General features: G+C 39.9%; 80 protein-coding genes and 5 long non-coding RNA genes across 132 annotated transcripts; 48 read left to right on the forward strand and 37 right to left on the reverse strand.

Moving 5' to 3' along the window:
* Positions 1-350: 350 nt before the first annotated feature.
* LOC132791716 (protein Optix) lies at positions 351-16,264 on the reverse strand. Its single transcript, XM_060800748.1, has 4 exons — positions 15,258-16,264; positions 12,806-12,924; positions 11,712-11,961; positions 351-1,726 (listed from the first exon to the last, which is right to left on the reverse strand). The coding sequence occupies exons 1-4, from the start codon at positions 15,548-15,550 to the stop codon at positions 925-927; spliced, it is 1,464 nt and encodes a 487-aa protein (XP_060656731.1). The 5' UTR covers positions 15,551-16,264; the 3' UTR covers positions 351-924.
* A 15,581-nt stretch (positions 16,265-31,845) lies between these two features.
* LOC132791732 (aquaporin-2-like) lies at positions 31,846-32,978 on the reverse strand. The gene is made up of 3 exons (XM_060800775.1): positions 32,844-32,978; positions 32,197-32,774; positions 31,846-32,139 (listed from the first exon to the last, which is right to left on the reverse strand). The coding sequence occupies exons 2-3, from the start codon at positions 32,707-32,709 to the stop codon at positions 31,966-31,968; spliced, it is 687 nt and encodes a 228-aa protein (XP_060656758.1). The 5' UTR covers positions 32,710-32,774; positions 32,844-32,978; the 3' UTR covers positions 31,846-31,965.
* Positions 32,979-33,054: 76 nt separating this feature from the next.
* Positions 33,055-34,142, reverse strand: LOC132791731 (aquaporin AQPAe.a-like). Its single transcript, XM_060800774.1, has 3 exons — positions 33,533-34,142; positions 33,272-33,470; positions 33,055-33,196 (listed from the first exon to the last, which is right to left on the reverse strand). The coding sequence occupies exons 1-2, from the start codon at positions 34,064-34,066 to the stop codon at positions 33,276-33,278; spliced, it is 729 nt and encodes a 242-aa protein (XP_060656757.1). The 5' UTR covers positions 34,067-34,142; the 3' UTR covers positions 33,055-33,196; positions 33,272-33,275.
* Positions 34,143-34,808: 666 nt separating this feature from the next.
* On the forward strand, positions 34,809-39,081 carry LOC132790214 (platelet glycoprotein V). 2 transcript variants are annotated; one of them, XM_060798679.1, is made up of 10 exons: positions 34,809-35,560; positions 35,860-36,397; positions 36,459-36,517; positions 36,670-36,833; positions 36,893-37,029; positions 37,092-37,244; positions 37,312-37,492; positions 37,595-37,734; positions 37,802-37,980; positions 38,369-39,081. In XM_060798679.1, exons 2-10 carry the CDS (start codon positions 36,013-36,015, stop codon positions 38,384-38,386), a joined length of 1,416 nt encoding a protein of 471 aa, XP_060654662.1. In that variant the 5' UTR covers positions 34,809-35,560; positions 35,860-36,012; the 3' UTR covers positions 38,387-39,081. The 2 variants fall into 2 exon arrangements, with proteins under 2 accessions (XP_060654662.1, XP_060654661.1); XM_060798678.1 differs by having other exon boundaries at positions 37,802-39,081.
* A 967-nt stretch (positions 39,082-40,048) lies between these two features.
* LOC132790216 (ornithine decarboxylase 1-like) lies at positions 40,049-42,283 on the reverse strand. Its single transcript, XM_060798680.1, has 7 exons — positions 41,723-42,283; positions 41,503-41,660; positions 40,949-41,072; positions 40,717-40,890; positions 40,416-40,664; positions 40,285-40,353; positions 40,049-40,221 (listed from the first exon to the last, which is right to left on the reverse strand). Exons 1-7 carry the CDS (start codon positions 41,987-41,989, stop codon positions 40,081-40,083), a joined length of 1,182 nt encoding a protein of 393 aa, XP_060654663.1. The 5' UTR covers positions 41,990-42,283; the 3' UTR covers positions 40,049-40,080.
* A 1,973-nt stretch (positions 42,284-44,256) lies between these two features.
* LOC132789666 (adenylate cyclase, terminal-differentiation specific) lies at positions 44,257-45,735 on the forward strand. The gene is made up of 3 exons (XM_060797844.1): positions 44,257-44,341; positions 44,400-44,618; positions 44,759-45,735. The coding sequence occupies exons 2-3, from the start codon at positions 44,577-44,579 to the stop codon at positions 45,566-45,568; spliced, it is 852 nt and encodes a 283-aa protein (XP_060653827.1). The 5' UTR covers positions 44,257-44,341; positions 44,400-44,576; the 3' UTR covers positions 45,569-45,735.
* A 3,465-nt stretch (positions 45,736-49,200) lies between these two features.
* On the forward strand, positions 49,201-52,157 carry LOC132791028 (hairy/enhancer-of-split related with YRPW motif protein). The gene is made up of 3 exons (XM_060799805.1): positions 49,201-49,713; positions 49,785-49,999; positions 51,105-52,157. Exons 1-3 carry the CDS (start codon positions 49,484-49,486, stop codon positions 51,866-51,868), a joined length of 1,209 nt encoding a protein of 402 aa, XP_060655788.1. The 5' UTR covers positions 49,201-49,483; the 3' UTR covers positions 51,869-52,157.
* A 5,259-nt stretch (positions 52,158-57,416) lies between these two features.
* LOC132790158 (nucleoporin seh1) lies at positions 57,417-58,820 on the reverse strand. The gene is made up of 4 exons (XM_060798607.1): positions 58,607-58,820; positions 58,111-58,548; positions 57,845-58,053; positions 57,417-57,787 (listed from the first exon to the last, which is right to left on the reverse strand). The coding sequence occupies exons 1-4, from the start codon at positions 58,715-58,717 to the stop codon at positions 57,481-57,483; spliced, it is 1,065 nt and encodes a 354-aa protein (XP_060654590.1). The 5' UTR covers positions 58,718-58,820; the 3' UTR covers positions 57,417-57,480.
* Positions 58,821-61,134: 2,314 nt separating this feature from the next.
* LOC132790153 (acetyl-CoA carboxylase) lies at positions 61,135-73,661 on the forward strand. Of its 2 annotated transcripts, XM_060798601.1 has the most exons (14): positions 61,135-61,273; positions 62,815-62,979; positions 63,124-63,467; positions 63,542-63,666; positions 65,177-65,543; positions 66,522-66,810; positions 66,871-70,604; positions 70,671-70,973; positions 71,033-71,203; positions 71,271-71,699; positions 71,757-72,626; positions 72,765-73,112; positions 73,176-73,310; positions 73,371-73,661. In XM_060798601.1, exons 2-14 carry the CDS (start codon positions 62,835-62,837, stop codon positions 73,503-73,505), a joined length of 7,395 nt encoding a protein of 2,464 aa, XP_060654584.1. In that variant the 5' UTR covers positions 61,135-61,273; positions 62,815-62,834; the 3' UTR covers positions 73,506-73,661. The 2 variants fall into 2 exon arrangements, with proteins under 2 accessions (XP_060654584.1, XP_060654585.1); XM_060798602.1 differs by lacking the exons at positions 61,135-61,273; positions 62,815-62,979; positions 63,124-63,467; positions 63,542-63,666 and adding an exon at positions 64,230-64,716.
* On the reverse strand, positions 73,615-75,564 carry LOC132790157 (COP9 signalosome complex subunit 4). The gene is made up of 2 exons (XM_060798605.1): positions 74,916-75,564; positions 73,615-74,856 (listed from the first exon to the last, which is right to left on the reverse strand). The coding sequence occupies exons 1-2, from the start codon at positions 75,474-75,476 to the stop codon at positions 74,206-74,208; spliced, it is 1,212 nt and encodes a 403-aa protein (XP_060654588.1). The 5' UTR covers positions 75,477-75,564; the 3' UTR covers positions 73,615-74,205.
* Positions 75,565-75,650: 86 nt separating this feature from the next.
* LOC132790155 (breast cancer type 2 susceptibility protein homolog) lies at positions 75,651-78,904 on the forward strand. The gene is given in 4 exon segments (XM_060798603.1): positions 75,651-76,613; positions 76,672-76,728; positions 76,785-78,514; positions 78,516-78,904. Coding segments are annotated over 4 exon segments (2,901 nt in total). The 5' UTR covers positions 75,651-75,853; the 3' UTR covers positions 78,870-78,904.
* A 99-nt stretch (positions 78,905-79,003) lies between these two features.
* Positions 79,004-81,797, forward strand: LOC132790159 (small integral membrane protein 14). 2 transcript variants are annotated; one of them, XM_060798609.1, is made up of 4 exons: positions 79,004-79,024; positions 80,513-80,640; positions 81,337-81,382; positions 81,449-81,797. In XM_060798609.1, the coding sequence occupies exons 2-4, from the start codon at positions 80,569-80,571 to the stop codon at positions 81,661-81,663; spliced, it is 333 nt and encodes a 110-aa protein (XP_060654592.1). In that variant the 5' UTR covers positions 79,004-79,024; positions 80,513-80,568; the 3' UTR covers positions 81,664-81,797. The 2 variants fall into 2 exon arrangements, with proteins under 2 accessions (XP_060654592.1, XP_060654591.1); XM_060798608.1 differs by lacking the exon at positions 79,004-79,024 and adding an exon at positions 80,229-80,339 and having other exon boundaries at positions 80,510-80,640.
* Positions 80,398-80,828, reverse strand: LOC132790160 (uncharacterized). Its single transcript, XR_009632776.1, has 2 exons — positions 80,738-80,828; positions 80,398-80,676 (listed from the first exon to the last, which is right to left on the reverse strand). It is a non-coding gene; the product is annotated as an uncharacterized LOC132790160 (long non-coding RNA).
* A 48-nt stretch (positions 81,798-81,845) lies between the features above and the next one.
* Positions 81,846-84,082, reverse strand: LOC132790156 (zinc finger CCHC domain-containing protein 8 homolog). Its single transcript, XM_060798604.1, has 4 exons — positions 83,860-84,082; positions 83,141-83,797; positions 82,962-83,081; positions 81,846-82,902 (listed from the first exon to the last, which is right to left on the reverse strand). The coding sequence occupies exons 1-4, from the start codon at positions 84,025-84,027 to the stop codon at positions 82,255-82,257; spliced, it is 1,593 nt and encodes a 530-aa protein (XP_060654587.1). The 5' UTR covers positions 84,028-84,082; the 3' UTR covers positions 81,846-82,254.
* Positions 84,083-89,376: 5,294 nt separating this feature from the next.
* Positions 89,377-113,843, forward strand: LOC132789081 (ion transport peptide-like). Of its 7 annotated transcripts, XM_060796847.1 has the most exons (4): positions 97,296-97,403; positions 99,623-99,936; positions 109,896-110,113; positions 111,124-112,438. In XM_060796847.1, the coding sequence occupies exons 2-4, from the start codon at positions 99,916-99,918 to the stop codon at positions 111,263-111,265; spliced, it is 381 nt and encodes a 126-aa protein (XP_060652830.1). In that variant the 5' UTR covers positions 97,296-97,403; positions 99,623-99,915; the 3' UTR covers positions 111,266-112,438. The 7 variants fall into 7 exon arrangements, with proteins under 7 accessions (XP_060652831.1, XP_060652826.1, XP_060652828.1 ...); XM_060796848.1 differs by lacking the exons at positions 97,296-97,403; positions 99,623-99,936 and adding an exon at positions 89,377-89,480; XM_060796843.1 differs by lacking the exons at positions 97,296-97,403; positions 99,623-99,936 and adding an exon at positions 92,999-94,150.
* Positions 113,844-114,023: 180 nt separating this feature from the next.
* Positions 114,024-116,130, reverse strand: LOC132789080 (inorganic pyrophosphatase). 2 transcript variants are annotated; one of them, XM_060796842.1, is made up of 7 exons: positions 115,896-116,130; positions 115,320-115,438; positions 114,851-115,246; positions 114,633-114,787; positions 114,459-114,568; positions 114,119-114,195; positions 114,041-114,075 (listed from the first exon to the last, which is right to left on the reverse strand). In XM_060796842.1, the coding sequence occupies exons 1-6, from the start codon at positions 116,113-116,115 to the stop codon at positions 114,164-114,166; spliced, it is 1,032 nt and encodes a 343-aa protein (XP_060652825.1). In that variant the 5' UTR covers positions 116,116-116,130; the 3' UTR covers positions 114,041-114,075; positions 114,119-114,163. The 2 variants fall into 2 exon arrangements, with proteins under 2 accessions (XP_060652824.1, XP_060652825.1); XM_060796841.1 differs by having other exon boundaries at positions 114,024-114,195.
* A 516-nt stretch (positions 116,131-116,646) lies between these two features.
* On the forward strand, positions 116,647-120,143 carry LOC132790608 (E3 ubiquitin-protein ligase ZNF598). The gene is made up of 7 exons (XM_060799190.1): positions 116,647-117,235; positions 117,306-117,451; positions 117,511-117,822; positions 117,885-118,133; positions 118,198-119,464; positions 119,528-119,725; positions 119,791-120,143. Exons 1-7 carry the CDS (start codon positions 116,945-116,947, stop codon positions 119,986-119,988), a joined length of 2,661 nt encoding a protein of 886 aa, XP_060655173.1. The 5' UTR covers positions 116,647-116,944; the 3' UTR covers positions 119,989-120,143.
* Positions 120,144-120,913: 770 nt separating this feature from the next.
* Positions 120,914-123,507, forward strand: LOC132789126 (unconventional prefoldin RPB5 interactor-like protein). Its single transcript, XM_060796910.1, has 4 exons — positions 120,914-120,952; positions 121,011-121,309; positions 121,367-122,771; positions 122,871-123,507. The coding sequence occupies exons 1-4, from the start codon at positions 120,923-120,925 to the stop codon at positions 123,213-123,215; spliced, it is 2,079 nt and encodes a 692-aa protein (XP_060652893.1). The 5' UTR covers positions 120,914-120,922; the 3' UTR covers positions 123,216-123,507.
* Positions 123,508-123,870: 363 nt separating this feature from the next.
* LOC132789125 (RNA polymerase II subunit A C-terminal domain phosphatase) lies at positions 123,871-127,262 on the reverse strand. The gene is made up of 7 exons (XM_060796909.1): positions 126,824-127,262; positions 126,557-126,650; positions 126,063-126,499; positions 125,815-125,996; positions 124,522-125,751; positions 124,245-124,463; positions 123,871-124,180 (listed from the first exon to the last, which is right to left on the reverse strand). The coding sequence occupies exons 1-7, from the start codon at positions 127,171-127,173 to the stop codon at positions 124,044-124,046; spliced, it is 2,649 nt and encodes an 882-aa protein (XP_060652892.1). The 5' UTR covers positions 127,174-127,262; the 3' UTR covers positions 123,871-124,043.
* A 70-nt stretch (positions 127,263-127,332) lies between these two features.
* LOC132789128 (peptidylprolyl isomerase domain and WD repeat-containing protein 1) lies at positions 127,333-129,975 on the forward strand. Its single transcript, XM_060796911.1, has 7 exons — positions 127,333-127,597; positions 127,650-128,037; positions 128,095-128,844; positions 128,898-129,016; positions 129,161-129,281; positions 129,513-129,732; positions 129,790-129,975. Exons 1-7 carry the CDS (start codon positions 127,420-127,422, stop codon positions 129,934-129,936), a joined length of 1,923 nt encoding a protein of 640 aa, XP_060652894.1. The 5' UTR covers positions 127,333-127,419; the 3' UTR covers positions 129,937-129,975.
* A 61-nt stretch (positions 129,976-130,036) lies between these two features.
* LOC132787983 (steroidogenic acute regulatory protein-like) lies at positions 130,037-133,570 on the forward strand. 2 transcript variants are annotated; one of them, XM_060795251.1, is made up of 12 exons: positions 130,037-130,172; positions 130,648-130,829; positions 130,895-131,046; positions 131,112-131,270; positions 131,329-131,382; positions 131,445-131,577; positions 131,650-131,783; positions 131,971-132,123; positions 132,188-132,292; positions 132,350-132,957; positions 133,027-133,150; positions 133,220-133,570. In XM_060795251.1, exons 2-12 carry the CDS (start codon positions 130,730-130,732, stop codon positions 133,298-133,300), a joined length of 1,803 nt encoding a protein of 600 aa, XP_060651234.1. In that variant the 5' UTR covers positions 130,037-130,172; positions 130,648-130,729; the 3' UTR covers positions 133,301-133,570. The 2 variants fall into 2 exon arrangements, with proteins under 2 accessions (XP_060651234.1, XP_060651235.1); XM_060795252.1 differs by having other exon boundaries at positions 130,898-131,046.
* Positions 133,571-133,684: 114 nt separating this feature from the next.
* Positions 133,685-134,150, reverse strand: LOC132787988 (neuropeptide SIFamide). The gene is made up of 2 exons (XM_060795260.1): positions 133,887-134,150; positions 133,685-133,819 (listed from the first exon to the last, which is right to left on the reverse strand). Exons 1-2 carry the CDS (start codon positions 134,020-134,022, stop codon positions 133,731-133,733), a joined length of 225 nt encoding a protein of 74 aa, XP_060651243.1. The 5' UTR covers positions 134,023-134,150; the 3' UTR covers positions 133,685-133,730.
* A 179-nt stretch (positions 134,151-134,329) lies between these two features.
* LOC132787986 (uncharacterized) lies at positions 134,330-136,056 on the reverse strand. The gene is made up of 2 exons (XM_060795259.1): positions 135,150-136,056; positions 134,330-134,974 (listed from the first exon to the last, which is right to left on the reverse strand). The coding sequence occupies exons 1-2, from the start codon at positions 135,845-135,847 to the stop codon at positions 134,368-134,370; spliced, it is 1,305 nt and encodes a 434-aa protein (XP_060651242.1). The 5' UTR covers positions 135,848-136,056; the 3' UTR covers positions 134,330-134,367.
* Positions 136,057-139,345: 3,289 nt separating this feature from the next.
* LOC132787985 (uncharacterized) lies at positions 139,346-168,061 on the forward strand. Of its 5 annotated transcripts, none has more exons than XM_060795256.1 (9): positions 139,346-139,598; positions 140,158-140,452; positions 153,333-153,385; positions 154,449-154,497; positions 159,471-159,717; positions 159,806-159,872; positions 165,618-166,120; positions 166,189-166,498; positions 166,745-168,061. In XM_060795256.1, exons 3-9 carry the CDS (start codon positions 153,341-153,343, stop codon positions 166,940-166,942), a joined length of 1,419 nt encoding a protein of 472 aa, XP_060651239.1. In that variant the 5' UTR covers positions 139,346-139,598; positions 140,158-140,452; positions 153,333-153,340; the 3' UTR covers positions 166,943-168,061. The 5 variants fall into 5 exon arrangements, with proteins under 5 accessions (XP_060651239.1, XP_060651241.1, XP_060651240.1 ...); XM_060795258.1 differs by having other exon boundaries at positions 140,327-140,452; XM_060795257.1 differs by lacking the exon at positions 140,158-140,452.
* LOC132787984 (uncharacterized) lies at positions 155,138-157,703 on the reverse strand. Its single transcript, XM_060795253.1, has 5 exons — positions 156,963-157,703; positions 156,845-156,909; positions 156,157-156,790; positions 155,900-156,099; positions 155,138-155,515 (listed from the first exon to the last, which is right to left on the reverse strand). The coding sequence occupies exons 1-5, from the start codon at positions 157,584-157,586 to the stop codon at positions 155,263-155,265; spliced, it is 1,776 nt and encodes a 591-aa protein (XP_060651236.1). The 5' UTR covers positions 157,587-157,703; the 3' UTR covers positions 155,138-155,262.
* Positions 168,062-168,393: 332 nt separating the features above from the next.
* On the forward strand, positions 168,394-169,676 carry LOC132794044 (uncharacterized). Its single transcript, XM_060804266.1, has 3 exons — positions 168,394-168,796; positions 168,849-169,182; positions 169,227-169,676. Exons 1-3 carry the CDS (start codon positions 168,394-168,396, stop codon positions 169,396-169,398), a joined length of 909 nt encoding a protein of 302 aa, XP_060660249.1. The 3' UTR covers positions 169,399-169,676.
* On the reverse strand, positions 169,412-170,218 carry LOC132790032 (putative ATP synthase subunit f, mitochondrial). Its single transcript, XM_060798450.1, has 3 exons — positions 170,119-170,218; positions 169,969-170,051; positions 169,412-169,846 (listed from the first exon to the last, which is right to left on the reverse strand). Exons 2-3 carry the CDS (start codon positions 170,045-170,047, stop codon positions 169,602-169,604), a joined length of 324 nt encoding a protein of 107 aa, XP_060654433.1. The 5' UTR covers positions 170,048-170,051; positions 170,119-170,218; the 3' UTR covers positions 169,412-169,601.
* A 55-nt stretch (positions 170,219-170,273) lies between these two features.
* LOC132790024 (uncharacterized) lies at positions 170,274-173,450 on the forward strand. Of its 2 annotated transcripts, XM_060798442.1 has the most exons (4): positions 170,274-170,497; positions 170,577-170,932; positions 171,000-171,522; positions 171,585-173,450. In XM_060798442.1, exons 2-4 carry the CDS (start codon positions 170,601-170,603, stop codon positions 172,164-172,166), a joined length of 1,437 nt encoding a protein of 478 aa, XP_060654425.1. In that variant the 5' UTR covers positions 170,274-170,497; positions 170,577-170,600; the 3' UTR covers positions 172,167-173,450. The 2 variants fall into 2 exon arrangements, with proteins under 2 accessions (XP_060654425.1, XP_060654424.1); XM_060798441.1 differs by having other exon boundaries at positions 170,274-170,932.
* Positions 173,451-173,549: 99 nt separating this feature from the next.
* LOC132790027 (calaxin-like) lies at positions 173,550-174,671 on the forward strand. The gene is made up of 3 exons (XM_060798446.1): positions 173,550-174,162; positions 174,215-174,322; positions 174,378-174,671. The coding sequence occupies exons 1-3, from the start codon at positions 173,776-173,778 to the stop codon at positions 174,555-174,557; spliced, it is 675 nt and encodes a 224-aa protein (XP_060654429.1). The 5' UTR covers positions 173,550-173,775; the 3' UTR covers positions 174,558-174,671.
* Positions 174,672-175,099: 428 nt separating this feature from the next.
* On the forward strand, positions 175,100-175,897 carry LOC132790028 (calaxin-like). Its single transcript, XM_060798447.1, has 3 exons — positions 175,100-175,483; positions 175,552-175,659; positions 175,721-175,897. Exons 1-3 carry the CDS (start codon positions 175,100-175,102, stop codon positions 175,895-175,897), a joined length of 669 nt encoding a protein of 222 aa, XP_060654430.1.
* Positions 175,898-176,218: 321 nt separating this feature from the next.
* Positions 176,219-181,253, forward strand: LOC132790022 (tyrosine-protein kinase receptor torso). The gene is made up of 13 exons (XM_060798438.1): positions 176,219-176,542; positions 176,611-176,853; positions 176,912-177,149; positions 177,314-177,396; positions 177,456-177,624; positions 177,683-177,988; positions 178,045-178,359; positions 178,409-178,580; positions 178,639-179,086; positions 179,141-179,235; positions 179,290-179,412; positions 179,470-179,754; positions 179,810-181,253. Exons 1-13 carry the CDS (start codon positions 176,402-176,404, stop codon positions 179,862-179,864), a joined length of 2,673 nt encoding a protein of 890 aa, XP_060654421.1. The 5' UTR covers positions 176,219-176,401; the 3' UTR covers positions 179,865-181,253.
* Positions 180,242-186,985, reverse strand: LOC132790025 (ubiquinone biosynthesis protein COQ9, mitochondrial). The gene is made up of 4 exons (XM_060798443.1): positions 186,840-186,985; positions 181,711-182,414; positions 181,442-181,651; positions 180,242-181,378 (listed from the first exon to the last, which is right to left on the reverse strand). The coding sequence occupies exons 1-4, from the start codon at positions 186,898-186,900 to the stop codon at positions 181,340-181,342; spliced, it is 1,014 nt and encodes a 337-aa protein (XP_060654426.1). The 5' UTR covers positions 186,901-186,985; the 3' UTR covers positions 180,242-181,339.
* LOC132790023 (uncharacterized) lies at positions 184,045-186,811 on the reverse strand. Its single transcript, XM_060798439.1, has one exon. It carries the CDS (start codon positions 186,550-186,552, stop codon positions 184,573-184,575), a length of 1,980 nt encoding a protein of 659 aa, XP_060654422.1. The 5' UTR covers positions 186,553-186,811; the 3' UTR covers positions 184,045-184,572.
* A 258-nt stretch (positions 186,986-187,243) lies between the features above and the next one.
* On the forward strand, positions 187,244-211,548 carry LOC132790020 (F-actin-uncapping protein LRRC16A). Of its 9 annotated transcripts, none has more exons than XM_060798436.1 (22): positions 187,244-188,132; positions 196,868-196,965; positions 198,661-198,711; positions 198,778-198,906; positions 198,983-199,064; positions 202,045-202,273; positions 202,337-202,498; positions 202,565-202,662; positions 202,920-202,961; positions 203,388-203,575; positions 203,635-203,712; positions 204,360-204,693; positions 204,751-205,738; positions 207,225-207,387; positions 207,701-207,775; positions 208,445-208,465; positions 208,838-209,441; positions 209,508-209,900; positions 209,962-210,078; positions 210,389-210,434; positions 210,658-211,087; positions 211,379-211,548. In XM_060798436.1, exons 1-22 carry the CDS (start codon positions 188,096-188,098, stop codon positions 211,466-211,468), a joined length of 4,455 nt encoding a protein of 1,484 aa, XP_060654419.1. In that variant the 5' UTR covers positions 187,244-188,095; the 3' UTR covers positions 211,469-211,548. The 9 variants fall into 9 exon arrangements, 8 of the variants coding, with proteins under 8 accessions (XP_060654419.1, XP_060654415.1, XP_060654416.1 ...); XR_009632762.1 differs by lacking the exon at positions 187,244-188,132 and adding an exon at positions 190,966-191,146 and having other exon boundaries at positions 210,389-210,446; positions 210,669-211,087; XM_060798432.1 differs by having other exon boundaries at positions 187,245-188,132; positions 210,389-210,446; positions 210,669-211,548.
* A 1,203-nt stretch (positions 211,549-212,751) lies between these two features.
* LOC132790026 (probable U2 small nuclear ribonucleoprotein A') lies at positions 212,752-214,164 on the forward strand. The gene has a single exon (XM_060798444.1). The coding sequence runs from the start codon at positions 212,891-212,893 to the stop codon at positions 213,695-213,697; it is 807 nt and encodes a 268-aa protein (XP_060654427.1). The 5' UTR covers positions 212,752-212,890; the 3' UTR covers positions 213,698-214,164.
* Positions 213,768-214,797, reverse strand: LOC132790029 (GEL complex subunit OPTI). Its single transcript, XM_060798448.1, has 3 exons — positions 214,563-214,797; positions 214,378-214,481; positions 213,768-214,303 (listed from the first exon to the last, which is right to left on the reverse strand). The coding sequence occupies exons 1-3, from the start codon at positions 214,671-214,673 to the stop codon at positions 214,108-214,110; spliced, it is 411 nt and encodes a 136-aa protein (XP_060654431.1). The 5' UTR covers positions 214,674-214,797; the 3' UTR covers positions 213,768-214,107.
* A 94-nt stretch (positions 214,798-214,891) lies between these two features.
* Positions 214,892-215,696, forward strand: LOC132790030 (large ribosomal subunit protein mL52). Its single transcript, XM_060798449.1, has 3 exons — positions 214,892-215,148; positions 215,216-215,364; positions 215,428-215,696. Exons 1-3 carry the CDS (start codon positions 215,100-215,102, stop codon positions 215,611-215,613), a joined length of 384 nt encoding a protein of 127 aa, XP_060654432.1. The 5' UTR covers positions 214,892-215,099; the 3' UTR covers positions 215,614-215,696.
* A 23,411-nt stretch (positions 215,697-239,107) lies between these two features.
* On the reverse strand, positions 239,108-240,039 carry LOC132791111 (uncharacterized). Of its 2 annotated transcripts, none has more exons than XR_009632870.1 (3): positions 239,986-240,039; positions 239,372-239,498; positions 239,108-239,309 (listed from the first exon to the last, which is right to left on the reverse strand). It is a non-coding gene; the product is annotated as an uncharacterized LOC132791111 (long non-coding RNA). The 2 variants fall into 2 exon arrangements; XR_009632869.1 differs by lacking the exon at positions 239,986-240,039 and adding an exon at positions 239,845-239,968.
* Positions 239,901-240,762, forward strand: LOC132791110 (uncharacterized). The gene is made up of 2 exons (XM_060799913.1): positions 239,901-239,986; positions 240,162-240,762. The coding sequence occupies exons 1-2, from the start codon at positions 239,975-239,977 to the stop codon at positions 240,564-240,566; spliced, it is 417 nt and encodes a 138-aa protein (XP_060655896.1). The 5' UTR covers positions 239,901-239,974; the 3' UTR covers positions 240,567-240,762.
* Positions 240,763-241,558: 796 nt separating this feature from the next.
* Positions 241,559-243,320, forward strand: LOC132790806 (dynactin subunit 4). Its single transcript, XM_060799511.1, has one exon. It carries the CDS (start codon positions 241,636-241,638, stop codon positions 243,163-243,165), a length of 1,530 nt encoding a protein of 509 aa, XP_060655494.1. The 5' UTR covers positions 241,559-241,635; the 3' UTR covers positions 243,166-243,320.
* LOC132790807 (retinol dehydrogenase 12-like) lies at positions 243,317-244,753 on the reverse strand. The gene is made up of 5 exons (XM_060799512.1): positions 244,633-244,753; positions 244,298-244,561; positions 243,917-244,073; positions 243,600-243,859; positions 243,317-243,545 (listed from the first exon to the last, which is right to left on the reverse strand). The coding sequence occupies exons 1-5, from the start codon at positions 244,710-244,712 to the stop codon at positions 243,317-243,319; spliced, it is 990 nt and encodes a 329-aa protein (XP_060655495.1). The 5' UTR covers positions 244,713-244,753.
* On the forward strand, positions 244,709-245,433 carry LOC132790808 (uncharacterized). Its single transcript, XR_009632830.1, has 3 exons — positions 244,709-244,880; positions 244,951-245,050; positions 245,112-245,433. It is a non-coding gene; the product is annotated as an uncharacterized LOC132790808 (long non-coding RNA).
* Positions 245,434-245,603: 170 nt separating this feature from the next.
* Positions 245,604-246,277, reverse strand: LOC132794052 (uncharacterized). Its single transcript, XM_060804274.1, has 3 exons — positions 246,050-246,277; positions 245,823-245,990; positions 245,604-245,753 (listed from the first exon to the last, which is right to left on the reverse strand). The coding sequence occupies exons 1-3, from the start codon at positions 246,275-246,277 to the stop codon at positions 245,604-245,606; spliced, it is 546 nt and encodes a 181-aa protein (XP_060660257.1).
* Positions 246,278-248,114: 1,837 nt separating this feature from the next.
* On the forward strand, positions 248,115-252,236 carry LOC132792063 (probable cytochrome P450 301a1, mitochondrial). Its single transcript, XM_060801289.1, has 7 exons — positions 248,115-248,660; positions 249,811-249,961; positions 250,182-250,294; positions 250,367-250,560; positions 251,065-251,266; positions 251,335-251,500; positions 251,554-252,236. The coding sequence occupies exons 1-7, from the start codon at positions 248,356-248,358 to the stop codon at positions 252,121-252,123; spliced, it is 1,701 nt and encodes a 566-aa protein (XP_060657272.1). The 5' UTR covers positions 248,115-248,355; the 3' UTR covers positions 252,124-252,236.
* Positions 252,237-252,332: 96 nt separating this feature from the next.
* On the reverse strand, positions 252,333-253,283 carry LOC132792079 (adenylate kinase isoenzyme 6 homolog). Its single transcript, XM_060801307.1, has 3 exons — positions 253,025-253,283; positions 252,813-252,964; positions 252,333-252,750 (listed from the first exon to the last, which is right to left on the reverse strand). Exons 1-3 carry the CDS (start codon positions 253,059-253,061, stop codon positions 252,421-252,423), a joined length of 519 nt encoding a protein of 172 aa, XP_060657290.1. The 5' UTR covers positions 253,062-253,283; the 3' UTR covers positions 252,333-252,420.
* Positions 253,284-253,647: 364 nt separating this feature from the next.
* On the forward strand, positions 253,648-255,418 carry LOC132792069 (protein stand still). Its single transcript, XM_060801296.1, has 4 exons — positions 253,648-254,081; positions 254,136-254,387; positions 254,658-254,819; positions 254,877-255,418. The coding sequence occupies exons 1-4, from the start codon at positions 253,851-253,853 to the stop codon at positions 255,285-255,287; spliced, it is 1,056 nt and encodes a 351-aa protein (XP_060657279.1). The 5' UTR covers positions 253,648-253,850; the 3' UTR covers positions 255,288-255,418.
* Positions 255,419-255,477: 59 nt separating this feature from the next.
* LOC132792061 (H(+)/Cl(-) exchange transporter 7) lies at positions 255,478-258,721 on the forward strand. Its single transcript, XM_060801286.1, has 9 exons — positions 255,478-255,809; positions 255,945-256,058; positions 256,127-256,328; positions 256,401-257,372; positions 257,433-257,602; positions 257,663-258,049; positions 258,110-258,268; positions 258,329-258,412; positions 258,478-258,721. The coding sequence occupies exons 1-9, from the start codon at positions 255,588-255,590 to the stop codon at positions 258,598-258,600; spliced, it is 2,433 nt and encodes an 810-aa protein (XP_060657269.1). The 5' UTR covers positions 255,478-255,587; the 3' UTR covers positions 258,601-258,721.
* A 172-nt stretch (positions 258,722-258,893) lies between these two features.
* Positions 258,894-279,830, reverse strand: LOC132792055 (paired amphipathic helix protein Sin3a). Of its 6 annotated transcripts, none has more exons than XM_060801272.1 (12): positions 279,127-279,830; positions 269,615-270,549; positions 268,226-269,550; positions 266,488-268,151; positions 265,825-266,125; positions 265,387-265,762; positions 264,281-264,801; positions 263,886-264,215; positions 263,617-263,823; positions 263,287-263,538; positions 260,186-260,563; positions 258,894-260,119 (listed from the first exon to the last, which is right to left on the reverse strand). In XM_060801272.1, the coding sequence occupies exons 2-12, from the start codon at positions 270,066-270,068 to the stop codon at positions 259,613-259,615; spliced, it is 6,315 nt and encodes a 2,104-aa protein (XP_060657255.1). In that variant the 5' UTR covers positions 270,069-270,549; positions 279,127-279,830; the 3' UTR covers positions 258,894-259,612. The 6 variants fall into 6 exon arrangements, with proteins under 6 accessions (XP_060657255.1, XP_060657256.1, XP_060657253.1 ...); XM_060801273.1 differs by having other exon boundaries at positions 264,281-264,783; positions 265,825-266,137; XM_060801270.1 differs by having other exon boundaries at positions 265,825-266,137.
* On the forward strand, positions 274,335-279,850 carry LOC132792086 (uncharacterized). 4 transcript variants are annotated; one of them, XR_009632969.1, is made up of 4 exons: positions 274,335-274,349; positions 274,489-274,665; positions 274,847-276,549; positions 276,614-279,850. It is a non-coding gene; the product is annotated as an uncharacterized LOC132792086 (long non-coding RNA). The 4 variants fall into 4 exon arrangements; XR_009632970.1 differs by having other exon boundaries at positions 274,489-274,612; XR_009632967.1 differs by having other exon boundaries at positions 274,489-276,549.
* A 760-nt stretch (positions 279,851-280,610) lies between these two features.
* LOC132792057 (myosin heavy chain, non-muscle) lies at positions 280,611-326,941 on the forward strand. Of its 3 annotated transcripts, XM_060801278.1 has the most exons (14): positions 280,611-280,686; positions 281,944-282,218; positions 304,222-304,437; positions 310,029-310,185; positions 315,052-315,173; positions 318,605-318,628; positions 319,142-319,165; positions 320,232-320,324; positions 320,384-323,123; positions 323,181-324,016; positions 324,072-325,367; positions 325,437-325,600; positions 326,221-326,352; positions 326,687-326,900. In XM_060801278.1, exons 2-13 carry the CDS (start codon positions 282,087-282,089, stop codon positions 326,309-326,311), a joined length of 5,895 nt encoding a protein of 1,964 aa, XP_060657261.1. In that variant the 5' UTR covers positions 280,611-280,686; positions 281,944-282,086; the 3' UTR covers positions 326,312-326,352; positions 326,687-326,900. The 3 variants fall into 3 exon arrangements, with proteins under 3 accessions (XP_060657261.1, XP_060657259.1, XP_060657260.1); XM_060801276.1 differs by lacking the exon at positions 326,221-326,352 and having other exon boundaries at positions 280,612-280,686; positions 326,687-326,941; XM_060801277.1 differs by lacking the exons at positions 319,142-319,165; positions 326,221-326,352 and having other exon boundaries at positions 280,612-280,686; positions 326,687-326,941.
* Positions 326,942-327,852: 911 nt separating this feature from the next.
* On the reverse strand, positions 327,853-334,651 carry LOC132792062 (scavenger receptor class B member 1). Of its 2 annotated transcripts, none has more exons than XM_060801287.1 (7): positions 333,127-334,651; positions 331,824-332,087; positions 331,621-331,712; positions 329,644-329,871; positions 329,309-329,584; positions 328,347-328,938; positions 327,853-328,284 (listed from the first exon to the last, which is right to left on the reverse strand). In XM_060801287.1, exons 2-7 carry the CDS (start codon positions 332,053-332,055, stop codon positions 327,929-327,931), a joined length of 1,776 nt encoding a protein of 591 aa, XP_060657270.1. In that variant the 5' UTR covers positions 332,056-332,087; positions 333,127-334,651; the 3' UTR covers positions 327,853-327,928. The 2 variants fall into 2 exon arrangements, with proteins under 2 accessions (XP_060657270.1, XP_060657271.1); XM_060801288.1 differs by lacking the exon at positions 333,127-334,651 and adding an exon at positions 332,353-332,444.
* Positions 334,652-341,018: 6,367 nt separating this feature from the next.
* Positions 341,019-356,090, forward strand: LOC132794059 (uncharacterized). Its single transcript, XM_060804284.1, has 11 exons — positions 341,019-341,166; positions 346,661-346,755; positions 348,520-348,772; positions 348,834-349,007; positions 349,075-349,646; positions 349,791-349,912; positions 349,975-350,355; positions 353,600-354,265; positions 354,930-355,326; positions 355,392-355,645; positions 355,712-356,090. Exons 2-11 carry the CDS (start codon positions 346,695-346,697, stop codon positions 355,949-355,951), a joined length of 3,120 nt encoding a protein of 1,039 aa, XP_060660267.1. The 5' UTR covers positions 341,019-341,166; positions 346,661-346,694; the 3' UTR covers positions 355,952-356,090.
* Positions 356,091-356,966: 876 nt separating this feature from the next.
* On the reverse strand, positions 356,967-358,605 carry LOC132792087 (uncharacterized). Its single transcript, XR_009632971.1, has 3 exons — positions 358,198-358,605; positions 357,311-357,455; positions 356,967-357,240 (listed from the first exon to the last, which is right to left on the reverse strand). It is a non-coding gene; the product is annotated as an uncharacterized LOC132792087 (long non-coding RNA).
* A 114-nt stretch (positions 358,606-358,719) lies between these two features.
* LOC132792082 (ejaculatory bulb-specific protein 3) lies at positions 358,720-360,836 on the forward strand. Its single transcript, XM_060801311.1, has 2 exons — positions 358,720-358,849; positions 360,322-360,836. The coding sequence occupies exon 2, from the start codon at positions 360,332-360,334 to the stop codon at positions 360,707-360,709; it is 378 nt and encodes a 125-aa protein (XP_060657294.1). The 5' UTR covers positions 358,720-358,849; positions 360,322-360,331; the 3' UTR covers positions 360,710-360,836.
* LOC132792075 (m-AAA protease-interacting protein 1, mitochondrial) lies at positions 360,500-361,896 on the reverse strand. The gene is made up of 3 exons (XM_060801302.1): positions 361,536-361,896; positions 361,171-361,466; positions 360,500-361,087 (listed from the first exon to the last, which is right to left on the reverse strand). Exons 1-3 carry the CDS (start codon positions 361,797-361,799, stop codon positions 360,943-360,945), a joined length of 705 nt encoding a protein of 234 aa, XP_060657285.1. The 5' UTR covers positions 361,800-361,896; the 3' UTR covers positions 360,500-360,942.
* A 96-nt stretch (positions 361,897-361,992) lies between these two features.
* Positions 361,993-363,105, forward strand: LOC132792077 (large ribosomal subunit protein eL19). Its single transcript, XM_060801305.1, has 3 exons — positions 361,993-362,099; positions 362,369-362,475; positions 362,550-363,105. Exons 1-3 carry the CDS (start codon positions 362,095-362,097, stop codon positions 363,047-363,049), a joined length of 612 nt encoding a protein of 203 aa, XP_060657288.1. The 5' UTR covers positions 361,993-362,094; the 3' UTR covers positions 363,050-363,105.
* Positions 363,106-363,694: 589 nt separating this feature from the next.
* On the forward strand, positions 363,695-370,649 carry LOC132792071 (probable serine/threonine-protein kinase dyrk1). The gene is made up of 3 exons (XM_060801298.1): positions 363,695-364,431; positions 368,512-368,653; positions 368,769-370,649. The coding sequence occupies exons 1-3, from the start codon at positions 364,391-364,393 to the stop codon at positions 369,429-369,431; spliced, it is 846 nt and encodes a 281-aa protein (XP_060657281.1). The 5' UTR covers positions 363,695-364,390; the 3' UTR covers positions 369,432-370,649.
* A 6,984-nt stretch (positions 370,650-377,633) lies between these two features.
* LOC132792060 (uncharacterized) lies at positions 377,634-385,187 on the reverse strand. 2 transcript variants are annotated; one of them, XM_060801285.1, is made up of 8 exons: positions 384,317-385,187; positions 383,656-383,977; positions 382,619-383,594; positions 381,871-382,318; positions 381,377-381,793; positions 381,112-381,306; positions 380,397-381,046; positions 377,634-380,202 (listed from the first exon to the last, which is right to left on the reverse strand). In XM_060801285.1, exons 2-8 carry the CDS (start codon positions 383,920-383,922, stop codon positions 379,997-379,999), a joined length of 3,159 nt encoding a protein of 1,052 aa, XP_060657268.1. In that variant the 5' UTR covers positions 383,923-383,977; positions 384,317-385,187; the 3' UTR covers positions 377,634-379,996. The 2 variants fall into 2 exon arrangements, with proteins under 2 accessions (XP_060657268.1, XP_060657267.1); XM_060801284.1 differs by having other exon boundaries at positions 383,656-383,980.
* Positions 385,188-385,585: 398 nt separating this feature from the next.
* Positions 385,586-387,720, forward strand: LOC132792066 (dnaJ homolog subfamily C member 21). Its single transcript, XM_060801292.1, has 2 exons — positions 385,586-386,450; positions 386,510-387,720. Exons 1-2 carry the CDS (start codon positions 385,848-385,850, stop codon positions 387,584-387,586), a joined length of 1,680 nt encoding a protein of 559 aa, XP_060657275.1. The 5' UTR covers positions 385,586-385,847; the 3' UTR covers positions 387,587-387,720.
* LOC132792076 (LHFPL tetraspan subfamily member 2 protein) lies at positions 387,611-389,130 on the reverse strand. Its single transcript, XM_060801303.1, has 3 exons — positions 388,074-389,130; positions 387,900-388,013; positions 387,611-387,846 (listed from the first exon to the last, which is right to left on the reverse strand). The coding sequence occupies exons 1-3, from the start codon at positions 388,471-388,473 to the stop codon at positions 387,704-387,706; spliced, it is 657 nt and encodes a 218-aa protein (XP_060657286.1). The 5' UTR covers positions 388,474-389,130; the 3' UTR covers positions 387,611-387,703.
* A 184-nt stretch (positions 389,131-389,314) lies between these two features.
* On the forward strand, positions 389,315-390,490 carry LOC132792074 (epidermal growth factor-like protein). Its single transcript, XM_060801301.1, has 3 exons — positions 389,315-390,041; positions 390,100-390,210; positions 390,265-390,490. The coding sequence occupies exons 1-3, from the start codon at positions 389,530-389,532 to the stop codon at positions 390,365-390,367; spliced, it is 726 nt and encodes a 241-aa protein (XP_060657284.1). The 5' UTR covers positions 389,315-389,529; the 3' UTR covers positions 390,368-390,490.
* An 859-nt stretch (positions 390,491-391,349) lies between these two features.
* Positions 391,350-393,653, forward strand: LOC132792080 (troponin C-akin-1 protein). The gene is made up of 4 exons (XM_060801308.1): positions 391,350-391,527; positions 392,749-392,970; positions 393,023-393,120; positions 393,186-393,653. Exons 1-4 carry the CDS (start codon positions 391,513-391,515, stop codon positions 393,352-393,354), a joined length of 504 nt encoding a protein of 167 aa, XP_060657291.1. The 5' UTR covers positions 391,350-391,512; the 3' UTR covers positions 393,355-393,653.
* A 440-nt stretch (positions 393,654-394,093) lies between these two features.
* On the forward strand, positions 394,094-395,558 carry LOC132792081 (putative gamma-glutamylcyclotransferase CG2811). 2 transcript variants are annotated; one of them, XM_060801310.1, is made up of 3 exons: positions 394,094-394,661; positions 394,722-394,829; positions 394,903-395,558. In XM_060801310.1, the coding sequence occupies exons 1-3, from the start codon at positions 394,348-394,350 to the stop codon at positions 394,943-394,945; spliced, it is 465 nt and encodes a 154-aa protein (XP_060657293.1). In that variant the 5' UTR covers positions 394,094-394,347; the 3' UTR covers positions 394,946-395,558. The 2 variants fall into 2 exon arrangements, with proteins under 2 accessions (XP_060657293.1, XP_060657292.1); XM_060801309.1 differs by having other exon boundaries at positions 394,722-395,558.
* Positions 395,559-395,665: 107 nt separating this feature from the next.
* On the reverse strand, positions 395,666-397,152 carry LOC132792072 (protein CDV3 homolog). Its single transcript, XM_060801299.1, has 3 exons — positions 396,796-397,152; positions 396,430-396,729; positions 395,666-396,346 (listed from the first exon to the last, which is right to left on the reverse strand). Exons 1-3 carry the CDS (start codon positions 397,060-397,062, stop codon positions 396,092-396,094), a joined length of 822 nt encoding a protein of 273 aa, XP_060657282.1. The 5' UTR covers positions 397,063-397,152; the 3' UTR covers positions 395,666-396,091.
* Positions 397,153-398,406: 1,254 nt separating this feature from the next.
* LOC132792064 (putative fatty acyl-CoA reductase CG5065) lies at positions 398,407-413,371 on the forward strand. 2 transcript variants are annotated; one of them, XM_060801290.1, is made up of 8 exons: positions 403,343-403,494; positions 404,167-404,450; positions 404,510-404,935; positions 411,950-412,148; positions 412,217-412,456; positions 412,515-412,646; positions 412,904-413,029; positions 413,094-413,371. In XM_060801290.1, exons 1-8 carry the CDS (start codon positions 403,358-403,360, stop codon positions 413,212-413,214), a joined length of 1,665 nt encoding a protein of 554 aa, XP_060657273.1. In that variant the 5' UTR covers positions 403,343-403,357; the 3' UTR covers positions 413,215-413,371. The 2 variants fall into 2 exon arrangements, with proteins under 2 accessions (XP_060657274.1, XP_060657273.1); XM_060801291.1 differs by lacking the exons at positions 403,343-403,494; positions 411,950-412,148; positions 412,217-412,456; ... (1 more) ...; positions 412,904-413,029; positions 413,094-413,371 and adding exons at positions 398,407-398,671; positions 408,643-409,081; positions 409,172-409,303; positions 409,359-410,543.
* Positions 413,372-414,359: 988 nt separating this feature from the next.
* LOC132792067 (probable cytochrome P450 4aa1) lies at positions 414,360-420,096 on the forward strand. 2 transcript variants are annotated; one of them, XR_009632965.1, is made up of 5 exons: positions 414,360-414,609; positions 417,985-418,168; positions 418,245-418,628; positions 418,689-419,759; positions 419,825-420,096. XR_009632965.1 is itself a non-coding variant. In XM_060801293.1 (4 exons), the coding sequence occupies exons 1-4, from the start codon at positions 414,592-414,594 to the stop codon at positions 419,642-419,644; spliced, it is 1,542 nt and encodes a 513-aa protein (XP_060657276.1). In that variant the 5' UTR covers positions 414,360-414,591; the 3' UTR covers positions 419,645-420,096. The 2 variants fall into 2 exon arrangements, 1 of the variants encoding a protein (XP_060657276.1); XM_060801293.1 differs by having other exon boundaries at positions 418,689-420,096.
* LOC132792083 (cytochrome c oxidase subunit 6A, mitochondrial) lies at positions 415,586-416,297 on the forward strand. The gene is given in 3 exon segments (XM_060801313.1): positions 415,586-415,844; positions 415,846-416,116; positions 416,178-416,297. Coding segments are annotated over 2 exon segments (321 nt in total). The 5' UTR covers positions 415,586-415,733; the 3' UTR covers positions 416,056-416,116; positions 416,178-416,297.
* On the reverse strand, positions 419,756-465,957 carry LOC132792085 (titin). Its single transcript, XM_060801314.1, is given in 31 exon segments — positions 419,756-420,388; positions 420,481-421,189; positions 421,320-421,497; positions 421,563-421,664; positions 421,729-421,940; positions 421,942-422,071; positions 422,134-422,240; positions 422,242-422,650; positions 422,707-422,981; positions 424,075-424,404; positions 426,191-426,548; positions 426,657-427,068; positions 427,306-428,177; positions 428,243-428,288; positions 430,155-430,323; positions 431,668-431,800; positions 431,858-433,178; positions 433,937-434,024; positions 434,393-434,565; positions 434,712-435,419; positions 437,276-438,901; positions 439,110-439,865; positions 440,325-441,119; positions 443,584-458,859; positions 458,915-459,127; positions 460,211-460,302; positions 460,392-460,876; positions 461,616-461,907; positions 463,688-463,853; positions 465,212-465,626; positions 465,941-465,957. Coding segments are annotated over 30 exon segments (26,736 nt in total). The 5' UTR covers positions 465,252-465,626; positions 465,941-465,957; the 3' UTR covers positions 419,756-420,125.
* On the forward strand, positions 428,538-430,350 carry LOC132792068 (uncharacterized). Its single transcript, XM_060801295.1, has 3 exons — positions 428,538-428,742; positions 428,810-429,003; positions 429,061-430,350. The coding sequence occupies exons 1-3, from the start codon at positions 428,615-428,617 to the stop codon at positions 430,083-430,085; spliced, it is 1,347 nt and encodes a 448-aa protein (XP_060657278.1). The 5' UTR covers positions 428,538-428,614; the 3' UTR covers positions 430,086-430,350.
* Positions 465,958-466,255: 298 nt separating the features above from the next.
* On the reverse strand, positions 466,256-467,803 carry LOC132792070 (palmitoyltransferase ZDHHC3). The gene is made up of 5 exons (XM_060801297.1): positions 467,556-467,803; positions 467,305-467,496; positions 467,028-467,249; positions 466,762-466,974; positions 466,256-466,705 (listed from the first exon to the last, which is right to left on the reverse strand). Exons 1-5 carry the CDS (start codon positions 467,640-467,642, stop codon positions 466,547-466,549), a joined length of 873 nt encoding a protein of 290 aa, XP_060657280.1. The 5' UTR covers positions 467,643-467,803; the 3' UTR covers positions 466,256-466,546.
* A 158-nt stretch (positions 467,804-467,961) lies between these two features.
* LOC132792073 (peroxisomal membrane protein 11B) lies at positions 467,962-468,958 on the reverse strand. The gene is made up of 2 exons (XM_060801300.1): positions 468,719-468,958; positions 467,962-468,660 (listed from the first exon to the last, which is right to left on the reverse strand). Exons 1-2 carry the CDS (start codon positions 468,888-468,890, stop codon positions 468,107-468,109), a joined length of 726 nt encoding a protein of 241 aa, XP_060657283.1. The 5' UTR covers positions 468,891-468,958; the 3' UTR covers positions 467,962-468,106.
* A 237-nt stretch (positions 468,959-469,195) lies between these two features.
* Positions 469,196-470,963, forward strand: LOC132792078 (transmembrane protein 208). The gene is made up of 4 exons (XM_060801306.1): positions 469,196-469,323; positions 469,382-469,537; positions 469,601-469,737; positions 469,802-470,963. The coding sequence occupies exons 1-4, from the start codon at positions 469,318-469,320 to the stop codon at positions 470,022-470,024; spliced, it is 522 nt and encodes a 173-aa protein (XP_060657289.1). The 5' UTR covers positions 469,196-469,317; the 3' UTR covers positions 470,025-470,963.
* On the reverse strand, positions 470,655-480,311 carry LOC132792059 (ATP-citrate synthase). Of its 4 annotated transcripts, none has more exons than XM_060801282.1 (9): positions 480,205-480,311; positions 477,693-477,869; positions 475,270-475,455; positions 474,483-475,209; positions 474,087-474,401; positions 473,178-473,340; positions 471,889-473,122; positions 471,488-471,828; positions 470,655-471,424 (listed from the first exon to the last, which is right to left on the reverse strand). In XM_060801282.1, exons 2-9 carry the CDS (start codon positions 477,849-477,851, stop codon positions 471,256-471,258), a joined length of 3,294 nt encoding a protein of 1,097 aa, XP_060657265.1. In that variant the 5' UTR covers positions 477,852-477,869; positions 480,205-480,311; the 3' UTR covers positions 470,655-471,255. The 4 variants fall into 4 exon arrangements, with proteins under 4 accessions (XP_060657265.1, XP_060657262.1, XP_060657263.1 ...); XM_060801279.1 differs by having other exon boundaries at positions 473,178-473,391; XM_060801280.1 differs by lacking the exon at positions 480,205-480,311 and adding an exon at positions 478,095-478,255 and having other exon boundaries at positions 473,178-473,391.
* A 533-nt stretch (positions 480,312-480,844) lies between these two features.
* On the forward strand, positions 480,845-487,906 carry LOC132789303 (transmembrane protein 131 homolog). Its single transcript, XM_060797230.1, has 3 exons — positions 480,845-481,669; positions 481,730-485,558; positions 485,975-487,906. The coding sequence occupies exons 1-3, from the start codon at positions 481,052-481,054 to the stop codon at positions 486,523-486,525; spliced, it is 4,998 nt and encodes a 1,665-aa protein (XP_060653213.1). The 5' UTR covers positions 480,845-481,051; the 3' UTR covers positions 486,526-487,906.
* Positions 487,095-487,855, reverse strand: LOC132789304 (ubiquitin-fold modifier-conjugating enzyme 1). Its single transcript, XM_060797231.1, has 2 exons — positions 487,722-487,855; positions 487,095-487,661 (listed from the first exon to the last, which is right to left on the reverse strand). Exons 1-2 carry the CDS (start codon positions 487,842-487,844, stop codon positions 487,287-487,289), a joined length of 498 nt encoding a protein of 165 aa, XP_060653214.1. The 5' UTR covers positions 487,845-487,855; the 3' UTR covers positions 487,095-487,286.
* Positions 487,907-488,340: 434 nt separating the features above from the next.
* On the forward strand, positions 488,341-493,688 carry LOC132793251 (monocarboxylate transporter 13). Of its 2 annotated transcripts, none has more exons than XM_060803007.1 (4): positions 488,341-488,520; positions 491,937-492,050; positions 492,110-492,583; positions 492,648-493,688. In XM_060803007.1, exons 2-4 carry the CDS (start codon positions 491,973-491,975, stop codon positions 493,506-493,508), a joined length of 1,413 nt encoding a protein of 470 aa, XP_060658990.1. In that variant the 5' UTR covers positions 488,341-488,520; positions 491,937-491,972; the 3' UTR covers positions 493,509-493,688. The 2 variants fall into 2 exon arrangements, with proteins under 2 accessions (XP_060658990.1, XP_060658991.1); XM_060803008.1 differs by lacking the exon at positions 488,341-488,520 and adding an exon at positions 491,527-491,681.
* Positions 489,080-491,452, reverse strand: LOC132793250 (transcription factor grauzone). Its single transcript, XM_060803006.1, has 4 exons — positions 491,245-491,452; positions 490,184-491,187; positions 489,740-490,121; positions 489,080-489,677 (listed from the first exon to the last, which is right to left on the reverse strand). The coding sequence occupies exons 1-4, from the start codon at positions 491,359-491,361 to the stop codon at positions 489,405-489,407; spliced, it is 1,776 nt and encodes a 591-aa protein (XP_060658989.1). The 5' UTR covers positions 491,362-491,452; the 3' UTR covers positions 489,080-489,404.
* Positions 493,663-494,634, reverse strand: LOC132793256 (proteasome subunit beta type-6). The gene is made up of 3 exons (XM_060803012.1): positions 494,480-494,634; positions 493,948-494,420; positions 493,663-493,885 (listed from the first exon to the last, which is right to left on the reverse strand). Exons 1-3 carry the CDS (start codon positions 494,522-494,524, stop codon positions 493,735-493,737), a joined length of 669 nt encoding a protein of 222 aa, XP_060658995.1. The 5' UTR covers positions 494,525-494,634; the 3' UTR covers positions 493,663-493,734.
* A 46-nt stretch (positions 494,635-494,680) lies between these two features.
* On the forward strand, positions 494,681-495,904 carry LOC132793253 (exosome complex exonuclease RRP42). Its single transcript, XM_060803010.1, has 5 exons — positions 494,681-494,824; positions 494,876-495,072; positions 495,132-495,297; positions 495,361-495,649; positions 495,707-495,904. The coding sequence occupies exons 1-5, from the start codon at positions 494,768-494,770 to the stop codon at positions 495,886-495,888; spliced, it is 891 nt and encodes a 296-aa protein (XP_060658993.1). The 5' UTR covers positions 494,681-494,767; the 3' UTR covers positions 495,889-495,904.
* Positions 495,905-495,914: 10 nt separating this feature from the next.
* Positions 495,915-496,950, reverse strand: LOC132793254 (ER membrane protein complex subunit 7 homolog). The gene is made up of 3 exons (XM_060803011.1): positions 496,376-496,950; positions 496,187-496,315; positions 495,915-496,132 (listed from the first exon to the last, which is right to left on the reverse strand). The coding sequence occupies exons 1-3, from the start codon at positions 496,850-496,852 to the stop codon at positions 496,013-496,015; spliced, it is 726 nt and encodes a 241-aa protein (XP_060658994.1). The 5' UTR covers positions 496,853-496,950; the 3' UTR covers positions 495,915-496,012.
* Positions 496,951-500,187: 3,237 nt separating this feature from the next.
* On the forward strand, positions 500,188-505,325 carry LOC132793249 (putative ferric-chelate reductase 1 homolog). Of its 2 annotated transcripts, none has more exons than XM_060803004.1 (8): positions 500,188-500,207; positions 502,152-502,619; positions 503,127-503,464; positions 503,527-503,678; positions 503,742-504,363; positions 504,424-504,536; positions 504,709-504,864; positions 504,934-505,325. In XM_060803004.1, the coding sequence occupies exons 1-8, from the start codon at positions 500,203-500,205 to the stop codon at positions 505,045-505,047; spliced, it is 1,968 nt and encodes a 655-aa protein (XP_060658987.1). In that variant the 5' UTR covers positions 500,188-500,202; the 3' UTR covers positions 505,048-505,325. The 2 variants fall into 2 exon arrangements, with proteins under 2 accessions (XP_060658987.1, XP_060658988.1); XM_060803005.1 differs by having other exon boundaries at positions 504,736-504,864.
* LOC132793248 (FAS-associated factor 1) lies at positions 505,269-509,009 on the reverse strand. 3 transcript variants are annotated; one of them, XM_060803001.1, is made up of 14 exons: positions 508,864-509,009; positions 508,540-508,608; positions 508,181-508,469; positions 507,990-508,115; positions 507,729-507,918; positions 507,453-507,657; positions 507,299-507,384; positions 507,117-507,238; positions 506,909-507,054; positions 506,692-506,846; positions 506,482-506,630; positions 506,151-506,425; positions 505,967-506,086; positions 505,269-505,905 (listed from the first exon to the last, which is right to left on the reverse strand). In XM_060803001.1, the coding sequence occupies exons 1-14, from the start codon at positions 508,906-508,908 to the stop codon at positions 505,744-505,746; spliced, it is 2,139 nt and encodes a 712-aa protein (XP_060658984.1). In that variant the 5' UTR covers positions 508,909-509,009; the 3' UTR covers positions 505,269-505,743. The 3 variants fall into 3 exon arrangements, with proteins under 3 accessions (XP_060658984.1, XP_060658985.1, XP_060658983.1); XM_060803002.1 differs by having other exon boundaries at positions 508,196-508,469; positions 508,864-509,008; XM_060803000.1 differs by having other exon boundaries at positions 507,990-508,130; positions 508,196-508,469; positions 508,864-509,007.
* Positions 509,010-509,114: 105 nt separating this feature from the next.
* Positions 509,115-512,970, forward strand: LOC132793252 (uncharacterized). The gene is made up of 6 exons (XM_060803009.1): positions 509,115-510,120; positions 510,248-510,367; positions 510,423-510,474; positions 510,534-510,743; positions 510,883-511,055; positions 511,113-512,970. The coding sequence occupies exons 1-6, from the start codon at positions 509,874-509,876 to the stop codon at positions 511,265-511,267; spliced, it is 957 nt and encodes a 318-aa protein (XP_060658992.1). The 5' UTR covers positions 509,115-509,873; the 3' UTR covers positions 511,268-512,970.
* A 486-nt stretch (positions 512,971-513,456) lies between these two features.
* On the forward strand, positions 513,457-528,278 carry LOC132788667 (uncharacterized). Its single transcript, XM_060796183.1, has 15 exons — positions 513,457-513,967; positions 519,956-520,436; positions 522,570-522,686; positions 522,762-523,530; positions 523,763-523,875; positions 523,937-524,283; positions 524,340-524,529; positions 524,586-524,722; positions 524,782-524,999; positions 525,064-525,139; positions 525,194-525,346; positions 525,424-526,961; positions 527,025-527,126; positions 527,186-527,289; positions 527,761-528,278. Exons 2-15 carry the CDS (start codon positions 520,208-520,210, stop codon positions 527,910-527,912), a joined length of 4,245 nt encoding a protein of 1,414 aa, XP_060652166.1. The 5' UTR covers positions 513,457-513,967; positions 519,956-520,207; the 3' UTR covers positions 527,913-528,278.
* A 1,451-nt stretch (positions 528,279-529,729) lies between these two features.
* Positions 529,730-546,273, forward strand: LOC132788668 (membralin). The gene is made up of 13 exons (XM_060796184.1): positions 529,730-529,967; positions 530,038-530,362; positions 530,462-530,548; positions 530,614-530,849; positions 530,910-531,115; positions 531,170-531,335; positions 531,398-531,560; positions 531,626-531,683; positions 531,744-531,827; positions 531,897-532,029; positions 542,217-542,316; positions 542,590-543,322; positions 544,439-546,273. The coding sequence occupies exons 2-13, from the start codon at positions 530,243-530,245 to the stop codon at positions 545,326-545,328; spliced, it is 2,976 nt and encodes a 991-aa protein (XP_060652167.1). The 5' UTR covers positions 529,730-529,967; positions 530,038-530,242; the 3' UTR covers positions 545,329-546,273.
* Positions 546,274-550,728: the final 4,455 nt, after the last annotated feature.

Here is a 550,728-nt window from a genome sequence, read left to right on the forward strand (position 1 = left end):
ATCTGAGCTTGTGACCCTTTAATAATAAATATTTCTTTAAACGGCCAATTTTGTAAATTTTGAGAGCACAACCTAAGTATTGATTGCTATAATTTATAATATTTATTATTCTAATTGCTTCGAAGTGATTAAATTTGTTTATACAAATATTCTTAGCACAAATTTCGCTATATACAAGGAACAATTTCGTACTATTTCCACTTAATTTGAATTTCTTCAAAGTCATTTAATTTGATTCATAAATATTTTTAATAGATTCTTTCAAATTCTTCATTGAATGGTTTACCACTTAGTTTTCTGAAATTCCCCCAGTTGCGAATGGAATAAAAAGACGTTGTTGGATGTTCGGTAATGATTTAAATTCTTAACTGTTTTCATTTCGTGTGTTTTTATTGCATTCTATAGTAAATGTATACGTAAGCTCTATGATTTGCATACTTAAACTCTATTTACAATTACGTACACACAAGTTGAATGAGAAACTCGTTGAAATTGCGTTTTCAATTTCAGTTTTGCTGTTTCAATGTCAATGTCAATTTCAATTTCATTTTCAATTTCAAATGGAGTTTGCCAATTCGATTCGCATATGCGTTTGTTAATAACCTTAAATAACTATCTTTGAAAAGTGTGCGACGATGTTATCAATATGTCAATATATCTCCATAGGATTTGCAGTTGTTGTCGATTTGAATTGGAGCTCGAAGTTGGAGTTATTGCTTGGTGGCGCGACGGGGAGGCGAAGGACTCCCAACTGGTTATTTTTTTGCTTAACTACAGTTAACTTAGGCTAGGAATTGAAACAATTTGTATAGCTGGGCATAAAGTGCTGCAGGAGAATTGGGATGAGTAGGAGGGGACTGAGGGTGGGCTGGGGGAGTGAGAAACCCTGGGGGCAAGGCCTTGGGCTCAGACCCGCTGCTGATATCATGTGATCTCTGGAGCACTGTGCTTCAGCTCCGGCGACGTGGAGAAGGGACGATGCAGCAGCTGGCCACTATGATGATAGCTTGTAGTGGATGTCGTTGAGTTCCCCTCATGATGTCCAGCGCCAACTGCGGCTGCCACCGCTGCAGCCACCGCAGTCGAGTTGAGTTTCTCGGGCGAATTGATGCGCAGCTTTGGTGGCGGAAGCGGTGGAGGCACCACGACGCCACACTCAACGCTGTAGGCTGCCGCATAGGCCGGATGATGCAGATGCGCAGCAGCAGCGGCGGCGGCGGAGGCAGCGCCACCATTCAAGGCCAATGGCTGCGGCAATTGGGGATGCGGTCGTATAACTATCGGCTGGATGGGGAACTGCTGCGACATCTCCTTGAGGTTGCTAAAGCTTTGCAGGTAGCAGCCGGCATTGAAGAGACTGCTCGCGGCATCCAGCTTGAAGGGCGGCAAACAACCAGCGGGGAGTACAGACGATGCGCCAGCTCCAGCTCCTGCTCCGGCTGGTGCTCCAACTCCGCCGTATGCCGACGGCAACTGCGGTGGCGTCGGTGAGGGCAGCGAACTGCTCAGATCACGCGGCTTGTCGTCGTCCACACTTAGACTCTCCTCATTTGCGCCGTTGGACATGCTGCCCGGACTGTGCTGCAGCTGCAGGCTGCTCGGCACCGGCGAGTGCGTTCCCAGCGAGATGTCCGAGTCCGAGCTGTCCGACGGTGTCGGCGATGCGGCTCCGTCCGCCCGACGGCTGCGACAGCCCATGCCGGAGTTGTTCTGGTTGTGCTGGATGCTGTAATGAGAGAATTGGGAATAGTTTAGGATTAGTCGAGATGAACAGAATCTATATACTATAGAATATATAATATATCATAGATACTTTAAAAGGTATTTCACAGAACACAATCAATATAACATACAAAGATTTATAATGATTATGTTGTACATTTTATCAAAATTGCCCAATTTGTTGTCTTATTATTCGTCTTAAAGAACTTGATTTATCAACTTAGAATTCTTAAATATTTTAAATATATTCTTAAGTTATAAATATCTTTATCAATGCTGCCAGCAAAAATAACAATTGCGTTTAACAACTGAGATTGTCTGAAGATACATATATGTACTGTATGTACTATATATACTATTGCATACATAAGCCGTTGAACCACTCAAATAAAATATATTCAAAATTCTTGTCTAGTAATGAGAATAAATATACCTAATCTCGGAAATGCGTTCTGAAATGCAAATCTAAATTTGAGATATTACACATTATTCTTAACATTCTACATTTAATTTACTAAAACTTGAGCTAAGAATAATAATTGATGTTTACACCAAACCAAAATGCATACATTCATATATATCAAATGCTATCATAGAATATTCTCATAATTTTATGATATTGATTACCACCTGTCTGTAATCTGTAATCTGTAATTATATCAGAAATGACTATAATATATTTCAAATATATTTCTATGAATAACTGCAAATCTTTAAAAAACGTTTAAATATTGTAAATTACTTAGATTTTTACATTTCAACTTGTTAAACTTTTGTTAAATGCAGTGAATTAATGACACGCTTAGTGCGTATTGATTTATAGACTCAACAACGATATAAATCAAGTAGTTAATCGATGTTTGCTTTTGTTTAATCGACAATTAATCAAAAAGTTCAAATATTCTCTCAAAATTGTGAGAGATATATGCTTTCAATATTCCCAGTTATTAAATGAAATTTAGATATGGAAAAAGGGATTTCGTTATGCTTTCGAATGGAGCTAAAAAAAAAACAGAGCGCGTTGCACGCTTAATTAGTAAATGTGGCAAGAAGGCGTGTTGCATGTACGTTGCACCTAGCGAGTTGCATGTGTGCTTGTTGGTTGATGGTTGCATGCCCCATTACAGTCAGGGGCACGGCTCATTTGTCGTTCGCTGGGCTTGAGCTCGGCAGGCGGGCGGGATGACGGGCTGACGGGCTGTGTTCATAAATCTGAGACAACTTTCACACATGCTTAAGACAAATTATCTGTGGCAAGGCAAAACAAAGGCGTGCCCCCAGCGAGCGGCAGCGAAGTCGGGAGAGAGATGACTTGATTAGAGCAGCAACTGTGCGGCAACAACAAATAGAGACATCAGCACGAGAGATAGAGAGATGGAGAACCCAACACGACTCCTTGCTACACTGTCATAATTATCGGTTAGGATTCGCTCAACTTGCCGCAATTTGTTGACCCATCAGCATTAATAATGTCGAGAGACTCGGGAGTCGGAGTCGAAGTCGAAGTCGGGAGTCCAGCTTCGAAGTCGGCACATTCCCTTGTCCTTTGCGGCTCGTGTTGTGTGATTAATGATGTTGAGGGAAGCAGCAGCAGCAGCCGAAGCATTCACATTGATGTCGAGTTGAGTCGAAGCAGTCACAACTCCACAACTCAACTGCTGGAAATGTATCTGCGGCTACCTTTTGAAAATGGAATCGTTTAGTTGCCTAATGCGCCAACTTGATGGATTACCACTTGGCCTCTTGACTCCCCATGACCCCGATCACTCCCGTACCAGCTTCTTTTGGCTACCCGCTGCTGGGAGTCGCCACAGTGTCTCTCTCACTGTCTCTGCAACTCCAGCATTTATCTTTGGGGTCCAACTCCAACTCCAAGTACAATTTCATTGGGTAGTGTCAATTAAAAAATGTAAAATTTGTTGACTATCTTCTTTTGCCTCAAAAATTAAAAAATTAAAAAAATTAAAAAATTTAAATATTCCAAAGAACTCCAGAAAAATGCATTATGATCCAAGAATAAACTGTAAAGCTTTTTGTTCCTTTATTTGTAATTCGAGATTAAGAAAAGAAGAACGCAAATAATTCCAGTTACATCTTAATAAAAATAATATATCTGCCGATCAGCCAGATATCCAAGGGTGGTAAATTGAGTACACTTTTGGCACCCTTACCACAGTAAGCTTAATATTACAATGCAATTATGTACTTGTTTACTGAATGTAACTAACATTTTTATAACAAACAAGTTTTCAGATTTAAATGGAAGCTGCAACTTTATGTTGTAATTTGCAGCAGACATAAAATACAATATAAAGAAGGCAAATTGAATGTTATTTGGTGTATATACTCTAAGTTATTAGATAAATTGTTGATTTTTACTCTCCAAATTTTAATAATTTCTTAAAAGTTGCTGGTGAAATCTCAAAGTCGAGCATACTCGATAACAGCTTTGTGCTTGCTTGCTATTTAGACCTAGTTTAGTTAGTAATCTTTGGAAACTCGAGAACTCAACAAGAGCATAATATTAAGAGTTTACTAGTAATTCTGATACTTTAAATTTCCATCCATATGTTATAAAAGTACTTTTAATCTTTGTACAGATTTTACACTAAATATACATATATAAAAAAATGTATTCAATTTATCTTTATACGTAAAAAAAGAAACAAATTGAACTTTATTTGTGTGAAAATGGCGGAGTTGTTTGTGAAATTGTAGCTGGCTTTTGCGGGCAGTAGCAAATGTCTGCGTACGCTTCAATGGCGACAAAAAATGCCTGACTCCCGGCTGGACGCAGCTTGTGGCACGGGTCAGCAACGTCAAGGCCGTCTTCAGCACGCTCGGCTTGAGCCAAGTTTGCAGCTGAATCTGATATGCAAGCGTATATTTTCCAAACAATTGACTAAACAGCTCACAGATGGAGAGGGAGTTAAAGGGGGGTAAAGAGTGTAGAGGGGGGGGGGAGCCAAAAGGGTTACTCCAATTCAGATGGCAATCGGATACTATGGCACCTAAATGAAGCCGAAGCTGAAGCCGAAATGACACGTATGTAATTACCCGTGTGGACACAAACTAAGCGAGAAAGGAATATAATGAGAAAGAGAGAGAGAGAGAGAGAGTGTGAGTGAATGAGAGAGAGGGAGCGACAGATAGCGAACCCTTGCTTTGCCTCTGCTGGTAACCTGAAGCCGAGAGACATTGAAATGTTATAATCGGCTCATGTCAGAAGATGCATGTATATGTATTTGTATCTGTGTGTATATCTGCATCTGTGTGTGTGTGTGTATCTTTGGATTGTGAAATTAATTCAGCTGCAAGGTAACATGATCTGATCATAGGCCAAAAACTCAAAGGAATCAACAACAACAAGAACAACACTATAAAAAACTCTTTTCGAAACAAATCTGGCTTTAAATCGATGCCCAGCAAAAAGGGTCGCTGCGATGTTAATAGAAAACGAACTTCTAATGCAAAGTAAACAGTTTCGAATGAATATTCCATTGATACCCCATATGGAGTTGTGATATACACTATATAGTTGGAAGTATCAAGCAGCGATGCATAACTTGTCGTTTATAATCAATATCTTAATATACTACGCATACGTTATTGAGTAGCTAAAATTGTATTTGCAAATTTATTGTAAGTTGTATTTACTTTGGTAATTTTCTTGATCTGCGCATCACATACTATTGCATGACTAAAAGATACCCTATAAGTGCTGTAATGCTTTGTCTTTATGTACTTGATTGTATTGTGTGCGAAATTGTATTTGTTTGGATAAATAGCTTATTGCAGTTGGTTTGGTTTTGCACTTTGTACCCTTGAATTTAATTCCAAGCTATAATCAACAATAAATAAATAGTTAATAACTTGTCAAAAAATAAGAAGAGTCACAAAATAATTTAGAGATATTTTAATAATAGAGTTAAATAAATTGCATAACTTGTTTTCCATTTTAAATAATTTGAAGGGGAGATATACTCTAACATTCTACTCTTTATCTTTTCATTGTTGGGTTCCTATTATTAAGAAAATGTTTTCAATATTTTAGATAATTTAACTCTACTCTCTTCATAGCTTGTATTTCTCTTTGTCAATTATTCTTTATATTTTATTCACCAGATCCTATTTTCTCAATTTTTTGGTGTAATCTATTTCTGTATGTAAATTTGCAGTTCTTCTATATGGCTCTGATTTTAGAAACACCTTTTTCAATGTCTTTCTCTTCAGGTTTGTATTTCGTATCTTTCACTATTTAGTCACTATCGATTACAGGGTATAATTCAATGCTTTAACTTGAATGCCTCGCCGTCGTCGATAATTGTGTCATTCAAATTGAAAGTTATAAATTGTGTCAATATTTAGACAAGAACAGAGCTCGATAGAGAGCATAACAGAGAAGTGCCAAATCCCCGGGGTTCGCTCCGCTTAAATGGACCGAATAACGCCTTTGCTTTGCCTTTCACGGGGTGGTTGGGCTACAAGGGAGGGGGCATCAGAGAGGTAGAGAGAGACAGGGGGTGAGTTGGTTTCTTTGCGCACTAAATGCAATCAACGTTTATTTTTTGTCGTTGTTGAGAAATGGCCTTTTGCCGTCTGAGGATCTGTTGACAAACGGGATTTAAATTTGTTCAATTTGAATATTGTTATCATTTGCTCAATTGCAGTGCGTCCCTTGTTTGCACACAGTCTGTCTCTCTTTCCGACTCGACTCGACTGTATACCTCTGTCTTTCTCTCTCTCTTCAATCTGCCTTCTCTTAGCTAGACATTTCACTTGTCAATGGTCAATACACTTCCAATCTCTCATCGATATCCACATCCGGTGCTTGGCTCGCTGTCAGCATCATCATCATCATCAGAGCTTCAGCTCCAACTTCAGCCTCATCGATGTGCCGAACTCTTAGACTTGTTGTTCATTCTGTATTTCATTTCTTTAATACACTTTCTACACGCTGCTGAAGTGGGCGAGGCAACTCCAACGTTTTCGTATCTGTATCTCTGCTGTATTGTATCTTGTATCTTGTGTAGCTTGTATATTTTTCTCACAAGCCACCGAAACGGTAGTTGTGTTGTGCAAACATCTTCGAGTGCCTCGGACAGCCCCCAAGACTAGGTCGAACTTTGCTGTCTCGGATGTGCGCTGTAGCTTGCTTGGTATATGGGTATGGGTACTTATCGACCTCGAGTGTGCCTGTCCGAACGCGCAGCCAAGTGGGCACTCCGATTTGGATATTGACAATGGCTGCAGCTTCTGACTCTCTCGACTCCCTGACGTCCGGACAACGCGATTGAACCTTTGCCTTCCCAGCCTTTGGTTCATTAGAATTCGAGCTGTTTGCTGGGAAATCGTTCGTTCTCTGGGCTCGCTCTTGAGCTCCACAGTTCTCACAGGTTCAGTCTCTCAGTCGACGCAGTTTTTTTGGGTTTCTTGCTTCAGTTGTCCTTCAACTTATGTTCGAGAAGTTTGAGTTAATTTCTGCGTGTTTCCCATTTTGATTGATCATTGACATTTACAACATATTTGTGTGTGTTTATTATTTGTTTGTTGTTATTGCTGTTGTCCCTCAATTTTATTACACTCTTCTACAAACACTCAATTCAGACTCGAGACTGTGGAAATCTCCCCTTCTACCTTCACATGGCCCATTTCAATTGCCGCTGATTTCATTTCATTTCATTTCGTTTTGTTGTGTTGTGTTTCATTTCATTTCTGCTGCCTCATTTCTTGACAAATTGCTGGCTCTCCCCCCTTCCTTTGTCACCCGCATATTTCGTGGCGTGTTCATCGACACCCGCCCACTGTGCTTCCCAATTTGGCTTCTGTTTTTGAGCGTGTGTTTACCTCGCATCTCTTCATCTCCCTCTTCGAACTGTATGTGTGGGTAGATTTTTAGTGGCTATCACGAAACTCGCATTTCATTTGTGTAATTCACGCAATAAAATAATCTGTGTTGAATCTCTGAATTACACGAATCTCATTCTCCATCTTCATCGCCAGCTCTAGCTGCTCATCCATCTCCAAGCCCAAGTCCATCAAGTGGTGCTTCATAATTGAATGAACTCAAGTCCATAATTTGGCAAATTGAATTAGCTGCTGCCAAGTAAAGCTTTCGTTACTATTTATTTTCTATTTCTCTCAAATTTATTTGCAATGTATTTTCTTTTTCTATTTAATTTCTTTTCGAATTCATTATTACTTTATTTTGTGCATTTCTTTGCTATGCATTGTCTATTTCATACACATTTGTTTTCCATTTTAATAATACTTCTTTGTATATTTTTTTTCTATATATTTATTTTGTTTGAATTCCATATTTTGTTTGTTTCTTTTCAATTCATTCTTTATTTCTTCACCATTTCTACTTAATTTTTTATACCTCATTGCGTTTCATTTATTTTCTTTTTTTTAATTTCTCTTCAATGTATTGCCTATTTCTTTTAGAATTTATATAGTAGTTTAAGAGAATATCTCAAATAAACTTTCATATCATATCACATCGTTCATATGTATATTATTGCTTTTTAGTTTCTGCATATTTCTATTATTTTTCTTATAAAATCTATTTCTCATGTACATGCTAAATTTAACAGGCACTTTAGTGCGCTGTATAGCATTTAATACAACCGCTTGCATGTGAAATATTAAAAGTTATCGTGTTTGACATTTGAATGCAAACTTTTCACACTTTACGTAGACACACACAAACTCACGCTGACAACTTATCATGCAAGCGCAGCCAACTTAACAGACTGGCTGCAGCGTTGCCAGATTATTTATTAGTTGATAGTTTTGGTTAAGTTATGCCACCATTTTAAGAGAAATTCAAATCCAACCAAGCTTAAATTCGATTGTTTTGAACATTATTTTAAATTGGCAATACATTTTAGTAATAATTTGAACTATAATTTAAATTAATAACTCCAATTAATCACAGATAATTTCAATTGTACTCAATATCATGCTATTTCACATTATACAAATAAAACAAGTAACACATTTGCATTAAATCATGTAATGATTTGAATTTGTAACACAAGCACTACATTGCAACACATATCGATTAAAATACTCGCATTACAGGCAATATTTTCGGCATTACGATATTTGGCACTCCAAATCTTTCTCATACAGTCGATTTATAAGATCGCAACAGAGCATAACAAATTGTGGTAGGCATTAAATATTTTCCGCTTTAAATGTGAACAACTCAATTTTGAGGCCTTTCTAAAGTTGCTGTCTAGTTTTCGCTTTTGATTGATTTGAGCAGAGTCCAAAGCTAACCAAGGAAGCAGTAGGAAGCGAGAAAGAGAGAAAGGGAAAGGGAGAGAAGAGGTTACCCGCTGCTCAAGTGCAGTAGCAAAAATGTTAACAATTTTGTTCAGCACCGCGATGCTTGAAAAGTCAGCGCCTGTTATTCAGTCAGCGACTCGAAGTCGGAGTCGAAGTCTTCGCCTCTGTCTGAGACTGTGTTGCATGTCCTCTCTTCTCCCCTCTTTCGCTGCCTGGTTAGAATGTCTCAGTTCACAGTTCTCAGCTCGCTCATCATTATTATTGCTGGCGCTGTCGATGCCGCAGCTCAAGTCGAAGCTCAAAACTGAAGCTGAAGCTGAAGCCACCTCGTCATTGCCGTTGACTGGCAGCCTGTCTGTCCGTCCGTCTGTCTGCCTGCCCGTCTCTGGCATATCAACTCTTGGATGTTGTTGTTGTTGCTGTTGCTGTTGCTGTGTCTCTCATAACTCAAGCAAGTTGCCGGCGAATTTCTTGTCTTGTTGTCTGCCTTAATAGCACGATGACTACACGACAGACCCAAAACTCCAACTCCATCGCCATCGCCATCGCCAACTTCAACTCTGACTAGGACTGCCGACTTTCGATGTCGAAGTGAGGCGACTGTTTTGCCCACTTGCGAGGATTGCAGCGTCAATGCTCAAGGAGCTGCAGATGAACATGAAGATGGAGTTGTAATGCTCCACGTGTAAATGTATCTGCTTCTGTGGCAGCCGCCGTAACTTTAAATGCAGCTTAAGCATTAGGCTTAAATATAAGTACTGAGATTCTGAATGTATCTCAATCTATAGATGCAACTGCATTCGTTATGTGTAACTCTATCGAAAAATTCTTTTCTAACTGCTTGGGAAATTTTCGAATATTTAAAAGTTAGTGTAAATATATCTCAATGTAAAACTGCTATTAGATTTATTATTGGTTACAGCATCTAAAGATTCTTCTATGATATATTTATCTCTTCTATTTGATTCTCTATTTGCAACAGCATTTCTAGATTCTTTCAGTGCTTTAAAGTGTATTTTTTGTGTATTTAAAAGATGTGATGAATGTAACTGCATCGTTTATTGATTCAAAAGACTCTTCTATATCTTCTTAAGAATTTTTAGTATATTTAAAAGTATACTATAAATATATCTACATACATCTAGAACTGCTTCTGCATTAGTAACTGAAGATTTAATTACACCTGCTTGTGTATTCTTAGTATATTCGAAATGTTGTTCCAAATGTGTCCTTAGCTTCAACTGTATTTTAAAATTGTAATTTTAAATGCGTAATTTTCAATATTTATATTTTAGGTTCATTTGAACCGTTAATAGTAGGTACATCTAAAGATTCTTCTATATATGCTTGTGTATCTTTATTATAATTAAAATATGTATAACTTTGTCTTTAGATGCTCCTGTATCTGCATCTATATGCATATAATTTTCTGTATCTGTGTTCACAGTTGCATCTGTATCTCTATCTGCATCTCCATCTTCAAGTTGCATGCCGCCTTTTGCTTTACAAGCTTTACAAGGCGAAATAATCGCCATCATTTCAACTAATGACCCGTTCCCCAAAAAGGCGCTTGCCATTGTGCTCCCCATTGTGGTTGTCTTTGTTGTTGTTCTCCACGTTGTTGTTGTTGTCGTTGTTGTTGTTGCTTGTTGGCGCTATTGTGCAGATTCATTCATTTTGTGGCAAGCTCCTAACTTAATAAACACGGTTCGTTCGCCTGCAAGATTTCTAAAGAATGCCAAAATGCGACGACGACTCAGCAATCGGGGAGTGCTGATCGAAAGGGGGTAGAAGGGGATCAGGAGAATGGTGGGGAAGGAGGAGGGGTGTCTACCAATCTACCAAGCGGCAGGTAGAAGCAACTTGAAATATTTGCGCATCTGCAGGAGCAGCGTACTTGAAGATCTGCGCGGGGCTTACGGCTTTCTGCCATGTCATTCCACTTAACTTGCCATCTTTCACTTGGCCCTGGTCTGCGACTCCACTTCGTCGCGCTGCTCTCTTCCCTCCGCTCTTCATTCCTCTCCCCGAACCGAGCATCTTCTTCATTTCAACTTCGCGCGAATTGGTCGAGTTTTTAGCTGTGTCTTTTTTGCTGCTGCTGCCCAGCTTTTGAACTTCCCCTCTTACAACTACTTCTCTCTCTCGCTAGCGAAGTTTTTTTTTTAGCGGTTACACCTTTCAACTGCTTTGGGGCATGCGGCATGAGGCAGCGCTTACATTGTTGTTGTTGTAAATCCACAGCTGCTGCTGCTGTTGTTGCTGCTGCTGCTGCTGCTGTCGTCATCGTCGGCGGTCATTTTAATGTGGCCAAAAGCGACGACCGCAGAAATCGAGAACGCTTCGATGGATGCCGCCGTCATCGTCGCCGTCGTCGTCGTCGTTGATTCGGCACGGATCAATGAAATGGAAATGGCACGCAAACGCCACAGCAGGGCACACACTACAAAACAGCTCCCGTTGCCGATTCCCGTTGCCCATTCCCTAGCTACTCCTGTGCATGATCCCCGCTTCCAGTTCCACTTCCACTTGGCTGAGAATAGATATCAGCTTACCGCCGCTCTTTGAGATGCCCCCAACAGCAAACAGCAAACAGCTAGAGCCACAGCTCGGATTACACACATGCGATCACATGTCTAATGGCCAACTAATGATGCAGTGAAGCGCGTTTGCCGAGCTTAAAGTTAACTTACCGATTCTTGGCAGCAGCGGCACGATCACGCTGCCGGCGATTCTTGAACCAATTGCCCACTTGCGTTGGATTCAGGCCGGTGGCCTTGGCCAGCTCACGTTTCTTGGTTGGATTCGGATAGGGATCCTGTAGGTACCATTCGCGCAGCAAACTTCTCGTCCGCTCCTTGAAACAGTGCGTCTTCTGTTCGCCATCCCAGATTGTCGGCGGCAGCGGAAACTTTTTGCGTACCCGATATTTGTCAACGGGCCCTGAAAATGGGGAGATGGAAAAATAATTAGTGATGCGGACAACGAAATTAAAGCTAAAATCAGCAAGAAATTCTAGATAAAGAGTAAAGTAATTAGAAAATATTTAAGCATAAATTATATGATGAATCATAAATATGTAAAGAATACAAATAAAAATATTGTATTAGAGAGATTACTAAAAAATTAAAAATTACGCTGCCTACAAAGAAGATAAAAATACCTAAAGTCTGATGAGCATGAGCATCAGATTTAATATGAATGGGATTCTTAAAATACGGATGAAATAAGATGAATAATTAAATACTGAATAAGTACTGATATTTTAGTCAAAAAAAATTATGGATCCGTACATAAAAAGAATTTAATAAAAGTTGTAGACAATAAATAAAAAATATTGTGAATATAATATTAACAAAATTTTGTATAATGGAAAATTTAATATTGATAAATACAGTAATACAGGAGATGGTCGCAAAAAAGGCCTTTTTTTTAAGTAATTTTAATCTTGGACTAAATTTACTGAAATGTATTTAAACAACATTTATATTTTGAACTATTTTTTAAAGAATGCAAATTTAAAACTTATTTGATGATAAATATATGAAGAACTTATTTTTTATCTTCTATAAATATTTACTCTAATTTTGGAAGATTGAAATTTCAAAGTACTTTTATAAACTTCTACTCTCAAACATGTGTTATATAAAAAACGCAGTTTTATGTAAATCATTAAATACATTATGAATTCAAATAAATATTTAATATAGCAATGAAAATGAAGAGCTACAAATTGAATACTTTTGGTACAATTTATATTTGAGATATAGTATATTCCTCAACTTACCCAGTGATCGTCCGCGTAGTTTCTCTGCTTCGATGTAGTGGGCCTCGAGCCACATTGCCTGTAGTTTGCCATAGGATGCTTTAGTAAATTTATGATTTTCTATTATTGCATAGAGATCCCTGAAATGCGGAAGAACTTACAGTTAGCCAATGGAAGGAATGCATTAAAAATAACTGTATACAATATGTGCTTAAAGTCAATCGCGTGGACAACCCTAAAGTAAATGCAGGGAAAAACAACCCTAATATTCTATTATATTTCAGTTGCTAAATAATGTCCTGCCGTGCTTCTGGCTCCTGTTTGGCAATGAATTGTTCGACTCCGTGTACCCCTCCTTCCATCTTCCTTCCTCCAGCACCTCCCCCTCGACCATTGCCTCCTAACTCAACCATATGTATTTTGAAACAATTTCATAAGCATTGATTGTCATCAGTCACAGTCGCTGTTGCTGCTGCTGTTGCGACTGTTGCTGACAGCCAAGTTGAGTACGTCAAATTGTTTTAATTGGAAGTCATTTATTTACCAGCTCAAAGCAATCAAATCACTTTGCCATACAGCTCTGATTTCGTCTATATATGCGTTGCCATTATATGCTTATATGGTGCGTAGAGGGTCTATTTGTATATAGTATATATGCTATTTTATTTAAAACGTTCGAGTGTTCGCTTTTGAATACATAATTTGGAGTGACCAATTAATAGCCAAAAAACTAGAGTTAACTAGTTAATTAATGAGATACTTGTAGAGGGCATATCATTTTAAAGATAACATATTTGCACACTGATCTTCTTAATTGGTTATAAGATTCATGATTGTTAAGCTACACTGAATTCATTTATTTGCTTATTAATACATATCTTTTTGACTTTGATTACTGTACAGTGCAATGAATTCTTATAATACTTTATATCTTAAACTTTTAAATCTTTTTAATTATTCCCGTTCATTGAAGATATAAAAAGATATTTTAATTTTAATATTTTTTAGCAATTCAACTTTATGAAATCATAGCAAATATTCCCGACTACTTTAATGCTCCTTTATGCAAATTCTTAAAATTTCGAATGATTAACGATAGAAGTATAACATTCTAATGATTTAATAACCAGAACAGATAATTCTAATCTTTTCTTAATTCCTATATTTTAATAATTAGAAAAGCTAAAAATGTCATATGAAAAAAAATGGTCTTCAAATGTTTTTATAAAGACGTTTTCATGTGAAATTTCATTGCAATTAGAAACTGAATGAGTATAATAAAAAGCTCATAAGGAAATTTGTTCACAAATATTTTCTGCTACATAACTCTTTTTTATAAATTATGCAAATGGAAAGGCCACAAGAAATCTAAAACAATTCTATATAACGCAAAGCAAAATCAATGAACGACATTTGCATAATTTATGATGCAAATCAAGCGATTTATTACAGATTTGTTTATGCAAGCAATTTAAATCATATTTATGGAAGTCGATGCGAACTTGAGTTGCAGTTTTGTGGTGCAATGCAATTCGAAAAGCGCATTGTCAATTAAAATAGTTTGTTTAAATATGAGTACGAGTATCATTAGTGCAGATTTCTCAGCAATTTGCGTAGTGTGTTGTTATTTGTTGTTTTCTTAACTTGTTTAAAACTGTTGTTAACCACTTGAGAAAGATGTCTCTGGGGCCATTAGTCAACGGGCTTTTAGCCCGTTTTAGTGAAGTTTGTCAGTTTGTCAGTTAGGCAGTGTGTCAGTTTGTCAGCTGTCATAAACAATACGTCAAACTTGATTCAGCTATAATGAGAAGCGAGAGTGCAGCAGCGATGTATTTACGTAGTATATGTTTTATGATAGCGAGTATCTTGGCCAAGATGGAGATGGCAATCAAGTGTGGCTGAAGTGGCGACATGTTTGTCCACTTGTTAATAAACCTGATCTTGAGCTCCATCGGCTATCTATGACCAGTTAAAGTAGTTTGTCAATCAGGCACTTAATTGCACTAAACGATCAAGCTAAATACAAAGCGAAAAATATCATCCAGACATTGAAAGCACCGTCTTCAATGAACTGTTTCCGGCCAAATGAAAATGGAAATGGAAATGCAAATTCAAATGCCTTTGCTTATTATATTATTATTTGTTTGTAATTTGAGAATTTATAGCCAAACACACACATTCCAGAGAGGAAGTTTTGCCCCTTTGTTCGCTCGGTGTTTTATTAATCAAAGTCTGCTGCTTTGATTGTTTGTTCTTTAATTAGTAAATTAATGCCATTGTTTATTAATTTAGGCAGCTCTCGCATTGTGCCACATACAAAGCTTCCACTATATGCAAACTATCGAATAACCAAAATGAAAAAAAAAGCAAACCCTTGTGCCTGAGGTTAATCAACGCTGATGTTATTTGAGCCTGTGATTGTGCTTTTGTCTGCATCTAAATGGCTAAAGTCTTGCATTGGAGTGTCTCGTACCTGAAGTTTCCGACGTGATAGGCAACCACAGCGCGGGCACGAAGCACTGCCTCACAGTTGAGGATCTCGTGCATGTTGGGCAATGCCACCGGCAGACTCCATAGGAAGCGGGCCAGTCGCTCAATGTCACCGGAATCTTCGAGAGTCTTGCACACGATCTCCACCTGGGCGGCGGAGAAGGCCAGCGTTGGCACCGCCAATATCGGACTGGGTGCTATAATCTGATGGTGTGTCGTGGGCGAGAAGGTCTCTGAGGGCGGCTGTTGTTTGCCCTCCGTCGGTCCAACGGCCATTTTATGCGTTGAATCCACTGTGAACAAATTCGCATACTATTCCCCACCAAAACGAAGCAATTTTGCAGCGACTAACGATCGAAACGTACTATGAGAAAATTTAACAAAACCACACACACACACAGTCACAGTTCACAGTCACTTGATTATTTTTTTGTATCGTTTTATGCTATCGATATATTGATTTCAAATAATTAACATATTGCTTTCTGCGCTCGATCACACTCGCGACGTAAGTTGTTTTTTTTGTTTGTGTATTTTGTTGTTGCGGGGGATCCTTTTTAATTGTGTGTGGCGATTGTCGTTGATGATGGTGATTCCGATACCCGACGACAACAAACGACGAATGAGTGCAACTGCTGATGGTGCTATTGCTACTGTTGTCGCTGCTGCTGCTGCTGCTGCTGCTACAGTTGCTGCTGCTTGTGATCCAAATCCGAATTCCGTTTATGCCACTGAGACGCGAGCTGGGGCGTGTTATGGATATGGCCAGAGAGCGTTGCGGAGCTAACCAGCCAGCCAACGAACCAACCAACCAAACGAACAAGCGAGCGCACAAAAAATACCTCAAATAATGGTCTTGTAACTGAGCTGCCTACTAGGCGAGTTGTACGACAACGGCAACGAGAACGACGGCAACGACGACTGCGACGGCGACGGCGCGTTGGTTACGATGGCAACGGCAACGCACAACAATGACGCGCCACAGATACAGATACTCTGGCAGCAGCCAGCACACCAAGTAGTAGCTACTGCTGCCAAGCCAGCTGCCAGCAACATGCACAAATACAACGACAAAAACGAGTTACACTCACACGCACACACACAGATAGTGAGTAACAGATACGGATACTGAAACACCACCATACCATGTCAGGGCAGCGACAGAGACGCCGAGGCAGTGGCAGAGGCTGTTTTGGGTAGGCGTTCCTGGGGCTCGCAAAGTCGCACTGCGCTGAGTGGCCTGACTGCTTGCGCACTGTTGCCATCCCACTCTAACGGCCAGCCACTCACAGCGCAGTTGGCTGCTCACAATGTCCGTCTCGCTTGCACGGCGGCATTGCGGCTGCGGTGGTAGTCAGCCCCGGGTTGCGTTTAACTGTAATGTATATAAGCCCTGCACACTAACACACACATGCATATACATACAGTTGATATACATGCATACAGTTGCAATTGCTGGGTTGTTCGTTTTGCTATTGTTGTGTTGGGTGAAAGAGAAGGGCATGGGGAGCATGGCTGATGGTGTTGGTGATGGTGATGAGTGAGAGGCAGCAGGCAGCACAGTTCGCTGATATTGATAAAGAAATCAAATAAAGCGGCAGCAATGGCAACAGCACAGCAACAAAGAAAGCAAAGCAAAGCACAGTGCACAGTGGTCCGAGCGCATGGAATTAGTTTTGACAATAGCATTTGCTTTTATTTGCATTGGAATCGATCTATTTGGCTTTGAGATTGCCACGCAGTATGACAAACAAATACCATTACTTTGAATATTCTCAGAAGTTTTATGTGAAACTTGCATTTTAAGATGAGGGTAGAATATAATAATTATATAATTATCTAGTCTACTACATATAAATATATTTGATATATATACAATGTCAGTATTAAAGAAATATCTTTTCGGATTACATTTAATTTTAAATTAAATTTATTAACATTAAATATATAAATTTAAATTTAACTTATAGCAATAGAAAATTTCGCTAAGATAATGTTACCATTAAACTTATTAAATTATTAAACGAAATTCGTTTTACGAGTATTTTAATTTTCCTACATTTTTTATCTCGAAATATATTTTGTACTTTGTGGAAAAATGTAATACGTTTATTATATATTATATGATAATTATAATATATAATAAATAAGATATAAAGTTTTCAATAAAAATACCAAAATTAAAAATAGTAATAATAAAAATAGTAATAATAGTAAAATTTCAAAATTTGTTTACTATGATTTCTTTGAAAGGATTAATTTGTAGATCTTAAATTTATTTAAATTGCAACTGTCCTTTGGCCCACGGTAACTGCAACATATTGTGGAAGTGTAGCAAAATGTTTGACATGATGTGGTTGAGTTCGCGTCGTGACTGCGCCTTCTCTAACGGAACCACTGAGAAATCCAACCCTACCTTAGTCTAGCCAACTCAATCCGATGCAGCACAGGAAAAGTCGACCTAACTATAGCTAAGCTCCCGCCTGAGAGCGAAATAGAATACAAATTACGCAGTAGCACTATGCAAGAAATTCAGGTTTCAATTTGGTAAAAGATTCCAATGAAAAAAAAACAAATGAAAAAAGAAATGGAGAAAAAAACAACTTTTGATTATGCCGTCAAGGAAGGGAAATATTTACAGCGCGGTTTGCTGCTACATCATAGTCAACGTCAGTTTTTAGCGGGCGGCGATGAGGTGGATAGTAAGAGGAAGAGGGGAAGCGTGTTGCACGAGGGGAGGATGTAATGTTCGCGCTTTGTCGGAGTGTTAACAGATTAGTTGTTTACATGCCACAAGTAAATGAGTTTTCGAAATTGCCGCCATGCAGAGGCGTGCCACATGCCACATACCCCCTGCCTCACGCATCACGCTTCACACCGTGTTGCTATTGCTGTTGTTGTACATATGTATTGGACGCCATAGCCAAAGCCCTCAATAACCATATAGCGACAGCGTCAGAGCCATTGCCGTATCCGTATCTTGTATCTTGTATCTCGCCCCGACGCGACGCTTTGTATCTGAAACCGGGTGTCGATGCAGCTGGCAGTTGCCGCTACTCGGTTTGGCTCTTGTTAAATCTGAACGATGACTTTTTGAGTAGTTTGGTTGAGCATTTAGGATAATTGCATTACGAGAGAGCGACAGAGATAGCGAGGGAGAGAAAGAGAAGCAGAAACAGCTACTGATTGCGATTGTGTCTCCCCAGAACAACAACAATTTGTACCTCAAAGATACACGCCTAGATAGCGTACGCATTGCTCAAGCTCTCACAACCTTTAACCACACTCTGCAGCATTGTATCCATCATTATGGTATCCATCATCCATTATGCGTCGCTGTGTTTACTGTGCCACCAATAAATACTTCAATTGCTATCATGCATCATTTGCAGCGAATGACAGTTGATAGATTTCTATGAGTTCAGCTATTTTTTGCCAGCTCAGTGATTGAGAATATTTCGAGATATCATATATTTGAGACATTTCTGGTATACACCATTTGTTCCTATTTTTAGGTATTGGCTCACATTATTTTTAAAAATTTACTATGAACAGTTTTAGGTGAAAATATTGACATTGAAATTTTTATAGTTTAGATACTGAATAATATCGCCTCCGATACAAAATTGCTGCTAATAGATGGAATGGAATGGAAATTATATTATTTTATTAAACGATTTACACATTTTACCAAAATGTTTGCTTATTTATTTTCAAGATATTGCTTTTATGTATTTCTTTTATTTTAATTTATATCGAAGAAATTAATTTAGTGGTTTTAAAACCTTAGTAAAATAAACTTGTAAGTAATTAAGATTGGCTTATAAATCTATCAAAATATTGAATAATTATATTATTCTTCCATACCATAATATGGTTCAACTTGTAGTAAAGGGATAAAATAGAAAGGGGTTGAACTTCGAGTGAGTTACTTATATTCCCAACGCCATGACAAAATTCAGGCAGAGTTAAAAACACCAACTGAAATAATAAGCAAAAATTGACTGAAGCTATCCCCAATATCATAACCAATTCAAGTGTATTTGCCTCGGGGCAAAACAAAAAAAAATCTGATTCATTTGTCAAGCGAAGAGCAAAAAGCAATTTCAATTTTATTCTAATTGCCTAACGAACCAGTAATCATCTGCCGTTCTTTGGGATGATAATGATATTGTAGCTAATTCGCTGGGGGCGCTAATCAAAGTATCCAACTGCAGCTGAACCGATAGAGATACAGCTAACAGATACAGTGAGCGATAGAGATACAGATACATTTACATGCTGTCAAATTGTGTCAGTGGCTCAATGAAATCATGCGCCCAGTGGTCCATTAAATGACAAAATGTGCGCTCGCGTGCCCATCGCAAACAGCCAGCCACGCCCACTCCACAAAAAGTGGGCAACGGGGCAAACAAAAGGCCGAAATGTAATTAGGCCAAATGTGAGTGCGAGTTTGGGAATGCCGAAAATCCGTTATGCTGTGTGTGAAATTCCATTTTGCAAAAACAATTAAAAGGCAATTAGTGTTTTCAAGCGCGCTTCGTTGAGCTTTAAAAGCCAAACCGCAAAAAGGGCCAAAAGCTACAAAAAGCAGCCAGCCAGCAAGCCATCCAGCCAGTCAGTGAGCTAGCGAACCGTTTTAATAAACTGAAAGAATAAATTTGGTTGCTTTTCTCACATTTGGCCCGCGGCTAGAAAGCACATTTTGCAGGGCACACCATGTGGCAAGGACCTTTACATATGCCACATAGGGAAAGTGAGAAAGACTCTAGAGGCTACACAGAGAGAAAAATTGGGACTGCTTGGGATTGAAGTCTGTTGATGCCAAGTTTACAAATTATTAATTCAATCAGTATTTTCTCAATATAGAAAATCTTGATAGTAAGCAACTTAGATCTAAATGTGACATACTTAAAACAAAATTAATAAATATTTTATGTAACTTTATCAACTATAAACAATTATTTAAACTATATGGACGGATATAAACTTATATGGACATAAACTTATTTCTTTCAATTAGTTTCAAGTAAATAATAATAAATTTTATATCGTAATATACAATGAATATATTATGATAAAAAACAATTAGGAAATTTGAAAATTAAAAAATTTTAGTTAAATTGCAATTCTTCTTTTACAACTTTAGTTCAAACAATTCTCTCTGTGTACAAAGGAATCGTCAGATAATTGTATTTATGTAGTTTTCGGCTAACCCTCCTCAAAGTTATTGTTGCCTTTGTGCTGCGCTTGAGACTCAATTTGTTTAAGATAATTTAATGTGATTTCATGTACCTGAATATTTATATGTTATGCGAGTCCTGCGAAGGAGTCCTGTGCACTGCTTTGGGGGGTCTGTCTGGCAGCTCGGACTCAGCATGTCAACACCCCGGACAGCACACACAACAACAACTCACACACACTCTCTCACACATTTGGCAAGTGGACCTCTTGAATTCCAATTTATAAAAACTTGTCGTAAATATACATTTTATTGTGGATTTCGTTGATGACAAAAGGGATCAAAATTCAATTTAAACGTTAGACAAATCGGTTTTCTTTTGTGGAACCCCCTCCTTGAAAAAACTTTTGTGATTGTGTGTTTTTGGCTCGTTTTAAGACTTAAAGTTCGTTAGCCTCTTTAAGAATTGTGCAAAAGATACAACGAAATATTAGCGAAAATGCCAGCGCAAGCAAAGGGCTGGTAATTAAAAGTTTTGTGGTTGCAAAATATTTAATATTTTAATTTATACGCAATTTAATAAATCGTCAAATATCAAAAACTGGACACGCCAGGCGCACTGATTGAAAATACTTGTATATCCAGCTGGATGCGGGGAAGGGATGGCGATCGACATGTCAAATACCCTGTAACTTAGCTGATTATTTATTAAATGAGCTGCAAATTTATGGAGTCAATAATTTTCATAATTAGTATAATAATTTCCATATGAAATTTCTAGGATAAAAATAGGAGATTATTGATAAAATTTTAAATGTAAAATTTGACGAATAGAAAATGAGTTTATATGAAATATAATAAAATATAATGCTAACAATGAACCCCATCAGGAATGTAAAGTGATTGGGCTTTATTCATTTATAAAAATTAAATTATTGTCATTGAGAAATATTTCGAGAATAAGTTTTAAACAATTCATTGCAAAACTTGGTAAAGTTAGTTGATGTTCATTTAAAGAACGATAGATGCACCTCCATTACACACACTTACAACATTTTAACAGACCCTTTGAGGCTTTTTAAGTAAAGGGTATAAAATCAGAATAGCTTCATAAGGCGCATCGAGGGAAGCAAGAAGAAGCAGAAGTGAGCACCAAAAGCGGGATTCGATCGCCGATGGCTTCGATGTGCTGATGATGAAAGATCGGCGCTGTGCCAAGGCATTCGATTAATTTACATCGTTCTGTTTGGAGCCGACAGACTGCGCCGGCGTTTAGAGTAGCCACAAGATTGAAGAGGCTGCCAAAGACGAAGAACTTGGCAACGAAGTTGAAGCCTGCTCGCCAGTCACATATTTGTGTTGTGTTGTGTCTTTGCTGCTGCTGCTGCTTTGGCTGCTGTTGGTGCGATTGGGTTGCATTCCATAGTCATAAGGCTCCAGAGGAATGCCTTTGGGCATTAGGTTGCCCAACAATCCGAGCAATGTACAGCAAATGTATTGAGCTGCATTTAATAATTATGCCCAAGGCGAATGAGGACAGCAAGCAGCAGCCAGCTGAAGTCGTTGTTGAATGTGGCTTGATGAGTGTTTTTGGCGACGGCAAAGAACAGAGTCGCAAATTTTTGGTTAAGAACAGGCAGGAGCGAGAAAGAGAGAGGCAGAGAGTGGGGATGCCTGCCGTCGACGACTAATGGAAATGTCAAAGGCGGCTCAGTGTCAGCTGCGCGCCCAGAGCCGTCAAGGAGGCGAACATTTGGCTGGCCTTTTGGCTACTGTGCAGCGAACGAACACTGCGCATATTAATCAGCTTGCGGCGGCAGCCAAACACTAACGATTGCTCCTCTCCCTCTCTCTCACACACACTCTGGCAGTGGCAAAGCAAGTGATACGCGCTGCGAAACATGCGTGAAATCTGAAAGATTAGTGTGCGTGTAAGTGTGAGTGTGAGTGTGCAAGTGTGTGTGCGTGAGCCTGTTGTCCGCTTGCTTTTATGCTACTCTTCTTCGCCTTTGCTTTTCGTCTGTCGAGCCACGCAAAAAGTGTGAAATTGTCGAGGAGTGTGTGGAGGAGCTGCAACTTCGACTTCGACTTGGACTTGGACTTCAGGTAGACAGAGCAAAGTTGTCGCTGCAGCTTTAATTAAGTCATTAACACCAATCACCACAGGGAGACACTGCAACAATATCGAATTTGCCATTTTTGGTCAAAATTATCTGATACTACTGCTGCTGCCAATAAAATATCAATTATGCGGCCAGTTCTTCTTTGTATTCTTCTTATGCCTACATGCGCACTCCTTGATATAGTTTCCCATGCACAACTATCCCACGGTTAACTAATGACAGCAAGCAGCAACAACAAATCGCTTTTGCATAACAAGCGCTAACTGGTTAATTAGCAGTGCGATTGCTTTACACATCTGCCGTAATCAGAGTTGAATCAGTCTATAAGTCGCTTAATCGGTATCGGTGCTAAAAGGCCTGATTATATACGGCATATTTTTCATGTAATTACAAGCAGCGGCAAGCTTTCGCCCATCATCAACAACGAACAAAAACATGAAATAAAGAGAGCAACAATTATGGCTAGATCCAAGCAACGCGTCCTCTCCCTTTCTTACTCTCTCTCGCTCGCTTGCTTGGGTAGCGAGTGTCAATTAATGAGCGACGTCTGTCTGATCTGTCGCTCTCCACTCTCCACACACAGCTTGGGCGCAAAAGAGAAACGTCAAACAGCGCGTCAAATGCGCAATGAGCTTAATTTGTTGTGCGCCTGCGTGCACACACACATACACATGCTTACACGTACAATACAACTAGCTAGCCATCTCGCTCACACTCAATTGTCACTCAATCAGCCTTTTGTTTTAACAGCGGGGTGGGGGATAGCACGACAAAAAAAACAACTGGCTGGGTAATTGAACGCATCGCAGCCACTTTATGTTTTTTTGCGCCTGCGTTTTCCAATACCCTGTAGCAGCAAACACGAAGAAGGGTATATTAACAGTAACGAAATTTAGTTGCTAACTATTTGCTTAGCTTTATTATTACGTAATTTCTACTGTGGAGGCATGCAGATATAAAGCTGTTGTTATCGATAATAGTTGCTGTAATAAGGTTTCAAATAATCATACTGCAAAATGTAGTTAATTTTATATTAATTTAATTACAGGGGGTTTGCTAGTTTACCACTACACAAACTGCTCTTGCTTTGCGGCTCTTTTTTTGACGTTCTATATAAATTGTTGTAACGCCTATCGGAGCAATGTTTTGGCAAGGGGCAGCTTGAGAAGCGGAGTGGTCGTGAGTGTGGGGATATTATATACAACATGCGCAGTCCATTGTTCTTAACATAACTCATTAGGGCCGCAACTGGGCATGGGTGTTGACGTGGACGTAGGGAATGTGTGTGTTTGTGTGTGTAAGTGAATGGGCCTGGACTTGGCCTGGGCCTATTAATTAGATAACTATCTTGAGAAATTGCCCATTTTCAAATAGTCGGCGAGCATTTGTGTAATTAGATTTGCTTTTCACAACATTTACGTTTTGCTGGTTGGTAGCAGCAACAACATTAACAGCAGACCCCGACGCGTCGCTTTGGACGTTGATTGCATTTGTCGACTGACTTGGCTCGACTCGAATAACTTGGGCGATTAATCATTGCCGGACCAACAACAACACGAGACGAGCAGCAAAGTGAGCGGGAAGGAAAGAGACAGATAGCAAGTAAGTAAGCAAGAGAGAAAGAGAGAGAAAGAAACGAAAGAAAACAGAAAAAACGCCTTGCGGTTTGTCACAATTTATGAGGTGATAATTATTCATCTCGACCCACAAAACTGTCATAATATTGTAATTAACATTAAGCCGCGCAATGAAATTAAACGCATTTCATTGCAATTGCAATTGCTGTCGGACATAACTTTCACCAGCCACAGTCCCTAATGTATCATCATCATATATACTACACACAACTATATTCTGTCCTTTTGCTGACCAAATTCGTTTTCTTATTTCCAGCAGTTCAAATCGAATACGGAAATGAGCCGCCGCAGCCATCAGCCATGTCAGGTCAATCGATAACATCGATGCCGTTTCTGTTTTGCTGTTGCAATAGAAATATCAAGAAAAGAAAAAATAAATGAAAAGCAAAAAGCGAAAACGGAGAAGAAAATGCCACAAAACTAATCACCAGCAAAAGGAAATGAACTGCAGCCCAATGAAACCTGGCCGCAGTTAATCCAAATGGTAATCCAAAGGCAAGGAATCAAGTCTTTAGAATTTTTAGCAATATGAAGCCGAAAATCTCCATTTTATTTGATACCATGACAAATTTCATTTAGCCAGAGATCTAAATCTAGAGATCTACTTTAAAGATAAAATTCCTCTAGCTGCTGTAAGAACTAATTTGACCTAAATGCGGTTTATGCAAGTCAGTTAACCAGATACTTCTGAGGAACTTATGAGAATTTTAGAGCTAGTAAAAGATTGATCTTAAGCTGCGTAAAGTGACATTAATTCTTTTGCAATCACTTTGGGTATTAAACATTATTAAGAATTCAAATATTAGATTCTTGTGACATTAAAATTTCGGTCGTCGTAGTTGACTATTTTTTTTCGTAAGAAATTCTTTATAGATCTCTAACGAACGTTTCCTAACTTTGTTAAAGCTAAACCCGTTTTGACTTCTAAATGGTATTTTTTTCTTAATTTGGGATTATTTATAGAAGCATCTTCTTATTGAAAATAAATAACCATTACAAGTCACTTCTTTTTAAATAGAAAAGTAGAAATTAAAAAGCAAAGGAATTCTCGAAAATCCGATACAATCCAAAGAAGAATTTAGTTCTCCGTAGAACTTTTTTTTATTGGCAATCAAAGTTTCCGGTCGAATTCCTAATTATTTACTTGTATGACTTATGCAATATATGTATGTTATTTAACTGCCCTATAGATTGCAACTAGGTTCATAAAACGCACCCTCATCAGCCATATATGACTTCAACTATATGAAATACATAGAGTGCCCTGCGACCAACTGAGTCTTAAAATTATGCTAACATTTGGCACATGCGAAGAGGCAGAGTTTTGTAATTTGAATCCCGGAATGGAACTTGAACACTTGGGCGAGTAAATTGGCGGTGCTTCCTTTTCCATATGCGCTGTTCAGCCACCTTTTCAGCGATTGAATGGGAATTGTGCCCTCCTAATGACATAATGGACTTTGCGCACCATGAATTTGCCTGTTGTTATTGTTGCAACAGTAAGTTACTATTTTTTTTTAATTTCATTATGCAGCACACAAAAGGGCGTGACTGGAGTTGCGATTGTGGACTGAGAGAGGACTGCCAGACTATCCAATGGTCTGGATTGGAGATGGAGAAACTTGTACATTGTGTGCGAAAATTTCGAATTATTTGTACGGCAAAGTTTGAACAGCGCTACGATGAGGAGGAGTAGAACATGGCTAGAAATGTTACAACAGCAATAGCAGCAGCCGCAACATCTCAACATCTGAACCACTGGCAATGTTGCCACATAACGGCTTTTGTGGCATTCACTTACAGTTCATCTGCACTCTAGGTCTGAGGGTTGTTTGAACACTTTCTTTCTGCCACTGCCACTGCCTTGTTGCTGTTGCTTTTGCTTTTGCTGTTGCATGTGGCGGACTGTGACTTTGAAAAGGGGGAGTGGTCTGACGCCCAACCCAAGAGGCGCGACCATGCGGCGCCATTTACAATGCTCTTGCTGCCAGTGGCGTCGCAGCGAAAGCAAATAAGGGATTTCTGGTTAATATTATTCTTTGCTAAAATAAAATATACCTAAATATGCAGTGATCGATTTTGGCTATCAATTACCTATTAACAGTGCGTCAAATATACTATCAAGTTAAATATACTAAAGTTATCAGTAATCGATTGGGGCTATCGATGAGTTCGAGCCCATCTCCATCTACGCCTCTGCCGCTGTTAACTGCGCTGTATCCGTTGCGTCTTTGCCTCTTCTTTCCCTCTCTCAGCGCGACAGCGACAGGAAGCTCACGTACTCAATGAACATATTACAAAATGCCTTCTACGGCTGTCATATGCTCGTGTAACTGGCTGACAGCCCGATATCGTCTGCTGGGTGGCAGCAGGCAGGGGAAGGTGGGAAGGGCGAAGAGAGGAGCGAGGAGGGAGGTACTACAACAAGTCGACCATTTGGTTTGCTTTGAATTCAATTTGAAGTGGGTACGAATACGATGAACTGATGCTGTGCATCCTCTTCTCAGTTCCCCTGCTCCTGTCCCTTTTGTCAGTTTCCGAACATGTTGAAAATCACATAATGTGTCATTTAATAATCAAGTACAATGACGACAACGGCACACAATGTACAGCAACCGGCTGCTGAAGGGGGGAGACCCAGTAGTGGAGGGGCATCAGAGAGACACACAAAACGAAACCAACAATATCGCCATTAGGCATAAATTTATGGGCGAGTACGAATCCGTATGCACACACACATAAACGAAAATACTGTGTGTATGTATGTACAACGGCCATTGGCACAATCAGAGCACGCACACAAACAGACACACGCGAGCACAGCTCACCATATAGGACACACACACACACACTAACTCATGTCGAGCTGTACATATGAATTGCGACTGAGACTGGGAACAACTGAGCTTCTGCACCCAACGGCTCATCGCGCTCTCTCTGTCTCTCTCCATCTCGTTTGCTCTTGTGCTTTCTCCCACTACCACACTGCCCCCACTACCCCTTATGCTGTATGCGAATCCCTGTGGCTGGTTTTGTGCCTTTGGCTCTCTTGTGTGTGTTTGCTTTTACCGTTGTTCATCGGTTGTCGTTGACGAAAACAAAAAAAGTTAAATAAACGTTAAATGAAAAATTCAACTCAATTGAATTCGTTAGCGCGAAATGTCGTTCCTCTCGTTGTTACTTCATCTACCCATCATCATTATAGCGATTATTAAAACCATCATCGTCATCACCATCATTATCATCGTTTGGCCATTGTTGCGCGGCAACAAACGTGTTGCATCGGCAGCCATTTGTCAGCAGACATTTTTAAAGGGGTTGCTGTGATTAGATCAGTTAAAGATAATACAGCATTGCATGCTTTGCATTTGCTGTTAGACAACTACATTGCTGCACACATACACTGCTTGCTGTGGTTTTTTCAAACTGTAGCAAGCAGTGCATTCTACCATTTTAAGTGTTTGCACTGCTTTCGTTGGAAAAAGTCCTTTTCTAACGATCTTTTGGAAATGTTTATAATTTAATTTAATTTAATCTGAGTATTATTATAAGCCATTGCAAATTAAATTTAAGAATATCCAAAAGATCAGCTTAAATAACTTGCGTGCAGATTGTAATAAATCATTCGATTTTATTACTGCCAGATATATATTACATATATTTTAGTTGCTGAATTGAATCTAATATTAATATTTATTTATTTATTATTAACTAACGCATGCATATTTATTTAACTTTGCTTTCAATTTTATGAAAAATACTTATAATTCCAAATTCTGTATATTAAAATAAAAAAAAATGTCCATATGGTTTATTAGCAATCGAGATTCCATGATAGTTACTTTTTAAGAGCAGCTAATTTCGAAATTTGCATTTATGCTTTAGTTGTAAAATCTGAAATGCTTTTCCCAAACAATTTGTGAAATGCTTCCCATTATTATAAATGTATCTAGACTTTAATTTAAAGCTATTTGTGGCAGCAACAACAAAGAGTGTGTAAAATACCTCTGTCCAAAAATATTTGTATGGCGTCAGATACAATTTGTTGCTGAGTAATTTTATTAGTTGTAACATAGGGTAGAGCAAAAGGACGGGGGAATGAAGGAGGGAGGGACTGTAGTGGATGGAGCTGCGGATGGACGACGCTGCAGCGGAAGTTGAAAATAACCCAATGGAGCAGGTACAAAAAAAGAAAGAGAAAAGTCTCTACATACAGACGTATCTGTATCTATAGCTGTGTGTGAAAGAAATAATGCCAGAGAAAAAATAAGACACTTTTTTTTTTGGAAAAATGGTTGATCATAATGATGATAATGACGATGATGACGGCGCAACGACGATGATATGGCAAAAATGCGCGAATACGAATACGAATGAACAGATACATATCTACACAGATACACACATTTGTATCTGTATCTGTATCTGTGGCTGTCTGTCAACGCTGGGTTGCTGCTGCTTCTGATAATCGCTACCGTGCGGGGGCAGACAAATTGCCATTTACACCACTTACAACAGCCGAGGCAGCAGCAACAACAGCGACGACGATGACGACGACGTCGACGACGGCGCCGACAAGTGCCAGCTACAGATACAGAGAGGCAGAGATACAGACACAGATACATTGTATACATAGCATGGTATCTTGTTGCTTGCAACATTATTTGTGTATTCGGTTGTCTCGCTTCGTCGCAAGTGCGGCAATTGCGCGTTGCGTGGTGGGCGTGTCTCCGCCTAGGACACACCCCTTTTTGCCAATGGCAGACCAAGTAGATACACACACACACACACACACACCCTCGCACAGCAGTTACAGATACATAGAGCTCGATTGAGATACTTTGTGGCAGCCGCAGATTGCAGAAGCTGCCGTTGACGTTTTGAATAAATTTTAATTGAATTCGCACAATGAAACTGTTTACTTAACCTGCCACTTTGCGAGATGAGCTTGCCTCACACACACACACACACACGCTCGATAGATGCAGATACATTCTGTAGATACTGCTGCATTGTATGGCTGCAGATACATTGTATAAGGTATATAGATACATAGCTGGGGCATATGTGCTGTGGCATTTAGCTCTTGGTTTAATTACAGCTGGCGAGGGATTTGCGTTAACACTTGTTAAATATGCAACAGCGCCACAAGTTGGGGCAAGCTAATGAGTCGAGCATGTGCGAGCAACTAATTGACAATATATTCTATAGAAATTCTGTGTATATACTCTCATTCATTTTACGTGTTTGCGTGCCACACATTGTTGCAACAACCAAACAGTTTCCAGCGGCACTTGCAACGTTCTTAATGCGCCAGAGCTTTACACAGAACTTCATTAAACACAACACAACAAATTAACATTTACACTGCTCGGCAAATAAATATGCTAATTATGATTTAAGTGCGTCAAGTATTCAACAAAAGTATTAAGACACTAAAACGGCACTAAAGCTTAAGCTAAGCAGCTTCCAAGCTACTTAAAAGCTACTTAAAGTCTGCTTCTTTTCGTCTACAATTTAAAAATCTCTTCACTGCGTTTATGCAAAATATTAAAAGAATTAAAATACCTTCTTGAAATTATAAAATGGGTTTTAGAAAATTCAAAATCCAATGAACAGTTAAAGTGCTCTAATATTTAAAACACCGTATTAAGCTTTATGAGATTTATATTTTAAACATTATTTATATTTAAACTATTCTTTTGTAAAATATCTAAATCAATTGACTTGCTGAAACATTCTAGCAAACTTTAATAATCATCATAAATAATGTTACTGGTAAATCAAAAATAAAGAAATACAGAAAAAAGGACACATTCCTAAAAATAATTTTAAAAAAGTACAAAAGAAGTGTTACAGTCTTAAATTCGTTATCACTTATTATTATATTAAAACAATAATCTATGTTATAACTTGCGTACACATAATATAAAAGTGATGAAAAAAATAACATATTTTCAGTCACTCGAAAGATCGACTGCAAGTGAAATTAAATTTCAAATCAAATACAATTAAACAAAAAAAGAAAAACTATAAATAAACTAATGTAATGTATAATAATATATTTTTTATTTTTATATAATATCCATAAAATCTCTTTCGAGTTAAAATTTTACATGAAAGAATAAATACATGAATACATAAAAAATTCAAACAGAACTGCTAAAATTATAAATTTCATATCAAAAGAAATTTTCTTTTAAGCAAACCGGATCGATATCTTCTGTTTTGTGAAATGTGTTGAATAAATACTGTATCAGCATGTGGCATGTGGCATGTGGCAACTTGAATTACGTTGCTTTATCGTCGCTGTTCAACACCTTGAAGAGACGCCCACAAAAGTGATCAGCATCTTGGCCTATGCTCGACATCTCCTATCAATTTCCTTGTGCCCAACGCTGACCTCCCATTCCTCCACTTTCCCTGACCCCCTTTGCTGCCTTTGCGTGCGTGTGTGCTGAGGCGTTTTGTGCTTCCGTCAGTCGAATCACGTGTCAGGTAAAATGTGTGAGCAGAGCACTCCTTCATTAACTTAATAACAGTTTTCCCCCTTCACTCCTTTGCAGACCCAAGCTACAAAGTGAAATTGCGAAAATCCGTTTCACAATTTTCACTAGCGCTTTTCCAGCTCCCTGACGACGCTCCTGTCGCATTTTCAACAGCAGTAACTGCTATACACTTAGAGAAATAATAAGGCGTATTAAGAAAATGTTGCTGAAATTAAAAAAATATACACTTTGATGTGAAATTCAATTAGTAAATAAATGAAATTTAAAGCTGCTAATAGTAAATTCAACGAGCTGCTACATTAATTTTTTTTTTCGGTGTACTGTAACTGTAACTGTAACATTGTGTGGCATGCAACGGCGCTATGTAATTTGCCAACGCATTGGTCTCTTGCCTTTTGATTCAGCAACGAGTTTGTTTGGTTTTCAATTTCAGCCGCGACACGAGAAAAAGAAGAAGGAGAAGGAGACGACGGAGCAGAAATTGAAGCGAGAGCTTCTCGGATTGTGTTTTACATCTTGATTATCTTCCGTTTGTTTATGCTACATAAATACGGATACGAGGGGTGAGAGCCACTCCCCCTCAACAGCAACAACAGCAACAACAGCACCAACGTCAACTGCCGGGAAATGGAAATAATATTTCCATTCAAATCCATTCAAGGATAAGAAGTCAATCAGTCTTCAAAGTGCCAAGGATTTTGCACTTTGTCAAAATTCAAATTGTACACAAGCCCACACAAAAAGAGATCCCAAGCCAGCAGCTGCTGGCCTGAAAACTTAATCCGTCAGCTGAAACAACCCCAAGACGAAGACGTTGTGGCAAAAGGCAAGAAGCTTGCAAATTGAAATTGTAACTGTTTCGCCCCCCCATCTCACTTCAAGTGAAAGGAGAGGCGTCTCTGATGGCACGTGGCCACACGGCAAGGGTCTCTGGACCAGCAGCAGCAACAGAAAAACTCGACAGCCAACACGTCATTCTTCAATTACCCTTTCGTTGGTTTGTGTGCGGCGAGAGAGAAAGAGAGAGAATGCGGAGTCACATTATCGTAATCGCATCCTAATTGCGACAAAATTACGCCCACGTGCGCGGCTGTAACCTGATCAGGATCAAAGGACATGCTTTTTCTGTTTTGTCATCGTTGTTTACATATTTTACCTACTACAACGAAATACACAAAATATGATAATTTAGAGATGTGAACATTGCGTTCTTAATTTCCCATTTACTAACAAATTTGGTTCACTCCATAGGTTCCGGCTTTTCGTCGGCTATAACAAAGCGCCAGAGAACTGGCACAAGAATAGCGGCCACCAATTGTCCCACAAAATAAGCCCAGAGACCATCAAACTTCAATTGCACCACGGCAGGTGCCAAGGAGCGAAAGAAATTCACGCTGCAGCCACCATGATAGTGCTAAAAAAATTAGTCAATTAATTTTGTAGTTCTCCATTAACTAAACTTAATACTCACGCCAGCAAAACAAAGTGCGGCAATTATGAAACCAATGCGCAGGGAATATGAATCGTAAGCGGCTTTGCTACGTTTGTCCCAAATGGCGCAATATGCAAATAACAAGAATCCACATAGCATAAACTCCACGAGTATAATTTTCCATTCATCAAAATTTACGCCCGCCATGGTCGTACAAAAGTGTTTACTATTCTCGGGCAGCGCGACATAGGCCAATCCAAATCCAGCAAAGGCGCCCAATAATTGACAGGCTATGTAGCATAGCATCAGTTCCCATTCCATCACGCCCACAATAGTGGCGCTCACGCTGACCCATGGATTGATATGAGCGCCACTGAGGAAGGCGAACGTATGTATTGCTGCTGCATAGGAGAATCCCCAGCCTAATGATACTTCACTATATGATTTTGAAAACTGCGCTATCGAGCATCCAAGCGTCATTAACATTGCTGTGCCCGTAAATTCGGCTGCCAGTTTCTTCGCTAAATCCAGATCCCATTTAAAATTCCCCATTTTGTATTCGTATATAATTTGTTGAACTGACTGCTCGAAGTGAACTAAATTTCTAGAAATAATGCCTGCATGCGATGAGAAAATTTTAGTTTCAAACTGACGCGCCTATTGAGATCAAGTTATCGATAACATGCCTTTAAAATTTCCAACTAAATTTGACTGCGTGGCAGCGCTGCTCCCTAAATTTCTTGCGCCATCTATGTTGACTGTATGTAAGCTTCATCACCCTTGTATTTCTGCTGCCATATATGATAAATGTATGAAAATTTATCACTTTTCCATTTCTGGCGCCATTTACGTCAAATGTGTCGAAATTTTGTCACTCCTATTTCTTGCGCCAAATATGTTAATTGTATGGACATTTTGTCAGTCTTCTATTTATTATGCCATCTATGTTATATGTGTCGAAGTTTTAAGCTTTTCTGTTTTAGGCGCCATCTATGTTAAATGTATGGAAAAATAGTCACGATTCTATTTCTGGCGCCATCTATGGTAAATGTATGGAAATTTTGTCACTCGTTATAAACTAAATAATCCTGTGTGGCAACACTGTTACACTTACCCGCTTATTCGTCGCCACCCTTCTTGGTGGTGCTCGACTCAATGTCACCTTGCAGATAGAGGAAACGCCACGCTACTGCCAAAAGTGCAGCAGTAATTGGCGGCACCACCATGTAAATGTAAATGTAATCCCAAAAGCTATCTGCAATCGCAGGCCACAGCGAACGGAATGGATTCATGCTGGCGCCAGTGTAACCACCCTGCAAAATACGTATACATACATAAATTGCAGATATCGATAATTATTTTAAATGTAACTTACACCCGCCAAAGTGCTAGCGGCGACCACAATGCCTATCCGCAATGATATTGTCTCCAACAACTCCTCATTAGCCACATTCCACGATGCACACATGGCCAGCACCCAAGCTCCAGTCATATAAAACTCGAGCAGTATCGATTTCCACCAGGGATCGATAGAAATTCGGGTCACGCAAAATCCGGACGCGTTATCGCGTCGAACGATGCCGTAGGCGACACCGAATCCTGCAGCAGAGCCTAGTAATTGCATCAATATATACAAGAAACCATCGAGAACTTCCACTTGTTGCATTATCATAGCGGCAATGGAAATGCACGGATTAATATGCGCTCCAGACAATATTCGAAACGCTTGAGTTGCCGCAATCACGGAGCCTCCCCAGCCAACAGCGTATGGTAAATACGCCATTGACCAACCTTTTGACCAACTGCCGGACCAATAATTAGTAACACCACAGCCCGCAAATTGCACAAGCATGCTGGCAAGAAACTCCGCTATGAGGTTTATTAATAGCTCTTTATTGAATTTGGTCATTTCTATGTATTTTATTTATAAAAACTTTAATAATTTGGCTCACTTTCCATGTATGAGTTTTCGATTTGTTTTGACTTACTTTTTTCGATCTCCGTTCCCCAAGATTGATAGGTTTTCGAAAAGGCTTCTACGACCGATTTTTATATTCAATTTTATTTCGCAGGGTGACCATTTCACTTCTTAAAGTGGCAACGCCATGAACGTCCAGCTCGGTTGAGCGCATAAAACAACCCCAAAAAATTGCAAAGCATTCAAATTTCGAAATCTAATTTTAGTCCGTAATTGTCGGTCTTAACAAAGCTAAGAATATAATTTTCGATATTAAAAACTGTAATATACCGGAAGTGCTTTTCAATATATCGAAACTTTAAAGCACAAAAACTTACCAAAATAGCATTCGTATGAACAAAACAGTTACTCAATTTATGATTTCGCATTTTGCCGAAAATCGGTGCCTTACAACGGAAATCCGTGCATTGGTAGCTGGAAACTCATACGGTGCTTTTGCAAATATTCCGGATGATGTCTGGATATATAAAAGGAAACACATGACACACTTAAATTTAAATTTTGCACTCGTTTCAAAAATACTGCACAAGTGTGACCATGACGCGCATCGCGTTCTTGTTGGGTTCGATATATCCTAAAACCATAAATTTCTCAGCTGTTGCTTATGGTCACACTCGCTAATAAAACAGCTTTGAAAAACTTTTTGAAATCGGAAAAAATCAGTCCGCAGACGTCGGTTTTGCCAAGCAAACGTGCTTCTGAACGCGCTATTCGCACTCTTTTTATTCCCATTAATACGCATACATACCTATACACTCATCATATACCTAATGCGTGTATCAGCGCGCGGAAGTTCTGACTATAAAGAAAAAAGAAAACTAATCTCCCACTTGCTGATACGTTGCCACAACAAATAATCCTAACACAAAGCGTTTATGTTGTTGCTCTTTGCACCACAACAAGTACAACAATTGCCATAATTTTTCGCATCACCCAACGTACATATGTACTCTTAGTAATTCAGTTCTCCACCAGTCCGTCGTTGGCGTCACAAGGGACACTTGCAGAAACAACAACGTCGACGGAAAATCAGCGAACAGGAAAAAAGAAAGCGCGACTCGTTCGTTCGTCGTTGGTCATTCAACAACCTCTTTGGAATGATATCGATTTTCCGTTATAACGTTATACACACACTCTGACCGAGTTTACACACACAATCAAACAACAAGCACACGCCCCACTTCAAACCACAGACAATCCTACCAACACCCCAAGCCGCCCCCAGTCTGTAGCAGCTGGGACGGGGTATTGTATGCCTTTGTCTCAATGCGTGTGTGTGTGCGAGAGTGCGAGTGAGAAGGAGTGACGGACTGTTGATGCAGAGCGAGTGCGAGTGAGCAATGATTTAATTGTTGCACATCGGGAAAATTAATAGAAGCATGTTTAATTTGGCACTGATCAAATAGGGACGGACAAACATTTTAGGTGAGTATAGTGTGAAAAATGCCATTGCAATTTCTATGCGTAGCTTTTTTTGCTTTGTCATCGGATTATCTGATTTGAGAACGACTGTACGTGTTTTAGCTCCTCAATTAGCTCAATTTATTTTTAATCCGACTTCTGTGCAAAATCCCAAAGCGCACACAAATAAAATCGCGCAAGTCGCGTATTGTTCGTTTAATTTGTAATTCACTTTTTGTTGTAGTTTTGTAGTTTCATTTCTATTTGTCTCTTCCTCTCTCTCACTCTCACTGTCTCTGCTTCTTCTATGCGGCGGCAAACAGGGACACACACACAATTGTAAATAGCATCATCAGCACATCAGCGACATCGCAAAACTTTGACGTCGTAACGATCATTGAGTTGAGCTTTCCCTGCGTCTGTGTGCGCGAGTCTGTGTAAGTCTGCGTCTGTGTGTGATTGCTTGAGTTTCCAACATGGCAGGACAGAGGGCGCTGCTAGTCCAACACCTGAATGCACTGAGCACCGTTAGCTGTCTGCTGCTCTTCTTTTTGACTCAACAAGCACTGGCTCAAGGAACACCACAACAGGTGTGCCCAGAGCAAAGCGATATTTCGCCTTGCATTTGCACGGTGAAGAAAAATGGCTTGGACATTTTATGCGAAACAACCGATTTGGCGCACATAACAAAATCTATGGGCACGCTAAAGGGCAAGAGTCCGATTATCTTTTATCTGAAGCTGCGCCACAACAACCTGCCCAAACTTCAAGGATTTGTTTTTCTTGCGCTGGATATCCGCCACTTGACAATACACAACAGCAGTTTGGCTGCCATCGAGGAGAATGCACTCAGTTCGTTGGGTAAGTGGAGAACACACTTCGTATTGATAAATATTTTAACAAATTCTACATTTATACTTAGGCAAGGGACTCACACAGCTTGATGTTTCACTGAATCAGATGAAAACGGTGCCATCACAGGTAATTAATTGTTAACACATATTTCATTGCATACTTTGCGAGCGCTATAGATATATTTAAATTCGATAGCCTTAGTTATCGGATTGACAGCCATCTTGTCTCGCAATTGAAAGCGCCATTTTAAAGCTGTTGATTAATTCTTTGTTTTGCAGGCCCTGCAACATTTGTATCATTTGTTAATATTGAATTTGAATCACAACAAAATCACTGTTATACATAACAATGCCTTCGAGGGACTCGATACATTGGAGATACTCACGCTCTACGAGAATAAAATCACACAGGTTGACCCGGAAGCGTTCCGCGGCCTGGAAAAGTGCGTATGAGTGTTAAATAAAATATTAACCTCTGAAAGTATTAATTTGTTAAATTTAGGAAACTGAAGCGTTTGAATCTGGGTGGAAATGATCTGTCCAATGTACCGCAGAAGGCGCTCTCCATATTGGATAATCTAAAGAAGCTCGAAATACAGGAGAACAAGATTCGTACGATCAGCGAGGGCGACTTTGAAGGTAAAAGATGCATTTAATAAAAGTCTATTGGCAGAACTTTAAGCATCCCAATTGTATTTCAGGCCTGCAGAACTTGGATTCATTGATATTAGCACATAATATGATCACAACCGTGCCTGCAAATGTATTTTCGCACTTAAGTCTACTCAACTCATTGGAATTGGAGGGCAACAAGATCAGCGTCATCGATAAAGATGCATTCAAGGGTCTAGAGGGTAAGAGATTGGAATGCGATTATCTGCTCTTAAACTGACTGACATAATACTATGGAAATACCCACAGAGAATCTGCAGTACTTACGTCTGGGCGATAACAATATTCATGCCATACCCAGTGAGGCATTGCGTCCCCTCCATCGCCTGCGTCATTTGGATTTGCGTAACAACAATATCAACGTCTTGGCTGATGATGCGTTTACTGGCTATGGCGATTCCCTGACATTCGTTAATCTTCAGAAGAATGAGTAAATTAGCTCGCCACAAGTGCACAAATTTTATCTTTTGGAATGCGTCTCATATTCATCAATATTATTTTTCTTATTATTCTTATTATTATTCAATTGTAGCATTAAAGTGCTGCCAAGCACCTTATTCGAGAACCTCAACTCACTGGAGACATTGAATCTGCAGAATAACAAACTGCAACGGATTCCACAGGACACCATGGAACCAGTCATCGATACTCTACGCATAATTGACATCACTGGCAAGTTGTAGAAATTACCTAAATCGAGCTTACAGTTTTCATTCTTGATTGTTATCAAATAATATAGATAATCCATTGAATTGTTCGTGCGAATTGATCTGGTTCCCGAAATTATTGGAGGATCTAAAAAATAAGGACGATGAAATGTCACAGAAGAAGAAGCCACTGTGCCACATGTCGCTGGACAATCGCGAGTATTTTGTGCAAGCGATGCCCATCGAGAAGATGCACTGCGCTGGCCTCAATGTGAGTCCCTCACCCACGAGCGGCGGTCTCATGCGGATACTGCAAGTGAACATTTTGGCCCAATTAGCCATGTTTAGCGTGGCGTTTCTGAGTAGTGTTTAAAAAATGCTACTTCAAAAGCATTAAGAGCATACACACGCAATCGTATCAATTGCATTCACATTCCGTTTTTCCGATTAGTTTTATACACACACATAGTATTATGTAGGTGGTCATGATGGCTCATCATCATCAGACATAGACGAAGTGATACTTATGCCCCCACAAAACCAAAAACAAATCAAATCAAAGCCCAAAAAAAAAAACCAAAACCCAAAAAAAATACCATAGAACTTTTGTACGCCTACAAACCTTTTTCTGTGTTGTTGTATTGTATTTTTTATTATAGATTATAGTGAATCCGTGAATTATGCAACTCTGGCAATTGTTAGACTCAGAATGCACCCAACCAAGAGCAACAAAACAAGCAGAACAACAGCAATATCACCCCGCAAGTGCCCCCCATCGATTAACTGAATACTCAAATGCAAAATGATACTCGTACACACCCACCTTGTTGAATTGATTATTTGATGCCAATATGCCATAAAACGCGCAAACAAAAACAATTATTAACTGAACACTGCAAACACTCGAAAGTACACAAAACAAACAAATAATAATAATATAGTGCAGTAGCCCGACAAATGCTGCTTATAAATATTAGGACAAGCTCGTTAATTGTTAACGCTTAGCCTTGAATAAATGAAAGATTGTAATCGTAATTGTTATCAAAAGGCATCTATGTATGTAGTTGTAAGTTCCACAAAAATGATAATTCGAAAGAGAGATTTAAAATATCTGAGAACGTGAATTGTTAGCAGCTAAGCTAAGCGATATTATTATTAATTGAAAATTATTATTACTACTTGTAGTCGTTTTAAGAATTATGCGAGAATCTTTACATGTTTTATCACAACTACAATGCATATATTTATACATATATGTAATATCTACTATATTTATGTACCTATCTATTGTGTGTAGTACTAATAACATATGTCGTCGTCTTGTCGTCGCTGTTGTGAGATACAATCATTATAAAAACTTTTGTTTGTTCAATTTCTATTCTGTTAGCTATTCAAGTTTTTACAATGCAACCTAGTCGAAATTTGCAAGATTCTATTATTTACAAAATTCTTACTATACTATATATTGCTATATACAAATCTATGTGCAACTTCTTTTAAAAATTTGCAAAAACAAAAGAAACAAAAAAATAATTACTTTAAAGAATTGTACGCGTTCAAACAAGATAAAAACGTAAACATTTGCATCAATCAACAAGAACTGATTATGGAATAAGTAGTTTGTACTCTTTATATGGAAGAGAGGTGGAAAAGTTATAGGAATGAGGGTTGAGAAGCGGACACATTTGTTGTCCCGCATATACACATACATATCAATTATTGTATACATAATCGTTATAGATATATACACAGTGGTAATATCGTAACATATCAGGAGTGCGCCAATTATAATTGGTAGCCTCAAAAAACATTTGAAACTCACAAATTTTATAGAATTCTACCACACTAAAATTACAATTTTTGAAATTGTTTTTTTTTTATATATGTATGTTTCTATGTATGTACGTACCTCTATTGAATTGTATTTTAACTAAGTTATACATATATACCTATAGGCTAATTTATATTTACATTTATATTTATATTTGAACCATCTATTCGTCACATCTTTCTTCTATATTGGGCTCCTCGTCAGTTTGGTTGGGTCAGTTAGCCACTGACGAGTTCCCGAGACGGAAGGCAGAATGAAAAACCATACAAACAAATGCAAACAAATATTTTCAAGAGAGTGTGCTCAATATGCCAACTCGGGTCAGTTTTGGCAATAGCTGCTCTCTTCCAAATATTAGAAATCAAAACAAACAACAAAGAAAGGAGTCGAATCCATGAGGCAAAGTCAATTGTAAAATGCTTCGTTGTAGAAGTCAAAGTGTGCGAGGCCTTTGGCCATGCAGACTATGTTTTCTCGCGAATTATCAAAGAATAAAGAATCATATTGGTTACTAACACAAAACTCGCTTTCTTTATTTAGTCAGATGGCTTTAAAGTATAGCGTCTTGGGCAATGGGAAACCATTAAAGGCGCTGGCAATGGGCACTGTGTAAGCGCCCATATTTGGAAAGCCAATTAAATCGCCCCGATTTAGGTTGGGCAAACGCAGATCTTCAGAAATCTATTAAAGAAATTGGATATTAATATGTGTTAAATTAAAATTTGTAAAAATCAAACAATTTACCTTATCCAACGCATCACAGCTAGGACCCCAAATTAGGCTCTTGAACGTAGGCAAATTCTCGGCATCATCCTACAAAATAAGAAAGACAATTTAGGACTACATAATTGCATGATAAATGATAAATTGCCTACCAAATAATGCTCTGCCGTGACGACCTGATGATCATAGAGAATACAATTAAAGGAGCCATAGACGCCATCGTTCAGATAGTACATAACCGTGTCCAGTTTTCCTGCCGCATTGCGCACCTCCCGCTTGGCATGAATCTTGCAGACGAGAGTATAAGCAGCTGCCACAAAGAATCGTCCGGGCTCTGCAATAATCTCGATGCGTTCATCAGGAAAGTGTTTCTCGACTGCCTTGTTCACAATGCCAGCAATCTGTAAATAATTGAATGTTAGTCGTATACTTCAGACAAACCACATAACTTACCTTGCCAAACTGTTCGTCATCGCTTCCGGGGAATCCCCCACCAATATCAAGTAGCTTTAGATCGTAACCGAGCAGCTCACCAAACTTAAAAATGTTCTTCGCCTTCTTGATAGCACGCTCATAGGCCTCGTATTCGCTGCAGCCGGAGCCCACGTGGAAGCTGGTGCCAGTCACCTAAGTATAAAGATTACTTAAGATTACATTTACATTACTTACTACCAATCTTACTCACAGACAAGTCCAGCGCCTTGGCGAGCAGCATTAATGCTGAGGCATCAATGTCCGCATCGCAACCGAATTTATCTCCCAGCGGGCACTGAGCGGCCTTTGCCTCGCACTTGAAACGTACAATCAGGCTGGAAAATGAATGAATAGATTAAGATTCAGTCTCAGACTGATAACAAGTAAGTAAGTCAGCTACAATCGAGTGAGCTCGGTAAACATATTTAGGGGAAAAAGTGATATAAGCGATTTGTAAGAGTTATTACAATATAAGACTTTAACACTTTTGTAAAAAGAATAGAACAAGATCTGCTACAGTTTCCATCAATAAGCAACGCTGGTAATCCGATACCGCAGTCAATAATCTGAATTATTTTTGAAAAATTTTTGGTGTTTGGTAACTGTCAACAAAATTGTCTCGGCAACTGATATTGATGGTGATAATCACATTAGTATACACAAAATATTCACGCATTTTTGGTAGCCACTAAATTACAATACATTTTTAAGGGTAGCGTGTTTAAAGTTTAAACCGAGTCTTAGTCGGATTTTCGGTATACGCACTTTGAATTGGGATAGTGCTTGTGCAGCTTGTAAACCTCAAATTCGTTATCAACCGTGCCCTTGAGCACGTGCTGTTCTCGAGCATAATCCAGATGACTGACCGGGCGACAAGGATTAGCAAATATGATGCGCTCTGGTTCGACGTTACAGTTCAGCACCTGTTCAAAGTAAAATATTTTATAATAAGCAGCTAGCATGTTAATATTAATGCTATACAAACCAGCTTAAGCTCATTTTTGGAGGCGCAATCAAAGCCAGCTCCCAGTGTAGCCAGAGTTTGTACGATAATGGGGTTATCGTTGCACTTGACCGCATAATAAGGCTTGATGCGTGGCAGATGCTGTTGCCACAAATGGAATTTGCGCTCCACGCTCGACAGATCGCATATATTGAGCGCCTCGTCGCAATCCTCTAAATGTGCCTCGTCGACTACTTGTCGTATGTTGAGCACTTGCTCATAGTAATTGATTTCAGTTTGCGACGACATCTTGACGAGCCCAACGAGCGGCGATTACTGATTAACTAGTCGCGTCGCCCCCTTGTCGAGTGATTTGCCATTCATTGTTTTGTGTAGCTATCAGTTGAAACTGAATTTCAACAGATTTGCGGGTCAGTTTAAAAACGTGACGTGCGCGTGTCCAGGCGAATGACCATTTGAGAGAATCACGGAGGAATGGGGAGGATCGGAAAACAATGCGCCTCTAATTAGGCGGCAAAAGGTCAAGAAAAAGGGGCTTACAAATAGCCGTTACCTACGTGTGTCGAGCTAAACTATTAATAGTACGTGCCATGGAAATTATTTACAACCTACAATATTTGGGATCGTAAATAATTTTAATGCGTTGAGCATGTAAAATCTAATAAAATGTAAATTTTCCAAGGAGCAACTTCAAAATGCGCATAATTGACACACTTTATTCATTCAGGGTTACACAGCACACAAAACCCACACACACACACTCAACATGCATGTGCATTACAATCAACTGCCCCCAGGGCTGACAATTGGCAATAACCATAAAAGTGTGCTTGTGTTTTCTTCGAGTGTTGGGAGGGTCACTTTTTTTGGTGGTGGTGTGACACTTGTGTGTGTGTGCACATTGACAATCGAGTGCGATAACCCTCCCTCCCTCATCCACCTACTATTGATGGGCAATTAAAAATTAAAATCAAACTATTGAAATCGATATTGCAATTGAGCATCTTCTATGCTATCGATCAATCCTTAATTGGCCGCAAACTCACCCTTTGATCAGGTAACGGTTTGTGACTTCACTAAAAAAAATCATCAACTGTCAAAAAGTTATTGAGCGATTGTCAAAAATAATGCATCAAGCAAGTCACGCCGCTGATCGGAAAATTGAAAAATCTGAAAAGTCACGGCAAAAGTCCATTTCGATTGCAATCAAATATCATTTTATCTGTCCAGAGCAATTTGCTGCGAGTGTCATCATTCCATCATTCATTTCCACTCCGACCGTGCACTTTTAAGTGTTTCACATATCCTGGCCACACTTCAGCCAGAGTTTGAGTGATGTGACAAATCTGCGACAAGCCGCAGAGTGCTTCAACTGTTTCAGTTCTCGTCGAGTCGCGTTGAACAGCAATTTACAATTGTAAAACTGGTTTTCCATTTTACACTAAAATGCATTTAAATCATCTTGTAATAAGCCCACAAAATTTAAATGGATATGTCATTAATTACTTGCGGTCCTCTCGAGTTCCTATAAATTGTCTTCCTTAACATCAACAAAAAATTTCCTCCCAAGCTCAACCCTCTTTCATTTGTTTGCTTCATCAACACGAAACAGCTACAATGGCGTAACAAATTTAGCGTGTTCTATATAATTATCAGTTTGGCTCAGTCGACAAGTTCACAAAGCTATTATAGAAAATAAATGTTTCAAGTTTCCTGGGAAAATTTGAATAATTTAAAATCACAACAGAGAAGATTGAACTGATTGAAAATACATAAAATTTTAAAATATATGTTTATACCTGAGCAACACCGACTTGGATTTCAATTATAAACAAAACATTTGGTCAAATTTCTAACAAATTTAATATTTGCAGTGAAAGCATAGTTAAAAAAAGTTAAGGAATGCAATATAAAAACTTGCAATGCTACTATTAATAAACTTTCTGAATATAATTCTCAATTTTATTACCGACTATTTAATAGCATTTGATACAGAAACAAATAACTTTATATGTATGTTATGTAGTATTCTTATGTTTTGTGTGTTCCCTTCCATGTTAAGCAGCGATTTGTAGTTTAACGAAAATTCAAGCAGAGTCCTTCAGGGAGTATTTCGGTGGCAATTGGAACATTTTGATTTAGAGCAGCAAATTGGCGCCTGGCCCACAATAAAAACCGGCGCTCAAATAAACTAAGCGACTGGGCTGCCCACTCAGCAAGAGAGAACGCCAAGAGATTTAAATGGGGGGAAGGTGAAAGGGTAGAATAGTAGTCGCATTAGCACATTAGCATGCAGAGTGTTTCGTAGGAGCTCGTCAACAACAAAAACAACAACTGGAAGTGCATGACTCGAGGGTCCACTCGAATTAAAAACCATGCGAAATCTGCGCTGTCGAGAGGCACGAGACCCTTTCGGGAGACTATATAACGAACTGCGCCGATGCCGAGAGCCGAGTGCCGACGAAGTCATCGGGTCTCTCAGCTGTGGGTGTGTGTGTGCGTATGCATGTGTTGGCGCGTGCATGTGTGTGTGTGCTAGCTCGTTTTGGCACTTGCAATTCAATGGCGGCTGGCCGCATGAGTCACACAGTGTCGGCGTCCTTGCTCCACCTGCCACAACATCGTCGCATCAGCAGCGGGGTTAGCTACAATTCTAGTTGCCATTTTTGCTTCTCTAATATTTCTTTTCTAATTTCAGTGTTGTTTTGTTAGGCCGACAGAGCTGCAGCAGCCAACAGGAGCAGCCGCTGCCCGCCGCCGCCACACATAGAGCAGCAATGCCTCAGCCATAAGCAACTATAACAACAGCAACAACAAGGGCGGTAACAATAATCACACAGCAACAACAACAACCTGATATTTTTTGGGTGCTGACATGTCCCATTTGCTGAGGCGCACCAAGAAGTCCTGTCTCAAGGTGAGTGTCGAGTTGAGCACAATCGATAAAAAATCGATATCTAACTTAAAATAACTGCACGGCGGTCACACTTAATTGCGCATTGGCATTCAATACAGTGGGGATTGAACTTTTATTATTAAATGTTGCTGTTGTTGCAGCTGCTGCGCAAAATATCCACATCAAAGCAACTGTTTGTGCAGCGTCTGGACGAGGACATTGAAGATGATGAAGAAGAGCAGGAGAACGGTGCGAAGCAAGAGCAGCAATCGCCAGCAATGAGTTGCAGCTTGGATGCGGCAAACGACGATAAGCAATACAGCATGTGCCACCAACAACAGAACCAGAATACCCCGGAACCATCCGTCCAATGTTTGGAATACGCCTGCGAAGCGGCAATCCTTGAGGAAGAGCAACGGGAGCCGGAGCAACTGCAGTCGTCTCTCAACATCACATTCGACTTGATGCACTACAAGGAGAATGTACGCTATTTGCGTCACACACCCTCCAATTCAAGCCTAGATCTTCAGCTGGAGCTGCAGCAGCAGCCACAGCAGCAACAACAACAACAACAGCCGCCTCAACTCCTGACGAGGGATATCCCTGCTCCACGCCCCTGCAGCGTTAGCGTTGGATCCAAGTTCGATGGCAACTACCACAATGTGATCATCATGGAGCAGCCGCCCAACGATGATTATCCCATTGTCAAATGGGACATCAATGGCAACTCTCTAGATGAGGAACACTTTGATCTGCGCCAGCATTGGGATGCTTTTGACAATCGCTGGCGTCAGCTGCAGTCGGCGCAAAGCAAACGCCTGGGCAGCGCTCAGTCCCAGAGATCGAGTCATCATTCCAGCTCCTGTACCCTCGAGACATGGATCGATGATGCGGAGCTGGGACTGTGCGATGACTCGCAGAATTTACTGCAAACCAACAACAACTGTAACCATTGCCTTAAGAGTTTCTGAGTATTGCGAAAAAAGCAATTGCAAAATAGTATTTCCCGCAAAAAAAAGAAAAACTAAATGAAAAGCATGTTAACGAAATCAATAATCGGAATTTTCTCTGCGCTCGCTCGACGTTAGTTTTTCTAAGAGAACTTTCCATTTTTTGAAAATTATACGGTCTATTTTGAAGCAAATCCTGCAATGGTTTCTTTTCATATTGGGTGGGATTACCAAAATTGAAAACTTTGAAAAAAGTAACGTATTGTTTCTTGGTATGTACAATTTTTAATCATCACAGAAATAATTGAAATCATCAGGGAATTTACCACTTTAAAAAGCGTTTAAAAAAATAGAATATTTAAAAAAGAAATAACTAGTTGGGAATAAGTAATAATTAGATAGCTGCGATAATATATTTTGATTTTATTTGTGTGTATTTTATTACTTTTACAAATTAAAAATTTATTTCTAGACTGTGCTAGACCAATTATAATTTTTCTTATAGAAATACGTCTAATATTTTTGAAGGAATGAGCATATTCATTTTATTAAATAATGTCTGCAATTTTGTCAAGAAATCTAAAACAAAATCTATTTTTAGTTCTTTTAAGTTATTTAAAAAATTTCCAAATTTTATCATATAAATTTCCAATCTTCTTTCTAATTTTTTCTTAACTTACGCCACGTTTTTTTTTCTTAAGAACTGTACATAAAATTAATTTTTTTAAAGAACGTTTCATTTTATTGTTGGGTGGGATTACAAATGCCAGTCAAGGCAATTTTCATTATTCGAAAATTGGTAACAAAAGCCCATTAAAAAGAAAACAACAACAATGTAGAACGAACGAAGCGTCTCCTTCTCAGCCACGACATGCATTAAATGCACTTCAAACGATTTGGTCTGCGCTTTTTGTAGCTGGGACTCTAGCTATAGTCCCATACTCGGGCGGTATTCCATCCATTTCATAGTGCTAGACGGTCGCACGACCCGCACGTGCTGAACATGCGTGAGAATCGTCGAGCCTTTGGCTTTCCCACGAGCCATTTCTCACTGTCGAGCCGCCTTTCGCCCTGCTCTTTCGTGTTCGTGGTGGTGTTCTACTCTCTTAGGGGTGAGTTATTGCTACAACACGGTGCGCTACCACAACATGAACAACTACGACTACACAATTATATTGCTCGCCCACACGGGGCATGTCCTTGTAACCTGAGCGACAGCTTTGTTGTCGCCAGCAAATGAAAACCACTTTTCTTAATTTTTATTCGGCATTTGAAATCGATATCATGTGGAGTTACTGGAGAGCACTGCCTACATAAAATTAATCATACGTAGTGTGGTACCTTAGCTCTAGTCGAGGAAAAGAAATATTATGAAGCTATTTTCCTAAGATGATAATCTAAACAAAATTATTATTCAAAATTATTTCTTTAAAGGATAATCAAATGAATGATTATTATTGTATTTTATAATCTATTAATATATATATATATCATTTCAATTATTTCTCTCGGAAGTATTTGTATTTATATTGCTTTCCAGCCAGTATTGTTTGAAAGCTAATTAATTACATATCAAATTCATCACATTTCTTTGTGAACAATATAAATAGTAATCATGCCTTACATGAAGATTTTTTCCAGACAACACTTGTATAAGCAAGGTTATAACAAAGTAAATTAATTAAATGGAAAACGAAGATAAGTCTCAATTCACCGACGAAAAGAATTGCAATAGAATAATTACCATCATATAATTTTTAAAATAAGTAGCCTTCCGATACTAACAATTAATATTTAATTTTAAGTAAAATATTTGGAAGCAGAACAAGTTTGGAAAATTGTAATTGTATGTACTATTTAAATTATATATTCTTTCGTATTTATTGTTGTGGCATAATAATGATAATATTACTAATTCATAATTACTTCAATATTAGATTTATAAAATTAACTTGATTGTCTAACGGTTTTTATTACCCCTTTAATTTTGTAAATAAAGTAAAGCTTATGTATTAAAAAGTCAGGATTATATATTTTTTGTTTCGTTTGTTAATTTGTAGAAAATAATTTATATATTTTATTTTTCATGATGAATGAAAAAAATGATTAATACTTTTAACTATTTGACACAAAACAACATTTTGATTCATTTAAAAATATAAATTCGGTTCAACTTGGACATTTTCGACATATTCAATCTCGAATTTCTACTTCAACTTCATTCTGCAGCTCATAAATAATATCCAATAATAACAATTATTATAATGCGCAAGTTAATTTTGGCAGCATGCGGAAAACTGAGAAATCAATTGGAATGAAGAGAGTAGGTCATAATAGGTCAACGACGCAACGCCGCGGCACCTGCTCCATAACCTTGAATCGAAGTCGACCATTGACCTAATAACGAGGGTCAGGTCACAGCAAGCCAAAGGCAAACAACACTCAGCAAGCCAGGGGCAGGGCGGGGGGTCGTTGGCACTTGTTGGAGCCGCATGCCGCACACGAGCCGGCGGCAACAACGACGACGCCGTCGTTGGTCGCGTGCTCCAGTTTCCAGGCAGTGCCTAGCCGACAACAACAATGCGTGGCAACAAGTCAACGTCGTGGCGTGGCAAGTGGCGGCCACCAAAAAGACAATGCGACAAGCTGTGGCAAGCGGCCATCGAGAACGCCCACAGCGATGATGCTGCCATCGTCGCCTCTGCTGCTGCTGCTGCCGCTTAGAGATACAATCGGCATCGATGACAACAGTTTGCGATTGCGGATGCGGCTAGAATCGAGTAATAATAATCATTGAGCTATTTCATTTGCATGGCACCTTGGCAACCAATTGTGGCAAGTGCGAGTGCGAGTGCGACAGCTTAACAGACTTGGTATCCTTGTCGCACGCAGACAAAAGCATTGACAAAAACAGCAACAACAATCACAGAAACGGCAACAACACTGACAGAAAAAGTATACCAAGTAAACGAAATAATATTAAGAAAAACCCAGGTAAATAAATGTAATAAGTATACAAAAAATATATTTAAAATATAAAATAAAATAAATAAATAAAATGCAAATTCAAATTAAAAATGTCTCAGTCAAAGACGAATTCTCAGGGTTTTCTGGGTGTTATTAGCATTAATAAGCAAACTAATAACAAAAGTATAAAGTGAAAGCTTAGAAAAATATTTACATATTATTAACATTTTTTATAAAAAGTCTAACATAAAATAATTTAAGATGAAGCTAGTCGAGGTGAATTATTAAAAACAAGTGCCCTTCAACAAATGTATGCAATTTTTTCTCTGAATGTACAGCAGCAACAATAGCATCAACGGCGGCAGCGGCAGCGACAATCTGCTTGTTCATTTGTTGGTTTCTCCCTGGCAATGATCGCTGGCACTGGCTGCTTAGCTGCCTTGCCGTTTGCTGCTTTTTCTACCCCCAGCTAGGCTAAGCGTCGTTGCGGCACGCGCTGCCCACAATAAAAAAGAGGGTGGTTGCTGCTTCATCTTATTGGACCGTTGCTGCTGCTGTTGCCGCCGCTGCTGCTGCTGCTGCCGCCGGCAACAGCGACGACAACAAAAAGGGGTTGAGAGGCTTGGCCAAGCGGCGGCCAGAACGTCCGCTAGTCGTGTGCTGCAAAATCAGTCGAACGCCGTTCGCGCACACGATAAGTCACGTGCTCAAAACTAGCTCCAGATACCGCGCAGCAGCAGCAACATCAGCAGCAAGTTCAACATTTTGCAGCAAGAATACAACAGCAAGTTCAACACTTTGCCGCAACATCAGCAGCAACAAAAGCAAAAGATAACAGCAGCAAACAAAGCAAACCAAAGAATTGAAAGTGATTTCAACAGTGTTTAGTGACTGTGATCAACAAAATATAAAACAAAACAAAAACAAAAATTAAACGACAAACACAACCAAGTGAATCTAAACAATCAAATGGAGCACAATATGCACGTGCAACATGCGCCACCATTGCACCATTGGGGTTATGGTGCCGCAGCCGCCGCTGCGATGCCTGCCACACCCCAAGGTCATTGGGTGCCACCGCCACAGAGTCACAGCCATCACAGTCATCACAGCCATCACAGCTCGCACAACAGTCTGAAGCGTGCGCTCTCCGAGAGTGACTGCGATGAGCTCTACTCCGAGGAGTCCTCCAAAGAGCAGTGCGTATACTTAATATTCCCCAATTAAATGTGGTTCCTAATTAATTTATTTTTCAAATTCTTTCGTGCAGAATATCGCCTAGTGAACCAGGCAGCTGCCAGCTCATGAGCCGCAAGAAGCGTCGTGGCGTCATTGAGAAGAAGCGCCGCGATCGCATCAATTCCTCGCTCACCGAACTCAAGCGTCTGGTGCCATCGGCTTATGAGAAACAAGGATCCGCCAAGCTAGAGAAGGCAGAGATCTTGCAGCTCACGGTCGAGCATCTCAAGAATTTGCAATCAAAAAGTAAGTAGCAGTTTCTTGAAGATTTCCTTGAGAGTTTAGTTGACTAGACAGTACTTATCTATAGATAGATCTGCAAGGATTCTTAACAGATTTCTGAAGTGTAGATTTAGGCATATAAAATTATTGACTAGATGCGAAAATATTGCTAGCCCAGCAAGTGAAAACTTTTATATTAGTATTTGTTTCAAGGGAATAATTTTTTGATATTTGAAATGAAGTGAATTGAAGAAATTATTATTGAAGTCACTCTACGTTATTTAATTTATAAATTTATTTATATAACTTTTTAAATATTGAAGACAAAAAGATTTTCAATTCATTTCAACAGTAAATCAAATATATTTTATTTTCATACATATAAAATTTTTTGTTGATCTGTTAAATCGCAAATGCAATTATCTTTTAATTATATTAAGAAACTTCTTTTTGAAATGTTCCAAAAAAATCTCTTTATTATTTTGTATTTAGTTCTTTATGTAAAGTTTGCCTAAAGAAAATTATGATTTATTTAATCTCAAACGCAAATTTAATGAAATAATCTTATTATTTTTATATATTTTTCTGACCGAAAATAGTAATTCTATGAATGAAAATCAAATGTTTTTCCCAAAATGAAAAAAAAATCTGTATAGTTTTCACACTTGGGCTTTCCACTGCACCCTTGGGAAAAGTAGCCCGATCAATTTGCACAAAATATGTGTCGCATTACAATAAAGCTGGATAAACAGTGTTAACCTGTTGGCTCATCAAGTGCTGGGAAAAATGCGCAAACAATTGTTTTGTTTAAATAGGGGAAACACAAAAAGCCGCGAGCCGAGAGAATTTCTAATCTCGGCACTTCCCACGCTGGCTTTCACTGTGTTGTTGCAAGTTGCACTGCCAACGATAATAATTTACCACCATTAACCATTAACCACCACCCGCTTTTTACACCACCCAATCCACTGCCTGCCTAACTGACTGACTGACTGACTGACTGACTGTCCTGGGTGTAGTGCTTAGTGTAGGACATTCAATAGGGGTTGGTTTTTTATGGGCTTCGCTGCGTGGGAACCATTTAAACTCTTATTGACTTTTGCCTCTACAATTTGTCTTCCATTTGCAGCTCTCGACTCGCTCAACTATGATCCACAGCGCGTGGCCATGGACTATCACATCATTGGCTTCCGCGAATGCGCCGCCGAAGTCGCTCGTTACCTCGTGACCATCGAGGGCATGGACATTCAGGATCCACTACGACTGCGCTTGATGTCCCATCTGCAGTACTTTTCGCAGCAGCGAGAGATCTCCGCCACCGGCGGCTATCAGCCCAATTGTGCGGCCACAGCGTACGGAGCTCAGGGCTACGGTCCGGTTGCGGGAAGTGCCAGCTCCTATGTGGCAAGCAGCAGCAGTGCCTACATGAATCCCTCGCCACATCACGTGAGCCGCTCCAGCGTGTCGACGACGAGTGGCGCAGGTGCTAGCGATGCTTTGCCCACTCACGAGTCGAGACCAGAGGCAACGTCCCAGCAACAACAACAGCAGCAGCAACAGCCACAACATCAGCAGCAGCCGCAGCAACATCAGCAACAGGCCCCACAGCAACCACAACAGCAGCAACAGGCAACGCAACATTATACACAGGAACACTCAGGACATGCGGATCAGCCGCAGCAGTCTCAACAGATTCCCACCTACACCGATCTCAGCAACAGTCATCGCAGCGAGGTGCCCACCATCACAGCCGAGAGTCTCAGCTACAGCGCCGCTCCTCATCCGTATCCTGTGAGCAGCAGTCAGGATTACAACAATGCGAGTGCACTGCAATACGCGGCTGCAAATGGCGCCAAACCCTATCGTCCTTGGGGTGCTGAGATGGCCTATTAAGAGAGAGCGTAGTACAGTGGATCCTACATATATTGGACGATTACAAATGTTAAATTTATTAAATGTATTACGATGAATGCGAGTGACGATCAAAAAGAAATAGGCGTCCGCCTTATAGAGTTGTCCGTTAATAAAAGTTTCACTGTACTACGTTACCCTCTCAGCGACCGACAGCAACCGTGAAGTTCAATCGATTTCTAGTCAGATCAAAGCCGAACAAGTGTGATAGTCTTAAGTTTACTCAAGAAGGTCTCAAATATGAAACCCAAACTTTTAAAATTTTACTCACTTTGAGTTCTTAGCTTAAGCACAACTTTTGATACAAAATTTTACAAAATGTCACATAAAATTAGTTTATAAGTATTTTTATACCCGCTACCCATAGGGTAGAAGGGTATTATAACTTTGTGCCGACAGGAAATGTATGTAACAGGTAGAAGGAGGCATCTCCGACCCTATAAAGTATATATATTCTTGATCAGCGTCAACAGCCGAGACGATCTAGCCATGTCCGTCTGTCCGTCTGTGTGTCTGTCCGTCTGTCCGTCTGTCCGTATGAAACACTGGATCTCAGAGACTATAAGAGATAGAGCAATAATTTTTTTTCGACAGCATTTGTTATGTTTGCACGCAGATCAAGTTTGTTTCAAATTTTTGCCACGCCCACTTCCGCCCCCGCAAATCAAAAAAATCGAATAACAAGTGTAATTTTAAAGCTAAGGTTGCGAATTTTGGTATATACAATATTTACTATAGTAGTTATGATTCCTGAAAATTTGGTTGCGATCAGATAAAAATTGTCGAAGTTATTAAAGAAATACTTTTGTTTGGGCAAAAACGCCTACTTACTAGGGGTCTTAGTTGCTTTGGCTGACAATCTGGTATATTGTGCCGTCTATGGTATATTTTGAATGCGGTACTATGTCGATAAACCAAATATACCAATTGGTATTTTTTTTAGTATTTTCGCAGTATGTTTGGTATATTTTGAGAAAATACCGCAAAATATGTTTCTTTTATTCAAAATGGGTAGCGGGTATCTCACAGTCGAGTACACTCGACTGTAGCTTTCTTACTTGTTTGTAAATAATATTGTAATAATTTTGATACAATTTTACCTAAAGCAAAAATTGAAATATTTTATAAGTATTTTTGTAAATAAAAGAATTTTTATAATGAAAATCTTTTAGATTTATTTATTTTCAAAGTAATCGAAAGAGGTTATAGAGAAGGAAAAGGGTGTAGAAAAGGCAACCGGAAACCCTAACCAGTTTTTAAGGGCTTGGAAAAGTCAGCATGTTATTGGTGTGTATGTTCATATTTTGGTGAATATATTTTAATAAAATGTGATATCTTTGATGCTGTGAGGAATTCAGTATTGTCCTCTGCAACACATTTGTATAGAAAAAGAAATTTCTGAAAATACTGGCTTACCTTTAGAATTGAAAATATATAATTTTTGATGTAGATTATTAAATATAAATATTTTAGTTAATCTGAAGCCAGATCTAGGTGTTTACTGTTAAGACCAACTCAGAAAAGTAAAAGACCATGCACTAATTTTGTGATCGCTTTTAAAATTCTTTTATATCTAAATAATGTTTTTATAAAAGTTCAGATAACATGATATTCGTTAATAAATGCCAATACCTGGAGTATAAGCATCGTAAAATTCAATATTTCCAATAGTTTAAAGTATTTTCTATAAAAATCCAAAATCGTTAACACAGTAATTGGGAAAGAAAATTCCCACAACCTATTTTGAACACAAACATGCCAGATACATAATTTGCTATTTATGAGTAAAATATGAACTTAGCTGCATACTAATCAACATTTTGTAAAGTAGATCTTATACATGCAGCAGCATTAGCTGTTTCATTAGCGGTTGAAATACGGGTCTAAATGCAAATATTTCGTTTGAAAATCGTTGAACTGGAAGACATAATCGCGACTAATAAGCTGCGGCCACTGTGCGCGACCTAAAGCTACTGATGCTGACCATCGACCACTAACCACTAAACAGTGACCACTGACCACTGACCATTGGTCACCGGTTCGAACCCTTCGTTTATTTTGTGTTGTTTTGGGGGTCAAGCGTGTGCTTTACGAATATGAAATTTGCATATCAGCAAATGTGTTAACTAAAAACAAAAAACCCAAATAAATTAGTTAAGCCGTCGCTTGGTGCATTTTCTGAGCATAATTAGAAACAGGCTATAAGATGCAAAAGGGTAGCAGGAAAATGCCCACCCAACCCCTAAGCAATAACTACAAAACCGCAAGTGAGAATTTTCCAATTGACTACTAAAAAGGAACACGAAAACATTACCTGAAATTTAAACAACCTTAAACTAATAATGTGATTTTACAATTTTCAAAAATTATTTAAATTATTTTGATAAAAATTGAATTAAATCTATAAAAAAATAAATTACCAATAAAGATTTGAGTAATTAGTGCAAATTAAATTAAATCTATGAGATCAAACGGAACGAAATTCCAATTATGAGTAACAAAGCAAATAAATTAATGATATTCAACAATAAATAACACTGGAAATAGAGGTAGTAATGAAAATTAAATTAATATGTGATAAGTTATCACTGATAACACATTAGTAACACTAAAGGTATTCAAAAAATTAATAAAGATTTAATTAAATCAACGAAATTTAAATTATAAATGCCAAAGGAATTGGAGTAGCTGATCAAAGGACAAGCTAATAAATGTTCTATATGCGACTACCGTATACTGGGTATCTGTTTGTAATATCTAAGCTTATTGATATAGAGTCCTTCGTAGCAATAACTCTTCTAGTCTCAGAAATCTAGAGCACGCGACTAAAATCCTAGCTGTTGATACAAATCAAAACTATAAAGCATTTTCGAATGTCACGAAATCCTTATCTCTTATGCCAAATGAATAACGGGTATTCAAATATGTAATAAGCATTTCCGTATCATCATACGAGTACTGAATTCCAAGTGGAACAACCCCTAAGTGAAGCCCTATGCCATGTTTCTACATTGAAATGAAACAATCTTTTGCGCATTAATTTAACTTTGCCGGTTAAACATAAATGTTTTCAATATTTATATGACGTTACCAGGGCTGGACTCGCTCTGGTGATGTGAGAGACTTTTAGGCTTCGACTTCCCACGCAGCCCAATGCCACCCCATTTCGTATAAAAAGTGCTGTTTCGATTGTGTTAAAATCAACGAATGCTCACCGAGGGGTGTCCCAAAGATCATCGTCAACACCATCACGTAATATACACGTCAAAACTTCCAATTAGAGACAATCATTCGGCTACGGGATATGTAGTATGTGCTCTATAGGGTGGTTTTACTTAATTCAAGCGTATTCACCGATTTGCGTACAAAAACACAAGCACAACCAAATATTGGTCTCATTTCTTGGACTACACTCGGGGAACGAACAACAACAAGAGCAATATGGAAACGAACGGGGTGGAGATTGACCTGCTTGAATGGTTTATTTTTATTGCGGTTCGATTCAATTAAGTGGAATATTATGTGATTTTTTGAATGGATTTTCGTGTTAAACCTGCCAGAAATTTCCATATACGCATATATTAATCGCATATGTGACACTTGTTGTGGCAACATTGCCATTGTCTGTGCTTACGACATTATTGGCAATTGCAGCTGCCCACATCTGGAATAGGAAACAACAATAATTTATAGGCTATTTCGCATGTCCCGAAATTTAGCCAAAAACAGATTAAAATTCATACCTCACAGGAAAGTTGAAATTTTCTACATGGATGTAAATATTTCTTTTTCTAAAAAAAAGTATTATATTTAGTTTTTTTCCAATTTCATTAATTTGTTTAAGAACTCTAGAACTCTAATTTTGAAATATAAGTTAACAAATTAAAATAATAAATGAACCATTTTTGGCAGTAATCGAAATTTAGTGTACATAGTCTGTTTAAAAAATTCGGAGTAACTTAAAACTGGAGTTAACTATTTGTAGGTGAAAGGCAACAAGTAAAGCAATGACGACAATACAACGGGGAAGAGAACAAAAAAAAACAAACCTCACTTAGAAATAGTTACATATGTACATAAGTTAAACAATAACAAGTAAGAAAGCTACAGTCGAGTGTACTCGACTGTGAGATACCCGCTACCCAATTTGAATAAAAGCAATATATTTTGCGGTATTCTCAAAATGTACCGAATATACTGCAAAAATACTTAAAAATATACCAAATGGTATATGTAGTATATCGATATAGTACCGCATTCAAAATATACCATAGACGGCTCAATATACCAGATTGTCAGCCAAAGCAACTAAGACCCCTGTAAGTAGGCGTTTTTGCCCATACAAAAGTATTTCTTTAATAACTTCGACAATAACTACTATAGCTATTATTATGTATACCAAAATTTGCAACTTTAGTTTTAAAATTACGCTTGTTATTCGATTTTTTTGATTTGCGGGGGCGGAAGTGGGCGTGGCAAAAATTTGAAACAACTTGATCTGCGTGCAAACATAACAAATGGTGTCAAAAAAAAATTATAGCTCTATCTCTCGTAGTCTCTGAGATCTATGTAAATGTTCATACGGACAGACACACAGACGGACAGACGGATGGATATGGCTAGATCGTCTCGGCTGTTGACGCTGATCAAGAATATATACTTTATAGGGTCGGAGATGCATCCTTCTAGCTATTACATACATTTCCTGTCGGCACAAAGTTATAATACCCTTCTACCCTATGGGTAGCGGGTATAAAAACTATCTACAAACGTATACATCATTGATTGGCTTCCTTCCGATTTTTTCCCTCAAAAAAAAAGGCCAAAATCGACAACCCTGATGGCATTAAAAGCAACATGTCCTTATGTGTGTGTTATATTAAATGGTGCATGACCCGAGTGCATTGTTGATACGTCTCTTTGTGAATTTGCCTAAACGTCATTAATGTTTAGCATCATTATTGAAAGAGAACAAACGCGGTTCTTTTTCGCAAGCACATGTGACAAATAAACAAACGCACACTTGATGCGCCATATGCTAACACGAATTCGATTATCAGATCACACACACACACACAGGCACAAACATGCAGCAATCACTTAGAGAAGAGAGCGGAGAGCATTTCGATAAGTTTGTTTTGTTATCGCTGCGAGAAAGAGCACGCAAAATTGTTTTGACTTCTGTATGTAGATATTGGCTGTTTAAAAATTAGAGTAGTGAATGTGAATTGCGCTCGCCGGTAATCGCACATTTTATAAAATTATAATTAGTATTGTTAATTAAGCGTCACGCGCACAGTTCAATTTTGCAGCCATACAATAACTGCGTGCATCACTGTGATGTAATTGCGAGTGGTTTCCCCAACAACAAATTATGTGAAGTTACGCTTTCCAATCAAATGTGGGCAACGAGGCTGATGACATCGCCACTGCGCCAAGGAGTTGTTGTCAGGGCCGTGGAGCTAACAAGATGCGGCTGCGTACGGCGTAAGTTCAACAACAACAGGACATAAACAAAAGATACAAAATACATTCTTTTTGTAGCTTATTAAGTTTATATTATTTGTATTTGTAACATGGGCAACAAAGCTTAACTAATGCCATGGCACCTGGTTACCAATGGTACCCTTTTTGTAGAACTTTGCGGTGGCCGATGCGGTGGTTGCTAGTGTCGGTGTCGTTGGATTTGGCTCATAAGTCGGTCCACTGCCCTCGGCCTTCAAAACAGCAGCACATTTCCATTGTCGTGTGTAGTTCATGCGCCAAATTCTCACACAGCCATCGTCCCCCGTGGAGATCAACATGGTGGCTAGCATGTTCCAACAAACCCGCCACACGGGGCAATTGTGCTCGCTAAACTTGAGCGTTTGCAGCTCCAACTTGGCATTGCCCGTGGAGTCACTATAACGGAAATTCGCTAATTAATTTATATAAAATGGTAAAGCTTGGCGAGCTTACGTCACGCCGCGTATGTTGACAATGTAGAGATCCTTGCTGGCCACTGCCAGCATGTGGAAAGTGCGTCCAGCGTTGGGTGCAAAGGCCACATCTGTGACCGGATCTGTGATATCGTTGACAGTCTCAATTTTGACGCATTTGCGCGCATTTTCGCTATAGGCAAACAGGAACACCTTGCCCGTAGGCGTGGCGGATTCATCGCTGCCCGCCTGCAATATTAATTCATTAAAAAAAATCGGTAGTGTATCAAACTTAATCCCACTTACTGCAAGCAGTTGTGTGACCATATAAGTGGACGTGTTCCATGACAAGCAGCTCAGCGACAACTTGTTGGCAATCTCATGCTGCACCGGCCACTGTGACAGATTCATTATGTCTGGCGCCTCGTAAATGCGTATGATACCATCCGCCGAGGCGGTGGCTAATAGTAATCCCAGATATTTGGGTGCAAACTCTACGTCTGTGACGCTAGTACGCGAATCCACGAGTGTAGTGCGACGCACCCAGCGGCGTGTGGGTGCGCTGGTTGTGGACACCTTATCTCCCATGACTTCCTCCCACACGGATGCAGTGCGATCGAAGGAACATGTGGCAATAACTTGGCCAAATTCTGGATTAGCCCAAGAGACGCGCCATATGGATCCAGAGTGCGCTTTCCAGCTGCTCGTTACCGTCCATCTGCCCTGCTCGTCTTCATCCCATATCTGGATAGATAAAGAGACGGGTTTTATTTTGCCAACTGAGGCTGTGTATGTAATTTACCTTTACGGTCTGATCGCTGGAACATGTGGCCATGCGGCGTCCATAGTAGTCGAAAACCACATCGTGTATAACGTCCTTGTGGTCAGCTATAATAGGCTCCACATCGAACATTGTGCACTTTTCGTTTGATTTAATTTTTTGTGGCAGCTAAACAAAAACGCGGCTTTTTCACGGCAAAATGTTGCCAATGTTTCTGTCAGCTGTTAGGGTGGTTTGCGTTAGGTTGGCAGTCCTATTCAAGTGCTGTGCAACATTTGCAACACTATCGCCACAGCTGATATCGGCAATCGTTATCGGTGGCTGCCTTAAAGAGAGAGAATCGGATTCATATATTTACGCGTATATAAAAACACTGATAAACTTTATAAACAATTGTAAATTATGTATATTAACATAGCGGTCACATGCATCAATTGCTAAAGCTGTGAAGTGCGCATTGTGTCGATCGAATTGGGCTGCAAAAGAGTGAAAAAATAAAATAAAATTTAACCCACCCACATCAAATCACACAACCCAATTGGAAGAGAGAAGAACTTAACTAATTTTTTTGGCCCATATAAAAACAGTTAAAAGCAAGTCAAAATTGCTAATAAAAAGCGTCGAACAAAGCGCAATACAATGGAGAAGAGTAAGTCAATGGACGGGCAAAGTGTTAATCTAAGCACCGAGTGCACAATTAATGTGCGATTAGTGACTTTTCATACATAAATATGCGCATATGTAAATTGCATTACACACACATTACGGGTTATTCACCTCCTCTTAACACAAACACACACTCCAAAGAACTTGCATAAACTGTGAAATTTATTTCTAAGTTGTGTCTGTAGCTGTATGTGCATTAATTTGTTGTTAATTGAATTTTGCACTGCGGGGGCAGCAGCATAATTCCTTCAATATGTTCTTACTCTCTTTTGGCCTCTCTGTGCGCGTTCTTGCTCGCTCGCTCTCTCGCCGCTTGGGCTGACCTTGATTTCTATTGGACTCGCATATCGCGCGATGTCCGCATGACGTTGTATGTGTGCGTGTACCTGTGTCCGTATACGAATGTATGTGTGTGTACATCTAATGCTCATGTTGTGTTTAGTAAGAATTGTTGTGGGGTGGGTGGTATCAGAACAATTCACAGTAAAGCCATTCACATTGAGCCGGCTTCAATTACTTAATAGTTTTTGCTTGTGTATGAGCATTTGTGTACGCGTGTAATTGAAGATGAAGCCTGGAACGCTTGGCTTAGCAGTGGTGTCGCCTCTTCTTAGACTTCCAAGCTGATAACAGCGACAATATCAATTGCCAGACGTCTCAAGTATAAAACAGCTCACGCGTCTCCAGCTGATAATCCAGCAGATGGCCACGCGCCAAACATGAATAATTTGTTCAAACAGCTAGCCAACTAAAACAAAAAAAGTTTCCGCAGTTAATGATAAGAAGTACTCGAAGGCTAATTTGGTAAGTTACCACTTGCCAAAAATAAAAATATATACAAACCATAAGTCACAACAAGTATTAATCATAGCCGGCATTTTCCACACTTGTATTTGGCGAGTTCCAATTATTAATTGTGGCGTGCTCACAGTCAAAAAATCGAAAGATGTTTTATACCTTATCAGCAGCTGGCTGGCTGGAAATTCTTTTATGACTTTTAAAAAACCTCTGCTGACTTTAAAGATGCCTTAGTAATGTATTCGCGTGTTCTATTCATGGCCGAGTTTGTTTTTAATTTGCTGACACACACACATACATACACACATGCATCACAAGATAATCAATTTCATTGCAATCAGTTTATAGCTGCTGTTGCTGCTGACGTGCAATTTGGGTTTGTTGTTGTTGTTGTTATTGTTGTCGTAGTTGCTGCAGTTTCCTTGATTGCGTTCGTGTCGTAACCCTGAACGATGTCCAGCGAGTACATCATCAATGTCAAGCAATAAAGATTAACTTTACGTTTACGCAACAACAACAACCACAGCCTTGACATTGAAAGCGGAACAGCAAATCTGTGTCTGTGGGAGAGTAAGCGCCAGAGATGTGAGAGCAAAGCTAAACCTGCTGATTGTTATCGATTTATCGCATGGTTATCGAAGCTTACGCGCCAAGCCACAAAATTAAAAGAAACATATGTACCCAAAAAGCAGTAAACGAAAATTGCTTAAAAGCGCATCAAAAGTAAACAAATAAATAAATCGCTGTTACTTGCAGTCGTTTTTTTGTGTGCAGTAAGCAATTTAAACTCGTCGTCGTGTAACCCCAGCCCATCAGCAGCAGCTGCCTCGACCTGTAAAGCCCTCTAAGCAATTAGCATACAAGCACAACAACCTGAGCATAAACACACACACGTATACACCTGGTGCTAAGGCGGCTGCTGCTGCCGTCGTCGCTTCCATTGTTGTTGCTACCTCTGTTGTCGACGCAGACTTTTGGGCAAGCAAGTGATACTGATAGGTGACGGCGACGTCGACGACGACGCCGACAGCAACAGACAGCGATAGCGTGCGTCGATTTGTGGAATCGCCTCGGTTGACCAGTCGCATTCCAATCGTCGGTCAATCTAGTAGCAAACGTGCGCTAACTTGTTGCTTCGTCTCCTTCTCGGTGCGTGGCGCGCGCTTAAAACTCAGCTGTGAATAGCAATTGCAATTTAATTGCCAAATAAACGAAGCAAGCGTGGTAAAAATAATAATAACACTACTATTTCATTTACAACAATTCGACAAACGCATGTTTTCTATGCACACATATTTCTTATCGGCAGATCGAGCAATAGAGATTAATTTCTTCAAAATCAGGCGATACAATTATGTTAGGTGTGCATTGTGTATAGAATTTCATATGTTTAAAGTTTAAAAAGCCATCGAGTTTCCCAAATGAAATTGCATTGCATAATGCCAAGAGTTACAAAAATCCATATATATTTGTTGTATGTATTTCTGAGTTTTGTTTTGTCTTTGAAAACGCACCCCTGGCACAGTTACATATTGTAATGGTTGAATCGTTGACCTCTTCTATAGGCAAAGCTGATTTGCATGTCCACAAAAGCTACCTCGGGTATTTCTTAAGTCTCTTTCTGTTTCTTTTTGATTGACATAAATATAAATGCGCAGTACTGAGCACCTCTGTTGCGGCCTAAACTTCGGTGGAAGGGTATTACGAGTTACTCGCAGTCTAACAAACTCTCTCCGCTCTTCTCTAATAACCAATTTCCGTCAATCTGTCTGTCCGTTTATTTAGACACTGAAAATTTCCATTACTTTAAGGGCATGAGATTCAAAATATGATAATCATGTTTCTTATTGTTGCCCGCAGATCAAGCTTGTCTCCGAATTTAGCGAAATTCAACTTAAAAATTCAATGTCAAACTTATTTTTTAGTTTGGAGACACATTAAAAATCATATTGTGTGAATGTTTCCTAAAAATGTAAAAAAAAATAATGTAAACTTGCAAAGCTCCACAGAGTGCTAGCGCACCCGTTCATAGCGGGTATCTCTCGGTCGAACATATTCGAATGTAGTTTTTCTTTTTTCAACTTGATTTTGTATACTCTATCTGTCTTACTCGAGGAAAATTTCAAAACCAAAAAAGTAAAAGTACTTCGATGAAGTAACGAGATTAGTAAAGATTTGAACTCTCCACTAAAGAGATTAGCTTAATTGGAATTGCTTTGCTACGTAACGTAGATTAGAATGCCCTCTAAAAAAGTGCATAAGGAAAGTGAAAAAGCTGAGGATACGACTTCATGCATATGCATTGGGATCAAAGAGGTTTTGTCTTTTAACAACAATGTAATCAATTTGGAATCATATCAAATTTGTTTCTAATTATCAAACCAATTCATCGAAGTTTTAATAGAAAACCTTAGCTTGTACTGTACTTCTTATGTAAGCTCAGTACTTAGTTGATAAGCGATTTTGAAAAGTGCACAGGGTTTAAAAATACTTATTCGTTATAATCACAAAACCTTTGCCCTCGGAAAGAGTATTAAAGCTTCGGCAAGTCTTAGTTTATTAGGGTTTTGTCGAAACTAGTTTATTCAGTAATTATGCATTTAACATAAGTTATATTTTGTTTTGGTTTCGCTTTTGGCATACAAATTTGTGGCTAATCAATATTAATGTGCCAATTGAGATTAACCTTTTGAACTCGAATGCCCTGCTGGCCCATTACAAACTTAATAAATATTAGCGACAACACTTTACGAACTGAATTTTAGATTTAATTTGGATTTAGCCGATGTTGATCGCATGGTTAATCATTCTGGCGATTATAGCATTCCTATTGAATTTGTTCTTTGGTCGCCAAGGCGGCCTCCAAAGACAAACTCCAGCACTCCCCACTAACAACAAGAAGAAGAGCAACGATAACAACAACGATAACAGTAAGAATCGTATTCGTTTATTAACTTATTTTAACTACCATACCTAAAACATAAAAGAAGGGACGGGTCATTGTATTGTTGTTAAGCTAAACTTGTTTTTTTTTTCTTCTTTTGTTTAATTTATTTGCTGTTCTTTTTTTGTAGACAACTCCAGCGTTATTGCGGCTACAGCAACATCGTCAACGTCATCGTCAGCGATAAATACAACAACAAAAAGCGCGGATCAGACAACGAAGGCGTCGACGACGAATCGTTATCCAAAGTCTTGTATTAAGAAAGTGAAATTCTCAAGTGAAAGCCTCAAGTCTGATGTGGATAGTCTCTGTGAACAATTGAAGGATAACGTTTTGACCGATTTGAATCATTTTAACAATAACAACAATAACATTGATAACAAATACAACAAAATGAGCGAACAGGAAGCAACAACAACAACAGCGTCAGCGGAAACGACAGACGCAACAGATGGCGAACGTCCTAGTTTTCTCGTAAGTTAATGATGCACATACCTACATATAGCGTATATAACTATTAAACAAAATAATAAATTTTTTTTACGCAGGTGGGTGACGAAATCGATGAAAAGGAGGCCATCGAAGCAGGTGAAGCTGGCGATGAATTTCCTCAAAAATTGCAAAGCGATATTCGTCAAAATGGCGATATCACGGAGCGACGTAAGCGTCTGAGGTTAGTTCCCACCACTGACAGAAACAACAACTATACACATACATATGTAGATAAAAATTTACCAGCAAAACAAATTGAAGCTACGTCATTATTATGGCTGTGTTGCCGACGCCAAACAAATCGCGCGAGTTTCACCGACAGAGACGGCAATATACACAAAAACAACGTGCATCTGCCTTGACTAACGTCAAAAAGCTTCCAAAGAGAGCAAAAGCGCACCAAGAGAGCGCACAAAAGCTGCAGTCAGCAGGTGCCGCTGACTGACTGGGGAACTGTTGAGTTCTTGTTTATTTTTCATTCATAACATTGACAAAATTTGTAAAGCCGCCGCCGCTGTCAACACACAGAGGTCAACTTTTCTGCCTGCGCTTTCTCTCTCGCGCTCTGCCAAGTTAAAACTCTCTTCGTCAAATGAGTAACTACGACGACATCACACCATCCAATGCCAAGCTGTTGTGGCCAGTTTTGAAGCAGTTGTCGTGCCCATCGGACGTTCTGTTAGCGTGTTGAGCTTCTTATAGCCAAAAAAAAATATTGCTCGCGTGTGATTTTTAGCTTTTGCTGACCTGCTGGCATATTAGATTTTCCATTATTAGTTTTCATTGTAAATACTACAAGAGCAGTGAAAGTCGACGCGTTGCAGCCCGAATTTTTCTTTGTTGATTAGTCATATATTTGCTTGCATAATCGCTGAATTAATTATAGTTTCGGACACGGCTTAAACAAAGAAACAACAGAAACAAAATTTTTCCCTTTGGACTTGTGAATGATCTTGGCATTTACTGCATTGATCAAAATGTTAAAACGTCGTGCCAGCAAACGTTTTGTACTTGTTGAATCCGGCGAGGAGCCACAAACCTCTACAATGGCCAATTCCAATGACAATGGTCCAATTACAATACCCCAAATTGTGGCCATCGATCAGTGCAACAATAACGATGAACCCAACTACAGCAGCAGCAATGGCATCCATAGCAACAACATTATCAACAATAATGAGATTAACAATTCGTCATCGCTATTAAATGTGCAAACAACCGGCACATTGAAGTAAAGAATTTTTACGCATAATTAATTTTAAATACACACATTAACACACACACAGTAACATAACATCAGAAATTCTCGACTATGGACGTGCTTACAAATGCAAAAAGCGTCCTCTAGCGGCATCGTCTGTGTGCGAGAGTGAGCGAGCGAAAGTAAACAATGTAAAAGCTTCATTGGAATTTGATTTTAAACCGGTTTGTCAAAAAGCACGTACATAATTAAGCTGTGCACGCCCCATCTCGCTCTCATACGCGTGCTCCTAACTAACATTGACCCAGACACAGACAGAGACAAATACATTTACATATTTAGAGCATGCCAGCTACCGAATGACCTCAATGAGAATAAACGGAAGGGGCAAAGGGGGAATTCTTATCGCACCAGTTGGTTAATTAGTTAATTAACAAATGTAAAATGTAACTACACACCATCCACAATCATAAATTCTGGTTCATTGCAGACCCAGCATGTCGCGCGGCACCGGCCTCGGTCAGGATCGAGATCAGTATCGTGATTTTCATATTGCCACCACGGAGGAGTTTGTCAAACGATTTGGCGGCACTCGAGTTATCAATCGTGTGCTTATCGCCAATAATGGCATTGCGGCCGTCAAGTGCATGCGTTCCATTCGCCGTTGGTCGTATGAGATGTTCAAGAATGAGCGTGCCGTGCGTTTTGTAGTTATGGTTACGCCGGAGGATTTGAAGGCCAATGCCGAGTACATTAAAATGGCGGATCATTATGTGCCTGTTCCCGGTGGATCAAACAACAACAACTACGCCAATGTTGAACTCATTGTAGACATTGCACTTCGCACTCAAGTGCAGGTGAGTTACTCAACTTGAATTCCCTCCCTAACATTATTTTTGTTTTTTCGTCGTCGACGTCGACCTCTTCTCACATCGTACGATTTCTGTTTACAAACACGCGCTCTACTCGATACTTTTCGTTCGATTCCCTCCTCCCATAAGAACGCTAACTATCTGACTGTAAGTTTGAGAGAGTAAGAGAGAGGGCGTATTTCCATTTGCTTGTATGTGTCCGTGTGTACACTGTTCTTTAATCTTTAAGTTCTCTATTATAGTGAACTTTTGAGCTTGACCAGGGTAAACAATAGCTTAGCCTTCCTCTTCCTCATTTCATTTTTGCCTACTTATGTACTTCTCGATATGAAGTGTAGCTTTATTAACATCATAATATTAATATTTATGGCTCATTCAAAATATTCCACTCATTACGAAGGTCACAACTTTTGTATGCGACATTAAACTTACAATTTATGTAACTAATTGTTCTTTTTACTATTTTCTAATGGGGAATATATACTCGAATTTTTTAATATTATTAAAGTGATTGCGTAGTTGGAAATAATACGTGCATATGTAGATAATGAATATATTGAACTTAGATTGAGTTATAACACTATTGTTATTGGTAAGGTCGTAGATAGTGTAACAAAAAGGTTAGAGATACGGCGAAGTGACAAAATACTTGTATTGACGAGTATTATTATCATACAATTGTGCCAATTATATAGACTATAGAAATGCTCCAAATTAATTATATATACACTCACCGCTATATTAAGTATAATTTAAAATAATGTTATCAGACAGAAAAGTGATAGTAAAATATATGTACAGAAAATTCCTGCAAATTAATTGTATATCTAACAGAACAAGAAACTTATATTTTTCGATATTTATTCTCTAAGACTTCTAAGTTTATACAAATATCTATAGTAATGAACTGAATTTTTCCTGTCAACCTGTTGCATTTCTAATAAAATTCCTAATTACTTGCAGGCTGTCTGGGCTGGTTGGGGTCATGCCTCGGAGAATCCCAAGCTGCCGGAACTGCTGCATAAGGAGGGTCTGGTATTTCTGGGTCCTCCTGAGCGTGCTATGTGGGCACTAGGTGATAAGGTGGCCTCCTCCATTGTGGCCCAAACGGCCGACATACCCACGTTGCCCTGGTCTGGCTCCGAGCTGAAGGCGCAGTACAGCGGCAAGAAGATTAAGATATCCAGTGAGCTCTTTGGACGTGGCTGCGTTCAAAATGCGGAGCAGGGACTCGCTGCGGTCGCCAAGATTGGTAAGCTGTGAAATAATTTAACAAACTTACGCGGAAAACCCTAATCTAATTATTTTTTAGGCTTCCCTGTGATGATCAAGGCTTCAGAAGGTGGTGGTGGTAAGGGCATCCGTCGCGTGGACACTGCCGAGGAGTTCCCAGCACTTTTCCGTCAGGTGCAGGCCGAGGTTCCCGGCTCTCCCATCTTTGTGATGAAGCTGGCAAGCGGCGCACGCCATCTGGAAGTTCAGCTGCTGGCGGATCAGTACGGCAATGCCATCAGTTTGTTTGGACGCGATTGCTCCATTCAGCGTCGTCATCAGAAGATTATTGAGGAGGCTCCCGCCATTGTCGCCCAACCCGAAGTCTTTGAGGACATGGAGAAGGCTGCCGTCCGCTTGGCCAAGATGGTGGGCTATGTGAGCGCCGGCACTGTGGAGTATTTGTACGATCCCGAGGGCAGATACTTCTTCCTCGAGCTGAATCCTCGTCTGCAGGTGGAGCATCCGTGTACAGAAATGGTGGCCGATGTCAATCTGCCCGCCTGTCAGCTGCAAATTGGAATGGGTATTCCCCTCTATCGCCTCAAGGACATTCGTCTGTTGTATGGCGAATCCCCTTGGGGTTCGTCCGTCATTGACTTTGAGAATCCACCGAATAAACCTCGTCCCTCTGGTCATGTGATTGCTGCTCGCATCACATCGGAAAATCCTGATGAAGGCTTCAAGCCTAGCTCCGGTACCGTCCAAGAGTTGAACTTCCGGTCGAGCAAGAATGTCTGGGGTTACTTCAGTGTTGCGGCGTCGGGAGGATTGCACGAGTTTGCCGACTCGCAGTTCGGACATTGTTTTTCATGGGGAGAGAATCGTCAGCAGGCACGCGAAAATCTTGTGATTGCCCTCAAGGAACTGTCTATTCGTGGTGATTTCCGTACCACAGTCGAATATCTGATTACGCTGCTTGAAACGAATCGTTTTCTGGACAATAGCATCGATACTGCTTGGTTGGATGCCTTGATTGCGGAGCGTGTGCAGTCTGAAAAACCCGATATCCTTCTAGGTGTCATGTGCGGTTCACTGCATATTGCGGATCGCCAGATCACCGAATCGTTCTCCAGTTTCCAGACTTCGCTCGAGAAGGGACAAATCCAGGCGGCCAACACGCTCACCAATGTAGTCGATGTGGAGCTCATCAATGGCGGAATACGCTACAAAGTGCAGGCAGCGAAGAGCGGACACAATTCCTACTTCCTGCTGATGAACAACTCATTCAAGGAGATTGAGGTGCATCGTTTGTCAGATGGTGGTTTGCTAATCTCTCTGGAGGGTGCTTCATATACGACCTACATGAAGGAGGAAGTCGATCGCTATCGCATTGTCATTGGTAATCAAACCTGCGTCTTTGAGAAGGAGAATGATCCCTCGTTGTTGCGCAGTCCCTCCGCCGGAAAGTTGATCAATATGATTGTTGAGGATGGCGCACATGTGGCCAAGGGCCAAGCCTATGCCGAGATTGAGGTCATGAAGATGGTGATGACCCTAACGTCACAAGAAGCGGGTACTGTAACCTTTGTGCGACGTCCTGGCGCTGTTCTGGATGCAGGTTCGCTGTTGGGTCACCTGGAACTAGACGATCCGTCACTAGTAACGAAAGCACAACCGTGCAAGAGCCAGTTCCCACAGCCGGAAAATGTCCCAGTGCCGGAGAAACTGAATCGCGTGCACAACACATACAAGAGCATACTGGAGAACACCTTGGCGGGCTATTGTCTCCCCGAGCCATTCAACGCACAACGTTTGCGTGACATCATTGAGAAGTTCATGCAGAGCTTGAGGGATCCCTCGTTGCCGCTGCTCGAGCTGCAGGAGGTCATTGCTTCGATTTCGGGTCGCATTCCGCTGTCCGTGGAGAAGAAGATCAGGAAGCTGATGACGCTCTACGAGCGCAACATTACCAGTGTCCTGGCCCAGTTCCCCTCACAGCAGATTGCCAGCGTCATCGATAGTCATGCTGCCACCTTGCAAAAACGTGCTGATCGGGATGTTTTCTTCCTGACCACCCAGAGCATTGTACAGTTGGTGCAGCGCTACAGGAATGGCATCAGAGGTCGCATGAAGGCTGCGGTACATGAGTTGCTCAGACAATATTACGACGTGGAGTCGCAGTTCCAGCATGGACACTACGATAAGTGTGTGGGCTTGGTCCGCGAGCATAACAAGGACGACATGTTGACGGTGGTGAACACCATATTCTCGCACTCGCAGGTGGCTAAGAAGAATCTGCTGGTCACGCTGCTCATCGATCATCTGTGGGCCAATGAGCCTGGACTTACTGATGAGCTGGCTAATACGCTGAGTGAGTTAACTTCGCTCAATCGTGCGGAACATTCACGTGTGGCGCTGCGATCCCGTCAGGTCTTGATTGCCGCCCATCAGCCAGCTTATGAGCTGCGCCACAATCAAATGGAGTCGATCTTCCTGTCAGCTGTGGATATGTATGGTCATGACTTCCATCCCGAGAATCTGCAGCGTTTGATTCTCTCGGAGACCTCAATCTTTGATATTCTGCACGATTTCTTCTATCACTCCAATCGCGCCGTCTGCAATGCCGCCTTGGAGGTTTATGTGCGTCGTGCCTACACCTCCTATGAGCTGACGTGTCTGCAGCATCTGGAACTCTCCGGGGGATTGCCCTTGGTGCACTTCCAGTTCCTGTTGCCCACAGCGCATCCGAATCGTCTGTTCTCGCGCATGAGCTCGCCGGAGGGCTTGGATCATGCTGTTGCCGAGTCTTTGGGCAGCTCTTTTGTACGCACCGGCGCCATTGCGGCCTTTGATTCCTTCGAGCACTTTGAAATGTACTCGGATGAGATTCTGGATCTGCTGGAGGACTTTGTGTCGCCTGCACTGGTTAGTGCCAAGGTGTTAGAGGCTGTGGAGGCCGTCGATTCCATTTCGGATAGTCGTCACAGCACCTCAATCAATGTGTCCCTCTCGGATCCCATCTCCCGCGCGAATGCCGCCGAGGAGGCCAAGTCAACGGAGCCCATACACATCATTAGCGTGGCGGTGCGTGAGACAGGCGAAATGGACGACGTGCAGATGTCGCAGATCTTTGGCAACTACTGCAAGGAGCACAACGAGGAGCTCTTCCAGCGTCGCATACGCCGCATTACTTTCGCAGCGCTGAAGAAACGTCAGTTCCCCAAGTTCTTTACGTATCGGGCACGCGACAAATTCGAGGAGGATCGCATCTATCGGCACTTGGAGCCAGCTTCGGCTTTCCACTTGGAACTAAATCGCATGAAGACTTACGACCTGGAAGCCTTGCCCACTGCCAATCAGAAGATGCATCTGTATCTGGGCAAGGCCAAGGTCTCCAAGGGTCAGGAGGTTACCGACTATCGCTTCTTCATACGCTCCATTATCCGTCACTCGGATCTGATCACCAAGGAAGCCTCGTTCGAGTACCTGCAGAACGAGGGTGAGCGTGTGCTACTCGAGGCTATGGATGAGCTTGAGGTGGCCTTCTCCCATCCACATGCGAAGCGCACCGATTGCAATCACATATTCCTCAACTTTGTGCCCACTGTAATCATGGATCCCGGCAAGATTGAAGAATCAGTCACGAAGATGATTATGCGTTATGGTCCTCGTTTGTGGAAACTGCGTGTGCTACAAGCGGAGCTCAAAATGGTTATCAGGCAATCACCGCAATCGCCCACGCAGGCGGTGCGTTTGTGTATTGCCAACGATTCGGGTTACTTCCTTGATATCTCCATGTACACGGAGCAAACGGAACCCGAAACTGGCATTGTAAGTGAACGAGAACTATTGGATTTAGAAGAAGTTAGTTACAAATGTATTCTCGTTCCTCTTTAGATCAAATTCCGCGCTTATGGCGACAAGCAGGGGTCGTTGCATGGCCATCCCATCTCCACTCCCTACATGACCAAGGACTTTTTGCAGCAGAAACGTTTCCAGGCGCAATCCAATGGTACCACTTATGTTTACGATGTGCCAGATATGTTCCGTCAGATGACAGAGCGTCACTGGAAGGAATTCAGTAAGGCGCGCCCAACCGTTGACATTCGCATACCCGACAAGATTCTACTGGAGTGCAAGGAACTTGTGCTCGAGGGCGACAGTCTGGTGGAGCTGCAGCGTCTGCCTGGCGAGAATAATGTGAGTGCAGCTTAAGTTATTTATATGTGAAAATTAAACTAAAATACCTCTGCTTCTAGTGCGGCATGGTGGCCTGGCGCATAGTGTTGGCCACACCCGAGTATCCCGCTGGACGTGAAATCATTGTGATTGCAAACGATCTGACCTATTTGATTGGCTCATTTGGCATTAAGGAGGATGTGCTGTTTGCCAAGGCCTCACAGCTGGCGCGTCAGCTGAAGGTGCCAAGGGTAAGTCTACAATTAAAACTTCAAATTAGACTCTCCTTCAACCTTCAACCTTTATAATTTGCTGTAGATTTACATCTCGGTCAACAGTGGCGCTCGTATTGGGCTCGCCGAAGAGGTAAAGGCCATGTTCCGCATCGCATGGGAGGATCCCGAGGAGCCAGACAAGGGTTTCAAGTATCTGTACCTGTCCACAGAGGATTATGCCAAGGTGGCAAACTTGAATTCGGTGCGTGCCATACTCATCGAGGATGAAGGCGAGCAGCGCTACAAGATCACCGATATTATTGGCAAGGATGACGGCTTGGGCGTAGAGAATCTGCGCTATGCTGGTCTGATTGCCGGTGAAACGTCGCAGGCTTACGAGGAGATTGTGACTATTGCCATGGTCACGTGTCGCACCATTGGCATTGGCTCCTATGTGGTGCGTCTGGGTCAGCGTGTCATTCAGATTGATAACTCGCACATTATACTCACGGGCTACGCTGCGCTCAACAAGGTAAGTCGAGAGGTTTCATCTGCTTAGTTGCTCCTGCTAATCTCTTGATTATTGCAGCTGCTTGGACGCAAGGTGTATGCGTCAAATAATCAGCTGGGTGGTGTGCAAATCATGTTCAACAACGGTGTTACGCACAAAACGGAAGCCATCGATCTGGATGGTGTCTACACCATTCTGGACTGGCTCTCCTACATTCCCGCCTACATTGGCTGCGATCTGCCCATAATTTTACCCAGCGATCGCATCGACCGCCCCGTTGACTTTATGCCCACCAAGTCGCCATATGATCCACGCTGGATGCTCGCTGGCCGCGTCAATCCAGTCAATGCTAATGACTGGGAGAATGGCTTCTTCGATCGCGACTCGTGGAGTGAAATAATGGCTCCCTGGGCCAAGACTGTGGTCACTGGACGCGCTCGTTTGGGTGGCGTGCCAGTCGGTGTCATTGCCGTGGAGACACGCACCGTGGAGGTGGAGATGCCCGCGGATCCTGCGAACTTGGACTCGGAGGCCAAGACGTTGCAGCAGGCTGGACAGGTTTGGTATCCCGATTCGTCCTACAAGACGGCACAGGCCATCAAGGATTTCGGACGCGAAGAGCTGCCCCTTATTGTTTTTGCCAACTGGCGTGGTTTCTCCGGCGGCATGAAAGACATGTACGAACAGATTGTGAAATTTGGCGCTTACATTGTCGACGGCCTGAGGGAGTACAAGAAGCCGGTCCTTATTTATTTGCCGCCCAATGCAGAGTTGCGTGGCGGCGCTTGGGCTGTACTTGATTCGCTCATCAATCCACGTTACATGGAGACCTATGCCGATCCAGAGGCACGCGGCGGTGTGCTCGAACCTGAGGGCATTGTCGAGATTAAGTACAAAGAGAAGGACCTCATCAAGACCATCTATCGACTGGATGGCACCACCATTGCGGTAAGCTACAGATTATTTTAGAAGTACATGAAAGTATCGGAATACAATAGCTATTATCTTTAACTATTATTAATGCAGTTAGATGAATTTATAGCTATTTGCTAATTCGTTTACTTATTGTTATAATCCTTTTTGCAGTTGAAAAAGGAGCATGATGAGGCTGTGGCTGCTGGCGACAAGGTGCGCGCTGCACAGGTGGATGAGAAGATCAAGGCCCGCATCTCTGTGCTGATGCACGTCTATCACACCGTCGCCGTTCACTTCGCCGATCTCCACGACACGCCCGAACGCATGCTCGAGAAGGAGTGCATCAGCGAGATTATTCCGTGGCGCGAATCTCGTCGCATGCTCTACTGGCGTTTGCGTCGTTTGCTGCTCGAGGATGCGTACATCAAGAAGATACTGCGTGCTCAGGATAATCTCTCTGTGGGCCAGGCCAAGCAGATGCTGCGTCGCTGGCTTGTAGAGGACAAGGGTGCCACTGAGGTGAGTTCTTTGGATAAATTATCACATATGCAACTTCTGCTAAATTTAATGAGTCACTTACAGGCTTATTTGTGGGACAAGAACGAGGAGATGGTGTCCTGGTATCAGGAGCAAACTAATGGTGAATCAATAGTGTCTAAGAATGTCAACTCTGTACGTCGGGATGCAATCATCTCAACGATATCTAAGATGCTGGAGGTAATGCAGATTAAACTTTCATTTGTTTTATTGCGTTTATTAAAATATATTTAATCACAGGACTGCCCGGATGTGGCGCTGGACGCTGTCGTTGGTCTGTGCCAAGGATTGACGCCGGTGAATCGTGGCGTTGTTGTGCGAACTCTGGCACAAATGCAACTGAACGAGGAGTCCTCGGCGAATACACAGGGATGACTTTACGCTAACTTTTAAGTTATGATGATGGTTCAATGAGTCTCCTAGGATAGCTGGATAAGGCAGCCTTTGCTTTTGTAATATACTACGATGGAGCAACGTTTTTGCATTTTGTTTAGTTGAATTGTTTAAATATAATTAGCCTTTATATACATACATATATACTATACATACTATATATAACTATTGTAATAGTTTTTATTTAGTTGGAAAGCAGACACAGCATTGGCGTGGGTAGAACAAAGTGTCCTCCAGTTATTTTGGTAATACGCGCAATTGTCGTATCGATATTAACAAAAAAAAAAGAAAAATATATACATACAAACATATATATGCTATATATATTTATATATAATATACACTTTCTTTGTATTTGTATTGTATACAAAAGCAAATCTTTCCGCTAGTTGACTAAGACTTGAAATTGTTTATACACACAAGACAGAATTTTTTGTGAATTGAATCATATGCGCATGTATATAAAAATAATATATACTAATAGAATATTGTGAATATATGTACATGTTTCATAAAAATGGAATTTATATTCGATATGCTGTTTTGTTGTTGTTTGCATGATCCATGGGATCAGAGCGTTTTATTTCTTAAATCCAAAAATGAAATTTACATGTGGAGCAAATTAATTAAATGTAAAACCAGCAGCAGTTTAATATTAAATTTACGATGATAGAGAGTACGATTAATTCTGGCTATCAAGCCACTCAGGCTCGGCGATGCCAATCTTCTCAATGATGGAATTCACTTGATAGCACAACGATTGGATTTGTCGATCCCATTGGGGCAGCAGTTCACGGTTCTCAAAGTGCACAATGCCCGAGATCTGATCAATGTGCCCATTCATACGTCCCTCCGTTATCATTTGCGAGGCAATCTTCTCCGCCTTGGCAGCGGGAATGTCCAGCAATGCACCCAACTCCTCAAATGTGATGTTATTGTACAACTTGCTGGCGGACAGCAAATTGTGCTCGAAGACAGCACGATCGAGTATGGATGAACCATCGGGTGTGGCAGCTTTTTGATGCTCCTGCAGCAGCGCCTCGAACTCTTGCAATTCGGAACGACGAATAATGCGCTCCAGATACATTTTCTCGAGTATGGCATAGGCCGGCAAATGCTGACAACGTTCGTCCTTGAAGAGCGTGGCCAGCATGCGAGATCGCTGCTGTCCAGCCGAGGCCAGCACTGTGCAGATTAGTGCCTTCTTCAAGGCCGTCATGCGTTCACCCTGATCGACGATTTTGCGGTAGGAGAGTTCGTTGTATCGTTGGGCAGCCTCAATGAATTTGCGACGATAATCCAGAACGCGAGCGTAGCACACTTTGTAAAGAACCTACAAAGAAAGCAGAGCTTCAATATTTGATACAAATTGGACATCTCTACGATTGTCACCTGCAACTCCTCCGAATTGGTCTCGGCCTGCAGCAACGAGGCACGATTGATGAACAGCTCCGCCTGCACCGAATCATTGTCCTCTAGATAGAGACGCGCTATTTTCAAGTAAGTGCCCAGCTTGCACTCCACTGAGTACTGTTTCTGGCCCGTCTCGAGGGGAATACCCACCAGCACTGTGGCCGCATCGCGCCACTGTTGGTTACGCTCATAGATGTTGGCCAAATGGAAACGAATGCCGGCCACCTGCTCCTCGAACGAGATAACGCGTGGATGCACACGCTCCAGTGTAAAGTGGGACAGCTGCTTGGACATGTCGTCGGGCAGTTTGCTCAACTCAACTCCAACATCGTTGAGGATCTGACGAGCAATCACCAGACTAACATGTTCGTTAACAATCGCCTCGACAAAGAGCTTCAGCGTATCGATCAAATCGTTGCCGGTGTTGGAGAGCACACTCTTCAGCAGCTGGCGGTATTTGTCCGCCTGGTCCTTGTGTGTACCAATAAAGTTGGTCAGGCCCATTAGCTGGGAGCGCAATGCTGCGGTAGTTATCCCCATAATTAGTCTGCAACTAATTCTGCACTACAACACTAAAGTAAATCAGACAAACTAACAAGTGTTATCGATAAGCGTCATATGTTACTGCTTGTCACAGAGAGCAATCGATAGCTGACTGTTGTTGGCTTCTGCTATCGATAATGGGCAGCACAATCAGATGTTACTGCTGCAATCGGTACAACAGCAAGGCGCATTGTTATCGTTAGCTGTCGATGGTAAACAAAGCGGCAATAGTTGGTTGAGGGATGGCATAATTATATTAGGCGCAGTTAAATTACCAAATCAAGTCCCACTCCAGTAAGTTTTCGTAAGTCCATTCGCACCAGACACTGGCAGCGTAAAGATAAACGACAAGAAGCACTCCATGTGAGGCTCACATGGAAAGGCTATTTGAAGCAGATCGCTTGGATTGCCAGCGTGCGCTGCAAGAACCGCAGCGAGCGCGTGTTATTCCAGCCTCGGAAAACTTTATGTCGCTGCAATGGCTTCTGGAGAGTCAACAACTGCCGATGGAGAACAATGCAACAGTTGCAGAGCAACCTTGGAATTCTGCTATTACTGATACATTACAGGATTTTTGTTTAGAATCGGAGGAGGAAGCTGGGCAAAGCTCTAAACAAGTAGACCAGATATCAAAGTGTTCCCCTACTAATATTGTGGAGCAGATTCTACGGGATTTCTGCTCCTCGCCTAGTTATTTAGATGATGCTTCACCCAAATACAATACGCATCCCGATTTCCGTTTCTACAACAAACAAATTCGCACTTACAGTCGACCAATTCAAAAACAAGTAAATGTAATCCTAGACGATGACGAAGAACGCCTGAGTTGCTCTTCGGGATTGTCAATGCAAGAAGATTTCATCACACAGATGCCAACGACAAAACATTGTGATTTCGATGCCAATAGCTCGCAGTTGATATGTGAAAACCTCTTGAATTTAAGTGCATTTTTCACACAAAACCAAGTACAAAGTTGTAGTAGCATTGATCTGCCTAAGGATGAAGGACAAGCGACAGCAATGGTCATGGAAGAGCCTCAAGATGCTGAGGATATACTTAAAGACAATGGCTATTGCATTGGCAACACGGAGGAGTGCAGATTGCTGGATGACAACGATGATGTTAGAGTGGAAGGTAAGAAAACAGATTTGTATATTTAAAAAATTCTGTAATTTCCTATCTCGAATTGCAGCAACTGTAGAATGTAGTCTATTTGATGGCAGCGCACGGTTGGAAACGACTCGCAAAGGTGAGAAATGTCTAATTTAACTTACAATTTCAGTACAATATTTACTTTAATTGCAGTTACCAATTTGTTGCCAAATGTTAATGTTAATGAAGTCAATCAAGAAGATGCGAAAGAAACCTGTAATAACGAATTCCTTGATGACATTCCGTTTAGCGAATGGCAACCAATCGAATTGCCAAATACATCAGGCAAGTTGCCCAAACCTGCTGCCAAACATATGGATTTTAACGTCTGTGATCAGTTAGAGGAGATTCCTATCAGCGAATGGCAACCTATGTTTATACCAGAGTCTGCCTCCCAAAAGTCAAAAGAAACTTCAGAGCAGCAACAAAATTCTAGTCAAGAATTTAAAGTCACTCCTGGCGTGATTGAATTCCGCACTGCATCCAATAAAACTGTTGAATTGACGGAGGAAATGCGCAAAAAAGCTGCGATGCTAATGGCTGATTTAAAATGTCCAGAAGAAACAGAACATCCTAGCAATCAAGCGGAGACGTTGTCAGCATTTAAAACCGCATCTAACAAAACTCTTAAAATGACTGCAGAGATGGAGAAAAGGGCAGCAATGTTAATGGCAGACTTGAGTGCGTTGCAAGACGAACCTAAGGTTGAGAATCATAGCAATCAGCTGGAGACAATGTCAGGATTTCGCACGGCGTCTAACAAAACGCTAAAGTTAACTAAAGAGATGCAAAAAAAAGCAGCAATGGCAGATATAAATTGTAATGATTCACAAATCCCAACCGCATCAAATACTAACAACAAAAAAAGATTGGGAAAAATGGATAAGAAAATTGAGAACATTAAAAAGGAGACCCTCGATGAGATACCCTTAAGTCAATGGAAACCTATGGAATTGAATGTAGTACAGAAATTTGAAATTGCACAGCAAGCTAATGATGTCAGCAGTCAGCTAGACATGATTCCATTGAGTGAATGGCAACATGTAGACCTTGCCGATTCTGTTGAATATCGCACAGCCTCCAACAAGTTAATCGAAGTGTCAGACGAGCATCAACAAAAGGCCTCCATATTAATGGCTACTGTGGCGACGGAGCTAAGTGAAATCTGTGATAGAAATGCGCCTGCTGTGCAAGTGCATCTTGAACAAGTGCAGTTTCGAACGGCATCCAATAAGGCACTGGAGGTAACAGAAGAGATGCGGCAGAGAGCGGCAATGCTTATGGCTGATTTGGAAGCAATTCAAGAGACAAACAATCTATCAGATGAAATGCATTCGATGGAATTCGAGTCGAACCATATCTTAGAAGGTGTTGAACATTGTTCTGCTTCAAAGAATACAATCAAAATGTCGACCAAGATTGACGAAGCAACAAAGATTCTTTCGGCTGACATTGAAGTGGTGAATTCCACTATGCCAATCGGAAGTGGTAATAGAAAAAGTAACAGGAGAAAATGTATACCAATTATTAAAGATGACATGGAAGATAATACTACTACTTTAAAGGAAGAAAGCAATAGAAAACAGGAAAATGTTTCCCGCATAAGTAAAGATAGCAACAACATAAATACTTTAACGCCGAGTGAACATGATAATAGAAGAAATGGAGATACTGTAAATAGATTAAATACAAGGGATCCTTTTGAAGATGGTCATAGAAACACAGACTCTAGGCAAGATTTTCTATGCTTAGCAACGCCGCATCCAAATAAGCTGGCTGCCAACGGCAACTTGGCGTTTGAGACGCCGAAATGTACGCCGGAGTCGCAAGTATCCCTGACACATCTTACAGAGCTCTCACCCTTAGACACGGCCACAAAAAAGTTCTATAATAACCCGTCGCAATCTCTTGTCACTAAACAAGCGACGAAAACTAAAAAAGGATGTTGAAAATATGGATGCAACACAAACGCCAGCAAGACAACGCTTCAATCCCATGAAAACAGCGACTAGCACTCCAATGCCAAGTCGCCAGGAGCACAGTCAACAGACCTTAGAAGATGTACCGTGCTCTATTCAAAAGGAGCGCAGATTTTCCCAGGACTCGCCACGTGTTCAAAGGGAGCGTGTGGGCAAGCGACGAAGTGAGGAAGCTCTATCGCCCATTTATGCTCCTACGAATAAGTCGCGACGTCTTGGTTTAAGTCGCATTCGCAATAAATCCTCAAATAATATTTGAAATTAAAAAAAAAATACGTTACAAAGATATGTACATCACTATTTCAGTGCTGGCAATCGATAATTTATCTGTGTGCATATTGAGTGTGTTGGTCGTTTGCCAACACTACCATATGTGAGTTCCAGTCTCTCATTTCAATTCACTTCCAACCATTGGTAAGAAAATGAGTGTAATCTAAAATAATAAACAAATAGCTTTAAATATCAACAACAAAAATGTAAATAAACACAAATTGGTTATGTATATACAATAGAAAACAATTCAAGTGAAAGTTCTAACAATTACACGCAAAACTATGCAAACAAACAATTCTAATGCACTTTGTTTACCTCCGTTGAATAATTTCCACTGGAATATATGATGAATGAGACCCAAATACGAGAAAGCAAAACAATCAAGAGATACGAACGAAAGCCATTTTTGTTGTTTTTTTAAAATGACAACTTGGCAATTGATGTGGAACTATTAAATATGGCAAATAATCATACATATACGCCAAAAATTGTATATAGATGCACTCAATTGCTTTCACCTATTTATTCAATTGCAAATACATACATGCATATGTGCTATTATATGTGTGTGTGTGTGTAAGTCGTTAAACTGCGCTGTAAAAGTATTGTACTGTAAATGTTTGTGTAAATGTCAAACGAATATAAAATATTAGGCAAATAAACAAAGTGTACACTTTTAAAGTAGAATCTTTATCAATTACATGTGGTAATTACTAAACTTGTAATCTTCTGTAGGCGGACCGCCAAGGTCGGTCTTATATTATTGTATCAGAAGCTCCGTGTTCTAACTCAACGCACACAAACATACATTCCGCAGAAAACACACCCACACATACATATGTATGTACAAATATATTACGCTATAAGCGGTGATACGAAATTTGCGGCCGCTATCCAGTGATGTCAATTTAGCCTTTTTCCGAATATTTCGTGTCTTCTTTAATTCAAGAAAATAATTTGAACTCTTTTGTTCAATTATTTCAGAAATCAAATAGTATGGAGTAAATATATTTTTATTTTGCTTAAATATTCAAATTTTTGTTCGATTCTTATATATTTTTGTATACAAAACTAAAGCTTTTTTTGTCCGATAATTGGTTTAAAATTAAGCTAATTTTTAGATTTTCAAATGCGCAATCAGTTTTAGCAACACTGTATACAGCAAGTTTATTAGCTAACGACAGTCTCTGGTTCGTTTCCTCTCTTACTCTCTCTCTCTCTCTCTGAATCCTAAGCGTTGACTTTATCTGATACAACAATATTTAAAGGCACAACAAGTATAGCAATTATAGTTGGAGCACATACAATTGCTCTCATAAATACATATACAAATATACATATGTTTGAGAGTTTAATACATATGTATGTACATCAATATATACGATTGGGCGCTTCTAATCAACACACTCGATTGTTTTTTTTGTTTCGCTGGCAAAACACAAATCAACATCGCACACAGGAAAGTTACATTCGTTTCAGTTGAAAACATTTCTGCAGCTCTCTTTTTGCTCCAGTTGTGTTTTATTCTCTTGTGAAAGCTAAAGCCACGTCAGTCAGTGGACATCAACACAAATAAATGCCCAACAATTGACAGATAACATCATAAATAATATAGCATTTTCTTTGCAGTCTGTGGTGCCGCAGTTCAAAGGAATCCTCCAGAGAAACTCTTCAAAACATAAACAATGGCTGATGAATTCGATGGCTGCGAGTGCATCTGGTCGCATGAGCTGGCCATGCAGCGTCTGCTCAATTTCGTAAGTCAATCTTAAAAATTTGTGAAGCACAAAATCCTACAAACGCGACATTACCATTATTTAACTCGATCATAAGTTCAGATGCCCAAGAACTCACTTTTTGTTCCACAAATGTTGTGTTAGGAATTGTTGGTTAATTTTTTCGGGGATTCCCCAATGCTCAAAGACCAAAATACAGTGAACTTTCGATATATTGAACTATTAAAAAATATGGAAAATTTGCAAATGCTGAATTTTTTCTTCACATTAATATACTAAAAAAGTGTTTTTGTATTCATAAATAAGTTGAAAATGTTTCCATTAAATATTACGTGTTTCTAGTTTACACAAACAATATTAAAATGAAGAAGGTTTGACTCAATAAAAATTAATTTTATTAAAGTAAAAAATAATTTAAGTTTCCTCTAGACTTCAAATGTGTTCCATACTTTTCTTTAATGTAAATATTCGTAAAATATCTATTCGTAATAATTCCTAATTTTCCCAAATATAACATTATTTTTTCGAATGAATACAAACTTTTGATTAACTACTATATTAGTAATAAAATTTTTAGTTTTTTGTAAGGATTTAATATGGTTCAGTTTCCAAAAACTTTCGAGTAATCACTATATTAATAAGGTTAACCTAATCAAATGTTCACTGTACTTTAGTTACGTGGATCCAATCGCTAATCTAAACTACGCTTTTTTGCAGATACGCCAGAACCAGAATGCTTGCACAGACACGGAGTGCATCGATGGTAATCTCAAGTTTCATTTCAATCAACTTACAACTAAACGTAACTAATCTCTTACGTACTTTGCAGTTAGCGGACGCGTAGCTCAGACGACGGCACAGGGAGCCGGTGAGACGGGTGGAAACTTTACGATTGCGGTGATCTTCATGCTCATCGCAATGTTTATGTACGTGGTGAATCCAAGCACTTGGCGCCAGTATACGAACAATAAGCCAGTGCGTCGGGATAATAACAATCAGGATGGATCCCCGCCACCGCCGCAGCCACCGCCGGCAATCAATTAAAATTCCCTAGATCCGATCCATGGCTGTCCTAGTGCTAGAGCTTCGTTACGTTCATAAGCAATTTTGCATTTTGGTTACAAATATAAAAAAAAAAAACAAAACAAAAAAAGGAAAGCAAAATCCGTTTAGGGATATATATGCGATATGCCAGATCCTTGCACCACATTATAAAAAAAAGAAGATAACTGTTTCGAGCAATAGCAAACTTATAATAAAGAATACGCAAATAGAAAACTAAAAACCTAAAAACATTCTCCACAAAATATCCTAAATGTAAAGTGATATGTGTTGTTTAGTTCAATTGACGATGCAAATCTCTGTCTCATTTACTCAAATATCAAATTTTGTACAAACTTACTACATACAATACATTTATATATACTATATATATTTGTCTGCAGATGTGTATACTATACTTGTAATCGTATATTAGCATATAACATATATACACATTATACAGCATGGTTTTCATGTGCAATATCATATTGAATTGAATTGGTGAATAAACTTTGGCTGAATCCAAAATCTTAATTAAAAATCCTCTTATTTACATACATATTAAAATTGCAATAGTAGTCTGTCGAGCGCAGCTCAATCGTCGGCGTTTTGCAGTTTCTCCATCTTGTGACGCACATCCTTGAGGAGCCCCTTCATCTGCTCATATTTGCCCGTTGAATCGGGCAAATTCTCAAAATTTATGACATCGCTAATTCCCGCCTTGAATTTATCTCCCTCGGGCAGCTTATCAAACTCGGAGAACTTCAGAATGGGCGTGCCCTGAATGGAGGCTCTAAATACAGCGGGTTTAACAAGTGCAACAGGAGATTCTTCTTCCACTTGGGAAGTGCTAAGACTGCTTGTGTTCAATGAGGTATTGGACTCCAGCTGCTGCAGCAGTTCTTCCTGTTGCGCCTTTAGATCCTCAAGCGTGGGCGATGAGCTGCGTTGCGGGGCGGAATCTTCTGCCTCTGCGGGTGGCGGTGGAGGCGCTGGTAAACTGGGCTCAGCAGGCAGCGGAGGCTGCATTGCATCGTGCACCTGGTCATCGTCCAGTTCCATGTCCTGTGCTACCAAATTTGTACTGTCCTCCAGGCTTGTTTGTTGTGTATCGTGTGGCGTGGGCAAATCGATGAGCTTCTTGCGTTTGTAGCCTTTGGTAATGTTTTCGCCCAGTGACTTGATAAAGTTGCTCTTCAGCTGATGCTCTTGGAAGTGGGGCACATTGTGATGTTGAAAATCCTGCAGCAATTTAAAAGTTTAGTGAAGAAATTAATGGTTATACTTTGTGGCATATTTACATCGTAAAACTTGGAGCCGGGTTCCGCATTATAGCCAGGAAAATCAATTATTTTATTCACATCATACTTGAAGCTGTCCGCTTCGCCCTCTTCCTCCTCAGGTCCCTGGACTTCTGTGCCCTGTAAGAATGTAAAGTCAGAACGAGAATGCACAAACCCATCACAATATTGACACTCACATCGGCATTGAAGAGCGTTATGCCCGAGCTCTGGACCTTGGCCTCCTCCAGCCAAGCGGGCGGATAGCCCAGCACACGCATGCGATAGAACATAAATGGCAACTCGCCGCGACTGTAGCCCATCGCATGACGCGTCTTGGTGCTGATCCTGCCCGGCCGAATGTGCGCAAATCGCTGCTCTGTGTCCACATGATAACGCTCCGTTCGTGTGTTCTTCTTACGCGCTCGCTGTATTCTTGACTGATTGCGGGGACGAGTGCACTCACGCAACGAATGATCTGTCCCGCCACAATTGAAGCATGCCGATTGCACTTTAGGACGAAAGCATTTGTTCACTGCTTCCGCTTTGAGGCGTTTCCTGTTCGCCGTATCCTCGTCGAGGACATCGGTGTGTGTTCGTTTGTACGACGGCACCTGTGCGGCATTCAGTTTGCTCGTCGGTGCCGTATCGATCATGAACAGATCGTTATCGGGCAGCGGCGTAGGCGTCCTGATAAAGGCGCCAATCCTCGTTATCGCTTCATTTGTTTTGAATTCAAATTCGTTCGCGGCAAACGTTTTTTTCAGTCCTTGCAGGACGCGATCATGCAGTCTCTCATAGTCAATTTTATTCTTAAACGTTACCTCAAAGATTGGCGGCTCTGGTTCCTCCAAGTGCTGTTAATACAATTAAATACATAGATAACAAGTGGAACTAGTTTTTTATTCGCGTGCTGTACCTCGTTTGTGGTTGTTGTATTGCTTTGTGGAGGGTTCGAGGGTGATTGTGAATTGGCGGTTAGGTTTATGATCTCAACATCAGTATCATTCACTTCGCCATCTTCGACGTCAGCATCGCTCTCTATTGTTATTACCGAATCATTAATTTCTATCACACTCGCGTCCATGTTTGTTTTTTTCTTAATAAATAAACAGAAATTGTAGTAGAGGTGGAAAAAAATATCGATAACATTCTCGATGCATCAATATATCTGCCTTAAAAATGTTGTAGAATACAGCTTTTGTCAGCAAACATATATATAACTGGGCACACTTTAATAGCGGCTGCACAAAAATGCCGCGTCGTTTTAAATAGCTAAGTGTTGTATTATTTTAAAACCCATTCCTTTAAAAAAAACTAACGATGAAGTTATTTAAGAACACATAACTTAACATATTAAAAATGTGTTAATATAATTTCTGACAACTTTTTAATATTTGAAAAAGTAATTTAATTTGTAAATAGAACAGGGCTGAAATGACATGGGCACAGTTTGATGTGTACTGGAGTATTATAAATTATAAAAAAATATATAAATATAAATTATATGAGTACAACAATTTTTATTCTTTTTAGGGAGTCATTTACGTAAACTGTAAAAACGTATTTTTAATTAGTTAATTAATTAGTTACGTTATCGCTTACTTCAGACGTCAAGCATCGAAAATAAAGTGTGACAGGGGAACAGCGACAGAAACTATTTTATTTAATAGTATTCGCATGCGAATTTGATGTGATTCATTGGGTTATGTAAAGAATTTTACAAGTTTCATTTCCGCGATCAGAAATTAAGTCAATCCATTGGACATGCGAGTCAAGTGTTCTTTTGGATTTCATAGATAAGCTCTGGCTAAAGACGACGCGACGTCATGCCTGATTTAAATCCAGAGAATTGGTGCGCCGTCTGAATGCCAACTGAACAATCGTGTGCTTGGCAACGATCCATGCATAATGTTGCGCAGAATCACAACATCCAGTGACCGACACGATGTTGCGTCGTATCATAATCATTATTAATTCAACTTACAACTGGGGGAATTCTCAACAGCAACAACAATCAATAACAAGCAAGAAATGGAAAAACTTGTTTAAAGAAGGCGAAGATTAAATACTCTTGCAAGGTAAGAAAGGTTGTACGAAATGTAATGATCGAAAAACCAATATAACTATTATAATATTCCAATATTAATAGTATACTAATATTTAAAGATTGAAACTCTAAAATAATCCAAAAATATTTACTTAGTACATTTGTTTTTAAAATTTCACAAGCAGTTTTATTACAGAATTCTTAAGTCAATTTGTTACATTCAGTAAAAAAAATATAAAATAATGAATTTATAAAATACGGGTAACTAAATAATAATATATGTAAATGCAAGACAATAAAATAATAAATGAAAATAAACCTTTTTCAAAATATTTCTTTAAAAAATGAAGATCAATCTGATAGCACTCCACACTTTTCACAAAAAGTTAAGGTATTAGAATGTTTGTTTGTGGAGTTTCGAGCGCTAAAGTAAAATAAATAAAAACTCAACTGAAATGAATTTGAATAAAAGCGCGCGCGAAAATCAGGCGACAGTTGTTGCATGCCAATGAATGGTGTTGATGATGATGATGTTGCAGCCACAATTCGCCATAAATAGCCCGGCATCAGTCATTGGATACAACACAAGAGACATGGATCTGACCAGGTGTTGTCTACTTTTGCTCCTGGCCGTCGTAGCCAGTGTGCTGGCCACGCCCACTCACCACAAAGCCAAAGGCGCCGTCTTCTACGTGGAGAAGCCAGCGTTGCTCGAGAAGCCCACCCAGCTGCTGAGCTCCTTATCATCGAAGTTAAGCAAGCCGAAGCCTGTCTTCATCAAGCCCGTCGTTGTCAAGCCCATTGTGGTGGTCAAGCCAGTTGTTGTCAGCGGTGGAGGCGTAGGAGGAGGCGGTGGAGGTGGTTGGGGAGGCGGTGGAGGAGGTGGCGGTGGCGGTGGCTGGGGAGGAGGTCACGGACATGGACATGGACACGGCCATCATGGCAAATTCAAAGTCTTCAGCAAGTTTTAACGAATGTAGCAATAAGAAATGATGTGTGTATATAATATATAAATTAAGAAACTTATCAATAAAGCGGAACAATCGAACCTGAATAACAATTTTATTTTTAAATTATTTCGAACATAAAGTTTAAAGCAGAAAAGAAACTTAAAGCTGGATATTGAAATTGGACAATATTGAAGTATAATTTGTTTATTTCATTTTAACGAATACTATTATTTGAATATACCAGAATTTTGGAGTAGTAATTATAATGTAATATAGAGACAACAAATTATCAATAGTCTTCTTATATATCACAGAAAACTACGAGTTTTCATTTAGTTTACAATGTTATCCTAACAATATTTATTATAATTAATTGTACTTTTTTTTCTATATGGGAAAATCCCAGAAACAGTCCACCAGCGACCAATTTTCAAATTTTACATTTTGTAATTTTTCTTTATATATAGATATCGAATTTTAAGAATTTAAAGCAAAAAAAGAAATTTCGATCATTTAATATACATAAAATTTTTATCAAACCCAACCCAACCTCTTTGTGTGCACTTTTATGCCAAAAGTTAACATTTTTCAAAATTTCAAATTTGACATTAATGTTAACACAGTGAATTGGAGCAATAGTAGTCTTATTAGTTAACTTATGTTCTTTAATTTAGTGAAAAAAAAAGAAATTATTTTTCTTTTACAGAAATTTTAATTTTAATTTGAAAGTATTGCCCTAGCGCGACACGAAAATAACGTTTTTATTATATATGTAGCTAGTGGGAAAAACATTTTTTTTTTATTCCACTTAATTTTTAAACCATAATTATATTGTACTTTAATATACATAAAAAAGTAAAATTATGTATTGACATGAATATATTTGTTTGGCACATTTATGCTTGCGACACTTTTTCAATTTTACCCAAAAACCCTATTTTTTTTTCTTTTCATCAGCATCAGATTTGAAGATTAAATACATAAATTAGAGTATCTATTGGAGATTGTTATCTGTAACGGTTATTTTCATGCTGTTTATGTTTTGCTTATTACATTCATCTTATCTATAACGGGAAAGTTGACTTCACTTTAAATTTGGTTTCAACAAATTCGCTACAATTTACTATTTTTACTTGTGTCGCCTGGTTGCACACTGGAACCAAATCAAATGAGCTAGCACTCAATAAATTTGATGTGTACTGCTTTCTAAGCCTAATTATAAAAAAAAATAGAAAAAAAAATCCCATTTCGAAAATATTTATTTTTTCGGATGGCTGTGGTAGCCAAATTAAAAACAAATTTATCCTCCTACTCCTAAATTGGCCAGGAAAAATATACCTACATTTGTAGGTACATACAAATACATACATTTTTACATTTTGTATGTACATTCGAAATACCAAAAGTTCGCTGCTGGAGAGTTGGGCTCACGTATCGAGCATACCGGGAATTAAAAGCAATTAATATTTTACATCATATTGTGGAGAATGCATTGTTGAATATAAAAAATAATGTTTTGTTTAAATAAAAAGATTTTTGATTTATGTTAATGCCAATGGAAAAAGTGTAGCGTGCGACACAATGGATTTACGGCTTTGCTAAAAATCTGTAAACATTATTAAGACCAAACGATCGGTTTTTGTCTTCTAATATTCTTAACTTTCTTTAGGATATTAACTTTCATAGGGTTTATTTTGCATAATTCGCTAAAAATTGCGTTTGAAATCAAAAATTTTGAAACTTACTTCCACTTTGTGTAGCGTGCGACACGTCACAATTTGATTAATTATTTTCAAAATAGTGACTCCAGTGAAATTGAACATTATACCCTCCGAAAGTACTTTCAATTCACTCTAAACACATATCAAAAGTTTACGGTAAATCTTAAAAAAAAAAACCCCAAAAAATTGATTTTCATTAGCTAAAATCGTGCGAATGTAGCGTGCGACACGTGGGATTTGCCCATATAGAAATAAAAATAAACTAATTTTTTGCATTGTACGCTGATTATGTTTCAAATATTTTCTGAGTCATGATTTTAGAAATTTAATAAATCTATTTTTGTGCTATGACGATAAACCGATAAACAATGTATAATGTATAATGTATGTATGTATATGGGTAATTCCATGAGGGAATTTTTCCCGTGCGAGACCCTTTACAGTGAAAAAAAACATAAACTCAAAAAATTAAAAAAATAAGTGAATGTTATGCTTAACGGTTTAGATAAGCACTATATTTAGAGTTAAGATTGATTTTAGGAACTTTTTACGATAAAATATATAAATTCGATCATTTTTGGTTTTGCGTACGAATATTTTAATTTTTGCAATTATCAGAACAGAAAACAAAACAGAAAGAAAATTCGAAAACCATTCTTAGGTCTAATTAAAGTACTTATCTAGAGCTATATAAATAACCTTTTCTTATTTTAAAAATTGATTCAGTTTATGTTATTTTCAATGTAAAGAGTCTCGCACCAGACAAATTCCGTCATGGAATTACCCATATATTATATTAAGCATACAAATCATAAAATATGTATTCATTGTACTTTCTATATTTTATATATATAATATTGACTGTATCAGTATGCATCCTAACTGCCTGTGAGTTCAATTATAGGAGATCATATTGTATAATTTACTATAATAATTATAATTTATTTTTAATCCATGTAAATAAATTACAACAAAATGAAAATCAATATTGTTGTTGTGGGAAAAAGTAAATTTGATTGACAATTTATTGCGCTTAGAATCTGGGTTTTCATCGAATCAATCATAGAATTTAAACTTTAGATTTATTAATTTTTTTATTGAACATATTGTAATTCAGTTTTCTCCAATAAAATTCTTTGGACAATACTAGCTTTTTTGCAGCTAATTATTTAGCTAGTTGGTAAAAAGCAACAGCTCCAATGAGTTATCCTAGAGCTGGAAAAAGTGAAAGGATTACAGTGTGTCGAGCATTTCAATAAACGCATATCGATGTGCATAATGAGGCGTCCTTGGCAGCACTAAGTGCTTGTTTAATGACATCCTTTGTGGCGTGTTGTCAATTGGAGAGGCAACTTACGCGATGAATACTTCTGTTTCATCCAGTCGCATCCTTGGCTGTCCTGCGGTGACTGCGACCATAAACATTAGCACAAGTGATAAGAGAGTGTGTGTGCATTCTAATCAACTCACTATCATAATCGTAATAATACTAATCGTAATCATAAGCAGAGAAGACAGCGACTCAACAGAAAGACGAATACAATCTATAATTTATACAGCTGTCTTGAGGGCGCTTTGTAATCAGAGGCAGAAGCTGAGGCAAAGGCGGCGGCATGCAAAAAGAAGACCTCAAAAAAAAGGGGAAAAGAGACGCCCACCTCCTCATCCATTCAGCATCCAAGTAAGAAATGGCGAACGAATCCGGCTATATAAGCCGTGTGGACAGAAGGTTCACCAAACATTTCGGCACAGTTTGCAGAACCAAACGGAGTTTAGTTTACACCAAAGCAGTCGCAACATTCCCAACAGCAGCAAAATGGTGAGTACGAGTGCATAAACTGAGAGAAAAGTCACAAAAAATACTGTTTGGTGAGAATCTCAAAAGCAACTCTCAAGATTTTTTATTTATTTTTCTGGATAAAAAGTTTAATCACCAAATTTCAAAATATATTTAAGCTTCCACGAATATAGTCATCAAATTCCAGTCTTTACAGTCTCACGGTTAAAAAAAAAAATTGAATTGACGAACACACAATATGACGGATTGTATTATAGAGCTATAGTAACTAGGTTGTTGACTTTACTTCACAATTTATATATATGCTTTTTGGCATCGCATATATTCTTGTTACGTACTTTTCCAGTTGTTACTCTACTTTTCTAACGGTGTATAACTATGAACAAAGTATGGTTACGGGGACTCAAAACCTTAAATATAGTACATTTTTTTTTGGTTTTTTAAAAAGTTATAAAAGTACGATTTTGTACTGAAAACGTTTATTTACTTAACAACGTCCTTATATAATTTTAAATAAGATAATTGTGTATAAAAAATACTAAGAAGCTTTTTATCAATTTTTTCAATTTGTTAATTTATATTTATTTTATGCACAAGATATGCACATTTATTTCTTGCTTTACAGCATCTCAATATTGTTTTCCAAAATTATATTAAATAGAACTCCAATTCAATGTTTAGTGAAATATAATCTAAAGCAACATCTCTACTTATAATTTGTACGCTCAAAAATGCTTCAAGTGTTCATTTTTGGTTTAGATATGGCTTAAGTTCGCCATTTTTCTCGCTGTGTGCGCAATGCGCATAGATCTGAAAAGTACGACTAAGTTTAGATCAGTTAACCACAGTGAGACAGACTGCGAGTTGGCCAATCAGTTGGCGGCTTTGCCAATGCTATTTATAGCGCACATTCAAACGGGTTTACGTTAACAAAAAAAAATAGACTTGTAAATGAAAAGAAAAGGCCAACAACTACAGAGAGCGATCTATAATTGCAATCGGAATGGAAATGGAAATAGAAATAAAACTAGAGATGTGAGACATGAGATATGCAAGACGAAATTGAAGGGAGAGGAATTTTTCAATTAAAAGATCAGTTGCTGTTCAGATACTATATTTATGTAAGGCAATCCAGTTAGTTATTTAAAATAAAGCTGAAGCTGAAATGCTGTTAGTTAGCAAGTATTTTGAATTGAAGCTCAGCTCTGGCTAATCTATATTTATGTTAGACAGTCAGTCAATCGGTCAGGCAGTCAGTCAGTCAGTCGGGCGGTCATTCAGTTAGCTAATCACATAACTCTCTCTAACTAAAAATGTTGCTTTCTTAAATGACAGCAGTTCTATCTGGTTTGGTTGGTGCCTTAAGTGCCCATCACGGATCAGAGTCACGAATTTATATACAGCAGCTACAGCTATATAGTAGCTATAGCTATCGCACTGCAAATTCATCTTGCTGTTTTTTTTTTTGCCGGGTGACCTTTGCCGGTCGTCCGCCTCAGTCTCAGCCTCAGCCTCTGGAGAGTGCGGCTTGTGTTTGACATTTCCTTACAATGTGTACGCCCGACTATTTAGTATTTATAATTTGCGTGTGCGCTGCTCATATAACCATAGTATATGTACTAAAAAGCACATGAGATAATATACATCTCACTAAGAGAAATTAGTAACAAGAAATATGGCAATTAACTCTAGTTATTGCAGTCAGTTAGTCAGTCAGTCAATCAGCCAGGCAATAAGTTAGCCAATTGCGCAATCGGTTTGCCTATTGAGTAATACGCAAATGTCTTGTCTTGCCTTGTCTTGGACTTGAGCTTGGATTTAAGAGCACTGCTCATTAGCATTATTCCAATTCCTCATTGTTGTTGTTGTTGTTGTTATTTACAAACTGATATTGCACTACATAGAGTCGGGCCTGGATAATCGCTGTTATAATATTTAGCTAGCTTGTGTCTGGTCGCGGACAACAACACGTTTGACAGCTCTCGCTCTCCCGTTAAGTGAATCACACTTGTGCCACATTACAAGTTTGTTGACACGCTGACGTATACGTAATATACATATAGCGTATACTAACCACATTTTCCATACATTACAAACAAAATATACGCGCTGCAGGCCAAAGGCTCAAGCGCGCATTGCTCGTAAATCTAATTCAAACAAACAAAAGAGGCGTATTATTTATATATAGAATCTTTCTACAGCAACAGACATTTTTACTGCATATATATTGTGTATATGGATATATATATATACAAATATATATGGCTTTTACTAGGCAATGCACGATTATATTTAAGTCCGGGGCTGCGTCGTCGCCGCCAAAACGGAAACGGGTAATAATTTGCGACGCAGCTCGACAAAAAAAAAAAATAACGAAAATGAAAAACGTTTTACATTTTACACGGAGTCCGGACGAGCTTCAAGAGTCGTCCAAACTGGAGGTGGAGGTGCTGCAAGAACTGCCTGGAAAGATACTTTACAAACGCACACTCACACACATGCAGAGGTGAGCAAGAGAAAACTCTGCTTCAGTTTTGAATACCCTTTACAATAAATAATCCGAAACAAGTATTTACCCTTGCTGCGTTTTCTACATCGCCTTTTGCAGTGTATACTTTTAGGTCAATCGCTATCGTTTATCGGTTATCAATCTGCTGCAGCAATGTCGCTACTCACGGATTGAGCTGCATTTCTGTTATCGATATCGGCACCACGCAGTTTGCGATGCGAACCAGATTCAAATGAATTTCTTTTTTTTCGTACGCCATAACTAATAGTCGTGAATGCTCTACTTTGATTCATGTGCCTTGCTCATTTATGCTCGCGACGCGTTTTATTTTGGTGAGTGCGAGCGAATTACAGTTTACATGCTTCAATTTCAATTTCAATTCATGCATTTGTGTGCGTGCTGCTACGCAGCCAGTGGCGTAGTTGCCAATAGGGGGCGCACTTTATTCTTATCGTACATTAGTGAGCTTCCTTTGTCTGCATCTGGGGTCGTCTCTAGACCCCATTAGAGGCGCGTGTCTCGCTGCCAATGCATTGACCACAGCTGCACACACATTCACTTCTATGTATACAGTTATCACACACACACACTGTTAAAAGGGGGACGACGGGCAGCATTGTCTGTCTCTCACACATACAGACTGTTGAGCAACGCGCTTGCGTGTGTGTGTATGTCAGAATGATCGTCCATGTTCCAGTGCTCTGTGTGTGCTCGCTCAGTGAGCCCAACATTTTGTCAATTCATTTTTTGCATTTAGTCTGCTTTCGTTGCTCTTATGCGGCTTGACAATTTTTTTGCTTTTCATATAAAAAAGAATAAAGATTTTATAGTCATTTCCTACGAGTCGCGTCTTCGTCGCCTTGTCATCTATACATATATATATATAGATATAGATATTGGCATATATATGCATACAAATGTATATAGTGTACAGCCAATTCTATATGTGTGTCAACAAAACGAATTTGTTTTTGTGCATTGCAGATATTTTGCTCACTTTAAATAATATTTACTAAATGTACAATACATAAAGTAAATAGTGAATTTATCAGTTGAGAGTGACAAAACGTGAGAATCGTGCGGCCCTTGGCCAGGGGCGGACTACATTTTGTATACACATGTATGCCGCGTATCAATTATGTGGAAATATATTTACAAAGATACATCCATATATGCATGTGTCTCTTTCTGTGTGTGAGTGAGTGAGTGAGTGTGTGTGTGCTGTGCATATGTAAGGCAATTTCGATGCCCTGGCACTGAATGTCACTAAACGCGCCAACCACTCGCATTGCGTGCGAAATACCCCTCATCCGCCTCTTCGTTTTGTCTCATCCTTCACATCCAACTCACAAGTTACACCCTGTGTGAGAGTGAGTGCGACTGTATCAGTCTGTGCTCTTTTTGTGCGTGCGTATTAGTGTGCGTGTGAGTGTAGATCAGCTTTTGCTGTCGCAGCAGAAACCGCACGTCAAACAAACAAACAAACAACAATTCACATTCATTCATTGCGCGTCGGCTTCATTGTGAACGATAACGATTGTGATTGCCGCCGCCGCTGGCTATTATCGTCATTTTTGCTACGCACTCACATACAGAGAGCGCGAAAGAGAGAGAGCAGCAACAGCAGCAGCGAGGAAGAAGCTGCAGTGAGAGTGAAATGAAGATGGGATTATGAAAAATACCAAAAGCAAATATACAAATTGTACTTATTTGACTTTCGTGTGTAGTGAGTGAAAGTGCATAAGTTCACTTTGGTTGTTGTTGTTGTGTGTTAATTGTTGGTTGCATTCGATTAGTTTATTTGTGTTAATCAATTCACTGGCCACGCCCACATATGCCGCCTAGGCCGCATCAACGCAACGCACACAAAGACCTAACAAAAATCCACACAAAATGGCGATAAATTCAAGCGCCAGAGAAACGCCCAAGCGTAAAGTTTGAAACAACAACAACCAAATCAAATAAAAGAAAATAAAAGAAAAAAAAAAACCAAACAAAACAACAAAACGAAAAGTTGACGACGAAATTTATGCAACGAAAGTTTTGCCGAAGCCCGCCCAGCAGCAACAGCAGCGAAAGAGAGAGAGAGGCGGATGATAGGCCGATAGGCGATAAGTGTGGCCAACTTCTTGTGTGGCCAAAGACACCCAAACTCGGATCAAACTCGAAAGAAGCGCCTAAGGTAAGCGCAAAGCAACAACCACACTGCACCCCACTCACCGTCTCCCTTCCACTCCCACGTTCAGATGCTGATGCTGATCTCGGCAATATTTGCATATTGTTTGTAGTATGTTTGTTTGCCTGTCTCTTCTTCTTCGTCTTCTGACCGCCGTACGTCCGCCCCCCTGACCGTTGTTTGTTTACTTTCATCGCACACCCTTTTTTTGTGCATTTGCATTTCGCATGGCAAGTTCAACTTCTGTGTTTGCATGATTTTTGTATTTATTTGATTTGTGCTCTCTGGCCCACTTTGAGGTTATTAACATTGAAATTGAAGTCCAAGCGTTGCCGCATTTAATAAATTCGTCCCTGTCCCTGCCCCAGCGCTCACATCTCGTTTATTTACAGCAGGCAAATAACAAATATAACACTTTTCACTTTTTCTGTTGCTGCTCTTGTTGTTGTTGTAAAGAAATTGTTACAAGGTCAATTGTTTGTTGTTATATTATTATTGTATTTGCCCGTGTACTGGAATATATTTCATATCATTTCATTCCCATTCAATTTCCACAACATGACGCGGCACCTTTTTTCTGCTGCGAGCAAAGAGTGTGTGGAAGAGGTAGAGAGAGAGAGAGAGAGAAAGAGACAGCGCTTGTACTCGCTTGCTGTAATTTCCGGTTCCGTTTTGCGCGTAATGGGCGCCCATCTGTGTGAAATGTTTGATTGTATTCAATTTAGAGGCATGGGAAACAATTTTTTGTAACGAGTTTGCAGCTTTATCCTCAGTTTGTAAAGCCTAAGGAAAGGAACTGCAATTCTTCAATGTCAGCAGATAAAACTGAAACTGGCGCGAAAAAGTTCACTTCCGCTTGACATATTTGGATTTGGATTAATATTTATAATACTCGGATAATTCATTGATTTATTCAATATTTTCCAGTTCCTTTTAATCTTATTTAAAGAGTTTTAGTAGATTTATTTTGTAAATAAATATGGATAAATCTGAAAATCGGAATCTAAAATTCATCAATTCTTCCCGTGTTATTTCAATTACGAATAATTCAATACCCTTTTTTTTTTAAGATTACAATAAGTGAATGAAGCATTGCTGATTTTTCATACTTTTCTTGGAATATTGGGAATTGTGTGATGTGAATTTTATAGTAAAGAAGTTCCCTATGAATTATGATTTATTTGATGAAATCGATCGATAATGAAGCTGTTAATACTTAGAAATGTAGTTCACAAGTAATTAAAAAAAATTAAGTTTATTTTTTTTTACACACTTCTGGGAACAACTGGAATAATTCAGCAATTGTTTCAGAATAATTAGAGAGTGTGCTGACGACAATTGTGTGGTTTCTCTCACCCCCTAGAGAACGATGCATGAGTCATGTCAATCAGGTCAACTATCCAATAATCTAAACGAGACGCAATCGATGCCCATATCTGAAGGCGTGCTATAATTGGTTTCGTAGTGACGTTGTTTGAATTCGTAGTTGAAGTCGTAATATAGAATGATGATTTAATTAGTTTAATCGCATAGACGAAATCGTAAAAATGACGCTGCGATCTAAAGAACGGAGTACGAAACTAAACCATGTGGTGATATTTACGACTATAACCCTCATTCTATTATAATTAATGTTTATTGCGAGTACCCGTTTAATTATATATTTATGTTATATGACGATGTACACAAAGAGAAATATTAGAACGTTACGAAGACGATTTGTTCTCAGCAAAATACAATAATTTATTATAATATATAGCTAAACTTCATTAAATAAATTTAATGCATATTTGTATTTGTTTAGCATTGTATATTTATTATCTATTTCTGGCTTAAAGTGATTCTTAAAACTTCCAAGAACCTTAAATGTTAATTTTATTACGACCTGATTTTATTTTCAAATTTTTCTAAGAATTTTAAGTGTTAATATTAATTTAAGTACAACTTGAATATTATACAACTGGAATTTAATCAGAAATTTTTGTCTCTGTGTTTTCATGTCGCCCACATGCAAAACTCATCCACCTGCGAGTTGGTCTTGATTATGGCAAATATTGTGGGGGCTATCGATTCGTGATCAGCTATATTTATGCCGTTACTGTACGTCTAATTAGCAAGAATTTCACACATGGGGTTGAAGGGGGCTGTTAACCATATGCAATTGTTCATACATTCGCCACACATTATTACCTTTTATTTTTAGCCACAATTTGTGTTGTTGTTGCTGTTGTTATTGTTGGAGGCAGTTCCGGTTGCCAACATTGTACATTATCATCGTGTGTGTGTGGTTTTTGGACACTTGTAACGTGCCCTAGGCACTTTCCATTTGGGAGTAAATATTTCCCCTCACTTAATTGCTAGATTGTCAGATAGCTTAGAACTGCAGAGTGATACAACGCTCACTATACCCTGTACAAATCAAATTACATGTTTTCTCTGGTATTAACTAGGCCTAAATGTATGCTACGAAAAATTAATAATTAGAAGGATAAATCCTTAAATGATTTATGGTAATGTAACCAGTGACAATGTAATCTCCCGCTAGCCACATTTACAGGGTATCACAATGGAACTTGCCCCGACACAGTGATTGTAGTTCTGTGGCAATTATATGTTGCAGTAATTGCCAACGATTGGCAATTAATTGCATCAGCAACGCCAAGCAACTGTAGTAGGAGCCTAGGGGAAATCCACCGCAGCAGAATAATACAAAACAATAAATGGGATCCTCAGAGAGACTGAACGTATGAGAGAGAGAGAGAGAGAGCTAGAGGGGGCGCAAAAGTTACAGTTACACACAGTGCTTTTGTTTTGCCGGCAGCAACAAGTGGCCCAAAAGAGCGCAGCACGCACTCGGAGAGCGAGAGAGTGAGAGAGCATAGCAGATTGTTACATTAACAGCGCTCTGTTAAGGGAGCGCAACATGTATCTCAACATGTGCCCAAGCTCTGTGCATAGCATTGCATATGTTGCTTAGGAGCAATAAAGCAATCAATAAAGTGCCGTGCGCTGTTAAGTTAACAGAGCGAGCGACATAACAGACTTGTCGTCAGTCAGCAGACGGCAGCCAAAGCATGTTGCAGAGGTAAGAGGGTCGCTCTCAGAGTTTCTTACAAAATTCAGTATAAAAAACAAAACCGGATTCCAAGTGCAACAGTTTCAATTTGAACATCGTGGCGAGCAGGTCGTTTTCGAGAGAGACAACAAAACTTTTGTGGCATAGTTAACGAGATATTCTCAGTTTTTTCGAAGATCATATGTAAGCAAGAAGCAACAAGTCAATTCGACAAAAATATTTTAAATAAATTCAACAAAAAAATAAAACAAGTGGATAAATTGAATTAATGTGCTAATCGAAATCAACGCAAACGATTCTTAGAAGATTGTGAAATAAATAACAATCAAAAATATTTAGCGTTATTTTTAAGTTTCTCATGAATATAAAAATGTTAAATATTCATATGACGTTAAATAACGAGTGTGCGGGACAGCCTTAAACAACTTTTTAGCCAACAACAATCGTCACCAGTAATTAACGAAATTATACAAAAAGCATATACAATAAAAATTAAAATAAGTCATAAAAGGAAACAACAAAAAATAAACACGAAGCCCCCAAAAAAAGTTTATTTCTTTCGAATTGTGTGAACTGTATGTGGAAAAGTACCGCGTTAAAAAAATAAACGTTGATGTCTTGTGATTGTTATTATCATTATTGTTTTTTATACATTGTTGTTACTGCTGCAATTCAACAAGTCAACTCAAAAACGAGGACACACCACGGCAAAACTGTTGATACCAACAACAGCAGCAGCTGCAACAATAAAAATAAGAAAAATACCAAATTTCAAATGTCCAAAATATACCACAATGTCTAAATACCAATTGCTGCTTATCACGCTGCCTTAATCTGTGTGCGCACTGCGCATAGCGCAGGTCGCTCTACTCAGTCTCTGCTGCAGTTAACGAGAAAGGGACTACCTGCTGTGTGCCTTTCGCTCTCCCTCTCCCGGTTCTTCTGCATCGTCACAACAACTCGTCACTGTGTCGTCATCTCATCTCGATCTTGATATCCATAACCAAATCAATGCCGACCGGCATCTCATTTTTCTCTGTGTGAGTGTGTGTGTCTTGCGCCCTTTTCCATTGTTGTTGTTTTCGCATTATGCGGCCACCTTGCACACACACATTCACAAGCACTCACACTCTAACAACTCTGCACAGACCACACACACACGCACACATTAATGATGACTTTTTTGAAGCCACGTTTCCTTGTGGTCTTGTTGCTGTTGTTGTACATTTTTGACATTGTTTCTCTTCTTTTTGGCTGTTGCCATGAGAGGGTGCGCCAACAGCAGCAGCAACAACAACAACAACAACAATACAAGCGCAGACAACTTTCGTTGATATTTTGTTGGCGATGATGTCATAAGTTCTTATTGGTGCGTGGAAGGAAGGCAAAAGAGCGTCTTGAAGAGGGACAAGGATAGGGATACGGGACGGGGTTATGGGAATGCGAATAGTGGCGAATGGCAATGGAATTATGTATATGAATTTGTTATTTTGAAATATATCAAGCATTTCCTAGAAATCCAAATTGTTGGCGCGTTTTGTCAATATATGTATGATGTTGTTGTTGCCGGCTGTTGCTGCTGCTGCTGCCGCTTGCAACAGGAAATATATGTACATGTATTATGCTGAAAAACAAACACATACAAACATCACATGCATACACACAGTCTGCATTTGTATTTATTTTTTTGCACGCAAACACTTCCGACACTTTTAATGCAGCGAGCGAAACGATCAGACTGGCTAAATAAATCAACATCAGCATTAACCAACAACAGCAACAACAACAACTGTACACAATAAGAGCAAAAGCAGCCATGTGCAATCGCCCTCTCGCACTCCCACTCCCTCCACAGCTCCATAGCCGCCTGTTTCTGCCTCTCTCTCAGTCATGTTCGCTCCTTTGCTCTCTTTGCCCACGCTCTCTCGCAAATGCAGTTGCTCTGCCGCTGCTGCAGTGCAGTTTGTCCGTTAAAACGTTCAGTGCATACATATGTATACAATGTAAATGTTTTTAATCAATGGCGTTCATGTCGACGTCGACGCTTACTCATATACTCACACATAGACTTACCATTAATAATAATAAACGAAGAACGTACGATCATATGAAGCACAACAACAAATGCTTGCAATGCGTATTTAGAATTGGAATGGACACTCGTGCATATTGAAAGGGCCACGACAAGACATTCCAATAGCGAAAGCAGCCATTTGTAATAATTGTAATCAATGCAATGTCGATAACACGCGCAATTTTTCGATTTATTGATGATTATTATCGCCCAATTAATAAATCTTTGACAGCAGCTAGACGAAGATTAGTCGATCAAGCAACAATATTTGTATGTAAAACACTATTGATAATAAAAACGCAATGCTATTTTCAATTTTTTCCCATAGAAAATATAAATATAAGCTGCGGCAAATTAACTTAAACAACAACTAAGCGAAAAGCCAACAAAAAATTAATCAAACCGTGCTAAACGAGTACTTAAGCCGAGAAAACAGAAAACCGGCGTCAACGAACACAAGTACTTAAAACAAAGTAGTTAACCAAGCAAACAAATTAGCAAAGATTTTATTTGTATACTTACAACTAATAACAAATAACGATAACAACAACTAAGCAACAGAAGCGGACACAACAAAAGCAAAAACACCATCAAAAACATACACAAAACAAAAATATCGATATGAAGAAGCTGTCACAAAATGTGAGTATTAATCGGGAATCCCACACTTGGCTTTTGGGGGAGGGAAAAGTAACGAGAGGAGGGCGGTTTTTTTTTTTAATTTGAACAGCATGTTCTTCCAAGAAATCCAGCAGCATCTGAAATGGTGAAATGCATTTTTTCAAGTTCAGCGCCAGAAGAGAGAACTCGAGAACAAGAAACTCGAAATGGACGTCATTGGGATCGAATGTGAGTGTGGCATGTTAATGAACTTGAAAAGGCCATGATAATGATGAAGTTGCACTTGATGCTGCACTGTTGCTGATTGAAATGCAAACAGAAATTGAAATTGAAATTCGAATGAAAGTGCAACGTGCCTCAACAATCGAACCAATTGATGCAAAAAGGGACTTGCAGACGTTAAGCATTCACTTTGATTACTGATGAAGTCTGCCAGCAAAATTCTTACTATAATATGCTATTTTTTGAAAAATGTAGCATTGTTTCGCACACATCTTTCCTTCCACGCGCCCATTCACTATCAGTCTCATCCATATATGGATACATATGTACATATATGTATGTCTGAATAAAGTGATGCAAACTTTTACTAGAAATTTCAATTGTCTTCAAAGAATAAGCATACAATAAAATTTTAGCTTTAAAGGTTTTTTTAAACTTCGACTGTCCTTGCATTTTGGCTCTTAGCCCTTGGCTTACAAGTTCGAGTCGATTTCGATTTTCTTTTGTGATCGCTAATTGCAATCGACGATTGCAACTTTGATTTGGGTACGCGCTCGACATACCGTCACCCATCTTCCTTCACCTGCTGCACCAATTCGCTCCCCCTTTTGAGCGTCTCATCCGTTTTGCTCGCCTAATTGAAAAGCAATTGTGCCGCACTCAAATAAGTAAAGGCATATTGTTGTTTTTTTGTTTGTTGGTTCCTGGCAGTCGGCAATCAAGTGGACTCTGATTGGAAAACAGTGATCGACCGAAGCACTTTGAGGTTAATGTGTATGGCCAAAGAAACTTAAGAAAGACAGAAATTGCGATTGCGAGTACATTTGGCACGCTTTGATGTTGCCAATTGAAAAATGGCCAGCAATGCCAGCAACAATCCATTTATCAAAGCACATACACAATGCTCATATGTTTTTCATATTATTATAAGTACACAATCGTTCGCTATATGTGCCACACACACACACACACACACATTCATACAACATCTGCCAGATGCAGCCTCTGACACTCCCAAAGCAAAGCTGTTGACTTATTTAGCAGCAGTTCAATGCCCCATAAAATACACGAGTCTGTTTCTCTCTCTTTTTTTGGCATTGTACTTAGCTGAACTCTCATAATCTTCATAATTATTCGCATTGTAGTTTTTTTTGTTTTCTCTGCGCTTTGTCGCCATTTTCTCCATTTTTGTCTAGTCTGAAGGTCAGAGCGAGATGGCTATCTTAGCGGGTGGTGTTGATCCTCTAAGGCGAAAAGGTGATAGCTAATAGCGATAGGCGGGGGAGCTTGGAGCGTTGCCAGGTCGCTGCAATTAGTTTGTGATATTACCTTATCGTCAAATATTGCATAATCTCTTTGAATTCTGAATCATGACCAGATCAAATCAATTTCAAATTGGCTGATGCAACAATTTCTTGATTTTAGTGTATTTATTTTTTATTTCTCGAGTATTTTATGTCTGCCATTGCCATCAACATTTTTATGGTCTGCGCATTAAATTGGCCTTTAATGGTCGTATAACAGCAATTATATATACATATATTTATCTATATATCCATATAGTTATGCTGCCGAACGAAGCAATTAAGTGATTTTTATTATTTTTATTATTATTCCACGTCGTCGCACTTTGGCGTTGTTCTTGCTGTTGTTGTTCTTATTGTTATTGTTGGTCGTAAACATTGAATGCGTTCTTATGTCAGCAGGCAAATTAAATGTTGTAATAAGCCAATAAAAATTAACGAATCAATTGACAAACGGCCATTAAAACTTGCCAAGCAACTGCCGAAAAGGGGGCCGGTCACTCCAACAATAACAACAACAACAACGAGAGAACAACAACAGTTAAAAGTTTTCGCTGATAAAGCGCAGCAACAAATTGGCAATCATTACAACCTAAACTCCCCTTTTCAACTAGCTGACCACAACAACAGGTTACCAAATAAGCCGCACACAATTTACAAATGTTAATGATTGATTTTGTGTCATGTAATCGCTAGCAAACTAGTTTTCAGTTTGTTGTCATTTTTCAACTTTAATTGACGTCAAGCCGTCGACTCCCCTCCTTCTGCGCCCCTCTGATCTGCCCCTTGGCTTACCAATGTCTTGGCCTTATATAGTCGCACTTGACGCTTAAGCGTCACACATTTCTTCCGTCCTTGGCCGTACAATATTAGCAGCAGCGGCATGCTTAGCTCTCAGATACCCTGTAGTATTCCCCAAAAGTATGCTATATAAAATCCGGTAGCCTTTAAGCTTCAATTGGTAATTTTGAAGTAATTTCAGCTTGCATGTCTGCTGACAGCCAAGCAAAATTACCATGACTCGATACCCAATCGAAAAGAAATGTACTCGAATCGATTGAATTTGTGTGCAACTCTAGGAAAGGGGGTGGGAGAGAGTGTTGTACATATCTGGCATTCTTGGAATGCAAACAAACCGCGTGCAGTTGGCATGTTGTTTGTTTGCCTGCGCTGTTAATTCTTCGTGTTTTCACACGTTCAATGGCCATTTATTGTAATTGCTTTCTTGACGTGACTCATTTTCCATTTCCGCCATTTGACATGACTCTATATAATTTCTATACACATATTTGGCATTTAGCTTATATCAAGTGATTGAGGCATTTTCGAATTCGCTATTTGCAGAATTAGGTCGCCATTTTGGCTTGCAACTGTTGAACAACCGTTGAGAGCGTTTACACCATGCATTGACACTGGTCAAAGGAAGTGTACACACTGGTCACACTGTTACGTTTGCATACTTATGTTATGCTCATGTTAAGTCGCTGTTAATGTGAACCATCAAATTTGCATGCCGATCGCAAAATGTTGTCGCCATCGTCGCCGTTGTCGTTAATCAGCTTACGAATGAATATTGAGTGTGAGCCAAAAATAAAAACCGCATTTTGTGTGAGGGAAGTCAAGCTGCGCCTAATGGGGCTATATAGAGTGTGTGCTTAATGCTTAATGCGAATTCAATTCAAAAATGCAAACCAAAATGAATATCAATAAAAACGGGCGCAAAAGTTAATGATGTGATTTATATGCTTTTTTTTTTAAACAACAGAAATTGGCACAATCAGTGGCTAAAGCTTCAAATATATTGTATACATGCTTTTGAATATATTTGCAAATAATTTCCTCAATGGACTTGTTTCATTTTCATGTACAGTGAAACCTGTGACACGCTTCCATCTCTTTTTCTCCTTCTCTCTCTCGCTCTACCTCGCAGCACTATTCGAAACTCGTATTCGTTAGATTATTCATTTGAAAAAAAAGTATAAAAATAAACAGCAAACTAGACAAAACCAGTTTTCAATTCTCCATGCAAACTGCTCAAATTGTTTTGCTTTCAATTAAACTAATAAAATGCCAATTGTTGTAATACAAGCGTACGTGTGTAGTGTGTATCTGTGTATGTTATGTGTCGCCAAACTGGCTGGCAAAACTGAATTCCATTAACTAGGCCTAATGCCAAATGCCTGGCCAGCACAACGCGGCGTATGCGTAATAAGAACAACAGCAGCAGCAGCAGCAAAAAAAACCTGTAATTTATATAAATTGCGATTGGTTGTTGTGGTCAGTCAACGCTTAACAGAATCAGTTCCAGTTCCAGTTGCATTTGCAGTTCAATTAGTTCCACTTTCAGTTGCGGCTGCCTTCAATGCGCGAGAGATGCATTTAAATCGCGCTCAACTAGTTTGCTAGATGGCTCGATGCTCGTTACCGTAATTGATCCACATAATTGGTTATTCATATGCCGTAAATGTTGTTGGGCAGGACTAACTAATGGTCAACTCTCTTCTCGCTGGCAAGCAAAACGTAAAAGAAAAAGAAAAAAAGAGTGCTTGTCAAGTGATTTTATAATGCACATCACGTATACGCCTGGGTGTTCCACTCTGCATCTATAATCACAAACACAGACATGCACTTGCATGCATAACTTGGCTGGGTTCGGCTCGAGTCGCTTGGCTGACGCTAGCAACAAAAACAATAACAACAACGACGACGACAGAGATGCCTCAACAGCGATGCCAGACTTGCTGTCGTCGCCGCCTCTCACAAATGTTGTTGTGCATTCGACTGTGTGTGCGTGTATGTGTGTGTGTGTGTGTGTGGCTGATAAGAAAAAGACAACAGCAGCAACAGCAATAGCAGCAGCGACAACGGCAGCCGACGGCAGCACACAACAGTTGTCTGTTGAGTGGCAACAGTTTTGCGATCTTCAGTTTTATTTTTGTTGCCAACAAAGTTGATTGCTCGCGCGGGTGTTTTTGTTATTTGTTTGTCTCACTCACTTCTTTGCTTCGGCTTTCTGAGACAACTCAACTGAACTCAAAGTTATTTTATTTATATTTGTTGTTTGTTTGTTGTAGCTTTGTGTAATACACAAGTTTCGTCGTCGCGTTGTTTGCTTATGATTTTCATAACTGTTTGAACAGCACTTTTTTTTGTGGGTCTTGCGTTTTATTTGTTTGTGATTTGTTAGTAGACCCCCCAAAAAAAAGCAGCAAGAGTGTATACTATATTTATATTTGTATTTCGTATTTGCATTTCGTCGTACTTGAGTTGACTTGGTCCATTACGAAACGCGTGCAACTATTAATCTTAATCATACTAATTGGATACAAAAAACGCGCACGAGCAGCGCAGCGCAAAGCAGAAAACAGAGAGATCAAAGATTAATCGCAAAGATCGGCAATTCAGCAAATCAATTGAATCGCCGCTTCGCCATGCAGCAGCAACAGCAGCCGCAGCACCATCAGCAGCTCTATGAATGTCGCAGCGCAGCTGGAAGCCATAGAAAGGCTCATCAGCAACAGCATCTGTATCAGCAGCAGGCGGTAGGCAAAATGAGCGAAATTAATACACATATAGATACACTTAGATGAATGGTGTTAAACTCGCATCACACACACGCATAGGCAACTACACATGTGGACATGCAAATAGGTGTGAAATTCTGTTTAGTAGGATTTTGAGCACTTAACATTTCAATTGCAAAATTTGATAAGATTTCACATTAGACAGAAAATTAGATAGACAGAAAATTAGATATCTATTTTAGAACAGTTATTCAATGGGTATTAGTTTTATATTTAGAAATATTATTGCGAATGAGATAAGTAAAATATTTTAGATTAGATAATGTGTTTGCATATCAAATAGCTGTTTAATTTAGCCCAGCTTAATCATAATTTATAAGCCTAGTTAATTATTCTAAGCATTGTACTTAGAAGCATTAGTTAGTATATGAAATTAAATTATAATTGTTAAGTGATTTCATTTTACTGTGTAATATAATTAAAGTAAGATAACACTTTAGTTAAGTTAAATACTCTGCTTCTGTCATTTCTTTAGCTTAAGCTTTTCACCTTATAAAGACCGCCATAATCGATATAGTATATCGAAATCGAAAATCCCAAGTCACTCAAAAAAAGGTCACACCTATCTGGGTGTCCACAAGTGTAGCTGCCGCCATTTTGCAAATGACTTACTGCTGTTGGTTGTCGTAGTTTGTAGTTGTAGCGCTATTAATTTAATGCCAAAGAGAATTTAATGCATATTAAATTGCATATTAAAATGCGCTTGCCACAAGGGGAGTCCAGTTTCACGAAATGCAAATGCCGCATGTCTAGTAAATTAACAGCACCGTTTAACGCAGGCGCAACAGCCAAGCAGGCAACGGCAGCAACAACAAAAACAACAACAGCTAGCTAGCATAGGCATCGAGTACAAAAACAACAATCGCTGTGCCAGTTTATTTGGTACCAAGCAGTCTCGCCATGTGGCTGATTTTTTTTTTTTTTGTGTGTTGACTGGTTGTTGTTGTGGCCATGGTACCATGCAGTCTCGAGAGCCGTTTTAGCATTTAAGTGGGTTGTTCAAGCAGTTGCCACATGACATCCATATTCCAAATAAAATTTACCCCAGCAGAAGAAGAAGCTGATTTAATATTCCAGGTGTAATCCCAATTTCCAGCAGCTTAACATTACAGAAGCGAGCGCTGTTAAAGTCATGCTGTGAATGTGAATGTGTCTTCGCTTCGCAAAAGTGCACAAGGTTTGCGAGTAACTTAACTGATGATGACTGCAGCAGCTTTTGCCATGGTTGCGTAGCCAAGCGTTAAGTTTATGATGGAACATGCTACTTACTTAACACACACGCACACACATATGCAATAAATGTGTATTTGTGCAATTGCATTTGCACAGTTTTGCAGGCATTTCATTGCCAGTCATTGCCAATTTCGCAGTAAAGACGCCATAAAATACAAGATACATTTCTTTGCGATAACATACCGACATGACATATCAAATTTAGGCGCCCCTGATGCCAAGCCAAGCAGACAGGTGGACTTTTCGCTTAAAATATATTTATTTAACAGCAAATCGGTTTATGGCGGTGTGAGACAGTTTTGTGTGAGGCGGTCATACCGAGACGTTAAAGTGCTTATGTTAAAACTATTGCGCACAAAAGAATTCACAATTCATTATAATTGCTGTCATTATTTTTGGCTCATGACTTCATTCAATGTCGCCTGGCAGCAGGCGGCACACGCACACACACTCACAGACTGAGAGAGACGGCAATCAAAATCAAAGTTGAATAGTTTACAATCAGGCAAATCGACTTGGACATGAAACATGCGCGATTCGCGCCAATGATTCAGTTACACACACACACACAAACACATAATTGTGCTCTTGCCTATGTATGTATGTGTGGTCGTTTTTTTTTAATGCGACTGTATGTATGACAAGCAGACAGTTATTTAAATTGCTACAAAGCGCCATGCCGACAAATAAAATCAATTGGCAGCTAATCAAAGCACAATGCAAACAAATTGCCAGCACATGCTCCTCGAAGTCGATGTTTGTATCGATGGCGATGATGATGACGTTGTCGATGATGAAGTTTATCGACTTGAAACGATCGATCAATCGTTGTCGTTCCATATTCGCAATTCGAACTTGCGTTCGTTGGCTCTTGTTTAGTGGTCAACAGTGACGTCAACATCCCAGAAAATGCGATAGGAAGAAAGAGTATAAAATTAAAGCACTTGCAGCTTACAGCTGCTGTTGCTGTAAAGCGCTCTTTTATTTTGGATGCCGCCGCCATATCGGTTATGCAATTTACGCGGCCGGCAAAAGTGTTAAAAATAAATACAGCACACACGCACACTTCAGAGCCGAACTCGAACTCGTTCTCGAACTCTCGCTCAATGTCCATAAATCGTGCAATTCGAATCCAATTAGCGGGAGCAGCGAGCAGCAGCAGCCGCCGCCGCTGCGCAGCAGAGGTCATCGTGTGCGCTGCGTAATGCGAGACAGCAGCAGCTGTGCTCTTAACTCTCTTTGGCGCCATAGACGTAAAAGAAATACAAACAGAAGAGGGAGAAAAAAACAGATCTTACTTTACAGCTGTGACGTTGGCGTCACTTGAACACTTTTTCCAACACTGTCGCGTCATTTAGATTTTACGTGCATTGTAGTATGTGTATTTATTTATTTAGTATTAAATGGCGCTCACGTGTTGTGCGCGCGCGGCAGCTGCTAATTATAGTATAGTATTCAAATATGTCCGAGAAATATGTATGTACACAAGAGTGTGTGCTAGAAATCGAAAACGAAATCGAAAATGTACTTTTGACCAACTGGCAATAACATTCGGCCATTTGGCAACTGATTGATGAACTTTTCGACTACTTCGCCCATAAGCCATTGGCCATAAATCAAAAACGACGACAACAAAAATGCGCTCAACTTAATTGAAAGCATCAACAAGCCAATAAAAAATCAATTTAAATAAACTCACACACATAGGGACACACCCGGACACAGATACTGAGCGAAAGAGACAGAAAGAGCAAAACATTGAGAGCACGATCGACAACAACGACAACGATGCGGGAGGTGCTAAGTGAAATGCTTGTTAAAACTCATCATAGACCATGCCACGAGTCGACGAAAATCGAAAATATTTCAACAAATAGTATACAATATTTATTGTTGTTGTTGCTGTTGTCGCTCGTTCGAAATAGCGACGCTGTGTCTGCTTGAATTTTCATTCATTTTCACACTCACATCACAGACACATACACACACCCACCAAAAGCGACGCAGCATCGAAAATTTCACACAGCAAGAGCAGTGGAAAAATTTGCAATTTTAATCAAATTATTCAATAGTTTGGAATGTATGTCGACGCTGGTAATTGAAGCTGAAACTGACTAACTGACAGACAGACGGACTGACCACGCAAATTGATAAAATATGCAAATACAAAAGAGAGAAGTATTAATTCATTTCATTCATTTATGTATTTATTTTGGGGGCCTGTCTGGCTTGACTGTCAGATGTTTACTTCATTTAATCAAGTAAACGCTCGCTTGAGTGCAGCGCGAATTGTTATCGAAGCTGTTATTTGGGTTGCGTTCTGAGCTAGGGTTGGAAAATACAGATTTTAAGTGCAACACTCTTGATTTCAGCAGTTTTTATAAAAATGGAATTTAAATTTGTACTAGTATGGGTGTATTTAAACACCAATAATAGAGTGAGAGGCCTTATAACTTTTCTACTGAGGCGTATACATAATATTTTTTTGTATAAAAGGCAAATTATTTATCTTCAACTATTTTGTGGAACTGAAATGCTCGCCTTCAAGATCACAGCAACTTATTTCTCACTGTGTAAATTAGCGAACTCTCGACACTTTTACAAATAATGCAATAAACATTGAAATTGTGCGCCTATTTATAGCCAAGACACGTCTGTGCCGCACTTGCAGACACCTTTATGAAGATGCCGCTGTTGCCGTCTCAGTTGTTGCTGTTGCTGCCACATGCAGATCGCAGCAGATGGCGGCGCGGCACTTGGCAATCGCACAGTTGCAACAACAACAAGAACGAATTGTGTGCGTTCTATATTTAGCGCACACTTTGCAGTTGCAATTGCAGACAGTCACTATTTTTAGATACCTTGAACTACGAGTTACGAGTTACGAGCTACGATTTACGATTTACAATTCACGATTCACAAGCGACCTCCTCCTTCTCTTCCTTCTTCCACTTTGATTGAGAGACTGCCTGAGAAAGAGACAGAGGGCAAGAGCGAGAAAGAGGGCGATTGTGAAGATTGCTCAGGCCGTCGACCACCCGTTGCGTGTGGTTGCGGTTTCAAGGTTCAACTTGGCCCATATCCACTTACCCAGTAAGCAGATAGCCCTCAACCATCTGAAGCTGGTCTTAATTGTAGCGTCTTCTCAGCGGGAGCTAAAAATAGATAGCGACAAGCGACGACACGCAATTTGTGATATACTATTTATAAACTATTTCCGGTACTTGAGTCGCTTTAATAGCATCATCATTACACGGCAAAATGCCGAGTGAGAAAGCTAAAGTCGAGTTTCAGACTGTGAGATAATGCTTTTAATTTTTACTGTGCGAAATTTAAATTAAAATTTAGATTTGCGCAATACTTAGGAGTACTGTTACCAAATTTTCTTGATATACTGCTTATGGTTCCATGCCCTTAGCTGTTTAATCGAGCAGAATTAACTATAAGAAATAATGATACGAACTTTTATAGCTCTACTTGGTATAGTTCCAGAGATCTAGCTATTTATACAAGTTAAAGTTGCAGCCTTCTAGCTATTACATTTATTTTAAATTATCCCTAAACTATAATAAACTTCTAATTCATTTTTGACTTTACTCGCTTTAATGACCATTTTATTGTTCTCTTTTATTTGTAGATGTGTTCCCGCAACATAAAGATCTCGGTGGTGCTGTTTCTTGTCTTGATTCCCATATTCACAGCGTTGCCACACAATCACAATCTATCGAAACGCAGCAATTTCTTTGATCTGGAATGCAAGGGCATCTTCAACAAGACTATGTTCTTCCGTCTGGATCGTATCTGCGAGGATTGTTACCAATTGTTCCGCGAAACGAGTATACATCGACTTTGCAAGTAAGTGTATTTTCATTTGTGAAGCTTCTCTTTAATAAGTATCAAAATCCCACTAATCAATCAACTTCATATAGCTAATGAAACAACATATCAACAAAAAAATGTATCCTTTCTCCATTTCCCAAAACTACTAGCCCAAGATGACATCCTCACTTTCCACTTAACAAATTCACATCTTCCAAAGAATATTCAAATCACTAGATAGAAAATTCTCCCATTGAATGTCCCTTACTATTATATCATCGGAACCCGGTATATAAAATTTCCTTCATCATTTTACACTTAAATTTCACAAATCCCAATTCCAACATAACGACGTCCTCAACCCCAACACAGGGTCTCCACATCACATCAATTTAAAAGCAATTCAAGGCGATTTATTGCCAAATTGCGGCGCAAAAAAAAGAAAAGAAAGAAATTCTTTCTTAAGTACACTTTTTTACCAAATTACCATGGTCAGATTTAAACGATGACCATGACATGGAAAGCAATACAGGAAAGCACTTTTTAAATGTAGAACACTCATTCTAGAAATAAGTATTTCTTGGAAAGAGAAACTATTTTCGTTTTCCGCTTGAGTTTATCTTCTGTTTGTTTTTTTATCTAGCTTATCTACTTATCTACAACTCAAAATGTATCTATCTTATCTAAGTATCTTTGCTTAGTATCTGGCTGAAATCTATTCTTGTCTATCTTTGCTGCAGGGCTAATTGTTTCGCCCACGAAACCTTCGGAGATTGCCTCAAAGTGCTGCTCATCGATGATGAGGAGATTGTACAACTGCAACACTATCTCAAAGTCATCAATGGCTCGCCTTATCCCTTTCACAAGCCCGTCGTCTTCAAATAGATTGCTCTTCACTTTCATTTTCCCTTAATTTCATTTGTCTATACTTTCGTTTCGTTAATTTCCTATACTTTCATTACATTTTAATTTCTTATATTATTATTACGATTATTATGGTTATGGATTTCTTGATTTTGTATATTTTATTTCAATTGTGTTTTTAGGAAAGACTGCTTTGACTCCAAATGGTTTGGCGAATGCGTTAAAGTGCTTTTAACACCCTCAGAGGAAATAACAAATTTACAACATTTCATAAAAGTCGTAAATGGTTCGCCCATATCATTCAACATGTCGCCGGTTACATAACTCTCTTAAGTGGTAGGGTTACCACTCTGAGAACCACCAGCAGAAACCACCAGAAAAATAAACTACCCACAACATCCACACATCCACAATCCACACTCTACACATCCACACATCCACATACAATATTATACACAACAAGAGCAAATAGTTATGGAAGGAATTCCACTTCCAATTTTGGAACACCAAACATCCGAAGAATCTAAACACAACAAGAAGAACACGAACAAGAGAACCAACAAATTAAATATTTAACGCCCAAATTTAATTCGTACTTATTTATTACTGTATGCTTTACAGTTTTTACTATAACTATGTGTTTTTTTAAAAACCCTAATAATTTTAATTAATTTATTGAAACGTTACGCGTTTGTTGTAAGTGAGGGACAGGGACATGGGAAAAATGGGAATAACGGGGGAGAATTAACGGGGATATTGTGTAAGAGAGTGTGATTTCACTTCAACACTTACACACACACACACAACACACACGGAGTAAGCGAGACAGCAATAGCGATAGAGATATAGAGAGAGTGGGGAATCGGGGGTTTCTTCCCAGTTTTGACCGCATACCCCGAAGCCGAAGAAGTATTTATTTATAAGTATTCTTAGCTTGTTTATTATTGCGTTATGTATGTAAAATAAAAGATCCATTGTTTTTAATATACTTATTTAATGTATAATTATTATTTTTTGTATTGTATGTAAACAAAAACCGAAAACAAAAAAAATCGTATCGCGTATTCCAAGCAGCATTTACATTTTTACATCAGAGGGCAGACAAAATACTGAAAAAACACCAACACTCACAGGCGACTCATATACACATACATTAAACACATACATACATGCACACACACACGCAACCCACAAGAACGAAAGTATTTTGCAAATGTATTAAAAAATTTTGTGCTACTTAGTAAAGTTTACCGTAATTAGCGTACAATTTGTTGGCAAAACGAAAAAAACAAAAAGAAAAACAAAAGAGAATATATAATCACGAGTACATACAAAAATATTTTAGTCTAAAACGCAATTTGTGCAAAACACAAACAAAACAAAAAACCTTTGGTAAAAACACGTAAAATCGAACAACAACAAAAAAACGAATGCATTAAAAATGTAGCAAAAAAAAAAGAGAAGAACAATATAAACATAAATGAAATATTTATGTAAAATGATGAACAAAACAATCGCTGGCTATTTGAGGGCATCCAAAATTGTGATAAATGAAATTAGAATGCGACACTAACCAAGGGAGAGAGTAACAAGCAAAACACAGAGAGAAAAAGCGCGTGAGCAACAAGTGCAGCAGCAGCAACAGCAGCTGTTATCGATGTTTGGCGCGTCTCCGACGCGACTAAAAACGCGCGCTTACCGTTTTTATTTTGTGGTACGTTTTCAGTTTAACGCTTTTTTTCATTTCCATTTTTGCATTTTGGTTTCGTTTTTTGACGAGTGCGTTTGCTTTTTGTCACCACTGTGCAAACAATATTTTTTGAACAGGCACCAAAACAAATCTTTTTTGAATTTTTTGTGGCTCAAATAATTTTGTCTGAGCTATGCTCCAACCAATTTGGGGCTTTTAAGCCATTTGCCGCAATGTTTGACTAATGCCGTTTATTTTCATTCGATAAAACAGGCAAGACTGCTTCGGATCACAATTCTTCAATGCCTGCGTTGAGTCGCTGCAGCTGCACGATGATATGGATAAATATAACGAATGGCGCGATACCCTGGGACGCAAGAAGTAAATTGATGGACGAGGTGACGACAGACAGGACACGATGACACGACGAGAGCTGGCATAATACGAGTACTACTTACATTACATACATATATACAACTCTTATACAATATATAAAAACACTTACTCTTATACTACGATGTGAACACTCACACACAGTCACATCCTACACACGACAACCGATAACAAGAGAGAATTATCGCAAAATACTTATCGATTAAGTACAAAAACGAAACGATAATGTTGTATCTTCAAATGCAAAAATTAAAACAAAAAATAATAACAATATTTGTAAACCTAACTAAATATGACAGTGTAACATTTGTTTTTCGCACACTTCTCGCGTATATTTCTCGTATATTTTTGTATAGTTTTTGTCGTAAGTTTAGTTCTTCGAGCATATATAAAACCAAAATTCGATTAGTTCAAACAAAGGACAACTGTAGCACAGCAAAAGCAGGAAATTAAAAAAAAATAAATAAATAAAATGTCTGATGTAAATATTTAAAATGTTTCGCTTTCATTTGAAAGTTTTCAACATATACCGAGGTACATACATGTATGTCTATATATTTTGTAAATTTTTTGTGTATCATTTAAGCAGTTAAGTTAATTTGTTACGTTTACGTTTAACTTCTAATTCTAACCATATCTCTGCGAAGAAGACGAAGAAGAAGCGAAAGTTGAAATCATCAACAAACAAAACACACATATTAACAATAACCAGTAAACAGCATATTTCGATATTACATTATATGTACCCTAATTAATTTAAACTTGTTTGGATCTAGTCGTAAAATATAAATAAAAACTGTATATTTCAAGTGAAAAGCAGCGACCAAGTTTCAATTCATTTCGAAGGGTACTATAACTAATTCTCCCCCAAAATTTTCCATGAAATACAAATTAAACAATTCAATTTAAATTCTGTGTCTTTTGATAATGCGAATTCAACCGGATATTAATCCGAAAGCTTGATAACGAGAATCGTCAAGCATCTAAAATTCCAAAATTAGTTTTGTTCAAGGTGCAAAAAACTTTATTCAATGTGTATTTTATTCAGTTTAAGGTTGAGTTTCCAATATCAATACCATCAATTCATATACAGCTACAATAATTGATACGATTTCAATTCATTTCAATTGCGACTCAATTCACTTCAGGTGAATGAAATGCCAAGTGTCGACTGTAAAACAAGAGATTAAAATATTTTAAAATAGAGAGCATATTTATTTAAATTATAGCATCAACAAGCTTAGCCAATTACATAAAATTTAGTGTGTGTGACAACATTTACAGCAGGAACGTGTGAATCTTTGGTATTTGCTTTAATTTTGGGGTTAGTAAAGCATGCAGAACTGGAGGGGAATCCAAGGAGTGCATATTTTGTTTGCATAGCGTTAGCGTGTGTTGCGTGTTAAAGCTTTGCGGGAACATAATAAACCTTACCTGTGTCGGCCACTTCCTCGACATCGCCGCCTTCGGGAGCATCATCCAGCAGCTTGGCTGATTGCTCCTTGCCAATGCGATTATCAGAGTTTGTATTGGTGATGTTTTGGCTGCAAATCAATTAGGAAATTTTGTAAAATTAATTAAAAAATGTGACCTCCATATTGTACAAACCAAGCAATAGCCGTATTGCCACCATTGGGCTGATTAATCAAAGTTTGCCAGAATTTGTGCGTCTCGGCAATCACGGTAGTGGCGAATTCAGCATTTTTGGCATCACCGTTAAAGGCAAACTGATTCTCTGGTTTGCCATCAGGAATTTTGTAGATCTGCAAATCAAAGAAAATGTATGTAATATAAATATAGTTAGCCAGCATTTTTCACCTAGTTACCTTGAACCATTCGACTGTGGCGCGCAACAAGCCGGGGAAATATTGATCGACATCGGCAATATCATTGACTTTCGATGCCACTGGGTCCTTGGCATCGATAGCGATGATTTTCCAATCAGTTTCGCCCTCATCGATAAGTGCAATGGCGCCCAGCACTTTGACTTGCAGCACATCACCACGATTGGCAACGCGATAGCCAATCTCGATAACATCGATGGGATCGTTATCGCCCTTGCAACCGGTGGATGGCTCAATGTGATCGGGATTCTCCCAGGTCTGGGGCAAAGCGCCATAGTTCCAGATGTAACCCTTGTGGGGGAAGCAATTGGCTACAAAGCGCAGTTTACCCTTCTTGATGTCCTGCTTAATGGGATTCATTGGGGTCTTCAGGCTAATCTAAAAAAGCGAAACAGACACGCGAATATTGTTTATCGATAGATACATAGATATTAAGCACAAATTAAGTTACCTCCATTTTGGCGTTTGTCCAACGTGGCACCTCAACGACCATATTGTAGACGGTCTTCTCCTCGTTAGCAAACAATGGAATGTCGTGCATCGGCGAGATGACATTGCCGCAGTTATTTTCTATTACAAATTATAGCAGAAATTATGGAGCGTTGTAATTAATGTGTCTGCAAAACCAAACTCGAAACACGCAATCACTTGATTAATTGAATTGACTATTCCCCAAAAAAGTAACCACCTTAAACAAACCATATCGCTTTACTTTAAACGGCAGCAAACCCTTTGATATATAGCGTAAATAAAGATATTGATTCGTTTCATAATAATAATAAACAATCGTAAAAAACACAAAGTCCACAACTGATTCACCTTGCCCAGTGTCATGATTGTTGCTGATAAAGCAGTTTCTTAATTAACGGCAAACTTGTTGCATAATTTCCCTGATTTCAATAGAACGGAAGTTCTATCAAAATGATTTAAGGATTCTGATATCACGAAGGGGTTATTTTTTTTGTGTTAATATGCCGCATGTTAATAAAGCGATTTGCACTTGATGAATTTGGTTTGGTTTACTTACTGAAATAAAGGCTGTAGTTTGAAGAGTTCTTAGCTCCCTTCTCCACAGTTTGGTACAGCGGCATGTTCGAAATTGCTTTATGTGAATGTTGTAATTGAATTTGTCTAAAACTGCCTGCAGCTGCACTTTCTGCTGACGTTGCGAAAATTGACCGGAGCGATCGACTTCCAATTACACGTGAGGAAGCAATATACGAACGCCTTGCAATTGTGGCGAGCATTGTGTTGTAGAGATGGCGCGAAATCGATTACACTATCGATTGTATTGCATAGTTGTTAAATATCGATTTTTAATGTAAACATCTATGCAATAATTTTATTATTTGTGTGAAATATTATAAATACTTTTTCTAATAAAATTATCTTTTTTAAGGCTGCTTTATTTCTTATGAAAATATCATAAGCATGGTGCAACAACGTCAATTTAACATCGCGCCTTTAAAAAATGATTACAAATATAAATAAATAATTGCTTATCGATGTTTCGACCTATTTCTAAGGAATCGAAAGTGCCATCGATGTATTTGCTGCTCAAATAGAAAATTTAAATATTAGCTTATCCTATAAAATAAATAACAACCACTACTCTTTGTATAATACAAATTAGTTGTTTCATAAAGCATATTCCATAATTTCAAGGCCACTTTCAGTTATCGTTTTGAATTTATGTTATTTCTAGTAATTGTGAAATCTAATACAAGTGCGACCATATTTCATATTTTGAAACGCAGTCATCGATTAATTGGTCAATCGAATAGTGCTAGTTGTACCATTCTCCACGCTGACAAAATTCAGAGAAATTTGGAAGTCGTCGCTTTGATTTTGTGCAATTGAATTGTGCCTGCTGTAGCGCAAAGTTAATTAATTGACAACGTGTTTGCACAAGTGCATAGGTTACATAGTGTTCAACCAGCTGCCATAAATAACAACAACACTGTCCAAGCAAAGCAGTTGTGACAGCAGCAACAACAATAACAACAAAACTAAATTTAGTGCAGATTTTTTCTTGGCAACAAGTAGAATTTTGAAGTTCCTCTCGTTATCAACGCCATGCAAAACTCAAGATCGCGAGGCTCTTCGGGCAGATCGCATCGTCGACCAACCGCTGCCACCAACAAACCATCAACATCATTAACGAAGGCCAACACGAAAATCGCCATCGACACGAGCAACAACAATCAAGTGGGCATCGATGATAATGCGTGCGTGGTTTGTTTCAAGAATGTAGAGATCTATTCAATTGGCGATTGTGATCATCCAGTGTGTTACGAGTGCTCCACACGCATGCGTGTCTTGTGTCAGCAAAACGAGTGTCCAATTTGTCGGCATGTGCTGTCCAAGGTCAGTTAATTGAGTTTTTCCCCTACTTCGTTTGCAGTTGTCAACAAAAACCTTGCTTATTGTGCTGCAGGTGCTGTTTACATTGGAAAAGTTGCCTTATCGCGAGCTGGAGGCGAGTAATCGCTCCGATTTCTATAGCAAAAAGTATCGCATTGGCTTCTGGAGCTCCGACATTCAGCAGAAATTCTATCAATTACTCGATCATCCCTGTCCGAAGTGAGATTTAGCTCCAATTACCTAAAAGATGATCAATTAATATGTCTTTTCTTTCTTAGATGCGATGCGCAGCCCTATAGAACCTTTCAGGCGCTGCGTAATCATGTCTTGCGCGAGCACAATATGCACTTTTGCGATCTGTGCGTTGAGACCTTAAAGATCTTCACGTTCGAACGTCGTTGCTATACGCAGGCAGAGCTGGTTGTGCACAACACGAAAGGTGATCCGGACAACACTTCGCATCGTGGCCATCCATTGTGCGAATACTGCAACACACGCTACGTGGATCGCGATGAGCTGTTTCGGCATTTGCGACGTGATCATTACTTTTGCCACTTTTGCGATGCCGATGGCTGCAATGATTTCTACAAGTAATGGCAATAGTATATTTAAATATTTTCTATCTCAACTGATAAGTATTTGTTGGTTGTAGCGTCTATGCTGATTTAGCGGATCACTTTCGCAAGGAGCATTATCTGTGCGAGGAAGGAAAATGCGCTACCGAAGAGTTCACAGGCGCCTTTCGCAATGAGATTGAGTACAAAGCCCATGTGGCAAATGTGCATGGCAAGACTTTGAACAAATTGCAGGCGAAACAGACGCGAACGTTGCAGTTGGAGATTACGTTGGGACCGCGAGGACGCGGCCCCAATCAACAGGGTCTTGCCAACATGCGTTCCAGGTAAGCAGCTTCACTAAGCAGTCTCTGCAATAATTGCTTCATTTGTCTTTCATCTATCGCATAGAAATGACGAGCATCTGGACTACTTGGATGAGCTGCCCTCGACGAGCACACATCGCAGTCAACCGGTCACCATTGATGCTGGCAATGAGGAGGAGTTTCCCATGCTGGCTGGTATTACTCCAGGACCCAATGTGTCACTCACACGAGCTCCACCACCGTCTATGCGCAATCTGAGCGGCACTTCGGGACTTGCGCGCACCAAAGAAAACTTTCCAGCGCTTGGGGGAGCTGCTGCCACAAGCGGTAATACATATGCTCATGCGCGTGCTACAGCAACCAGCGCAGCACCTGCAACTGTTGCTTACAAGAAGCCGGCAAATACATCTGGCGTATCTAATGGCATGATGCTCCATGTGTCGAATCGACCGACGGCAGGTGCTGCAAACAAAAAGGCGGCACCAGAAATGGATTTCCCTGCATTGCCGATGGGCAAGGGCAAGAAAACGACACGCAATTTGGAGGAAGACATGCTGCCCAGCAACACTGGCGTTTCCATCTCCAATGTGGCTGCCAAGCATCGCACTTTGGTTGATGATTATGTTTCAGTGGCGCATCCGAGCACCTATCAAAAGATACAAATGGTACAAAAAGAGGAGTCCGAGGCCAAGGCACGTATGGAGGCGTTGAAAAAGAGTGCGCCCAAGCTGACGGCAGCCGAGTTTCCCACATTAGGACCCAGCAGCACAAAGGCACCAGCTTTTTCGAAGGCCAGCGGCGGATCAAATGCCTTAAACTGGTCCAAGCCTGGGTCGGAGAAGAAGCAACGGGAATTGGACAATCGCAGGTCAAAGGTGGCGCCAGCTCCTTTGTTGCCTACGCCCAAAGGTAACACGACAACGACGGCCAGCATTAACAACAATAAAAATCAGCAGGAGCAACAACAGCAGTCCAATAAAAAGGATAAAAAGTCCAAAGAGAAAAAGAGCAATCAGGAGAACAATCAACCAAAGGTGAATAAGCAAAAGGAGAAGAACAATAACAATAATAACAATAACAATAACAACGAGAAGCAATCACAGCAACAACAATTAGCAAACGTTAACTCCAATGGCAATTTATCAATGCCAACACGTGCTCCTCCAGGCCTGAGTATTGGCGGTGGTAATCCAGTTAAACCGCCGCCTGGTTTTATGTCTAACGTCACTTTGAATTCGGTGGCCAAGCTGCCGAACAACTTGACATTTACCAGTTCATCTGGCGAGAATTACAGCATTGTGCCGAGCTCATGCAGCTACAGTGATCCTCCAGATACGGCAAATAGAAATCAAGTAACTGCAATTGAAATTTACATTTGTAAATGTTTAGTTAATGGCTTACTCTTCCCTTCTTAGAATTTGGTAGATCAATTGCGCGACGTACTTAAGACAGCCGAGAACTTTAACGAATTTCGCTTGCTCTCAGCCAAGTTTCGCGATGGCTCCTGCACTGGCCAAGTTTATTACGATCATTGCCAATCTGCGATGCGGGATAAATTCCATAGCTTATTCCCCGAACTTTTAGTAATGCTGCCCGACATAGGCAAACAACAGGTTGAACAACTATACTCTAAGTGCTGAATTATTTGATTTTAATTTGAAAGTGTGTTATTTTCCAGGAACTTTATTTGGTGCATAAACAATATGTGAACACATTAACCCCGTCTCAGGAGAAATCGTTACCCAGCCTGGACGTCTGTCTCAAATGCAAACAGGTCCTTCTTTCCGCCGATTTTAACAGTCATCAGCAAATTCATCAGCTCAGCCAACATGAGAATAATGCAGCATCGAATAGCAAGAATACGCAACGTAATTAAATTCAGATCTAGATCCCAATTACATCGAACGACAAATAGCAAAAAAGAGAAAGCTTTTATGTAAATTTTCTATGTATATAATTAATTGTTATTACCCACGGCCACACGACAAAAATGAACAAATAATGAAACTCTTAATGTGAACGTAGGCTTAATTATATACTTTTTATATATGATCTGTATCTGTATAATTAGGCCTCGTAAAGTGACGCTGTTTTTGCATGTAACGTTTTTAAAATGTGTACATGATTTTGTAGATCATCCAATTTTGGCAGCTTGCACATGTCGAATGCGATTTAATTTTTTTTTTACTTTTAAAGAGTGAGCTTGCTGTAAACAATTACAATACTGAATAAAGTGCAAAACAATCAAATTGCAATTTACTATCTGTACTTCATCTAATTGCCAATTAGCATTTCATATAGATAAAACTTCGTATGAGATAAAAACCCAATTAGTGGGAGTATACATATTTACGCATCTTATCAGCTTTAACTAATAGATTAGATAGAAAAGGAGTTGAAAAAGTTGGGAACAATTAGTGTTGCCAACGGTTGTTGATTTAAAACTTGTTGGCGGCAAGCGGCTCTTATCGCTCCATAGTTATCGACAACTTCACGTGAGACCATACTATCAATTATATATTTGTGTGATTTTTGGTATACTATTGTAAATACGTGCAAATTTAATTTGAAGAGATTACTCTTAATACCTTTTTGCAGTATTTAGTTTTATTTGTTTTTCTAATTCGTTAATCAGATTGTTTCAAAAAAAGAAAAAATATTTTAAGCATATTTGTATGCTAAAAGCTCTTTAAAATATGGCGCCTTTTGTTTCACCAACCAAATGTTTCGTTTGGTATATTTGGTATAAATTTGAGCTTTAATAAGCATATTTGCAAATTAAGCTTGCGGTCACCCTACAAACCAAAACGATGGAGCGGCGCGACGATGTGCTTAGGCAGGTAAGGCAGTTTATTTAAACATTAAATGGGATAGTATACGATGCGAATATTATTTTAGGCGCTCAATAAGAATGCGGACGAGACGGATCGCTGGCAGGCATTTAAGGCCGATAATGAAAGCGCCATTGCGAACTTGGACATGTTCTCTAAGAAACTGAGCGTCGAGGTTATGGTGCCAATTGGCAAGAAAGCTTTGATGCCGGGCGAATTAATTCACACCAATGAGTTGCTTGTGGGACACTATCAAGGCTACTTCTCCGCCTGCTCAGCCCATAAAGCCAAGGAGATATGCCAACATCGTCTACGCTTGGCCGAAGAGCAATTAAAGAAACTTGGCGTCGAAGCAGAGTTGTGGCAGTAAGTAAAATAAGATTGTTTAGTTAACTGGACTTGATCATTGTTCTTTTCATTTAGAAACAAACTGGAGAAGCCATTGCTGGAGGGCGCAGTGCCAAATGCAGGTGAAATTGAAATTGTGGAAGACTACAATGAGGAGGCACACAATAATTGGTTGAAAGCGCACAAGGAAAGCATGCGAAAGCAGAAACAGGAGGAGCGTATTCAACGCGCATCACAAGGGAATGATCAGGAGCTCTTTCAAAAACTGGAAGAGCGTGAAATGCTGGAGGAACTTGGCCTTGATCCTGATAATCTCAATGAACACGAACTCAGCGAGCTGCTGCAGAAAGATGAAGATGTAAAAAAACCTAAATCTGAGAACAAAGACTGTGATAAACAAGTTGAACAAGATATGACAGATGAAGAGGTATTTAATATACTAGATAAACTGGAAGCCGAAGAGCTGCTTGAGGAAGATGACGAGCTAAATGAAGAGGCAGCGCAGAACGTACAAAGCGCCAATGAATTGGTACAAAATCTAATGAAAGGTCAAGGTATTGAAGTGACGCCAGTAAAAACTCGCATAGGCAAAGTACAACCAGAAATCGAAGAAATACAGTTGGCGGAAGAGGAGGAGGACGATGATGATGATGATGGTGACCAACCGGAAGAAGTTAAGGTCATAAGAGAGCAGCTGGTCCAGTTGCCCAACGAGCAGCAACTGGAGTTTTTGCAGGAACAAATCGAAATTATTAAAACGAAAATGCGAAATATACAAAAGGAACAATTCATAAGCGATGAGCTTACTCATTTGATGAACGTGGTTGTATGCCTGGAAGATGATTTGCAGGAAATTATGATGGAGCAGGTCGAAACCGCAAGCACGGACGAACTAACCGATGAACCACAATCTATGCCCGCTGTAGTCGATAAAAAGAAGAGAAGAATATCTTTTGCTAAGGAAGACTATCATGTGCTCTTCAGAAAGGAAGAAGCCGTTGATAAAATGATGCGCAAATATAAGAAACTTCAACCGAAAGTAAATCGTGACGTCATTTCTCTTGATGATGCCCTAATGCAAGAAGCAGTGAGAGAAGTCGCCATTGTGGAGCCTCCTAAACCAGTTATCCCTTCACCAATTATGCAGAAAGTGGAGCAAAATCTAGAATTTGTGCAGCAGCATCAAAGTATGCAGGACTTTGATTTGGTCAATCAAATACTGGAAGCTTCAACTGGTAAAATTAATACGCTACACATTAGTTTCAAACATTCCGATGCTACAACAGCTGCATCCGAGTTCGATGGCACTACGCCTGGCAATCCAGCCGATTTTTATCTTTACGAAAAAGCTCAGTCTCAGAAAACATCTGGCAATGAGTTTCCCATTTATGTCAATAGCTTTGAGGGCGAGGAAGAGGTGAAGGTGCCAATACTCAAGGAAGAAGCCAGGCAGGCTGCGTACGATGATCCAAGGAGCCAGGTTAGCTATAATATTTTTGTATACTTATTATTATCTTAACTGTTGTATCCTTCAACATACTTATGTATTGAAACAATTTAAATATAATTTCCTTTTCAGTTTTCCAACCCAGCTGCCAACTTAGAGGCAGTTGAAACCAAATCCATATTGCGCAACAAATCGGCCGTGGAACGGGAGACGCACAATAACAGCGCAGAGGAGTCACAGCCAATTCCAATGATCAACAGGGTGAAAAGAAGCCGCAATAGAAAGCAGAAAAAGCAGCGCACTATTGATGATGATTTGCGCGACATGAGCGCCTATCAAAAGGTGATGCAGGATCTCGTCGAAAAGGAGCCCTCCACCATTCCCGAGCCTCTGCCGGAGGGCAACTACATTGATACGCATGCGCCAAAGCAGCGCATCAGTCGTTTTAAGGAACAGCGTAACACGAACAGATCATAGTTAAGAAGATATGTACATTTATTTATTGGCGATAAAATGAAATCGTGTATGTACATATGTACTATATATATATATATATATTGTATATCTAGATAAATACAACTACATTGTTTAGGCTGTCTTGTATTAAATCACACAACAACAAACAACTAAGCTAGAAGATTTGATATTAAAATAAACACTATTTGCTACTCCGTTTCAACGGAATTTATTTTTAAAACATTTACATTTTACATTTACGTTACGCAAAAATTTACTTACAGTGAGATATCATTTTGATTTTACATTTTAATTGGATGCCAAGATTTGGGAGCAGCGTTTTGACTGACAGCTTAACAAAACTTCTTCCTAATTTCAACGCTATATACTCGAAGTATTTTGTATTGTATGTAGGATTTTTGTAGTACATATGTGCAAAAGACGTAATGCAGAAATGCTCACACGTCTTGTCTTAAATTAGGTGGTGTTGCTAAAAGTTAAAATAATATTAACTACTAATACATACAGTGCGCATCTTCTTATATGAAATCTCGCGATCAAGTTCACTCTCACTCTCTCTAAATATATTGTTTAATCTTCTTTTGTTTTGCCGGTTATTGCTTTTTTTTATTGCTGGTTACTAAATAAACCAGGCGAAAATTAATTAAACGTTACGTTATCTTTTTTTGCTATTTTGCTTTTTTTGAACAATAGGTACATTTGAAATGTCAAAAGTGTGTGTGTGGAACATTTCGTTCTCAAGTTCATTTAATCTTCCATGCCTCAATCATGCCTTTGACTGGCATCATAGAGTTCATTTTTATTTCAATTGTGCAGACCGCAGACCGCCTAATCTTCTAGGCCGAGAAATTCACGCTCCAAAGCAGCGCCCATCATATTCCATTCGCCATCGTCGCCTTCATCGTCCTGATTGTTTTCGCTATTTGAGTCCGAACCCATTTCTAGATCCGATGGTAACTCTTCGCCTGCAAAGCAATGTATTTAACGAATTGAGATTAATGGTAATTGAAATTCATCTTATTTCATTACCTCGACGAAACTTGGCACTTGGCATTTCGTCGTCGTCTTCTTCATTTTCCTCGTCCTCATTTTCATCTCCTTCATTGGAGCTTTTGTCAAAGTCAGCAGCGCTTCCGGTCGGCGCTCCCATCATTACATCCTCGGCGCGGGTAAAAAAATCATGAGCTCGATTCGAGTTGTCGTCATCGCGTTTTCGCTTCAGCAACTTCTTGTCCATTGGCGGATTTTCTGCACAAACAATTATTTATTTAAGAATTTTATTATTTAATTTCTATATAAAACTTACCAAAATTAACAGGTCCTTCATCGCTGGATGAATCGGACTCGAAGAATGTTTCATAGTCCTTGTTCATAGACTCAATGTCCGCATTGGTGAATACCAGCAATGGATTAAGTGTTTCCCGAAAGTTGCCGCCCTGCTCTTGTTGCATGCTGCTCGATGGCGAAATCTCTGATCTCTCATTATAGTTGACTACGTGCTCGGGACTATGGCAATGTGCTGGCGGTTGTCTGCCCTTATTCCGTGACTTGCGATCAAGCGGAAACAGGCGTTCCTCGACATGCTCCCATCGCTCGGCGCATGCCCACAACCAATTGGCATTCACTACCTTGATGTTGATCTCCTTCTTGGCGGCGTTCACCTTATAGGTTCCAGCATTAACAGCCACCAGATGTGTGATTTCCTTGCTGATGTTCGACTGCACCTCGGCACCCAAACTCTTGGCTATGAAGTAGGCCCGCGACTGTTCGAGCTTCATTTGTGTGGGCACTAAGCCGGAAAAGACTAGATTCTGTCCGCGCAACACTTCGCAGCGTATCTTCGGCACAATAATCTTCAGATCGGGTATTTCTGTGGTCTCGTCGTAGATGGCATAGAAACGTTTGTGAATGTTGCGCAATATGACTTCGAGATACAGTAAATAATCATCGGGATCCTCGATTTCGATTTGTTTCTGCCCATCGCTGGTAACTTTAACATTTGGACTCGGACTTTGCGATGTTGTTGCCACATCATCAGCTTGGGCAGCGGCTGCTGTTGCTGCTGACGCGTCATCTTCGCCACGTTTATCGTCGCCACTTGTTGACGAAGCGATGCTTTCGTCATCTTCTTTCTTAGTCGCCGACGCTTTGGAGTTATCAGAAGGCTCCGACGGCAAATCATCGGTAACATTAATATCATCACAATCGCTGCCTTGTTTTGCGTTATTCATTGACTCTTGTTCTGGCAAACCAGAGGAGTTTTCATCGCCAGATGTGACATCTTCCGATGTTGCTTCCGCTTTGCCATTGAATTTATCGGCGCTCTGCTCAACTGCTGTGCAACTGGCTGTATTAGCTGCTTCTGCATCTTTGCCTTCACTTGTCATTTCAAATGCATCCACAGACTCTTCATTACCCTCTTCATCCTTGCTGGTACTCGAAACTGTATTATCAGCCTTGTCAGCATCATCGGCATCGGTTTTCGGCAGTTCCTTAGATGCACTCTCTGCTTTTTTGCCAGCTAACTTATCAATTTCTGCAAATTGAAATCAATAAATTCTAATTACAAAGTTAACAACAAATGCAGCCAACAGTTTACCTTTGAAATCGACGCCTTCACCGTCTAGTTCATGTTTGGAGAGTCCTGGCGGCGCATTGATGTCACCGGTATGCTGAAAGAAATGATACGGTTTCACTTGTATCAAATTGGAGGCCATGTTCCAAACATCCTCACGGTCATCAATAATGCACACCATCGAATCGCCATTCGGAAAAAGAGCTCTACACAAACAAAAAGGGAAATATTAACAATATAAATTAAAATTCAATTAACAAGTGCATATATACTTTAGATTGTCCGTCTTGCTGGTGGCATTGAAGCATTCGTCGCGTGACAAAATACGATGTGAAAAGAACTTGCCATCTGGATCCAGCAGCTGTGCAATCATGTGCGCATAATTTCGAGCGCCAAATGTGCAAATATGCAGCTCATAAAGCTGCGACATGCGCTCCAAGAACTCTGCGGTGCCGGGGCGCAGACGCGTATGATACCAAGGGGATTGCGGGCCATACAACTGAAAGTGATAGATGCCCTTGATGTTCTCCGGTACCGAATCGTTGGTTGTGTGTATTACGGTCTGATCGAGATCCACTAGCAGCACCAGTTTGCGATCGGCCAGCAGCCGACGTGTGTCATCATGGCCCAGTTTCTGAGCGAGCTTTTGTGTGACCTTCAAGTCGGGCATGGTGTGCACCATGGGCACTGATGCTTCCGATGTTTGTCCCTATAAGCATAGATAGTTTATTAATTATCGATACATTTAATCTTATTGGTCACTTACATTTTCGTTTTGCCGCAAATCTGCGCCGCAGTCTGCGCACATGTCCTTGATAACAGTTGTGTGTATGCATTCGGATAACTCTAAAAGCGCATCCCTGCGAGAGAGAGAGAGCGAAAGAGAAAGAGTGAGAAGAGTGGGAACACAACAAAAACAATAGTTTCAGCTTGAGATTTTATGTATACGTTCATATGTGCATAATTGCATTCCACCCACACCCACCACACCATCCTCCCGGAAAAAGGGGGGCCACGAAGAAGAAGAACTCACCCTTTTATCACAATCTCGCCTTCCCTTCGCAGCCGCTTTTTTACTACACCAGCACGATTTGACTTATACTTATGGATTGTGGTGTCGTCCTTCTTGATCGGTTTGCCATCGTCGCCCAGTTGTTGGTAGAGGAAGAGGATTTGTGCCGCCGAAACATTTTGTCCTTCGCGTACGCGCCATTTATTGATTCGTATGCGTGTCTCTGTCGCTCCAAGTATTGCTGCTACAACTATGCGATTGGCGCCGCCGCCAACACCGCTGCCGCCACCACCAGTGTCGTCAGCATCCATTTTAGGCTTACACGCAGTTTGGTTTGTGTGTGCCCCATCCTCTTCGCTTGTCTTTTGCATACTTTATTTCAAATTTCTTATATATATTCCGATTTTTTATAGGTTGTTTCAAATCTGAAGCTTGTTATGTTTTTAATTTGTGTGAATTGCAAATCGCAAAATAATTGCCATTCGCAATGTCGGCTTACAGCTGATGGTTGATAATCGACCCGATAACACAAACATAATAATCGGCGCATTTCGATAGATTCTGCATATTTGCACGCTGCGCTTGTTTGGTTTTGTTTATACGTTTATTTATTAAAAATGAGTAGCGAAGTGAAACGCGAAGACTTGAAACGTCGTGGTAGTGCAGATAAAAGTGATGATGAGCCAGAAACAACTACACAGGAGCCAGAAGCAGAGGCAGAAGGCGAAGACGACGGTTGGATTGGTCCCATGCCGTCAGAACAAAGCGCTGCAGTGCCGGCTAAGAAAAAGAAAGGTAAACAAATGATTAAAAAACCCAGAAATTTAATACAGTAATATCCCTATAGTACTACCATATGAGAACATCTATCTGGAGAATCTACCTAACGCCGAGAGCTATGAGCGGAGCTACATGCATCGGGACGTCATCACGCATTTGGTGAGCACAAAAACTGAATTTGTAATCACAGCTAGCTTGGATGGTCATATCAAGTTCTGGAAGAAGATGGACTTGGGAATTGACTTTGTGAAACACTTTCGCAGCCACTTGGTGCCCATCAAGTCCCTGTCCACCAACAGTAGCGGTACATTGCTCTGCTCTGCGGCAACCGACCAAACGGCTAAAGTTTTCGATGTAGTCAACTTTGACATGATCAATATAATACGTTTGGGTTACACGCCGCTTTGCAGCGAGTGGATCAACTCACCTGGCGATGCAGTGCAGGGACTCGCCATGTAAGTTAGCTACAAATTGTATTTCAAATAAATTGTGATATTTATCATAACTTTCAGCACCGACTCGGAGAGCAACAGCATTCATATCTATGATGGCCAAAGTGGCGGTGACATCTTTCATTCATTAGACAAACTGCATTCGGCCCCTGTGGTTGCCATGTGCTTTAATCTGGCCATGGAAACTGTGATTTCAGTCGATCGTAACGGCATCTTGGAGTACTGGCAGAATTCAAAGCATGATTACAAATTTCCACAACGCTTGGTTAACTTTGACTCCAAGCTGGACACAAGTCTCTTTGAGTTTGCCAAACACAAGACAATGGTCACAGGCCTGGCTGCAACACCAGATGGCAAACGCTTTGCGGCTATTTCAACTGATCGCAAGGTGCGTGTCTTCCAGTTCAATACGGGCAAATTGTTGCGTGTTTTCGATGAAGCCTTGACCACTTACACGCAAATGCAACAGACGCCACATGCGCTACCTAACATGGAGTTCGGCAGAAGAATGGCTGCTGAACGGGACCTTGAGAAGACGGCTCAAAATACAACCCTCAACATACTCTTCGATAGCACTGGTCACTTTTTACTCTATCCCACTATGCTGGGCATCAAGGTAATCAACGTAGCCACCAATCGTTGTGTCACCATTTTGGGCAAGACAGACAATATCCGTCCGCTGCAAGTGGCGCTATTTCAGGGCCGCATAAAGCGTCAAAAGGCGGCTATAACGCTGGAGCAGGAAGCCAGCGAGAATCCGGCGCTACAAAATTTGCTCAACGATCCGACTGCTTTTTGCACAGCCTTCAAGTTAGTTGATTAAATAAATATTTGTTTCTTATATTAACTATTCCTCCTTTTAGAAAAAATCGCTTTTACTTATATAGTAGGCGTCTGCCTTCGGATCTACAAGATGTAGATCGGGATATATTCAATGAAAAGCCATCGAAGGAAGACATTATTGCTGTGCCCGAGTCTCAAGGTATTTGTTTGCTAACGGTCTCTACTAATCCCATATTATTACTAACAATCTTTTATTCCTTTACACGCTGACTTTGATCAGAAGAAGGTTTAATGGTTACATTATGTACTTTGCAAATAATAAAATTAACAAAATTTATTTTAGTTATACAACGTATCTACGAGAATGTAGTTCTGCATACCACCAAGGGCGATATTCATATGAAGCTCTTCTTTAAGGAGGTGCCAAAAACCGTGGAAAACTTTTGTGTACATGCGAAGAATGGGTAAGACTTTGACTTTCAATATAATTTTTTTTTATTTGCAGTTAGCAGAAGAAAGCTTCACTCGAGTTTGGTTGAATGTGATAATTTTAACCGATTTTTGGGAAACTCAAAAAAGTTGTGTGGCCAAAGCAAATGAGTTAACTGCCAACTCTTATTGAGTATTCTTTAACTACAAGTCTTAGCGTTCGACTTGAATAACATTAAAATTAATTTTAAATTGCTTTTTCATAGCTACTACAATGGACATATATTCCATCGAGTCATCAAAGGATTTATGGTGCAGACTGGCGATCCCACAGGCACCGGAACTGGAGGCAAGTCCATCTGGGGCAGTGACTTTAAAGATGAATTTGTGCCGAGCTTAAAACACGATCGGCCGTATACCGTGAGCATGGCAAATGCTGGACCCAATACAAATGGCAGTCAGTTCTTTATTACAGTGCTGCCTACGGTAAGGCTGAAATGGGATATATTGAAAATCAATTATTAAAACTTATTTTGCTTACAGCCTTGGCTGGATAACAAGCACACGGTGTTCGGCCGTGTCTTTCGTGGCATGGAAGTGGTGCTGAATATATGCAATGCTAAAGCAAATCCCAAAACAGATAAACCCTACGATGACATTAAAATAATTTCTATACATTTAAGTAATTGAATGAAGAGTAGCGAAATAAAACGGTTTTATTATTTCAAATGGTATTTTTATTTTGGTATTTTGATGTTGCTGGCGTGCGGTCACGCTGATCAGCTGTTTATGCATTGTGCATCGTAGCTTCACCCCCGTATATTCCCGTTGTACGAGATAACTGCTTAACAAATTGATAATTGCAATAAAACGTATATATATGGATATATAGAGTGCTAGTAAAACCATTGGTGCTATTAAAAAGTGTAAGAAACCAGCTCACAACGTAACTAATTTAAAATATATACAAAAAGTGTCAGTGGGATGGTCAATATGCGGGTTGGCAATAGTTGAAAATTTTGTTTATGGCAGAAAAAACACAAAAACAAAGAGAAAGAAAGAGGTGAAGCTTATCAGCACTTAATCAAACAAGCCATAAATCGGGTCAAGTCAGCCACTAATGCAAGAGCGAACAATTAGAATATAAGTAAATAAAGAGACATACGTGATTAATTGTGCTTTATCAGCATAAACATAAAATAAGCGGAACTATAGCACGCCGAGGAAACTCGTTTCGTTTCAATACAATTAGTCATACATTTTTGCCGTTTTTGGCTTTCTTCTTATCGACTATCGACAGCAGTTGGCTTTTTGTTTAGTGTTTTGCATTATTTACTGATAAAGCTGATAAGCCACTATATTGTTTTGTTTAATATAAACAATTGTTAATTATGATTACAGGTGATTTGCAAAGTGGTTGTAAAATGAGCTAACTTCTAAAGTCGAAGAAGAACTCGAATACCGAAGTCAACACAACAAAATCATGTCCCAGAATGATTCCGATGACGTACGCAGCACTGCCCAGCTCTTCCTCACAAATGCTCGGCAACCTGGCAATCCATATCACATGCCATACGATATGGGTAAGATGCGCCACATAAAATACGCCCTTATAATTAAATTGTTCTTTATTGATTCCAATTCAAAGTAGCGCGACCGCATTCCATTAATTTGTTTACCGAGGAGTTCTTGGGCGGCTACATGCAGGATGGACGCATGTCAGTGGTGCGACGCTTCTTCTGTCTCTTTGTCACCTTCGACTTAGTGTTTGTATCGCTGCTCTGGCTAATTTGCATAGTTGTAAGTATAATATATACAGTATTTAGTATATTCTCTATTTTTTAATTTATCATTTATATTTGCAGATCGGTGGCGACAATATATTCCAGGCCTTTCAGAAGCAAGTGGTTCAGTATACCATATATACATCACTTTTTGATGTGGTTGCCACGGCGCTGTGCCGCTTCGTAGTCTTAATATTCTTCTATGCAATGTTATACATAAATCATTGGTCCATCATTGCGGTAAGTTAAAAATTACTTTAATCTCCAGCTTCACTTCTAATTGTTGTTCTTCCTGCAGCTATCCACAAGCGCTTCTTGCATGTTTCTCATCACCAAAGTATTCTTCTACGATGTAAGAAGCTAAATTATTATAAAACGTATATTATTTATTTATATTCCGCATTGCTTGTTTAGTGGGTGCACTCCAAACAGCAAGTATTTGAAGTGATACTCATCATCACATCCTTCATTCTGGCTTGGGGTGAGGCTTGGTTCCTTGACTGTCGCGTAATACCACAGGAACGACATGCGCGTCGTTATTTCACCGGTTAGTTCGACTTTAATTTATACATTTTCAAGTACTTATTTATTTATGCATATGCTATGCTTTCTTTGGCAGCGGCCACCACAAACGATCGCACTCCATTCACGCAGCCAACGATTTTGACTGAACGCGAACGTCCACCGCAAAGCGTTACTGATTTCTATTCACCCTTGGATACGGCGCATCACTCGGACGAGGAGGATGAACAGGTAAACCAAGCGATTACCTATGCGCATACTTTAAAAATCTAATGAATAAAACAAATTGGAACTATAAAAGAAGCTGTCATCCGACTGCTCAGGCATCAAACGCAGCTTCAAGATGTTCTTGGTTATTAAATATTTTTGTAATGCTTTACCTTATATCAACTTACTTTGAATTTGCTTTGTTTTGCAGGACGAGGAGTACAATCAAATGGGTCTGGATTGCCTGCGCAAGGCGTATGAGCTCATTGAGTCCACCGATTGGAAAGTGGAGAAAGTAACGCCCAAGGGCGACACCATTCACAGCACGCAACGCGAAAAAATTGGCAAAATCTACAAATTGACGGTGTGTGAAGTAACATTAAAAGTTTTTCAAAATTTATTGATTACTTTATTTGTGGTTACAACAGGCACGTCTCAAATATCCTGCCAAGGCGCTGATGGAGGAGCTGTTCTACCGCATTGAGGATGTGCCCAAGTGGAATCCATCATTGTTAGAGTCCAAGATAGTGCGCGTATGTCATAGCTCTATTTACGAATTAATTACGATATTAACAATTTATATATTTTAGAAAATCAATTCGTACACCGATATAACTTATCAGGTGTCCGTTGGCGGTGGCGGTGGCATGGTGAAGAGCCGCGATTTTGTTAATCTCCGCTGCTGTCGTCTAATGTACAATGGAAAAATCTGTGATGATGACGAGGTCGCCGCACTTTGCAGCGATGACGACGAAGACAATAACTCTCTAAGCCGTTCTTGCGAAGGAAGCGTGAGCACTCTATCGGACACTGAGTCGCACACTCCACAAACTGGAAGCGTTACTAGCACTCGAAGTCGCTTTCTTGGCGGCTTCAGTCAGCCATCAGTTGCAGGAGAATCTGTTGGCGGCAGAGCGGCAACAGCGCCCACAACTCCATACGAGACATTAAGCAAAAGTCTGGGCGCTAAAGGAATGGGTGCTGTAATAAATTTCAATGTTGAGCCACCGCCACTAGATGATTCATTTGAGGATGCCAAGGATAGCGTGGATGATGTGCCAATCGCAGCAACTAAGGACACACTTACGTTGGCAACAGCGGACACTGCTGCAGTGGGCAAGACCAAGAACAAAGTGTGGATGAGCTCAGCAATTAGCGTTGAATATGCCGCAGTGCCAGCCACAACGAAGTACACAAGGTAAGACACATACATATATAAAAAAGTGTTTCTTTGACAACATTCTCAACTATACATACGTATTTACAGAGGCGAGAACATTGTGTCCGGCTTTGCGTTCCGCGAGATCATTGGCAAGTCGGATAGTTGCATACTGGAGTGGGTGCTATGTCTGGATCTGAAGGGTTATATACCGCGCTATGTGCTGGATGCAGTGAGTAGCTGAGAAATCCTATTTATATATTATTAGTATAGTGTATTAATATATAATCTTTTATTGCAGGCACTCACCTCGTCCATGGTGGACTACATGACATACCTGCGCAAGCACATCAATGAGATGCGACAGCGTCGGCGGCGTTGACTGAGCAGAGTTCTATTGTACATACTATATTCTATTGTAGTAGTAATAGCTCGTGCAGCCTATTCAAATTGTATTCTATTAACTAAAGCGAACGCTACAGCTAAAACTAAAACTATATTTATATGTATAGTTATGTATGTATCTCAAGCATGTGCAAGCATTATATATGTATGTATATTGATGTAGAAAAAAAGTTAGAGATTGAGGATCAAGTGCATTGCTCTAAGTTTATTGAGTATGTATTCTATATAAGTTGATAGGAACGACTTAAGCTAAATACATTTTATACATGCTTTTCTTTTGTCATAAGATTAAGTTAATATTCGCTGGTTGTGATTAGGTTATTGCAGCTGCAGCATCTGACGCTGTGCTGCTTAATGGCGCGTAAGTGTAAGATCAGTCCCATAATGTGCATTCTCAGGGCGTGCTCCTATTTGCTGTCGTTCTGTGGAAACCAGCTTTGACACGCCTCCACGGCCACCTCACAGGCAGCATTCATAGCCTTGGCGTTGTCGTAGTCTAAAAAAGAGAGAGAACATTTATGCTTTAACTAATCCTTTCGCTTAGTAAGTTTAACTTAACTTACCTAAAGCATTGCGTTTGCCAAAGATGCTGCCGTTGAATGGGGGCTTCCTGTAGGCGGCTTCACTGCTGCGCAACAGTATTGTGGCTACAATGATGGTAACCAGCAGGAAGGTAAGTGTGCATCTTAGAGCGGCCATTCTGCAGTCTTGATTGAGTGTGGACAGCGTTGAACTGAACGAGATTCGATGATACTTCTGCTGCTGTTGATGATGATGCTTAGCTGTTGAGAGCTGTGATGTTTGTGTGCTTTACGTTTGCCATAACACAAGCTTTTATAGTAGCTGGAAACTAGTGGCCAACCCCCAGGATTGACGAGAAATGAAACCACTGTAATTGCGTTAGGCACGTGGTAATTGAAAACGAAATTGCTTGAGGGAATTTCAGCGTGTCCTAACATAAAAATTTAATTTCTTCTATATATACAAATACATATTTATGGCTTAAGTAAAATCTGTCACTACTGCCAACAGTTGTGCTGGTGGTTAAAAGGTGGCCTTGCTGCCCATGTTCCATTCAAGCACCTTGTTGAACTCCTTCTCGCCAAAGCCAATAGCCACCGCCTGCTCCACGCAACTATTCTGACGCTTCAGGTTGTCAATCATGAATAATTGCTTCTTGTAGGCGTTGAGTAGATCGGCTCGTTGACGCTTCAGCGCTTTGATGCGGCTGTCACGCAGTTTTAGCTCTTTGCGTTGTGTCTCCTGCTCCTCTCGTTTATCGCCACTTTGCTGACTGAGCATTTGACGTATAGATTCCGCTTCGTCGTTGGCACGGGACAAGCGATTCTCCAGATTGATGTTGGTTTGTTTCAACATTTTGTTGTCGCGCTTTAGCAGTTCCAGCTCCCGCTGCAGATTACCGAACTCCTGCTGGCGTTCCTTTTGGCGTCGTGTTGCCTCTTCGCCCTGCTGCTCGAGTCGGTGCAGTTGATCAGTCAATTTTGTGTTCGAGTTGATGGCCTGATCCCGCTGTATTTCGATTTTCCGTAGTGCTTCCATGGCCTCGTCCATACGCTCCCTTTGAGCCGACATCTCTTGCGTGAGTGCTCCATGATCCTCCTCTAATATGACCACCTTGGCCTTGAGAAATCTGCAAAGGAGAGGGAGTAGTTAAATCAATTACAATCGCGCTGATATTGTTCGGTTTTGTTTTCAACGTTCAATTGTTATCGATCGATATATCGGCTTTTGCATTGACGATTCGTGCAGCGGTCTATCGATATTTAACTTTGATTTACAACACTACTAATGAAAATGGCGCTTACCGTATAAAGTTGTCCTGAGTGAGATGCTTCTTGGACTGTCCGTTGATCACCGTCGTGCTCTCGCGTGTCTGCTGCGTCACCTCCACCCCCACCAGTTGTTGCGGCTGTTCTTGCTGCTGCTGCTGCAAGTGCTGCGCGTTGCTTGACATGTCATCATCATCTTTGCGCAGCAGCAGATCCAGTGAAGGACTCTGCGTGAAATTCGGATTGCGGTACTTCACATACGTTGCCGTCTTGTGGACGGCCCTGCGAGTGAAGGTGCTGTCCCCGCGGATTGTGGGCTGTGCCGTGGCATACTTGCATTGCCCCTTGCCAGGCTTCCAGTCGCTGCCTGCAGCACCTTGGCGACGCTCCGGCAGCTTCGACTTGGTCAGCGAGGTCATCAGAGTCGGCGTGGTCTTACCCCTGGGCGTGGGTGACGGGGGCGTTGTCAATGGCGATGTGCCAGCACTTCTGTTCAACGACTTCGATTGGCACTTCATCTTCGGTCCCCGTCCCGATGTTGGCCTGATTGTGGCGCTTTCGCCATTAAACTTCTTCTTGAGCAGCGTGCTGGGACCCTTCTGTTTAAGGTAAGTGCCATACCGAGATTGACTTACCACAGGTACCTGCTGGTCGTCACCGGGTCCCAATGACATTAGATTAAGCTCCTGATTAATTTTGAACAATTCCTTTTCGCGTGACAATATCTCGGCCATAGTGCCGAATTAGATGATATTGTATATATATAGGTATCTCTATCGCAGGACACTTGTGCGCCAATTTATAGTTGCGAATTTGAGCGTTTTATATCCTGAGAAACCCTTTTTAACATGAAATTTTTTACAAAACAATTAGTAGATTAATTGACAATGGGCTGCCTTTCTGCATGCCTTGCCTGACTGCTTGCTTATTGAATTTAACTTGAAGCTAAAACCAGTGTTCATTTGATTCTCTCACTCTCTCCCGCCCTTACAATTCAAATGTACATAAATAAACAAAATACTACAGCTTTTTTTTTTTGCACGCCGACTTTCAAATACTTTAATCGACTAAAATTTCATTTATATATTTAATTCGAAGATTAGATTCAGTTTTATAAACCTTAACTTAATAGAAAGAAATTAAAATTAACTGTAATATAACGACATATGTCTTAAGCTTATTAATATGATATACTCCAATAAGAATTAAAGCATTTAGTTAAATGATTAACTTTAAATGTATAAAATCAAGACAGCCTATTGAATTAATCTGACTTTTGTTGGATCAATACTTAGCTTGAAATATTAAGATATTTGTCAAGACTACAACTATATTATATTGAAACTTATTATGTATAGAAGCTGAAAGAGACAGATATGTGATAATTTTCCTCATAATCGCTACAGAAATAAGAGCTTTTCAGATGAACAGACGGACAGATATATCCAGAAATGGCAAAATCGATACAATTTGTTGAAATGATGAAATGTAGAATATATATGTTAATATTGTTATCTAACATATGCGTCACATACTTCAGCACAAAGTTTCAATACTCTATGCTAGAATAATAATAATTCCCTGGAAGCAACAGTAACCCTTGGCTACCTATGCCGGTCCCTTTGCCTCCCTTAGGGTTGATTTTCGTTTCTCTTGTGACTGTTGCTATTGTTATTGTTTATTGGGCAGCAATACGAGGGCAACCAAAACCTAAGGCCAACGACTTGTCAATTTACGAACTTGTCAGCCGCGTTTTATGAACTTGTCCCACAGATCATGTGTGGGTGTCAACACTGCTGTTTTTGTAGTTCACAGATGTTGTTATTATTGTTTCTTTTACTTTGTAGACTTTGCCAAATATTCACGCAAAAGTTCAACTTTTCAGCGTGGGTAGTCGATGAATTCTTCGTCTTCGCATGCAAATGTCGAAAATCTTTAGAATTGTGTTTTTTTTCATATTGTGATGTAATTGTAATTGATTTGTTGCCAACTGAGCTGATGAAACCCACTTATGGCCAAAAGCGGCAAAGACAGCTATGATTCAGCTACGAGTTTTGCCAATAGCTAATTTGTATCTCTTGTTTTATGCGAGTTGAGAGGCATGTGGTAAATTGATTTGCCTTGTGCAGTTCGTCAGGAACTTAAATTTTAAGTTGCTAGTACCAAGGGAAAGCTAATTAAGGGATAAATTAAAAATAGCAAGATCATTAAAATTAAAATTTATTTTATTTAAAATAGTAATATCAATTAAAAAAAAATATTTTATGCCATGTTGAAATAAGTATATCAGTTGGTATTCTTTTGGCTCTTTATGGTTAAAAGATATATTATTCTTCTTTAAGGCCTTACTGTGTTACTCAGTATACAATATAATGAAAGTCTTAAGCCTAAATACTCTTAAATTTCCCAAGAGTAAATTAAATTATTCCAAAGTATCAGCGATTTAATGAAAAAATATACTTTCCAAGATTATGTGTAAATTCTTCGATACGAGAGTGCTGAGAACAGAGCTTGTTAAATGTATGGAAAATATTAGAATTCCACGTACAATATTTTAAATATTTAAAATTCATTCAGTTCTAATCAAAACAATAATCTTATGCAAGTTACATAATTGTCAGCTCAAAAAAATGTAACAATTCTGAGGAAGGCAGATGAGATCACGTAGTATGTGAGTTGAAAATGCCGACACGTCTTTGGGATGAGCAAGGGAAGCACGCATAATGCTCATAAATATTGGTATAACTAAAAATATAAATAGAAACGTACAAGTTAATGGGAAATGCCAACAATTGACCTCAGTCAAGGCTGCCGACAACGGTTGAGCTCAGCTGAACTGAGCTCGACTCAGAGATCGGTTCTTTGTATGCCAAGCTGAGCTGCAACTACCTGCGATGCCTGGCAGGAGTTGATAAATGTAAATGCAAGTCCAAGATTTATTTGTTTCACTCTAAACAAACACAAAATACTGGCCATAGTTAGCATGTTGTCAGGCCAAGATTCAATATGTAGTATAAACGTACTCGATGTCGCTGTCGCTGTCGATGCCGTCATCAAGGCATTCTAGAGATGGAGACGAAGGTGGAGACAGAGACAGGGACAGAAACAGAAGCAGAGACGAGTGCAGCCCACACAGAGAACACACGCTGACGTATCTCGGAGAGTGCGAATGTGTTGTTGAGGTGGGCTTAGTTAGTTACGTTGGCCGAGCATGACGAGATTCGGGCAGGAGACACAACACATTGACCACTTCTCTGGAATGAATCTCTATAATTATCATTAGAAAAGAAAAATCTGGGTACATAGATGAGAGAGACAGCCGAGAGCAAAGAGCCTCAACGGAGCGTGGCAAGCAGGGCTCAAGTGCAACCGGTGTGGGCCAAGCAAAAAGCCATAGGTATAGGCAAGAGTGCTTGACCGTGGGATACCTGTCAGCTAAATTTAATGAATGTAAAGGAATGAAGAAAGAAGGAATCTTGTTTATAATGATGTGAAAAAATTGAAAAAAAATCATTTATTTAAACCAAATATGCTTCGTCATTAGCGATACTATAAAGTATTGGGACCATTAGTTAAGAACTTCTATGATTTCTAGTTAAAATTTTGTTTTGAATCAAAATATTCAGAATCGTAATCTGGCATATTTATGGTATATTTTGAATGTAATAAAATATCGAAATACCAAATATAACATTTGATGTATTTTAGTATGTTTCAGTATATTAATTCGGTATATTTTAAGAATAATACCGGACTGTTTTGCCTTTATTGAATATAGGTAGCGGGTATCTTACTTTCGAGCACACTCGACTGTAGATATTTAAATTGTTTTGTTTGTTTTATTTACTTTAATACGAATAGATAGTCTCATCGGTATTTTATAGAAGTACGTTAAGATTTCTTTTAATTTACTAATTTTTTACATTTCCAAAATGTGACATAATTTGATTAGATCGCCTTTGTCTCTTCTGATTGTTGCCTACCTGTTATACCCTATATCTTTTATTTCGACCCGGTATAATCAGCCAAAACTTTGCACTCACCACACTCTCAACACACTCACACACACATTATAGAAGCGTTAAGAAGAGTGCGGCGCCTGCAATCAGAAGAGTCGACTTGCGTTGCGGCTCGCCAATTTTGCCAGCGACTCCGAAAGATTCCGAATGCGACTCCGAAAGTCGCTGACTTGGCTCAGACCGGTTGCTTGGTCAATTTGACGTCTCAGCGCTTCAGTCTTGGCCAGGTCGGTGTGCGAGACACATCCACATCGCGCTTCGAAAGGTACACACACACACTGCCACAACACAAAACATCTCATACTCACACACACACACACCTCTCACACACACTCGCACTTATCGCGTTAGCGTCGCGCGCGTTTTGTTGCTTGACTTAGCTGTGTGCTGCAAGTCTAAGTTGTTGCCGTCGTCGTTGTCGTCGTCGCCGTTCGTCGAGCTTCGTTCGCTGATGAGAAACAAGCATGTACGTGTGAATACTACTTCAGTTCAAAGTGAATATATATAGTATAGTTTAATATAGCATGAAAACGATTCTAATTGGATTAACGTTCAAGGAGTTTCGTGCCAACGCATTTGTGATGCCTTAAAGCCCCCCAAAAAAGAAATTGTTGTCGTTCCTCTGATTTGATTTTCGTTTTTTGTTCGGTCGATTGTTGTTGCCCTTGGCTATCACAACGGGTGCTTGAACCAACAGCGAATTCCGTGTTCATCACGACAATATGGAAAACAAAGTTATAATACCCTCCTACAAATGAATAAAAACGATTTTATTGCGCTTTATTTCGGGGTTGGGGGAATTTGTGAAAAATTGACCGCCACTCGCAAGTTTGTTGCCTAAGTCTTTTGTGTTATAATGTTTACAAATTTAGCAATTAAACGCTTCATGCAAAAGAGCGTATTTCCGTTTCTCTTTGCGATGCTCTTTTCTTAAGAGCTACGCTCTCTCGCAAGTTTTTCGCATCGTGTTTTTCCAGTCGGCTGCCATTGTTTATCTGGTTTTTTGTTTGTTTCATTTTCCATAGCAAAACAAAGAGGAAGTTGGCCAAAATTAAATGCATGCAAATTTGACTAAATTGCAGAGGCAAAAAATCGTTTAAAAACACAGAAATAAAATAAACGTTACAAACAACATGAATGTAAATTAAATACTAATAATAAATTGTACAACACACAAATTTGGAAATTATATAGAGCAACAAATGTTTGCAAAATCAACACGTTTGTTATAAAACAAAAGCTACACAACTAATTGGATTACACAAAAGTAAAAGATAGAGAAGAGAAAGATCATAAAAAGAAAAAAACGGGACGACAAAGGTGAGTTTTATTTTTTTTTGCGAGCCCCCAAAAATAGAGCTTAATTATCGATGTGGAATATGTATCTCAAAGATTCATTATAGCGAGGTGTTTCTTTTTCTTTTGAATTTTTCGACTTTATGTTTGATGTTTTGCCGTGTGTGTGCAAAATTGCAAGCTGAGTTTTGCTGAGTTGAGCTTAGCCACAAAAGATGACTTCATAAATCGTCTGAGGCGGTCTCCGCATCATCATCAACATCATATGAAAACCGGTTAGCTTTGCCTCGACTTGACTTTAGGCTCGTCGCAAATATAACAACAAAAGTTGTGAGTTGTTTCCAACTTGTATATTTATACAATTTTTAGTTGATCTTTATATTTTTTGGTCAAGCAGACCATTTAATTTAGTTGGAGTTTTTCCTGTCGCAACATTTGCGAATTGTGAATTGCGAATTGCGCGTTGAACCTGTTTCTCAAGGTTGCAAGAGCATCCCAAAATTGGTTGTCACTTGCTGCCAAGTTCGCTGAGCTGCGTTACATCATCCATCGACGGAGATGCGACGGCGATGCCGATGGCGATGGCGAAGGCGACAAATGTGGCAAGTCTGGAAACTGATTAGCTTGCATGACACAGCGCACGCCACATGGATGTGTGGCATGCCACAAGTAGTATTTAATGTACACAGATATGTATTATGTACTCTCTCATATTAGCCACGTCACGGACATCCGCTTTTTGTTTGCTGTTGCCTGTTGCATGTGCGGCATGTTTAATTTTTATGTGTCAGCTGCAGCAGCAGCAGCGGCAGCGGAAAACTGAAAATCCGAAAACTCTGTAATAGCGTCATGACCGGGGAAATGACTGCACAAATACCAAGAATCAAACCGGCCATAAGAAATAGGAAGTTAAAGTACGCTAAGCGACGGCTTTGGCTTAACATTTTTTAGCTTCTGCTCTAGCAAACTGAGCTCAACTTTTAGCTGAAAGCTGTCATCGTTTTCAACTAAAAACGGGCTTCTTAAATATGTTAAATTATGTGCTTCCATGCTTTTATGACTTAGACTTAGAAAAAAACGCAACTATGAGCTCGCAAAAGTTTCAAAATTTAAACTAAAGTTGTTTACGTTTTTAGCTTTTCGAATTTGAATAATAAAAAACTTAAATTAATTCTTTGCTATCTTTCAATTATTACACCAAATAATACTTTAAATTTAGGTTGATATTAACTAGTTTTCTATAAGTTTTTATAAGCTGTTAGCTTAAAAACCTACAAATAAATTCTCATCTGTTTACTATATTCGAGTTATTTTGAAACTTTAGACAAACATTAACTGCTTTGCTATAGTTTTTAGCTTCATGCTTTCAAAGAACTACAAATAATTTTTATGAATCCTGCCATTCAATACAAGTTAAAATTAATCTATAACTTTAGGCAAATATTAACAGCTTTTTAACTCTTCATTTTCTGTTATAAGTTAAAAAAACAAACATATAATTCACATTATTCTTGCCATACAATACAATTTGAAATTAGTTTGAAATGCTTTTCCAATGGTTTATATGTTTTGAGTTTTAAGAGCGACAAATAATTCTTATTAAGTATTAAACACTAAATAAATTAAATCTAAAATTTGTGGTAAGCTTTAAATGCAGTTTCAAGGGTTTTTAGCTGGAAGTTGCACTTGCGAGTCGAAGAATTATAGTAAATTCAATAGTTTTTCTATATATACAAATGTTTAAAAACTGTTTGAGTTAGCTTTAAGCTCATTAATGCATCAAATAGGTGGGCTTAGTACCCTCATTTGCGTATAGTTATCCGTCAAGTAGAAAACAATTTACATTCAAGTACTGCTGCTGGCTGCTCACATTGTCTGTGTATGTGTGTGTTTGTGCTTGAAGTACAGTGGAATCTATTGCTAATTGGCTGGCAAACATTTCGAAATGTTGCGTAGAAGTTGGGAATATCATTAATCATTTCTTTGGGGGCAGACATAAAGCTGAAGTTGCTGTTAAATATTAGCCACAATTGCTGGCAAAGGCATCATAAACAGAAAAAAAAAATAACTGGCAACGTACAAAGAGAGCTTGTCTAAGTTTTAGCACTTGGCTTGGCCAACGGAAAGGCCTTAACCATAATTATGACTCTGCGTTCCGATTGTTGCTGGTTTCTTGTTTGTGCCTTTGCATTGTGTGTGTGTTGGCGTCTAAAGAAGCAATTAGAGAATTTGATTGATAGACAGCCAAGAGAGACAGACAGAGAGATGAGGCGGCTTGCATCATCCGAAATGTTGAATGAAAAATCTCTCAAGTGCTTCAGATTTTTCCTTTTGCTTTTTGATGCATTGCCTATTAATTGGTTAATTTGTGGTTGTTAACTATCAAAATATTTTCATGGAAATGTGTGTGTTGAATGCAACACCTTTTGTTGTGAATAATTGCTGGCAATCGTCGAGCTAATAGAACAACAAATGAACAAAGTTCTCTCACTCGCCATGTGGGTAGCACATCGATGGATATATTTCTCCGATGTGTGGGGGGAAAATATGTACATAGTGTCTGGCGGTAAGCGCCGCCAACGCAGTCGAAAAATGATTTTGAAAATATAATTAAAAGGCAAGAGATTGAGAGAGACTGAGACCTGTTTTGGCTCCACACATTTATACGCCACTTCTTGGCCATAATGAACTTAACTTGTTTATATAACAACGCACAACGAACAAGTGACCTTGAAACAAACGCGTCGAAAAAAATCACATTTTTTCCCCGTCTTCTTGTTTTGTATTATTTTTATTTCGTTGGAGTTTTTTTTTTGGCAGGCACTTGAAAAGTGAGTTGCGCTTACAACATTTGGTTGGTGGCATCATCATCAACGGGGGAAAAACTGTTGCCGCATTTCATTTACATATTTCCCTTTCGCATGACGAATGAACACGCACATTTCTGGATGTGTGAAAGAAAAGTTCATGAACTCCGCCTCAGCTTAAAAATTGATTTATAATCGTTTTGCCAGCTCATGAAAACGCCAAAAGAAAGCAGCAAAAAAATATGACAGCAGTTCATTCAACTTGTAAAAGAACTTAAGTTCTATAGTTGATTGCTGTTCATCGTTGCTTGATTTTTTTTTTTTTGGCAATAATATCGATTTACAGTTGCGAGTAACAAGCAGCTAACGGCTTCCAAAATGAAAGACTTAGGCAACGAACTTGCTGTGCACGCATTACTCACAGTCGCAATCACAATCGCCATGACGTGAGAGTTGAACAGTCTCTAATAATTATGCAAATCTGATAATTTGTGCAGTTGTTGTTTTTTTTTGGCAAGGCGTGGCTTCAGTTGTATCTACTACACATGACTCACTCGACATCTGAGGTCGTTGCGGTTGTAGCCGAGTCCGGCTCTAAGTCGCTGTGTTGTGTCGTATTTGTTTTAAATGAAAAGTAGTCTGGCTGGATTCTGTGCATAAAAAACGCTTGTTGCTGGCCAAAATGCAGACCGACTTAAATGCAGTCTTTTAGCTAATGCAACAAGCGCTGCGTGGGTTAGTTTAGCCCAACAGTTTACACAAAGAAAAAAGTATGAATAATGTTTATTAATAATTATAAATATCAAAAATTACTCAAGCTTAAAAACCAGAAAGCTTGACCACAAAAATGTTGATTCGAATATTTCATTCATTCTAATTAAATGACAATTAGAACTTTATTAGAATATTAAGAAAAAAAATTACTGATTTCAATCATTAATAATAAATAAAACACAGTTAGTATAATAAGAAATAGTAAAGAAACGATCTATGTCGATACCATGTATATTTTATTATATATAAAGAAATTCAGCGAAAGCAAAATTTTATTCTTTAAAGTACAAATTATTTACAAAGAAAACACCATTGTAATATTCGTTTTAATACAAATTCGCATTAATATTTATACATTTATTTTTATTGTTATTTTTATTATAGTTAGTTTGTTAAAAGGGAGTCAGTTAGATCTTAAATATAATATTTTTTTTATGAATTTTCCAACTAATAACAAGGACTTTGATTTCGGTTTTATTTATTTTATTTTAATAATTGTCGTTAATTTTTCTCTCTGTGCTGCTGCAAGTTGTGTAGAGCAAACGTAGCTTGTAGTATTTTTACAATGGTTCGCAAAACACTTTCAAATCCAAGCCAAAACGGGGCGTGGGTGTGGCTGTCTATTTGTCTGTCTGGCAGCTAGGCAAAAACAGCAAAAAAGTAAAACAGCAACAGCAACAAAACAGTACGATAAAACTGGTGCATGTTCGGCAAAGTCATGACTTTTGAACCAGATCATTCGCTCGCATTCGTATTCGCATTTGCTTGATGCCGTTCATTTTGTGTGTAGACAGCCAAAAAGCGCAGCGAATGACGCAAAAGGTATTTGACTTTTACTGCTTAGCTGTTATTTTGAGAATTATGGCAACGCAATATTTAAAATTAACAAGCTGAGAATGTTCAGTCATTAAATTCTGTTAAAACATCTTAAACAGTAGCAACAGTTATTTTTAAACTAATTAAAAGTTATGTTCGACAACTTGTTACGACCAACAAATAAAATTTTCTTTTATAGCTAGAGGTTCTTTATTTAATTGAATATAAAACTGGCTTTTCTCAAATATATAATTTTTATAGCGCACTTTGCAGTTAAGTCTGGCATTGTTCCAATTACCAATTAGTTAAAAAAAAGTTTAGCTCTCTTTTAAATATGTACTATATGGTAGTATCTGTAACTGAAGGCCTCGACTCTAAGCACTTCTAGGCGCAGTAACAATGCTAAAAAAAAAACTGAAAACCAGGCAGAAAACGGAACTGTTAGGCGATCGGTGATCGGCGAAAAAAAAAGCAAAAAACAAAACAAGTTTTGCTATTGGCCCCAGGTAGCCGATAGACAACAGCCAACTAACCAACAAGCCAACAACAAATTCAGACAATGGGCGCCAAGCCAAAGCCAAAGCCAAATAAAAAAGCAAAGTAAATGTCTGGCAACTGTAAAACTGTTGTTGTTGTTGCTGCTGCTGAGGCCGCTGATAAAAATCGAAACATATTCAAGTCCTACGGCTACAAAAAAATACTCAAAAAACAAACGTAGCTCAAGTCACGTTCAATGCGAATTTCTGTTGCGTGTTTCTATTTTATTTTTGGCTAAGCAAAAAAGAAAGAAAAGATAAGCAAGCTAGGCGTCAAAAACTGGCTGGAGAAAAAAAGCTGCGCCTCAGGGCGCGTCATCTTTGACTGTGGGTGCTCAATAAGCTTGAAGCTTTGCACTGAGCCAAAGCCAAATTGGACATCTTGACAAATCAGCGACAAAAAAACAATTTGTAGAAAATTTTACGTAACTGCGTGGCGAAAAGACAAAACCCCAAAAAAAAAAAACGAAGACAATGAAATTGTAATAGAAATGGAATTGGCTGAACGCTGAGCAAACAAATCATAAAAGACGCAACACACTTTTTGGGCAGTGCTCCGTTTGTTGTTGCTTCTCATGCCTCACACAAGATGTGGCAACTTGTCGGCGCTCCAATTTAACGCACTTTGCCAAACGCGGGCGGGTTTTGCAACCGCGGCTAACTGACTAACTTGTTGGACTGACGAACGGACGGACGGACGAACTCACGACTTGACATGCACGCAAGTCCAATATTGACGCATGTCTGCAAATATTCGTTGTAAGAATGCGAAGAAGTTGGCGACTAACCAATACTCTGCTTAAACAATGCCAAAGTGGCAACTTTGACTCTAATTGCAAAGTCAATATTTGAAGTTAAGTTAAGACAATGTTTTTATAACCCATTTAAAATGTAGTGTTATAATGACGAAGTATATTTTGAGCGAACTAAGTTGGAGTGTACCGGAAAATATTTTAATTCACCTGTTAGTATATTATTGCAATTTATTAATAATAATTTCAAAATCTTTTTTGGCTCTACTTAAAGTTCTAATCGAGAGCTAAGAAGAACTACAAATTATAAAATGTTTTGGTATACGTTTTTTCACTAAATAGAGAATTACCCATTTACAATTTGCAAATACCTCATAAATGTTGCAATTACCAGAAATTAAAATACTCTATTCTTTTGTATTCTTCTTTTAATATTATTTTCATGCAGATTAAAGCCCTCGCTCTTCCCTTCAAATGAAATTACTAAAATAAAGTATTCTCTTGAGTAAAATCTGTAAAATACTTAATAATTTCTTATATAATATTAATTACAATATAATGTTTACATTTAATATTATAGCTAATAACCCTAGGGAGTAAACTCGCGATAAGACCTCGACACCTAAATGCAAATTGCGTGAACTCTAATTATATTAGTTATAAGTGTTAATAAATTGTAATAATATGGAAAAATTGCCAGTCAACATATAAGTATTTTTTATAATAATAAAATAAATAGTTTATTTATCAGCTTGAGCTGTTAACAAACCGCTTAACTCTAATATCCAGGGTATCATAAGCATTGCACAAGGACAACATAATGAGCTCAGCCTTTCCAATTTCGTCGCTTAACTGAAACTTGCTCTGTCCAAAATGCTGGGCAAAGACAATTTTATGGTCATGTTGCAATCGACTTGCCTCTAGAAGAAGTTAGTGGCTAAATAATGAACTTTTTAAGTTGCGCTGCATCTACCACAATTTTAGCACTTTATTTTAATTGTTATTGGCAAATTGACGCCACAATCATAATAAAGATAAAACTTGGTCAGACGCGCCGCTGGAAAATGCTGATGAACATTTTCAACAATACAATGGAAATTGGCGTTAATGTTGGCGTTGCAATTGCATCTATTGTTTGTTGTTTATTGTTAACTATTGTTGTTGCTGTTGTTGTTGTCTGGCTAATGGCAAATTAAAGCATTGTTAGCTCATTTGAGACGACGACGACGGATGGGCAATTGCAATGACCTTGAGGCAAAACGCTAGACAGTAAAATAAAAAAACAAAACTGAAAAAAGCATCCGTTCCGATTCGTTGACTGCGTTAACTTTGATCAGTCTACCCTCAGCCTTCCTTCTGGCTCTTCTGCCCCCCGCTTTTAGTCACCACAAATTGTTACCTTAAGCTGGCAGCCAAATGACACTTAATTGTCGTCTCATCGCTGGCTTCGTCGGCTACCTGGCATTTAAACGACATATTTGTTTATAAGTCTTCGATTTGAAATTCTAATTCCCCCCGTCCATCCATCCGTCCGCTGCATAGTTAAGCAGGTGAAAGTCTGTGTTCAATTGGCTTTTTGATCATGATCTTTAACGCATTTGATTAGCACTCGAACGCGCTTGAAGTTCTCTCGCTGAGCGCTGAGGTAAAAGTAAAAGCTAAGACAAAAAAGAAGCTAACAAATAAAAGCCATGCCTGACCCCAAAAACAACATTGTTAAGCCGCAGCAGCAACTATTAACTGTTCACAAAAAAACAAAAACAACACAGATGAAGATGAAGTAAAGACACACAGCCATAGAAATATATTTTATGCGTTTTCCAGTGTTTTGTATTGACCCTTTTCACCATTAATTATCATAATTAAGAACACAATGCAGCACAAGTCACGAGACACGCAGTGAAAAATGCAGCCAAGCTGCGCGTCTTGTCTTGGCCAACTTACTTTCTAACGAAAATTGCAGCGAAATTAGCCATACGCAACTTCTTCCATACTGATTGATCATCTGAGAACGCGGTGGACAAAAAGGGGAAAGGGCAAAGCTTCGAGATTGAACGATGATTGCCAAAGATTTCTCATTTTTATGGCACTTGGCTTAACCACAACCGAAAGTTGTTGTCAGTTGTTGTTAGAATCTTGGCTCTTGGCCACAAAGTCGCCGTCGTCGTCTCCGTCGTCGTTGTTGTCGATGCCCATTTCAAATAGGTCAAACATTGTGCTTGGTGTGTCTCAGTATGTGTGTATGTATGTGTTTGCCTATGTGTTTAACACAGTTTTTTTTTGTATTGCCTTTGGCAATTTGCATGACCGTATTCATACCAAGTAGGCATTGTGTAGAAAGGTCTTTTAAGTTAGAACCAAACCTTAACTTTGGTATGAGAGAAAAGAACACAATTGGAAAGCCATGAAGAGTTAGAACCTTTTCAATTTGGGAAGAATATTTCCGAGACTTCAACCACACAATTTAAAATTTTTTTAATTTAATGATTGCTCATAAGAACATCAATTTCAAATGATCAATTTATATGTTATTAAAACAAACAAAACATATTAGAAAATATCAGTGGTTTCACTCCCATATTATGATTACACTTGTATTTGTATTTATTTTTATAACTAGCTAATAATTAAATTATATAAATTATTTTAATTTGTACAACTAACAATTGTTCAATGATAAAACAAAAGTTTAACAACCTTTAAGAATACAATTTTTATGATAGATGTTCTCGACTTTTCAGTGTTGTTAGCTAATACCATAACCTCGGATCGTATATTGCATAATTTTATAATCATCATATTCTCCTTTATAAACATATCAAAATTTGACAAAATGAAAATGAAAAGAAACTGCGATTCAATAAGTACACATATTTTAATCCTTTATTAGTAATATTTTATAAGTTTTAGCTTCTAGTTCATATATAAATAAAAATAAAATGTATTGCATATTTTAAAGTCGAGCATGCTCGCTAGTTACTTTGCTACTTGTATTCCGATTGCTAGCGTGTGATATTCTAATTGTAAAACAACGACTCCGCTCGTATTCTAATGAAGTTAACCCGTTTATCGATGTGCTTACTCTTGTTGTTGTTCTTCTTCTTCCTTTTCCTCTTCAACGTCTAGTTCTACATCTATTTTGTGCTTCTTCTTGCTGTGATTTAATCGCGTCACAGTAGGGCGCTTAAAGTTTGTGTCTTAAGTCTTTCGTTTTTTATGTGGAGCAACATAATTTCTGCTCAATGAACTAGTTCAGATGCCGCAACTCGATTAGCAGTTTTTTGATTAAACTGAAACTCAAATTATTAACCGTAATGCGAACATTTTCCAACTTAACCCTAATGTGCCGACATTTGCTGCTCAATTAGCAGCTGGAAAACTGGAAAATTAAAACATGCGCACACACATTTAACGCACAATTACGCGCAAAGCTTTTTAGTTTTTTGGTATTTGGTTTTTACAGTTTTTTAGTTTTTCCTTTCAATTTTGCTCAAGCAGAAAGCTGTAAAAATTAAACATAAAATCTTATCGCAGACGTTTTTGTTGTCGTTGTTTTGCATATATGGAAATGTTAGTGGAAACACGCGAGGTCATTTAGTCGCCACATTAAATGAAAATGCAATTGTTTAAACAAAAAGTGTATGTTTGTTTTGTTTACCCAATTGTCTCTCCTATTTTGTTGTATGTATTTTATTTTTGTTATTTTTTCCCTCTGGCTTGCTTAATTTATTCAGTTGCACGGCCCATTTGTCGGCTTTTTTTACTCGCGTTTGTTTAGTTTTAAGGTTTTGTTGTTGTTGCTGTTGGTGTTATGGAATGTGTGTCAAACGAATTCGACACTTGACAATCGCATATAAATATCCGTTACAGCTGAGCGCACTCAGTCAGTTGATGCCGCAGTGATCAATTGAATGACTTCATGATGAAAACTCAATGTTAAAAGCGGGAGACATGCATAATATGATATTATCACATGCATAATACAATATAACATATATTATGTAGTTGCTGGTTGTGCATTCACTGAAGGGTAGCAAACGAATAATTGAATACAACTTCTAGTACTGTATTTAATAATAAATAGTTAACAATCATAGTAAATCGTGGAATTAAGAATATTATACGAAATGTTGTTTTCTTTAAAAGCAGACCTTAGAATTCAATTTAGACAAGACGAAATAAAATTTCAATTACTGCAAATAATTGAATAAATATGATATACGCTAGAAGTAAAATTTTGTGATTTAGCAAATAATAAATAAACAATTAGTATGAATGTTTGCTACTCTAATGAAACGAAGAATCAGCTATAAAAAGTTGATTTCCTAAAAAACAAATCATAGAAACCAATTTAGTAATTTAGAAATAAAACTTTAATTACTTGTTGTCAGCCTAAAGGCCTCAATAAAGGCCTAAATAAATAATTACTTTGCGTTTCGAAGAGACTCATTAAGCTCACATTTAATTTGCTGAATACTTAAAAAGAATAATAACCAAGTAATTATTGGCAAATAACAATTCAAAAGATACTACACAAAATTCTTTTAACTCTGTTAATTCTACTCAAAATCAAATAAGAAAGCTACAGTCAAATGTGTTCGACTATGAAATACTCATTTTCAGTATAAGAAAAACAGTATTATTATTCAATTATACCAAAATAATATGCGAAACGTAATACTTCTGCCTGTTATATACATTTGATGCAAGAACAAAATTATAATATCATTTGCTTTCTTTTAATTAAGTGCCATAGTCACACTTAAATCTCGTTAATAAAGTTTATTTTATAGAGATTATATTGAAAAGTCAAATTGAAAGCTCTTAATGCAACTTCATCCCCAACTCAACAACTATTCGTAATTATGTCCATTTGTTTGCAGATTCATGAATCTAGTCGAGCTCATGCAACTCGCAATTCAAAATTCGTGCAATTTGAAATTCGAGAGCAATATCAGACAGCTCCCCCATGATACGAAGGTCACTTGCTCCCATTTCGCTCACTTTTTTTGCAAATGTGAATCATTTGCTTTTTTCTCTCTATTTTTTACAATGAAACTGGGTAACGAGAGCAGATGCCAATCAAGAGTTCATTATTCATAATTTCCATTGAGCGCAATGCGCACCGCACCGCATTTTATTTTTATTTTATTTTGTGGGTTTGATTTCCATTTGTTTTTTACCTGCATGAGCTGCGCATTTATTTTTAGTTTTATTTTTATTTACTTCTATTTAGCTTACGATTATTTGTATTTTTGTTAGTGACATTTTTGCGCTAAACGCCGCATTGCGTCATGCGGCTAATTTCTGTTAATTTATTGCACTGCGTTCATTGTGTGGCTCGCAGTTCACATTGTTGTTAGTGGCATGTAGTTAGTAGTATTAGTAAGCATTTTGCATTGGCTTTAGTTCAGTTTATTGCTTCAACTGTGTCAATGCGGTTGGGAAAAACTCTGGAGCGTGCGGGCTTCACAAATTGTCGAGGTGAATTTTCGTAGTGCACTCAGAAAGACGAACATAATGCCAGCTATTAATCAACGAGACGCTCGCGATATCGTTTGACCCAATTTAAATAATAACACAAAATCCTAAAGAGATTACGGCGCTTGCTTGCAACAGCTGTAACTGCTACTGCAACAGCAACGGCAACAGCAATCAACGTTGCATTTCAATGGGTGAGTCGGTTTTTCCGTCTGTCCGTCCGTCCGTCTGACCGCCTATCAATTGTATGTTTGTCTGGCATCTTGTGACATCATAAAGTTGTGAATGAAATGTGTTGGCAGCCAAAGAGTAAACAACAATAAGTAGAAGCAACAAATGGGAGTGTGTTTCTTGGAAGCCAGTGATAGACTTAGAGAATACTCTGTCTAATGGTTATCAACAACACAAAAATAATAAGTGAGAAATCTACGGTTTACTGTGAGATAAACGCTATACATTTTCAATAAATACAAAACACTGCAAAGCAATATTATAATTAAAATAGAATTTAGATTTAATTGACCGAGAAAATACTGATTCACATCTAAAGGTTTATTTGGTATAACGATATACCATTACACTTGAAATATACCAAAGCAAACACCACTTACAGCTTTGTCTTGAAACACTTCCCACTAATGTGATATTATCGTGAAAATATAACAAATTCATTTTCTTAAGAAATACTAAAAGATAACACCATGTTTATTTGGTATGAGGATATACATACCATTACATTTAATATAAAACATAGATTGTCAGCCTAAGCAGACAAGCCACGACAGCTGAAACTGTATACTGTATTAAGAACGGTTCAAATTTGTATCTATCCAACAACTTCCTTCTTCTGTAGTCCAGCATACCCTTCTCTCTATTGCTACTGTGTAATTTACTTTAACCAGAAATCATTGTCAGCACTTTATCGCGCGTGGTCATCTCGTATAGCATGTAAGATGCTTGTTGCTTTGGCTTGGCGGCTTTTGGGTCGCATGCAGCGCTAAGCCAGCGTTAGAGTGATAATGATCTGCGAAGTCTCCTTCCTGGCCATGACTGGTAGCTATCAATATTCTCACAGCAATAGCCACAGCAAGAGCTGCAATTACCAATAACCTGTGAGCAGCAAGCTGAATTGTAAATGCAATGCAGGAAATGCTGCCAGTTGCATGAAAAGTGCTTATCATTTGCTCCATTTTGGTTATTGATATGTGTTTAATACCTGTTTGGCTTTGTTGTCCGACGTGTTGTTGATGCTCAAGTTGCTGTTGCAGCTTCTGTGTTGTTGTTATGAGGCATGCAACATCTCGTTGAGGCGGCCCTGTTACAACGCCTGTACCGTTATACTCAGCGCTTCCTGGGCTGCAAACTCCACTTTTTTATGCTGATTTCAACCCATTTTTATATTTTGGCTGTTACACGCAACAAGCGGATGCTTCTTCCCTCTTTCTCCCCCGCCACTTTGCTGACCCAATTGCGAGGGCTCTGTATGCGTTTTTGTTTGTCTGTTGAAAGTTTCGCCTTGGGGCATAAGTTGGGCGAAAACACATTCACAATGCTATACACATCAATAATTCATTATTATACATACAATATATAATATATATTTTTTTGTGGGTTTGGTTTATGATTTAGCATAATGTAATCGCATTGTGCAGATCTTGAAACCAGTTTCTTTCTTTCCCTTTTTTGATGCTCATTAATCGTCTGTCACTTCTCTGCTCTTCTCCCATATTTTTTGCAGCTGCCACTATGAAGTCAAGCACTCAAATTCTCTGCACAGCGCTGCATATAATCGTAAGTAAACCACATGCAAACTATTTATACATATTAAAAGAAGTAGAGTGAATATTGTTTTTAAGTCCGAAATAATTACGAAGACTGACTGGTGAGCAAAATTTAATTTCAATTAGTTTACAAAATTATTTAACTTCAAAAATCTGTATGAAGGTTGTGAAGTTAAATTATTTCATTTCATTCTTCTATCTTTCTAAACCAAAAGTTTAAATCCCTTTAGTTTACCAAATTATTTAAGCGACATTTCTGCTTATCAGCAGTATCAAATTTCTTTTGGCTTTTTCCCATTCGCATCTCCGCAACTATATTTTATTCTTATCTAACAATATCGTAGCCATAAATATTTTCCAAATACAAATCCCAAGCTATATTTCAGCCTTACTCAGAGCTGAGCCAGACATCAATCAGTTGCCAGCGATTAACCCGAATATGAGCTGTGGCATCAACATCAATCCGCCAAACACTTTGGGGCATGTTTACTCATGCCTGCGCCACACGCTGCCCCCGCAATTGCTTTCCTGCTCTTCTCGCGAGTGCTAAAAATCGATTCGTGTTCGTGCCAAGTTGCCAAAATAAAAAGAAAAAAAAGAAACGAAATAAAAGTGGCACAACAACAAGCTTTCCATGCTTAGCTTAGCTTAGATTCTAAGCAGCTCTCTGTGTCTCAGTCTTCACTTCAGCGTGATCATCGCCGCGTCGTCTTGGGTTTCAACTCTAACCTGGCGCGAGCTGGCGAAAGTTTCTCGTCTAGAATCGTGAGAATAATGTTTCCCATTTCTCCAGCTTCGCAATTGAACACGAATGAAACTAAAATCTTCTTGCCGCATTTTGTGGCATTTGCATTTTAATTAAAGGAGCTACAAGCTGCCTGCCACAGAGATTAGTCCGGCATTAATGTCGGCTCGTTCGTGATTTATGTCAACGGCTTTATGGGTCGCAGTTGGCCTCATGGTCATGGCCCAGCTCATCGCGGGCATCGCCAAAGTCATCGTCATCGTCATCCTCCAGTGTCCCCATTATTGCGTTGCTAATGAGCATTCTCCTCTATCCACTTTCTTTGCAGACAATTGCAACTCTAACGACACATGGTGCACAGATCCCGACCTCTGCGAGTAAGTACATTGAATCTCTCTATTTGCTAAGCTAACTAGGTAAAGACATGAAGTCGACCAAGAAATGTGAAGAAGTTTAAAACTGGAGTTTGAGGCTACGCAACACTAGATGGCGCCAGCTTACACTTTACCATGCATTGTTTGCGGATGAAGCTGTTTCCTGGCTTAAAATAATACCTATGCATATAAATTTCACAACAGTTTGAATATATATAGTTTGAATATCTGCATAACGAATTGCTTCATAACAATCATATATATTTTATGCAACGTAGTAGACTGCAAAGGTTATTATAGGAAAACTTTCAGTTTTGACAATCTTATGCAACGGACAACCTTTTAAAATCTTATGATAATTATGCTCTTAGGGTATTTTAAAGTCGTTCCATTAACATTTACTATTCTCAAGAGACTAGAAAACTAGCTGCAGTTCCTGCTCCTGTTCGCAGTTGGCAACCGTGGCCAAAAAAGTGAAGGTGTTGACGCCGCGTTTAACTCGTTAGCCATCGCAACACTCAACTACAACAACAGCAACGGTAAAGATACAAACAACAACAACAACAGCAGCAAAGTCAACGACAAAGGCAACCGCATAAATCGTCAGTCACATAATCGTGTGGCAAACAAAAGTCAATTCATGTCGCATTTAGCTGTCTTATTAAAAAACGATGACTCCCCAAATTGAATAACTTGCCAAATGTTGCCAAACACCACTCTGCGTGTGTGTGCGTATGTGTGTGTCACAATGACACCCCCTCAACGTGGTCAGCAGCTAATCGTTGTTTCGTTCAGATACTTGAGCTCTTGCCACTTCTCGGGCTTGTTGTGCTGCAACATCTCCAGATACTCGAGAAACTGTTCGTAGCTGAAGGTCTGCCGCATGTTGCAGGCGATTTTAGTGTGATACGAACACTTTGGATCAAACAGCCACTTGCGAGGCACCGTTGCAACATAATCACGCAACTGCAACATCAGATGATCCTTGGGATCTTGCGAGTAGAGCTCCGCAGAAGTGTACCTGTTAAGATGCAAAAGAATTGGATTATAGTTAAAAGCTATATCGATGTCAGTAGTATAATAAATAGTAGTGAGAAAAGTAATAGCAAAGCCAGAAACGACAATAATAATATAATATGTTGCAGTAAGTCATATTGAACTGCAATTGAAATTTGATTGGAAAAGATGTATATCAATCGTCAATCAATGAATCAAGTTATAGATCGCAAATAGATAGTAAAAACTAGAAAACATCAAGAAAGAGATATATCTAAAAACGATCTAAGAAACAAAAGTGAACAGAAATATTTTAACTAAAATAACAAAATTAACCGTTAATTTGAATTTATATTAAGTAGGATAAGAATTAGCAGGAGTTGTAATATTCTTACTACTTTTAACTTACACAAAGGCCTGGTTAATCATCTCCTTCACCAAGCTAGAACTGGCAATGCAGTCCATGACCTGCGTGTTCTGTGGCTCCTGCAGGAATCGCAGAAACATGGGAGGCAGCAGGTTAAAGCGGACACAGCTAACGACATCCTGCGTTTGAAACCGACGCTGTGGCCAATTGTGGCTAAGCCAGCGCACAGCAGCATAGAAGACCTGCAGATAGGAACTTACAAAAATCGAACATTTGTGTAAAACTTAACTCTCACTCACCTCGATCTCGCTGTTGACGCCCAAAAAACTGCTGCTGAGCAGCTGGCATATAGAACTCAACGACAACTCCATGAACTCCAGCGAAGAGACAATGGTTAGAAAGAAACGACTAATTCTAAATAGAAAGAGCTGCTCAAAGTCCGTCAATCCAAACCTGGCAAAGGCGAGCAACATGTCGAACGCTTCGCCCTCATGCGTGATCTTGTCCAGCACATTGCCGACGGCATCATTGAGCTCGGCAATGCTTAGATACTTCGCAGCCTTGTAGAACTCGATTAAGCTGCGTTTGTTGAACTTCTCCAGCTGGACGGGCGCGTCGTGTGTCATCCAATTGTAGATAGCCTTAAAGGCATCTGGCGTCACCTGATCCTCGGGCAAACGCATTTTGTATGGCGTCTGTTTTGGGTTGGGCAAAACACTCGACGAGTATAACTGCAATATGTCAAGTTGGCAATGGAATTTATAGGTGCCGATATACACTTTGATGTCGTAGCTTTCTTCGTTTTGAAGAACTGATAAAATCTTCTTCGTTAAGTAAGATTCATGACCTTCTGGCCATTTTATGTTGATCACGCCGCTCGTATCGAGCAAATTCTGCAGGCTGAAGGAGTCGCTGAGCGTGGTTCCAAAGGTGCTAGCAAAGTTATTTAATTAAAATTTATTTTACTTGGTTAGGTAATTTTCTAACCCTGATAGCTCTGTTCTGTAACTTTCAAAGGATGCAGGCTCCTCAGATTTCTGTGGCTCATTTTGCTAAAAATAAACTCTCTGAGCATTGTCTGTATGAATTTACCTTTACAATTTACCTTAAGCTCCGCATCCGATGTGGAAGAGTCGGTTTTGGGCAGTGATATGTCAAGCAGCAACTGGGCGACAAAATCTGACTTCACTTCAGTTTCAGATTCAGGCTTAACGTCAAGTTCAGTTTGTTCGTCATGATCCAATTTTGATCCTCTATTCGTAGCATCCTCATCCCTATCTAGTTGAGCCTGGCTATCTTCTGCGACCACTTCCAACACCCCCTCAATAAGCTGAGTTTGTGCCGGTTGCGATCCTCTTGGTGTCGTCTCCTCATCATTGCCACTCTGCAGTTGTTCCTCAAAGTGTATTAAATCCATTGCAAGTTCATCTCTCTCTAGCTCACTTATGTGATCTGTTAGCAACATCGCCACAAAGTCCTCATTCGAGTCAATGGCCGTTGAGCCCTCGTCATTGTGAAGTGCTATCATCAGCAATTGTATTTTCTGTTCAATCATTTGAAAAAAGTCCTGCCTCTTTTTCTCCACATTATCTGGTACTTGAACTTCTTCGCTTTGTTCAGACTCGTTTGTTAAATGGTTGTCTGATAAATCTTCTATTAAAGATACTTCATTTGTTTGCTGCATTTGAGATGATTTCGTTGATAATTCGGGATCAATTTCTTGGTCCATATTTGACTAGGAATTTAACAGATGAATAAAATGTGCACTTTACAAAACAATTTAAAATGTTATATATAGAAATAAAAATTAGGAGAAAACTAAAAGCAGTTTTCAAAACAAGACTCAATAGGTTTATTATAAGGTTGCTAAGTTGAAAAAGAGATCTAGAGATAGAGGGAGAAAATTGTTGTTGCTGTTGCACAAAATTGTGCATAATTGAAAGACACATTAAACATTTTATGTGCCAGTCCAAGCAGAGCGAGAGCAGAATAACACACAGCATAGAGAACGTCTTAGCCATGAGTTTAGCTTCGGGCCAAACTGATCAACAAAACCGGCTCTATGCTGCCAGTTGCAAGCTGGAAGTTGCCAGTTGGAAGTTGCATGCAATTACTTTGCCCAGCAGCATATGGAGCTGAAGCTGTGCAGCTGGAAGAGAATAGGAATAGAAGCATAGTGAAGTGAACTGATGCGAAATGCTGAAAGGTTCGTTGAACTAAAGCAAAGACAGCAGCAAAAGGCAACGCCATCTTCTGCTGCTGCTGAGCCACAAAAGAAGTGCAAAAAGCAAGAAGATCACTGCAAGAGGCATGAGGCAAGGGGCAGGAGCAATCTGCACGCGAGGTGTCGTGCTGCATACACACTTCTAGTCACCATCACACTTCTCTTCTGGAGTACGTGTCTCCTTCTCTCGCATGCTGCACGTACGCGGCCCTGCAACTAAGCTTGCAGCTTGCCACAGTTCTTGGCAATGCAATTACTTGAAGTTTGCTTTGATTTTCCTCTGCTCTGCTTTGTTTTATTTTGTTTTTCTTCTTTTCGTTTAGTTTTTTTTGGCTAAACCACAGGCTGTGCAACATGTTGCATGTCGCTTAAAGGTTCTCATGCTGGCAAGTTCAAGGAACTTGCATCTTTCTAATACCGCAAACTCAACTCTCGACTCAACTTGGCTTATTTCAATGGCATTTCAATGTCATTAACATGGCTTCTTTCGCATTGTCGTCGTCTTTTGTCGTTGTTGTTGTTATTATTGTTATTGTTCATGTTTGTCGCAGCAGTTGCTTCCGCAGTTGGCCCAGTTGCCAAGCTGCCATGTTGCAGCTGCAGCTGCGTCTCCCAGGGGCATCTCTGTTGGTGCGATTGTCTTGGCTGCCACTCGCGACTCCTCTTCTGATGCTTCTTCTTCTTCGCTCTGCAGATTTTTGCCAATCGCTTTTTTCATAGCGCTGTGAATGTTTCGTGCTTTTTGCCGATACGTGACACGAAAGCGTATAGGTTATATCACGACAAGGTCGCGCTTAAAAATCGATATCACGATTAATTGGTCGCTTGGTTAATCTTTAACTCGATTCGTGACGTATATTAGGTGATATCACGAAGCAGATGAATAAAGAGATTTTAATATTATATTGACATAGAATAGAAGTGACTTCAAATAAGAGGCATAAAATGGGAATTCTATAAAATCATTTGGAAAGAGCAATAGAAATGCATATTTTGCAAACAATTTAAGCTCTTCGTTATATTTTTAAAAACTAAAATAAGTTTTAGTTCGTTAGTTTTAGGAAGTTATTCGAAATTTAATTTAATTTAAGCTTACAAATAAATATATGTGTTATAAGTATCTAATTGTTTAAATAAAAAATTTAAAATTAAATTTATTTATCATAAATAAAAACTAAACACAAATTTTAAAAATTTCAATTAAATGCAATTTAATAGTAGTTGTTGTGTTAGTCAGCTTTAAAACCCGCTACCATCTCTAGCTGTACCCCCATGACATCCTTCAGTTTTTGTTTTTTTTCTGGCTGTGGCCATAACTGTATTTTGCCGGTTTTTGAATTTCATAACTTACAAAGACGCCTCCACCTCCTTCACTCGCTTATCTTGCAGAGGATGCACAAACATCACTAAACGATGCCATCGCAGCTGCCGAGGCGGAAGCATTGGCAACGGGGCAACAGGGCACACCCCCAGGCAGACAGCCCAGCATTGAGCCGAGTGTGCGGGTTAAATGCCTGTCCGGCTCGATGCTGATCAGCATTAAAGATGCGCCAACGAACCAGGAGACGGGTCTGTTCAGTGGCATGATCTACCCAAAAGGCCTCTCCAAGAACTCCACATGCCTCAGTGAATACAGGTAAACAACAACAACAACAAAACGAGCATGAAAATATACTTTATGCAAACTATAATCAACTTTTATCTATTTGCTTGATCCTTGGCAGAGATCACAGCGGTACATTGCGCTACAAGCTGCCACTGCGCAGCTGCAACACGATGCCCAAGGAAACGGTAAGTCATCAATAGATAAGCGCTATACAATCATAGATTCATCTCTCTTAGTTAATTGTTGCCAAACTTATATCATCACAAGTTATGTTAGGTTGCGAAGTGGTTCTGCCTTTTTGGCATATGCTAATTGTGTGAGTTGAGCTTGGTCAGCAACCAGCAAACAGAAATGGCCATTAACGGCTTATATGGCAGTTGCGATTGGTTACAAGGTAACAGCCTTATAACCATATTGACTAGCAAGATGATTAGCCACATTTTGACAGCACACAGCGCACAGCACAGAACGCACATGAAGTCATTGCGAATCATGTGGCTCTTTGGTATTCAATCGATGACTGCTGATGAAGTGCATCATTAACTATTGTAGCTGATTGAGGGGAAGACCTTTAGAGATAGACAGAGAGATAGAGATATAGAGAGGTGTGGTAGTAGCTACTTTGAAGCTATACACACATAAATCTATAGATATTCGCAACGTCTTAACTCGCTGTAGCTTTATTGTAATTCAAGTTATATGCAAATCATAATTTAAGACTACAAATCATTTATTTAGTTTGCTATTAAAGTTTTTCAATATATTGGAATAATAATTAAAAGTTACAAATCATTTTCCCTAATTAATATTAACATATTTATCAAAATAATAATTTAAAGTTACAAATCAGTTCTTTAATTTGGAATTCGAGTATTTTACAAAAATAATCGTAATCATATATTCAATTTAAAATGAAGTTATAATATTTTCTGAATATCGAATATCAAAAATACATTAAATTTCGATGTTATGGAAAATACTCCCCATAAATTCATTAAATTTGTAAACGGCATTTACGATAGAGAATTTCTCAGACTTTAAATCACAAATATCACAACTGATACCAAAGTGATCCAAGTGCCATGTCGAATAACCCGCAACAAAACCGAGTTGTGCCCAATTGAGAAAATCCAATAAAATGTCGTATAAATACGATACTCATATCAGCAGCTGTGGCGCATTCAAGACAAAAACAACAACAAAGTTAGTGTGCCCCATATATGTGTTGTTTATTGGGCCATATTGTCGATTTACGAGTATTTATAGCCAGATGAGAGGGGAGCTCATATATACATATACATATGTGTATTTGAAATCTCAATTAGCACTCATCGAGCTAAACGTTCGCTGCAACTCGCACGCATCGACATTTTTATGGCCAACACGCACACGCACACACATACACACACACACTCACGCATTTAGTATTTGAAGCCGCGTCTTGTGGTGTCGTCATTGTGTTACATTTTTTTCTCGTATTTAATGTTAATGTAATTTCCCAGCCATTTATTGGGGCACACAATTTTGGTTTTGTAATTTTTCCTTTCGCTCGATTGGCGCGACACAATTTTTCTTCAAATTGCCAATTTTAATTGCCGTGGCATGTGTCAACAACAAAAACATGCCACATTCGTGACAACACAAATGTATCTCCCTCCACATTCTGACCACTCGATTCGAGTTCGTTGCCTAAGTCTTTCGTTTTGGTTTGTTCGCTGCGCTCCATTGTGGACACTAGCAACAAGCGTTAAATAAATGGGGAATGAAAATTAAACAAAAGACAAAACTGTCAGCGATGTGTTTGCCCCACGCTAATAATGGACAAAATCAATAAGAAACGATTTACGCTTGTCTGTCATTAAAAGTGAAGGCAATTGTTGGAGTTGCAGCTGAGCTGCAGTTGATGTCATCTCTATACGGGATGCTTATGTCATCTAAAAATAAAAGATGAGCTCATATTTGCATACAATTCAAGTATGTATGTGCATGTGTGTGTTGAAGTGTGTATAATTATGCATGCCCATCCATAGCTGCAAATGCAGCATTGGAAAAAGTCGCAGTGTCAACAGCCACAAAAGTGGCCACGCCATTGACTCCCAGCTGAGGCTTCAATATGACCCTGCAGTAATGTGTTTTGTCGTTGCTGGTTTTGTTGTTGTGTTAGAGGTGTTATTGTTGTTAATGGAGTTGTCAATTTCGCGCATGACAAACGCCATTAACTAAAAGCTATAAATAGCTTTTCACTTATTCTTATGCAAGGCATGTTTAACAAGGTACTAAAAAGTACTTCTCTTTAATAGCAAATGTGAAAAAAAAACATTAAAAAAGTGATGTGGTTACCTTTATATAGTATTAGAAAATGTTAAGTGCTAATTAAAATATAAAATATGTCGATGCATTAGAACAGCATTGCAAAACATATTTTTTAGAAAATATAAAAAAATTGCAACAAAATAATGTAGATACATTTATAAAGTATTAAAATAATGCTAAAAGATAAAAAAAAATCATTTCAGCATATGTTCGTTTACTTTACCAAAGGCAGTAGCAGCAATAATACAAGTTGTAATATTAAAGACATTAAGTCGACTAACAGCAGCTAAATTTTACGTACTTATAAAACTTTTTAGCAATAAAACTTATTTTGGACACACGCCGGGTGTGTCATAGTCGAGTAAGCACACTTGGAGTATTCTACTTAATTGTTTTTTCCGTATACTCGTAAGCCATTACGCGCAGGGTCAGTCGTAGTAGCAGACAGCAAAGCAGAGACACACACGTAGACTTAAGCGCAGCGTGAAGGACGCAAAACATTTGAAATTAAATTATAATTGCGGCACAGCTGATGAGCAGCAAAACAGCAGCGGAAGCCACAAAGAACTGAGAGCAAGTCGAGATTTTCCGATTTTATTATAAATTACATTTTTGTAATTAAATCACAATTTGGGGAAAAAGAGTATAACACGTCAAGTTTGTTGTCTAAGTCTTTTGCTTGCTACAAATCATTTATGGGGAACTCACACAGTGGGCGTCAGCATCAGAAATCGATTTGTTCTAAGCAAGTGAAATGCTGTCAAAGTGAATGATAGAAGAGATGATGATCCCCCCACTCCCTCCCCTTTTATCCCCTCTCTCGCTCTCTCTCACTCTCGCTGACCATCTGCAGTCGCAACGTTGGCGGCCACGTTAAACACGTTCATTGGCCGACGCCTTTGCGTGTTGACCGTGAAAATGCCAAAACTGTACACGATGCACACATGTAAACTTGTTTTTTATTTTTATTTTTATTGTTATTGATATTATTGTGTATCGCTACTGCAGTGAAGGTCAGCGTGGTGACTCGCCCACGCAACAACAACAGCAGCAGCAATTTTATCATGACACTTATGAGTCGCTCAACTCGCGTTAGAATAAACGGCACAGATACCAAGCTTGAAGTTGACCCGCATCTGCATAACTCTCTCAACTGATTCTTAATTAATTTACATAACTCGTTCAGCCAGAGCTTGATGACCTGGCTGCTGCTGCTGCTGTTGCTGCCTGCCTCTCCAGGAGGAGCCAGAAGTTGTTTTGGGTTCTGGTTTTTATGACGACATCTTGAAGCGCGAGAAGTCGACGCGACACAGAAGTGTCATAATGACATAATAGATGTCGGACGCTGTCTACCGTTAGAATTGCGCTCTTCACGTCTTAAATGTCATTTTACGATGCGTTTTTATTAGCCCATTGTCTGATTTAACATTGGGCTGCGACTCCAACTGAGAGAATTGTTCTCATAATTCGACTTGCTATTGTTGCCACTGCTCAAAGTCGCTGTGGCAAGTCGAAAGTCCAGCCCAGAGACGCAAGACGGAAAATGTTTGTGAGGCAGCAGAGCTCAGCTCAGCTTACGCGGTGTCATCAGTTTGATTATGAGCGTCGAGTGCGGGAGCAATTGCAATTAAGCATGGCCCAAAGGTGACGTCGACACTTAATTGTAGCATTTCCGTGCCCAAATACTGTATGGACCCAATTACAAAGCAACCGAAAAGAAATACTTAGCGTAGACGAGCGTTTGGTATCGACTGTGGGATACCTGATAGACCTAAAGAATTAAGATACCTTTTGAAGAAACATATAAAATTATTTCACAATTAGAACTTATTAACAAGTTAATGAATTTCGTTTTGACAAATCTTCAAATTATAATTTACAAATTTCCTCCAAATTTGTTCTATCTTTAAGAAAAATAAATGCATTTTATTTTACTTATTAATACATATTGTTTAATGGCTTTCAATTTGATTCAATACCACTACTAGAATAGTTAAGGAACTATTTCTATGCATTAATAGCATACATTATTTGCTTTGAAAAGAATCTAGTAAATTATTTATAAATTGCTTTGAGGTTTTTTTATTCTATGGAACTATTTTTATTATCTAATATTTTATTTGTTAAATTGGGAAACCTAATAATATTTAAATAAATATAAATTATTATAATCTCTTTAAATGAAGTCTTCAAGCAGATAGATAAATCTTTTTCTGTGCTGTTGATGCTGAATATGCTACGTATTTTATAGCGTTTATATTTTCGCTGTTCCTCAACCTATCATACCCTACTACACAATGCCAGACAGTGTATGAAAAAGTTCTTCCGAACGGGTCACGTACGCGTCGTGGCCCATTATCATTACCCGGCTTCCACCTTCCACGCCAGCAATTGACTGGCTGCTCACAAACGAGCACTCACATATGGGCGAATGAGTGTGTGTGTGTTAGTGAGTGTTGGAGTACTATATACATATATGTGTGTGTGTGTCTCTGTTGTCTGTGTAGTCGAAATTAGCACAAGCAGACAAGCACCGTTAGGTATAGGAATAGTGGCAAGAATGTGAATTGGCTTCAGCTTCGACCAAGCACAGCTTACAGATGACGCATGTTGCAATAAGCGAGTAAGTACTACAAACGGAAGTACGTCTCGTTTCTGTTTGCCACATTCAGTTTCCATTTCAGCTTCTAAACAGAAACAAATGCAAATTCAAATTGAAATTCATTACGCAAACATTGCTAATTTCTGAAGCTCTGATGCTACAAACTTGGCTAAATGCTTCACGGCGTGGCAGAATGCTTCACACTTGGCTGCATGGCTTTAGCACCATTCTCTACACTCTGAACAATAACAGAGCAGACAAACGGCTAGATGGAATAAAACAAAAACAAAAAATAACTTCAGGAAGTGCTCGTGATCTAAAGAGGAGAACGAGACGTCCCAAGACAAAGTCTCCACATCAAATTCTCGGCAATTTCAGGCTGCAGCGAAGCGTGAATCTGTTGTATGCATAATGAGGCAATGGCAACTGGCCCACAGTACACTTACACACACTCTCTTGCTAACACACACACACTCCGTCTGAGCTCGCTAATATGGCTTCTTGGGCATTAGCATCAACAGCATTGTCAGCGTTGTGATTCCATTTAGAAGCAAGCTTGTTGCCAAAGTCTTTTGTTTTTCTCATTTTTTTTTTGCAAGAAAATTTTCTTAATGCCCCTTATTACAGACTTGTAACGATTTCCTTGGCGCTGAATTTAATCACATATTCATTAAGACTGCATTAAATAGCCGAGAAATGCGAAAGGCGGAAGAAGAGCAGCTTATTACGTTGTTACTTAGAAAGTAACTTCTATTTATGTTATGTGGGTAATAAAGCATAACAGACATATATATTTATGTAGTTTTGAATATTGCATATTAAACTGCAGACGTCGAAAAGAATTCTTAAATAACAACAGCCGGAGTCGAATAGAATGAAGTTTAAACCGAATGGAATTTAAATTTTCGCTCTTTATTCGTTTATATTTTATTTCCCCTTTTTTTTCGACCCACAATTTTATATTCTTTTCTGCTTTTTTTTGTCATTTAATTGATGTATGTTGTTTGCTTCTCAGGATGATGGCAGCATTGAGTTCTTCAACACAATTGTGCTGCAGCCGCATCTGAAGCTGATCACGGATCTGGGACGCGGTTACCATGTGCGTTGTGCCTACAAGAGTCGCGATGCGGCTGTCAAGCCCAAGAAGAAGCATCTGCGCAAGCATGCACAGAAACCGCAGGCGTTCCGCAGCGACGAGCATGATCGACGTGACTATGGCAGATCGTTGGATAAACAAGTTTTGGGCGATGATGATCAGCTGTTTGAAGAGGATGCCTACGATGTGGATGCCCAAGATAATGATGAGAGCGAAGTAACGAACAACGAAATACCCATGCCCAATTGCCATATGAAGATCTACAACGATGAGCACAAGATTGCGAATGATGTCAAGATCGGAGATCCTCTGACCATTGTCATTAGCATCGATCAACAGAAGCTCTATGGTCTGCACGTCACGGACTGCATCGTGCACGATGGCTTGGATTGGGGTGTGCAACGACTGGTGGGCGAAGATGGGTAAGTTACCTAATTTTGCTAGCTAACTCTAGACTATTGTACAACCCGATTATTAAATCAATTTGCAGCTGTCCCATGGACAACGAGATCATGGGTCAGTTCAACTACACCGAGAATCGTCTGGCGGCCAATGTGACCTTCCCGGCACACAAGTTTCCCTACACCACATCCGTCTATTACGAGTGCAATGTGCGTCTCTGCGCTCTGGAGGATCCTGCCTGCCAGGAGGCGCCCGTCTGCAATGGCAAGCGACCCAAGCGTCAGGCAGCCGATGGAAAAGACGATGAGGCCCTGCCCGCCACCATTGAAGTCTTCTCTGGTCTGTTTGTGAATGAGAACGAGAATGCCAACGACAGCGATGAGGTATATAAAGAGAAGGTAAGGTTGAAATGCAGAAGTAACAGAGAAAATACATTGGAAGAGCATTAAATCAAATATTCAATCAAAAACAAAATGGTTCAAAGTTAAAAAAAGAAAACAAATGGTTTAGTGAAGATCAGAAAAATTCTAGATTTAAGTATGAAATTCTAAATAAATTTTATACTTGTTTTAAGAACGTCAGTTATTCTCTCTGTGATCTTTAACTTTGACTTGTCTTACAAACTCTTTCGCTTTCCCTTGCAGACTCAGGAGGATGCACTGTGCGTCTCGCAGCGCACGTTTGCCATAGCCATTGCCATTGCTGGACTCATTCTGATGTTGGCCGTGGTCGCTGCCGTGCTGTGCATTATGGCGCGTCGCAGCACCAAGACGGTGTCCAACTCGGGCAGCTCTATCTACAGCGGTCCGTACACAACTACCGCCTTTTCGCACAGCAGTTAAGTGGCGTGCGCCAAGAGAAAAAACACAAAATTGAGCAAATTCAAAATTTCAAAGCAAAAAACCAACTTTTCCAAAATGCAACAAACACTCAAAGTGTTTAAAAATCAATTAAACGTACACCAGAATGAGGATACTCGCGCAGCTGTGGAAGCGGAAGTGGATGTGGAAGCCGAAGCCGAAGCGGATGCGGATGCCAACTGCGGTAGTCAATTTGTCAAAAATGTCGCTTGACAAACGAATGTTTTTAGGGGAGCAGTTTAGTCTATAAGGTCACAATAGCTGTGCAGCGGCAACTGTCTAAGTTTAGTATTTTTATGATTAGTATTTTAACGAAATTTGAAATGCCCTCCCTTCCCTCCCCGTTCCCATTGTGCAGAGATTACCGCGCAATTGCTCGTTGGCTATTGCCCGCTAATGTCACAGAGTTGTCCAGTGCTGCCCATAGCAGCAGTCCAGCATTCGCCATGGCGTTGCCAGATCAGCTGCAACTCTGTTTCGCACTCCAGTGTTTTGGTGTAGGACTTCCTTCTCGATCTTGACGCCGTCTCTCGACTCGTTTCGTTCTCGTAGTGCAGTCATTAAATACTTATACTTATTATTAACTATTACTTGGTAATTTAAATGCAACTTAACTCGACACTAACAACGAATGCAGCAGCCGACGCTCAGGTGATATTTGTATTTGTACTCTAATATTTATAAAAACTTATTTAGTAAATCAATTACACAACAAACAAACACCTGCCACACTTTTGTTCTTAGTTGAATATCCTGTACAATTTGTTTCTTGTCATTTTATCTAACTACAACTATTTTGCACTAAAATATTTAATGCTATCTATTAAGCAGGGCAGCCAATTTTCAGCACAATCAACATAATAATTATTATGCTGTATCTAACTTGTATTAATTCTCAAAGTAAGCTTAAAACGCCTTTTGCACAGCTTCATTTGATCATTGAACGATTTCATCTAACGCTCGCCTGGAGCTGTGCAATCCGTATTTGAAATAAATACACAAAACAATATACTATTTAAACAATGCATATATAAAAACGACAACTCTAGTTAAGTGTAAGCTAAAATTAATCAAAATAAAATGAAAAATAAAATTTACCAATTTGAATATTGTTTTGATGGGCAGCACTGGCAAAAGGTAATTAATAAGCTACGGTCAAGTGTGTTCGACTATGAGATATCAGGTAATCATTTCTTTCCTGTTACAATTGTTTTCGCCTATCATTAAGTTATCATAGTCTATCCTATCCAATGCCTAGCGAGTATAACAAGTTCCCTGACAGTTGCCTAACTGTTGTCATTGCATTGCAATCACTTTAATAGCTGTAATCCTCTTCAATCGCTCAGAATGCGACAATTTAATTGCCACTCACAAATTGCAGTTTATAAATACTATGAATATAATAGCCAGAGGAGCAGTTGTAACTCTTAGCCATGCGGAAACTGTTACTACTAGTGCAAGTTGTATCTGTGTCAACACACAGAACGCTGCGCTGTCCAGCGGCTGCCAAAGCTCAACCACAATTTCATCTGGTGCGTGAGTGTCAGCGAGCCAACACAGATGATGCACTTGCTCTTGAAAATACGCCAACGCTAAAGGAATGCGTGGAGTTGGCACGCGAGTTCCGAGGATTAGCATTGAACTACGCGCCACTCGAACGGAGACGACATATATATCCTAATACGAAGCAGGATGCACGTCAACGCTTAAGTGTTTTTGAGCAGCCGGGAGAGTTTTTTAACTGTCATGTACTGCAGTGTCCACAAAACACAAGTTTTGCGGGCATGGTGAACGACAGTCGCTTCGACTACTATAGTCTCTATGGCAGACCAACAGGTTTGAAAACATTTGGCATCCAATAAGAGTATTAAATGCAGTTCTTTAATAGCTCTAAACAACATCAGCTGCATACCGGAAGTGGGTCTATTTGTGATCTACACCAGGCACACCAATTACACAGATGCTACTTTGAGTTGTCGCAATGCCAGTGAGTTCAGCGGAAGCCTGGCTCACATTGCTTCCCAGAAACGCACAGAAGAGCTGTCCAAATGGTTGCGAGATTACAATAGTCAGCGAGCAAACACTGCCATCTTTTTGGCCTATGTGGGGTTGCAGTACAATAGCAGCGTATCGTTAAGAGCAATGGATTATCGTAATGCGCAGCAGGAGAGCCTGTTGTGCTTCCTCTTCAGCGCCTGGCATGCAGGTCATCCGCGCTTAGGGTAAGTTGCTGTGTTTTAACTACTCCTTGACTACTCTCCTGTAGTGCTTCCCAGGCCAATGCCAGCTGCGTGGCGCTAACTCCGCAGGCCACTTGGCAAACGACATCGAGTTGTGACCATGAGTTGCCTTTCATCTGCGAAATCTTCACGGCCACCAATACCACACAACTGGACACAGGAGTAAATGCAGCGACCGAAGCGTGTGTGATTAATTGATTGAAGCAGTGTGTGAGGGGGTTAAGTGCAGCACAGTTATTCGCAGACGTTTTATTAAAACTGACAAGAATAATCAATTAGTATTATAGTTTTGTTGTTGTTTAATGTATGTATGCAACTCTCTCTCTCCCGTTTACCGAATGGCTGCCGAAAGTTGTCATAACAAAATATGTGTTGAAGAGCTCGTCGAACGAGCTGATCGTTTAGTGGTACTTGTAGTTCCTGTGGTGCTTCAACTTAGTGTAGTTGATCAAGTAGAAGAACGTCATGCTGGCGACGGTGATCTGGAAAAAGGGTGCAATGCCAGCACGCTTAGGGAACACATACTTGTGCTGCCAGCGCCACCAGGCACGGCTAATGGCGCCACCAATGGCATTTGGGGTCTTGTTGCGGCGGCTAAACCAGGCGCCCAGTTCACCCAATTTCACTTGACCGAAGGGCACATCAGCTGCAAGGAAGCAATACAAAAAACAAATTGAAAAAAATAACATTACATAAAGTGCCAAGAAATCGTTTAATACCGCAAGTATCGTGCGGCGAAAATTACGTAATTTTGCAAATTTTACTAACCCTTTCCGTAGTAGCGGGCTGGATCGTAAGGTCCATGCACCTTTGGGTTATACTCAGCTGGATAGTCTCCGAAAGCCATCTCGCTGTTGTGTGTGTAATAAAATTTATATATTTTTCTCAATCAATTGGTTTTCCTCGCCTGCTACTTACTTTGCTCGATACTAAGTATGAGAACTTCGGGGCATCGATACTACTCAAGGCAAATGTGTGCACGATTGGCTGTGGGATCCATTTTAAAATATACTAAAACATAACTAAATAATACGCACGGTAACACTGACTACAACCCGAAACATTTTTTAAATTTCTCATAATAAATCCTAAATTAAATATTTTGACCCCTTTCAATTACCATAAAATAATTGTTTTATTTTATTATCTGCTAAGTAATTAACTTTCCTGTATTTGGTACCAGTAATATGCCGGATATGGCCACACTATAGTGTAAAAATTATCGAAATTCGCTGTCGATACAATGTAAAGCTGCCACTTGTGTTGCATTTGAAAAGAGTGGCAACGTCAACGCAAAGTATATACAGAAATCAAATAAGAATTTTTTGCAAATCGGAATCGCGCTTAAATAACGATAATAATATTCTAAATAACAGACAAACAAACAAATTGCTGGTAAAATGAAACTGGAAGAGCTGCTAACAAAGGGTGCACCATCGCCGCAGGAAGATGACGACGATGATGAAAAGGCGGAGTCGAAAACAAAAGCCACAAATGCCTCCGATGAGGGGGTGGAGAATGCTGAAGATGCTGCGGACGAGTCGGCTGAAAAAGAAAGTGCGACTGGCAAGAAAAAAGGCACACGCAAAAAACGCTCACTCAATTGGGAAGAGGCCGAACGTGGTCTGCTATTGGAGGTGATTAAAACAAAAGTGGCATTTGTTGAAAATCGCAGTGTCGATGCAAAAAGCATCAAGGCCAAACGCTTGGCCTGGTCCCAAATCACCAAACAGTAAGTATAGCAATGCAATTATTAGGTGAATGACCGTCTAATTCATCCAACAAATATAATGTTGCAGATTCAATGCGCTGAACTTTCGACATCGGTTACTCGAACAAATCCAGGTGCAATGGCGCAGCATGAAGAACTCCGCCAAACGTGAGTATCAGCAAAAGCATCCCAAGTCAGATGTGCTCGAGGGCATGCGCATGATCGAATTCATGGAAGAACTGCAAAAGGATCCGGTCTCATCGCGCAGTCAAACGCGCAGCAGCGGCACCAATGGCGCTGTCAATGTGCCGCTAAAGAAGGAGCTGCTCGAAATGGACGAAGATGAGGATATGCCGTTAGCTGCGCTACCCAATTCGACAAATGCCAGCGAGGATACGCTGCAAACATCCACCATAGCCATACCCTCACCACCACCGTCGACCGCAGGCGGAGACTCACAGCAGGAGAGCGCACAGCCTCAATCAGCGCCCAATCGACGCAAACGGGCCAAAGGTAAACCTTTGCTACAGCACAAGGATGACACTGACGGTGCCGCTGGCTCCGCCGACAACGAAAAGACTTCGCCCACACGCAAACGAAGACAGCGCAATGTGAGTTCTATAATTTAACCTATACAATTAGACAACATTTATTTTCCACTTTCCTTACGCAGCATTCACAGGCACAATCGGTGCTCTCGGAAGACTTTAATACTGAAACGTCACCCGTCAATGCCAGTGCCGCTGCAGTTGGGCCATTCACGCCCACAGCAGGTCCCAACGAGACAATTAGCAGCCTGGACATGGAGGAGAAATACAAGCAGCAGCTTTTCAAGCTGCTGAAGCAAGCGCGTCTGGCCGAGATTGATTATGCAAGGCGTGAGCATGAGCAGAAGCTGCGCTTCGAGCAAATGGAGCAAGAACTCAAAATGTCGTACTACCGTCAAGAACAGGACCTCAAGCTACGTCAAATGCGCGAGGAGCACGACATGCGACTGCGTCAGCAACGACGTGAGCACGAAGCACGTATTAGTGTCTACAATTCAAGCAACTGCTGCTTGAACGGCACGGCTGGAGATGTGGCAGGACAGGAGTCGGCGACACAGGGAGCAATGCGTTGTAATGCCAAAACAGATTACAATAATGTGCATTTGGACAGTGTCGTTGCAGCTGCAGCGCAGCCATCGTCATCGTCGAATAGCAGCAGCACGGACGCCGTGCATGCGTTGAATGCCAATTCATTGGTCTACAACTAGTTGTAGACAACACAACACAAACATCACACACAACTCAGAACAGACTACACACTCTCCATCACACTCACAACATGATAAACATTGCCAGCATTTAGTGGAAACTGTAAACTTAAACAAAAATGGAAGCAAAACTCTTAGCTTGAAATGCGTTTAGCAAAATGTAGCCGACTCTCAACTGTCTCTTAAAAAGACACTCAGACTAATCAAGTTGCATATAAATATGAATATGATTACAGTTCATGTTTCGCTAAGCTGCCCTGACATTTACATTATCTCTAATTCAGCATCTTCACTTTTTAGATCCTTCACATTCAAAGTTGATCATTATTACCATTTATGTTAACTGCATTTTTAAATGCAGTCGTGGCAGCTAAGCAAATTGTGCTGTATAAAAACAAAAAGAAAACAAACAAAAAATGAATACGAATACGATTAAGATTATAAATATAAATACGAATACGAAATACTCACGTTGCCACACGCTGGCGGCGGCAACGTTCGCTCAGCCATGACACAAACTGATGGACTGTTATTATTGTGCATGCCACACTTACTCACTCACACACAAACAGACAGGCAAAGGACACAGCATCCAAACAAAACACTCACACTCACAAACATACACATTGCATTTTCCAATATTAGTATTATTATATTTGTATCCTGGTATCTGTTAAGTGAACAAATTGCTCTACAAAATCTCTATCGACTTTCGAATACTCAAACTGCAACTGAGTCACTCAAAAAACAAAACACTCATAGCAGCATTAAGTTATTCACATCATTCATCCCAAACAACAAACGTCAGACAGTATTCAATTTTTGTCATGGTATTACAAGAACAACAAAAAACAACACAGTTTGTTTTTTGTGGTCAACCATTCATTCATTTAGCTATGTTAAGTTTATCGTTTTGAGTTTTTTTTTAAATATATATTATAAACAAGATTGTATTATGTATAATTTTATTATATACATAAACTATACCATAATTGTACATCTATGTAGTTGTATTCTGTGTATGATTGTTTCATACTCGTATAAAAACAAACTTTTATAATTGTCGTACGTCGATAAGTTACGTTTTTTGTAAGCTGTACGATTTGTCTTTTAAGCAAGGTACATTGGTAAGTATATGTATACAAAACGTATATACCCCGTATATACCCTGTTCGCCGTACCATTTGTGTTGTATAGCGCTGTAATATCCTGTAACTTTGCTTTAGCTTACTAAAAATAATAATATAATTCGAGCAAAGGAAACATTAAATAATTAGATAAAGAAAATGCATTTCCAACCAACTTTGTTTTATTTTTCTGGAGAATTTTTTCGATCCAAGTACTTCTGAAGTTTCTAGCATTGAAATTTTGTATGCATAGTTCTACTTTAGTTTAGTTTGGGATACGTAATAGAAATAGCATTATATAGTTTTTAAAATATTTAGGGCTATAGGAATAACTAGATAGTTTTCAAATTTTTTTAAGGTTACGTTACAATTTATTATATTTGGGAGAATTTTTGTGATAAAGCTCTTTTAAAAAGGGAAAAGTTTTTTAATATAGTTTTCTATTGTTGATTTGAGAGAAAGTTTAGATTGGAATCATCATCATGAAGGATCTAGATCTGACCCTTGACTATATGGAAAATGCTCGCTTCAATTATGTGTATGGAACAGCAGTTGCGCGCATGGAAGCCTCAATCTTCTCAACACTCGAGAAGCTCTGCATTTCGATGATCTATCACAAGTTTGTACTACGCGAGGGACCTCGAACGAGATATATGACTGTGCAACAATTAAGCGGTTTCATTCGTATGATGTTCAAGATAACGGATCCTCGGATTAATCATCGCATTGTGAAAACTATTAGCGACGATCCGAACTGTGTGGATCCAAAGTTTCATCCAGATCGTCATTGCACTCTGAACAGTTTTATAAAGATGCTTGCCATCTACTTCTCTAACGATCTCGATAGGCGCATGCGATTTGCTTTTAGCGTAAGTAAATCCTCCATTGATACACAAAAATTTTAACATGGTTTTCGATCAGGTCTATGATGAAGATGGATACGGTTTCATGAATCGTGAGTCTGTGATGCGCTATATAGACGCATTTTTCACAGGCGACGATGAGGACGAGATTTTTGAAATGCGAGCTGTAAAATATATACTTTTGCATTCTTTTTGTTCACAGATTATAGTTTTTTTCACAGGATATGCTTGAGTTGCTATTTCAAAAATTTGATAAGGACAAGGACCTGCTCATCTCGTTCGAAGAGTATTGTGACACTGTGCGCAAACAACCCGAACTATTAGAGTTCCTGGGCACAGTATTTCCATCCAAAAATGATCTTGATGTCGTAGGGCTGTGCTGCAATTTGCACACACATTAAAATCCAATTGATTGTAGAATTGTTGAAAAGCTTTATAAGTAAGGGTAGAATGGGGATTTTAAATATAAGATATGTACATACATATTTTCAGAATAAATAAAATGGAAAGAACCCTGCAAATCTGTTACGTTTTCATGTTTTATAAAGTAAATTTAATAATCAAATCAAATTTTAATATTTTGAATTATTTATTATTACAATTATTTTAATCATCTCTTCGATAAAAATATCTATATACTATGTATAATATTTCAGACTTATCTTATTTTACCTAAAACTTCATTCTTTTAAAAATTTTTTTTATATTTACTTGTGCAATTTTCTACATGGAAAAGACAAAGATTTGAATTGTAGAAAATGATAATTCTAAAAAATAATATTGTTTCAGTAATGAACTAGTTACATTTTCTAAGTAATTCAATATATTTTACAGGAATTTCAATTAAATATTTAATTGTTTCTTATAGTTCTCGATTTAACTAATGCCATATTCTATTTTGATTTTTTTTTAAGTAAAAGTTTTCAAGTGTTGAATAGTGAAAATGAAGGATTTGGATCTTACCCTAGACTATATGGAAAATGCGCGCTTCAACTATATTTTTGGGCCAATCATCACTCGTCTTGAATCGCCATTTACGAACACCGAGCTGCTTTGTCTCTCGATGATCTATCATAAGTTTGCCCTGGAGAATGGGCCACGGTCCAAGTTTATCACGCGAGTGCAACTGGGCAATATATTGGAGCTGTTCTTTCATGTTTCGGATCGTGATATTAATGTGAGCATTGTGCAACGCATTAGCCAGGATCCGGAATGTGTGGATCCAAAGTTCTCCTCAGATCGTCATTGCAGTCTGCCCAGTTTCATTCGCTTGTTTGCCATTTATTTCTCAAAAGATCTTGAGAAACGCATGCATTTTGTATTCAGCGTAAGTGTGCAATAACAATGAAATCTATTGCGACTAACCTACATACATATGTATGTACAATATTGCAGATTTATGATACCACAGATCGAGGCTACTTGGATCGCGAGCAAGTTGTTCGATTTGTGAGCAAGTTTTTCGACGGCGACGACGAGGATGAATTACACGAGCTGCGTGGCGTAAATAATTATTACTATACTAAATAATTAAATTTATATAGACATATGTACATACCTTCAGGATATGGTTGAAATGATATTTTCGAAATTCGATCTCGATAAGGATCTGTTTATTTCGATAGAAGAATATTCCGATTGCGTGCGCAAGCAGCCCATGATGATGGAGTTTCTGGGCAAAGTGTTCCCCTCTAATTCCCAACTGGAAGCTGTTCGCCATTGTGTGAATATTTTAAGCTGAGCCATTTCGAAAAAGCAGTCAAGTTCTACTTTATCTACATATTTAGCGAAGATAGAACTCGAATACTCTTTCGTATTTGAGCACAGCAAACCAAATATAAAAAAATTATCTAGTCCGTTATCTGCAGATCGTTTTACTTATTGGCGCCGAACAGCAAACATACACACATGCATATCCAATTTTTGCATTACAAATGAAACAAAACAAAAAGCAAAAATGAGAATCAAATTTGGATTTGTCGGTCTGCAGCAATTCTTCCTGTTCGTTAATCGCTGCTTCTCGCTTCGACTTTAGTTCGCGTGCTTCTGCCGTTGCCTACAGTCGACTTACGCGAAGCGCTGGCCATACAAGTTAGACAGGGACAGCACGAGAGAAAGAGAGTGTGGGAGAGCACGCTCGAGCACTTTCCAATTGGCAAAACAGTGTGCATTGCTGAGTAGGGGTGCAATAAGGTGTTGCATTAAACTCCAACGATCAAATAAAAAGAAAACGAAAAACAACAATATGTTGATTTTGTACGCCAAGTATACGCTTTTGCTTGGTTTATTTGTGGGTCACAATGAAAATGAGCGGCTCCAAGAGGACAAGGCACTTTTCAATGCGGCCGCCTGCTCCAAGCACTGCCTGGAAAACAATATTGCAAAGGTATGTGTACTTCAGCCCTGGTATCGCAAAAACTTTGCCATTTAAATTTCCTTTGTCTTGAAAATTAGAGTTTTAGAGACTGCTTTGATTACTGTCAAAATGCTAACGATACAACAAACTTAGCGCTACACAAAGTGCAGGATAATTTCCTTTTAATGCTTGTTTGTCGCACCGAGTCTGCGCTCTCATTTCGCATTAATTGGGTGCAACATGACCGTGAGCAAGTCAAAAATTCCAGTCAAAAGGACGCCATGTTTATGATTAAGATACATGAGAAAAGTAATCCTGATACGAAGCGGTTGCATTATCTGGTGGGTTAAAAATAAAATTTGTACTAAAATAGTTAAAAATGAAGCTTGCCCAACCTAGTCAGATGACAGCTTTTTCACCATACCTGACTTGGAGGACAATACCGAGTACTCGATAACCGCCTTGTCCATGCAACTTGATGGCGGCTATTCGAATATAGCCAACGATGAGAGCTTTTCCACCTTGCGACGTGGCTATCAGCCAAGTGCCATGGGAGAGGTGCAGTTCCGTCGCTATTACCAAGACCCCACCAATTGGCGACGTATTGCCGCCGATGTTGAATGGCAGTCATCGGTGGGTAAGTACTACCGGAAAAGTATGCTACATGTTGAAGAAGGTAGCTTCTTTATTAGTATAGAGTACATTGGTATTATGGTATTTAAAAGCAGAAAGAGGCATCTCATGGTCTATCTTATTTATGTTTATTTAGTAATTGACTTGTCTTGTTTTGAATTTTCACAGACCGCAATTGCCTGTTTGACATAATACACTATTCCACGAATAGCCACAGTCTAGGAGCTCCTATGCCAGTGCACTTCCGAGATGTAAGCTTGCGGAATATAGTTAATTTCACTTGATTTCTTACAACAGGCTCCATTTACAGCCAAGTCAACCCTATGTTTACACCGTGTCCAACATGAAGTTTGGCGAGCAGTTCCAAGTTGGCGTGCGCACCGTCAACGACAAGAATCATCTAGAGAGCGAGGTGCGTTGGCTTGTGCTCAATGCACCCAACTGCTTGGATTGGTATAACTATAACTACACTATATGCGGTCAGTCATAAGGCATTTTAAATTGTCACCAAAGCTTTTAAGTTTACTGTCTTTTTAGAGCCTCTCAAGCCAAACAATTTGACCGTTTTGCAATCGCATTTCGAGCGTGATGTGCTGGCTCTGAATGTGAGCTGGGAATTTCCCAAGTATCTGCCAGACAACTATACGCTATATGTGCTCGATCTGCACAAGGATGGCAATCGGTCGCAATTCTACGTAGAGCGCACGGCGAGTCATTACTACATCCCCAATATAACCATACTAGGCAGCAGTTTCGAGGTGCATCTTATGGCACACACGAAAGGTGGCAATAATGCCACCATGCGCATGCTCACCAAGTTACCGCTGGAGCCCTGGATAAAAGGTAACTCACCTTTTCTGCCAGGTTGAATCTTTGACTCACATCCTTTCACTGCATAGTGAGCACCATGGTCAAACTGATGATCTTTTCACCCATTTTGTCCATTTGCTGCATCTTTGGACTCTTCTCCATAAAAAATTGTCGCCACAATCGGCATTTGGAGGACGAGGAGTTAAAGACGGCGCCCAATCAGTCCACTGATTTTCACCTGACATTGGCCACGCTTGCTGTGGAGGATAACTTTGAGCTGGATGATGATCTCGAGGTGGAGCCACATGCTGTGCTCCTGCAGGATGTGCTCGGCGAAGGCGCCTTTGGACTGGTGCGACGCGGCATCTACAAACAGCGTCAGGTGGCCGTCAAGCTACTCAAAGGTGAACAACGAAGTAATTATAAATTCCAGCTAAAATCATATTCTTGTAGATCAACCCAATGAGGAGGATGTGGAGGCTTTCCGATGCGAAATACAAATGCTGAAGTCTGTGGGACGGCATCCAAATATTGTAGGCATTGTTGGCTACTCGACCAGGTGTAGCAAACGCATGATGCTGCTCATTGAATACTGCGGTTTGGGTAGCCTACAGAGTTTCTTACGGTAGGTTAAACCAGCTAACTTATTCTTTTAGTAATCTAAACTACAATTTTGTTTGCAGCGACGAATGGAAATTTCGTCAGGAGCTCTGTTTACAGAGTAAACATACAAAATCAGATAAAAAGTCAGTGGAACGGCTGCTGGAGTACGACACACGCATCGAGGATATTAACAGCTCTGTGCTGTCCACATTGGAGGAGGAAACCGAGTCAGATCTTTCGACAATTGATTCTTATCGTCTTGGAAAGGGTTGCGTCTTTGCTGCCGACAACAAGTCCTATGGACTGCAGGACATTGAAAACATTGATGCCAATCCACCGGCAGCGCCTCCAACGAATCTGAAGCGCCCCACTAAGCAGCAGCCAAGGCCTTTTAAGAAATGCATTGTTAGTTTTGAGAATCAAGAATACTTTCAGCCCACGGCAATGGACGCGCAGTTGACAACTAAGCGGGAACCTTTGAAATATGCCGATCTGCTGGACATTGCCCAACAGGTGGCTGTTGGAATGGTGAATATAGAGCTCACAAATCTTTTACAAAGCTAACTGTGTGGTTTGTTTTAGGATTTTCTGGCGCAAAATAAGATTGTCCATCGAGATTTGGCAGCGCGTAATGTCCTTATCTCACTGGATCGCACCATTAAGATTGCGGATTTTGGGTAAGTTGTTGGACAGTCAATTTTGAAACATCAAACAGTTTATTTTGTCTTCAGACTCAGTCGTGATGTGTACCATGAGAATGTGTATCGCAAGTCCGGTGGCAGCGGCAAGCTGCCCATCAAATGGCTTGCCTTGGAATCTCTCACTCATCAGGTCTACACTAGCCAGAGTGACGTGTGAGTAAAGAATTTCAGTATATTTGAATTAAACGTATTTATCAATTCTAATTTTAGCTGGTCATTTGGCGTGCTTCTCTATGAAATCATAACTCTGGGCGGCATGCCGTATCCCTCAATCTCGCCCAGAGATTTGCTGCAACTGTTGCGTCAAGGTGTGCGCATGAAGCGACCCGACGGTTGCTCGGATGACTTATTCGCTTTGATGGAAAGCTGCTGGTGCTCCATACCCGCTAATCGGCCGACATTTTCTGATCTTATGCAGCGCCTCGGAGTCATGCTTTTGGCTACCAAAGAAGTGCCACAACGGCTGCTGCAACAACTTAATTCCCCAGAGCACTGGCAAGTGTTTTCTCAATTTAATAATTTTAATTTAATTTGTACTTCTTATTTTTAGCCAATTGGAAAAGCAAGCGCCCAATGATCCGCACTATTTACAACCCTTACACTAGCTCGGATTTATTCAGGTCTTTTAATTGTTTACTGTGCAATACATTTTAAGTAAATAGTTGGATTTGTGATTAGTCTCCTTTTTTGTATGTATTCAGATCCTTTTTATATTAACAAAACCCACTTAACAAAGCTAAATAGCTTTCAAATATTATATGTAAGCATCGGAAACATTCCCAGCGCTAATAAAACCTTAATAAATACATATTTTCTGTAATATTAGTAATTTTAAAGGTAATCGAATAATATTCTGGAATACTCTAAACTTAAAATCAGCTCTTAGTAGCTATCTTGACTTGTATGTTTCAAAATTCAAAAGCCCCATAACAAAATTGTTTGGAAATTCTCTAGGATAAACATACGTTGTAGTTTTGAAATAACAGAGCTTAGAAATGTGCCAACACTGCTGCCGCATGGCATGGACCACTTGTGAGCCCATTCCCTATGCATGTCCACTCTGCCCAGTGCGGCAGGTTTCGGATCGTTGTGACTCGCTGGGCCGAGGGGACGGAAGGCGACATCGTTATGGTCGACGACATCAGAAAGCTGTGACGCATGTGGAGAGTCAAATATGCAGGGGCATCTCAGAACTCTATGACCATGTGGTGGCTGCCAAACACAATGCAAAAACTCCAAAGCGTAAAGCTCGGAAGCCTAAAGAAACACGCTTACAGCCTAGAGTAAAATTTCAACTGGATGAGAAAAATATTCCAGTTCTCTACAGGGAGACCAGCATAGATGCTAGCAGATGGACATGGTCACCACGTGACTTCGTTGCAGATAGCAGTGAGACGTTGACAACAAAATCACGTTCCCGTCCATTGCCAACAACCAGATCACATGTGTCGTCATATGTTTGACGACCTAATTAATTCAATTGGGTAATGACTGCACGTTTCATAGTTGTGTTATGCAAAAGAACAAATAAAACAAATTAATCGAAAGTCGTTTGTTAATTGTCATTGGTTCAAACAACATTTAATCGAACATACATAAGTGCACCAACTAAAAATATCAGGTATGGACTCATTTTATAATTGTAGCAATATCACATTCCAATAAGAATGCAGCAGCTAGCTACGTTAATGCGACAAACATTGTGATTAGTTGCATGTTAGAAATAAAATAAAACAACAATTGTTAACCTTTAACAAAGTAAACTTAAAGCACTCCTTTAAAATAGCTTCAAATTTGCCGCCAACAATACAAGATGGCTGCTGTGCAAGAAATAAATCGATAGAAAACCGATAGGTAATAACAGCGCGAGGACGATCGCTAAATATGTGGACACTACTCAACACTAAAACAACAAAATCACCGCATAAACGTAGCTAACCACCTTTAAAAACAATATATGAAAATACATAGTATAGTTATAAGGTTGTTTTTTTTTTGTTAGTGTAAATCTTTGTATATATATATATTTGTTTATACATAACACACACAGACGCTGTGGCAAGTGCTGTTGTTGATGTTACTAATCGCGGCTGTAGCCCAGACCCAAAATATTTCGCGCCTGCAAATGTGAGATTAGAATTTGATTAATTTAGTATAAATTATGTACATTTTCTTAGCTTACAGTTATGAAGGCCGAGTTGAAGGAACGTTGCACTTTTTGTGTGACGCCGTCGGTCTGCGCCAAAGTCATTTGCAGTTGAACAGCCTCATCCATGCGATTCTTAAGGAACTCCCAGGTCTGGACATGTTTTGGTGACGTGTCCTGCAGCAGATAAAGCTCCGTCATCTTCATAATCGTCGCGAGTCCAATGCGTCGCGTATACCAACCGAACTGTGTACAATAATATGTTTAGATTACAAGAAGTCGACGCTCGAGAGGATTCAACTTACGTCCACGGAGCGATCGCCAGAATAGTAGCAAATGTCATCGACCAGCGTTAGCACTTGCGCCAGCGCTGTGGACGCATGTTGGGGCTGTGCAATCAGCGCCATTGCCTGAGGCCACTGTTTCTTGTACGGCACAATCATCTCAAAACGTCGTCGCACCGCTTGCACCAGAAAACCCAATGGATCAGCTACCTCTTTCTGGCCATTGTTGGTTTTGTGCTGCAGATACTCCACCAGCTGCGCGTTGCACTTTCCATTAAAGTGGGAGACTAGCGCAAAGCCGCCTTCAGGAAACATGCCATGGACGACACTGGGATAACCGCTGGACTCGGCGCCCAGCACAATGGCCTGCTTGGTCCAGCCATGCTGCGGCACATGCTCCATGGCTGCATCCAGTATCTTGCGACGTATTGCGTCAACTTTGGCTTGTTTCTCAGACTGCTGTTCGCTTTGCTGGCTTTGCTCTCCCGAGGAGGAGGCTGTTCCTCCTCCACCACTAGTCTCTGTTTGTGTCTTTTGTTCGGCAGCATCGCGTTCCCGTTCGCGTTGCTCCTCGCGTGCCCGGAAATCCTCCAGCTTATCGCTATCTTTGGAGTAACTGCGGGTTAAAGTTGTCCATGTTGTGGACTGTGCGCGCTTGAGTGTGTTGTTGTGATTGCTGCTGCTGCTGGAGGCGACGCTGGAGCTTAGACGACTGGCCTGCGCATCTGCAAAAAATAAGTTCAGTCAGCCAGTTAATTTAATGATCAATTTTGCAACGTATTTTATTACACTTCTAGTCCGAGCTGTATAATTAACTGTCTTAGTTTGTAGTTATCTTTAAACTACTTTTTGTACAGCAAATATGTGATTAATTTTAATGAGCTCTCAATGTGCATAGTTGACCTCATGTTGTTTACTTCGTCTGAACTAAACGTAAAGTGCAGTTGAAATGCATTTCAAAACAATTTTCTTGTTAACATTAATTATTTCCAATTTAATTTTATGATTGTTTCTTTATTATTTGCAAATATGTTGAAATCAATTTAAATATATGAAAGTTTATGGTACCAAACAGAAGTTGATGTGATTCTTTTTAATGTGCTTTCGGAGGTCACCGTTGGGTCCAAGTTCCAATTGTTTTAATACATCAAATTATTAAGCAACAATTTACAATAAATATAAGTGTGTTATCCCAATATATATTTGAACTCTGATTGTCATTAGAATATTTTTTGCGCAGTAAGATAAAAAAAACTGAAATTTTTTTAATGAGCTTTATAATCGGCAGATAAATATTTTGTAATTAAGAAGTAAATTTTGCATAAATTTCCAGTTTGAATATATCTTAAGTTTTGCATAAATTTCCAGTTTGAATATATCTTAGAGATGAGACAATAGTCAATGGCCAAAAAAAAACTTGTATTGAAGTTAAAAGCCATTTGTAAAATTATGCAGCAATCTTTTTAATATTTAAATGTAAAATTCCCATGTTCTTCTAGAATGAATAATTGACACCAGGTTGAAGGCTTCAAGCACACGATTTTGTTGAAGATGAAAGCAATTAAAGTGCGCGAGAACTTTGTTGTGAACTTTAAAGCAATTACTTTAACTATACTTATGATTCATTATAATGTGCTAAATGACACAAAGCTGACCCACCAAGAGGTGTTGATAAAACGACAACACGCGCTTTGCAAATAATAAAGATACTATTTTGTCAAATTTACATTTTATAATGAATGACAATTAAGTTACATTTAGTTAGGCAATTAAATTAAAAAACGTTGTTGACACAATGTTTTCTTTTTTTGGTCTTTGGACAACGATAAAAAATCTGCGATTTTTGCTTGTTAAAATGAATTACTTTAAAGTGAAGGGGATCTTACAATTTAAAATCAACTTGTAACTTATTTCCAATATGCTTCTAGAATTAATAATCGAGCCCCAGTGTGGATTGCAAACAACGAAATGAGCTGAGAGAGTTTAGAGCTTAGATGCATTTGCATGCCAAAATCAACTGCAATTAAGTGTTTAATTTTAATGCGCAGTCAGAGTGGGCAAAATAATGAAAATAGCTGCACAACTTTTGCATTCCGCAAGCAGCAGTATTAGGAAAGGGGGATCCCCCCCAATTTGGCACAGCTAATTGCAGCTGAAGGTTGTCGAAGGTAACAACAAAGGCGTTGGCTTAGAGATTCAGCTTTTCAGACGCCGCTGCGCAATTAATTAGCATCATTAAGCTGGCTTGGAGCCAAGATCAGATCAGAGCTGGCTGCTTGTTGGACAATTAACACCTGCTCTGAAGATGAAAATGAAACCGAAATCCCAAAAACATATTATTAAAATAATTCCAAATGCAAAGCAACAACAAACAAGAAATTTGTCATAAAAAATAGTTGTTTTCATTTCGCTTTCGTTATGCACATAAAACATCTGTTTGAGGATTAGAATTAGGAGCTGCTTCCGCATTTATCATTCATTAGAGGAGAGGCGTCAGTTGTTCTTTAGTTAGTTGCATCAGTTGTTTAGAGTTTTATTTTCAGTTAAGTTTTCCTTCTTCACTTATCGCGCAATTTTCAAAAATTCGGTTGCCTTTTAACTTATAGAGCTATTTGAAGTTTCGGTTGCTTTCCTATCTCCATTGTCATTGTTAGTTCCTCTTCCAATTCCACTGCGATTTTCTGCATAAGTTTCATCACAATCTTCACTTCAACAACCATTTCTAATCGATGGTCCATTTTCACAAACAGATGCAACTATAGTTCCCGCTTAACTTATGGGTCTATTTCTAAATTTCATTCAGCCAAAATTCCTTCCTGCAAAATTGCTTTCTTTTCTAGTTCCAGCTTCGTTTTCCGCATACATTCTCAGCTCAACATCCACTTATTGCTCCGTCTCCATGGCCACAGTCTTGTACGCCAAGAATTTGCGCTTTAGGTCGCTCTGCTCCAGAATCTCGCAAGCACGCGCATATAGCACACGCAGCGTCTCTAGTCCCGTTATGGAGCCCGCCAGCACCTCAAGCTTCTCCTCGCGTCCAATGTCTGGCAGTGTTCCATCGCCTTCGCCCGCCATCCCGCTGTTGCTGATGTTGACAGCGAGCATGTTGAGCTGCTTCTGCATCAATTCATCATCGGAAGCGCTTTGCCCGTTCTTCACACGCTCCCTGTACGCTCTGTAATGGGCCAACGAAAAGTTCAAAGCGGTGCCCAGCGGCTGAAGCAGTCGCTGTTCGATCTCGTCACGTACATCCCAAAATCCAGTGCGATTTTTGAGGTCGCCCAGCGCGAGGAAACGCAAGAAGTTGAGCGAATTCGATAAGCTATCCGAATGCAGCAGTAGATCCGACTTGACATCCTCGGGCAGCACACAGACGCACTGCAGCAGCAGCGAGCGAAACTTGGCGCCGCAGTAGACCTCATGAAGTGGCTGCTCTTGTTGTTTAAGCGCAGCTGCAACCAGATCCTTGTAAATGCCCGTCAAGTAACCCAAGATGCCGTCATGCTGCAGTGTGGCCAGTAGATTCCTCAGTATGAAATACTTGGCACAGTCCTCAAACGCGAGTATATAGTGATGCAGCGCCTGCAGCGCCGTCTGACGCAGTGCCTCCTGTGGCGAGTAACCGGTGATCTTGCAAACAGCCTCGCAATAACGCTTGTGCACCTCCAGATCCAGTGTGCTCTGTGGCAGCGGCTCCAACTGTATGCTCAACATGCAATCGCTCAAACGCAACCCGCAATGCTGCATCGCCGGCTCCGGTTGCTCGAGAAGCACAGCTGCCAGGTAGAGCGACGCCTCAAACAGATGCAGAGGGGCATAAATCTTGGGCGCGGTGGCAGGCAGCAGTTGACCCACGAACAGCGCATGATAGAACATACCCAGCGCGGGCAGTGGCAGTTTCTCATCCACCAGGAACAGATTGTGGCTGCTCATCTCGTAGACGCCCTTACTGGCGTTCAGGCGACGTTTCCAGCGTGTGCGCTGCTCCACCAGCGAGAGCAGACAGTAGGGATCGCCCAGTAGACGGCAAATGTTGCGTGTCAAACTCGTCACCACCTGCTGCACATAGCTCTGAGCCCGTCCAGCTTTCTGGCGGGCTAGCAAATAGTTACGTTGCGTCTGTGCCGGCTGACGATGTTCTGGGGCCGCTAAACGTCGTGTTGCTGGATGCAGTTGTCGTTGCGGTGCATTGCCCAGCTCGAGCAGCGCCAGCGGTTTGTCGAGCAGCTGCATCAGCGTGCAAATGAAAACGTTGCGTCTATTCAAGCTGCAGTCCCGAAAGATGCCCTTGAAGTGTTGCTCCTCTTGCAGCTGGCTTAGCAGCGGCTCGTAGCACAGATCGATGGTGATGTGATGGGCCAGCAGCTGCTCAATTTGCTGTTCCTGCTCCAGCAGCTCTGCCTGCTGCTCGTCGTAGCCTTCGCGAAGATAATCCGGTAATTGTAGCTGCCGCACGCGCGTCACCACTGAAGCGAGACACCATTCGATGGCCTGCGGCTTGTTGTTGCCCTGACGCAACAACACCACTTGCAACGCACGTAAATAGGCCGAGAAGATGGCTATGCTGGAGCTCTCCTCAATCTTCTCCATGAGCTCCAGCATGAATTCCTCTAGCGGCGCAAATTCGGCCACGATTTTGAGCAGCTCATTCAAGCAGTCGAAGAGCGGCGCATTTCCCACATTTGTCGCATCATTAAGTTGCGGAGCACACACATCGTTGTACAATTCCAGCGCAATGTGTGGCATTAGTGGCAAGTTTTTGGCTGCCTCGACGGGACTTTGGAAGAGCATTTTAACGCCATCGTAGGCGCGCTCCAGCAGCAGTTGTTTGATCAGCTTGAGCAGATTTTGTGCGTCTGCCATTTTAGTTGCGAGTTTAATTTATAAGCACTTTTTATTTTAATTGATTTGAACAGCAAAATTCTAAAATTGACGAACCGGCATCAATTTTTTTTTCTTTTTTCGTTTTCATTCATTCCCCCTGACGTAGCAAGCGAGGAAACAGAAACAGCTGTTTTCATTTATGGTTCGCTTTGAATGTTCTTCTTCGTACACGGCTCGTAATCACGTAATGGGCGAATTGCGAAACGCGCGTTAAACTCGTCACTGAGGTGTGATAACAATTGGGATTTTATGCATGCTTTACTTACTGATTGGCAGGACGAACTTTTGTAAACGTAATGCTTTTTGCAAACAGCGCACGTTTGCCATTTTAGCGCTCCCAAACGTTCTGTGGGCCAAACTGATATTGTGTGCTTCTTCTTCTGGGCGTTCAGTTATACCGCCATTCACAGCTCGTTTAGTGCTGCAAAGTGCTGGGGTTTGTAACTTTGCCAGCACTCCATACTTAGGGCTGCTGCAATTGTATAAAATTATAGAAAAAGTTATTCGTTAATTGTTCATTTGTAGTTAATATACATTTCAATTTATTTATTAAATAGTGTATAATTGTTTACAAAATTGCCCTCGACGACTTTGCTTCTCAGCTGTGTAGTATTTTCGCTTACCCCACTTGAGGTGTTACTGAGCTAACCTGCCTTGGTCACATTGTTCAGTCGACCAAACGCTTTTCATTCGTCGTGAGTGCTGTGTTCGCGGTGCCAGCGCTGAAATTTTTTATATTATTCTTAAGCACAATTCATTTTTTGCAAAGCACTGCGAAATAATACTTAGTCAATAAAATCAAAAAATATATATTCTGAGCGGGCGCGCATTAAGTCAATTGATCAAGCGAGCGCCACAATCAGTTTTGCTTCTTCACCACAAGTGTTCAACAAAAAATTAAACGCGAATGCGGCAAAAAAAATTGGGGAAACGAAAAGAAAAACGCCAAACGAAATTGAAAGAATTGCAAAGCAAATAATCAAAATCCAAACGAAATTAAATTAGTGAGTTTTACAAGTGTTAAATAAGCATATAAGTATTTCATTAATTAATTAATAAACAGCAAAAAACACTCAAACGAGATTCGAGTTTTTATCCTCCGCCGATCCCCCGACGAGGGTGGAAAACCGTGAAAAGTCTATTCAAGTGTGTGCGTGTGTGTGTGTGTGTGAGTGTGTGTATCAAAACCAAAAAAAATCAAAAAGAAAATTGTGCGTCTGTGTAAACTATGTGAAAAGCGAAATGTCTAAGCAACAATTAAAGGCTTTTCCTGTTGATCTGCTTCTTCTTCATACTCGGGATGCGAGCCTCGAAATCCAGTTTTAAGCGAGGCGTGTCAGGATTCAAACTGTATCGACAGTGGCCAAATTGCTTGCGCCCTTTGCTTGCATACAACAATAACAACAACAACAAAAACAACGAGAAGAAGCTGCTGGTTATTCCTGTTTGACTTCATTTTCACTCGTTACTACTTTCGCCACAAAACAACAATAATAACAACAGCTTTTTTGGGCCAGCCAAAATGTCGACGCGCTCGCAATTAACCAAGGACCTAAATGGTGAGTAATCCATACACATCAGCTTTTAACCGTCGTCACACTCTCTCACTCAGTCACACACACATGCAAACAAACACACCCACACTTTCTTATTCTTTGGCTGCTTCTTCTTTTGTTTTAAAGCAGTAGAACTGCATGCAAAAATTGCATCTTTTTGCATCCCCTTTCGTCGGTCGTTTGCTGTTTTGTTTTCGGTTTTTACTTGATGTTTTTATACCCGCTGCGCAAAACGTGTAGCAGGGCATTCTTATTGTATGTCACATCTTAAATTTGCTGACAATTTTCTGTTGATGATTGTTTTTCTTAAACATAATTTAAATAAATTATAATGGAAAATGATCTATTTTTTTACTGATAACAAAATACATATTTCCAATATTACAACTAATAATAATAACTAAGATATTTGTAACGGGTATTTAACGGCGAGCCCACTTGCTTCTACCGCTTTAGCTTGTTTTGTTTTTGACGTTTGCCCTCTCGCTCTCACTCTCGCGTTCTCTGGCGTACTTCCGTTTCGTCACACTGGCTGCCCCTTTTCCCCTTCCTCCAACCGTATCCTGTCAACACAAACAGTCTACAATCTGTTTGAATACCGCTGGCCAGTGGCTTTACAACTGTAGCTTGAACACATAGGCACATGTATGTCCATTTGTGTGTTTGAACGTTTAGCGTCTCGTCGTCTATTTCACATTCATTCGCATATTTTGCGCTTTTTAATTGCTCTCGCCATGATATTTAATTGAGCTGAAATTCAGTTTAGTGCTGCAAAACGGAAAGTAGAAGGAACGATAATAATAATAATAACAGCAACAACAATGAAAGCATTGCTCAGAAGCATTGGCCGCATCATTTATGGTTGTTATAACTGCGTGATAAACAAAATCAACAGACAGACGAGACGAGTCGCGTACATATGCAATACAATTGAATGCACGCATTGTCTGTGTGCTAACACACACATACACTATGCACATGAGCGAGTGTTAAAGGCCGTTTTGATATCGTTGTCTTGTATTTTGTAAACACAGTTGGTCACATCATCCGTACATTCGTAATTACAATGATCACAACATGTCCTGAGCTCAATTTCGCTTTATTTACAGTTTAGTATTACAATATTATAGCATTGTATAATATTTATTTAAAGTGAATTTTATCATCTAGGGAAAAGCCACCGGAAATCGGTTAACGCTTCACAGCGCAACAGCGCGACGGGCGTGAAAAGTTAACAAACAACAACTGACACACGAAATCAACGAAGTTGGAGTTGGAGCACAGTTGCCTCCCTTTTGTCATTTCCATCAAGTTCGTTGGCATGCTCGCTAATTTGATTTGAGTGCAATGACAGTGGCAACCCTGTCAAGTCTAGAACCAGCCCCAGTTCCTCTCCCCCACACTTTACCCTTGCTTCCGTTGGTCACATTGTCCTCTTGTCTTAGGGCTGGTTAAAAAATATACCGCTCACCTGATGCATAATAACGGCAGCTATTTGTTTGTTTATGTATTTGTGTGTGCAGTCAACTTCCAATTAGCTTAGCCCAATTAGCGCAAAAGGTAACGCCAACGTTTTAATGCTCATAATTTACCCAAATGTTTTAGTTGCCGCCTGGAATTTAGAGCAAACTTCCACATCCCCTCGCTCCCTCCTACTGCTGATCTGCAGTATCATTGACATTTTTATTTATGCGCTGGCCACTCTGAAATTGTGCAGCAGCTGCTGCACCCCAAAAGATTTGAGAATTCCAGCGTGAAAATTAAATCAAAATAAACTTGCTGCTGTTGCTGCTGCTCTGAAAACTCAATTGGGCGTCTGATTTATGCCAAATGCGCCTCCAATTTTTGTTGTTGTTGTTGTTATTGTTGCCGTTGCTGTTGTGTTGTTTCAACTTTGAGTCTATTTGGACACCTGCCGCCGGCAGAGATTGTCCATTAATCATTGGCCGCATCATGCTGCCCTGCCTTCATTTGCCTGATAGCAAGCTAATCACGGGTCGCCTCAGATAACAGCGAAGTCCCCGTAATTGGGCGTTTTTAAGAACAAAAAAAAAGCGCCTAATCACAGTTAAGACTAAAGGCCTCGAATACTACGATGTCGCTTTTATAAATATCTATATCAATTACGATATGAAATTACGAAGATAATTAAGGCCATTGTAACTGCTCGTAGAACCAAATTTTTCATCAACAACTTTTAGTTGCGAATGACAAGTCCTCAATGTGAAATCATTTTAATGTAAACTTTAATTTAAATACTGCTTAAGGGTGGGTTCATTTTTTTTAATAGTATAGGCTTATTATTGCACTTGAAAACATGTATTTAAAGAAATATAATATTAAATATATATTTATCTTTTAGATACGTATAACTTAACTTAATTAAGTTGAGAAATTTGTTAGATTTATAGTAACTGGTAATCAAAACCAGTTTAAAGCATTATTTTGTAATAATAATAATAATTATACTTTCAAAATCATTAATTCTGTTGATCTTCATAATTTTTCTGTGAATTTTGTAGTTCCTAGCTTTTTTTCTTAAAACGACTTTAAGTTATTGCGCCTCAAATAATTTAGTGTCGTAGCTCTCACCTTTTGGTCACACCCAAAACCCATTACGCCTGCTCTTTCTCCCTTCCACGCAAGTAAACTGTGTTACTCGTTCGCTCTCTCACTCTCTTACAACTCACGTTCTCAATTTCAATGCTTCGGCTTTGAAGGCGAAGATAAGAGCGCAACGTGCTGATAAGACGCGATCGCAATTGGCACAGTTGAGTTTTGAGTTTGTCAGTTTGTGATTTGTGCCTGGCTAAAGCGCTGTACGTCAGCGTCAGGCAATTTAACCTGTAATTCTATATATTCAAATTGTTATTATTATTAGAGTTCCTAATTGTTGTTACGTGCATATGCAGTGAATAAAATGTATACAAACGAAATGATGAATCACATCGATCGCTATCTGCGTCGCATTATCGAGCTGCAAATTCGCGATGTGGCTGGCAAGTCCAAATACAAAGGTGAGCAACGAACACATGCAACCAGAACTTGCAACACTGCCACAACTTCTACGTGGAATGCGTCATCATCGCCGTTATTTACAATGGCTTATGGAAAACACTCATGAATAGTAGTATTTACTTGACCACCACACAAAATGATAGCTGTAATCAGCAAGACAGTGAGTAAGAGCGAGATAGCATGAGCGGAAGAATGGAAGATTGGCTGAAGGGGTCCCCCTGTTTTTTTCCTTTTCTATAAAATGCTGCACCTATTTTCAGAGTAAAATTGACTTGCTGAATTTGTTGTTGTTATGGTTATTGATATTGTTATTGTTGCTATTATTGCGATATCGTTATTGCTTTTTGACTTGAAGCTTTTGTTTGCGAACTACAAACACGCAAATCTTGAAAGACTTATCGAAAGCGTCAAAAGTTGTTGCACAATTGTTTGGGCTTCATTACAATATTGTTGATTAGATTGCGCATAAATATTTGCCATCTGCTGTTGGTGGCACAAATTTACATCAAATGGCATTTATTGTGACCCAATTAAAATTCCTTTTTCGAAGAAGTTAACTAAAAATGCAGTTTAACTTTGTCGATTTTTTTGGTGTGTGAATTTCGAGTTTCAATTTGCAATCATAAATTTGTAGACGTCAATTGTCAGTGTGACTAACCTGCTTCATTTCGTTGCATTTAATATGACCCAATTAAAATTTTAATTTTCAATAAGGTAATTAAAAATCCAGCAAAATGTGTTGATGATTTCCTTTGTTGTGGCTAATGCGAATTTCAAATTTGCCAACTACAGTAACCAAACTAGTTCCCTAAATTTATTGGTCCAGTTTTAGCTGCCAAACTATTTTTATTGAATAGGTCACGTTGAAGAGTTGTGCTGAAGGCCATGGGAGAGTTTCTGGTGCGTCACGTGACCTCTGATTGACCTACATACGCACTTTGCACTCTGCTGCACCCTCTCGGCATAATTTCAATGATCTCCATGCAAGCAACCAATTAAACGTTTGCCATTGGCTCATTTGCAATGCAGCAGCTAATGGTAAATTGTATGCAATTAGTGCTAAGACTGCTGACCATCGAGTCATCTCGCTTGCTCTCGCTCGCTCTCGATGACTCTCTCTTGTTGGTGTTGTTGCGTGTGCCAGTTTCCCGTCTTTGCTCCACTTCCAGTTTGAATGTTATCCTGCCTTGCGTCTCATTAGTAGCACACACATTTTGCATTCGCCGTAAAAGCTGCCAGCTGAGACACAGTTTTATTTTTTTTTTTTGGAGATTGAAAGTTGACGGTGAAGTCAGAGAACTCGTTTGACGGCATATTAACTTAACGTTCGTTTCAAGAAGCGCGCAGAATTGACACCAAGCACCAAAACTAACGCAGCGGCAGAAGCAGCGGCAAAAAAATGAAATAAAATTGTTACAAAGCTTGTGCTCCATTTTGAGGTCGCCAGGCGGCAGCAGCAATGAATGGGTGAAATTGTGTCACATGACAACAACAACAAACAGCAACAGCAAGTGACGTTAATGATGCGCCTGCATCCCTGACCCGTTGTTGCTGCCCTGGTTTTGGGAATAGAAATAAAGCAAGCAATAGAGAGAGGGAGAGTTTTAAGCACGTGTATACGTATGTGTGTGTGAGTAACCTGTCGCTTTCTATTGCTCTCTGCTCGTCATAGTTTTAACAATGTGACCAATGCTGCTTGAAAGCTCAGCGTCAAATTTCGCACAGCGAAACTGCGTTTTGAGGTCAAATCAATTTAGGCGCACGCCCACTGGACCACAACGCAACAACAGCTGCTGACTAAAATAGCCAAAGAAAATATAGCAATAGCTTGTAATAAGAATAACCGCTATTGTGTTCATCTTCAGGGTCGCCTATCTTCAGCTCAATCAATTGTTTACAGATTTAACAGCGCACAGCTGTCCAAGCTAACAGTTGTCCATGTAACAGCAGCAGCAACAACAATGACAGCTGTTAATAGCGCACGCGAAAGTAAATTGCAATTGCCGCCAGTCAGTCTGTCTGTCTCACACTCCCACTGTCCCATTCACTGTCCATGTCTTGCTTACTCGCTCGCTCTCTCCTACAGTTAACTGGCCACTCTGCTCACTCCCTCGCTGCTCCATTGTGCAAATATAATTAACATAACGTAAAGTAATCACAAAAGTTGTGTGCAAAGAAAACGAAAATAAAAATCTTCGTTTAACTTTCTTTTGTGTGCTGCGTTTGGCGTGGCTTTTGCTTTGATTGTACCGTTAGCTTAAACAGCAGCTGCCTGCGTTGTTGTTGTTGTTTTTGCAAACATTGTTGCGATTGTCACATTCTTTATGAGTTGAAAAAAGCTTGTAAGAAGATTGATCAAAAGTACTTAAGCGTTCTATATATGGATGTGTATATGCTTACATGCGCTTGTGTATGTAATCATATGAATGTATTGGGAGTCTGTGTTGTACCTAATCCTTTGTACTGAGAAGAAGCTTTGAGCTTGCTTTGGCATACATAGAATTGTGTATGTGTGAGTTTGTCGGCGGACAGTGGCTGTCAAACTGTATAACTGAGTTTAGTCGCATGTTCATTTGTTCTCGCCAAAGTTTTGACAGCCTTTGTAATGCAAACACAACAAGTTTGTGTGTAGTGTGAATCCGAGTGTGTGTGTATGTTTGCCGCAGCATGCAACAAAAAGAGCGCACAATCAACAAACTATACGAGTGTCGTAATAAAAGGCTCAGACAAGATGACACACACACACATACAGTGACACGCCCACAGTTGTTGCACTTGTAGTCGAGTATTTTGAACTCGTGTAATCTCCGGCCATTGTGCCGAGTTTGAGTTGTACTGCAAAAAAATGCAAAAGAAAAAGAAAAAGTAGCAACAAAACTTTTATAAATTAGGTCACATTGGCAAGCTTAGAATGCTGTCAATGGCTGTAATGCTGGCAAAATCCGCTCAAACTTTTGTTTGGTTTTTGGTGCTTTGACCTCATCGAAAGTATCGAAAGCAGGTGTATCGTGTTATCGCAGTTATTGACCCGAGAGATGTTTATCGCATCGCAGACCAGCACAGCTTGGCAAATTGACCACAGTTGGCAGCAATTAAAGTTAAATTTCCTTGAAGCGGAAATGGAATCGAGGCAGCCAGACAGGTAATCAAGAGATTCAAGCGTGGAAAATGAGTAATATACTCGTTATGCTCTGACTTAAAAATAGGAATTACTCTAGTCGACTATAAAATGCAAAACTTGGTTCTCTATGAAAAAGCAACAACAAACTTGTAAACGGCAATAAAACTGATGTCGTAAAATAAAGATTTTATTGAGTTCCGTTTTTTTTTTATGGACTTTGTTGACTTTTACTTGATATCACATCATGTAATTGCGATATATGGAAATGCTAGGGTATTTGCAAGTGCAGCACTTGGCAAAGAAACTGCAGACAGACAGTGGCTATGTGTATGCACATCAGCTGCGTCATCGTGATATTGACATAGTGTCAAGCGATGTAACAGAACAGAACACAGCACACAAGTGTACAAAGTAATCATAATGTTTGTGTTCGAGCGAGATAGAGATGGCGATAGAGACGATGAAGAGACGCAGCAAAGTTCATTCACTTCATCTGCAATTAAGAGAATCAGCAGCCAAATGTTTTGCTGTCGTCTCTCAGTTAACTGTCAATGTTGCCGCTTGGACGCTTCGCTGCTCATGCTCTCGATGATGACGATGATGATGATGATCTTTATCATTGTCAAGCAATAATTTTTTTCTTTCTCAGTTTCCCCATTGTTGTTGTTGTTGTTGCTGTTTTGGAATAGTTGGCGCCGTTACAAATGCCGCCTGTGGGTGGCTCTGCCAACTTGTTTTGGCTGTTTGTTGTGTGTGCGTGTCTACAGGTCTTAACAATCCATGTTTGGGCCCATAACACACACAATTGGCACTCGCCACTTGGCCCCTAATGTCTTTCTCTTGCTGTTTGCCGTTGGCCACATTTTTGAGGCCAGTTTAGTGAGTGTGGTCAGGGCCCTAATTGCTCCCGCTGCTCTTTTATGGCATACTTCATGCAAATCTATTGCCAACAAACATGTTCCAGCATGTCTCACTCACATGCCACTTACACATTTGCTTTTTCACTTTCCGCTGCTCAATTTGTGTATTCGTGTAGTTTAAATGCTAAAAAGCCATATAATTGGTTCGGCCTGGGGGAAAATGCGAGTTCAGTTAACAATAAGCCTCCTTTGGGGTTAATTCTATACTAGAAAATCACTGGAAACTCACTGGAAATCAAATGCAGAGAGCTTTAGTTCTAAACTTGTTTGCACGCAAGTTTAAAACTTTTACTTTACGGCTATTTCTAGAGCACTTTATATTGTAATAGGGTTTTGAGTTTGGCTGGAAAAATATAATAGTTTAAAATAGTTGATTATGTACAACAACTATATGTAAACCCATTTCGATTTGTACATAAAAATGTTCTTTCCGAGCAAAACTGAAACGGAAATTTCCTATCAGTATTTCCAGGAAATTAAAAAGATTTCTCTGTGAGCCATTTTTCTATAGAGATTAATGTTTTCCAGGAAATTAAAAAGATTTCTCTGTGAGCCATTTTTCTATAGAGATTAATGTTTATTTTAAAAATTATATCCCTTATTGTTTTCTTTTTATAAATCAAAACTGATATAATTTATAGACTCAAAATATCACTTTAATTAATCATCACCGACTTTTCAGAAGTATATTTTTTTGCTGCCAATAGTTTGCTTTGGGGAATGATACTCTCGTTAGTTGACAGCATTTTTGACATTTCCATTCCGTATAACATATTTCGTTGCGTGAGAAGGAGACGAAGAAAGCGGCCAGAAGGCACATGCCCAGACAAGGAGTCACAACTTATTCCCCCTCTACTTTCCCCTAGAGAGTTCCTTCTGTCCGCTACGTTTTTGACTGCCAGTGAGCATACTTGAGATTTGGCGTGCCTGTCGCATGACATAATGCCTTGTTCCCGGTGCCCAAAGCAGCAAAAGCAACAACAACAACAACAACGAGAGTAACGGCGACAACAACAATCAAAGTGTATTGCGTCCTACTTCAACTCCCTCGCCAAGCGTTGCTGGCATTGTCAAATGCACATGAAAATATCTCACTTTGAATAAATTCGTCATCGCTGCGAGTGAGTGAGAAGAAGAGAGCCGCTCTAAGTGTGTATGGGTGAGAGTGGATGAGTGACTGCATGACTGTGTGCGTGTGTGTGTGTGTGTATGATGCCATGTTAAGTAGCTGGAAATGGAAATGAATGCAGAGGGATTGAGGTGGCGTGAAGTGGGGCTCAATGTATGAGTATGTGTGTGTGTGAGTGAGTGTGTGCGTGTCTGGGCCAAGGGGTAGCTTGGCGAAAATTTCAAACTGTGTTGTTGCCTTCATAAACTTGCCTACGTGTTTGGTTTGAGAAGCACACAAAGCATAATAGGCAATATACGAGGTGCTTGCTGTCAACCTCCCCTCTCCAATCCCCTTCGCTTCATCGGCCTATGTCTATGATATAACCCCACAAATTGGCATTCAGAGCGAGGCGACGCGACAATGCATAATGTGATAGATATAAATGTACACACGTACAGTTGTATATAAGTATATATATCTATATATCTCATGAATAGCTTAATATCGCGTAATTGTTGACTTGATTTAAATCTAAACCTCTCTCTCTTTCTCTTTCCATCCCTTGCAGAAAGCGTCAAGTCCATACTGGGTCGCCACACAAAGATCTTGGTCAAGTATATGGTCAAATTGGAAACGAAAGGCGATAAAACGGAGAATCGTGTCTTGGTAAGTGTCGACTTATGGCCAACATCAAAACATCCAACTGCCAATTGCATTTGGCCTGCAGCTGTTCGGCGTTGCTCTTCACTCAATGCTCTGCCACCTGCCACACACACAGTTTTCACCTTCCTCCTCTTCCCCCTTGGCTTCTTTGCATTCGGCTTCGACTTTAGCCACTCGACACTCTAATTTGTATGTGAAATTGCACGCTAGGATGCCTTGCTTGCGGCTGCCAGGCCAACAAATTGCATTCAAATGATCATATACCCTGTAAGCCATGTGATGACAGCCAAGGGTGTATTAGTCTTATAAGCTTCTTAATTAAAGCACTGTAGTTCGCTTCTTTTTTTTAATATTGCAGCTTACATGTGATTGTGTTGTTGGTTGTAAAAATCAGCTTCAGACTTCTTTAAAATAAAGTTCACAAATATCTGATAAGTACGTAATTAGTCTTCTAAGGCTGAGGTGTATAACTTTTAAGAAGTCTTTCTCAAACAAAAAGCTTATAGAAGATTTATCAAATTAGCTTTAAAATTTATAATTTACTGCGACAGATTTGCGTATAATGTCTAGTGAATAGACTTTTCTCATCATTAGATTGATGAGTATGTAACTAGTCGAGTTAGAAATTCTGCCCCTCACCTGACAGCTATCTCGCTCGGGTTTTTAATCTCAGCTCCCCATCAAGCTGGCTAACAATTAACTGGTAACTGCAGCTATGCTTTAAGCCTTTTGATATTGCGATATGACGTCAATAGAGCGTCTCAAAACTCAATTAAAAATGTGGTGACTTGTACTTAAAGTTCAACTTGGGCAAGTTTTCGATTAGAATTTTCCAGTCAACAAACAGAGTTCGAGGGCAGTTCGTAACTTTACTCTCTATTTCTTTCTGTCTCGCTCCCTCTCAAGTGTAATTGATATTTTTTGTAGCATACTTAGCGGCATTCAGCTTGCTACCTGAGACTATGCTAATTTCTCGCCTGGTCGCCTGGAAAATTGATTTGCTCGGGTCGAGAGCGCAAAAAGCCGCTTAAGTTCTAAACTGAAACAAAGTGTCCAATTACTCCAGACCCCTCTTGCTTTATTCCCTGACTTTCTGTCCCACTTACTCCTCTTTCTCCTTTTCAAGCTACAATCCAACGGTAGCTCGTGCATTGTTAAGAGGCTAAATGAATTATAGAAAGCACTTTGATTTCCAATTAAACGCTGCCAAGTTTTCCTTTACAAAAGTCGCTGAAAATTGAGTTACCTCCTCAATGGAGTTCATTGTTAAAGGAGCTGCATAGCAAGTTCCACTTTACACACCTCTTCACTACAATGCAATTTGCCTTTGTGCTTGTAGGTTCACTAGACTTTTTATGAAAACATTGTTGTATAAGCTTTAATGTGCTTTTAGTGTAAACGAGCTACAGAAACATTTAATGGCTTTTGTCAATTTAATTTGTTCACAACATAAAAGCTTTGTTTTAAATGCAAAAGCTTTATGGTGCTTTTATGATTAAAGCTTTATTATATTTTGAAGGTTTAAGCTTTAATGTGCTATCTAGATTTTGCTTAGCAGACAATAATGTTTTCGATTAATTATCTTAATTTCTGATTAGAGGCTCTTCATGGTGTTTCTATTCTACACAACAGCTTTAATGTGCTTTTATCAGTAATAAGCAGGAAGTGTGTTTAATTCAATCATCATTTTCTTTGCAGGTCTTTACGCCCGTTCGCATTTACTTGCTCAGCGCCAAAGTGCCCACAAAGGTGAGTCTCAATATTCACACCTTGCTATCTACAAATACTATATAGACTCTATATCTTTATCGTTAGATCGAATGCCATTTCCATTATCTGGACATTGTGGGCGTCGAGAGCAAAAAGTCAACGCATTTTTCAATCATAACCAACGATCGGCCATATTCGTTTGCCACAACCGGCGATGCGGGCAATTTCAGCTCGGTAAGCACAGCCCCCAATTCATCTATAATATCTCTATACTATATCATTATCGTATTTATTTTGTTGCGTTTCACAGAACGCTGATGTCATTCTAACCGATTTAGCCTCGGCCATCAAGCAAATATTTCCAACAGTTCCTCTCAAATACATCATCAAAAAAGGTAAGTCGCATTATCCAATTATTTCTATATGCAAATAAATTGTAAGATTGCTTTAGTAAATAGAAAGTAGAATACTATAATAACGCGTGTAGTTTATGGAAGAACTGGGAAAAATACATTTACATAAAGTTCCTTTTTATGATATCATTTCAATGGAAACTTTTTAAATTGAACTGACAAGACAAGAATTGTACATGGAACTTAAGAAATGATAATGGGTTAAATGAACTGAAAAACTTTCAAATAACATCACAAGTTTCTTTAACACAGTTTTTTTTTCTCTCGCAACTTTCAGAGAATAAAAAAGTTGAAATTCAAAAGCGAACTTTTTGAAGCGAGTTTTTGAATTTAATATTAATTCCAGAGGGATTACATACCCTGATAAGTTATTATATCATATATAAGTAGTATTAACTGATTCATGGTGACCAGCGAAGTTTGCATAAATAATTGCAGCTCATGAAATTACGTAACATTTATGTGTGCAATATTTATTGTAGTCGATAAAAATCAAATGCATGAGACGCATTGCGAATTACAAATATTGTGAGAAGGCGAGCAGGGGTTAGCACGACTAGAAGATACCCTGCAACTTGAATTAGACTAAAATTATTAAAACTAAACAGTAATTTAAACGCTTTGAAGGCTTCTCTTAAGTGTTCATTCCTTTTTTCCATTATAATTTTGTCTTCAATTAAAATATTATTTTGTCAAAAACTAAAATATTATTTTGTTGTACATTTTTCTTTCTTATTTAATTATTCTGAATCTCTTTTTCATCATATTTATTTATTTATTATGTTTTTTTTTAATCTCTCATACTTTATTTATGTAACGAAATTTGATTTTATATAATATTTCAATTTTCACTTTTTTTCCTTTTTTTTCTAAATCTTTTTTTTCATTATGTTTAAATTTTCTATAATAAATTAATTCTTTTTTTGTCTGCACATTTCTCTTGCTTCCTCCATCTTCTCTTCATTTTTAAACCAATCCACAGCGACATTCTTTTGAGCTCAATTGCAAATAATCGCTACTTAATTGTTGTTTGTCAACATTGTGTATAAGTGAGCGTGTGTGTGGGTGTATGTTTGATGGCGTGTGTGTGTGTGTGTGTTTGGGTGAAGTGTAGTTGTATGGCTTTGCCACTTTGCAACGCTTGAGTCACACACGAGTTGGTTTTAATTAAGGCCTAATTTAATATTTAACATTCTGTTGGCATTTCACCCAGAGCAATTGACATTTTGCAAACTAAATTTACGAATTGCATTTCTTCAACATTTTGTTAATTAAACTATTAAGAAATTGAGTTAGAGATCAAAGAAAAAGTCGATTTACATTTTTAAAAAATATTAAAATGAATATGTAAAGAAAATTACACAAATGCGCTTTCAAAGCAAGTAAATAATTGCACAAGCAATTATTTATAGATAAAGAGAAAATAGAGAAAATCGTAATATAATATTTATAATAATTCATATTTAAATGCTAGTTTTGAGCTTCAATTTTTAAATAATTATGATAGTTAAACTTGGGTTCAAGTTCACTTACAAAAATGTAAGAAAATAGCTTTGAAAACTCGACGGTTTATGATAATATTTAAATAATTTATTGAGGCGCAAGAAACTGCCTAATAAAAACTTGTTGTGGGTAAAACACTTGGCCTCCTACACACACCACACATCACACACACACACAACATACACTTGAGAGCAGTTTTGTTATTGTCTCAATTAAGCTTTTGTTGTTGTTGTAGTTGTCAACATAATAATTCAATGCATTTATAATGCCGCAACTTGTGGAAATGGATGTGGTTGCGGTTGTTGTTGCTGTTGCTGTGGTTGGCGTTGTTCACAATGTTGCTGTTGTTGTTGTTGTTGATGGCTGCATTTATGCAAATCTATTGACTCATCCCGCTTTGCATTGTCTGCTTCGGTTATTGTTGCAATTTTTACATTTTTATGAGCCAGGCAAGAGTTATTTTCTTGGGTGTGTTTGCTTTTGATGTAAACAACAATAAGCGCGCAACAGCAACAACAAAAGCGACAACAACAATAACAGAGATTCATCAGCTACAACAGCAACTTCGACAACAATTGGGCTGCCACACAAAACGTTAGATAATTGCCACAAGGCACGCGACTGCGGCACCAAGTGTTAAGTGTTAAGTGCGCTGTTAACGCCTTTGAAGCCACTAAGAAATGTACAGATGGGTGAACTCGACTCTGACATACACGCTATCTATTTTAGGCGAGACAAAACGAACCGTTGCAGTCCAAGAAATTATTATCTAGTCGTAGAAATTCCCACTGTTATTTGTATAACGTATACGTAGCGTGAGCCAAGTTGTGATTTGCTCCTCGCTCAGATAGCGCATACGCAGTGTACGCCCTTGAAATAATACTCTATAGATAACAAAATAAGAAAAAATAAAATACACTTTAATATTCATTATTAACAAATATTTTTGTTATAATCTTAATATCGAATTTTAAATACGTATAATAATAACTATAGTATTTATGATTCCTTTTAGCTGCTTTGGCTGTCAGTGTAGTATATTTTTATCTCTATGGAATATTTTAAATGCTATACTTTAATGATATACCAAACATAACCTTCGGTATATAACATATTAGCAATTTAGCGGTATATTTTCAAAATTTTAACGCAGTGTTTTGCTTTTATTAAACATGGGTAGCGAGTAGCTCAATGCCTAGCACACTCGACTGTATTTTTCATACTTGTTATATATAAACTAAAATAATTAAAATGAATAAATGCAAAATCCTAAGAAACTACTGTTAACAAAAGGTTCTAGCAAAACATTTTTTCTGTTTCATTGTAGATCTTCACTTAATAAATACAATTAAAATAAGTAAATGAAAAAAAAAAAATATATAATTATATAATAATAATATTCATATAAAATGCGAACCTGTTCACCCTACTAATTGCTCGTTTGGCTCTCTGTTACAGATCGATATCCAACCGCCGGAGCGAGAGACAATCTTCTCGGAGGAGTTTCGTCCGTCGGATCCACGCAATGTGGGACCCTGCGGCGGTTTCAGTGCCCAATATGCCTGCATGTGCGACTTCCATGGCGTGCCATACCGCGAGGAGGTCGCTTGGGATGTGGACACGATTTATTTGTCGCACGACACGCGGCTGCTCAACCTGCGCGACTTTGATCACCTGGAACCCAAGTAAGAGTGCACTTCAAAATAAATTTGGATTATATCTAAACGAGTATTTTCCATTCCTGACAGAGACTTGATGGCCATTGTGTCAGCCCTGGAGTATAATACGTTTTTTCGCGGTCTGAAGGCGGCGCACATGCGTCTGTCCAACGAGACCTTGGAACGCGTTCTGCACGTGCTCAAGCGCTCTATGTGGCTGGAGGAGCTGCATCTGGAGGCCCTAGGTTTAAGGTAAGTGACATGCAACGAACGCACTTCGCATGCAACAGTTATTAACTTGATACTCATCATTTGCAGATGCGATTTTCTGAATAAGCTATCGTTATCTGTGATCTCGAACAGCAGTCCGGCGATTCGTACCATCGATCTGAGTCACAACATCATCGAGGATAAAGGTGTGTGTTATCCACTTGCCTCTGGCTCCCCGCCCCGCCCCCTTCTACTAACCAGCCCCGCAACGTGCAGCAAGTGGCAAATTAGTTGCATCTCGATGCAAGCGTCTGTTTTTTTTTATCAGTGTGTGTGTGCGTTTGTGTGTGTCTCGAATTAATCCAATTTAATGCGTTTCTCTTCTCCTCTAACAATTTGTACTTTTGTTTTGTAATGATTATTATACTCATTATACTTTTGTTATCGTGTTGTTCTGCTGTAGGAGCAAGCTCATTGTGCGCCCTACTTGGAAAAATTGTACAAGGTTTGCCGATGCCTCACTTAAGATACAAATCACACAAAATTAAAGCCGGTTTCTACTGCAGCGTGTAAATCAATTTATTGGCCAAAATGTTGCAAATTTGTGGCAGTGAAAACCGGCTTAAATACTTACTACAGTTTTCATATAATTGTTGTTGTTTATATAGTTGTTTGCTGTGCAGTATCATCAGCTTAAATTCGATTCAATCTTAATCGCAAGTCCATCACTCAATTGGCCACAAAACTCGCTATTCATTCATAGTTATTCATATGCTTTTTTCACTTCTGCTCTCTCTTTCTATGTGTATATTATCACAATTTCGAACCATTGGCAAAGCATTAACAAACTTAAATTTCTATTCTATTATTCATACTCCAAACCAACTTATTATATTCACTATATTAATGCATTTGTTTTCTGTTCAATCAGGCGCTATACATTTATCGGGGCCCATTGCCAAGGTCTCTAAGGGTCTCTGCAAATTGGCTCTGGCTCATTGTGGTCTTACCTCGAAGGGAGTTAATCAGATGTCTCACTCGCTGTCGCTCAATCAAAGTATTTCCAATTCGCTCACGTATCTTGATCTGAGCGGCAACAGCCTCAAGGATGATATAACCGTGAGAAACTTGCATTATATTATTTTATGAATATACTAATTAATTTTATTTCCTCTTAGAATTTGCACAATTTTCTGGCTCAACCCAATGTGCTGGAGCATCTGGATCTGGCATCGACTGATATTACGCTGGAAAATGTAAGAAACAGCTGTCGAATTTTGTGTCTAAACGAGCTTATTATTAACGATTTAATTGTCGACAAATAGCTTTTAAATATTAACTAGCAAAATATAGCGCAAGTCCGTTAAAAACAACTTTTCATTTCACTTCATTATAGCTTGTTGAGTTCCCACTTGTAGTTAATTTTTAAATAACTGACATTGATTTAGTTTTAATTTAAATTTTACCTATTTATGTTGGTTTTAAGTAAACACATAACATGTTACCTTCACATTTGACATTTAATAGTCAGCCAAAAAAATTCGAATAAAAATAAAACAAGAGGATATTAAGATCAACATTTCTTCGCAATTAATAGAGGGTTTCTCTTTTATTGATTGTTTTTAAGATCTCCTTAAAATGTAATTTTTCTAACATTGCTTTTGACATTTCTTTTTGCTTCTCTTTCACTTTAATAGTCGGTAAAGAACTTGAAATTTAAAGTTAAAAAGAAATATAAAGCAAATCTGATTGAAAATTTTAAGTATATCAGTTATATTACTTTAAAAACATTATAAAATTACATATTAAATTTATCTTTAGAAATACATCGGGAGTCTGTTACATAAAATTTCTTTAACATGCCAGTTTCTGACATTGCTTTAACATTTTTCGCCTTCCACAGTTGTTTGGAGCTCTGCTGCGCGGCTGTGCCACGCATTTGGAGCATCTAAATGTCTCGCACAACTCGTTCAGCACGAAGAAGGGCAAGGAGATACCGCCCTCGTTCAAGCAATTCTTCACGAGCACACTGAGCCTCAAGCATCTCAACATTGCCGGCTGCAAGCTGCCAATGGAGGCGCTGAAGAATCTGCTGCTCGGTCTGGCCTGCAATGAGTCGACTGTCGGACTGCATCTCGATCTCAGCAGCAATACGTTGGGCACCCAAGGCGCCCACGTGCTCGAGTCCTGCATTCATGGCGTGCGCGTGCTGCAGAGTCTGGACATCAGCGATAACAGTGAGTAGCGAAGAAGACAGATATTAAAGCTCTGTTATTAAACATTTTCATTCGTAGATTTGGATGCGGAACTGGCGCCCGTGTTAACGGCCATCTCGAAGAATCCCTCAATTCGCACGCTGCACTTAACGCGCAGCTTGACGGGCATGAAGCCCAAGCACATTCCACCCGTCATGGAAGCGCTGGTCAATCTCATACAGAAGGACGACTTTCCGCTGGTCGAGTTGGTGCTGTCGGAGAACAAGCTGAAGCACGATTTGCACGACTTCATCAATGCGCTCGGCAGCAATCAGAGCTTGCAGAAGCTCGACATCAGTGGTAACTACATGGGCGATGTGGGTGCTCGTCTCCTGGCCAAAGCACTGCAGATCAACAATCGTCTGCGGACTATTTACTTGGACAAGAACAGCGTTACGCTGCAGGGATATGCGGATATTGTTTATGCCTTAGAGCACAATCACAGCATGCGCACGATTCCGTTTCCAGTGTTCGATATTGCGCCGCACCTGAAGAATCACCCCGATAAAACGGATGCAGTGATGAGGAAAATGCAGGAGTTGCTACAGCGTAATTGCAACGGGCTGAAACGTGCCAACGGTCAAGGATTCAGACTACAGCATGGCTTCATGTTGTCCTCCACTCACCAATTGGTGGATAAACTTGTGGCCGAGACACAGGACACCATCTCCATAGCCAAGGGAGTCGGTGATAATGTGTCCGCTGTGCAGCGTCTCATCACAGATGCAGAGAACTGCAAGCAACTAATGCCCAAGCTACAGGAGGCGGTGCGCAGTGATGCGCATCCTATTGAGATGAAGTTGACCCGCGTCGCCAGCGAGTTGAGCTATGCCATCAAAGGATATCTGGAGGAGACGCTGGAGACCATGATACGCACCGGCATCGAACAATGTCCCAAAACGTTGGGCAATCAAATTGTAATTCAAGATTTACGCAAAGCTCTCAATGAGCGACTCCAAATACCCGAAGATTTTCTGCAGAATTGCCTGCTGAATAATGCCGGCAGCGAGATAATGAATAAAGTGGGGTGAGTAATAAAGTGAGATTGAGAGAGAGAGAGTTTCAATTGTAAATAGAGTGGAAGAGTGCGAGAGAAATGTGAGTGTGTTTGTCTGATTCAGGCAGACGAAAAGTCGCGTTGCCAGCATCAACAACTAAAGCTGAGCAAATACAGTAGACATTACGTATACGCAACAGTTACAATGTGGACGTTGTTTATTTACATTTCGTTTATTTTATTTATTATAAATACACAAACGAATATTTCAATAATTCAACTATCCTAAAGTAAAAAAATTTTATTTATTTTTTAATTTTTATTGAAAATATGCATTAAAATAATTAAACCAATCAACAGATTTTCAACAGTTGTAATAAAATTTTTTGTGCTGAAAATACGCGCATAAAACACATCAAATTATATAAATTAAATTAAACTAAAAATTAAATTTTTTTAAATCCAAATTAATCTTATATACAGTATTTACTGTACCTACACAAACATGCGAACGCTGTGTTTTCAGAGATTTGCAAAATTGTGAATCATTAGCCAAGAGCAAATAACACAAATGTTTATTGTGTTATCCGCACAAACTGCTGCTAAAAAAACTTTAGCTTTTCAGATTAGAGTACTTTTGCTTACTTAATTAGCATAATCACTTTGTTATACGCGCTAAAGTATTCATAACTTCCTTTCACATTCAATTTAAATCATAATGCCTGACACACTTTGATAACACTTAAAAGCTTGGCTCTCACTTCGATAACTTCCGATCGCAACATAGTATCTAAAAGCTCTCTCAACCCCAACCAACAGCAGCTGAGCTTGCAAATTTTGTGTGTGTGTTTTCAAAACACGCTTGAGGCGGCTCTCTCAACCACACACACATGCACACTTTTGCTTCCGTCTGTTTGTGAGAGCGCTAGAGAGAGTGGGCAAAACGGAGAGATAAGATTAACCAAACACAAAATAACTTAACAGCTGAATGCATTTCGATTCGAAAAGCCGAACGGCTGATGTCGCGCGGCTCCCAAAAAAAACAAAAATACTTACATATATTCATATGTGTATGGTGTGTGTGTGAGGGAGAGAGTGTCACAACAAGAGCCATAAGTGCGGCAGTCAAGGCGAATTCATTGCCAGTTTTGTGTCAGTGCCGTTAAAGCTGCCATTTCAAGTGCTAGTCTTTTGTGTTTGTTGTGCTTTTTCACGTTTTCTTGCGGAGAGAGAGAAAGGGAGATGGGCCTGATGCGCAGTTTATGCTGCTGCCTTGGCCGCAGCAAGAGCGAGAGAGGCGCCAGTGAGCCAGGTTACCACAAGTGTCCCGAAGATGAAGAACAAGTGCAAGAACAGACACAGGAGCAGGAGGGAGCGAAAGAGAACTCTGCAGCTGCTGTAGTGCCGACAGAACAAAAGTAGTTCACATAATCGATAAACAGATAACGCCTATTTAATCGTATGCATTATCTCTATCTAATTTGACTGTTTGCTTTTGTTATTGTTTACCTTGCAGTGAGATTGAACAATCGCTAGCGGCAGCAATTTCGGATCGGGCCACAGATGAGGTGCTCGAGGCGTTGACACGCTATCGTCGTGGGCTGGGAATCGCCGAGTCGCCGTCGGTGCTTCTCGACGAGCCGCAAACGCCGGACATTGTGCGCAGCCGTTCCAGTCATGTAAGTCGAATCGATAACTCAACTGATAGATAAATAGCAGCAGGGGGAGAGCGCAACACCTGTGTTATCACTTTATTTAATAACAAATGTGATGTCATGAGCCTAAGCCTTTTTTTTTGGTGGAAGACTTTCGATTTCATTATGCTACGAACAAATTTATAAAATTGGAGCATTTCCAGTTGCGCACTATGTGTTGTGTTATCAACATTCCATTCGCCGTACGCCACAGCGAAAGAGCGAACGAGATAGCGAATTTATCGAGGAAACTAACGCCCTTATTTTGTTGTTCTGTTTTTTATGTGTGCCTTTGCAGGAAGCTGAGGGATTGATCATACGACCCGGTGGACGTGGCTCCGTTTTGCCCAAATTGGGTCTGGAATCGCCCACTGTAAGTGTTGAAAATCTCTCGTTGCCCAAGTGGATGCAGTAGTCGAGAGTCGATCGCAAGCCAAACAGAAACAATGTATATTATAAACAATATATTTTTAATAATACTATATATGCGGGTAGTGGCAATTATTTACCATGCACACAACAACACTACATTTTATCGCCATAGCATCTGATGTGTGTGTACTATAAAGAGAAAGAGTCAATAAGAATTTCTAAAACGGGAGCCGAGTGCATAAAAAAACAATGGGACAGCACTCGACAAATTCCAGTAAAACTTAGAGAGCACACACACACCTATAAAATACACACCCACACACACATGCATTATGTCATTAATGAAAACAATTTGTTGTGTATATTATCGAAAAAGGAAAAGCTCATTATTTTTTGATCTTTCGTGTTCTTCTCGTGTTTCCTTGTACTCATCTCATCCATTCATCCAACAACAACAACATCAACACCACCTCCATCACCACCACCACCACAACAACAACAACATGAACAACTGTTGCGGGCATTTTACAACATTACCACAACTATTTTATACGCCATTTTGATAAACATTATATGCATATAACTATTATACTACATATATCTATATATTGTATTAAAACCTTGTCTCCAACTCATTTACATAAAAAAAACTAAATCACATATCTAAAAGAAATTGGAATATCTGAACCTTGTAAGTAGTTTTTTATGTCACTCACTTATAACTATCCGCACTCCGGGGACCGTAATTACATTTGATATTTCTAGTTTTCTTATTTTCAAAAACTATTCAAATCTTTTTGTTTTTTTAAGTACTTTTACGGTCCCTGCTATAACTATCTATAGAAACTATCTTTCCCCGTCTGTTGTCTGAACTATATGTATTCCTCTCTTTTAAGTTGTAGTTGTAGTTATTTCTTAATGCTAATTTTATGGCCAAAACGCTGCCCGATCCCCAATCATCATTTCATTACACAAACAAAATGAATCACAATATTATTATATTTATGCATTAATTGTATTTTAAGCATTATTAACTCTGTTAATCTTTGATCCACCATCGCAGGCCACACCGCATTTGCCCACAAAGCGACGCTCGGTTGCCCGCAAAGTGCGTCCCCAGTCGGTGGTCGAGAATCTCAGCCTGAGTCACATACCCGATTTACTGGAATCGCCCTCCTCGCATCGATCCAGCTCCCAGCTGTCGTCACGCGGCGCAGCCGCCGCGACAGGCGCCTCGAGTGCCATGAATGCCAATCACATGAGCGACAGCATTGCGGCCATTGACGATGGCGGTGTTGACGAGTGCTGCGATTCAATTACCGAGCTGCCCAGCGCCTCATTTCAGCTGCAGCATCTGGTCAAGGGGCGGCCTAAGCGCGCCAAGACGCGTGCTCCCACACGACCGCTGGTCAGCGCCGAGTGCGTTGTTGGCGTCTCACGGGACATTGGCGATGGACTGGAGCACTTTTTCCGACCCGGTTCGGTTACGCCCACAACGCTGACGCCGCTCGTCTCGCCCACGTCCGAGGAGTGCAGTTCGTTATCCTTCGTGGACAGCCCAACGATGAGTCGCGATGGCAACGGACACATGACATCCGAGGAAACCACACCCATACTGGAGGAACGACGACCCATCAAACTGGAGCGTCAGTCGCCTTTGCTCAAAAGTAGGTTGCAAAGTTTTAAGTTCCATTTGAAGATCGATCCAATTGACACCTTCTTGTTGCTTGCAGGCGCCTCGTGGGCGACACGTTCGCGCTCCACGGACAATCTAGAGAAGTATTCACCACTGGTGGGCCGCAAGTCGCCACTCGTCAAGATGCGCACCGAAGGCGGCGCAGGGAATGAGGAGATTGCAGCAGCGACTGCTGTGTCCAATAGTGGACTGCTCAAAGCGGCCAATCGCGATGATAAAATGCGTTCGCCAAGCAGCGATTCGATCAAGAGTCATGTCGTCGATGGCAGCAACATTGTGGTCAAGACGGGCAACGGCATCTTGCGCACGCCAATTGCGCTGCAGAAGCCGCGTCCCTGGTCTGTGGTGGGCAGCGAGCCAAAGAGCGAACAGCTGACGGGCAACGGTAGCGTGGACTCGACCAAAACCACGCCCGATGTTCTCGATGAAGGTGTGTAGACTTTTGCTATAGAGTATTCCATAATACTTTTAATATCCTGCCTGCTTTCTAGATGTGGAAGTTTTGCACTTTGGTCAAAGCGTCAGCGGCTCCATTGTGGGCATCACACCAGGCATTGCCTTGGCTGCGGGCGGCAGCGGTGGTGGCAGCATTGTGGGCATAACGCCAGGTGGGTAAAGCTTCGAAGCTGTGCGAGAAACCATATTACAAATATTTTGATTTTGCGCACAATTAGATTTAATTTAATATTTTCTTTTAAATCGTGATCAAATGTGTAGAAAATTTAAATTAACATCGTACTTCATATGCGATGAAAAATTGTTATGATATTTGATTTTGAATTTTATATATTCCTTTTTCCGAATTTCCGAACGTAATATGTTTTGGTATAGTCATTATTTTAAATGGCTATAACAATACTTTACATGTTTAAAACAGCTTCAATTTTATTTTTATTTCATAACTCTTATTGCTTGTAGGTGCCGCGTTAGAAAAGAAATCGGTGCGAGAATTGGCAGCGGGGACTCAGCCGTCTAGGTAAGCATCAGTAAGCACAGCGCATGAGCTTGCTAAAGAGTTGCACATTTTGTTGCCTGCCTCATAAGCTTGAAGAGCACTTAGCATCCACAAGTAGAAGTAATTTGCAAGTTGATATCAATATTTCTTTTTGTTTTGTATTTTATTTATTTTCATATTATGATTTTGTTGTACTCTCGTATGCGTATGTGTCTTGTAAAACAAATCAAAAAAACCATGTAGACCTACCCCTCAAGCCGCCCATAATGCCCAGAACGATGCTGAACCAAGTCAATCGTTCGAGCAACATAAGCAACAGCAGCAACCTAAGCAACAACAGCAACAACAGCAGCAACAGCACAACGACCACAACAACAACGACAACAACAACAGTATTAAACAATCAGACGCGCTCGAAGATCATCAGCACAAGCAGCACAAACAACGAGACGCAGGAGACGCTCAGCAAGACCATCATCACAGAGCACGGAAGCAGCAGCAGCACCACCAACAAAAGCACAGAGCATGCAATGGCCTGCGCAAGTCTGATCAGCAATGAGATACTGAGCATGCGCAATGGGCAGGTTGCTTCCAAGAGCGGCAGCTGTGCTGAGAGCAATGTGAAGCGCATTGCTGGCAAAGAGATCTCAACGTTATTTGAGGTTTGAGCAGCACTTAATGCTTGGCTACAACAGCAATTCATCCAATCAGCGTCTCAATCAACTAAAAATTAGACATTACATATTTTTGGCTTTAATTCGCTGTCCTTTTTTATGTGTTTCTCGGTGCTCATCATTTTGCGTGTGTTTCGTATTTAGTTATTGTTATTAAGTTGTGTTTTTCTTGTTGATGTATTTTTAACCTGCATGTGAAATGCTTTTAATTGTGTAGATTGTGTAAATATTGATATTGATAATTGGAAATCATTCAATGATATTGATTTTAATTAACAGGAGACATTAGTTGAAGGCCTGCAACGCACTTCGACGAGACGCACGTTTAGAGATTCGCCCTATACGAAAGAGGATGTCGTTGATTTATAAAAACAGAAGAAAAAAAACAATATCTATTATATATGCTCAACTCAACATTCCTTTAAGCCATCCCAAAAAAAAAAAAACAACCACCCAACACCAAGAACACCATCTAAACATGATAATTCTAATGATACTGATAATAATGATAAAACTTAAAAGATAATGATGCAGAGAAGGAGATCGAAATGGAGATGGAGAATGAGGAAAGGTTGCAACTAACTCTCGTACTGAACAATTAATTTAATGTGCAATGGCGCGCGTGTGTATTGTTTTTACTCTTTGGCAATTTTAAATGAACGTGATTTATTTATTTATACTTTTTACCCCAAATAACTTTTGCATATTTATAAAGAAAACAAGAAAACTAAAAACGTTTTTGTGTACTATATTTTTATGTATTTTAAATGAGTTAAGTGCCAATTATATACAACAAAAAAAAAATAAAATCTATTTTTCAATTTGTCTATTGAAAATCTAAAAAACTAAAAAAAAAACAACAACAAACTATCGAAGCGAACGCAATAAATATTATTAATAAACACTTATGTTAATCGATTGCGTGCATAACAAAAACACTACTTTAATGGCCTAAACTAATTAAATAAACAAATTTAAATGAAATATAATATTTTTTATAACTGCTTCCAAATGTAATGTGTATTTATGGTTTTTATTTTTGATTAAATATCAAACTTTTTATTTACTCGATCAACTGACAATCTGTTTACATTTTGAGCATTTTCGTTTGGTTTTTATTTCGAAAAAGTTAACAAATTACTCTAAGCAACTTAGACAAAAAAATAATTACTAAAAAATGCATTTAATAAATTACAGTAACAATTACATTTGACTTGTAAAACGACAAAAACAAAGATAAATACGAAAAATTTAGAATTGAACACAAGTAGTTTGCACGTTTGATACAAAAACAATGTTTATTAACAACAAATATTTAAATATTTGACCCAGTCCACCACCGAACCACATCAAACACACACTTTACACTTAAAGTTTACGTGTGTTAACCGATTCCCCCTATAGTTGGCTCAAATATGTAGCTTGCCATTTAATTCAAGGACGAACAAAACGAATAATTATAACGTGTTCATTAAAGTTAAGCACTTGAAACTTCATTGTAATGTATTGAAATTCAAATAAAAATCGATTCAAATATACATATTGGCGAAAGCGAACATTTTATTTTAAATTTTTGCGCTACCCAACACTAGCTACCAATATATCGATAGGTGTATCACAGTCAGTGGGATGCATGCTTGCATTTTTAGGTTTGTCAAATCTGGTCACATCTTGTCTGCAAAACGCGTCGGCTTTGGCTGTATTATTTGGTAAAATTGTGTGAAAAAAGAAAAACAATAAGATACAATTACAAATCGTTATTGCAATCAGCTTAATTCCTGCCCCGTCAAGATGGTTAAGCTAACGCCGGAGTTAATAAACCAGTCCATGCAATACATTAATCCATGCCGTGAGCGTGAACTGGATTTGCGCGGCTACAAGATTCCACAAATCGAAAATTTGGGTGCTACTCTAGACCAGTTTGACACAATTGATTTGTCGGACAACGATTTGCGTAAACTAGACAATCTGCCACATTTACCGCGGCTCAAGTGCCTGCTGCTAAACAACAATCGCATCTTGCGCATCAGCGATGGCCTCGAAGAAGTCGCGCCGAATCTTAACTCCCTCATACTGACTGGAAACAATTTGCAGGAACTAAGCGATTTGGAGCCACTGACGGGATTCAAAAAGCTCGAGACGATATGTCTCCTAATTAATCCGGTGTCGACGAAACCTAATTACCGCGAGTATATGGCATTTAAGTTTCCACAGTTGCGTTTGCTAGATTTCCGAAAGATCAAGCAAAAAGATCGACAGGCGGCACAGGAATTTTTCCGGTCTAAACAGGGCAAGGAAATGCTTAAAGAGGTGTCAAAGAAATCTAAATTAAGCGCCGCTGCGGCCCTCGCAGCAGAGGCAGCGAATGGCAAAGGAGGGACAGAAGGCGGCAGCCGGTTTGCCAATCCCGAGGATATGCAGCGGATACGCGAGGCAATTAAACGCGCCAGTTCGTTGGCGGAAGTGGAACGTTTGTCACAGATCCTGCAGAGCGGCCAACTGCCCAGTAAATTTCAACATGAACTAGCTCAAAATGGACATGGCAATGGAAATGGCAACGGAGATACCAACCCGCCGTCAGTGGCCATGGATTACTAGTAGTTTGATCTCGCAGGTCAAATTTAAACGTAGAACAATATGTTAATAAAAAACAAACAAAAACTCAATGTATTTTCTGAATTTTCTTTATAGAACTCGTCCTTCGTTTTCAACAGGTTGCTGATTTGCAATTTTTCACAGAAAAATCACATGCTCAAATACAACCAGTGAAAATAAAATGTAAATATTTGAAATGAAATGCAAACATCGATTCGGTACTAATCAAAAATAATTGGCTACAAATTTAACACTCTACTCGTTATACGGACAAAATATGGGGTGTGTGTGTTATGCTTTGGCGCTGCAAACAAACTGTTGCGGGAATAGCATTTTGGACTCTTGGAATTATAAAATAATTGCTTTTTCTCAATGCAGTGCGCGTATGCGCGCAATCTCTGAATTTGTTAGTATTATGTGGGTTTGGCCGCCATTATGGAATCGTAGTGCAGGCCGGTGTAAAAGATGATCCACGTCACTAAAAAGCCGGCAAACGATGTCATAAAGCCCTCCTTTACCAGTTCCCATGCTCCGCCGTATGCATCCTCGTCCACGTTCTGAAAGTTGATCGCATACAGATACACAACGCCGCAGCTGATGCCGGCAAATCTGTAAATGAATGTAGAAAAGAAAAAAAAGCTGTACTAAGTCTAATTCTATATTTAGTTTAGCTCATAACTCACAACACAAGGCCCAGGAAACCTTTGAGCGGCACAATTCCCCAAATGATGCCGAGTAGGATGCCAAAGACCTGACGTGCCCAATAAATCACATCAAGAAACTCATCCTGCAATCAAAAATAAAACTGCATTAACTTGCAGCTAAGCACAAAAAAAAAACACGCGCTGTTCTTTGCTCTCTTCGTCACCTTGTCTTCCCATTCTGATTTGGTCAAGGCCCGCGCACAAATTTCTTTCAGAGACGAAGACTTGGCAGAGCCGTTGGCGTTGCGTTCAACTGTGTTTGATTTGCTTGACATTTTCTTTGTAAACTATTTTTTCACTTATAAAGGGTTTCGAAAACTCGTTTAATAAATTAATTAATAATTTTTTCACTATCAGTACAATTGGCTATGCCGATAAAAGTTACAGGTTATATCGATGAATCTACTTATCGAGCTCAACAGCTGTGCTAGAGATGAACTTTTTTAACTGTCATTTAATATTTTTTTCGAGATTTTTCGAGCTATTAATTAACATTTATTTGCTTTTTATTGACAAAGATTAGTTAAATTGAATTAGGAAATTGTAAAAATTAAGAAAAACAACTGGCTTTGCGTAGCACTAAACAACTGGATCCGATAGTTGAACAAGCTCAGTAGTTCCACTCTTGGAGTGAACTTGTTCGGAACTAAACCCCACACAAGTTATGTGAACGGTGTTTCGGTAAAATAAAAACAAAAAATATGTTGCAAATAAGTCGATTCTGTTTAACAACTGCAAACACAGTTACAGGTAAGTGTTGAATTGCTATCCCAGCAACATTTCATTCAAAGCTAGTGTTGCTTTTGTCTAATTGCAGCTCAGCGACATATCGCTATCAGCGCCTCACGTTTCATTGACCAAAAGTGGCGTGCAGATCGAGGACTAACAGAGAACCCGAATGCTTTCGGTCCACTCACTAATTTACCTGACTACACTTATCTGGATGGCAGGGCGACGCCGTTGGGTGTAACTACTATTAACTCTGTCTATGTTTATTTGTATAACCTAATTTTATTTACTTGCTTGCAGTCTAATCAGAAGAAACGCCTGTTGAAGCAGCAAGAAGTGGCTGCCAAGATTGTGGAGTTGAGCAGCGAACTGGAGTTTGCTAAGGCGCGTCACGAGCGTCTTAAGTCTGAAGCCAAGGCTGAGAAGCAGCGCATCATACAGAACAAACTGAAACCAAAAGGACAGCTCTTGTTGAAAAAGAAATGAATGTAAACAGAACTTTGTCCAGAATGTTAATTATCCTTTAGTTTGATAAGATTACAATTAAATTGATTGTTTTCATTAGGAAATCGTGTTTGATTGTTGAATCTAATTGTCTGTTGTCTACTGAATAGCTGGCATAGATGGCCGAGTAATTAATTCAATATGGAAAGACGTAGGGAATTTACAAATTAATACTAAATGCCTAACAAATCACTTATGACGCAGTTGAAGTCTGAAACCAGTCACAATAATTTGTTGACGAGCTATGAACTCATGTGATGATAAATGTCTACGCAATCCACACTAAAATTAGTAACCGAAGATACTAGACAAACTTGTAGAAGATTTAAGTTATTGAGAAATTAAATGCATGCCTAGAATCACGTATACGCCCAGTAGTTCCAAAATAAACAAGCTGTATGAATGCTGTAACTAGGGAAGTTTAATTGTTGATCTGTTACAACCACATTGTGTGCGTCCTGCGCAATGTGGTCCGATTTATGATAGTGTAGTGTTTGTGCTTCGGCAAAACAATAAGTGTTTTTAAATATGTGTACTATATCTATGTGCAATATTCATTATCAGCTAGGCATTTGCACAACATTGTGAGTTTTGCGCTCCGGATTTCGAGCGTTTTGTAATTATCAATTAGACGTGAAATTTTTTGCACGCCTTGCAAATGTTTGTTATCCCAAATATGAGCGTATGAACTGAGTCAGGCCAGAACACATATCTCTAAAAGGGCACAATCCAATGCAATGTCAATAAAAAACAGCTTTCATTGTGGGTCTCTGTGGGTAGGCATAAAAATTTCCACATTCCATAATAGACTTAACGTTGAAGTGCTATAATAAAATATGGTTATAATTAAAAATTATTTTTATAGCGTTATTTGTTCTCACACTTGTACTTAACAAAAGATCTCCTAATCCCCTGAACCTGAGGCTTGAACTCTGCTCAAATAAAGAGGCCAAATTGCAATTGCAATTAATTAGATACGTGGTTCGAATTTTAACACAACTGAAGAATTAATAAACCAACAACTCTTGTATGTATGCAGCTGCTGTGCTGGAAACGTGCTGGCAAAACGTGATTGAGCAAACAGAGTTGTTGACCAGTAGCAAACTAACTTTGGCGCTCAATCACCACTGTAGCCAGTGCGTATACATAATACGCTTACATTTCAAATCGCCATACAATTAAGCAAATAATTAAATAGTAACTTTTGTTGTTCTGAATTTGCTATCAAAATATTTGATTTCGCACATGGAATACTATGAGTAGAAATGTTGAAAACAGCATCAACATCCACATGAAAAACAAGCATGTTGTTTTTATTTAATATGAGTATTCGAGTATTTATTTTTATGCACAAATTGACTTATTACATTAACACACTAATATTTATTTATATACTTACGTACTAAATCGTATTTCTCAAATAATAAATAAAGAAAAATCCTATTAATTTTGTTGCTAGGTTCATTTTATGATGTGTAACATATATTAAGCTGAATTTAAATTTCCATGAAATACGTGGAGTGATTAAAATTATAACGTCTAAAAGACGTTAAAAACAAATCAGCTCTCCCGCATTTTAAGAGCAAAAAAAAAATTTCAGGGGGCTACCCGAAAGTTTTCGAAGAAAAAATTTAATTTAAGACAATACTCTAAATTTCAATATGCATAATTTCTATGGAACTTTATCAGATCTTGCCATTCATCACTATCACCAACTCTCGTTTGGGCTCAACTGAGAGAAACCGTAGAGGGTTTCTTTATTATAAAAAGCAAATAGTAAGTATATATATAAAGTAATTATGACAACTATCACTATAACGTACCAAACTAAATATTTTGTATATCAATATAATACTAGTTTTCAAATATACCAAATGAGAATATAGATAACCTTATGGAGTTAGAGAACTCTCTTTTTTGACTAATAAATACATTTCGTTTTGGCACAAAGTTATAATTCCCTTCTGTGGGCATCGGATAAAGCAAATTAAATACGATAAACATTTGACGAAACTACTTGAGCTTGCATTGTGAACACAAATATTTAATCCCAAAGGGGAAAAGTAACTAGAGATAAGTCGATGCTGAAACCAAATTTTCCAATTCAAAAGCTCTGTGGGCAATTGAATGAACTCAAACGGACCGGGAATTCTTAGCAACACACACGCATCGGAATTGAATCTCGCTCTAATAGTGATTTGCCTGAACGGAAACCATGACCAAATATTTCTTCTGGTTAAAGATTGCCTCGCTGTCGTTGTTCTGTGTTCTAAACATTTATGTATTTGTGTTATCCTGCGTCTACAATTATCAGTATGAAATGATCAAGGAGTACGCTAAGTTCAAGGATTCTGTGTTCACAATGGACAGATGGATCAATTCACCATCAGGCAAGCTCAAGATCTATCTCTTCGATGTGACAAATGCAGAGGAACTTCTCAGTGGTCGCGATGAGAAACTGCATCTGGAGCAGATCGGTCCCATAACATACAAAATCAATAGCCACAATTATATAATCAATCGAACCAAGGATAGTTTGACGTATCGCAAGGATCCCTATCGTAATTTTAATTTTATGCCATTGGAAAGCATATCCCCGGACATTCTCAACAAGACAATTGTTCAGGTTAACGATCAAATATTTAATCGCTGGTCTTTCTACAAGAAGTTCTTTTTTCCCACAAGCGTCGAGAAAATCCTCGACCGCTACTCTTATCAATTATTTTCTGTAAGTGATTTGATTTTTTTGAGCTTGATTTGCAGAGAAATTATGAATGATTCTTCCATTATTCGTAGTCTCAGAAACAATTCCTAAATACTCTTAATACTTAGTAAAGCTTTTTAGCTGCACCTTTTTCTCTTATTTTTTAACTTTTTATTATCGGCAGCTTTATTTAAGAATAAATCAGGTTTTCACCGTTAATATCGGCATGAAACACGGCATGGAGAATTTCTTTCGCATACAGACTTTCAAGGGAGAGCGCCTCATATCGAGTTTCGATTGGACATCTGTCAGCGATGATTGTGCCATCAACGTACAAGGAGCATTTGACAATTCACTTTTTCCGCCTTTCATCACAAAGAACACCTCCCTCAATATTATGGCCTTCCAATTATGTAGAGTTATCCCACTTCAATATCAACGCGAGGAGATACACCATGGCCTCCATGGCTATCGTTATGTGCTAATGCCGCCCAAGGAGACGAAATGTTTTTCTAAAATGTACGGCGAGACGATGCCCAAGGACATGTTTGATATATCCAATTGTGTGCGCAGTGAGTGAAAGATTTATATATAGTGCAGTGTTTATTCAACCATTTATTGTCTAGTGCCTTGGCTTGAAAAAGTTCCAACTGCCTTCTCGGCACCACACTTTTATGGCAGCAGCTATAATTGGTCGGAGCATTTCGAGGGCCTCAATCCCAATGCTGAAGAGCATGAAGCTTTCATCTTGCTTGAACCCACGACTGGTGTAAAGATCAATGAGAGGATTCGTTTTCAGTCGAACACCATCTTGCCCGATCTAAGAAATATGTATATTGGACTGCAAAGGCTCAGCAATAAGATTGTACCGAATTTTTGGTATGAGTTTGTAAGTAATCTCCGCTTGGCAATTACTATTTCTTAATCCAAGTTTAATATGCAATTTCTATTTAGGAGATGGATGAACTGCCATTTAATGTACGTTTCATTATTTTCCTCAATGCCTACGCAATGTCAGTGCTGCAGCCAATCATGATGATCGTGCAGCTGTTAAGCGCCATTTGGAGTCTGAACATGCTTTTAAGAATTCATCGGCAGAGAAAATATCTTCCACAAAATACTTTTAATAGGATAGAAACGAACTTATTATTACCTCCAAATAATTGAAATCTCATTGTTTCACAAAGTTGCTACGAGCAATCGTTATCGCCTCCAATCTTTGTAATTGAATAAGAAATTTCATTTGTTACATAATTATTAATTTGAAGTTTATTAAATATTTCAAAACATTTCAATCACTATCGTTTACATTACGTAACCAAATTCGCCCTTATTTTATCACACAACTTGGTACGCGATAACGAAATTTCATGAATTCTCTAAGAACTAATTTGTTTATGAATAAGATAAGTATAAAGCAGTTTCTCCATACTGCATATAATTATATTAATAGAGGTTATAAGTAGTTCCAAATAAAAACCGCACCACCATAAACTCTGAGCTTTTATAATCAGTGCGAGGGTTTCTCTAGGAACAATGGGGAAGAAATATTTGTAAATATGAATTGATTAAATTCCCAATATAGTATAAGTTAAATAATGAAGTTTTTAAGACAGTATGTATCTTTCTTGGGTCAGATTTATATGCAAATTATTATAATTTAAAAAAATTAAGTTTTCAATTTGTCCTAGTTGATGGAAATCTAAAATCTAAATCCTAAATAAAGTCTTTAAAGTTAAATTAAATTCGGCAAACGTCTGAAACGTTTGAACCCCTAGTTCAAAAAATTTCCTGTTCGTGAATTTTTTTTTTTGATAAAATAAAAGTTGGGCGACTTGTTCAACGAGCTCAAACGGGTGGAACAATCAGAACAACACACACGCATCGGAATTGAATAACGCATATCCTTAAAAAGTGTTTTAACTAAACGAAACAATGTCCAAAACCTACTGCTGTTTAAAAATAGTTTCGCTATCGCTCATCTGTGTTCTAAGCATTTGTTTGTTTGTGTTTGCATTCGACTTCGATATTCAGTATGATTTGATGAAGATATACATTCAGTTTAAGGATCCGATGCCCGCCGTTGACATATGGATGAATTCACCGTTTGGCAAGCTCGAGATCTACCTCTTCAATGTGACGAATTCTGAGGAGTTTCTCGGCGGATGTCATAAAAAAGTTCGCCTAGAGCAGATTGGTCCCATAACTTACAATGTCATTGGCTTCAACGATATTCTCAGTCGCACCGAGGACAGTATGACGTATCGCAGGAATCGCTATCGCCATATAAATTTTTTACCCTACGGAAGTGTTTCTCCGGACATTCTAAACCAGACAATTGTGCAAGTCAACGATAAGGCTGTTCTCGACCGATCGAAGACTCTCTTTTCTTCCATAAGCGTCTATGACTTCCTCCACAGCAACTTTGACCCATTTAATAACGTGAGTGAAATTTCGAGAGATTTGGCAAATTATGCGAAAACTTAATAGTGCGGAAAAAGATAAATAATATACGATAAATTTAAATGCAACTAAAAACTCTAATATGTTACTACTTAACCTGCAACGGAAATTTGTTTATTCTTAACATTTCGGACGTGATAAACTAACATTCGATTGCTTGATCGTGAGATACCCTCTATATATTTTCCATAATAGCGAAAGACATTACATGCAACAAAAGCTATATTTCGTATATCGATATACAATACATCCAAATATACCATAAATATACAAGATTGTCAACCGAATTTCTTGAATAAAATAAGATTTTTATCATTTGCTTTAGCTTATAAAATACGATTGTAATTCGTTTTCAGAAGTGACACTGATCAAAATATATACTTTATGAGGTTAGAAAAGTGAAAAGGAGGGTTCGTTCTATTAGTTATGATACCCTTGTAACCTTTATCTAACGGGTATATAAGATCAAGCGCAATAGACATCAACAAGTAATCTCATTTTTATTCTGCAGACAACTAAAGAAAGAGAAGAAGTCTTTACCGTCAACATTGGCATAAAGCATGGAATGGAGAACTTCTTTCGAATACAGACTCTCAACGGAGAGTACTCAATTAAGACCTACGATCGAGCAAATTCCAGTAGCAACTGTTCCATCAATGTGGAAGGAGCATTTGACAATTCACTCTTTCCGCCCTTCATCACGAAGAATACCTCCCTGAATATATTTGTCAGCGAATTGTGTCGTGTTCTCCCGCTTCATTATCAACGGGAAGAGACGAAACAGGATCTCAATGGTTATCGTTATGTGCTCCAGCGGCCCAATGAGAAGGAATGCTTACCTGTAGAAAACGGCAAGCCATTGCCCAAGGACATGTATGATGTGTCAAAGTGTGTGAACAGTGAGTGAAAATGAATTTACCAGATGGAGGACGTCTGGTTTAAATTATTTCTTATCTCATTGTTATTCATGCAGACGATATTCCAACTGCCTTCTCGGCACCGCACTTTTATGGCAGCAGCTATAATTGGTCGGAGAATTTCGAGGGCCTCAATCCCAATGCTGAAGCGCACGAAGCTTACATCTTGTTGTTACCCACGATGGGTATACCGATCAATAATAATCTTCGATTCCAGTCGAATATGGTCTTGCCCGACTTAAGCTTTTTTGGATAATAAGCTGAGTCATCTCAGCAATAAGATTATGCCTAGATTGTGGTACGACTTTGTAAGTATTTGTCACTTAGAAATAGCTGAATTCTAATTGCAGCAATAACTTTTTTTTAGGAAATGGGTAAACTACCGTTTATTGTGCATTTTGTGATGTACACTAATATACTGCAGCGCATGGTGATGATTCTACTTCCTCTGTTCGCCCTTTGGATTCTTAGCAAAATCAGTAAAATACGTCGACAATTTAACTACAAGACCATCAACAACACGTATAATCAGCAGAAGGCGATCATTTAATTTCTGCCTTCTTTAATGTCTTTTGTATCTACAAATTATTTTTAAGAAATTTCTATTACCAAATAGGATAGCTTCATTTTTCTTTGTACTATTTTAAGACTTGTGCTAATTCCATAACAAGTAGTAAAGTAAAATATACTTAGAATATGGTGTATATTTTATATTTTGCTTCATCTGGAACTCTGCAAGATTCAAAGTTCGTAATTTATAGCAATTGTTATTTAAAGTGAAAATTGAAGACAATGGATGTTCTCCTGAAAGTATCCTGCTCAGTGTTGTCAAATACGTATACGCCTTTATACGTATCTATGCACATTACTCATTATCATTGTGAGTTTTGCGTTTTGTTATTATCAATTTGACTTCAAATTTTATGTTTAAGTGCCTTGCTAATGTTTATCGTTCGAAATATGAGTTTACAAATTGGCAATCAAGAATCAAGTCCAGTGCTCAAATATCTCACATTGTTGCACTATAAGTGCTATAATAAAATATGGTCATATTTAAGTATTATTATTGAGTTATTTACTTGCGCACATATAGCCAACAATGCCCTGAATCTGCAGCTTGAACTGTGCTCAAAGCAAGAGCCCAAAACAATTGCAATTAATTAGATAACATGTTCGAAATTTGGCACAGCTAAAGAATTGAAGAATAGTCATCTCTGGAGTGCTGGAAACATGCTGAAAAAACGGGATTGAACAAATAATGGCATCTTCAGCCTCAAATTTCCGCTGCACTTGGTGCGTATACGTAATAAGCTCATATTATTATATTACAATTAAATACATAATTAAGTAGTCTAGTGAGTGCTGAAATTTTCCGCTTATTGCACATTTTCACACTTGCAACAAAATATTTGATTTTTCACATGGAAGATTGCGATAAGAAACTGTTTAAAACAGCATCAATATCCACTTCAATCACAAGGATAGTAGGATAAGAGTTTTCGAGTATTTATTTTTTGGCCGTCTTACCTAAATCAAAAAGCCCAATAATATTTATTTTATCCGTGTTTAGTCATATTACCTATATAATAAATAAAGAAAAACCACTTCATTTTATTGTCAAGCTCATTTTATTATGGAAATATTAAGCTTAATTTGCATAAATTACTTGGAACTTTATTAGATTTTACCGTCTAACCACTATCCCTAAAATTTCGCATAGGGTATGTGTATACCCGAAATATACGAAATTTCATAAATTCACTATGATACCGCATGAACTTATATTAATAAAGTCTTTCACGATAAAAACCGTACTACCATAAACTATGTTTTTTGCTGTCAATGTGATGGTTTCCCTAAATGTTTTCGTATTTTATTTATTGTATTGCTTCAACGCTAAACAGAAGGAAATGCTTCAAATCTCCAAATATCCTTTATTTCTTTTGCGAAGTTTCAGTTTGTTGTCGAAGTGAAAATAGGAAACTATGATAAAAGAAAAAGCAGTATAAGAATAAAAAGTAATCTATTTTAATGATTAATAGCTTGGTCAAGGCCGAAAAAGAATAAAAATTGTATCATTAATATGTTAACCGGAAAAAGTAAGAATTATTCTTTAAGATGATTCTTCACCGTTCCATCAAACACAATTGGAAATTGAGTCCAATAGGGCTAATTACACTCGTTTGCGTTGCGATAAATAAAATCATTTTTGTTTATCAGAAACACATGTTAGATGTGGAAAGCAAACATTATTGAAACAAAATTTGGTATGCAAAATTAAATTCGCTAACTTTGAAAGAAACCCGAAGCTAGAAAACTTACTTGTGCGGGAGTTTTTAAAGTGCGTCACTTATCGTAGCTCTGGTTACACAAATATTCAATCCACAAGGGGGAAGTAATCTCGAAATCAATCTAGTAAAACCCAAATTTTAGAGAAACATAAAATTACTTAAAGCTCGGTGGGTCGTTCAACGAACTCAAACGCGTAAAGTGCTCTCAACAACTCAAACGCACTGGAATTGATTCTCGCAGCTCTTATAGAAGTGATCTGACTGAACGGGAATAATGTTCGAATATAGATTCTGGATAAAGATCGCATTGCTGTTGTCGTTCTGTGCACTAAACGTTTGTTTGTTTGTGATCTCTTGTCGCTATAGTTATCAGCATGAATGGATAAAAGCGAACACAAATTTCGAAGATTCTATGTTCAGTTTAAGGATCCGATGCCCGCCGTTGACATATGGATGAATTCACCGTTTGGCAAGCTCGAGATCTACCTCTTCAATGTGACGAATTCTGAGGAGTTTCTCGGCGGATGTCATAAAAAAGTTCGCCTAGAGCAGATTGGTCCCATAACTTACAATGTCATTGGCTTCAACGATATTCTCAGTCGCACCGAGGACAGTATGACGTATCGCAGGAATCGCTATCGCCATATAAATTTTTTACCCTACGGAAGTGTTTCTCCGGACATTCTAAACCAGACAATTGTGCAAGTCAACGATAAGGCTGTTCTCGACCGATCGAAGACTCTCTTTTCTTCCATAAGCGTCTATGACTTCCTCCACAGCAACTTTGACCCATTTAATAACGTGAGTGAAATTTCGAGAGATTTGGCAAATTATGCGAAAACTTAATAGTGCGGAAAAAGATAAATAATATACGATAAATTTAAATGCAACTAAAAACTCTAATATGTTACTACTTAACCTGCAACGGAAATTTGTTTATTCTTAACATTTCGGACGTGATAAACTAACATTCGATTGCTTGATCGTGAGATACCCTCTATATATTTTCCATAATAGCGAAAGACATTACATGCAACAAAAGCTATATTTCGTATATCGATATACAATACATCCAAATATACCATAAATATACAAGATTGTCAACCGAATTTCTTGAATAAAATAAGATTTTTATCATTTGCTTTAGCTTATAAAATACGATTGTAATTCGTTTTCAGAAGTGACACTGATCAAAATATATACTTTATGAGGTTAGAAAAGTGAAAAGGAGGGTTCGTTCTATTAGTTATGATACCCTTGTAACCTTTATCTAACGGGTATATAAGATCAAGCGCAATAGACATCAACAAGTAATCTCATTTTATTCTGCAGACAACTAAAGAAAGAGAAGAAGTCTTTACCGTCAACATTGGCATAAAGCATGGAATGGAGAACTTCTTTCGAATACAGACTCTCAACGGAGAGTACTCAATTAAGACCTACGATCGAGCAAATTCCAGTAGCAACTGTTCCATCAATGTGGAAGGAGCATTTGACAATTCACTCTTTCCGCCCTTCATCACGAAGAATACCTCCCTGAATATATTTGTCAGCGAATTGTGTCGTGTTCTCCCGCTTCATTATCAACGGGAAGAGACGAAACAGGATCTCAATGGTTATCGTTATGTGCTCCAGCGGCCCAATGAGAAGGAATGCTTACCTGTAGAAAACGGCAAGCCATTGCCCAAGGACATGTATGATGTGTCAAAGTGTGTGAACAGTGAGTGAAAATGAATTTACCAGATGGAGGACGTCTGGTTTAAATTATTTCTTATCTCATTGTTATTCATGCAGACGATATTCCAACTGCCTTCTCGGCACCGCACTTTTATGGCAGCAGCTATAATTGGTCGGAGAATTTCGAGGGCCTCAATCCCAATGCTGAAGCGCACGAAGCTTACATCTTGTTGTTACCCACGATGGGTATACCGATCAATAATAATCTTCGATTCCAGTCGAATATGGTCTTGCTCGACTTAAGCTTTTTGGATAATAAGCTGAGTCATCTCAGCAATAAGATTATGCCTAGATTGTGGTACGACTTTGTAAGTATTTGTCACTTAGAAATAGCTGAATTCTAATTGCAGCAATAACTTTTTAGGAAATGGGTAAACTACCGTTTATTGTGCATTTTGTGATGTACACTAATATACTGCAGCGCATGGTGATGATTCTACTTCCTCTGTTCGCCCTTTGGATTCTTAGCAAAATCAGTAAAATACGTCGACAATTTAACTACAAGACCATCAACAACACGTATAATCAGCAGAAGGCGATCATTTAATTTCTGCCTTCTTTAATGTCTTTTGTATCTACAAATTATTTTAAGAAATTTCTATTACCAAATAGGATAGCTTCATTTTTCTTTGTACTATTTTAAGACTTGTGCTAATTCCATAACAAGTAGTAAAGTAAAATATACTTAGAATATGGTGTATATTTTATATTTTGCTTCATCTGGAACTCTGCAAGATTCAAAGTTCGTAATTTATAGCAATTGTTATTTAAAGTGAAAATTGAAGACAATGGATGTTCTCCTGAAAGTATCCTGCTCAGTGTTGTCAAATACGTATACGCCTTTATACGTATCTATGCACATTACTCATTATCATTGTGAGTTTTGCGTTTTGTTATTATCAATTTGACTTCAAATTTTATGTTTAAGTGCCTTGCTAATGTTTATCGTTCGAAATATGAGTTTACAAATTGGCAATCAAGAATCAAGTCCAGTGCTCAAATATCTCACATTGTTGCACTATAAGTGCTATAATAAAATATGGTCATATTTAAGTATTATTATTGAGTTATTTACTTGCGCACATATAGCCAACAATGCCCTGAATCTGCAGCTTGAACTGTGCTCAAAGCAAGAGCCCAAAACAATTGCAATTAATTAGATAACATGTTCGAAATTTGGCACAGCTAAAGAATTGAAGAATAGTCATCTCTGGAGTGCTGGAAACATGCTGAAAAAACGGGATTGAACAAATAATGGCATCTTCAGCCTCAAATTTCCGCTGCACTTGGTGCGTATACGTAATAAGCTCATATTATTATATTACAATTAAATACATAATTAAGTAGTCTAGTGAGTGCTGAAATTTTCCGCTTATTGCACATTTTCACACTTGCAACAAAATATTTGATTTTTCACATGGAAGATTGCGATAAGAAACTGTTTAAAACAGCATCAATATCCACTTCAATCACAAGGATAGTAGGATAAGAGTTTTCGAGTATTTATTTTTTGGCCGTCTTACCTAAATCAAAAAGCCCAATAATATTTATTTTATCCGTGTTTAGTCATATTACCTATATAATAAATAAAGAAAAACCACTTCATTTTATTGTCAAGCTCATTTTATTATGGAAATATTAAGCTTAATTTGCATAAATTACTTGGAACTTTATTAGATTTTACCGTCTAACCACTATCCCTAAAATTTCGCATAGGGTATGTGTATACCCGAAATATACGAAATTTCATAAATTCACTATGATACCGCATGAACTTATATTAATAAAGTCTTTCACGATAAAAACCGTACTACCATAAACTATGTTTTTTGCTGTCAATGTGATGGTTTCCCTAAATGTTTTCGTATTTTATTTATTGTATTGCTTCAACGCTAAACAGAAGGAAATGCTTCAATTCTCCAAATATCCTTTATTTCTTTTGCGAAGTTTCAGTTTGTTGTCGAAGTGAAAATAGGAAACTATGATAAAAGAAAAAGCAGTATAAGAATAAAAAGTAATCTATTTTAATGATTAATAGCTTGGTCAAGGCCGAAAAAGAATAAAAATTGTATCATTAATATGTTAACCGGAAAAAGTAAGAATTATTCTTTAAGATGATTCTTCACCGTTCCATCAAACACAATTGGAAATTGAGTCCAATAGGGCTAATTACACTCGTTTGCGTTGCGATAAATAAAATCATTTTTTGTTTATCAGAAACACATGTTAGATGTGGAAAGCAAACATTATTGAAACAAAATTTGGTATGCAAAATTAAATTCGCTAACTTTGAAAGAAACCCGAAGCTAGAAAACTTACTTGTGCGGGAGTTTTTAAAGTGCGTCACTTATCGTAGCTCTGGTTACACAAATATTCAATCCACAAGGGGGAAGTAATCTCGAAATCAATCTAGTAAAACCCAAATTTTAGAGAAACATAAAATTACTTAAAGCTCGGTGGGTCGTTCAACGAACTCAAACGCGTAAAGTGCTCTCAACAACTCAAACGCACTGGAATTGATTCTCGCAGCTCTTATAGAAGTGATCTGACTGAACGGGAATAATGTTCGAATATAGATTCTGGATAAAGATCGCATTGCTGTTGTCGTTCTGTGCACTAAACGTTTGTTTGTTTGTGATCTCTTGTCGCTATAGTTATCAGCATGAATGGATAAAAGCGAACACAAATTTCGAAGATTCTATGTTCGCCATGGACATGTGGAAGCATTCACCATTTGGCAAGCTCAAGATTTACATTTTCAATGTGACGAATGCAGCGAATTATCTCATTGGCCGCGATGAGAAAATGCATCTACAGCAGATCGGTCCTATAACATACGAAATTAAAAGCTCCAACTATATACTCCATCGCGCCAAGGACAGTGTGAAGTATAAAAAGAATCACTTTCTGTACATCGATTTTGTGCCCTACGAGAGCATTTCCCCGGACATTCTCAGCAAGACTATTATACAGGCCAACAAAGAGTTTTTTTGCTGGCAAAATGAGACTTTTTTTTCCAGCAGCGTCTACGATTTTCTACAGAGCAACTTTGGTCCTCTAAATAATGTGAGTAAAATAACACGCGATAAAACAAGAAAGAAAGCTACAGTCGAGTGAGCTCGACTCTGGGATACACGCTACCCATTTTATATTAGAACCATATTCGAAAAATATACCAAATTAATATGCTTAAAAAGTCTTTAAATATACCGAGAGCTATATTTGGTATATAGATATTGTATTATATTAAAAATACCATAGAGCAAATAATATACCAAACGGTTTGCCAATGCAACTAAGATTGCAGTAGGCGTTTTTTGTCACAACAAAAATCGAATAACAAGCTAGAGCTACGAATTTTGGTGTTTACAATAATAACAATAATAGTTATGATTCCTGAAAATTTGGTTGCGATAAGATAAAAATTGTGGAAGTTATTAAAGAAATACTTTTGTATGGGCATAAACGCTTACTTACTAGGGGTCGTAGTTGCTTTGGCTGACAATCTGTGGTATATTTTGAATGTGGTACTATATCGATATACCAAATATAATATTTGGTATGTTTTTAGTATTTTGTAGTATTTTCGGTATATTTGGAAAATAATACCGCAATATTCTGGTTTTATTCAAAATGGGTAACGGGTATCTCACAGTAGAGCACACTCGACTGTAGCTTTCTGACTTGCTTAGTTTCTGAGTGTTCATACGAATAGAATACATTTCCTGTATGCACAAAGTTATAACAACCTTCTACCCTATGTGTAGCGTGTATAAAAATGAAAGACTGATCTTATAATATGATTCAGTTATGATTCTTTTTTGTATTATTTAGATATTTAATATGAAACATGAGGATTTTACAGTCAACATTGGCCCGAAGCATGGAATGGAAAACTTCTTTCGCATACTGACTCTCAATGGAGAGCACTCAATTAAGAGCTACGATCGAGCAAGTCCCAGTGGCAGCTGTTCCATCAATGTGCAAGGAGCATTTGACAATTCACTCTTTCCGCCCTTCATCACAAAGAACACCTCCCTGAATATCTTCACAAGAGAATTATGTCGAGTTATCCCACTTCATTATCAACAGGAGGTGATGCACGAAAGTCTTAAAGGTTATAGGTATCTGCTCTTGCGGCCCAATGAGACAGCGCCTGATTGCTTATCTGAAACAAATGGCGTGCGATTGCCCAAGGGCATGTTTAATGTACCGAAGTGTTTGTTTAACGGTGAGTGAAAGATCTATCTAGAGTTCTGCTGTCGTCTATTCAATTGTTTCTTGACCAGATTATCAGCATAAAGAGGATGTTCCCTTGGCATTCTCGGCACCACACTTCTATGGCAGCAGCTATAATTGGTCAAAGTATTTCGAGGGCCTTCAACCCAATGCTAAGGAGCACGAAGCTTTTATCCTGCTGGAACCCATGATGGGTATACCGATCAATGAAAGGCTTCGATTCCAGTCGAACACCATCATGCCCACTTGTGATAGGAACTTGGATAATAAGATTGTACCGAGATTTTGGTACGACTTTGTAAGTAATTTTAGCTTGCCAATCAGTATTTCGCAATACTAATTCAATATTTTTAGGAAATGGCTGAACTACCCTTTAATGTACTTTTCGTCCTTTACTTCAACGTCAACGCACTACCAGTGCTGCAGCCAATGATTATGGTGGTGTTACTGATGGGCGCTATTTGGAGTCTGTACAAAATAGGAAGATTAGTTCTGCAGAGAAAACGCGTGGCAGAGGGTCAGTTTTATTATCATGTAAACACAACCAATATCATTAGCTGAATGGTAAATTTTGTAATGTAAAATCGCGACAAATTCGTTGCACTCTTAATCAGTTTTATTAATAAAGTTCAAGTTATATCCGCATTAATATTGAGTTCAGCCTTCTTAACCAACTATGTAAAATATTTTACGAAGTTAGCTACTGAGAATGGAAAGAACGATAAAAATCACGTATACGTCAAGTGGTTCCCAAGCAAAACAAGTAGAGTAAGGTGTTGTAAATAAATAAAACAATTAAGCTGTATGAATGTCGAAATATTGACTTTCCATAAGCGCGTCCTGCGCAATGTGCCCGATAGTGTTGTGTTTGAGCTCTAGCAGCGGCTTTTATGCGAGTATATCAACATATGTATCTATGTGTGTTATTCATTATCATTATAAGTTTTGCGTTGCGAATTTCGAGCGTTTTGTAATTATCAATTTGACGTCCAATTTAGTACATACATGCCTTGCTCAAAGCAAGAGCCCAAAACAATTGCAATAAATTAGATAAAGAAATTGAAGAACAGTCATCTTTGGAGTGCTGGAAACGTGCTGAAAAAACGGGATTGAACAAACAATGACATCTTCAGCCTAAAATTTCCGATGCACTCGGTGCGCATACGTAATAAGCTCATATTATTATATAACAATTAAATACATAATTAAGTAGTCTAGTGAGTGCTGAAATTTTCCGCTTATTGCACATTTTCACACTTGCAACAAAATATTTGATTTTTCACATGGAAGATTGCGATAAGAAACTGTTTAAAACAGCATCAACATCCACTTCAATCACAAGGATAGTAGGATAAGATTTTTCGAGTATTTATTTTTGGCCGTCTTACCTAAATCAATAAGCCCAATAATATTTATTTTATCCGTGTTTAGTCATATTACCTATATAATAAATAAAGAAAAACCACTTCATGATATTGTAAATATTAAGCTTAATTTGCATGAATTACTTGGAATTTTATTAGAGTTTACCGTCTAACCACTATCTCTTAAATTTCGCATAGGGTATTTGTATTCCCGAAATATACGAAATTTCATGAATTCACTATGATACCGCATGAACTTATATTAATAAAGTCTTTCACGATAAAAAACCGTACTACCATAAACTATGTTTTTTGCTGTCAATGTGATGGTTTCCCTAAATGTTTTCGTATTTTATTTATTGTATTGCTTCAACGCTAAACAGAAGGAAATGCTTCAAATCTCCAAATATCCTTTATTTCTTTTGCGAAGTTTCAGTTTGTTGTCGAAGTGAAAATAGGAAACTATGATAAAAGAAAAAGCAGTATAAGAATAAAAAGTAATCTATTTTAATGATTAATAGCTTGGTCAAGGCCGAAAAAGAATAAAAATTGTATCATTAATATGTTAACCGGAAAAAGTAAGAATTATTCTTTAAGATGATTCTTCACCGTTCCATCAAACACAATTGGAAATTGAGTTCAATAGGGCTAATTACACTCGTTTGCGTTGCGATAAATAAAATCATTTTTTGTTTATCAGAAACACATGTTAGATGTGGAAAGCAAACATTATTGAAACAAAATTTGGTATGCAAAATTAAATTCGCTAACTTTGAAAGAAACCCGAAGCTAGAAAACTTACTTGTGCGGGAGTTTTTAAAGTGCGTCACTTATCGTAGCTCTGGTTACACAAATATTCAATCCACAAGGGGGGAAGTAATCTCGAAATCAATCTAGTAAAACCCAAATTTTAGAGAAACATAAAATTACTTAAAGCTCGGTGGGTCGTTCAACGAACTCAAACGCGTAAAGTGCTCTCAACAACTCAAACGCACTGGAATTGATTCTCGCAGCTCTTATAGAAGTGATCTGACTGAACGGGAATAATGTTCGAATATAGATTCTGGATAAAGATCGCATTGCTGTTGTCGTTCTGTGCACTAAACGTTTGTTTGTTTGTGATCTCTTGTCGCTATAGTTATCAGCATGAATGGATAAAAGCGAACACAAATTTCGAAGATTCTATGTTCGCCATGGACATGTGGAAACATTCACCATTTGGCAAGCTCAAGATTTACATTTTCAATGTGACGAATGCAGAGAAGTATCTCATTAGCCCCGATGAGAAAATACATCTACAGCAGATCGGTCCTATAACATACGAAATTAAAAGCTACAACGAAATACTCCATCGCGCCAAGGACAGTGTGAAGTATAAAAAGAATCGCTTTCTGTACATCGATTTTGTGCCCTACGAGAGCATTTCCCCGGACATTCTCAGCAAGACCATTATACAAGTACAGGCCAACAAAAAGTTTTTCTGCCCGCAAGATGAGATTTTTCATTCTAGCAGCGTCGACGATTTTCTACACAGCAGCTTTCGTCCTCTAAATAATGTGAGTAAAATAACACGCGATAAAACAAGAAAGAAAGCTACAGTCAAGTGAGCTCGACTCTGGGATACACGCTACCCATTTTATATTAGAACCATATTCGAAAAATATACCAAATTAATATGCTGAAAAAGTCTTTAAATATACCGAGAGCTATATTTGGTATATCGATTTTGTATTATATTAAAAAAATACCATAGAGCAAATACCAAACGGTGTGCCAATGCAACTAAGATTGCAGTAGACATTTTTTGTCACAACAAAGCTACGAATTTTGGTGTTTACAATAATAACAATAGTAGTTGTGGTTCCTGAAAATTTGGTTGCGATCAGATAAAAAATGTGGAAGTTATTAAGGAAATACTTTTGTATGGGCATAAACGCGTACTTACTATGGGTCGTAGTTGCTTTGGCTGACAATCTGGTATATTGTGCCGTCTATGGTATATTTTGAATGTGGTACTATATCGATATACCAAATATAATATTTTTGTATGTTTTTAGTATTTTGTAGTATTTTCGGTATATTTGAAAAATAATACCGCAATATTTTGCTTTTATTCAAAATGGGTAACGGGTATCTCACAGTCGAGCGCACTCGTCTGTAGCTTTCTGACTTGTTTAGTTTCTGAGTGTTCATACAAATAGACATATGTACATTTCCTGTAGGCACAAAGCTATAACACCCTTCTACCCTATATGTAGCGTGTATAAAAATGAAAGACTGATCTTATAATATGATTCAGTTATGATTCAGAGCGATAGTTTAAAGAGGCGGATCGAAGTTTTTTTAGTACTCTCTCTTTTTTGTATCATTTAGATATTAGAGAAGAAAGATGAGTATTTTACAGTCAACATTGGCCCGAAGCATGGAATGGAAAATTTCTTTCGCATACTGACTCTCAACGGAGAGCACTCGATTAAGACTAAAAATGGGGCAACTTTCAATGAAGGTTGTCCTATCAATGTACAAGGAGCATTTGACAACTCACTCTTTCCGCCCTTCATCACAAAGAACACCTCCCTGAATATCTTCGCAAGAGAATTGTGTCGAGTTATCCCACTTCATTATCAACGGGAGGAGTTTCAAGACGGTCTTAAAGGTTATAGGTATCTGCTCTTGCGGCCCAATGAGACAGCGCCTGATTGCTTATTTGAAACAAATGGCGTGCGATTGCCCAAGGGCATGTTTAATGTTCCGAAGTGTTTGTTTAACGGTGAGTGAAAGATCTATCTAGAGTTCTGCTGTCGTCTATTCAATTGTTTCTTGACCAGATTATCAGCATAAAGAGGATGTTCCCTTGGCATTCTCGGCACCACACTTCTATGGCAGCAGCTATAATTGGTCAAAGTATTTCGAGGGCCTTCAACCCAATGCTAAGGAGCACGAAGCTTTTATCCTGCTGGAACCCATGATGGGTATACCGATCAATGAAAGGCTTCGATTCCAGTCGAACACCATCATGCCCACTTGTGATAGGAACTTGGATAATAAGATTGTACCGAGATTTTGGTACGACTTTGTAAGTAATTTTGGCTTGCCAATCAGTATTTCGCAATACTAATTCAATATTTTTAGGAAATGGCTGAACTACCCTTTAATGTACTTTTCGTCCTTTACTTCAACGTCAACGCACTACCAGTGCTGCAGCCAATGATTATGGTGGTGTTACTGCTGGGCGCTATTTGGAGTCTGTACAAAATAGGAAGATTAGTTCTGCAGAGAAAACGCGTGGCAGAGGGTCAGTTTTATTATCATGTAAACACAACCAATATCATTAGCTGAATGGTAAATTTTGTAATGTAAAATCGCGACAAATTCGTTGCACTCTTAATCAGTTTTATTAATAAAAATCAAGTTATATCCGTATTAATATAGAGTTCAACTTTCTCTATCAACTCCGTAAAATATTTTACGAAGTTAGCTACTGAGAATGGGAAGCATGCTGAATATCACGTAAACGTCAAGTGGTTCCAAAGCAAAACAAGTATAGTAAGGTGTTGTAAATAAGGAAATAAAACAATTAAGCTGTATGAAAATCAAAATATTGACGTTCCATAAACGCGTCCTGCGCGATGTGCCCAATAGTGTTGTGTTTGTATTCTAGTAACGGCTTTTATACGAGTATATCAACATATGTATCTATGTGCATTATGCATTATTATTGTGAGTATTACATTTTGTAATTATCAATTTGACGTACAATTTTACCTTGCAAAATCAAGAGTCAGTCAGAGACCAAATTTCGCACATCCCAATAAAGGTTGAAAAGTCAATATAAAACAGTTCTCACAGTGGGTTGCTGTGGGCAGACAGAAAAATTTCCACAAGCACTTATAGTCATAAGTGCTATAATAAAATATGGTCATATTTAAGTATTATTATTATTGAGTTATTTACTTTCACACATGTAACCAACCATGTCCTGAACCTGCAGCCAGAACTGTGCTCAAAGCAAGAGCCCAAAACAATTACAATTAATTAGATAACAGGTTCGAAATTTGGCACAGCTATAGAATTGAAGAACAGTCAAGTCTGGAGTGCTAGAAACGTGCTGGCAAAACGTGATTCAACAAACAATGTCGATGAACAGTCTTCAACCTCAAATTTCCGCTGCACTCATGCGTATACGTAATAAATTTATATTTTTATATTGCAATTAAATATATAATTAAGTAGTCTTCATTATAGTGAGTGTTGATATTTTGCGCTTTTTGCAAATTTTCACACATCAATTGTGGCTACAAAATATTTGATTTCGCACATGGAAGATTACGATAAGAAATTGCTTAAACAGCATTATAATTCACTTCAATCACAAGCATTTTATTTACGAGTAGGATGAGAGTATTCGAGTATTTATTTTTTGGGCGTTTTAATTTAATTAGCGCGAGAATATTTATTATTATACCTACTTAGTCATATTATAATATAATATAATATAATATAATATATAATAAATAACGAAATCCTCTTCATGATGTTACCAAGCTCATTTTATGATGGAAATGTCAAGCTTGATTTGCGCACTCGGAAAACTCTGTTAACGAACAGTAACATACAAAATTTTTAAGCAAAATTCCTTATCCGAACGTTTCTAATATACAATATTTAATTTCAAGAAAAGCCAAATCTCAAATTTCATACATGTGTCAACTATTGTTAAGGTTTTGATAAAATTTTTTTTTTTGCGTAAATTACATGGAATTTTTTGGGAGTTTTCCGTCTAACCACTATCCCTAGCATTACGCATAGTGTATTTGCATACCCTAACCGCATAAACTTATATTAATAAAATGTACATCAATAGTTCACGATAAAAACCGCATTAACATTAACATGCCATCAATGTGAGGGTTTTCCTAAATGTTGCCCTATTTTATTTGTTGTATCATTTCGACGCTGCATTAAGAAAGGCATTGAAATTTATCAGAGCAAAACGAAATGTTTCAGATCTCCAAATATCAGCTCAAATTTCTTTTAGCGAAAATGTAGTGTGTTGCTCTTTGTAAATTTTTGAGAAATGTGGGAATAAAAAGTAGGATACTATGGAAAAGAAGAATAAGAATAGAAGTTAATCTAAAATAAAATAAAATAATAAAACAATAAAATTAAAATTCGCAAACATTTAAAGAAACCCGAAGCCAGAAAACTTACTTGTGCGGGAGAATATAGCCCTGGTTTCACAAATATTCTATTCCCAAAGGAGAAGTAATCTTTTAATCAATCTAGTAAAACCCAAATTTATTTAAAAACAGGAAAAGACTTAAAGCTCAGAGAGTAGTTGAACGAATCTTATAGCCTACGAATTATGTAGCCTTATCCCATTTCAATATCAAAGCGAGAAGATACACCATGGCCTCTATGGCTATCGTTATGAGCTTATGCCGCCCAAGAAGACGAAATGTTTTTCAGAACTGTTAAGTGAACCGTTGCCCAAGGACATGTTTGATGTATCTAATTGTGTGAACAATGAGTAGAAGTTCTATATAAAATGCAGCTAGTGTTCATTCAACCATTTCTTGTCCAGTGCCTTGGGTTGAAAAAGTTCCAACTGCCTTCTCGGCACCGCACTTCTATGGCAGCAAGTATAATTGGTCGGACCATTTCAAGGGCCTTAATCCCAAAGCTGAAGTTTTCATTTTGCTTGAACCCACGACTGGTGTAAAGCTCAAGGAGAGGATTCGCTTCCAGTCGAACACCGTCATGCCCAATTTAAATTATTTGAATAATCAACAGAGTAAGCAATAAAATCGTGCCCAGATTTTGGTTCGATTTTGTAAGTAATTTTCACTGGCCAATAATTTTTGTTCAATTTCAATTCAATGATCAATTCCTTTTTAGGAGATGGGTGAACTACCGCTTTATATGCGTATTCTCCTTTACCTCAATGTCAACGAAATGTCAATGCTGCAGTTAATCGCTATGTCCGTGCAACTGCTGGGCGCCATTTGGAGTCTGTATATAATTAGAAGATTAATTCTGTAGCGAAAATTTGCAGCTGCACTGGCAGGTGGTCATTTTAATTTTCCTTTAAAGCCATATTTTTAATAAAAAGTAGATTCTTTATTTAAGATAACATTTTAATTATTAGCTGCTGGTAAAACTTGTATTATAATATCGCGTTATATCGTTATTGATATCAAGACCGACTTCAACAACGAAGTTAGCACTAACTTGAACAAGAATCGAAAGACATCAGACAACTTCATATATAATACGAAATACTGAGTATAAAAAGCATGCTATAAATCACGTATACGCCAAGTAGCTTCAAAGCAAAACAAATTGCGTAAAGTGTTGTAAATAGGGAAGCAAAACTATTATATGAAAGGGGAAATATTGACTTTCCATAAGCGCGTCCTGCGCAATGTGCCCGATAGTGTTGTGTTTGTGCTCTAGCAGCGGCTTTTATACGAGTATATCAACTTATGTATCTATGTGCACTATTCATTATCATTGTGAGTTTTGCGTTGCGAATTTCGAGCGTTTTGTAATTATCAATTAGACGTGAAATTTTTTGCACGCCTTGCAAATGTTTGTGATTCGAAATATAAGCGCATGAATTGAGTCAGGCCAGAACACAAAACTCTATCTCTGAAAAGAGCACAACACAGCAGAGGTTGCAATGTCAATAAAAAACAGCTTTCATTGTGGATCGCAGGTGGCAGACATAAAAATTTCCATATTCCATAATAGACTTAACGTAAAAGTGCTATAATGATAGATGGTGATATTTAAGTATTATTATTATACACGTATTTACTTTCACACGTATAGCCAACAAAAGAGGGCGCAGCTCTTAATCCCCTGGACCTGGGGCTTGAACTGTGCTCAAAGAAAGACCCCAAAACAATTGCAGTTAATTAGATACCAGGTTCGAAATTTGGCACAGCTAAAGAATTGAAGAACAGTCAACTTTGCAGTGCTGAAAACGTGCTGGCGAAACGTGATTGAACAAACAATGTCGATGACCAGTTGCAAACTGTCTTCGTCCTCAAATTTCCGTTGCGCTGAGTGCGTATACGTCATATGCTTAACTTCTATAATACGAGTACCATGCATTTTCAGACTATATTTATATAATATATGATAGTGAGTGTTGCTGTTTTCCGCTTTTTGCAAATTTTCACACCCTAATTGTGGCTGCCAAAATATTTGATTTCGCACATGGAATATTACGAGAAGAAATTGCTACAAAACAGCATCAACATCCACATCAACAACAAGCATACTGGCTCGCTTGTTGTTGTTTGTGAGAATACGAGTATTTATTTTTATGCCCGCCATGCCTTATTTAATTAGCACTCTTATATGTATTTATATATGTATTTAATCATATTACTTAAATGATAAATAAAAAAAATGCATTTTGATTTTGTTACCACGTTCAATTTATGACGTCTATATTCAGCTTAATGTAAGCTCAAAGGAAATATGCACTCGGAAAACTCTGATAGCTAACAGTTGATTTAAATGATTACTAATAAATTTCAGAATCAAAACGGGGAAAATTTCGAATAATATTATTTATTTACATGACTTATTTACACTTACAAATTAATCAATGCAGTAATAATATTATTCTAGAGAATTAGAGCTACGTGTAGCTTACAAACAATAATGAGAAAACAAAATACAAAAAAATGGTGAAAATGTTAACAACCGTTTAACTGGAAATCTATTAAAATTATTAAATACACAAAAGAGTGACGAAAAGTCTCAGAATTACACACAGTGGCTTACTCATTTGTTTGCCCCTTTTTATTCAAATTTCCAAATATTTACGTTTAATTCGTCATACACTTGTATTAGGTGCAATGTTATAAACTCTTACGATAATATTTATAAATGATTCATTGTGGTTTTTATAAAGACAGGTTGTCTATTAATAGCTGCCCGCGCCATGCTAAAATATATGCTTAAATTTAGCTTAGAACTCTACAGACTATATACTATATATAGACTTACATATTCCCCTTAATGCAATTATCAGTCTTAACCGCAAGCTGGGCGCCAGGTACAAATCATAAGAAAACATCACATGAATAAAAAACTTCACGAACTTCCAATAATAAAGCTCAAATTTTTAGAATGTCTGGAATAAAATATGGAAAAAATTTATATATACTACATTTGGCTCAAAACAAAGACAATAATTAAATAATTCCATTTTGACGAAATCTTTCCGCATTGTTAAAAGTTTTCCAAATCAAACTAGAAACGAGCACGCGGCACGCGGAGTTTAACGGCAATTAGAACCTGCCCACAAACTGAATCATGACGAGATGATGGGCATGCGCAGCAGCTGCCCAGACACTCGAAGTTAGACCTGACTGAATATGAGGTGCGTTCAACAATTGCGTCATAACTGGAGTCAGCGTCTGATTTGCCAAAATGAAAACAAAAACGTATTTTTCGCATTGGGGTGCGAATCAGCGCACATTTTCGTATATATAGGGGAACGATTCTTAAAAGTTCATCACACAGAACAAACGCAGCCAGCACTCAACACTCAAAACTCTCAAGCACTCAACCAAGCATTCACCAAAAGGATATTTTAATATTACTAAAATGGAATTTACGGTAGGCATCAACTGCATCCTGTTATTAAGTTGACATTGATATTTCGTTCATTTGGAATATCGATATCGTTTACATTCGAAGGCTAATCGATAATGATAACAGCAATTCGATTTAGTATTTAAAACTCATGGATAATGTTAACGACAAACCTAATCAATATAATTTATTTCTCCAGCAATTTTATACATGGTTAAGCCTGGTGTTCACCATTATCATTTGTAAGTTGTCGCAGTGCAGTGCCAAGCCCACTTTATACGATCTGGATAGCTATGAGCACAGCTACGATCCCAGCTACGGTCATAGAAGCTATGACAGCGGCGGCAGTGGAAATACCTATGCTCTAACATACGGCCAGCCAATAACAGCACAACACTTGGATAAGCTTGACACAGGCTATTACTATGTGGACAACGGGTATATTGCTCCCGTTCCCAGCAGTACCAGTAGCTCCAATCAACGCAGTCTCAATGCCTACAGCGGCGATGTCCTATCCGATGGCTACAGGTTTGCACCAATTGCCCGCTACAGGAGCACACGCACCAAGCGCAAGAAGCTCTTTGTGCCCAACTTCTTTGGCTAAGCACTCGGCACACCGAAACTGTCTAAGAAGTGTTAGACGAGAGTACAGACTGACGATGATGTTTGTTATATTATACAATTGTTTTAATACCTTATTTAATACTAACTAGGCTAAGTATTGTGATTGACACACCAACAAGTACCTTATTTGTATTTTAATATTATAAGCAATAAAAATATTACACAAATTCAGAAATTAACACTCTTTAAAACATACACTGTAATATTTTTCGAGGCTTTTGTAAAATAGGAAATGATTTCATGCCTAACGTGACATGTTTCAGTTTTTTGAGAATTAGTTTTCTAAAGCAGGAAATGATTTCATGTTTACTCCAGATGGCTTTTCATGTAAAGCAGCATAATTCACTATTTAAGTAAATGTTTAGCGCGAATTTGACAGCAATATGTTAATTGGCTACTTAACTGAGGCGGCTAAATAGGCAAAGCAAACAAATATGAGAAATGACTAGAAACAGTTTAAGTAACCAGTAATGTTGTAGGCGAGTATGTATTAAGAAAGTGAAAACTAATCTCTTAAAATAAAATGTAAATTTTATTAATAAATAAATATTTTATTTAAAAATACTTAACAAAATATAAAATACAACTAACGCACAATAACAACTAATAGCAAGCTGCCAACCTAACGGACAAATTCAAAACACTAGAAACTATGTTAAAAATAATACCAAAAGTTTGATAGCAATGTGACCGCAAGTGTGAAAAAACATCAGCGCTCAGCGGGAATCAAAACAATGGCTTGCTTATGATTATCGATTATTTCGATATCGATTAGTTTAAAGAGGCAAGCGAATGGATAGAAAATGAGCCAAAACGAAATTACTTGTACCATAAGCAAGGCTGCTATATAATTTGAAAATAATCATAAAATTTCACAATTAGACAAATGATATGTTTCGGTACATTTAAAATCCTACACTTAGATAACAATTTACGGTCACCCTAATAAAGACAGCTGTCAGCTATCGATTTCGTCATTTTTAACAGAAAGAAGAAGAAATATTTGCAAACTAGACTGCAGAAAAGTGCACTTCGTTTTTTCGTAAAAGATGAGTTTTATGCAACCGAGTCCCGTGAAATATGCTTGTTCATGTGGCATACTAAATCCAATAAATAAACTCTTCTTCTGCCGCCACTGCCCAAAGTTACGATGTGGCTTCTGTGTGTGCCACGAAATTGAGTCACACTTCTGCTCCAATTGTTTGGAAAATATACCATCGTCGGAGGCTCGACACAAGAAGAACTGCTGCGCCAACTGCTTCGATTGCCCATGCTGCCAGCACACGCTGTCCGCCAGGGCCACCACTGTGGCCGTGGTGCGCAAAACGGAAGAGGCCAAGGAGGGTGAAAGTGGTGCACCGGAAGCCGCGCCCAGTCCGAAGCCCTCGGCGATGCCCACAACTAAGAAAATGTATTACTTGTCATGCCTGTCGTGCCGTTGGACTACGCGTGACGTTGGCATTCCCGATCAAGGCGTGGCCACGGGAACCTGGCCAGACAACGAGTGCCTGTACCAGGTGCGATTCAATACACTCATGGAATACTATCAGACGGTGGTGTTACAAGAAAAGCAGGAGAAACAGGAGTTTTTGCGTCGCAAGGCCCCCAAACCACACAAGTTTCCAAGTCTGACAGATCGCACAGGTCTCACGGTGTCACTAATACGTCGCCAGATCGGCTGGACCGACAAAAGTTTACCGAAACCGAAGCCAGTAAATATTACATCCGCTGAGGCAGCTGCAGAAGTGGAAGCACTTCCGGCCGACATTTTTACGCAGCCAATCAATCTTCGCAACATTACGACTATAGCTCAACGGCACAGCCAGCCTGCGGATCAACCGACCGCGGTGAGCAAATTGTATCCACAGCGACGTTCATTGTGGATCAAGCGATCGCTGCGTTGTCGTCAATGCGAGCACAATCTCATTAAGCCGGAGTATCATCCTACATCGATCAAGTATCGCATTCAGCTTTTCGCCAGCGCCCATGTGCCCGAGGTGGTCATGGTGCGTTGTGAGCAACCATTGCAGCCTGGCCAGAGCAATGCCATACTGCTGAAGTTCACTAATCCCACGATGTACGACATGACCATAAGTGTGCTCGATGCTCCGCCCCAGGAGGTGCAAATCAATGCGGATGCCTTTCAGCAAGCATGTCGCATCAAAGAGGAGGCGGTCACATCGTCGCCACTGCTGAAGTCATCAGGTGTGACGTTGGCACGTCAGAATTCCACACGTGAAGTCAAGCGAGAAGTGAAGGAGAAAGCCAATGCAACAATTGTGCCGCTGGAGAGCGAATTTGTATTAAATCAACGCGATGATTCCAAGGAGTTTGACGAGGATGTGCAAGCGCCCATTGAGGAGCCGAAATTTATTGTGTGGCGCAAGGGAAACAAAGTGCTCTTGAGACTTCAGTTTACTCCATCGCCAGAGCTGCAAACAGGCAACGAAGTGACGCTGGCTTTCTGCATGCAGTACACATATGTGAACACTGTGACCAACACACAAGACAAGAAGGAGCCCACAACACATGCTCTCTACTCACGCATCTTCATTCATGCTGGCGACATTGTCAACTAGACATGAACATTGAGTACACGCAACTAAGTATATCGATATTAATCCCCGCTTTATTAATGCTAAACAAAAATGTATTTATGTTATTCATTTCAAGCCATTGCTTGGCCGTAAACTGCATCCATTCTATATATTGGCAATAAACTCATACGAACTAATGTTGTGGTATCTTTGGTGCTCCTGTCCACTTCTCGCTCTGCTGCCACAAAAATCGGGAGGCCTTCTCATCGGTAGCCACATCGGCCACCGGCTTTGGCCTGCAATCGCTGAAATACTCGCCAGTAATGCCCTCTAAGGAAGGATCTAAGGCTGCGTACAATGTAGTCTGCGCACCACTCTTAGGCGTCTTTATGAAAGGCCACAAAAGTGGCTTAAAGACGAACCTGCAAAAACAATGAAATGTAATCGGAGTCACCTTAAAATCACTTCACACTTACTGCACAATGGCGGATTGCAGAATAGCGGAATTGCGGAAGATTTCCGTGTCCACCAGACCAGGATGCAGTGCAGTCACGGTTACGCCGGTGCCTTCTAAACGTTTTGCCAACTCCCGTGTAAACATTACATTAGCCAACTTGCTTTGACAATAAGCATGCGTCTCATCGTAAGATTTTTCGCAGTTCAAGTCATCCACGTTCAGCTTGTGCATTGTGTGCGCCAAACTGGACACATTGACAATACGACTGGGAGCAGCTTTCTGTAAATCAAATTCAGCTTAGTGCAGAGCTTGAGGGGCGTGAAAAGTATTGCTCACCTTCAGCAGGTCAAGCAACAGACTGGTGAGCAAAAAGTGGCCCATGTGATTGACGCCTATCTGCATCTCGAAGCCATCCTTGGTGAGGCGACGTGGTCCCCGAAAGATACCCGCATTGTTAATCAAAATGTGCAGTTTACTCTGCTCTTTTTTGAAGCTGAAATAGATATTGATAATAAGTAAAGTTAGAATATAAGCTAAAGACTGAATAATCAGAAGCATTATTTTGAACGTCATTTTATTTGAATTATTAAACAACGACGTATTTGAGTTTATATCAATTGTATTAACTCGATTTTTAAATTATTAACAGCTGCATATAAAATTTTGTTATTTAAGCGTAACTGGTTATCAAAATCAATAAACATAACTTTTACTTACTTCTCGGCAAATTGGCGAATCGAGTCAAGCGAAGCCAAGTCGAGCTCGCGATAGAAAACATTTTCATTCTTCGTCTCCTTAATAATTTCTTGTCGTGCCTTTTCCGCTCTGGCCTCATCGCGACAGGCCATGTACACAGTGGCTCCTCGTCGTGCCAGCTCCAGGACAGTCTCCTTGCCAATGCCCGTATTCGAACCGGTTACAATCACAATCTTGCCCGTCTCATCGGTTTTCTTCTTGAACTGCCCACCTTGCATATAGTCTCTGAAATACATATGAGTATATATATGAGATATATACTATTTCGAAATAGATAGTAAAGCAGTCTAGGTTACCTGATAAGGTAAATCGCTAGACCGATTAGTGCCGGACCGGCAACCAGGGGACTCAGTAAACCATCGGCAATGTTTGGCATTTTGTGGAACTGTTGACTGTGGTGACTCTTCAATTGAACTGATCAAATATAAGTAGAAACAATGCTCTTTAAACCGATAATTGTGGAATATCACGCTGACGCAAAAGCATACTTCGGAAAGTGGTAGAACAAAATCGGAGAGATATGAGAACTGTTATCAAAATACTGGTTTGTTCTGAGTTTCAATTTCACGAATTTTTTTAGTTCAACCATTTAATGTCAAGTCATATCTTATCAGAGAAATGAAACCCTCAATCATTCGTAAAGTGGAATGCTAATTATCCGTGGGAACTTTAGCTCGTGGACAATACAATGTCTATTAATCAATGCATAATTATGTATGTATATCAAATGATAAATTACTTTATGGTATAATCATTCTTTTATTTTTTGTAATAGACTGCCCTATAATTCTGGTTGGTTATTAAAGTGAAATCCGCCTGAAAATATTAAATTACGTTTAATTCAAACTTTGAGAATTATTTGATTTGCCATCATGATCAACAAAATGTGGTACTAATTTAAAATGCATTTCTTCAATATTTCTGTATATTAAAGGATTCCAACAATTGGCGACTACTTCTAATAAATAAAAAGCTATTGTCTATTGTGATATTATTAATATACAGTCTAGATATAAAAGAAATAAAAGATATTCACTCTTGTAATTTGATATAAAACGAAATAGAAATTCGCCAGCAACACGATATTAACAAACATTCTGGAAGTTATGATAAGGTTCATTGATTTGAAAAATTATTTCAAATTAATTAATGCTGACCTAAAACATTAAAATCGGATTAATACATGCTGAAAATCTAATTATTCGCTTAATGATTGTGCGTTTACTTTAATTGATTGTTAATCGTACAAACATAGCTTCAATTTGGCTTATTCATCTCGTAATATGAAAATGTCCACGCGTACTCTCCAAATATTTTCGGTGGCGAATAACATCTGAATCTTGTATTCGCCTTGGGGCAAGGGCAGCGTCTGCAAGAATGTATCGCTAAACACCAGATTGTCCACAATGATATCATGCTGAAATTTTAAATGCAGATACAAAAAAAAAATAATGTAAATAACTATAATAAAATTGAGAAGCCTCACCGTATAAGGACAAGAGTGATTAAGATTGGAGCGCGAAGAAATGGCGTCGAGAACAAGTTTCTCAAATGAAAGCTTCTTGGTTTGTTTTACAAACTTGCAAAAATCGATGGTGGAATTATGCAAAAAAGGCTGAAAGCTATTGTAACGACGCCATATGCTCAAGTTGGCCTAAAGGAATATTAGAGTAAATATAACTAATGTTAAAATCAATTTTGATTTAGACTTACCGATACAGTATCGATGGGTAAAATATACAATTTGAGATGTACCTGAACGCCAATGATGCCTCTGCCCAACAATTTAAGTTTGCAGGTCTCAAAATCGGCAAAAGTTTTGTTGTAAGTCTCGCACTTGATATTGCTAAATCGCGATTTTGATTTTTTGCCATCGCTCATGACCAGGAAGCCAACAAGCACTGCTAAGAGCATCAAATATCGACGCGCTCCTCTGTCCATTGCTTTGCTAATAATGAATTTTATTTTCGAACAAATCGTTTAATATATAATACATAAGTTGAACAGGTAAGACTCATGTGCTAAAAATCTATTATACTTAATTTGCAATCTATTAAAATTCGATTAGTTACGGCCATCTCTCTCGAAATATTAAACTGCAATTGATTGAAAACATATTTTCCATTATAAGTATGATTTTTCTCTTCTTTGTATGTAGTTAAAAAGAACTGAAGGTAATTAGTCCGTGTCAATCTAACATAGGGAGTTTAAATAAAGAGTTCCAAGACAATGCCAATAGCCAAAGGAAGTGTTTTGAGAAAACTTTTCCAGAACAATAAATTGCAAAATTGCAATTCAAAGACAAATGAAAATTGGCAGTTTAAAATTTTATTTTTACAACCAAAAAAAATGTAAATATTTTTATTAATTAAACTCATATTTTCAGAAGGAAAACTTTCCAAATATTCAAAAAGTTATTTTAATATAATATAATAAAACTAAATAATTATTAAAGGATTATCTTATGGAATATTATTGTGTTTAGATGTGGAAACCTAAAAGATGATTTATTCGGCTTGCAGAATGAAAACTTCGATCTTAAGTTTTCAGGACGTATTGATAGCTAATCGCAATTGGATCATGTAATCGCCCTGTGCCAGCGTCAACGATTGAAGCAACTGGTCACTGAACACCAAATTATCCAAAACAACGTAATGCTGAAAATTATGGAATACAAATGAGAAATGCAAATATTAATGCACATAAAAGAGATAAATTCAGAATAAAGCTACCTTTATTGGAATGCGACCCAAAAGCTTCATACACAATCCACTTAAACGAAAGCGTTATCCTATGACTCAGAAGATGATAATAATTAAAGGTTTTATTGTATACAAACGGTTGGTATCCATTATGACGATGACGATCCTATGGGAATACTTTTCATTACTATTTCAGTTATCAGCAAGCGCACAAACTTAAAAATAAAACTAATATAAAAAATAACAAAAAAAAATTTATTGCAAAGTTGAGAATCTCTTTTACCTGCAAAATTTAAAAAAATTTAATAATTAATTCAAAATCGTTTTAATTAATTAAATCGTTGCATTTATTGTCAAATTCTCAAGCCACAGTTAGTTCGTACTGCGCAGTAAATTAATGTTTTCAAGGTCTCAAGTCTAAAATAAATCTTATCTATTGTGCTACAACAGTTGATAAATATATAACAGGAGCTTTGTATTATATCAACAAATTGATTGTTGTCAAATAGTTTTCATATTTTGGCACACTTTATAGTTGCAAAAAATCTAAAATAAAGAACATATGCTTCAAGTTGAAACGCCATCGTTAATTTACAGAATTTTTTGCTAACCAATACATTTGCATTTCTTCGCATGACAAGTTACTATCACAATAATAAAAATCAATACTCAACTTAAAATGAGTCAAATTTCGCACAGATATAAAAATGAAAGTTGTTCGAGAATTTGTCGCTCTCGCGGCATATTTATAAAAGTCCTATACCAAGGTTAAAGGTTTTAGCTTCAATTTCAAAACTTTGGGAAGCGTCTGATAAACATTATGCATAAACATTCTTAAATAGAATTCGAAAAGCTCGTTGAGCCGGTTAAATTTGTCGTGCATAACTGTTTACGAGCATAGTTGCACATTAAACTGAAACCCGAGCCCATCATATAGATAGCTATGGGCAGAATGAGAGCTGAGCGACGAAACTCATTAGAAAGCCAGCTGACTGGCGGCTCAAAGAGCATTAAAAGAGCCCAAAAAGGGGAAGGCGACCAAAGCCGAAGCCGAAGCTCAGCTCAACGCAGCCAGTTAACCAGTTTACAACGAGCAGCCGTCCAGTGAACAGCGCAAACGGCAGTTGGAAATTGGCAATCCACAAAGTTGGCAGTCGACAGTTGGCAGAGGCAAAGACAACAATACGCAGTGTTTTATTCTCGCATTCCTCCCCGCGCGTGTGTCACCATTTATCAATTGGAAATCTAAAAAATACAAAAATAAACGAGTGAAATCTGTTTTGCATTCAAATCCGCTGTTTAGCCAAAGAAACCGAAATGAATCAACTACCAAAGCGAGTTTGGCATGCGACAGCCACGCCTGTTATTCGACGCACTGCATCTAAGATTGCAGGCTCTAAAGCAGCCAGTTCGCAGTTATTGCAACGGCGTGAGAACTCAGCGACAGCGACCGCAGAGGCCACAGCAGCTGCAACAGCCGATGCAGTGTGTCCACATCTGGGATTGGAGCAGGAGGCAGCAACTACACCACGCATACATGCGACAGCCGAGTGGCAGAATGCTTTGTCCTATCAGGAGATACCGGGACCAAAGCCATTGCCCATACTTGGCAATACTTGGCGGTTAGTATACAAGCATAGCAAACTTACACTTACTCAATCGAAAGACTTAGGCGACAAACTCTGCTTTCACTTCTGCAATGCGACGATTAATGATTAATGCAATGCAAGCGATAAAAAGTCTGCGTTGTTTTCTTGTATTTCACTTGCTGTTGCTTCTCTTGACCCAATTATGCAGCATTGTAAGTCAACGAAGCTTACATGTATACGTATGTGTGTGTGCGTGTGTTCGCTTGTGGCCATTGTCGATGATAATCTCGTTTGAGTGTTGAATTTTTGCTTTCAAGCATTCATTTCACTGACCATAACCAAACGGGTTTTCCAGTTTCCCATTGAATGCTGCCGCTGTAAACCACGTTGCAAACTATTATAAATATTTAACAATCAATTGTGAATGGTTTGCAGATTCTTGTGGATTCACCTTAATTCACACCCAATCTGAGCCAATGAGCCAACTCTGTTGGTGGCATCCGCATAACATCATCACAAATAACAGCACATTTGGTTAGCATGCTCTCTCATAAAAATAACGCACTCTCTTTACATCTATCTCGCTCTCACACTTTTCATATACTGTCGCTGCTGCTGCTTCTTCTTATTAGCGTTCAATTAGCGCCATTTTTCAAGGTCGCCAACAATGTGTGAATTTTTGGTGCAAGCTGAAAGGGAAATACGCAAATTGTAAACAATAAATGCTTAGTTTACTATTCATACACACTGCAATTGTATTTGTGCAAGTGCGCGTGTCTATGAGCAATAAATAATACATTAAGTTACACTGATTGGCATATTCGAAAAACTAATTGGTTGCAGCACGAACCACTAAAGAATGTAATGACAAAAGCTATAGTTAGACGATATATACACATACCATAAATCAATATATATATATTTCACCGTCATAAATAAACTCATAACAAGCCAGATTAGTCGCAACATAACACTAAATCTCCTGTCTAGACGCTTTTTACTAGCGTGGCTTCAGCGGTTTTAGTTAGTTATGGGCAAACAGTTGCAGCCGTTACGACTGCGTTAATATCGACAAGAGTCGCATCTCTAATTGCTGTGCAAATTGCTCAATAGCTTTTCGCATAGTGCTTTTCAATGACAACGCCGCAATTCAAAATGTATTATTCGCTTTTCACCTTGACAGTTTGATGCCAATAATTGGACAATACACGATCTCGGATGTGGCTAAAATCTCATCACTGCTGCACGACAGATATGGCAGAATTGTGCGCTTCTCTGGGCTGATCGGCAGACCTGATCTTCTCTTCATCTACGATGCGGATGAAATTGAAAAGGTAAGCACAGAGTGTAGATGGATGGATGGATTCACCACACCGGAACAATATATATTAAAAAGCTGCTGGCTGGCTGGCTGGCTGCCTAAGTAACATGCTCGACTGCACACTGAAGGCAGCAGCGTATTTACTCCAAGTACACTCAAATAATTTGTGACGCTTTTAAGTTGCAAATTGCTGACAATGGGCATCCCCTTGTTTTTCGTTGTTGTTCTTGCAGTGCTATCGGAGCGAAGGACCAACCCCCTTCCGGCCATCGATGCCCAGTCTGGTCAAGTACAAGAGCGTTGTGCGCAAGGATTTCTTTGGCGAACTTGGCGGCGTTGTTGGCGTGTAAGTAAACACTTCTGTTCGATGCCATCATCCACTAAGTACTAAAATAAAATTAATTCGATTATTCTATAGTCATGGTGAGCCATGGCGTCAGTTCCGCTCGCGTGTTCAGAAGCCTGTGCTGCAGTTATCCACCATACGTCGCTATCTACAGCCACTGGAGGTCATTACTGAGGATTTCCTGGAACGCTGCGAGCGGCTGCTGGATGCCAACGAGGAGCTGCCTCTTGATTTCGACAATGAGATCCACAAATGGTCCTTGGAGTGTGAGTATTGTTTTGATGTCGACAATGAAAGTTAACTTTAACTTTATAAATAGACATAAGTTAAAACTAACTTAATGCACCATAATATAATATTTCCTAAATATTAAATCAATCACACTTGTCCGTAGGAATTACACAAGAATAATATAAGTAAAAAACAACAAAATATATTTAATGCCACTAACTCTCTAGATCTCAACATCAAATTCTCCCCTTCTTTAAAATACTTACCCTTCAATCAGAATCATAAAAACTTTTAATTTAACATAAATAATCAAGTTAGGTATGTGGCTCTAGATTCTATAGACTAGTAAATAAGAAAGTAAATATTGACAACACAAACAGCATACCCGAAGGTTAAGCTGCGAATGTTAATACTTAAAGTTACTTCTCCAGTAATAAACATAAACATGTTACAATTTATCACTCTACTAAGCTATGAAATGCATAGTTCGTTTCGTTAACTACCACTTGTGATAATAACTTATTTTCCAACTTTTGTAGGCATTGGACGTGTGGCTTTGGATGCGCGCCTGGGTTGCCTGGAGGACAATCTGACGCCCGACTCGGAGCCACAGCAAATTATTGATGCCGCCAAGTATGCGCTGCGCAATGTGGCAACCTTGGAGCTGAAGGCACCCTACTGGCGCTACTTCCCTACGCCACTTTGGACGCGCTATGTCAAGAACATGAACTTCTTTGTAGGGTGAGAGCAACATGAATTTTCTCCTCTCTCTCTTCCAATCACCTGCTAATTTCTCGTTTTTTGCTTAGTGTGTGCATGAAGTACATACAGAGCGCAACGGAGCGCCTGAAGACGCAGGATGCCAGCCTACGTAATGGAGAACCATCGCTGCTGGAAAAGGTGATCATGTCGGAGAAGGACGAGAAGATTGCTACCATAATGGCATTGGATTTGATACTCGTTGGCATCGACACGGCAAGCTACAAATACCTTAATTTATTATTCACAACTAATTGAACTTCGCACAGATATCCATGGCTGTTTGCTCAATACTTTATCAATTGGCCACACGGCCTGCGGAGCAGCAAAAGGTACATGAAGAACTGAAGCGTCTGCTGCCGGATGCCAATACCCCGCTGACAATTCCACTGCTCGATCAGATGCACCATCTAAAGGCATTTATCAAGGAAGTCTTTCGCATGTACAGCACTGTCATTGGGAATGGACGCACACTACAGGAGGACAGCGTCATCTGTGGCTACCAGGTACCCAAGGGAGTGCAAGCGGTTTTTCCCACAATAGTCACCGGCAACATGGAGGAGTATGTCACAGATGCGGCCACATTTAGACCCGAACGCTGGCTGAAACCTCAGCATGGTGGAACTCCTGGCAAACTGCATCCGTTTGCTTCGTTGCCCTATGGATACGGTGCTCGCATGTGTCTTGGCCGCCGGTTTGCTGATCTTGAGATGCAAATTCTGCTGGCCAAGTTGCTGCGCAATTACAAGCTGAAGTACAATCATCCGCCACTGGACTACGCTGTGACCTTTATGTACGCTCCCGATGGACCACTTCGCTTCAAAATGTCGCGAATTTAATGATAGTCTTTAAGCTATGTACTAATTATAAGCACTCCCTTCACTTTATGTATAAAACTGCTTACTAAAACATTCTAAATAATAGTTTTCAATTACCAATCTATATATTTTTCTACCCTTTCCACAAACAGATCATTATCTCCAGAAGTATAAGGTTTTTAAGTTTAAAATGAGCTGAGTTTTTTAACAGTAAAAATGCCTATGTCAACCAAGGTATAAAGAAATACAGTTTCTTGGTTTTATGTTTTTGTAATAATGTTTACAAAATATTTTCTAACAACTACTTGTAACTTATTTCTATTTGCGTTTCCACATGCTATACCAATTCTTGACAGTTTTCATGCTTTTCTCAGCATCCGCCTTAGTTTCCCCAGACAATTCGTAGACGATATCTGGCTTGTACGATTCTCGGGCCTCATCCAAGATTGTACAGAAGATTTCGCATTGCATATTGGAGTTGAGCTTCTTCTCATTATAGTTGCGTGCCTTCAGTCTGTCGTATAGCGTTGTGTTGGGACATGTGACTACGAAGACAGCTTGGAACCAACGCTCTGGGAAGAAATCACAGCTGTGATATTCCACGATGTTGCCGCCTTCGGCCATTAAAGGTTCCAGGTGATCCATGAGCTAAAATGCAACAAATATTAATTAGACTATATGAAATTGTAAAATTTATATAACTGGCATACCTTATCTTCATCCAGAACGGGACAATCATATTCCTCGTCGTATTCCAACACAAATTCCTCATCCTTGGCAATCTTTGAGCAGTCCAACCATGTGAATTTCAATTGTGCGGCCAAACGTTCGCACAAATATGATTTACCAGCACCGGGAGTACCTGTGCATTGGAAACATTGTGTTTAATGTAAATATTTTAATTATATATATTAATTCGTACCGGTTACTAAAATATTTGGTTTGCTCACTTCCGTCATCTTCTGTTTGTTATTTTTTTGTTATTACTCAAAAAACGTGAGCTTATTAATCTTCTGCCCATTGGTATATTTTAGTATTCTATACTATTCGGTTTACGGTCTTATTAGGCGGTGAAGATATTAAAAATTTGAATTACCATCGTTTGAAAATGTGTCTGCTCATATATGTTGTTGAATCAATCAACAAAGGCTATATTAAAAACTCATGTTTGTATTTAAAGTATAAGCTTCTCGTAACAAGACTCCAAAATTATTATATACTATTATATACCGAGAGTAAGACCAGGGCTGCAATGGTAAAAGTATAATAAGCGAAAAGTATCGAGTGTATTTCGAGTACTTCGGCGCGTGCAGCTTCTGACTTCAAACTAAATAAAGGATACACATATTTTTTGACTAAAAAAAATATTATATTGACAAATTTCGTAATAAAGATTACTAATCATTTTAAAGACTCATGCATTTCCATTGAAAATGAAAAAAAATAACGTTTGATTTCCGTATTATATTATGTTTTTCTGTTCTTCTTTCTTTTACCGTTTTTCTTCTCTCTTTGGTAGTAGTTTTGTACTCACAGATGCATGTGCGTATGTATCTATTTTGGCAATTCGTACTCTGCTGCTACTTACACATATAAACATACATACATATATAAACATAAACCTACATACATACATACAAAGTTACTTGCATACTTGACTAGCTAGAAAAGTTCAATTGAATCGGTCATCGGCTGAAGAACGGATCTGCTTTTAGTGCACTCATAAATTTAACATCTTTTTTTATGAAATGCCAAACGAAAGGCAGCACTCTGACGAAGAGGATCAAAAGCAAAATCTAATTAATATGAAAGTCGAGCCCGAACGTCGTCAACATGTTCCCTATATTTTGAACGGTGAACTCTATCGTATCGAAAGTCAGAATGGCGATAATGTGACAGTAAGGTGCTGCTATTGTCCGCCGGATCGTATTTATCGCGGTAGCATACGCTCTACAGGCAACTTTCATATGCATATCAAGGTAACGGACTGTCATTTTAATTCAGAGTATTTTCTAATTGCAATTTTGAAATAGCGCCGACATGTATCTTTGATGGGTAAATTGCACGAAATGAAGGTGGCAGCTTTGCTCGAGCGACGTGATCAAATTGCCAAGAATCGTCGCTTAGCCAAATGTCGTAAGAAATCAACAAGTCCCGTTGTAGCTTCGGCACCCTCTCCAACGCCAATTGCAACTACAACAACGCATCAGCTGAAAATAAAAAAGGTTTTTCAACGACATAAACAAGAACATCACGAACAGGAGGAAGCGGCAGCCATTCGAAGCGTAAGAATTACAAGAAAAACACACTCTTGTCTCTATCTAACTAATAGACAAAGATAGCGCTTAAAACGAGAGCAAGCGAGAATGCTATGCACCGTTATATTTTGCAGACGCTATACACTTGTGTGTGTGAATTTCAGTATATGTGTATGTACATATGTACATGCATTCACACTTGTGTATATAGTATACATATTTGCATATTTATGTAATTGCTTAATAAGTATCTGGCTGTTAAATGAAACAGGTAAAATTTATAAACTCTCTTTTTAGTCGATTTCGCTGTGCGACTCTTCGCAGGATAACATCAGTCAAAGCTCTGGAAACCTCTCAACGTCCCAAACTCAAGACAACAACAATAACAATACCAACAACAATGAAAATACAATTATCAAACAAATGAATAATTCACAAAATCTAGAGGATTTAAAGAAGGTAAAATTTTTTTAAAAATTTGTATAAGCTTATAGTCTTAATTGTTGTAAATTACAGCCGTCAGATAATTCAACAATATTTGAAAATATTCAACTAACAACAGTTACCGAGAATTCGACAACTTTGCCTCGTGCTTTAAATGTGAATTTCATCAAGCCCGAGCAACAGCAACAAGCGATCGTTGTGCAATCGGAAGCGGCTATCGATCTGAGCAGAAGCTCATCCTTTCAGAGCGACGATATGCAGAGTATTGAATTCACCACTGCCATACAACAATCGAGTGGTCAAGAGTTGACTACCTATCTGAATGGATCGCGAGGCGGCGACGTGCTGCTAAGCATTGACAACACATTGCGTAATATAAAAGATGAACTACAGGCGCGTAATCAAATCGAACACAAGCGCTTGCTTTTTGACGTGGCCAAGTTCAAGTTCCAACATCCCAATTTCAACTTTAATCTCACTTAAAAGTGCAGCTTTACTTTGTTTCTGTGAAATAAATTCGCTGCAATATCTCATATCTATAATATTAATTAGCTAATTATCAAGTTGTTTTTCGATGTTCAGTATTTCAAACGGAAATAAACCAGTAAAACCAATCGAGTACTTATTATCGATATACTTTGTGTATGCCAGATAAAGCATCGATACCTGTGCTGCTTGCATTTACTGCGGGTAACCAGTTGCGACTGTATTGTTTGTTGTCTATACTATTAGTTATAGATATGTGTTTAACTGTGTGACTAAAGTGATTTTACTGTTTAGAAAATGGACGACAAGAACAAACTAATTAATGTCGATAATGATTCAAGCTCTAGTGATGATGACGAGCAACTATTAACAAAGAAACCGCCCCTCTCTTTACCTGCTTCGCACTCCAATGAAACGGAAGCTTCGACAAGTCGAAATCAGCCACAAGTTTCTGAAAACGGGACTTTTGACACTAGCATAGATGTACCACCCCTAATAGGCATTACTGCTGACGCTCCAGTAAGTGCATTTTACATTTATCTTTGCTACCCGCGAAAGCAATTGTGATGATTCATGCATATGCTAAAAAAAAGTAATCGTCACTTGCGCAAATACAAAACACTTGTAAATCGGCTCACACTTTACTCCAATTAGAATGATGTGACGACGCTACAAAACGGGAGCCACAATGTGGAGCAGAGTCCTGAACCTGTATTCCATATCCGATCACGTACATCGGCAGCGCAAATTAATAAAATACAATACGAGGTATTTAACGCATATTTTGTGCGATAACATTATCACTACATAGCAATCTTATCGCAATGTCTTTGCAGAGTCTAGACTATGATGTTTGCGATAACGCCTTGTTCCAGGATGAGCAACGCCAGCGATTACAGGATCGCTTCTCACTGCGCACAAATGTCATCCGCTGGATTATCTTCATACTCATTGGCATCATGACAGCGCTAATTGCCTGCACCATAGATATTGTCATTGAGGAATTGTCGGAATTGAAGTACATGTTTCTGAAGTCATGTAAACGATACATCCACTATTATAATTAATTATAATATACCAACTTATATATCTCTTCTTGCTTTTGCACAGCTGTGGACAACAATGTGCCCATATCGGACAGGGAAGGCGGGGATCTGGCATTACCGTTCCTCTGGTGGATTCTGCTTAGCATTGTACCGGTGGCCATTGGCGCCAGCATGGTGACGTTTATTGAACCCATTACAGCTGGCAGCGGTATTCCACAGGTGAAGAGCTATCTGAATGGAGTCAAGGTGCCGCGAATTGTGCGCATCAAGACGCTGGCCGTGAAGTCCATTGGTGTCATCACCTCCGTGGTGGGCGGATTGGCTGGTGGCAAGGAGGGACCCATGATTCATGCCGGTGCCGTGGTAGCAGCGGGAATTTCACAGGGAAAGAGCACAACGTTCGTCAAGGATTTCCGCATCTTTAAAGCGTTTCGCGATGACCACGAGAAACGTGACTTTGTCTTGGGCGGCGCAGCGGCAGGCGTTTCGGCTGCTTTCGGCGCACCAATTGGTGGCATGTTATTCTCACTGGAGGAAGCGGCCAGCTTCTGGAATCAGAATCTCATCTGGCGCACACTCATTGCGTCCATCATCAGTTCATTTACACTCAATATTGTGTTGTCTGCATATCATGGTCTGAAGGACTTTACATTCACGGGTCTCTTTAATCTGGGCAAATTTGATCAGCCGCTTTCTTTTGAATACTTTGAGCTGCCCATCTTCATGCTGTTTGGTGTGACGGGTGGCTTATTGGGAGCCGCTTGGAACTATTTGAACATGCGCATCAACAAGTTTCGCAAACGTTATGTGCCCTGGAAGGTGGGCAAGGTGTGTGAGGCAATACTCGTGTCAATTGTGGGCGTCTCCATGGCCGCTGGCATGATCTATTTCATCAATGATTGTCGACCTCTGGGCAATGATCCAACGATACATCCAGTGCAGCTGTTTTGCGAGGACAACGAATACAATGCCGTTGCCGCACTTTGGTTCCAAACACCTGAGGCAACGGTGCGAGCGCTTTTCCACGATCCGCCAGGTGAGTTTATCTAATCAACTGTTTTGCTTCATTTTAAGATTGCTTTTTTTCTGCCGTCAGGATCACATAAAATTCTCACGCTCGCCATGTTCACGTTGGTCTACTATGTGCTATCGTGCGCCACCTTCGGCTTGAACGTTTCGCTAGGCGTGTTCATACCCGTTGCGCTGGTGGGCGCCGCTTGGGGACGCCTCATTGCAATGCTGCTATTCTATCTATTTCCCGCAGCAGTAGGTTAACTCAGTGCTTTACCAGTTGTTCTTTATTTACATAATGTTACTCTCTTCCAGCAATTTCTGCATCCCGGCAAGTATGCACTTATTGGCGCCGCTGCGAATTTGGGCGGCGTTCTGCGCATGACGATCAGTTTATCCGTCATTCTTATGGAGACAACGGGCGTCGAGACTTCGTTCTTCTTTCCATTAATAATTGCTTTGATTACCGCCAAATGGATAGGCGATTCCTTCAACGAGGGTGTCTATGACACTGTCATCGAGGTGAACAATGTGCCCATGTTGTCCTGGGAACCATTGCCCCAATACAAGGGCCTGACAGCCAATGCCATAATGAGCCAACCCGTCATCTGCATTAAGCGCGTAGACAGTGCCCATTACATTTACGACGTGCTGAGAAAATGCCAGCACAATGGCTTTCCAGTTGTGGATAATGTTGAGGGCGTAAGTGCATGAAAGTCTCTAAATACGAAGGCATTTTTAAGTTCAAGCTTTGCTTTACAGGATCGCCGCTCTAAGGGTCGCGTTTGTGGCATTATATTGCGCTCCCAGCTGATTGTCATCCTGCTCAAGTCTCTTTACGTAGAGAACAAACACTTCTGGCTGCCAGAGACAACTATTCAAACGTTTAGGGATGTGTATCCGCGCTATCCTTCCATTAAGGCAACTATTATGCTCACTCTGACATACTTGTAGCTTTATTTTCAACTTGTTATTCTTTAGAGCGTGCGACCGTTGGACAGAAAAATCAATTATACGGTGGACCTTTCGTTGTTTATGAATCATTCGCCCATACGAGTAAATGCGGTTAGTATACCTTCATAATTTTGAGTTTGTTTATCTCTAAATATTATTTCGGTTTAATTTGCCAGCATGATTGCGTACCTAAAATATTCAACATATTCCGTGCTCTGGGACTGCGTCATATGCTGGTCATCAACAATGAGAACCGCATTGCCGGCATCATAACGCGGGCTGATTTTATTTACAAGTGATGTCTGGATAAGAAATTGTTTCTTATCTGTATTATTCGAATACCCAAGATCTATAATCGTTACTTTTATATGTGTTTATGTAAATTATGTCAAATACAGGAAATTATTTCTAAAGACAATATATGCTGGGTATTCTTGGCGTTAGATGGACGATGCAATGCAAAATAAAATCTGAATTAGCCTCCGATGTTAATGAGACGTTCGGAATGCATTCCCAATATCTAATCTCATCTCTTTACTGCAATTAAGAAATCGAAGTTCTTCCACAATTTAAATTTGCCAGTTAATTTTCATTTTTGATAGGTTTGTTTTTAATTAGCTCATTTGATTTTTTACAACTTAAATTAAGCTTAAACTATGCATATAATCAATAGTATTCACAAGGAATTGTACAAGGTTTGTTTTTGTTTTGTTTTTTGTTGTATAAAAATACGTTAAATGTTGCGTGTAAAATTAAAAAGTTCTCTATGTGTGTTCATAAAATCTTAATGCTAAATAGACGCTCCGATATCAATATCAACTTAACTAGAGCTTAAATGACAAAGCGCGTGTTGCGTGTGGTTGTGTGTGTAAATCTCTTATTAACTACAAACGCTGCCATACATTAGAGAGTAAAGACTAAGACTTAACGATACTCAAAATGTGGTTGTGGTTGTTGTTGTTGCAATAAGCCTATTAAAATTCTTATTAGGAGCAATACTACGCCTATAATTTAAATGACTTTTGTACAAAGTGAAAAACGAGAGCTTGCGCAGTTGAATTAGAATTATTTTGCGTGTTGTGTGGTGCTGTTATAGTTTCCAATTATCAATTGTTGGTATAATTATTTAGCCACACAACAATATGCCAGGTTGTTGTCGTCCGTCCCCCGTCGACCGGCAACGTGTCCAGCAACTGCTATCACAATTTAAATATATCAACAGTGTTTTGCTTTGCAGTAAAGTACGACGAAACGGGGGCGTGGACTTCACCTAAAGGCATTTGGCCAAGCGACGCCGACTGCAATCGACGGTTAGCTTTCCATTGGTCGAACCTGCTGCAATCCAGTCTCTGCATTTCCGCCAGCCGTGGCAGCTGCCGCAGCGCTGTTGCAATGCTGTTGCGGTGCATTCGATGTAGTCGTTGTTTCAGCAGCATTCAACAAGCTGCTGCCGGTGGAGACGGCTGCTGCATTATTGGCCACTGAGACGACTGCGGTCGCTGTGGCTGCCACAGCAGCAACTGTTGCTGGCAGTGCTGCGGTCGCAGCTGTAGCAATATTGCTGCTGCTGCTCGACGTTGGCTGCAGCACCTTGTAGCGCGTATAGATCCGATAAGGCGTCTTCGACGTATCCTTTTGCTGCAACGATTTCGTCTTGCTGGTGGCGCCCCAGCCACTGGCATTGATCTGCTCCGGCGTCTTGCCCAGCAACCAGTCGCTGCAATGTTGCTGCGACTGTTCGGTGACGTGTTGTTGCAGCCACTTGTTGACATAGCTCTGAAACCGCTTGTACTTGAGCTGTGTGACGCGGCAATGACTCTGCAAGCAAAAAAAAAGGGGAGAGTGAGTATAACGAAGCAACTTTTAAAACATTAATCGACTTACCTTCTTGGCACGACGCACTGCATCGTATTTGAGTAGATTGAGATTCTTGCTGGTCACAAAGCAGCGTCCATTGCTGGCATTTGTGCTGATTTCGTCGCGATCATGAAAGGCATACTGCTCTGCCAGGCCCAGTTGTGCTGCACCCAATCTCTCTGGTGCTCGCTTGTTCCAACTGCTGTTGTTGTTATTGTTGGTATTAGTATTGTTGTTGTTGTTGCTATTTGCTGTTGCGCCACCATCAGTGGATGGAGGATTCGCTTCGGATGCAGCACCACAGTGACGTTTCTGTTCGAAGAGTTGACGCACCTGCTCTTCGTGCAACTGCGATCGACGCTTGTTGCGCAATAGGAAGCGCGCTTTACGTGTCCCACGCACCAGCTGCAAATACGAGACGAGAAAGAGAAAAAACATTGACAATTAATAAATGCATTCTAGAGAGCAACAACAAGTTGGTTTTAAATGCAAATTCAAACATGCTTATGCTGGTCACACTTAAAGATAGTTCAAATCAAGTATGCGTATGTAAGTGTGTAGGTGTACTGTCTGTCTGTTCGTGTCTGTGTGTGTAAAACAACTACTAACGATTACTATACTTATACATGATAAAAGGAGGGGAGGGGAAAAAGGGGAACCAAAAAACACAGAGGAGAGTGTGGTGATAGTGTTGTTGTACCAGGCCAAAAGAAAGTCCATGGCTTGTACGCATTCTTAGCACACACAAAAAATAATATCGATCATAAATCGATATACAAAGAACATTCACAACAAAACGATACAAAACGAAACAAAAATACATCGATTAATCGCACTCCTATGAGAGCAACTGTAAATATTGTTTGTATGTTACAATCTAAATAAATGCAATGATTATTACGTGGTATGCATACCGTAACTTACCTTGCTTCAAACATAAAAGCATATACACACTATATACTTTATATATACTATATGTGTATGTACATAATGTATTCATTCAGCTGCACTAAAATACCCACAAAAAATGAAAGCCCCAAAAAAACAACTCAAAAACGAACCTAGACGATATAACATAACACATATTGACTTTCGATTTTACTTTCAATTATATATTTCAATTGAATTCATACAACTGATGGTTTGTTTGTTTCGTTTTGCTTATGTAATTGTGTAGAGGAGTTATAAAAAATTGTTAAATATATATAACACGTCCACCTTCTTACTTCTCACACATTTAAAATTAATCTCATTGCTCTCTCTCGCTTGCAAACTCTCACTCACATTCCCAATCTCGATAATCGCTTTATACACAAATTCACTACGCTGAACACTTATGCTAAAGTACATATACATACAAACATTATTTACATTTGTTCTTATTGTGTTTTTTCTTTTATATTATTATTAATATACGCTTTGATTGCTCTAGTACTTTTGGCCCTTAACCAACATATAGTTATCGATAAAATTTAATCGATGCTGCCCAGCAGCGGCGATGGATCAACGACACAAACATAAACCTCGCTGCTATCAAACTCAAGTTTAATTGCCTCTCCCACTCACTCTCTCTTTAACCATTCACCTGTCTGGCAATTTAACGGCATTCTAATGGGAATGTGTTCTTGTTCTTGTTATTGTATTTTGTAATTCTTGTAACGCAAAGCAAAACGAAATAAGAAACAAATGCAGTAAATGCGTGCCTATGAATATTATTTAGATACTACTGGTTATTAACATATTTATACATATGCGTATTATTTATGTATTCGGTTTGGGTTTGTGTTTGCTGTGTATGTGTTTGTGTATTTTGTTTCGGGTATGTACTAAAATTTACATAATGTATGGTTTATAAAATGTGTTATTCGACTTTTTTACATTCAAGTGTTGTCTATGTGTTTTTGTGTGTACGATGGGTGAATTAATGTATAGTGGTGTGGTGTGTATGTGTTTGTTTGTACGTATTTGTGGTGCTGGTAGTAGTATGGTGTGTTGTGGTGTGTTTGATGTGGTGGGGATGGCTGGATGAATATTGTATTCTGGTTGTTTGTTCTTGTTGTTGCGGGTTTGTTGTTGGTTGGTTGTTAATCTCAAAAAACAAATTCATTTATTACTATTTCATTTTGCAATACGACTTTTTCTTCTTCTTATTCAATGAAATTATCAAAACTATTTTGTTATTTCAAGCCTTGGAATTGACCTGGTACATAAAATAAAGTGGAAAAAATGAGAAAAATGCAGAAAAAGCATTAATTAGTGAACATTTTTCTTTTTTTTTTTGGTTTGTTTCATTTTTTGTGAATAATTTTTTTAATGTTTTTTGGTTCGCATACGGATATGTGGGCGATTGGTAGGCGGCATGTTGAAATGAGAGACGAAACGGAAAGGAAAGAGAACGATAAAATGAAAGTTGTAGATAAAGAAGTTTTGTGGGCGAAAGTGGATGACGCGAACAAAGAAACGTAAAGAATAACAATAAACACATAAAAATAGTATATACAACAAAATAAAGCAGTACAACAATTTAACAATACAATATGTATGAAATTATGTACAATATGTACAACAAATGAGATTTGTTCAGTCTATACACTGTCTCTTGAGGACCACAGTATCGATGGTCTTAATATATGTATATAACAAGAATGACACCAAACACTTTTGCAAAAATTTCATAAACAAAATAAGAATCGAAATGTAATAAAAAATAATTAAATAGAAATGCATATTAAAGAAAATAAATTGCATGTGAAAAATATTGAAATACAGACTTGATATTTAAAAGAATATATAGTCAAAAAAGATCGACAGACGACTATCGGATATTATCGATTGCTGATACTAACAGTTAGTATGAACGGAAGTGAAAGGAGTAAGTGCTGTCTTAGTATTATTATTACTATAATTGGAAGTCGTGGCGACGTCGAAACTGATAATGTAGGTGAAAATTGTAAACTAAACTGAACGACAACAAAACAAACAAATAAACACAACAGAGAATACACAATCAACATGGTTAACCACTCTTCAAGCACACATAAAGCTGCTGCTGATCTTAATTCTTTTTTTTTTCTTTCGTTTTTGATTTCGCTTTTTTATTTCGAGTTATTCACATGTTTGGCACTCACCTCGGCGTTCTCCTCTTCCTCTTCCATTTTGATGTCCGTTGATTCCACCATGTTGTCATTGCCCGAGGTAGCATTGTTGCCACCACTACCTCCTCCTCCCCCTCCGTTTCCACCTACTCCACCACCCAATGCTGGGTTCGCCAAACGTTCAACATATTTGCTAAACTTTTGTGCCTTCAACACGGCTGGTTTCTCCGTCTCCTCGGACTCCGAATCGAGCAGTTCGATGGTCACGCGACAATCAATCTTGTACTGCAATAATCAAACGAAATATTTGTAAGTTTAATCCACAAATGAGGAAAGATGGACAAAATTTCATTATCCACATACAATGTACACTTTGAAGCAGTTCTCCTCGTTAAGAATGCTCTCGGCCTTGCGCTGATAGCCCATCTCCCGCTCGAAGCTCTTGTGTGCCTCGCGACAGAATCCTCCAGTGCTGCCGCGTCGCTGTTCGCTGGCATAGAGCTCCACACAGTCGAGGGCGGCACGCTCTGTGACACAATACTGAAGTTGCCGCACAGCATTCGAGACCACCTAAAGAAGAGTTACAGATTATAGAAACAGTTGTAAGCAATTGAGCAAAATGATGATCTCACCTTGTCTAGCGTAAAGGAAATGTAGGCATAGATGCCAAACATTTCACGCATCGTGTCTTCAAAGGTATTCGAGTCCATGTTGCCGTCAAGCACATTCTTGAGCATGTCCAGGAACGTGGGATAGTAATCCTCGACCTGCACATCGGGCTTGGGTTTCAGTCTCAGCGCCGTTGCCGTACTCTCTCGCCGATTAACACGACAACGCTCCTCCTCGATGGCCAAAAGTCGAGCACGCTCGTACATCACATGCAGACGATCGCAGAGAATCGCATGCAGCCGCATGAATAGGTACCAATTGTTGTTGGCGAAAAACAGCGAGTAGGATTCGTTCTGCAATTAAAAGTGGAATATTAGTTGTTGATTTAAAAGCAAAAGATTTCATTCTTAATGCTTACCTCGCGTTGTCCCTGCGCGTGCGCTGGCAGTAGCGTGGGATTCGCAAAATCCACTTGCTCCTGCTTCACACTCAACTCGGCGCTCGCGGCTGCTGCTGCATCTTCTGGCCTTCTTGGACTTGCGCCAGTTGCCGATAGGCTGTTATTGTTGTTGCTCTTCGTCGCTCCCTCCTCTGACTCGGCCTTGTTGTCCTTTGCATCGCCGACAGTTGCTGAAGATGATGATGTCGCTGCTGCCGCCGCTGCTGCTGTTGACGTCGACGGCGTTGCATCATCTGAAGACGCGGTTGCCCCCGTCGTTGCCTTTGCCGTCGCCTCCTCCGACTCCTTCTTGATGGAGGCCGCCACAGCTGCTGAATTGGCAGTGGCATTGTTCGCATTGTTGCTACTGCTGCTGCTGCTCGCATTGCTGCGCGCTGGGGAGGCGCCTTCGCTACTGGGCGTGCCAACGCCTTTGGGGGCGCAGCGACTCAGCGGCGAATCGACGTCCATTTTAGTGTCATCTACCAAAAATTGAAAGGCTAGAGTAGAGTATGGTTTCGTTTCGTTTTTTTTGGTTTTGGTTACGATATCGTTATCGATTTGTGTGCAGTGGATACGTTGTGTCGTTGTGGTGGTTGGTGTTCCCCATTTTTGGTTGTTTTTTATTATTTAATTTGGGTTAGTCATAAATAATTATGCAATTCGAAATTACAGTTGTTAAATTACCAAATTAATTGATTGCAAATGGCAACGGCAAATTCGCAACAAAAAAAAATTTGTATAAAAAAGAAAAGAAAATGAAAAAAAAAAACATTCGCTAAGTTAAAAATACTTGAATTTTAAATACTTTTTGTTAGTTTTTAGATTTGTTTTGTATAATTTGTTGTTAGTAGCAAATATTTTACTAAGAAAGTGTTGCAAGAATACACTAAAAAAATGAAATATTACATTTAAACTGTGTATTCATGCAACGCTTCTCTAAAAGCTGTCTCCCACTGTTTACTTTATCAAAACAAGAGGCAGCTAAAATGTATCGAAACTAATTGTAAGTTCATGCTTGAAATGAGTGTTTTGAAGTTGTGATCAAAGTCTAGATTAAAAATAAATATGTAGCGTATGCTCACCATCATCGCGTTCATCGTCGCTGAGCGGTTGCCGAGGCGCAAAGAACAAATCAGGCACAAATTGTCGAATAATCTGTTTGATTTTCTGCTTCTCCTGCTTCTGGATGCCCGTCTGCCGTTTCACATGATGGATAAGCAAATTGGCCGCATCGTCGAGTATGGTCTTATCCTTGTATGGCAGGACAAGATGCGGTCCACCCGCCTCCATGGCATCATCCTCCTGATCATGCCTCTCATCGTACAGCGTCTCAATCTCATTGAACAGACTCTTGGAACGCAGCGCCTTCATATCGTTGGGCTTGAAATTGATGGCCTGATGATCCAGAGATTTCAGATAGTATTTCTCGTTCTGTTCGCGCCACTGCTTGTTGAAACTCTATAAAAATTATAAATATAGTAGAATAAGGAGTTCAATTAATGGACAACTTCATTGCATACCTTTTGGGCATCCCGCCATTCCTCCTCCTTGACCTTCAGTCGCTTGAGTACAATGGGCACCGCGACTGAAGGATTCTTCTTCATGCCCTGAATAATTTCGCCGGATTTGTCGCCATAAATGCGATGAATAGCTCGCTGATGTATTGTTTGCGAAGTGCCACCCAGATGATCGTCCAAATGATATTTGGCCAGCTCTTCGGGTGACATCCGGGACATTTTCTTTTGCACATTCTCGAGCACTCGAATTGTGGCGCTGTTCACCTCAATCACCAGATCCAGCTCGAAACGCTCGTCCTCCGTTCTGTGAATATTCCTTGTGTTTAGAGCGTTTGTTGATTCGTTAATTCATAAAATATAAACGAAAGCCAAAGAACAGAAACAAATAACAGAAACAGAACAAGAGATAACCAGAGGAGGAAAATATAAATAAGAAAAAGAACAGAAAACAAAGTATACAACAAAAAGAAACTACAGTGGAGAGTACACCGACTGTCAAATTTTCGCTTAACTGTTTTAAGGGATTACCAATTGTTTTCCGAATAACATTTTAACAATTATTCAGATAGAGATTAGAGGTATCTCAAACAGACAGATTTTGAGTAGTGGGTATAACAAATAGGATGGGAAAGTTAGGAAACCAGGAAAGTTGAAGCTTTCGCTCACCTGTAGATCGTCTCCTCAAACTGTGTCTTCCTCGAGGTCACAAACGTGGAATCCTCGCTAGCCCACGTCGGAAACGAGACCCACTTGTCGTTGAGCACCTCGCGACAAAGCGCAGTGCGTCCGCTGCACTTCTTGGGTACCGTGGATTGTGGCAGAGCGCAGTAGGAGGCACCAAGGCGCTTGCAGAGTGATAGATCCACATCTTGTACATAATCCGTGCTCTGATGACTGCTTGCACGATCGTGCGAGCTGCTGTTGCTGCCCTGCCGTTGAGTGGCCGCCAAAGGCAGGCCATCGATCAAGCCGCCAGCGCCAGCGGCTCCGCTAAGTTGTCCCGACATAGGCGGACCCAAAAAGTCCGTAAACCAGCGCAACAAGTCGGGAAACTTGACGAGAAACGGTGACACCAAGACGAGCAGCTCCGTTTTGGAGACAATCTCCTGATTGAAGAGTGTTAGGCACCGCAAGAAATTGTCATAGACTTCGGGATTGCGCAATGCTTTGCGCACCTTATCGAAGAAGGCAGCATCCGAGATGGTGCATTTGCGCGACGCCTCCGAGAAGCTGACGTCGCGACAATATGGCTTCGGACGCTTCGCTGGCGGTGGTCCTCCTGTGCTGAGAGCGCTTCCAATTGTTGCCGCTGTGGACAATTCATCCACTTGCCGTTGCCTGTTGCTGCCGCCGCTCGAGTTGTGCGCATTGTGATGCGGATGCGGTGGCAATTGTGCTGGCGTCACATAGCTTGCAATGTTGGGCGAATTGCGATCGAGCGAATTCTCGCCCAGATGATGATGATGCGGCATATTAGCATTAGCCATGTTGCCGCCACCGTAGCTCGGTGACTTTTTCTGCGACATATTTTGATGCGGATGCTGTGCCACATATTTCTGGGCATGATGGTTGTTGCGCTGATCCAACATTGCACCGCCAGTCGCCGTGCCACGTAATCCAGCAGCCGTCTGGCCGCCCTGCAGATGGGGCGGCAAACCACGATGCTGTTGCTGCTGGAGTTGCTGTTGTTGCTGCTGCTGTTGTTGCTGGCCCAAGCCATGATATTCCTTCTCAAAAATGCTACCGCCGCTGCTGCTAATAATGTGATTCTGTTGCACGCCGCAGGATTTGATGCTGACGCTCGTATTAACAGCCGACAAGTTGCCAATGGCCGCGGCATGCGCGTGTGCGCTGCTGCTGTCGATTTGCGACAGCGTCGCCCCGCTGCTGAGATGCAACGGCGAGCCGCTGTTGGGCACAGCCGATGGCGATGCCGAGGACATGCTGATGTGGGCACCGCCACTCAATGTGGCCGTTGTTGTTGTGCGTTGCTGTTGCACCGTTTGTTGCTGCTGCTGTTGCTTCTTGTGATGATCGTTGTGCAGCGCCGATTTGGACATGTATTGTGCGGCTGCTGCTGCCGCTGCCGACGACTGATGATTGGTTGCATCGGGTAAAAATTGGCCAAATTCACGCAGCAAATCTTCGTCCTGGCCAAAGAGTTTGGCCACCTGGGTGTAGACCTCCTGTTCGGTGAGCATTTTGTCTTGAGTCATGGCGCCGCCACCGACGCCGCCGCTGCTCTCCTTCATCACCTTCTGCTCCTTTTGGTAGGCATGGAGTATCTCCAGGAATTTCTTGTACTTGGCCGGCTGGCTTTGGTAGCGATGCTAATGGGAATATAAAGCAAACCGTTTGTTTATTCCTGTTGCATATTAGATAGTTAACCCGTATCGACACTCACCTTAATTTTATTCACATAGGTGATGGCGTGATTAAACTCCACAGGCTGATTCTGCTGGCCCGTCGTCTCGCCCAGCAGTATCGATTGATGCGCCTGCTGAATGTGATGCAAATTGTGCTGACCCGCTGCCGCCGCATGCGGACTCAGCTCACTCAATGAATTGGGTGTTGGCGGACCACCACCAACCACAATGCTGGCACCGCCAGGCGCCGGCACCGAAGCCGGACCCGTTGGCGTGATCGTTGCACGCTGCTCCCCGCGATCTCTCGAATAGTTTTGCGGTATATTATGCGCCGACACGGAGACGCCCACGCCACCAACACCAGCTGGTGGCACAGTTGCTGAGCTGCTCGTCACATGCACATGACCACCGCCGGGCGATTGTGCCGCTCCAGCAGACGGCTGCAGTGCATGTATGGTAGTCTGGGTGAGCGATGCACCGCCGTGTGTCATCAAATTGACGGCACCAGCCGTTTGTATTTGTGGCACAGCCGCTACTGACGCCGCCGCAGCACCGCCAACTGGTGGTCCAGGAGTTTGTGCCAACGCTGTTGGCTTCAGAGACGAGGTGGGCGTCGTTGTGTGCGCATTTACGTTGCCCGCCGTTGCCAACGGACTGTTGCCGGTACCGGCAATCATGTGCACGGTGCCGGTGCTGCTGGGCGCACCTGGCGGCGATGGCATCGAGACGACGGGCACCGAGAAACCGAGCGCATCATGTTGCATTTCAATCTTGTAGCCAGGCGGCAGAAACATGTTAAAGCCATAGATGAGTTCGGCATGGCCTTTGAAGAGCGTCGAGACGCGCTCTATGACGCCGGGCGTATCGATGCAGTGCGACTTGAATTCTTTCATAATGTCGAGGAAATTATTGTAGATTTGTGGCTGATCTGCATACTGGTATTTCACCTGATCCAGATAGCTGAGCGCATCCTCGACCTTGAGGCGTGGCGCGGCGGCACTGCCGCCAGCCAATTGACCGCCGCCCTGCGGAGGAGTGCTATTGCCAGCAGCTGCTGCTGCTCCAGCTCCTACTGCACCCACACCGGGTCCATTGGGAGGCGTTTGTTGCTGCGATTGTGTGGTTGGGGGTTGGGTTTGCTGTGCCGTTGTGGTCAGATTGCCGCCAACACTGCTGGCGTTTGTCTGTGTGCCGCTAATTGTCCGCTGTCTTATTGTGCCAGCTGTCTGGCAGCTGCTTGAGACTGTCTGTGAGCCTCCTCCAGGCACTGCAGTGCCTCCTGTGACATGAATCTGCACTGCATTGCTGTCCGCTGGACTGGCTTTTAAAGTGCCACCCGCTTGTATGGAGGCGACGCTGTAAGCTACATAAAAGAATGAAATCGTTAGTGCTTACTGAGGAAAGTTAATCCAGACTCGCATACTTACATGTGGTATACTGCAAGGTTTGTGTGGCCGCACTGCCCGTGGATACGACGACGCCGCCAACGCCAACGGGCACCACAGCGGTTGTTTGAGCACCGGTGCTGGCGCTATCGACAATGCTGGCGGTGTTGCTGCTGCTGCTCGTTGTTTTCAGATTCGTAGCCGCCGTTGGCGTTGTGGACGGCAGATAGGCAATTGTCTGGGCACCGCCATGCTGTGGCGTCAATATCCGATGATGTATCGAGTTAATGCTACTGATTGTGGCACTGTGCGCATTTGGCACCACTGTGCCAATGGTAACGCCACCAGCCGAGTTGACCACGCCGCCGCCGGCACTATTGGCAGCTGATCCAGCGACACCGACACCTCCAACTCCACCAACGCCTACTCCTCCTCCTGGTCCGGGGCCAGTTCGTGTGCCAAATTGCACTTCATCGATGCGCGTGCGTTTCATCATGCTTGGAGTTGAATTTTTGTTATTGATTTGCTGCACACTTTATTATTTTTTTTTCTTTTTCGTTTTTTGTTTATTATATTGTTGCTGTGTTGTTGTGCTCTACTTAATGTTGTTTGGTTGTGGGAACTGGACGCCTTTTCTTTTCGTTCTCTACGAGCGTATGTAGTAGGCAACAAACGGTCGTGGTCGCAATTGATAACTGTAACTAGACTGCAGTGTTTGAAGCTGATGCTCTGTTCGTCGTGCTTGCAACATATGTTCTTCTTCTTGTGCCTCTTCTTGTTGTCTATGCATTTGGGGAAGTATGAACGCAGCCAGCCCGCTTAAGCGGCAGGCTCCAAAGATTCCAATACGAACGTGTTTAGCAATTTTGTTACCACCTCAAAGCTTCTCTGCTGCTGCCACGTCGCTGCTATTGCGTCGCTCTTTCTCTCTTTCACTTTATTTTGTTTTTTGCTCCCTGGCGTCTACGTTGCAGTCACTATAATAAAAAAAAAAAAAGAATAACAAAACAAAGGGGTTAAGTAAGCGTGAAATTAGAGAAATTGCAACTGAATCAGCTGTTATTTTTGTTCGTCGATAAATGTTTGTGGTTTATCGATATGTTTGTGGTTGACTTATATGTTGATCATTGAGTATAACACTCACAAAAATACAAAATAAAACAGCTGTTGTATCTTTTAGCTATTATTTCATTTCATTTGCAAACTTCTTGCACATTCCAATGAAATTTTTAAATTGTTCAACGACAAATTCCTCACACACACTTACACAATCTGCTAGAAAATAAACTACAGTTTATGCATGTGTGAGTAGTAGAAAATTATTTCTTTGTATATATCGCAGCCAATATAACAACAACAGCAACAGCTACAAGCAGCAGCAAAAGTCAAACCAACTGAGGGCTGAGAGAAGAGCGCGCCTCAGATCAGAGAATCATCATCCATGCATGTGTCTGTGAGTGTGTGTGTAAATAAGCGCAACCGGAATTGGGCGCGCGCGCTTTGTTGTTTTTAACGGGTACAGTAAAAACTGAGAAGGGAGGGCAGACGGCAGAAGACAAGGCAAGCTGCCAGGAGAGCTTTTTTATGACCCATGCACGATGACGACGTCAGCTTGCATAGAATTTACTGCGAGTATTACGACTTGAGCTGGGGGGCTCGTGAAGCGTGCACACACACAGGAGGGGGAGGAAGAGAGAACGAGAGAGTCAATTTGTGTGCATCAGGGTGTTTGCCTCTTTCTACTACACTACTACTCACACACAACCTACACGAAGAAAGAGAGACACAGCAGCCGCCGACAAAACAAACGAGTATATAGAATGCTGGTTAACATTGGTGGTGGTGAGGCGGCTGTTCTGTTGCTCTCCTTGGTGGCTTTTGCTTGCTTGCTTTCCTTCATTCTTTTTATTCTGTTGCAGCACAATATACAAGAGAGCGTGAGAGAAACTTGACATAGAGCAGCGCAGAGAGCGGGAGCGCTTTTGAGAACCGCATATTTGTTTTGTGGCGCAGTTCGGTTTTTTTTTACTTCTATTAAGTTCTTTTTTTCGTTCGTGGTTAAATGTTTGGCTCAACAACAACTATAAACAAGTATTTGGCGGGCGCAACGAGAAGCCCACAAGCACCATTTCAGATCTCCCCATCGAGTGCGTTTTTCAAGTCGTTAAAGTGTAAATATAACTTGAATTTTTAGAAGCGACATTCGCACACAAAAACACAAATATATGTGTGAACGCTAGCGGGAGACTTTTGAGCAGAAAGCGCCACCTCTGTGAATTTTCTCGGCGAATATCTCAGATGCCTTCGCCTATATGTGTGCACATTCATGCCTATCTTAGAATTAGTGTATGTATGTGTGGTAACATTTTAATGAATCTATAATATATGTGCATTTGTAAACAACAAATTACAGTAATTTGCATTTGAAAACTGTACCGGGAGCCCACACAAATACAAAATACACCACACTTTTGGCTCTCGTGAGAGAGAGTGCGGCGCCTTTCGCACAGCAAATAATCCTTCAAGTATATATTATAGCCAAATGCGAAAACAAGTTGAAAACGTTTGTCGCGGCGGCACACGCTCTTTTCTCTCCCACTCTTCTCCACATCACTCTCTACTCTACACATTCATTACTGTGTGTGGCCTTTTGTTGTTATTGCTCTGTTGCTGCTGCTGCTTGGCTGCTTTGCTGTCCGATTTTGGAGCAGTGCGGCCGCCATACAACACACACACACATACAAGCACACGCACATATTGGCGTATATACATTTGTCACTCTCGCGAGAGCGCCATATTGCCGAGCTCCGTATAAAATTGGGGCGTTCGTTGTAGTTGTTCATGTACGTGTGTGTTAAAGGGAGACATGTGGGCAAATTTTCCCTCCATTTTTTTTTTTTTTGTTTTTGTATTACGTGCACACGTCTATTATCTTATCTGTTTTGTTATGTATACACTGCAGAGAATAGTGTTAATATGCAAAATTATTTTTTGCTCCGACTGTAACTTATTTTGCACATTTTTTTTTGACATCGGTATTAAACGTTTAGTTTTTTTGCACTCGCACTCACACTTAAACTGTGTTCGAATCTACACGCTATTAATAAATTTTGCAAACACATAAAACATATGGATGTGTAGAGAAATACATATACATGCATATATACTATAGACAAAATAGAAAAAATGAAGACAAAAAACAACAAAGCAGAAGGCAGCCTGGTAGCTTCAAGCTCATATAGCCCAAAGTAGTCGTCCGTCGTCGAATAATAGTGAGCGAAGATGCTCTCATTCAAAGAGACTTGCATACTCATATATACGAATAGAGAGAGCAAGAGAGAGCGAGATACAGTGATACAAAAACAAAGAGCCACTATCGATACTATCGAGTTGGTTTTTTTTATTAGCGTCAACATTAATGTATTTTTTTTTGGGTTGATAGATCACATCTTTTGAGTCTGCATTTTAAGCTAACAACGACAATAGCAGATGAAAATCATTTATTGAATAAATAGAGGTTATTCTATTTAAACAAAAGGGAAAAAACTTAAGATTCAAATCGATACACAGCACAAACACCGAGGTTTTTGCATCACTAGAGAGAGAGGCGATGGCGCTTGCTCTTGGAGCAAGCCAGCCGTTGAGTTGACCAAGCCAGCTGCCAGCGGGTTATTCTGTGTGTTAGGAGCCAGCCCATTTATACATACATACATGTACATCTGTGTATATGCACAAGAAACACTCATACACATATTCACTGAAATATATATATACATATGCACTAAAATATATACAGACGTACATGCGAATGGCGCATAAAAGCAAAATTCGAGATAAGCGCACGAACTGCTGAGAACAGACGAATGAACGAACGAAAATAAAACGACACTACGTTGAAAAAATACAGTCAGTTCACAAGCAATGTTCAAAACTTGTATGTGTGTGAGTGTATGTGTGTATACGCGTGTTATGATTGTATGTGTGTTGAGTGCGAGCAACCATCGACGACTTTTTGTCTGTGCGCTTTATATATGTGTATGCATGTCGATTTTGCTTCTGTGTGTGTGTGCCGTCGCCGTTGTCGTACATAAACCAATTGAAATTGACCTAACCTAAAAATGTTGTATTTTTCACAAGTTTTTTGCTGCTAACAACTAAGCAGATGTTATAAATTATCAAATAACTAAACTGCTTTGTTCAATTTAAACAAGAATACGATACGTTTTCATCCACTTTCCTCATCCCGCGAAAGATAACTTACATCAGATCAAAAACAGTGTACTCCTATGTATGTGTATTTGAAAAGTGTATGTATGCGCACACATGCACATATACATACATATAAAAAGTATATTTACTATAAACCGTTGTTGGCTTGTTATTGAAAAACTTTCACGTTTTACGCAGTATTTTGCACTACCATTTTTATTCCATTCCTCACTGCACTGTACAACTTTTCACCGTTTTATTTGCTGCTTTTTTATTAGTACATTGGGATTTTGCACTTAAATGTATGTGTATGTATTTAGAGCAATTTTTCACAATTTTTTCTTATATTTTATTTAAAATGCTACGCGGGTATAGAAATTTTCCAACCATTCACTTTACTTTTTTTTAACAAAATTTCCTGCCACTGAATATTTATTTTACCAGATATTCACAAAAAATTTGGCGAGGAAACGTTTTCTCGTACGTCTTAACGCCGCCGCAAACATTTTCGATTAAACGGCGAGACCAGTGTGAGCAAAGAAACAAAAGAGCGCGAAATGCAAACAGGGTATGTGCGAGAGAGCGCGCTCTCGCGAGTAAGCAATTCAAAGAGAGAAAATTGAGAGAGCAACCGCGCGCGCGCAGTGTTGCTTTGGAATTCATCTTTTTAATTTTCGTCATATCTGTTGTTGCTATATTTGCTACAGTGGCAACTTGCGACGAACAGCAGCAGCACAGCATATCAAACAGGGAGGCAACGCAGCGCATCAACCAACATCAAGCCTCTTCGAGCATAAAAAAAATGGGGAAAATGCTGCTTTCGGTATAAAAGTAAATACATGCTTATTATGTATAGCAATACATACTATACATGAAGATGCACGGTAAATAGTGAAATCTTTTTAGTTCGTGGGCAAATTGCAATCGCTACCGTCAAAACTTAGTGTGACCGCAACTTCAATCCTCCCCACGAAAATATACTAAACTAAAAGTTTCCTTTGAGAATAAACAAACTGAAGACAAAATGTTACAAACGCTCCCATAAATCTATATACTTCTCCACAGAATTTGACGTGAAAATATACCACATCAAGTATATAATGTACCATGCGAGCGGTCACGCTGTGTGCGAGACAAATAGCACGCTGTATATTCGAGAACCAACCAGCGAACGGCAGCTCGCTGCTTTGTGGTTCAGCCCCATGGCCAGGCCAGAGAAGCCATTCGCATTTCGTGCCACTGAGGCAAGCAAGCAAAAGGAGACGGCGGGAGTAATTCCGCAAAAAATTGAGTTATCGGCATTTGCAATCAAAACTCGACATTTTTTAATGTGCTATCTAAAGACGAAGCAAAATATAAGGCAAAGTGCAAAAATGGCTCATAAATTCAAATACGAGACGCTTACGTAAGTGCAAATGGCTCACACTACTTACATACATAGTGTTTGTGCCAGAGAGAGTCAGAATATGTTCAGGCATTGGTATCTACAGGGTGTTTCGGCTAGCTGGTCATGACTAGCATACCAAAATGACGACAGCAACATGTTTGCTTGCACTATGGCCACCCTATAAAAGAGAGCGGCGAGAGCCAAACCATGGTGATGATGCGGGAGAGAGAGAACACCCACACATATACAAATATACAAACCATACTCGCGAGAGTTCAGCGCGGCCACAGAGATATTGCAGTACATAATGAAATCGACAAAACTGAAAATCAGAAACCAAACAGACGAGTAGCAGGCTACAACACTGCCACGGTTACACTTTGTGACTTCGACGACGGCAACAGAGCGACGGCATACACCTTGCCTCACCTCACCTTACACTTGACTTGACTCACGCGTACACACACACATGCATTGATATACCTACGTGTGTGTGCTCTGCACAAGTGGTGGTGAAATGGTAGTTTTTGCTGCTGTCAAAACGGAAACGAGAAGACGACGCACAACGACAGAGACACACCATAGAAAGCAGCAACAGCAGCCAGACATGAAGGTAAAAGAAAACCAACACACAATGTGGATGCAAGTTGAGACGGTGGCTGCGATGCCAACGCCACCATGGCAATGGCGGAGAGAGGAGCGATGTACGTGTGTGAGTGTGGATAGCATAGCTTACCATGTATGTATGCGTCTACATACATATGTGTGCATACACTGGTCGGCCTTTTTGCTCTCTGCAATGGTCAAACACATGTTGGAATTTGATCGGCCGTGAGAAAAAGGAACTGAATGGGGGCTGAATGCAGCCGCAGCAGCAACGGCAACAGAGGAGCGGCGTCCAATAAAAATCTGTATACTTGCGAATTGTGTTTGCTGCGCTCATCGCGGTGGTGAAAATGGAAACCTTGCAATTATCGATTTCTTTTCGAGTGCGCTCGCTCAATGCATTGCGCACAACGTGCAGAAGAGAGATAGAAAGGGGTTGTGACTGTCACCTGCCAGCAGCAGCACAACAACTGCAAACTGCAACACTGCGTTAGCCGATAACTATAGATAATGCAAATCGAGTAGAACAAAAACACAACAAGCTTTGACGGCCGACAAAAGTTCAAAGTTCACCAACAGCAGGCGCCTGTGCAGTGTTCTGCAGCAGTTGCACTTCTTTCCCAAAACACACAGTCATAACCTCCTGCTCCAACATAAGTGCAAAAGGGACAACCACAGTAGTGTGTGTGTGCGTGTGTGGCTGGCAATTGCATAGCCTAGTGGGACACGGACTATGGATTGTTTGTCTTTTCCATATACTACAATTTTCACGTATGTATGTGAGCTGAAGTATTTTCAGGTAGTTCTCATCTATACTAATTGCTGTACACTAATTTCAGATGCCACTCGCCACGCCACGCCACGCCACGCCATTTGCTATTGCGCAACAATAAACAAAAGATATATAAATATATATGTATATTTATATATCAAATATACACACATCTATATGTAAATATGAGCAGCAGCTGCGGCAGAATGGTCGAATGTAACATCGAAAAGCAAGCAAACAACAACTGTTTAATTATACACAATTTATATAAATACTATATATGCTGTGCTGCATTTTAAAAGCAAATTTTTGTTAATTTGTTGTCTTATGTACTCCAAGTTGTGTGTATGATATTTCAGAAGATAGTTTAAAATTACGTGCAAAGTCATCGAAAAATGTGGTATCAAAAAAAGAACAGATAAAGGGCAATGTAAATTAATTTGCAAGATATGTTTTGTGTATAGCTGATATTAGTATAATAGTATTATTGTCTGTATTCCTACCTAAAGGCCGGGTTAACGAAATGTCTTACTAAATATAGCAATTTTGAAGCAGATACATTATTTGTAGAAATTTTAACAAACTAAATCAAATTGATTGATGAAAGAAGTTGTGTTTTAATCCGGTTATGAGCTATTAATTTGGTTAGTGAAGTCTTGTAAGACAAAGAAATACAGAAAGTTAATGTTCCCATGTATAGTCAGAAGCGACTATTTAATTAAAACTTTATAGAATAGGTCAATCATAAAAATAAGAAATTATAAAAGAAAACAAAAAATAGTAAATTAGTCACTGAGCAATATCTTAATACAATATAGTAATACTTATTTAATCCATAAGCTTATAGACATACTGGTTCACTAAACTTTAGAGTTTATTTGATAAGTCATTAAGTTGTCATATAGAAATTTAGAATATTTGCTTCACTCAAAAGTGAGGAATTTTAAGAAAATATTTGCTTAAATTAGGTAAGCCATTTAATATATAAAATAGAAAGCTTTTATATTGGAATACGAAAACTAACCTCTACATAGCGAAGAACCTTGTAAAAGTTGAATTTTAGAGCGTGTGCACAGCACAAAGAAGATATCTACTTTACAGTAACTACATTTTAGCCTAGGCGGGTTCAAGATTTGCTCGTTGGCCCTTGACAAACAAACGAAACACAACACAATCCAACACAACAAAAAGAAAGACAAAGCTTTGTAAATTGCATAGCACACTAGGCGTTACTTGCAGGCATTCCCCGTTTTAAAAGCTAGCCTCTCTCTCTTTATTTACATAAAAGGCGACATAAAATAAAATACAAAAATGCAACAGCAACGAAGATTAAATACACTTTGGTTGGAAACTAGATAACTAAACATTTGAAATCAAGTTTCGCATATGAAAAAAGGAGTTAAGGAATGCCTTAACAATTTGTTGTGGTTACACATTGCTTCGCGAAGTTAACATGGTTACTTTTTGAGGGTATCGACTATGAAGTGCGATCGCATGTAACTATAACTCGTTTTTCAAGTTTTCACATCTTTTTGGGTAAATGAAAAAGCAAGCAGCCAAAAGCTAACCCCAAAGCGAGGCAAACTAAAACCAGACTTGAATCACAAGCACATTGAAGATTTTGTACGAGAACTGACTACAAATTAAGGTCTTATCAATACTGTGTTAAAGATAAATTTAATTTAACTACATGTAACTGGCCATGTTTGCCGGCTAAATAACATAGACTGCATTAAATTTCAATACTTTTAGTCACTATATAAAATACAGCATTTTGTGAAATAACTTTGTCTTGAGTTGAGTAGTTTTGGTCAAAAAGCTAGAATTCTACGAAGTGCTGAAGTACGGAGAAAAAGAAGGGGTAGGCATACAATTTGAATTTGAACTGCTGACAACATGGTATTTTTGTTGTTGGTATTTTTATTAAAGGTGAGAGAGAGAATGTGTGCGGCAATGAGAGAGCGTAAATCGGTCTCGCGTTCTTGGCACTCTCAGTGCTCAGTTCAAACATACACACACACATGCACTCTCATTGTTGTTGTCGGTGTGGGATTGCAGCAGTGTGTTCGTGTAAATGATATGCGTCATTGTTGTTGCTCTCTCTTTGCAATACCTTCCTTTTTACAGACATTTATTGTGTGTGGCGTTTTTTTTTATAACTATTTTTTTTCTTTCGTTTTATCAAATTAAAAAGAGACAATTAAATATGTCTACGTTCACAATTTTCAAAGACAAACACATACATGGGCACGTAATCGAATTGCGGAAACTTTAGACAAAGACAACGGTGGAAGGGAGGAGGAGCATGCATTATTAATTATGAATTAATAAATAAAAAGCACTTGCAGGAAATTTAATTTATAGATTGTGACGCCTGTTTCACGAATGCGCTATCGCTCAGCGTAATCAATTGAGAAATTGAGGTTATGTACAAATTACTGGCACAGACACCGTCACAACACACTCAAACCCAAAAGTATATCTGCATATGTATGTGTATACATATATAATAATGGGCGCGCATTTTTCTATATATGTATGTATGCATCGATATAATATTTATTGCCGCAGTTTACATACCTGATTGCAAGTTTGGGTCACGAAATCTCAGCAACATGTCACAAGATAAAACTTTTTTTTTAATTTTTTTTTTTGTACTTTTTCTTTTTATATTGTGTATTTCGCACTTTTAGTTAGCAACAACTGGTCGCGTATTATTTTTGTTTTGCGCTAATAATTTAAATATGATACGTTTTGTTGTGTGAATCTTTCGCAGGCAGAAAAGAAGCGCGTGAGACTCTGCTTCTTACATTTGCAATAAACACACATACACAGACACGTACTCACACATATACAACATACAAGTATATATATATATATATGATGTATGCACTTAGAATCGATTTTATGCTGCTTGATACTTCTACTGCTGTCGAAGCTCCAGCGCCTACGAACTTTTTGTATGCTCTGCACGTAAAATGCGCCTCCACAAAACTACGCTTCTTTATAAAAACTTCACATATGTATGTACGTACTCACGCTCACGCACCTCACACTCTCACACAACTCACTCGTGCAACGTTGCGTTGTTCTACTTTGTTATATTGTTTCTTTTCTTTTGTTTTTTTTTTGTATATGCCAACACTACATTTGACTGATTTATTTGATTGTTGTGTCTGCTGCCTGTCATATGTGTTGCGCGCTGAATTACGTTGCACTATTTTTATGTTGGACTTGTATTAAATTTAATTAGTCTCACTACTGAGATTAGCGTGACCGCAAGTTCCATTGCAAAATAATCTATTTTACGTCGAAAAAATATGGTTTTCATCTGGTCACACCTTAGAAGCTATTTTTTTCGTAAGATGCTTTTCTGCCATTTAACATAAAAAATATTTTTTCCATTATCCGTACAAAATGGTCACACTGATCAGCCTTTTGCATTGTGAGGACCTATCGCCTACCGCCATATTACGATAACGCTGGATTAAATGGTCACCTTAATAATCGACATGTCTATCGCAAGATATGTTAACATCACAGCCACTTTTACGAGACTGTCTATCCAATTTGGCTTCAATGAGCCGTTGTGAACTTAACATAGCAACATATTCTGCAACATAAAGGTTGATGGGCAGCACTTTTTATATTTACAGAGCTCTAAGCCAGTGTTGCTTTTATTTTAATTTATTAGATAAGTAAAAGAAGTAATTTTATCTTTGATTAACATTTATTTGTATGTTATTTTTAATAAAAATTAATTTGTCTTTGTCAAATTATGATTAATTATGAATTAATAAATAATAATCGATATCAACTGTATTCTGTTATTTCTCTGTTAGAGAATTGAGCCGGTTGACAGCTGTTATTTTTAAAACGAGCTTTCGCTGCAGTTTTTCTTAAAACTGATCGAAAGTTGAATTTTTTGAATAGTTTTTTATTTAAATATTAGATTAGATATTAGCGGTGCCAATAAAAAAAATTGATTAAAATCGAGCCGACATTAATTAAAAAATTGCAAGTTCTCAATGTAAATAGCATTGCAGAGAAATGTTAATTTAACATCGCAGTCAGTTGAGACTTGAATGTTAATCGAACATTCGTGCTGGTAGCAGCGAACGAGAAAGACGCGTTTTTTGGGTGCGTTTGAAATTGTCTATATAAGCAGAGAGTGTGTGTGTTGGTGTTAAAAATTTCAGAAGTGCAGCTGGCGCATTTGCAACAAATAAAAAGCGCATAGTTTTTTCGACTACAATTTAATCCAATTGCAACCGCGCTGCAATCAAGTTGAGCCGCCAAAACCAAAAAGGAACAAAAAAATATCGAATGCATGTAAAATAATTTCATACGCCCAAAAAGCCAAAAGCCGCCGGGCAGCCGCAGCCGCAGTCGACGACGCCGCCACCGCTTGTTGAAACAAATGAGAATAAAATGTGTGCATTTAATGCGAATTGCGGCGAATTGGCAAAAATGCAGTGCTGACAAAGTGAAACGCGAGCATAAATATATGAAATATATATTAACAAAAATGCATATGAGAATTTAAAATACAAAATCGAAACGAAAACTGCGCTCTATACATCTGTGTGTGTGTGCGTGTGGTTTGTCTTTGCATGAGTGTGAGTGAGTCAGTGTATGCATGTGTATGTGTGCAGAACAAGGAACGATGGCCGCGAGACCAAAAATCAGCAGCAGCAGCCAAAGTTGCCGCATTTTGCTGACGTACCTGCTCCGCAATTAGAGTAACCATAACCGAAAATCAAGGCAAAAATATTGCGGCTTTAAAAAAAATAAAATATAAGAAAAAAATGCAAACTGGTTACTTTAATTGCCAAACACAGCTACGTAACGCTATTTTCCGCTGAACCAACAACGACGTCGACGTCGTTGCTCATCTACGATGTTTGGAATATATGAATGTCTGCTGCGGCTGCTGTTGCTGCGTGAGCGAGAGTGAGAGAGGGAGAGCAATGACGACGAGTGCACACAGCAGAGCACCGAGAGTTATTGAGAGAGCGAGAGGCTCTGGCTTAAGAAAAATTGTATGGCCATATTTGTTTCTTGTCGGTTCCCTTTTGAAACTGTGTTCTCGATGTTGCTGCTGCTGTCGTTCTTACCGTCTGCCTTTTGTTGCCGCATTTCTTAGATAAAATAACACGACAAAGCAGAAGCAGAAAAAAACGGCGAACGCGTCTTGGAGATAAATAAATGTGCCGCAAAAAATAAGAAAAAGAAAAAATATATCTTGACGTTTGAGATGAAATGCATGTGTGTGTGTTAGTGTGTATGTGTAGATTTGTTTGTTTACAATGCGTGTGAGAGAGCAGAAAGAAAAAGAAAAGAAATTTGAATGCCGACAAATCTAATGTGAATTTTGTTTTTGCCAAAAACCAACAGAATATCATAATAAAACCTGCAACTGCATAATAAAGAAAAGAAAAGAAAAACAAACCAAAACCTCAACGACACAGCACGAAAATATAAAAAAAAAAAACAGAAAATAAAAAGTTAAAAAAAAATTCAACGAAAAACGCAATAAAATGTCGGAAGAAGTCGATCGCAATGACCCCGAGTTGAAATATCTCTCGGTGGAGCGCAATCAATTCAATGATCCGGCCACACAGGCCGAATGGACACAGAAGCGTCTGGTTTGGGTTCCCCACGAGAATCAGGTAAGATAGTCCAAAACATGCAAAATGCATATTTATTAGCGAATATGATTGATTAAGGATACTTGGCAGCACTAACCACATCAATTGAGCGAGAACACTTTCCAACACTGGGCAGAGCACACATACCAACAGACATTCCTCTTATTATTTGCTCATTTGTTTACGTACTCGCATTCTGCCTGCCTTGTTGTTGTTTTTGGGCGCTGTCATGCTCCTTGCACTCTGGCCACACTCTTGGCTTTCACCCAGCGCAGCGGCTGCGCTGTCGCCAAACGACCTGAAAAACCTGTAGAGCGCCTAACTGACGTTGCGCAGGCGTTGGCTTGAGTTCTTATTCTTCTTGTTGTTCTTCTGTTGTTGTTGTTGCTATTTGTTGAACGCGAGTTTGACCAGTTTTATTGCTGCCCGCATTTTATATTGAAGTTTAGTTCATTCTTTGTTTTTACTAAATCCCAATTCATAAATCGATTTTTTGTTATTCTTTGAAATGTTTGAGATTATTATTATTTAGCTAATTAATTTGAATTATATGAATGAGGTGCATAGCCTAAAAACTTAGCTCAGAGAAGCTGGGTCAAGTGATTTGAGATATTCAAAAAAAAATTGGTGCCCATTGTTTTAAATCGTTTGCCCATGTTTGCCCAGGAAAAATTTTTTTTTGCCCACCCTTAGTTTTGAAATTATGAAAAATTTTTTCGAAAATTCAAAAATTTTTTTTTTCAAAATTTTTTTGCGGAAATCGCTTTAAAATCGTTTGCCCATGTTTGCCCATCTTTTAGTTTTTCGAAAAAATTTTTCGTTTTCAAAATTTTGAATTTTGAAAAATTTTGACATTTTTTCGGCATGAATGACTCAAACTCGATCGCCCACACCTCGAAATTATGAAAACTAAAGCCACAACGGTAGCCTCAAGTGTTTTCAAGTCTGCCCATATCTCAGAATTTCAAAATTTTGAAAATTTTGAAGGTTTTCAACTTTTTTGATTGCCCATACAAATTCATCGTTTGCCCAATTTTCAAAGTCTCAAATTTTTACCAAATTTCAAAATTTTTCAAATTTTTTTGACTTTTTCAGACTGCCCATTCGCTATTTTCGTTTGCCCACCCTTTAGAATTTCAAAATTTTGCTTTATTTAAAAATTTTCATACTTTTTGATTTCAGCCTATGGCCCATACAAATTCATCGTTTGCCCAATTTTCAAAGTCTCAAATTTTTGCCAAATTTCAAAATTTTTCAAATTTTTTTGACTTTTTCAGACTGCCCATTTGCTATTTTCGTTTGCCCACCCTTTAGAATTTCAAAATTTTGCCGAATTCCAAAATTTTCATACTTTTTGATTTTAGCCTATGGCCCATACAAATTCATCGTTTGCCCAATTTTCAAAGTCTCAAATTTTTGCCAAATTTCAAAATTTTTCAAATTTTTTACTTTTCAGACTGCCCATTCGCTATTTTCGTTTGCCCACCCTTTAGAATTTCAAAATTTTGGCGAATTCCAAAAATTTTCATACTTTTTTGATTTTAGCCTATGGCCCATACAAATTCATCGTTTACCAAATTTTCAAAGTCTCAAATTTTTGCCAAATTTCAAAATTTTTCAAATTTTTTTGACTTTTTCAGACTGCCCATTTGCTATTTTCGTTTGCCCACCCTTTAGAATTTCAAAATTTTGCTTTATTTAAAAAATTTTCATACTTTTTTGATTTTAGCCTATGGCCCATACAAATTCATCGTTTGCCCAATTTTCAAAGTCTCAAATTTTTGCCAAATTTCAAAATTTTTCAAATTTTTTTTACTTTTTCAGACTGCCCATTTGCTATTTTCGTTTGCCCACCCTTTAGAATTTCAAAATTTTGCTTTATTTAAAAAATTTTCATACTTTTTGATTTTAGCCTATGGCCCATACAAATTCATCGTTTGCCCAATTTTCAAAGTCTCAAATTTTGCTAAATTTCAAAATTTTTCAAATTTTTTTGACTTTTTCAGACTACCCATTCGCTATTTTCGTTTGCCCACCCTTTAGAATTTCAAAATTTTGCCGAATTCCAAAAATTTTCATACTTTTTTGATTTCAGCCTATGGCCCATACAAATTCATCGTTTACCAAATTTTCAAAGTCTCAAATTTTTGCCAAATTTCAAAATTTTTCAAGTTTTTTTGACTTTTTCAGACTGCCCATTTGCTATTTTCGTTTGCCCACCCTTTAGAATTTCAAAATTTTGCTTTATTTAAAAATTTTCATACTTTTTGATTTTAGCCTATGGCCCATACAAATTCATCGTTTGCCCAATTTTCAAAGTCTCAAATTTTTGCAAATTTCAAAATTTTTCAAATTTTTTTGACTTTTTCAGACTGCCCATTTGCTATTTTCGTTTGCCCACCCTTTAGAATTTCAAAATTTTGCTTTATTTAAAAATTTTCATACTTTTTGATTTTAGCCTATGGCCCATACAAATTCATCGTTTGCCCAATTTTCAAAGTCTCAAATTTTTGCTAAATTTCAAAATTTTTCAAATTTTTTGACTTTTTCAGACTGCCCATTTGCTATTTTCGTTTGCCCACCCTTTTAGAATTTCAAAATTTTGCTTTATTTAAAAAATTTTCATACTTTTTGATTTTAGCCTATGGCCCATACAAATTCATCGTTTGCCCAATTTTCAAAGTCTCAAATTTTTGCCAAATTTCAAAATTTTTCAAATTTTTTGACTTTTTCAGACTGCCCATTTGCTATTTTCGTTTGCCCACCCTTTAGAATTTCAAAATTTTGCTTTATTTAAAAAATTTTCATACTTTTTTGATTTTAGCCTATGGCCCATACAAATTCATCGTTTGCCCAATTTTCAAAGTCTCAAATTTTTGCCAAATTTCAAAATTTTTCAAATTTTTTGACTTTTTCAGACTACCCATTCGCTATTTTCGTTTGCCCACCCTTTAGAATTTCAAAATTTTGCCGAATTCCAAAATTTTCATACTTTTTTGATTTCAGCCTATGGCCCATACAAATTCATCGTTTACCAAATTTTCAAAGTCTCAAATTTTTGCCAAATTTCAAAATTTTTCAAGTTTTTTTGACTTTTTCAGACTGCCCATTTGCTATTTTCGTTTGCCCACCCTTTAGAATTTCAAAATTTTGCTTTATTTAAAAAATTTTCATACTTTTTTGATTTTAGCCTATGGCCCATACAAATTCATCGTTTACCAAATTTTCAAAGTCTCAAATTTTGCCAAATTTCAAAATTTTTCAAATTTTTTGACTTTTTCAGACTGCCCATTTGCTATTTTCGTTTGCCCACCCTTTTAGAATTTCAAAATTTTGCTTTATTTAAAAATTTTCATACTTTTTTGATTTTAGCCTATGGCCCATACAAATTCATCGTTTGCCCAATTTTCAAAGTCTCAAATTTTTGCTAAATTTCAAAATTTTTCAAATTTTTTGACTTTTTCAGACTGCCCATTTGCTATTTTCGTTTGCCCACCCTTTAGAATTTCAAAATTTTGCTTTATTTAAAAAATTTTCATACTTTTTTGATTTTAGCCTATGGCCCATACAAATTCATCGTTTGCCCAATTTTCAAAGTCTCAAATTTTTGCCAAATTTCAAAATTTTTCAAATTTTTTGACTTTTTCAGACTGCCCATTTGCTATTTTCGTTTGCCCACCCTTTAGAATTTCAAAATTTTGCTTTATTTAAAAATTTTCATACTTTTTTGATTTTAGCCTATGGCCCATACAAATTCATCGTTTGCCCAATTTTCAAAGTCTCAAATTTTTGCCAAATTTCAAAATTTTTCAAATTTTTTTGACTTTTTCAGACTACCCATTCGCTATTTTCGTTTGCCCACCCTTTAGAATTTCAAAATTTTGCCGAATTCCAAAAATTTTCATACTTTTTTGATTTCAGCCTATGGCCCATACAAATTCATCGTTTACCAAATTTTCAAAGTCTCAAATTTTTGCCAAATTTCAAAATTTTTCAAGTTTTTTGACTTTTTCAGACTGCCCATTTGCTATTTTCGTTTGCCCACCCTTTAGAATTTCAAAATTTTGCTTTATTTAAAAAATTTTCATACTTTTTTGATTTTAGCCTATGGCCCATACAAATTCATCGTTTGCCCAATTTTCAAAGTCTCAAATTTTTGCCAAATTTCAAAATTTTTCAAATTTTTTTGACTTTTTCAGACTGCCCATTTGCTATTTTCGTTTGCCCACCCTTTAGAATTTCAAAATTTTGCTTTATTTAAAAAATTTTCATACTTTTTTGATTTTAGCCTATGGCCCATACAAATTCATCGTTTACCAAATTTTCAAAGTCTCAAATTTTTGCCAAATTTCAAAATTTTTCAAATTTTTGACTTTTTCAGACTGCCCATTTGCTATTTTCGTTTGCCCACCCTTTTAGAATTTCAAAATTTTGCCGAATTCCAAAAATTTTCATACTTTTTTGATTTCAGCCTATGGCCCATACAAATTCATCGTTTACCAAATTTTCAAAGTCTCAAATTTTTGCCAAATTTCAAAATTTTTCAAATTTTTTTGACTTTTTCAGACTGCCCATTTGCTATTTTCGTTTGCCCACCCTTTTAGAATTTCAAAATTTTGCTTTATTTAAAAATTTTCATACTTTTTTGATTTTAGCCTATGGCCCATACAAATTCATCGTTTGCCCAATTTTCAAAGTCTCAAATTTTTGCCAAATTTCAAAATTTTTCAAATTTTTTTTTACTTTTTCAGACTGCCCATTCGCTATTTTCGTTTGCCCACCCTTTAGAATTTCAAAATTTTGGCGAATTCCAAAAATTTTCATACTTTTTTGATTTTAGCCTATGGCCCATACAAATTCATCGTTTACCAAATTTTCAAAGTCTCAAATTTTTGCCAAATTTCAAAATTTTTCAAATTTTTTTGACTTTTTCAGACTGCCCATTTGCTATTTTCGTTTGCCCACCCTTTTAGAATTTCAAAATTTTGCTTTATTTAAAAATTTTCATACTTTTTTGATTTTAGCCTATGGCCCATACAAATTCATCGTTTGCCCAATTTTCAAAGTCTCAAATTTTTGCCAAATTTCAAAATTTTTCAAATTTTTTTGACTTTTTCAGACTGCCCATTCGCTATTTTCGTTTGCCCACCCTTTTAGAATTTCAAAATTTTGCTTTATTTAAAAATTTTCATACTTTTTTGATTTTAGCCTATGGCCCATACAAATTCATCGTTTGCCCAATTTTCAAAGTCTCAAATTTTTGCTAAATTTCAAAATTTTTCAAATTTTTTTGACTTTTTCAGACTGCCCATTTGCTATTTTCGTTTGCCCACCCTTTAGAATTTCAAAATTTTGCTTTATTTAAAAAATTTTCATACTTTTTTGATTTTAGCCTATGGCCCATACAAATTCATCGTTTGCCCAATTTTCAAAGTCTCAAATTTTTGCCAAATTTCAAAATTTTTCAAATTTTTTTTACTTTTTCAGACTGCCCATTTGCTATTTTCGTTTGCCCACCCTTTAGAATTTCAAAATTTTGCTTTATTTAAAAATTTTCATACTTTTTTGATTTTAGCCTATGGCCCATACAAATTCATCGTTTGCCCAATTTTCAAAGTCTCAAATTTTTGCCAAATTTCAAAATTTTTCAAATTTTTTGACTTTTTCAGACTGCCCATTCGCTATTTTCGTTTGCCCACCCTTTTAGAATTTCAAAATTTTGCTTTATTTAAAAAATTTTCATACTTTTTTGATTTCAGCCTATGGCCCATACAAATTCATCGTTTGCCCAATTTTCAAAGTCTCAAATTTTTGCTAAATTTCAAAATTTTTCAAATTTTTTTTGACTTTTTCAGACTGCCCATTTGCTATTTTCGTTTGCCCACCCTTTAGAATTTCAAAATTTTGCCGAATTCCAAAAATTTTCATACTTTTTTGATTTCAGCCTATGGCCCATACAAATTCATCGTTTACCAAATTTTCAAAGTCTCAAATTTTTGCCAAATTTCAAAATTTTTCAAAATTTTTTTTACTTTTTTAGACTGCCCATTTGCTATTTTCGTTTGCCCACCCTTTAGAATTTCAAAATTTTGCTTTATTTAAAAAATTTTCATACTTTTTTGATTTTAGCCTATGGCCCATACAAATTCATCGTTTGCCCAATTTTCAAAGTCTCAAATTTTTGCCAAATTTCAAAATTTTTCAATTTTTTTTTACTTTTTCAGACTGCCCATTCGCTATTTTCGTTTGCCCACCCTTTTAGAATTTCAAAATTTTGCTTTATTTAAAAAATTTTCATACTTTTTGATTTCAGCCTATGGCCCATACAAATTCATCGTTTGCCCAATTTTCAAAGTCTCAAATTTTTGCCAAATTTCAAAATTTTTCAAATTTTTTTGACTTTTTCAGACTGCCCATTTGCTATTTTCGTTTGCCCACCCTTTAGAATTTCAAAATTTTGCCGAATTCCAAAAATTTTCATACTTTTTTGATTTCAGCCTATGGCCCATACAAATTCATCGTTTACCAAATTTTCAAAGTCTCAAATTTTTGCCAAATTTCAAAATTTTTCAAATTTTTTTGACTTTTTCAGACTGCCCATTTGCTATTTTCATTTGCCCACCCTTTAGAATTTCAAAATTTTGCTTTATTTAAAAAATTTTCATACTTTTTTGATTTTAGCCTATGGCCCATACAAATTCATCGTTTGCCCAATTTTCAAAGTCTCAAATTTTTGCCAAATTTCAAAATTTTTCAAATTTTTTTGACTTTTTCAGACTGCCCAATCACTATTTTCGATTGCCCACCCTTTAGTTTTTAAAATTTATGCATAATTCCAAAAATGTTCATACTTTTTCCGTTTGCCCATTTTGTATGTCATTTATTTTATGACTATTAGTATAATTTTTCTTGAAATTCCATAAACTACTAAAGCCGTCAAGCCTATAACGGGTTATATAAATATTTTCTGTCATTAAAAGGTCATAAAACAGGTGTGTCCTTTTTTTATTCTTAAAAGTCTTGGGTTTTTCTCATTCACTACCTTTTGGTGGAATTCATTCAAAAGGGGTGACGCAATATCACGATACATGTAGTAGGTATTGCTAAATTGTCCAAAAATAGTGGATTTTCCCTTACAAGATTTTCCCAAGAGAGTCAAAAATTCATAAAACAGGTAGATGTCATAAAAATGGGATTTACATTTTTTGCCACTCCTAAATACCTTGGGTATTCTGCATATTGGTCAATAAAGTTATTACCAAGGGTCATTGCGGTTTTTTGGCCCACGCCTACTTTACCTGCAGGTACATCCGCATATAATAAAACCATAAAAAATGTATGCACTTGTTGCTTAACAGAGGTATCATTTTATCTCATTGACAATCCTTTCGTTAGTTCGATTTGTGCGTTACGTGTGATCGGTTGTCTCGTCAGCAGAAATAATAATATTAAAAGTGTTAATCCGTAATTTTCATTACGAATATAATTAAAAAACCTTGTGTGTTGTGAAAAGTGTTAATCCGTAATTTTCATTACGAATATAATTTAAAATCCTTGAGTGTTGTGAATTAATTTTATAAAAGATATCAAGATATCTCTTAATTCTCTGAGTTAAAAGTGTTGTGTTAAGTGATATTTTTAATCCAGCTGGTAAGATTTAAATTATTCATTTTAATTATCAATTCAATGCTAATCGCGGTTCTTAACGTATACGTGTCATAGAAAAATACTGAAAAGATGCCAACTATTCCTCAACTTAATACCTCAGAAGTGGTGGATGCCCTCTGCTTCTTCAATATTTTTGTTAATGAGGCCGGTAGTCTCAAGCCTAGGAGTGACAAAGTGTGGAAAGAAGTTAGTCAACGTTTGGGCGGCATAATAAGTCCAGCCACTTTAAATTTCAACGTCAGGGTAAATCGAAACAACATTTTGACTGCCGTAAAGGAACGATGTGGTATTGTGGATATCCCGGCCAATTTTACAATGAATTCTACGATTCTCGAAGAGGATTCGGAGTACAATATTGTGGAATCTAAGAAAAATGGACCTTTGCCAATTTTGTATTTTTCCTTGGAATTGACGATGACGTGTGGGGGTCAATTGCTCCCAGTAAAGAGAAGAGTGAATCGAAAAAAGGCTTGCGATCTGCAAATTATTTACAAGAAAACTGGACTGATGTCATAGCAAGATCGTTATACCAAAAGGTTCCCCTTCCGTGTGCCTTTAATTTCAAAAAGGCAAAAATATCAAGCAAGGAAGAAAGTATCTGGCTGCGCATTGAGGGATACTGCAATGAGTGCCATTCGATTTTAAAAGGACATTGTCTCGTGGAACCTGAGCCCCATTGTGGCATTGGAATATCTGTTACCGTTCCAGATACTCGTGGCATACCACATCACCAAAAACGGCGATGCACTGGATCTAGACGAATCGAAATTGGCAACGAGTTGATGTATAAAAAAGCTGCATTATGGAGAAAGGAAGCCACAAAGGATATGAAGGAAAACGACCCGGAGCCTAGTTACATTCCAAAGTTGCCGACCTTGAGAAAGCTACGTGAAGAGGCAATGAACAGAGATCTTGGAATAAGTACTGACCACGACCCAATTTCATCCTTGTACCTTAAAAAGTATGATGGTGAATTGGCGGGATATATCTTGGATATTGGATTGGATGAATTTTACTGCATTTACTGTACGGGCGCTCAAATGAAGATCTATCTTTCCCGAGTTAAGAAGATCAGGAAAATTTCAGTGGACGCAACTGGATCTGTTGTCTTGCCAATCGTGAAACCGAATGGAGAAACAAGCTACGTATTTTTATACCAGATTGTGATGAAAGGTGATGATGGCATTCTTCCTATATTTCAGATGATTTCGGCGAAACATGATACGGCCAGCATTCAGTTCTGGCTCAGCCGATTTATAACAAAATCTGGATATTTTCCCCTGGAGATTGCTTGTGATTTTTCGCTAGCGCTGCTAAATGCCATAAGCTTGAGCTTTAATGAATGCCGCCTCAACACATACCTTTCGATGTGCTTTAAATCCATAACGTCGAAGGATTCTGTACTGCCACGATGCTTCATTCGTCTTGACATCGCTCACCTTATAAAAATGATGTGTCGGAAAAATGTTTTTAAAGGGAAACTAGCCAGCGTGAAGGATTTTTATATTAGATGCATTGGAGTTGCTACGACATGCGAAACTAAGGAAAGTTTCGCACAGATGCTTAAATCTATGATGATTGTCGCAATGAGCGAATCGTCGGGACAAATGGAAACTGGAGAATATTTGATAAGTCAGAAAGAGGAGAATTATTTGCTGAAAAAAATTGCAACGTTTACTGCCCCAGATTGTGAGGATCCTGTTGAAAGTCCTGAATGCCAGGAAAAAGAATCGGACGAAATCGAGGAAGACATACAGGATTTCATAAACGGAATTAGAAGATCTGCAGAAAACGAAGCTGAACTATGCAAATCAACGAACTATAGACCAAACCCTTATTTTCTTCCAGAATTTATAGATCCAGTTTTGAAGTTGGCGCGATATTTCATTTTGTGGACAAATGTACTAAAAAAACCATTCGGCTCGGCTTACGATGTTGGATCTTCGGCATTAGTGGAAGCCTATTTCAAAGACCTTAAAAAATCGGACATGAGTAAGTTTAATCGACCAGTACGAGCGGATAAATTTGTGGTGCAGCATATTCGATGCATCGAAGCGGTCTGCAAGCTGGAGCATGCAGCGATTAAACGAAAAACCAATAAAGTTCCTGGTTTTCTCCAAGACGGAAATCTGAAGCGAGGAGAAAAAACAATTGTGGAACAGCAATCAGAAAATAGAGTAGAACATCTTATGGAAGAAGAAAACTGGAAAGTAAAAAACAAAATCGTTCAAGATTATCAATTGGATTTCGATGATAATTATGATGATGATGAGAAAATCCACCTGGCTGATCCACCACTGACATATCAGGACCACAAGACCGCTTGCATAGAAGTGCCGGATGATGAAAAACTTACCACAAAGGATGTAGACGTCTCAGGTTTAAAGAAAAAGGCTAGAGGAAAATATTTAAAAAAATGTCCGAACATTCAGATGATTCACAATCGACCCCACAGAAGGAAGAAGGATGAAATATTGCAAAATGGCGGCGTCGTGGGACCATTGTTGATTGGTAAGCAATTAATCCAATTTAAGAACACGTGTCCTTTTGATTCATTTGCAGAAATTTTAAGCACGGCATACATCGACAACATGTATTACAAGGAGCATTTGGACCAGTACTACGCAGACAACTTAACAGTGTCGCTCATAAAAAAATATGCAGTCGAAGGAGTTTCTAAGAATCTTTACAATGAAAGAGGACTCATATTAATCAGCTTGTTTGAAGAGGAAGACTGCATTGTTCGTTGCCATGCCAATATTGGAACGTTTATTGGAAAAATAATGAGCGGAATTCCGAGCTATGACAGACGAGGGAACCACAACCATTGCGCACAGAGAATATCTTCGCGGGAACGCATAGAACTGCTAAATGGAACAAAAGTCATCAATCTCGGAGTTTACGACGCATTGGTAAGTTCAATAAATGATTTTTTTGAAATCAAAAATTTTCTTTGTAGGCATTGCAATACACAAGGACAAATGGAAACATCTCCAGGACCCCATATAATTATCGATACGGAATTTGTGTTGGATACCCAATTTCATACAAAATTCCCTTCAGGCCTGTTGGGGACGGCAACATTGCAACAGTTGCCGACCGAAATTATGATTGGGAGCACAAAATACATTTTGAGCGGCGCAATAGAATACGTGGCATCGGTGTCTTCAACTGGAATCGGTCATTATATTGGCTACTGCCGTAGGATTACAGGTTGCTGGGAAATTCACAACGATTTATGTAAGCAATGGCATAAATTTTCGGCTTTGCATACAAAAATGAAAATCCATATTGTGATATATACACGGACTGCATAGATATAATTTGTAATTCTGTACTCTATCTTATGAATAAATTTTTTAATATTTTTAATCTACCTGTTTTATGATTTTATGGCCTCGTTAAGCATTTTAACATAATTTAAGGGAAAATCTAAAATTTTTAAGAAAATTAGAAATACCTTTTACCTGTATCCTGATATTAAGGTACACATTTTAGAAACACCCTTTTGAATGAATTCCACGAAAAGGTAGTGAATGAGAAAAACCCAAAACTTTTAAGAATAAAAAAAGGACACACCTGTTTTATGACCTTTTAATGACAGAAAATATTTATATAACCTGTTATGGGCTTGAAGGCTTTACTAGTTTTTGGAATTTCAAGAAAAATTATACAAATAGTCATAAAATAAATTACATACAAAATGGGCAAACGGAAAAAGTATGAACATTTTTGGAATTATGCAAAATTTTGAAATTCTAAAGGGTGGGCAAACGAAAATAGCAAATGGGCAGTCTGAAAAAGTAAAAAAAATTTGAAAAATTTTGAAATTTGGCAAAAATTTGAGACTTTGAAAATTGGGCAAACGATGAATTTGTATGGGCCATAGGCTAAAATCAAAAAAGTATGAAAATTTTTTAAATAAAGCAAAATTTTGAAATTCTAAAGGGTGGGCAAACGAAAATAGCGAATGGGCAGTCTGAAAAAGTAAAAAAAATTTGAAAAGTTTTGAAATTTGGCAAAAATTTGAGACTTTGAAAATTGGGCAAACGATGAATTTGTATGGGCCATAGGCTAAAATCAAAAAGTATGAAAATTTTTAAATAAAGCAAAATTTTGAAATTCTAAAGGGTGGGCAAACGAAAATAGCAAATGGGCAGTCTGAAAAGTCAAAAAATTTGAAAAATTTTGAAATTTGGCAAAAATTTGAGACTTTGAAAATTTGGTAAACGATGAATTTGTATGGGCCATAGGCTAAAATCAAAAAAGTATGAAAATTTTTGGAATTCGCCAAAATTTTGAAATTCTAAAGGGTGGGCAAACGAAAATAGCGAATGGGCAGTCTGAAAAAGTAAAAAAATTTGAAAAATTTTGAAATTTGGCAAAAATTTGAGACTTTGAAAATTGGGCAAACGATGAATTTGTATGGGCCATAGGCTAAAATCAAAAAGTATGAAAATTTTTTAAATAAAGCAAAATTTTGAAATTCTAAAGGGTGGGCAAACGAAAATAGCAAATGGGCAGTCTGAAAAAGTCAAAAAAATTTGAAAAATTTTGAAATTTGGCAAAAATTTGAGACTTTGAAAATTGGGCAAACGATGAATTTGTATGGGCCATAGGCTAAAATCAAAAAGTATGAAAATTTTTTAAATAAAGCAAAATTTTGAAATTCTAAAGGGTGGGCAAACGAAAATAGCAAATGGGCAGTCTGAAAAAGTCAAAAAAAATTTGAAAAATTTTGAAATTTGGCAAAAATTTGAGACTTTGAAAATTTGGTAAACGATGAATTTGTACGGGCCATAGGCTGAAATCAAAAAGTATGAAAATTTTGGAATTCGGCAAAATTTTGAAATTCTAAAGGGTGGGCAAACGAAAATAGCAAATGGGCAGTCTGAAAAGTCAAAAATTTGAAAAATTTTGAAATTTGGCAAAAATTTGAGACTTTGAAAATTGGGCAAACGATGAATTTGTATGGGCCATAGGCTGAAATCAAAAAGTATGAAAATTTTTAAATAAAGCAAAATTTTGAAATTCTAAAAGGGTGGGCAAACGAAAATAGCGAATGGGCAGTCTGAAAAAGTCAAAAAATTTGAAAAATTTTGAAATTTGGCAAAAATTTGAGACTTTGAAAATTGGGCAAACGATGAATTTGTATGGGCCATAGGCTAAAATCAAAAAGTATGAAAATTTTGGAATTCGGCAAAATTTTGAAATTCTAAAGGGTGGGCAAACGAAAATAGCAAATGGGCAGTCTGAAAAAGTCAAAAAATTTGAAAAATTTTGAAATTTGGCAAAAATTTGAGACTTTGAAAATTGGGCAAACGATGAATTTGTATGGGCCATAGGCTAAAATCAAAAAGTATGAAAATTTTTAAATAAAGCAAAATTTTGAAATTCTAAAGGGTGGGCAAACGAAAATAGCAAATGGGCAGTCTGAAAAAGTAAAAAAAATTTGAAAAATTTTGAAATTTGGCAAAAATTTGAGACTTTGAAAATTGGGCAAACGATGAATTTGTATGGGCCATAGGCTAAAATCAAAAAAGTATGAAAATTTTTAAATAAAGCAAAATTTTGAAATTCTAAAGGGTGGGCAAACGAAAATAGCAAATGGGCAGTCTGAAAAACTCAAAAAATTTGAAAAATTTTGAAATTTGGCAAAAATTTGAGACTTTGAAAATTGGGCAAACGATGAATTTGTATGGGCCATAGGCTAAAATCAAAAAGTATGAAAATTTTTAAATAAAGCAAAATTTTGAAATTCTAAAGGGTGGGCAAACGAAAATAGCAAATGGGCAGTCTGAAAAGTAAAAAAATTTGAAAAATTTTGAAATTTGGCAAAAATTTGAGACTTTGAAAATTGGGCAAACGATGAATTTGTATGGGCCATAGGCTAAAATCAAAAAAGTATGAAAATTTTTCAAATAAAGCAAAATTTTGAAATTCTAAAGGGTGGGCAAACGAAAATAGCAAATGGGCAGTCTGAAAAGTCAAAAAAATTTGAAAAATTTTGAAATTTGGCAAAAATTTGAGACTTTGAAAATTTGGTAAACGATGAATTTGTATGGGCCATAGGCTGAAATCAAAAAGTATGAAAATTTTGGAATTCGGCAAAATTTTGAAATTCTAAAGGGTGGGCAAACGAAAATAGCAAATGGGCAGTCTGAAAATGTCAAAAATTTGAAAAATTTTGAAATTTGGCAAAAATTTGAGACTTTGAAAATTGGGCAAACGATGAATTTGTATGGGCCATAGGCTGAAATCAAAAAGTATGAAAATTTTTAAATAAAGCAAAATTTTGAAATTCTAAAGGGTGGGCAAACGAAAATAGCGAATGGGCAGTCTGAAAAAGTCAAAAAATTTGAAAAATTTTGAAATTTGGCAAAAATTTGAGACTTTGAAAATTGGGCAAACGATGAATTTGTATGGGCCATAGGCTAAAATCAAAAAAGTATGAAAATTTTTTAAATAAAGCAAAATTTTGAAATTCTAAAGGGTGGGCAAACGAAAATAGCAAATGGGCAGTCTGAAAAGTAAAAAAATTTGAAAAATTTTGAAATTTGGCAAAAATTTGAGACTTTGAAAATTGGGCAAACGATGAATTTGTATGGGCCATAGGCTAAAATCAAAAAGTATGAAAATTTTTTAAATAAAGCAAAATTTTGAAATTCTAAAGGGTGGGCAAACGAAAATAGCAAATGGGCAGTCTGAAAAAGTAAAAAAATTTGAAAAATTTTGAAATTTGGCAAAAATTTGAGACTTTGAAAATTGGGCAAACGATGAATTTGTATGGGCCATAGGCTAAAATCAAAAAAGTATGAAAATTTTTCAAATAAAGCAAAATTTTGAAATTCTAAAGGGTGGGCAAACGAAAATAGCAAATGGGCAGTCTGAAAAGTCAAAAAATTTGAAAAATTTTGAAATTTGGCAAAAATTTGAGACTTTGAAAATTTGGTAAACGATGAATTTGTATGGGCCATAGGCTGAAATCAAAATAGTATGAAAATTTTTGGAATTCGGCAAAATTTTGAAATTCTAAAGGGTGGGCAAACGAAAATAGCAAATGGGCAGTCTGAAAATGTCAAAAAAATTTGAAAAATTTTGAAATTTGGCAAAAATTTGAGACTTTGAAAATTGGGCAAACGATGAATTTGTATGGGCCATAGGCTGAAATCAAAAAAGTATGAAAATTTTTTAAATAAAGCAAAATTTTGAAATTCTAAAGGGTGGGCAAACGAAAATAGCGAATGGGCAGTCTGAAAAGTCAAAAAATTTGAAAAATTTTTGAAATTTGGCAAAATTTGAGACTTTGAAAATTGGGCAAACGATGAATTTGTATGGGCCATAGGCTAAAATCAAAAAAGTATGAAAATTTTTTAAATAAAGCAAAATTTTGAAATTCTAAAGGGTGGGCAAACGAAAATAGCAAATGGGCAGTCTGAAAAAGTAAAAAAAATTTGAAAAATTTTGAAATTTGGCAAAAATTTGAGACTTTGAAAATTGGGCAAACGATGAATTTGTATGGGCAATCAAAAAAGTTGAAAACCTTCAAAATTTTCAAAATTTTGAAATTCTGAGATATGGGCAGACTTGAAAACACTTGAGGCTACCGTTGTGGCTTTAGTTTTCATAATTTCGAGGTGTGGGCGATCGAGTTTGAGTCATTCATGCCGAAAAAATGTCAAAATTTTTCAAAATTCAAAATTTTGAAAACGAAAAATTTTTTCGAAAAACTAAAAGATGGGCAAACATGGGCAAACGATTTTAAAGCGATTTCCGCAAAAAAATTTTGAAAAAAAAATTTTTTGAATTTTCGAAAAAAAAAAATTTTTCATAATTTCGAAACTAAGGGTGGGCAAAAAAAAATTTTTCCTGGGCAAACATGGGCAAACGATTTAAAACAATGGGCACCAATTTTTTTTTGAATATCTCAAATCACTGGACCCAGCTTCTCTGAGCTTAAAAACTTGATTATCTCTGAAATTTTTAATTTTTTTTTGTATTCCGAATTGTTAATAGTATTATTTTAATTAGCTTAACAAAAAAATATTTAACATGAAATTATTATGCATTATTGTTAGTAATGTAACACTAAATTATAGTAAATTGTTTAACGAAAGAATTAAGGAAAGCAAACGGTTCGTAAATAAAAACGTTAAAGTTATTTGCACTGCAGTTGTTAGCGCTTTTAAAACTCTTTGCTTGCCTCCATAAATTCCTATTTCTATTTTACAATTATTAGGGTATTTACAAGTCGTAATAATTCTAGGTGAAAAGCAAAAAAAAAAAAAAAAAATGTTAAGCCGATTATGGTAGAAACGTAGTTCGTGGAAAGGGGACGAAAAATATGAACTGGAACTAGTTGTGGAACTATTCGATGAGCAATCAATTTGCCTGACTTCACTCACTCCGTCTTGCTCACACTCACAGCTTTACGTGCAGTTATCACCTTGTTGAGCTGCGCACTCATCGCATGAATCATGCAGCGAGGCAACTTCTTTGAATTTCTCGCGCGATAAAATTAAATAAACATCCGTCGAGGAAAACACACGTCTCTCATTGTTGTTGTTGTTGGTTGTGTTTGGTTTGGCCACAACAAAAATTTGAATCACAACAGGGGCAGGTTATACACTCATGCAAAAAGGCTGCAGCAACTCAGAGAAAGATTCATTCATTCATTTCTCACACATTTTTGAAACTTATGCAGATATTAAAACGACCTCGTTTTGCGAAGTTGTTTCGCTTAACAGTTAACAGTTAGCAATTTCCAATTTGCATGCACGCTGACTCATCCACAAAGAGCGGGAGTGAGCGAGCGAGATAGGGAGAGCAAGGGATAGAGGGAGAGCGCAATAGCTGCGTGATAGCAGCAAACGACGACGACGACAAAAAAAAAAAAAAACAAGTTTAATCTGCATTAAATACAATACACTAGACATATTTCTGTTTGTATGTGTTAGTGTGTGTTTGTAGCGATAACGATAACGATGACAAACGTAAGGCAACGGTTTTAGCATTTTGTTGTCGCCCTTTGAATTGTTATGCAAAATGTTTTTGTTAGCGATATAACTCAGTTAATGTCGTACATTCTGATTCCAGATGTCATTCAACCTGTAGCACTCAAAAAATTAAAAAATTAGCTCCCTGAATTTTCTAGGCATCTTTTTGGTAAATGAAAAGCTAAAAAATACCCTGTGAATGCAGAAATTTAGCATAGAAGCCCTTGAGAAGTACTTTTACATTCCAGAAAATTTCTCACACACTAATTGTGAGATAAGAACAACTTTATTTGTAGGCCCGTTTGGCTTTTGACCATGTCTCTGGCAATAATAAGAATAACAGAAACAACAACTTGTCGCATTTTTCAGTAACTACGCGTTTACTTACACATAAAAAAAGCCATTTGCTTAGCCCAAAAGGAATTTTAAGCGCACACAGATAAAGTCACAAATAAAAGATACAAAAACAAAACAGAAATAAAATGAATTGAAGAGAGATAGAGGGGGAGAGAAAGGGAAAAAGAGTAAAAAAACGGCACGACTCGCGGCTGACGATTGTCATGAGTTGTCAAGCAGGCAGACAGACAGAACGACAGACGGACAGACAGACGGACGGACAGATAATGTAAAGAAATTTGCATATGGCACAAACTGTTGCGCCGCTGGAATGTCCAAGACACACACACATACACATATACATTCGCAGCTGCAGAGCGGCTACAATTACAGTCATTTCTTGGCAAAATGGAAAAAGGGTATTGGGAATTGTGTCAACACATTTTGTGCACTCGTTTTGCCAACAACAAGCGAACAAACAGTCCAACAACTGTTCAAACTTTGCGCAATGTAAAAACAGCAAAAAACAGCAACAACCAAAATATGTATCTTAAAAATATACCACACTCATTCAAGCATACATGTGTGTGTGTGTGTGTGCGTGTGTGTTTGTGTTTGTGTGTGTATCTATGTAAATAAGTGAACAATGGGTGTCATTGTGCGTGTGCACGAGTTGAAGTTGAAGTTGATATACGACTGGGCTCAGCTAATGTTTCACTTGACAGCTACGCACAGGCAGCGAAAGTATCTGATGGATACGAATTGATTGAATCATCTGTGCGTAAATTAATAAGATAATATTGAGATTAAGCGGCATGACTATTGATAGCTATGCAGGTATTTGTTTGAACAGATCGGTTGAAAACAGATGAATCATATGGGTTGAAATATTTCGAAATTTATTTACTAAGGTGATACATAGAAATATCGAATCTGAAATGAACGATTATGATTAATTTGGACTCTTGTAACTTAAAGTTGCAATACTGTAATTTACTTTGATTTTATAGCTTATGAAAAGTGCAATATTTAAGTATAGTTTGCCATTTTATAAACTTGTAAAAAATATTGATTATTGAAAGTACTATAAACTTAAAAGGTTTTTAACTTTATTTTGTATTACTTTAAGTTAAAATATTTAAATTGAAATTTTCCGATTAGATGACTTAGAAAATTTTACTATTTTAGTATTTTATAAGCTATAAAAAATACTGATTATTGAAAGTATGTTAAAATTAAAAGGTTTTTAACTTTACTTTGAATACTTAAATTGAAAATTTTACTTCGATTTGATACCTTAGAAAAACTTTATTGTTATGATATGCTTTATTATTATCTTTTATAAAATATTAAATCTAATAAAAACAACATCGATTATTAGGAGTATTATTAACTAATGAGGTCTTTATATGTATATCTTTTAAGTTAATATTTTAATTGATATTTTTTGTTTAGTTCGCTTTTATAGCCACGACTTACTTGTTCAAAAAAGTTAAGTGTTTTTGTTATATGTGCAAAATGTAATTTACTTAAAGACATAATAAAGTCATGTATACTTTAATTTACGACTTACTCAGCTACTGCTAAGGCAATCCAGTTAATTTTTGATAGAAATAAAAGTATTTTATATATTTGGATTTCTGTGGTTGAATAGTATAATTAAAAATCTCGTGAAATCTCTCAAATTTAAGCTATTCAAAATTCCCAAGGAGCTGTTTTTTTCTCTTGGCTCAGTCTTCAAAGTTCAGGGCAAGAAAGTTCGTTAAGCATATATGTATGTATGCAAGCTATACCAACAACACCCACACACTCTCAAATTGGTGCTGATAAGTATTTGGGAGCACGTCTCTTACACATTTAACGAGCCAGCGACCACAAAGAACCTCTAGCTTGAACCTTACAGGTTCTTCTCTCTGTCGCTCTCTCTCTCTCCCGCCCTCTGTCTCCCTCGCTGATACAAATGTGTCTCTTCTTTACCGCTAATGACAAACGTAGCCATAGTCGAGAGTCCGAAGCTTTTTCGGATTCGTCTCTCGTCCGGTTTACGGTCAACGAACCTGCTTCATTCACTCTCTCACAATCTTCCTTTACTCTCTTTCGCTCTCTCACTTGCGTGTATATCGATATATGTTATGTGTATGCATATGCGTTGATCGATTAAAAGAAATGTGGTGGCAAAGAAAGGGGCAACATAAAATACGGGAAAAAAGGCGACTAACAAATTATTATGGCTGGTCAGCAGCAACAGTGTGAGCTGTGAGCTTTGTTTTCAGAGAACCCAAGAAGAGATCTTTGTAACCGTTCACTCAGCCGCAACCACAAAGCGAGTGAAAGAAAGATGGAGAGCGAGGGGAATCATGATAGGAATGCTGTTGTTGCCGCCTGAGAATAAACCTTTTATTTATTTATACCTCTATATGTATTTATGAAGTAAACAAAAGAACAATCCAGAGGTTGCCCCCTCCGAAAATTGGGTATTACCTGGTTAATATCCACGCAGATCTGGCTAAAATAACTTATTTATTCATGCGCGTTGAGTTTTTATTTAATTTTTGTGTAAACATCAGCTCAAGTTCAAGGTTTTCATATTTTTATGGGTTGCACTTCTTAAACTGGCAATTCTCCCAGATATTGTTGGGAATTTCTTTTCCAAAGTTATTGTCGATAACTTTGGCATTGCTTTTTTTTTAATTTTTATTGTTCTTGCTTGGTTTTGCTTCGTTGATTGCTTGGAATGTGTCGTGTATGTAGATAACATCTATAAACTTTTGCTCAAGCTATAAAGTAGAGTGCGACGAAGAGAGTAAAGTGAAGAAGCAGAGGTGAAGGAGTGTATTGAATAGCGGGCGGGGAATACAGCTGATTGATGATCTCATTGGTGTCGAGTGAGCAGCAGGCAAAGCAGCAACAATCTCTTCTTTTTGTTTTCTAACATATCTTTTAACAATTAGAGAAATGAATGAATACGTATAGAGAAAAAAAATTGTTTTTAAATTGAATAATAAAAGACATATTTACAATAGTTTTTAATGAACTTAAAAGTTGAATATGATTTTGAAAAATTATATACCATATTATAACATATTGAGAAACTTTTTAAACATTATATTTAAAGATATAAGAAATCGAAATGACTGAAACTTTTCAAAAATGTTATACGATCATGTTTATAAAACTTTCAAATAAATTATAAACATCGATTATAAGTAATAGCTTTATTTACAAGAGTGCTTAAGGGTTCAACAATATCATGTACAAGATAAAATAATCTTTGGCATTATCTGCTTCAGTTGCATAAAGATTTATTATATTTGATTCGTGAGTACACTCATAATTCAACAACAATTTATTGCTGGTTTTCTGGAAAAAGAACGCATGGTGTTTTCTTCGTTCCCCGTGTTTATCTTTTATGCCGGAAAAGCGCAAAGATAACAGATACACACATATACGTACACCAACACTCACACACATTTGAATGGGCGATAAACAAGATGCGAATGAAAATGGAACTGAGCATTGGGGCGTGCTTATGTTTAACTTAAGGTTTCCCCTCACTCTTCGACTCCGACTGTTGTTGTAGTTGTGTTGGAAGTTAATGCATTTCGTTGCACTTGTGTTGCGTTCACCCTTTTAATGGGAATATAAACTGGAATTAGGAATCCAAATAATGCGATTCCCAGTTCTGTTTCCCTCTGGTGTTGCAGGTGCTGCTGGTGTTGCACTTAAGTTCTAATTGGAGACTTAATGAAGCGATCGCTTGTTATTGTTTTCCTTTTAGCATACCACATTTTGTGCTGTGTACATTTCTGCCACATTAATTGCCATGCAAAATGTGCGAAAAAGAGGCAGAGACCGACCCTGCGTGGGGGCAGAAAATCTGAAATCTGAAATGTGAAAATCAGAAAGGCAGAACTTGGTTCCAGTTGACCTAGCGCGGAATTTTTACAAGGGATAAAGTGGAAATCACTTTGGGTATTTTATCGTAGCAGAAAAGATCGTGAGAAGTATTTATTTAAGGCCATAAAGATTCAGATTATTATAAAAATGATTAAAGAGCATGAACTGTTAAAACTATAAGAACCACATAAATAAGGGCAATAATCGTTAGGAATTCCCTCTCAATTAGTGTTGATTAACACAAAAACAAATTGGGTATAAACAAAAGCAGCGTGTGCGTGCATAAGAGAGACAGAAGGAGGGAGTGGGGGGTTGGGGAGCTGGCAGCGAGAGCCTTGAACTTGCAGACAAAAACAGAATGAATGTGAGCTGCTGCCGCACACAGCTTCTGTCTGTCTACCCTCTGCTACTGCGACTGTAATCCCCTGGCGGCGCACCACCCAGCTTCTGTCTGTCTATCTTCTGCTGCTTCCCGTTGGCTGTTTGTGTTTTTGTCGCTGCTGCTGTTGCTGCTTCTGCTGAGACTGCTGCCTACGTCGTCGTCTGCAACGGCACTTGAACGGGCGTCAGTTTTATCGTCTGCATTTCCTCTTTTCTTTTTTGTTTCTTTTGCTGTTGTTATTTGTTGTTGTTGGTGTTGCTGATGATGCGCTGTTGTGCTTGGCGCTTGACTCATGCAGCGCTGCCTTAAGAGATGCACTTGCACACACACACATACACATGCAAATGCCCTCATACTAACAAATGCAAGCACACTCAACACAAACACAAAAAAAAAGAAGTAGCACAACAACACGAATGGTGTGAGTGTAAGTGCGAGTGCGATAACAAGGCATTTGCATTGTTTTTATTGCTGGCAGCAGCAAGAGCTTTAACTACAGTAAGAGCAGCACACACTGTTGCTGTCTCATTCGCTCATACGTTATGCTTATTTGCATTTATCGATATACGATATGCAACGAAATAAATAACCGTAAATGAAACTCTGCTAATTGACTCTTGACTTGTGGCTGTGACTCACCGACTCAACCAAAAAGAAATGTGTGTGACTAACTCTCGATGTAAAATTGCTTTGATTTCTTTATTAATTAAATTCGTTTTTTTTATTTATTTTATTTTATTTGCAGGGCTTCGTGGCCGCCAGTATTAAGCGCGAACATGGCGACGAGGTGGAGGTGGAATTGGCCGAGACCGGCAAGCGTGTCATGATCCTACGTGATGACATACAGAAGATGAATCCGCCAAAGTTCGACAAAGTCGAGGATATGGCCGAGCTGACGTGCCTCAATGAGGCATCTGTGTTGCACAACATCAAAGACAGATATTACTCTGGATTGATCTATGTAAGTAACAAAGTTGTACACAAATACTCCTATATAGATAGATACATATATGTACATGTGCATGTGTAGATAAAAGGCCATTAGAGGGAATCGCTTGAAAGTTGCCACAGCTGTTGGCAATGTGACGATGATGACGCGAACTTTGAATAAACATTCAACACAGCGAGGGTTGTTTTAAAAGATTGTTGGCGCTAGAAAAGTATTCTTATCTATTTTATTTATTGAAAAATAAGAGTTTACAACGATATAAAATTATAGATTCAAAATAATAAAGTTTTAAATATTACTAAAAACAGATAAAATAATAAAACATGAAAGTTGCGGTAGAATTGATAAAAAAAATACAATTTCAAAATTAAAATTATTATTTATATAAAAAAAAAGACAAAAAAATTGAAATTCCCTGCGCGAATTGCAAAAATTGCTGTCGCGAATAATGGCTCATTAATTATTGCTAATTACGTACTTAAACGATTTTTTCGAGTAAATGTCAAAGATTTAATGAGAGCTGCTAATTTACATTAACTTTTTAAATTTATGTTTTTTAAATTGTTGAATTAAAATTAGATTTATTTATTAATTTGAATACCATTATAAGCAATATATTTTTTAGTTGAACTCACTACTATAACACTTTATTCTTTTACTTAGTCAAGTTAGTGACAACTTTTTAAACCTCTCTCGCTTGTGGCTGCGGCTTATTCAAAGTTATGTGGAAATGTTGAAAAACGAAACGCCATCGAGTCTCGATTCTTCTCATATTTGTTTAAAAGCAAAGCAAATATTTGACACACACACACACATTCACACTCGTACTCTCACATATATTCACACTGAAACACAAATACAAATATCGAATCATCAATCGCCTGTCGCTCGTTTCCAGTGCATTTGTCAATGTCTTAACAAGACTGCGCTGGCTTTTTAAAGCCTTTACATATCCGCTGCTAATTGTTATGCCAAAAGCGTTTGACATTTTGGCAAACAAAACCAAAAGACAAGAAAACAAAGGCTGAGCAAAATGAACTTATCTAATTTGTTAAATGAAGATACAAAATTGCACGCTACTGCCCATAAATTTGGCTTAAATATAAATCAATGAATTGCTGCTGCGGCTGCTGCTGTTGCTGCTTTCAATTGCATTTTCAATTAATAGAAATTTATGCTGACACATAAATAACCAGAACGAAATGAGCAACAAATTGAGAATTGATTAAGCAGCCATCGCCCCTTTGTCCCCCTTCATTTCCTTACTCATTAACCCAATAAAAAAGGCACAACTGCAAACTTGAGTTTCACTCGCTATAGAGTGTTAGCAACATGTTGCCAAGCTGTTGTTGCTAAGCTTGAGCTCGCCAGCTGTGGGTGTGCGTTCTCTTTGCCGCTCTCTATCTCTCTCTCTGGCAATAACTTGGGCTTTGCGGCTTCCTCTTTGCTTACAAATTATGCGGCGCTTTTTTTTTTTTACATAAATATTTTATGTGCTTGCTGCTCACAACAATGATGCCGTCGACGTTGTTAAGTCTAATTAAATGCGCAAACTGTTTTCGGCCTTTTCAAATGCGGCTGCCGTTGGTTTTTTGATGTGGGCGCGCGTACTGCTTTGAATTTGTTTATACACATTGCTGCTGTTGTTGTTATTGTTGTTGTTGGCGCTGACGCGCTACGCTTCAGAGCACATGACGCCGACGCACACGTTTTGTGCTGCTGGCTGCGCAGTCAGCTTTGCACTTATACCAGCATACCACGCACTCTCACACACAGGCAAATACTACACACTCTCTTCTATATTTGACCTGTTCCATTTTCATAGCAGAAAATGTTGCTGGGAGAGTGCGAGAATGAGAGGTTGGCTGGCTGATCGTTGTCGCTGTTGTTTTTGGGTTGGTTGCTGCTGCTGCATTTAACAGCATAATTATTGTAATTTGCTGACATTTAATTTGATTTTTAAGTTTAATTTGCGTGGCAGCTGCTGCCTGCTGCTTGTTCATAATTAATACACGTCAAAAACGAAACTGCGTAAATATTAAAAAGTACATTACATGCAAATCAAATGTCAACACTTTGCAAAAACAAATATGGCGACTGGCAATTTGTTTGACATGCATGTCCAATCGAATGGGCGTCTTGTCCGGTCACAGACACAGTGGCGTCCAATTCGTTGTGCCTACGTATTGCATATTGCTTGCGAATTTTGATGTCTTCTTTAATGTTGCCAATTTGTTGTTGATGCAATTGAACCAGCTGAGTTCACATTTCAATTAAACAGATAATGTGATGTGTGTGTGTGTGTGAGTTGTTGTTTGCATAGCTGTCGTCAAATGCGTTGGCAGCTAAAAATAAATACACTCGACATAGCCAACGAAATGATGCAGCCCCTTTGCTCTTCCCCTTTTATCTCTCTCTCTTCACTCTATGTTAGCCTAGAACAGTCGCCTCTAACTATCTTTGAGTTGTGCACTAATTGAAATTGCATACAGACCAGACAACACTTAAGCCATATTAATGTGTTTTCCCCCACATCTTCTTCTTGCCCTTGATGACACTTAATTTGCTTTGCTAGATTTACAATTTACCACGAACGAATGCAAATATGTCACATTTTCCTTTTGGCTGCAGATTATGCAGAAGATATAACGAACGAAAGATATATTCGTTTTATAGTTTAGATATTTATTTATTTATGATGCATGCGAATTGTGGCTACGTTACGGCATATAAATTATATTACCTACATATTATTATAAAAATTATTGGCAGCTCGCGAGCAACTTGGCACGTAATTAACATGAAAGGCACCGACGTTTTTGCATTTGACATTTTGTGCATAATCTGTAATTGCTTGCAACACGTTGCGTTTTTAGTTTTTCTCGACTAATGTTCTGTTGGACAATAGCAACAACCACAACAGCAACCTTTGCATTTTGACAGCATTTTGCTTTTAAAAAGCTCGGCTCAAAGCTCAGCGTGGCTTAATTGAAAGGCTCGACACGTCTCTATTGACGTTCACATAAATTACTTTTATACCCTGTAACCGCAATGAAAGGGGTATATAAGAGTAGCCCCAAAATAATTGCTGCGCCATTTTACTGTGTTCTGAAACTCTTCAAGCAGCGTTGCCACCCCTTCAATATTTTAACTCCCACACAGAGTGACCATTTTGTTTGCTTAGCTTAATTGGTATTTTTGATGTGTGTAGAATATACTAAAGTCAGTATATGCACAACCCCACAACAGCTTAATTAAATAAATTGTCGTTGTCACATTTGCATACATTTCATCAAGCATGTCTCTTTTAATATTGACTTATTATTATGCGCAAAATTTTTCGCGTTGTCGCCACGTTTCACACTTGAACGATCTTTTGACCATATTTGGTAAAACACTAAATTGCCGGCCGGAAGAGGCAGAGGCAAAGCGAAAGCGCACGGGAGAGAGGAGGCATGTTAAAAGGGGGTGAAGTTGGCTGCGGTTAAAGATCGCAGGCAAGGTTTTAACGCTTATTCTTTATATCTATCGCTGTCTCGCTCCGCCTTTGGGCCAACGACAGGACAATGACTCAATGAGGCAGCAGCATAAATCAGTTGCGGCAGCCGGCAAATGAATCAGCAGTGCGAGACAAGCAACAGGAGAGAGGGAGATGGAGAGAGTTCGTCATGGTCGTCACTTCTAAAACGATTGCCAAAAACAGCAACAAAATTTCAGATGCCATTTTTGGACTGTCTGACAAGGTTGTTGTTTGTTGTTGTTGTTGCTGTTGCTTGTCTTGATTGCCAAGACGTGATTTTTCATGGCATATATGCATGAGCCCCCGTCTCTCTCACTCTCCGAGCTTAAATTGTGAATCATCTTTGGGCAAATGACGATTCAAAATATCAAGAGAAATAGTTTTTTTTATGATTATTTTGTGGTTACCTAAAAATTCACTCGATTCCCCAAATCACACACAATTAACAACTTTCAATTTCTCTTTTCGATTTGATTTTGTTGATGTGTGGGCAGCATTTGAATTCGAATTTGAATTTGAGTTTGGGTTTTAAGTTTGGCAGCGCGAAATTCGCATTTAATGTTTGTTTAATATCTGAAAAGCATTCAAGAGCCGCATACTTAGTGCCCACGCATAGTTCAGTCCAGTTAGAGTACACACATACACATGTGTCTATGCTATATAGAGTAGTAGAGTAATAAGTAGGTACCGCACATGTTTATGTGGGTTGTACTGACTTGCAGATACAGATACATTCACGTATAGATACATTTACTACACACGCTTATGCGTGTTGGCTGCTGTTTATGGGCTGTGTTTGGGCAACATTAACTAGGCCACTGAGCATCCAAAGCGACTTGTTGTCGCTGCCTAATTTGTTGCAACTTGAACTCGAATTTATGCGTTTCGTTTGTTTGTTTGTTCTATGTGCTTATGACCCAACATAGCCAAATGTCAAGCAGCTGTTTGACCAGTCTTATGGAGTTGTAAACAAAAACTGGCTTAATGCAGCCATGGTCACACCTTTTTCACTCTCTGATATTATTGAAACTGATAATATCAATGCTCAATATTTATATGTGCTCTTATTAATTATCAAAACATGCTTTTCTTTTATTTAATATATATTTCTATCATTTCATTCTCAAATGAATAATATTTAAATTTTTTGTAGTCCCACATTTATCGTCATTAAATTAACTTATTTTAATTTTTTTCTTACTTTCACATTGAAATGTATTTCTTCTCCTTCTCTTTATTATCACTAAAATAATTGTGATTTTACATTGCACATATAAACAAAGATAAAGAGCATTGATTTATTTTTATTATCAAGAATTTTGTCTCTTTAATTTCTTTGGAATTCTTTCACATTCCTTCCTACAATCTTAATCCATGATTAATGCTATTTATGTCTTTTTCTGTTCACATTATTTATCGTGAAAATATCCCATCAAAAATTAAATTTGACTCACTTTTTTTTTATCACATTCTCTTTTACAATCTTTTATTTCCATGCATTTCCTGTCCTTCAGAAAGTGACCTTATTTAACTTTAATTTTGCCACCACTTTTGGTAAATTTTCAGCTAAAATAAAATAAATTTATTTCTTATTCATTTCTATTGAATTTTCTTTATTGTTTACAATTCCTATTCAAGATAAATGATATTTGGGATTTTCTTAAGTTTCCCCTTTTTAATAATTGACTCACATTCGAATGTTTTTATGCTATATATACATATTTTCTTATTTAAACGAAACTGAATAATTTTAATTTGTAGTATTTATTTATTATTATTTATTATCGCTTAATTTCTTTTGAGTTCTTTTAATTTTTATCGTATTTTCTTTTACTATATATGAAATTTACATTCAAATGATTCAGAATAATCTTAATATTGTCAGAACTCCTGCTATTTCTATTGATAATTTTGTATTTAAACTGCGATCAATGATATTTATTTGTCATTATTTATATACAAAATATATCCAATGCATTTTTTCTTTTACAATCTTATATTCCCATTCGAATTTATTATATTTACATACTTTATCTGATTTACCTTTACTAATACAAATATTTAATATTCTCTTGCTTTGCAGACATATTCCGGTCTCTTCTGCGTTGTGGTCAATCCCTACAAGAAATTGCCCATCTATACTGAAAAGATAATGGAACGGTATAAGGGCATAAAGCGACACGAAGTGCCTCCGCATGTATTTGCAATAACGGACAGTGCCTATAGAAACATGTTGGGTGGTAAGTAAAACACATACTACAATATAGTATGATATTATGGTTATATATAGCTGCATTAAAGCTGCTGCAAAAAACTTGCCTTTATCGAAAAAATTCCAGAGCGTGGCAAATAAACAAAAAGAAAGAAAGAAGGCAAACAAACAACGCACAGTCGAAAAAATACCTTGATAAGATATCAGTTTTGTTGATGGGGAAGTGGTTGGATGGGTGGGGAGAAGGGAAATATATGCTGAATTTCCGCGAACTGCGTGACTGAATTAAGCAGAAGAAGCTACACTTTTGTGTTGCCCCAAAATGCTGTCACTGCTTATGCTGTTTTATTTTTCTGGGGCCTTGACGTCAGCGCTGATTGCAACTGACATGGAAAACCAAATGAATCATGTGGAGACAGACCATAAAAGAAGGGCAGCAATAGAGAGTGAAGAATTCAGAGGTGGAGTGAGTCCAAGAAAGAGAGAAGAACAGACAGAGAGAGAGCGAGGGAAACAGCGCGGGAGTTGCGCATTTTTCTAATCAGTTAATGTGAAACCGAAACTGGTTTTAATACCCAACAACTTTGGGTATTAAAGGGTATAATGTAAGTCAGTTGTAATGCAGCGATTGTGTGATTATATTATATAAATGTATACTATATATAGTATACTATATAAAGTATACTATATAATATGGTATTACAGTCATTTTTCAATATCTGGCTGTCTGTCTGTCCGATTGTTGCAACTTCTATAGCTGATAAATTAATAGAGCTAGAGATGTCATATTTTCATATATTACTCTTTAAAGATGCAACTTTTTTCCATTATACAGCAGAGTTATTATTTACAACTAATTTGCATTAAATGTATTTGAAAACTTGTCACAGTTTAAGAACTAAAAATTGTTCCTAACTATTTTTAGACATTTTGTAGAATGTCTATTAAGAATCTTTCAATTGAATGATGAGGTTTTAGCTTATTTTTTATAAGTCTTCCTTTTTAGATAAAGGCCTTTGACTATTGACGTGCAAAGATATTTTAGATATGGAATTTTTACTAATAAAGAAAAATAGTTCCAAAATTGTGTGAAGTTTTTCAATGAACAATTTTAGTGACAGTCACTTTATGTTTTGCTCTCTCAGGTACCTTACAGTCGAGCAAACTCTATTATAGTTTTCAGACTTGTTTCCTTTTTAACCTGGAGCGGTGCTTTTTGGTCTTTGGCTCCGTTTGAAGCGTAACATTTAACGATGATTACGTTGATGATGATGATGATGATGATGACGATGACTCAGACACAACTCTGGCTGAAAAAACATATGCACAAACTCCAGCTAGTCTCCACTCCCTTCCCTCCTTTTTCTCCACTCTGTTTATCGCTTTGTATCGTAATATTGCGTATACGTGCCATTGCCATATTTGGGCCTAGAATTCAACTCGAACTGACGATAGCGATTTTGTTTGTTCACATTTGTTTTCGTTGTTTATTTTTCTGTTTTGTTGTCACCATATTTGCCGCTTAATCAATTTTTGTGTTTTTCTGTTTTCTGCTTATGCACATTTTGTATTTTCTCAACTTTGCGTTGCCGAAAATATTGGAATAATAATGGGTGCGGCTTTTTACGTTGCTTTTTTTGATTTATTTCTCGCACTTCGTCGACCTGCTTAATCCCGCTTTTGCCCCACCCAGCAGAGCGAAGTGCAACAAAGCCCATCCCAAAGCTCCATCTCCATGGGCCACAAACACGCACCAAAACTTTACATTCACCATCATCATCATCATTATCATCATCATCATCGTCGTCGTTGTCCACTCAGTGGTCGCCTTTTTCTTTCTCTTTGGCAAGCTGCAATTTCTTGTTGTTGTTATTGCTTTTGGAATGCGAAGCTGAAGTCAAAAGTGAGCCTCATAATGCGCCCAATGTCATAAGTTTTTGTTGCTTATGACACAACGACCACGCCCTCAAGGCGTTGCCTCCACTTTTGTTGAGTTTCGTTATGTTGCTGAACTTGTTCTCTTTGACAGTTGCAACAAGGAGTACGTAAAGAGGAGTGTTTTGATGAAAGAGGAGACTCCGAGGAGTGCCAAGAGCAGATCAATATCAAACTTACATATTTTTGTTAGATAAGCAGCGCTGATCTTTAAAAAGTTTGATTTATTTGCGGCGATAAACGAATGATATAAAACCTTGTTAAAAACGGAATCTTTCTCAAGTTGGTCAGATTACTTTTGAGGGGTTTTTATTTTCAAGGCTTCGTATTTAAAACGGTTCCATAAAAAATGTTTTAGTGTGTGGGAAATTAGCTCAAAAATTTGATATGAACAGGAGTTTCATTTAAGTAGAAAAGATGTATGTTGCTTTCATTTGGCATTGTTTATTTTACTTCTACATAACATATTAATCAGTTTATCCTAAGATCAATCGAGTTAGCAGAAATATATTATATAAAGTCAAGTTTAATCTATAATAAGCTCAATCAAAATATATACGTTTGTGCTAACATATACTGTCAATCAAGACTTTAATTTATGCTCAGTTGATGCTTGATAATTACAACTAAATTTGTTTGTTTTACATCTACATATTTATCAGTTTATCCCAAGATCAATCGATATGTTCTCAGCTATATTTTTGCTGCTCAGATTTACTGTCAATTTCAATTTCAATTTCCACGTCAAGCGAACAACGAACGTTGAGTTAATTAAGCGTTGTGCTAAAGATCGTATGCTATGATAAATGCCCAAATATAGAAACTTAATTAAAACAATGTCAACGGAGCAGTTTTACTTTATAGAACTTCTTATACACATTTATATTTATATCTCTTACGTATTATAAACGGCTTTCTGATGAGCTTGCGTTTGTTCTTCGCTTGAACAACTTTTGCTCCAAATTCCAGAAATTTGTTTTAATTGAGAGATAACATAAAAAAAAAGAAAACAAGACCATGAGGGGGGAAAAAAGGCAATAATACATAATAATAGGAATAATAAAAACCATTAAAATGCTGCTTCAAATGTGGCGCCAATATTTACGCTATCAACTTGACGAGGTTTTTTTTTGAATTGTTTTTGTAATTGTTGTTGTAGTTGTAGTTGTTTTATAGCTCAATTCATTTGCTATTATCGTTGGCTCAACAATCGCCTGAAAGTGATCGCTTTTGCTAGGAGGGGCTTGGTATTTGTTTTGTTACCGTGTATGCATAATGTAAGAGGGTATGATAAAGTGTTGGGAATGAAGGAACATAAATTACCTTTAATAAAGTGAAGCAACTAAATAAGTTCTCCCTTATTGTTGTTGATTTGTTAAGTTTAAGTTTGTTTCCCTTTACTATTTTCGATCTATCGTGAAATGTTTATGTATATTTTTATGACATGCTAAGTAATTAAAATTATACATTGTGGTCATGAAAATTTCTTAAATGAAATTCTTAACTGTGCCACATTTACTTACATTCTTACGTTATTTATATTAAAAAGAATGATGTTATAACGTAAAGATAATTAAATTGATCGATGAACGACAATAATGAACCATTATCATAGGGAACGAAAAAGAAAGAACAAAAAGAAAGATCTAGTTCACATATTTCGACATGTATCGAAGGAATTTATGTAGTGAACTGAACGACGTTTACCAAGATGATCATAGGCAACGCTTTATCGTAATTCTTTAAACAAGTTGTATTAATTTAAGTGATCACATAATTAAGCTAAAAGTTGTTCGTGTTTGATTGACTTTTAAATCATTAAAAAATTAGCCAAATCACTTGAATTTCTCTCCCTAAAAATGTTTAAGAGGTATTTTTTAGTCGAGCAAACTCGAAAGCAGCTTTCTTATTGCTATTTGTTATGCTTGTGGTGGCTGGGAAGAAGGGGGGAAGCTCAGCTTATGCAATGCTCGCGCCGCCTTGGCGACGTCAAATCTCCGAGCAAAAACAAAAAACAAAAAAAAATGAATGAAAATAAAAATAAAAATCAACTGCAAACTACAAACTGAGATCTATGCAGTGTCCATCTATGGCTATGTACTGACAACTATAATAAGTACGGGGTCGTTATGTGCCAATTTTTGTTTATTTTTATGTGTGTTATCTACTTTTTTATCCATTTTATTTTTGAATTTTTTTTTTCGCCGTTTTTTTTTTATTTGTAAACCGAATTAAAAACGGTGCCAAGCCAAGCCGCATTTTGTGGCAACCACAAATCGAATGTGTTTGTGTGTGTGTGTGATTGTATCGTGTAACTGCTAACTGGGCTAACTGCAATCTGTCTATAATGTCGATAGGCTGTCGGATCCATCATCGGATCATTTAGTGGCGCCCGCAGTCCACAGGTTTCCATCTAACTTTTGTATAGTTTTTTGTATCTGTGAGATGCGCACACTGTTTTTTTTTAAACGATTTTCAATTGAGTGTGCGTCCCTCACTTTTTGTTATTTGCCTCTTGCTTTTTATTTGCCTGCTCATTGCGAATACCCCTTGTGTAAGGCGAGCGGGTAGCTTGGTTATAAGAAAAGGTTGAACCACTTTTGTTTCAGCTTATGATGTAGGAAATTATGATGAAGTTTAATCTATAACTTATAATTTATATACAGAGTAACTCTTCTTTCATCATACCCTCTTCTCGCCACTATGTTTTTGTTTTTCTGCGCACTTGAATTTGGGTCAACAGAAATTTCAAGCTGAGCTTTGCTTAAACAACAACCAAAAAAGAAACTGACAAAAGTACAGCAAAATAAAAAAAAGTTATAATAAAAACAACGAAAACCAAATAACTTTGTCAGCCATTTTATTCGTGTGTGTGCTTTGACCTATTTTAATATTTATCCATATTTTATTTATATATATTTAACATCTGCTTTTCGCTTCTCTCCGCCTCTCTTCACAGATCGCGAAGACCAATCGATTTTGTGTACTGGCGAATCGGGTGCTGGCAAAACGGAAAACACCAAGAAGGTCATACAGTTTTTGGCCTATGTGGCTGCCTCCAAGCCCAAGGGCTCTGGTGCGGTAAGTACAAAACTATCTGCCAAATACTTTTTACTATCGATATAAAAGATTAAGAATATGTTGAAGGAACTCTCCGATATCAAACTTTATAAGTAACTTTTACTTTAGCAGTGGATAATCTAAGTGAACTCTATTGGTTTAAAGAAAAGTTACACAACTCTTTTTACAAAATAACATATTCATAGATATGCAGTTTATCAATCTTAATGAATAAATTTCAGGTTATCAGTGCTTAATCTAAGGTTAAATTGTGTTTGAGCTAATATCCAAAATTCTTTCCAAATATCTGTCGATATACAGTCTATTTATAGCTCCTCGATCTATGGTTTATTTTATAGATTTTCTGTCCATTTATCTGAAATATATTTATGAATATGTTTCTCCTATATCTACCCAGACAGTAATCGCTCCCCCAATTTATCGGTCTTTCTAAAATACTATCGATATATAGTTAATGTACACATCATATTTATTTACCTTTTTATAAATCGAGCTTTTAATGTATAAAAGAAAGAACAATCCTCTTTGTTACGTTTTTCCAGTCATCTAACGATCGTTACAATCTATTTTTCAATGAATCGATTCATTCATAAAATTGCTTCAAACATTAATCGCTCCCTCTATCGATCAATCGATCAATTTTTCTGCCCATTTCCCTTTCAAAATGTTAAAGCTGTGTGGGCTAATAAAAAGAGTTGAGTTAGTTGCATTTATGACACATGCTTAAGCGCAGCAGTTCTTTGTCTTGTTATTAATAGCATATTTAAGTATTATTAACATTGTCTTGTTATTTTACAATTTCGAATTAAAGAAACTTGGTGAGTAGAGAGGGAAGGAGGCAGCTAAGTAGGCAGTATTTATAGATCCAAATACAATTGTGAATGTGTCGGCAAATTGGCTGCGGCTTTTATACGCCCGCAACATGTACAAGCTTTGTGGGTGTCGCTAAATACCCTGTAAACGGAGTAGGAAAGCTCGAGGGTAGAGTTGATGGAGAGAAGAGTTTAAAAGAGAAAAGCTAAACTAGAGAGAAAAGAGAGCGCTTAAGACAAGTATTTTGTTAAATTGAATAAAGCGAAGAATAGAAAAAAGACAGAAAATAAAATGTGAGAATTTCATTTACAACAATTACAGGGTATTTGCAGTAGCCAACACTTTATTTAGCTGCCTTTTTGTTTTTGTTCAATGAAAAACGTTTTCCCAGCTGTTGTGCGTCTCCAATTACGACTTATGATCCGCAAATGCAACTAAGTAGACACACATACCATTGCACACTCACACACACAGAAACACACATTTGAGCAGCACAAATGTTGCACTTAGCATTGATGTAATGACATTAAATCACGTCGTCTCCAAATGATACAAGTAATGTCTGAGTAATGTCCATATATGCAGCAGTCTTTACGCATATGGCGCACCCCTCTCCCTTCTTTCCCTCCATCAAACTGCAGCCTCCCTCCCCCCTTATAGATAAAGCCGCACACTTCATTAATCAGTGTGTGTGTGTTGTGCCCTAAGTTATTGGCTGGCTGCTGACAAATTACTGCGACTCGAAAAAAAGGGGGAAGAAAAGCCTTTAGATGACGCTCACATGATATATGGCTAGACAGACAGCTGAATTACGCTATAAAGCATCATTAGTGGCGGGGCGAGAAGTACAGTTAAGCTACCATAACATGAGCACATTTTTAGGGAATTCATAATTTGAAATATTTAAATTTAGTTGTTATAATTGTAGCTTCGAATTGTATTTTATAGCATGATATATGTATTCAACCAGGGCAACTTAGGTCTTTGGGGTGGAATTTTAAATTAATTCATTAAAAAAAGAGGTCAAATTAAGGTGTGTTTATTGAAGGAACGCTGAGGAGAAATAAAAGAAGGAAAAGCGCAAAGGGTTGGATTAGGATTGTCTAAAGTAATTCAGTTAAATACCTTTAAGGAACTGTCCAATATTCAAATAAAATTCTACGATAAACGCGTTGATAAAATAAAATAGAAAGTTTGAATAATTATATACAATTGTTAATTTACTAAATACTTTTACGATAGTTAGGTGTGTCTAAATAAGAGTTATATTGCGGAGACATTTATTAAATCCTTGAAAAATAAACAATTATTCACTTGTAAAATCTAAACATGTCTTTACTTGATCCTAAAAAGTTCTACTCTAAAGAGGCTTCAAGTATTATGCCCCTAACAGGGTATTTACATTTCGTTGTCACTCGCTCATTTTGCTCATTTTTTGTTTATTTTTTATTTACAACCATAAAATAAACACCAAAATGAAATTTAATTGCGATTTGGCAATGAAACAAACAGCAATAAAAAAAAGGGTTGACTTGCTGTCCGTCCATCTGTCTTTTTATTTACTCTTGCTCCCCTCCGTCTAACGCGACAATTGAAAATTAAAGTGAATTGAAAATGAAATCAGTTGGAATTGGGGGCATGTGGCTAGAGGCCTCAGGGCCAACCAGTTGCTGGAGATGATTTTTCAGTGTCTTGTGTGTGCATTGGGAAAAACTATGTCAACTGTTTCATAATTTCGCAGCTACCATAATTGGAGGGGAACTTGGACAATCCTTTAAGGCGCTAAGCACACGAAACAACATCTGTTGAGTTGTTTTACAGCCTTATATGATGACGGAACGTGATAAGCTGTAAACAAACTTTAAATGGCTTCTGATGCTGCTGCTGCTGCCACAGCATCAAATTGAAGTGCAAACAGTTGTTGAATGTGGCTAGCAGCAACAACGTTTGTTACTGCTATTAATTATGATTATATTTGCCATAAATAGACGCTGATATCGTTACGTTGAGGAAACTGAATCACCGACCCGCTCAACTAACTTAACAATTCACCTGAAATTCGAAGGTGGAAAACATTTTGCCTTCTGATTAGAAATGAGTTCAAATCAAACACGCTTGTTGTCTGATAAGCAAAGGCAAAGAAAAGAACCGTCACATAAAAGATTAGAAATGTACACAAAAGAAAAAGTGACTTGTAAATGATATATCGATCGGGGAAGACAAAAACAAGCACTGCTTGGTGCATTTTCCAACACTGGCTGGCACTGCATACTCTATTATTTTATATTATCTTTATTATTTCCAAGGTTTAAGCATTTTACTTCTACATATAATATCGAACAAATTTATATTTATAATATTTATTAATTAAAACATTTTTTATTTTCATGTTACACTTTACAACACTACACATTCTACTCTACAACACTACAATAAACACACACTTCGGCTATTTGTTGATGGGTTGCTACAATTTTGTATATTTTTCTTGTAAAAATTTTCAATTTGAATTGAATTTTGTACATATACAATCCACATAAAATCCACAACACGCAATCCACGACACCAAAAACCGAACCCACAACCAATTGAACCCAATTTATTACGTATACGCACAGGTGCCGAATCCTGCCGTGCTCATTGTAAGTATACAAAACAAGAATTTCGAAAAAACCTACAAATTAACCGCAATTCTTAATTATTTGTTCTTATTTATAAATCAACCTTTACTTCAATGTTTTTTTTTACTTTCCGTTCTTTGTTTTAGAAATAAAGCTTGAGTTTATAAACTTGCGGAAATATATTAAAATATAAATATAATAATTGATTTTACATTTATAATTTCCATAAATTCTTGAGTTGTTTTTATTAATCTTACATTTTAATCTTATCTGCAAGTTTATGAAACATTTTCTTTTTCCGTACTTTCTGTTTTTCATTCATGCCATTTGATTCATTTGTTGTTAACCCGTATGTTGAATCATTTCATTATAAATAAAATTTTAAACCACTATTAAACTTGTTCTAATCGCAAAACTGTGTCATGAATTTACTACTTAATATTTGTTCCCTCCTTTGAACACCTCATGCTAACCACATTCACAACAAAAATTAATATCATGCCTCAACTCGCAAATCACGCTACGCCTTTTTAGAGTAGTCATCAAGAGACATTTGCGGTAAAGTATGCTCTCCATGAAACCAAATCTATAATACAATAGTTGTCTAGCTTAAGTGTAGTAGTTGAATGTTGTTTCCTGGTTCTCTTTGCGATCACTTTGCGATCGTTTCCTTTAACCACATCCTCGCCTTATTCCAGAACTTTTCCGTCAACACAAATAAGTACATTAAGGTCAAGTGTAATGTGAATAATTTATTTGGTAACAAGAATACAACAATCGAATCAAGCAACAACAACAATGGTGTGGGTGCCACTAAAGCAACATCATCATCATCAACAACATCAACATTAACAACAACCACAACAACTACGACGATCTTGCATATGAAGGAGCCAGCAACTAATAAAGATTCGCATTGTTTTCTTGTTGATTTAACAGAGGTTGAGGTAAAACCACAATTGTGGTGGCCACTTAGCAAAATTGAAGTGCAGTGCGATTTAAAAAGGGTTTGAGTAAAAGAAATAGAGCTGCATAATAAACGATTATTATTTTTTTATTAAATTTATGATCTTTAAGCTTTCGATCAAATATCGTTGATAATTGTAATAAGGTACAAGAAGATCTGCTGTTTATACTCTTTGTAAATATGTAACTTTCTTTAAATTTGTGCCAATAAATTTTTAGATCAATAGCATAAATATTGTAGACTTTTATATCTATAGGTCAGTATTTAAATACAACAGAGCTTCTCCTGCAAGATCGTTTTCTACTTAAGATCTGAATCAGTTCTTAATACTCTTTTTGTTTGTCATCTGAATCTTAATCCTTTTATGATCAATATCCTTAAGATCGCACTGCACTCAACTAGACAATTGTGTTGCGTCCCATTTGTGTGTAGGATTCCCCGCTTTGCATGTTGTTGATGTCCAGCTAACTAATTCCTCATCCCTAAATGTAACTGTGACTGTGATTGTATCTTAAACTGCAATTGTGATTGTATTTGTGTATTCGTAGCTTGTGCTCGTCTGTTTGTAGCTACTTTGTCTGTGTCTTGTGCTAAGCTAACACTAACAAATCTGTATTTCAACACAACTAACTTTATTCCTTTCGTTTTTATTCGCAGGGTGAGCTGGAGCAACAGCTGCTGCAAGCCAATCCCATATTGGAAGCTTTTGGTAATGCCAAGACCGTCAAGAACGACAACTCATCACGTTTCGTAAGTGGAAATTGAAATAAATTTTGAACTTAACTAATTGATAAATTACTTTCCAATAGGGCAAATTCATCCGTATTAACTTTGATGCGTCTGGCTTCATATCGGGCGCCAACATCGAGACGTATCTGCTGGAGAAGTCGCGTGCCATTCGTCAAGCGAAGGACGAACGAACATTCCATATATTCTATCAGCTGCTCGCCGGCGCATCGCCGGAGCAGCGTGAGAAATTCATACTCGATGACATCAAATCGTATCCATTCCTCTCAAACGGCACTCTCCCGGTGCCCGGCGTCGATGACTATGCCGAATTCCAGGCCACCGTCAAATCGATGAACATTATGGGCATGACTTCTGAGGATTTCAATTCCATCTTTCGCATTGTCAGCGCCGTGCTGCTGTTTGGCAGCATGAAATTCCGTCAGGAGCGCAACAATGATCAGGCCACGTTGCCCGACAACACCGTGGCCCAAAAGATTGCACATCTGCTCGGCCTCAGTGTGACGGACATGACGCGTGCCTTCCTCACGCCACGCATCAAGGTTGGCCGCGATTTTGTGACCAAGGCACAGACCAAGGAGCAGGTTGAGTTTGCCGTCGAAGCCATTGCGAAGGCGTGCTACGAGCGCATGTTCAAGTGGCTGGTGAATCGCATCAATCGCTCACTGGATCGCACCAAGCGTCAGGGCGCCTCCTTCATTGGCATACTCGATATGGCAGGTTTCGAAATCTTCGAACTCAACTCGTTCGAACAGTTGTGCATCAACTACACGAACGAGAAGCTGCAGCAGCTCTTCAATCACACCATGTTCATCCTGGAGCAGGAGGAATATCAACGCGAGGGTATCGAATGGAAGTTTATTGATTTCGGCTTGGATTTGCAGCCCACTATCGATCTGATTGATAAACCCGGCGGTATTATGGCACTGCTCGATGAGGAGTGTTGGTTCCCCAAGGCCACGGACAAGACGTTTGTCGATAAGCTCGTCTCGGCGCATTCAATGCATCCGAAATTCATGAAAACCGATTTCCGTGGCGTCGCCGATTTCGCGATTGTGCATTACGCTGGACGTGTGGATTATTCGGCGGCCAAGTGGCTGATGAAGAACATGGATCCGTTGAATGAGAACATTGTGTCGCTGTTGCAGGCATCGCAGGATCCGTTTGTCGTGAACATCTGGAAGGATGCGGAAATTGTCGGCATGGCACAGCAGGCGCTAACCGATACCCAGTTTGGGGCGCGCACGCGCAAGGGAATGTTCCGCACCGTGTCGCATCTGTACAAGGAGCAGCTGGCCAAATTGATGGACACGCTGCGGAATACGAATCCAAATTTTGTGCGCTGTATCATACCGAATCATGAGAAGCGCGCTGGCAAGATTGACGCGCCCCTCGTGCTCGATCAGTTGCGTTGCAACGGCGTCCTCGAGGGTATACGCATCTGTCGCCAGGGCTTCCCCAATCGCATACCCTTCCAGGAGTTCAGACAGCGCTACGAGCTGCTCACCCCCAACGTCATACCCAAGGGCTTCATGGACGGCAAGAAGGCCTGCGAAAAGATGATCCAAGCCCTCGAACTCGACTCGAATCTGTATCGCGTCGGCCAGTCGAAGATCTTCTTCCGTGCCGGAGTGTTGGCCCATCTCGAGGAGGAGCGTGACTTTAAGATTTCGGACTTGATTGTCAATTTCCAGGCATTCTGTCGTGGTTTCCTCGCTCGTCGCAACTACCAGAAGCGTCTGCAGCAATTGAACGCCATTCGCATCATTCAGCGCAATTGCGCTGCGTACTTGAAGCTGCGCAACTGGCAGTGGTGGCGTCTGTACACCAAGGTGAAGCCGCTGCTCGAGGTCACCAAGCAAGAGGAGAAGCTCGTCCAGAAGGAGGATGAGCTGAAGCAGGTGCGCGAAAAGCTCGACACGCTGGCCAAGAACACGCAGGAATATGAGCGCAAATATCAGCAGGCGCTGGTCGAGAAGACCACGCTCGCCGAGCAGCTCCAAGCCGAGATTGAGCTTTGCGCCGAGGCCGAAGAGTCGCGATCACGTCTAATGGCCCGCAAACAGGAGCTGGAGGATATGATGCAGGAGCTGGAGACACGCATCGAAGAGGAGGAAGAGCGTGTGCTTGCCTTGGGCGGTGAGAAGAAGAAACTGGAACTGCACATTCAAGATTTGGAAGAACAGCTCGAAGAGGAGGAAGCGGCTCGCCAGAAACTGCAGCTCGAAAAGGTGCAACTCGATGCCAAGATCAAGAAACACGAGGAAGATCTGGCGCAAACCGATGATCAGAACCAGAAGCTGCTCAAGGAGAAGAAGCTGCTGGAAGAGCGTGCCAATGATCTGTCCCAAACCCTCGCCGAAGAGGAGGAGAAGGCAAAGCATTTGGCTAAGCTGAAGGCTAAGCATGAGGCAACCATTGCTGAGTTGGAGGAACGCATGCACAAGGATCAACAACAGCGTCAGGAATCAGATCGCACCAAGCGCAAGATTGAAACCGAGGTGGCGGATCTCAAGGAGCAGCTGAACGAGCGTCGCGTCCAGGTGGAGGAGATGCAAACGCAGCTGGCCAAGCGTGAAGAGGAGCTCACTCAAACCTTGATGCGCATCGACGAGGAGTCGGCCACGAAAGCCACCGCCCAGAAGGCACAGCGTGAGCTGGAGTCGCAGCTGGCCGAGATTCAAGAGGATCTCGAGGCAGAGAAGGTGGCGCGCAGCAAGGCCGAGAAACTGCGACGCGATCTCAGCGAGGAACTGGAAGCGTTGAAGAACGAGCTGCTCGACTCGCTGGACACCACAGCAGGTAAGTGGATGGAACAACTCATTCAATGAAACACAATTAATCTTCCTTTATTTGCAGCCCAACAAGAGCTGCGCTCCAAGCGCGAACAGGAGCTGGCCATGCTGAAGAAATCTCTCGAGGAAGAGGGCGTCAATCACGAAGGTGTTCTCGCTGATATGCGTCACAAGCATGCCCAGGAGCTGAACGGCATCAACGATCAGCTGGAGAATCTGCGCAAAGCCAAATCCGTGCTGGAGAAGGCCAAGGGCACCCTCGAGGCCGAGAATGCGGATCTGGCCACAGAGTTGCGCAGCGTGAACAGCTCCCGACAGGAGAACGATCGCAGACGCAAGCAGGCTGAATCTCAGATAGCCGAGCTGCAAGTGAAACTCGCAGAGATTGAGCGTGCACGCTCCGAGCTGCAAGAGAAATGCACCAAGCTGCAACAGGAGGCGGAGAACATTACCAATCAGCTCGAGGAGGCCGAACTCAAGGCGTCAGCGGCTGTCAAGTCTGCGAGCAACATGGAATCGCAGCTGACGGAGGCGCAACAGTTGCTCGAAGAGGAAACCCGCCAGAAACTGGGACTCAGCTCGAAGCTGCGTCAAATCGAATCGGAGAAGGAAGCGCTGCAGGAACAGCTCGAGGAGGATGAGGAGGCGAAGCGCAACTTTGAGCGCAAGCTAGCCGAGCTTACAACTCAAATGCAGGAGATTAAGAAGAAGGCCGAGGAGGATGCCGATCTGGCCAAGGAACTCGAAGAGGGCAAGAAGCGACTCAACAAGGATATCGAGGCGCTGGAGCGACAGGTCAAGGAGCTGATGGCGCAAAACGATCGCCTGGACAAGAGCAAAAAGAAGATCCAATCGGAGCTGGAGGATGCGACCATTGAGCTGGAAGCACAGCGCACCAAGGTAAGTTTATCAAACACATCCAATCCAAGAGGTCAACCAAAATGTGTTTTTACAGGTGCTCGAACTAGAAAAGAAGCAGAAGAACTTCGACAAGATTCTCGCCGAGGAGAAAGCCATATCAGAGCAGATCGCCCAGGAGCGCGACACCGCTGAGCGTGAGGCACGCGAAAAGGAAACCAAGGTGCTCTCGGTCTCCCGTGAACTGGATGAGGCCTACGACAAGATTGAGGATCTCGAAACGAAGCGCAAGCAACTGCAAAACGAACTCGACGATCTGGCCAACAGCCAAGGCACCGCCGACAAGAATGTCCACGAGCTCGAAAAGGCGAAACGCGCCCTCGAATCACAGCTGGCCGAGCTGAAAGCACAAAACGAGGAGCTCGAGGATGATCTGCAGCTGACCGAAGATGCCAAATTGCGACTGGAGGTCAACATGCAGGCGCTCCGCTCCCAATTCGAACGTGACCTGCAGGCCAAGGAGGAGGGCGCCGAGGAGAAGCGACGCGGTCTCGTCAAGCAGCTGCGTGATCTGGAAGCCGAACTCGACGAGGAGCGCAAGCAGAGGACTGCAGCGGTTGCAGCCAAGAAGAAACTCGAAGGTGATCTCAAGGAGATTGAAACCACAATGGAGATGCATAACAAGGTGAAAGAGGATGCGCTGAAGCATGCGAAGAAACTGCAAGCACAAGTCAAGGATGCGTTGCGCGACGCCGAGGAGGCCAAGGCCGCCAAGGAGGAGTTGCAGGCGCAGAGCAAAGAGGCCGATCGCAAGGTCAAGGCCCTGGAGGCGGAAGTATTACAGCTGACCGAGGACTTGGCCAGCTCCGAGCGTGCTCGCCGCTTGGCGGAAACGGATCGCGATGAACTCGCCGAGGAGATTGCCAACAATGCCAGCAAGGGTTCGTTGATGATCGACGAGAAGCGTCGCCTGGAGGCGCGCATTGCCACACTCGAGGAGGAACTGGAGGAGGAACAATCGAATTCCGAAGTGCTGCTAGATCGCAGTCGCAAGGCGCAACTGCAAATCGAACAGTTGACCACAGAGTTGGCCAACGAAAAGTCCAATTCGCAAAAGAACGAAAATGCGCGTGCGCTGCTCGAGCGACAGAACAAGGAGCTGAAGGCGAAACTCGCTGAAATTGAGACGGCGCAACGCACCAAGGTGAAGGCAACGATTGCCACGCTCGAGGCGAAGATTGTCAATCTGGAGGAGCAGCTGGAGAACGAGGGCAAGGAGCGACTGTTGCAGCAGAAGGCTAATCGTAAGATGGACAAGAAGATCAAGGAGCTCACCATGAACATTGAAGATGAGCGACGACATGTCGATCAGCATAAGGAGCAAATGGATAAAGTGAGTGTTTTATGGTTTAACTTTACTATGTGTGGACTTTTACGAACTTTTTTTTGTTTCTCTTAACAGCTGAATAGCCGCATTAAGCTGCTCAAGCGCAATCTGGATGAAACCGAGGAGGAGCTGCAGAAGGAGAAGACGCAAAAGCGCAAATATCAACGCGAATGCGAAGATATGATCGAATCGCAGGAGGCCATGAACCGTGAGATTAACTCACTCAAAACGAAATTGCGGTAAGTTTACCTAACTGCCTGGGATTAGCAGGAGCACCAGGAGCAAGTTATGAGGATTCTACAGCTGTTGTCAACTAATTGGAAACAATGATCAAAATGTCTTTTAAAGTTTTGTGTGAACGCCGAGCAAATTATCAGGTTTTCTATATGTTAAATGACTTGATTGAAGTTTTAGATTTGTACATTTAGCTTTTGGTATGCAATAAGACATTAGTACTAATATCAGAAACTATGGTAGCAAATATTTAAAGACAAGATAGAGAAGACAATATAAACTAAGTTTAACTTGTTTCCTTATAGATAATTTGGCTAATAGACTTCTATTGAAAGTTAACTTTTGGTTGGTTTTGAATTTGCTTACTTAGTTGCAATTGCAAAATACACTTTAACTTATGTATACAGCGATAGTAGTCATGGTTAATCAATAGTGTTTTTAATTGTATTGGTGATTAAATATCACAGTTAAAAAATTTTTTAATAAGTTTGGTCGGTGTTCATACATAAATTTGTCAGATATCTTTGTTCGATTGTTAACAGCTCTTTTATACAATTTGATTTCTTTTCTGTTTCTTTGGTTATTGATGGTCTCTATTCTTGGTGGTTGTCATCCATATATATAGCACGATACAGGTGGCCGAGACTGAAAAGGCCAAGGCGTATTCGCCCAAAAAGGATGCTGCACTTATTATGAATTGTGAGGGTCTGCATTAGGTTTCGTTTCACTTCGCTTCGCTTCCCGAGTTTGGTAGGCTGTAAGTGCTGGCCCAGCCACATCATCATCATCATCAACAGTATTCGATAATGAATGTATTCCGACTCCTCCCTGATTCCGACTTGTGCATGTTACAAACACACACTCTCCGAACACACATCCATTCCGTGCGTTCTCGTAAAACTTTTTCAAAATGTTTATTGAACTGTCTCCCTCAACTAGTTTTTAGTGCATAGCGAGTGTTTTCCCCCACAAAATAAGACTTAGTTTGATTCTATGTTTAATTTGTTGACCTGCACGTTTACCGACTGCATCCCACTGTATGTGCCTAACATTCTCCGACTAATTTCATTTCTGTGAATCTCTTTTTTTAGACGCACCGGCGGCATGGGCCTCAGCTCCTCCAGACTCACTGGCACACCATCGGCCAAGCGCGGAGGCGGCGGTGGCGGCGGCGACGACAGCTCATCGGTGCAGGATGAATCATTAGATGGCGAGGATTCTGGCAATTGACGCGTTAATTATTAAAGCAACCAACAACAACAAAAAGGATGAAAAACCAGCAACAACAAAAAAAAAACAAGAAAATAAACGATTATATTTTAATGTTTCTTTTATATAATTTCTCTGTTATTTTTTATATAAACTATTATACTTAATTAAAAACTTAAAAACAAAACGCAAAACAAAATAATAATTATACATACATAAAAACAAAACTACAACCAATACGCGTATTAACTTTTCCAACTCAAATTCAACTTCCCTTCCCCCACAACAAACATCAACCCAATCATGCAATATACAAACACAATCGATTCTCGAATCGAAGTACATTAATAAATACATGCATTTAATAACTAAAAGGTTTATAAAACAATCAAATGTTGAACAAGCAACTAATATACGAATTTCGTTTTGTTTAGAAACAATAAATATTTGCTATAACAAATTTCAAATGATTGAATTTTTGTTTTTGAATAAATCCGTTGCAATCGCTTCGACGATCAGCGTGACCGTAAGCTGAAAAGCTCCAAATATACCGCGTCGCTTTGAAAAATATACCAAATTCGACACTTCAGTTTTTGTTCTGTCGAAATTCGTCTTTTGTGTGTGGAACACAAAATAAAGTAGTTCACAGTTTATCTTTTCTTTTGTTTACTTTGTTTAAAAATGTAATAAACAATTTATTTAGAGTATCTTGGAGTGAAAAGTGTGTTATATTCCAACAGCGGTCACATTGTTTATATCAATGCCGTGACTCTTATCGATAAAAGACGTTGTGCCTTTCAGCTATTGTCAGCCACTTTGCAAGAAAATTCAAGTTTTAAAATTTGTATTTATAAGTTTTATTCTTTACTAGGTACTTATGGCATATTGAACATTGTTTGAGTCTTTATACATATATTACACATATATACAATTAGTTAACACTACATTTGTTTGTTCTAGGCTAATAATATACTAAGCTACATCGTGACAAATTCGAAAATCTCTTTGTTTTTTTTTTAAGGCACCCTAATGTGTTTTGTCTAGTCTTGGCATTTATGTCTATTGCATGCTGCCCAACCCCCCGTGGTAACACCCCCCTGTATGTCTTATGTTTGATGGCACTACTACTCGACTCGATGCGGATGGCCACCAACAGTGTGTGGCACATGGACTTGCACCACAACAACGCTGCCATTGGCTTCGAGTCCTCCATTGAGCGCCTCCAGCTCAGCTGATGATTTGCTATGCTGCAACTGCTGCTCCTCACGTTTACTATTCAAATAGTAAACGCTGGCCACTATCAAACTGAATGTGGTGACCGAGACCAGCAGAGTGCCATACTTGAGTGCTAGTTGTATGGCATCTAAGCCAAATGTGCTGATGTAAAGCGTGTGCAGCACGTCGTCATCGAAGTCACCAGCGGTTATCTCGATCCAAATCAAAGGCAAGATGGTGGCATTCTGAATGCGATTCGCTTGATCTGTGTGAGAGCAATTGGAGGTCAAAGAACGAGACACATTAAATGACTTGTGTGTTACTTACTGAGCAATAGCGGCGTCTTGTCCAGCATAATGTTGATTTGGACGCGTGATGCACCGCTGATGGGGAACCCAAAGCGTGGATGTATATCGGCATAAGTTTGATGCAGATCTGCATCGGGTTTTATGCCCTCAAAGTCCTTATAGATCACGGGATCACCGGAGAAAAAGTGTGGAAACGATGGAAAGATGGGTGAATCATCGTAGCACTTGGTGGCATTGATGACCCCGCTGGGCAGACAAAGATCCGTGTTGCGGCAATAGCATTCATTCGCTGGATTCTCCGAGGGATGAGCGAAGACATCAAGCGGTGTCCGGTAGCGCAGCACATCGATGTTGTTGAAGATGGTTTCCTCTTTCTCAAAGTGCAGCGGCACCTTGCGGCACAGCACCTGCAAAAACACGTGCACTGTGCTGCGTTCCTGCAGCAGAGTTGGCGAGAACATTGATGGTTCGCTGCCATCGATGCGATTGCATTCGTCGCCCTCCCAAAAGTCCAGCTGCGGTTTGCCATTGAACTGTGTAATGAGGCTGAATTTGTTGATATCATCCTCGCCAGTATTCAACTGCACCGAGTCCACGCTGGTGCCATTTCGCTGTGGACAAAAAGTGGGAAAAATATTAATTTTGTGGGGTCATGTCAAAAGGTTTAGGGTGTCTAATGAAATGGTTCTTTTATATACTTTTTGTTTAATCTATTTTCTAGCACCTTTAGCTAGTTTTATAGAAATGTTTTTTGGATTATAATCCAGCCGAAAGGATATTCTTAAAAACCATTAAGCATGTGGTTAATAAATTCATTCATTCATATTTTTAAATGCTTGTTAACTTTTGTGATTCCATTTTGAACTAAATAAGTTCCAATCCGCGTAGAGAGTACAAATGTAATATCACAAAAGTATAGTATTGCAGTTCGTGCTGATGACAAATTTGATTATATAATAACGTGGGACATGGGCAACTTACAGTTCTAAGCAACCCGAAGTGCGTTTTATTGCCGCCGCCAAGCGACTCGAGACTTATGATCTTATCCTTGTAGCCCCAGAGATACTCGAAGGCAGTCAGACGTTTGAAGACCGGCTCTCTGTAAAGCGAAATGATGCTGTTGACACCCAGGCGCTTAAACGCAGGAAAACGTTTCACATGCACCGCAGCGGAAAGCAGCGGCACATTCGGCACCAACACGATATCGTCTTCTCGCAGCGACGATTTTTCCGGCAGAAGTTTGTAGGATTTGCGATCCTGAAAACAATCACAGTCAATAAATAACTTCTCGAACGTGATAAGTGCTTTTTACCTACCCTAAAGGTGACAGTGTGATTTTTGTTGAACGATACTTGATCCTTGACCGTGTGTTCCTGATAAGTGAGTGGACCCAGATCCTCCACATGTATCTTATCCGCCCGCCCTGCCAGATAATCCTCGATGTTCGTGTAGTTGAATATGTGCGCCTTGAGCACAGTGTCTGTATCGGGTCCGGGATTCACCCAGCTCTTGGCGCGCTCTGAATTCTCAGCGAGTATTATTTTCTGCAACGACGAGTAACGAGTTAAATGCAACGAGTGTCAAAGTAGATTACGACCGCAGTCGCTTGTGCAATATAAATATTATAATATATGGATTATATAGTAATTCACAAAGCAAAGGCTGACCAACTAAACAACCAAGTAACTGCCCCGTCTCTTATCTAATCATACATACATTTGCAATTCCCATTTAATTATTTTTATTAGAGGGCTAGAACGGCGCATTAAAATATGCGAGGCTCGCAAGATTTGTATTGTAAAGTATTTGTTGCTAAATTTGATACCTACATACACAACATATACATACATATAGAAACGTTTGTTTGTGTAGCTACTATAGTTTTGGGCGATAAAGATGTTCAAACATATTGGGCAGACGACGTTATCGATAGTCAATAAGTATACGCCATGGTAACCGCGGATAAAAGTGAAATTCTGTTGAAAGCAACAACAAACTAAGATTAACAAGTAAGAAAGTTACAGTCGAGTGTGCTCGACTGTGAGATACCCGCTACCCATTTTTAATAAGGGCAAAATATTGCGGTATTATTTTCAAAATATACCGAAAACCCTAAAAAAATACTAAAAATATACCAAATCGTATGTTTGATATATCGATACAGCACACCATTTAAAATATACCATAGACAGCACAATATACCAGATTGTCGGCCAAAGCAACTAAGAGCCCTAGTAAGTAGGCGATTTGCCCATACAAAAGTATTTCTTTAATAACTTCCACAATTTTTATCTGATCGCAACCAAATTTTCAGGAATCATAACTACTATAGTAATTATAGTATATACCAAAAAACTAAACTCGTAACTCTAGCTTTAAAATTACGCTTGCTATTTGATTTTTTTGATTTGCGGTGGCGGAAGTGGGCGTGGCAAAAATTTGAAACAAACTTGATCTGCGTGCAAACATAACAAATGCAGTCGAAAAAAAAAATTATAGCTCTATCTCTTATAGTCTCTGAGATCTAGGTGTTCATACGGACGGACGGACAGACACACAGACGGACATGGCTATATCGTCTCGGCTGTTGACGCTGATCAAGAATATATATACTTTATAGGGTCGGAGATGCCTCCTTCTACCTGTTACATACATTTCCTGCCGGCACAAAGTTATAATACCCTTCTACCCTATGGGTAGCGGGTATAAAAATTTCGAAATAGATTTGCTTCCTTTCTCTATCCTTTTTTTCTTTGCAGTTTTAATTTACATTTAATTGCGAAAGTTTACCAAAGAAAAACTATAAGTTACATATATAGACTATAACATAGTCTGTTGATTTACAAAATTTGCAAATGTAAACTTTTGTATTTTCTAAGTTCTAATTGATTTGATAGACAAAAAAGCGGCATTTTGTCGTATTGTATTAACTATTATAATTAAGTATACGTCATGGGTACCGAGAATCGAAACAAAGTTTTGTTCGAAGTATCAAAAAATTATCTAAAGTTTCCATAAAGTTTCAGAAAAAATATGTATCTAATCCCTTCTTCTATCCTTTTCGTCTTGCAGTTTTACATGAAATTTTATAAATATAGTTTACTTAAACTAAAGAAAACTATTCTACATTATTATACGTTATTCTTTATAAAGTTAAACATTTTCCATTTCCTTATTTCAGATATCTAATTAATCAGACAGACGGAAGACAGCACTCTATCGAAATGTATTATCGATCCTTATCACGTATACGTCACGTACTATATATAAACCTAGAGAATGTGGGACATTACCTGGAGCATGGTGTTGTTGTAGTATTCGGTGAACCACATTACAAAGAACCCGGTTACGCTTATCACAAACAGCAAGAACATGAAGCCCAACACTGTAATGAAGGTTAAATAAGACGCAGATTCAGTAATGGGGTTAATGCGATGTCCTTGAATTAAGTTTATATGTTTACATAACACATACATCTGTATTATGTTGTACTCACTTATCAGTGTCCCAATATCCTTGGACGTTAGATTACGCATTCCCAGGGCATCGAGTATCATGTCCAGCACCGTGAGTTTCTCTGGGCTGCTGCTGTTGACGTTGCTGCTGTAAGCGAGGCCATTGTGATGTTGCGAGTTCAGTGTGTTGGACTTTGATTTGTTATTTTGTGCTGTGAGATCCTCGTGATGCGGCAGCTGTTGTGCCACATCATGGCTTGTGGCATGCGACATTATCTCGCTTTTATGTGTGAATGAGTATTGAACTGAGGGAAGGGAAAATGAAAATGTAAAAACTAAGAAAAGAAAAGTTCGATTTAGAGCTTAGGTTTATCGACCGCGTACGACAATCGATTGATAGATGGGGGTTATCGGCAGGAATTCAAGTACACGTGGTAGACAATCCGTTATCGCAAATCTTGATGCCTAATCGATGTTTAAATTTCTTAGAGCAAGTTCATTGAACACATGGTCGCCACTTGACTTGTATTTTCCCCTGATTCAGCAGTCACACACACGCGCGCAATATACCTTTATTTCTATGGAATACTATATATAGTTATAGTATTTTAACAAATCGGACAAAGCTTTAAGCAGCTCTTAACCAGCCGATCGCTGAGCGGAATGTGTACCAACTAATCAGGGTTTCATGTTTTCACAAGCTACGCGTGCTGCTCAAATCAAAGTACAACAAAAAGTAAAGCCAAGTATACTATATTATACTATATAGACTATTCGTGTGTGTGTGTGTGAGTATCTATATAGCAATGCTTGGCTGATAAGGAGGCACTGAGCGGCAATACGTACTTAATACACAATATGCCAGAAGGCTACAATAATGAAAATATTCAGTGATTGTACATATTAACACAATTATATAGTTAAACAGCAGGGGTAATTACTCACACATATACATACACACTTAAGTACACTCATACAGAGGCATATCTATATACATATATACATATTTGCCAAGTTTTGCGTTTGAGTTGGAAAACGGGTCAACGGCATCTGATAACAAAATAACAACGCTCCGTTTCTGAGTATGAATTCAAAATTAAAAATTTTCCAATAATTTATAGCAGCAAGCTTTCGTCACGCACATACATAGGTATACGTATACGTACTACACACATACACATGCAAGCATAGCTTATCGATAACAGATTAAGGCGATTAGTTAAAGTGGTAACCATAATTTTGCATATTGTTGCACAAGCTGTCAACATACTCTTAGCCAGAATTGCTTAACAGATGATATGCACTCACAGACACACACACATCCACAAACATAAAAATACATACATTTGCAAAAAGATGGATCGCTTGTGTGGGTGTCGAGTAGCTTCTGCCGCCTGCAGTACTGTTTTAGTTGTTGTTGTTGACAGTCGTCTGGCTGCTATAAAGTTTTTAGTTGTCGCTGCAGCAAATTTCAGAATGGCATTGACTGATAACACAATGACACGGCCTGCGGCTGGCGGAAGATGTTGGCAAGCATGCGCCAGCATTCAAAAGAGCGCGACTATGTGTAAGAGAGGCAGGCAGACCTAATCGAAGATCGAGTTGATGATGGCATGCACTTGAACAAGCGACAAAACAACAAAACAAAAAGCAGCATAAAAAGCTTATCAAGCAAAAACGGCGCGCAGCAACAGCAACGTCGACGTCTCGGCTAAGCAGCTCACAGCTGTTTACGTTGTGCGCAACGTAATGGAAATGAAACACTAGTGCAGTCTGTTAACACAGCTCTCTCAAAATACAAATCACGCTCTCTTCGTTTTTTAGTTGCCTCTCGCTTGCACTTGCTGTTTGTTGATGTGATTTGTTTTTGTTTTCTTTTTTTGTAAATTTGATGATCTCGCTCTCGCTCTGGCTTGCAGTTTGTGGAGACGACAAGCAAACATTTGGCGTCTTAATTAATAATTTGTCGCCGTTTACGCTGAATGCGCACAAAAAAAGTCACGAAAATGTGAGCTTGTTGTGTATGATAATTTAGGTTTGCGACGTCTATAACTATTTAATTTGCTATTTATTCCACTGCGTCACAAAGGAGTTGTTGTCGCTTCCAGTAGTTGATAGAAACTTGTGCGTTCTGGTTTTTGTTGTTATGCTCGCTTGTTGCTCGTGCTCGTGCTTGTACTTGTTGCTGCTGTGATTGCTCTGCTTGTTGTATTTGTTGTTGTTGTAGCTCCAGTCTTTGCTTTCCGTTTTGTTGCTGCTGCCTTGTGCTCGCGTTCTTTGTTTCCCCCACACTTGGCTTCTTTGTTTTCGACGCTATTTCGTTTGTTGCTTGCCTGCCTGCTGATCGCTGTTGTTGCTACTCTCTTTATGGTTGTTGTTGTTTTTCTTGTTATTGTTTTAATGAGCGAGACAAGCTGGTTTTCCGTTTGACTCGTTACAACAACAATTGTTGTTGTTGCTGGCTTTCCACTCGATTAATTGATCACGCACCACATACAATCACTATGAAAAGCCCACACACGGATAGCAAGTACTAACTACATATTAGTCTCGTCTTCTCCTTTTGGCCCACTGCTGGCGATTAACGGATAACGGATTACGATTAGCAGCAGCAGCCGAGTACGCACTTATTATCAAAAATACCACACCGCGATTACTGCGCACCCCGCGATTAGATTTCGTTTTGTTTCTCTATTTTTCTAATCGTTTCGTTTCAGTTCTCGATATACAAAGTTCTTGTTTTTGTTTGTCCGTCGTATTTGGGGTACGTTTGAAACTGGAACACGCGTTGCCCGTTGTTGCGTTCTGCCCAGGAAACAAGTTATTACTACGACGCGCGCAACGCATTCACTGTCGCTGCTGCTGCTGCTGCGACTGCTACTGTGTTGCCTGCTGCCTTCAGCTGCTGGCTGCCTGCTGCTTGCTGCTTGCTGCCTGCTGCTCTCCCTCTGCCGCCTTCGCTGCATTCGAATGTATTGTTGATAAGGCGAAGACGACACGGCAGCAGTTCGCTGCCTCAGTTATGATTGCTGCTTGTCTACTTTTTTTGCTGTCAACGTCGTCGTCGACGTCGACGTTGGCGTCGTTGTTGTTTACTTATCGGAATCTCTGCACACACACACGAGCACACACTACGTATATATGTACATATGTATGTATGTATGCATATTCATGTCGACACAAAGTGCAAATTTAATCGCTACAAAAACAAAGAGATCCATCCACACTCAAGACGAGCATCGCCATCTAAAACGATTTGCTCTGCTTAGAACAAAATAGCTGCCGAAGCAAACTCAGCTGCGTTGTCTTTTCATCATTATTATCGCATCAGTGTTAGAGCGAGCCAACACAGAGTTGCTCCATTTTATTCTCATCATCATTATTATCATAATCATCATAGAGCGAAGTCTAAGTCAAATACAATGTGCACTGCGAGAAAGTTCATTGTGCGTGGGAGAGATGTAAGACGAGCACTCTCCACTCTCCATATCTATCATCTATATTTGTGCGCCTGTAAGTATGTGTGCGTATGTGCATGCATGTGTGTGAGTGCGTGTGCGTTTGTTTTTGTTATTTCACTGATACTTTTGTTTACGATGCAATTTAACCCACTGACGCCGTTCTTTGTTGTTGAAGTCTGCTTTGCTACTCAGCGAAAGTGTTATACTTGTAGTCTACCTGTCATTCAAATTGACTTTTTCATTTACATCTTTTGTGTTTTGCACAAAAGTGTTATATATATGAAAAGTAAATACGTATTTTTGCGTATTTATACAGTGAAAACTCGTTTAAGCGGATAATCAACTTTGAATACTCATCATTTTTGTCTGGTTAAAGGAAGAAATGAAAAATTGCTCTACAAACTAAGTATACGAAATAGAAAAGTGTTCGTTATGAGAAATTCTGGTTGATGGAGTTGTCAACTTCGTTGAATTTTTTTTAGTAAATAAAGCATTTTTTAAATTTTACTACCTAATCGAACTCTCTATCAGTATAGTTAAAGCTTTTAATTTATTATCAAAACAAACTTTTCTATTAAGCTTATAAGTTATACATAAGTACTTCTGCAGCTGTTATACAGACATATAGTTTTTTCGAGTGCTCTTTTGTTTACTGATAATAAATTCTTTGATAAACTAATCATAAACTAATCTCATTCATAAATGAACAGTGCTAAAAAGCACGTTTATACTAAGACATTTTATTGCCAAATTACTTTTTAAAATTCCCAGTAAATATAAATTTATTATTTTTTCACTCTCTTATGCAAATCTTTTATACAGCGACATTTTAGAGCAATTAGACTTCGCCTATTGTTCGCCAATTAGGTAAATTCTTGCATCAAATTATATTGTTAACTATTTATAGAAATCTGACTCTCTCAGTCAATTATCCGAGCTAAAATTATTTCTTATTTTCTTTAGAAATCACCGGCGAAGCAAAAGTGTTTAGCAGAGTAATTTCAGAAAACGCTTTTTAAAGACGTTTCGTTTGATTTGCAATTAGCTTTGTGCTTGACTCTTTAAGGCTTAATCACATTCACACTCACAGCTACAATTTTAGAACTGACATTACTCAGTTAATTAGCGCTCTTAGATGATTTATATCGTAGGAAAACAAAAACATAACGACAAAAATAAGAAGGAGAAGAAACTACGCCTTAATGCACTCGAAAGTAAGTGTTACTTACAACAAAGATTCACAGTTTTCAGTTGTAATTAACAGATCTTTTCTCTTTGTGTAGTATGTAGCAAGTATCCCGCCCGAGTTCCGAGTTGTGTTGCTTTTGCCTTGTTCAACGACACATTCTTTGTCTTTCAGTTTCCTTGAGTCAAGTACTCTTTTCTGTCTATATACCTATATATATATTTAGATGAACAATATGTTATCAGATTGTAAATGTACTCGAATTAAACGTGTCACATTCACGTTGTGGAACTGCAAAAAAAAAAAACAAGCGCTGCTCTGCTCTGTTGACTGATAAACTGAGGGAGAGTCGAGAGTTATTGAACCCTAGCCAAGTGTGTATTCTGTATTTATCAGTTTAGTCAAGAGTTTACAATAATCGCTCATTTCCACATTTATTTGTTTCGTATTTCCCCCCTCGCCAAGAGTCTCTCTGGCTTTCTCAACAGAGCTTGAAAGCGTGCTATTTATTTTGTCACTCAATGTGCGTGTTAAGATGAATACCCTGTACTCTTGAAAAGGGGTGTATGCACTGCACAGAAGTAGAGCTCAATTTCTTCCTTCCCGTTCATTTCGCCAATGTCGTAGAGGCGCTTTACTTAAGCGATCTAATCAAAGCGGAAGTTTATAATTAGTAATCGATTAATGAGTATTAAATTAACAGCACGGCCAAGACTTGATTATTTTGCTATTTTTTCCATGTGGCAACATCACCCAAGCAATTGATAGCCTCTTTGAACTTTGTTCGTAGCTCCGAGATGTGATTAAGTTGACGACTAAGCTTATGAATAACAAGTGTGAAGGCTACGATCGAGTGTGCTCGACTATTAGATACGTGCTAAACAATTTCGAATGTTTGTGTTTTATATTTAAGAATATGATCACATATGTATGCTTAGACTTTAACTTACGTGTGTATACTTTGTATACTATATAAACTTTATATGCTATACAAGCTATCGAAATATTTAAAGTTGCACTTTAATTTCATTTAATTTAACAATTATGCCAGCGGAAGTAACATTAAATTATAGAACATTCTTATGTTTGAATGTTTTTTATTACTAATTTTGGTAGCCAAAGTTCTGAGTTCAAATTTTATATAGATAAACTTAAAAAAATTAAATTTTATAATACATATATATTTTCATATTTACATACATATATATATATATTACATATATACATATATTTTTCTCTTAAAAATGTTATTTTATATTCCTTACGTTGTTTATCTAAAAATGAATATATTATTATAAGTATTTAATTAGAAAAGCTTAAATTTGGCTTCTTTTTTCTATCACTTTAATAACGTGATTTATTTGTTAATAAAATAAATTAAAAATAAAATTGATTTGTTTATACTGATCAGATTTATGCATTTTTTATGACAACATCTCTTCTCAAACTTTTGAAAAATTTCTGGTGGTAGTCATAAAGTTGTCATCCCTTTTTTTCACAAGGATACCGGGTACTAAAATTCATGTATGCAATCAATATGTCAATGTTTTCATTTATTTGAAATGCATCAAACTAAATATTGCATCTCAAATAACATGCTTTATTTAGTTAACTGCATTTTACGAGCCTAAGTGGCGTCTAAGTCTGTCTCAAGTGGAGTTTTGTCAAGTGGACAACAGAGTAGAGCACCTGAAGAGACAGTGAGAAAGAGAGCTAAGAGAGCGTTGTTATCACAGCTGAGACCTACGTCAATTGGTGTTACTCTCGAAGGCGCCTTATCGCCTGTTGCCCTGTAGCATTTATTTCCTATATTGTCATTTTTTCAAAAGTCTGCGTCTGAGCCTCTTATCGCAGTGCTTTGCTTAGTGCTCGCACTTAAAATAAAACAATACCCCCCTGTCACAATGTGTGTGCATGAATGTTTTTTCCCCCAGATAGCTGAGCGAGCAATGCCAAAAATAGATTCAAAAGTATTCTTTTAAATACGAGTATATTTGACTTTTCCCCTCCTCCCGAATGAGACAAATTCCAAATTCCAGTGAATATAGAAAGTACTCGTAAAGACGTTAATACCTATGATTCAAAAATGCATATTGACAACATTCTGTATCGTAAGTTGAAAATACAATTCTAATTGAACTTTACTTCATTGGGGGAGATATTAAGTATACGTAGCTAGCACGCAAGCATCATTAAGTTCAGCAGGTATGCTAACATTGTAGCTAAATACGTAACGCCTAGAAAGCTTTGTTCTTGTATAAGATACACAAGATGTTAAATTATATGCTGATATAATTTTAATTGCAATGTAGGGCAATGATTATAACCTGTTTCTTAAGTGAAGGTAGAAATTACTTTCTTGGCTTGCTGAAGAGCAAATACTCTCTTACAGAAGCAACCACGTATTTAATTCTCCTTCGATTGTTGATAATAATTGCTATTTAAAACTGTTGTGCTTTTTTGCCGTTCAATGAAGCTGCTAGACTCGTTTGCAAAGAAGCTTAATGGATTCAGCCTGCAATCTTAATGAATAATAAATCACAAGATCTTCCACTTTAATAAATACACAAGTATCAATGAGGCAAGTTTCTAGTTAAATTTAAATGCATGCTAGTGTATTAAGTATTCGTTTTTTATTTCGTGTAGCGTGTTGCTTTCTTGTTTTTGCTTTTTTTTAAATTAATGGGATCATTAAAACAAATGCGCCATTTTGTATGTCAGCTTATGTCGTAAACAAAAAGGCCGCATGCAACCCGGTTAGCCTTACTGCCAAACAAAGTTGTCTATACTCGCACACACAGTTAGATGCTTAACCGGGAGTGAGGCTTTTTTTTTTTTATATTTAACTGGCATTTCAAGTCATCGCTATAATCAATGTAGTTCAAGGTTGTCCTAAATGACCTTGCTGCGATTATTAGCAAAGTTGTCTAATTTGGAAAAGAGTTGCAACGGAGTTTCTAAGTATAACTCAATGTGGGAAATTATTAGAGTTGCAATTGTTGCCAAATACCCAAGATATGACTTTACCTTTTCTATTCTGAGTCATAAGTAATCCATATGTAATAGATGAAAATACTCGAGAGATGACTTTACCTTTTCTATTCTGAGTAATAAATAATCCATATGTAATAGATGGAAAAGAGCTCAAGGGGACTTTTTTGAGCATAACTCAAAAAGGGGAAATTCTTAGAGAAAATAAATATACCATAACTTTCACAGTTGCTTCAAAATACCCAAGTGATCATTTAGTTTTCCTAAAATCTATAATAATGATAATTATAATATAGCAAGAATATATGTGAAGAAGTTACAAGTGAGTTTCTAACTATAACTGAAAGGGGAATTATTCCATAATTTACATTTCTTTTAAAATACCTAGATAAAAAGTAATTCATATGCAAAGTATAAAAAAAAATATTAGATAGAAGAGTTAATAAGGAAGTTTCTACAGCTAAAACTGAAAAGGGGGAATTCTTAGAGATAACAAATAGTCCATAATTTGCAATTTAATGTAAGTGAATAGATGGAAAAGAGCTGCAAGGGAGTTTCTATTACTGAATAGGGAAATATTCCATAAATTTTGCAGTTGCTTTAAAATTCCCATGCGATTACTTGCCTCCTCCTACCCAGAGTCATAAGTAATCCATATGCATTAGATAAGCTATGAAATAAATTCGTATTTCCTGCAATCTGAATTGCAAATGCAACGTGTTTTTTCCATGGCAAAATGCAAATTGCAACTGCGAAGGCAAATGCGTGTTATTGCTACAACGAATTTGCATGGTTTTTGCGTTTTCATTTTCATTTGTCATATTTATGTTAAGTACACACAAAAGTGCCAAAAACCAAAAACCGCGATTCTTGTAAATATATTGCATAAATACCGCTAGCAACCTTGCGCAATGGCAAAGAGTTGAAGTCAAGAGAACACAAATAACAACAACAACAACAATTGCGGCTGCATAAATTCTTGTTGCAACTGTTGTTCAAGTGTCGTTTGGCGTGTGTTTCGCAAAACAACAACAAATGTGAGTCATTTACTTGTTTTTGGGCATAATCATTTGTACAATGTGGAAATCATTGATATGTTTGGTTGCTTACTATCGACAGCATAAACTGAGAGACAACACGAAAAAGAAACGAAACGAAAGACTTCAATGCAAGCAACAAACTTGTTTTTATCAGCACAACTACAACCAAAAGCTGCTGCAGAAACAACAACAACCAACAAACAAACAACGCATGGCATGACAAACGGCATTCGACTGCAAAGCTTTCGGCAATTGCAAGCCAAAAAAGCTTTTACGCTGCACTCCACCCCATTGGGCAAAGAGCGCTGAGCATGCTCAACACTGAGCACTGAAGCTTACTCTCGTTTTTGACGCTGCGCAGCTGCGTCGCTGTCGGCTGTCGACTGTCGTTTGACGCTGGCGTTTATCGTCGCTCAACGTTTACGTTTTGTACCTGTATATCGGGTTTTTTCTCAGTTGTTGCTGTTGCTCGTTCGTTTGTCGCAATTCAAGCTGAGCTTGAGGTTGAGCTTTTACGATAGCGACTGCGACTGTGACGCTGACTGACGGTGTTTTGATGTTGCGCCAGCTAAACAACATCTTTTCAGTGTGCGCGCATTTCAAGTCTTCAGTTTCTCAGCGGCTTTGCTGGCGTTCAAGTCGTTGCCTTTCTGCCGTTTGCCGTTTACCGTTGACGTTTTAGCCGTTTTGCCGTTGCCGTTGCCGGGTGCGTTTACTTACAAAAGTCCAAGAATTTTGATTACATACAGTAGCAGTGTAAAGCCGACTAGTGCGCTGTGTGTATGTGTCTGTGTGTGTGAGTGTAAAAGTGTGCTTGTATATGTGTTAATTTAACTATTTTGAAATGCCTGCGGTAGCCTGGCAAGCAAATATTGTTGTTGCTGTCGTTGCTGTCGATGCTGTTGTCGCTCTCGTTGTTGTTGCTGTTGTTGTCGTTATTGGCTTGCCTCTCTCTTTCCTTCTGCTTAAGCAACAGGCAACAAGTGTGTGTGTATGTTATGCTGTGCTATGTTACACACACGTTTGTGCACGTTGTGCAGTGTGGCCGTACTGTGTATGATTGTGTGTGTACTCGCATTCCAAGACAATTTTTGCTTGCAGTAAAAGTTGCGAACTAAATTGCCAAGAAAGCCACATCGCTAGAAAAAGACACACATATGCAAATGCACATACATGCAAATTGATGTATGTAAATGTATATATATCTGTGTGGTTGTGTGAGTGGCGCAAGACCTTGCCAGTCAGCCAAATGTAACCAAATTGAACATGCTTATTGACTTTAACTGCGCTCCAAAGCGGAAAATCATTAAGATACATGTGTAACCAAAACACACTCAGACACTCAAGGCGATGTACATACATATATATATGTACGTGCATAGAGCGCATTTGTTGAATGTGTGTGTATGCATGTACATACATATGTACGTGCAGAGTTTTTTTTTATATGATTACTTATGTGGAAAAAGTGAAATTTCGCTGTTGACGCCACGAAGAAGCAGCCACTCAAAACGAACTAAAAGCTAAACATCAAAATCAAAGTGAAGCGCGCATAACATTCGCCTGCCTGTAAATGAAATGAAATAAATAAATAAATAAATACATGAACTGCCAAATCGCTGACCACATAACAAAACCACCACAAACTCACAGACAAGACACTCACCTGCATGCGCACACACACACATTCACATATAAATACCATTGAAATATCCGTTTGATCAGGCAGCGCAAAGGCGACTGCCAAAGAGAGGCCATCGAGAGAGAGATAGAGAGAGCGCGTGCGTGCATGCATGCGTGTGAGGGGACAAGCCAGTGTGTGTGAGAGAGTGTGTGTGTTAAAAGCCCTTCAAAAGAGAGCGTGCAGCGAAGTTTTGTTGGTGAATGTACCATTAAAATGAATCATTTTCAAGTTGCGTGCGGTGCGACAATTGTCGCGCTTTGTCTGCAATTTCCCCACACAAATAACTTACCTGCTGCCTCCCCTTTCATCAACCTGCTACTGCTGCTGCTGCTGTTGAAATAATAACACCAGCAAGAAGAAGACGACTCATAACTGACCTACTGCCGTTTTGAGATGGAACTGGAATTGTCGTCTTGTCACTGAGACGAGTCATTGACGCCATTGTCAAACGACAGCCAAAACCAAAAATACGAAAATTTAAAATCACTTTATTGTACGTATTATCAAATGCAACAAAAACAATAGTGGAGCAGCTAGTGGCAACCGCAACATTTGTCAGGCAAGCGAGCCAAAAAAAAGTCAAATTAAACAAAAATTGTCAACAGCTTGAACGTTGTGGTTGGAGCGTCGCTCGTCGCTCACTTTTTGGCCCGGCCAGTGTCAGCAGCAGCAGCAAAAGCAGTAGCTGAAATTGGGTCAGGGTAATTGTTTACACTAAGTAGCTGCCGCTGGAGCTGCTACTTGTTGCTGTTGTTGTTGTTGTTGTTGCTGCTGCTGCTGTGTTTGTGCAACACTTAAACGCAGTGAAATTATGCGGCGCCTTGCCCGACGACTGCAAGTCAGAGCAAAGCTGTGGCAATGACGGATCTTGCCTCCGCTTTCAGTTCGATTCTCACAGTTGTCGGTAGTAGCCACCAAACAGTCGCGAGACAGCAGCGGGTATTGGCAAACTCAGTCAGCACTTTATTTGCTAATAGAAAGTAAGTTTCTATTGAAGCTGCATTCTGCTTAAGCGCAAAGCAATTTCACGCTAAGGCCCCAAGTTAACCAAGCAACCAAGCCAACAGTTGTTAATTAAACAACTACTACACAACAACGATAAATATACAGCGAAAGAAAAGATTAAAAGTTTTGTTTGCAAACAGCGCAAATTATGCTTAAGCCTGTCTGCCAACTGTTGACAAGAATTTCACTGAAAACAACGTAAAAATAACAAAAACAATTGCCTCAGATGTGCGATCGCAAAATACTCTGTAATCAGCAGGTGTTTTCTTTTTGCGCAATAACTTATTGCATAGTTTAAGGCGCCAGATTTGATAAGGAACAGTTGTGTTCGAGAAGGGAACAGTTTGGAAAGAGGGAACAGTTTCGATGTAACGTGTTGAATTAGTTGGGAGGGAACAGTTGAATAGAACAGTAGAGGGAACGAAAACAACGAAAATTTGTGAGGTAACAAGAAAAGTGCATAGTTCCAGGGAGCTGTGCCGTAAAACAGCTTGACAAGTTGCAATCTTTATCGGTATTGAGTTAATCGCAATCAGATAAATGCGGCTGGTTAGCGAAACAGGTCGTACCAGTTGTTGTGCTGTTTTGTAATCGCCATCAAGAATTTCCTCAGATCATTTGTATAAACATCGGCGTAGTTCCATTGAAATCGATGTCGATGTCGATGTGGTTACGCCTCGTTGGATCCGGCTGATCAGGCAATACGAGTATATGAGTGCTTGTTGCAATTGCCTTCCAACTCTTCGAGTTTCTAATCGAAAACAATTGCAAATCGTCTGATACGCATATAAACATGTATATATATATATATATACTATATAGGCATCGGAGAAGCTTTAAGTAAATTTGGCATTCAGCGGCCAAAGCAATTTGCTGCTTGATTTATGGCTCAATGATGAGCCGAATGATAATGGTCAGAATGTCGCCAAATACAAATTTAAGCCGAAACAAAATTGAACAACGAAAAAAAAAAAACAAAAACGAAACAAACGAAACGTAGAAGAAGCAGCAACAAATAACAAATAATAAATAATTATTAGTTAATTACTATTCAATACGCGTTTATGTGGCTCATGTGGACGTGGCTCAAGTTTGGCCTTTTGGCGTCACTAACTGTATGTGCATGTCGCGCATTTGTATATGTATCTGTAACTGGCCATTTGTATCTGTATCTGTAGCTGAGTATCTGTCGCTGTCTCTGCCGTTGCCGTTGTCGCTGTCACTGTCTCTGAACAGCAGCGACCTTCAGAGCGCACTAAACTCTGCGAAACTCACAGCGAACTCATCTCAATACGTTAAATGTGTGTGTGCTCATAAGTCGATGGCTCAAAGTACAATGTGCGAGCGCAATTTGAGTTTGCTGAACGCACAAATACCGCGCAAAAAGCATTACTTGCTGAAATTTTGAACATAACTCTATAAAATGTTGTGTTCTTATAGCTATAATATTATTTACGACAATTACTCGACTATCAACACGTTTCCTCATTTATTTTATGCATTTTTTATTGTTAAATTTTAGTTGTTTTTTTTTGTTAAATTCCTTTTTATTTTTTTAAAACTTTAAAATGTAATTAGGAACTGCAGATGAATGAGATACTCTGCAGAAAATTTTACTACCTCAAGTTTTCAGAACTCGTTTAAGTCACGGTTATAGGGTATGCTTAAAACGAAATGGAGATAAATGAGCAAAAAATAACATCAAGTTATTGTTGGTTTCCGTGACATGGTCAAGTGCTGTTTAACCGCAAATAAACACAAACCATCCGACACGAAGATATGCGTTATTCCAAAGCGCACCTCAGACGTGCCCATAAACCAAATTGCAATCCACAAAACAAAAAAAAAACAGAGTTGCGGTTTGCAGTTGTCAGATAGACTATATAGATAGCGATACAGATGGAGTTACAGATGGAGAAAGATATGCGTATCTTTGGCTGCGTGTATCTAGTTTGACGTGATATTAGATAACCGATTGTGACAGGTCTTTTTGCTCATAACAACTTCCCCAATTGCTCAACAGCAAATTCGTCGTCGTTGAATTGATAAGCGAAACAAAACTGCCTGACTGACGCATTGACAATTAAATCTTTGCGCTTTGTATTTTGATTTTTCGTAGATTTTTTCTATTGTTTCGTGCGGCGCCTGCAAATGGTTGACGAATGAGTTAAAAGCAAAAAAATTATGAATATTGTTTGAATGCTTTTAATGTTTTTTATTGCGCCTTTTTTGCCTGCAATTGTCAATAATAAAGCAGTTAACAAGCAAGCGAGCAGGCAACACGCTTTATCGAAATTATGGCCCTGGCCTCGGTCAAGGGTGTTTTTCGCCAAAATGTTATAAAAATTAATAATATTTTGCTTTGCTGCTGTTTTGATATTTAAAATGCGTATACCCATGCATATGGCTTATGAAAATTGCCTCGTGTTGTGTCTTTGGGCCTTTGGGCCATTAACAGACGTTTTGGCATAAATTTTAATTGCTTGACTCTGGGGACTTTGTGCCGGAATCAAGCTCAGTTTCTCTCCCTCTCTCTCTCTCTCTATCTAGTAGTTGTAGTTAAAGTCAAAGTCGAAGTCAAAGTCGGAGGTTAAGCGCGTCTACTCTATCTAGTAACTCAATCTGTGCCCTTTGTTGGTTTATTGTCAACATTAATAGCAACAACAGCAACAACAACAGAAACGACAACAATCGCAATTGCAATAAGTAATAGCCTTTAAGCTGAGTAATTATTTAAAAGCCTAAAACGGAGAAAAACAAAAACAAAGCAAAGCACAACAAAATATTCTAGAAAAACAAAAATTCCGAAATTTCCAAAACGATGTGTGACTCGAGTGTTGTGGATTGCTGACTGGGCAAGGTTCTTGCAAACAGCAATAACAATAAACGAGAAATATATATGAAGAAAAAAGTATAATAACAATAACAAATAAGTAGCATAACAAAAGATTGTATATCACTTTGTCTAAATGTCACATATACATAAACACATACACACAGACAAAAGCCAGTTGGGAGAGTCTCTCCAAAAGCGTATCTCTGATAAATCAGCTCAAGAAATCAACAGCAACAACAATGCAAGAAATATAATTAAAAGAAGCAAAAAAAAAAACTAAAAATAAAGACAACACAAGGTTAACACGCCCAGAAACGTGTCTAGGGTTTTTTTTAGAGGGGGGGTCTGGCGCTTCAGTCTCTTAACAAGTTTCAACTTGTCACAGCGATTGCTACACTTTTGCTTTATTTTTGATGTCTTTTCATAGACCCCTCTACATATAATTATAATCGTCATCATAATAAAAAAACGAACATAATGTTTCATTATCAACTTTGTGGAGAGTTCTGCAACTCAAGCGAAAGAGTTTTATGCATATTATCCGATGGAACATTCCACACTTTACATACGCACACACAATATCATACAAAAACCCGCCTAGTTTATAGTGGTCCCTGAAAACGAGTTTTCATTTTTTATTGATGTTCTTGATATATATATTTTGCACAATTCTAGTTGAGAACCCGAAGGCGATCTACACGTTAACAACATGAACGGACCCAAACACAAACTCTGCACAAAGCTATCCAGCACGTATCTGCGCAAATGGTGTAAGTAGAGCTTAAGAATCGTATAATAAATTCATTTAAGTGAAGGGCCAACTGCAGCCAACTTAATAATACCTCGAAGTTGTTGCTGCAGCCAACTTAACAAGGACAAGGGCACTTTTGTATCCCTTTGCTGCAGCCAACTTAACAAGCGCAGCCAACTTAATTAGAGGATGCATTATAATTGTTTAGGCCATATAATTGTGCCATCACATTCCATTTACTTAAGTCGCTGGCTAAATCCAGAAGATTTCCGTATTGTATTGAATTGAAATTGAATTATTAGTATTACTATTATTATGTGGTCTCCCAACTGTTAGTTGTGTGTATTTCCTATGATGACTGGTTAAACTGGTATTTCAGTTTTGAATTCTAATTGATTCCACTCCACACGGTTGGTATTACACACTTGTGTATTGTTTATATACAAAAAGCCAAGCTTCTCTGGGGCTGGGGTATTCGTTCGGCCTGGCATTGCGTCGCCTCTATCAAGGTCTTTACACAAAACTCCAGACACCTCAGCAGAGCTGCTCAAAGCTGAGGCGTAGCCGAGCATGTTTATTTACCTGTCTCTACATTCGATTGTTTGCACACATTCCTGGATGATTCACAGCACAATATAGTATATCTAGTATTTGTAGGTCTATTGCGTTTCTGAAGTTTCACAAATAGAAAACGCATTTTAAAGACGCGAGAGTTGATGATTAGAACTTGAAACTGGGTTATCATGAGCTGCCTCTATATTGTTATTAACTTTCATAGATTCAGCTTGCAATTTAATCAAAGCGATTCTTTAATTTATGCAATTATTCAATCAAATGATTAATAGCTAATTGCAGCTTGTTTTCATTGGATTTGCTGTATTAATAGAATTAATTATCGAAGAGAGACTTACATACGTTAGTCAGTGTGTTGGCAAACAAAGGTTAAAAGATCAAGCTACTCGTATTCCATATTATATAAGAAAGCAACTCAATGCAATCGATAGTTTTGGTCTAGACTCCATAAGACCAAATGGCCCTTGAAACTGGACCCCAATTAGTTGCGATTCGATGGCCCATTAACCGAGAACAGTCAAACAGTAAACGTGTTGTGGGTGCATTATAAGCAATGAGTTTTTTCCGAATCGGTGACGAATCCGCTTGAGACTCATACTCGAGCATGTAATGCATTTTTCGATTGATCTAGCAAGCGATAGTTTAGACTAGATATCGTATTTCTGGAGAGAATATAAAAGAGGTATGACTAATACTCTTATATCGAGTACTTAATCTTTAATCTTTAGATTAGAAGTTTCCTGTTTATTAATTTGTATAGAAAACCATATCATTTATATTCACTTGAACACTTTTTCAGTTAAGATAATTATATAACAGTAAAGATCAATTAAGTCACCCGTAAATCTATATAATTGTATGTAGTTATATTTAAAGCAGGTATTTATCGAATATATAATGTTAATTGTTGCCTAAAGTAGATGCAGTCATCGTTAATTATGCAAATTATATGCAAGGTAATAGATTCATATAGTTATCCAGCTGTAATGTGATTCGAGAATATCAAAAAAAACTAAAGGTTAATTGTAATACTGAATGATAGATGTAGACAAGCAAACTCCTACCTTGGTAAACGAAATTTATTGACAATTTCCCCTTTGGTTTTCATAGGGATGTAGATCTAACGCATTTAATTCTACTGATCGATTGTAATACTAAATCAATAGACTAAAAAATGAATTCATTCAAAAATCCACTCTTTCATTCACAGGGATAACAATTGCAATTGGTGCCATCTTGATCATTGGCGGTGTTCTGGTCGCTTGTCAATTCACGGCGTTGATCAATGCGGTCATTGATCGCACGATCGCATTACGCGTGGGCACAAAGACATTTGGTTGGTGGGCCAAGCCGCCGGTGGAGCCAAAAATCAGTTTGTATGTGTACAATGTGACAAATGCCGACGATTTCCTGAGCAACGGCTCCAAGGCCATTGTCGATGAGGTGGGACCTTATGTCTACAGGTAAGTGAGGAGTTGCTGCAACCCGTTACAATATTAAATGCTGTAATTTTTGCATTTGCAGCGAGACATGGGAAAAGGTGAACATTGTGGAGAATGACAATGGCACGCTGAGCTATAATCTGCGCAAGATTTACAAGTTCCGCGAAGATCTGTCCGTTGGCCCCGAAGACGATGTTGTGATTGTGCCCAACATTCCCATGCTGAGCGCCACATCGCAGAGCAAACATGCAGCCAGGTGACTTAACTGATCCTTTTTTAGTGCACAGACATATTAAACCTGAACTTGAATCTCTTTTCTGCAGATTTTTGCGTTTGGCCATGGCCAGTATTATGGACATTCTGAAGATCAAGCCCTTCGTTCAGGTCTCTGTGGGTCAATTGCTGTGGGGCTATGAAGATCCGCTGCTCAAGCTGGCCAAGGATGTGGTACCCAAGGAACAAAAGTTGCCCTATGAGGAATTTGGTCTGCTCTACGGCAAGAATGGCACCTCCTCGGATCGCGTGACTGTCTTCACGGGCACCGATGACATTAAGCACTACGGCATCATTGATCGCTTCAATGGCAGAACTCATTTGCCACACTGGACCTCGGATGAGTGCAATCGTCTGGATGGTACTGATGGCTCCATCTTCCCACCGCACATTGAGAAGAGCCGCATTCTCGAGGTCTACGACAAGGATCTGTGTCGCCTGCTGCCTTTGGTCTTCGACAAGGAAGTGATGACGAACAATGAGGTGCCCGCTTATCGTTTCACGCCACCCGAGTGGGTATTTGCCGATGTCGACAGCCGCCCAGAGAACATGTGCTACTGCCCAGCTGGCAAACCTTCGTGCTCACCCAACGGACTATTCAACGTATCGCTCTGTCAATACGGTAGGTGATGAGAGAAAAGATAGGCAACTAAGAGAATATTTTCTCACCTTTAAGGAAGTTTTTCCTTGGCCATCCTCCTTCCACTTTAGACTCCTCGTTCAGTTCGATTATAGCTTTCTAACTTCTCTCTTTATCTTCCCCTAGACTCACCTATTATGCTAAGCTTCCCTCACTTCTATCTGGCCGACGATAGTTTGAGGACTCAAGTCGAGGGCATCTCTCCCCCGAACAAAGAGGATCATCAGTTCTTCTTCGATGTGCAGCCCGTAAGCTTAACAACTAAATAAATTCCCTAAACTCTGCTCTACTAATCTCTGCCTTCTTTTAGAAAATGGGCACCACATTGCGTGTGAGCGCTCGCATTCAGATCAATCTGGCCGTCAGTCAGGTGTTTGACATCAAGCAAGTGGCCAACTTCCCGGACATCATATTCCCCATCTTGTGGTTCGAGGAGGGCATCGAGGGACTGCCCAACGAGGTGACGGATCTGATGCGTTTCGCCGAAACGATTCCACCCAAAATACGGGTTGGTCTCATCATCGCCTTGAGCGCGCTGGGCGTGGCTTTGTTGGTGCTATCCACGTTCTGTTTGATTCGCAACTCGCACAGACAGAGCACACTGCATTTGGAGGGATCGAATTATCTGGCCACCGCTCAGGTGGATATGAATAAGAAGCAGAACAAGGATAATGCCCCAGGAAATCAACGATATTGATGCGCTATGCGGGGTCATTTGGGACATGTTTTAGTTAGTAGCTAGTTGCGAAAGCGAATGCGATTGCGATTGCGAATGTGTTGTAGTCTCTAGAACAATATGGAGCTGGGAAGACTTACATTTTATATGTATGTACTTATTGTATATTTTTAGATGTTTGGTAGCAACTCGTCATTAAGTGCTTAACTTTAAACAATTTATTAATTACTGAATTACTTTCAAAGTGCATTAGCTGATAGTCTGTCCAAAAAATGTGGTCGTGATCGCTTTAAGTCTCAAAAAAAACATAACCGAAAAACAAATCACAAATAACATTCTACAAATTGTGCGATATTCCAAATAAGTCACAAATGTTCTACCTGAAGTTGTGTGCTTTGATTATAGACAGACCTCTTTTTTTTTAATGGACTGGCGAACTTTCCGAATTAGAAATCTATCGAATCAATATAAAAATATAATATGAACAACATTATTATAATATCAAATATATATATAATTATATGTATGTAAAACTAATGTATATCGTATATCTATATCTGTACAATGTATATGACTTTAATGTGTACAATAAATTACGCTATTATTTTAATTAGGCACATAAAAATTCCAAAACACGCATTCCTTACTCAATCAATTCAACAATTATTCGCGTCAGTTGCCATTTATGGGATGTCTTAATGTCATAATCGCTCTATAGATATACATTATATCATAGACCCTATATGCAGCAAAGCGATAAGCTCCCTCTATCACAAATTCTTTTGTCAACAATAAATGAAATTCAACAACAAATATAAGTTGACAAATAATCAAAATAATAATTAATTAAGATACATTTATTGTGCCCTTGAACAGGGTTCAACAACATAGATGAATATATTGTATAAAAAATTATAGACAGAGCTTTTAAATTTTGATTGGTTTGTGATCTATAGATTATTCCTTTGAGCAGTCGGTCATTGGAAAAAGATTAATAGGTCATTTCTTCTAAAAGATTGGAAAAGTTGATCAATTTTCTGGTTATTGACCAAACAAAATTGTTTTTCAGATTTTAAAAGTCAAATATTTTTGACCTGACAAAATACAAATATCATAAATGCTCTTGCGGACAACATGAAAATTATTATTTATTTTCTAAAGTAATAACTTATTGAAATAATCTAAGCAAACGGTTTCTACCCGTATTTTAGTAATAATTATATTTCGCTTAAATTGCATATAATTTTTTATTTTATTTAAATTTGATAACAAACAGAAAAGGTTTAAAAAGTTGAATGAACTTCTCGAGCTGTAGAACAGCGTCAGCAACACTGGCGCCATCTATTGCTCGTGGCATACAAGTTCTTAGCTTATGTTGCACGCGTTTAATACACGTTTTATACATTTGCACTAAAACATACATATAAGCAGCTAATAAAGCTGTGTTAAATCTACTGACTGGGTATCATAAAGTTGTGTTTTGATTGGATTCAGGAAATTATTCGTACATTTAGCGCCAGCAAAAAGTGTTTGCTGTAATTAATTGAGCTGACACTGCAGTTCAGTAAGCTCGCATTATACCCTGTAATCTTCAATTAAATTTAATCGTCCGTTAAACTTTGATCAAACGTATGTTTGCTTAATTGGTTGTGATTCAGTGGTTAGCTTTGTAATTGCTGATTTGGGAATTATATCTTTAATAGTAAATATTTAATAGCAAATCATATGAAATGAATCAGAAATCAATTTTTAGCTGCAATTTCTAAAATTTTTTCAATTTACTAAAATCGTTTCTTAAATAATTCAAGAACGTGTAGTATAGGGTGTCTAATAGTTGTCACTAGTGCTTAACTCATCACATTAGATTAATTTTATTTATTTTTTATTCAAGTTTAATGCCAGGTTAATATGAAAGGTGCACAAACAGCGACTCAGACTCAGACTTAACGATGCTTTGATAGAGGAGAGAGGCTATTTTTTTTTTTTGGGCCTTTGGAATCGCAGCCAGACCGGATCTCTCTGCACCGTCAATCTGAATCGAATGGCCATTGCAGCTCACTGTGATCTCCGTGATCGACTAGACAGACGAAATAGTCGTAGCCTACTTGGCACGCTGATAATACACGACTGTTTGTCTCACTGTCTGTGTCTGTGGCAGATAAGACCGCCACTTCCAATCGTCAATTGCACAATCTGCCGTCTCCGTCTCCGCCACCGACAGTCGTCATGGACAGTTGTCTACGTCTATATTGTCAGTTTTTAGTTTTCACTTATTCCCATGTGATGATCCAGATAATGTCAGATTGCCCATAAAACTACAAATTAACTAATGCAATTGCAAAATAACTATTTGAATTCGAATTTTAGCTCCCCATTTGAATTTTCCAATTTGGATTTTAAGATTTCTAATTTCGGATTCGGAAATGCCAATGGCCTGATCCATCAAGCGACAGGTGGAGTAGCTGTCTGCGATAGATCGATGGGGGGTATCTAGGCGCGATCATCAAATTAATCTTGGGGTATAAATTATAATTACGATTTGCGTAAATTCTATGGGCTTGGGTCAGAGTTTGCAACTTTATCGCTATCGCTAACATTGCGCAGCCAACTAAGCGTGAGTGCCCTCTGCTTGCTGATAGCCTTTCTGTTATGTGGATACCTTATAAAAGTTGGCGCATTAAAAGCATATGCATACGCAAATGGCTATTAAACATTTTAAAAAATTTAATTATTTATAGTTTTATATACTATTGAATGTTTGTTGAGCAAATTATTTAATAAACTGAGAGAATACTATATAAACTAACAATCCTGCAAATTTCATGACAAACGATGGTGAAACAATGCAGTTTTTTTAGGCATTCCTAGGAAATGAATTAATAATTATTTCACTTACACAATAATTTCAAATAACAATATATTATCAAGCTATACCAAAAATTTCACAAAGATCGCACGACAAACAACCGAGTTACTTGAGATAGTTGCATGGAAATGACTTTAAACCAGGGTATTTGACCGGCGCAACAGTCGCTCAACTGATAACTTTTACTTGGCTCTTGCTACATATACACAAAACATTCGCTCGTTTGGTTTTCAAACAGAACCCCGAGGAGGAAGGGACCTCGAGATAAGTCAATGTAAAACAAAAATTTTTGAAAAACATGAAAATCCAAAAGCTTGGCGATTAGTTTGAATGAATCAAACGGATCGCGTGATCTCAGCAACGCGGACGCATCAGCTGAATCGAATCTCGTAGCTTCGATCTCGTCTCGAAAGTGATCTGTGTGGAACTAAAACTTTAACCATGGCCAACTATTGCTTCTGGCTAAAGATCGTCTCGTTGTCGCTGTTCTGTGCTCTCAATCTTTATTTATTCATTGTCTCCTGTGGTTGCAATTATCAAGATGTGGTGGCCAGGGAGCACATCAAGTTCAGGCAGGAAATGCCCACCATGGACAGTTGGATCAATTCGCCATTTGGCAAACTCAAGAGCTATCTCTTCAATGTGACCAATGCCGAGGATTTTCTCAGTGGAAAAGATAGTAAAGTGCGCCTGGAGCAGGTTGGTCCCATCACCTACCACATCCTCGGCTACAACGACATCATCAATCGCACCAAGGACAGTGTGACGTACAACAAGCATCGCTATCGCCATGTGAAGTTTATGCCCGAGGAGAGCGTCTCACCGGATATTCTCAATAAAACCATTGTGCAGTTCAACAGCGTGCTGCTTGGAGCTGCTGCCCAGACTGCGCGTTCATATATATCCATTGCCACCATTGGATTCGATGCAGTCACAGTTAACGAGCCCCTCTTCCTATCGGACAGCATCTATTACTTCCTCTGGGAGTTCACGCGTCCCTCGCTGCAAGTGATGAGCACATTTTTGCCTCTTTCCAGCAATTGTGGTCCGCTGCATAATGTGAGTTAAACTTCGAAAGAAAAGAAGAATTCATATATCTTTATTTTTATTTTTAAGAAAAACAGTTTAAAAGAGTATAGAAAAAAGGGATCTCAGCTATAATTACTTCGATAGAATTATTTGCTGAATTGCCCTGCAATCAGATTAAACCTTAATGTGGTTCCTAAAACCAGCAGCATTCCGTTCTCTAATACGATACCTTAGCTAAAGCTTAAAATGACATTAATATTTATTTACTTTATTAATCCCACTGATATTTTGAAATGAACAATAGTTTAATTTCATTGAAACTTAAATTTTCTGCTTTTAATATGTTTTTAGTACTCATATATCATTCGAAAGAGCATTTTCATTTTACGTTTATAAACAGTGTTATGGATTTTAGTGTTACCTTCGAAATTATAGGCACCATTTTTATAACACATTACAGTGAAAACTCTATTGCCCGGATGCTTATCTGCACATGATTTTTGTACTTTTAAATAGAGTCTCTGCTGATAAGACGTAAGAAGACTTTGTCAGCATCTGGCCAGAGGAATAGCCAAATAATTTGTTTACCCGATAAGGGAACTTTTATTGCACACATTATTAAAATAATAGTAAAGAACGGTGCATGTTCTACTCAAACTATAATCTCCATATTTCTCACCTCTCCATACCGCAGGCCCTTAAGGAGAAGGAGGAAGTTTTCAAAGTTAACATTGGCACGGATCACGGCGTGGACAACTTCTTTCGCATACAGACTCTCAACGATGAGCAATTAATAAAGGAACAGAGTAATCGGATATTCATCGACGACAGTTGTCCCATTAATGTGGAGGGCGCCCATGACAATTCCCTTTTCCCGCCCAACATCAAGAAGAACACCTCGCTGAACATCGTGGCCAGTGAATCGTGTCGAATTCTCCCGCTGCACTATCAACGCGAGGAGGAGCTGGACGGCATCAATGCCTATCGTTATGCGCTGCTGCTGCCGAATGAGACGGCGCCGGAGTGTTTATCAGTAACGAATGGTGTGCGATTGCCCAAGGGCATGTTCGACGTGTCCAAGTGTGTGATAAGTGAGTGATAGTGAAAGTTCTAGCTAAAGTGCTTCTTGATTGATTTGATTTTGTTGTCCTGGCAGATGATGCGCCCGCTGCCTTCTCAATGCCGCATTTCTATGGCAGCAGCTACGATTGGACGGAGCATTTCGAAGGTCTCAATCCCAATGCCGAGGAGCATGAGGGGAACATTTTGCTGGAGCCAACAACGGGTATACCGATCAAGGAGAATTATCGTTTCCAGTCGAACACAATCATGCCCAATATGCGGAGTTATAGTCAACCAAGACTGAAGAAGCTCAGCTATATGATTGTGCCCACATTTTGGTACGAGTTTGTAAGTAATCCCCATTTGTCGTTATACCTTCCAAATGCAAACTGTGCTCGTTCTTTTTCGGTGTAGGAATTGGATAGACTGCCGGGATTTGTGACCTTCCTCATCCGTCTCGATGTCAAGGTATTGCCAGTGTTGCAGCCCATTCTTATGGCGCTCATGCTGCTGGGCGCCGCCTGGAGTCTGTACGCCTTGATACGATTGCGTCGGCAGCTCTGTCACAAGATCTGCACCACGGATGTGCAGCTGGAGACGGTGTTGAATCAACATCCGCAAGCGCATCCAACGTTGGAGCATGTCAAGGAATAATTTGTTGTATCTTGTAGATACGTTTTTTTAGCTGTAGCTGTGTTAGCTTCTTAGCGTTAATGTTATTTCTAGTTGTTGTTTAGGTTAAAGTGATGACTCATCAGCTTTTGTGCTAATATACGTATACGTAATCACTGTGGATTTGTCTCTCATTTCACCTTAAGTGTCAGTCGACCATATTCCCGCTCTCCGCTCAAAACCTTTTGCCTTGCCTGCGACTTTGCCTGAGGTCGCGGCTTTTTGTTTGATTCCTAGGCTCTGCTTTGCCTCATAAATTGTGTGCACAATTATTATCTGTAAGCCCAGCTACATACACACACACACACCTACCTATTCACACACGCTCGGTGCTCCATAATCACGCTCCAGCTTTGTGTGTTAGTTGGCAATGAAAACCTGTGCACACGTACTTGTACCTCACTAAAGATCTGTCCCCAGATTTATTTAAGTTTATTGAATCTTTTATTTCATGTTCATTTTATTTAAGTTTTTGTCGTATTGTATTGTTGTGTTTTCATCTCTTTTGTTTACTTTTCTGCTTCGCCTCTGTTTTTGTGGTTTTCACGCTGCCTTCCACTGAACCTGAACTTTTGCACATGTCGCCGACTTTCAAGGCAATCAACCCTTTGGGGCCCTCCATCTACGTCTTTAACCTGAACTCCAAGTCAGTCTCCGTCATCATCTTTTTTCCCTTGCTATCTTCCTCGTTTTAGTCTCGAGTCTTTTTCCTCCACTCTCCTCCCTCCTTTCGTAGTATCAGACAGTAGTCTGTTTACACACTCTTTCTCTTTGTCTCTCTGTATTTACAAATCTCTGGCTTTACTTTTTCCGGCTCTTTCTGTCTCAGCAAGTTCGTCTTGTACTTTCCCATTTGCATAAGCTGTAACTTTACAATGGTAAGTACTCAATTGGATAACGTTAAGCTTATCGATTGCATAATGTCCTTCAATTGCAATTACACATAATATAAATGTGTCGTTAAAAATGTACAAAATTATGTGGATTAGATGGTACTACCAAATTTTATAGTCTTTAATCTCTAAAAAGAAATAAAACTTTGCAGGGCTTATTACAATTACATAAAGTAGAGATAAAATATATGAATTACTATCCAACTGGTTCCGTAAATGTAAATGTGTAAAAATTACAGCTTCCTAGCTCTTAGCTTTTTACGGTGATCGCTAAAAATTCAAAAACTGTAATATATACACATTTTTAATATATTTTTAAATCTAAACAAAGCTTATTTGAAATAATAAGTAGCAAGCTCTCCGAGAATTGATGGATCGCTAAAAGAAAGAAAGAAAGCCAGCCAAGTTATTGAAAGGTTTAATCGATTATAAATGCATGTTTGCAAACCTGAAAGAAATCGCTCGTGTACATATTTGGCAACGTTCCAAGAATCGCAAATGTTAACAATACTCATTTGTTAACCAAGACCTAAAATCAGATGATGTGATGATTATTGATGAGCTTCCGAGAATAGTGAATGCCACCTGAAACGCTGATAAGAAAACCTTGTAAATCGATTATATTTTTAAAATTGTTGTGAATGATGACAGGATTTAAAAAAATAAAATAAAATAAACATGGTAACTGCTGCCGGTAAAATGTTGTAATATGCGTATAAAGATAATGAGACAATAAAAAGCGTGTTCATAATTATCTCGGCAAATTAACATAAAAGTTATATCATTTTGTTAGCTGGCTAGTGATTTATGGCCTTTCATTAGCCCCCGAAGATGGAAGCTGGCTCTTAGGGCTGTTAGTGTTTTGTTTTTAGTTTTTTTTTATTTCATGCTTTAATTATTAAGTATAACTGACCCATTGAACTGCAGTTAAGTAGACAAATCTGCGTCATTCTCATTAAAGTGCGAATAAATATAGACATTTTATGGATCATAATTTGTGGATGCGAGTAAAAAAGGCAAAGTCAGCGGCAGCAATTATCAGCTCTGATTTGTGAGTACAGTGAATACGAAAAAAATAAAACAGTTCCGAATATCAACAAATGCAAGATGTTGTGAATAACCCGATCAAGCATATACGAGGGGTAAACCCCGGCATGTAGTCTGCACAGTCACAGTGAGGAGACAGAGACCAGTTAAAAAATAAAAGCTAAAACCTAAAAGCTTTCGAAATCTGGTTGAGTCTAGAGTTTCGATGGAGAGCAGAGCGAGATAATCAAAAATGGGATTGGGATTTAAAAGTGGGAAACGCATTAAAAACGATTACAACATACGAACCTCACAAAAAACCATAAAGAGAGGCATTACAGCGATCAAGCTCCCGCTCTGTTTACATATTCAAATTTTCGTGTAGAGACGTCAACGTTTTTCCTACGAATTTTGGCATTGCCTGCACAACGTGCAAACCCACTAACGACCTAAGCAAACAGCTGTGTCAGAGGGGTCGGGTGATTGGGGGGTGATCGGGGCCAGCCAGAGTGACAAGCGATACTCGTAAACTAAGACCAATCCAGAAAACAGCAACAACAACAGCGAGCAACACAAGCAGCTTACAGACACCCTCGATGCGAGCTCGCCGAAATTTTAGGTGAAAACAAAAATCCGGTTCATTTGGCAGCTTTTTTTTGTTGTCGGTACGTCAGCGGCGGGGGGTGGCGTGCGGTTTGGGCACACTGCACCACGGCAGAAAGACCTTTGACTCGGTGTGCCCAGGTCCCCCGCCAACGAACGCCAAGTGACAAGTTGACAAGTGGCCAGAGCGAGCGACGCCGAAAGCTTTGGTCGTGTCGCGTCGTAAGACGCCAAAGCTCCTTAGTATAAAAGTCGGTTAAACAGGGTAACAGCTCGCAATCCAAGCTGTGCTGTCGTACGCATCACACATAATACACAACACAACAAAAGTCAGCGGCTCAACAACACAAAACAACAAGTGAGTACCGAAAACCACAACAATAGTCAACAACGAAGAAAGAAAGAGAGAGCGAGGGAGAGCAAGACATAAGCTCGTTGATACAGATATTAGCAGTCGAGCATGCGCATTGCGCTTAGCTTGCAGCACTTGATTGATATCGATATGTAATATTGCGTAAACGGATTGGCAACACTCTCTGTGTGCTCAAGACTGTGTGTGTGCGTGTATGTTTATTTAACGGCTAAACTGTAACAATAACAACAAGTTTTTGACTTTTGGCTTATATAAAATCAGCGTCAACTGCGTTTGCATTGATATTGATTTCAATTTAAATATTATAAGAAAAAAAAGCTTAACCGCAGCTTAGTCCAGTGACGTGGACAAAGCGAATAGCGAAATTGTGAAATCTTCAACTAAAAGAAAAAAGAGCATTAATTAGTATGCATATGCCATATATGCCAAGAGTCATTAATAATGCATGAAATGTGCTTAGCCCAGAAATGAGGCGACCAACCAAACAATCGAGAATCTCCGCTCTACCCAATGTCACAGCAAACGCCATAAAATAAATAAATAAATAAAGTCAGTTGCCAAGTCAGGAAAGTGCGAGAAGTAGACTGAACGACGCCTGAGTTAAAGAAATTTCGACCAGAGATCAGATCAAACACGATAGTATATAAAACTTATAATTGCACTAGCTAATTTGCCGCACACACAAACAACATATACACACACAGACACTTGTCAGACGTCTTTTGGAGTGAAGAATTGTTTGCATTTTAACAAAGTCGTAAAATGTATTAACAAGATTTCTTATTTGTCAAGCAATTATTCATATTTGTGTGGGGCTTTTTTTGTGCACTCTGTAGCTCTTGGGCTGCAGGGTATTATAACTCAACTAGATCTTGGGGACTATAAAAGCTAGAGACGCTGAATTCAAAGACAGTACTTCAAGAAGTCCTCTAAGTAGTTCAACTTTATTTCCATATTAAAAGAAATCTAGGTGAGATCGTAACTTTGAGACTAGAAACAAGAATTTCGAAATACTGTAAAAAAACATATTTTAACATTTTGAATTTCTTATTTTTCAAAATAGTTCAAATTTAAATGAGAATTAAAAGACTTTTTTAGAATTAGTAAATTTTTAAAATACAAACTTTAGGGAGTTTTGCAACACAACGATTGTAAAATTTTGAATTTAGATAATTTAGAATAAAAGGAAAATTTTAAAGTTTTAAATTCAATGGGTATTGAACTTTTAAGTTATTAAATAAACAAATAACAATGTCATCATTTAATAGATTTCCTTCAAAACAAAAAACAAGAGAATAGGGTTTTGAATGCCATTAAGTACCAAATGGTTTCTGAGAACTAGCAAACAAACTATTAATCAATTAACAACTTCATACTCGAACATACTCGACTATACATTACTTCCCTGTTTTTTGTTGCATACAGTTGTATAACCAAATAAATTTGTTTACTTGCAGCCTGAACAAAATGCGTGCTTCGTTGGCCATATTGATTGTGTGCGCGTTTGCCGGCTTGGCAGCTGCCGCTCCACAGAAGGAATACACGAACAAGTTCGACAACGTCAATGTCGACGATGTGCTGGGCAACCGTCGTATTCTGGGCAACTACATCAAATGTCTGATGGAGACCGGACCCTGCACGGCGGAGGGTCGTGAACTGAAGCGTCTGTTGCCCGATGCCCTCGAGTCAGAGTGCGCCAAGTGCACTGAAGTGCAGCGTCGTAACTCGAACAAGGTGATCAACTTCCTGCGCGCCAACAACGCTGCCGACTGGAAGAAGCTGCTCGACAAATACGACTCGAAGGGCATCTACAGGGCCAAGTACGAGAAGAACCATAAAGCTTAGGCAGTGAATAAGAGAGAGAGAGAGGGAGAAAACTAAAAATATCAACTAAAACTTCTTAAATGTATACTCGTTATTTAAACTACACAATAAACACTTGAATTTTTCTGTCTCATACCTATAAAAATAATTCAACGCAAAAATTTATTCCAAACTTGGAGCAGGGTTAAATGGAGAAGGATTACAGCTAAATCAGATTATAGCCATAGTTTAGCTTAGGGTTAATAGAGTCTTTGTTATTTGGACTCTTCGTTAATCAGATCGATGGCTCTAAAATGATTAGCCACATTGATGGTCCAATCTGATTGTTGACCCGCCGTAAATTCCTTCTTGAAGCGATAGTTGCAGATGAACACCTTGTCCTGATACTCTGGCATAGTGCTGAATGGAAGAAAGAATTATTAAAACCAGATTCAAGATAAAATTTAAATCAAGATAAGCCAGGTAATAACTTCTTTACTCACCCCATATTCCAGGGTATTTCCTCGCCGCGCTCACGCATCTCGGACAATCCACGCATTACGTGAAACACCATTGTGATTTCTACCCAACGTTTCTGCAACTGATCGTTGGCATCGTCGAACATAATGCCAATCTGATAGGGAAACGATAGATAGATGTCGCTCTCATTGATCTCTAATTGTTTTCGCTGCGTCATCGACAGCTTTTGTACCACGGGCTTCAGTTCAGCAATGGCATCGGCACTAACAAGATCTTGCAACTGATTCAAATCGCCGCCCGTCAATTTCGATGAAACCACCTGGCCAAGAAGGAGTCACAATTAAGGAAAGTGTTTCCTGTATGTATTCGGGTCATTTCATAGACTTACCTGCAACGCTTGTTTGGCGCCATAGATGAAGTCTTTAATCTGAAACTCGCTGTCGAAATATGGTCGAATTATAAACTGTACGGTTATCCAATTTTTAATTGTGTTTAATGCCGATGGCCAAATGATCTCCGGAAAGTCCATAAGACGAGGTAATTGTTGGTTGCGGCTCGTTTGCTTCTTGTTGGGGGCATGTGGCAATGTGGCATAACAGCGCATTTTTGGTATGCTTGCCATGGTTAGGCAGCGTCTTAAAGTGTGTTGCATCTTAAATGGCGTTTAATAACAAGATTTTTTTTAATATTTTGGCTATGCCTTCAACTTTTATCAATCAGCTGTTTTTGTCCACTGCTATCGATAGCAACAGCATTTCGATAGGCTTTGTCGATATCACATGTTATGCAAGTGGACTGTTACCAACACACTGTTGTATTTTACTGTGAATGGTCATACTCGGTATAGCAAGCAGCTTTTTGACAGAAAACCAACTCGAAAATGGCAGTCACTTCCGTCTGTCAAATTTTTCTTTCTTTCCCAGCCACGACGAGCAAGGGTCGACAGCATGAGGTATTGTGAATTTTCGAAATTTGTGTGTTTACTGCGCATTTGTGGTGTCAAAATAAGTGAAAAATGTTGATTGTCGTTATTGCTTTCAACATAATGTGGCACACGATGAGTGCAATTCAATTAAAGCGCAATAATTGTGAAATAACCTGAACGTGTGGTGCCCATGCACACTCACGCACATACACACGCTAATGTACACACACACACTCATATGAGCAGAAAAACTCATGGCACGCTGTTTTATTAATACCGGATTTTTATACTTGCAGTTCTCTAAAGCTCCAAAAGAGGCTCGCAGCCTCCGTACTGCGATGCGGCAAGAAGAAGGTTTGGTTGGATCCTAATGAAATCAATGAAATCGCCAACACAAACTCGCGTAAGTAAATTTTTGATTGCATTTCAATTGTGAACAGTGCGTTAAAAGCACATTTAATTTTTCGTGTGCTGCAGGTCAAAACATCCGCAAATTGATCAAGGATGGTCTGATCATCAAGAAGCCCGTCGTCGTGCATTCCCGCTTCCGTGTGCGCAAGAACACTGAGGCCCGTCGCAAGGGTCGCCACTGTGGTTTCGGTAAGCGCAAGGGTACAGCGAACGCTCGTATGCCCACCAAGTTGCTGTGGATGCAGCGTCAGCGTGTGCTGCGTCGTCTCCTGAAGAAGTACCGCGACAGCAAGAAAATTGATCGCCATCTGTACCACGATCTGTACATGAAGTGCAAGGGTAATGTGTTCAAGAACAAGCGTGTTCTCATGGAGTACATCCACAAGAAGAAGGCCGAGAAGCAGCGTAGCAAGTTGCTCGCTGACCAGGCTGAGGCCAGACGTACCAAGGTGCGCGAGGCACGCAAGCGTCGTGAGGAGCGCATTGCCACCAAGAAACAGGAACTCATCGCTTTGCACGCCAAGGAGGATGAGATCGCTGCCAAGGCCGCGACTGCGGGTCATTAAGAGGTCGTCGTCGACGCTTTGCTAGACAAGGCACAATTAATGATTAGTAATTGTTTTAACAAATGAAATAAAATCGTCATTTTAGTTTGGCCGAAATGATTTTGTACAAACGTGGAAAAAAAACTCCAACATTGTTCTTTTTATCCAATTGGAACAACCTAACGGCGCACTTGCATTGTTATTGTTATATCAAAAGGATAACAGTTGTCAGCCGCAATATTAACCAATTGGGAACAATTTGAAATTGCGCTTAGAATGGTCAGTGCTACCAGCTATCGATAAGCGATTTGTGTTTTATCGTTTCGTGTAGGTCTTATCGAAATGTCTAATCGATTTACCGAAGATTTTGTTATCACTCAAACAAACAATTATGCGACCCTTTGAAGCTGCAGTTCAATCTTAATTTCTTCATTCAAATACAAATCTCATTAGTTTAACAAATAAAAGTCTAGTTAAAATACATTGATTATCCATAACGAGTTTTTGCAAAATTGTTCCATTCCTAACGAAGTGTTGCCAGGCTAGCGAATTTGGTATAAATTATGTTGGTATATTTTTTGCCATTATTTAGTAAACACCCCAACACACATCAGCGGTCAGGTTGGTCACAGCGTTCGCCGCTCTTCACATTTTGAAATCGAAACTCGTTCGTAGCGGTCGTTCGTCGTGACAGCAACAGCGGTGTGCGTGCAAACTGTTTAGAATTTTGATATATGTATAAATAAATAAAGCACTTGATAGATATTTGAGCAGCAGCCCAGTCAGTCAGAGTCATACATATCTAAACTAAACACCGTGTGTGCACGAGACAGATTATTTTGGCATAAAACGGCAGCTACATTTCAAAATCAACGCAAATCGCATTCGGTTTCAATTAAAAGCAAACGTGTCGTCGGCAGCCAACATCATCAGCAGCAGCTACTAACTTAGTACGGAGCTGTAACACAAAAAAAGCAAAACAGTCTGCAGATTTCGTAATAGCAACAAAATCATTTGCTTGTCGCGTCACGCAAAGAATTCAAACGCAGGAGTAAAATCAAAATCAAAAATCAGCTGAAGGCTCGCATACACTCAAACACACATACGGAGCAACGCAATCCCAAAGAGAAATAGACACAAATACATAGAGAGCAGCGAACACACGGACAGCGAGTGAAAGTGCGCGTGTATGTGTTGCTATATATAAAAAAAGAAGGCAAAAGAAAATAGTTGTATCAATTAACTTGCGGTGTCAGCAACACATTTAAAAAGTATAAATCGCCTAAAACGTCTGTAAGCCATTTTGGTAACAGGCGAACAACGCAACCCACATAAAACAACAAATAATTAATATACAGCACAATGAGCGGATACTCAGACCTCACCAAACTGGAGACAAGTCGGTAAGTGTACAAAAAAAAACCAAATAATAAAAAGAGTCGCATGATGATGATAATGATGCTGATGAGGAGCATTTCGTAGTATTAGTGTGGGGTCCAGTTTTTTTTTTGTATTTGGGCTTGGTTAGCGCGAGTTTCTAGTTAAAATTGTGTTTAAATTAAATTTAAAGCAGTTGCTAAATTAAAGAAGGCGTTCTCTCTCTCTTACTCTCTTTGTGGCACCGCACCCCTTGGCCTGGCCACACGGCATTTTCTCTCTTTCGTTTGCACCGTACGATACAAAAAATTTATCGTATGATGCGGACAACCATTCAAAACATGAAAGAAAAAAAAACCAAAGCATAGCCAACGCTTGCTGCCTAATATGACACAATCGGACTATAGCTGTACATACATATATACATACATGCGTGTGTGCTTGTACTCTTATGCATATGCATGTACTCACACACGTTTAAATAAACTGGGATCGTGTGTGCTGGTGTTTGTTTAAACTAAACTAATAAAATCGCATATGTACCTCTCTCTCTGACCATTCCCCCCATCTGCCGCCAACATTCAACCTCATGCGATCAGCAGTTTTATCGCACTGTGACTGTAATCACAGTTGGCTGATGGCGCTTCCATATCATTTATCGATAACAATTTGTAACCATTACTCATCACTACCCTGGCACACAATCACCGTCAAGTGCAAAAAGTAAGACAAGTAATAATTATGAGCCACACGACGCCCTTATGACGACCAGCGAAAATAAAAATAATCAGAATGTGGAATGTGAATGTGATTCACAACAATCCCCTTAAACTTGACTGATTGACGTAGGCACATAACTGCAAACATACTAATGAACTATACTTATATTTGTATGTGGTATATGAGTTTATATATATTGGTGACGTTTTGTGTGCCATTGTGAATTTGTATGACTATAAAATAAATGGTAGTGGCGGTTTTTGCCTTGAAATTGTTGTGACGACCCCGTAATAGTAATGCTCGTGTCATATATTCATAGTTTATTATTATAGAATTGGAATTGTCGCAGGTTCCCATTATCGATTGGCGCGTTTATCGATTATGCTGAGCATGGAGGTCAGACAATATGCAGAGCGAGTGCAAAAAAAAAAACAACATTAAACAAATATTGGTCAACTGACGTTGAAAGAAAAAAACAAAGTGTTGCCCAACTACTGCAAATACTGCTGGCTAACAATCATAACAACAACTACAAAAACAATACTAACAACAAACGGCAACATGACTAGCGTCTGCTGGTGCTGTCGTCTCTTTATCTAACAATCATCGTACAGTTACAGCTGTCTCTCGCTCGCACGCTTTGTCGCATCTTGCTGCCTCCCTCATGCAGACTGCAGCTTTGAAAACATCACGCCACTTATGCGAAGAGAACAAACAAATTGCTTAAGAGAGCGTTGTTCTCTCTTAATGTGTTTACTCGCTCACTTCTTCTCTTACACTTCTTTTCACTCGCTTGCCACGCGAAAATTGCCCTTGCCCCGTTTGTGTGTTTGTCCCCCACATCCAATGTAAGCGGCAGAAATCAGCCGATTTCTGTGTTGTATGCCGCGCAGCTGCTGCGCATGTCCGTCCAAAGAGTTGCCGCTTGTCGCGTGCCTGGCTTGGCCCACTTCACACACCAGACACCGAGAATTTTGGTCAGGTGGCATTTTGGCGGCAAGTAGACAATGCTTAACGATTGACTCGAGCACGAGATAAGCATAAAGCTTCGTCTCGTTTCGTTCCTCTCCCATCTACATAGATATGTGCCGCTTTGCAATTGGTCGTTTGATATGGCGTGTTTCTGACCTGTTTCTGTTGATGACGTTGCCTCTGCCTCTGCTGCCGGCTCTATTGTACAATTTCCCTATGGCACACAAAAGGTCAATAACGTTGATCGCCCTCAATTGTTCGCATTTGGGCTATCTGCGCATCTCTCCCCCTCCTCCTGCTCCTCCCCCCCTGAAGCTGGCGCGTGTCCAAGTTTTGTGTCGTGAGTCAAACTGCGACATTTGCTATAAAAAGAAACGCCTGATTTTTCACTATATTATATTCGCACTTATATAGTAAGTAAACACTTCATTCATTGCCGGGCTAATTACGAGTGAGCTGAATGAGACACAGGCGATAATAGCTAATTGCTGATAAGATAATTGCGTGCTTTGATTCCCATTTTGCATACTTATACCCTGTAAAACAGCTGAGAGCTTGCGAAGCTGATAAGGGTTAATCAACCTTTTAAATATGCATATTCATGCCCTGACTTCGTCTAGACTGTGACTAGCTCAATAATCTGTTGTCCACACGCTCCAGATATGCTGTAGAACGGTTTATAATCGATTGTTTTTATTTCAAGTTTCCTTTTTTGTTATGGTTTTTATTTTGGTATAGCATAGTTAATTTCTTTTAATAAATTTAAATAATAATACAAAATTATTAGGAGAACATTTCTTAGAACTTGTTTATTTCTTTATATACGCGAAATTGATTAAAAATCAATATTAAGTGACAAAGAATAATCAATAATATTAGAACCAAAAATTTTCCGAGTGTAAACTTTAATAGAAGGCATTTATTGCAATGAATTTCCTGTGTGTTCTGTAAATAAGTTTGAAGACCTTTTAGTGCTATCGAAACTGGTAGATCAATAGCAAATGATTGTATACTATATAAGCTCTATGACCACAAAGCCCCGTGAGTGGAAAATCGCGCCCTATAAATATGCATACGCTTGACAATTTGAACTGCGCTAATCGAATTTGATATGTAGATTTGCGAATTGCGCATTTAATTTATGCATATTTATGCTGATACCCCGTAAAATTGCAGATTGTATAAGCTGATTGCCTAAGCAATAATAAACTGCGACGACCTGTTGAGTCGTCGTTTCTACCTAATGAAAATATAATTATTAAATGTTAGAACAGGGTATCTCCTAGTCGGTACTCAACGTTACTGCTTCGATCGATTAGCTTCAATTAGTCTCGGGTTTCGTGGAATGTCTAGGAATCTTACAGGGTATATTCCTCTACGCCATGAGCAGCGGAAAAAAACCTTGACACATGCCCAACTAGACGATATCATTCACTTGCGGCATGACAAGCGCCTTGTTCACTCGGTTAGACAGCCAGAGACGGACTGTGGGCGGGGGAGCACGCAGCGCTCGCGTGTCACAGTCCCACAGTGGTCGTAAGTCGTAATATTACAAGCAGAACAGAGAGCTTAGCTATCAATAGACTACTGGGGTGACTCTTATGCGCAGTCCAAATTTATCAACATTCTTGAACAAGGGCGATCCCGTTGCCTGATCACGCGGCCAGCAGACGACCTAATCTACCCCAACTATGAAGTATGTTCTACGATCTACAACTGTCCCCCCAACTATTTCCCCGCCTTGCCTCTCACCAGTCTGGCTGGCTAGACGCTGCACTAGTTATCGGAGTCAGACGCAACTCAAAAGTTGCCAGACGCCGCTGATAAGCTGTTATGAACTTGTGAGACTTGCCGGCGTCAGCGGGTTAATATGCTGGAGAGACGGACGGGGACGGGGAGAGCTGAGTGTACTCACGGCTAATGGAGAGGCTTGTGTAACTTTCTTAAGCGCACAGACACGTGGCTTGAGCCGCAACAGAAACAGAAACAAACGGACGCACCTAGAGTCGCTTGTCTTGCGGTGCTGTTCAGAAATAGAAATCTGCTGACAGGTTTTTTCAATTCCACATTTTTTTTTTTGTCATTTCCATTTTTCTTTTTTGGTCTCTATTTTTATACAAATTGAATTTGCGACGTCGACGACGACGTCAGGCTTATTTGCATACATAGTCTGAAATGAATTGGGTATTTATCATATTATATGAGCAACACGTTGCGACCAAATTGGCTTTTTTTTTAGGAAGAACAAGTGGCAGACTTAACGACGACGACACGTTTCAAGACGAGGCATCTATTGTCTCATATTATGTTAGATCAATTGGTTAGACAGGTTTCTTTCTTCTTTTTTTATTCCGTTTGCCAAAAAGAACTCTGCCATTCAACTTGTGCTTTTGTCTTCTTCGATTTTATTTTAGGAACTGCCTGCGTCGCATCGCTCGCCACGATGAGCAGCAATTCTCCAAAGACAGCATTGTCAATGTTATGGAGAAGTTTGTGAAGACTGTCAACATTATGGATGATACCATACTGGTGCCATGCAGGCTCATGGATCGTCAGGTGGGTTGAGTTCCTCCATAGTTTTAAGCAGATCACAGCATAAACCTCTCCACACAAAAAGTCGCAAGCTATAACGCTTCTTTTCCACATTCTATGCTCTTGTCTCTTCCTGCAGATCGGTGATAGCACTGATATCCTGCCAGCTGCCACGGGCAAGGATACAACCGCCAATCAGTTGTCGCTGAGCTCCAGTGCCGAGGGCAAACGTGGCGCGACACAGTCGAAGAATGTGCAAGATTTTCTCAATGCCTCCGAGCTGTTCAATCTCTACAACATGCTCAATGCCCTGAAGAACGACCTGCTGTGGACGGCCAATCAGGATGACGACCAGGAAGCGGAGCAACAACAGCAGCAGCAACAACAACAACAGCAGCAGCAGCAACAGCTGAGCCAAGTCGAGACCAAGACTGAGAACAACAGCAACAGCAGCACAAGCTCAAGAGTTGTCAAGGGACATGTGAGACGCACCTCGACCGCCTCGATGATGTCCACCACATCGGTGAGCAACATGAGCGACTCCGATTCCGATATATCGAATGAAATGGATTCGGGACTGGAGTCCGATGGCAACAAGAGCGATAATGCACAGAGCAGCGATGGCAGCGACATCATCGATGCGTGTCAATCGAAATCCAAATCCGCTGGCGGCGATAAGGCCACCGATTTGGCGAAACGCTGCAAGAGACATTTGAATGGTCTGTACCAGTGCCTGGAACAAATGACAGAGGCGGCCAACTATTTGACTGCCAGATACCAAAGTGATATTGGACCCGTCTAGAGGGATGTGTTGATACTTGATACGGGGGGTTATGGGGGATACATTCTACATACACTACGTCTATCTCTATGTCTACACTACTACTACTACTATTATCTATATGCATGTATCATATATATATATATATAAATCGTAACTCGGATATGTGTTTAATCTATATAGTACAACACATATGGATACGTATAATGATGCGGGCGGGTTTTAATCAAGATGTGTGAAAGGGGAATTGTATAGGTAATACTGATAAAGATTACGATAATGCGATAACGATTACAATTACGATAAACTATGTACGTTTAAGTCGATAAAAACCACACACAAAATAGTCGTCGTTCAATTCGTTATTTGTATTTTCTGGGTTGACGGGTACCAACAACAAACAAAAAAAAAACAAGAGTCGGGAAATCAAATGGGAAAACTAAGGAAAAACAAGAATTGTCTGTGAAGAAAAAAAAAAGGGGCAGCAGCTCGACGTCTGTGTGTATATTGTATTTGCATATGATTTAAGATATGTTTATTATAACTGATGAGATAAGATGATGATGATGTTGAGCACAAAATAAAATCAGAGCATTCCTTTAAAAATTAAAAAAAAAACAAAACACGCGCTGCCCCACACAACACACACACACTCTATTTTGGGTGTGGCTATAAAGCGATTGTATACTCAATAACTGCAAGTTGACCCCACGGGTGGAAAGTCACAGTCGAATAGTCAAAAAAAAAAAAGAAAAGAAAATAATGTTATCCTAGATTTGTGTTTCATTTGATGATGATGCTGCCTCGGTCGATATCATTTGATTAAAGCAAAATTGTACATGTTAAATTGCTAAATGTTTAGTCTATAGTCTCTTATACAACAATGTTTAGTTAAGTGTATAAAAACAATTTACAAATTAATCATAACAAATTCGAAATGTTAAACAACTAAAGCAAAATGTTCAAGTACAAGAAATATAATTTCGAAAAAAATCAACAAAAAATAAAACACATGATTCCGTTATTGTAATTGCCAATCCCACAGCGACAGTAACAACAACAAATTGTACATAACTGTATACACAACACACTCTCGACACACACACACACACAATCAACACACACTCAATTGTTGTTGCTGTGCGGCAAGAGAGAGGCGCCGACTTTCAACAAGAAAAAGTGTTAACGTCATATGAGAATTATTTATACATAAATAAATTTTATTTAGAAAATACAAAAGACATATTTATTTTTTTTATCACTCTCTCGCTCTCTGGCCTCTTCGCTCGTCTATTTTTTTCTTTTCATTTTTGTCTATAGCTGTTTAGCTATGATAAAAAGCAATTATAATTATTGATCGATCGCATGTTCGGTGCAAATTCCAAATGGGTCAGCGGTGGCAGTGACCATCAATAAATGTTGTGTGAGTTCTTTAGATTACACGGCTACAGTCAAGACTGCCTATGCTGGCAATTAAAACAACTTTATTTCCCAAAGTATTGTTTTGTACAAAGTTCAGGAGAAATCTTTATTATTAGCCAATGAAATAATAAGGGACTTTGGCAGGCAGCCCAGGCGTATACTTAATTTTTTTACACCTTTACGAGTCGCACACTCTGGCCTAGCGATAGCTCAATTTATTTACAAAAAGTTAACGCAATTACTGTTGAACTTTCCCTTTACCTTGCTGAAAAGTGAACGCAAAGTAAAAGGGTTTTAAAACTAAGCGAGCGCGACTAGCAGATGCCCTGTAATTGGAATAAGCTGACTTAATAAAACTCATTAAGGCGTGGAAAGTGTTCATAAAGTAAAAAAATTAAATACAGTTAAAATTTAAAAACCTTAAACCAAACTGTAGTAAGAGAATGCTCGACTGTGAGATATCACATTTTTTTTAAAAGACACAAAACTAGAATATAATTTTTTTCTGTTTACACTTTTGTCTTTAGTAATTTCCATAAATGTCGTGTGATTGTGCTGAAATTTTCAGAAATCAGTTAGAATAGATAATACAAACAATTAATACAATAAACAAGCTTGCTTTCATTATTTCACGCCTATAGGGTATGTGCAAAGTGCAAGCGTCTGTATTGACTCGGCTTAATGGTGTCACAAGCTGCAGTAATAATAGGTAAAGTGATTATCTAAGCGCATTGTGGACTTAAATCAAAACGCTAGACAATGCCGTAATGTGAATTAATCATTTATTATTTGCTTTATAAATTATTTACTCTCCGACCCACAATTATCTAATATTCTATGCGAAGGGGACTTTACTGTCTCTCGTTCTCTCCCTCCACAAAAACGGAAACGCGAAGAAGAAGCACTATCTAGCTTATAAGTATGTATGTTTACTTGTCGAGAAATCGAAACGCGTGATAAGAATTTCCTGAAAAGCCAGAAACCGGTATGAACTGCAAACGAAAGTTAGAGTAAAGTATGCGTGCAGAGATTAGCTGAGCATGAGTCTGAATCATGGCAAAACAAGAGTTCGGCAGAAGAAATATCAGCTGATTGACACCTGAAACATTTCCATTAAGTGGCACTTTGTTTTTATTTATGGTTTATTTACAGAGCTTCTGAAGAAAGTGCGACCACGCCCACGCGACGAACACTTTTGGCTATTACCAAGTCATAGACTTATCTATCGATCAGACCATGCTATATATACACACAGTAGTACACTCTATTGAGTTGGTAATACAAGCAGCTGGTTATCTGGGCCATTTGAGTGACCATAGCTCGTATCATTCAGACTATCTGACATCAGAACCACAACAATTTAATTAAGCCATGAACTTGTTTCGTGATTTCAAGACACTGTACTTGAGCGGTTTCAACGGTACCATTGACAGACAGCTCCAAATGTGGAACGTGGACAACAACGAGAATGCTTACTCTATATACCCGGTAGCTAAAGAATGCAATTAGAAGTATTCTTGATTGACATGAAGTGCGAAATCAGTCGGTCTGTCTGTGCATTTATATTAACAGTTAAATCTCAGTTCTCTCTCTGCTTTGAAATGAGGGAAGTAAAGTCTAAAAAGATTATCAAAGCTTATCCTAAACTTCCCAACAATTTTGGATCTTCCGGGTATCTCATAGTCGACTAAAGTAGTTCTGTTTGCTTCAACATTTTTGAAGTAAAGTTTTTTAAGATTATCAAAGATAATTCCAACATGGCTATCAACTTTGTTTTTTTCCGCGTATCTCGCAGTCGAGCAAGATCGACTCCAGCTTGTCGACTTGTGCATGTTGAGCTTGTTGGCTGGCCGAGGGACTTTTTTTCAAGCGCTGTATTGCTAAGAGTTCTGACCATATTCAATTAACGCCTTTGAGCCAAATCAATTTCATTGAAAGGCTTCCGTGTGAGCAGAAAAAGGCAAATACAATATGAAGCGACAGCAAAACAAACGTATAAAACTAGAACTGATTTTATTAATGATAAATCCATAGAGCTGAGGGCCGGGGTCGGGGCCGGTGCTAAAACCATTTGCAAATTGCGACAGTTTCGTTTGCGTTCGTTTATCATTAATATACGAGTAGTATAGATATATTTTTATCTCTATAGGTAAATATATGGTAGACAATGCGCGTCAAAACTTGTTTTGTAGGACTGCGATTCTAGCAAATAGGCGGAAATTGAATTTTTGGTAACTTTGACAGCGGACAGCAGACAACGCGACCGTTAGTTAAAAGCAGCTTCTTTTAGACCCCCAAGCGAAGCCGGAAATTCGATAAACATGAATGTTTGATATGGTCGGCAAATTAAAACATTTTATTTGATTTCATCTCGCAACATCTTCAGTGTTCAGTGTTCAATGTGTGTCCACTTTGTTTCATTTCCGTTTGTTGACCCCTCACCGCAGTGCCTTGAAGTTTGGGACATAAATAATACGTATTTTTAAGACATAACAAGTCAGAATTGCGTTACATATCAAAACCTACACCAATCCCATTTATTGAAATCGAATATTCTATTAACATATATACTATATATCGTTTGCAGTTAAGCTCGTCTTCAACCTGTTTTTTTCTGTTTTTTTTTTTGTGGCTAACAAAGAAGAAAGTTCACGCTGACTCAGCGCTTTTGTGGTAGCACTCGAAATTCAAGTTAATGTAAGCATGTAATTGTTACGAATACGAAGAGTATGCCCTCAATTTGTTGTTGAAATAGGGAGAGAAGAGAGAGGGCAGGTGTATTTGGGGGACTCACACGATCGCGGCAAGGTTAAGTTTTGTCAAGGTCTGCGAATTCTTCAGCGAGCGCTGCTCGAAAGAATCTCAACTGCACTCGGAAACAAATATTATCACGTGTGAATGTGTGTGGCTCAGCATGTGACAAAATAATGTTCAAAAACCCATAAACTTCAAACTTACAGCTTGCGAAATAACCAAAAAAAAAACCAGTTGCAAAGCTGCAACACGACGTGAAAAATACTCTATTTAAAAATTTGACTGTTTAAAATGGACTCTATTGCGATATTTTAAAACGATTATTAGTCAGTCTACAATTTAGTATTTTTGGCAGTCATCGTCCTCATAATATACTAAAATGAGTGTTTTACATATGTGTTGACTTTTGTTTGGATCGTTAAACAATTTTACTATGTAAACATTGTTTATGTTTTTTTGTTAACATGTTAAATGTGTGACTGCAACTTAAAGCGTGAATAATTGGCGTTTAACTCCTCGTTGAACCATGTTTAATATACCCATTTTAGGGTATTTAGCAACAGTATATTATACATGTATTTCGAATTAAATATAAAAAATATGTATTATGAATATTTCGGCCTCTCTGCATATTTAAAATACTTCCGTTGTGTTTGACCCCAAGCTTAACCCCACCACCATGGCGGAAGTATGTCAAAGTGTAAAAAACAGGTATAAACCTTTATTTTTAGATTTATCAATAAACAATAATTATCGACTAATTATTTCCGTTAGAAGCTTATCCAAGTGATCCAATGCCTTAGAGAAAAATTGTTCTTCCTGTTAGCCAAATTAACAAAATAGCAAAACAAAAAACAAAACTCAGCTGTCAGTGTTTCATTCATGCATTGATCATGAAGATCGTTATATGGGTAGAACACAATGAGTATTCATGGGTTGTAGTACCTGATGTGATGCGAGTGTTTTTTTTTTTTTGGTTCTAGCCATAAACAAGATTAGAATTCCGCATTATGCTGTCATGAGGCCCGTCTCCAGTCTCCCCATTCATTGTTCGAATAATTAGAGCCTAGGTACGAGTGCCAGACAAAGAGAGAGGCATAGAGTAGTCGAAGTTTTAAACATTTGCATGCTCCGAAATATCACATTAACAATGTTAACAATATACGAAGCTGGCTTCAGCTTTTGGCTATTTCTCTGTCGCTCTGTCTCTCTGATGGGCTGGCGGCCAAGCGCTTGGTTCATGGCTAGCGAGTAGTACAAAGTCCGAAAACTCGAAATTCCACACATAAAGCAACCTACCTACAACAGCTCTTACAAATCGCTAAATCATGACGACGACGGCAACGACGACGACGGCGGAGATGCCGATATATTCATTCACGAACATTCTGCGACACCAGCCAGTGTGACCACATCACAGTAAATAACAATAACAACGACATCAACATCAACATTATCAACAGCAGATTTCCTTATTTATGCGGCTTACATGCGAGAGTGTGTGTCTCAAGTGCTTCAATCCGGAATATCGAACGCATTTCTGAAGTTCACTTCATCATCGGCAGCAGTCTCAATGTGAAATAAACGCTAATTGAGCACTCCAAGTTAATTAGCCTCAGCAGCAATCCCCCTAAACAAAGAGCAAAAAGCGCAACAACATCAACATAAACATAGCTGAAAAAAATCAATAACAACAACAAAAATGGCAATTGTGACGTCAGTTGCTCGTAGGTTTCCCAGTTTGGACTTCTGATTCAGCGACGGACACACCTGACTGGATACCTTAACTCGATATCCAGATTCCACATCGATATCGCTAATATGTTATAGGGGAGGGTAGAGGGGGCAAGGGTTATGCCGGTTCTAGACAACACAGCACAATACAATTCAGCATGAAACATCAGAAAATCCCGCGAGGCGAAAAAAAACCCAACACTTAATTGTGGCATTGGACTTTGAACCGCACGAAGCTTTTTTTGTGCAAAAGCTGCCTAGGATATGTAGAGCATTGTAGACTTGTATGTAGACTGTGAGGAGAACCAGAAAAACAGCTACGCAGCAGACTCAGTCTCACAGGCATCCATCGAATCTGTTGTTGACAAAGATTCTGTGAATTTTTTTTGCCCATTGCTGCATGACACAGCGATTTGTGTTGCGCTTTTATTGCCACTTCTCCAGGTAAATGGAAACCTTTGGCTTAACCCCAATTTGGCATTTCATGACATGATATTCAGCAAGCGTTGCAAAAATCAAAACAAAAAATAGAGACAACCAAAAATTGAAACGTTAATGCGTAAATTAATTATTTCTAATGCGTATCTACATTTGGTTTTACCTCGAGCAGAAGTGGCTGGCTGGCTGACGAAATCTTGAGAACTGGTCGCACATTTTGGGGCCGGCCATACACTCACACATGCACACACATTTGGGCGCTTTGGGGGTCGCTTCAATGCTGACCATTGCATTGGGCATCGACAGGTTGTTGTTTAATAAACAACAAATTCGTTGTTGTGCCTCCAAAATGAAGACATGCTTGTGTGCATGTGTAAGTGTGTGCTTCATGCATGCATTTGTTTGTGTGCACATTTACATGCTTACACGTGTATGTGTGCACATTTACATGCTTACAAGAAGAGGCGTCAAAGCTCACAAAGCACAACAACAACAGCGCGGAGAGTCATTGGACTAGTTTCATAACTGCCAAAACAACAACGCCACCTCTCGACCCCCTAACACCCCGTCCACTGTCCATCGGTGTGACTGCCGCCGCCGCTCTGCTCGCCGCACCTGCTTGCTGTTGCGGCGCAAGCGCAGCGCGCTGCTCGCTTTGAATCTGAATGCCAAGCGTTGGGTATGACCTTCATGGCTAAAAAAAAAACAGCATTGTTGGCAGCGACGCGAGCAGCAGCTGCGAGTGCGAGTGCGTTGAAGCCAACACAGCTAAAGTATCAGTTTATGGCCAAAAAGCAACAACAAATGCAAAAAGACGTTAAAAAGCAGCAGCAACAACAACAACAAAATAACAACACAGAGAGAAAACATGTCGTCGTTAAAGCTTTCATGACATGCGCATACACATTATGTACTAGAGCTTGAAATCGAAAGCTGCCGATGCTGTCGCTGCTGCAACTGCGACGTCGACGGCGCAGACTACAAAGCCTGCGACTGAGATTGCAAAAACGAATTGAGCACGGAAAGCTTCAGAGGAAAGTAGTTGACTAGATAATACGCTGCAACTGCTAATCGTAAGCGATTAAAGCTTATACTACAAGTAGAGTGTAGCTAACAGTTTACTCAAAATACTAAATGTAATTAAGATAATTATACTGTTTATTAAGATGCATATTTTCTGTAATTAATTCATGAACAACTGCGCCTTTAGTTTGGCATACCCTTCACCAACTGATTTACAGCGCAGCTGGGTATGCTTGGAATGTGGTAGAGCTTTTTGGTGCAGCCCCTCTGCACTCTCCAACTGTTGCATTCATCTACCAAAATTACCTTTGGGCCCATCGCCAGGGGCGCTGCTGCGAACCAGTTTCGCATCCTCCATTCTCCTCATTCGCAGCTCAACTCACACAATAGTACTTACATATGTATGTATATATGTACAATACATAGGGTCGGGCCTCCGTCGCAGCACTCCAATTAAAGCTCTTTTGTTGTTTTATATGTTTTAAGCGTGCGTTCCAATACGATTGATATTCCAGTCGGACCATGTCTGATGTCTCCCCTCGCTATCGCCTTCCTCTCTCATCACCTTTATTTGCATAATTATCAACAGGTTGCTGCGCTCTTCTGTCTGCTTATTTTCCATTGCTTTGCTTTTTTGCTGATTTTTAGAACATCTTTTTGTTGTTGTATTTTTTATTGTTTTTATTTTTAACCAAAAGAGAATATTACCGCCAGGCATAATAATGAACGAGACGGCGACGATTATGTCTGGAATTTCCACTTGCGAATAACGTACGACAGCATCCAGCAACGACGCTGGACGACTGACAATCAACCCATCCATCAAGCATAAGCAGGAAGAGACATCGGTAAATAGTTTTAACACAAATTGGTCCTTTATTCATGGTAGATACATACGAAAGATAAATGATAACATCTTGCTCATAATGGGGATGCTTGAAGAGGCCAAAGTCCACTTACGGAAACATAACCTCAAGCCAAGTTGATTGAAATGGAATAGTATGGAATATGTATGTATATATTTTCTCACAATGTTAGTTTTTTATTATTTCACTTATCAATTTACTTTTTAATGTGATTTACTTATTTATTACTCATAGGAGTTTAAGACATTGAACAAGCTAACCCCAAAAAAATTGGAACGAGTCAAAAATAGAGTATACGTATGTAGGTAATCATTCTGGGAATTATTTGAGTACTCCCAATTTCAGTGCTCAGTTGTTCCCAGTATTAGATGTGATCTAGCGACTAACCACGAAAATATCCGTCACGGAAATTTACTGAATAACGTATAACGGTATCATATTAGTTTTCTCCAGAACTACTTGAATGACATTTCCTTTCTACCAGTCTTATTTCACTTTATTGACTATATGACTACGTTTATTCTACTTCTACAATCTAAATATATATTTGTAATATACGCGTACTTCTATAGTTGACAGTTTGTTGTAAAGGTTTATTTTAATTATCAAAAAGCTCGTTGGATTGTCTTAAGGTCGCTTAGAACAGAGTCCCAAACAAAAGGGGACATATGTTATGTATGGTAAATTATTTAATTATTGCAGCTAAAGTTCCCCAGAGAAAAAGCGTATTGCGCATTAACTGGGTAACTAAAGTTCAGTATTTTGTGGGATGCGCATAAATTTGGATGTTCCGATGTAGAACTCGTAGTATTTGCAAATGGGGGGAAATGAACCTTGATTCCTTCACTTTTGCCATTCAAGTGTCGCGTTCGTCCGAAACTCATTAGTTAAATGGGTTCTGGACACCAGACGCGACGACTGACGTAAGGCGGAGCAAATCGTAAGGTTTATTGAGTGCAACTACATGGGTTAAGTACGGGGATCAAGTGCTACGGGATCTACGAGTACAACTCAATTACGAAATGTAATACATAGTACTAAAGAGTAAAAAATAATTAGCTACTTAAAATTAATTAGCGGGGATACTTACTCCATATTCAGTTACTTTCAATACGTTTGCACGTTTTGCCGACTGGTTTTCATTAAGTTTATTATCACGTTACATTATTCGCTTACACGTTTAAATATATAGTATGTATATAGTATATTATGTATGCTATATGTAGGGTTCTAAGTATAGCGTCTATATGCATAAATAATGAGTACACAATACAACACAACACAATTACATAATTAATTAATTAATTACAACCAATTTGACCCTCCATACATTGAATTCGAAATCAGAATTAATTTTTGCCAATACGCGTGTAACAAATTTCAAATTCAGTTTCAAATTCCGATTGAGTTTTTTGATTAAAATTCATCGAAGAACGAAAACAGTTAAACAATTTCGTATTCTACAAACAATTTTTGGCAATTTGGCTAAACGAGATTTTCTTTGTTGGATGGATATATCATAATTGAAATTACTTTACTTAAAATGCTACTTTCATAATTGTATTAATTGATGTACTCTAGATGGATACTATATAGTATATATGTATATATGAATATGTGTGTAGATTAAGTGAAATGCTACAAAGTCTAGTAATGAGCTGTAGATTAATTGATAGTACTACGTTTACGTGATGAAAACGCAGCACCAAAAATACTTATGATAATGAGTGCGATATGTTCGATAAGTTCGATAAAAACACATCTAAATAAGGTTAATGTTTTTGTGATCTTCTCTAATTGCACACGATATTTGGGCTAAGGTCGATATTAAGTATAGATGTTTGACTAATTAGTTGATTGTGTTTTCAACACTGCTTTTTCCGATTGGGCTTTCAAGTAGAAACTGTAGTGATTGATGAGAAACTATCGAGAATATTGCAATTAAAACTAGAGTAACTTTTTTTGTGTTTGACTGATCGAAAAAACGAAACAGAAATCAATTAACTACTACGATTAAATAAATGCTATTAAAAAACAATTTACTTTCACTACAGACTATCAATTGAAGTTATGTATACCCATTAAAACTACTTTATGTGTATGTAAATAACCGTATAACCTGCTGTCTGTCCTGAAGTCCATCAATTGTTTCACTTATCTTATATTGTTATAGTTATTGCACACGAATTTCTGTTTAGTCTGAGGGATCTTGGACTTGTTTTTACCTGTCGTCGTCTTCTTGACCTTCTGCTTAATTCTCTAATTTGATGATAACGTATATGATGTATTGATGAATTCATGATTATTATTGGCTGTCAGTCAGTCAGTCTATATATTTGATACCTTAAGCTACTCCTCGTTAAGACCACTCAGCTGATAGCTTTGATGTTCCAGACTACGCTTCAAATCCACAATAGTGCTAACAATAAGCTGCTGCTTGTTGGCGCCCTCTGCAGTCACGTCCTGCATGGAGCTTTTTGCCGAAACGGACATCGAGAGCTTCGATTGTTGGCGCTTGTTGGAATGTCCCATCGATTTGGGACGCTCACTCATATCTATAAAAGTTAGTTGGGATATACAGAATGTTTTCAGATGTATAAGATAATTGAGCAAGTTCAGGATTAGTTAACAAAAACAAAAGATGCTTCGGCAGAGAATCAGAAATAAGGAATATGATGGAATATACAAATGTAGGATAAAACAGCCCGGGTAAAATGTGAGCCTACAATGTAAGGATCTTCTCACTTACCCAACTCTAAGTCAAATGTCTTCTTAATGCGCTCGAAGGAGCTGCTACCTTTGTAGACCTTGCGCTTCAGTGGCTCGCTGTGTGGACAGTAGAAATTGTCCTGACTTTCGGTTACATTGCGATTGCTGTAGTCCATATTATTATAGGGTTGGGGCTGCGGTTGCAGTTGTTGCTGCTGCTGCTGAGGCAAGTAGTTGTGATTGGCCAAATCCTCCAACTCGGAGTCGCTGCCATTGGCGATGATTTGGCGTCGACTGCCTCGAGGACTTCCCCGTGGACTATGCCTTGGGCTGCCCTGTAGGCAACGTCCGTTTAACTGCAGCTGTGGCGATTGCGGTGGCTGCGGCTTGCGTGGTGGCAACTCTGGCGGCGCATTCTGGTTCATGAAGTTGGTGAGATGCGTCTTGCGAGGACTGCATCTGCCCGGCTTAGGACTATTTGGCGGCGAGGCTCCCGCGTTTGTCTCAAACTTGAGCATCTCGATGCGCTTGTTAATGGCGGCGGCCAGCTCGTGCTCCAGCGGTGGTGTTGGTGGCACAGGGCCTGGTTGCTTCTTAGACTCCACTTCGCTATTCTTGAGCATCTCCACGCGCTTGTTGGCCAGCGGATTGAGGCGTCGCGGACTGGCGACGGGCGTGTCCCGCGGAATGCTGAGCAGGAGTAAGTAAAAGAAAGTTATTTGAGCGGATTAGGAAAAGTACAACGTTAGACGAACCTTTGCAGACTGTTCTTCAGCGACTCGAGCAACGATTCGGCCTCCATGATGAGTTGCTTATACTTCATGTCCGCCTCCAGATCGGCCTTCATCAAGGCCTTTTCGCTCTCCGCAATGGTCATGAAATGCGGCTCGTTGGCGTTGCCAAAGATCAGAGAGTTGGAGCGATTTGACAGAGGCGAAGTCTTGTAGATCCTAAGAAGATTAATAAACAGAGATTACTGTTAAAGTAGAGTTCTAACTTCGACTCGTGCTTAGACCCTACCTTTCCTTTGGTCCTAGCAGCTGACGACGTAGGCACACCGGTGTACCGCCTACGCTGCGACTGCCACGCGGTTCCCTCAACGGGGAGGTGTTGACCTTCTCGCGATTCTCGCAGCTCTTCTTACGCGTTTTGAGGAAACGCTTGCGACGTCGCTGCTGATCCTGCTGCTGTTGTTCTTGCTGCTGGCGACGTCGCGAACGTGTCGAGGAGCGTCGCAATATCATTGGACTCGCATTCGGATAATACTGACAGCTGCCCAGATTGCGCTGCAATTCCTGACGCTCCAGCACAAGCACCTCCTGCATCGAGGACGTGTCAATGAAGTCAATGTCGAGCAGCTCGTCCGTGTCGCACTCATCGCCCGCATCCTGTCCGGTGTCTAGCTCCGAAGCGCAGTCCGTGGGATCCGAGTCGCTGCTACAAAGTCCGGGGGAAAAAAACACCGAAAGTGAGCAACCTCTAAACCACTTAAGGAGCCTAATAAGTGCGCCTACCTGAGAATGTCGGTCTCCTTCTCGTAGACATAGCTCTCGTCAAACTTGCCAATCATCTCGTTGAGCGTGGCCTCATCGTCACTAACCAGAAAGGAGTCACCGACTGCCACTCCCACTCCAACGACGTGCTCCGCTAAGTGGCGGCGTTTTATGGTGTGCGCTGCATGCGCATTTTCCACTTCAGTCGAGGACGATGATGAACCCTCTGAGCAGTCCGCGGCTAGACCAACAGCACCCTTCTTAGGGGTTGCGATTGCCAAGGCTGAGGAGCTGGCGGTGGTTGAGGTGGTAATGCTCGCGCGCACTTCCAGCTCATTGCTTGACTTGATGCCTGACGAAGTGGTGGAAGTGGTGCTCGCCGCATCCAGCTCCATTCGCAGCTGCGAGTGCTCCACGGTGCTATACCAGGGATTCGTGCGTATGCGAGGGCGCTGTCTAGGCGAGGGAGCTGCCAAATAAAATTTTTACATGTTAAAAGGGTACAGGATTTTTTTAAAGCTTAATGCAGGCTGGTGCGAAAATGTAAATCAGTTGCAGTTCACTTTTAAGGAAAAACGAATGAGTTTTTTGAGGAGCTTTAAAAGTTAATATGAGAAGCTAATTGGAGCTTCAATTGTATCAAATAGATCCACAAGTTCAAAAGGGCTTAAAGTACTTTAAGGCGGCTTAAGTGTTTTAGGGTTTAGGAGTGTCGCAAGAGGTTGAAAAGTTCTTAGCTGAGGTCAAGTACTTTAATTAGACTACTCACATTCAAAGAGCTTGCTAGTTGCTTGGCTGCCACGCTGCAGAGCTAGCGGACTGGGCTGGGGTTCCAGGGTGTTGCCAAAGTTGCTTTTGGGCAGCGGATCCATGGGCGACATCTCTTCGATGCGATTTAGACCGAATTTGTAGCGCTGTGCTTCGATGGCCAGCGTATTGACTGAGCGACTGGGAAAGTAGTGGGTGCCGCTGCGCATGTTGATGTAGTACTCCGGAGCGGGAGGATTCGTACTCGACTGGGAGTTGGCGCAGGGCGAGGTGCCGTCGGTGGAATACCCCGTGGAGTAGGCGCTCTCCGGGGAGGACAGGCTGTGTGGTCGCGGACCAGGCATAAAATTTCCACGTGGCAAACCGCGAGGTGCTCTCATCCTATTGCCAATGGACATGGAAGGCGGTTGCGGGGGCTGTGGCTGCGGTGGCATGGTCAAACTCTCCACAGAGTCATCCAGCTGTACGGCCGCTAGCTTAGAGGGCAACAGTCGACCATAGAGCACGTGCGTACGCGATTGCTTCGACTGCGGTTGCTCCTCCTCCTCGTAGACCAGCTGCAGACTGTTTAAATTCTCCGAATTCGGACGCTGATAATCCTGAAGCGGCGGCTGTGGACGCAACAACAAAGCACCCACCTCCTCATAGTCGACTTCATCCTCCTGCTCCAGCTTATAACTGGTTTGCTTGGCCGTCGAGTGCATTGAGGGCTCCTTGGAGCCGGTGGACCACGACAACGAGGATATGGAGGAGGAGGAACAATTGACACGGGACATGGGCGATTTGTCGGCGCTGTTGGAGCTGCAGCTGTCCTTGCTGGGTACGCTCAACTGAGGCTGCTGCGGCTGCTGGAGTTGCTGCAATGGTGGCAGCGTCTGATGGCGTTGATAACGCTGTGGCGCATACAACAGATTGTCCGACTTGGGCGACGTGATGGTGTCTTGATCCGGCGATTGCCAGCCATAGCGACTGGGAGTCTACAGTGGGGATAGAAGTAGAAGTTAGTACCATTTTTGGAAAGGATTCCTGCTCACTTACATGACATTGTATGGGGGAGACTTCGCGACGTCGTACAGGACTCGCAATGCTGTGACTGTTGCTATTGCTGTGACTACCGCTGCTGGTCAACACGGGACTCGTGGTCGACTTTAGATTGCTGCTCTGCGGCAAGGTGCCCGCCTTCTTGCCATGACTGCTGCTGCCACCTCCAGAGCTGCTCTGGTCCGTCTGCTTGTGCTTGCTGTTCTTTTTGCGTGGACGCACAATGTGCGTCTCCATCCAGGAGCGCAACTTGGAGCCAAACATAGTTGCGCAACTCTTGTGCTTCTTAAGTGTAATATAAATGGACGGATTGTTGCTGCTGCTGCAAAATGTTGATTAAACAAAAAGGTTCCATTTAAATTGTGGCATCGCTCAAAATGCAATCCCATAATGTAGAGCACACAATGCGAGAGCCAAGGATTCAAAACTGACTCCTGGGGCCACTTTGCCTTGATAAGAAAATCCATTTATGACAGCACACAAAAGAAGCTCGAGCCGCAGCTCAACGAGCGCCCATAAATGTATGCTATAGTTTTATCCAAACTGCAAAGGCGACTGCGTCTATGTGTGAGTGAGTAAATGACTGTGTGTGTGTGTGTGCGTGTTTGAATGAATGTGTATGTGAGAATGTTTGTGTTGGAATTTGATGCGAAATTACCTTATTCGCAAATGTCTGCTGCCTCATAATATCCTTTACGCCTGTTTTTATTGTGCGGCAACGAGATGAAAGGCCAACCACACACAAACACACACAGTTACAACTACTGTTTGTGTGTGTGTGACAGAGGGCAGACAGCGCGTTATCTCTGTGTGAGTTTGTTTATTTTTTGTTGACGTTTTTCAGGCGCACACACACACACACAAGTACAGCAAGAACCGCACTTCTGGGGGTAGTTTGTAAGCTGAGATGCACGCCTATTGCCGCATCAAGGACTCCTGCTTCTGCTCCCGTTCCCGTTCTTGTTCCTGCTGTGCGCTGAAGTTACTCAACGTTGTTGTGTAAGTGTTAGTGTGTGCGTGGGACTGTCTGTGTGAACTGGCCGTCACCCTCCCCGTTTTGCGGAAGCTTACGTTTGCCTGCGTTGTAAATCTCCAACGTAAATGTCAATTTTTATGTCAAGCTATTTTCAATTGTTGTTGCAGCGTGAATATTTCGTTTCGATTTGATTTCTTTATAGCTTTGTATCTCGTTACGTATGTAAATTCTCTAAATGGTTATTATATGCAAGTTCCGTTCCTTTTATTTTTCTATTTTTAGTTTATAGCGTGTAGAAAAGTTTTACCGTTGTTTTTCAATGCAAATGAATTTAAGGATATGCGCGTTTTGAACGTATAATTTAAAAAGCAGAAAGTTGCCTACTTTTAGGCTGCCAGCAGAAAAGAATTTTCTCCTTCACATTTTACACTGTCTAACGAATGTTATGTATTGGTATGTGCATGTGTCGGTCTTAGTAGGATTTATATTTTATTTTTGGTGGTAGCAAAATAGCGTGTGTTCTGTTGCGCGGCGATGGTAAAAAGAGAGCGACTGCCAGCGCCGAAGTGAAAAAAGCAACTGACGGAATGCGCAACCACCAAAAACGTTGAAGCTACATTGTTGCGAATCTCGAATTTGCATTTATTTCGATAAATACTTATGTCCTATATTCGAAACAATATACATTTCGATTTATAGAAATATTAAACAAAATGGAAGTGTGATTCATATTTAAGCAAAGATTCAGCCTGAAAGTATGCAATACCATTTAAAAAAATATATAGTAGGCAGTTATAAATTATCGGTTTGCCACCACATGCTATGGTAGTTCAGTGACCTGTCTTTGTCGGCAAAATCAAATATGAATTTGAATTGTTGGCAGTTAATAATATTAGATTAAAAAAACAATGCAATTACAACAATTAAATTATAAATATGGTTTTTGTTTTTTAAGAAATCAAGAGAACAAAATATTGGTTAAACAGTGGCGCTCTTGTAACGCATCTCAAAAAATACTAAGAGAGTTGGTTGATTTTGGTATAATTAATATCGATACAAAGGCCACGATGTTTACCTTTAGAGGAGATGGTCACCCTGCCGTGCCATGCAATTTTATTGTCAAACACGGGCCACAGAAAAGCTTTTCGCGCAAATTTTGTGATTTAATGCCAAAATTCATGTAATTATTTCGTGTTTTTGGCAATCATTCAACATGCGGTGTTACTACGAAGAGCTCGGCCTTGCCCGTGACTCCAACGAAAGTGACATCAAGACAGCATACAGAAAACTAGCGCTACGTTGGCATCCAGACAAAAATCCCGACTGTTTGGCGGAGGCAAAGGAACGCTTTCAGCTGATACAACAGGCGTATGAGGTGCTCTCCGATGCCCAAGAGCGTGCCTGGTACGATAATCATCGCGATCAGATACTACGTGGCAAGAATTCGGAGTACTCCGAGAATTCTCTCGACGTCTTTCAATATTTTACGAGTTCCTGCTATAAAGGCTTTGGCAACGACGATCAGAGTTTCTATAGCGTATATCGGAATGTCTTCAACAACATTGCATCCGAGGATCTGGAGTTCATGGACAGCGACGATGAATTAGGCGCACCGCAATTCGGCAATGCGGACAGCAGCTATGAGGATGTTGTGGGTCCTTTCTATGCATACTGGATGTCCTACAGCACCAAAAAGACTTATGAATGGCTTTGTCCCTACGATGTGCGCGAGATCAAGGAGCGCTTTATTCTACGCAAGGTCGAGAAGGAGATGAAGAAGATTGTGCAGGCTGCACGCAAGGAACGCAACGAGGAGGTAAGCCAAATTTGTTGTATATGTATATCAATAAGAGAATTAACATTCGTTCTTTCTAGGTGCGCAACTTGGTGTCGTTTGTGCGTAAGCGAGATCGTCGACTTCAAGCCTACAGACGTGTCCTAGAGGAACGTGCTGAGGCAAATCGCCTTAAGCAGGAGGAGCAACGCAAGCAGCATCTACGCGAACGTCAAGAGCAATTGGCTGCGGTGCGTGCCAACAAAGTAGCCAACGATGGCTACGAGGAGCAACTGCGGCAGCTAGAGCAGCAATATGGAAGCGACTCCGACATCTATACAGACGAAGAAGAGGAGGACGAAGAGGATGAGGATGACGCTGATCATCAAGAGGAAGACGATGAGGAGGACGCTGAGTTGGACGAATTGGAGTATGTTGATGATCTCTATTGCGTGGCATGCAACAAGTCATTTAAGAATGCCGGAGCACGCAGCAACCACGAGGAGAGCAAAAAGCATCGCGACAACGTGGAACGTTTGCGACAAGAAATGGAGAGCGAGGAACAGGAGTTCAATGAGCACAACGAGAGCCTGAATGCAACCGAGGAAAGTCTGGCGGAGTTGCAGCTTAATGGCAGTCACGAAACGGCTGACAGCGATCAGTTGGAAGAGGAACTGATCGAGCAACAGCAAAGCAAGCGCAACAAGAAGAACAAAAAGTCAAAGAAGACAGCACCGAAAGCTGTAGCTGTGCACAGCGACGATGATGAGGAGGTGGAGGCGCCCCCTGCAGATTTCAATCCAGCTGCCAGCAACTCAGACGACGCTGAAGACGACGATTGGAGTCGCGGCAAGAAGGCGACCAAAAAGACAAGAGCCAAAAATAAGACAACAAATGGCAAACAAAAAGTCGAAGCGGAAGCGAAGCCAGCAGCGGAAGCTAAGTCCAAGTTAGCAGCAACATTGCCCACGAAGAATAGCAGAGACAAGTATGATGGTGATGATGAAGATGCACCAACAACTGTGCAACACACTTGCGTCACCTGCAAACTGGTATTTGACTCAAAGAACAAACTGTTTGCGCATCTGAAGAAGACAAATCACGGCGTCTACATACCCAAGTCCAAGCCGGAAGTGGAGGGCAAACCGCCTGGCAAAGGAAAAGGCAGGCGGAAGTAGATTGTCACAGAAGGTTGCTCTCTAGTTAGATAGAAAAGATGTATAGTTGTTTATTTATGTTAAATTCGAAATTAAATTAAGTGCAAAATGCCCAATTAAATTCGCATTTATGTATGCTCAAGGAATGCAAACAAGTTTGCTGCCCGCCTCGACGCGACGTCGCACGCGTGTCCTTAGATTGGAGGACTCTGCCTTGAGACTGATGCCAGCAGCAGCAAGCGTCAGCAGAATGCTCAGTATGCCACAGTAGAATGAGATGCCTGGAACAGACTTCATTATAGCAACTTAAATATATTAAACACTGTGTGCTTACCTATGCTGCAGTCGGCGGGATAGAAGGGTTCTGCCTCCGTGCCACAGAGACGTTGCACGCGCGGCGCACGCCATCCCAAGGGATGCAAAAACATGGCCAACATAACCGAGATGCCTGCAAAGTAGTAGAGAGAGCATTAGGCTAATTTCTAGTAGAGTTTATTGCTGCACTTACCCGCCAACACCTGGGCACAGGCGGTCATGTTGTGTATGCTCTTGCCACAAGCGGATTGGCGACAGCAAGTCAACAGTGTGGCAGCCACGGTGAGCGAGAGCAGCGCGAAACCAAGTGACATGAAGAACATAGCCAGCTTCCATTCCCAGGGATAAACGCTGCCATCGGTGGCAAAGCCATCCAGATCAAAGCTGCCACAATGATAACCCGAATGCGTTTGCTTGCAACGCGTATAGATACCAACCGAGGGATAACGATGCGACGCACTCGAATTGAGACTAGGATTAGGTGGTCCAATTAGCCACTTGGGCGTGACCAGCGAGACAGCGAGCAGCATGTCGGCGACCAGCGAGCAAAGGAACCAGACTAGACTCACACTCGTTATAATCACGTAGCACATTGTTAAGCAAGAGATGTGAGATTCGGGATTGGGTTAGAGATGATTTTGATGATGAGATGTTTCAATCCAAGTGGTCAAAACGCGTCAGCACTTGACGAATACATAATTGTCTCTGCTGTGCGGGCTTTTTAATCATTTCTCATTTGGCAGTGCGTGCTATGCTATGAGCTAGCTATACACACATATAAACTAACGCACACACACACTCCCCCACAACCACCACCACTTACAGCAACAACAGCGCCACTTCCTTCCAGCTGACCAACGAAGCAGACGCCGTGCCCGAAATGGAATTGTTTATTTTATATGCTTTCGTTGTCTGTTTTATGTTATTCATTCACCCCACTCACACACACATACACACACTTGTAGACACGTTGGAAGCCAATTGGAAATAGGCAAACTTATGATTGTTGTTGTTGTTGTTATTAAACTCTTCTATTTTTCCAATGTGCTGTCAATTTTGCAACATTATGCCGCAAACTCAACTTCCTTGTGCGCAGGCGTTTGTGGACGTGTTGCACACGCTGGAAAAAAACTCGCAACACTGAATGAATGGCGCGCATTGAAAGCACCCAACAAAGCCCCAGAGTCGCGAGTCAGGCCAGCGATATGCGCAGAAGGGCGGCGGAGTGGAGGAGTGTATGTGCTGCTTTAAATCCAGACATTCCAGACTGGCGCAGCAAATGTTCTGCATGCTCGCTTCGCACACACACACATAACAACTGCATAGCTTCGTCTCTGTCGCACGCTTAGTTCAAAACTCAGTCTTATGCTCTCAGCAGTTCTTTTTTTTTGTTTTTTGCTTCGCTCTCCCAACACATGTTGGAGTTGGATCTGTTTGTATGGCTCCCCTGCCACCCTCTCTCACATTCAGGGCAGTTGTCTCGCTCTGACTGCCGCTGTGGGTGAGTAATAAATATAGTCTGGCGTCTGTTCGATTTTGTTTGAAATGCAAATGAAGTTTTGTAATCGAACCGCGTTCGTCTTATCAGTTAACGCCTTTCCCAGTGATTACAATTGCATCATACCTCGACATTGTGTACTTAAATATTTATGGCAATGATCGTGATCATGATTGTAAACAAACAAAACAAAACACTTTCACTATCAATATTCAGCCTGCACTTAATCTGCAAACGCTCTTCATTCGTTCAGTCGAAGATGTCGTTTCAGCTGTTACTGTTATTGCTGCTATCCAGTAGCTTCCAGGCTCACTGTTACTATCACGAATATCTTTACTGGGAATTGAATGACCCACCTCCCATTTGCTCCGAGTACGAGATGCTCATAGTGAACACGCATCAATGCGTGCGTCGCTGTAATATAGTGTGTGTGCGCGGAATTTGCTTTGAGGATGGTCCATGTCCCTGCGACAATCAGTATCAGAGTGCATTTGAAGATGGCGTTGCCTGTGCCGCTGAATGTGTGCCAGGTTGTCTGGAAGCAGGTGGCTATTGTGCCGGTCCCGAGCTGTGCATTTGTCCTAAGAGCAAACATTATTACTACGATGAAGTGGCGCGACGCTGTCGTCATCGTTTGCCGCGACTGCTTGATTTATGCCGCGGGTAAGCAACAGTTGTGACGTCACAGCTTCGTAGTACATTTGCCCTTTCTTACTTCCAGTCGCTGCACCCATGGAAGCTGCTCGTTCGATGGCCGCTGCATTTGCGCACAGGGTTACGAAATGCGAGCGACGTTGCTACATGGCCCACAATGCACGCCCATCTGTGATCAGTGAGTATGCTGCGTGCCCTCATAGTTTTCCACTGTAATTGTTCTCTCCTACAGCGATTGTGGCCCCAGGGCATATTGCTTTGCGCCCAACTTGTGCGCTTGCCGGCACAAAGACTTTCACTTCGCTTACAATGGCAACTGCACCAAGGACTATTGACCTTTTGTTTTTTGCACATTCCAGTCTATTTTAAGCATTACATTACGAATTTTATTTATTGACTTTGGACTAATTAGTAAGCTACTGTAAATATATACTAATTAATAGACAGACAGCCGGCAGTTTAAGTTATTCAACAGCACAAAAGAGAGCAAATTGACATTGAAATAGCAGATGCTCAGTACAAACAACGCATTTTCTGAACGCAAACGCCTCACACTTTTGTTTACAGTGCATTAACAGCAGCTGAGAGAGAGAGAGAAGTGGAAGACAGCAAGAGAGCCCGCTCTGCTCTGTAAGCAAACACTTAAATGTGCATGTTGTGTTATTGTTTATAAACTATGTTTACATTTTGAACATAAAAAGTAAATGTTAATTATTTAATCAGTTCGCTCATTCAACATGCTGCGCTGAAGAAAACCAAAGCAAACGCGCCTTCTTCTTCTGCACATATTAAAAATCCCCACTGCCTACGTGTGCAGCAGTGGCGTCGCTTTAAAATCAATGTTCCCTCGCTTCGAGAGGGGGATTTGGCACTTCCGCCTGCGCCGTGTCTATGTCGCTGGACGAATAACCAGTTGAAAGCAGACCCAGTTTTACTTAACGAAAAAAAGGCTCGATAAGCTTCAGTTTTTACACATACACAAACAATAATTATGTTTTTATGTCGTAGTGTGCGTTAATTTGTGTCTTAAGCTAACGTCTAGGGTATTTTAACAATTCGTCTTTCCTGAAATGTTAGATAAAGCGAGAGCGAGAGAGGCGGCGTTGGCGGCGGCAAAATAGCCAGCGCGTGTGTGGCGTGTTTTCATTTTATTCTTGTTGGGGCAGGGGCCTGTTCCCCACTATTGTTTTTGTTGTTGTAGACGTCAAAAGCAGCAGCCGTCGCAGTCGCTGTCGGCGTCGACGTCGCTGTCACAACATTCGTTCTCCACAATGTTTTGGGCTTCTGCCGCTGGCAGCAGCGACGACATCGTTCAGTTGGAGTTTTGCTTTCCACTGGTGCGGTGCGACTTGCTGTGAAGTCTTAAAAAAATTGTGCTGGAACTTAAAAAAGTCTCTCGTACATCAATTTTCTTTTGTGCTTTCCTTGCGATAAAAACTTGAAGTGATTTGCAATTTAAAATCAAGTATAACTAAAGAAAATGGGACAAGTCAAGGTAAATATACAAAATACTCTCTCTTTATTTCTACCAACCCAAGCACATGTGTTCGCACATACATATACATAGGAAGTCAAGTACATATATGTACACATGAACACATACACATGCAGCAGCAAGTTGTTATCCTTTTGACGAGTTGGCAGTACTTTTCGTAGTAGGAAGGAAGCGTGGGAAAATGATTTCTTAAACGATTAGAGGCGCGTGCATATGCTTTGCTTTGTGTATGTGTATTTATGCGCGTGTGTGCATGTGTGTGTGCCAGTACTTCGTGTTATGTAAGAGCAGCAAGGCAGACAACTAGTTGCTTAGTAAATTGCAACAAATTACTAACAAAAGCGACATTGAAAAGTGGCTAGTAAGATTATTTGCTCTGTCACTTATCTCTATTAATTTCATTGATTAGCGTGTTTTAAGCAATTATTACACATGCATGCATGTATTATGTCTGTGATTGTGTGTGTGTGTTTTTTTATATCGTATTCTACATAGAAAATGTTGAAGTAGGCGTAGGTGCTGCGCAGTTTGCACATCACGCACGTCGCCAGCCCCAAAAACTTGAACAATAAAGAACCGTAAATACACTTAGTATGCATATGTGTGTGAGTGTGTCGATGTTAACAAAAACAATCGACTGGGCAAAAATAAAAAGAAGTGAATGCAGAAAACCGGTTGATGCATTAAACGAGATGCCGACGACAGCGTTAACTGCGAGAGACACGAACGAGCAACGTTTCAGTTCGGCAGCGAAATAATGTTATAAATAAATATGAATGCGGTAAATCTAAAAAAGGTGAGGAGAAGGGGCAAAGCTGATGCGGAGGCGACGACGGCTCGTGTGTGTCGTCGTCGTATTGAAGAAAGACCTTATCAATCGAACGCACGGCTGGGGGCTGCTTTGCTTGCCTCGTCACCTCTCTTCGCCTCGCGTCGCGTGGAAAAATTCAGCTACTCCAGACGTGCGCGTTTGTTTGATAAGCGCGGCAGGTATTAATTATAGATTTACAATTGAGCACTTTCTAATATGCAAAGCGCTTGAGCTTATCGATATCTGCTGCGTATGCGGGATCCTATCAATCAACGATATCTATGCTAGGTGGCATCACTTGGCGGTTTCAATTATCCTGTCAATTTTCGATATGCGTTTCATTCCTTAGTACTGCCAATTATCGATTTTCATTGCTTTGCTCTTCTAATTATCAATATCAATCCTTGCAGAAAGCCACCTCAGCGTTGAGCAAACTCTTCGTCTATGGTGCCTTGAAATATGGCCAGCCCAGTAACTCGATCTTGGCCAATACTGGCAACGGTTATGCCAACTTTTGGTGTCGCGCAACGACGACGCAGAAGCTGCCACTCGTCATTGCCACGCGCTATAACATTCCGTTTTTGTTGAACAAACCCGGCGTTGGATATTATGTAACCGGCGAGATCTACGAGGTAAGCAGTATATATAGCCAACGCCCATTATCTAATGATATCCTATATCCAGGTGGATGATCGCATGCTCAACTCACTGGACAATCTAGAGGATTGCCAGGACATTTACACGCGCGAGAAGCAGGACATGAACATTGGCGTTGGCGAGGGGTAAGTTGATGATGTCATCACCATCATCATCGTATGATGATCTATAAATATATTTTTGCTTGCAGCACCGTTCCCTGCTGGGTCTATCTGCTGCAGAAGTATCCCGAGAAGCTGCTATCCTTGCCATATTTGTCCGGCTACGAGAACAGCTCGACACATCCTTATATTATGCGCCATCGCCGCACTCACAAGCATCCTGCCCAGGATGATCTCAGCTATACTGCCCAGAACTAAGCTAAACAAAAGTGTGTGCCCGATATTAGGGCGTGGCCAATTATTACTTTAACCGGTAGTTGCATTTGTAGCAAGTATATATACAAACATACATATATGTAGCGACATACATATGTTCATACGTACATACATATATTTATATACGACGTATTTATGTATGACACATTCAGACTTAATGATATTGATATGTGCGCGCTTTATAAGTTTTTTGTGTACATATTGATATGATATAAATATATATTATAGCGTAGTTGGTAATTTTATAAGTTTCGAGTAAATAAAAGCAATTTCAACAAAAACTAGTTTAAGTAAACACTATTTCAAATGTTTGTCTAGAGTCAACAGGTGGCAGTAAACGGCAGATCAGTTTCTTTCAGTGTAAAGTCAGCTGTAGTGTTAGCAGTGGACCTGTGGTAAGTTAACATAGTGGGAACATAACGATTGGATATATACTTGGTATACAAATACAACATTTGAGATATATTTATTTCTCGCTATCTCTATGGTTATATCTCCATTCGTAAATTGTTAGTTGATTTTCAGTTTTTCTTTTTGACAAAAATAGCGATGTTTAGATAAAGAATTGCGGAGCAATTACGCAATTTAGAAGCCGATTAAAATAGCGCGCCTTCTATTAACATTCGAAAATATACTAGTGTTAAATGCAAAGTGTGGCCAGGTAACAATTAAGGGAATTTCTGTATTTTGGTATGTCTATGTAAACATATTTTAGAATTTGTAACTTGCGGTCATACCTCACCACAGGTGTTCAGGAAAACAACTCCGTAAATAAAGCACTTTTAAAGGAAATAATAAATAAATAAAACAAATAATGTATTTAAATATGTTGACCACAAAAAATGATAATTGATTGGCTATTTAAAATTAATGTTAACACAAAATTGAAAGACATCGATGCATCGATAGTGCAATCGATCGATGTTTGTTCACATCAACAATTTAACTTTACCAACATTTTATTGCTGATTGAAGATGACGCAAGTACTCAAAAGAGTTTTTGTTTATGGCACACTTAAACGTGGCGAGCCTAATCACATTTGGCTAACCACAAAGGAGAATGGCGTTTCCCAGTTTGTGGCCAAGGGCAAAACAGTGGCCAAGTTTCCTTTGGTGATCGGCACTCGCTACAACATTCCATTTCTACTGAATAAACAGGGAGTTGGACACCAGATTGAGGGTGAGATTTACGAAGTGGATGATAACATGTTTGCCCGACTGGATGTGCTGGAGGATTACCCCAAATACTACGATCGAGAGCCACAAGTCATAGTGACGGAGCACAACGAGTAAGCAAAGATCTCCAAGTGATAAAAAAATTATAACTTATGATTCTTGACGTGCTGCAGGACATTGGATTGCTGGCTTTATCTCATACGTAAATTTCCGGAGAGCATGCTGGAAAAGCCACTACTTACTAGCTATCACAATACGCCGGAGCAGGCATACTCCGAGAAGTCAGTTCGCGATCCAGCAATTCCAGCAAAAGATGATCTTGCTTATTAATCTTGTCATTGAATTGATTTGCAGCTATGCGGACAGCACCGCGGATGATCTGTTCAACGATGACTAACCGAATGATGAATGCCAACTCCAAATCGCATTTTTGGCCAAAAAGAGTCTTAAAAATAATTAAATGAGTTATGTATCAGATTGAATCTACATATATGTCAGGGATTGCAAATAATGAATTTAAAATTCAGAATATTTTGTAATTAGACGTATTTTCAACAATTTAGGCCATAATCATTTTATTTGAGCAAAAAAAGTGAATCTAAGAATGAATTTTTATTCATGAGAAACATCATTCTAAAACTCCTATTGAAATATTGCTTGTTGATTCAGTATGTCGCAAAAAAAACTTGCTTTTTGATGGATTTTTGCAGTCAAGTCTTGAAATCTTCCACAATTATTTAACTTTATGCATGGCTAACTCTTTAGTAGTTAAAGTCTAATCAATTTTAATGCGGCATTATTGAAATGCTCATATATTTGTTGTCAACTTCAATGATATTTGTTGCATAACTTCATATGGATATTTTGAACTTTGGCATTTCGAACATGGCTTTGCTAATTCTTAGCTTGCAAAAATGTTAAATGAATTATTTGCTATAGACTGTATACTTACATTTTTTTATTTTTATGGGTAGTAGAGGAATTACCTCAAGTCGTCGCTGACATTAAAAGGCAGCTGCTAAAGCCATTGACATCCAGTTCAGTGACCACTTCTGAATAGAATGGAATGGAATTTTTGCTAACTTTGCAACAGTGTTTATAAAAAAAATTCATAACGTTTATAAACGGATTTCAACACATGGCTATTATTCATAATGTATTACATTGATTCCTTCATAATTCAAAAAAATGCAAAACGAAATGAACAATTGTTGTTGCGGCATATTATAGTAGATAATAAAGGTAGATCGGAAAGCCAAAAAAAAGTGTTGTTTTGACAATCATGCATGCGTTACACAAAGAGAGTCTCAAGAGAAAGAACTCATTTGAAAGATTAGCGAGCAGGTAACGCTCACAACTTCAAGCCGGCGCACCTTTTTTATCTTTTTGTTTTAATCTAAAGACTCGCTGAGCACGGGGAGGCAACTGTAAATAGTACATTATTTTGGGTGAAAACGGTTGTTGTTATATATTTGTTTGTGGCGGCAGCAACATCGGATCGATCGATTGTGGGACTGTAGTAGATTGATCATGGTGGTCTGGTCTAGCTGTCCGCTTCGTCGTCGAGCGACTGGAATCGATTTGTGGCCGCCACGGGCGCAGCGGTTGTCTCCTGCACGCGCTGATAGCGACCGCCATGGCGGACTTCTTCGAAGGCGGGTTCGTTTTTCTTCTTACGCTGTTCCTCCGGACGCGCTGCGCTCAGCGTGGGGAAGAACTCGGTGTTCGTAATATCGGGCGCCGTGCGACGGGCGCGTAGTCCACTACTGCTGCCGCTTCCCATGCCAAGTCCAGATGCCTAAACGGGCACAAAGTCCAATTTTAGTACAAATGGATTGTAATATGATGATGATGATGATGGATATATAAATAAATACTCACACGATAGGCGGGTGGAACGTACGTTTTCGCCGATGGCTTCTCTGTCTCGACCGGTATCTGAGTCACCTCCTCGGCAGGTATTAGCTTCTTCCATGGGCCATGCCCACTGCTATTGGTATTTGAATCGCCGTTGCCATAATCATCGCTATACTCATCATCGTCGTCGTCCAGATCGTCAGACTGTTGAATTTGCTGCTGTTGCTTTTCGTTGATCGTCAACTGGCCAATCTTGAGTCCACTGTAGTCCTTACGCTGTTCCTGCTCAAACTCTTTCCACTCCTCCTCAACGGGCGGTGGCGGCTTTAAATATGTGGAATAATGATTATGTTGTTGTTTCTGTTACACACTCATACTCTACACACTCACTTCGTTGACGGGCTCCGCGATTTTAGTGTTGCTCTCGTTTTCACCGCCTTCTGCCACGCCGCCAGCCGATGCCACTGCCGATGCCACTGCCGCTGCCACCGCTGCTGTCGCGACTTCAGGTTTTCTTGGTTTGACAGCATTCGCCGCCACCTCACGCTTTGTGCCCTCTTCGAGGTTCTTTACCAGCTCATCGGCAGTAACGAATTTCGCCTTGGACTTTGACTTCTTCTTGTCTTTTTTCGCAAAGAAATCATCTAATTCGGCCATGTTTGCAAAATTATTTTTCGCAATTTCCCCAATTCCAAATTATAATGAAATCCAATCGCACTTGCGTGAGGTGGGATCTTAAAAAAGAATCGTATTATCGATTTGCACCTATCGATGAATGAGCCACACGTGGTCAAAGTAAGCAAAATATGCAATTCACCGTGTTTATCTAATGACTTCATAAACGCACCGATTTTTATCTTTGAAAATTTATGGTTTATGCATTTCTTTTGCTTTGCATTCTTTTAGTGTTAAATAATTTTATTATGTCTTACGATTATTTTCGATAGTTACGGACTAAGTATGCATTTTAGTGAGAGCAACTGTATATATGGTTTGAATTTGAAAAAATAAATAAATGTGTATCTTCAATTTCTTATACTTTTATATATATATTGGCTTTAAATAATATTGACATATCGATAAGAGAAATATACAAGTCTGTGCGATGAAAGCAAACTGGGCCAGGTGGCAACGCTAAATTGAAATATATTCGTTTCGGTTATCGACTGCAACTTTTTTTGGCGGTCCAATCAAACAGCAATGACAACAACCTGTTGATCACACACACACACACACACTCACATTAGCATAAGATTGGTAGGTTAAAGTTTAGCATACTTCATTTTGTTTGGGGGATTTTTTGTTTATAGTTATCTCTCAAAGTCGTTGGTCAAATTTGCAACCGTTCGAAAATTTGCATGACATATTGATAATTGCATAATTAAGTTAAAACAACAAATGTAAATGCGGCAAGCGCATTGTGTAAGCGCATAGACAAAAAAGCAACATGACAACAAAAGCAGATTTATTATATTTGCAAATTTTTGTTTAATTTTGTTTCCCCCGCATATGCGTTGTGCATAATTTTCCAAAAATAAATATGCATTATGTGGTCCATAAAGACGCATAGTTAATGCATATGTTAAAGGCAAATACATTATTGGTGTTTGAACCATTTGAACGTTGCCAAACTTAGCAATTAGTCTCCAGAGTAAAAGCCGTAGCAAAACTTCCTTTTGGCGCGTTGGGACAGCACCGTTAAATTGCTTAAAGTTCCGCTGAATTTGCTAAGCAAATTGTGAGAGCTAATAGCCAACAAGACAGAGAGCCAATAGCCATCTAGCCATCTAACCAATAGCCAATGGTGTTTATGTGTTGCAGCAGCAGCAGCAGCAACAGCAACAGCATTGCAGCAAGTCTGTCACAAGCACATGCTACAAGCACATCCCGACTCAATGCTCCAACCAGTTAATAAATAGACTCACTTTCAACTCACGGACTTCAGCCGCAGTCGGTTCAGTTCCATTCCATTCATATTGCCAAGCGCCAGCCCAACGCGGTTCAGTCTTCTTTTGAACGCCGCAGCTGTCAGTTGCTCCAGCTCCAAGCTTTCCAGCTTCAAGCACCTAGCTCCGAATTTAGATATATTTTTGTATAACTAACTTACAAAACTCGTGTTGTGCTCGTGGCATTTGAATTTATTGGTCGACGCGTTCGTCTCTTTTTACTTAACGTGTGTCTGTGTAACGTGTTTTGTTGCTGGAAATTTTTCACGTTTTTTAATTAATTAACAACAGCTCGATAAAATAAATAAGCACTGCAAAAGGTAATTAAAACGCTTGCACACATCATATGTTGGCCAAGTTTAGTGTTGTATCCGTTTTTTTCGCCAGCTGGAGGAGACACTCATATTATTGCTAAGTGTAGTTTTAAACAATTGTCTGGTGACCTCTGCTCATTTTATTGTCTTGGTAAAAATGTTAAAAGAAACCGCAAAAGAAAAATGCTATAAACTATTTGAAACACTTTGGTGGCTATTAGCTGCCCAGCGAAGCATTTAATTGGAAATGTAATAATGTCTGTTATTAATTGTTAACAACAAAAACTTAAGCAAAAAGCGTAAGCAAAACAAAACAAGAGACATTTTCCATGCAACCATTAACCTTTTGCATCATCGATTTACGGGTCACGCTTCAGGTCAGGGAGGCAGAATTGCAGGTCAGGGACGAGTTTTGGCTAAACGATGCTATCAGTTACCAGCTTTGGCATTCATCTCAGTTTACAACGCTTCCGTCTGCCTGTTGGCATATTTCTGAGTACTTCCGGTTACTTTTTTTCCATAAATTATCGATTAGATAACGGGTTTGATAATCGTTTTACAAAATGAATTTACATTTTGTAATAAATTAATAGTTGAGGTGTGTGAATATTGTTACACATCATATGTAAATTGATTGATATTTTCATTTAATATTTATTTATTCAAATAGCAATCATAATAAAGAATTACAAATTTTGAAATTTTGGATTTACATTTTTCCATATCTCAAGCTTTAAATTTAAAAAGTGGGTAAATTTTTTTAAAATATGAGTTTTATTCTTATGTAAATTTTCTTTAAAGGAAAAATACTCTAATTACATAAATAAAGGGTATATTATAGTTGTTCACTCTCATACCACTTTTATTATTTAACTTTTTTGATCCATTTTGGCCAATTCAACGCGCCCCATCTACAGTGCCTGCCAATGTATTTGTTTCTCTTCACTTCTGTGTCAATGGCAATCACTCTAAGCTTATTTACATACGAACATTGGAGGTTGTCGGTTGTCTGCGGCTTGCTTTTGGTTGTTTCGATTTTTTAGATGCCATAAGACCCCCTAAAGGGATGAGATACAGACATACACACACACATATGTATACATAGATATTGATAGATTGTAAAGTTTGTTTGATTTCATGGCTTATATTTTTGTGTTTTGATGTTTTTTTTTTTATTTTTTTGTTTTTAATGACCGCACTCTTTTGGCAAGTTTGAAATGAGGTCAAACGCATTTATATTCATTCGTTATTCGTATCAATATTTCTCCTACTGCTTGGAGTTCTATTCGTAGACAGCAGCATCATCATCATCATCGGCAAAGTTGCAAAACGTAAACAACACTTTTGCCATCATTTGTGTTACAGCCAACTGATTAAACCGGTTTAAAACACACTTGCCATTTTCATATGTGTATTAAATATTGTGAACAGGGCGCGACGTCAGCTAAGACAATATAATCAAGCTATGGACTCTGCATATTTGATGACAAGTAACAGTCACACAGACACTCAGAGATGAGGAAAAGCATCTCAGCTAAACGTAGGTTGGTAAATATTTAAGCAGATTCGACAAATATCCATTAATTTGAGGGCTCTCAAGAATGGCGCATGCCAAGGCCATGCATATTTGATTAGAAGCTTTACAACGCAGCCTCGAGCGATATCTCATTAGTATTTGATAACAACGTTACAATCGTAAACTGATTTAGATGAATTGTGAACTGGCTATTTTGAAGCGTGACATAACCTCAACAATGATAATTAAGTCGTTAGACAGACATTAAGTGATGCACTGTATTTGTCTTCATTATAACTAAATAGTTATTGAGTTGATCCCCAGCTAGAAGTATTAAATTTCACATTTATATTATGTGTTGTTTTTAAGGTTTATTAAACGAGCCATAACCTCAATTAACTGCCATCCAAGGTCGTCGAAATAAAAGTCAGTTTTAATGCACTTAGCATTATGATCGACTTGACCGTTGCTATTACTATATATATGCATAATTCGTATATAAATAGTGTCAAGAATAAGTACGCGTTTTTCTTTTTTTTTGTGCGAGATTATTGCCAAATATGGATTCTAGTGAGCCATTAATCTGACTGCTGTCTAAACTATGCTAATGAGCTGGACGATAAATATAGCTATTTACATATATGAGTGGCTCAATCTGCATGTTGTGGCTGTCATGTTGATAGCACTTGTGGCACTAAAGATATGTTATTAAATTGCATGGCACAGTGCGCAAGTTCGTTGCCTAAGTCTTTCGTTTTGAGCGGTGTTTTTTTTGTGTTTTGTTCAGTTTCAATTACAACTTGTTGTTTCCACTTGTTTTTGGCATTTTCCACATTTGTCTGCCTGTGTGTATGTTATGCTTATGATTTTTCGGTTCAAGTTGCGGCTGCAAATGAATTGGAGCTGTCTCTTTGCGCGCTTGCACAAGTTGCACAGACTTTTGTCTTTGCTGCGCCGACTCGATTTTCATCTTCTTGCGACGCAGTGCTTTAATTGGCAATAAACATGGAAATGAAGCAATTTGCCAGATACGTTAAACAACAATGAATTATGAGACAAGTGTGAAAAGTGCATTCTGCGACTGCAGTCGCTTAGCTTAGTTATTAGCCAAGTTCAAATATCAGAAAACAACAAACAACTCGGCAGTTCGTTGGCTACTGGCACGATTTCAGTTGTAGTTCAAGGTGTCGTTAGTTCGCGCTTGTTTATTGACACACATCTTTACAGATCAGCTACTGAGTATGACTTTAGATTTTTGTGCAACGTCATGCCGCAATTACAGCGCATTTCCTCGGCTCGATTCAGTTGGGCACACTTTCCTTAATCGCTCAACTGAACAAACACTCGCAGAAACTGATACAGCTATAGATAGCATACTTATTATTTATAATGTACAGCTATCGCTAGACAGATGTACAACGCCTTGTTTTTTGTTTGTGTGTGTGTGTTATGGTAAATAGACAACATGGTGACAAACCGAAAAAGCCGAAATGCCGAAAAACTTGTTCAGTGTTGCATGAAATGTGCGATTTATCAAATGTAAAAGTGCTTAAGCTGCAAATGCACGACGAGCAGATGCCACTTAAAAGCATTTTTATAAATATTTGATGAGGAATATTAATCACTTTCGCTTACTTTTCGCTCTTTATAATAGTTAAAAAAGAAACGAATATTGATGATTTTTCTTTATAATTTTTCTAAATATTTTTTTATCAAATACTTAATTAATTTACTTATTGTATGTATAAGAAAAGTAAAGCTAAATAATTTATAATTTACAGACGAAGATTGACTGTCTTCTTAATGATTTTTAGTTATCATTTTTATAAATATTTTTTATTTTATATAGAATACATAACCAATTTATTTTTGATATGGGCAATAAAACACATTATGCTTGTCATACTTTTTGCTCTTTAAATGAAGCTCAATTGTATATAATTTCGAAATTAATATTCTCGGCATTTTAAATGTTTTTATATAGACTACTTGAACAATTCACTTTAGATATAGGAAATAAAAGACATCATACATATGTCACACTTTTCGCTCCTTAAATTAAGCTTAATCATAGATAATTTAAATACAAAGATTGACAGTCTTCTTAATGAATATTCTTGTTAAGTGTGCTGAGCATACCTATAAAATTTTATTATCTAACTCGTTTATATTTTTTCACACTTTCATTCAAAATTTATTTGCTTGTTATTTTAAAAAACTGGATATGCCTTAAAATAGCGCTTCTCTTTGCCTTTCTTGTACGGGGAACCACCTCATTTGCATAAACACAGTTTTCGGAGGGTAAACTCACTGAAAGCGAAACCAAACGACTTTCAAAGTGAGGCCGTCTAGAAATGTCACGAAGCGACGTTGCGGCCAAAGAGCAAGGCAACTTAGACAGTATATAAAATGCTGTGCTATGGAGTGGCCATAAAGAGAGGCAAAGTGGCACGATTTAAACGAGGTTTAAGCTTGCCTAAAATGTAGACAAGATGTGGCCAAGTGTAACAAAAAAAAAAAATTACATGAAGCACAACAAGCTAACTTTAACTTTGAGTACAACCCCAACTCCAGCTGCAGCTGCAACTCCAACTCCAACTTCAGCTACGACTTTAATCTGCATTGTGCAATTTTTGGGAAAAACTTTGCAAGCTTGTGGCATGCTGCATGCTGCGTGCTGCTTGCCGCTTGCATCACTTACAACACTCTTTTTATTTATTTTTTTTCCATTAAGCCTAACATCAGACATGTTGGACGGGTGTTGGTGGTCCGGCTTTATTGCTTTAACTGTGTCAATACTACAAAGTAGCAGTTTGTATCTGGTCTCGACTCTCCTCCTGTCTTTCTGGCTATGGCTTCTGCCCATTGGTCGCCAGTTGTGAGTTGTTAGTCGATGATGTTGTCGTTGTTGCTACCATTGTGTATTGCTATTAAAGTGATCAGCGAGCCGTCCAGACATTCGCCCCGTCGCATTGCGTAATCGTAAGCTGAAATGCAAAGAAATGCGAAATCGACGCCGCAATCAAAACTCAAAAACACACAAAAATTGAAACCCGTTTCAATTGAACAGGCTCAAACAGCTACTGCTACTGCGACTTGGCTCACATTGTGGCTAAGAATTAGCTCCAGTTTTGGGCCAACAGCTTTCGACACCTGCTGTTGTCTACTGGAACGGAATGTGGGCTACAAGCTGCGAACTGCGAGCTGCGCGTTTGAGTGTAATGCAATGCCACAACGCCTGTTGCAACCTCAACTTACATTCTTCCTCTCTCTTTCTCCAGCTCTCGCTCTATTTTTTATACCCGTTTGCCGGGTAACAACATTTAATAGCTTTATGCAAAGCAAAGAGAATTTAATAGACGTAACTTTAAATTTATTACGTATTCTTTAAGAGAGCCAAGTCTGTTGGCTTGAATGCTGTTTATCTGCCGGTCTATCATATATACTATGTATATAAAAACCTATTAAAAGAAGCTGCTTATTAAGTCTGTTTTATAATTTATTTATGTGTTTCTCCAAATTTAAAATTTGAATTCATACAGTTTGCATATGAATAATAAAGGAAAAAATATTTAAACAATTATATATTTTTGTTTTTATCACACAGCTGTAAATACCTCCATAAATAAATTAAATTGTTTTTAACAAATATTTATAGTTAAAAAGAGCATTACTATAAATAAGTTTTATACACAAGTTGTGAATGTGTGAAAAGCTACATTGGGCTGATATATTTCATTGTTTTTTGGAGTATTTAATATATAAACAATAAAATAATAATTTAAAATAGATACCCAACTTTGAAGTTCCAATTTATAATAATAGATATATAAAGCTTTTAATATATGCATGAAAAAGTAAATAAAAATATATTTACTTTAATATTTAAGTTGATAAAAAAATGAATAAGATTCTTTATAAATTTTTGCTAAAAATTGTTCGTCAATTATAGTTTTCTAACTTGTCTCCCTTTGTTCGCTTGCAGCACCAAGATGGTTGATCTATCGCCAGTACAAGAGTTCTACAAGGACAAGACCGTGTTCATCACGGGTGCCTCCGGTTTCATGGGCAAAGTGCTGCTGGAGAAGCTGCTCTACTCGTGTCACTCACTGAAGGAGGTCATCATCATCTGTCGCCCCAAGCGCGGCAAGGCGCCGGAGTCGCGTCTCGAGGAGATGTTCAAGCTGCCCATCTTTCAACGGATTAGAGACGAGCGTCCCGAGATGCTGAAGAAGGTGACCATCTATCAGGGCGATGTGACCTACGATTGTGAGTAAAAACGGTTCTCATCTCTGAATCTGTAACTAAATTTTGGCTTTCTTTACTAGTGCTGGGTTTGAGTGGCGACAGCTTGAAGCATGTGGTGGACAACACTAACATTGTGTTCCATATGGCGGCCACACTGAAGCTCGAGGGCAATCTGCGCGATGCCATTGACATGAATCTGCTAGGCACACAGCGTGCTCTAAATGTTGCCAAGCAGATGAAGCAGCTGGAGGCATTTGTGCATCTCTCGACAGCCTTTTGCAACTGCGATCAGGAAGTGATGTACGAGAAGGTCTATGAGTTCCCCCACAAGCCCGAGGATCTCATGCGTCTGGCTGAATGGATGGATGTGAAGACTCTGGATGCGATTACGCCTGATTTGCTGAAGCCACATCCCAATACTTATACCTACTCGAAGCGTCTGGCGGAGATCCTAGTGCGCGATCATTACGAAACGATGCCGGTGATCATCGCCAGGCCAAGCATTGGTAAGTTTTTCAAGTCAATCGGGTTTTTCTTTTAGCCATCATCTGCTGCCTCGGTGTCTTGAGGCTGCGATGCCTTCGCTTGCTTTGTTGCTTCGCTTTCCTTTTTTTGGCTATATTTATTACCATTTTTTATGTACACTCTTGCCTATAAATATAAATGTTTTTATGTGCGCGCTGTCGACATTAAAAATCATCTCTAATCCTCCGCCTTTTCGCTTGACCAATTAATTTGCCTTGCCAGCTGCAATCTCCCTCTCTTTATATATGTTATATAGTTGATTTATGGCCTAATCCCACTGCAGACTGCATTTGGCAATTGAATTTGTGAAGGGGGGGAATGGAATATCATTCCATGAATTATGCAAAGTTATTGCCAGTTTGTCGGATTGAGCAAGCTAACCCCCGAAGGCTGACCCCATTCAATATATTTGATAGTTGCAAACTGCAGCTGGGCTGTTTATCATTTTGAGAAAGTTAATTATCAGAAACTTTGCGCTTCGCTTATTCCAGCTGTAACTGATATCCACAATGAAGTAAAGTAAAAGCTATGCAGGAACTAAGAGAGCTATAAAAAGTTGTTGTAATTTACGATGTGAAAGACTTTTGAATCTAGCTTGTTTGTTTCAGTATTATTTAATTACTCTAAAATTTTTTATAGCAGGGAAACAGTTTTAGAAGTCTTAGATTTATAATTTATTATAGAATTGTTGATTTGCTTTTTTGGGGAATCTTCATTTATTATATTACTTGTAGGCTCAAGTCTAAAAATAGAAAATTTGTTGTTTCAGAGACACTTTTTTTATTCGGTACTAATTGGTTTCTGAGTCATTCAGTAGACGTATACACATACATACGAAGTTTTATTTATTGTATGTGTCTACCATATGTTTCATAAATGTTCGAGATACATATTAATTAAACTAGTTTGAAATTAGCCTTAAATGAGAAAACTTCTTTGCCAGTTTCGCTAACAATTTAGATAGTTGTGCAAAAAATAAATTATTTGCATATGATGAACTCCTTTTGCGAACAGTTTGACGCACTTCAGTAATTTATTCATCTCATTAAATTATAAATATTTAACGCAATTTTTTCACATGTCAATGTCCTAAGCTATAAAACAATTTACATTTGGTTTTAAGAATATATTTATGCTTTAATTTCAATAATACGATGCTATTATATATAATAGAATAGAATAGTCTTAAAGAATATAATATATGCTACGAAGTGATGTTTTAAAAGCTAGCTGAAGGCAACTCTTGAAAGTTTTTTAAAAGTCTGATGGATTGGCAAATTGGCTTTTAGTATGTCAGTTAAAGTTGGCATTACCCAGTTACAACTCATTAGACAGTCAACTATGTTATATAGTCAGACAGGTCTAAAAGTCTATTAGATGCATCTCAAGAATGCGCTAAAACTTCACAAACATTGTGTTGGCCTATGTTGAACTTGTCATAAGTTGGCAAAGAGCCAAAAAAAAATTAGCAAAGTGAACTTAATTCCGCAATGGCTTAACAAATACGTCAACGAATAGACATAGACAAAGACTATGTGATATGTGTTTACATATTGATGAATTGATTGACTTTGACAGCGAAGCGCGTTAAAGTAAAGTTCGTTGAGTTCAACTCATTTAGCGAGCCGCAAAATGTTGGGTTTGGCAACATTTTGACGCCAACAGTTTAGGCCAAGTTATTTTTTCGGTTGCCCAATCGAAAGCCAAACTCAAGATTTGTATCTCTCTTGTGGGTGTGGCCGAACGTCTTTTATGTGCAGCTAATTGACACTTTTTCTTTATTTTTACGACGCGCTTCCCGTCATTTCTTGTTGTTTACTACATTTATGCGAAACTTTTTAGGTCTATTTTTATTTTTTTTAGCTGCAAGTGTATATGTATTTTTTCAGCTTTAAATGTATCTGAACGTGTATATGCAATATGTCTCATTTTTTATACCCGCTACCCATAGGGTAGAAGGGTATTATAACTTTGTGCCGGCAGGAAATGTATGTAACAGGTAGAAGGAGGCATCTCCGACCCTATAAAGTATATATATTCTTGATCAGCGTCAACAGCCGAGACGATATAGCCATGTCCGTCTGTCCGTCTGTCCGTCCGTCCGTCCGTCCGTATGAACACCTAGATCTCAGAGACTATAAGAGATAGAGCTATAATTTTTTTTCGACAGCATTTGTTATGTTTGCACGCAGATCAAGTTTGTTTCAAATTTTTGCCACGCCCACTTCCGCCCCCGCAAATCAAAAAAATCGAATAACAAGTGTAATTTCAAAGCTAGAGCTACGAATTGGTATATACAATAATTACTGTAGTAGTTATGATTCCTGAAAATTTGGTTGCGATCAGATAAAAATTGTGGAAGTTATTAAAGAAATACTTTTGTATGGGCAAAAACGCCTACTTACTAGGGGTCTGAGTTGCTTTGGCCGACAATCTGGCACATTGTGCCACATTATGTGTACTATATCGATATACCAAACATGCCATTTGGTATATTTTTAGTATTTTTTTAGTATTTTCGGTATATTTTGAAAATGATACCGCAATATTTTGCCTTTATTAGAAATGGGTAGCGGGTATCTCACAGTCGAGCACACTCGACTGTAACTTTCTTACTTGTTTTTATTCGTGTCTCCCATGTGCTCTCTGTGAATCTTACTCTAAATGTATCTCTTAAGCTTTATGTGTGCGTATCTCAATCTGTAAATGTAAATGTATCTGTATGTCAAGGAAGTGTGCCATAACTATCTTTCCTGCTGCGCTTTATCCAAATGCTCTTTAACTGCGACTTTGGACTTGCTTGCACACGCTAAGTACTCCTCAAAACTACACACAGATACACGCACAACCAACACACACAAATACACACACTGAAGACATCGCCGTCGTCGTCGTCGTCATTGACCAACAAGTTCAATGAGCATGAAATTGAAGTTGAGTACAATTTGCAGCAATTGCTAACTAAACTTCAAAATCAAGCTAGCAATATAAATGAAAACAAAGCCAACTAATGCAAGCAAACCACGCCCCCTTAAAATACGCACCACGCCCCCAAAACAGAAGCTTGCCACGACCTCTAAAAACTTGCCACGCCTCTTGCCATTAGCTCAAGGTTTAACTGCCAAAGTATCCTGCAGCTTAAGCACTAAAAATTCCAGGAAAAACATAAAATAATGAGTATCGAAATGCTAAACACTTTTTTCCGCCTTGTCTCTCCTGCTGTTGAAACTGCAAAGAAACTAAATACAAGTCAAGGAAAAGTAAATGAAAATTATCAAAGTTAATAAAGAAAGAAAGAAAACACACCGCTTCTGCTTGCCTTGTCTGCCGCTGCCAATTGCCTTGAAAACTGTAAACAAAATAAAAACAAGTCCCGGAAAACAAATGTCAATAATCAAAAACAAATGAGAATTCAAAACACGCCACTTTCCCTCGCCTTATCTGTTGCTGTCAATAGTCCCGCAGCTTAAGCACGCCAAGAATTCACTTGTACTCCAGCTCCACTCTGGCTTCTTCCCACGCCTCCAACTACACCTCAGCCTACTGCTCAGTTCAGTCTACAACACGCTTAACCACGCTGTTCAAGCTGCCTGCTCTTGTTGCTCCTGCTGTTGCTGCTGTTCCCTTGTAAGAGAAATGCTCTTCTCTCCTCGCAACTGCGAATCTGATGCCTAAATTTCCTGTGCAGTTTCGCCATCGGCCTACGAGCCCGTGCCTGGCTGGGTGGATAATCTGAATGGACCCACGGGTTTGATGGTGGGTGCCGGCAAGGGCGTCATACGCTCCATGCTCATCGATACGCGTCACAAGTCCGAGGTTATACCGGTGGACTATGCCATCAATGGACTGTGCGTCATACCATATCAGTTTGTGACGCAGCAGCAACGTCCGGTGGATGTGCCGGTTTACAATATAACGTGCGCGGATCATCGCAAGATGCAGTGGGGCGAGGTTATTGAAATGAGCAAAAAGATCGGTTATCAGTATCCGATGGAGGCGGGTCTTTGGTATCCCGATGGCTGCATCACGACCAACAAATTCCATCACAATATCAATGTGCTGCTCTTCCATTGGCTGCCCGCCTATGTTATTGATTTCATGCTCTTCATACTCGGCCAGAAGCGTTTGTAAGTTGTTTAGGTTCGATCGCGTCGTTTGAACTGTACCGCAATCATAATCCTTTCCCTTTCCCATCGTTCCCTCGTCGTGACCCTTAGCATGATACGTGTGCAGAATCGCATCTCGGTAGGCTTGGAGGTTTTGCAGTTCTTTACGATGCGCGCCTGGTTCTTTAAGTCCGATGCCTACTCTTCGCTCTGGGACATGATGAACGCTACGGATCGGAAAAAGTAAGCGCCATCTATTGGTCAAACGCAGTACTCAGCATTAACATGTCTTGTGCAGCTTTAACATGGACATGGATCCCGAAGAAACGATTCCCATGTACATCGAGTCCTGTGTCCAAGGCGGTCGACAGTATCTCATGAAGGAGTCACCCGATTCTCTGCCGCGTGCTCGACGCCAGCTTATGCTGTATGAATCGAATGAATACTGCTTGAAAATATTCACTTCTTCTTACTCCTTCCCCTCCCTCTCTTTCTTTCTTCCTCTCTCGTTCTCTTGGCGTTGCAAACTTATAGCATGTATATCCTGGATCGTGCGTGCAAGGTGATCATCGTGGGTTTCCTGGGCTACTGGACATTCGGGCTGCTGTCACGCCTTGTGGGCGTGTGAATTATTTAGCCACGTTAACGAATGCAGTTAGCCAAGTTAAATAAATATAGTAATTGCGCGCTTTATGATTGTTGCTTAGGTTCGCTTTGTTGGGTACAAGACGTCATTGAATTTTATTTTTATATTTAAGCCATCTTCTTATCCATGAATATATCAAATATTAATAAAACGGTTCGAATATCTTTAACGAGTGCGAGTTCGAGTGTTGAGTATTGCTTAAGTGTCCAAACAAACAACGACGAATAGCCAAATTGTATACAGTCAGATCACACAAAACAGATACACACTCAAATGAATACACTCACGATATTCATGTGTCCCTAATATCCTGTTACCCCAAACATTTCCTCTACTCCAATAATGAATACAGTGAATATATTCGCAACTATACACAATCTCCACTCCTGCCCTATTATGAATACAATGAAAACTCTCCCTTACCCTACCTCACACTCGTAAGTGAATGCTATGAATACACTCAATATATTCATTTGCGCTCACACAGATATACAACACCCAAAATTTAAAGAAAATACTAAACACTAAATTAACACTAATTACACCACTCCACTATTGAATAAAATGAATACACTCACTATACTCACATGCATTCACTTCAACTTACAACACCTCAACTAATTCAATTACTCAACTGTACACTCTACACTTCACCCACTTGAATACTTTTAAAACATTCACTCATTATTCACAACACTCACACTTACACTCACACCTAATTGGCTACGGTTCATCAACAATTTTGATGGAAACGGCAAATCATGTTGGGCTTTCCTCGGTATGTAGAATCCATTGACATTGGTTGAGTGTGACTCGAATTTTAATACTTAACTCTTCACACAGTTTCGCCTGCTGCCTATGAACCCTTGGGTGGTTGGGTGGACAATCTGAATGGACCCACGGGACTGATGATTGGCTGCGGCAAAGGTGTGATTCGTTCTGTGTTGGTGAACCAGGAGAACAAGGCTGAAGTCATACCGGTTGACTATGCGATCAATGGTCTCATCGTGATACCCTATGAGTTCAATAAGCAGGCTAAGCGTCCTGTCAATGTTCCTGTCTACAACATAACGAATGCGGATCACCGCAAGATGACAATGGGAACTGTGGTCGAGATGAGCAAACGCATCAATAAGCAGGTGCCTTTTAATGCGGGTCTCTGGTATCCAGATCCCTGCGTCACCACCAACAAATTCTATCACAACTTCAACGTTATGATGTTTCACTGGCTGCCTGCTTATCTGCTCGACTTTCTACTGCTGATCCTCGGACAAAAGCGTTTGTAAGTATGACGGTGTTTCAATTTAACTTAGAGTACTCCGAGTACATCATATCTATAGATTTGCTATCAGCAGATAAATATTCATTTCGAGGCTTTTAAAGTTACAGATTGTAACATTGGAATTCTAAATTAATGCAATTCAAGAAATAGCTACGAAATAAAACCGTGTACAAGATCACTTTCTTTTGCTACAATCCTAATCAAGTTTTCATATTATCGTCATCATAAGTTTATCTAACTCATTGCCTTTCTTTCCAGCATGTTGCGTGTTCAAGAAAAGATTTCGACTGGCTTGGGAGTATTGCAGTTCTTCACGCTTAATGCTTGGACTTTCCGTTCCGACAATTTTGCCTCGCTATGGACCAATCTTAACGAACAGGACAAAGAAATGTGAGTAATCTAGTTTCAATTACTGAGAGACTTGTCTGACTTATAATTACTCTCCTATTGCAGCTTCAATATGAACATGAATGTGAAGGAATCAGAAGAAGAATATATGTTTGTTGGTGCGCTTGGCGCACGCAGATACATTCTTAAAGAGAAAGATGAGGATCTGGACAAGGCGAGATTCCACATGAAAATGTAACTGGCTAGAATACACAATGATTATAGTAATTACTAAACTCTCTTCTTTTTCTAGTCAAAAAAGCCGTCGACATCGTCTGCAAGACGCTCATAGTGGGCTTCTTCTTCTACTATCTAATGAAATGGACGGGAGTCCTGGCTTTATTTTAGATTCTTCTTAAAAGTTCTTTAGCTTTTTTGTGGTCACAGGAATTTATGTAGTCAATAGCTTTAATTGTTAAACATATTCGAGATAAATATATATGTATTTAGGTTTTGTTGTACACATCTCTCAATTGTTGTTTGGATCGCATGTCTGTATTTTTTTTTTTTTTTATTAACTGCTAAGATTGCTACGCTTCTTAGAGCTTTTCTAACATGTATTCCGCTTGCGCAGTGACGCCCGCTGTGGCGGAACCTCTGCCCGGCTGGGTGGACAATATGAATGGACCCACAGGTGTGCTGATTGGCGCCGGCAAAGGCGTTATCCGCTCCATGATCTGCAACGGAGAGCTCAAGTCCGAGGTGGTGCCCGTGGACATAGCCGTCAATGGTCTCATTTTGATACCCTTTCACAACATTTTGGCAAAGCAAAAGTAAGCAAGCTACACACTCTCCTATATCATATCATAGCTAAGACTTATATACATATATTCATTTTCAGATCAGCGCAGCTGCCTGTGTATAACATCACTGTGGAAGATGCTAAGAAGCGCACGTGGAAATGGGTGATGGATGTGGGACGTGAACTAGGCCTTGCTTATCCATTTGAGGTGGGACTCTGGTATCCCGATGGCAACATGACCTCTAGCAAGCTCTATCACACCTTCTGTGTCATCATGTTTATGTGGCTGCCTGCCTATTGCATCGACTTGCTCTTGACAATCTTCGGACAGCGTCGCTTGTAAGAAACTCGCGAACTCTCAACCATAGCATTCATTCAATGCCAAAATATATTTCAGCATGGTTCGCGTGCAGACCAAAATTTCAGTTGGCCTCGAGGTGCTGCAGTTCTTTACCACACGTAACTGGGACTTCAAGTCATCGCATTTTCAACAAATCTATCAGGAAATATCTGAAGAAGATCGCAAAATGTACGCTCAATGCTGTGACTAGACATATTATATGTCATAATATTCGATAATGAAGTAGTACATTTAAGTACTTACCAGTAGATGAAGCAAGTTTTGAATTGACAATATTTTTGAGCAATATTTTTGACAATATTTTTGAGCACATCATCATCATATATCTGCCCATCAATATAGTTCATCAACTTCTTTCGTAACATGTATTGTGAATTCCTTCATCTGCAATTCAATATTCATACACATTTTTATCACTTCAACAGCTTTAAAATCAATACCAACGATGTGGATGATTACGAGTACATGAAGATGAGCATTCTGGGTGGACGTCAGTATGTGATGAAGGAACCCCTCACATCGTTGCCCAAATCACGCATACAGCTACGATTGTACGTCGCTTTTATGCTCTGCCTGTCGTGTATAATCTAACGCATTTAATTTTTTATACTACAGCATGTATGTCTTGGATCGCATCTGCAAGACGCTTATAATCGGCGGCCTTATCTATTGGCTCTCCTTGAGACTGGGACTGAATGACCTGGTGCACCATGCACTGAACAGCACCAAGCATTAATTGCTATTTGGAATATTCAATGCATATTCATATTGGGCAAGAGATATTGTTGTATTTTAATCCACTTTACGTACCTCTCATTTTTATTTGTTCAGGTCATACGTATACGTAATATTTTTTTAACATTTCATTCATGTACAAATAAAAACAAGCATTTTATAATCATAAACTTGACTTCAATTGATTTTATTAGTATAAAGAAGGGGGATTTTTTTTATTTATAAGGCAATCATAACAATAGCAGTGTATTTGATAGAATGCAAATGGGAACGTTTGAAGCCAGGCATTCATTCCATTAAGTAATCGTAAATAAATTGATGGTGGAATTAGTAATACAATATATTTTTGATTACATTTCTATTTTGTCTTTAATCTATCATTAATACCGATCATTTTGTAAAAACATCCACATCTTGGCAGAATAAAACTTGTGCCGCAATGTAGGCAGCAAATTGTTTGTAAATCTGTCAGCCCGAAAGTAGGCAAACTTTTATTTTCCATGTGCAATGTATGCTCAATTTGAATGTTCAAATAAACGAGGTTTTTATTTAGTCAACAAATTGAAATTTCACGGAATGAATGATGTTTCCCTCAATCTAACAATGTTGTCTACATAAGAACGTGATTCTACTACCTGGTCTGGGTAATCTCCATTAATATGGTTAAACTAGCCGTGTACATATTTAGCTGATTAACTCAATATGGAAAGTGCAGTGCAAATGTCCGTCAATAAGCTCCCACTCTAGACACAAGTGGACACTTTGTCACAAAAGCTAAAAAAAATCAATTTCGCATTTAGGTAAGCACTTTGCATAACACAATCCTATAGAACATAGAATCTATTTGAAGGCATATAAGTACAATTATCCAAAAACTTATGCTGAATATTTATTCATTCGATGTCTTTCATACGCAATCTTTTTTCCTACTTATGGTTATTTAGCACCTAAGTAGATTCTTATATTATAAGTATGTATGTTCGTGTGTAGTATGTGGTGATCTCCCACAGTTCACATTGTGCTTTGGGTTGGGGCAACTCTTTCGATACATCTCCATAGGCAGCGACTTCACGTACACCACGCTTTAAATCGCGTTCAACGTATTCGGGCATTTTCGCCTATAAATAGACGTCAGCCTGACCGGAGATCCACCATTTGAAATTCGACTTTCGGCGTGAGTGAATGGAACCTTTTCCAACAAGTACTCGCCATTTAGAGTACTAATTGTGTCTTAAGTGGGCGTCGATTATTTTTTTCTGCTAGGCACTGACATACATGGAGCTCTAAGGACATTATAAAGACAGTTGTGTAAAACATTGTAAAGTGCAGTGAAGTAACAATTTTTGGAACAAAATAAATAAACAAATAAAATTACAAGATGATTGTGGAAAAAGTTGTAAGTAAAAGTGATGGGTAAAAAAATGAAAGTACTTAAAGTTTGAGAATATAATTTATATTTTTAGATGCTTGCAAAAATAGCTCAAAATAACATATAAACAAAGTTAATTTATAGTAGTTTTTCCCAAAACGGAAATTGAATAAAATTAAGTGCAATATGAATAAAGTTGATTTGCCAAATAAGAAAACCGTAATTTAGCAATGTCGTATAATTTTATTTAGACATAAACAAATGAAAGTGCTAAATATTGCAGGACAAGAATTGCTATTTATAAATGTTTATAAAAATAGCTCTTAAAAAACGTATATTATGCAATTTATGTCAGAACTCCCCAAAAATGGAAATTCAATAAAATTAATTGCATTATTAGTATGCAAATGAGTCGGATTGGTCCAAAATTAAAAACGTAATTTAGAAATGGCGTAAGCTTTTTATTTTAATATTAAGTTAAAATCATTCTGAATTCAAGTTCATTATTCAATTGCCTTTTTAAATATATTTTTTTGCATGCCTATTGCAAAAACTGGTTAAGTTTTGGTGGCCATGTACTTTGTGTTTTTTTTTCGGGAATACATGAGAGTGTCGGAAAGAAGCTGCTGATAATTTATAGAATTAGTAAGAAATAATCATGTACATTTATTAGAGGATATGTGTGAATTGTTGAGTAAATACGCCAGTTAGCTGCGAATTCTCTCTTTCCAACTCTCTTGCCACTTGTGCTTATGATACCTGATTATGATAGAAACACTCGTATTTAGTATATTGTTAGACAAATGGATAGATGGATGGATAGCTGGATAAATGGATAGAAAAAAGCGGAAGACTCGCTTCACTGACCACAGCAACAACGAAAACAACAACATTCCCCTTGAAACTTCCTAATTACAAAAACTCTATGTGAGGGCGTCGGTCACGCCCACATCCCACACTTGTTGAGCCGAGCCAATGAGAAATTTTCAATCGAGTTGTTTCCGATTCGACTGTACAGGAATGTTTTACTAAGACTAGAACTTTATTTCGAATAACAAAAAAATTGTGAATTAGGAAATCGTATATAAAAAGTATAACAAAAATTTGTAAATAAATTCAAACCGGAGAAGATTACTAGGAACTCGAGGATAATGTCGCAGTATTGGGATCGCTATGTACGTCCTGGCCTGAATCAGTTGAACTTTAACATGCCTTCCTTTGGTGTGAAAGCCACCGGCTCGCTGCTGTGGAAGCGTGTCACATTTTTTGGTGGCCACACCAATCGTTGGCCTCTGCATGATCAATGCCTATCGCTCGATCGATGAGGAGAAAAAGGACATCGCCTCCCAACAGCCTTTCGTCAAGTATGAATACATGCGTCGTCGCAACAAACGCTTCCCCTGGGGCAACGGGGATCGCAGTCTGTTTCACAATCCCAACACCAATGCGTTGGCCGATGGCTACGAGCTTTAGTGTGGATCGTTCTAATGTTGTTTCATTTGTTTTTGGTCATTTTCTATTGTCTGGTTTTTTGGTAAGCTTCTAGCTGAAGTTTTTTTCGACTCTTTTAAGCGTATTTGTTGCCTTGTCTACAGGTTCGTTGTCAAGTCAGAAGTCAGCCGAGTCGCGTCTTATTTTCGTGCTTTACAAGAAATGCATTTTGACAGCTATGCAAATAAAGCCAATTGAACCAAACAAACACATGTGTATGAAGCAGCTACAACTGTTGCTGTTGCTGTGTAGTTGTTGTTTATTTGTGCTGGGCGTGGCATCAAATGCCCCTCAACTTTCGCTTTCTGGCCACATATTTTGAAAGTTATGCACCCTAAGCTAGTAATATTTATATTTTGATAACTAATTTGTCATGCTGGGCCTGTACGCGACTTTGATTTCATTATAAACAAAACTGAACTATGCGATAATACTCGCAGCTCACATACAATACAATATAACACAACAATACCATGGGAAATTGACCCTGAATCTGCCAACTTGTGTGGTAAACTCTATGTGTGAATGTGTATTGACATTTTGGGTATAATGATTTTTTTGAAGAAATTGATGACTCGTCGACAGAATAATATATAGAAGTGTTAAAGATTGCAGACGTAATTGAATTTGTTTGACTTGATTCGCATGTCGGATAAAAATAAAAATGTATTCATCAAGTTCTAATTGAGCATATATTAAAATGTAAACAAAATACATGCCCAGACAAGAGTGTAGCAATTAATTGAGAGCCAAAAATAAATGTGCATTAATTACTAAGTTGTTCTTAAAATAATATATATAATTTCTACAAGTCTTAAGGAAGCTTTTGCAAAAAATGATGTTTATGGATCAGCAGTAGGTTGACTAATTTACATAATTTAAATCCAACAGAAACCGGGTAGAAGATGTCAATTGAATAAGGCATAACTTTATGCTGATTTAAGCAAAGTAAACAAATTGGTTATTTTCGTAAAGCACCTCTTTATTGTTAGACTCATTTTGATAATTGTTATTTATGGGTAGTTAATTATATTATTGCTTTCCTGTTATTTTATGAAATTCATTTAAACATTTTGGCGTTTTTTTTTTGTTTTGTATGTTTGTGGGCCACAAAACACTTGACAATGTAGTGAGTGAGTGCTCGTATTTATGTATTTCCGAAATTGTTTGTCGCTGCTTTTACCGGGCGGCCACAATACGAGTTTATGGAACAATGCGATGATGTGAGACGCTGGGAAAAACGGCGAGAAACAAAACGTGCGTCAGTGATACATTTTGGGTGATCATCATTAATCAAGATACTTTGTTGTTTGGTGCTGAATGGAAAGAATTCTTGTCAACAGAGTCACAAAGGGCAACAGATACAAATGTATCTGTTTTCTTAGTAAATGTATCTGTGCAATTGTGGCGTCCTTGCAGCACATTGCATTCGATTGTTGACTTATTTTGAGCGTGTGAGCGAGTGTTGTTGTTGATTATATCGCATTAGGGTTGGGTTGTGCGGTATAAAACCTAGACGAAAGCATACAGCTGCCGATATCGCTCATGCGACGTGTTGTCCCAAACAATTCACACCGTTTTGTCAGGCACTTTCGATAATTTTTCGAGTTTATGGATGCGATGTGTTGATGAGTGTTGACGAAAAACTTACGACACTTGCGGCACGAGTTGGCCATAACGATGTTTAGTCTCCACACTCGCTCGCATGCCAGCATGTGCTTATATCTGTGTGTTTGTGCACTCACTATTTGCGAGTGTGTGGCTATTAAATTCAAGTGACGTTCAAAGGGCCAATTGACTGGCGGCTTTTGCAAACAGTTTACGCACTTACCCGCAATTTAACTACCCAATTGGCAAACAAATTAACTGCAACAACTAACATCTTCAACCGCTCTCATTCCTCGTCTACAGTTGGAGCGTGCAACTAAACTGGAGATGTGCAGCGTGCTCGTTCTGCTCGCGCTCTTGTTGACCGTCTACACATTCTACTCCGAGCTATGTTCGTATTTAAGATCAGTGTTGCTCTCGCTGCGTCTTCAGGGACCGCCATCGTGGCCTTTGATTGGTAACACCATGCTGATCAAGGAGAAGGATCGTAAGTACTGCTTAGCTCTATAATCTAGCTCTATAATCTACCACATTACGCATACGCCCCGTTTGTCTTGTTATAGTGATGCAGAATCGTGCCGCAAACGCTTTTACGCTCTATGGCTCGCTTATACGCATTTGGGTGCTATTTCTGCCATTCTTTGTGGTTCTCGAGCCGGAGGATTTGCAGGTCATACTCTCGTCCAAGAAACACACAAACAAGGTCTTTATTTATAAGCTGATGCACAATTTTCTGGGAGAGGGCTTGATCACTAGCAGCGGCTCCAAGTGGAGCACTCATCGCAAGCTCATCCAGCCTGCATTTCATCACAGTCTGCTCTATAAGTTTATTGACACCTTTGTGGATGCTTCGCAATCGCTGAACGAGATTCTCGATGCCTCCGCCATCAACAAGGACATCAACATTGCTCACTATATGAACAACTGCGTGGTTGACATACTCAATGGTGAGCTCAATTAATGAGCACTTCTTCCCTCTGCTCCTTAACTAATCTCTTTCAACACAGAGGCTGTGCTTGGTGTGCCCATCAAAAAGAAGGGCTTGGGCTTGATGGAGGATTCGCCGTTCCGCAAGGGCAAACTCATGATACCCACGCGTTTCCTACATCCTTGGCTGCTTTTTGAAAGCGTCTATAAATTCACCTCGCTGGCCAGCGATGAGCTCAACCAGAAGAAGCGTCTCAACGATTTTACCCGGATGATGATCAAGCAGCGTCGCCAGCTCATGGCTGAGGCGGGCAACAATAATGTGGAACGCAAATGTCTGCTCGACTCCATGATTGAGATCTCCGATGCCAATGAAGATTTCACCGAAGAGGATATTGTCAACGAGGCGTGCACATTTATGCTTGCTGGCCAGGATTCCGTGGGCGCTTCCGTTGCCTTTACCATCTTTCTGCTCACCCAAAATGCCGATTGTCAGGACAAGTGCCGCGAAGAAGTCCTGCGCATCTTTGGCCAGAGTAATCGGGCGCCAACTATGAACGATCTGCATGAGATGCGCTATCTGGAGATGTGTATCAAGGAGTCGCTGCGTCTGTATCCCAGTGTGCCTGTCATCGCTCGCCAGTTGGGCGAGGAGGTGCGCCTGGGTGGCCACTCTTTGCCAGCAGGCAGCAATGTCTTTATCTGTCCGTACTCCACCCATCGACTGCCGCACATCTACCCGGAACCAAACAAATTCAAGCCGGAGCGTTTTACCGCCGAAGAGGTGGAGAAGCGTCATTCCTGTGCCTTCCTACCGTTCAGCGCTGGTCCACGTTACTGCATTGGCAACCGCTTTGCCATACTCGAGATGAAGACAATTCTATCGCGTTTACTGCGCAGCTATCAACTGATCCCTGTGCCCGGCAAGACAACCGCCGAGGAGACCTTCCGCGTCACACTGCGTGCTTCAGGCGGACTTTGGGTGCGATTAAGGCCGCTGGAGCAACAGACAGTACTAGACACGGCAACAGACTAACTTATTAGAGACAGTTAACACAGTTTACAAAAAAACAAGAGACCAGGTTTAGTTGATCCTCTAGAGATTCCCAGGACACCCGCTGGCTTCGTTACAATTAACTTTAATTAGTATGGTAAATAGTTATGCATATAATATATATTATATATTAAATCGATACAAATAATTTAAATATTGTAGCCTTCGTCTAGCCTAAGTGCCATTGTGTGCTGTATGTACGTGGTTGCATTTTGCATTTTGGATTCGGATTCGGATTTGCATAACAATTACAATTAGTTCGCATTCATCTAGTGGATGCATGTAGTATTTAAGAGATACAATATTGATATTCGAGAGTGAGTTTCGTACTAGGGCTTTTTGCTGTGCTTCTCCAACACATTGTACACATTTTCAATAATGATAACATATAATCGTAATATTTTTTTTTTAACAATAAAAGAAAAGAACGTAGAGCTTGCATCAAGAAGAAATCATTCGACAGCTAGGACGTGATATGTTTCGTTTCGTTGAATCGATTGATGAGATGCCGCGCACGTGACTCGTGATTTGTTCCCTTCCCATTTCCATTGCCATTTCCACTGCTGTGCCGCTGTGCGCTGGACACCGTGTGCTGTTGGGCAAGACGCTCGGTTGTCTCGCGGACGCGACTGCTCAGCCGCGTTGGCGTTGCAGCGCGTTGGGGCAGCGGTGAACTGGGCATCGATTGGGTTTGTGTTGGTCGCGCTTTAGTGGCGACAGTTGACACTAAACAACGATATAAAAAGAGAGAGAGAGAGACAGAGAAAGTACATTAATGAATAGCGAATGAGATTACGTAAGGCAAGCAAAGTGGTTACGTTTACTAATGTGTCCCACACTCGCAACCTTGGCAACCTTGTTGCTCAAGGCAGCAGCAGTAGCAGCTGGTGGTGGTTTGCCGGATGCAGCAGCTGCACTCGATTGCTGGAAGCGATGCTTCAGCTGCGATACCTTCAACTTTGATTCGCACATGAGCTTGCCATGCGGCTTCAGCTTTTCGCGTGCACAGCTATCCTCCAGCGATTTCTTGCGCATCTTGATCGTGTTCGTAAAGTCGGACAGCATGATAGGTTCACCCTTGGCTGGTAATTCCAATGCGGGCACATTGCCTGGCAGCGTATTCGTCGCTGGATCTGTGTGCTCGTTGTTTGCCTTGGCAATCTGCTCGAGCTTGCTCTTTGCCAGCGTCAGGAGGAGGGTCTCCTGTGCACCTAGGCTTCCATTAGAGCATTCACTATAACCGGAATCGCTGCGTTCGCTGCACTGCGATTTGTCGCGCAGTTTAAGAACATTCGCCGACTTGCGTTTGTCCACTGCGGAGTGCGGCAACTCGACGCTGAAATCGTCCTCCTCCTCGTTCAGCGAAGCCATCTGCTGTGGGTTGCTTACATTCGCGGTGGCCAGCATCCCCAGCCCTGAGATGGAGGGACGCGGACTATTGCAGGCGCCCATGGCAATCGCAGAGTTGCGACGCGATGCCGACAACGTGGCCATGCGGCCCAGAGCGCGTATAGCATTGCCAGTTTTCTGGACAAGCGAGCAGCAAGCAAAGCATTGGATCAAGCAAGGCAATGGGGGTTAAGTACGAACATAAAACGAAGCAGCAGTTAGAAATTAGCGGGCTTTTCTCAGCAAGCACTTTTATGCTTCAACTCACCTGCCACTTGCGGCGTATGATGAACTTCTTGAGCTTGTCCGTGCAGATCTTGTTGTTGCTGAGATTCTCGTCGTGGCGCTGACACAACCACTTGGACTCCAGGCACTGCTGGGCAGTCAGACGCTGCTCCTTGCGGTGCACAAGCAGCTGCGAGATAAAGTCCTTGGCCTCCTGTGAGCTTTAAAAAGAACCGAACAGTTTGAAACAAATCCGTTAAGCTATAAAATATTTGAAGATACTTACACGCAGTCGAAGGCCTCGTCGTCGAAGTCGTAATCAGCGCGAGTAATATTCGAGAAGGTTTCCACATCCGTGTCGCCCATGAAGGGCGATAAACCCGAGAGGCTGTAAGAAGAAAATATGTAGAGATTAAAAACAGAAAGGGGTGTAATTCTTTTCCTTCACTTACAGCACGTAGCAGATGACGCCCACACTCCACATGTCCGACTTGAAGTCGATGGGTTCGTAGCTAATGATCTCCGGCGGTATGAACTCCGGTGTGCCGAAGAGCACACGCACCGGTGCTTTGGTGTCCAGTCGCTGGGCGAGACCAAAGTCAATGATCTTGATTTGATGGCTTGTGCGCGTGTGGCACATAATATTCTCCGGCTTCAGATCCAAAGTGCACCACGCTCTGGCTGTGCATGTAGGCAACGCCTTCGCACACCTGTCGCAAAAACAAAATGCAGTCCAGCTCCGTCAGCGTAAAGTCATCGGCAACCACGCGCTCAAAGAGCTCGCCTCCGGTAATACTATAAGGGATTGCGAGAATATACATTAGCTGATGGCAAACTAAAGTAAAGGAAATACTTACTATTCCATGACCATGACAATTTCTCGTGCGCTCTCAAAGGATGCTGCCAGTTGCAGTAGCTTGGGATGCTGTAGCGAACGCATGATAGAAATCTCCTCGAGTACTTTTTTGACGATCGCGCGACTTGATGCACTTGATCACCTTGGCGGCCAGCTGCTGTTCGGGCTGTGCACGTTCCAGCACCTTGTAGACCACACCAAAGCGTCCCTTGCCCAGCTCTTCGATGATTTCGAAGCGTGACTTGAAATCGCCGCCAGATTGCACGCTAATGCTGCTCAGCGCACTTGTGGTTTCTGTGTCTGTATTTGCTGCACTGGCTGCTGGACGCGTAATCTGCACCAGCTCGCTGACTTGGCTAGGTGCACTTCGTCCATGTATGTTCTCTGCACGCACACGAAATCTGTACTGCAATTGTGGCTGCAGATCCTTGACGGTGTAGGCCAAAGTGTCCACGACACGCGCCACCTGCTGCCAGTCCTTATCACAGTCCGTAGGATTAATCTCCTGCTTCTCAATGCTGTAAGAGATTGTGGGAATTAGTTGAGGATTTACGATATATCGATTTGTACTCACATAAAGCCCGTGATCATACAGCCGCCATCGTAGGGCGGTCCACACCAGGCCACAGCTACACGATCGGGTCCAAGCGATACGCTGGGCTGACCACTGGGCGGCTCCGGGGGTCCCTCGACGGCCACAGAAGCGGCGGCTGCCTCCACGCTGTAATCGTTCATGACTTCCGCCGTGTACTTGCCACTGTCATCGGCCGAGATGTCGCTTATGTAAAGCGTCGATTGTTCCGCTGTTGTCTCTATGCTCACATTGGCGCCCTCAACGATGGCATGACACTGTGTGTGGGAAAAAGGGCTGGGGATTAATACGAGCTTAGGGGTTGGGTTCACTTCGAGTCTAAGTCTGGGCTTGAGCTGGGAGCAACCTTCGAGTGAGCAGCGGCGACCAAACACGTTCAGCTATGCTGACGCCTGGTTATTGATTGTTGTTGCGGTTTACAACAATTACGTGCATACGTCAATACCGCAAACTGATCGTGACACAGTCACAGTGAGTGAGAGAGAGATAGCGAGCGAGAAAGGGAGAGAGAGAGACCCTAACTAACTAACAAACAGTGTTGCCAATTCTCTTACTTTGTAGCGAATGTTCTGAAAATTAAGTACATGATAATATTTCATGTTATATGAACGTATAATTATTATTACGTTGATCATGATCATATCCAGAAATTTCATAGTTGCTGTGAATATTATGCCTACATATGGCTGTATTAAAGCTACTTTACTTTATTCGTTTGCTTTGATTTTTGAAAAGGGAAAGCGACAGTATTCTATAAAAAAATCTAATCTAGTTTTATTGCTAAACGAAAAATAAAAATATGGGAGTTTCCATCAATGCATGACACATTTATAACGTTGGGTATTTTTACAAAACGAATGTAAACCAATTATTTGATCGAGATACAAGCTACTTATATATGAATCTTTATATATGATAGGAATTTTATAATTTAAGAACAGATCAATGTATAAGCTTCTTCCACATTGAGCGTGAAAATAGCTAAGCCGGCAACACTGTTAATAGCCAAACAAGTGTGTAACGAACGAGACTTGAGATCGAGATCGATCGATGAGATGCAAACGTGCCCATAGAAAGCAAACAAGCTGTGTACAAGCTGTATACAAGCTTTAAGCAACCAGATAGGGCGCAGCTGTAGCTGTGGGGTGACTAGATAATAACTTTGATATGGATCATGGGCATAACAACAATTGCGTTAATCTTCGAGCTGTTGACAGTATTATGCCTAATTAGGTCACATGCCAATAAAGAGCGTCAATTACGCAAGTGAAATCTGCTCCTATCTCAAATATTTGCATAACAAAGCCCCTGACGCTTTCTCCAGTTCTTGACGATCGGCAACTGACTTACCGCCTTGTACCAGGTGACTTGTGTGTTGGGGAATGCCTCGAACTGCACGCTCAGCTGCACATGGCCGCCAATTAATGCGGTGCAATCCTGTGGCCCACGCAGAATGCAGCTATTATTGCCAGCCAGTGGTAAGATGTTATTGTTCTTCGTCTGTTGCTTAGGATTGCTGATGGGTAGCACTAGAAGTGAGGTATAGCTGCGCAAAGTGGGGGCACGTCTCTCAGCGAGATGGGGATGATGCTTCACTTGTAGGCGCAGTTCGCCGCTTTGCGCCAATTGCACGTTTCGCAGGCGCAACAGGCGAATGCCGTTCTCTGGATATGACTCCAACTGCAAAGAGGGAAGACGAAGAGCACAATTGTTAGTGGTGAGTATTGCAGCTACGCGTGTGTGTTGGAAAATTGTTTAAATATTGAGGCTGCTTCAATGGCAAAGTCAACTATGTGTGTATGTGCTCGGAACTGAACTCAACTCAATTAATTCGTCTGACGGCGCCAATGGCCAGTGTTGAACTGAGCATAGCGATGACGACGCACCAATTTAACCTTAATGAGAACGTTTTTAGCACAACTAAAAGCCGAGCACCCTCTCTGATTCTGAATCGTCGGGATCGTTTTCAGTTTCGGTTTCGGTTTCGTTTGCCGTTGCTATCGTTGATATCGTTGACAACAAAAACTTTCACGCTCACTCTCATTGTGCGCGTCGCTTAGCGTCGCTCGCTTATCAGCATTTTATCTACATACTATACATTGTTGATGATATCGATATGCCCCGCAACGATTGTTAACTATATATGGATTCCATACCTGTGACATCTTGCTCCAAAAAAGGGACTGCTTATTGTTATTAGTAAACTATCTAACGCCCAACTGACTAGCCGACTTGCTTGCTTGCCGCTTGAAAGCCATTGAGCGAGTGCTCACACAATCGACTCACTTGCTTGTGTGCTGTTTGCTCTCCGATCGAGGCGATCGAGCATCGCAAGCGAATCGATTCAAAACACAACACACAACGCAACAGATCACAACGCGACTTCGATGGCAGTCGCCTCACTTCACAAACGTCGTCGCTTCGTTTGCATGCGTTGCGCATGCCGAGGCATTTTAATCTTTTTGGGGTCTCTGTTTATAATTTCTTATAGCTATTGTTGTGTGTGTTTGTATGTGTGCAAATATAAGCGTGTATAATGATTGTTGTTGTTTTCGCTGCATACACAACTCTGAACGTTGACAAGGTGTGAACGCAACGCGTTTGTTTGTATACCCGGTAGCCAAGGCTAATGCATTAGGGTATAGCAAACGGTATGGGATAAGTTTGCAAATATGCAGAACGAAGTATATCTGTTATCACAAAGTATTTAAGTATAATTTTATAGCCGCATTACGCCAATTTTATGAAGTTTAACCGCAAGTTAAACTATTTATATTCAATTTATAATATGTATAATAATATATAATATGGAATTCACTTATGAAACTAATAAGTAAACTCGAATCTATAATATATATATATATATATATATATATATATATATATATATATATATATATATATATATATATATATATATATATATATATAGGTATAGCCTTTATTATCGTATTGAGTTCTTTTGGACCAAAACATACAGACATCATCATATCATTTCTGTAGATGGGGACGGTAATTGTCAACATAGGGTAATTCAATTAAAATAAAAATCAACAAAATGTCGCTTAACATATTTTTCGAAAAATTATTCTGAATAGTATCATAGTTTTATTTGAATCTATTCGATAAGAAATTTTGCATTTAAGAGACAACATATGTTTCCTTGTCGGTACCGGGTATTTAGTAGTCGAGTTCTGACTTTAACTTTCACACATGCGATGATTATGGCCAGCGGCAAGGCGGTTTCAAGTGCTCCAATGGAGAGCCGGCGAATGCACAAAAATATGAAGACGGCACATAAAATAAACAATTGAGGTCAACGCAGCTTCATTAAGCCCTAAAACACAACGATCGGACGAATATAAAGGGAACTTTCGGCAGCAAAACAAGAGTGTAAACAAGTTATGCATGTGGCTATGACAAATTTGTGGGGGTCAGTGTGTTGAATGTGTTAGCGTCTACGCACCGTCATGTTTTGTGAGTCATCCTCGATGAGTTTTCCATTGAGATACCATTCGGCGTCCGCTTCGCAGGGGTAAACACGCGCATAGAAAAGAGCTTCCGCTCCTGACGCACAAACCACGGGCAGCGGTGATTTGAGCAGCTGAATGCTTTCATCGGTCCGAGAGAGATCTCGCTCGAGCACACACAGCTCTCCGCTGCTGCGACAGTCAAAGTCACAGCCGGTGTCATCATCATCATCATGATCATGATCATCATCATCAGTATGGGACGTGTACACCTGACAGCTGTAGATTCCCGAGTCAATGTCAAAGACATCGTTGATGCGCAGACAGAGACAGCCATTGTCATGATCGATGTAGCTGCAAAGAAATAACGATACACATGTGTTTGAGATACAAATGTATTTAAATATAAAGTGCTGGCATTCACAGCACATGTGCGGCTCAGTTTATGAGCTCATTTCTCACTTGAACTCCTCGCTGTCGGGCAGAATTTCGCCATTGCGCAACCAGACATAACTATAAGGTTCGCTACTATTGATCGTACAGCAGAGATCGATCACCTCGCCCTCCACAGACTGTGTGAGCTCGGGCAAATGCTCCACAATGCTGGCCGGTTGACGTTGAATATCAATACTTGATTCATGGAACTTCACATCGATGGAGCTAACCAAGGGATCGTGATTGCCACTGATAATGCAGGTGTAATTGCCCTCATCCGCAATGGTTACATTGTCCACAAACAGCATTGCCTCTTCCTCCTGCAGCACAATGTGCACACGGTCCGAGGGTTCCAGCTCAATGTTATTGTGATAGAACCGCACTGAGGGCACCGACGAGCCGCGGAAGCCGCTTGCTAACGCCATGCGACCGCCAATAGCTGAAATATTCACAGATAATAAATTTAATGAAATGAAAATTTTTCTTAAGATTCGAAATTGTACTATGTAAAAACAAAATGATTTTATTATAATGGTTGATAACCAATTTAATAGCTATTTTATTTTGTTGAGAAAAAATAACCTTAGGTAATACTGTTTTGTTTACATAAAACTAATAATAAGTTTTAGTCAATAATACTAAGCTGGTTATTAAACGCAACAAGAAAGTGAATTACCTGTAGATGGTCCCATGATACGTCTGTACAAATAGGCATTACGTCGAGAGGAGGAAGCGCGCACACTTCTCGCCGAGGGCGACTTTGAGTAGCGGGAACTGCTGATCACGTCCAGGCGAGCCGTGGCCTCAATGCGCCCAAAGTCGTTCTCCAACGTGATGCGATAGAGACCAGCATCATCAAAGCCCACTTCATCGATTTCAATGAAACGCAGATCGTCCACTTCCTTAACATGAATGCGTGGCGTTGGTGTCACAATCAGGCCATCCTTATCCCAGGTAGCCCATGGCGACGGATATCCAGCAATAGCGCACTGGAAGCGCACACTGTCGCCTTCCTCAACGACACGATTGTAAGGAATGGCTAGGAATTTGGGCGCCGTTATGCAGCGTGCATCGCTGCGCCGGCGTTCCACAGATCCCATGGTCAGATCAATGCTGCTGTTGCGGTAGGAAAGTCGCATTGGTGAAAAGCTTCGGTTTGGTGTCGAGCGGGGCGTGGAACGTGGCGTTGAATGGGCCGAGAGCAAGGCACTTGGACGTGCCAGCTGTCGACTTAGCATATTCTCCTTCTCCTCCGGCACATCAACAATGATGCAGGCGGACGATAGTGTGCGGCCCACCGAGTTCTTGGCCACACAAGTGTATTCACCCTCATCCTCGGGGTACACGCGTGGTATACTTAATGTGGCCTTAATACCGTCGTATGACATTACGAAGTCTCTGTCGCTGGGTATGACGTGACCATCCTTTTCCCATATTATATACGGCTCCGGCATGGCTTCCACATGACACTCCAGTGATATGGCGTCTCCGTCACAGCAGCGAAGATTGCGCAGGTTACGCACGAAGCGCGGCAAGGTTTCAATATTGCTGAATTGAGGTAAATGGTAAACATTAACATTTCAAACAATAACTAACAGTGGGCATTTACTTACCCATGTCGTGTATGAACCTTGTCCATGCGATTTTCTTTAAGTATATCTGTAAAAATAAAACATTTTAATATCTGTTGCAAACATTTTTAGATATTCATTTTGCGCCAACTATATACTGTTTGTACACAACAGTTGAGCACCGTGAACGCGAGCGTGATGGTGTTTTCAAACACAAGCAGTGAGCATCTTTCGTCAATCTATTTATAGAAGTATGTATGGCCAATTAAAAAATAACTATATTTTTAGTATATTTTTTGATGTGCAGCAGTATTTTCCTAAATATAACACGCGGCCACACTATTTTCGAACCATTCTTGCTACGCGTTGGAGTTTTTGCTTGTTTTCAAATTAATTTTTATGTAATTTATTAAAATGCGGGGCTTAGTAATTGTGCCCATGGACTTAGAACCTGGTTTCCGCAAAGCAACCATACACAATATACCCACAGTCAATCATGGTATGGTATTCAACTACTTTGCAGAAGTGGCCGACAAACAAATGTAAGCATTTTCTTCCCGCCTTTTTTGCACACAACAAGTTGTTAATTTTATATTTCTTTAACAAAAGCTCAACAGATAACAATGATCTCTTAATAGACTATGTGCATTTGCGCCGTCAGGACGATATATGCGATTTGAAAGCATTAGTATTCTCCGCAGCCGACTTTGCCAATACGGAAACACATGCGAATGTTGTGCTCAAAATCAGTGAAGGCTCCAATGCTATTCGGGAAAGTCAGTGCAGTCTTTGTCCCAGAGAAGGTAAATAGCTAAACTACAAAATCTCTGGCAAATAATTGTTCTATACTTCTGCTATAGCTGTTTGCATACACATTGTGGCGTTCATATTTTGGCTACAAACCAAAAGCACAGATACAAGATCAACAGCTGTTGTGGAATTCTGGGGCAATGAACTGGAAGCTCTTGTGCATCCCGAACCATCCAAAGCCATACGAATTTGTGACATGGTAACGGATGCTGATCCGCCCACGGATGTGGATCTCGATACATCAAACGAAGGCGAAGAACGTGCATTTTTAGAGTCTGTTTTGGAGGAACTGGCCATTTGCGGACGGGACTCTGCATTGTATCGACAGTGCGTGGAGACAACCGACGAATTCGAGGCAATACTTATGCATCACGTGTTGCTAAAGGTGACCGAGTACAACATATTCGATGTGCACAGTTTTATGCAGCACATGGAGATACAGGCTCAGAGTGGACTCTTTGAGAGCCTCAGCGAGGTGACGAAAACACAGTACAAGTCGAAGTTATGGATAGAGGCGCAATATATGCGCATACGCTGTTCCATGATGCAGTTGATTATCTCACGCAAAACACAAGAGGACGATGAACATTTGTTCAATATGCTCTTCTGCAAGGGTCGCGACGAAAAGCCCGAGGAGCGAGTGCAACTAAAGCAACACAAGCGCTTCATATTGAAGCAGACAGAGAGATTGGAGAGCAAGGAGTATATAGAGTGTGGTTTATTGCTCCACGAAAGCTATCCTTTCCTATGTGCATCACCAGACGGTATAACGGATGATCATATTGTGGAAATCAAAGCGCCCAAGACTGAGGAGGATTTCGAAAAATACCTCGAGGCACGCGAAACCATTGCTCCCAAGTATATGGCTCAAATTCAAATACAAATGTTTCTGGCGAATGTAAAGAAGGCGCTTTACTGTGTGCTCAGTCCCACATTCGAAACGAACGGAGCTCTGCATTACGTTTGGGTGCAAGCAGATCCCGAATATTTAGCCAGCCTGCTGAGCATGGCCGATGAGTTCTGGAAAGATGTTGTCTATCCACGACTCTTGAGCATATATCCACAAACTTTGTGACATCGATTTTATAGATAAGTTCACTCAACCAGCTACAGCTAGTCAATAGATTTAAGCAATTGAACTCACCTTTGGCGAAGATTTGAAGTGAGATTACAGCCTTGGTCTCGCCATGACAATTGCTGGCAATAACCGAATATGTGCCGGTAAAGTCCAATTTGGCGCTGGGTATCTCCAAGCGATACTCCGGTCCGTCGCCAATGCGTCGAAAATGCGGAGCGTCCTTGTAATATTCCGGCTGCCAATAAATAACAAAAAAATAAAATGATAATTCTTATGAAAAATGAGCGGTTTAGAAATGCAGCTACAAGGATCGTCACAACGAACTGAATGCATGAATCATGTAAGTCGTCGTATATGTTCTTATTGTTAACTGATTGCTGTCGATGTTAATGTTGTTGTTGTTTTTCTTGTTGCTGTGCACAGCACATGTCCATATAAGCACAAAATTTAATTTTGTGACTTGCAATAGGTAAAACTGGTATATGGAACTCGTCTGTCCATCCGTCTGTCTGTCTCGTTGTCTCTGCGGTTCTCTGTGTGTTGCCCACCCTGACCTCCTGCTTCCTTGGTACATACAGCAGCGGCACGATTGTGGCTAATAATTTTTCGCTAGTTGCCAGTTTGCAAGCTTTTGAGCTTTGAGCATTTTCTCGTTGCCTTTTTGGCTCTGTAATCGTAATTGTTTTTTGTATCGCAACAACAAGCTTGTCATTTGATATGGGTTGAACTTGAATTAGTGTTTGACAGCAGATTGCAGGCTTTATAAGAATCCAAACTGCCCATGTCTGTCTTTTATGTGTGCGTATGTGTGTGATTGAATGTGTGTGTGTTATGGATTGTATAACCAGCGCTACATGTGACGCAGTTGTCTGGTAATCCGAGTAAAGATGCGAAGCAACTGAATCTACTACAAGTGCTTTGTTTGTGCCCTTGCCAAGTTGCTTAGACATTGAGGAGCAGCGTCAAGTTCAGCTCTAATCGGTGGTCAGCTAACTTTTTACCTTCACTACACTTTTGATTTTCTTTCGTTTATCTGGAGCACACTTTGCGCGTTTGCAGCGAATCAATTAAAAGTTAATTTTAAAATTTATCCGCACGAGCAACTGAACTGTGACAACTGTTCAGTTGATTGCCACTTTTTTAAGTATTTATAAGCAATTAGTGCGGAAATAAATATGGAAATTGTAGTTCGTTCTATTTCCTGATGCCGAATAGGGCCCACATTGAACCCAAGAATTTGCGACGTCTACTGTAAATGTTCCGCTATGAACTTTTAGTGTTGGCGCACTTGCACTTGATTTTAACTGCGGAGACTGTGACGATAACTACGACCCACATTTGCTGGCGCCGTAAATGCAACTGCAACTGCAACTCGATTTTAACGAGCTGCGCAAGCGCTGCTGAAAATCGCTGCCGCTATCGTTGTTGACGTCACAATCCAAAGCGAGTGACTAAGAGAGCTGCTGTAGAATGTGTGTTCGACTGTGCGATACCCGCTATTCATTTAAAAAGATCATATATCGATTTGGAGATGCTTCTTTTTGTGTATTACCCCGGGTATTATGAATAAACGACTCACATTGAGAAAATCACGCAGCCAAACAACTTCGGGCTTGGGATCGCCGACAACTTCGCAGAAGATGACGACATTGTCGCCCTCGTAGGCCTCACTGGAGCGTGGTTTAACAACGAACAGCGGTTCCTTGGAGTACCTGAAGAAATAAGCATAATTAAAAGATCTGCTGGACAGGATTAGTGCGTGTACTTACGGCATATCGTTTGTCTTGATACTGGGTATTTCGAGTGAGCGGGACGGTGTGGAAACTGTGTCATTCTCCTCGATTGCCACACGGCAAATGGTCTCCACCTTGCCCACCACATTGGAGGCGACACACACATAAATGCCCGCATCGCGTGGCGTTGCCTCGGCAATAATCAGCTCCACAAAACCGGTGGAGTCAAGCGTGGCAGATATACGACGGCTGGGACGTAGTCGCATGCCATTGCGATGCCAGGTGACACCCACAGATGGATAGGCTTCGACTTTGGTGGACAGACGAATTTCGCTGCCCTCGCGGAACACATAGAATGGGTCGAGTGGCACATAAAAGTCTGGAGAAATGTAAGCTCTGATGCCTTTGTCTACCACTAGAACGCTGTGGCACGAGACGGAACCCAGGTCGTTTTTGGCTGTGCATGTGTAATCTCCGCTGTCGTCTAGTGTGGTGGCTGCAATTTCCAGCGTAAAGAACTGTCCCTCAGCAGTGATCAGATGCCTTCTGTCGCTCACAATGAGTTGGCCGTCCTTGTACCACAGTATCTCTGGCGTGGGATAGCCAACGATCTGGCAGGTAAGACGCACCGGATACGTGACCTGCACACGACGATCCCTCAAGCGCATAGTGAAGATGGGTAGGGATTCGCCTAGTTCAGCTGGATGGCGTCCGTGTGCGATTTCCTTTAGACGCGAGTCTGCTTCGTATAGTCTGGGATCAGAGACGACCTGTAGACGAGCAAAGGTGGAAACCCGTCCCTTTGAATTGGTTGCTTCGCAGGTGTAGCGTCCCGAATCCAGCTCGACGACAGTGGCAATGGTCAGGGCACAAGTGGAGCCAATCTGTCGTATCTTAACGCGATCGGAACTGCTGCTCAGTTGAATACCATCCTTGTACCAGGTGATCTGGGGACGTGGTGCGCCCCGCATATTGCACTGCAGAGTGAACGAGGAGCCCAGCAACGCCTTTACCTGACCCGGCAGTATCTTGACAAACTCTGGCAGACACTCGACACCGCCTACTTGCAGTGCAGAACTGGTCTGGACTGCGGGACCCCAACCATAGCGATTCTTGGGCGTCACGCGGAAATGATACTCTACGTTGGGCTTCAGATTGAAGGCGTCAAATGAGTTGATAGGCGTGAGGCCGAACTCACGCCAATAGGCGCCGCCTTCGTGGCCCACAATCCAAGCCTCCACCTTGTAGGCAATCACAGGTGCGGAGTTCGCACTGACGGGCTTGCCCCAAGACAGTGATATGTGCGTAGGGCCCGAGTCCACCACAAGAGGTTCCGTTGAGATGCAGCCAGGTGGATCTATATTGAGAGAGAAAAATCAAACACAAAACGCCCCGGAGAAATATATATTTTATTTTTTTGTTTTTCGACTACGTAAATGTATAAGCTGGATTGCTGTGCTCTATATAATACGCTATTTATATTCGTATACCATAATAAAAATAAATAAATCAATAAATTGTAAAATAAGTCAATCGTTCAGAAATACTAACAAAAGCTAAATACACGGATAATTTGATATGTTCTTTTGTGTTGTTCGGTTCAGTTTCGGATTTAGTTTTTGGTAATCAAGCATTCAATAATCTCACAGGAAATTGCTTTTGAGAATTTTCTTGACTAGCGGCATAGAAGGCAAACAAGTTAGAGCTGAAGCGATCTGTAAAATCCAATATCAAATAAAGGATAAAAAGGATTTTAGCTGATTAGAAATACTGGAGTAAAACACATCATAGGCGGACAAAATTTAGATATGGAACACAAATTTATCCGTGAACGGAATAGATTTACTTTTCTTTGGGAATTTCAAATTACGGACAAATAGTGAGCTAACATTGAAAATGAAAAACGAAAAGACTATTATCAAAAGGATATAATTTGATAATTTAACAAAACCAAACCCGGATGGGAGACAAACAAGAAAAACGATCTAATCGAGCGATCAAATACCAGGAAATAAACAAATGAAACACAAAACATATATGTATTGCGAGAGAAGAGCACAGCTATACAAGGAATATGGGCACACTTTCGAATGTGTGAATGGAACAATTACTTACCTCGGAAATACGAAGTCTCGCTGAAACTGTCCAGGGGTTGGCCCCAGCGTGGTTGCGTTGGAGTTTCAGAGCGAGCGCGTGGGTTGACCTATAAGTTTGTTTATTTGTTGTTGTTGTTTTTTGTAGTCAGAACGATATAACATAGTTGTATTATTATTATTTGTTTGTTGAATGAACACATAGAGTCGTGAAAGTAGACTTAGAATAAATCATTGGTGCTTTTAAAAGGGATGCGTTTTAATTTGTGGCGTAAAACAATATAAACATTATTGAATAAGGTTTATTCTTTCTTTTTGGGCGTTTTAATCTAGAAAAGCAAATAGAAAAAAAGAGAAAAAATAAAAGCATATGGTTAGGTAAGCAAAAGCATTAGGAACAATCAGGAACAGCCACAGCACAGCACAATAACAAGAAGACAGAAAGTGATCGACCCAGTTTAACAGAAAGAGTACAAACCGTAATGGTAACGAATATTCTGTCCGTTCCAAAGTCGTTGCGAGCAACAACGAAATAGGTGCCGGAGTCGGAGATCTGCGACTTTTGCACTGTGAATCTGGTGTAGTCATCGGATACCTCTTTGCTCACACGATCCGACTGTGTAATGTCCTTGGTGCCCTTCATGAACACCACTAAGAGCAAGGGAAAAATATGTTATTAAATTAAAATAGTTTAATACAACACTACTGAAGTAAACTAAAGCGCAAACCAAGAAACTGTCTCCGAACTTTAAATTAAACATTTGCATGCGAACTCATTATAAAACTATCGGACTTACACTTTGGCTTGGGATCGCCCGCAATACGGAAGGAGAGCGAGAAAGGATCGCCAACAGCAATCTTCATTTCGGTTTCGGGTCTCGACAGGAACAATGGCGGACGCTCGTTCTTCTCTGCGCCAACAGCGACATCGATATTCACATGGGATTCAATGCGTCCAAACGCATTCGAGGCGAGACAAGTGTAGGTGCCCTCGTGCTCGGCTCCAGCATTCGTGATGGCCAGCGTATATACGCCGCGGTCATTGAGTGTTGTCACATTGGGACCATCGACAGTTCGGCGATTGCGAATCCATTTCACCTCAATGGGTGTGCTGGACTGCATAAACTCTGCCGAGATGGCAACGGTGCCGCCATTGCAAACAGTTTGATTACCCAGCGGGGCAAGGAAGTGGGGCTTGTTGGGATCGCGATGGAAGAAACCGTGCGTCTTCTCTTGCGTGAATTTCTCGCGACCCTTAAAGTCCACCTGATGGGTCATCTTATTCTTGGCACCTTCATTGGTGGCCACACAGGCATAAATGCCTGAATCTTTCTCCGTTGGATTGCGTATAATGAGCTTGGAGTAGCCATCGGCCTGATCGATCTGTTGATACTTGGCATCGTTGGAGATGATGTCATTGCCCTTCATCCATTCTATCTCAGGACGTGGTTGACCACGCACGCGACAATCCAGAACCAACTCATTCTCATTAAGAGAATACGTGTCTGCAAGTACAGGGAGCAATATTAATTGTGGTTGATCGAATAGATTAAGAAGGAATAAAAGCAGTTAGCACAGCAAACAAGTAAAATAAGATTGTGCAAGCGAAGCAAAGGTGTTGAAGGAGTCCTTGGGCTACCTCGAATTGGCTGCGCAAATGTGCTGGGTAGCGAAGCCTCTCGGAAATGCTTGTAAACGCGCAGCTGGGCATGACTAAGGCTTTCGCCAAAATCGTTGATTGCGGAGCAAGTGTAGTTGCCGCTATCTTCGGCAACGGTCGCAAAAATCTCCAGCGATGCCTCGCCATGTTGATAAACTATCTGATAGCGGGTATCCTTGGGCAAAGGCTTGTGATTCTTCAGCCACTCAATGTGTGTGTTCTCATCACCGGACACTGTGCAGAGCAGACGCAGATTGGAGCCCTCTGATACTGTGCGATCATGCAAGTAAGTGTGGAACAGCGGTTTGGAATTGGTGACGCTACGAATTACGCGATTGCCAGCACGCTGCAATTCCCCGTTTCCATTGACATGAATTTCGGAGTGCGGAGAATCATCGACCAGGTCGCGAGGCAAGGATTGTGGCAAGTATTGCGAATGTGATTGCTCCTGATCGTTGGAAATAAGACGTTTGAGGTCTGCTGCCCGAATGCAGCAGCTAATGGAGTCAATGTGATCATCATGCTCAGCGTAGCATGCAAATATACCACAGTCCGAAGAAATAGGATTGCGTATGATCAGTTTACGTTCGCCACCTGGCTCATCCACAACCCTATAACGATTGTTGCAGATAGTATGATCATCGCGCATCCAGCTGACATTGGGACGACCATGAACGTGACAACTCAGCACGATCTCGTTACGCTGTGCATCATAACATTCTGCAAATAAATCGTTAAACTGATTAGCACTACACAACATTAGTTAATCATCATTTTGACTTACTCTTAATACCCCCCACAAAACTCTGGGGCAGCCGGCCGCTCGATTCATCCAACACCGTCAGCTGACCTGAGCTCTCCACAGTCTGCTTGCTGTTCTTCACCACACATCTGTAGTGTCCACTGTCCTCGGCACGTGCGTCGTAAATCTCCAGACTAATGGCCCCATTTATGTTGTAGATTTTATGACGAGCATCCTTTGTAATACGTTCGTCGTCCCTCAACCAATGTACATCTTCAATGAATCCCGTGACATAACAGATGAGCTGCGCCTTGTTGCCGCTGCTGATGGTCATGGTCTTAAGACTCGTCTCCAGATTCAAGCGCAGCTTGGCCTCTCTCGACTTGGCCTTGGACACAGAAACTGCACTTTCCGTCACAGCACTCGACTGAGTTTCCTTGAGATCCTCAATAACTTGATTGGTTGTTCGTTTATCGACGGTGCGTTCTCTAATATAATCTGACGCCTGCACGAACTTGCTAATCTTCATCTGACCGTTTTCACTCTCCGCATAGCAAGTGTAAAGTCCGCTGTCCTCGTTGCCAAAGGAAGTGATGGTCAACTGCTTGACGCCATCCGCCTGCTCAGCATAGATGTATTTCGAACCCTCAAGGGGCAGGAGGGTGTTGTCGCGTTGCCAAGAGATTTGTGGCTTGGGACTGCCCGACACCTTGCACTCGAGAGTAAGACGATTGTTTTGGGAATGATATGCATCTAGAATGGATGACGACACAAAATAGACAAGGCACAAGACAAGATGAAACATGATCCGGCAGAAATTTCCTGGTTAGTCTTAGACATAGAAAGAGGGGAACTTAAGTGCATACCTTAAATTTCACGTGGACAGCTAGCAAAATTAATGCATGTATGAAGTACATCTAGGAGCTACATCTATAGCTAACTTAAGCCTTTGCGCATACCTTTGATGCCCACTGTGAAAGTGGGAGTGATAACCTCAGCTTTACCCGTACTGTAAACGAACAGATTACAAGTGCTAACGATCTCATTCTCAAGTCCCCTCACGCGAAGTGTATACTCGCCAGCCTCTTCCTCCGTAACACCTACTAGATTGAGCCAGGCAATGCCATCCTGCATAGACATCTTGCTCTTGGGCCCAAAGGCAATAGGTTGATCACCATGGAACCACTTGGCTGTGGGCTCGGGTCCATCGATGTTAACCATCCATTTTACATTACTACCCGATTTTACGGTACGATTGGAGAGGAAGTTTCGGAAGTATAGGCGCTTCTTTAGATCTGGTGGTGGGGGCACTTCACGCCTGGATCCGCCACTTTCCTCATCTTGGGCGGCGCCCTTCTTCTTGCGCTTCTTTTTCTCAGTTGGTGCACCTTCTCCGCCCTCAACTGCCTCCTCGCCCTCAGCGGGTGCTTCTTCACCTTCTTCGTCTTCGGTGGCTGGCTTGGCTGGAGGTCTACCCTCCCTTGGAGGTGACGTAGGTCGCACACGAACACGTGGCTCCACGGTGACCATGTGCACGATTTCCGTTTGACCCTCACGATTCTCAGCTTGGCAAACATATTTGCCGCTATCGGAAGCCTTGGGATAGCTGACAAACAACTCCGAGGTGCCATCATCGTGATCCACCTGCTGATATTTCTCGCTATTCTCAATCTTAACGCCATCCTTGAACCAGGTTACCGCTGGCGTTGGCAATCCACGCACATGCACGTCCAACTGCAATTCATTGATCTTGCCGTGCAGTGTATCCTTGATGTTACGCGTAAATGTTGGAGGCACATCACCCGTGCCAGGATTTTCATAGACCTCGAGCCTACACGATGTTGATGCCTCGCCGGATTCGTCGCGTCCCCAGCACTTGTACTCGCCGTTGTCCTCGGGGGTTGCACTGTTAATCTCCAGAAGGCACAAGCCCTCGCTATAGCGTCCGCGCATCTTGGGACCGTTTTGAATTTGTTCTCCATCCTTGAACCACTTGACCTGTGGCTCCTTCGCCTCTAAGAAGCAGGATATCTTCACCTTGGATCCCTCGGCGACCACACGATCTCGCATCGATGTGCTAAAGTGTATGGCAACGTTCTTCTCGCGACGTTTGCTTGACATGCTCGCCGTGTCTGAAGCATAGTCTGTGACTGATGCAGTCGCCTCCTCCTCAGGTTCATCCTTCTTACGACCACGACGTTTTCCCTTTTCCTCTTCACCCTCCTCAGCAGCAGCTGGTTTGGGAGCGGGCTTCTCCACCTCCTTAGGACGCATTAGACTCTTGTCGGCATGGAACACACCATGAATATTGTCCGCAATGTGCGAGGCTTTACCCTCGAAGAGCACATAATGGGAGATTTCCATTTTGCCAGCACGACTTTCCGCCTTCACAACATACTTGCCCGAGTCCTTGTTGTCCGGCCGATCGATGATCAACTCACAGGTGCCATCCTGATGCTCGATAAGCTGGAAGCGGCCACCACTCTGTATCTCTATGCTGTCCTTAAACCATTGCACCTGCGGTGTTGGCTGACCACGCACCGCAGTCTCCAGAATCAGCTCATTAGAGTTAAGGTGATAGGTCTCTGCGAGTGAGGCGTGGAAGGTGAACTATTAATAGTTACATAAATACGCAACAAGTAACAAAAGAAGAGACATGGCCAATGGCATTACGTAATCAGCAACAATCGGTGGACAGACAACGACATTGCTTTGATCTATTCATAGATCCGTTTAAACAGTGAGACGACACGACATGGTAAACAAGTAGAAAGAGAGAACCGCTTGAATTACCTTTCAGCGAGCGTATGAACACGGGCTGCACATCGGTGTTGACCTTCGGTTGATAGACGTGCAACACAGCCGATGTCGTGATTTTGCAGTGCTCATTCTGCGCTGTAATCGTATAAGTGCCCGAATCTTCTGGCAATGCACTGGTAAACTCCAGCACGGCGAGACTGTCACGATTCATATTGCGTATACGCGGTCCATATTGCACATTTTGATCATCCTTAGTCCACTTAATTGTGGGCTCTGGTCCACCTACTACCGCCTGCAACTTGACCTTGGAGCCCTCGGCCACGTAACGATTAGAGAGATTGACCGTGAAGTAAAGCATTTGCTTGGGTGAGGGATCAGGCATACGGCTGCGACGTTCATAGCCTCCCTCGGCATTGGCATCGGCATCGCCTTTAGGCAACTTCTTCTTCTTTTTACCGCCTTCGCCACCTGGAGCTGCGGATGCTGCATCTTCCTGCATTGCTGATAGAATGCTTGAGCGACGAGAAGAGTGTGTGGTATCGACGACAACGGTGTGAGTGGTCGACTGAGTGCCCAATTTGTTTTTGGCGGTGCAAACGTAGGTGCCGTTGTCGTGCTCCGTTGGCTTGTTCACGATCAATTCGCAAATGCCATCCAAGTGCTCGATTTGCACGATACGATCGTCGAGCACCACAGGTATTTGATCTTTCGTCCACGAGATCTCAGGCCGCGGATTGCCACGGACCTTCGTATCGATGATCAAATCATTTTGGGAAGAGTGATACACATCTAAGGCAATACGTAGGAGAAAAATAAGAGGAGGACACCTTCAATTAATTGTCTCGTCTCTAATCTATTTTCGTAACACTTGGCGTGGTGACCTCAATCGAGATATGTTTTGTTCTGATCTGATTCGATTTGATCTGAACGAGTGTGGACACAAAACAATTAGTATACATTGCATTTCTTCAATACGATGATATATATGTGTTTAGCTCATGTTGGCGTTGGCACAAAAACAGATACAGATATACAGATGCAGATGTATATACGGTTGTGGGTGTATATTTTCTAGGTTATGCACTGATATTTTAAAAATTGCTGATACAGCGGTAGATTAAAATCAATAAGTTATTAATGGAAAATTAAAATTGTAGATGTAACGACATTTCGACAGTTGATGGAGGTACATAAACACTTTGTCACTGGCAATCAGATACACAATTGGACGGACAGACGAGAAAATACCTCGCAATGGCAGGGCAAAGATGGGCTCGGATTCATCGCCATCAGCTTGCGCGGCATACACTTTGAAGTAGCATTGTGTCTCAATCTCGCACAAATCATTCTTGGCCACACACTTGTAGATACCCGAGTCTTCCGCGGACACTTTCACGATCTGAATGATAGCTTTGCCCTCCTCGGACAGGTTCTTAATGTTGTCGTTCATTTGCACCCACTTGTCGTCTTTCATCCATCGCGTATTAGGCGACGGACCAATGACAGTGGCCACAAACTTCACGCTAGTGCCCTCGAGAGCCATGCGATCGCGCAACTGGGTGGCAAACGATAGCTTCTGCTTGGCAGGCACCAATGGTTCTGGTGGCGCACGAGCTGCAGCCACAGCTGCAGCCACTCGCTGCTGTTCGGCCTCAATCTCAGCACGCTTCTGATCGGATTCCGCCTTAGACTTGAGAGCGGCAGTCATGGAAAGGCGAGCCTGCTTCAAGCTGTCTAGCTGGATCTTGTCGCGAGCATGGAAGATGCCTGGCACATGATAGTGCAGATTCTTGGCCACCTCAACGGTGTGATTAATCTGCGCCTCGCCAATAGAATTGATCGCCTTGAGCGTGTAGATGCCGCTATCCTTGTTGCCGGGCTTGTAGATCAGTAACTTGCAGACTCCATGCGCCTCTTCCAGCATCGTGAACTTATAGCTGGGCTTAATCTGGAAGGCGCCACGCCACCAAGTGACCACAGGTCGGGGTACACCATGTACATGACCCTCAATTGTCAACTCATCGTCGCGCATGTGGTAGTACTCTAAAACACACAAACAAATATCATGAAGCCAGACCTGAAATGGGAAGGAAGACTGCGTGGACATGTACCTTTAATATACTGGAAAGAGGGAGGTTTGGGTTCGTCCTTAAAGATTTCGTAAATAGTAACAATGCACGAGGAGGTGGCATCATCATTCTGATTCAAAATTTGGCACGTGTACTCTCCCGAGTCGAGAATGGTCGTGTTTATCACTTCAAGCACTAGGATGTTGTTGTTGTTGATGATGCGATGAGTTCCATCGCGCTCCAGCTGCCTGCCGTCCTTAAACCATTTCACCGATAACTCAGGACCATCGACAGCGCAAGCCATGCGTACACTTTGACCCGCCTCGGCAGTGCGATCGGACAGAAAGTTAATAAACTTCGGCAGACGTGCCTGTTCACGTCGTCGTTGCCAGTCGGCATCGCGTTCCTTTTCGCTAATCCGCTTAGCGATACTATATTTGCGCATCTGCTGCATAAACTCCTCGCCCTCGATGGCGGCAATGCGTTGCCAGCGTTCCTCCTCATGGGGATCGGGACGAGTGTACTCATCGGATGAGTCACTGCCACGTCGTTTTTCTTTCTTCAAGTCGGCGACTACGTCGTCTTCCTCGTTTAGCTCATCCTCGTCCTGATCTCTATTGACATCTTCGTCCTCATTGTAATCAGCTGCCTCCGTACCATCATCGGCATCATCTAGGAACGATGGATCCTCTTCATCATCCTCGGCTTCGGCTTCAGCTTCAGCTTCTGCCTCGGCCTCCTCTAATGCACGTTGCTCCGCTTCGAGTCGCTCCTGCTCCTCTTTTTCCTCTTTTAAACGTTTTTGGCGCTCCTCAAAGGTCTCACCTTTGGGCTTGGCGCGGTTCGCTTCCTCCTCAGCAGCCTTTGCTGCCGCCCTGGCCTGCTCTTCCATCTGTAGCACCATCTTGCTCTTTTTCGGTGGAGGTTTAGGAGCAGCTGCTGGTTGCTCAAACATCTTCTTGCTGGCCTTTTGACCACCGCCGATCTCCAGTTTCAAGGACAACTTGGGACTCGGAGACTTTTCTTTTTTCTCCTTCTTCTTGGGCGGCGCCTTCTTCTTGCCCTTCTTGACAGGCTCATCCTCATCGATGTCAACACTATCTTCACGATCATCGCCCAAGTCGCCGAATTCTTCGGCTTCGGAGCCCGCCAAAGGACTTTGATCCTTGTCAACAGACTTGCGGCCTACGCGTGGCTTACGAGCCTTCTTTTCCTTCTTCTTGGGCTTGACCTCCTCAATGATTTCCTCCTCTTCCTCGACCTCTTCGTATTCCTCAACAACGTAGATAACCTCAACGTTAGACACATCCATTACAGCAGCCCGATCAATTACTGACAAATCGGATGTTATGTAACGCACAGGTTTCTGAATATCCACAGGCTCGGAGATATCCATGATCAAGGCACGATCAAAGACAGCAATGTTGCACGTCGTCTGCGACTTGATGTCCCGGCCGAGTTCAAAGGGAGTTTTCTCCTTCTCCTCGCGCTTGAGGAATGGCGTAATGCTTCGCCATGTTGAAGGCGTGGCGCTTCGACGAGTCATGTACAAACTAAAGGGGGGTCTGACTCCGACCGTGTATGGGCGTGGCACTACGTCCGCGTAAACTACCCGGAGTGGGAGACTTGAGTTTCCGCTTCTTTTGCGTCGGCACCTGCAATGTATCCTGGGCTGGTGTTGCCTCCGGTTCAGCGGAGCCTCGGGGCTCAATATCACCTTCCGTCTCTCCCATCGCGATTATGGTTTGTCTTTTAGCTTATCACAGGACAAGGTCAAAAAAGTAATAAATTCGTTGCGAAAAAATGTGAATATGTAACGAAAAACCGATGAAAAAATAATAATCCGTTCGAGTCGAAAGATATATATATAGATTTTATATATGTAAATCCCGCAACGGTTCGATCGAAAAGAGTTTCCAGGACGTTAGACGTCCGTTCGATTCAAAAGAAGATTCACGACTGTCGGCATGTAGTGAGAGATTTGAAAATACATTCCTTCTCGAATGCATCCTAATTGTCAATCGATTGTTCACGCCAATTCGTTCGTTCGTTCTTTAGATATATACACGAACGTATATATCTGGCAACATGGTGCTTGCCAAAAAAATCTGCTATTTAAATGCATTAGTGTTTTAATTAATGCACCCAGTAAATTCAATTATATAAATTGCACTAAATATAGTGGCGTCTATTAAGACTATATAAAACTATAAATAAGCTTATAATATTTAACTTATGATAAAGTGAAAATGGATTGAATGAAATAATTTGGCCGAAGCACTTATGTATTACAATATTCCTGCAGAGTGAATATATATATGCTTACTTCCTATTTACTTTGGCAACAAATAATTGACTCATTTGCAATCTGACGTTAATTAATTAAGCACTAAATGGGGGTGGCATACGTATAATAGGTAAGTAGAATAGGCACTCACCTCGAATGTTGCGTGTAAATATTGGCGGAGTGCCAAATTTGGTTGAAGGTGCTTCGTATATAGTCACAAGACAGCTTGTTTCGACCTCTCCATTTCGATTAGACGCTATGCATCGATAAATGCCAGAATCGTTCATTTCTGTTGATTTGATTTCAAGGCAGGCTAGACCATCGTTCAAGGTTATCCTGTACTTGACATCATTCCCTATCTCTTCCTTCTGCTTGAACCATTGCACGCTCATATCCTGACCTGAGATTCCACACGTTAACTTCAAATCACTTCCTGTTGCCGAGTTGCGATTTGTAAGCATCAAATCTACAGTCGGCTTGCGCTTCGCACTTCGCGATTCCTTTCTCTCCTTGTATTCAGATTCCAAGGACTTGTAAGGTTTGGCTTGCCGCACGCTTACGCTGTCCTCAGAGCGTGTAATAATTGTCTCATCTCTACTGATCACATCCTCTTGAGAATCACTTGGCTTTGGCGATTGGACTGATTCTTCACTTTCATGACGCATTTTCTCAACCGATTCTTTCTTCGAAACCTTTTCTATTTTGCTCTCATATTCTTTTTTCTTTACTTCTGGCTTCTTTTCCCCTTCAACCATTGTCTCCGCACTTAATACCTTTTCAGTCTGCCTCTTCTGTTCTTTCTTTTCTTCCGAAAACTCTTTCTTTTGCTCATCTTGTTTCTTTTGTTGTTCATCCATTTTCTTCTCTTTTGTAGATACTTGCTCCACGAAACTCGCTTTCTCTACATCTGTTTTCCTAGGTTCTTTCTTCTCTGAAATCTTCTTCTCGGAGACTTTCTCGACAACAACCTCAGAAACGTCTGCTTTCTGGGCTTTCTTCTCAGCATCCGTCTCAGCTTGTTTCTTCTGCTTTTCATCTAGTTTCTTTTCTTGTGAAGATTCATTCGATAAAAGTTTTGCTTTCTGAGTTTCTGTATCTGGTTCCTTGATTTCTGTCTCGTTTTTCTCTGATATCTTCTCTTCAGAGACTTTCTCAGCAATTACTTGAGAAACATCTGCTTTCTGCGTTTTTTTCTCACCATCCATCTTAGCTTGTTTCTTCTGATTTTCGTCTACTTTCTTTTCTTCTGCAGATTCCTTCGATAAAAGTTTTGTTTTCTGAGTTTCTGTTTCTGCTTCCTTGTTTTCTGCTTCGTTCTTATCTGATATCTTCTCCTGGGAAATCTTTTCAGAAACAACTTCAGAAACTTCTGCTTTCTGGGCTTTTATCTCGGCATCTTTCTCGGCTTGTTTCTTCAGCTTTTTATCAATTACTTTCTCTTCAGGAGATTCTTTCGACAAAAGCTTCGCCTTCTGTGCTTCTGATTCAGGTTTCTTGACTTTAGATTGTTTCTTCTCCAAAATTGTCTCCTCAGAAATCCTTTCAGCAACCACTTCAGAAACTTCCCCTTTCTGGACTTTCTTCTCAGTATCCTTCTTAGCTTGTTTCTTCTGCTTTTCATCTAGTTCCTTTTCTTCTGCAGATTCTTTCGACAAAAGCTTCGCCTTCTGTGATTCTAATTCAAGTTCCTTAACTTCTGGCTTTTTCGTCTCTGAAATATTCTCCTCAGAGACCTTCTCAGCAACTATTTCTGAAACATCTGCTTTTTGAGCTTTCTTTTCAGCATCCTTCTCAGCTTGTTTCCTCTGCTTTTCATCTAGTTCCTTTTCTTCTGCAGATTCCTTTGACAAAAGTTTTGCTTTCTGGGCTTCTGTTTCAGGTTCCTTGATTTCTGTCTGTTTTTTCTCTGATATCGCCTCCTCGGAAACCTTCTCAGCAACTACTTCAGAAACATCAGCCTTCTGAGCTTTCTTCTCGGCATCCTTCTCAGCTTGTTTCCTCTGCTTTTCATCTAGTTTCTTGTCTCCTGCAGATTCTTTCGTCAAAAGCTTTGCTTTCTGAGCTTCTGTGTCTGGTTCCTTGATTTCTGTCTCTTTTTTCTCTGATGTTTTCTCCTCGGAAACCTTTTCAGCAACTACTTCAGAAACATCTGCTTTTTGGGCTTTCTTCTCAGCATCCTTCTCAGCTTGTTTCCTCTGCTTTTCATCTAGTTTCTTTTCTTCTGCAGATTCCTTTGACAAAAGTTTTGCTTTCTGGGCTTCTGTTTCAGGTTCCTTGATTTCTGTCTGTTTTTTCTCTGATATCGTCTCCTCGGAAACCTTCTCAGCAACTACTTCAGAAACATCTGCCTTCTGAGCTTTCTTCTCAGCATCCTTCTCAGTTTGTTTCCTCTGCTTTTCATCTAGTTTCTTTTCTTCTCCAGATTCTTTCGTCAAAAGCTTTGCTTTCTGAGCTTCTGTGTCTGGTTTCTTGATTTCTGTCTCTTTTTTCTCTGATGTCTTCTCCTCGGAGACCTTTTCAGCAGCTACTTGAGAAACATTTGCTTTCTGGGCTTTCTTCTCAGAATCCTTCTCAGCTTGTTTCCTCTGCTTTTCATCTAGTTTCTTTTCTTCTGCAGATTCCTTTGACAAAAGTTTTACTTTCTGGGCTTCTGTTTCAGGTTCCTTGATTTCTGTCTGTTTTTTCTCTGATATTGTCTCCTCGGAAACCTTCTCAGCAACTATTTCAGAAACATCAGCTTTCTGAGCTTTCTTCTCAGCATCCTTCTCAGCTTGTTTCCTCTGCTTTTCATCTAGTTTCTTTTCTTCTGCAGATTCTTTCGTCAAAAGCTTTGCTTTCTGAGCTTCTGTATCTGGTTCCTTGGTTTCTAGCTCTTTGTTCTCTGATGTTTTTTCCTCGGAGACTTTTTCAGAAACGTCTGCTTTCTGAACTTTTTTCTCAGCATCTTTTTTAGCTTGATTCTTCTGCTTTTCATCAATTTTTTTCTGATCATCTGATTCTTTCTCCAAAAGTTTCGTTTTCTGCGCTTCTGCTTCATGTTCTTCGACTTTAAGTTTAATCTCCTCTGGAATTTCTTCAGAAAGTCTCTCGGCAAGCACTTCAGCTTCTTCTTTCTTATGATCTTTAGTTAGATCATCTTGTTCCTCTTGTTTCTTTTCCTTAACATTTTCTACATCAAGTGTTGGTTCTTCGCCAATTTTTTTCTCTATCAAATTCTTATTCAGCTTTTGTAATTCCTCGCAAACATTCAGCATGGTTTTGGTTATGTTATGAATCTTTTCTTCCACTGTCGCAGTGTTTAATTTGTCCTGTTTCTTCTCAATATAGTCATACTCCTTAAGAAGAATAGTTTTCATTTCCTCAATTATGGGCCTTAGTGCAGCTGTTTTGTCATCCAAGAGATCATCTAATATGACAAATATGTCCATCAAGTTTTGTTGCAAATGGATCATCTTTTCAGACGACTTTTCAATGTGGAGATCAGATTTGATGCTCTCCGAAATCTTCTCTAAATTAACTAATTTTGGCAGAAGTAATGAAGGCTTTGCAAACATGTCAGTGTCGTCAATAAGTTTGATTGTGGCTTTAGTTAAAATAATATTTGCTTTAATTTCTTTCAAGTAATGGTTAATTATATTCTTAGAAGCAGCTGGATATAACTCAAGAACTGACTCGATAAATGCTTCAACTATGTTTTTATCATTTTCATCCTTAGGAGCGTTACCATCATATATATGGACAATGTGTTCTCTAAGTTTAAATATAGACTTGGCAACCTTCTCAGAGTCTGATGAGTTTTCGAGTAAATTTTTACTCTCCGCAACAATAACTTTCAAATTTTCGTTAGATGTATGTGACTCCGACAATTTGACAATATCTAAGATTTTCTGATTTAAAATCTCAAGTTTATTTGCCTCAGGAATCTCAAATCTCTCTTCAGTTCCAGATTCTTTTTCCTGCTGAGCTTTCTTTGCACCATCCTTTTGGATTTGTTTCGTCTCTTTTTCATCCACTTTCGTATCTCCTTTTTCTTCTTTCGAGGAACGTTTAGCTTTCTGCGCTTCTATTTCTGGTTCTTTTTTTTCTGATATGGAGACCTTCTCAGCAACTACTTCAGAAGCATCTGTTTTTTGGGCTTTCTTCTCAGCATCCTTCTCAGCTTGTTTCTTCTGCATTTCATCTAGTTTCTTTTCTTCTGCAGATTCCTTTAACAAAAGTTTTGCTTTCTGTGCTTCTATTTCTGCTTCCTTGATTTCTGTCTGTTTTTTCTCTGATATCTTCTCTTCAGCAATTACTTCAGAAACATCAGCCTTCTGAGCTTTCTTCTCAACATCCTTCCTAGTTTGTCTCTTCTGCTTTTCATCTAGTTTCTTTTCTTCTGCAGATTCCTTTGACGAAAGTTTTGCTTTCTGAGCTTCTGTATCTGGTTTCTTGATTTCTGTCTCTTTTTTCTCTGATATCTTCTCTTCAGAAACCTCCTCAGCAATTACTTCAGAAACATCTGCTTTCTGAGTTTTTTTCTCAGCATCCTTCTCAGATCGTTTCTTCTGCTTTTCATCTAGTTTCTTTTCTTCTGCAGATTCCTTTGACAAAAGTTTTGCTTTCTGAGCTTCTGTTTCTGCTTCCTTGCTTTCTGTATCTTTTTTCTCAAAAATCTCTTCCTCGGAAACCTTTTCAGCAACTACTTCAGAAACATCAGCCTTCTGAGCTTTCTTCTCAGCATCCTTCTCAGCTTGTTTCCTCTGCTTTTCATCTAGTTTCTTTTCTTCTGCAGATTCTTTCGTCAAAAGCTTTGCTTTCTGAGCTTCTGTGTCTGGTTCCTTGATTTCTGTCTGTTTTTTCTCTGATATCTTCTCTTCAGAGACCTTTTCAGCAATTACTTCAGAAACATCAGCCTTCTGAGCTTTCTTCTCAACATCCTTCTCAACTTGTTTCTTCTGCTTTTCATCTAGTTTCTTGTCTTCTGCAGATTCCTTTGACAAAAGTTTTGCTTTCTGAGCTTCTGTTTCTGCTTCTTTGCTTTCTGTTTTTTTTTTCTCTAAAATCTCTTCCTCGGAAACCTTTTCAGCAACTACTTCAGAAACATCAGCCTTCTGAGCTTTCTTCTCAGCATCCTTCTCAGCTTGTTTCCTCTGCTTTTCATCTAGTTTCTTTTCTTCTGCAGATTCTTTCGTCAAAAGCTTTGCTTTCTGAGCTTCTGTGTCTGGTTCCTTGATATCTGTCTCTTTTTTCTCTGATGTCTTCTCCTCAGAGACCTTTTCAGCAACAACTTCAGAAACATCTGCTTTTTGGGCTTTCTTCTCAGCATCCTTCTCAGCTTGTTTCCTCTGCTTTTCATCTAGTTTCTTTTCTTCTGCAGATTCTTTCGTCAAAAGCTTTGCTTTCTGAGCTTCTGTGTCTGGTTCCTTGATTTCTGTCTCTTTGTTCTTTGATGTCCTCTCCTCGGAGACCTTTTCAGCAACTACTTCAGAAACATCTGCTTTTTGGGCTTTCTTCTCAGCATCCTTCTCAGCTTGTTTCTTCTGCCTTTCATCTATTTCCTTTTCTTCTGCAGATTCCTTTGACAAAAGTTTTGCTTTCTGTGCTTCTGTTTCTGCTTCCTTGATTTCTGTCTCTTTTTTCTCTAAAATCTCTTCCTCGGAAACCTTCTCAGCAACAACTTCAGAAACATCTGCTTTCTGGGCTTTCTTCTCAGCATCCTTCTCAGCTTGTTTCCTCTGCTTTTCATCTAGTTTCTTTTTTTCTGCAGATTCCTTTGACAAAAGTTTTGCTTTCTGGGCTTCTGTTTCAGGTTCCTTGATTTCTATCTCTCGTTTCTCGGATATCGTCTCCTCGGAAACCTTCTCAGCAACTACTTCAGAAACATCTGCTTTCTGAGCTTTCTTTTCAGCATCATTCTCAGCTTGTTTCTTCTGTTTTTCATCCAGTTCCTTTTCTTCTGCAGATTCCTTTGACAAAAGTTTTGCTTTCTGTGCTTCTGTTTCTGCTTCCTTGATTTCTGTCTCTTTTTTCTCTAAAATCTTTTCCTCGGAAACCTTCTCAGCAACAACTTCAGAAACATCTGCTTTCTGGGCTTTTTTATCAGCATCCTTCTCAGCTTGATTCCTCTGCTTTTCATCTAGTTTCTTTTCTTCTGCAGATTCCTTTGACAAAAGTTTTGCTTTCTGGGCTTCTGTTTCAGGTTCCTTGATTTCTATCTCTCGTTTCTCGGATATCGTCTCCTCGCAAACCTTCTCAGCAACTTCTTCAGAAACATCTGCTTTCTGAGCTTTCTTCTCAGCATCCTTCTCAGCTTGTTTCCTCTGCTTTTCATCTAGTTCCTTTTCTTCTGCAGATTCCTTTGACAAAAGTTTTGCTTTCTGTGCTTCTGTTTCTGCTTCCTTGATTTCTGTCTCTTTTTTCTCTAAAATCTTTTCCTCGGAAACCTTCTCAGCAACAACTTCAGAAACATCTGCTTTCTGGGCTTTCTTCTCAGCATCCTTCTCAGCTTGTTTCCTCTGCTTTTCATCTAGTTTCTTTTCTTCTGCAGATTCCTTTGACAAAAGCTTTGCTTTCTGGGCTTCTGTTTCAGGATCCTTGATTTCTGTCTGTTTTTTCTCTGATAGTGTCTCCTCGGAAACCTTCTCAGCAACTATTTCAGAAACATCTGCTTTTTGAGCTTTCTTCTCAGCATCCTTCTCAGCTTGTTTCTTCTGCTTTTCATCTAGTTCCTTTTCTTCAGCAGATTCCTTTGACAAAAGTTTTGCTTTCTGTGCTTCTGTTTCAGGTTCCTTGATTTCTATCTGTCGTTTCTCGGATATCGTCTCCTCGCAAACCTTCTCAGCAACTACTTCAGAAACATCTGCTTTCTGAGCTTTCTTCTCAGCATCCTTCTCAGCTTGTTTCCTCGGCTTTTCATCTAGTTCCTTTTCTTCTGCAGATTCTTTTGACAAAAGTTTTGCTTTCTGTGCTTCTGTTTCTGCTTCCTTGATTTCTGTCTCTTTTTTCTCTAAAATCTTTTCCTCGGAAACCTTCTCAGCAACAACTTCAGAAACATCTGCTTTCTGGGCTTTCTTCTCAGCATCCTTCTCAGCTTGTTTCCTCTGCTTTTCATCTAGTTTCTTTTCTTCTGCAGATTCTTTCGTCAAAAGCTTTGCTTTCTGAGCTTCTGTATCTGGTTCCTTGGTTTCTAGCTCTTTTTTCTCTGATGTTTTTTCCTCGGAGACATTTTCAGAAACGTCTGCTTTCTGACCTTTTTTCTCAGCATCTTTTTTAGCTTGATTCTTCTGCTTTTCATCAATTTTTTTCTGATCTTCTGATTCTTTTTCCAAAAGTTTCGTTTTCTGCGCTTCTGCTTCATGTTCTTCGACTTTAAGTTTAATCTCCTCTGGAATTTCTTCAGAAAGTCTCTCGGCAAGCACTTCAGCTTCTTCTTTCTTATGATCTTTAGTTAGATCATCTTGTTGCTCTTGTTTCTTTTCCTTAACATTTTCTACATCAAGTGTTGGTTCTTCGCCAATTTTTTTCTCTATCAAATTCTTATTCAGCTTTTGTAATTCCTCGCAAACATTCAGCATGGTTTTGGTTATGTTATGAATCTTTTCTTCCACTGTCGCAGTGTTTAATTTGTCCTGTTTCTTCTCAATATAGTCATACTCCTTAAGAAGAATAGTTTTCATTTCCTCAATTATGGGCCTTAGTGCAGCTGTTTTGTCATCCAAGAGATCATCTAATATGACAAATATGTCCATCAAGTTTTGTTGCAAATGGATCATCTTTTCAGACGACTTTTCAATGTGGAGATCAGATTTGATGCTCTCCGAAATCTTCTCTAAATTAACTAATTTTGGCAGAAGTAATGAAGGCTTTGCAAACATGTCAGTGTCGTCAATAAGTTTTATTGTGGCTTTAGTTAAAATAATATTTGCTTTAATTTCTTTCAAGTAATGGTTAATTATATTCTTAGAAGCAGCTGGATATAACTCAAGAACTGACTCGATAAATGCTTCAACTATGTCTTTATCATTTTCATCCTTAGGAGCGTTACCATCATATGTATGGACAATGTGTTCTCTAAGTTTAAATATAGACTTGGCAACCTTCTCAGAATCTGATGAGTTTTCGAGTAAATTTTTACTCTCCGCAACAATAACTTTCAAATTTTCGTTAGATGTATGTGACTCCGACAATTTGACAATATCTAAGAATTTCTGATTTAAAATCTCAAGTTTATTTGCCTCAGGAATCTCAAATACTTGTTCAGGTTCAGTTCCAGATTCATTTTCCTGCTGACCTTTCTTTGCACCATCCTTTTGGATCTGTTTCTTCTCTTTTTCATCCACTTTCTTATCTTCTTTTTCTTCTTTCGAGAAAAGCTTAGCCTTTTGTGCTTCTATTTCACTTTCCATTGTTTCTTGTTCTATTTTCATTGATATCTTTTCAGCAACTACTTCAGAAACATCTGCCTTCTGGGCATTCTTCTCAGCATCCGAATCAGTTGGTTTCTTCTGCATTTCATTTAGCTTCTTGTCTTCTGCAGATTCCTTCGACAAAAGCTGCTCCTTCTGCGCTTCTGTTTCTGCTTCCTTTATTTCAGCTTTCTTGATTTCTGGTTCTTTCTTCTCTGATATCTTCTCCTGGGAAATCTTTTCAGCAATAACTTTAGAAACTTCAGCTTTCTTTTCAGCATCCTTTTCTGCTGCTTTCTTCTCTTTTCCATCTAGTTTCTTTTCTCCTGCAGATTCCTTTGATAAAAGCTTCGCTTTGTGTGCATCTGTTTCTGGTTTTTTGACTTCTGGTTCATTTTTCACTGATATTTTCTCTTCGTTGACCTTCTCAGCAACAGCTTCAGATTCTTCTCTCTTCTGATCTGTTGTGTCAGCTTCTTGTTCATTTCGTGGCTCTTGTTTATTTTGTTTAGTATCTTTAACACCTAGAAGTGATTCTTCATCACTTTTTTCTTTTACCAATTCTTTATTGAGATTTTGCAACTGTTCGCAAAGATTTAGCATTGTTTTTGTTATGTTATGAATCCTTTCTTCCACTGTCGCAGTGTTTAATTGTTCTTGTTTCTTTTCAATATAGTCATATTCATTAAGAAGAATGATTTTTATGTCCTCAATTAGGGGTTTCAGTATAGCGCTCTTATCGTCCAAAAGATCATCCAATATTACAAAAATGTCCATCAAGTTTTGTTGCAGATTGATCATTTTTTCAGACGATTTCTCAATGTGTGAATCAGATTTGATACTTTCCGAAATGTTATCCAGATTAATAAGTTTTGGCAGAAGTAATGAAGGTTTTGCAAACATTTCTGTATCATCAATTAGTTTGATTGCGGCTTTAGTCAAATTAATATTTGTTTTAATTTCTTTCAGGTAATGGGCAATCACATTCTCCGCGGCAGTTGGGCATAACTCAAGAACCGATTCGATAAATGCTTCTACGATTTCCTTGTCAGCTAGCTCGTTTGAAGATGTGCCTTCGTAAGTATGAACAATGTGCTCTCTGAGCTTAAAGATACCCTTTATTATTTTCTCAGGGTCTTGCAAGTTGTCAATGATATCCTGACTATTGCTTAGAATAGATTTCGCTTCATCGTTGTCTGGCTTGGATTTTAAAGTAGAAGACAACTGCTTGAAATTCTCAGTCAAGGTCTGAATAAGTATTTGTGGTGATACCTTCTTTGTTTTATGCACACCTGCATCAATTTCGTCTTTAGATTTCTTTTTAACTATTTCTTTAGCCTCTTCTTCTGACTTTCTCTTCACCTTAGTGTCAAGTTTCTTTTGGGAACCTTCGTTTGTTTTTTCCTGAATCTGTTGCTGTTGGATAACTTCCTGCTGCTGCTTAGTTATTTTGTGTTGTTCCTTAGTATCTTCTAGGTGTTGAACATCTTCTTGCACACCCTGTAGCTCAGACTTAAACGATTCTATCGTCTCCTGACTCTGTTGTTGTTGCTCTTTTTGTATATCGTCCTCTTGCTGGGCCTGTAAAGCAGCACTCAACTCAGTTAATTTTTGCTGGAGGTTGTTGATTTGTAACTGAACAGTATCAATAAGTGTTAATTGAGCAGGTGTAATCCGATTGAGTTCAGATTGAGAAAGAATTTCCTCTTCAATTTGAATGAGAGTTGATTCCAATTGACCCAATTCCTCAGTGTTCTCCTCTAGCAGCATCACACTTAAGGGATTATCATGCTGCAAGCCCTCCTCAATATGAGTCAAGAACGCTTTGCCCGATGAGACGTTCTCAATAATAATGCTAATATCAATTGGTACTTTGGGCTCTTTAGGGATCAGAGAGAGTTTCTTCAGCTCCGCTGATATAGCATCCATCTCTTGTAGCAATTCAATGATACGAATTGTACCTTCATTATTCTCAATGAAGTCAAAGACGGCAACCAAGCTGCTCTGGGTCTTGAGTAGACCGCCCAGCAGATCGTTGTTTTCCGCCACTTCGCTAACCTCGTTCAAAGATCGGAATGAGGCCATAAGACTTGTTTGCAGATTTATCATCAAAGTGGATGATTTATCTATATCTACGTTCGGTGAATCGGCAACAGCTTTGATGGTATCCAGCAGCTTAGCAAAGCTTGGATTAAGGTTGGCAATGTCTGGCTGCTGGCAGTAGGCATTAAATTGCTTGAAGGCTCTCTCGATCTTCGTGTACATCTCCTGAGCCAGCTGCGTCTCCAGCACAGGCAACGATAACAGTATATCCTCGAAAGCAGATTCGACATTATCCAATGAATCTACCAGTCCCGATTCGTAGGTGTGCACCAAGCTCTCCTTCAACTTGAACATCGTTTGAGCGATCTTCGCCTGAGCCAACACCGTGTGCTGTTGATCGCTGTCCGAGCTGAGCATTTCCTGAATATTTTTCAGATCCGAGTTCAATTGCTGCATGATTTCTCCCACTTGTTTTAGCTCCTCGTTGTTGTCCTTTTGGGTGACTTCCAGGCAAGCCTCCAGCTGTTTGATGCCACTGACGACGCCCTGCCTTACATCGTAGATTTCCACTTGCGGCTCATCTGTAACGACAGCCGCCTCTTGAACGGCCTCCTGCACAGTTTGTTTATGTCCAGTCGTCTTTAGCTCGGATATATCATCCGTGGACATATCGTGGGCATGTTCCAGCGCCTGCGGTTCGATTTGCTCGCAATAATGCCTCAAATCTCGCAAGGGCGTTGCCAAAGTCTTCAACTTGGACAGCTCTAGATCGGTTAAACTTTCAGCGCCACTATGCGCAATACACTCTTCCACCTCGAGTACACAGCGCTCCAGGCTGCAGATGGCAGCGGCAAAAGTGCCCGGATCAGTGCCCTCGGAAATCGAATGAACAGCTTCCACTGTGCTTGTCTCCTGCACCAGGGCAATGCTGTTCTGCAGCTCGTGCATTTTGAGTATGGCAGCTTGAAGTGATTCGCCTTCATCCGGTCGCAAGGAGGTCACGTCGAGGTCCTCGCAATGCAACAACACCGAGGCAATCCCATGGTTAAGATCAGCCAATAGAACTTCCGCTGGTTTCTTGATGGCTTCCGATGCTTGCTTTTCCTCTTCCGAGTGGACCTCTGGTTCCATGGGCAACGATTCAGCCAGGGACTTAAGAACGGAAACGTCGTCCAGCGTGGACAAATCTTCGCTCGATGCTTTTAGTGGCTGCAGATGTCCAAGTGCTTGAATGAAGCTGGTAAGTGGACTGGCAATCGCCAGCGTATTCCAGTTGAGTTGGCCCTCGAGAGCATCGCGCTGCTGAGCGAGCATATCATTAAAGTTGCTCAGTACATCGTTGTACTCGCTAAGCTCAGCTGCTGGATTGTCCAGTGTCTTGGCTAGATCAGCAAAGCTCTTTCCCATCTCGTAGAGAATGCGTGTCGTGTTCGCCTCATTGATATTGAGAGTCGTCTCTGTTTCGCTGAAGGTAGCCAAACCCTTGGCAATCTGCATAATGCGAAGCAGCGCAACTTGCGCTTCGTTTGCCGATGATCTAGTTTTAGCCGTCGCTTTGGGATTGTCATTGATGCGAATCAAGGCCAGCTGCAGCGTCTCAATGCTATCGATGGCCTCCTCTAGAGAAACCTTCGTCTCGAGCACTTTGCGTAATGCACTAAAGGATTTATCCTGCTGCGCCGCATGTTGTTCATCCTGTTGAATCTCCTGTTGCAGCATCTTGAACTCGTGCTCTTCAATATCGATGATAGCATTGCGTATAATATTACGTATGTTTTCCAGGGATTGCAGTGCTTGCTTATCTGGTTCACGTTCCCGTGAGGCGAGCAGCACTCCATGTCCCTTCTGAGTGCTCTCCTGCAGCAGGCTGAGCGGCTCAATAAGATCGGCCAGCGAACCGGACGTCGACTTTACTTCCGTCTGGCGTATGCAATAGTTGAGCTCATCGATGGGACGTTTTAGTCTTTCGAGCAATTGCACATGATGCCGTGTAATATCCTTGTCCAAAATGGTGCCAATGAGAGCGGACAGTTCATCCTTGAGATTCTGCAAACGAATCTTGACGTTGTCCGTTAGACGATTTGAAATGCGTTCGATGTTTGTCTCAAAATGCAGTACAGCTTGTGCAATTGACTGCAGCAGCTTTTGTGTGTCGGCATGATCCAAGGTAGCTTCCTCGGCACGCTCCGTATGTCCCGTCTCCAGGTCCTGGCTCAATTGAGCGAGACCATTCTGTATCTCCTGCAGTGGCGGCACCATCGATTCCACCGTCTGCACCGTAAACATTCCCGCTTCCACGCTATCCGACGTCTCGTTCACAATAAGCTCCAGACCCTTGTTCAGCTCAAAGAGCGGTGGGGTGACTATATCCAATATGGCCATGTTAATCTTCTGCTCCATGGACTCTGCCCCAGCCAACGATTCGGTCTTGTCCTCAATGGACTGCAGAGTTGATTGCAGCTCCTTAATGGGCTCCACAATGCTGTCAAGGACTTTCTTGTGTACCTTCTTGTAAATCTGTTCCTCGCTCTCCTCCAGAGAAAGCTCCATTTCGACGCGTTCCAGCGCCTCTTGTATTTTGGCTACAGGTTGACAGATGTCCTTCAAGGCGCTGGCTTCACTCGGCAGATTTGCTTCCGAGATGGTGGCAAAGGACACACTCTCGGGCACATCCTGCATCTTCTCGACGGCGTCGGAGAAATGCTTGGCTGCTTCTAGCTCCTGTGCCTCCTGCAGTAGCGTTTGCGACCGAATTGTGCCCTGGGTAATCTCCAGTCCCTGCTGTATATCCTCAGCAGTCAGACGAATCTGCGAACGCAAGTGTTCCGACTCAAACTTCTCGCTGACCAGCTTCAGTTCCTCGAGGGCACGCTTCATGTGTTCGGCAACGCTGTCAATAATGCAGACACTCGTGCGCTGAATCAGCGTGACGCCAGTTTCGTCGATCTCCACACACTTCTCAATCACCTGCAGGCCCAGATGCAATTTCTTAATGTCATCATCCATTGATTGGATGAGGGCATCGATTTGATTCTCACCCGAGTAGACACGCAGCTTGCTCTCGATCTGTTTGATGGGCTCAAGAATATTTCGGAGAATGGCAATGCTCTGATCTGCCGCCGCTGGAGTCATCATCATGGTGGACTGTTCCAGCACCTCGTTCTCCACAACGGACAGATGATTGTCTATAGTTCTCAGTAACTTAGCCAACGGCACCAAAGCAATAAGATTTTTGTTGATTTCCACTTCATCCGTAACTGCTTTCAGATGTGAGCTGGGCGTTACTAGAAGTCCATCGCCCACTGCACCGGAAATGTCCAGCAACCTTGCCTCATCTTCGGTTGTCTTAGAAGAGTCGCTGTTATCGGTGGGCTTCTTGGACTTTTTACGCTTAGGCGGCGCAGCAACTGCACCTTCGACTTCAGCTGCAGATTGAGCTGTAGCTGTTTTTTGCGAAGCGGACATCTGAGCGCTGGCAAAGGTTTGCAGGTCAGAGGTTTCTTCATCGGCATCCACTTCACTTTTGATTGATCCCGTAGCTTTGGAAAGACTAAAGAACTCTTCAGTTTCAGTAGGGCGCGACTGTTTTCGCTTCCGAATAGGCGCCGAAAGGGATAGCTCTTCCTCCATCTTCTCAAAGGATTGCTGTGCATACTGCTCGGCTGCTCGATCGAAGACGCCTTCCCTACCCGATGAGCCATGCACTGTGATCTCCGTGATAGAGATATCATCCATATCAGCCTCGGTGCGCATGTCCTCGTCATGGGTAAAATACTCGGGGGATATGTCAATGACCACTGCTTCCATGAGCAGCTTGCCAGACTGCGAAGTCTCCTTGACGAAACGCAGCGGTGGCAGCTCCACGATGTTGTGCTCTGTGACATGCTCGGATATCTGATCGGCATACATTTCGACAATTTTCAGCGCTTCTTCCTCTGTAAGATCTGGAGTTTCGTAGAGGGAAACAGAGACCTCTTTGCCATCGAAAGAGAAAGAGACGTCGCCCTTTTCATCGATTGTGATGTCTCCAACTGGCGTCTCGTACATCTGCGACGTTCGCTCCTCCTGTATGGTGGACAGCGAGTAGTTCCTTTGTAGTTCATTTTCACGCGGTTGCTCTTGTTTTGCAGTGCGCTGTGCGTCCTCGAAGCCCAGCAGCGAAGCAGAGCTAGCCACAACGCCCATGCAGTTCCTCGCCTCGCACGTGTATGTGCCGAGGCAGCAGGTGCCATCCTGCCCCGAGATGATGCGATGTATGTCACCAGGCTTGAGCTCAACGCCGTCCTTGTACCACTTGAGCACAGGCTGTGGCACACCAATGACCTTGCACTCTAGATTGACGGCGCCCTCCTCGGTGAGCACGGCACGCAGGCATTCAAGAAACCTTGGTTTCTTATAGTGCCGTGGGATTTGCAGTTTGAGGAAGCACGACGTGATGCTGGTGCCAAAATCATTGACGGCCACACACTTCCATTCCGCCTGGTCGATAAACTCCACACTCTTGATGTCCATTTGCCACTCGTCCTGCTCGCCACGATAATGATTATAGCGTTCGTTGGGATCAATCGGAAGTTCGTCGCGGAACCAGGTTAAGATTGGATCTGGCGTAGCCTTGACAACTACTTTAAATTGAAATGGTTCGTTGATCTTCGCATCGGTGCTCTTCAAGCCCGTTAGGAACTTGGGTGCTTGATTCTGATGTGTAAACACCAATCGCTCCTCGTCCGTCAGCTGATTCTGTATGTCCTCCATGGTCAACACAGCTGTGCTGCTCGTCTCTCCCATGCAGTTGCGTGCAATGCAGCAATAGGTACCCAGCGAATTGGTGCCAGTTAATTGATACACATCGCCCGGCTTCAGTTCGTGGCCATCCTTGAACCACTTGAGCACAGGGGTAGGAAAACCAACGACTTTGCACTCAAAGGAGACCAATCCCTCCTCGGTGAGCACCGCGCGCAGACTCTCCATAAAGCGGGGCTTGCGATAGTTGCGGGGAACTGCAAAAAGAATTTATTAGTACTTCTATAAAGAATCTCTTTCTCTGTCACTCACTGTCCATGTTGACCACAGAAGACGAGATGCCCACGCAGCCCTCAAAGCTGCTGACCACACACTTCCAGTCGCCGGCATCGCACGATTCCGATGGCTTAATCTCAATCATATAGACGCCAAGGCCATCCTCAATAAGCTTGTAGCGTTCAGCGGTGTCCACACGTCCATCCTTGTTGTACCAGGTGACGCTCTTGGGCCAAGGTGGCACGACAACTGTAAGCACGGAAATGTTTCATTAATATTAAGTATACGCACGATATTTATTGTAATAAATTTTGAATAATTAATTATGAATATAAATTGTATTAATTATTGTAAAACTAACTCAAATAACGAATGCAAAATCAACACGTTCATTGTAGAAAATGTACGCCATGTCCTCACCCTAGTGCTTAAGATTAAGTATACATATCATATGTTTAACAGATTACGTATACGCATTTTATTTTTGCTCGCAGTAGTGTGGAAATACTTCATACTTAGTATCCGTCAAATTTAAAGAAATATTAAGTATACGCCATGATGTCGTTAAATTATTCTTCAATTCATTAATATGACGTATACGCGACGAATATCCAATGCAAAGTCAACGTCATAAATGTAGAAAATTGCCAATATGTCACATCATCCCGCAAACGATCAATATTAAATATACGTCACAGACGTTTAAAGAAATTGCTAAACTTGACAAATTGCGTATACGCATTATTTCACACGCATTACTTCATAGTAAGTATACGTCAAATTTAAAGAATAATTGCGCATACGTCATGTTGTCTTTGAAGAGGCAGGAGAGAACGAGAAAATGAGCGGGGGTGTGTGGAAACGAGAGAGAGTGAGAGAATAAGATTATGATCTCTCTCTCGTTCCCTCTCTCTCTCGTTGGCAATTTTTGGTTTTGTTTTGCTCGTCTCATTCGGCAACTCAGCTCTGCTCTCGCGCCGGGAATGTTGTTGACCCACCTCAACAACAATCCAAGCATTCCCCCTCAATAGCATTCCAAGTGAATTTTCATTGAGTTCAAGTTTCTAGAGCACGAGAACACACGAGTATAAAAAAAAAAAACAAGCGCCACTAGCCGGTCGGCCTGAATCGCAAAACACTCAGCTATATAGGCAGCAATACATATATTTAAATATACTATATATAAATGTAGATGTTTGCGTTAAATAGGTATGGAAAATGTATAGAGAAATGGCTGTGCGAGAACAAATAAACAAAATGCAAAAAATGTTTTGCTTTTTTTGGCACCTGGCCAAACGCTAAACACAGAACGCCAACGCGCTAAGCACTCACCTTGACAGCCGAGCATGATGGTATCGCCAATGCGAACGCTCACATCTTTCAGCTCGTTCGTAAATATCGGCGGCGGCGCATTATTGCTAACACTGCAAAAGAGATGGAAAGAGAAAGAGAGTTTTTGTTAGCAACAATTCAATTCAATACGATTCATAGAGAATTCGTTTTAGGTACTCACTTGTCAGCTGGTTTCAACGAACCCTCGCGACTGCCACGACCCACGACATGCACCTTGGAGCTGGAATAGGTGACGCCCATGCAGTTCTTGGCCTCGCATGTGTACGTGCCCAACGAGGTGGGATCATCGGCATTCGCTGTTAGCGCAAAAATATCGCCGGCCTTAATCTCCTTGGAATCCTTGAACCAACGCAACATGGGCGTCGGCACGCCCACAACCTTGCACTCCAGCGACACGGTGCCCTGTTCGGTGAGCACCGCTCGCAGATCCTCCACAAACTCGGGAGTCTTGTAGGCCTTTGGCACGAGCACACTTAGGTTGGCCAAACAGGAATTGCGACCGCCCAAGTTTTCGGCCATTAACATCCATTGGCCGCCATCCTCGAGGATGACTGGACTCACTTCCAGATAGTGAAATGTGCCCTCATTCGTTTCTATAATACGATCGTTTTCGCAAATCCTTCGATCATTGCGGTACCAGGTAAGCTACATGCAGGAAGGCAAGAGGATTAATTGAAGATAATATAAATAGTGGTGCAAACAAAGCAATGTGATTTTTAAGTGGATAAAATTAATTAATTAAATTAATTAATGTCTCAACTTTTTAACAGAAATAGATATATCAAATGACTATTACTTTTTAACAGATTTTAATAATTTAGATGATTATTGTAATTATTTTAAATTATCTGCCAGACTTTTGAAAATAATTCATTAATTTAAAAAAATCACATACAAAAGCTATAAATCTATTTAGGACATCTAAGCCCATTGCCCATTTGCCCATTCTGCTTATTATGACTATAGTCCTATAGAGCATGTCAAAAAGCTTAGTTTATAATTAATGTACAAAAATGTGTTGATGATATACTTTCTGTTGCTGAGATACAAATTCTGGATGTATTAATAGTCAAAAAAAAAATCTATAAGAATTTTACTGAGAAGCACCGCACTAAATAAAATCACAAAATATTAAATGAATTGAAGCATTTAATCTAATAATGAAAACATTCATTCCCACTAATTCAATATTTCTTTGAAAAACAAAGTTCTATCACATTTCATGCTCAATCAAGATTTGTTGCAAGGCATATAATTAGATTACTAAAAGGCATGAATGAATAGCAAATGACAGACAAATTAAAGTACAACCGCATCAATAAAATATTTAATCTGCATTAAGCATCATGTGTGTCTAATCTTCGGTTTTTTCAATATGCTGTACCTTCAGATCTGTGGAGCTGCGTATTTCGGTGAGGAGACGCGTGCGTGTTCCCACTTTGACAGAGAGATCGACGAGGCGTCGTAGAAATACGGGTGGATCCTCGCCCGTTGATCTGTCCTCCACAATGAGTTCAACCTGCTTGCGCACAATGGCATCGCTCTTCGTGCGAGCAATTAGCGTATAGTGTCCGGCATCCTCGCGCTGCACATGCTCCACGGCCAGCTGGACGGCATTGCTCGTGTTTGTGATGCGAAAGCGATCGGAATTCTCGATGGGTATATCGTTGCGGTTCCTATGGGAGGCATACAGATGATTATAGCCAAGGCAAAGGTAGGATGCGAGCAATGAAGCGAAGCAGGAAAGAAAAAGAATTAGCAGTTTACCTTTTTCTATAGACCGACGAGGCAGAGGCCGAGGAGAGCGTGCCATGAATTTGTTTGTGTTCGTTGCACTTACAGCACTTTGAGCATCCGTTGCCCATTCTTCTTATTATATATTTTTAAATATTACTAAATCTTTTGGTTTATTTATTTACATGCAAACTCACACACACACACAGATACGCCCAGTTGCTATCCAATTCGAAATTAGAATAGAATAAATAATTGAGATAATAATAATAATCGAGTACGCCATATAAACATTAAGCACGTGCGCACATTCATCATTAAGAAAGTCGTTTATTTATCGTGGCAATATTATGATGATGAACAAATAAACAACACGAAATAAAAGCGAAACGACTCTTAAATGAAAAATGACGAAATATTTCAATCGCAAACAAGAATGTTTATAAATAAATGCACAGCTTCTCGACTATATTAATTGTGTTTTGTATTTTCTGTTTTCTACTTTGTAGTACACACACACTTTAGCTTTTCTTTTCGTCGCCGTGTATTGTGTGTTTGTGTCATTTTCCTTTTGTGTTGTTTTCTTTTTTTTGGCAATTTATTTTTGGGACTCGCGCAACTTGCCGAATGCCACGCATTTCATTTTCGTAAGCTAATAACTTGCTTGTTCTCTGTCTGAGGAATGTACTACACACAAACTAAAACTAATAGAACTGCTCTGCGAGAATTGTTACGTTTGCTTTCGTGTATTTATTTATTGCAAATTTGTTGATCTCTCGTAGTTTGGCGCGGATGCTGCACAGACTGTCTGTGTACAACGCGTCGCGTTTGACCCTCTGACCACGTCAAGACTTTGCGCTGATTATGTAATTTTCCATTTAATTTGAAAATAACAAAAAAAGAAACTATTTTTACACTACGGCATTTTCAACACTTTTGGGCATAAAAATTTAAACATTCTGGCGTCAACAACAGCAGCAGCAGTCTTACAGCATTGCAACATCTTTTTCACACGATTTGTTAATGCTGCTAAATTTAGCTGATCGCCTGAGGCACACACAATCGCACTCACACACTCGCACATACACCCCCTAGTTGGAGTATTTTGTTGTGCGTGCACTAGTTTTCGAATTGTCTTCTTGGAATGCTCATAAAATTGATTGATTTCGTTGCACAAGTTGCATTTATCACGTATACGCAGCGTTTAACGCATACATACATATTTCTATACACACGCAAATCGATCGAGAATTGAGGAGGAGAAACGAAAAAAAAAAATAACAAAATGCCTGGCTGCTGGGCAACCGATATGTTAATGCGCCGATCGTCAAAGTGGAACTGAGGCACCGGCTGAATTTTTGCTGCTGCTGCCTTTTGACGATCTCTCGCCCAAGAGATCGCCAGCAATTTGGTCAGCGCGTCATGAGCTAGATGAGCGTAAAAGAAGGCCAAAATGATGCCGTTCGTGGCTGCTGCCTGGCTGGCAACATTGTGCTCTGGGCGCAAACGCAAATCGCCGGCAACGTTGTGTCTCAGCGCTGTTCTTGCGTGAAGGAGAAATCATATGTGAAATGCGCAAATTTATTGGCATTATGCACAGCAAACTGCGGTGAATCACACATCGTCACACTCACTCATACCAAATCATACATAATTATATATACATACATATGTAGATAGATAGATAGACGGTGGCATGTCATATTCATTTAGACGACTTACCACTCGAATTTGAAGGGCAGCAGTTCGGCCTCATCGTCCTCATCGCAATCGATTTTCACAAAGAACGTCGCACGCTCGTTGGGTATGCAGCGTATAAGCGTGCTGGAGTTGTCACTGAACGTAATACGCGGTGCACTATGTGGCATATCTTGATGACCAGGAGGTTCTAGAGAGCCGCCAAAAGCGAAACATGTATTAATAAATCATAAATTTAAAAGTGTATACTAGAAGGATTAATCATACATTTAAAAATTTTCGGCGTTTACTAAATGAAATGCTAAAATATTTCGTACATTTTATTAATCGATGCTTCTTCTTAGTATTCCTAATCATCTTATCAGTTAATTCTTTTATATTTTATTTCTAAATCTACTTCAAATAATACTGATAATTTTATGACATTAAAAATTGGAGAATACCGCCGAGAATTCATTATATATTCGGCGTCAAAAATATCAGCTTAAGAATGGATAATAATTTATTACTATTAATTATTTATATTAATTAAGTAGACCTGAATTGAATGACACTGCAGGGATGGAAACCTTAATTTTTATTGCTTTACAAAAAATACTATGGACGGTAACTGAATTTATATATAAAATGATTTAAAAATCCTAGTACTTTATAACTAACAGAAACATATTTATAAGAACTTTAGTAATAACTGTAGAAGAAATACACTATAAACAGCAGATAAAACAACTGAATTTATATACATATACAATTAATCCCAAAGAGCCAAGATTTTAAATTGCCTTCTGTTTTATAAAAAAGAATCGAAATGTTAAATATATTTATTTTTTATAAATTTTCTAAATACTACAGTCGAGAGATAATATAAACAGTAGACAAGTAAACGAAATTTATAAATAGAATAATCCCAAAAATCCATAGATATATTTTCAATTACATAGGCCCTTTAATAACTTTTAATAAGTCCCTAATTTTTACTTTAGCTGTCTAATTTCAGCCCAAGCAACTCCACAAGCGCGTCTACAAATAAGTTTTTCCTGCGCAAATTTTCACCGGGAAGCGACGAGCACAGCAAATTGTCTAGCCAAGAAAAAAACTAAAAAGAAATTTGCACTAAAAATAGTTCCAAATATTATTCATACACACAAAACCTATACGAAATTGTATTCGTTTGTAGATTTTAGCAAAGATCAAAATTATTTATGTATGTAAATGCACAGTTCGCTCCTAATTAACTAGATAATTATATGTTTATATTATACGATCATATATGTTATTTGAATGGGCAATTTAGCGCACAATTATGAAAAGTTTTGCATAGTCTGTGTTCCACATTACGTAACCGCACCGCACCGAAAAATGCCAGACAGCGGGGATGACGGAGGCGATCAAGAAGAAGACGATGGTGCCGATCATAAAAATACACACATACTTTCGTCCATTGTCTGTGCGGCGCGGCGAAAGAAAAGAAAATTTCGATGGAAAAGCCGCTTCCCTTTGCCTGCTGTCCCATTCCCCTTCTCCCCTCGACAGAGATGTGTGCCTTACCTACTGCGACGTCGGCTGCTGTTCCCGGTGTAACTTCCATGCTGCTGTACACACAGCTTCAGCTAGACGATCAGCTATTATAATTAGCCCCAAAACAGGGCCACCTTCACATGGACGCACACACTTGCACTCACTCACTCACACACACACACACGAGTAGACTGCGTTTGCAGGACTTTTTCCAAATATATTTATAAACTATTCTCGCTTTTCTTTTCTTATCTTTTTTTTAGGGATTTAAGATGCTTTGTGTGTGTGCAATTTCTTTGGATATTATGTTGTTTTTTTCTTTTTGTTTCAGGCGATTTGTTTTTTATATTTAGAACACAAACATGGAGCAGGCGGCGACGTTTTCAAAGATTTTCAATTAGATTTCTTCTCGTACATATATAATTTTTCTTTTTTTCGCATTTAACTGAAAAACAAGAATTTCTATTTTATAATATTTGCAAGCGAAACGTATACGTATACGTTTAGTATTATGAATATTTCTATAATTTATATATTTTTCAATTGACTTTTTGCACTTTTCTCATATGAAATTTTGTAAAATGCAGCCAAGACATGCTTCTTCAGGCTAACAGACAGGCACACACATGCACAGACAGGCACAGACACGCACACAATCGCATAATTGACACATTTGTTGGAACGAACGAGCGGGCGAACGAACGAACAAAAGTTTTTCCTCTATATACTATATATAACTAATATATACAATACACATACACAAACACACAATTAAAAGAGACCGACACGCGCACGTCCACGTCCAGCAGACACCTCCTGGATCTCCGATCGTTTTTCTCAGACTAAACGAAGGCGCACATCATCTGCAAAGTCCATGCCCGATTGTCGCTGGTGATCATGTCGGGAGAAATGCGCATCGCCTATCAACATCAGGCGGAGAGCGCTCGCTCTTTTCTCTTTGCGTTTCGGCTCTCGGGTTTTTTTTATGATATTATTATTTCTGGTAAAAGAGATGCTGATACTGCGTCGCCTTGAGTTTGAGTGGCAACATGTTTCCAACAAAAAAAGTTTGCGCATGTTTTGAAAGTTTATTTTCTCTATACAAAATAAATACTCGCACAATGCGCTCACAAAAGTAAAATCTCTCATTTGCAATTAAATAATTAAGTATTAGTGTAAGTATAATCGTGTTGCACCTGCAACACATGTCCATTCAGTTTGAGCTTAAGTAAATACTTGTACACACACACACATTCATATAGACAGAAATACAAACACACCAGCACACCTAATCAACAGGTGAGTGCAACGTGTGTTTGTGGTGATTATTGTTCGTTTAAGCTAACATCCTGCGATGCCTTCTCCTCACACTGAATAGAAATGTGGACTAAATTTGGTGCGACTCGACGGCTCCGTAAACGGTGAGAACCAAGCCAACGAGAAACGTCCGAATACCGACTGAATGCTCTTAAGGCGCGACTTCTTAGCCCAACGTGCCTCCTCCTTCTTCAGTTGCTCAATGCCCTGTAAGACACAAATATTATGCAAATATTGTAGATCTCTTTGATCTCGTTGCTTACCGTCTGATCGTTTAGTATGGCATTCAATTGGGTGGCAAGCATTATAATGGTGAATATGCCGAACATAAGGCCCTCGAATGTGAGAAAGAGCAACAGAAAGATGGTTGCTGGCGGTGAGTAGGGCGAGCAAGTGCGCCAATCGTTTCGAACGCATTCCGCAAACTGCGAAAGCACTAAGAAGAGTGTGTGTACCGATATAGAGGCAATATAAAACTGCAAAGAGTAGTCCATTAAATAGGTGTATACAAATGTATCATCGTACGCACCGTGAATAGTACAAAGTACTTTTGATTATTCTCGCCAACGCAATTATTCACCCAAGGACAATGATGATCCATTTTGCGTATACAGCGCTGGCACACAGAGCAATGATGGGCCCGATCAGGCTTGATGCTGCAGCATTTAGGACACTTGTAGAACATCTGACCCTCACGATAGCCCATCTGTTCAATCATCTCCTTAGTGGCATTACCACGCGGCACAGCGCCCTAAGAAAAAGTATAGATGAATAAAAGTTATATTTATTCGCTTGATTACACTTACCGGATCCGAGAGCATGGTGCGCAAGTGTGAGACAAATGCGAGGAATGCAAGCGCTTGGAATATTATCATGTTAACTGTGCTAAACGCTGTATAGCTGTGATAGCTCGGCAGCAAAATCAGTCCACAGACGACAAATTCCGCAAACAATATGAGCAGCCAGGTCATAATGACACACACAATGCCACAAATGTCCTGGAAAGCAGCATATTGGTTAATGGTTTTCATGGCTTTTAAAACTTCTGCATACGCACCTTGACACACCAGGCACGGTTGCCGAGGCAGCGATTATGATGATCCACCCCACCAGGGGGAGCAAGCGAGGAATACGAGTAATGCATTCTTTAGCGGCACACACTTCCCTTTCGACTATTCTAATGCGTTCTCGGCCCACACGCACTTAATTGCGGCCAGCAATGACGCATCGATTTTATACACTCAATAGATAACACGCCGAAAATGCGGACATTAGTTCCCAAAAAAAAAAATAATGTTTAGTAACATTCGAGCAAAACAGCTGGTGGCAGTCGATAACAGCCGATAGCAAAACAGATTAGCAGTGTTGGCTAACGATAAGCCATTTCCTGCAAAACTGTCAGACACTGAACATACCCTACAAAACACTGAATTCAAACAATTTAAAATTTACATAATTACATATATTATTAGAATAAAATCGTCAACTACATTTTTAACAGGTTAACATAATACATTAATAAACAAGCAGTACATTGAATGTAGATATGCATAAAAAATATACAATCTTTTTTAAATATTATAGTTTAAAAAATCAGGTCAGTTTGTTTTAGGATGGCGTCAGCTTAGCTGTGGAATCAAGTAGCGCCCAAAGGCCAGCCACCGATGATATCGCTCCAAGCAAGCCTATTGTACGCGGCGTTAAACTGGTGTAGCCCAAAGCCGTCAGAGGTATAAACACATCGCACACATTCTTCACGGTGTCCACAACAATATCCTTATGTCCTTGAACCAGGACGAAAGATTGTAACGCCAACCGTTTAACGTCTGCCGGCGAATTGATGCTGGCTGGGATCTTGCAACGCGTTATGCCGCCTCTGCAACCGGCTTTGTGCAGATCCAAGACACGAACGATCTCGTAGAAATCTCGACAGAGATTCATTATTATCGAAAATAGCCAATACTTGTTAGCCACATTAGACCACTTCTTGGTATCCACCGTTGTCAGCCCAGTTCGCGCCAGCCACAAAAGATGATCTGCTAACAGAAAGAGGGATTGGGACACTTTGCTCAAAGTAAGTGTGACGCGAATGGTCAAGTCGGGATAATGTATGGCTTTCAAACTAGCGTAGAAGGCATCCAGTCCCTTGCCGAACCGCAGCACTGAAAATGTTCAATAATTATTTATTTACATAAAAAATAAACAAAGATATGATCTTACGCTTGCGGAATGTGCTTAAAATGTATTCAATGGTCTTAAAGTTGTCCACCAAAGCCGGATGGCAATTGGAGTTATCCAATGAATCCCATATAGCGCGAGATGCATACTGGATAAGCCTTGCAATTTTATCTCTTCCGGCCGCCTGATTATTTAACTGAACCCACTTGTCCATTGTTTGTTTCTCAACTGAAAATAAAGTCCAACTAAAATTAAAGTCCAAGGTGCAAATTAGATAGACTTTGTTGATGTTATCGATACTAGTTTTGATAAATTTCGATTTTCGATTGCATGCAGATATTTATTTTTATAATATTGATAAATGCATTTATTATTACAGTTTTGCATTTAAAATTTACGAATTTCAGACGTTTTTTCTCAAAATAAAAAAACATTTTTAAAAACATTTAACAGTTGTTGCCCAGTATTTTGTGAAAAATACTACGTCGAAACATAAGATGGTCACTCTCTTGTTTATATTTGTGTTCGACAGCATCGATACTTTCTTTCCGAGGAGTGAGTGATAAGTACCTGCCACGTCTCTTTCTTGCTCGTCATTTTTGATAATAAATAATCAAATTTACATAAAATAGCTAAGTAAAATGGCTGTAAGTACGTGCAATATATTCATTCGACGTTATGAATAAAATTCCGTTTAATCTACAGCCACCACAAAAAGGCAAACAAGCCACGAAAGGCGCTAAACAAATCGTTGAGGAGAACAAAACAACATTAGCGTTTTATAGGAATATGTCTATAGGATGCGCAGCACCTGCAATCCTGCTGAGTTTTCTGCTGTTCGAGATCACAAAACTCACAGTGGTGAGTTAAACCCATGTCAATATACATATTAAAATGCGTACCAATCTGTCGAAATTGTTGCAGTTCATGCTGGCCGTGTCGCTGCTTATCTTGGGTGCTGCGTACCAATTTATGGTATTCATGTCCCGTGCAAAATACTCAGAAACGGGTGCTCTTCTTGACTCTGGGAACGACCTGAATATGGAAGGCGGCATTGCTGAGTAAGTGTACACAGTCATCACTACATTGATAGAATTTATTATTTAACATTCTGCACTTTCATAGAAACGTCAAGGACCTTATCATTCTTACGTCAGGCACCCTACTGCTGGCCCTGATTTCCAACTACTTCTGGTTCCTACTTTTATTGGCGCCTCTTCGTGCGATTTGGATGCTTTGGGGCTCCGTTATTCAACCTTGGCTGTCGCAACGTAACGCTAACGAAGAACCCGAGGTGGATGAAAAGAAACAACGAAAACTGGATCGCAAGATGCGTCGCATGAGATAAAATCTGTAACATGGATTTATAATTTGCATTCATTTGCTGGGCACAGGTTGTAGTCATCATCGTCATTCACTGGTTTAAGCTGCATTCATTTCATACTCTCACGAGGCGGCTTTTTAAGTTCCCATTTAACTTTAGTATTGAGATTTTACGCTTAGACAGCTTGATCCATTAGAAGATCAACACAAAAATGTGACGCGGGTTCCAAATTGGTTTGTTTTTGTCAGATTAAAAAACCGAGACAACTGTCTCTAGTCAAAGAAAATCCCAAATTTGTTTTTAGTTTGTGGAATTTTGTGCGTTTTAATTGGTGTGCCAAAGTGAACAGCTTTCATTTTTGTGTATAGCAAAAATAGTTAAAACGAGATCGATTATACAATCGAGCGAAAGTTAACCTTCGTGAAGGGAATCCCAATTTCGATTTGACCGAAACACGTTCACAAAAGTTCACTCGGACCCTGTGCTTTGTAAATAGATATATATACTATATATTGTATATTATTTATAAATAAATGTGCATTTTTGAGTGCAGGAACTGGTGCAGTTCTAATAAGTGCAATTACCACCACCACTTCTCATACCAGCGAGCATGTTTCTAAAAAAGAAAAAGAAAACAAAATAACAAAACTAAAATTAGCATTTTGCAACAATTTATTCTTTGTTGACTGATCAATATTTGCATCCAAACTTAAATAAGTGTACAAAAATATGAAATAATAATGACAAGTGTCGTGTTGCTTGTTGGAGCTCAAGAGGATTTCACTAAACTCAATATTTGTTTGCAGTTTCCAAAAAACCCGGCTATAGCCTAGAAAAGCGAGCGTCAGCAATTGAACGATCGTATAACTTAACTCTTTACGCTTGATAATTTATATATGAATGTAAATGCAGGCTTAGTTATGAAACTGTTATCATATTTAATGTGTATTTAACTAAGAGAGATTTGAGAATGAAAAGGTATATAGAGAGCGAGAAAGGGAGATAAAGAGTAAGGAGGAGACAAACAAGGAAAAGTTGAGCTAAGTTTGTTTTTAGTTTTTTAGTTTGTTTTTTTAGAAGAAGAATATAAACTCAACTACACAGCTAATGGAGTGTGTTTTGTGTGTTCGTTTTGTGGAACATGCCATGGCCATATACATATCTATCCATGCTCGCCACAAGCAGTTGGTTAACATCTGTGCTTAACTACAACAACATCCAACAATTTGTAATATCAATGGACAAGCTCGGCTCCTTAGTTGTATTGCTCGGGTATGACATAAGAAATGTCGTCCCATGGATGACGGTAAAGGCCCTGTTTGAGTCGCTTCTGATCCATATAATGACCAATGAAGCCTATGCTACGACCCAGCACGAACAGCGAATTAATAGCGCCCACATTGATGTACTCCTGTGCCTCCTCACTGCAATTATTTAAGGTGATTATAATTGAAGTGAATGATAAATGAATGAATTCGGTTACTCACCTGGTGAATGAGCCGCTGTTGCGCAGCATATCGACAAAGGCGGTAGCAATCACACCATCGACATTCAAAATTAAATTTGGCTTCTTGTTTGTGGTGATCTTCTCCACCTCCAACGCGTACTTGAGCAGCGGACACTGTGGGAAGTTCTCCAGGACGAACTCCTTGATAATCTTGACACGCACATCGGGATTGTTGATGGACTTGACGCGATGTCCAATGCCCAAGATGAGTTTGCCCTCCTTGCGCATTTTGTTAACAAACTCCATGGGATGCAAGTTGGTGTCGTAGGCCTCTGAGAATTGCCTGGCAGATCCATCCAGAGCGCCACCAAACCGATCACCCTAAAATCACATAATTAACTTTAACAAACTACTCAAATAACATTTGCGTGTTCAACTTACGATGGTCAACAGACCGCTGACGACTGAGGAGACCAGATCCTTGCCAGCACGAGCACACACAATGGTATTGTGGGCGCCAGAGACAGCTGGACCATGATCAGCCGTGACCATCAGGCACATTTCGAAGAACTTGCACACATACGAGGGTAGACAACGCTGAAACCACAGCAGCGAGATGACACCACCGATGCCCACATCTTTGTTGAGCACCTCACTGATGGGCATGCCAGCGTACATCAGCTCCTGGCCACGCTCGTCACAAATTGAGGTCATGAATGAGGCTGGCTTGCGAATGAGTCCCAGCTCACGAGCCCACGAATAATCCATGGGTACTGTTGGTGGCGGCACTTCCTCGCGTGGCACAATGCGGCCGGTCTTCACCAGCTCGCTGTACACCTGATGAATCAGCTCGCCTAGATTATCGAAGGATTCCGGCACATAGGCACCAGCTTCGCGCAGTGCCTTGTTCTTTGCCGTGGCTGTTTCGCGATCTGAGTTGGCGCACGAACCGGCATGACCGAACTGCACTTCTGAGGTAAACATGCTGGCGCATGTGCCAATGCACCAGGCGACAAGTGGCTTTGTGATGCGATTATCCTTGAGCGCAGCGCACACATCATACTCCTCGTTGCCACCCACTTCACCCAGCAACACTATAAGCTTCGTCTCAGGATCGGCCTGATAGCGCAGAATGTGATCCATGAATGTGGAGCCGGGATATCTATCGCCACCAATGGCAATGCCTTCAATGACGCCATCCGTTGCCTTCGAGATGATATTGTTCAACTCATTCGACATGCCACCTGAGCGGGAAACATACGCCACACTGCCTGGACGGTAGAGCTTGGAGTGGAGTATGTTGTCAAGCATACCACCGGTGTTACCAATCTTGAAGCAACCTGGTTTCACGCCACCGACAGTAGCGGGTCCAATGATGGCGACTCCCTTCTTGTTGGCCTCCACAATCAGCTTGCGTGTCATGTTCTCGGGAATGCCCTCGGCAATGATGGCAACCGTGCGAATTTGTGGGAAGTCAAGCACCTCCAAAGTGGAATCATATGCGGAACGCAACGAGGCAAAGTTCACCATGACGTCGACCTCTTTGTGCTTATGTATGGCGTCGGACATCTTCTTGTAGACGGGAATGAGTATCTCCTTGTGTCCCCAGTAGTACTTCTGCTTGTGATCGCCTGTGAATGGATAAACCATGGCCACCACCGAAGGTTGATCGCGTCTGCAGAGGAATCAATATTAATAGATTCAATGATAAAAATTCATTCGACACTTGCCTGCAGATAAAATCAAAGTCCAGCATAGATTGCACTGCACGCTGTTGCATGCCCCAGACGATGGCTTTGGTTGTGTTTGAGAAGAACTTTCTATTCAAGTTCGACCCATTGCTTGCGCTGTTCTGCTGGTGATTATTGGTGGCGGCAACTCCATCGCTCTCATCTGCCGAGATAGGTGGGAGTTTAATCGATTGTGCTGTTTTCGAGCCCAACGCTATTTATGGTATTGGTTTTTTTTGATTTGATTTGATTTTTTTGTGGTTTTTAGTTTTCATTTTTTAATTTCCCCAAATGAGTGTGGCAAGTCGATGTCGATGCCATTGACAGTTATCGTATCATGATGATGAACGAGAGAGCGAGCAAATATAGTCGAGAGAGTATAGAATTGCACATACATATATCATATAATATATACACATATAAATAGACAACATTAAATATACGATTACGATACGATTACGAGGACGAACGTTGGTTGGTTGTTTGGTTGGTTGCAGGGATTTTTATATGCGAAATTCGATGTGAAGTTTTGAAGATTGATTTGGATTGTTTGTTGGGGATTTTTTGCAGTTCACATATTCGAGGACGAGGTGCGACATTTTTTTGGTGGTGTGGCCAAACAAACGGAGAATATTTTTTTTTTATGGTTTTTGGTGGGTGTGGTTTGTTGATTTGTTGGACGAGGGCGATCAATGCAAATACATACAAAAAGAATACAAAGAGAAAAACAGAAATATAAATGCAGGTCCAGAGTAAGATTCAATAAACAATCAACAAAAAGAAGACATTAGTCATATTAGTACAAAACACTTAAGTGTAGAGTTAGAAGGTTGTTAAACGTTGTGGCTGGAGAGGAAGTGGTGGGAGAGGAAATGTTAGCATGTGAGAATAATGTGGTTTTCCACCTACCGGAGCCCAGAGCGTCAGCATCACTGGCTTCCTTCAAGTCAGCCTGCGCTTGCTGTCCGCCCGGCAACAAAAAGTTGGCCGTGGAGAATTCAACGCTGGCCGCCTGTGGAATGGGTCGCTTGCCCAGAGCCATGCCGCAAATGGAGGTCATGTGTGTCTCGGGGCCAAAGACATGCAGCGGAATGCCGAGAGTGCTGCCAAAGTCACGCATGCGACGCAATCCCTCCTGATAATTGGGGCCAGCACGGCGCACAAAGATCGAAACATTGTGTTCGACCAGCTTGGGTTGGAACTCGCTGAGTGCGGTGATGATACCTGATGATAAAGTTTGAGAGGTGATTTAATTAGCTGACTTGGACACAATTGCTACTGCTGATAAGATAAGGGCTAACTCACCTTGAAAGGTCGAAGCGACATTGGTAAAATTGGCAATGCCGCCGCCGGTAATCAGCACCTTGCCATCTGGGTGTTTGGGCGACGAGGTCATCAGGTTAAGTATGGTTTTAGCGTACTCATACGTCTGCTGCTCCGACGGTGCTCCACTGTATTCGCCATAGTTGGCCAACTCTGCGGCGCCGCCAAGATCGCAAATGGTATCGGAGTAAATGACACTGGCACCACCTCCAGCAACCATGGTCCAAATACGGCCATTTCTATTCAAAATCGTGAGTTTGAGTGAGGCGCCGCTCTTTGCATCGAGATCGGCAATGTACGCTTCCTCGGGGAAGGCATCGCGACCAAATGGTGGTGGATAATCAATTTCACCCCACTTGGGACGACATATGAAGTCGGCAGTCGAGTCCAGCTTGGCTGCCAAATCCAATATATACAAATTATCTGCAGTCACCACAAGGGGATTGATCTCCAGATACGTGAAATACAAATCGGCAAATGTCTTGTATAGCGCAAAGACGAACTTGGCGATGCGCTCCTTAGTCGCAGCATCTGTGATCGCCTTGAGCAGCGTTGTCTTCACATCGGCCAGCGACAATTCGCTGTCGACGGGAACGTCGAGCTTGACAGCCTTGGCATCCACATCGCCAATGTCAACTCCGCCCTGATGATAGAACAGAATCGTGTCCGCTGAACGATGCGAATAGATGCACACGTACATCTCCTCGGCCTGCAAGGGATTCATTTATATTAGAAATTTGTGAATATGAAAGTATTTATAGACACTCACCTCTGTGTGGGGGATGAAGGGCTCGATGATAAAGTTTCGCAGCTTGCCCACCGCATTGCCAATCTTCTGATCCTTGTTGAGGCGTTCTTCGATCCATTGCTTCACCTGCTCAAAGGTCTTCTTGACGCCAATGAGGCCAAGTTTGCCGCGTCGCTTAATCAGCTGATCAGGCTTGACCACAAGTGGCTAAAAAAAGGAAGTAAATCAAAAAGAAAGAAAATATAAATAATTAGTATACAAAAACATGCTAATTATGATACGTAAATCATTCAACAACCCCAAAGAAATTCACTTCCCGCAGCGCCAAAGATCAATGTTAATAGGTTCGAGATACGAGAGAACGAGAACGCAACGAGACAAATGAACGATCGTATGAATGACAATCTCCAAGGGGTCAGCCGAGAGGCTGCGTCATTGCCAATGACAACAATACACCAGCTATACAAACAGAGAAACACTCACACACAGTTTTGCTGCCGCTTATTAGAAGATCGTACGAGTGTAAATTGAGCTGAGGGCAACGTCTGTCGTTATATAGAATGCGGCCAGCCTCAGGCGACTGCTTCAAAGTATAATTGCATATTAACCAAACTACACCAACAACATTGTCGTGCTTACTACAAAACCAATCTATGACCAAATACAATCAATTTTCGGTAGTGCCATATTGCTAATTGTGTGCTATATTGTTGTGAGCTGATCACGTTTCGGTTTTAACTGCTTTCAGCATAATCCTCACTAAACAATCAGAAATTATCACGCCACCCGCCGCTCGCTCGCCAATAAACCATGCACACTTTTTTCGCATGCAATGTTTGAAGTGGTGCGATAAAAAAATGTATGCGTTATCAAAGTAATTTCTGAGCGCCAATAATTTGATTGGTTTTTTTTGTTTAGGAAAATTTCCTCAATGTGTACGTATTGCGTGAGTGTTAAGCTGACAAAAATAGTTTGAAGAAAAGCCCGACAATGTCAAGAGTTTTACGAGCCAACGCGATCTCAGTTGGTAGCTAGGCAATCTAATCGGCGGGTTTCGCATAAACACTCAAGTGACACCTTTGGGAATTGGTCCCAATATGTTGACCGATAACTGAATGATCTAACAAGATGATAAATTTAATGACGAAACGTGTTTGTTTGATTGCATTTTTGGAAAACTTTTCTTTGTTTTTACCCGAAAGATATCATTACTGCAATATAAAAATCTGTGCTCCTTCTACCTTTCGTCGTAGTTGTTATACTTCAAAAGTTTAATCAATCAGTCGGTCAATATGGACAAATAGTATTATTTATAGAGAGATAGACAGTGCTAAGCACCATAAGATAATCTAATCGGTAAACTTTCATAGAGATTGGGCATTCCTCGTTCACAGAACGATAATTTTAGTGGAATTGTGATTCAGCCAAAATCTGGAAAATATTGTCTAAGGGATACATTAAAAACTCATCCTGCTAGCTTTTACCATTCTTGATATGCCCTCATAGTTAAATCAGTTATATTTATTGAGAGATAGGTGTCCAATGTGGACATTTTGTTGCGGAAAACTCCCCAATACTGGGAAAAGACCGAATACCACATATGTATATTATTTCAGATCTTGGAATCTAATCAATACACTTGTATAGAAATTGGGCATTTCTCCTACCTAGAATAGGCATTTCATTAAGATAATGATTCCAAATATTGCTACAAATCTCAGCCTCTAGTGTTTTGGCACTCTGGCTATCTGTTAATAGTTTAGACAATTTGTACGAAGAGTTAAATTTATAGATAGGTCGTTTTCCCAATGCGGCGCTGGGAAAAGACCGAACACTATAATAAGAAAGACTATAATACTCTTGCAATCTAATCAATACACTTGCATAGAAATAGGGCATTCCTCACACCGAGCATTTCACTGGTATTATGAATCAGCCAATTTTAATGTTTACTGTTATCCCTATCGCATTCAATCGCGTTGCTTCAATCAGTTTGCCTCGCACAATTGAGTTTCACCTCCATCTTCTAGTCTATAAAAAAAAATTTTATTTGTATTCAGCATATATGAAGTTTCGGGTAGTGAAAATACTCGGACCATGCTTATCGCTGATTAGGAAATCATGCGAAGCATTGATGCCGCCCCAAACACAACACAACACAGCACAACTCAGCAGCCAGTCAGCCTGAGTGCGACGCTTAGTCACGACTCGACGCAGCAGCTCACGACGTGGCCTTAGCCGGCTTCTTGGGCCACCGTCAGGGTCAAGTTCAATGCGAATAAAAAGCGCAAAAAAAAACGAAACATTAAAGCAAACATGTGAGAGTTTTGTGTTGTGTTTTGTTTGCTGGGTGGCACATTTGAGACAAGCGCGCTATCTACGAATTGGCTGGTGTTGGATTTATTATTAGATTTGAATTTAGAGCGCCGACATCGTGCACTTACCGTGTTCAGCAACCAGGGCTGGTCGACGCTCAACTTGGACCAATCGGTCTCAGCATTGACTGTGGCAAATCGACAGGTGGCTGCGCCGGCGCCGTTCTGATTCAGATGACGGTTCAGTACATCCTTTCCGCTGGCTTCAGTGATCGCTTTCGCAGACATGCTGTTGTCCTAGTGTTGCTGAAATTTGTAATAAAAAAACACATTGATAAATATGCATACAAATATAATGAATTGATAGATCGTTGAGTTGACTTTGGCTGGGCTTTCACAAATACCCATTTCGAGCTGTACTTTAAAACTTTGATTCTATTTACTTGGAATTGATTAGAGGCGCGCGCAACTAAACCTATCTATCGTCTATACTAGAGTGCACTCAGTTTTCTTTTCTTGTCGAGCACCTGCCTTAAGTGTGTGTGTTGTGGTGTCTCGTTTCGCGTTTGCGTTTGAATGAATTGATTTGTTTGTTTGCCTCTCGCTTTTATTTCTTTTACTATACTATATAGCATAGGGAGTAGAGAGTTCTAGTGTCGACTCTGTTGGCAACCTGCGCGCTGTTTCGCCCGAAGTAAACTGAAATCTAATATGCAAGCTCAACCAGCGATGAAGACTAAATCCGAACCCGAATCGCCCGACGACGACTTTACGAATTTACGACAGCGCAGCGTTCGCTCGGCTCGTTCGCTTCACTAGTTTATATTTTGTGTGTTATCGTAAGTAAATATGTGTTATTTACCCAATAGGCAGAGAATAAAAGGGCATTTTTAGTTGGTGCCAAAGAAAAACTATAAGACATGTAGAATGAGGCGCCAAATATTCTTTGATGTGATTCAACAGGTTTGTCTCTGGTATTATTCTCTTGATCTACGATCCTGTAAAAGTTAAAGCTACCAACTTTAAGTATAATTCTTGAACTCTTTAGGCCACACAATATTCTGTAGATTTCCTATAAATAAATATATACCTGATCAGCACCAACAGCTGAATTGTTTTGCCCGTCCTTATAAATACATATTTTTAACACATAAGCTATCAAAGCAAGAGCTATACAAATTGGCGACAAGACAGCATTGATTTCTTTTCACAATACTATTCTTTGGGATTCCCCATAAACAACCTCAAGAAAAAAACCGTTGCTACAAGTAACAATAAATATATAATAATAAATATATATAAGTTGACATACTCCCAAAAACCTACAATTCAAAAACTATCTTAATTAGAGCTAAGAAGTAACAACATATTGTTTTGTTCTCATTACATTTGTTGTTATTATTTTGATCTGCATCAACGGCATAGTCAGGGTGTCCGTCCCTTTAATCATTCACTTTACTCCTATCCTATTATATCGATATCAAACAAGTTTAGGAATATTATTCCTTAAATCGCACGAGAGACTGCAGTTGAATCGCTTCAAAACTTTTGTTCACCCTGCATTTTAAATATCTAGATAGCGGGTATCTCAAAGTGTACTCCGGCAACAAAAGAAATTAAGTCGCACATTTGAATATTTAAAGTAAACTAATAACACTATTGTTGCCTTTGCTGGTTGCTGTTGCCACTTACAGAGTATGCTGCACTTTGAGCCGAGGTTGCTTTTGAAAGTGTGGGCGTGGTATGGGACATTCTCATTTTTACTGTATTATCTTTTTGGCTTTTTTTAACCATAATGAAAATCGGGTTTTACAATGGGCAGTGCAACGAAGAGATTCGAGATCGAGAGGAAGATGAACCGGTTTAGTATGCTGTGGAATAAGTTACGGAAAAGGGCAGCAGCAGGTAAATACCATACGACTACTTTCACCTAAAACGGTTTTCTGAATTATGCAGGTAAATTGACGTTGACAACAGCGACGCTGACGTTAGCAGCGATGCTTACACACACGCACGTACGCGTACACGGCTTTTCCTGTTTACAACAACTGATCGATGGAAGGCAACACATCGCGCTGCTTCGGTTCGTTTGTGTTGCTGTTTTTGCTTCTAATTTGCAAACACTTTAAGCAATGATAGCGCCAACAATGGCTCCCAAAATGAATGACTTTGCAAATTCAAAGCTTCCGTTTCAAAGCTCCCGCTGCGCCGTCGTTGCGTCGCGGCATCGCTGCGTTCTGCTTGTGGTTGCCAAGTACCCACCAAATTTACATTGAGAGCGCGCAATTGTCGAAGTTCACGGCGCATTTCTGACGTGTGTATTATTTGTAAAAATGTTGCTTTGTTTTCTACGACTCGGCAACTAAAGCTATTTTAGGCTGGGCGGCCCAGTGAAAGTGGGTAAAATCAATAATGATGCAATTTCTACTTTTTTCTTTCATTGCTCTTCTTTTTTTGGATACCAAATGCTTCGACGTCGCTGCCACAGAAGAAATTCGCATGGCTCTTTGTATATGTATTTGTATGTAGGCTTGTGTGTGTGTTTTTGCTCCTTTAATGTTTATTTTACAATTTCGAACAGCACAAAAGAAACTAACATTTTATATTACAAAAGTATATTATCGCACTTTTATTAACTCACTGTAACTATTATTTTCCGAGCAGTTTCACTTTTTTTGTTTAAAATTGTACACCGCAAAACTTTCTTCTGCTCTTTCCTCCAGCGTGACCGCAACTCGAATTTCAGAATTGCCTATTTTACATCGAAAATTACGCCACCATAATCACCAGCAGCTGGTTGCAGTCTTTTGGTATATTGATATTTGGCGCAAAATGAGCCATTTTTTAAAAGCATTTTGGGTTGCTAATTTTTGTAAAACTTAACAGTGTCTGTAGCATTTTCTAGTTGATATTAGATTCCATTTACCCAAAAAAAAGGACCTAAAATAATTACTACTTTTAAAAAATTTTAACAAGAAAATTGAGTAAGCGCATTTGTGCAAATCAATGGTCACACCACAAATTGCATTTGAATATACATTTCATATATACAAAGTAATTTAGACAGAATTCACTTTAATTAGCTAAATAAATCTTTTAGATATTAAGATTGGAAGATCGGTAACTCTACATCAAGTACACTTAAGAAATTTCCAAAAATGCATATTCCCCATAGTCGACAACTACTCCATCAATCAAAAGCTCTATTTTGCGTTAACAGTACTTTCATAACAGAGTGACCATAAATTAGCGGAATATGAAGAATTCATCGGAGTCAGCTGCTCACGCACTGAACAGCTGATAAAGTTAATGCTCTCAGAATCGAATCAGCGATAGCATAAGCGATATTGAGTAATATAATTAAATATAGTACTTAATGTGAACAGGAGTCTTAAGTGCCGTGATTAAGCAAGCAAAGCGCATCATCTCGCCCACACATTGTGCGCACAACACAACAAAAAATTGCAATCCCAACCGCGTAGAAGAAGATGTACACAAATTGGCAGGCAACAATGTTGCTGCCATTGCTGCTGCTGATTATGAACAGTGCGTGGGGTAGCAGCAGCGATCAGCAAATGGCGGGCAGCAGGGAAAAGGTGCTGTCCGAACTGCAGGAGCCATTCATCGGTCTGGAGGAGACGCAAACATTGCCACCCCACGAGCCGCACACACGCGAACAGGTCGAACTGTTGCGACACCTCAACTTTGTGCCGCCCGCCATAGACTTTGGCAAGTGGTCGGTGGGTCAAACGGTAACACAGATTGTGACGCTCTTCAATCAGCACAGCAATCGCACCGTGCATCTGAACTCTGTGGCTGGACCAAGTCCAGTGTTTTACAGCAGTTTCTTTGGCACACGCGATGTGCCGCCCCAGGGCAACACCACGTTTAGTGTGGTGTTCTTGCCCCGTCAACTTGGTGCCATATCAACGGGTCTACTCATCCAAACGTCATTTGGACGTGCCGAGTATGCGGTGCGCGGCGAGGGCAGCGAGTGTCCATATCGCCTCAAGCCACTTGTGGGCATCAAGGCGCCCATGAATGCAACGCTCACACCCGAAATACACATGTACAATCCGCACGAGCGACCGCTGCAGATACTCGAGGTGAGTGGCCACTCAACGGGTTATCAGCAGCTATTTAAATTCCCTTCCCCTTGACATTAGGTTTACAGCAGCGGTGGCGAATTTCAATTGGAGCTGCCCAGTGGTATGTCGGAGGCTCCGCAGAAATTGTGGGAGATACCGCCGCATTCATTGAAGCCCGTCATACGCATCTCGTTCCATGGAAGAACGGCGGGCAATCACAGCGCCTACATACGCATCAAGATAGCCGAGCAAGCGCTGGATGACTCAACGCCACTGGAGCAGCTCAATGAGAATGTGCTCGTCATACCCGTTGAATTCGAAATCCTGCCCAAACACGGCGCCTATGCCAGCAATCCTGTAGCGGACTTTGGTCGTGTTGCCACCGATCAGCATGCGGATGCATTGCACTTCAAGCTGGACATGCAGAATCAGCATGTGGATGCGGCGCAGCGTAAGCTAATTGGAAATTATTTGCGGGAGATACCCGGTCTCAGCTATGATGCGCACAACTCGAGCATTGTTCTCGATCCCAAGCTGTTTGAGCAGAGCGCCAGCATCAATGATTTGCTGGTCATCAGCAGCGAGGAGCAACAGCAACAACAGTTTACGGTCATGGTGCGTGCGGACATCTTCAAAGGCAGCCTGCACTACGATCGCAATGTGACGCTGTTCATCACCAGCGTGGACAGCGACGAGATGCCGCTGCAAAGCCAACGCACGCTCGTCGTGCGCAACAATTTTGCCTTTCCCCTGAAGATCTACAATCTCAGCTTAAGCGCGCCCATCGATGCAGCGCTGCTGGAGATGTCGACGCTCGACCAGGAGCTGCTGCTACAGCCGGGTGAATCGGTGGAACTGCTGCAGCTGCAACTGCTCAATGCGCATGCCAAATTTAATTCAGTCCTGCGCATCGAGAGCAATGTCACGATCTTCGAGCTGCCTATCGTTGCGTGCACGGGACTTTTGCATGTGTCAACGCAAGCGTTTCAACTGCAGCTACCGCGCACGGAGAGCACCTATGACCTGGGACTCGATCTGGGCACAGTGCCCTTTGCGGAGCAGTCGCGCCAGGGTTACATTGTGTTGCGCAACGACAATCCCATACCCATAAAGGTGGCAAATTGGCATTTTAAACCGCCCGCCAAAGTCTACTTCACGGCCACGTTTCTGGGCTGCATTCCCGCGGATCAAGTTGTCACCACGGAGCAGAGTGCGGACCTGGAGGCGAACAACCACACAAGCAGCTTTCAATTCTGCAGTCAACTTGGCGCTGGCGAAAGCGCCGTCTTTGTGCTCTACATACAAACGTATGTGGCCGAGGAGAGTGTGGGCACCTTTAAGCTGACGACGCCCTACGAAATGATACGCATTGCGGTCAAGTTTAAGGCGTCGGTGGGGCAGCTGGATATTGAGCAGGAGCAGCTGCAGTTCAAGTCATGTTTTCCCGGAAAAATGTGCTCTGCAGTGTTGAGCATACGCTCCACTTTCACCGATCCCGTGCACGTCACGGCCATCACATTTAAGCGGCAAGGGCTGCGCTTCAAGGACTTCAATGCCAAGGGCACGACGATTGGAGCCCAAACGCTGACGAAAGTGGGTCGCATCTACTTCGAACCGTCGGCATTGTGTCGCAATGCCTGCTACATTAGGCCATCCAGCAATGAGCACGCGATCTTTCCCAAAAGCGACGCTGCGCAGGACACGAATAATAACAATCTGCTCTATGATGGCGCCGAGGTGCGACAACGCACCGAACTCTATCGGCAGCTGAAGCGACAACTGCACTCGATGTCGCTAGTGCTGCACAGCAAAGAGTTGCCGCCCCTGGAGCTGGATTTTAGCATTGGCATCGAGTGGCCCAAGCTGGTGCAGCATCAACCGTTGCCGCCAATACCAGCCGTCGAGGTGGGTCAAGTGCAGCGCCAATGGATCACCATCAGCAATCCGACAACCCAACCACTGCTGCTCGATTACTTTCTGTCCGATCCACAATACGCGCGACGCACTCAACTGTCGCTGCCGCACGAGGTGATCGATGTGAGCAGCAGCAGTTGCTATCTAACAGATCAGCCGGTCTTTTCGTTGCCCGATGCGTCCTTTGCCGGCCCCGTGCTGCTGCCCGCAGGCGCCACCTTAACGATACCCGTGCAGTTCAGCGCTCAGCTGGCGGACAAGTATTGCACCCTGCTCCACGTGCGCAGCAATCTGACGCTCTACGAGGCTGTTTGGTTGACGGCGCGTGCGGTGCAATCGCAGTTTCGATTTGGCAATCGACGGCCCGGTTCCAGCACGCCGCTGCTCTTTGAGCTGAGCAGTCAGGCCTTTGAGCGCTGCGATGGCAGTTCGAAGCAGTCAACGGAGGAGGAGGACACCACTAGTCATCAGGTGAGCGCTACTCGCAGCTTTACAGCACGCAACGCTGGTGTGTTGCCCATACGCATTGAGGGATTTCTGATTGGCAAGCGACACTGCGAGGATCATGGCTTTAAGGTCATCGATTGCAACGGCTTTGAGCTGCGCGAGAACGAAACACGTAAAGTGGAGATCAGCTACAGTCCGGACTTTACTGCGTATCGTGTGCAACGTACGCTGACGCTGCTTACGAATCTCGACTATGACATTCAATACCAGCTGTTGGCCCAGTTGCCTGCCGAGAGTGTGGAGCGTTGTGCGGCCACCTTGCCACGTCCCCAATGGGAGCGTCTCTTGCGCAATGCAGCGCTTGTGGTGCTTTTGGCCAGTTTCTGTCTCGTGCTGCTCACAGCCATACTCGATGCAAGGGCAATTGTGGCACAGCAGAATGCTTACGATGCGGCACGCTACAAGAGTCCATTGCAGCCCACGTTCAACCTGAGGAACATAGTCAAGATGCAGCTGCAGGAGGATGCAGCCAGCGCAGCAGCAGCGGCAGCGAGTAGCGCCGCAGCACTCAAGGCTGAGCAGCAGCAGAAACTACGCAACGGGCAGCTGAAGGAGCGCAAGCGAGCGACGGCCACGGATAAAATTATTAGCTCTCGCAAGCCCAAGTCCTGGACAGCTTGGAGCATGGATCTGGGCAGCAGTGAGAGCAAGGCTGCAGCTGCTGCAGTCAGTCCGCCAGTCAAGCAGTCGAGCAGTTCACCCAAGCCCAGCAAAAAGAGTTCGCCAATTGCTCAAACGACGCCAACAGTTGTGGCAGCAACACGTGCCCCAAAGAAAGCGAAAAGCGTCACTCCGCCTTCTGCCTTGCCCAAGCCCAAGCTGGAATTGTCACCTGTCGAGCCGCAGGAGAAGACCAAAGTTAGTCCCAATGCCAAATCCAGTCCAACTGTAGCAGCAACAACACCCCCACAGCAACAGCAGCAGGAGAACGTATCGCCAAAACCACCAAAAAGCTCAATGGAAACGCCCAAAGAACGCGTGCTCAAGGAGCAAAACGGTAGCGCCAAGAAGCTGGGCAAGACGCCAGGCCGCGAGCGACGCAAGGAACAGAAGCTAACGCAACTAAATGGTATAGGAGGAGCAAGTAAGAAGACGACGGAGCAGCGCAAACCACGCAGCAAGCAGCTCAATTTCAATGGCACTCCAAGTGTCACCGAGGGCAATGTGTCGCCATTGACAACCTCGGATATTGACACGATGATCACGAATCCCTTTCAGACAAGCAGTGGCGTCTACCTTGGCGAAGTGTTGCCATCAAAACCGTTGCCAGTCCTGGAGTGCAATACGAACTGGGCGCCCGCTGAAAACGATCTAGGACCTATTGGAAGTCGCAAGAGCGTACAGACGCAACCGATGTCAATGGGTTGGGACACACAGATGACGCCAGAAGCAACTGTTTCGAGCAATGTCCTGATGAACGGGTTCTTTAAGAACCCGCAGCCGCCTCCCATGAACCATCTAGGCATGGATTTGCCCACTATAAATGGTAAGTATTCAAGTCTTGACAGATCTTGACCTTGAACTGTGCTTTTTATTTTATTTGTAATCAATAATTCATTTATTTTTATTTTTAAAGTCTTTATTATTGGATCAAAATTTGATTATTTTATTGAAGTTTTAAACTATTTCGAATTAATATTTCAAATTCAGTATACAAATTGCTTTAACTTTAGGCTAGCTTCGAACCCACATGCTAAGCAGAGGTTTAGTTATTGGCTTTCAAATTCTTAAACTCAATCTATCTATGCGTTCTTTAAGATTATTAATTAGTCACAAATAGTTTTCTAGTTATATGACATATAAGTATTATTTTATTACAGTTATTAGATCCTTTATATTTTTTTGATTTTTTAAACGTTTTTAAATTGCGTCAAATATTTTATACTTATTTCTCCATTGCAGGTTATGGCAGCAATTGGTACGACCAACCGCAGCGTGAGCGTGAGCTTCAGCAGCAGCAACTGAATGAGCAGCATCAGATGATGCTGCTGCTCAAGAAACAGCGCATGACGCCTAACTTAGACGACAGCAATTGGCCACTGAATGCCACAAATGGCGCAGCTGCAACTGGAAACTCTTGGTCTTCACTTGACTTTGGCGGATGGCCTAATCCGGGTTCTTTGCGTACATCTCCAATGCACACGATTCATCCCAGTCTGGGCATGGGTTACATACGTCCGCCTCCTGGTCTTGAACAGAACTACAACAACAACAATTGCCAATTTCCTAGTGTCGCCGGAGTAGCCGATATGCAATCGTCAGCAGCCGCAGCAGCCTTCATTGCCAATCATAGCAATCAAAGCAACAACAATCATATCGATAACGCACAACAAATACTACAACAACAACAACAAGAGGAGCGTCAACAGATGCCCACCCAATATGATCCATTTACCTCGCCAAGCTCAATCTGGTCGGACAATTGGCGCCAGCGCAACAATCACATGAACTGAACTGGCTCTATCGAAGCTCACTGATCAAATTTAAGCAACCAAATGAAATTCTTACTCTTTAGACACTTAGGACTAAATGCAAAAAACAAAAACTAAACAAGAAAAAGAAAAGAAAAGAGAAAACAAAACAAATCAAAGAAGAATCACAGTGAAACATGATCTTTTCCAATTTGACTTTTGACTAAATAAACCGCAAAGATTAATGACTTTCATTATACATATGCGTATATACAAATATCCAACCAAATTCGTAATTATTCGATCATACTAGATTACTAGCGATGATTCCTTAAGTGAACTGATCTATCTTAAAACAAGTCCAAGTTGAAGTCCATTGTGGAATATCCAGCTATTCCAATTTCAAAGATCTAAGGATCGTAAAGGTCTAAATTTTGTAGGTCTCTCTCTTCTTGTTCCAATTTCTAAGAGCAATGTATTCCGTAACCATACATTGCATTATTCCCATTGAGACGATTTGGGATACCAAAGACAAATACCATAAATATACTTGATTTTTCAGTTTCCCGTTTAATAAAGCTAGCTATGTTTCCCTTGAATATTCTTAGTAATAAAATAATAACAAGTACACTTTAATCATTTACAAATGAAGGAAAAACTTTTATACAAGGGATTTGAGACAGCGTCGTACAAAAATTAAAATATATGTATAAAAATGCATTAATTTGTAAGAAACCGGAACTCAAATAGTTGCTATAAATTGTCTAATAGGGAATTTTGTTCACAAAGCTGTTGATGCTGCCTCACGACTTTTCCTTGTACGTGATGATGCCCTTCTCGATTAAATCAGGCACTTCGACAGCCAACCAAGGAGCCAAACCTAAGGCCATGGCATGAGCAATGCCAAATTTGGGCACATTACGAGCCCACAGCGGCTTAAAGTGATCCGTTAGGCAGATTTTGCCACCGCGATACATTTTGGCCGTCTTGCCGTCGAGTTCGGGCAGCGCTATTTCCGGTGCCGTGGTCGGATACGTAACGGGAATATCGAATTCGACATCGAATTCATATTTGAGGAGATTGTGCATATACCAGCACTTGCCGAACCATTTGGTGCCCTCCTTGTTGGACTCGAGACGGAACCAATCGCTGCCTGACTGCTTGTTGTTCTCCACATACTGCAAATGCAAATTAATTATTCAGATATTGTTGTTATTGTAGCTGAAAAATATGCTTGCCTTAATGAGCGCTTGGTATTCCTCTTTGAGGCGCTGCACCCAAACATCTTTCTCACGTGGCCCGGCACGGATTTGTAGCAGTGGTATGCTGCTCAGTGTTTTTCTGGTGCTATCGTCGACCATTGTTTTTAAGTAACAACAATTATAAAACTATAAACACAGCTGTGTGGTTGTGTGTGCACCAGTATGTGTGACACGTCGTATTAAAAAACAATGCAACTTAACAGTTTCCTGCAATGTTACCAACAGGGAGTGCAAAAGTTTTTGCTTTTCTCTGCAACATTTCTGGGAAGAACTTAATTTTAACTTTAACATTTAGAACATACTTAAATATTTAATTATGATTTAAAAAATAAATACAATTAATGCTCAATTTTAAAAATTTGAAATGTAACACTGTTAACTTTCTCTAACAGCGAACGGCTTGCACCTTCAAAAGCTGCTTGCTATGAGACTAGGTGAATAGTTTCTTCAACTAACTCACCACAGGTTGCCATTTGGCGCCAAAAGTGAAACATGCAAATTTTTTGAATGTCAATCTTTATTTTCAAGCTGTGTGGGTTTTCTGTTAAGTCGAAGTCAATAAATACCACAACACAGCGCCGAGCCAGCCAAACAATATTTACTCGTTGTGCGATAAGGTTCTTTCAGACCCTAACTAACTAAATAAAACCCCAATCAAGAAGTTGCGCAGACATAAAACAATTGTAAACAACAGTGACAGTCAGAAATTAAATTGGTCTGCAGTAAAACTAATACTATATATAAAAGAAAAGTTGTATTACGCATCTGTAGACAGGTAAGTGTTCATTTATTTTTTTTTTTTTTAAGTAAATCCATTCAGGTGGTACTTCAGTTGGGTATTAATTACGCTCTGCACATGTTCGTTTGTCACGTTTTACAATGCGATTAGAAATTTGAATTTCACAATTAATTAAATGTGATGCACGGGCCGGCAAAAGGTCCTGAACCCCCAAAAATAAAAAACAAAGAATAACGTCAACTAAAAATCACACGAAAATATTCCATTGGTAAACACGAATTTACCGGAATTGTGATTTTTTTTTGTGCAAATTGAAAACAAAAATTTGTTGTATGTCATCGTGCCAAGTGAACCATTGGCATAATTTGGAAGATGCTGGCAGGCGGCAATCAGAGGCACAACAACAAGAAAATACACCTTTGAACTGATAATACGAATCCGCTGATAAGCTTCACAGAATCCACTTTGCAACTGACTTAAACCGGTTCATCCAACACTTGAGCATGATTATGCCTTGTCTAGGCTCGGCTCGGCTCAGATTGGAATCGAATCGACCGATCTCGATCGTTCGTCAAAAATAATAATAATAAGCATACTTAATTTATTTGCTCCGGAATACTGAACCATGCTCTATATGTATTCAACGACATAACGTAACCACGCAGCTTCGACCTTAATGTGTTGTTGATAACGCGTACCCAGAGAGCTCTGTTGTCTTATACCAGTTCGAAATGAGCTGGCTGTCTGAAGGAACCAGCTGTAACCGGTTTTGAAATCGTTTTCCATTAAACGCTTCGCTTTTCAATTAAAAATCGCAGCTACAAATTGTTTTTTAAACTTTATACACTCTCTGATTACGCCCCCGAAAAGTGGGCACATTTTCAATGTTGTTCGATTGATTACAAAAAAGGGCACTTGGATCAACACTCCGACGACAGAGCGACAATGTCGCCAACAACGACAACCGACGCCTCAGCGGCTGCCTCCTTGGTGCGCTCGGTTGTCTTGCGCACGCTGACCGAGATAATGGTATCGGAGTTACGATGTCGCGCCTGATGCTGATGATGATACTCCTGCCACTCTTTGAAGTGCATCTTCTTGCGGTGCGCATGCATGTTGGCATTCGAATTGAAGGTCTTTGGGCAGTGCGGACAGGTATACAGAACTTCGCCTGTATGCGTCGTCATATGCTCCTAAAACAACAAAAAATTGTTTATACAACTCTGAGTCACTCATCAAACTCTTCTATACTTACACGCAACTCATTGGGCCGCTTAAAGGCTTTCTCGCACATGGGGCATTGATGCGAACGTGCCGTGTTGTGTGTGTACTTGATGTGATGCTGATGCGCCTGCAAACTGGGTGAAACTTTTAGGCAGTACTCGCATTGTATGGGCTGCAGATTCTCCGCTGTGTGCATCATTTTTATATGCCGTGCTAGCCCGTATTTGGTGGTCAGCGTTGATTCGCAGAGATCACACTTGATGACCTTTTGCGGCACACCCGTGTGCTCCTCCATGTGACGCACGAGAGCCTCACGACCTCGTACCGACTTGCCGCACACATCGCAAATCTTGTCAAACTTGCGCAAATGCACCAGCTTCACATGCTGCTGCATCAGATATTCATTGGGGAAGCTATCAAAAAAATAAATTATATATGAATACATTTTAATTTAGCTTAACATCTTCAGACTTACGTCTTGCTGCAGCTGGTGCAGTTAACCAGCCACTGCTCCTTGGGAATGTGTGTCAGCTTGTGGCGTTCGCAGACCACTGCGCTGTAGAATTTCTTTGAGCATTGCTCGCACTGATAGAGACGTCCACGCTGTTTGATCTCATGCATGCGCATGTGCAGCTCCAGGCTGCGTCGATGGCCCATCACACGCTGGCAAATGTGACACTTGAAAAGTTCGGGGTCCTGATGCCGACGCAGATGATCCACAAGCACGCCGCGCTTCCAGAACTTGCGATTGCAGCACAACGCATAGCCACGCTGATTGTGTTCCTTGCGTGTGTGAACTAAGAGCTCAGTGAAGTCCTCCATGGCACCATTGCAGATTGGACAGATGACTTTGTAGTGATCGCGTATATAGTCATTGAATTCTTTCGATTTGGCCATGTTGTGCACACTGTCGCTAGGCAGCTTTTTCGGTTGTTTAATCACCTTCAGTTTCTTGGCACAGCGTCGTTTCTTCGTCTTTGTCTTCCGTACTGTTTTCGTTTTCGGTTTGGGCTTGACGGCCACCTCCAGAGTTTCGCTCTCGCCGCCCACACTCTGCTGCAGATAGTCTGACATGGTGTGCTCCTCCTCATCATCATCTTGATCTTGCTCCTCTAGCACATCGGCTATGCTTAAATCCGCCTCGGGAAACTCAATTTTGATTTCATTGAGATTGATTTGCTCCAAAACGGCTTTAAATTCGCTGCTGTCAATACATGTTGCTTCTTCTGGCGGCAATTGCTTCCGTGGACGCCCACGTCGCCGCTTCACAGCTGCCGCCACACTCTCTGGAGGAACAGTCTCTTGCTTAATAACATCGCGTGGCAGCAAAAGAGCAGCTGTGTTTGTTGTGTTTTCACTTTCTTTGGCGACATTTGCGGCTAGTTGCTTGTGTGCCTGCTCAACGCTTTCATAGAAGTTATGAAAGGCAAACAATTGATCCCAGCAAGCGCCACACACGTGTCCGCTGGCGTCTTTAGTCTGAAAAAGTCTCAGCGTTGAAACCATGTCGAATAAATATATTGAATGCTTTTTTACCTGTAGCCAAAAGTGCTTTTCGATGATTTCATTCATTTGCAGAATTTGAGCTTCGGTGGAACCAAACTGAATATTGCCAATGGCATCATCCGTGCACTGTGTGCACAGATAACACATTTTGTTCAAAATCAAAATATTTCCACCAACAATGTGTTCAATAATTGTCCAGAATCTCCGATAGCGGGCATCATCACAAGCGAACAGCTGTTATGCCGCAGCGCTGCCAACTTGCTATAATTTAAATACTTTGATATTTGCTTTTTTTGCGCGAGTTGGCAGCATTAACGACTTTGAACTAAATTAAACAATTTGCGTGAATTTTTATTAGATTTGTGTGTGGCGCTTAATCAACGCAAATAAATGCGAGTGAAATGCTAACAAAATGAATAAAACTTGCATTAGCATTTCGCCAGCGCATTGCGACATTTCACATCACTGTAAGTGCTCAATTTGCGCTTTGTTTATTTGCATTCGCTTTTTGTTTGTCTGTCTGCAGCGCTTTGTTGCTATTTTATATTACTGTGTAACGTATTATTTTGTTTTTCAACTTTGAGTTTGTTTACCTCTTTGAGTACCGAATTGGCAGCCATGTGATCAAACAAATGCGATAAGACTGATAAGCATATTAAATATAATTAGCCAATTTCTTATATAGTAGCTTAGTTAATCTTTTATTTGTTGTTATCTTTCAGCTGCTCTTGCTCAAGCTTGAAATCAGATAATACACCATGGATGTTCAGACAACACGCATCGTGCCCGATGGTGGCTATGGCTGGATCATTGTCGCCGCAGTCGCCGTCATTAATGTAAATTTAAGGCGCAGTTTTCAAGGAATTGCTTAATAATAGTGTACATTTCATTGCAGATGACAAATCAGTCAATTTTATCGGTGTTCGGCCAACTCTTTGTGGGTGAATTGCGTCGCATGCAGGAGGATACTTTTACCGCCGCGCTCATCACCAATCTCAACAGCTTGGCTCTGAATTTCTCGGGTCTCTTCATTGGTCCAGCGATCAAGAGCTTCAAGCCACGCAATGTGGCAGCTTGCGGCTGTTTGCTGGTCTCCTTTGGCTTGGTGCTCTGCTCATTCGCCACACAGACATGGCACTTTATTGTGGGCTATAGTGGCTTTGTGGGCTTTGGCCTGGGCTTGATTTCGCCATCCACTTTTATGGCCATCAATTCGTATTTTACCACCAAACGTGGACGTGCTGTAGGCGTATCTTTGGCTGGCGCAGGAGTTGGCCAAGTTTTCATTCCGCATGTAGTCCGTTACTTTATGGTTAATCATGGATTTCGTGGCGCAGTGCTTGCCATGGCATCGCTCTCGCTCACAGGGGTATGTCTCCTTAGTTTACCGTCTTAATGAACTACTTAACTAAAGTTTAATAAACCTTCTTTAGGTCTTTGGAGCTCTGTTCCTAAAGCCATTGACTCCCGCTCCTGCCAAGCACAACAATCGCAAGCACATGCAGCTGCTGGTGGACAAACAGGACAAGTCGCAGTCTAGCATCACCATTCAACCTCTGCAAAGCACTCCTACTCCAACCAAGACTGCCGAAACGCTGTGCGGCAAGATGGCTCACCGTTTAGCGCAGGCCATGGACTTGGAACTGCTCAAGGATCTCGTCTTCTGGAGCATCATTGTGGGCATGGCTTTGGTCTACACGGCCACCATCAACTTTACCATGGTCTTCCCCAGTTTCCTGCAACACACAGCCCAGCTCGACAGCCAACTGGTGGCCACCTGCATGTCGGTAGTCGCTGGCGCTGATATCATTTGTCGCCTGCTCTTGCCCTGCATCACAGATCGGTTGCGTATACCGTATCGTGTGGTCTTCCTCCTTGGCACAGCGGGTCTGCTTTTCGGTCGCCTTTTGCTGGCCGGGTCCACCAATTTGGGAGTCATTATTTCCATGTCCGTTTTAATTGGAATGACAAAATCAGCGACGGTGATAAACAACAATCTGACAATCTCAGCTCATTGCCGTGCTGATAAGCTAGCTGGAGGTTTGGGTCTGAGCATGATAAGCAAAGGCATCATTGTAATAACAGTTGGTCAGCTCCTTGGCTGGATTCGTGATTATGCAGACTCATATGTCATCTGTTTGTACGCTCAAGCAGTGTTACTACTGCTTGTGGTCTTGTTATGGACTCCAGAGATTTACTATCGCTTTAGAAAGCAACAGCAGCACAATACTTCCAAGTCTATGGAGACTACTTACATGTCACCCGAGCAGGCTTCGTCCAACTCGCGTGCATAATTTGAAATGGGATATGGACTCAATTGCAAGGATGTGATATAATTTACTCTAGTTTGTAATCCACTCATCCTCTCGACGTATTTATTATCATATATATATTATAGACTTTTCGACTTTTGTATTCCATCAATACTCATCAATAATAAAACATAAGTTATACGATATTATTACAAAACCAAATTATTATTATATTGTGAATTTCGAATTCATTTCCCTTTTACATAGTTTAGTTGACAAAGCTTTGGGAGCCCACAATCGTCGGCAGCCCAGACTCTGTGTTGTAGAACAGACGACGTTCGATGCCATCCTTGGTGATGATGCCAATGCGCACGACGCCGCCAGAGCTACCATCATGGAAGATGGCATGTTGCACAGCTATGAAGATGAAGAAACAATTGTTAGAATGGGATAATAAAAAAATGTGTATTTTACAAACCCTTTTTTGACGAAATCCACACACTCCTCCTTGGGCATACCCTCACGATAGTGTTCACGCACAAAGCCATAGATAAAACTAGATCCAGAGCCGCCAATTGTGCAAGCCTCATGGGTCAACATACCACCCAGGGGAACACTGTAGACCTGACCGCCACGCTCCTCATCCCAGCCGGCCACAATAATACCAGCCAACAGTGAGTCGCGATAATTGTAGCAATAGTTACGGAACTCTGATGCTGCCTCCCAGACTAGTGGTTCCTTGTTTGTCTGATTGCGATGATAATTCAGCGAGTAGGCAACAATGTCAGCTATAGCCTGTGTGTCGGCTGCAGAGCCACTACGACAGCAGTAGATCTTGTCAGAGATTTGGGTCAATTTGTCGGTCACACGATTGGCAACATAAGCTCCAGAGCTGGTACGAGAATCGGCGCCGATCACAACGCCGCCATCGAACTCTACGGCCATAATAGTTGTCTGCGTGCAGAACAAGCGTTAATAATATGTTCCTGGTTAACTGAACTGCTAGAACTTACTCCTGTGCTGACGGGAGTATCGGTAAAATCGTAGTCGGGACCCATGATGACTTCTTTATAATAGCTTTTGAAATTTGTAATTCGTGCAACACACAAAATGCAGAGTGAAATGACTGGCTTGTTTTTGGCAAGTGTTGCAAGACAACTAAAAAGCTGTAGTGTTGCTTAATACGCCGGGCAGTTGTGTATTTCGTAAGCTTATCGATATAGTTATCGTTATCGCTATTGCACATGTTGAGTTTGTTTTGATGCAGTTTGAAATATTCACATCTTGTTTATTGAAGTAAAATGGCTTATGTCGCACTTAGTGAAGCAGAGAAAACATTTATCTTGCACGGCGTAGAGGTAATTAATTGAACCACATCTGGAATTGCGTAATTAATAGTGGAATTACAGGAGGATTTCCGCTGTGATGGACGCTCTCGACGCGATTATCGGCCCATGGAACTGGAGACTGGTCTGGTCAGCAATGCCAGCGGTTCGGCACGACTCCGGCTTGCAAACACAGACATCTTAGTGGGTGTCAAGACAGAGATTGATGTGCCTAATCCACTGACGCCAGAGTTTGGCAAACTAGAGTTCTTTGTAGACTGGTAATGATGCTAAACCAAAGTTCTCTTTGTAATTTTATTAAGTTGCTTTACTTTTTCAGCTCTGCAAATGCCACACCTGAGTTTGAAGGACGCGGCGGCTCAAATCTTGCGCAGGAACTCATACTGTCACTGCAGAATGCCTACGAATCACCCTTGGCTTTTGACTATCGCACTTTGTGCCTGATACCAGGGCAACAATGCTGGAAACTTTACATTGATATACTGGCAAGATTTACCGAATTTCAAGCTTTCTATGTACATCAGGCTAATGTCAAGTTCTTGGTTTAGATACTTGAATGTGGTGGCAATCTGCATGACGCCGTTTCCTTGGCTGCTAAGGCTGCGCTTTACAACACGAAACTGCCCCGTGTGACGGCAACGCTTTTGGATGCCGGCATTACGGATCTAATCATCTCGGACAATCCATATGACTGCACACGGATTGGTATTGATGCATTGCCCCTGCTTGTCACCGTGTGCAAAATTGGTGACTACTGTCTGGTGGATCCAACGGCCGAGGAGGAAGTCTGTAGCACTGTCAGCATGGTGGTTTCCGTCTCTATGCGTCAAGACACACGTAAATGATTAAGCATTTTAGTTTAAATCATATTTATAGTTATTGCTTAACCTGCAGCATACCTCTCTGGCACTCATATGACGGGCGGTGGCTCAATGCATCGCGATACCATGCTAAACTGCATCCAATTGGGTCTCTCCATGGGCGAGCAACTGAATAAACTGCTGCTCAAGATGCTGAAGTCAGAGGAAACTCGCGTGGGACCCAAGCGACCCAAAACCGTTGGATTTCTTAAATAAATCAGTCTTACTTTATAGTATGAAAATTGTGTTTAATTAATATATTTCTTCTTGACATTTTTTGACTATGAATGGAACATGAATTCTCTAACAGCTAATGGCTGCTTCAATTACTTTACTATGCTTAATTGCGTTTCTTGGTTTGTTTGCTGGCTGCAACTGGCTTCTTTTCCTTGGGCTCGGGTTGTTTCCCCGACAGCAATGAGGTGATCATCTCGCTGATTTCAGGCATGTCGTTGGTCATCTATGATTAATAAGTGAAAATTACATGGTTTACTTGGGAGTAATGCTCGCTTACCTTAGAAAACTGCATGTTCTCGATTTCTTTCTTCGTTTCGGGGTCATTGATCATCTTGGGCAGCACGAGCATCAACAGCAAAGGCAAAGCCATCATCAGCACCATGGGGCTGAACAGGAAGTCAGTGATCTAGGGTGGAAAGCAACAGCATTAACTGATTATGCAATGCAGCAATTACTTTCAATTTACCTTCCACTGCTCCCGAGTTTGGAAATATTTGAAACGCATAAGGGGTTTCATACGAAGTGGATATGGCACTTGCACTACCTGTGCTGGTTGAATGTAATTCACTTTACGGGCACGGAACTTGCCTTTGGGATTGATCTCCACGCGCACTGGCTCATAGAATATATCGGGGTGATAGACGTCGAGGACATAACTGCCCGAGGGAACCCCGCTTATTATGAACTGTCCATCCTCGCGCACAAATCCCTTGTACTCGCCATTGTTGATGCTAACGGACAAATCATTTTGCCACTTGTTGCCTTGGGGCAACTGGACAGCGAGTCCTTGGCTCGCACCTCCGGGTCCAAGATCGGGAGCATACACTTTGCCCTCGATGGTGTAGTAGCCGGAGATTTCGTCGACGAGCTCATCTTGGCCGATGACAATGTCACTCGTGCTAAGGCCTACCAGTAGGGCCAATATTAAAAGTTTATAACACATTTTATTCTATAACTTTCTGCGGGCAGCGCTTAATTGAAAAACTTTTATTGGACAAAAAAAATGAATGAACACATCAGATGTTTTCTGCTATCGTTAATCGTTAGCTGCGAAATTATCGATGGTGACTGGTGGTAACGTTTGCTGAATTCACCACGCATGAACGCAATTCACCTCTATCGCCGCAGCATGCGCCTGCCCAATTGGAACGAACTTATTGGACCGTCAGTTGCAAATTTGAATTCAAGGCGCGCAGTCTTGTGCGCGGCGTAAAGCGGAGTATTAAATACCCAAACAAACAAAACAGCATATTCGCAGAGCGAGCGGTTTAATTTTTCAACACAATAAATTCTAGGTTAGTGTGCGTTGTGTCCAAAAAAAACAAGTTTGGCTAAAGAATGCTGCCCAAGGAATTCGCGTGTTCTACATACCAAATAAAATAAACGAGAATATAGTGATCAATTAGTTAGTCATACTTAAGATTGCATGCAATATGCAAATGTGCAATTTAAAAGTGAAATTACACTTGAAACAACAAGAAAAACCGCACCCTAAATAACAAATTTGCGGAATGTGCGCTTTAAACGGATAACTTGTTTTCAAGTTTAGAAGACAAACTTGCGTTGCAGAGATTGTTAATAAAAATAAAAAGCAAGAAAAAAAACACAAAATGTTTTCAAAGTCGCAGATAACAAATATACTGTGAGAGTCTTGCGCGAAATGAGACAATAATAACAATAAATATTCATATGCGAGCGAACGATGCTATTGTTGTTGTGCTTCTATAATTATGTCGCATGTTGTTGTACCGTAAAGTAATTGTACTGGAAACCGGTTTCCAGTTATGCCAGCCAATGATGCTGTGCACTAGTATGAGTGTCTTATTGGCGCTCCGTCATTCCCTCTCTGTCGCGCTCATACGCTTGACTGTGAGTGCAAAGCTCTGCCACCGGCAGCTGTCTCACACACACTCACACACCGATATATTGCTACTGGTAAACTAGCATGTTGGCTGATTTTCAATGGCAGTTGCATTCTAATATAATGGAAAATACAAAAATTAATGACACAAGTTTTGCCTTTACTATGGCTATGATGAGAGAGTAGCAAAAATAACATAAACCTGAAGTGTGTGTGATGTCAAGTGTCGCGCATGCGCAATGCAATAGTTGTTGTTGTCTCTGCAGCTGCTGCTGCCGCTGAAGATGATGATGTAAACAAGGCGTAACAATAAAAGAAACAAAGTGCAAGGCAAAAAGCAGAAAGCAATAAAAACAAAACTACAATTGTGGTTGCGTTGTGTGAGGGAGTGTAAGAAGTGTTAGAGTGAGAGGGGCGGAACGTGTTTATCTTAAGTGTGAACTGGGGAGTGGACAGCGAACGTGACGTTTGCCGTTAGCAATTGGCACACTCTTCCAGCTCGCACACACCTGTGCTCAACTCCACTTGACTTAGCTTGTCTTCTTCGCTCTTGTTGTTGCTGTTGTCGCATATTTATTTCACACAATTCCTAAATTGCTGATAAATCAAAGTCGCTTTCTATTTACAAAAGTTACAACGCTTGCACACGTGTGCGTGTACCTCTGTGTGTGTTAGTGTGTGTATGACAAATCATATTTCACACATTAAACACATAGAAATGTCTCGGCTATATAGTAACTATTTTAATAATTGGTTTAGCACAGCTTTTAATAGCAGCAATACGTCCAATAACATTGTGACGTCATCGAATTGGATTTTTAAATGATTTTCAATAGTTTCGTTAGCATTATCGTTTTACTATACATCTGTCAAGTTTCCCATTCCAATCAGATATCAGTGTTGAGTGTGCTCGACAGCAACTTACCTCAAAATATCACACATACGCACTGTTGTACGTATAATAATTAAAAAGTTCTCAACTAATTGCAATTCTTAGTCTTTTCTACTCTATTTCTGCCCTAAAAAAGTATAGCATACAACAATAAGAGCAATTGTTGTTTAATTTTTAAATGGCGTTTTTATCACACCACTTTAAATAATAGTTTCCATACCAAAGTATGGGCTATAAAGAGCGGCGAGTACCTTTTATAGAAGTGCAGTGAAAATTTCTTATAACTTGATTAGAAATGCATATAAACTAAACACTTAGCATTTATGAGTCATCATGGGTTATTGAATTTTCATTATAATGTATATAATATTATTGATATTAAGTTTCTTTAAATAATAATAGAATTATTAACTAGAAAATTAGGTAGAACTTTCATATTGGTAACTAGATAGTTTCTTGGCCCACACTACACGTGCAGCGAAGCTAAAATTATTGCTTTACTATCACATATAACCATCACCATATAGTAATCGGTACTACTTTTATTTGTATATGGATTTGGAGCAATAAAATGATTACAATTAACGCCAAGTCACCCAGATATGTACAATCTTCAGCCCCATCAAAGCATAGTTCTATGTTGACCAATCTATCTTGTTTACCAAACTTTAGTTTCCCCCACCTAAATGCTCCAACCACGCTGTACTAATTTCGTTTGGATGTGTACTTAAAATGCAATGACCCTTTGGCTTTTGTGTGCCTAGCAAAAGGGCGAAACTATGTTTAACCCAATTGTTGTGTTAGTTGTGGCACGCGATGTCCAGACCAAAGACCGACCGTTGCCGAGGTGTCCAGCGCCTTGACGAAAGCCATCACAACCATTCCTCCCCCAACTGACCCATTCGCGTCGACTAAAAAGTCGATTCCCTCAGCGCATGTTAATAAGAAAATTGATTTGAAACAATTGAAAGAACTTTACATTAGCAGTCAAGTGGAAAAGCAGTTGTTTTTTTTTCAATTTTTAGATTGCAGCGGGAAGTAGTTGGTATAGCAATTATATCTTATCTGCGTGCAATTAAGAGCCTTGTTTAAATACGTTTTGTATGTAAGCACTCGATTGATGACTTTCTTTAGTCTTATGTTGTATAATTAGAGCAAAATTAAAATGAAGTGAAGTGAAGTGAACTGAATCATCATTGCCACGAGCAGAGAAGGTTTACGAACCTTGCCATTAGGGTCAACATAACTGAGCAAACCAAAAAAAAAAGCGGCCAATTCAACTGCGTTTTGCAAAATGTTGATTAAACCAATTAGAGCTCAACTGTCAACTCTCAACGTAACACTCGGCTAAATTGTACAAGTACACACTGTATAGTATATATATATCTCGTGAGTTGTAGAAAATTGTGATTGGCAACGTCAAACTGGCTTTAACAAGGGCATGGGCCTGTCGTTTAGCTATAGACTCGACTCTATATAGCCCCTATGCGATTAGAGTCAAGTCGAGACAAGTTGTGCCGAGTCGCGTTGAGTCAAGTGTATGAAGTATGTGCCCACATAATGTGCCATTGTATTGTTTCATGTTTTCTGTAGTTTCGTTTTTTTTTTTATTATTTTTTGGCTTGCAAGTTGCAAACGGTTAATCAGTTTGGTCTCACGTTCGAAAACAAAAGCTGAATTCCGTCATGGACTCTTTGGGGCCAATGCCCACTACATACATACGAGAGAATTGTACAGTAAAATAGTTATTAATTTTGTGCCCGAGTGAAATTGCAGTTTTCACTTTGTGACCTAAACTAACTAACATAGCTACTGTAAATAGTCCTCTCAATGAATGAGAGAGAGTGTTGCGCAGATATTCGCAAATTGCATTTTGAAAACAGGAAGTGTGACCAGCTTTATTAGCAGATTTTATCAGTTACATTTATTTTTACCCTTGTAGCCCAAAGGTGTCTGAAAAAGTGAATGTGTTTTTTTTGTTTTCTGGGGAATGTAATTTATGCATGATAGCTACAAAACAAAAGTACACGTTTATATTGTTTCTTATTCGATAAATCAGGCAAAGGCATAAATGCCTTTCTTACTTTCAAGGTTGCCATCAAGTTCAATGTGAACGCCCATTGTGAGGTGAAGCTCAGCTCAGCTCAGCTCAGTTTTGCTTCGATTCGATTCGACTCGAATTGTTTATGATTTGTTGTGCGCTTTGATTTTGGGTTAATACCGAAAAGGCGTTAAACAATGACTCGCCGTCGGATTTGCGCTTTAATTCGCGCAATTCAATTAACATTTTGTGTGTGTGCTTGGCATTTCAGAAAACAAAGTGACTTTTCAAGAAAAGTTGTTAGTATACATGTGTATCGAGAGCCCGTTTACTCATTTTTACCCGTCGTATAGACATTAAATCAAGGCGCACACACGACTCACAACTATATAACGCTCAAGGTTACGCGCATATGAGATTTTTTTGAAATTCAAGTTCAATTCGAATTCTTTAGATCTTTTTTTTATTTACAAAAGCGTTATTTCCCCCACACGCCTTAAGTCGTTGACGATGACGACGCATCGAAGTTTAACTCGATGCTGACGACGACGACGTCACCGTGTCCGATGAGTAGGCGCTTAATTAGCATGCTTAGCTCATGCGCTGTCTGATCTGCGACGATCATGGAGCTGGGCAAATCCCAAACTCATTCACTGTCAACTATGTTTTCACAGTTTGTTTTACATGAGTTGGCAGCGCCTTAAAATCTGGTATGGCAACGATGCTGAAAATTCTGTTAGCAGCACCATTTTGCAGCACTCTGGTAGCACTCACAGGAATTTGAAAATGCTTAAGAATAAACATTTTATTACTCATGGGAAAATCACGTTCTGAATCATGTCACAGGAGTTGACAGCGGAAATGACTAAAATAACTGAAAGTCCACACGTTTTAGCCAGATAATGAGTATTAATATGAATTGCCTGCATAATTAATTGGCTAATTTAATGCGGTGTAAGCTAATTACTTTGTCGCTTATCGCTGCCCCCTTCACCACATACCACTTTATAAACAAACATATATTACGTATACGCAGCGAAGCATAGCGAAAGGCATGAACAAAACTATAAACGATAAACAAAACTAAAAGCTAAATGCTGTTAAGTGTAATAAAACATTATTTAATAGCTGCGCGACTATTTAAATAAAAGACTCGCATGTAATAAGCGTTGACAACAATCTGCAAGTCGCATTCTTATCAATTCCGATAGCAAATTTCTGCTGAATGGGAACGAGAATTGGACGTGTATGTATCTAGACTAGAAAAGATGATGTTAACGATGCCACGATAAACATGCCTCGACGACTGCAATTATATTATTGCTCTGGGCTAATTAAACAGGTTTCTAATAGTGCGGGGGATGACATAAGACATAAGGGACACGCTTGCTGCCCACTTGAAGTTCAACTCGAATAATGATCGTTTGTTTGTCTCTCTTCCTGTTCAGGTGCTTAAAGATGTCATCGACGACGACGACGACGATGGCGCTCGTTGCGCTGGCCGCACTGCTGATTGCCGCCACAGTGCATAGCTTGCCTCAAGGTGCACCGGAACACGTTTGCGACACAATGCTGCCGTTCCATTCGAGTGGCAGAGATCTACCCCAGAACAGCGTCTCCCCCTTCGGCATTGAGACCTCCACCTCTGTGGTTGGCCAGGGACAAACGTTGCGCGTGGACATCACTGGTGTGCCGGCGGGTTTAACTTTTGGCGGCTTCATGATTCAGGCACGTAATCGCAATCCTCCCCATCAGATTGTTGGCCAGTTTAGTCCGTCGCGTGATGGCACCATCAAGCTGATGAACTGCGAGAATTCCGTCAACAACTCTGCCACACACAGCAATGCCGGAAACAAGCCGCAGGTCAGCCTCGACTGGCAGTCGCCCGTGGACTTCCTGGGTCAAGTGGTCTTCAAGTGAGTGCAGCTTTAGTATGACTTCTAAGTGGTCTAAGATGTCTCTGTTGTAATTTACGATATATATCTTCATTTATGAAAACTTCAATTTCTTTAAAAGCATCAATTTGTTTACATCTTAGTACTTCGAAAGACTTCTTGCCGGAAACTATTTTGATCAAAAATTTCAGTTTATAGCTGAAATTGGGCAAAGAATTTTACATGTACATACGTTACAACATAATAATTACATTTTTTTTTTATTAGAGCTGTATTGTTTTGTACAAATCTAAAATGTATAGCAAAGATTTCATAGACTATAATAACTACGAAAATCAAATTATTTCAAAATATGATTAGTGTCTGAATTATACATTTTCCCACATAAATAAACAAATAGAATAATTTAACTATAATATATCCCCTCAACCTGAAAGTCTCAGTGGTTCTGTATTGCCCCTTTGTAGTTTAGTAGCTTAATTTCGAACATACAACCAAATAATAATAATAATGTATTACTTTCAATAGTGCCACCGTTGCGGAATCGTACCACAACTTCTGGGTGGGCATTCCCTCCAATCCCGTGCAGGTCGTTAGACGCGATGCCCCTGGCCTAGCTCCACTGCCCACCACGAACCCGCCCACTAACTTTAACTTTGCCAGCACACGTGCTCCTTACGTGCCACCCAGTTATGTGGTGCCCAATGCAAGCCCCCTCGTCGAAGACTCTTTCTACGATGGCTGCGGACAAACGAAAACCTGCTTCGGTTTTCCCGATGGCTGTGTGGCCAGTAAATCCTGCAACGGTCTCTCGGCCGTCACCGTGCGCGGGGACATCTTCGAATTCGAGTTGCGCTCTGGCAAAGGTGAGTGGGGACATGGAAATCTTAAACTAAATGGAAAAACTTAAATGCTTTTAATTTTGCAGGCAGCGAAGCCGCCTATGTGGCGCTGGGCTTATCCAATGACGCCAAGATGGGTGAGGATCTGGCCACCGAGTGTGTGCCCGAGAACGGACGTGTGAATCTCTACTCCTCCTACACCGCCAACAATCCTTTCGCCGCTGTACGAGGCAGTGTGGTAAGTATGACTAAGAGTTTTCCACTACTTGCGATAATTTCTTACTGAACAATAATCTTACAGTCACAAAACTCGGCGCGTTTGCTGAACGCTTCCTTTGTGGATGGTGTTATCTACTGCAAGGTGCAACGCGATGTAGTCACCACGGTCGAGGGACGCACCTTTGACCTGAAGAACGGCGCCTATCACTTGCTTATTGCCACTGGCAAAACCTTGAAGGACAACAGCGTTGGCTACCACGACATTGGACGCCTGCCCTCCGCTCAACCCATTAATCTGGCTGTGGTCCAAGACCTAAGTGGCTCCTCGATGTTGTTGGTTCGACTTCATGGTGCTTTCATGATTGCCGCCTGGATTGGCACCACTTCGCTGGGCATCATCTTTGCACGCTACTTCAAACAGACGTGGGTGGGCAGCCAGACCTGCGGCAAGGATCAATGGTTCGCCTGGCATCGCATGCTCATGGTCACCACTTGGACGCTAACTGTCGTGGCTTATATTTTGATCTGGGTTGAGCTGAAGCGTGCTGTGTGGCATGCGCATTCCATCACTGGCCTCATCACGGTTATTCTCTGCTTCATTCAGCCCATTGGTGCGCTCTTCAGACCCGGACCCAATGACAAGTCGCGTCCCTACTTCAACTGGGGACATTGGCTGGGCGGCAATCTGGCGCACATTCTAGCCAGTAAGTGAAGGAATTGGCATCTTAAACTACAACTATATATATATTTCCTCTTGCTTGTAGTTGTTGCCATTTTCTTCTCGGTCAAATTGCCCAAGGCGGAGCTGCCCGAGTGGATGGATTGGATTCTGGTTGGCTTTGTGGTGTTCCATGTGCTGGTGCATCTCATCTTCTCCGTAAGTGTGAAGTGTGCTCTGCGTGACTGTGTGTGTGGTGCCCTTCAAATCATGTCCAGACGCATCCTGTCGCATGCCCTGTACACAGTGTCATTAAATGCTCCATTCATTTTGTTACTAATTCATTCATCGCTCCGTTTCGAACTGAGAGGCTACGTCCATTAATTCCTAGATCTATTTGTGCATGAATCATTGGCAGGTGTCATCGATAGCATCGGATCGTGAGCAAAGTCAGCGTGTTAACACCTTCCAGATGGGTGAAGTGTCGCATCATCATCAGCATGCCATGCGCAATGGCATGAGCATGGAGCGTAAAATGGATGCACCGGTAGGTTGAACTTAAGTTTATGTTATATTCGAATCCTTTACTTACTCATTCGCTTTCTCTTATTTGCAGTATGGTGGCCTGAGAAAGGGTCTGTTGGGTGTCTATACGATTGTGCTGGCGCTGTTTGTTGTGGTGCTAATACTGCTTGTGGTGCTGGCGCCCATCGAGAAGGTCTTTGGTTAGATGAATGGATGGACGTCGGTGCTATATATAATATAATCTCTGTGTCCGCTCTCTGTACAGTCCAATACTCGTGTAGGCTGCAAACTTGATTGTTTTATTATTTTACTTAACCCAAACACACACAGTACGTCGTTCCGCCCTTGTTTTTTATGTTGTTATGTGTAAAATGAAAATATGTAGAAAAACAGAAAAGAAAAATGAAGTGTGCGCTGGGGCATGCGTTTTCAGTACATGTTATATAATTTATTATTGATAAAGTAAAACAAAGCCAACTTAAATGCCTTTCTTTCATCTCTTGAATGCTTAACTAACGCTACCAGTTACGGGTGTGTGTGTGTGTATAGGGGTTGAATGGGGGATATAGTTGTGTTGTGTGTGTTTGTTTGTTTGTTGGGGGTGGCAACATAAATCGCAGTTGGTGCTAATCTAAATGTATATGTGTGTGTGTATTTATATATATATATATATTTATAGCTGCTAATCTGCTCGAACCTAAACTCGATTTCGTAAAAAATGTTTGCTCATAAAACTACAGTCCAATTCGGCGTAAAAGTGTTTGTTGTTCCGGTTGTTTGTTGTTGTGGTTATTGTGATTGAACATAAAACACTAGTTCTCTTTCACGTATCTTAAATCCAAAATGAAAACGAAACTCTTAAAACGAACATCCGTAAAACGATCATCGATAAGAATGCAAATCAAAATCGTTCCTCCAATATGACAGTTTCCTGCGGATACAGCTTGAGGCTCTCAAGCGTTTGGCTCGCTTCGATGGCGGTCAGATCACGACGTGGCCAGCCGCTAAACACTTTGTACTCATCGATCAGAAAGCCATTGGCCGCCACAAAGTTTAGCAGGTCCTGTAAAATAAAATTTCATATAATAATTGCTCAACAGTACTCAGCTTCGCTGTGAACTCACCTGGAGTGTGTCACGTGTGTAGAAGCGACGCTCCAGGTGATCGCCAGTTGGCTTGCGCACGCGTATTTTGGAAATGTTTGCTTCATGCTCGGCAGGCTCCTGAGGTAATGATTGCTTAGCCTGTCAAGAAGTATTAAACGCTTTAATGCATACCCATAAATATATAAGTTTTAAAATAACTTACCACTAATCTGATGGATTCACGTCTAGCATCTTCTTCGGCACGCTCGCTTTCAATGCGTTTGCGCTCGGCTGCTTGGGCCAATTCCTTTTGACGCTTCGCTGCCTCTTTGGCCATGTCGGCTTGAAGCGTCTCCTCGTATGCCATGTCCTGCTCGGCCTTAACCAGATCGCGTGCCGCACGTTCGTTTTCCTCGCGTATCTCGCCCTGCAGCTGTTCCTCGTACATCACTGTAGTATCGAGGAGCCGCGACTGCAAATCAGCCAGCCCAATGTTGCCTAGAACACATCGAATTATTAGTAAATTATGGGAATTAAGAAGTGGGCCAACTTACCATGAATCACAGATAAGACCTCGCATGTCTGCCGGCCCATCATGCGACTCTTGCCGACTAGCATAATGGCGGGCAGCTTGTCTAGCTTGATATTTCTGGCCGTCAATGAAGCGTTGCTATTGATGCAGGCCGTCAGTGACGACAGGAACCTAAGGCACAATCAAATACAAATAATTATAAGTTTTAACAATAAAATTCAGATCAGCTCACATATCCTTGTTGCTCTCGTACGTCATGTCCCAGCCATAGAGCACGAAATTCTCGCGAAATGTCAAAATGATGCCCTCGTCCTTCATGAGATGATCACAGAATACATTTGTCAGAATACTCTCGCCATGATGCAAATAGATAGCCAACAGTTTGCGCTACAAGAAATTATTTACAATGAAATCATTTTCGAATTGGTAATTTTTAAATCTCTTGTTACCTCCTTGGCGGGCTTGTGGCAGGCCAGTCGCAGTGCATCCTCTAAGCTGCCTATGAAGAAGTCAGCATGTGGCTCACCAAAGCGTGCTCTATAGTTCTCCACAAATTGTGCCGAGCCGCTCGTCTCATCGTTCGTATTGTTGCTAACTAAAGATCACAAAAAACCAGTTATACAATCATCTTTAAATATGGTGCAAAGTGAAGCTTACTCAGATGCCTGTTCAATGGCTGCACGGGTGGCGAATCTGTGAATATGTATTCCGAATTGTTGAAGTCTGTAGCATCCTCAAACTCATCCGCAGAGCTTTCGCTGTCCAGATTGACGACATCCCTAAATTCAATCACAAAATTTGTTATTTTCATTTTAGCAAATACTTTCAGTAATACTTACGAGCTGTTCAATGCATTGGAATTGTTTTGCACGCGATCCGCAATATTGCGCACCACAAACTCATGATTCTGTTCAATGCCCGATTGCTATAGAGGAAAAGCAAGAGATTACTTAAGAAATCAATAGCATTGTAAAGCTTTGTTGTCAAACTCACCGCCAGAGTGGTTTCGTTATCACAACCGCTGGGCCAGCCGGACCATTCCTGATGCCGCACTGGCGTATTGGTAATGTAGTAAACTTTTGTTTTCAGCTCCTCGATTGTTGTTTTACCCTCTATACTCAATGTAGTGCGACGTCCCTCCGGTTCCACCACAATGTGCAGCTTGAATATCTTATCCAAGCGCTGTGTACTCTCATCTCTGAAAAAAATGTAATGAAATTCGATTAAAATGAAGACAATTTGAGTTGGTTTATATCAAGTGCTGCTTACTGTTCGGTATCCATGAAACCATCATCGGTTAGATCCACAAGTATGAGCTCATTCTCTGGCGCCAGGCCCAAATTGCAGAGCTGCGTCTCGGACAGCTGAGCTTCACTAGCTCTGGACGGTGGCCAGCCACGTAAGGCTTGGCGACATTGTGGTACATTGGTCACATCAAAGATCTTTCGCTTCAGTTGTTCTGCCAAGGAAATATAGAGTTTATCTTAGACATCTGAAGAGAAGAAGCAGAGAGCACACTCTCTTACTTACCGACAGTCGCCAGCGATTGTATGCGTATCTGATAAATTTGCTGATTAAAGTGTATGTTGAATACCAAGATGTTCTGGTTGTTGTTCTGCCTTGAGGGATCCAAGTTGATGCTCGACGTCAGCTGGGCTAGCAATTGTGACGCTATAGTAGATACACGTTTCAACACGAGGGATTCTCTCTCTATTACTCACTCTTTCTTAACTTACTTGGAAACATGCGTGCTCCCTGCGATGGTCCTGGCATCTCATCATAATTGAATGGCCTAAACCCATTGGTGTTTGCTGCTTGTTGTGCATTCAGATTGGTATTAAGATTGGCATTGGGATGTGCTGCTCCTGTTCCAGCGCCAACTGCAGCTGCTGGAGATACTTGGGCATCTTGTGCGATCGCCTCGGGCGGATGATGATGTATGGGATTGGTATTGGGACTCAAATTCGCCAACGGCGCATCATCTTGTGGTATTACACGGCTGAGTGCTTCCTACAGAACACAACAACGCAATTTCATTTGACGCATGTGTAATAAGAGACAAAAGACTCGACGCACTTACCACAAGATCCCAATTTGCAGCTTCCAGATGCGAAAAGGCTTCACCCACATCCTCGATGTTAGTTATATTCTGTGGGTGTGTTTGTTTTAGTATATATTTGACATTGAAATTCAATTGAGTTACAAAAATTCATCCAAGAAGCCAAGACGCAGACACCCACACATTCACACACTCACTTATACGCACATGCACACACACAATTGCAGACACATTGAAAATGTGCGCACTCAGCATTTGGATTTTTAGTGCCCAGCTCACACACACATTCATAATAATAACAGAAGTTTGGAGCGTCTAGCGGACATTTGTTGTTGTAGTCCTCACCTGGAAACTGGCCAATGTTTCTTCTTTGTCCTGGTTGTCCGACATTAGTGTATTTAATTGGTATTTCGAATTAAAACTAAAGTACTACTAATTTTTCACAAAGAAACGACTAACGACAAGTCTGATGTAAAAAACATTCGCCTGTTAACGCAATGTTAATACAAAACAAGAAATCTGTTAATGTGCTATGTGCTATGTGGCTGGTACGCAGTTTGTAATAACAGCTCGCAAAATGTGAAAAATTGAGTAGTAACGCAGTAGTGTAAATTATTGTTTTTTATTGAATTTGTTTTCAGATGATTTTTTTAATTCATGAAAGCATTGACTTTGAAATAGTACTTGAATTGATGAGAAATAATTTTGCTCACTGCTGTTGCGCTGCATACTAAACAATAACAGTCTGGCGATGGCAGTCTCATTTCGATAACTAGCTTGCTGCGTTGTTGATATTCGATAAATGTTTAGGCGGGAAATTTTAAACTGATATAATTTGTATTAGTGCATTTGCTTTTTATTTTGCCTCTGTAAGGAAATTATAAGTTAAATATTATGTTCACGTTTAGCTTGATATCAACTAAATGGTAGGTCAGTTTTTGAATTTACTGTAATATTTTATAGTGGAAATGAGTTGCTTTGTTCTACAGCCTTAACCACCTAATAAACAACATGTGTATTTATTCTTCATAGAATGTCTTCTCCCGTTACCAACCCTTTCTTAATCATTGTAATGTATTCAATTTTAAATTGTGATTAATATGCGAAACTTAATATTGTGCACCATAGAGACTCTGGGCGCTCTTGACGCACTCGATATCCCGACACGCTCTCCAGCCATCTTTCACCCCGGCTTCCCGCTCGCCGCTTGTCGCCCACGCTTAGCGCACAGCACAGAACAAATGTCATCCAATTAATCTTCATAAGAAAAAGTGAAATCAAAGACTGAAGGCGATGTGATTTCAATGTGGCCAGCAAACAGGCTGGCATAGAATCATTCAAGCGCTCCATTCAACATGTTCTTCTCCAGCGCAATAATATTCCGTTTCAAAATTGTAACACTTTGCGCTCTTAGTGTTGGTCTAGCACTTACACTAACCCAATCCGCATCCGCCGCTATCGCCGTCTCTGTCACCCCAACAACGTCGCAGGAACAACAACTGCCGCAGCGCATTTATGGTTTGCTAGATAAATTGTTCACTGGCAGAAAACTGAATGCGAGTGCCAAGTTTGCATTGTTGCTTGCCGAATTTCTGATAAAACGTGAGCCTAATGAGCTGTGTTCTCTCCACACTCTCGCACACACATACGCACATGAAAGATGCGTTAACCATAAATATTCATTAATTTCACACAATGTTTGCATATATATTCATTTTCAATAATCCAGAGAAAATGCGTTATGTGGCCCCCACACGATACGACCGTCAATTGTATTACCATCTGCTGCATCGCATGGATCGTCTAATGCGGAATTCAAATCAAAACATGAATCAATTGGAAAAACAAAGTAATTATAACAGTTTGTGTAGTCTATTTATTGGATTTAACATTTGCATTTCCAGTACTGGACAACGCCTTCCAACGTAATGTGCTGCTTTTGCCACCCAGCCTGAAGTAAGAGAGAGTTAGCTTTCTCTATGTTATGCTAATTAACTAATTATTTGTTTTGATAGATATGGCGAGTTAAATGCCAATGCCGAGTACGAGCAGCTGGCCATAAATTATGACAATCTGGTTAATCGGGGTCAACCTAATAGCACACAATCGGATCGCTGCATGCGTGATATAGTTAATTTGAATCCCATTAAGTGCAAGCTCAGCCTGGACTGTCTGCAAGTGTTGACTAGCGAGGCTTCTGCGTATGGTTATCAGCGCACTCATCAGTAAGTGCAGTGTTGATGTTGTTCAACATTGGCTCAAGTCGAGCTTTGTTGTTGCTAGTTCTAAACTAACGCCACTTGAGTTCTACTAGTTTAACTCTTTAACTTAGATAATAAGTACAGAAAATCACTCCATTTTCAGGGTTCTACTGCTTTTTATGCTTTCGCATCACGCTTGTGCGCCCATTTTAAGTCCTCCTCAGCTCTATGAGGAGTTGGCTAAGAGTCACTGCAACGAAATTTTGAGTGAACAAAATGCTATACGTAGCCTGGCCTTGGGAATGGGCAAGTACAAGGACTTGTATTTGGAGCAAGGTAACCATGTCCAAAAATTATTAGAAATCTATAAGGTTAAATGATGATTAATTGCAGCAACAATCTGTGGTCTGTATGGTTATAATGAGTTTCTCAACTGGCGAAATGTGATGGAAATTGACAGTTGGTTTCCCGATGATGACCTCAATAACGAGCACATTAACGACTTGGCTCTGGTGTTCTATATAAATGCGCTGCTGCTTCTGCATTAAACGATGTTCGTTGCCGACGACGATGATGCTGTTTATGCTTAATATGTATTTTGCTTGCTAACTGTTGCTTCTTCTCTCGCTATCTTCCTCTCTCCCATACTTGCTAAATGCTTTATAACGGAATAAAGTGCGGCTTTATTGCTTGACAGCTTTGCTATGTCGAGTGGGAGTGAGAAAGAGTTGTATGTGCGTTGTATGCTACTTAATATTGGGGGAGTGAGTGAGACAGTAGTTAATACTTTTGTTATTGAACAGCGTGAGAATGCATGCGGTTGGTTGGTTGGAAAGGGAAGAGGGGGATGGCGTGTCAGGTGCTTGTCAAGCAGACGCCATTTGTAATGTGACACATTAGTTGCGCCTGGCTGCCTGGTTGATGGATGCGACGACAGCGAAGAAAGAGGAAGAGCAGGAAGACGACAACAACACTTTCCATTACAAAATGTGCTCGCATTGAAGTGGAATACTAATATTTGCCCTGACATACTCGAGAAACATGCCAACATGGAAGCCAGTCATGAGCTATAGCTCCAGCTCCAGCTGCATGTTCAGGATTCAGACTGAGCCTGGGGTCGGGTTGTGTCGGGTCGGGATATTAATGCCTCATTTGCTGCAAGTTCCTGTTGTTGGGCTTTGAACTGCACCCACTAAGCTGCCTTGCACAAAAGAGACCAACAAAATCACACACACACAGACTTACACTCGATGATATCCATGTCAGAGACCGGCCCTTTGCTCTGGTAAATGCAAAAGGCAAAAAGGACTTAGAGGCGCATTGTCGAGGGCCATGAATAGCTCTGGTCATTAGCAAAGTTGACTGTCAGTGCAACAACAGCAACAGTCTGTTGTTGACTGCTAGATACCCGTCACCCATGTTAAACAAGATAATTAGGGTGATCAAAGCAACTGAATATTTATTAACAATAAATGTTAAAGGAATATATTAAGATAAATCACTCTTTATTGTAACTCGTCTGTTATACCCTTTTTGTCTTCAAATACCGGATACAGTCACCAACAATTGCTGCTCCCCCAAAAAGAAACTCCAACTTATGCACATGGTCAAGCCAAGTCTCAGTTACACAGTTACATGGCCCCACAGGAGCTGAGGAAGAAGCAGAAGTAGCAGCAGCAGGAGTTGCGACTTGTCTATTATTTCGTTTTCATTTCTTCTGTCACTTTCTGTCATCAGCACCCCTGGGGCAACAAGACCAACAATTACAACCCTTGCAACCTGATCAGCTGTCGTTTGCTGACTTACAGCCTGCCCACTGCCCTTCATTTCTCGTCACGTCCTACACCTCGTCTTGATGTTGTTTGTTTTTACTTCTGCTGTTGCTATTGTTGTTGTTATTGTCCATGCGTGTCGTTGAGTTCATTATGGGCTTACGCAAATCTAGCGGTGTGTGGGTGTCTGCGAGTGTGTGTGTGTGTCACACTCTCAAGTGTCGGTCGCCTCTGTAGGTGTTTATTGTGATGTTAAGTTGCTGGTAAACAGCAACAACAAACTGTTGTTTAACAGAGCGCCATAATCGGCTGCTGTTGACAGCTTGGCTCTCCGCTCTCTCTCTATCTCTCTATGTGCTGTTGTTGTAACTTGAGCCCAGAATGTTTTGCATGTTTCAATTCCTTGTGTTTCTCGCATGCGCCCAAACAAAAAGCGCTCTCTGAGCATTGGTTGTGGGTGTTTTGGGGGAGGAATAAGAGTCTGGTAGGATTGCCAGAGCAGTCAGGTAAGTCAATATCATGCGCAACTGAGCGGAATCACTTTCATATAAAATTATTATTTCAATTGCTATAAAATAAACTTTTAATATATTTATGGTATTCATTGCAGCACGCAATTAGGAGCAGATAAATGTGTCATTTGTATATTGTTTAATTCATGCGCCTAATTGTTGTGCAGTCTGACAACCCTAAACCACCCTGCCAGTTCATATTTGGCGCCTCGGATAATCACCTAACGGATACTACAACCTACAATTGCGATTTGGGCATAGTAAGAACAGTAACAACAACAACACTAGTCTTTGTCACTCTCTCGCTCTCGCTGGGTACTTTACGTTCTACATGCGTATCTCTCTGTCTCTGTCTCCGGCAACTGTGCTGCCACAGTTGGGCACTTTTGCTCGGCCAAAGAGCCAAAGAGAGTTACGTTGTTTCGCCATCGTTCCAATCAGGCAACATTTCGGTTTCGATACGCGCAGTAGTCTCCCGTCAATTAGAGTGTAAAAACGTTACGCTCCGAAACAAAAACGGCTAAGCGGAACGGAGCCGCAATACACAGACATCCTTTCGCAGGATACAACCAAAATATTACATATACACACAAACAACAACAACAAGAAGCAGAGCTGTAGCTGCAGCACAAAGCCCGAGCCAATAAATAACTAAACAAAATAAACGCGATACGAATTTGTTCATCATAGAATTTGGGGGAAATGTAAATCCCTAAAAAAGAAGCTGCAAAATATTCGGGCAAATGTGCAATGTGAGAAAGACAGCTTAAAAAATAATTGTGTGTGCGTGTGCGTGTTTGTGTGTTGTACTTGCGCGTGTGCGTGTATGTGAGTTAATGTAAATACCACGAAAATCGCTGAAAATAAAGCAGCAAGAATCAACGAAGACGAAGACATCGTCGTCGTCGTCGTCGACGCCGTCGTCAACGAGGCGGCCACTCGCCAAAAAGCAAAGGCAATACAAGTGAGTAGCTGGTGTTGTTGTTGTAGTTGTAGAAACGAGGCGAAATGAAATAATGGAAATTTATGTTGGGCAAGCAGAGAGCGCACTTTGAAGTGCCACTTCAGTGATGGGTTGGGGAAGGGGGGAATTAACATAAGCATTACACACATACATACACATGTACATATGTATGTAAAATATATAACATACACATACATACATAACATACAACTGGTATTTTTGGTTGCTGCACTCAAAAGATTCCAACAATACCCGGGCAATGCTCGCTGCTGACGTTGCCCCCTTTGCTCTCCCCCCTCCACATCACTTTTGCAGTCATTCAAATGTCTTTGATATAATGTCGCACCGCACACGCACGTACAAATGCTGCGGCTGCTGCAATGGCCGCAGTACACACACAAACACAAACAAACTCACACGCATACAAACGCAAGTCACGTTCTGCTGCTGCTACTTTTCAGCATTATATGCTATAGGTATGTGTGTATGTGTTTGTGTGGGTGCCTGCTTTTGTTTTAGTCGCTGCTTGAAATTGCTTTTTGCTGCTGCTCAGCGCGACGTCTTTGACAGCGCGCAAGTAATATGCGCACCTGTGAATTTGCCATAAATTAGGCGCAAGCAAGCAAGCACACTTACACACAAAAACATACATATGTATATGTAAGTAGGTGTGTAAGCACATATCAAAGCATTCGACACCAACAAAAACAGCGAATAGCCAAAACGCGCGCCAAACTTTTCTGTTTACTTGCGAGTGTGTGTGTGTCGCATGCGTGCGTGTGTGTGTGTGTACTGTTACTGAGGTCAGTCTGTCATGCGTGAATTGCTCGGCCGAAAACTGGCCCCATTAGACGCCCCTTTCTATTCCCTTTTGCTCTTATGCTGTCTGTCAGCCAGTCTGCTTGTCTTGCCGTCTCTGTCTGTCCCACAGTCTGACTGTCATTCTGTCTATTCGTGTATTTTGTGGTGCGCCTCCAATTGGCTCTCAACGGGCTTTGCTCTATTTACCTTATAAAAACACAATTTATTGCTGCTTTAACGATTTTTCTTCTGCGGACATTTTGTCTTGCTATCGCTGTTGTTGTTGTTATTGCTGCTGCTGCTGTTGTTGCTTTGTAGTTTTGTTTGTTTCAACTTTTCTCGTGTTTTTCCCCTCATTGACTTTGATGCTCCTTGTTGTTTGTTTTGTGTTCCACATACATAGGAGTGTGCGTGTATCTTTATGTATGTGTGTGTGTGTGTGCTTGTGTATTGGCTGTGCTGGCTTTGTGTATTAAGTTTTGCGTGACATCAACACAAAAAATCAGCAGTAGCAACAACAACATCAAAAAAGTATCCACTCCATTTCGCTAGGATATAATTTGTGCTGAGCTCGCCGCTGCTGCTGCTGATGTTGGCCTTGCCATAGTTTTAATCAATAATTTATACTATAGCATTGCAAGGAAAAACCCGCATAGAATATATACATACATATACATATGTAGGTCTCTGTTTTGTTATTCAAGATAATCAGGTTGTAGTTTTCGTCCTTCCTTTGTGAGGTTAACAAAAGCAACGGTGCGTTAATGTAAAGAACTCAGGTAAATACGCTATTAGTTTACTATACACAAATATCACATATCACGATCTGCAGGTGGACGTGTGTTTAATTGATCTATGATTGTTATTGGTGGACAAAAGCATCTCAACATTACAGAGACTTAACATTACGAGGCTATTGACGTAACGATAGAGCAGACTGCTGTTTACAGTTTTCTAGTGTGCCAGCCGACGATCATTAATCGAAGTGTTATCGATTAAAAATGGCGATTTAACACGACAATAGCCGCTGTTGACGTAATCCTAAATTCGCTGCTACTGTAGAAAACGTTTTCCCCATAAACTTTTCATCGCTTTAGTTATTGCTTGCGTAGTTGCCAGGTGAGATTAATTTCTACAGTTTTTATTCAAGGTTTACCCTTCTTCAAAAAATATTAAGAAAAAAGTAAACCACTTGAATTTACGACTTTTGTGCTGGAATACGACTCATAAACTTTCACATGCGCTTCGTCGAAAACTTTATCCTTACAACAAAGGGCGACTAATCAGGGCTGAGCAAGGGAGCAAGAGTGGGAACGAGAGCTGTCTCATAAATTTGCAACGCAAGATCTTAAGTGCAGGCGATTAGGTAATGAGAAAGCGTCGCTTAACTATAGCATACTTTTGAGCTATGCAAAAATGTGGAATTGAAATTGTGAAGTTTTTCAGTTTATTGTTGATTCTGTCGACATGATTGTGTAATTAAATCAATGCCACTCGGCACTAATTTAGTCCCATTAGCTGCGTAATTAAGTTTCTCAACTTTTTGGCAGACAGTGCGGCAGCCAAGTGCTATTAATTTTGATTCTGCCAATACCAAATGTGTTACTCTAATTAGTTTCGGCCTGGCTCGACTAAAAAGCCTCTAAAGCGGCAAGCCACTTGCCATTTGCCACATGCCACTTACCCAGTGACTCTGCTTTGCACAGTGCACAAAATGTTCGCAACCAAATGAGCGCACGTTTTTGCTGCGTTTACCTGAATAATGAGTTTTCATGCTGTTGCCACATGCCTCCGTTCCACCGTTGCCCCACATTCCCCAAGTGGCCCACATCACACATCGGACATGACCAACTTCAGTTTCCATCAGCAGCAATCCCGGGCCAGGTCTGGTTAAACGTATGCAATTTGAGTGAAACTCATTCAACGACAGCCTTCCAGCATTTTGGCCATTCGGAGGCGTCGTACCGGAAAGAAATGCCATTAAAAACGCAATAACACAAAATCAAAAACGAAAAAAAAAAGAAAAAATTGCACAAAACAAGTAAGAAAAGTGCAGACGAGTGTGCTCGACTACGAGATACTTGCTACTTAACAGGAATGTAGTCGTTAAGACTTTTTCAATGCATCCTAATTATTATTGTATTCATTCCAAAACTCATGGTTATTGATTTTATTTCTTAATCAATATTCTTTTTATATTTTTTTTTCCTTTTTTGTATTTCTTAGTCAATATTCATTTTTATAATAAAAATAATCTTAATAAAGAATTCTTACTCGATTAGAATAATTTTGTTGATACGAAATATTAAAAATAGTTATTAACTGAAATCACTAATTTTTAGACTAATTAATTGTTTAATTATATTATTTATTTAGTTTAAAGGGTACCTAATCCAATGATACTTAAATTGACTGAACTCTTAGAGTAATTCCCAGATTAAAATAATCGTTGTTTTTCGGCTCTTCAACTTTGGAATCCCTAACTTTAAAATAATATTTAGATTTAGTTGTTTGGGGCTGTAGCAATAAATTTCAACTGGTGAAAGCTAGGCAAATAATTGTTGCTAACTAAGTTGTCTCTTGCGCTTATGCTGCCCGAGATAAAGTTGTTTATAGAAACGTATGTTCATGGCCACATACTCGGCACTCTTGGCACTGGCAAGGAATATTTTAGTGGGAAACTCCTCATTCAGCCGTTTAACATTCAATTGCCACAAAGTTATAATACCCTTCTAGCTTATGGGAAGTCGGTATAAAAAATAGCAGAAGAAAAAAAATACAAGATAAACTGAAACGAAATGAAAGAAAAACGAAAATATAACGTAGAGAGTGCGCAAAAATGTATAAAGAAGTACGAGTATATGTATGTATGTATGTATGTTATGTGGATTGTACAGTAGTAGTATGGTAGTATGTCAACGTTTGTGTGTGAGTGTCTGATTGTGTTAGTAAATGTATGTGTGTGTGCGTGTTTAAGGCTCCAGTGCAAATAGCCAAGGTGGAAAAATCGATATAAATGAATACGGCAACATTTGGTTTGGGCTTTGGGAGCTTGAGTTTTTGGGGGGATGGTCGATGGAACACCCAAAAACTCGAGACAGTACAAATGGCGAATGCTTTTTAGCCTTCCCAGCGTCCAACTTGCAAAACTTTTGCACACGCACAGCGACGCACACAAACACATGCACAACAACCACAACGCACCCACACACAAACAGACGCACACACACACACACACACATACACATACGCGCTCTTCAACTCGCCCTACAGCCCGAGTCAGAGGCAGACGTCGCGATTTTAAGCGCAGGCATACAAAAGTTGATATAAAAATAAAGCAAAAACAAAAACGGCAAAAAAACGCAACCAACATCGAGAAAGTTACAGTTGTGAGTGCTCTACAGGGAAATACCCCGTAGCGGAAAATAACTATGGTGGGATACACCTGTCAATATTTGACAGCCAGTTAACAGCATGTTAAAAAGTGATCTATGCTTAACAGCAGCATTATGTTAAGCTAAGCAGCTGTCTGCTAAGTTAAGTTGCTCTCTGTTAAACTTTACAGTTGAGTGCTCTGTTATTGCTAAGTTAATATACCCTATTGTGTCTGTCTGTTACGGGGTATATCCGCAACAACAACAACAACTAGCTACAGCAATAAAGAAAGATTTCATGCTGTGGCTGCAATTTTTGCCCCAGTAAGTATGCTACATATTTTTGAGCACGGGTTAAGTGCCACACACGAGTGTGCGTATGCCAGTTGTACATATATATATACACATATGTGCATGCATGCATACATTTATACAAATATATAGAATTGTGTGTATGTATAGGTCTGTGACCCGGCTTAACAGCATTTGCAGGCGTCTCTTTTTCGAACTTAGACATTTGACATTTCAATTTCAATCGGCCGAGCAAATTGCCAAAAATTCGAAATTGGAAAAAAAAATAAAAAACGAAATTGCGAAGAATGTTTTTTATACGCGCCTCCCATGGGATAACAGAGTATTATAAATTAGTGGCAGTTGAAAAACTCGAACTTATAAATTATATTATTGATAAGACTCAAGAGACGAGTTGATAAAATCAATTGAGGAGTAGGTGGTATCTGAGAGCTAGCACATTTGATGACAATACGCCCCGAAGGTTCAAGGTAGATTAACCAATAAAGTGGAAAGTAAAATACAATTATAAGTATTCACATAATTATAGATTTGTTCACAATTAATTGCAGTTAAATGATTGGTATATGAATACAATATAATTAAATATTGACAGTCAAAGTATTCTTAAGCAAGGTCAGTTGGATTATCGCGTCTAAGCCTGATTTATACAAACCTTCCTTACACTCATTTAATATTAGCCTCAATTTAATTGTATTCTGAAGGCTTCATTATGATCGTCATTTAGAGTATAGAGTACCGTAAGTTATTGAAGAAGCATTTGATACAGTTTGTTGTAGCTTTGTTTCATTTTATGCTACTGCTTCCTCACATGATTAAAAACTGTTAAATGTTATCTCGGCCTATCGTGTGGATACTTTGCCGAATTGTCGTATTGATTTCTAATTACATGCATTTGCCTCACGGCGTTGGCGGTAGCGGCAACGGCAACGGCGGCGGTACTTGGCCAGAGGCAACAACTTAAGGTAGGGCCACAAAACTCACACATTCGCTCGTTGCTCGTTGATGTTGCTAAGCAGGCGATCCGTGCTCATGTGTGCACCTGGCTCTATGCTGGTATGTGTGTGTGTGTACTCTGTGTATATGCTTAGGAGTGGCTCAGTCAGCCAAATAGAAACAAATTAGAGGTAGGATGGGGTCAGGCTGTCTACTATTTGTTGTGGTGGCGCGTTGCCATGACGCCGTTTATTGATTTTACTTCAGCCAACTGCCAACAGGCAAGAGTCAGAGAGAATGGGGAAGGGGAAAGTGGGGAAGGGGGTGGTGGCAAGTGGCAAGAGCCATCAGGCAAGAGCCATGAATCATGTTGTGTGGGGTCCGTGTGCGTTGCGTGTTTAGCAATTTGTGGTTATATTATAATGACCACTTGATTTGCCTGCGCCCAAGCTCGAGCCCAAAAACCCGAGCACTTCTCTCTCACGCTCTCTATCGCGGTCTCTCTCTCTCTCTGCGTCTCTATCTCACTTTTACTAATTGCTTGGCTTGTTTGATATATCAACAGGAAACAGCAGGTAAAGCAGGCACAGTCGCAGAGGCAACGTCGAGACGCATGTACGCTCCATGCTCAACGCTGGCTGCTCAACGTCGAAGTCGTCTAAAAGCGCCAGCGATCGTGTGAATCGAACGTATACTTAATAATCATTTTTGTGTGTGTGTTGTGCAACACAGCGCACCAGCTAGGCACACACATCACACACACACATTCCACACACAACGAGCCTACGCCTAGATCTTGGGGCAACACAAACACAACATGTCAACTTCAAAGCGACAACGACAACGACGGCTGCAGGCGCAGCAGGCACAGCAGGACCAACAGAAGGACGAACGAGGGCAACATCAAAGGCAAAGGCGGCAGTCGAGAGTTGGTCACAGCTGGCTGCTGATTCTGTTGTTCCTGCTGCTGTCATTGCTGGGGGATCATCAGCACTGGGCAGCCAGCGGCAGCAGCATTGTCGAGCCAGAGGAGGCGGCATTTCAAGGTATGTAAAACACAAACACACACACACACACCCACACATGCCCAAAACCCCGCCCTCAAATCCTTTGTGAAGTGTCTAATTGTGCAAATTTTGAGGCCATGTGAAAATTGAGCACGACGAGCATATCAATAAGTGAAGTGAAGAGAAGTAAAATGAAGTGGAGTGAAGGGCCTGCCTTCCACACTGGATCTGACTCTGTCTGAATGCCTGTCAGTCTGGCTTTTGGCTTTGACATTAATGAGTGACTTAATTATGCGTTGCACACATACACACCCACACACACACACAATTAGACTGCCCCTTCCCAGCTCTCTTGTCGCTCACGTGACAGGCCCGTCAGTTGTGGGCACACAGAGCGAAAAATCAATGCGTTTCGTTGACAAAAACTATGCTGTACCCAAGTGAATACTAATTTCCGCAACCAAAAATTTCCATTGCAGCAAAAACTTCTTCCGTAAATTTTAAATGTAACTTGGTATTTTAAAACTCAGCTTATTACAAATCAAATTTGACAATTCTTATCATATCGAAAATAGGATTTGAGCCCACTACTTAAATCACAACTTAAATAAATCAATTTTGTAATTGACTACTTTGAACAGATTACAACGTGATTATCAAATTTTTATAAGATTTTTCAAATATATCGTAAAATTTGCACACCGGACATTGTCGAATTATTTAGCACTCCCTATTTGTTGTTCATGCATTGCATCCCATTCGAAATTCATATTAGAAATATGAAGCTTCAACAAAGCTAAGAGTAAAAGTTTGTTGTTTGGTTTTCTGTTACCAAAATGCAAAATGGACAGAGACAAAAATACAAAAATGATGAATGTTTTCAATTTGTAGTGTTAGTTTTCTCACTGTGTATGTACATAAATTATCGTTGTTATGCAATGTTTTTGTCAAATTTTCCGACTTTTTGGAAATTCCCTAGCTGCTTTCCGCTCCACCACCCTTACCATTCACCTTGTTGCCTCTCGCACATCATTCGCCAGTTGTCAGCGTATTTGTTGATGTGCTGCTGCCGCTGACACTTCGATTTCAATTGCATGCAATATGCGATTTTTCAATTTCAATTTGAATACGCAATGGCACACGACAAGTTGAAAACTCAACTGCAGCCACAGCTCCAGCAAGAGTGGGCGTATGCGGAGGCAGGGAAACATGGCAAAGAGAGCGCCACACATGTGGCACACACACGTATGCAAATGTGCTGAGTGTCCAGTGCACTTTAATCGGCAGCACATACATAGTTGCTTAATCAACTAGCAACCACACACACCCACATACATATACAAAACATAGAAAATGTGTGTGTGTGTGTGTGTGTGAGTTGTGCTTTAAGCGTGTAGTTGGCAAGTTGCGTGTTCTATTTAATACAATGGAAGTCAGCATGACGTAAGTGTTGAACAAACAGCAAAGTAGCAAGTACAAGTAGAGCGAGGAGCACTCACTACACAACTACTTTACGGCTGACTCGTTACTAACACTCCGTTACTCGTTACTTGATAATACACACTAATATTGATGTCAAGTGATTGCATAGGCGGAGATCGAAAAGTAACCGCAAAAGTAGCATTCCAATTCTTTGCTTTGCTTTCATTGCGGTCACACTCAATCGCCATTTTGATTTTGTGCCGAATAAAATGCCATTGCATTCTTTTAGGCTAGCGCATTTGCATTGCATTTGCAGAGAGGAAGATATTTATTGAAAATACTCAGAAACAAAGCCACTGACACTGCATTTGCAAACTGAAGCTCAACAGTTGCAAATAGCCTTGCTAGCTTAATGTTGGCTCGATGCCAAGCACACATAAATGAGCAGAAAAACAGGCATAGCATTTGGTCGAAATGTCTGCTTTGCTGGCTGTTTTTGTAAATGTGGCCAATGCGTAGCAGTAAATTACGGACATGACTCTGCCCCTAAGTTGGTAAAGCTCATTAGAATTTATTGCGGGCACGTCGGTCACACCCAAAACGACAGACCCAATGTGAATGTGTGCCCATATGTGCCCCGAAAATTATTAACTCGAGTTGACACACACACACACTCACATACACAAACGTACACTGAGACATACAAGTACTTAAATTGCTTTTATTTGCCCATACAAATACGATTGCCAGGTCACTGTGGTCACACCAGCCCCTGTGAGCAGCTCTGCTATGAGATCCACGATGGCATGTACGAGTGCGATTGTATCGAAGGCTACGAGCTGAACAAGAATGGTTACAGCTGTCAAGGTGCGTCCTCCTACTCAAACACGCAATTATTTCAATTATAATCTATGTAAATGTCTCCTTGTCTCATTCTCGTAGTCATAAATACGACAAGCAGCGGCGCCGATGGCCATGGGAAGTCCGATGAGGATGTGTTGTATCAGAAGGGCGCCTCGTTTAGTGCCAAGTTGGCCAACGATAAATCCCGTTTTGCAGCCACAGGCTCAGATTCCAATCAGGATTCCGATAGCGATTCAGCTGCAGATTTGGATATCGATAACAATAGCGATAGCTACGATTACAACGATGAGAATGCGGATGGAATGCAGTTGCAACAGCAGCAGCAGCAACAGCAACAGAATGTCAATTCAAACGATTATTACATATCAGCCGAAAGCATTAGCTTCAATTCGGAGAACGAGAATGAGAATCAAGAATTGGATGCCGGCGACTTTAAGGTGGCATCCACAGCTGGCACCACGACCAGCAGCAGCACACCACGCAGCAGCAGCACAACAACGGTGACGACAGCAACAAGCACCACAAAGACAGCTGCTCCACGCAATGTGGTGGACTATGGTGATGAGAGGGACGTGGAAGTGGATGGAGATGTGGACGAGTATTATAGCTACAAGTCGGACATGTCCATTTATGACGATGTCAATAATAATCAATTAAACTTAAGGCGCAATAGCAATACTAACAGCAACAGCAATTCGCATACATATCAAATGACTAGCAACAACAACAACAACAACAATAATAATAATAACAACAGGAACAAGGTCGCAATGCATATCAATAAAAATGCTGCCAATAGCAATATCATATCAGATAAAACAACGACACCAGCACCGACAGTCAGCAGGTGCGTAGCGATAAGCGTTTCGATTTTAAATTCGATAAACGATATATAAGAAAGCCAATGTAGTAGTGCTGAATAAGTTCGTTTGTTCATTTCTGTTCCGTGAACTAAGAAGTTCTTTTTATTTGAACAATAGATCAAAAGTGAACAGTGGAACATGAACTTGTTCGATAGATGTAATTTTTCGCTTGTTATCGATCGTTATTTATATGATTATCCTTATTTTCTACAATAGCCCACTTTGCAATCTGGACTGCGGCGCAGAGGGCATCTGTGCTCTGGAGGCTACATCTACCGTTGCACGTTGTCTGTGCCCCTTTGGCAAGACAGGCAATGGCTGTCTCGAAGGTAAGTGCATAAATTCAATATTTAATTGTTGTTTTCTAAATGGTGAATCTTGTGTGTGCAGATATTAGAGCGCATGTGCCACGCTTTGCAAAGCGCTCCTGGCTGGCATTTGCGGCGTTGCATGGCGCCTATAAGCATGTGCAGCTACGGTTGGAATTCCGTCCAGAATCCTTTGACGGCATCATTTTGCTGAGCGGGGAACGTGATGATTTAACCGGTGATTTTATGGCACTGTTGCTTAATAAGGGCTTTGTAGAGTTCTGGTTCGATTGCGGCTCCGGTGTGGGCAGCGTGCGTTCCAGGGAGACGATTATGCTGAATGAATGGAACTCGGTTATCATCTATCGCCATCGCTGGGATGCCTGGATGGTGCTCAATCATGGCACCAAAGTGCAAGGCCGATCGAATGTAGGTTCCGCACTTGTTGAGTTGTTATTATTGTCTAATATTACTCTAATTTGCAGGGCTTATTCTCACGCATCACTTTCCGAGAGCCGGTCTTCCTTGGCGGGATTGGCAACATTACCGGACTGGCCAAACGTTTGCCACTAGCTGAAGGCTTTGCTGGGTGCATACGTCGTTTTGTGGCCAACGAGCATGATTACAAGTTCACGGAGCATCCGCTGGGCGATGTCATCAATGGCTTTGATATACGTAAGTCAATAGCTATTGACGTAATGATTTTTCTATAATTTGTATTGTATTGGTAGAGGACTGCTCGACGGACAAGTGCGTGCGTTATCCTTGCCAGCATGGTGGCAAGTGTTTGCCCTCAGATCAAGGCGCCGTCTGCCTTTGCCCCATTGGCTTTGTCGGCGATCTCTGCGAAATACGCATGGATCTGCAGGTGAGTAGCTGGCAATCGTTTTATATTTAACATTTTCTAAACATCATTTTCTTTTCCAGGTACCTGCCTTTAATGGCTCCTCTTTTCTGCGCTATGCGCCACTGGGCAATAGCGCGCTCATTTGGTTGGAGCTGAAAGTTATACTGAAACCCGAGCAGTCCGATGGCCTAATACTTTACTCTGGGCCAGAGCATCGTGGAGACTTTATAGCACTGTATTTGCATGATGGGTTCGTGGAGTTTGCATTTGATCTCGGCAGCGGTCCCGCAGTGGTTCGGTAAGTTGCCTTTACAGATGGTTGTTAATCAGTTACTTGACTTTTGCCATCTTGCAACAAGCAGCAGTGAGTACTCGCTTAGCCTGGGACAATGGCACACCATCAAGATCTCACGCACAGCGCGTTTGGCCGTGCTCAAGGTAAGTCAAGTGATTAAGCTTTGTTATCCTTGCTAAACCTATTTGCTGCTGCAGATCGATCAGCATCAGGAGGTCATGACCATTTCGTCGAATGGCTTCTGGCATCTGTCGTTGGCACAAAATCTGTTTGTGGGCGGTGTCAATCATGTGGACCACTTGCCGCTGGACCTCAAGTACAAGTCCTTCTTTGTGGGCTGCATACAACGCGTAAGTTCATGGTTGCAAACGCATCCTTGTGCTCAGTTTCCTCTTCAACTAACCAGACTATTGTAATTTCTGCATAGATTGACATCAACGGCCATTCGCTGGGCATTGTGGCGGAGGCATTGGGTGGCAGCAATATTGCCAACTGTCCGCATGCTTGTGTCGCCCGTCCTTGTGGCCCGCTAGCCGAGTGCGTGCCACAAATGGAGAGCTACGAGTGCCGTTGCAGCATCTACAACGAGCGTTGCAACAAGGCAGCTGAAGTGCCGCCCGAGCAGCTGCCAGAGCTATCGCTGCACAAGTCACACAATGGCAAACCACTTGAAGGCAAACAATACAAAGGAGTTGACGCGACAGCAGCTTCACTGCAGCCGTTCTCCAAGAAACTGTGGACGCAGAAGAAGCATGCCACAAAGCGTAAGAATTTGCACAAGCACAAAACAACACCTGGCACAACAACAACAACAACTACAACGACGACAACGCCGAAGCCCACAACGACAACAACAACAACTCCCTCTACAACGAGCAGCACAAGACAATCGGCAGCATTAGGAGTGGTAGGGGGTGGTGCGCCTAGCAATGAGGAAATCGAAGATGATATCATTTTCCGCTTTGTGCACGAAAATGCAGGCATGCAAAATGCCCCACAACAACATGCCACAAGCAGCAGCAAGGCAACAGCAGGCGAGGGCAAAGGCGAGGCAAAGCAGCAGCGCAAGAAGCAGCCGACACTCTTTGACAGCCGGGGCAAGCATGTGGGGAAGCAGCATGTCAGCAAGCATGAGCACCACCAGAAGCCGAATGCCTTTGCACACAAACTGAGTCGTTTGCCCACCCACTACGAAAGTTTCCAGACAAATCCGGACAGCGATATACTCACGTTTGATGATAACAACGATTGGATAGCCAGTCTGCAACAGCAGGAGTATGCGGATGCCATGGCAACCGGTCAAATGGGCAAGACACAGCAGAGTGCTAGTTTGACTTCAGCTGCTGACGATGATAACACTGACAATGTGAATCCCAGTTCGAATCAAGAACAGGATACGGATGTCGATGCTGATACAAGTGGCTTTGTGTTTGATGAATCCCTGTTTGACGCCACTGATGGCACCGAAGATTATCAGCGGAAACAGCTTGCCCAAGACATGAAACGCATCATGTCGAACACGCACACGCATTCGCATTCTCCGCCCAAGCAACAACCACAAGCGCCTGTGGCCACTGAGACTCAGTACAACGAGGATTACAGCGATGATGAGTTGCTAACGCCAGTGCTTAAGTCAGAGGCAGACGCTGCAATTCCAGCTGCGCCTGCAGTACCCAGTACACCACAAACCCACACTGATTGGAGTCTATTAAAGAAGTTCGATCTGTCTGCGGAGCATCAGTCTCAAGTGCAGAGTGTACGCAAGAATTTTGGAGCCTGTTTTGCCGGCACCGACAGCTATTTTCACTACAACGATGCGGAAACCATGAGCCAAGTGATTAGCTACAATATCGATTTGAATCTGCGCATCAAGACGCACTCCGAAAATGGTGTCATCCTGTGGACGGGACGACAGGGCACCACAGACGAGCACGATGATTACTTGTCGCTGGGCATTGAACAGGGGTAACTATTAAAATCATATATCAATAATAATTGTATTTAATTTGACATTATTATGCTCTACAGTTACTTGCACTTCCGTTACGATCTGGGCGCTGGTGAGCTGGCAATACGCTTCAACGGCACCAAGATCAGCGATGGACTCTGGCATCGTGTTAGGGCCATAAGGTAATTCGGTGTGCCTCCCTCTTGAGAATATAAACTAAAGCTGTTATTTCATATTACAGAAACTCTCAGGAAGGTTATCTGGAGGTGGATGGACGCAAGACGCTGACGCAGCATTCGCCTGGCAAGATGCGTCAACTTAATACCGATACTGGGCTTTATGTTGGTAAGTGGCTTTATTTATGACAATGAAAGCACAGCACAAAAGAAATGAGTTAAGAGGCTAAGATTATGATTGATTTCCCTTTAAATTTATCTTTGCAAAGTGGATTATATATTTATATATGTATATAATAACATACCACGAATGACTTTCTAAGTACTGAACGTATAGTTTATATTGAAAGACTGATGAGGCTGAAATTAGAAAACAATATAATTGTAGAGATTTTCCTTGAAATTGATGTTTGTTAGTAGATGTGCTTCTTATATGTACATATAATAACTTGTTATGTTTGACTGACTAAACTATAAAGGCAAAACTCAAGCGGTTATATGTTAGAAGCCTGAAATTGTAGCCTAACATACTTAAGATTTCTCTTAAAATTTAATAGTATAAATAAAATGAATACATGAAAATATATATTATACATTTTTAAATATTTGTATTAACATATCTTCTCGTTCTTCCTTGCAGGTGGAATGCCCGATGTAGCATACTTTACGCATCAGCGCTATTTCAGCGGCATCGTCGGCTGCATATCTGAGATTGTTTTGGCTGGAGATAAACTCAACTTTGATCCGAACACGTTGGGCACGGCGCACAACGTGGAAACCGGTCTACTATGAAACGCTGCACTTACGCCTCAAGACTTTTGATATCAACTAGTTTAAATGTTATTTATGTTTTCATTTATAAATGTTTACAAAATATGTCCTTTTCGTTTTGTGTTTGTACAAAGACGCTTTTAAATATCAATTGAGAGAGAAATCGATGAGGGTCAAATGGAGGGAATTTTTTTACGCCAAGTGAGATGAAATGAAACCTAAGTAAAAATCTAGTGCATAAACGAAACCCATACTACATAATATAGTGCATACATATTGATTATATACAACAAAAAAAAACAAAAATATATATATATTTGAAAAAAGAATGGAAAACAACCCCCTCCCAAAAAAAAAATAAATAAATAAGGCATGCTTCACATAGCCTGTGACTGTCAATACTTCAGAATGGAATAGTTTATATATAACTTTAGCAAAGATTTATAAAAACAAAAGAAAAAACAAACAAAAAGAAAAAACTATGCGACGAATTATCTATGAACAAATGTAGAAAAATGAGGAAAAAAGAAAAGAAAACGAGTGTGCACATGTTTTATGTCCATTTTAGCGCTTGTTTTTAAGTGAACGTTACGCTTTATGTGCAGAGCTGCCAGACTTTTTGTAAGACAAACACAACATAAACACACAGAAACACACATATACGCTCTCACTAACTGACAGTCACTCATACACATGCATACATATTGGCAACACTTTCGTTTTTCGCATTGCTGTACCTTAAGAAACTATAAACTGTACATTCTGTACTTATGGACACTTCTTGGAAGTTCTTTAACTGTATTGAACAAAAACAACAAACAAACAAAGTAAACAACAACAAAGACAAAACAAACAAAAATTAAGAAAGAGAAGATGATAAACAAACTTAATAAATGGTAAGTTAATAAATGTTTAGCGTGTATTAGTCTGTAAGTTAGCACACAAACACTTGAACACTCACTCACACACACACTACACACATACACATGCCTGCCTATGTAAACTTTTTTATAACTAAACACACCAAAGAAAGAAAAGGACAACAACAAGAAACATACGTAAGCTTTACATAACACTTTCACTCGCATACTTACATACATACACACGCAACACGCGCTGAACCAGAATTGAAATATGTGAGCGATTTTTAACAATTTATACTACAAATACAACATACAACATCAACAAGAACAACAACAACTAGCTAAAACGAAAACAAAATACATAAGCAATTAAACAATCCCATAGCGAAATTTTTAAAAGCTAACAACATAAATCATAAAACAAAAAGAAAACTAAATTAGCCTGTTGACAAAAATTGTAAAAGAAATGCAAAGTACACGAAGTTTGTATTCATCTTATGAGTATGATTTTGTAGCTTAATAATAACATCTACGTACATAGCTATATATAAACATACAAAATACTTATGCGTAAATATAAATATATAAATATGAGAAAAACTATAGTGAAAAAAGAAACGTAAAATGAATAAAGAAATCACAACCACCAATCAATGTAAAACTAAATTAAACGACATTCAATGTAGCTTATTTATAACATATGGAAACGATGCATTGAGATATTTAATTTCGTACATTGGTTTGCAGAAAATACAAATAAAAAACTGATTCTTAAAACGCTTTCTGTGTTCTTTCTTTTCCATTGCTAAAGCTTTAATGTTCGAAAAAGCGCAAATCGCGCGCCACATTTTCAGTGTTGTAAAAAGCCCCGGGAGCACAAACAAGTTGGTAGCACTCTTTTGCTGTGACGTCATAAGTATACAGTAATCCATGACAATTTTTAATATATTGAGCATATATTTTACAAACGATGTCTAGTTTTTAACTTGATTGACAATGATATTAATTAACTAAATCGGAAGTCTAGTGAATTTACGTTGTTTTATTATAACTATTCGCAACTCGTTACTTTAACTGTTGAAAAAATTATTTTTAAGTATTTTCTTAGTATATTTTAACTGGAAGTGGTACATTTTTATAAACGTACATTTTGCGTATTAATCTTACGGCCACACTGGTAAGCTGCAGCAACAACAAACAATTCACAATAATGGTATGTGCCTCTGTCTTTTGCTATTGCAATTTGAGTAATTTTTATTAAATTGCTATAATGCTTATATCAGCAGACTATTGAAAATTAGGCGAAGGTGTCACGAGTCACAGCAACAGACGCCACACGGGGAACAACAACCACATAGCAATTTGGGGGACGTTGACGTTGCGGAAGACGGTCGTCGCTTAAAAGATACGGAAGTATTTTTGGTGCTGAAAACTTGATTAAACACTACCTTGGAGCTAGTGATCAGCGACTGATCAGCGTACTGAGCCATGGCCGATGCAGGAGGTATTGCCGAAAATGCGGCTGAAATCGCAGTTGTCAATGCAATCAATAATATCAATGGGCGCAATCGTATCATTGCAGGTGGACTTGGGGGTGGTGCAGGGCAGGTAAGAAGCAGGCCAACACACACTCACTCATACCGACACATGCTTGCACACGCACACAGACGTATTAAAATGCTGCTTATCTTTGTTTCCAAAATGTAGAATAACATGATGAATATGCGAGATCGGCTATTCCATGCGATTTACTTTCGCGTTGCCGCCACCTACGCAGAGCTAGTGCCACGGCAAGTATCTAATCAACATGTTTAATCCGTTATTATTAATTGATATCTCTTTATCTCGTACGCAGCAAGGTGCAGTTGGCCATTGAATATCTGCTGCTTCTCAAGGCGTTGGTCTTCTTCTTTACACTCGTCTATGTCCACACGGCCTTCATAAAGAATCCCTGCTCGTGTCTGCAGGAAGTGCAAAACTGGCCACGAGACGGCGTCATAAGAGTGGAGATCATACCATATCTGGCGGAGAAACGTGCCATTTGGGAGGGTATCAAGGCCGACAAGCAGCTGCTGCAATCACTTAAGCATACTTAGTGCGTAAATACTGACGAAGTTAATTAGTTCAGCTAATTAACGCCTCACTTTGTTTGCAGTCACTACGATGTTGGACCGCAAACGCTGGACAATCACAATCGACTGAGACGCTATGAGGCAATACTACGCAAACTTGGCGCTCCAGTGCGTCCTGTGCGCGCCTACAGCAATGAGACTCTTTATTTCTACTTTGAGGCCATCAATCTGCTGGACAACTATGAGCATCCCAGCGCTATACCATTGAAGACGGAGGACGATGATGATGGTAAGTCGGTAACTTTATAGAGACTACGTTACTCATTTTTAAAATCCTTTCTAGACGAGCAATACATTGTGGAGTACTCGCTGGAGTATGGACATCTGCGTCTTTCGGCGGCTACCCGTAAGCGTCTCAATATACCCGTTTTAACTGTCCAATTGGATCCGAATACGAACAAGTGTTTTGGCGACAAGCTAACGCGATATTTGCTCAAACGTTTGCTGGGGTAAGTGGGACAGTTGACAGCTGGTCAAGCTCATTTGATGTAACCTGATTTGCCCGTTGCAGTTACGATGATTTGCTAATGGCCTCGGTGCGCACAATTGCCGAGAAGGAGGACAACAAGGGATATTTGCGCAACGTCATCACTGGCGAGCATTATCGCTTCGTGTCCATGTGGTGGGCAGCTTGGAGCAGCTATCCAGCTGCGTTGTCTGTCATGCTGCTCTTTGTATGTCGCTTGTTGTACTTTAAACTCTTGTCGTTTTCTATTAATTGTATGATTTTCATTTCCAGACGTTTTCGGTGTCAATGCTTTTGCGTTACTCGCATCATCAGATCTTTGTGTTTATCGGTAATTAACCAAGGCATTTGAACTCGTAGTCACCTTTTAAATACTGTCTTGATCTTTTAGTTGATCTGTTGCAAATGCTGGAGTACAATGTGTCAGCACGTTTTCCCATTGCCCCACTCTTGACGGTCATTTTGGCGCTAGTAGGTGTGCATTGAACGAATTGTTTTGAAATCACTTGCAAATTGACACTAATTTGTTGCATTTTTTTGGCAGGCATGGAGGCCATCATGTCGGAGTTCTTTAACGATACCACAACGGCATTCTATATTATATTGATTGTATGGATCGCTGATCAATTCGATGCCATCTGCGTGCACACAAGCATCACAAAGCGTCATTGGCTCAGGTGCGTAGACACGGTTTTGCCGTCTATCTGTCTGTCAGTGTTATCATTTATTTACTTTTGTTGCAATCATTGTGCAATTGTCTGTGTCAAGAGAGAGAGAAGAGAAATGACAAATTCAATTACATTAAGTCGAACGCAATCCTTTTGGTGTCCAGCTGCTGCTGCCCCAGCACTTAACAGTTCATTTCGTTTGGGGGTTTGTTACTGTTGTTGTGGTTGTTGTTGTTGTACTTCACACTCTCAGAGCTGCTTCCCTGGAACAATTCGTTTTGTTTGTTCGTTTTTCGCTTTCGTTTCGTATCGTTTGGTTGTTATTTGAAAATTAACTTGGCTTGCGCAAGCCTCCCCCGGGGCCAAAGCAAATCGACCAACACCAACCAAGACCACTGCTCTATGTCCTCCTTTCCCATCCCCACTTTGGTGCAGAGAACTGAATTTCATCACTTAAGTCAACAAGCGTAACCCAAGCTCTGACTGCTTCTTTCTATTCTCTGACCCATTCCCAACTGAGCCGCGCCATTAGCAAACATTTAAATAAACTTGTTTGTAATATCTGCGCATAGGAAACGAAATAAGTGAAAACATGCCAAAAAAAAAAACGAATGAGAAGGCTACTTAGGAGTGTGCTCGACTGCAACATACCTGTAAATGCAGCTAAAACTACAGCTAAATATTTGAACTATAACATATATACTTCAAATAATTCTTAAAATATTAAATCATGATATAATTTAATGCAGATGAAGAGAGCAGGATAAAATCCAAGGCAAACGTTGATCTGCTTAGCAGCAACACGATTCTTATAATTAATTTTAGGTGCAGCTAGCTATTTTATTTATAAAATATATACTTCAAATAATTATTATAAACATTTTAAATGCTGCACATTGTTGCTTGGTTAAATTTTGATGCGGTTTAAAAGAGTTTGATAAAGTTATTAACCATACGATTATTATAATTTAATTTTCAATACATAGAAAAGTCGCTTACCACAAAATTATAATGCCCATCTAAACCATGTGTAGCTCCTATAAAAAACACATACTTCTCGTACTCTCTCGACTGCTCTATAAACATTAATGACCACGCACGTCACAACAACAAAACTCAATCAGGCCGCAGGAAAAACAACTGCTGTTGCCTCAGTTGCTGCTGCCGTTTTCCCCTTTTACATATTTTTTCAAGTGAAAAGTCTACACTAAGGAGTGATGAAAGGGGACAGTGGGAGAGGGGAGGGATTGATGCGGTGGTAACTGGCGGCTACTTTGCGGTTTATTGCGCGCACTTTGCATAATTGAGAAGCTGGCGCGGAGCTAGAAATTATTTTTGGGTAACTGTCTGCCTGCCTCCCTAAACTGTCCTACCTCCCTCCCTCCCTTCCACTTGCTCCTCCCTCTTAGCATCACTTTTCATTTTTGAGAGCATTGAAGGCGGACTCTCGCATCAATAATTCAAAAAGACACTCCCGTATTCCCTTTATTCGTGCCATTTGCCGCCAGTTTTGCGTTTATGAGTGCCATTAGATATTCATGTGCCGGCATTTATCAATCACTATTCTCCCCCCACTCCCACAGCATCCCTTATATCCCTTGCATCCCCTCCTCGCCACCACTTGTTCGCTTGTTTTCGTGTTGATTTTGCGTAATTTGCGCCTGAATTAAAAGGCTATCAATGCGGCTTGGTCAATACAGCTGTTTGGGTCCACTTGTCCTATTTATGTTCATTAAACATTCATTGTCGCAAATCATTTTCAATTTTCTCCCACCCCAATGTGGCCTGTGCTCCTCCTCCTCCCCACTCTCTCGCTCTCTCTCACTCTCAACTTTAAGCTGGCTTTGCTTTAGGCTCTGCAGTTTCCTTAAACAAGCTGTTTTGATTTGTTGCTTAATGATTTCATAAGTTTGGAGGGCAAGTTTTGCCAAAAACTGCTTGCGAGACTTGAGGTTATTATGTGTGTGTTATATCTGCGTGATTTTATGGTTAAGTATATAATCTTTACGATGTATAATAAGTGCTTAATTGTAAACACAAAGTAAAGTTTTAGATTCGAGTAGAGTCTACAAACTCTGTAAATTGAGACAAAGATTTTGCAATATTTGAATTTATGGTTTATTGTACATTTGATAAATGCCTCCTATTTTTAAACACTTTAATTTCAAACTTATGTAAATCCAAATTGCTTGCAAATTTAGTTTCATCTTTGCCAAAATTTGTAGCAACTCATTCAGTAAAAATATATCATTTTCTTTGCCAATTTTAAATATTTGTTATGTTATTATTATGCCACGTTTTTTCTGTTGTATAGAAAATGTTGTGACTGCTTTATTGATTCTTTGCGAAAAATCAAATCAATCATAAATGTTTAGAGCTGGAAGAGTGGAATTCTTGGGTTTTGTGACCGCAAAAAACTGATTGTTGTTGTGAAAGGAAAGTTTTGGAAAATGTTTACCTAGGAAATGAGCATTCCCAGCTTATTTTGGGATGCATTCATAACCAGAGGAAGCAAGGGAAAAGAATGGCAAAGAAGCATATGCAGATTTAGTCCCAGCCTTTTTGCTACTTGTTTCCTTCTAACTCCTGCTGCTCTTCCCTCTTTTTCCCGGTCGGACGTTGGCTACAAGTAAAAATTAATTTTGTGAAAAGTCAAAACATATTGGCAGAGCTCATCATACACACACATACACTGAGAACGTGTGTGTGTGGGCTGTGTACTTTGGTACGGTTTAATTTTGCTGTTATTGACCGCCTGAAGCAATCGCAAAAAGGGGCAGAGAAAGTTGCTTCTCTTTTCTCCCCTTCTATGTGATTCTTGCTTGATGCTGCTGCTCTGACTTCTCCTGCGGTTATGGGTTATGGGTTAGCATCCTGACTGCTGCGCAATCCTTTTTGCAACCCAGAGGCTGCTGCTGCTCCTGATGCTGCTGCTTGCTGCGTACATCCTGTGTTTGCCCTGTCTGCCCAGTTTTTGGGTTGCCTGTTTGCGGTTAGCTGCCATTCAAGTTTGCCATTAAAGTCATTTGCGAAATCTGCGCAGAAATGAGAGTGTGTGTGTGTGTGAGCCACAATTAGTCTCTCTCTCTGTCACAAAAACTGCAATGATGCAGCTTAACTCCCGCTCCCGCTCCCGCTCCCCCTTCCTCTACGTCTCCCATTCCATGTTGATTGTGTTTTGGTATTTGGGCTAATTGACTGCCGACGTCAGCGACTTTTAAAGTGGCATCAAAGCAGCGACTCGTTTGTGGCACGTTTAAAATAACGCTGTTAATCGCCGTTTAATGAGCCGGGCGCCAAAATGTATAGAGCCACATAATTTGGCACCCCTTTTCATCCTCAAACTGCTTGGTTACCTTGAGTTCCCCCTTCATGCGCCTTACTTCAACTCTCCTCTGACTTTTGCCCTGTGGCTTCGATGTGCCGCGTAATGCTTCTTTTGTGCTTAAATCTGGTTGCCACGGCACGGCGCAGACAGCGACGACACGTATTAAATGAGCTGCAAAAGTGTGTGCAGAAAGATGCTGCTAAAAGCCAGCCCAAGCTTCAAGCGACAAGCAACCAGTTACAGCAGCTAAGAGCTCTAAGAGTTGGGAGCTGGAAGCAGGCAACAACATGACTGCCGGCTACGTACGCCACGCGAGAGTCTTGCGCAGATTGTTTGTCGCTGCTGTTGCTGTCGCCTTGTGCTCCACGGCCAGACGGACGGACAGACAAAAGGGAATTGCGTGGCATCGACAGCGCCAACAACGACGACGGTGGCGGCGGCTTCAAAGAGCAAATTTTATCAGGCCAAAAAGGGTTTGAGTTTGGCGTTTTGGGTTGCGGGTTCAAGTTCGGGTTCAGATTCGGGTTCGGGTTCGGATTCGGCTTGTTGTAACAGTCGCAAGTTTGCCGCGCGCGTTTCAAGTAGCTGCCACCACTTCTCTTGCCACTCCCCCTCTCCGCCCACATCGTTTGGCGGCCAGCATAATCTTTTGGCTGCTGCTGCGCCTTTTGCTCGGCTGTTGTTTACACGCTTGTTATGCGTACCTACTTACAAATAAGTATGCTACACATACACATCGAATATATATATATATAGATGTACATCTACATCTATATTTTATGTATATATATAGATTTGTGTGCTTGCTTGTTATGCCCGTCATTTGTTTTGCTAGAAGGGTGTATAGCAAGGCTGTCGACAGATAAATTTGATTTTAAAATAGATGTTCAGATTCATTTTCGATGCCACAAATCGAAATAAAGTACAGAAATTATTAACAGAAATTGAATGATAATGAAAAACATTTCGCGTACGACACTATCAAAAGTGAAAAAACATATACCAAAACAATTTTTTTATTTAAGTAGTACATATGAATCTTGTAGCTGTTCATTATCACTTTAGTTAGAGCTAAGAATAATTTTCTGTTTAAAGATAATTTCAAAAACAAATTTCCTACAATAATTAGGTTATTACAATTTCTTGAATAATCGAACTAAACTTAAGCCGTCCTTAGAACTTTGAACTATATTATTGTTTAATCGCTTTCTAATAAAATGAAATTTAATAATTTGAACTTTTTTCTCAACTATTGGTGAAAGTGCTTGAACTTTTTGTACATATAGAAGATTCGAATTAGAAATTGTTATTTGAACAATTTCTTTAGCTAACTGCAATGTAACTACATATATTTGAAAAAATTAAAAGAATGCAAATTAAGAGCCAAAAGATAGCCAGCAAATATTTAAATAAAATAATAAGAAGACTTGCTTTAATATAGTTTTTATTTTAATGTAGACAGTTTCTTGAAGCTTTCCTTTTTTTTCAAGTCTATTCAAACCCTTTATATTAATACTGTCTATTTAATACTCTCTAAAAATGGCCAACGGGTATCTCCGAGTCAATCACTCTCCTGGCTTTAACTTACAAGCTTGTTATTGTTGCCAGAGTTGTGCTTGGGGTTCGCTTGGGTCGCCGTCACTTGGCTCCTAGGTGGCACTCAAAGGTGGCGGTTTAGCCTCGACATCAACGTCAATGTTCAAGCCATTGGCAACGCGCATTGCTCCGTCCCCCTCTTCCCCCTTCCCCTCTTTTGAAGCCCGTCAGTTCGTCAGTTCGTGCGGCCTTTTGCCCTTCAACCCTTCACGCCATGGCAGCCCTCCGCCCTCCGCGTGCTGCGACTGCTGTTTGCTGTTTTTCGTGTTGATTGAGATCATGTTACGCAAAGTATAATTGCGTCAAGTTTGTTTTGCTGCCATAACTTTTGTCCGCGAGCCAACGCCTCGAACCCAATCCTCATTCTCCCTTCCATTCGCCATCCAAGTGAAATGCCAATGCCTGAAGTGGCTTGCCCACTCTTTTGGTGTGTGCGTGTGTGTGTGTGTGTACACGCTTGTTGTTCAAAGGTGCAGTTGATGAGTGTTCATAACGAGGCAAAATCGCTTCATTGTTATACGCATATAGTGGTTGTTTGCTTTTTCTTTGCGTTCGTTTCTTCTTTTTTTAATTTTTTATTATTCTCTTCTCTTTTTGCTGTAGTTGTTGTTGTTGTTGCTTGTTTGTTTGTTTATTTCGTTGTTTGTTTGCCAACGTGGCGTATGCGCAACGTGCCCTTCTATGCAAAACGAACTGCTTGAATTTATGCATAAAAATGGGTCGTTTACACGCATTTATCAATGAATATACATTTCCACACACACTCCAACACACTCACTCTTTAGTTTTGTTATATTTCAATTAAGTGAATCACGAATTCAGAAAAATAGTTTACATTTGTCACGTTTCATAACAATTGTCAGAGAGCGAGAGCGGGTGTTAATTGATATTCTGCAGCTTCAATCAATTTGTTACTGCATATCAATAACATCGCAAAACGAATGAAATATACAGACTCGTATGTCTAGACAGCGCAGTGGGCGCATTTTATTTCATTGTCATATTTATGCAAATAAACAATTATGCAATATGCAAATTTTACAAGAATTACTTTGAGCTCAACAATTGATAAATTTAATTAATTTGAATTGTACTTTTACTTTATGTTAAATGCGAAACAAGAGTTTGCTTTTAAAAACTTGTAATTATTTAAATGTATGCTGAAAAGTAGGCAACATATGTTACACTTTTCTTGCGTATACGTGATATGCAGGGCTGGCTGTAGACTTTTAATTAATAGTGTTAACAGTCGGTAAACCACTTTGATAATTGATTATGATTTATTCTAAACTTTTTCTGATATTACCAATGTTTCACTTAATGAAAATCAAATTATATTAATTACATATACATATGTAAGTAGTAAAACAAATTTGAAAGTAAATATACACCTCCAAAATTTAAAATTTCGCTAAAAAAATGTTATTGAATTAATACTATTCACGTTTTTCTAATTTAAATTGTATTATGTTAATAATTAACTAAATTATCTAAACAAAATTAGTTTTTGGAATATTCATTAAAAGAACAAAAAGAATCACATAATTTGTGATCAACAAAAATAAATTAAAATTGGTGTTATTTTTATATCACAGGAATATATATCAAATTCTATATTTGCTACGAATTTAATATGAAATTTTCGATCAATATTTGGAAGATTTTCTGTGAATTATAAGTTTTAATTGTTGTAACTATTCGAGACCAAATTAAATATGCTTAAAGCTCATATATAAATAATTTAGCCGTAAGATTGGCTAACAAATTTTAGATGCCATTCGAATTGTTGATGTAATTTGTATCTTTGTAAGTTATTGATTATAATTAGACTGTTCCATTCTGATTGAGAATATAAAATGAAAGGAATATTAAGAACTTTCTATTACAAATATAAATCTTCTGCTAACTTTATAACAATTGGCTTGCAATGAAGTTATGAAGTTCAGTGTAATGTCAATGCATTCGATATCTAGAATGTTATTCATTGGCAAATCACAGTTAACATTTTTATCGAAAATTAGCATACATTTTTGGCAGAAGAGCAGACAAAATAATTACTGTTTGGCAGCGTAAGAGCTTAGCTAAAGTTGTGCTACACTTGGCTGGGAACGTTTCGTGGAAGATGTTGCAACAAGTGCTGGCATTTATCGTAGCACTTTAACCAAATTGCTTGGATTAATGCAGCAGCAAGCACTTTGCTCGCGTCATATTTATAACCATTTCATTCAATCGGTTTAACCAATATGCTAATGCTGTGGTGTGTGTTGTGACGCACTTTGAGCTGATGTGTAAGCTTCGTTAAGGTGTGTGGCTCAAGTGTTTGCTAGCTCATTGGGCACTTTAGCCATTATTCGCCGCCCTTTGCTGCAGATGCATCCCTTTTGCAACTGCAACTGCAGCTGCAGCTTCATCTTCATCTTCGTCTGTGTCTCCTCTCAGCCATCTTTGCCGCTTGCCTCGTTTGCTGGCGACAAATAAACACTTGTGACGCTGATCGGATCAGCATGCTTCATACCACTTCCTATCTACTGCCTTTTTTTCGCACTCTCCCTGACGCACCTTGAAGCAAAGCTGTCTGCGTGTTGTTTGCTCTGGGGCTGCTTATTTAACCATGCAACGTTGCTGTTGCTGTGGCCGTTGCCAACACACACACACAGACAGACACACACATGCAACAGTTGTGTTGACAGAGTCCTGCCGTTCAGTCCCTTTCTACCCGACGTCTGTTGGCGTTGCAACATCATTTGCCCTCATTTCCGTTCGGTCGAAGGATATGAATGCCAATAGCACTTCCTTGGAGCACATCCGTTGCGACACGCCGAAGATGGAGCAGCAGTTGTGGCACGAGCAAGGGGCAGGAGGGAAGAGACAGGAGCAGGGGCAGGACTGCGGCACGAGGTTGTTCCGCCCGCTTGGCGCTTGTCAACGCTACGCTACATTAGGAAAACGAATGAAACGGAAACGAACAAGCGATAAGTGTTGTCTACGTGTCGTTCGCTTTCACTGTCTCCACTCGAGTGCCTGCTGCTGCGTGGGGGGAGAGCGCGGAAATTGCTGCAAGGCTCTGTGTGTGTGTGTGTGAGTGTGGTACGATGTGTCCATAATGTTGCCACCCGCCTATGGAAAGGCTTACCCACCAAATAAGTGTCGTGTGTCTTCATTTGTCGCTGTCGATTGTGATGTTCGTTCTCATGACTGTCTCTCTCGCTCTCCCTCTCTCTCTCTCTCTTTCTCGGTGTGTGTGTGCACAATCAACTCAAATTAAATTCAATAACATAACTCAATCATGGCCATGCCCTGCCCTTATCCATGTGATCCACACCCACACGCAACAATAACAACAACATCGATGTACGTCCGTTGTCGTTGTAAAAATAAATTAAAGTTGAAATTCCTTCGGACGCTCTTTGATGACTGTCCGACTTCCTCGCTGTCTCTGTCTCTCCATCTCTTTGGCTGTTTATGGTTATGCCCATTGTCCATCGTCCAGCTGCTTATCAATAAAACCAGCGTCGCCGCGTGTCGCTCATTGTGTTTATTATTTGTTGTCTTTTCGCTCGCACAACAATTCAACTAACAGCGGCCAGCAATTATTTATATTATTAAATCCTCTTGAGTGTGTCCTCGCCATTGTGTGTTGGCACTTGTTGTTCTCCTCTTTCTCTTCTTTCCTTTTTTATATACTCTCTTTCCTGGCTAGACCACTCGACGAGTCATTCATGCGGCACAGTCGACTCCTCCTGGCAATTTGACCGAGTTTCACAGCAATAAACTTGTTCAACTTTTCATTATTAACAGCCAACAAAATTTATTGATAGTTGTGAACTTTGTTAGCAAGAGAATCTGCTGATGTTTTTGTTGTTCTTGGAAAAGCGATAAAAAAGAGTTAACTACTGTATAAACTAAAGGCACTTTTCTTTAAACAAAAGCAACAATTATGAACATTTTTAGAGAAAATGTTAAGCTATTTAACTTTTCTTTTAATTGAGAATCAGTTACAAATGAAAATAGATATAGAGAAAGATAGCTAGATATAGAGATAAATAATATAGTACTATAGATAATAAAACATCAAAGCAGCTATCAACTATTTAAACAACTGTCTAAGCATTCTTGTCTTAAAAAATAAATTATATTGAACTAATGCTTCACTTTTTTGATCATGATAAACTTTTAGCAGAAGATGAAAGCAATATAAGAATCACAAATTACTTGTTTAATATATAATATATATATATTTCTTAAAAATTATACAAAATTTATTATATATGTACATATATAGACACTTTTGATTAAGAAAAACTGTTAGTAGAAGGGGAATGAGGAGGACAAGAGAAGCAGGAGAAACATAAATCGAAGAGCTAGTACTAAATGATGAAATGATAATTTTAATATTTCCTTATAGAAGTTTAATTTGTAATAAAGATCCTAAATCCAGCACAAAAGCAATAAAAAAGCACAAATTGTAGATTTTAATCTTAATTATACAATTTACTTATTGTTTAAACAGACAGATTGTAAATAAAAGAAGAGAGAAAAAAAATTATTAGTAAAAGTTAAGAGAAATAAAAGAAGCATAAATCGAAGAGCTGCAAATGATTTAAAATATATATGTAATATTTTCTAATAAAAGATTAAACTGTAAGATATAGCCTAAACAGACTAGAAAGCAATAAGAGAAGCGCAAATTGTAGAGAAATTATATTGTAAGAAATTATATAAAATATATGTCTAATATTCATTAAGATGAACCTAAACTGTTAAGCTTTAAGTGCCTTAATTATACAGAGTATTTGGTAGTCGATCAGCTGAGTGAGCAATTGTCATAAGTGTTATTGTTGTGCCTCTGTTGTCAGTCCAAGGCGTTACTTATGTCATAGATGTCTGCGTGTCCTGCTGCGGTCCGCTTGTCTGGCTGTCTGACCCATTTCTTTACAGCTTAGCTGGCATTTGCACAGGCGAGTGAAAAACATTTGAAGGACGGGCTGTGGGGAGGCAAAAGTAATAAAAATAGAAAACAATAATTTGTTGCTTTTTATTTTAGCAATATTTAATATAAAGCTATCGAAGAACGTTGGCTATCAACTGCAGAGACAAACTCACACACTGAAAATACTTACATAACTCACATATTTATTGACGAGGGTTTGACGACTCCTTCCTCTTTCCCCCTTCCCACACACACACTCAGTAGGATATATTCCATTAGAATTTAAGAATGTTGTTGCTGTGCTGTTATTGATATTAATTCAACTGTTGTGTTTGCTTACAGATTCTTCTACCTATATCACTTTGCGTTCTATGCGTATCACTATCGCTTCAGTGGACAATATCGTACATTGGCGCTGCTCTCCTCCTATCTATTCATTCAGGTAACTATGGATGCATTACGCTTTGTCCTTTGTCGCTTGTCGGCTGTCGGTTGCTTGCGCAACTGACGCCAGTTTCCGCCTGTCAACTGCATGACAAATTATCCAGCGCATTATTCTCCACCGAATGTCGCTCGGACTGTCTATTTGCCTGCTGCCTGCTGCCTGTTCTGTGCTCTTCAGCTCTACTCACGTGTAGACTGCAGCAGCTCACGTGTCAGCCAACTCATTGCATAACTCAACCCGATCCCACTTCTCTCTCTCTCTCTCTTGCAGCACTCGATGGTGTTCTTCTTCCATCGTTATGAGTTGCCTGCCATTATGGCACAGCGTCATGTCTTCTTCATTACGCGAAATCAACTAAATGCAGCAGCTGGTGGCGCAGCAGCGGGCGCAGGAGTCGCAGGAGCAGCAGCAGCTGGAGCTGCAGCTGAAGATGGAGCTAGAGCAAGAGCAGGCGCTGTAGGGGATGCAGCAGAGGCGGGACAACAGGCTGCTGTGCAACGTGCGCGTGTCATTGTAACGCGACTCTTTCGTCAACTGGCTGCACAGCGACAGGGACAACAACAGCAGCAAGCTGGAGCTGCCGCTGGCGGTGGAGCTGCTGATGCAGCTGGAGCGGCAGAGCCACAGCAACAAGCTGGAGCGGACAATGCAACGGGTTTCGGCAATTTGAGACGTTTGCCGTTGGTTGGACGCTGGTTGCAACGTGGACCGCAATTCACGACCGTGCGTCGCGTGTTTTTGGGCCAGGGTCATGGACCTGTGCAAATGATGCATGTGCGTGTTCAGCGCATCAATGTGGCCGACATCCCTGGGCTGCAGACGCGTGCAGCTGCCGCCGCTGTAGCTGCTTCAGCCGCAGCAGCAGCGGCAACAGTTGCTGCCACGGCAGCAGCCGAAGCGGCCCAAGCAGCAGCAAATGCGGCAGCAACACTAACAACCACAGCAGCGCCAACATCCACACCAATTACACCAACAACAGCAGCAGTAACAACACCAAGCGAAGGTAACTAAAACTTATCGAGCATTGCGAATGGGAAACTTTTGCTTGCAGTTCATTGCGCTTAATTGGCGGCTTTAACTCTTAAGCCTGGCCCAAACGATTTTTCGGCCAAAATGCCACAAATAACGATGGTCGCGTTGGCATGGCAATGCAACGCCACACTTGCGACTTGCCACATGCCGCATGCCACACATCGCACACCCCACATCCCACACGTGTGTAATCGAGCGAAAGATAAATTTAAATATTCGTTTAAGCTGCACTCGAAAACGCAGTCAGCAAATGGGAAAATGCGAATAACCCAAATAGAAGAAGCGATTCAAATAATGTACAGTCAAGCTTGCTCCCGACCAACAGCGTTAATTTTATATATAAATTTAATATCTTCAACGTATACTTAATTTTAGTGGACTACAAATAATGTTCAGCTTAAGAGTATGCAATACATTTTAAATCCGCAGCTTGCAGCTGTTAATTGACAGCACGCTGTTAATAACATAAACAGCTAACATTAGCAATCATTTTAATATAACAGCTTAAAAGTAGGCAACACATTTTAGAAAATCCTTGCATAGCTGCAGCTTAAAAGTGGGTAACATATTTTGTGAAGGCATTAAGTGAGGAAATTTTGTTATGAGGATTTTGAATTTCCGCTGGCATAAGCAATTTTTGTTTGAATTGAAAAGCTGATTACATAGAGTTGCATTCGTTATAGCAAAGTTTGACTGTAGCAAGCAGCATGTGTAAAAAATCAGTGGCAATAAATGTCAAAGAGGCGCCGCACTCGAACATGAAAACAGTCAATATTAACGATATAAAATATAAATATGTGCAACCCATACCATACTCCAGTCGCCCCTGGGCAAATCTCTCACTCCACTTTGTAGTCTATTTTCCTTTTTCGTATTTTTTTCCCCCGTTTCATTTTATTGTATTTATTTTCTTTCTTTTTTTGTATGTTAACAATAATATGAAATTATTTCTCAATTCGCTTTGCGAAAAAGTATTTGAGTTGAGAACGAGCGAACGAATGTTTTGTAGATTGTAACGCGCCTGTCATTTCCTGTTTTATTTTCACTTTATTTCATTGCTAACTTTGCCATTCCTTGCATATTTTAGATGTCGAATCAAATCATGGACAAGGACGATGCGAAGCACCAGCAACGGCAACGGCAACAGCAGCAGCAACAACGATAAACAGCATCAATGATGCAGGAGCAACTGAACAGGGGATTGAAGAGAAAAACACTGGAGCTGGGGCAGCAGCGGAAGCATCTGAAGACAAGCAGGAGCTGGGGCATGAGCTGGGTTTCAATCTAGGGCAGGCAGCCGTGCCCAAGACTTTGAAAAATCTAAATTCCGCTACGGCGGATATTATAAATATGCCGGATACAACAACAACAGCAGCAGCATCAGCAGCAAAAACTATTGCAACAACATGGGTTAAGTCTGAGGATGAGAATGAGGATAAAGCGGAGGCTTTTGGTCTGCCATTGGCAAAGCAATTAGCAAATAATTTGCCATCTCGAAGCACGCAGCAGACGCAGCCGTCAAAAGAGAGGCCAGGTGAAACCCAGAGCAGTCCACTGTTGCATGCCCAAAGCATTTCCACTGACCAGCAAAAGGAGCAGCAACCAACAACAACAACAATTAGAGAAACATCTGCCGCCTCTACAGCGACGTCAAAACAATCCAGAGCAGACGCGAAGGCTGAGCAAAAGCAGACTGCGACTCAGCTTGGAATTGAGTTTGAGTTTGAGTTGGGGACCGAGTCCAAAGCCAACGCAAGCACAATGATGGATGGCAGGCAAACAGTTGATTTTATAGAAGGCGACAGCTTCACGTCAACAGCAAATTACAACGATGTCGACGCCATTGCAAACCACATAGAGAAAGAGTCGGAGAAAGAGTCCGAGGAGCGGGAGAAACAGGGGGAGCTAATGAAAACTCTACCACATACATCAAACCAAGTGACAAGAGCAGCAGAAGCCGCAGCAACCAACAACTGAATAAGAAAGACAAACCCACAATCCACCCCCATCCCAAAAATAGAAGTGGAGAAGGAGGGAAGGGGGAATTGTGTACGGCAATCCCGAAATACAAGATGTTAAACAAGCATGAAAACAGCTAGTAAATTTTAGATAATTTGTCTGGTGTACTTATGTCTAGATCATGCAAGCTGTCTGCGAATGAATGCGACTGTGTGTGTGTATCTTTATGAATGAGTGAATGGGTGTATGTGTGTGTGTGTGTGTGTGATGTGTGTGGCTAGACAACATTTCATATGTGGTTGCATGCTAAACTGTGTTACTTAGTGATTTTTAACTACTAACTAATGTGTTATACTATTTTATTTTGGGGTATCATCCATGGCAACGACGAGATGCGAGGCGATGCGACGCGGCGTGATTTTAATTAGCAGCGAAACAAGTCCAGCAACAAATGTATTTTTACTTTGCTATCATATGTCACATGAGCATGCAACGTGCCGCAAATAAATTTACAGTTTATTCATTCATACATTTATAGCTAGTCGCTTAGCAAAAACCTGAATAAAATATATATAAAAAAAGAATGTGAGGAAAACACAATTTCGATGCGCTTTTCTGCTTGGCTTTACACAGTTAATGAACTATTTTTAATGCAAAAGGAAATGTTCTATTTTTTAAGTTAATATATATGCGTGTATATTATTTTATTTGTTATTGGTTATGCGCCAAATGAAATTGGTTTGTCTTTCCTTTGAGCAACAATACAAAAAACATATTTCATATTGCATTTTATTCCCTCCAAAAAAACAAAAAAGAGTGCGGTAAATGTATGTAAATACTTTGCAATTGTCAAATATTAAATTGTCTATAAAGTCAGATTATTATTATTATGATTTTTTTGTATATTAATAATAAACACGTTTCGTTTGACTGCAACGACGCCCGCTGCAAGTTAATTAAAAACTTTCAACTGATTTGTATTATATTTCATTTAATTTCACCTCTGTGTGCGTGCTGTGTGAGAGTGTGTGGGTGTGTGGGTGTGCGTGTGTGTGTCACACAACATTTGCTGAGACTTTCAAATTAAGCAATTAAAACAAAAGTTGTCTACTGTAACATTTTCACAGTCTCTTGAAGTGAAGCGAAAAAAACCCTTCTTATACTATATGTAATATTACAACTTACTATATTATAAATATATACATAAACTATACAATTTATCACTTAAAATAAATGCGTAATTTATTGGGAAGGAATAAAAGATGAATAATCTTGAATCCACCTTTGATATGCTACACATAAAAAGGGCTCTTTAAAAGTAAGTTAAGTATACGCACTGTGAACCTAATTGAAATTAAAGATAAACAAATTATGCGCCATCAAGAGAGCTGAAAGTTGAACTTGATCTGCATATTTCGGTTTTCGCATTAACTTTGCAAAAGCAAAAGCACAAAGTAAAAGTAATAATAATAATAATAATATTGATTATGATAACACCAGACACAGGGACGACGTTTGGCAATCTCTTTCGCATGTCTGTCTTAAATGCTCAAGTCAATGCTTAGCTTTAGCTGCTGATAGATTTTATGCATGCCAATGTCTCATGCTTATCCCCAAACCAAACGGCATTGGCATCATCGCCGTCATCATCATCATCATCTTCATCGATATGTTGGGAGTTGCCCGCCGAAAAGTTTATGGCAAAGTATGTAAATAAAACAATGCAAATGTCTGGCGAGGCACATCACGGGCGTAGCTTGTTGCTAGAGATTGCTACTCTCCCTTCTCTCCCACCAAAAAATTGAGCAACTGAAGCAACGAGCAACTGGCAACTGGCGCTGTCAATGCGCATTCCTTCCAGTTCGTTGATGTGAGCCGAGCCGAGGCAAGCCAAGCCAAGCATCTTACAATAATAAACAAGGGCGTCGTGTGCGAGACTTCAGACGTCAGATGTGCGTGTTTTTGTGGTGTGTGTGGTGTGGCATCACGCTTGGCATCGCGATACCGAAGGTGGTTGCAAGACACTCCTGACTGTGAGCAAGGTGAGCCTTTGATTAACATCTTAACAGCCAAAAAAAGAAAACACATTCGCACACAAAATGAGTAACCTTATCAATACAAGAATGTGTATGAATATGATGGCGTCGTCTTCTACTCATCAACTTATTTGCTTATTATTTGCTCATTTGTTTCGGCATGAGAAACTTTTCAATAAAAGATGCGAATGTTGTCGCAACACAAAAAAATAAACAAATCATTTGCATATCATTAATGCAAATCATACTCCCTCCGCTTCCTGTTCTTTGTGTGTGTCACAATGTGCGTGAGAGTGTAAGTGTGTTGCTGTGTAGTTGTGTGTGTTTTCATCATTAAAAGGCTTGTCATACGAGGCAGCAACATCCAGCCAACATCCTATTTCAGCCAGCTCAGCCATCCGGTCTTTAAATGCGGCTGTTAATCACAAGTCAAACAAAACGTTGCATACTTTTCGGCGGCGCCAGCTAATTATACAATATGTGGTGTTCTGTGTTGTGCTGTGCTCTGTGTGTGTGTGTGTGCGTCTGTGTGTGTTATGGACATATGTTTGAAATGAATCTTAATTAGCTCTTTTGTTACACACAAAGCCGCAGGCACACACACACACAAAGAAAGGGAATATTATGTGATACTTTCTATTAAAGTCAATTTTCGGGGCAATGTAATTCAATAATTTACTGAAGCTTAACGAAGTTTTTGTGCCTCCTGCTCCACACACTCACACACACACATACATACACGCGTCTCACGTGGCCATGTCATTTGTATAGCTAATATGTCCTTTCATGAAAAATATCCTTTGAAGTGTCAAATAGTGTAACAAGTCGCAATTATCGCTTTGATTTACACACACAGAGCATAATTAAGAGAGTGCCAACATCAGAAACAACAACATACACGCACACACGTTTGTAACTGTATACTACATATATACGTACATATATGTTATATTTGTGATTTTACCTCGAGTCATTGTAATCAATCTTCATGCGAAACTTGCGTAACAAATTGTGAGCTCAAAGTTCAGCTTATTGATGACTTTAACACATAATTGATGTTACTTTTTTTGTTCTGTATTTTGCAGTTTTTGGTATTTGTAGAGCGAATCTTTGTTAACTACGTGTATTCTCAAGCAATAACAGTTGAATCAAGCACGTTATAGCTACGAGCATACACGTGGCCATATCAGATTGCCATGCATTTCCACTTGTAGTCACTTTGTTTCATTCACTTTTCTCTCTTTCGCTTTCGCTTTTGCTGTTTTTTAATTTTCATCAACTTACCCAAAGGCATCCAATTGCTGCTCGCTCTCTGCCAGCTGGTTAGCTATTTAACTGCAGGGTTTAAGTTTTTTTTGCCTCTTAGTTGGTGGTTTTGTGTTACGCCTGATATGCCTAATAATGCCCCAGCCGCAAAATTAATTGCACTATAATTTGTAATTAAGTTACAGGCCAAACACGAACATGACCAGGACGAGCAGCCAGAAGCGTCAGGTGGAGTGGAGAGTGGAGCGTGTTGTTGTGGTGGGCTGCTCATAAAATGCGCACAATACGCGATGCCTGGCGGGATGAGGAGGAAGAGGAGGAGGCGAAAGGCAACTCGAAACATTCTGTGCCTGTTGTCCAAGGGTTGTCTTCTCTCTTCCACCCAGCACTTGGTGTTTTGGTATGTGGCCGCTGCGTTGTTTCACTATAATTAATTAATTACATTACACAAACTTGCTGTCATCATTGTTGGTGCCGCTGCTGTTGTTGCAGTTGCAAAGTGTAATGAACAGAAGCAGCGAGTAGCAAGTAGCAAGCAGCAAACAGCGTATTATGGAGCAAGGATAGTTGACAACCATCCGCAATGTCACTTTCTATAAAATTAAGTTGTTTCGCAATCAGCAACTGCACCTTAGCTCTCTCTTTACCTTCATCTCGTCTTGCTTTCACTCTCTCTCTCTCTCGTTTCTCTGGCAATTATTTTGCAATTTGGTGGCTTGGGCAAAAGCCAATCAAACAACTTTCTGCCAACAAAATGCAAAATATATATAAAACTCAATTACTGCGTAGACATAGAGAAAGAGAGGCAGAGACAGAGAGAGAGAAAGAGAGAGAGCGAGAGAAGCGCACGCGACTGGGCGTAAAAAATGCATTAAAACTTATGGATTCTGGGATGCGCAAAAAGTTGAGCAACACATTTCAAGCTAATTAGCAGGTGAAAAGCGCTTTCCACATGAGACTCGCTGGCATTAATTACAAAATTTGTCTGTTTATTTCCGAGTCTCTCGCTGTCTGTTTGCCAATATCAAATTGTTTTCTTATATCTATCTATTTGTTTTTTATATATGTTCTTGTCGTATTTTTTTTGTTTTATTTGATGTCGTGTGTATTTCAGTGCCGTCGGCACAATCTGCGTCCTTTTTTCTTAACGGCTGCCTTGTCTCATGTTGCCACGTCGCCACATCTTCTTCTGTGGTAGCTGCTTCGACTGCTGCGACTGCTTTCGACTGCCCCCGAGGTTATTGGTTCGAAAATAAATCGCGCATAATGCCGCATAGCAGAGCAACATCACGAAGTATTTGCACTGCGTGACAAACAATTTGTGCCAACATTGACAGACGCTGACATTGCCTCGAACCTCCCTTCCCCCTCCCCTTCCCCCTTCCCCCTTCTCACAATCGAAATGCCCAGACTCAATCGCAATCGTAGTCAGAGTTGGAGTCGCAGTCGTTGTCAGTTTCGCATTCGCATTCCAATACGCATCCTCTCATACTCATCCTTGTGCTTCCGTTTCCTCCTCCGCCAGCAGAAGCTCAACTTGAAATTGCATCATTGGCATTGGCCACGTACGTGTTGCTGGCCGGCTCGCAACTATTTGTGTTGTGCCTCTGCGAGAAATAAGACAATAAGAGACCAAGAGTGAGACAAACTACAAGAAGAAGCATCAAGCTATAGCTACAGGGAAGAAGAGAGAAAAGGGAGAGAGAAAGCAAGAGAGCTGTGTCAATATTTTCTTTTCGTTTGGCGACCGACGCGCGCTAATTGAAAAATCATTTGCCAAGTTTAATTAAGCGAGCGGCAACAACTGCACTTTTTGCCACAAATATTGGATTTATGCAACAAAGTGTAAGAACACAATCAAATGGCCAATGCCAAATGGCAAATAACAAATAACAAAAATCATACAAATACAGCACAACACATTTCGTTCGTTTGTTATTCAGGTTTTTGTTATTGTTACTAGATAATGATATTCAAATGATGGCGCGGCTGCCAGCGCATATATCCATTCGCTAATGTGACACATGAATTCATTTCCAACTTTGATTTATGCAAAAATCTCAACAACAACAGCCTAATAACAACAGAAAATAAGAAGAAAATAAAGAAAAAAAAA

Source organism: Drosophila nasuta, chromosome 3, assembly GCF_023558535.2.
Source record: "Drosophila nasuta strain 15112-1781.00 chromosome 3, ASM2355853v1, whole genome shotgun sequence".
NCBI lineage: Eukaryota > Metazoa > Arthropoda > Insecta > Diptera > Drosophilidae > Drosophila > Drosophila nasuta.

Bases quoted from the DNA above. Each gene is read 5' to 3' on its own strand.
- LOC132791716 (XM_060800748.1), bottom strand. From the start codon at position 15,550: ATGGCCGTTGGACCGACGGAGGGCAAACAACAGCCGCCCTCAGAGACC. The intron at 11,962-12,805 runs GTAAGTTGAGGA...CCCCATTTTCAG, and splicing joins ACTACGCGGACGATCACTGG to GGCCCGTTGACAAATATCGG. The intron at 1,727-11,711 runs GTAAGTTAACTT...CTCTCATTACAG, and splicing joins GCCGCTGCTGCCAAGAATCG to CATCCAGCACAACCAGAACA.
- LOC132791732 (XM_060800775.1), bottom strand. From the start codon at position 32,709: ATGGGGAATTTTAAATGGGATCTGGATTTAGCGAAGAAACTGGCAGCC. The intron at 32,140-32,196 runs GTGAGTATTAAG...TAATTTTTTTAG, and splicing joins CCGCACTTTGTTTTGCTGGC to CACTATCATGGTGGCTGCAG.
- LOC132791731 (XM_060800774.1), bottom strand. From the start codon at position 34,066: ATGACCAAATTCAATAAAGAGCTATTAATAAACCTCATAGCGGAGTTT. The intron at 33,471-33,532 runs GTAAGTTACATT...CGTATTTTGCAG, and splicing joins CCGCTAGCACTTTGGCGGGT to GGTGGTTACACTGGCGCCAG.
- LOC132790214 (XM_060798678.1), top strand. From the start codon at position 36,013: ATGGCAGGACAGAGGGCGCTGCTAGTCCAACACCTGAATGCACTGAGC. The intron at 36,518-36,669 runs GTAATTAATTGT...TTTGTTTTGCAG, and splicing joins TGAAAACGGTGCCATCACAG to GCCCTGCAACATTTGTATCA. The intron at 37,030-37,091 runs GTAAAAGATGCA...ATTGTATTTCAG, and splicing joins CAGCGAGGGCGACTTTGAAG to GCCTGCAGAACTTGGATTCA.
- LOC132790216 (XM_060798680.1), bottom strand. From the start codon at position 41,989: ATGTCGTCGCAAACTGAAATCAATTACTATGAGCAAGTGCTCAACATA. The intron at 41,661-41,722 runs GTTTGTATAGCA...TACTTTGAACAG, and splicing joins CCAAAAATGAGCTTAAGCTG to GTGCTGAACTGTAACGTCGA. The intron at 40,891-40,948 runs GTGAGTAAGATT...CTTTATACTTAG, and splicing joins CCAAGGCGCTGGACTTGTCT to GTGACTGGCACCAGCTTCCA.
- LOC132789666 (XM_060797844.1), top strand. From the start codon at position 44,577: ATGTCCCATTTGCTGAGGCGCACCAAGAAGTCCTGTCTCAAG. The intron at 44,619-44,758 runs GTGAGTGTCGAG...CTGTTGTTGCAG, and splicing joins CCAAGAAGTCCTGTCTCAAG to CTGCTGCGCAAAATATCCAC.
- LOC132791028 (XM_060799805.1), top strand. From the start codon at position 49,484: ATGGAGCACAATATGCACGTGCAACATGCGCCACCATTGCACCATTGG. The intron at 49,714-49,784 runs GTGCGTATACTT...TCTTTCGTGCAG, and splicing joins GAGGAGTCCTCCAAAGAGCA to AATATCGCCTAGTGAACCAG. The intron at 50,000-51,104 runs GTAAGTAGCAGT...TTCCATTTGCAG, and splicing joins CAAGAATTTGCAATCAAAAA to CTCTCGACTCGCTCAACTAT.
- LOC132790158 (XM_060798607.1), bottom strand. From the start codon at position 58,717: ATGTTCGATGTGGAGCCTATTATAGCTGACCACAAGGACGTTATACAC. The intron at 58,549-58,606 runs GTAAATTACATA...TTATCTATCCAG, and splicing joins CCAGCGATCAGACCGTAAAG to ATATGGGATGAAGACGAGCA. The intron at 57,788-57,844 runs GTAAGCTCGCCA...TTTCCGTTATAG, and splicing joins GTCAACATACGCGGCGTGAC to TGACTCCACGGGCAATGCCA.
- LOC132790153 (XM_060798601.1), top strand. From the start codon at position 62,835: ATGTTGATCGCATGGTTAATCATTCTGGCGATTATAGCATTCCTATTG. The intron at 63,468-63,541 runs GTAAGTTAATGA...TTTTTTACGCAG, and splicing joins GCGAACGTCCTAGTTTTCTC to GTGGGTGACGAAATCGATGA. The intron at 73,311-73,370 runs GTAATGCAGATT...ATTTAATCACAG, and splicing joins CGATATCTAAGATGCTGGAG to GACTGCCCGGATGTGGCGCT.
- LOC132790157 (XM_060798605.1), bottom strand. From the start codon at position 75,476: ATGGGGATAACTACCGCAGCATTGCGCTCCCAGCTAATGGGCCTGACC. The intron at 74,857-74,915 runs GTGACAATCGTA...CTTTCTTTGTAG, and splicing joins CCAATTCGGAGGAGTTGCAG to GTTCTTTACAAAGTGTGCTA.
- LOC132790159 (XM_060798609.1), top strand. From the start codon at position 80,569: ATGGCTGATGAATTCGATGGCTGCGAGTGCATCTGGTCGCATGAGCTG. The intron at 80,641-81,336 runs GTAAGTCAATCT...GCTTTTTTGCAG, and splicing joins TGCAGCGTCTGCTCAATTTC to ATACGCCAGAACCAGAATGC. The intron at 81,383-81,448 runs GTAATCTCAAGT...CGTACTTTGCAG, and splicing joins AGACACGGAGTGCATCGATG to TTAGCGGACGCGTAGCTCAG.
- LOC132790156 (XM_060798604.1), bottom strand. From the start codon at position 84,027: ATGGACGCGAGTGTGATAGAAATTAATGATTCGGTAATAACAATAGAG. The intron at 83,798-83,859 runs GTACAGCACGCG...TTGTATTAACAG, and splicing joins ATACAACAACCACAAACGAG to CACTTGGAGGAACCAGAGCC. The intron at 83,082-83,140 runs GTGAGTGTCAAT...ACATTCTTACAG, and splicing joins TAACGCTCTTCAATGCCGAT to GGCACAGAAGTCCAGGGACC.
- LOC132789081 (XM_060796843.1), top strand. From the start codon at position 93,998: ATGCAACGAAAGTTTTGCCGAAGCCCGCCCAGCAGCAACAGCAGCGAA. The intron at 94,151-109,895 runs GTAAGCGCAAAG...TTTTATTTGTAG, and splicing joins ACTCGAAAGAAGCGCCTAAG to ATGTGTTCCCGCAACATAAA. The intron at 110,114-111,123 runs GTAAGTGTATTT...TTGTGTTTTTAG, and splicing joins AGTATACATCGACTTTGCAA to GAAAGACTGCTTTGACTCCA.
- LOC132789080 (XM_060796841.1), bottom strand. From the start codon at position 116,115: ATGCTCGCCACAATTGCAAGGCGTTCGTATATTGCTTCCTCACGTGTA. The intron at 114,788-114,850 runs GTAACTAGGTGA...TTTGATTTGCAG, and splicing joins CCACAGTCGAATGGTTCAAG to ATCTACAAAATTCCTGATGG. The intron at 114,569-114,632 runs GTTTGTACAATA...ATTGATTTGCAG, and splicing joins GGCAATACGGCTATTGCTTG to CCAAAACATCACCAATACAA.
- LOC132790608 (XM_060799190.1), top strand. From the start codon at position 116,945: ATGCAAAACTCAAGATCGCGAGGCTCTTCGGGCAGATCGCATCGTCGA. The intron at 117,823-117,884 runs GTAATGGCAATA...TGTTGGTTGTAG, and splicing joins GGCTGCAATGATTTCTACAA to CGTCTATGCTGATTTAGCGG. The intron at 119,465-119,527 runs GTAACTGCAATT...TTCCCTTCTTAG, and splicing joins ATACGGCAAATAGAAATCAA to AATTTGGTAGATCAATTGCG.
- LOC132789126 (XM_060796910.1), top strand. From the start codon at position 120,923: ATGGAGCGGCGCGACGATGTGCTTAGGCAG. The intron at 120,953-121,010 runs GTAAGGCAGTTT...ATATTATTTTAG, and splicing joins GCGACGATGTGCTTAGGCAG to GCGCTCAATAAGAATGCGGA. The intron at 121,310-121,366 runs GTAAGTAAAATA...CTTTTCATTTAG, and splicing joins GTCGAAGCAGAGTTGTGGCA to AAACAAACTGGAGAAGCCAT.
- LOC132789125 (XM_060796909.1), bottom strand. From the start codon at position 127,173: ATGCAAAAGACAAGCGAAGAGGATGGGGCACACACAAACCAAACTGCG. The intron at 126,500-126,556 runs GTAAGTGACCAA...CTATGCTTATAG, and splicing joins ATTTGCGGCAAAACGAAAAT to GGACAAACATCGGAAGCATC. The intron at 124,181-124,244 runs GTAATGAAATAA...ATTGCTTTGCAG, and splicing joins AAGTGCCAAGTTTCGTCGAG to GCGAAGAGTTACCATCGGAT.
- LOC132789128 (XM_060796911.1), top strand. From the start codon at position 127,420: ATGAGTAGCGAAGTGAAACGCGAAGACTTGAAACGTCGTGGTAGTGCA. The intron at 127,598-127,649 runs GTAAACAAATGA...ATATCCCTATAG, and splicing joins GCCGGCTAAGAAAAAGAAAG to TACTACCATATGAGAACATC. The intron at 128,038-128,094 runs GTAAGTTAGCTA...CATAACTTTCAG, and splicing joins GCAGTGCAGGGACTCGCCAT to CACCGACTCGGAGAGCAACA.
- LOC132787983 (XM_060795251.1), top strand. From the start codon at position 130,730: ATGTCCCAGAATGATTCCGATGACGTACGCAGCACTGCCCAGCTCTTC. The intron at 131,383-131,444 runs GTAAGAAGCTAA...TTGCTTGTTTAG, and splicing joins CCAAAGTATTCTTCTACGAT to TGGGTGCACTCCAAACAGCA. The intron at 131,578-131,649 runs GTTAGTTCGACT...TTTCTTTGGCAG, and splicing joins TGCGCGTCGTTATTTCACCG to CGGCCACCACAAACGATCGC.
- LOC132787988 (XM_060795260.1), bottom strand. From the start codon at position 134,022: ATGGCCGCTCTAAGATGCACACTTACCTTCCTGCTGGTTACCATCATT. The intron at 133,820-133,886 runs GTAAGTTAAGTT...TCTCTTTTTTAG, and splicing joins TGGCAAACGCAATGCTTTAG to ACTACGACAACGCCAAGGCT.
- LOC132787986 (XM_060795259.1), bottom strand. From the start codon at position 135,847: ATGGCCGAGATATTGTCACGCGAAAAGGAATTGTTCAAAATTAATCAG. The intron at 134,975-135,149 runs GTAAGCGCCATT...TCTCCTTTGCAG, and splicing joins ACTCAGGACAACTTTATACG to ATTTCTCAAGGCCAAGGTGG.
- LOC132787985 (XM_060795255.1), top strand. The intron at 153,386-154,448 runs GTAAGTAAACCA...CTTTCTTTGCAG, and splicing joins GCACAGCGCTGCATATAATC to ACAATTGCAACTCTAACGAC. The intron at 166,121-166,188 runs GTAAGTTACCTA...ATCAATTTGCAG, and splicing joins CGACTGGTGGGCGAAGATGG to CTGTCCCATGGACAACGAGA.
- LOC132787984 (XM_060795253.1), bottom strand. From the start codon at position 157,586: ATGGACCAAGAAATTGATCCCGAATTATCAACGAAATCATCTCAAATG. The intron at 156,910-156,962 runs GTAAATTGTAAA...GTTTATTTTTAG, and splicing joins CATCGGATGCGGAGCTTAAG to CAAAATGAGCCACAGAAATC. The intron at 156,100-156,156 runs GTGAGTGAGAGT...TCCTATCTGCAG, and splicing joins GCGTCAACAGCGAGATCGAG to GTCTTCTATGCTGCTGTGCG.
- LOC132794044 (XM_060804266.1), top strand. From the start codon at position 168,394: ATGCGGAAACTGTTACTACTAGTGCAAGTTGTATCTGTGTCAACACAC. The intron at 168,797-168,848 runs GTTTGAAAACAT...GTTCTTTAATAG, and splicing joins TCTCTATGGCAGACCAACAG to CTCTAAACAACATCAGCTGC. The intron at 169,183-169,226 runs GTAAGTTGCTGT...ACTCTCCTGTAG, and splicing joins GCAGGTCATCCGCGCTTAGG to TGCTTCCCAGGCCAATGCCA.
- LOC132790032 (XM_060798450.1), bottom strand. From the start codon at position 170,047: ATGGCTTTCGGAGACTATCCAGCTGAGTATAACCCAAAGGTGCATGGA. The intron at 169,847-169,968 runs GTTAGTAAAATT...GCTTCCTTGCAG, and splicing joins AGCCCGCTACTACGGAAAGG to CTGATGTGCCCTTCGGTCAA.
- LOC132790024 (XM_060798441.1), top strand. From the start codon at position 170,601: ATGAAACTGGAAGAGCTGCTAACAAAGGGTGCACCATCGCCGCAGGAA. The intron at 170,933-170,999 runs GTAAGTATAGCA...ATAATGTTGCAG, and splicing joins TGGTCCCAAATCACCAAACA to ATTCAATGCGCTGAACTTTC. The intron at 171,523-171,584 runs GTGAGTTCTATA...TTCCTTACGCAG, and splicing joins GCAAACGAAGACAGCGCAAT to CATTCACAGGCACAATCGGT.
- LOC132790027 (XM_060798446.1), top strand. From the start codon at position 173,776: ATGAAGGATCTAGATCTGACCCTTGACTATATGGAAAATGCTCGCTTC. The intron at 174,163-174,214 runs GTAAGTAAATCC...GTTTTCGATCAG, and splicing joins GCATGCGATTTGCTTTTAGC to GTCTATGATGAAGATGGATA. The intron at 174,323-174,377 runs GTAAAATATATA...TTTTTTTCACAG, and splicing joins AGATTTTTGAAATGCGAGCT to GATATGCTTGAGTTGCTATT.
- LOC132790028 (XM_060798447.1), top strand. From the start codon at position 175,100: ATGAAGGATTTGGATCTTACCCTAGACTATATGGAAAATGCGCGCTTC. The intron at 175,484-175,551 runs GTAAGTGTGCAA...ACAATATTGCAG, and splicing joins GCATGCATTTTGTATTCAGC to ATTTATGATACCACAGATCG. The intron at 175,660-175,720 runs GTAAATAATTAT...ACATACCTTCAG, and splicing joins AATTACACGAGCTGCGTGGC to GATATGGTTGAAATGATATT.
- LOC132790022 (XM_060798438.1), top strand. From the start codon at position 176,402: ATGTTGATTTTGTACGCCAAGTATACGCTTTTGCTTGGTTTATTTGTG. The intron at 177,989-178,044 runs GTAACTCACCTT...TTCACTGCATAG, and splicing joins GCTGGAGCCCTGGATAAAAG to TGAGCACCATGGTCAAACTG. The intron at 179,236-179,289 runs GTAAGTTGTTGG...TTTTGTCTTCAG, and splicing joins ATTAAGATTGCGGATTTTGG to ACTCAGTCGTGATGTGTACC.
- LOC132790023 (XM_060798439.1), bottom strand. From the start codon at position 186,552: ATGGCAGACGCACAAAATCTGCTCAAGCTGATCAAACAACTGCTGCTG.
- LOC132790025 (XM_060798443.1), bottom strand. From the start codon at position 186,900: ATGGCAAACGTGCGCTGTTTGCAAAAAGCATTACGTTTACAAAAGTTC. The intron at 182,415-186,839 runs GTAAGTAAAGCA...TATTTTTTGCAG, and splicing joins AAAGTTCGTCCTGCCAATCA to ATGCGCAGGCCAGTCGTCTA. The intron at 181,379-181,441 runs GTAAGCTAAGAA...TCACATTTGCAG, and splicing joins TCAACTCGGCCTTCATAACT to GCGCGAAATATTTTGGGTCT.
- LOC132790020 (XM_060798436.1), top strand. From the start codon at position 188,096: ATGTCGACGCGCTCGCAATTAACCAAGGACCTAAATG. The intron at 202,499-202,564 runs GTAAGTGACATG...CATCATTTGCAG, and splicing joins CTGGAGGCCCTAGGTTTAAG to ATGCGATTTTCTGAATAAGC. The intron at 203,713-204,359 runs GTAAGAAACAGC...CGCCTTCCACAG, and splicing joins CTGATATTACGCTGGAAAAT to TTGTTTGGAGCTCTGCTGCG.
- LOC132790026 (XM_060798444.1), top strand. From the start codon at position 212,891: ATGGTTAAGCTAACGCCGGAGTTAATAAACCAGTCCATGCAATACATT.
- LOC132790029 (XM_060798448.1), bottom strand. From the start codon at position 214,673: ATGTCAAGCAAATCAAACACAGTTGAACGCAACGCCAACGGCTCTGCC. The intron at 214,482-214,562 runs GTGACGAAGAGA...TTTTGATTGCAG, and splicing joins AATCAGAATGGGAAGACAAG to GATGAGTTTCTTGATGTGAT. The intron at 214,304-214,377 runs GTGAGTTATGAG...ATTCATTTACAG, and splicing joins GGTTTCCTGGGCCTTGTGTT to ATTTGCCGGCATCAGCTGCG.
- LOC132790030 (XM_060798449.1), top strand. From the start codon at position 215,100: ATGTTGCAAATAAGTCGATTCTGTTTAACAACTGCAAACACAGTTACA. The intron at 215,149-215,215 runs GTAAGTGTTGAA...GTCTAATTGCAG, and splicing joins AACTGCAAACACAGTTACAG to CTCAGCGACATATCGCTATC. The intron at 215,365-215,427 runs GTAACTACTATT...ACTTGCTTGCAG, and splicing joins GCAGGGCGACGCCGTTGGGT to TCTAATCAGAAGAAACGCCT.
- LOC132790806 (XM_060799511.1), top strand. From the start codon at position 241,636: ATGAGTTTTATGCAACCGAGTCCCGTGAAATATGCTTGTTCATGTGGC.
- LOC132790807 (XM_060799512.1), bottom strand. From the start codon at position 244,712: ATGCCAAACATTGCCGATGGTTTACTGAGTCCCCTGGTTGCCGGTCCG. The intron at 243,860-243,916 runs GTGAGCAATACT...TTTGATTTACAG, and splicing joins TGTTGCTTGACCTGCTGAAG to AAAGCTGCTCCCAGTCGTAT. The intron at 243,546-243,599 runs GTAAGTGTGAAG...TTGTTTTTGCAG, and splicing joins CTGCAATCCGCCATTGTGCA to GTTCGTCTTTAAGCCACTTT.
- LOC132794052 (XM_060804274.1), bottom strand. From the start codon at position 246,277: ATGGACAGAGGAGCGCGTCGATATTTGATGCTCTTAGCAGTGCTTGTT. The intron at 245,991-246,049 runs GTAAGTCTAAAT...ATATTCCTTTAG, and splicing joins TACCCATCGATACTGTATCG to GCCAACTTGAGCATATGGCG. The intron at 245,754-245,822 runs GTGAGGCTTCTC...TTAAAATTTCAG, and splicing joins ATCACTCTTGTCCTTATACG to CATGATATCATTGTGGACAA.
- LOC132792063 (XM_060801289.1), top strand. From the start codon at position 248,356: ATGAATCAACTACCAAAGCGAGTTTGGCATGCGACAGCCACGCCTGTT. The intron at 250,295-250,366 runs GTAAGTAAACAC...ATTATTCTATAG, and splicing joins CTTGGCGGCGTTGTTGGCGT to TCATGGTGAGCCATGGCGTC. The intron at 251,267-251,334 runs GTGAGAGCAACA...TTTTTTGCTTAG, and splicing joins AACATGAACTTCTTTGTAGG to TGTGTGCATGAAGTACATAC.
- LOC132792079 (XM_060801307.1), bottom strand. From the start codon at position 253,061: ATGACGGAAGTGAGCAAACCAAATATTTTAGTAACCG. The intron at 252,965-253,024 runs GTACGAATTAAT...TCCAATGCACAG, and splicing joins ACCAAATATTTTAGTAACCG to GTACTCCCGGTGCTGGTAAA. The intron at 252,751-252,812 runs GTATGCCAGTTA...GTTGCATTTTAG, and splicing joins CCGTTCTGGATGAAGATAAG to CTCATGGATCACCTGGAACC.
- LOC132792069 (XM_060801296.1), top strand. From the start codon at position 253,851: ATGCCAAACGAAAGGCAGCACTCTGACGAAGAGGATCAAAAGCAAAAT. The intron at 254,388-254,657 runs GTAAGAATTACA...CTCTCTTTTTAG, and splicing joins AAGCGGCAGCCATTCGAAGC to TCGATTTCGCTGTGCGACTC. The intron at 254,820-254,876 runs GTAAAATTTTTT...TGTAAATTACAG, and splicing joins ATCTAGAGGATTTAAAGAAG to CCGTCAGATAATTCAACAAT.
- LOC132792061 (XM_060801286.1), top strand. From the start codon at position 255,588: ATGGACGACAAGAACAAACTAATTAATGTCGATAATGATTCAAGCTCT. The intron at 256,059-256,126 runs GTATTTAACGCA...ATGTCTTTGCAG, and splicing joins TTAATAAAATACAATACGAG to AGTCTAGACTATGATGTTTG. The intron at 258,269-258,328 runs GCAACTATTATG...GTTATTCTTTAG, and splicing joins CGCGCTATCCTTCCATTAAG to AGCGTGCGACCGTTGGACAG.
- LOC132792055 (XM_060801270.1), bottom strand. From the start codon at position 270,068: ATGATGAAACGCACGCGCATCGATGAAGTGCAATTTGGCACACGAACT. The intron at 266,138-266,487 runs GTGAGCGAAAGC...TCTAAACACAAG, and splicing joins TTTGAGGAGACGATCTACAG to GAATATTCACAGAACGGAGG. The intron at 260,564-263,286 runs GTGAGTGCCAAA...TCGTATTTGCAG, and splicing joins AGGAAGAGGAGAACGCCGAG to CTGGTGCGTGGGACACGTAA.
- LOC132792057 (XM_060801276.1), top strand. From the start codon at position 282,087: ATGTCGGAAGAAGTCGATCGCAATGACCCCGAGTTGAAATATCTCTCG. The intron at 310,186-315,051 runs GTAAGTAAAACA...CTCTCTTCACAG, and splicing joins CTATAGAAACATGTTGGGTG to ATCGCGAAGACCAATCGATT. The intron at 320,325-320,383 runs GTAAGTGGAAAT...ACTTTCCAATAG, and splicing joins ACGACAACTCATCACGTTTC to GGCAAATTCATCCGTATTAA.
- LOC132792062 (XM_060801287.1), bottom strand. From the start codon at position 332,055: ATGTCGCATGCCACAAGCCATGATGTGGCACAACAGCTGCCGCATCAC. The intron at 328,939-329,308 runs GTAAGTTGCCCA...TTTTGTCCACAG, and splicing joins ACTTCGGGTTGCTTAGAACT to CGAAATGGCACCAGCGTGGA. The intron at 328,285-328,346 runs GTAAGTAACACA...GCTCTCACACAG, and splicing joins CAAGACGCCGCTATTGCTCA to ATCAAGCGAATCGCATTCAG.
- LOC132794059 (XM_060804284.1), top strand. From the start codon at position 346,695: ATGAACGGACCCAAACACAAACTCTGCACAAAGCTATCCAGCACGTAT. The intron at 346,756-348,519 runs GTAAGTAGAGCT...TTTCATTCACAG, and splicing joins CACGTATCTGCGCAAATGGT to GGATAACAATTGCAATTGGT. The intron at 349,913-349,974 runs GTAAGCTTAACA...GCCTTCTTTTAG, and splicing joins TCTTCTTCGATGTGCAGCCC to AAAATGGGCACCACATTGCG.
- LOC132792082 (XM_060801311.1), top strand. From the start codon at position 360,332: ATGCGTGCTTCGTTGGCCATATTGATTGTGTGCGCGTTTGCCGGCTTG.
- LOC132792075 (XM_060801302.1), bottom strand. From the start codon at position 361,799: ATGCAACACACTTTAAGACGCTGCCTAACCATGGCAAGCATACCAAAA. The intron at 361,467-361,535 runs GTAAGTCTATGA...CTTCTTGGCCAG, and splicing joins GCGCCAAACAAGCGTTGCAG to GTGGTTTCATCGAAATTGAC. The intron at 361,088-361,170 runs GTGAGTAAAGAA...TCTTCCATTCAG, and splicing joins GAAATACCCTGGAATATGGG to CACTATGCCAGAGTATCAGG.
- LOC132792077 (XM_060801305.1), top strand. The intron at 362,476-362,549 runs GTAAGTAAATTT...CGTGTGCTGCAG, and splicing joins AATCGCCAACACAAACTCGC to GTCAAAACATCCGCAAATTG.
- LOC132792071 (XM_060801298.1), top strand. From the start codon at position 364,391: ATGAGCGGATACTCAGACCTCACCAAACTGGAGACAAGTCG. The intron at 364,432-368,511 runs GTAAGTGTACAA...ATTTTATTTTAG, and splicing joins ACCAAACTGGAGACAAGTCG to GAACTGCCTGCGTCGCATCG. The intron at 368,654-368,768 runs GTGGGTTGAGTT...CTCTTCCTGCAG, and splicing joins GCAGGCTCATGGATCGTCAG to ATCGGTGATAGCACTGATAT.
- LOC132792060 (XM_060801285.1), bottom strand. From the start codon at position 383,922: ATGTTTGGCTCCAAGTTGCGCTCCTGGATGGAGACGCACATTGTGCGT. The intron at 381,794-381,870 runs GTAGGCGCACTT...CGGACTTTGTAG, and splicing joins AAGGAGACCGACATTCTCAG to CAGCGACTCGGATCCCACGG. The intron at 381,047-381,111 runs GTTCGTCTAACG...ACTCCTGCTCAG, and splicing joins CTGAAGAACAGTCTGCAAAG to CATTCCGCGGGACACGCCCG.
- LOC132792066 (XM_060801292.1), top strand. From the start codon at position 385,848: ATGCGGTGTTACTACGAAGAGCTCGGCCTTGCCCGTGACTCCAACGAA. The intron at 386,451-386,509 runs GTAAGCCAAATT...CGTTCTTTCTAG, and splicing joins GCAAGGAACGCAACGAGGAG to GTGCGCAACTTGGTGTCGTT.
- LOC132792076 (XM_060801303.1), bottom strand. From the start codon at position 388,473: ATGTGCTACGTGATTATAACGAGTGTGAGTCTAGTCTGGTTCCTTTGC. The intron at 388,014-388,073 runs GTAAGTGCAGCA...ACTACTTTGCAG, and splicing joins CTGTGCCCAGGTGTTGGCGG to GCATCTCGGTTATGTTGGCC. The intron at 387,847-387,899 runs GTAAGCACACAG...AGTCTGTTCCAG, and splicing joins TCCCGCCGACTGCAGCATAG to GCATCTCATTCTACTGTGGC.
- LOC132792074 (XM_060801301.1), top strand. From the start codon at position 389,530: ATGGCAATGATCGTGATCATGATTGTAAACAAACAAAACAAAACACTT. The intron at 390,042-390,099 runs GTAAGCAACAGT...TCTTACTTCCAG, and splicing joins CTGCTTGATTTATGCCGCGG to TCGCTGCACCCATGGAAGCT. The intron at 390,211-390,264 runs GTGAGTATGCTG...TCTCTCCTACAG, and splicing joins TGCACGCCCATCTGTGATCA to CGATTGTGGCCCCAGGGCAT.
- LOC132792080 (XM_060801308.1), top strand. The intron at 392,971-393,022 runs GTAAGCAGTATA...TCCTATATCCAG, and splicing joins TAACCGGCGAGATCTACGAG to GTGGATGATCGCATGCTCAA. The intron at 393,121-393,185 runs GTAAGTTGATGA...TTTTGCTTGCAG, and splicing joins AACATTGGCGTTGGCGAGGG to CACCGTTCCCTGCTGGGTCT.
- LOC132792081 (XM_060801309.1), top strand. From the start codon at position 394,348: ATGACGCAAGTACTCAAAAGAGTTTTTGTTTATGGCACACTTAAACGT. The intron at 394,662-394,721 runs GTAAGCAAAGAT...GACGTGCTGCAG, and splicing joins ATAGTGACGGAGCACAACGA to GACATTGGATTGCTGGCTTT.
- LOC132792072 (XM_060801299.1), bottom strand. From the start codon at position 397,062: ATGGCCGAATTAGATGATTTCTTTGCGAAAAAAGACAAGAAGAAGTCA. The intron at 396,730-396,795 runs GTGAGTGTGTAG...ACATATTTAAAG, and splicing joins TCGCGGAGCCCGTCAACGAA to CCGCCACCGCCCGTTGAGGA. The intron at 396,347-396,429 runs GTGAGTATTTAT...GTGCCCGTTTAG, and splicing joins ACGTTCCACCCGCCTATCGT to GCATCTGGACTTGGCATGGG.
- LOC132792064 (XM_060801290.1), top strand. From the start codon at position 403,358: ATGTGGGCTACAAGCTGCGAACTGCGAGCTGCGCGTTTGAGTGTAATG. The intron at 412,457-412,514 runs GTAAGAAACTCG...AATATATTTCAG, and splicing joins ATCTTCGGACAGCGTCGCTT to CATGGTTCGCGTGCAGACCA. The intron at 412,647-412,903 runs GTACGCTCAATG...TCACTTCAACAG, and splicing joins TCTGAAGAAGATCGCAAAAT to CTTTAAAATCAATACCAACG.
- LOC132792067 (XM_060801293.1), top strand. The intron at 418,169-418,244 runs GTAAGTACTGCT...GTCTTGTTATAG, and splicing joins GCTGATCAAGGAGAAGGATC to TGATGCAGAATCGTGCCGCA. The intron at 418,629-418,688 runs GTGAGCTCAATT...CTTTCAACACAG, and splicing joins CGTGGTTGACATACTCAATG to AGGCTGTGCTTGGTGTGCCC.
- LOC132792068 (XM_060801295.1), top strand. From the start codon at position 428,615: ATGCGGGGCTTAGTAATTGTGCCCATGGACTTAGAACCTGGTTTCCGC. The intron at 428,743-428,809 runs GTAAGCATTTTC...CTTTAACAAAAG, and splicing joins GAAGTGGCCGACAAACAAAT to CTCAACAGATAACAATGATC. The intron at 429,004-429,060 runs GTAAATAGCTAA...CTTCTGCTATAG, and splicing joins CAGTCTTTGTCCCAGAGAAG to CTGTTTGCATACACATTGTG.
- LOC132792070 (XM_060801297.1), bottom strand. From the start codon at position 467,642: ATGCATTACTCGTATTCCTCGCTTGCTCCCCCTGGTGGGGTGGATCAT. The intron at 467,497-467,555 runs GTGCGTATGCAG...GCTGCTTTCCAG, and splicing joins ACCGTGCCTGGTGTGTCAAG to GACATTTGTGGCATTGTGTG. The intron at 466,706-466,761 runs GTAAGCAACGAG...TGTGTCTTACAG, and splicing joins CCATACTAAACGATCAGACG to GGCATTGAGCAACTGAAGAA.
- LOC132792073 (XM_060801300.1), bottom strand. From the start codon at position 468,890: ATGGACAAGTGGGTTCAGTTAAATAATCAGGCGGCCGGAAGAGATAAA. The intron at 468,661-468,718 runs GTAAGATCATAT...GAACATTTTCAG, and splicing joins TTTAAGCACATTCCGCAAGC to TGCTGCGGTTCGGCAAGGGA.
- LOC132792078 (XM_060801306.1), top strand. The intron at 469,538-469,600 runs GTGAGTTAAACC...AAATTGTTGCAG, and splicing joins AGATCACAAAACTCACAGTG to TTCATGCTGGCCGTGTCGCT. The intron at 469,738-469,801 runs GTAAGTGTACAC...GCACTTTCATAG, and splicing joins ATGGAAGGCGGCATTGCTGA to AAACGTCAAGGACCTTATCA.
- LOC132792059 (XM_060801279.1), bottom strand. From the start codon at position 477,851: ATGTCTGCGAAAGCGATCACTGAAGCCAGCGGAAAGGATGTACTGAAC. The intron at 471,829-471,888 runs GTAAGTTGAACA...ATGTGATTTTAG, and splicing joins TCAGCGGTCTGTTGACCATC to GGTGATCGGTTTGGTGGCGC. The intron at 471,425-471,487 runs GTGAGTAACCGA...AAATAATTGCAG, and splicing joins AACAGCGGCTCATTCACCAG to TGAGGAGGCACAGGAGTACA.
- LOC132789303 (XM_060797230.1), top strand. From the start codon at position 481,052: ATGTACACAAATTGGCAGGCAACAATGTTGCTGCCATTGCTGCTGCTG. The intron at 481,670-481,729 runs GTGAGTGGCCAC...CCTTGACATTAG, and splicing joins GACCGCTGCAGATACTCGAG to GTTTACAGCAGCGGTGGCGA. The intron at 485,559-485,974 runs GTAAGTATTCAA...TCTCCATTGCAG, and splicing joins GGATTTGCCCACTATAAATG to GTTATGGCAGCAATTGGTAC.
- LOC132789304 (XM_060797231.1), bottom strand. From the start codon at position 487,844: ATGGTCGACGATAGCACCAGAAAAACACTGAGCAGCATACCACTGCTA. The intron at 487,662-487,721 runs GCAAGCATATTT...TTGCATTTGCAG, and splicing joins AATACCAAGCGCTCATTAAG to TATGTGGAGAACAACAAGCA.
- LOC132793250 (XM_060803006.1), bottom strand. From the start codon at position 491,361: ATGTGTTATCTGTGCACACAGTGCACGGATGATGCCATTGGCAATATT. The intron at 490,122-490,183 runs GTAAGTCTGAAG...TTTTTTTGATAG, and splicing joins TGCACCAGCTGCAGCAAGAC to CTTCCCCAATGAATATCTGA. The intron at 489,678-489,739 runs GTAAGTATAGAA...TTGTTGTTTTAG, and splicing joins AGCGGCCCAATGAGTTGCGT to GAGCATATGACGACGCATAC.
- LOC132793251 (XM_060803007.1), top strand. From the start codon at position 491,973: ATGGATGTTCAGACAACACGCATCGTGCCCGATGGTGGCTATGGCTGG. The intron at 492,051-492,109 runs GTAAATTTAAGG...ATTTCATTGCAG, and splicing joins CCGCAGTCGCCGTCATTAAT to ATGACAAATCAGTCAATTTT. The intron at 492,584-492,647 runs GTATGTCTCCTT...AACCTTCTTTAG, and splicing joins CATCGCTCTCGCTCACAGGG to GTCTTTGGAGCTCTGTTCCT.
- LOC132793256 (XM_060803012.1), bottom strand. From the start codon at position 494,524: ATGGGTCCCGACTACGATTTTACCGATACTCCCGTCAGCACAGGA. The intron at 494,421-494,479 runs GTAAGTTCTAGC...TTCTGCACGCAG, and splicing joins ATACTCCCGTCAGCACAGGA to ACAACTATTATGGCCGTAGA. The intron at 493,886-493,947 runs AGGGTTTGTAAA...CTTCATCTTCAT, and splicing joins TGTGTGGATTTCGTCAAAAA to AGCTGTGCAACATGCCATCT.
- LOC132793253 (XM_060803010.1), top strand. From the start codon at position 494,768: ATGGCTTATGTCGCACTTAGTGAAGCAGAGAAAACATTTATCTTGCAC. The intron at 494,825-494,875 runs GTAATTAATTGA...GTGGAATTACAG, and splicing joins TTATCTTGCACGGCGTAGAG to GAGGATTTCCGCTGTGATGG. The intron at 495,650-495,706 runs GTAAATGATTAA...CTTAACCTGCAG, and splicing joins CTCTATGCGTCAAGACACAC to CATACCTCTCTGGCACTCAT.
- LOC132793254 (XM_060803011.1), bottom strand. From the start codon at position 496,852: ATGTGTTATAAACTTTTAATATTGGCCCTACTGGTAGGCCTTAGCACG. The intron at 496,316-496,375 runs GTAAATTGAAAG...TTTCCACCCTAG, and splicing joins AAACTCGGGAGCAGTGGAAG to ATCACTGACTTCCTGTTCAG. The intron at 496,133-496,186 runs GTAAGCGAGCAT...TATTAATCATAG, and splicing joins AGAACATGCAGTTTTCTAAG to ATGACCAACGACATGCCTGA.
- LOC132793249 (XM_060803004.1), top strand. The intron at 502,620-503,126 runs GTGAGTGCAGCT...TACTTTCAATAG, and splicing joins CTGGGTCAAGTGGTCTTCAA to TGCCACCGTTGCGGAATCGT. The intron at 503,465-503,526 runs GTGAGTGGGGAC...TTAATTTTGCAG, and splicing joins CGAGTTGCGCTCTGGCAAAG to GCAGCGAAGCCGCCTATGTG.
- LOC132793248 (XM_060803001.1), bottom strand. From the start codon at position 508,908: ATGTCGGACAACCAGGACAAAGAAGAAACATTGGCCAGTTTCCAG. The intron at 507,919-507,989 runs GTAAGTAAGAGA...TTTCCTTGGCAG, and splicing joins ACAATCGCTGGCGACTGTCG to AACAACTGAAGCGAAAGATC. The intron at 507,385-507,452 runs GTGAGTTTGACA...TTTCCTCTATAG, and splicing joins ATAACGAAACCACTCTGGCG to CAATCGGGCATTGAACAGAA.
- LOC132793252 (XM_060803009.1), top strand. From the start codon at position 509,874: ATGTTCTTCTCCAGCGCAATAATATTCCGTTTCAAAATTGTAACACTT. The intron at 510,475-510,533 runs GTAAGAGAGAGT...TTGTTTTGATAG, and splicing joins CTTTTGCCACCCAGCCTGAA to ATATGGCGAGTTAAATGCCA. The intron at 511,056-511,112 runs GTAACCATGTCC...GATTAATTGCAG, and splicing joins GGACTTGTATTTGGAGCAAG to CAACAATCTGTGGTCTGTAT.
- LOC132788667 (XM_060796183.1), top strand. From the start codon at position 520,208: ATGTCAACTTCAAAGCGACAACGACAACGACGGCTGCAGGCGCAGCAG. The intron at 522,687-522,761 runs GTGCGTCCTCCT...TCATTCTCGTAG, and splicing joins GAATGGTTACAGCTGTCAAG to TCATAAATACGACAAGCAGC. The intron at 523,876-523,936 runs GTAAGTGCATAA...TTGTGTGTGCAG, and splicing joins AGGCAATGGCTGTCTCGAAG to ATATTAGAGCGCATGTGCCA.
- LOC132788668 (XM_060796184.1), top strand. From the start codon at position 530,243: ATGGCCGATGCAGGAGGTATTGCCGAAAATGCGGCTGAAATCGCAGTT. The intron at 532,030-542,216 runs GTGCGTAGACAC...GTTTGCTTACAG, and splicing joins ACAAAGCGTCATTGGCTCAG to ATTCTTCTACCTATATCACT. The intron at 543,323-544,438 runs GTAACTAAAACT...TGCATATTTTAG, and splicing joins AGTAACAACACCAAGCGAAG to ATGTCGAATCAAATCATGGA.